At 44.3% G+C, this 576716-nt stretch overlaps 2 protein-coding genes and 1 non-coding gene across 3 annotated transcripts; 1 reads left to right on the forward strand and 2 right to left on the reverse strand.

Moving 5' to 3' along the window:
- Positions 1-134559: 134559 nt before the first annotated feature.
- Positions 134560-134749, reverse strand: LOC126205677 (small nucleolar RNA snR44). Its single transcript, XR_007540584.1, has one exon. It is a non-coding gene; the product is annotated as a small nucleolar RNA snR44 (small nucleolar RNA).
- A 156682-nt stretch (positions 134750-291431) lies between these two features.
- LOC126234052 (uncharacterized) lies at positions 291432-292847 on the forward strand (the record flags this gene model as incomplete). The annotated part of the gene is made up of 3 exons (XM_049942903.1): positions 291432-291500; positions 291702-291911; positions 292227-292847. Coding segments are annotated over 3 exons (900 nt in total), but the record flags the coding sequence as incomplete, so codon positions are not given.
- Positions 292848-395037: 102190 nt separating this feature from the next.
- On the reverse strand, positions 395038-396075 carry LOC126234068 (translation initiation factor IF-2-like). Its single transcript, XM_049942904.1, has one exon. It carries the CDS (start codon positions 396073-396075, stop codon positions 395038-395040), a length of 1038 nt encoding a protein of 345 aa, XP_049798861.1.
- Positions 396076-576716: the final 180641 nt, after the last annotated feature.

The raw sequence follows: 576716 nt of genomic DNA on the forward strand, positions 1-576716 counted from the left end.
CATGGGGTCCAGCATTTCAGGAACTATGGCGGACATTTTTATGAATGACCTTGAAGATAAAGTTCTAAATTCTGACGATAACATTACGGATAAAATTGTTTATTACAAACGTTATGTTGACGACACTCTGTTACTTGTTGATGGTTCCAGTGAGGACATTGAGGAAATAGTAAAAAAGTTCAACGACGCACATAATAAAATAAAATTTACCGTGGAGTACGAAACTGACAATTGTCTACAGTTCCTGGACCTGAATATAAAAAAGCAGGGCAACAAACATGCGTTTTCCGTTTATAGAAAACAAACTACAACTGATGCCGTGATCCCGAATGATTCATGCCATCCGCAGGCGTATAAAGAAGCTGCTTTCCGTAGTCTCGTGCATAGGGCAGTCAATATACCTATGAGTGAAAAAGATAGGGAGACTGAAATTAACACCGTTAAGAGAATAGCGAAGAATAACGGTTACAGAATAGATATAGTTAAAAAACTGTTACGAAAATGTAATAAGCGCAAAAAGAATAAACCTGATGGAGAGAAAGCGAAAATTATAACGATGCCATACTACGGAAAAGTCTCACAAAAGATAGCAAATATTTTTAAGCCATACGATGTCAAAATAGCCTTTCAGACTAATAACCTAGTGAGGTATAGCCTTAAGCACGATATTGGCGAGAAGAGAAATAAGTTTGAAAGATCGGGAGTTTATAAGATTCAGTGCAGAACGTGTGATGCAAAATATATAGGGCAGACAGGAAGATCATTCGCGATCCGGTATAAAGAACATAAAGATGCGTTCAGGTTAGGAAATTATGACAAATCAGCTGTTGCGAACCATATATATGAAACAGGCCATCCCCTTAATAGCATAGAAGACAACGTAGAAATATTGCATGTAGAAAAGAAAGGGAGGAAACTTGACTTACTAGAGGAATTCGAGATAGCTATCCATGAAAAGAAACAAAGCAATATCCTAAATATACAAGATAACTTTAAAGAAATGAGATTTTTTAGCGGGTTTTTAGAATTATTTTAGGGCAGGCATGCGACTTAAAACTCGTAGCATGTCAATGACGGAGTTGCGAGAGGCTAACGATGGCAGACCAATGCAGTAAGGAAATGAGGCGCCCAATAGCATAGCGTTACCGTCAAGCACACGGCGGTAACCACGCCACAACACCTAGGCACGTTAGTCCACAACAGCACCCGAGCCGGCGCAGTCGACAGCATATTTGGTAGCTATGGGACGGCCATCGACCTGCGTCAACAACTTTAATGTAAGACGAGGACCCACAGTCCAATATACTTTTAATTCTTTTTTACTCTATGGACCCACCAACTATTGGTGATGGTATTTTGTCTTTTTAGTACGTTTAATTTCGCGACATAGATTTTACAACCTGATGATGAGAGCATTGTCTCTCGAAACGCGTTGTTAAAATATATATAAAAATCGCGGTTGAATGCTAAATGTGATAACCAGTATAACGACAACTGCTACCTCGACTCCATAATGGATTATATCAAATGAACTGCTATATATATATTAGTACTATTGAGGTAAATACATTGTTTGTTCTCTATCAAAATCTTTCATTTGCTAACTATGCCTATCAGTAGTTAGTTCCTTCAGTAGTTTGAATCTTTTATTTAGCTGGCAGTAGTGGCGCTCGCTGTATTGCAGTAGCTTGAGTAGCGAAGATTTTTGTGAGTTAAGTGATCTGTGAAACGTATAGGTTAATGTTAGTCAGGGTCCATTCTTTTGTAGGGATTATTGAAAGTCAGATTGCGTTGCGCTAAAAAAAAAAAATACTGTGTGTCAGTTTAAGCACAGTCGTGTATAATTGTTATAAGGGGACGTTTCATATGTCGACCCTTAGCCGAGGATACCTCACTGGAATCTTCTGATTTTTTTCTTGTAGTTTGTGTAATTAGTGTAGCTATTGTTTATTGCTAGCGCGTAATTGTAGAGAGAATCTCCTTTGTAGTTGCAGTCTTCCATTGTTGTACAGTAAAACAGTTGTGGCATGCATGTAGATTTGCACCAAGTATTTCGCAGCTGCAATTAACTAGATATTATTTTCAGTGTTATGTTAATGTGTTCTCTTATTTTTGCTCTTCAAATTGTGCTTTTCTGTGTTATCGTGTGAAATATTGTGACAATAATGGCGTGTGAAAAACGTAACACTAGGCTCCAAAGTAAACTGAGAAATAATAGTGACGACGAGCGTAGCTTGCCAGCACCACTGTGTAATGAATTAACAGACGTTCAAAGTAGTAATTTGGTAACTGTGCATAGGGAAATGAAGCGGGCTGCAAACAATGGCGTGGACAGTGAAACAATTAGTGAAGAGGGAAGCATTATCGATCGATCGGTCGGCAACAGCTCGCCTCAGGAATCCGAAATGACAGGACACAATTTTGCAAATACTGTAGATTCAGGTTTTGCGTCCTCGCCGTTTTCTCAAATGAGTCAAGACACATTTTCCGCTTGTCAAAATGTGAATGTTGCCGGTGCAAATTCACTGCCGAAAAGCACTGAGGAACATGTTTCAGACACCAGTGCATTGTTATTACAATTAATGCAACAAATGGGACAAAAGCTTGAAAAGTTAGACACAATGGAACAAAACCAGAGACAAACACAGCAACAGTTAGGCACAATGGAACAAAATCAGAGACAAACACAGCAAAAGCTTCAAAAGTTAGACACAGTGGAACAAAATCTTAAAAAGTTAGACACGACGCTTGAACAAACACGTGAAGATTTAACTACTGAGTTACGTAACATCGAATCGAAATGTCAAAAAGTCTGTAATGACGTAAAAACACAAATTTGTGAGCATTTCCAACCTATTTTTTCGCGTCATGAAAATGCATTACAGAGTCACGAAGCAGCCATAAAAGAACTGCAAACTATTGTTCATGAAAATCACGACACCTTGCAAGCTAAAATTGACTCAGTTGCATCTACCGATTCGGTTACGCAACTTGCAAAAACTCAAGAAAACTTAAAGGACACAGTAGGTACGATTTCAACACAAATGGACACTCTGAAACTTGGTTCAGAAAAACACACTGAGGAAATAAGTACACTAACGGAGAAAGTAGCCGAACTTTCGGATCAGTTCACTAACTTATCTGCAAAGGTAGATGATGATCTGAATGACACAAGACCTGTAGCCATCACTGACACAGAAGAGTATGAACAAATTAAGAAATTCAAACAAAATCAGAATCAAAGTAATACGCAATACAAAAGAGAAATCCGGGAAGTACAAGATCAGTTGGCACAAGTAATACAAAAATTTCATATTTCAGAGGACACTCGCGCTCCAACACTGGAAGAGGGACTTAGAAATACGGAACATCCACAAGATAATAACGCAGGACACTTCGGAAATTATGAAAGAAATTGGCAAGGTGCACCGAATTTTGAAATGGAACCGCCGACACGACGTAACAATGACCGATATGCTACTCGCCGATACGATGATTTTGACTATAAGCTGTTCATTACTACACGTAAATTCAAAACATTTATGAATTCTGGCAACGACATTCATCCACAAGCGTGGCTTCATCAATTCTCTCATTGTTTTCCTCCCAACTGGTCATTAGATCACAGATTAGAATTTATGTGTGGCTACTTAGAGAATGAACCAGCTGTAAGAATGCGGTCGGTCATTCACGATTGCCACAGTGAAGGAGAGTTTTACCATGCCTTCCTCTCAGCATATTGGTCTCAAGCCACACAAGACCGAGTAAAACATAGCATCATAATGATGAAACACTTTGAACAATCTGAATTTTCCAGTCTTATGAAATATTTTGAAGACATGTTGCATAAGAATAAGTATCTTTCAAACCCATACAGCCCCTCAGAACTCATCCGCATTTGCTTAATCAAATTACCTGAACATTTACGGCATATTATTTTAGCAGGACGTTGCAAAGACGACATTGAAGCTTTTCAGGGACTGTTACAAGAACTGGAAATTGACACTGACAATCGCGGAAAACAGGAACACAACAATTACAGGTCACATCCGTCGCAATTCCGCGATGAAAGAAATAATAACTGGACACGACGAGGCTATTCTTACAACGCAAATGGTGACCAAAACAGACACCACCCATATGACAACCACTGGCAGAGTAATAGTTACAGAGAAAGATCGCATTTCCGAAGTAATGAATGTGACAGAAACAATCAAAGAAACAGACAATATGGGAACCAAAACAATAATTATCAAGGGAGACGCAACGGTCCAGCGCGCAGTTACGATTCAGGGAGAAATTCTCCACAACGTGACGGACAAGGAAGAAACTACGGAATCTACTGACATGACGACAGAGATAATCGTATCGACAGACCTGAATTTCATCAGAACTGGCGGGATTCAAACAGAGCAGGGCACTTTCGACAACGTGAATTTGTAGAAGCTAGGTCTCCTAATCCCAATAACGACACGCGCCAATAAAGGAACAGACAATGACTCGCACCGCAGGCAGCCGCGTTCGCCGGCTGGCTCAGAGAATAATAACACAGACGCTAACCTTGAGAAAAGATTTAGCATTCCTTACCGACGTATAAAACATGACAATTGCTTTTCAGTTGAAAGTCTGCGCACTAGGAAGAGTAAAGGTTTACACCACATTTCACATATAAAACCGCTTATTGAGAGATAATCTGCTTTTTACCTTAGTCTTTGCTATAAAATTTTTCACTTCACGTTACTAGTACACTTCGTCAGACTTAGAAACTGTTACCATGCAACAATGTTTGTAGTTAAATATCCAGTCATGAACCAAGAGAACTTATTTAAACAGAAATTACGAATGCACTGTTATTGTGAACAGACGACACAGTGTTATTGTGTGTGTACATTCTTGCTTGTTAGTTGTACGATTACGTAACGACTATAAGGATTACATATTTAGAACATATATTGACACTGCTAGTGAAATTTTAATGCAACATTTTGGTTTGCTTGAAAATACATCCTTTATTTGAAGTACTTTCTGTGGGATTAAAGATGACTTAGCATTTGGTTTCTTTGACAGCTACACAATTATATCACGACGCTACTAATGTGTGACACAATTTACATTGTTGCTTTTGTGCTGTATCTGCTTTATTTCTGCACAGTTTTTCTGAATTCTTCTGGAAAGTAAAACATGTTTTAGTAGTAACTTTTGTGGTATAGCTACAATGAGACTGCCTTTTCCGTAGCACAACAATACGTTACAGCACAGTACTTTCCTCATCACGGCAATAAGCGTAATAACTAAGATATCTATACGCAAAGCATTTCACTTTTGTGTATCATGAGGTAAGTACATTGACTTCTGCAGAACTTAGCTTTCGGAGGACGATAACTACGACACTTCCACAGAGATTATGTTGCAACAAGACGCACATTTAGCGCTACAGGACACGTATTTGAGTGATTAATTTTGTACTTAAAATATTTATTTTTAAAGATATTTGGAGTACAATGATACAAAAGTTTTCCATGATACATTTCATTCCATTGCTGTAATCTGTAACACCTGAGGGTGTAATTACATTAATCCTCAGGGGGGTACACGCCTACTTTGTGTACCATGTGTTTGGCAAGCACAACGAGCCCTAGCTAATATGGTATTTGCTTATACAACTTTACACATCGGTACCATATTTCTGTAACACACAAATTACACAGCTATCTGATTATTTAACAGAGAAATAAACATTTTTTTTACTATGTCAGTGACACATGTTTACGCAATTACACAGTCGGGTAACTTCACACTTATGAAATGGTATTTTGTCTGCACTTTGTGGACTGTTCATATTTTTTCGGACCCATTGTGATGTTATGAGAGCTTAGAATGATGTATTTGGTATGGGAGCATGATTTTAAAGTACGTTTGAGGTAGATGACACTATTGAAATGAGCAAATAATTTTTTTTAGGTTTTGAAATTAGAAAGCTACGACGATTTTGAGATTTGACTGAGGTGTTATGATGTTATTTTTACGACGACGATGTGTATTATGCTGTTGAGGTATGTTTATGATCAATAAGCTGATGCTATATAAGGAATGTGATTACATGTTTATACACTCCTGGAAATTGAAATAAGAACACCGTGAATTCATTGTCCCAGGAAGGGGAAACTTTATTGACACATTCCTGGGGTCAGATACATCACATGATCACACTGACAGAACCACAGGCACATAGACACAGGCAACAGAGCATGCACAATGTCGGCACTAGTACAGTGTATATCCACCTTTCGCAGCAATGCAGGCTGCTGTTCTCCCATGGAGACGATCGTAGAGATGCTGGATGTAGTCCTGTGGAACGGCTTGCCATGCCATTTCCACCTGGCGCCTCAGTTGGACCAGCGTTCGTGCTGGACGTGCAGACCGCGTGAGACGACGCTTCATTCAGTCCCAAACATGCTCAATGGGGGACAGATCCGGAGATCTTGCTGGCCAGGGTAGTTGACTTACACCTTCTAGAGCACGTTGGATGGCACGGGATACATGCGGACGTGCATTGTCCTGTTGGAACAGCAAGTTCCCTTGCCGGTCTAGGAATGGTAGAACGATGGGTTCGATGACGGTTTTGATGTACCGTGCACTATTCAGTGTCCCCTCGACGATCACCAGTGGTGTACGGCCAGTGTAGGAGATCGCTCCCCACACCATGCTGCCGGGTGTTGGCCCTGTGTGCCTCGGTCGTATGCAGTCCTGATTGTGGCGCTCACCTGCACGGCGCCAAACACGCATACGACCATCATTGGCACAAAGGCAGAAGCGACTCTCATTGCTGAAGACGACACGTCTCCATTCGTCCCTCCATTCACGCCTGTCGCGACATCACTGGAGGCGGGCTGCACGATGTTGGGGCGTGAGCGGAAGACGGCCTAACGGTGTGCGGGACCGTAGCCCAGCTTCATGGAGACGGTTGCGAATGGTCCTCGCCGATACCCCAGGAGCAACAGTGTCCCTAATTTGCTGGGAAGTGGCGGTGCGGTCCCCTACGGCACTGCGTAGGATCCTACGGTCTTGGCGTGCATCCGTGCGTCGCTGCGGTCCGGTCCCAGGTCGACGGGCACGTGCACCTTCCGCCGACCACTGGCGACAACATCGATGTACTGTGGAGATCTCACGCCCCACGTGTTGAGCAATTCGGCGGTACGTCCACCCGGCCTCCCACATGCCCACTATTCGCCCTCGCTCAAAGTCCGTCAACTGCACATACGGTTCACGTCCACGCTGTCGCGGCATGCTACCAGTGTTAAAGACTGCGATGGAGCTCCGTATGCCACGGCAAACTGGCTGACACTGACGGCGGCGGTGCACAAATGCTGCGCAGCTTGCGCCATTCGACGGCCAACACCGCGGTTCCTGGTGTGTCCGCTGTGCCGTGCGTGTGATCATTGCTTGTACAGCCCTCTCGCAGTGTCCGGAGCAAGTATGGTGGGTCTGACACACCGGTGTCAATGTGTTCTTTTTTCCATTTCCAGGAGTGTATGTATATGAATAATGAATAGAAGTTAGGGACTATGGTTTGTGAAAAAGGTTGTTGGAAACCAAGAATCGTACTTCAAGAGTTATGAAATGTGTGTATATGCGTGAATGTATCACAATGCTGGCGAAAATTTTTTGGACGCTGTTATATTTATAGGATTTTGTTTCTACAGATTTGTAACCCAAATTCTTGACCTGTGAAATATATTTATATGAGACTGTCACTGTAGCGGAAACTGCTGTCGTAAATATTTCCGTAAGAAAGTTAAGTGACCACGTGCACGTAATGCGTTGTGGGCACCCAGACTGGCGACAGTCGCCTGGAAAGAAGTCATTAGTGTGTGCCAGAGGCGCAGGTGGAGAAGAAAAAAAAAAGGGAGGCCATTATCCTCGCTATTGACGTTCCTTTGTAGAGAGCATCGCAAAAACGACACGGTCGAACTTGAAAACATGTGATTACACTGTGGAGCTCTTAATTTATGATGTTTGCTAAAATGCCTAATGAAACGATGAGAAACATTACACGGCTATTGTCTTTCTAATTGAGAGAAATGCCATATGGCTTGCTTTATGTATTTATTAACTCATTTTGTTTAATATCTAGTTTCTAGCTGCACTGCAGCATTGGTAAAAATAAAATTTTATGGATGTATTAATATAAATATTTTCTGTCTACAGATCGAGTAAATAATAATTTTTTTCAAAAAAAAAAAAAGTGATGGAGCGCAAAAAGAACATTTACCTTCTCAGGAACTGCATTCATAATTTTCTTTTCAAGTACTTGGTAATTTCTTTTGTAGAATAAATTGTGATGCATCACTCTAGTGTTAAGATGTGACATAGGTATTACACATGGCCATTTTTAGTGTAATATTTTTTCTGCTTGAGCTATGTCATGTTTAGATATAAGTTTTTTAATTTTTTTTTGCTGCTGCTGTTTGCCAGGCATAGTGTTACTGAATTTGACTTTGTGTTACTCTGCTAAGCCAGTTTACTACTGATTTATTTTTCTTGTTTGCTGCGCATCGCCTCATATTAGTTGTAATGTTGAATTGCTTGGTAATTTAGCTTTACTGTAGCTTGCTTTGCAAATTTCCATTTTTTTATTGCTGTTTGTGTTAATTGTTATGTGCTGCTGCATTGCCTCGTTCCTTAGTTTAGCATCTGAGCTCAGTAGATTTAAGTTAGCTTAAGAGGGGGTAGCCTATAAGAGAATGAGTTGCGATGAATTTGATGAAATGCACTGAGAGGCTATACGAGAAAAGTACAGAAAGCAGGTATAGATAGGACTTTTGGAAATAATGAAGAACGAAGGGAGATCTCCGAGAAGTAAAGAAAGTTTTGTTTGCAAAATACTGCAGTAAAATAAACCCTGTCCTTTCCTTGTGTTATCCCACTATGTGTTTGTGTTCCCTTGTGTATTTGTGTTTTTCCTGTCTCTATGTGTTTAGCTGATGTTGTTATGTTGTACAATTTTTCTAATAATATGTTATTTACCTTGTAAATATGCTTAGACATTATTTATTCTGTTTTGTTTTAATGCTCATGTGTGAAGTTGATGTTTCAAAATTTATTCTGATCTTTTATGTATCTACTTATCTCATAATTCCTGTAACATTGATGTATATGTTTATTTCTATTCTGTTGTAAAGCCTTTACTACAAATGTTATCTGTATTGTTATGTTCTTCAATGATGTATTTTGTACCTTTGTAATTGTATTCTTATGTTATAAAATTGTAATTGACACCAGTTCATCATATTATTAACTTGTAAGTTCCATTTCACTGCACACATTTCTGTTGGTCATAGTATATGGACAATATGTGAGAAGTAGGGACTGTTAGTGTTTGCACGTGTGTTAATAATTCAGCAAGGGACTGGATAACAGCATTGCTGGTTCTAAGGACAATTCCAAAAACTTTGTGAGTGCACAAGTGGTGGTTTATGGACTTGCTATATTGTCCGCAAGACTCTTCGATGGTGATTGTGCACCTGCACATTTGCAACAGATGGCTGCTGGCCATCTCTACAAGGACTACAGTGGGTCTGCGTCTTTGCTGACTCACCAGTACCATTATTTCTGCAAGGACTGCAGTGGGTCTGCACCTCTGGTGGCCCACCAATACCGTAATCTCTACCAGGACTGCAGTGGGTCTGCTCTGTGATGACCTACCAAACGATATTCTTCAAAACTTCGATTGACTCTGCTGTGGGTTTGCTCTGTTGTGGCCCATTACCTGTCAGCATGTCAAGAGTCAGCACTGTCTTTCCGTTGGAAGGACAACACTACTTCTTCAAGACTGCATGGAAATCCACTACTTCTGTGTGCAATTTCTTTTACTAATGAGACTTTGTAAAAAAAAAAAAACTGTAATTACTATTATGATGAATGATCAGGACTGTCTTTATGGACTGTGAGAAAATTTTAGCTTTTGACCAACATTGTATCAATAAGTGTGTGCATTTGATTTCTTTGTTATTGTAATTATGAAAAATATTTTCAAATCTGTATTGCCCAGTGCCCAAAACAATTTGTAAAATTTTTTGTGGGGAGCATGGGGGCTATGTAAGTAGGCTGTTTAGGTTTTTTTATTAGTAACGCCACCTCTGTATGAAAATCACTGGCTGTGCTGTGTGCAGTCTGTGGCTGCTTTGCATTGTTGTAATACTCGCCATTGTAGTGTTAGGCAGCTGGCTGTGAACAGCGCGTAGCGTTGCGCAGTTGGAGGTGGGCCGCCAGCAGTGGTGGATGTGGGGAGAGAGATGGCGGAGTTTTGTAATTTGTCATGAACTGCTATATATATATTAGTACTATTGAGGTAAATACATTGTTTGTTCTCTATCAAAATCTTTCATTTGCTAACTATGCCTATCAGTAGTTAGTTCCTTCAGTAGTTTGAATCTTTTATTTAGCTGGCAGTAGTGGCGCTCGCTGTATTGCAGTAGCTTGAGTAGCGAAGATTTTTGTGAGGTAAGTGATCTGTGAAACGTATAGGTTAATGTTAATCAGGGCCCATTCTTTTGTAGGGATTATTGAAAGTCAGATTGCGTTGCGCTAAAAAAAAAAAAATACTGTGTGTCAGTTTAAGCACAGTCGTGTATAATTGTTCTAAGGGGACGTTTCAATGGCTCTGAGCACTATGGGACTTAACATCTGAGGTCATCAGTCCGCTAGAACTCAGAACTACTTATACCTCACTAACCTAAGGACATCACACACATCCATGCCCGAGGCAGGATTCTAACGTACGACCGTAGCGGTCGCGCGGTTCCAGACTGAAGCGCTTAGAACCGCTCGGCCACACCGGCCGGCACTCCTCTCTCAAGCTCAAGGCGGTTTTCAGTTCTTGCACGGTCTGGGTAGGGGGGTTCATTGAGAAAAACGACAGCCAATAGCACCCCAGACATGATGTATAGGGATTATGTCCAGAGTGTGCTAGGTCATTCATTAAATTCAATATCTTGACTTTCGAATGTCTTTAACACCTCAACGGTCCTGTGTGGGCGGGCATTGTCGTCCATAAATGTAAAGTCGGGACCTACTGCAACCCCTAAACAGGTGGACATGGCCCAGAATAATCTGCCTACACTACTACAGTACCTCTCGCAAAGATATGTGGTATTCGGTCATTATTCATGATGCCTCTCCACGCCATAACGCCTAAGTTATACTGATGATGTTCGTGGACATTCTGTGGTGTGTAACTTGTTCTCCTACACTGAAGTGAAGCGGGGTTTATCAGTGGATATTACTCTGGACCACTGTTGCTAATCCCAAAGATCATGTTCCCTATGCCAACGAACTCTTTCTGGACCATGCATGGATGAAGTGGGGTGCATTTAACAGTGTCACATATTTAAAAATTCAATGCCTGAAAGGCAACAGAAGCCAGAAAGAATAAGTTTTCTAGAAAGTAGCCAGAGTACAAAGGGTACACCACATGAAAGACGTTGGTTTGGGCGTTGGCCGGAAATGTTATGTAGGTTCACGAAGAGCCACGAGAGTTCACGTGGTGAAGCCGCGAGGTGGTGCAGCGCACTGGCAGTGACCATATATGTCACACACGAAACCCCACAGGGTGGCGACTGGAAGCGTCAGTGTGGAGTGGGGGATGTGTGGTCTACCGCCCAGTAGTCACACTTTGGCCAGTTTCGTCCACGATCATAAGATCTCAAATGATGTCTTACACATTGCCGTACCACACAAAAGTTCGCAGTAATTGGTTGCACAACAACTTTCATCGATCACCGTCCTGCACGAACTTTCGAATGCATACATGTCGTTCGTGCGGAGCCTTCGCTGCAGTTAACACGTCCCGCCCTCTACATTTTCTCTTAGTATCATCGTTTGGGTGTTCCGTAGAACTGTCGGTTGTTCTGTAGCAATTGCCAGTTGTTCGTTAGCAAGTTTCAGTTGTACATTAGCAATTGTCAAGCAATAAATCAGTGTTTTGTTTTGGGGCTAAGTATGTGCTGGGCAAGTCCTATAGTGCTTACATTAACTGAATTTGTATGTTCAGATCAATTATTTTCTAGACCGGACTGTCTGTTACCTTCCCAGTTTCTTGTATATTGAGTAGCCAGCTTGAATGTTTTAGTGGTTTTAACTCCCTGAAAAATTTTAGTTAGTATTCGATTCTACAGGGAGAAATTTATGTATAATCTCTATGTTTTAGTGTTTAATGCTTCATTTGCGATTAAATGTGGGAACTTAGAGCTGCAGAGAAATAAAGTGTTTAAAAATGTTTTGTTTTCCCATGGGCAGATCCAGTAGTATATTCCGTTTCCTATTAACCTGTTTTCTAAAATTCGTTCCAGGTGTTTCATGTTGTTACATGGGATCCGGGACCTGAAGAGGGCATTGCTAATAGCCAACCACGACGATTCTCCGCTCATATCAAAAATAGGTTCTAGATGATTGAATAAGATTAAATAGGTTTGTACCCAAAAAATAAAAGTGCAATCACTGAGCATGTGCGCTTGGCTGAGGACAGAGCGAGGCAGCTACACCTGACAAGCAGCTGGAGCGGCGAAGGAAGTGACGACCACGACCAGAAGAACTGCGGCCGCCATCCTCGTCCTGCGATGGACTTTTCTTCTGTACATGTCTTGACCGTGAGTCAGCAGCGAATCCACCAGCTCCATGTGCTGCACGAATTCTTCCAGATACCTTCCTCCAGTGAGCATCGAACTGATCAGGGCTGTAGCCGGCTCCAGCCAGTTGAACCACGTCAGCGACACGTTTAAGTAGTAGATTGCCGGCAGCACGTCCGGGAGCACGGCCACACACGTCTGACCGTAGCTGCAGCGGAGGCCGCCTGTCACGACCACAAGGAGCCACAGTGTTGAGACAGCGAAGCTGACAATTCTGTTTGCGTGCCCTTCAATGCGACATAGATGAGGATTATTAAAATCAAAACTCACAGGAGCCAGGCCACAAATTTGGCTTGCGACATAGAAGGGCCTGATGGCATTCTTGAAACTGCTTGCACTCATTGCTCGATCAGTAACAAGCCGTCAGTGAAATTTTGTACGATGAGATGGGTAGTTTGTAATGACTTAGTAAGAAGATGATCTTTTCGCTGGGCCACTCATGTGTTCATATGTTTCAAAAAAAGTTGGTACTGATCCTTTTGAAAACTTCGCTTAAATTTTCCGTTAAATAACTTTGCAAGATCACGTCAGGCGGCCTGGCAGATTCACTTTCTGGTGACTCACGATGTAACCAGCATCAGGCGGAACCTCAACAGGTCGCTACATGTGTCCACCAGTCTGTACGCCGACGACACGGGATTTTCACACGCCTCTGCCCGCAGCAGCAGTTTCGATGATGAATGAACGACTGAGGCATGTCTAGGTCAGTCATGCGGAAGTTACAGAGTGCATATTGATCGCAGCGACTGCCGTGGCGGGCGCACTGTTATAATTGAGTGTTGTGCTCTTACCTCCCCCAGTGGCGTTCCCTTCCGTTTGAATATTTTATGTCTGTGTAACAAGTGACACACGTCCTTGGCGTAACTGTGTCAGTAGAAATGAAATTAACGCTTTTGTCTTGTTTCTGTTAAGCAGCACACGGTGCTTCGGCTAACGGAACAGTAGGACAATAAAGAAAAGGGTCCTCCCAAGAACAAACAGAAGTAACTGCAAAATCCTCAAGTTGCTGGTTTGAAATGTTATAACCCGACGTATCAATAAGGCAGTTTGTCCCTGAATAATATACCATCATCATCGTCATCATCGTCATCTCAGCCTTTTCCCACGTCATGTGGGGTCGGAGTTGCTTTGCTGGATCCTTCTCTTCCATAAATGCCTATCCAGTGCTTTTTCTCTGAGCCGTTCTTTCTCCCGTACGTCCCCTGGTACCTTGTCTTTCCACCTCAGTTTCGGTCTTCCTCTTCGCCTTGATCCTTCGATTTCTAGGTCTTCAACTCTTCTCCCCACATAGTACTCTCCTCTTCTCTGCACATGTCCATACCATCTTAGTCTACTTTCTTGGATCTTCTTCCCTATGGGACCCACTTTCACTGTTCCCCTGATGTACTCATTCCTTAGTCTATCCTTTCGTGTCACCCCACTCATCCACCTTAGCATTTTCATTTCTGCCACTTCCATCTTTTTCTCTTGGGCTTTTGTAATTGGCCAAGTTTCTGCACTATACAGCATCGCAGGTCTCACCTCACTTTCCTTTCATTCTGCAGCTAACCTTCTTATCATACAGTACTCCGCTCAGCTTCCTCCAGTTCATCCATCCACTATTTATCCTGTGCTGTATTTCGGCCTCCAGTCCTCCATCACTTTTTATGTAAGAGCCTAGGTATTTAAATTTCTTGACCAGCGTCGGTTGTTCTCCGTGCAGGTTAATATGTAGATCTTTGGCATCCTTTGTACCCATATACTGTGTTTTCACCCTGCTAATTCTCATTCCCCTTTCCTTTAGAGCTTTCCTCCACTGTTCAAGCTTGTCTTGAAGTGCCTCCTGGATGGGTTCACAGTTTACAACATCATCGGCAAACATCATGCTCCAAGGTGCCTCTTCTTTCACGCCTTTGACTAGTACATCCATGACAAGGTCATAGAGATATGGGCTGAGAGCAGATCCCTGATGTAGTCCTACTCTCACTGGGAATGCCTTTGTTGCACCTGCACTGTTCCTGTGTCATTGCACCTTCATACATGTCTTCTACCACCCTGATATATTTTTCTGGCAGGCCTCAGACATCTCCATATCTCTTGCCTCGGCACTCTGTCATATGCCTCCTCAAGATCGATAAAGGCCGTACGCAGTCCGGCTTGTACTTCTCTGAATAATATATAGTTACGAAAGAAATCATATTTTTCCTTAGTTTTTTGTCAACGGATGAACGATCATTTCCCGAGTTTTTTGGGTAATTGGCCCAATGTTGTAATTGTAAAGAATCAGTATTTATCTTATACGTTGTTTACATTTTTCAAAATGTGAGTGAATTATCAGTAGCGATAGTATTGTTATTGTCATGACGCACAGGTTTCAATCATTGGAGCCCACGAACTTGAAAAGGAATTATTTCTGTACAACGATATTTATATTTACAGAGTGAGTTGGTTTATGAATTTCTTCTTTCAGTGCTTAATTTTTGTATTTGGGAGTTCATCTCTGATCTTGCCCACTGTCTATAGGTATTTCGATGAATTAAAAAATAGAATGGCGAATCAAATATAAATCGGTCTTTTTTTATAAGCGTCAGATAAAGTCATACAGACGATCTTATTTTTCCATATAGTCTTCTGAAAGGGAAACACATTTTTTCCAGTGGATTGGCAATTTATTGATTCCGTTTCCATAAAGTGAAAGTGGTTGTGACAGCACTCTGTTGCGCACCAACACTTCGATAGCGCCATCGCCGTCAGATCTGTGTCCTCCGACTGCCTCAAAAGTTCCTATAGTGGTGCAAACAAATGGAAATCACTGTGCCTTAAGTCAAGACTGTAGGGAGGATGCTCGAGCGTGGTTCAGAACAATTCCTGAATTTTTTGTTAAGTTCGGGTCGCTGTGTAGGGTCGAGTGTTATCATCAAGCACGATCACATCCCGGATTGGAAATGCGCACCTTTTTATCTCACCACATGCACGTTCCGTTTGGTCTAAAGATTGGTAATAGTATGCAACGTTCATAGTACAACGTTCGTAGAGAAAGACTATGAGAAGACCACCTTTAAAATTAAAAAAAAAAGACTGTTACAAGAACCTTCCCTGCGTGGAGACGGTTTTTATCTTTAAAGGGTGCAGCGTCCTTCTTGCGCCATGCAATGCTGCTGTCTTTTTACTCGGGCGTGTGATAGTACAACCACGTTTCATTGTAGATCACAGTCCGATGCAAAAAATGTTGAACTTCAGTTTGGTAACGTATCAGTAGCCGTTTCCACTCCTCGAGATGATGTGGCGAGAAGTTGAGGACATTCTGAAATCCGAGGTTGTCAGCAATGATCGACTGATCAGTACAGTAGCTTAGGCCAGCCTCAGTAGGTACCTCAGCTATTGTTATTCGGCGGTCATCTTTAGTAAGCAGGCAAACAATGGGAATATTCTCATCGGTCATGTCCTCGGGCGACGTCGGTAAGCTGCATTCTCAACTGTTTTTCGCCTAGCAAAAACTGTTTGGGCCACGCATACATTTGAGCCGTTGTAGGATGTTGTACCCTAACTGTGGCGCAAGTCTTTTTCAAAATTTCGGACTGTTTTACGCCCTGTCTTGTGATAAACTTGATTATAAGGCGTTGCACGACTGACGACGGATACTCTCGCTCTGACATTGCGTTTTGACAAATAGAAACAGTACGACGAGTTTCTAGCTCCTAGTTGTCGAGAACACTCACTGGAAACGAAAGTTGCAATGGGAAAGGTTTGCGCAGCTCTCCGTTTACAAAAAGGCGTGTAAAACAAAAGATATGGTTTGTACTTGATTCACCCTCGTAAATGTAAATACAGAAAACTGCAACCAGTCGTTCTTTTGAAACAGTTTTTTCTTCCCTGAACCGGTTGTGGAACCTTTTCAGGCTCATCTTCGGATGGTGTACAGGAGGTTACATAGGTGTTTCAAAGCGTAATGCTGGATGGTGGCTATGTGACAGCGTTATGAACAATAGTCATGTCGATGCATTAAAGCATGTTCCTTCATCTTGTCACAGAGCCAGCACCCAGCGGTACGCTTTGAAATAGCTGTGTAACATCTTGTACACCATCCGAAGATGAGCCTGAAAAGATTCGAAAAGCGGTTCATGGAATAAATAACTATTCCAAAAAAGTGATTGGTGCAGTTTCCTGTATTTACATTGAAAAACCGGTAACGCGTTCCTAAACATACGTTGTGGATCAGCTTAACCTTTGTAAATGAGTTCCCTTCAAAATGAAATCAGTTTTGTGCGCCTAGCAAGAGTCATAACCACGGAAATGTACAAATGCAATCGGGTTCAGCATGGCGTCGGTATTGGAGCGTTCAAAGAGTACAAGTGAGGCCACTAACATAGAGGCGGTCTGCTGTGCATCTGCGAGCTTCACACACCTCAGGCCTTCACTCAGTATCAACTTATTGCTGCGTTTCGGCATCGGACATTATCTGATCCCATTATCACATGTTTCGATACCAGAAGAACTTATTTAAAAAAACACTGACACACCATATTCTCGCTCTTTCCTTGACAGCAAGTACAACAGTCACCAATCTCCTGAAGTCATTGTCCAGTCAGGTGCAGCAATGTTATTCCACATAACAAGGCCCTTCTCCGCACACAAATACGGCGCAAAGTCCCTGCGATGTGGGGGCAGAGGACGTTACGCAACAATGATGAAACTTGGTATTAAATAATTCTATTCGTCAGGATAAGAACCTGATCCGGCCTGATACGTGAGTAGAGGGACACAGTTCCTGCCACCCCACTCTCCATTGTTGCCAAATTTATATAAGATGGCGGCGATGACGTCATCCAAGATGTCGGCATGTAGACTTGGCACCAGCGCATGACGTCATCCAAGATGGCGGATTTTGGCGGGAGAATAGTCCAATTGTGCGACATCCACTAACCTAACCTCAAGAAAAAATGGCGGGAAAATAGTCCAATTGTGCTATGTCCACTAACCTAAGCCTCCAGAAGAAAAAAATTGCGGGAAGTTTGAATTCCAACAGGATAATGCATGCAAAATCGTACTTCTCTTTATTATTATTATTCATTATTATTGATTATCATTTATTAACATTCATTGTCATTTATTATTATTTATTATCATTTATTATTATTTATTGTTATTGACCTGCCTCCACTACAAAATTCCCTCCAAATTCAAATTCCAACATGATAATGGCTGCAAAACCTTACTTTTGGTTATTATTCATTATCATTCATTATCATTTATTAACATTCACTTTCATTCATTATCATTTATTATCATTCATTATCATTTACTATTATAGGCCTACCTCCCCTAGAAAATAGCGCCAGATTCAAATTCCAACACGACATTCTCTTGAAAACTGTATTTCTATGTATTATTATCATTTATTATTTATTCAAGATGTCCTATTTTCTCGGTGAGAAAGCTATTCTCCTTACATCCGTAACAAAAATCTATCACAAGTTCATCTCCCCAACACCATAATTGATCACATGTACGAGCTTTCTCCGTCACTTACCTTTTTTTTCACTGGTAGGCTATGATAATTGCGTCAAATAATAAACTGCACTTATAGTAACGTAATTCACGTCCTTTGATTTAGCAGGGGGGAAGGGACTGAAGACTTTATTTCAAGCAGTACGGTCATATCGCATGTTCTCCAACACAGTCAGCACACACATCTTTGATATCGCAGTGCAGTCACCATGACGTCCAGGCTCCAACTGAATTAGTTCAAATCCTCGCCACCCCCTGATCAGCTCGCAGAGACACTACCTACACCTGTCACGTGAGGCGGCCGGCCACTAGTGCGGGGGGGCGAGCCCAGCGATCGCTCCCACGTCGTAAACATGTTTTCGCTGGACACGCTGGAACTTGTTGAGTTTGATGTCACAGCGGCCCCTTGTCCTCTCACCACGTGCATTCGTCGCCTCCACACGTTTCCCGCCAAAATTGTCTCCCTCGGAGCTGTATCGCACAACGGTCGGCCGTTTCCCTGCAACACTTTCCGCACCACGTTCAAACCTGTCGCTGCCGACCTCACACAGCCGTTCGCCACATGTCCCTGTGCGAGCGAGAATGCAGTGCTACACTTTTGCCGGCAAAGTTTGCTCGACAGTGGAATCCGCCATGACTATATAACAGCACCTTTGGGCCTCACTAGAACGCCCACTAATTGACTCGCTCTCGCGCGCACGTAATAACTGTACAACCACTACGCCGCCGCCCCACTTACGTCACACACCCTCCATACACGCGACGGACATAGCCTTCTGTAAATACCTGGAAAATGACTCTTTATTTCAGACATTACGGTCATGCAGGTGTGTCCCAACTGACTTCTCCATGCTCACACAGCGAAACTCCACAGCGCAGACACGTACGCGCGGCCGGCTGAGCCCGCTCCCTGGCCCGCTGACGTGAAGCACACCCCCACAGCCAGCGCGACAGGTAGGCGGCGGCGAGCGGCGCCTGAGGGTACCGCCACAAACGGTCGGCTGCGCCCGCGAGCACTTAACACCGGACACGATGGAACCTGGCGACCACGTGCCGTACAAAGGATACGTTTGGCGCCAGAGTTTGACCGACAGTGGAATCTACCATGACCGTATAACAGCGCGTTTGCTTGTCGCGAGAACGCTCGCTAATTCACTCTCACCACCCCGCTATGTTAAATAATTTCATTTACAATTTCATATACATATTAAAACGTGTTCAACTCCCTAATTTCAACTACTTTCCAAGAACCAGACCGCCACCTCCGCCTCCTCCTAGGAACCAGTGACAAGTTTCAAATCTGCCAGTAAACAAAGCTCACTTGTGCTTCCGCCACCAACCTAAGAAAATTGTTTCAAACTAAGCCACCAGCACTCAACCTCTTCCTACACATTTCTGGTAAACGGACTCACCCTGCAGTACGTCCATGGATGGCGGAACGAATTTACTTTATTTGGGAATGGAGTATATCTATCACATCGTCATGTCCCACATCATATAGACCTGCAAAACACTCCTACATAACTCATTTATAATGTTCTACACACACGCTTGCTAATTGTAAACAGTTAAAAATAACTCATAGCACAGCCTACAGACATGCGAACCGCTCGTAAATAATGCAAAACATTTACCTCCAAATAGCCAAACAACTGCTAATTTTCGGAAATAATTTCAGTTCATAGGCTGATGGAAGGAGGAACGAGTGTACTTTATTTATTTGCAACATATCTTTTTGAAACTTTTACTTCTCATAGGTTTCGATATGTAAGGCTGGCATAAGGCAGTTTCTGAACTCCAGTAGTGCACTACACTTGGCAACACAACCACACCCATCAAGATATTCATTCCAATCCAGACCTGTAACTCCTCTACAGATAAATTTGTCCAGTTACTTGTCTGCTCACTCACATTCTGACCAGATTGCCGTTATTGCGCAAAAACAGCTCCGACTGCGCTGTGCTGCTCGGGGAAGTAAGGAAGGGCTGCACTCTATTTATTTGGAGCCCTTTTATTTAGTCGTGGAGTATATTTGTCACAAAACACCCGCACTGATCCCACTGTGGTCATCTGACACGGGCCACAAACACGTAAACAACTCCTAATTTCACCACACAATACTAAACAGCTCTTAAATAATGCAGTGCACAATATCAGCAGACGAGCTCTGTACTCTTAAACTCACCAAATAAAGCACCGCAAAGTGCACAGACATGCTCGCAAAATAGTGCAACAGACGCGCCGAAACACCACCAGCTGCCAAAACGACCAAAAGTCTCTGCTCGGCCTCCCCCAAACATGACCTCAACACAGTCGCATTCGCACCTATCACCGGAGAAATTGATTTCGCCTATGTGCCTTAGATTACGCTCCAAGGCAGGCCTCGCGCGTGTGTGGTCGGCGGGGAAGGGGATTCCAGAGTCTCCAGCCAAGTTCAGCTTACGAGCGCTCGTGACAGCCGACACGTGTGAAAGCTGCATTGTTCTTCTCATGTATACCGCCGGTGTCTCAGGTCTGGACCTGCCTTCACGTCTATTCTCAGAATAGCTTATAGCTCTTTGACACACTCGATTTACGCGGACGGGAAAACATTTACTACTCGCATGCAACCGAGATGGTGACGGAAAACCAATCACTCTGATCTGTGCTGCAGGCACGTGTAATCATTGAGAAAACTATTTATTTTTTTCGAACAACTTACTTAACCATACAGTGTATCTACACGCTATCACAAAACATCAATCCCAGATGTGCCCTGGGCCATGTTGCACAGCCCACAGACACACACCCAATCATAATTTCAGTACACACTATAGCAAACTGCTACTAAACAATACATCACACAGATGTGTAGATACGCTCAGTACTCCTAAACTATCCTAATAACGCATAGCAGAGCCTGCAGATCCGCTCGCAAAAAAACTCAGCAGACGTGCGCAGGTACCCCCACTCTGCACCCTGCCCACAGGATCATGAAGTCACCCATCCGTCTGATTTCAGACCTCGCACAGCCCCTGCTCGGCTTCCGCAAGCGTGAGTTGGCGCGGTCAACGCGCTCGTCAGCGGTCAAAGCACACACACACGTCCGTCCAGGACCGCTATCCCGAGCTGCGACCACCGAACGCGGGTGAAAGTCAACATTATATCAACGTAGCATAATTCCAACGCGCAGCCTCCATACGTTAGACACATCATAGCAGCACATATCTTTACCTCCTATGACACTGTAGCACACTGCACATTGCTCCCCACACGACATTACACGGCCCTTTAACTAAACATAACTACACATCCCTGATCTCGCCTCGTCGTGTGACCAGCCATCTAAAAACCTTCTCAATATTATTCTTACTTTACAACATTTTAAAAAAAAATAAGATCTAATTTACACCTCCCACCGCACCTAACCTCACACCCGTCCCACCATCAACATACGCAAACGTCCTCAACCCTATCTTGACACTCATATATCACCCCACAAAGCATGCCTATCAATCAATTTACCATTCTCATCCCCTCTTTTCGAATTACAAACGTAGCCTCTATCTAAACACCAATCAACTCATCTTTCTCGCACTTTCAACAGTAAAATTTATTTTACATACACCCAGAAATACCAAACGCAATTAAAGACTCAAACTTTTATACAGAGCATCAAGCACATACGACAATATTGAAAGCGTGGTCCATATTTACCACCTCCACCTTCAATTAAATATTATTACCATTGCCCCAACATTCTGCCAGCGCTTGATTTGTACCTATTTTCCCGCTCTTAACTGTTGTCACTAGCGGTCGAATACCACTATCTACAGATTGTATAAATTTCCACATTAAAAAAAAATATCGCCCCACCGTTTAGAGACTCCTATATCTGAACACATAGCATCATTCAACTATCACTTGCTCTTATCTAATAACTCATCCATCAGGTCTGGGGGCAAGGTCATCCCTTTCTTTCTTTCTTTTCTTTCTTTCAGCAGCAGACAGCTATTTTTTTTACAGTGGTAGCCAAACTGAGCCATCAACTTAACATCACCATTCGCGAAACATATCTTCAAATATGTAAACACACTTACTCAACTACACAGCGGTCCCACTGAGGACATGACCTTCAATATTACAGTTCTTAATCCAATAACCACCGAAACAAGTACTAAATGCTCAATCCCATAGCGCCTTACAAAGCGAGTGTCCGAGCGCCGCCAGCGGCATGTCAAAGTCACATAGCTGTCCATCTAAACAGCCGTCCACTCCGTATACCTGCTCTCCAGCTATTGTCTAACGCCATACAGTGGACAAATGGATTCCTGAATAGCGCAGATCTCTATCTCCCCCTTGCATCTCCGACAGGACATGTAAACAGTGTCTCCCCCAGCTAGCAAACCCGACATCATTCACCCTTCGCTCACAATTTCCATTCGCATATATAAAACCATATTCACTCCTTCCAAAACTCACTTAATAATAAAAAAGTATTCTCCCTTTCCAAGCATATATGAGTATGCATTTATCTTCACCCATCTGATCTCTGCAGTTTAAGTCAGAGAAAGGCATATCTATTTCCTTATGCAACATGTCTATAAACAGAACGATCTCAGTTACTACAACAGGACCTTGTTTTGACCATTCGCCAGAAATGCGCGCAATGTTGTACACCTCAAACTAGGTACAAGTACAACAGATCCTCAACACCCTATCATCTTTATCCTCTACCATCAAACAGCGAAAAAATGACGAAGGCACCATTGCGATCCACCTCCAGTGCAGACAAACAACATCCACAATACTCCCCCCGAATAACTCAGAGTGCAGCCATCCAAGAATTCCTAACAGCTCGCCAAATCCAACACCTCAAACTACAAATGCCTATATGAACAAGATCATATTATATATACACACACGGTGAGAGACCCCTTCAAAGTTTGATCACCCATACTCTAAGCGAATGAGAAGCTGCCTCTGGCCCTTGTTCAAACAGTGTTTTCTAACACGCTTTTGCACAGTGCCGAGCATTTCGTCTTTCTGCCGCGGCTTCGAAGTCATTGTTTGATTCTAAACATTAACACGGACTGATGCACTGTCTCTCACAGGAAAATATACCTTGCACCTTATAAATCATATTCTTACAGTCGATAGCATAACATTGAATGATTTTAAATAAAGGACACCCACAACACAAGGAAAATGGAAGATCCTGCTGGCGTTGTAGCCACTTCCCTCGAAAGTGATTGACCACCTCTACATTTAAACTAACATGTCGCAGTGACCGAATAGTTTATAAATCTGCATTCAACTTCTAGTGATTGGCCATTTTTGCACACAATTACAGGATCACCGTTTTCGGAGCTAGCAACCCTGGAAGTTGCGGTCCATCAACCAAAATTTCTCCCCCAACTCAAGCAAGCATTATCAGTCAATCATTAAGTCGTACCCAATGCACAGATGTGATGGATAAGACACCACCGATCTACTGTAATATTATCCATCACAGCCGATATCGCGAAAAATTTTACAGTAAGTCAAACACTGGCCAATCATGTGACAGCTTGTTTTCTTAATTTCAGTATCGTAGCTAAACCATACATCCTCTACTTTGCAAATATCATTGCGACCATTCATAGATGACTGCTCAGCACGTCCATTCACACTTAATTCTCGAACACATAAATACGATCAAATTATACCAGACAACGCTATACATATTTCTAAGACCTCGCGCATAGTACTCGATCAATCTCTCTGCATATGGCGGTCACAGAACTATCTAGTCCTCTTACGTTAAAAGACCGTCCTCACCTCGGCATTGACCTACCTACCCCGCAACATCGCTACCCAATTATTCCTCAACTGAGCAGACGAATACAGCTACACCCCACCTCTCTTGACTGAATAGAGCTTTCCTAGTCCTAATCCATCCAAGTGCACCACATTTCTCGAAATGTAACCAAGTCTTGGGGCTTAGCACACCATATCGATCTATAGTAACAGATCTCAAAGTGCCTTAATTTAATAGCATACAGTTAAGAAGAACAAGAACGGAGCGATATTTGTACACAACGTAGTTCGATAGATTTTTAAGCAAATCATCCAATCTATCATGTGTAAAGTATTGTTCTAGAGTCCATGATCGGTGCATCGAAGGTTCCGGTAGGAGAGAGAGAGAGAGACAGAGAGAGAGAGAGAGAGAGAGAGAGAGAACATACACACACACTCCTAAGACTAGGACGTTCAGCACTTAAAAACGGGCAATAACCTTAGATCGCTTACTTTTCCGTCCTGTGAGACATACATCCTTCTCCCCGGTCACCTTACACTGAGCTATCTCTACCCCAATCGTAAAACTTTTCCTTTCTATGATACGATCCCAATATAGCCCTGCGGACACGTCTAGTGCCCAATGATCACACCAGATCACGAGTCAGAAATAATACTATATAAAAAATGATAGTTATTAGCAGCCGGTACATCATACAAGCAAACTGATACGTATAACAGCAACGTCCAACATGTGAAAATTAAAAGTCATCCCGTCTCCGACTCTGTAAACACCCGTCTGTCGGGTAAGTGCGTACACAATGATTACAGCCCCTCACACATACCCACAGCTAACTTAGTTATGACGCTGAAGTCTCGATTTTACACCAAGCATGCGACAGGGCGGGCATCGCGTAAATCATAGTGCATTTAGAGGAATGTGTCAACCTTCATCACACATGAGATGGAAGTCCTCTGATGACCGACGGGTTCACCGTTAACGTTCGCAAGTAGACAGCGCTTTAAACCACATACCGAAAAGGTAGCCGCATACGACTAGAACGCTGGCTATATCACGTGACTAAAGCATCCAAATAGAATACTGGAAAAAAATCTACCTTCAGCAACTTGTCCTTCTCTATAATAAATGAGTCAACGTTTGAATCGTACCTAGTTGCAGCTCTGTCTCAATCGATCATCCCGTACACCCTCTGTTATGATTTAACACAAATGTGAGTAAGTTTAGACGTGAATGATCCTCTGTCCTCCTGAAAAGCATCAAATACGGTATTCAACTCGCGTGTATCACTGATACCTCAGTAGACATACACAATAATACAAGAGAAAATTGACTGCCTTCCTTATTCGGCTCGCTTCGAAGTCATCGTTTTCCTTCATTCCTCTTGTTGCCGCATATTTGACTCCATGTACAAATTCCCCCCTGCGAACCAGAAGATAAGCAAGTACGTTCTCATTTTCACCGCTTTTCGGTGTATATTAGGTTAGTTTATATCTAGGCGCTAATCAGTTTTCGCATTTCTTTCGATTTTATGTCAGCTCCATCCATGCGACCGCGACATAAGTTATCTTTCTGTGTTCTAAAAAAATGGCTCTGAGCACTATGGGACTCAACTGCTGTGGTCATAAGTCCCCTAGAACTTAGAACTACTTAAACCTAACTAACCTAAGGACATCACACACATCCATGCCCGAGGCAGGATTCGAACCTGCGACCGTAGCAGTCGCACGGTTCCGGACTGCGCGCCTAGAACCGCGAGACCACCGCGGCCGGCGTTTCTGTGTTCTAAAATTGTCTCTAAATGTAACCAAGGCGTATCCAGTCACCTCCACATTCGGAGAGCGCTTGCTCTGTTTTCTGTATCTCTTTGTACATGCACGCCTGTTGCACTATTTTGCGAGCATGTCTGTGCACTGTGCGGTGCTTTATTTGGTGAGTTTAAGAGTACAGAGCTCGTCTGCTGATATTGTGTACTGCATTATTTAAGAGCTGTTTGGTATTGTGTGGTGAAATTAGGAGTTGTTTACGTGTTTGTGGCCTGTATCAGATGACCACAGTGGGATCAGTGCGGGTGTTTTGTGACAAATATACTCCACGACTAAATAAAAGGGCTCCAAATAAATAGAGTGCAGCCCTTCCTTACTTCCCCGAGCAGCACAGCACAGTCTGAGCTGTTTTTGCGCAATAACGTGCGACCGAACCGCCGAATCTTTCCATCAGTAAATGGGGTATGTTCTCAACTGACTCGGTTGTTTTAACCCCCTCCACTGACGGAATGACCCGCTTCCTAATTCCGTATGTATAAAACCAATACGGACTTGTAGCTGTCACGCCTTTGCGCTTACTGCTACGTATTTTAACCGTAAATAGCTCAGTCCTAATGGTAAGAGGTAGTATTGAATTCACGTTGTTAATATTTGTATACAGCACAGCTGCCACAAGCTCAGCTCACTTTTACTCCACTCCTACCCTCGCCATTGCACCACATTAACTAGGCGCTACGTGGACCTTGCTAAATTCATTTGCGTATACATTTTTGACCGTTACTCGCCAGTATTTACCTAATGATTAGTACACTCCTAACCGGACTATTTCCCAAAGAGCTGTGATGATTGAACGGGTTCGATCCACGGCCTACAGTGCCCTACAGTTCACACGGTAACACTGCCTACCTGACCCACTTCACTTGGTAGTGAGCTTATGTATCCAATCACCACTGCTAGCAGCAGTGGATAATCCTATCAGCACGACGAGAGCAGCAGACTTACCGTCGAATCCTCCTGAAAATACTTATAACTACGGTCGCCAGCTCTGAAGGAGCAAAAGAATAAATCAATTTTTGGCTCATTTCAAAGTGAAACGGCTTGAGTTGAATTTAAACTTAATTCTGAATATTACTATTTCTGATCATTCTAGGTGATTCTACAAAGCAAATACTCTCTCAATTTATGTGAGTTGGCTTGGTAATTACTACCAAGAAAATTTATGCAACTTGGGTTAACAAAATTCTATCCTTCAACTTATTTAATGATTTTGGATATTACTCTTTGGACAATTGATATAGAATTAGTTAAGTGACTTTACTTGAAAAGTTACTCAGAAAAATTTAAGTAACTATAAATAGGCGACTCATTCTGGTGTGACCATTGCTCTTTTCAACATTCTTATACGCTAAAGTATTCTACAACCAAAAGAATTGTAAATGAAAGAGGCGATGGTGGCCTCAGTCTGATTTCACTATTCTATGTTTGAGGTTGCTACACTTTACAATGAACAACATGCGTCGTAATTTTACTCATTACTATATTCTGTACTCTGCACTTTCATAAAAGAAAACTGGTATTCTCCTTTTACATGTATACAAAGTTCGACTTAACAATTGCAAGCAGTCTTGCTTTGGGTAGACGTGTCGGTGCTGGTGGTGAGATGCATGTGGCTAACGCAGCTCTTCACGCCTCATGCCCTTAATGGCGGCTGGAACTACGAGCTGTAGCACTCGTATTAGCTACTGCACGTCCGCCATAAAATCTGGGCGCAGGAACTCTTACAATCAGCCCCAGTGGCATAGAGACGGCCTCCACAACCATTCGTCGCGTTCTACTCCACAAACGGCGACGATATTCGCCTCTTCGCTGTTGCACAATCACTTTTGCGTGAGCACAGTTACACACGTCCGATCACGTCAACACTCCCCAGGCCATTCCATTGTTCAGTTCCTGTGTCTCCAGCTACCCCTAGCTACGCTCGTATCACCAAGAGTGGGGGCGTTCCCCTACCACCTTTTTACTGAAACCATTTAGTATTTAAGAATATTTATATTTATTACCCTGGAGTTCATACCAGTCATAATAATTTACTACTAGCGCTTTATAACATTAAATCATACAGTGATAACTTATAATTACCAAGAAAAAGAATACATTTGACTCCGAGAGCTTAGTGCATTGTCTGACAGGTATCGCTAATTCCCAGTTTCGCCAATAGATGGCATCAGGGTGCACTCCCTGGCAGTCTCACACCAGCGCGCCCGTTTCCGACGCGCGGGCTCCAAATTACTGTCAGCCCACCATCATTTCAGTTCCGTTACAAACGGCAATCTGGTCAGAATGTGAGTGAGCAGACAAATAACTGGACAAATTTATCTGTAGAGGAGTTACAGGTCTGGATTGGAATGAATATCTTGATGGGTGTAGTTGTGTTGCCAAGTGTAGTGCACTACTGGAGTTCAGAAACTGCCTTATGCCAGCCTTACATATCGAAACCTATGAGAAGTAAAAGTTTCAAAAAGATATGTTGCAAATAAATAAAGTACACTCGTTCCTCCTTCCATCAGCCTATGAACTGAAATTATTTCCGAAAATTAGCAGTTGTTTGGCTATTTGGAGGTAAATGTTTTGCATTATTTACGAGCGGTTCGCATGTCTGTAGGCTGTGCTATGAGTTATTTTTAACTGTTTACAATTAGCAAGCGTGTGTGTAGAACATTATAAATGAGTTATGTAGGAGTGTTTTGCAGGTCTGTATGATGTGGGAAATGTCGATGTGATAGATATACTCCATTCCCAAATAAAGTAAATTCGTTCCGCCATCCATGGACGTACTGCAGGGTGAGTCCGTTTACCAGAAATGTGTAGGAAGAGGTTGAGTGCTGGTGGCTTAGTTTGAAACAATTTTCTTAGGTTGGTGGCGGAAGCACAAGTGAGCTTTGTTTACTGGCAGATTTGAAACTTGTCACTGGTTCCTAGGAGGAGGCGGAGGTGGCGGTCTGGTTCTTGGAAAGTAGTTGAAATTAGGGAGTTGAACACGTTTGAATATGTATATGAAATTGTAAATGAAATTATTTAACATAGCGGGGTGATGAGAGTGAATTAGCGAGCGTTCTCGCGACAAGCAAACGCGCTGTTATACGGTCATGGTAGATTCCACTGTCGGTCAAACTCTGGCGCCAAACGTATCCTTTGTACGGCACGTGGTCGCCAGGTTCCATCGTGTCCGGTGTTAAGTGCTCGCGGGCGCAGCCGACCGTTTGTGGCGGTACCCTCAGGCGCCGCTCGCCGCCGCCTACCTGTCGCGCTGGCTGTGGGGGTGTGCTTCACGTCAGCGGGCCAGGGAGCGGGCTCAGCCGGCCGCGCGTACGTGTCTGCGCTGTGGAGTTTCGCTGTGTGAGCATGGAGAAGTCAGTTGGGACACACCTGCATGACCGTAATGTCTGAAATAAAGAGTCATTTTCTAGGTATTTACAGAAGGCTATGTCCGTCGCGTGTATGGAGGGTGTGTGACGTAAGTGGGGCGGCAGCGTAGTGATTGTACAGTTATTACGCGCGCACGAGAGCGAGTCAATTAGCGGGCGTTCTAGTGCGGTCCAAAGGTGCTGTTGTATAGTAATGGCGGATTCCACTGTCTAGCAAACTTTGCCGGCAAAAGTGTAGCACTGCATTCTCGCTCGCACAGGGACATGTGGCGAACGGCTGTGTGACGTCGGCAGCGACAGGTTTGAACGTGGTGCCGAAAGTGTTGCAGGGAAACGGCCGACAGTTGTGCGATACAGCTCCGAGGGAGACAATTTTGGCGGGAAACGTGTGGAGGCGACGAATGCACGTGGTGAGAGGACAAGGGGCCGCTGTGACATCAAACTCAACAAGTTCCAGCGTGTCCAGCGAAAACATGTTTACGACGTGGGAGCGATCGCTGGGCTCGCCCCCCGCACTCGTGGCCGGCCGCCTCACGTGACAGGTGTAGGTAGTGTCTCTGCGAGCTGATCAGGGGGTGGCGAGTATTTGAACTAATTCAGTTGGAGCGCGGACGTCATGGTGACTGCACTGCGATATCAAAGATGTGTGTGCTGACTGTGTTGGAGAACAAGTGATGACCGTACTGCTTGAAATAAAGTCTTCAGTCCCTTCCCCCCCTGCAAAATCAAAGGACGTGAATTACGTTACTATAAGTGCAGTTTATTATTTGACGCAATTATGATAGGCTACCAGTGAAAAAAAAGATAAGTGATGGAGAAAGCTCGTACATATGATCAATTATGGTGTTGGGGATTTGAACTTGTGATAGATTTTTGTTATGGATGTAAGGAGAATGGCTTTCTCACCGAGAAAATCGGACATCTTGAATAAATAATAAATGATAAAAATACATATAAGTAGTTTTCGAGAGAATATTGTGTTGGAATTTGAATCTGGCGCTATTTTCTAGTGGAGGTAGACCTATGATAATAAATGATAATGAATGATAATAAATGATAATAAATGGCAGTGAATGATAATGAATGTTAATAAATGATAATGAATAATAATAAACAAAAGTAAGGTTTTGCAGGCATTATCGTGTAGGAATTTTAATTTGGAGGGAATTTTCTAGTGGAGGCAGGTCAATAATAATAAATAATAATAGTTGATAATGAATGATAATAAATGATAGTGAATGATAATGAATGATAATAAATGACAATGAATGATAATGAATGTAAATAAATGATAATGAATGATAATGAATAATAAACAAAAGTGAGGTTTTGAAGCCATTATCATATTGGAATTTGAATTTGGAGGGAATTTTCTAGTGGAGGCAGGTCAAAAACAATAAATAATAATAAATGATAATAAATAATAATAAATGATAATAAATAATAATAAATGATAGTGAATGTTAATAAATGATAATCAATAATAATGAATAATAATAATAAAGAGAAGTACGGTTTTGCATGCATTATCCTTTTGGAATTCAAACTTCCCGCCATTTTTTATCTTCTGATGGCTTAGGTTAGTGGACGTAGCACAATTGGACTATTTTCCCGCCAAAATTCATACTTCCCGCCATTTTTTCTTGAGGTTAGGTTAGTGGATGTAGCACAATTGGACTATTCTCCCTCAAAAATTCGCCATCTTGGATGACGGCATCGCCGTCATCTTGCATAAATTTGGCAACAATTGAGAGTGGGGCAGCACGAAACTTGTCCCTCTACTTACAGGCATGGACACGCCCATTCAACGGTCTGCAGAGCGCTTTTAAGAGATCGTTCTAGATTAACACTTCGCTGCTAGACTTGACAGTGGAGAATTATTTGGAGACATTTCGCTGCATCTTTGAGGTCTCGGGAGTCATTAAGTACTTCGTTTTCGAGTGCGTTCATCATCAGTGGCTCGTAGCCAGTAGACACGTGCTTACGCCGAGCTGTGAGCACAGCCGGGAGACATGCTGCGCAGTGCCCTTCACATCGATGCTGCCGCCCACAGGGGCTGCCGTGCGACTACTGCACGCAGTCCACCCACGCCACAGATAGACGAATCAACGACTGCTAAGGGACTCACACTACAACACCGCCTCCACAGTACATCTTTCAATGTTCCGTTTGGCGCAGAGTAACACAAAATATGCACTGGATAGTGATCCTGTCAGTATTTATTAATGTAGAGGAATTATTATTGTTTTATTATATGAATTGTAGAAGTCACAATTACAGCATGGGATCAGTTCATAAGTAATATCGAACACGTCATTCGTGGAAGAGAAAGAGTGGCCTACAAAATAAGGAAACGTTGCTTGGAAATGACAATTTTTTATGTTTACGTAATACAGTGATGTCAAATAACATAAATAAATCCTTTATTTATTTGTTAGAGTACTCATATGAACAGAATTTCCTGATCTATAAACAGATCACTGAGAGGATACAGTATTTCATGTTTACACAAACATTTAGACTTCCGATTTCTGTTAAAAATTCATTTTAGTAATTAAGTTATTACAGCTTATTATTTGAAAAGTAAATTACATATATTAAACAGAACTACATATCTTCATTATAATGTTTATCTTTATTATATTTTCGTATTATACGTATCTTTCAGTATTAGAAGAAAAAGCTTCATTACTTTTAAAATTTACTTTACGTACGCCCATCATTATAGAAACCAATGTTTTCAGTTCAAGCCACCAATTTATGCTTTTACATTGTTCCTCTTATTTTGTGTGGTAAGGTTCAAAGCAGCTGCGACAAAGTCTTACAAAATGACAGTGATCTGTCTTTGCAACCAGCAAACTAACAAAGTCTTTGGGAATTGCATGTTGCCATCATATCTCACTTCGTGGAATACTCTTTTTGGTGCTGATAAGGGACGTCCCCCTCTGCCGTTGGTAGCCATTTTCACACACTAGACAGCAAGTCTTCATCGGAACTGTAATAGGTCCAGATATCTTTCTCCATGCACCATGCGGTATATCATCCAGCTGTTCACGACAGCCACACCCATTATTCTTGTAAAGAGAGCCGAGTACCTTTTGTAGCCACGTAAGGAAGCGGTATATTTCCCAACAAGCCCGTCATGACGGTTTATTCCTCTCGCATTTGCATTGTAATTCCTTACGAGCTATGGCTGTTGAATGTTGGTATTGTGCGTAGCTGTTCTATTGCTCCTACTTGCCGAAGCGCCTAGCTCCACAGTATCAAAATTGCTGCCAATACAGATGCATTTCTTATCATTCCATCTGACAAACAGGATTTCACCACTTGTGTCAAAGGCAAAGTCATACGTGCCACGAGCAAACCTTGCAATTGCTTTGTCTCTTTAAGAGGCCACTTCTCAGATCTGTTTTCTCGCAGTGTACCTGTTGCCCTAAATCTAATGTTTCCTAGATGCAGTAAGAGAGCTCGACTAGTGAAGTAGTTGTCGAAGTAAATAGTATGACCCTGAGGATTTTCATCTACTAAAGCGTAATTAGCACTGTTCTAGATCCAACACCAAGGTCAGTATTTTTATTTGTCACTTCCTTGCCACAGTACAAATCAAAATTGAACCAGTCACCATTAGAAGCACACAAATGGAATGGGCTTGTCTCAAATGAACTGTTTTAGTGTGCGATGGCCATAATACTTTACAATTATTTCATCGACACAAATTTTCGCAAATATACAAAACTGCTGGAAGGACACGTTCATCTAGGAAATTAGTGGCCTAACCTTGAACCCTCTACCTCATATGTTTCCTTGAGCTTGATCATTATCATTGAAGTTAATTAGAGATTTTACCTTCTGATATCTATTCCGCGACATAGCTTCCTTTACGATTTCCAGTCCTAAGTCATTGTCTTCAGACCAATAATGTATTTTCGATGTAATCCGTGGTACCCTCACAAAACTACTAAGCCAAGGAATACCCTCAGTTCTCCAGCGTCAAAAGAGAAATCATATACGTTTTTAGAACAACTTGCTTACTGCACTGATTCTCTCACGATATAATCAAATGCAGTGTTGAAATTCATGACATTTTCTCCAACTTCAAATGGCGTGAGATCTTTTATTTTGTTTTTCATTTCTTCTAGAGCTGCATCAGCTAAAACGTCATTTTTAGGAGTTGCGGTATGTACTGGCTTCATTTTACTGTAAGTCGGCAGTTGGCTGTAAGGTTTCTTCTGTTTTCTTGAGTTTACCCTATACCCAGCACCCATTACTTCGTTAGCCACAGTACAAAACACGTCTTTTCAGTTGCACCATTATCGGCTTCATCTTCAGTTGTCAAAGCATCATTATCCGGAGGAACAACAACCACATTTACGTTTTTATTGTCTTCATCAATAAGTCCTCCAAAATTATCATGATTTATAACGTCTAGAACTTCGTCCACTGCAATGCCTTTACACACTACCAACTCACCAACTCCATCACTCGAACTGATTGCTATTGCTGTTTTTATTACAGCTGGGTCAGCGGAAAATACTGTTTCCTCCCAGTGATGGAAAAAGAGATCGATTGTCTTTAAGTTTACTAAACAACAATGTTGGCCAATAACGGCAAACCATTTTTTTGCGATATTATTGTTTGCACCACCAGAGCAGACCCTAAGAAGTAATAAGATAAACAAGAAATGATATAAACAGTAACGTGCTGCATTTGCGGCAGTTGTGGTCTCGTTATGAAATGTAGGAAAAATTCCATTGTTTGTACATTCACTAATACAAAATTTACAACTCCACTTTGCCGACCGTGGTGGTCGAGCGGTTCTAGGCGCTACAATCTGGAACCGAGCGACCCTACGGTCGCAGGTTCGAATCCAGCCTCGGGCATGGATGTGTGTGATGTCCTTAGGTTAGTTAGGTTTAAGTAGTTCTAAGTTCTAGGGGACTGATGACCTCAGAAGTTAAGTCCCATAGTGCTCAGAGCCATTTGAACCATTTGAACAACTCCCCTTTCTGGGGTGGCGGCAGTCAAGTTCGTTCTTCATAATTTCTGTGCTTCGGCTATTTTATCATAGACCAATCCTTCTGGAGTTCCTAGGCTTTGTTTCGGCGGTTTTGGTGATCGAATATATTCCTTCCGTCATCCCACAATCGATTCCGTGCGCCGTTGTTGGAATTGCCTTCTAAATTCCTTTCCGTTCGCTTGTTTTCTAAGCACGTCCCTTAGTGGTTGCCATCATTTCCGAGCTCTACTCACCTGGTACCGTTAATTGTTAGTAACTGGAGCTGACGATCATTCCATCCAACTGTAGTGCCTATGGTAACTTGTTCGTGAGTTACGCAGTTGATCTGCCAGTCGTTGACACTGCGAAGACGTCCCGCGGTGGATGGGTATTGGTACTTAGGTAATGGACTTATTTCGTCCAATCGACCTGTGTCGGGGTTGGTGGTAGGGGCAGTGCAAGCAGCCTAGACAGTGTTACCAGTACGGTATTGTGGTATCCTGAAGGGTTGGGGAGTATTTTTCGTCACTGTTGTGTCCAGGACATGAGATTGGTGATGTGCAGTGCGACCCCTTATACAGTCACGTCCGGTCTCTTTCCTAGGTCGAAGAGTTTGAATCCCTTGGTGTTCTTCTGCCATGAGTGCTACGCAAGGTACTTTGCATTTAGGTTGCCACTCAATAATATTTTGCTATCGCCTTGAAATATAGCTAAAAATCGTCCTTCAGCAGTTGAACTCTGGATCTGAGATAGGCAGACATAAACCTGATTTGGCCTTGAACTGTGTTCAAAGGTTACTGCCGACGTTTCAAGGCTTCTTAAGCGAGGCAGCACTTCTCCCTTGCATGGGAGAAGTCGACGAACAAAGATTATCGTTCCTCCTTCCATGCTTCTCCTGTCTGCTCGATAGCAACTCACGTTGCGGAGTTTGAAGGTGGCTTGACGCTTTGGGCGTGTTTCTGATACACTATGTGATCAAAAATATCCGGACACCCTCAAAAACGTACGTTTTTTTGTATTAGTTGCCTTGAACTGCCACCTACTGCCATGTACTCCGTATCAGCGACCTCAGTAGTCATTAGACATCGTGAGCGAGCAATATGGGGCGCTCCGCGGAACTCACGGACCTCGAACGTGGTCAGGTGATTGGGTGTCACTTGTGTCATACGTCTGTACGCGAGATTTCCACATTCCTTAACATCCATAAGTCCACTGTTTCCGATGTGATGTTGCAGTGGAAACGTGAAGGGACACGTACACCACAAAAGCGTATATGCCGACCTCGTCTGTTGACTGACAGAGACCGCCGACAGCTGGAGAGTGTCGTAGTGTGTAACAGGCAGACATCTATCCAGGAATTCCAGACTGAATCAGGATCCACTGCAAGTACTATGACTGTTAGGCGGGAGGTAAGGAAACTTAGATTTCATGGTCGAGCGGCTGCTCATAAGCCACACATCACGCCGGTAAATGTCAAACGACGCCTCGCTTGGTGTAAGGATCGTAAACATTGAACGATTGAACAATGGAAAAACGTTGTGTGGGGTGAGGAATCATGGTACACTATGTGGCGATCCGTTGGCAGGGTGTGGGTACAGCCAATGTCTGGTGAACGTCATCTGCCAGCGTGTGTAGTGCCAACAGTAAAATTCGGAGGCGGTTGTGCTATGGCCTGGTCGTGTTTTTGATGGAGGGGGCTTGCACCCCTTGTTGTATTGTGTGGAACTATCACATGACAGGCCTACACTAAAGTTTTAAGTACCTTCTTGGTTCCCACTGTGAATAGCAATTCGGGGATGGCGATTGCATCTTTCAACACGATCGAGCCTGTTCATAATGCACGGCCTGTGGCGGATTGGTTACACGACAATAACATCCCTGTAATGGACTAGCCTACACAGAGTCCTGAATCCTGAAGAACACCTTTGGGATGTTTTGGAACACCGACTTCGTCCCAGACCTCACCGACCGACATGGATACCCCTCCTCAGTGGAACACTCTGTGAAGAATGGGCTTCCGTTCTCCAAGAAATCTTCCAGCATCTGATTGATGCTTGCGAGAGTGGAAGCTGTCATCAAAGCTAAGGGTGGGCGAACACCGTATTTAATTCCATCATTACCGATGGAGGGCGCCATGAACTTGTAAGCCATTTTCAGCCAGGTGTCCGGATACTTTTGATCACATAGTGTATGAGCAAGACGTGTCTCACTGAGAATTAAAAAGATCTAATTCTTGTTTCTTGTTGGTAATTTCTTTAGCATTGCACATAACTATTCGTAGGTCCATCCTTTTATTTCCATGGTAAGCTTTTACTAGGATATAAGGGTACTGCTTTGGCCAAGGTCAGTAATCTACGAGTAGTTAACATGTAGGGCGCTTCTCGTCCTGAAACTGGCGGGGACGTCACTTTTATCTCAAATGAACGGCATCCGATTGGCTGGATTACGTCTTGATAACATCAGGGAAACTGCGCATTCTGAGGTGGTGCCCTCGACGTCCATAGATTATTTTTGCACTCTCTAGCCATTCGAAATAGGTGGTAAAGTAGGGGAAGTCTTACTCTGTGCTCTTTTATCAAGTGCATGCTTCCATTCATTGCTAAGTGCATAGCCAGTGTGTCTATTGAGGTCTTTATTGTAGTTTTCGTCACATCGTCTTTCGCTGTTTTTTTCTAATCAGAGAGTACCAATAGTTGAAAGCGTGGGCCAAAATTCTCATATATTCAAATATAACATTGTGTTTATTTAGGGGCTATGCGCAGCCAGCACTGATTTTCCAAAATTCCAGTACTTCGGTTGGCGCTGATGTTCTAGCCACTAATTGGCAAGCGCCCGTATTGGCTGCTCCATGTATCTGCTATTACAGTCACCAGGAATGTTATACACTGCGTTAACAAAAGCAATGTGATGCCCCCTAAAACTGCGTCGGTCCTCCTTTTGCCCGGCATAGTAGTCATTGGAAGCCCCTTGCAGAAATAATGAACAATGCTGCCTCTGGAGCCATCCATGATTGCGAAAGTGTTGCTGGTGCAGAATTTTGTGCACGAAGCGACCTCTCGATCATGTCCCCCAGATATTCGATGGGACTTATGCCGGGCAACCTGGCTGGTCAAATTGTCTAGAGTGTTCTTCAAACTAATCGCGAACAATTGTGGCCCAGTGACATGGCGCATTGTCACGCAAAATAATTCCATCGTTGTTTGGGAACGTGAAGTCCATGGATGGCTGCAAATGAAGTTGCCTCACGTAACCGTTTTCACTCAATGATCGGCTCATTTGGCCAGAGAACGCAGACCATTCCACGTAAACACAGCCCACATCATTATGGCGCCATCGCCAGCTTGCACAGTGCCTTGTTCACAACCTGGGTTCACGGCTTCTGCGCCACACTCGAACCCTACCATCAGCACTTACCAACTGAAATCGGGAGTCGTCTTACCAGGCCACCGTTTTCCACTCGTCTAGGGTTCAACCGATACGGTCATGAACCCTGGAGAGCGCTGCAGGTGATCTCGTGCTGTTAGCAAAGACACTGTCATCGGTCGTCTGCTGCTATAGCCCATTAACACCACCTTTCGCGTCCGCCCCCGGAAGCTGTCAGCGCGACAGAATGTCAATCCTAAGGGCAAGACCAAAACAGAGACGAGACTTCCAGACTACGACTGGCCACAGGTCTGGAAGAACGTCTCGGAACGGACACTTCCTGGAAACGCCAGGGACACCTGGTATAAAATCATCCACCAAACAGTGCCGACAAATGAAAAACTAGCACGCATAAAAATGCGGGAATCTCCAAACTGCGAACTCTGCAACCAGACCGACACCATCGAGCATCATTTTGGTTGCAGAGAGAGCGGGGAAATATGGGCGACAGAGAGAAGAATGGTCGCCCACATCAACAGAACCGACGAGAGGGCGATACACGTCACAGTTGTCACTTTCCCGGAGGCGAAGCCTTTCCCCAACGCAAAACGTCTGGCCACAATGTGGATCATCGCCATGACGGCACACACCATCGTCAGCAAACGGCAGACCGACAAGGCACAGTTCCTCACGGACCTGTGGGAGGAACACGAGAGGGACAAATAACGCTTCAAGTACCGCGAGACCTTCCAGAACTTCCTGCAGGTCCCGCTGACGCCGCCTTCCGAAACGCCTTCGACACGACGTGACCGACGTCCTCCCACAACACCCACACCTCAGTCGCTGAGGACGACGCCCACCGATCCCTCCAAAGCCCCGACGTCAAGAGTGGTGTAGTGCGGAAAGCGTTTGCGAAAATGTGTGCAAAGTGAAAGTGTGTACGTGTAGCAGTGCCAAAGTGAGTGACGTCTGCCAATTATAGCCATACAGTGTCCAGTGCCCAATAGCCAAATAAAGCAGGCAAAAAGGAAATGATCAGCCATTGATTTAGTGCAAAGGATACAAAGAAGTGTTCCAAGATAACAACGAAATGTCAACAGTGTATTTCATGTAATTAATGTGCTCTCTCACTCACATTCTCTCTCTCTCTCTCCATTCAAGGTACGTTTCTTTTTTGTTTTTTGTTTTGTTGTGTTTGTCCTATATATATATATATATATATATATATATATATATATATATATATATATATATATACTCCTGGAAATGGAAAAAAGAACACATTGACACCGGTGTGTCAGACCCACCATACTTGCTCCGGACACTGCGAGAGGGCTGTACAAGCAATGATCACACGCACGGCACAGCGGACACACCAGGAACCGCGGTGTTGGCCGTCGAATGGCGCTAGCTGCGCAGCATTTGTGCACCGCCACCGTCAGTGTCAGCCAGTTTGCCGTGGCATACGGAGCTCCATCGCAGTCTTTAACACTGGTAGCATGCCGCGACAGCGTGGACGTGAACCGTATGTGCAGTTGACGGACTTTGAGCGAGGGCGTATAGTGGGCATGCGGGAGGCCGGGTGGACGTACCGCCGAATTGCTCAACACGTGGGGCGTGAGGTCTCCACAGTACATCGATGTTGTCGCCAGTGGTCGGCGGAAGGTGCACGTGCCCGTCGACCTGGGACCGGACCGCAGCGACGCACGGATGCACGCCAAGACCGTAGGATCGTACGCAGTGCCGTAGGGGACCGCACCGCCACTTCCCAGCAAATTAGGGACACTGTTGCTCCTGGGGTATCGGCGAGGACCATTCGCAACCGTCTCCATGAAGCTGGGCTACGGTCCCGCACACCGTTAGGCCGTCTTCCGCTCACGCCCCAACATCGTGCAGCCCGCCTCCAGTGGTGTCGCGACAGGCGTGAATGGAGGGACGAATGGAGACGTGTCGTCTTCAGCGATGAGAGTCGCTTCTGCCTTGGTGCCAATGATGGTCGTATGCGTGTTTGGCGCCGTGCAGGTGAGCGCCACAATCAGGACTGCATACGACCGAGGCACACAGGGCCAACACCCGGCATCATGGTGTGGGGAGCGATCTCCTACACTGGCCGTACACCACTGGTGATCGTCGAGGGGACACTGAATAGTGCACGGTACATCCAAACCGTCATCGAACCCATCGTTCTACCATTCCTAGACCGGCAAGGGAACTTGCTGTTCCAACAGGACAATGCACGTCCGCATGTATCCCGTGCCACCCAACGTGCTCTAGAAGGTGTAAGTCAACTACCCTGGCCAGCAAGATCTCCGGATCTGTCCCCCATTGAGCATGTTTGGGACTGAATGAAGCGTCGTCTCACGCGGTCTGCACGTCCAGCACGAACGCTGGTCCAACTGAGGCGCCAGGTGGAAATGGCATGGCAAGCCGTTCCACAGGACTACATCCAGCATCTCTACGATCGTCTCCATGGGAGAATAGCAGCCTGCATTGCTGCGAAAGGTGGATATACACTGTACTAGTGCCGACATTGTGCATGCTCTGTTGCCTGTGTCTATGTGCCTGTGGTTCTGTCAGTGTGATCATGTGATGTATCTGACCCCAGGAATGTGTCAATAAAGTTTCCCCTTCCTGGGACAATGAATTCACGGTGTTCTTATTTCAATTTCCAGGAGTGTATATATATATATATATATATATATATATATATATATATATATATATATATATATTTCGGCTCATCGTGTGCCTCAACGTAGCATGCCTCTTTGTGACTTTTAATAACTTTAACATTAGACATTCTTTGCCCCAAAATTATGTGAAAACTGTTGTGTCCACCCTTACGCACTACATTAATAACCTCCTTTATTCATTAATTTATTCACATGGATGTTCTGATCTATATTCCCCTTTCGCCTTTGGCAAATATATAGCGAACATGCCAAAATAGGTGCATTTCTAATACCATACAGAATAATTTTTTTTTAATTCAAAATACAAAAAAATCGAAGTAACGCAAGTTTGTAATAAAAAAAGACATAAACAAATGACAGGAAAAATTACCTGAAGGACACTCAGAGAATAAAAGTGTTGTAACTCAACCAAAAGACTACTAAAAGAACAATCAGAACAGAAACGAGAAAATGTACATCATTTCATGTAAAATTTGTAATTGTTAAAAATTGTAAATCAAAGTTTATATACGTTACAAAAAAAGGGTTCGATTCCCGGCTGGGTCGGAGATTTTCTCCACTCAGGAACTGGGTGTTGTCTTGTCCCAATCATCATCATTTCATCGCCATCGACGCACAAGTCGCCAAAGTGGCGTCAAATCGAAAGACTTGCACCCGGCGAACAGTCTGCCCGACGGGAGGCCCTAGCCACACGACCAACTTTCGCAGCATTGTCCTAGAGGATACGCTTAGTCGTGCGTCCCACATTAATTTCTGCAGTTATTTCACGCCGTGTTGCTTGTCTGTTTGCACTGACAAGTATATGGAAACGCCTCTGCTCTCCGTCGTTAAGTGAAGGCCGTTGGCCACTGCGTTATCTGTGGTGAGTGGTGTCGTCTGAAGTTTGGTATTCTCGGCTCACTCTTGACACAGTGGATCTCGGAATATTGAATTCGCTAACGACTTCCGAAGTGGAATGTCCTATGAAGCTAGCTTCAACTACCATTCCGTGTTCAAAGCGTTAATTGCCGTGGTGCGGCCATGATCACCTTGGAGACCTTTTCATGTGAACCACCTGAGTACAAATGACAGACCTGCCAATGCGCTGTCCTTTTACAGGCTGTGCACGTGGTACTGCTGCCGTCTGTATACGTGCACATCTGTATCCCACTACTTCCGTCACCTCAGTGTTTATCCCTGGCACTCTCACTTCCAGATTATCTTCATTGGTTCGCAACATTTCCTAATCTTCCTGAGCGTGATGAAACACCGGTCCGATTCATTGCCTGTTTACGACTCTACCTATATTACTAGTTGTCGCGCCGCAGAATGGAAGCCACGCCACGTGTTAGTCCTCCTGCTTTTGCTGAACATCATCACATCTTGGTTTCCTCGACAGTGTTGGCCTAATATCAGGACTGAAGACCTCCTCCTTCTGAACAACGTCGTCAGATGATTCACTGTCTTCTTGTCCCAAATAGTCCTGGCACTGTATGTTAGGGTGTTTAGCATAGCCCTTTCCTATAATAAAACCTACGTGCGTTGAAATATAGGTCAGGATGCGTCAGTTTTAGAGACAGAGAATAACCAAGTTGTAGATATTATGTATGGACGCATACTGCAACATTCCTGAAGGAACAGGATGGACAGAGGGGGCACTTTCAGGGGCCGTTCTTAGAAACCCTCCGTTAAAAAATTAACTGTGACTGGTGGCAATGGCGAACCTGTGGCTTACCATAAGTCATTTCGTAGTAATTTCTGCCATAGAAAAGTGCAGAACCTTCTACAGGAAGCATCAGATGCGTTAAGTATGCACGGTCGCAGGTTCGAATCCTGCCTCGGGCATGGATGTGTGTGATGTCCTTAGGTTAGTTAGGTTTAAGCAGTTCTAAGTTCTAGGGGACTGATAACCACAGCAGTTGAGTCCCATAGTGCTCAGAGCCATTTGAACCATTTCGTTAAGTATGCTACTTGCCGGGTCTTAGCGGCAGCAAAGCTCTCCAAGTCCAGTATTAACAGGATGGAGAGACAGGGAGTGAAATTGATGGAGAAAGATGAAGAATTCGCAGAGGTGATAAAAGTAGTGGGATAGCGATGTGTACATACACACATAACGGTAATATCGCGTACAGAAGGTATAAAGGGCAGTGCATTGTCTGGGCTGTCATTTGTACTCAGGTGGTTTACGTCAGAAGCTGTCCGACGTGATCATGGCGGCACTACGGCAATTAACAGACATTGAACGCCTTTGGTAGCTGGAGCCAGACTCATGGGACATTGCGTTTCGGAAATCATCAGGGAATTTAGTATCCTGAGATTCACAGTATCAAGAGTGTGTCGAGAGTACTAAATTTGAGGCATTACCTCTCACGACGGATAGCGCAGAAGCCGACATTCTTTACTTAGCAGTGGAGAGCAGCGGCGTTTCTTGTAGAGGTGTCGGTGCTAATAGACAAGCAACGCCGCGTAAAATGAGCGCAGAAATCAATGTGGGACGCACGGCGAACTCATCTGTTCGGACAGTGCGGCGAAATTTGGAGAAGTGGGCCTTGCGAGTGCCTTTGTTAACAGCACGACATTCCGTGCAGCGCCTTTCCTGGGCTTGTGACCATATTGGTTGAAATCTAGAAGACTAGAAAACCGTAGCCTGACAAGATGAGTCCTCATTTCGGCTGGTAAGATTCGAGTGTGGCGCAGACTTCACGAAGCCGTGAACACAAATCGTCAACAAGGCCCTGTGCAAGCTGGTAGTGGCTCCATAATAGTGTGAGCTATATTTTCATGGAATGGATTGGATCCTCTGGTCCAGCTGAACCGAGCATTGATTGGAAATGTTACGATCGGCTACTTGGAGATCATTTGCAGCCTTTCTTGGACTCCTTGTTATGGATGACAATGCGGCATGTCACTTAGCCACATTTGTTCGCGATTGGTGTGAAGATTATTCTGGACAGTTCGAGCTAATGATTTGGCCACCCAGATGATGCGACACGAATCCGATGAAACATTTATGGGACACAACAGAGAGTTCAGCTTGTGCACAAATCCTGTACCAGAGACACTTTCGCTATTATGGACGGTTACAGAGGCAACACGACTCAGTACTTCTGCAGGGGACTTCCGTTCGCGTCGCAACGACCAGTCACGCCGGTAGTACTACGGCCACGACTGCGATCGCGCTGCTGTGCCCCGTAATAACTTTGTGTCCGATTAGGCGGGCATTCTGCTGTATTATATTCCAACTCTTGGAGAAGTGTCTTAAACGTTTCCACGTCCTCTTTGCATCGTCCCCCAAGAATGACGTGGCGCAAGTGCATCGGCAATTTGGTGATGCATATCCTAATTAGTTCCGCAGGCCGGTATGGGTCGTATAGAAATTGATTTGCCTGCAGCTTGTGGTCGAATAGGCGTGCTGGGCTGCGGAAGCCAGACTGGTTCAAATTTGGCAGCATAATTATGCCATGCTTGACCCTATCTTGTGCCGCTTCCGACCAATAGGCGGACAGAAAGGCTTGGCGAAACTCCCGAGTGGAGTTGCAGTGACGCGCTGCCGACCTCATGCGAATCGCCGGTTCGCCTTCCAAATACCCACACATATATTCTATCTTATGTGAACTTGCCCAGTCGGGGGGAAGACAGAACTCAAATTGCTCGAGCCATGCTCGTGGATGTATTCCTTTTTGCGAATTTCGAAATACACTCCTGGAAATGGAAAAAAGAACACATTGACACCGGTGTGTCAGACCCACCATACTTGCTCCGGACACTGCGAGAGGGCTGTACAAGCAATGATCACACGCACGGCACAGCGGACACACCAGGAACCGCGGTGTTGGCCGTCGAATGGCGCTAGCTGCGCAGCATTTGTGCACCGCCGCCGTCAGTGTCAGCCAGTTTGCCGTGGCATACGGAGCTCCATCGCAGTCTTTAACACTGGTAGCATGCCGCGACAGCGTGGACGTGAACCGTATGTGCAGTTGACGGACTTTGAGCGAGGGCGTATAGTGGGCATGCGGGAGGCCGGGTGGACGTACCGCCGAATTGCTCAACACGTGGGGCGTGAGGTCTCCACAGTACATCGATGTTGTCGCCAGTGGTCGGCGGAAGGTGCACGTGCCCGTCGACCTGGGACCGGACCGCAGTGACGCACGGATGCACGCCAAGACCGTAGGATCCTACGCAGTGCCGTAGGGGACCGCACCGCCACTTCCCAGCAAATTAGGGACACTGTTGCTCCTGGGGTATCGGCGAGGACCATTCGCAACCGTCTCCATGAAGCTGGGCTACGGTCCCGCACACCGTTAGGCCGTCTTCCGCTCACGCCCCAACATCGTGCAGCCCGCCTCCAGTGGTGTCGCGACAGGCGTGAATGGAGGGACGAATGGAGACGTGTCGTCTTCAGCGATGAGAGTCGCTTCTGCCTTGGTGCCAATGATGGTCGTATGCGTGTTTGGCGCCGTGCAGGTGAGCGCCACAATCAGGACTGCATACGACCGAGGCACACAGGGCCAACACCCGGCATCATGGTGTGGGGAGCGATCTCCTACACTGGCCGTACACCACTGGTGATCGTCGAGGGGACACTGAATAGTGCACGGTACATCCAAACCGTCATCGAACCCATCGTTCTACCATTCCTAGACCGGCAAGGGAACTTGCTGTTCCAACAGGACAATGCACGTCCGCATGTATCCCGTGCCACCCAACGTGCTCTAGAAGGTGTAAGTCAACTACCCTGGCCAGCAAGATCTCCGGATCTGTCCCCCATTGAGCATGTTTGGGACTGGATGAGGCGTCGTCTCACGCGGTCTGCACGTCCAGCACGAACGCTGGTCCAACTGAGGCGCCAGGTGGAAATGGCATGGAAAGCCGTTCCACAGGACTACATCCAGCATCTCTACGATCGTCTCCATGGGAGAATAGCAGCCTACATTGCTGTGAAAGATGGATATACACTGTACTAGTGCCGACATTGTGCATGCTCTGCTGCCTGTGTCTATGTGCCTGTGGTTCTGTCAGTGTGATCATGTGATGTATCTGACCCCAGGAATGTGTCAATAAAGTTTCCCCTTCCTGGGACAATGAATTCACGGTGTTCTTATTTCAATTTCCAGGAGTGTATCTCAAACTTTCTCACCGTAAGGAAATGTTTGAAATCAAATCCCCTGTCCTCCCGGTGAGGCCCTTGAATGTTTCTATTTTTCTCATGTCTGCCCCTCAAAATACTTTCTTCCCTGTCGTCAAAACCTCCCTCATGGCCGGAGTCCCTCTCTGCACTGTTCGTACGGCTATTTTTAGTGCTATTGGCGAGTTCGGAATCACACCCAGATGCGCCACGCGTTTTTGTAATTCGCCTGTTATAGCTTTGTGCCTCCTGTTCACTTCGAACTGTCCCTTCTGAAATCTAAGAAGCGAACGCACTTCTTCAGTCTCTGCGACCGCTGCCTGTGTAGTATTGTTATCGCTCTCCGTCACCTTCATCGTGCCTATGATGTCCGCTAATGCCGCAATCTTATTATGTATTTGTCTGTTGTCCTCCGCCGCAGTCTGATTCAATTGTTCTACTTGCTGTTCGAGTGCGTGAATCGCTTGACTGTTGTCCACTACTGTGTTGCTAACGGATGCGGGACAACGCGTTTCCACCTCCTGGACCCTCGAGAGTACCTGCTGGCGTTCCCTTTAGCATTCTTCTCTCAGTGCTTGGAAATTCCTAAGTAGCTGTTCTTCACTCTCTTTCGATTCCGCATCGCGACTCCCCTTGCCCTGTTCTAAGGCTTGCAGACGATCATCGATTTGTTCAAATGTACGGCCTAATTCTTTCATAATATCACTTTTTATTTCACTTGCCCAATTGTTTATTCTTTGTGAGATATCATCGCACACTCTCTCCATCGACTTGTCGACTTTATTTGTCTGCTGGATTAGTTTTTTGTCTATTTGTTCGCCCAGCTCGCGGATCGATTTTTTAGATTTCTGCATCATTTACACTCCTGGAAATTGAAATAAGAACACCGTGAATTCATTGTCCCAGGAAGGGGAAACTTTATTGACACATTCCTGGGGTCAGATACATCACATGATCACACTGACAGAACCACAGGCACATAGACACAGGCAACAGAGCATGCACAATGTCGGCACTAGTACAGTGTATATCCACCTTTCGCAGCAATGCAGGCTGCTATTCTCCCATGGAGACGATCGTAGAGATGCTGGATGTAGTCCTGTGGAACGGCTTGCCATGCCATTTCCACCTGGCGCCTCAGTTGGACCAGCGTTCGTGCTGGACGTGCAGACCGCGTGAGACGACGCTTCATCCAGTCCCAAACATGCTCAATGGGGGACAGATCCGGAGATCTTGCTGGCCAGGGTAGTTGACTTACACCTTCTAGAGCACGTTGGGTGGCACGGGATACATGCGGACGTGCATTGTCCTGTTGGAACAGCAAGTTCCCTTGCCGGTCTAGGAATGGTAGAACGATGGGTTCGATGACGGTTTGGATGTACCGTGCACTATTCAGTGCCCCTCGACGATCACCAGTGGTGTACGGCCAGTGTAGGAGATCGCTCCCCACACCATGATGCCGGGTGTTGGCCCTGTGTGCCTCGGTCGTATGCAGTCCTGATTGTGGCGCTCACCTGCACGGCGCCAAACACGCATACGACCATCATTGGCACCAAGGCAGAAGCGACTCTCATCGCTGAAGACGACACGTCTCCATTCGTCCCTCCATTCACGCCTGTCGCGACACCACTGGAGGCGGGCTGCACGATGTTGGGGCGTGAGCGGAAGACGGCCTAACGGTGTGCGGGACCGTAGCCCAGCTTCATGGAGACGGTTGCGAATGGTCCTCGCCGATACCCCAGGAGCTACAGTGTCCCTAATTTGCTGGGAAGTGGCGGTGCGGTCCCCTACGGCACTGCGTAGGATCCTACGGTCTTGGCGTGCATCCGTGCGTCACTGCGGTCCGGTCCCAGGTCGACGGGCACGTGCACCTTCCGCCGACCACTGGCGACAACATCGATGTACTGTGGAGACCTCACGCCCCACGTGTTGAGCAATTCGGCGGTACGTCCACCCGGCCTCCCGCATGCCCACTATATGCCCTCGCTCAAAGTCCGTCAACTGCACATACGGTTCACGTCGACGCTGTCGCGGCATGCTACCAGTGTTAAAGACTGCGATGGAGCTCCGTATGCCACGGCAAACTGGCTGACACTGACGGCGGCGGTGCACAAATGCTGCGCAGCTAGCGCCATTCGACGGCCAACACCGCGGTTCCTGGTGTGTCCGCTGTGCCGTGCGTGTGATCATTGCTTGTACAGCCCTCTCGCAGTGTCCGGAGCAAGTATGGTGGGTCTGACACACCGGTGTCAATGTGTTCTTTTTTCGATTTCCAGGAGTGTATTTGCCTAGCTCGCGGATCGATTTTTCAGATTTCTGCGTCATTTGTTCGCCCAGCTCGCGGATCGATTTTTCAGATTTCTGCGTCATTTGTTCGCCTAGCTCTCGGATCGATTTTTCAGATTGCTGCGTCATTTGTTCGCCTAGCTCTCGGATCGATTTTTTAGATTTCTGCGTCATTTGTTCGCCTAGCTCTCGGATCGATTTTTCAGATTTTTGCGTCATTTGATCGCCTAGCTCTCTGATCGATTTTTCAGATTTCTCTGCGTTTTCTTTATTTTGTTGCAATAAGGCTTTGATGAGTTCTGCCAAATCAATTTGGTTAGTTGGAGGCAAATTAATTTCTGGCTCTGATGTGAGCCCGTTCATCCTGTTTTGCATTTCCTCGGAAGTATTGCCCAATGCATTTTCGGAACCGTCCGACGTGTTAATATTCGAAACCAAATTATCCCCTTGGTCCATGTTGCTTAAGTTGTTGGACCGCCTACTTTTAGCTTGGATACGTGTCTGCATTAGTTCAATTTATACCCGGTACGCGACACACTAATCAAAATAAATGTATCCCCCAAAATTTACGACAGTCACACGAAAGGTACCCAACCTAGTATGCACTTTTTCACACGCAAAACAAATTTATATCTGTGATCGAAGTCAGTGCAATTTACAAGCAAGAAAAAAAAAACACATACATATAAAACACACAAACATAGAAAACAAAACAAGACAAACAACACAACGCCACTCGACAACGCCGTGAATCTTTTGAAAGTCTGCTCAGAAACAACGCAGAAGTTGTTTGAGCGCTGCAGGGGAAAAAAATTAAGATTATACAACGCTCGCAATCTAACGTTTCAGAGATTCCAGAGTCTAGCGGAATCACAGAACAGGGTCGCCATGTGTAATGTTGTTGCTTTAATTTGTTCTGATTACAGTGCTAATATTCAATAAAAGCGGGTTAAAAGCTATGAGCTGTCTGGGGAAGTTAACCTTGCATTACTGCGCAACTGTTTCACCTGTGTATCCAGTCTAGCTTACCAAATTCCCAACCAGACTAACATTAATTATAATCTTTTAATAGTCATACGACAACCAGTGATATATATATATATATATTTTCACAATCCTAAATAAGGCACCAGTTTAGTTATGAATCAAGTTTAATATATATATATATATATATATATATATATATATATATATATATATATATATATATATACTCCTGGAAATGGAAAAAAGAACACATTGACACCGGTGTGTCAGACCCACCATACTTGCTCCGGACACTGCGAGAGGGCTGTACAAGCAATGATCACACGCACGGCACAGCGGACACACCAGGAACCGCGGTGTTGGCCGTCGAATGGCGCTAGCTGCGCAGCATTTGTGCACCGCCGCCGTCAGTGTCAGCCAGTTTGCCGTGGCATACGGAGCTCCATCGCAGTCTTTAACACTGGTAGCATGCCGCGACAGCGTAGACGTGAACCGTATGTGCAGTTGACGGACTTTGAGCGAGGGCGTATAGTGGGCATGCGGGAGGCCGGGTGGACGTACCGCCGAATTGCTCAAAACTTGGGGCGTGAGGTCTCCACAGTACATCGATGTTGTCGCCAGTGGTCGGCGGAAGGTGCACGTGCCCGTCGACCTGGGACCGGACCGCAGCGACGCACGGATGCACGCCAAGACCGTAGGATCCTACGCAGTGCCGTAGGGGACCGCACCGCCACTTCCCAGCAAATTAGGGACACTGTTGCTCCTAGGGTATCGGCGAGGACCATTCGCAACCGTCTCCATGAAGCTGGGCTACGGTCCCGCACACCGTTAGGCCGTCTTCCGCTCACGCCCCAACATCGTGCAGCCCGCCTCCAGTGGTGTCGCGACAGGCGTGAATGGAGGGACGAATGGAGACGTGTCGTCTTCAGCGATGAGAGTCGCTTCTGCCTTGGTGCCAATGATGGTCGTATGCGTGTTTGGCGCCGTGCAGGTGAGCGCCACAATCAGGACTGCATACGACCGAGGCACACAGGGCCAACACTCGGCATCATGGTGTGGGGAGCGATCTCCTACACTGGCCGTACACCACTGGTGATCGTCGAGGGGACACTGAATAGTGCACGGTACATCCAAACCGTCATCGAACCCATCGTTCTACCATTCCTAGACCGGCAAGGGAACTTGCTGTTCCAACAGGACAATGCACGTCCGCATGTATCCCGTGCCACCCAACGTGCTCTAGAAGGTGTAAGTCAACTACCCTGGCCAGCAAGATCTCCGGATCTGTCCCCCATTGAGCATGTTTGGGACTGGATGAGGCGTCGTCTCACGCGGTCTGCACGTCCAGCACGAACGCTGGTCCAACTGAGGCGCCAGGTGGAAATGGCGTGGAAAGCCGTTCCACAGGACTACATCCAGCATCTCTACGATCGTCTCCATGGGAGAATAGCAGCCTGCATTGCTGCGAAAGGTGGATATACACTGTACTAGTGCCGACATTGTGCATGCGCTGTTGCCTGTGTCTATGTGCCTGTAGTTCTGTCAGTGTGATCATGTGATGTATCTGACCCCAGGAATGTGTCAATAAAGTTTCCCCTTCCTGGGACAATGAATTCACGGTGTTCTTATTTCAATTTCCAGGAGTGTATATATATAAGACAATTTAAATAAAAAGAAATAAATCAGTTTATATAGCTGAGGGCTACTTTGATGCTTTCACCACATGCTTCACGTGGTCAAACTGGTTTACACAGAGAGTGTAACTCCACAATAATTTTGATAATTAAAATAAATTACATCGAAACGCAGTTCACTAAAGAAAAACCTCGAACTGGTTACTATCGTCTTACTATTAACCTGATGGGTCAAACAGTTGTATAAGCACGTGGTACTGGTCGCACAAAGTACACCCCACGTCGGTTGAACATAAAGAAAAGTTGCTATATTGAAAAATATTGTCAAGACGAGACGTTATAATCACACGAGCATTCGCATTTAAGATTGATGATCTTAGAGTTACTGATCAACACGTGGTTCCACTTTACTCACAAAGTAGTGACAAAGCAACTACCGAAGATATTCTGAACTTCACACTCGAATTACACTGCGTTGCAATTTAAGATAACATTAGATATTTTAGAGCTAAACCTGAAATAAAGGTGATTAAATTTTCAGTTAGGCTGAACTTAAGAAATCCATTGTCCTGCGGACTTAGCAGACACGCGCTTAGCCGGAGATCTTACCACTTCAGACCTTCGCCGCGGACAGACTGACCTGGGCTCCTACCAAGGGTGCTTCCGTATACGAAACGGAAGTGACCAGAGAGGCAGCTTCCTATACCAACATTACAAGGGACGGACAGGACCATACTAAGGATAGAAACCTCTTTGCTTTTAGAAAGCGTAGCTACCTGTTTCGACGTTGGCTCTACTGTTCTCTAGCAGACAGGCTTGTCTGCTACCCTCAAGCATGCAACTAGAAATACATTTGCTCATTCATCCTCTCACACAGAAGGGAAGGGGGATGACAGTATCTTTTCATATACAGTATATAAAAGAAAGCGGATGTAGGTTCCGTATGAGACTGTGTGACATGAATTACATATAAACTGTGTTTTAAAGTGTAGTAGTGTGACAGATCGTTCTTTTTTATGTGTAAAAGTAACACGTTCCACTACTCAGTCACCTCCCAGATAGAAACACCACAGTAAATTTAGAATAGGAATTTATGCCGTAAATGACAACAGATTTAAGGAATTAACATGAAAGGAATCCAACAGAGACCTTTCAACATATTTAAATGATTAAGAGTAAAATCATAGGTTAACGTAACCGCGAGGTAAGCCATCGCAGATATGAAATACTGGCACATTAATAACCGGTTTTACCAACAGAATCTTGAATGCAAGCATGGAAACGTCCATGTATGCGTTGTACAGTTGTCGGACGTGAGTTTGTGGAATGGAGTTTTTTGTGACGGCCTTCGTAGCTACCACACTTCGCTGTAGAAACGGCCTACGAAGTCACCGCCACACTTTTAATAGCGGGCCGACCGGTCCGCTGGAACAGTGAACAGAAAGATGAAAACCCAAACACTCGGATTAAATGAAAGTCGGTACTTATCTTTATTAACAACGATACAGAACACAGTGGTGAACATGGTCTACAGAAATCTGTCTAGTTCGAGTCGGTGCGGCTAGGTCAGCGTCGGCTGACGACAAACAACAACTCCGCTGCGATGAACACACAACTCTCTAGCATGTACACAATTCGGTGGCGAGTATACAACTGAGCGGCGAATCCAGAACTGTCCTAGCGCTCGCGACTCCAGCGCTTAAGAAGCCAGAAGCCAGCGGTGGCGCGCGCAGACTTGCGGCGATTTCCTGTATCGCTAGCGCTGCTTATGCGGACGGCGTCCGGACTTTGATGCTGCCAACCTTTTGGCAGCGGGCTCGGGTGGCATTACTGGCTAGGATATAACACTCCTCCCCCCCAAATCGCCGCACCGTCGTTGAATAATGACGTGGCGAGCGTCGACGGCGGGGGAGGGGTCTGGCCGCAGGCGTAGCAGAAGAGACCGGGGCGGAGACTGTTGTCGGTGGCAGTCCCCGGTCCGCACCCCAGCATTGACTGCGCGGGGCCTCGGGAAACACCGACTGAAAACCGAGGTCAGGGTGCACGCCTGTGACCACGGGCGCAGCTTCTGGTACTGGACGCGACGGGGCGTCGGGACCCACGAAGAGAGGCAGCGTCTCCTGACGCTGCGTCGACGGCTGCTGAGTGGGCGCCGGACAAGGCGCTGCGGTGTCAGACTCCTTGGGGGTGCCCAAGGAAAGCGGCTGCAGGACAGGCTGCACAGCCACCGCTTGGGAAGGCGGCCCGGCTGAGGGGTCGACGTCCATCAGCTCCGAAGGCGGTGGCGACTGAAGAGGGACCGCAGGCGCCGGAGCGACCACCCGGGGCGCTCCCGCATGAAGCTGCGCGGGAGGCATCAACGGGACGGGCTGTCGGCGTGGTAGCGGCGACGGCTGCTGCTGCTGCCCTGGGGGCGGCAGCGAAGGCGGAAGGCGCGGCTGGAACCCGCCGCGGACCAAATCTGTGGACAAAGAACGAGCGGCAGAATCCGGGCGGCCAGCGCGGCGCAACTGGTTCTGATGCCTCCTGTGCACCCCAGTAGCACCTTGAACAGTATAAAAACCGCGACCCTGGACACTTATCACGGTACCACGTTCCCAACGACGGCGACCGTGATAAACTCTGAAAAAAACGGCGTCGTTGCGCTGAAAACGCGTGCGATGCTCAGAAACGGCGGGTCGATCCGGGGGGTGCAACAACCGTAGTAGGGTGCGATGACGACGGCCGTGGAGAAGCTCCGCAGGCGAAGGGCCATCGCGTGGCGTGGTCCAGTACGACGACAGGAACGTGATGAGGGCCTGCTGACGAGAGTGCGTAGCACGAAGGCGGTCCATATGATCCTTGAATGTGCGTACAAAACGTTCCGCTGCACCATTCGATTGAGGGTGGAACGGCGGAGTAAGAACATGGCGAATGCCATTGGCAGAACAAAAACTTTCAAATTCAGCAGAGGTAAATTGTGGACCATTGTCAGACACTAAAACTTCTGGAAGACCCTCAATACAAAAAATTGAAGTCAACGCCTATATAGTTTGTGCAGACGTTGTAGACTGCATGGGCACAACAAACGGAAAATTACTAAATGCATCTATCACGATGAGCCAACGAGAATGCCAATATGGACCAGAGAAATCAATATGTACTCGCTGCCAGGGACCGGCAGGGCGTGCCCACTCAAAATAGCGTTGAGGCGGAGGAGCTTGGTGTTCGGCACACGTCGAACAATCTGTAGACATCTGCGTAATCTGCTTATCAATGCCGATCCATGTACAATGACGGCGGGCAAGCTGCTTGGTGCGGACCACTCCCCAATGACCTTGGTGCAACAAGTCGAGGACCTTGGATTGGAGCACTTGGGGAACCACTACACGAAGCTGGTCATTCTCGGTGCGTAACAGCAAAACTCCGTGCGAAACAGACAACAGATGACGTTGCGGATAATAGCGACGAACCACAGGATCCGATATGTCCTTTGCCTTGGACGGCCAACCACGTTGAACAAAACGTAATAGTAAACTCAGATGAGGATCCGTAGCTGTCTCACGTGCCACCTGACGATAATCAATCGGAAAATCCCGGAGGGATTGATGCTCATCGGCGTCAATCTGATGGCAAGAGTCGTCAGAGGAATCGAAGACATCATCCGCAGCAATCGGCAATCTAGAAAGCGCGTCAGCGTTTGCATGCTGAGCTGTAGGGCGATACAGTATCTCATACTGGTATTGTGATAACAAAAGAGCCCAACGTTGTAGTCTCTGAGCTGTCCGCTGAGAAATTGGTTTAGACGGATGAAACAGTGACGTCAGGGGCTTGTGATCTGTTACTAAATAGAATGGTCTACCATAGAGGTAGTGGTGGAATTTTGTGACACCGAACACAATAGCCAACGCTTCCTTGTCCAATTGGCTATAATTACACTGAGCTTTGTTTAGCAATTTAGATGCGAACGCAATAGGACGTTCGGTGTTACCGACTCGGTGAGACAACACAGCACCGAGGCCGAAAGAAGAAGCATCACAAGCTAACACCAGAGGCTTGTTAGAGTCGTAATGGACCAGACAACGATCATTCAATAAAGCCTCTTTTAGCTGCTGAAAGGCTGATTGGCAATCAGCTGACCACACAAACGGAACATTCTTACGGCGGAGACGATGCAACGGTGCAGCAATCTGTGATGCATTAGGTATAAACCTAATATAATATGTCAATTTGCCAAGAACTGCTTGCAATTCATGCAGATTGCGAGGGGTGGGCAAATCTCGAATAGCTGCTAAATGTGACTGGGAGGGATGAATGCCTTGAGCATTAATAACATGTCCCAGATACTCCAACTCCGTAAGGAAAAATGAACATTTATCGATGTTGCAACGTAGGCCTGCCTGAGACAACACTGTAAACAAACACTCCAAATTACGGAAATGTTCAGCAGGCGTCCGACCGGACAATATCGTCTAAATAGTTGCAACACGATGGCACATTAGCCAGAAGTTGTGACAAAAAACGTTGAAAAACAGCTGGAGCTGACGCACAACCAAAAGGCAAACGCAGAAAACGGAACAACCCCAACGACGTGTTTATGACAAAATACTGTTGTGATTGCTCGTCGAGGGGCAATTGCAAATATGCTTCACGGAGATCAATTTTGGAAAAGAAACGAGCTTCCCCTAACTTATCCATCAGCTCGTCCGGTCTAGGTAAAGGAAAAGAATCAATGACAGTCTGAGGATTAACTGTCGACTTAAAATCAGCACACAAACGTAACTTGTCAGACGGTTTCTTTATAATAACTAAGGGAGAAGCCCACTGGCTCGCTGAAACGGGTTGAATAACACCGTTGTTTTGCCAACGACGAAGTTCATCTTCTACAGGTGCCCGGAGGGCGTGAGGCACTGGACGAGCACGAAAAAATCGAGGCTGAGCATTATATTTTAACGTAATATGAGCGGCAAAGTTCGCAGCACAACCGAGTTCGTCTTTAAATATGTCACTGTATCGGTTACACAAATTGGTTATGCTGTCTTGAGGAACAACAACAGAATTAAGTTGCAACACATTGTCTTGGATAGACAGGCCAAACAAGTCAAAACAGTCTAATCCGAAAGTGTTTACACTGTCTGTAGCGCGGAGCACTGTGAATGAAACTGTTTTTGTGTTGCCCCGGAATGTGGCTGGCACGCTACATACACCTAACACAGGAATGTGTTCGCCACTATAAGTAGCCAAAGAATGTTTTGCCGCTGAAAGTTTAGGGCGGCCGATAGCCGCATACGTAGCACTATTTATGAGAGTCACAGACGCACCAGTGTCTAATTGAAAATTGAAGGTCTTATCCTGGATGCGTAGCTTCACAAATAGTTTATTACACTGTCCCTGGATCGGTGCAGCGGAGGCGGAAGACACAAAATCAGCGCGTTTAGCGCGTGTTCGCTGCTTACAACTCGTGGGTTGGGCGGGTGGAACAACAACTCCCGCTTCACTTGCAGTCTGTACATTACTTTTTACAGCGTTTGAATTACGCTTGGGTCGCATAGCAGAGGGCTGGGTGGGTGGCTTATTGCGAACAAGTTTATTACCCACACGAACCGTGGAAGAGTCTTTAAACGCGACCTTCTGGGCGGGCTGGCTTTGAAGAACATGAATATCCATGGGCTGGGCAGCACTAGAATTGTTCTTGCGTTTACGCAAACAAACACTCTGGATGTGTCCTTTCCTTTGAAAAAAGTGACAAACCGCGTTTCTTAACGGGCAACGTTCACGAGGATGAGCAAGAACACACTTAGGGCAAGACTTAACTCTATCATTTTGCACACGCGGCTGACGAATGTGTTTAACATGACGCGGCCGGCTAGTGTTTAAGTCTGACTCTGCCGGTGGGGCCGCGGGCGTGACATAACTTGCTTAGCACAGGCAATTTGAGAAATACATGGCTGATCTAACTCACACTCAGCATAGTCAAAAGTATCTTGGGCTTCAATAATGTTCATCACAGTCTCTAATGACGGGTCAGGCAACTTTAAGATAGCAGCACGAATACGAGAATCTGCAATGTTTTGAGTAATAGCGTCTCGTAACATGACATCACTGTAGGAAGCTCCACACACACAATTAAATCGGCACTGACGGGTGAGGCCCCGTAAATCTGTTAACCACTGTTTATTAGATTGATGTGGCAGTTTCTTTAATCTGAAGAACTTGAATCTGGCTGCTGCCACATGAACTCGCGACTCGAAATACTCAGCAAGCTTGGTAACAACAACGTCATAGTCTAAAGCTTCTGGCTTGGATTCCGGGAACAACTTACAAAGTAGTCTATAGACTTCCACGCCTGCAGTGGAAATTAAATAAAGCTGCCGCTCATTACCTGTGATTTTGTAGACTGACATGTGCGCCTGCAACTGCGCGAAATATTCTTGCCATTCTTCTCGTGATGCCTCAAAAGCACGAAAAGGCGGTGCTGCCTGTGCTTGTTCCTTGTGTGGTGGTGGATTAGCCGCTTGTTTGGCGATTGCTTCCACCAGACTTTGTATTTGCTGACTCTGTAACAAGATCAACTGTTGTAATTCGGCAGACATAGTGAACACAAATTAAACCAGCCCCCAAAATTCTATCTCAAGAAACAAGTTAAACCAGCCCTGCACAGGAGTTCGGAAGTCCTCGTCGCCAGTTTTGTGACGGCCTTCGTAGCGACAACACTTCGCTGTAGAAACGGCCTACGAAGTCACCGCCACACTTTTAATAGCGGGCCGACCGGTCCGCTGGAACAGTGAACAGAAAGATGAAAACCCAAACACTCGGATTAAATGAAAGTCGGTACTTATCTTTATTAACAACGATACAGAACACAGTGGTGAACATGGTCTACAGAAATCTGTCTAGTTCGAGTCGGTGCGGCTAGGTCAGCGTCGGCTGACGACAAACAACAACTCTGCTGCGATGAACACACAACTCTCTAGCATGTACACAATTCGGTGGCGAGTATACAACTGAGCGGCGAATCCAGAACTGTCCTAGCGCTCGCGACTCCAGCGCTTAAGAAGCCAGAAGCCAGCGGTGGCGCGCGCAGACTTGCGGCGATTTCCTGTATCGCTGGCGCTGCTTATGCGGACGGCGTCCGGACTTTGATGCTGCCAACCTTTTGGCAGCGGGCTCGGGTGGCATTACTGGCTAGGATATAACAGAGTTCCATGCCTGTTGCACGCGGTCGGTCAACACAGGCTGGAATGATGCAATGACGCTGGAGCTGTAGCCCTATGGTGTCCGATATATGCTGGATTGGAGACAGGTCTGGTGATCGAGCAGGCCAGCGCAACACGTCGAGAGCCTGTACAGCATGTTGGACAACAAAAGCGGTATTTAGGCGAGCGCTATCCTGTTGGAAAACACCCCCTAGAGTGCTGTTTATGAATGGTAGCACAACAGGTCGCATCACGAGACTGACGTACAAATTCGCAGTCAGGGTTTGTGGTATAACCAAGAGAGTGCTCGTGTTGTCATGCGAATTCGCACTCCAGACCGTAACTCCAGGTGCACTTCCAGTGTGACTAGCAAGCAGACAGGTCGGTTGCGAGCTCTCCACCGGCCTCCTTCCACCCAACGCACTACAACGAGCTCCAATGCTGGCCACGAGGCTGGTACGGAGTTCTCGTGGCAGGGCGTTCCGTGCATGCGGACGTGCTAAAATATGCCTGCCCATTGCATCTCACATATGTTCGATGGTATTTATGTCGAGTGATCAGGTAGGACAGCAGTTCATTTGCAGAATATCCTCTCGTCCCAAGAACTCCTCCGCCTGCGCTGTGCGATGTGGTCGCGCATTGTCATCCCTAAAAATGAAGCCAGGGCTGAGGGCACTCCTGGAAAGATGCGCGTGGGGAAGGAATGCAACGTAGCAATAAAGCTGGCCGGCGAGTGTACCGTTTTCAAAGATATGGAGGTCAGTACGCTCGTGGAACATTACGCCTCTTTACTCCGTAACACCTGGACCACCAAAACAATATTCCAGCTCTCGTCATATGTCTCGAAAAGCTCCTCAGTATGAGCCTGTTCCCGTCCGATAGTAGCTCTCTACCCCACTCTCCGCTGGTCCGCCTGCTGTGCTCCTGGCGGTGTCGCCGATGCGCGGTCGTCACGGTACACACACGACGTCCTGGTCGCACGCGTTACCTGTGCCACTGTGGAGCGTGAGACTGTGTGCCTTGCAGGCCTGTTAAACTGCTTGCAATTGCACCAGCTGATTGACGTGGGTCCTTCATCGCCTGTTGCACAGTGCATCAGTCATCTGCTGTTGTAGGTGGCCGTGGTCGACATCGGCCTTTCCTTCGAGCAGCAGTGCCTGTGATTCGCGACACTCCCCGTGCCCCTGAAACAATGCTGTGAGCAATACCAAACCCCTGGCCTACATTCGTCACACTTCGTCCTTCTTCCAGTTTCTCGATGATTCTTCCCGGTGTGAAGTCAAACAAATGTTGTCTTCTGGCCACGATGCAATGAAGAACAGCACCAGAGAGTACCTTAATTGCTCACTGATTGACTCACACTGCCTTTTCCCGTTCCTTCGACTGTCTCGAGTTGCGGAACATCCCCATTTGGCGCTACAGTCACATTGATCTCACGCCATGCAACATCCAGCTTTCTATGTATGACTGGGAGGCCTCTGGCAAAATGCTCCAATAACCTTGATTCATTTCCATGGGTTGCTAGTAAGTTATCAAGCCTTATGTCTCTCACACTTAAATTTTGCAGAGCACTGTATGTAACACTAGAAATTTCCTCTGTACTCCGTAACATTAGGGTACCGACAGTTGGTGTGGGTCGGCGGGTAGCACGAGCCACTTGGCGTTTCTCGCGTGTGACCCAAAACAGCGGACGTATGCATTGCTTGGAACACAGCACGAACATTACTCTGGCATTTGCTAGAACTTGACTGATGTAGCTGTTAATTTTGTGTCATAAGTAGATTTTATTTCTTTTCTAGTGACAGAGCTGGCGAACTGTGTAATTTTCAGAGAAATCGGAATATTTCCGACATATTTTTCTACTTGAGATCAATACAGGGATGATAGCAGCGGAGGCAGTCAGAAACAGTTGCGCTATCTATAGGGATAACACCATTGGACAGAGCACGGCAAGGAAACGTTTTTCTCGTCTTAAGGAGGATAGTTTTGATGTTAGTGTGTCTCCAAGTTCAGGAAGACCTTCGGGGTTTGGTGAAGACCGTTTAAACGTATTAATCCACAATTATCGACGTTTGCGTACTCTAGAACTGGCAAATCTGATAAACTGTTAAATTCCACCATCGTACGAGATGTTCATGCAATGGGGATGGTTCAAAAACCGCTTGTATGGGTACCGCATGCACTAAGCCAAAAGCACTAAAGTCAGTGGCTGACCGTATGTGAAATCTCTGCTTGATCGTGATCATTCCAATCCTGTATCATCACGGGTGACGAGAAATGGTGTCTTTGTGCTAACATAAGAGAAGAAAGGAATGGCTGAACCCAAACAAAGCAGCAATTCCTCTGACAAAGAGCTGTGCGCATCAACAAAAGATAATGTTATGCATCTGGTGGAACAGCGACGATGTGATGTGCTACAAATTGCTCCCCGAAGGTGTAATCATCATTGTTAACACATATTGTCAACAACTAAGACGTCTTGTAGACGAAATCCAAGAACAAGGACTAGAAAGAGTGCCTGAAGCGATGCTGTTCCATGATAACATCCACCCACATTCTGCTAGGCTGACAAAAACACTACACAGGAGTTGAGTTGGGAAGTCATTCCGCACCCACCTTGTTCACCTATTCTTGCGTGCTCACATTTTCACCTTTTCCACTCTTTATCGAACAACATTCAAGGAGCTTCCTTTCCGGATGAAAATGCGCTCCGAACATGGTTCAACGAGTTCTCAGCTCCAAAACCATGTGATCTCTACAGTTGCGGAATCGAAAAGTTACCCAGCGTTGGCAGACAGTTGTAAATAGTGAAAGAGCCTATATTACTAATGACTTAAGTCGCTGTTATGGTTATTTGTTGTGTTTACTAAATTTATTGAAAAACGCTACTAATTTATGCACCAACTCAATGCATAGAACCTCGATAGTTTGTAGTATATCTGCTGAAGACAATAAATAACAGATGCATTTTATTTTCAGTTTCATGTTTATGGCTTCGTGAATTGTATTCCACGTCGGATTGATTATTAGCGTCTTTAATTCAATATTGTAATTTTTTTTGACAGGGTTTATGTATATACAATTTTTTTGTGATATGGTAAAGCGTGTATTGATATGTAACAGGTTGACTACATTTTTGTATCCAGGTTAAACAGTTGAGTCTGTGTACGGAAATAGTATTACGAAGTTTACATACGAATCTTAAGTTCTGGAAGAGTAGTGATGTCTCGAAAAATAGCGTGCAGGAATGAGAGAACAAAACAGGTCAAGAGCTACATCTACAAAGAAGTACGAAGGACACACGAAGGAAACAGACAGCGGTTTAGAGGAAATAAAGTGTTGGCCATACTCCATCGATAATAATTTATAACAAAGCGATGTGACTTCGAAAATAGTGGTTGTGAAGAGTAAACGTCGGATGCAAATTTTTACGAGTGAATAAAGAACATAATGTTCAATTCTTTAAAAATCCAGGGAAACTTGATTTTTTTAGGTATTTTTGAGCCACGATGAAGTAAATTGCCATTGCAAACGTGACGGTCGAGGGATCCGGGGCAGTGAGCCACTCTTGTCCTACTTGTCATGTTTTGTTGCATTGAACCGAGACGTGAGAATCCCTGTACAAGACTATGTAATTCAGACTCCTGAGATTTGCGTATACGCAGTACGATGCCATCTCCTGAAAGAAGTTAACCACCTATCGATAACTTATTGTCCAGATGAGAAGCACGCTAAATGCAAGAAAGATGACGGAGTCAAATAATTGATAGCAGCGACTATAAGCAAACAAAGCAGACAGTTTTTTGCCAAGATGATGAACTAACGAGTCATAGCGCCAACGAGGGCAGTGTTGGAGATAGGAAATACATTCTGGGCGATGGTGAAGGTGAAAGCGGTGCTGGTCACGGCTAACATAAAAATGGAATTGACGAGTTGAGTTCCACGAATCCCACCGATCAGGAAGCAGATGCTGACCTTGATTATCTAAAAGAAGAAGACGATTCCACGCCACGACATGTAGGAGCGGTAGTAACAATTCGAAATTCCGAAGGTGAAGAAGAGATCGAAAGGCCGAACACGCCAGTGAGAACAGATACTCCATTGTGTTCATGCGCATCTTCACCAGACACACGTAGTGAGATAGGAGATTATACTTTAAGCACCACAGAACTTTTGGAAAAGAAATGGAAAAAGAGCCAAGGATATGGGATAAATGGTATGGCGTTAAGGAAAATGAAGAGAGAGATGAAGGAAATTCGGAAATTGACAGGAGAAACTAAGAAAATGGCTCAGCATGCAAAGACCAAAGCTCACGAAACCAAGAAGACAGCGATGTAAGCGAAAGAAGTACGGAGGAAGACGGTAAAAATCGTGGTGAGATAAAAAGAAACTAACCTGTAGGACTGAAACCGTAGAACGTGGGCAGGAACTACTTTCCGATTTCCGAAAGGATCAATTGCAATTAAGCGAGGGCCAATAAACGACAGAGATGCGTGCTGAAATGACGGAGGACCGTGTCGGTTAATTCGAAGACTATATTAATGCAAAATTAGAAGAGGTCATAAAGCAATTAGCAATCCAGAACCGTCAACTTGTAGCACAAGAGATACAAAAGGCACTGAGTGTCCAAATAGTACATACACAGCGTCAATAACAGATCGTCATCCCGTGAACTGGATTGTACAATTCCACAACTGCTTTCCTATCAAATGGTCGGATTTCGTGATGAGTCACTTTGAGACAGAGAAGCTACATAGTCTCTTTCCTATTACTGAGAAATGTTCAGTTTTTCCGGCGTTTAGAGGGAAGTTTCTAGCGATATACTGATCATGCACGACCCAGCAGAAGGTTAGGGAAGAACTGGTAAGTCCATGGACTCTAAACGAGACATTTCTGGAAGCCAATCCAATTGTATCAAGAGTTGCAAAATAAAAACTTGTATTTAAACGAACCTCCCACTCCTACGTTCGCCTGCTTAACTCAATGGTAACGTGTTTGCCTACAATGCATTCGATTCCCGTCCGGGTTGGAGATTTTCTCTGGCCTTGGACTGCGTGTTGTGCTGTCCTCACCATCACGGGCACGCAAGTCACCCAGTGCGTCACCTGCAATAACTCGGCGGCCGAATTTCCCCGGATGGGACATCCCGGTCATCAATGCCACGAAAATCATATGATTGTGCCATGGCAAGCTGCAGACGAGATTTCGTTGGGCCTTAGTTGGTCAAAAGAAAGAGAGCGTTAGTGAATTCGAGGTATGGTTGGAGGACGTGTAGTGTGTGTAACGAGAGGGAAGAAAGAAAGAGAAGGAGATATCGTAGCTATCGGTATGGACCACGAACGTGGAAAAATAAACAGTGTATTCGTGCAAATTATGAACGGAATAAGCACTATAGTGGGGGACGTGTAGTAGAAAACGCACATAATGAGAACGAAAGAGCTCAGCTGTGGACGATAAGCATCGGTTGGATCTTATCAAAGACACAGTATTATTCAACTATTGAATGACTGCAGAGAAGGGAGAAGAACATGATTAGTTTTGTTTAGAATTAGGCACAGTACGTAAATAATTAGAATAACTGCTAATGGTTTTAGAGTTTACCTCTGATGTTACATACTTCAAGAGACAAAATTTGTGTAAATCTGAAGTATTAAATGCTAGGAGACTGAGTATTTAAAACTGCTGAGATTATTGTGTTTAGAGTTAAGTAAAATGTAAGTAGGTTAATCATACCATGATTTACTGTACATGTTTTCATTCTTCTTTTGTTCTAGGAATCTGTTCTTCTACTATCCTGTTTAATTTTAGCGTAAGATTATATAGGGAAAGAAAGTCCATAAAAGAAGACAAAAGCTGTGTTAGTTCATTTCTGGATATGGTGAAGTATTTTAGTTAATTCTGATTTGGAGATATACAGTCGCTCTTTAATGTGCATGTATTAATTATGTTTTTCTCTGATGGATAAATGAGAGATTTCAGGAACCTGTGAGTGTGAAATTGGATAAAGTGTAATCTCTGTGGTTATTGCGACATACGAGACAGGAAACTGAAATTGAATTACGTTTCTTTTGTTGTTTCATTGAGTTCAGCAGAGTTAGAGGGTGCAATATATGGTGAATTATATGAAACAGAGAAATTAAAAATGTAAACTATTGAGAACGCTGAGTTATCAAATATAATAAGGAGAAAATAATTAAAGAAGTGATTACACACATGTTGTTGTGGTCTTCAGTCCTGAGACTGGTTTGATGCAGCTCTCCATGCTACTCTATCCTGTGCAAGCTTCTTCATCTCCCAGTACCTACTGCAACCTACATCCTTCTGAATCTGCTTAGTGTATTGATCTCTTGGTCTCCCTCTACGATTTTTACCCTCCACGCTGCCCTCCAATGCTAAATTTGTGATCCCTTGATGCCTCAAAACATGTCCTACCAACCGATCCCTTCTTCTAGTCAAGTTGTGCCACAGACTTCTCTTCTCCCCAATCCTATTCAATACCTCCTCATTAGTTACGTGATCTACCCACCTTATCTTCAGCATTCTTCTGTAGCACCACATTTCGAAAGCTTCTATTCTATTCTTGTCCAAACTGGTTATCGTCCATGTTTCACTTCCATACAAATACTTTCAGAAACGACTTCCTGACACTTAAATCTATACTCGATGTTAACAAATTTCTCTTCTTGAGAAACGCTTTCCTTGCCATTGCCAGTCTACATTTTATATCCTCTCTACTTCGACCATCATCGGTTATTTTACTCCCTAAATAGCAAAACTCCTTTACTACTTTAAGTGTCTCATTTCCTAATCTAATTCCCTCAGCATCACCCGACTTAATTTGACTACATTCCATTATCCTCGTTTTGCTTTTGTTGATGTTCATCTTATATCCTCCTTTCAAGACACTGTCCATTCCGTTCAACTGCTCTTCCAAGTCCTTTGCTGTCTCTGACAGAATTACAATGTCATCGGCGAACCTCAAAGTTTTTACTTCTTCTCCATGAATTTTAATACCTACTCCAAATTTTTCTTTTGATTACACAGATATAAAGGTAAATACTTATTGCTGTATCCAGAATAACATAGGGAGCATCTCTGCTCAACTTCACCTGCGATTCTCAGACTAATTAAGGCATGACATGTAGATTGGTACTAATAACCTAACAAAGTTACTAACCCTGTAATAGTCTTAACTTGTATAGAATAAATATTCACACTGTCAATGTAGAATGATTATTGCATTGCCATAGAGGAACTTACTGCCAACTAGAATATAACTACACCATGTAAAAGTAGATATAACAATACCAGCAATAAGAAGCTAGACAAGGGACATTTCGTTTATTATAATGGTTAGGAAAATTTTTTATGTTATCGAATTACTCTATATGTAATTTGTAGTATATAATGCTATCATGGAGAAATAATGATACTTTGTGTTTAATATTGTAGGAGGATAAGTTATTGTACCGATCTGATCTCCATGACTGTGCATCCTTTGCTGTATTATTTATGTCTTTGTTCTGAAAGATAGTGTTTGATGTCTTGCACATCATGCACTGAACTGCACAGTTGCGTTGCTTTGGGAGATGCATGTGGCTGTATTACTGCGCTGTGGAGGCTTCCACTATCATACAAAAACAGCTTGAGGTCTTAATATTTGGCTCTTCACAGACATTCAGTAGCCTCACAAAAGTACCGCTCAATGTTTACCTTCATATTATAGTTGGGCTTGATTATGCTACTATGTTTAACGAATAGTGCGTGCTTCGGAGAGCACATTGGTTTGAAACTGTGATGTAATACTGCCACAGTTTTCCTTTGCATGACGAATGAGTATTGGTTATAGTTCTTTGCAATATCTGTATGTAGGAAGTTTAATTACCCAGCGTTTTCTTTTTTCCAATGGGGACTTTAAACATTGTGTTCATTTGCTGAACTGTAGATGTGTCGTTTCTTACTGCACAGGAGTGAACTGTTGAATTCCACTCTTGTGCAAGCTAACGGCTGTGTCCTAATGTCCCCAGTGTGACAACAGACCTTGGATGAGTGGCTGTGTTTAGCGCTTTACGTTCCTGGTCCCAGAAGACTTAGGGACCACTGTTAGTCGCTTATCAGTGGCTTTATGGGAGAGGTGCAAGAATCAGCAAGTTCAAATAAAGTAGAAGCCTCCACATATTTGTTTGGTTCCCAATTGTTTCCTCAGATTGTAAAGTATAGGAATACTCATGTGATCGATTTTTGTTTTTTTTTCAGCATTTGTTGCTTGGTCGTCATTTGCCATGTGTGTTAATAATATTGATCTTTGATAGGAAATCTGGCGTACTTATGAATTTGTATATAGTTTAAAGGGTTCTTTTCTCTTTGTGACAGTACACAAACTGGAGTGATAATGCTGCATCATGATATTTTGATACATTTGTCATTAGCATACCTACATGTGTTTGCAGTTCTGTTATAGAAAATGTTGCATGGGTGCAAATTTTGTGTGAAGGTAACTTTTTTTTTTGTTCGGCATGTTTTGTTGTGGTTGGTGGTGAACTACATTCTGACTAAAGCGTATATGTCCTAATTTTTTGCTGTGCATGTAGATGATGAATCACTTGTCTCATTGTATGTCATAATAAAATAATTGTCCACCACAATGGATGTAGTTCGCAGCTGTGCTGGCCACATTCTCATAAATATTAGTTGATTGAGTGTCACTGTCTACTTACAAACTGCTAACACATATTGCATGTAGAACATTTCATGTTATTGATTGTTAATAATTACTTATCACGTTGCAAAGGTTCCTATCCAGTGAGAGTTATACAAACATTTCCCTTTCTACCGTCATTTCAGCAATGAGGATCTACATGTTGCTATCACTTTTGACGTCGCACTTCATAACAACATGTGTCATGCATTTGGTAACATGCTGGAAATATGGTGTTTAGTCAATGTTGAATTCATTTAGCGCATCCAGCAGTACAAAATGAGAAGCACTTCCAACGAGTACCGATAATTTTTGTGCAGGATGTGGTTAGTTGGTTAGTGTATACATCAGAAGTGGGAGAGACTGAGATTGTCTGTGATGATGATTTGCATTGGGTGGGGGGGGGGGGGGGGGTATTGGGGCAGCTGCTATGTTTTATGTACTGGTAATTTTGGTTGAAATTTACGAAAATTAGACGTGCTGGACGCCATACCAAGAACCTTCTGACTACAAAGCTTTAGATAATTGGTTGGATGTGTAAGAGGATTTTTGCTTTGGCGTATGAAGATATTTGCATTACGAAATTTCGCTTCAGATGGTTGGAATTTAAGGAAATTTACACATGCAGGGCATTGAACCCAGGGCCTTCCGACTGCAAAGGTTTAGATAATTCTTAGAATATGCAAGAGAGGTTTTACTTAGGTGTATGTAGATATTTGCATTGTGAAGTAGGAAATTACACATGATGGGACTCGAAACCTGAGCCATATAGGTACAGGGTTGTTAGGACTAACTTGTGACCTCATGTAGCGTTGGACTGCATTAGTACATTAGACCTTGGATAGCATCTTAGATGTTTGTTTACGAGATAGGATAGCGTTCAAAGCCGGCCGGTGTGGCTGTGCGGTTCTAGGCGCTTCAGTCTGGAACCGCGTGACCGCTACGGTCGCAGGTTCGAATCCTGCTTCAGGCATGGATGTGTGTGATGTCCTTAGGTTAGTTAGGTTTAAGTAGTTCTAAGTTCTAGGGGACTTATGGCCTCAGAAGTTAAGTCCCATAGTGCTCAGAGCCATTTGAACCATTTTTTGATAGCGTTCAAAGGTGAAAGTAGTTTAGGATAATGTTACAGCAAACGGCTGGCACAGTGGCCGCTCAACATTGCTTGTTGTTCAGGGTATGATTGCCAAGTTTCTTTTGTTCCTGTTTCAGTTTCTTCGAACTCAGCTAAATAATTCCACCCATGAGGGAGTTAGGATTTGACTACTGGAAATTAAAGTTTGATGGTTAAGTCTAGTCTAGACTCCCTCTCTGTCCATCTCCTCTTCCCTTTACCTGTTTATTTCCTTATCTCTCTGCCCATCTCCTTCTCCTCTCTCTCTGACCATCTCCTCCTCATCCCTTTTGCTGTCCATTTCCTCCCTGATATCTGTGTCCATTCTCTCCTCTCCTCCCCTCCTCACCTCTTCCTTCCCCTTCTCTCTCCATGTTATCACCCCTACTACAGTAGATCTTGCTGGTCCTTATCCCCATAGTATTTCTTTTCACATAATAATATGTGTGCCATGTTTGGTAGAAATCGAGCCAATAGTTTAGAAGCAGCTTTTTTGCCATAACCTTGCCAGAGTATGCACATGTCACATGTATTTAACATATTTCTCTCATATATGTACATACATTTGACTTTTATCTGTAGAGAATTTCGTCCTGGAGCTTCGATTTCACTACGCTCAATTTCTATGACGTCACATCTCCTCAACAATGTGTCGTACAATGATATAATTTTGCTGTTACATCCAGAAGTATATTTTTATACTTCTGCTATGTTTGTTGTGAATGAAGTTCATAATAAAGACGTAGTGGATTAAAAAGTCATGCATAATGCGGCAGTTTTTCACGCATCTCAGTGTTGTCATATCGCCTGAACTATGTGTCCTACAGTGATATAATGTAGGCACATCCAGTGGCATATGTGGATACTACAAAGGTGAAGCGAAATTCGCGCACTCGGGCTTCGCAGCGCGACTTCTCACATGCCAGCGATAAAAAAAGTCTGAAACTTCTTGACAGATTAAATCTGTGTGCCGGACCGAGAGTCGAACTCGGGACCTTTGCCTTTCGCGGGCATGTGCTCTACCATCTGAGCCACCCAAGCACGACTCACGCCCCGTCCTCACAGCTTTACTTCTGCCAGTACCTCGTCTCATATCAGCGCACACTCCGCTGCAGAGCGAAAATCTCATTCAGGAAACATACCCAGGCTGTGGCTAAGCCATGTCTCCGAAATATCCTTTCTTTCAGGAGTGCTAGTTCTGCAAGGTTCGCAGGAGAGCTTCTGTAAAGTTTGGAAGGTAGGAAACGAGGTACTGGCAAAAGTAAAGCTATGAGGACGCGGCGTGAGTCGTGCTTGGGTAGCTCAGATGGTAGAGCAGTTGCCCGCGAAAGGCAAAGGTCCCGAGTTCGAGTCTCGGTCCGGCACACAGTTTTAATCTGCCAGGAAGTTTCATATCAGCGCACACACCGCTGCAGAGTGAAAATCTCATTCTGGAAAAAAAATGTCTGTCACAAAATTCTGTCCGGTGAGTACATTCGGTAGAAAAAGGACGTTAAAGAGTGGCAATCTGGCGAAACTGTAACCGTATGTATGGTAACTGCCTCCGTCAGCATGCTCAGTCGTGCTGTGGAGTTGGTGCAGTGGCTAGCGTTTTGGGTTAGCGTGCTGGAGGTCGAGGGTTCCATCCTGGGAAGAGGAGCATCTTTGTATTTGCTAATTTCACTCTGACATTTAATACTGTAATATACACCGTTTCTTAGGTCACATGTGTCCTAAATTTACAACATTCTGTAACGCTGACCATAACAAATACGTGGTTAGACAAATAAGAAACAGACAGTTGAAACAAACGATCTGTCATAGGAGAAAATAACTACAAAAACAATATCAATTTCGAGATGTTAAAGATGGTAGCACAGTACAATAACAAGATATCTACTTGTCATTTATACTAGATGTAATATGAGCGCACAGATGGCGCTCATTAGCAACCAATGACAATAATAATGTTTATATTAATGACTGCATGACCCTCACAACAGAATACGTTCGTGGTCGTGCGGTAGCGTTCTCGCTTCCCACGCCCGGGTTCCCGGGTTCGATTCCCGGCGGGGTCAGGGATTTTCTCTGCCTCGTGATGGCTGGGTGTTGTGTGATGTCCTTAGGTTAGTTAGGAAGTTCTAGGGGACTGATGACCATAGCTGTTAAGTCCCATAGTGCTCAGAGCCCTTTGAACCATTTTGAACAGAATACGTTGTCCTCAGAAAAACAGATGCTCGAAGCGACCTCCCACACGCCAAACATTGCGCAAACCGCCTGATCATACAGGTCTGTACCCTTCGCAGCGAAGCTGCACTCACAGTAACGAGAACAGCATGATCACGCGCTACCAATTCTTCCACATATGTCAGCGAAGCAAACGTGCTCCTACAGGTGTCCCCACAGGAAGAAATCCAAGGGATTTGGATCAGGTGAACGCGGTGGCCATGCAACTGGACCTCCACGTTCGAGCCATTTATCTGGAAATGTTCCAAATACTGTCGCATATTAATTCCAGAGTGTGGAGGTGCACCATCATGTTGGGATAATATCCTCTGCCGAACATGTATTGGAACATTTTCCTGTGCATCAGGCAGATAGTTCAACAGGAATGCATAATACCTTTGTGCAGTCAACCGGCCAGGCAACATGTAGGGGCCCAAACACCTGTCGCCTAATATTCCGGCCCAGACGTCGATACCAAAGCGAACTTGATATCCACGGTCGCGGGTGACGTACGGGTTAACCTCATATCAATGGTGCTCATTGTGCACATTGAAGACACCCTCACGAGCGAATGCTGCTTTCATCCGGCCATATTACGGAGTTCACGAAGTCGTCGTTGGCTTCCTGTTGTTGTTGAAACCATTCAAAGAATTGCATTCGCTGATGGCGATCTGCAGGATGCAGGTGTTGTGTGAAAGCATAATGATAGGGGTGCAGCCCGTGCTCGTGCAGCATGTTAACGACAGTGCGTTGCGAGACACGCAGCTGCCTTGTTACGCTACGTGCACTTTGCTGAGGTTCTTGGGGTATGACCTACAGAATAGCTTCCCCAGTAGCTGGAGTACGGCGAGTCCATGGACAACCTCTGTCACACAATGGTGGAAGGAGAGATCCTGACTCCCGAAGGTGCAGCTCCAGATGACGAAACACATTTTTATATGGATGGGGTCGATGAGGATATCTAGCAGGATATTGACGAGCGGCAACACCATCCCGGTTACCAGGTGCACCAAGGAGCAGAAGCATATCCACATATTCATCGTTTGTGTATGCCATACGTCTGCCACACTGGTTTAAAGGTTTACAGTGAGAAAATTCGATACGTGTATGCATGTACGTTGGAGTCTGTCGCAGGCGCGTTACTCCGCTGGCAACTAGTCGCTGTCGGGTGGACGGCGCACACAGCGTAAACAAGCCATCAGTCCTGAACGCTGTTCCACTTAAATCGCTTTACCCCTCTGACAGATATTGTTCTGCATGTTTCATCCTGGCACCGCTAATTGTGAAATGTTCGGTTTCGAATTACACTGTTTCCCTAATGATGTTTCCACAATCCCATCGATAGAATAATAATAATAATAATAATAATAATAATAATAATAATAATAATAATGCATTGAGATATGTACTGAATAGCATGCGGTTAACAGACTCAATGTTAACAGGTATAATCAGTGGGACTATGGTGATAACACATGCAAGTAGTAACTGAGTTTGGACATTATTTGCAAAACACGTTGCTAATCCTACTGGTAACGTGAGGCCCTAACGAAATGTAATGGACCTGAACGAAGCTAGAATAAATGGTTCAAATGGCTCTGATCACTATGGGACTTAACATCGATGGTCATCAGTCCCCTAGAACTTAGAACTATTTAAACCTAACTAACCTAAGGACATCACACAACACCCAGTCATCACGAGGCAGAGAAAATCCCTGATCCCGCCGGGAATCGAACCCGGGAACCCGGGCGCGAAGCTAGAATAATAGCTGGTACTAATCTATGGGACCATTGGAAGAGGGTACAAAGAAAAAAGGTTTCGCATCTAGTAGACGAATTGTTGAAAATAAATTCACGCCCACGATGTGGAAAGTGCTTCTTTCGAAGCTGACCAGTCTTCCGTTTCTGCGATTGTAGTACGTAAGTGCAACTTTCTTCTAGAGTACATGCTGCAGTCACTGTTGACGATTAAGATGCCAGATACCGTACCACCTGGACTAAATTTGCCAAATAAAAAGCGTATACCTCAACTCAGGGTCGAACCATCGGCGTCCTGCATGCTAACCCAAAACTCTATCCACTGCACCAACTGTACAGCACAACGTGTATGTGCAGACAAAGCTAGTTTCCATACATATGGTACAGTGTTGCCAGATTGCCCCTGTTTAAGGTCCTTTTTCTGCTGGATGTACTCGCCACATGAAATTTTGTGAGAGGAATTTTTTTTACCGCTGGCATGTGAGGAGTCGCGCTGCGAAGCCCGAGTGCGCGAATTTCGCTTCACCCTGTACAGACTGAGTGGCAAATAACTAATGAATTTAAACATCATGCATGATGTGGCACTTTTTCACGCGTCTCAAGTGTTTGCAGCGTCAAGTGTCCTGAACTATATGTTGTACAATGATATAATTTTGCAGGCACATTTAGAGGTGTACTTGAGTACTGTCTGCAAAACGTGTCGCGAATTCAATTAGTAGTAAACAAGTAATAAATTAAAACCTCTTGGTTGAGTGGTAATTTTACTGCATGTACAGCGAAAATGTAGAAAGCAATAAACTTTTTCGTTTCAACATTTTGTGGGGGTGTCAACGAGAAAAAGTTTCGTAAACGTTCGAAATTTTATGTAAAATTTGTTGAAGTGACCAAGCCCTTTCATTCTCAACTATTAGATGAATAAATTCTGCGAATTCGCACATTAGGAGCTACATTTCTTTTTCATCCCCACCTCCATTCCTCTGATATGTATGTGGTTCTTTCCCCCACACAAAAATTTTCTCCCAACAGTAAGTGACATGTGTACCAAGTTTGGCTGGAATTGGTCCAGTGGTTTAGGGGGAGTTGTGGAACATACACACATACGTAAGTATAATGGGAATACGTACATTCATTTTTATAATACAGTATGTGAGGATATAAATATGGTCAGTATGTGCAGCTATGTAGCCGTTTCACAATCAATAAATTTAATCATGTTATACTATTTGCTAAATAATCTACAAGTTTGGGAACAGGCGTGAGAAGATGAGCCATTGAGTGCAAGGGTGTTTGTATGGCCTTTGGTACTGAGAGCAGTAGGAGACCATTAGTTTCTTTGTACATGGCTGACTTTGTAATGTCAGGAATTTAATGAGGAGATCGGCGGGTAGCAAGCGGTCACTCTGGAGACATCTGGAAGAAAGGTTGCGAAAGCATGTGTGTATCGCTAAACGAAAGGCAACGGTTGCAGAGTGTGTTGTGAATAAATAACAAGAGGTAGCACTAACCGTGACCCCCGATGGGCGTAGAATGCTGAAAGTCTTTTGTTCCTTGGGTTGTCCATAATAAAATACATCTAATCATGATGCTGTTATTGTACTTTATTTGAGAAAATTAAATTTTGTTCCTTGGGTTATCAATAATAAAATACATCTAATCATGGCGCTGTTATTTGAGAAAATTAAATTTTGAGTGCTGGTGACGGATAGCATATTTTCTTGAGTCTCTGGGGTGTGGGAAAAAGCAGAGTAGAGTGCATTTGCGAGAGGGACTGCACAGGGAGAGGAATGCAGCTACGAAAAAGACGGTTCTTTGTGGAGAGCTCGGTCCGACCTTTGTGACGGAAGTCTGGCGTCGAAGTGGTGAGCAGCCACGAAGCGTATTCTGCTCGTTTAAAGCAAGGGAGAGGCCGAAGACCGAAGGTGTGACCTGTTCAGCGTTTAACAGCAGAGGAGAGCCGCTTTCGGCGGATTTTTGGAAGGGACTTTGAAAATAGCCACCGGCTGCTTTCTCAAAGAACGCGGTGGGCTGAAATAATGGCCCTAGCCTCGAAAATCTGTCGGTGTAAATTCGCAGCACCTCCGTAACGAAGCTATGGGAAAACACAAGATGGCCCCATTAATAGAGGAGTCAAGAATGTCAGAGTGACTGTACTGGAACTCCTGTTTTTTGGAAGTGCAGGTGGATTGGAAATGCCCATTGGATTTGTGTAGAGACACGATGTGCCGCGCGGGATTAGCCGAGCGGTCTCAGGCGCTGCAGTCATGGACTGTGCGGCTGGTCCCGGCGGAGGTTCGAGTCCTCCCTCGGGCATGGATGCGTGTGTTTGTCCCTAGGATAATTTAGGTTAAGTAGTGTGTAAGCTTAGGGACTGATGACCTTAGCAGTTAAGTTCCATAAGATTTCACACACATTTGAACATTTTTTGACACGATGTCTTGGCGTCGTCGTAGGGACAAGCTGCGTTGTGCTTATCGCAGTGTCTTAACGGAGACACTTTGTGTTTTGGAAGATCTCTTTGAGACGAGGTCCTGAGTCGGATCCTGCACAGAAGTCCTGTGTTCGAGTCGTGAAGGCGCCATTCCCTTCTGCGGCAGAGCCGGCAGCATGTACTGGCCCAGTTTCAGCCCACGGTGAGCGTAACTCGCAGCACCTGAGTTTAGGGAAACTCTCAGTCATCCACTAGGTTTTATGACATAGACGATTTTCTGTCTCAGATCCACAGTAACATTGTTGTATTCATGTGTTACATCGCTAATATGGCAGATGTTCAGTCACTGTAATTTATCGTTACATTTCGTGCAGTTGATCTAAAGGATTAGGAAAGGATGGGAAGGAAGTCAGCCGTACCCTTTCAAAGGGTTTGACATTTGCCTGAAGTGATTTGGGGAAATAACGGAAAAATTAAATCAGGATGGCCGGATGTGGGTTTGATCCATAGTCCTCCCAAATGAGAGTCCAGTGTGCTAACCAATATGCCATCTCGCTCGGTGACTGCGTTGCAAGGGCCTTTGTATTCTGGAGTGGGTAACTCTCTGAGTAAGTGAAGACACAGTCACTCTGTATTTGACATTGTTTCTTCATTATAGGTTTAATTTGTGTCTTATATGAATATCAACCTTCCATATGAATAAATTAATGTTGAATTACTCGGTGCTGATATTTGGCACTTATCACTGACATTAGAGCAGCTTTTACAACATATTGTGAGAGGTGGCATGCCTTTCTGATGCATACAGTGGCCTGCCCCCTCCCATGCTTACAGCAATCATCTACTCTTAGTAATTCGATTTGGGGAGGCATAGCCGAGAAGGGTCAGTACAATGCTAGTATTGAGAACTCAGAAGATAGGAATGTTTTCCTCTCTAATTGCAAAATGGTTCAAATGGCTTTGAGCACTATGGGACTCAACTGCTGAGGTCATTAGTCCCCTAGAACTTAGAACTAGTTAAACCTAACTAACCTAAGGACATCACAAACATCCATCCCCGAGGCAGGATTCGAACCTGCGACCGTAGCGGCGTTGCGGTTCCAGACTGCAGCGCCTTTAACCGCACGGCCACTTCGGCCGGTGTTCTCTAATTGCACACGGTGAAGATTTGCTGTTCCCTCCTACGTGACGTCTCTAGTCGCCTGGGTGGTCCGGAAGGAGGGTTCTGCTGTTCAAGAGAGGGTTACGCCGTCTGGTGTGAGGGACTGGCTGAATGGGAGGATGCTGCCCCGACGCCGACATTGCCAAAAGAGCCGGACGACACGCCCACGGTGGGTTCCGGGGGAGCGCCTGGGGTGAGATATTCCGTTTCTTAGGGGAAATTCGGTAAACACACATTCTGGCGAGCTACGAGCGAGGCGTGGGAACGACATGACTTCCCAGGCAGTTATCGTGGGCAAATTCCCGTGTTTTCTGTAAAAGATTGCCTATGATTGTCTTGCTCAGGGAGAAGCTCCGTGACGTAGCAAAATCGGCGCAGAAATCAGCGCTAAGTATCTCCATTGGTGTAGTAGAAGTGCTCCCGCAATAGAGTGGAATTTTCCACCGCTTATCAAGTTGCTGATTGGCACGTTTAATAATGGCCACTGTGGTGGGGGTGGTAATGTACTGGGCTCGGCTGGTGCGGGTGCTCTGTGATTGGAGTCTAGTCTCGCCTTTTGGTCTGAGTAGGTTACAAGCCTGTGCACTCGCTGCTCTTGACGGTCTGCTTTCCGTTGGCTGTCTAACATACTTTTGTTTAATAGTAACTGTTTGACGAAGTTGCTGAAGTTTTGTCTTCAACATAACTTTCCGAGTACAGTTGGCAATTGAGCGTTCTGCGTACAAACGGCCTATGTTGTCCGTCTTGCGCCGGTCGGAGTGGCCGAGCGGTTCTAGGCGCTTCAGTCTGGAACCGCGCGACCGCTACGGTCGCAGGTTCGAATCCTGCCTCGGGCATGGATGTGTGTGACATCCCTAGGTTAGTTAGGTTTAAGTAGTTCCAAGACTAGGGGACTGATGACTTCAGATGTTAAGTCCCGTAGTGCTCAGAGCCATTTGAACCATTTTGTCCGTCTTGAGCAGTTTTGGCTAAAGTTGACTGTATCGGAGTTACTGTGTGACTTGGCTTGTTAAGATCGATCACTGTACCGACAGTGATTGTGTGGCGAGCTCTCTTCGTCTCCCTCAGAGGCGCATTTGAACTGCTAGGAAGTCTTTAGTCTGGAACAAGCAGGCCAGGATAATTAGTATCGGGCTGTACTCGGGACATTGTCATCAGCACGACGGGACGTCGAAGCAACCAGCCATCGCCTCCGGTACGCTAGATCGTGTTCTAGCCTGGTAATGTATGTCCGCAGCACCGGCAGATTAGGGAATTCTGCTACGTGATAATCAGAGCTCAGCAGGGCCCGCCCGTTTCCGTTCTTTCTATCTTAGTTCTGTCTTGGGTTTTCATTGTTTAAGTTCTCATTACTCTTGCAGCGCAGTTAATGTTGGGTTTGCTGGGTGTTTTTTTATTTTTTTTATTTGTTTTTTTAAAGATTTGAGTTGCAAGTAATTAGGTCCACATACGACTTGGTCATAAAAACCACAAGCTAGTTTATGGACAACTTCACCTTCACAGCAATTATCTGTGTATCAAATTGACGTATTGTAAATGTTTCATGTATTTTTGATTTTGAATTTAGTCTGAATAAATCCAATTGTTATCTTGAACAGAACTTTCATTCTGTAGTTATGTAGAGCAACCCTTTCATCTGTCACGACATTAATTAAACTTTCCACTGTCAAATTAATTTTTATCAAATTAAATTATTGCAGGTACCAAACTCTTCTCTGCTCCACTTGCAGGGTCTATTACAATCAATTCGCGTTTTCTTTTTAATCCATGTGCAACAGCAAAAGTCGGAGTTAGGAAAAGGGGGGCTTAAAGCATCATTTCCATACGCAAATTCTAGCTGAATTTAGTGCTAAACACACTGCTAGCCCCGGCAACTCACAATTCCTAGTGAGAACGATAGCTTCGGAGCTTTCAGGTAACGTTACTGAGTCGCATTGCATACACTGATAACAGCTCTTTGATCGAAAGGATATGGGATCCTTTAACACAAATTTCTGTACCAGATAGTCAACCTTAAACATACACGGTATTTTGCAACTCTGATCCAATGAGTTACATTAATTCAAAAATGATTTCCATTCGAAAGAACAGTGTACAATTTTTGAAAGACGAGCGGAGAAACAAGTACGAAAATGTCTAAACGACTACGTGACAGTTTCAATCAACTCAAAAGCATTAAACGTTTAATGATAAATTTTTAATAGAGCCAGAAAAGCGTCAGTTTTTGATTGATATTGAGGTCAAGAGGAACAATTGTTTGCAGAGCACAACAAGCTCTGGCGTTCGTCAATAAACTGACGGCCGAAGGCGTCGGCTCATTTCTCCTGACCAAAGGTTTTTATGTATTCATAAGTCAACATCAATGTGACAAAACAAAAACGTTGTAGATATTGCTTGCGTTGCTGCTTCAAAACTAATATAGATCCAGTAAACAAACGAATGGTGACGTAAGGGATTGTAATTGCCTCCGGTCTGAAAACGTATTTCTAACTTGAAAAAAATAAAAAGTTTAATATATCTGCGTGCCATTGGAAAGCAATATAAAAACATTTCAGCATTCCTTAACAGCTGTTGTGCATCCACTGGGGTGACAGAAGTCATGGAGTAGCATCTAATATCGTGTCGGACTCCGTTTTCCCCGGCTTAGTGCAGCAGTTCGACGTGGCGTAGACTTAACAAGTCGAAGGCCTTTGCAGAAATATTGAGCCATGCTGGATTTATAGCCACCCATGATAGCGAAGGTGTTGCCGGTGCAGGATTTTGTGCACGAACTGACCTTTCATCATGTCCTACAAATGTTCGACGGATGGCCACATCATTCGCTCGAATTGTCCAGAATGTTATTCAAACGGCAGGCCGGAGTGGCCGTGAAGTTCTATAGGCGCTACAGTCTGGAACCGAGCGCCTCGGGCATGGATGTGTGTGATGTTCTTAGGTTAGTTAGGTTTAAGTAGTTTTAAGTTCTAGGCGACTGATTACCTCAGAAGTTAAACCGCATAGTGCTCAGAGCCTTTCTTCAAACGAATCGCGAACAACTGTGACCCAGCAACATGACACATTGCCATCCATAAGAATTCCATCGTTGTTTGTAAACATGAAGCCCACGAATGGCTGCAAATGGTCGCCAGGTAGCCGAACATAACCATTTCCTGTCAATGATCGGTTCAGTTGGACTGGAGGACCCAAATCATTCCATGTAAACACAGTCCACACCATTATGTAGCCACCGCCAGCTCGCTCAGTGTCTTGTTGATAAGTCAGATCCACGGCTTCTTGGGAGTCTGCGCTTACTCGAAACCTACCGTCAGTTCTTACCAACTGAAATTAGGACTCATCCGACCAGGCTACGGTTTTCCAGTCGTATAGGGTCCAACTGACACGGTCACGAACCCAGGAAAGGTGCTACAGTCGATGTTGTGCTTTTATCAAAGGCACTCGCATCGGTCGTCTGCTGCCATAGCCGCTTAACGCCAAATTTCGCCGCACTGTCCAGCGGATACATTCGTCGTAGGTCCCACATTTATTTGTGCGGTTATTTCAAGCAGTGTTGCTTGTCTGTTAGCACTGATAACCCTACTCAGACGCCGCTGCTCTCGGTCGTTAAGTGAAGGCCGTCTACCACTGCGTTGTTCGTGGGGAGAGCGAATACCTGAATTTTGATATTTTTGGCACGCTCTTGGCATAGTGGATCTCGGAATATTGATTCCCAAACGATTTGCGGAACAAAATGTCCCATGCGCCCATGTCCAACTAACATTCCAATATCAGAGTAATTCCTGTCGTGCGGCCTCACATTGGCAATGTTTCCACATGACTCACCTGAGTACAAATGACAGCTCCGTCAAAGCGCTGCCCTTTTATACATTTTGTACGCAATACTACCGCCATCTGTATATGTGTATATAACTATCCCATGACTTTTGTCACCCAAACGTACTTACCCTGTTACTGGCAGCAACTGTGAATCCTCTCAAATTCGCATATTAGATTAATGAAAATTCACTTGAGAACCTTCATCAGTTATATAATTCACCAAGATGATTTTATTCTTCCTAGTACAGAAACAGCGAGACAGCGGTTTTTCTAGTCGCAGCAAAAATGAGCCGTTTCCTGCTTTGGATTTTTGAGATAAGAATGTTTTATGAGCTCTGACAGAAGTCGGCTGACGGATAGAAGCAGTACAATTACCTAACCGACTGAAAGCATAAAAGGTACAAAGACATCAACTATGTGAAATTAGGCTGAATGTCTTAAGGCGCCCCACAGATGAGTCTCCGCAATGGAGGCGGAACTGTTGGGTTCAACTGTGCTGCTTGCATCCACAAACACCAAAGAAAAACATGGACCGGAAAAGGGATTTTAAACAGAGAAAACTTATCTCACACTAATTTACTGAAGGAAATACGATTTCATCGTAAGCATTGACATAATTACACACATATGACAAAGTACGAGTACTTACCTGGAGTTACTAAACATTGTTACACCAGAAGTGCAAAAAAGAGACAAAAATATAAGGCAAGCAGTATCTGCTCACAAGCACCTCACAGCGACTTCATGGTTCTTAGCAACTCGAAGACCTTATGAAGACCTTACATATTCGACATTGATATCGCCGCAGTCCCTGGGAAAAATCATTCCTGAAACACGTGCAGCCATCACAGAACTTCAAAGGATTATTATTGTGATGTCTAGAACACCTACGTATTCGGTTCACTAGACAAACATTTCAAACAAATCGTATTAATGAGTTTTATTACAAACTTTTGCAATTACACGGATGTTTCGCAAGCAAGGGGCGACATACAAAATAATTAATTTTCTTCAGTATAGGCAATTCCAAGTCTGTGCTACACAGTGTGTACAAGCGAAGTGAGTATAGTTGGCGCTCCTGTACAAGCTGCCAATCTTGAAGCTACTATTGAACTGGGCCGTCACCGTAGGACGCGGCGCTTATGCCTTCTTCACATAGGGGCCGCTGCTGTCGCATTGTCGTCCTGGAGGGAGGTCCCGTCACCGTGCTATTGGCTGACGTCTTCTCGCCGCCATCTCTTCTCTAACGTTCCCGACTGGCGTGCCGGCGCTTGACTTCACGCCGTCACAATTATAATTTAATGTCCAGAATGAAAAATTTTTATTCATTAAATTTTTATTCTTCAGAAGCAGTATTTGAAACCGAAAACATGACAGTGACTGGTCGAAGTTATAAACAAATTTTTGAATGTCTGTATTTCTTTCAATCAGTAACTCAATATTAATTTGCGGCGTTTTAGTTTTTAGTTCCGAAATGTGACTCAATTCCCTGTTTCACCGTGAAGTAGAACTGAATTTATAATTCGTTCTGCTTAAAAACATTGCATCTTGGACATAGCTCTTAGCTTTCAGTCAATGTTTCGCCCAGATACCTCGACAGATAGCCCTTCATACATTTTGTCAAGTCTTTCCGTGATCGCCTCAAGGGCTTTATCAGCTGCGGTCGCGCTCTTGTTGGACGATCTGCCAGACTCCTGACCTGGAGTTACATCAGCTACTTCTTCTGGTTCTTCATCTTCTTCAAGTTGTGAGATCTCCTGCGTAATCTTGTCTTGTGTTTCCTGAAACATGCCGTAACAGCACTCTGTATTATTTGTTGCATTTGCCATCTGCAGAGGAAGAACAGAAAGAAATTGCCAAGGAGTTCGAAAATAGATGGAATTTTCCCAACTGCCTGGGAGCAATTGATGAATAACACGCATCAAGTATGCCTCCACCTAATGCAGGATCTTATTTTTTCGATTACAAACATTTTCACAGCCATTTGCCTTTCGCCATTGCCAATGTAAAGTACGAACTCATTTACTTTCATCATGGCTCAAATCGATGTGTTTCTGATGGTGGTGCAATGGGATGTACAAATTTTCGTAGAAATCTGTCAATGTCAGTTTGCAACTAGACCCACCACCTGAGGTACTCGCTACGCTATGTATTTGTTGGATGTGAGGAATTTTTATTACATAAAAAATTTAATGAAACCATATAACAAAAATCAACTGAAGAGAAAACAGAAAGGCAAAGGCCGACTGAGGCCAAATGGATCTGACATTTTATTTCGGTGACTGCTGTATCATTTTCATGTCTGCACATATCCCAAGCAAGCTACTGCAGGTATAAAGAACACCTTCTTATCACTCTGAGCAAGTGGTTAGCTGCGCAGGTAAATACGATATATTATAGCCCATCAAAAATTATGACTTGATATAATGAAATATATTTTTCATACTTACAGTTAAACTGCATGGCTAGAATAATTGATATTTAAATATGTTAATTTGATACGTCGGCATCTGAAGCAGTGGGTGTCGGGTAAGGACGAACTTACGTGGAATGACCCTTTTTCCATAACACCAAAAAGTATTTTGGTTTCCAATTTATCTGTGTGTCCATTCATAAACACATCATTATTATATTTATTTTATTAGAAAGCCTGACATCTTAGGAGTTATTTAAGATAAAAACTACGAGGATTGGATAAATTGTAGTGGCAGCACTGCCGTAACATGGAGAATGTGCGTCAAGCGGCATACGCGGTGTCTGTAGCTGATATCAGGTCAGCTGAAGTAGTGCAGCGAGAGGCGACAGCTATATTTGAGGCAGTGGCAGTGTGTACTGCCTGAAGGAGCTGGTGGGGGGGGGGGGGGGGAAGCATTTCAAGCGCCCTAGCACTATGTAGTTTAGGGAAATACTGGAAAAACAGCAGTATTCATCCAATATGAGTCCAAGCGATGATGACCCGTTCGACAATTGAAGGAACATCGTGGCACGCGCTACAACCCAGGAGAAGACACCATGTGTGCTACGGAGCGTTTATTGAAAAATATGGATAGAGATGGACGCTCTCACGGTATAGGACACCTGTCTAAAACAGTAAACAAGTCTGTTTGAATTTATTTATTTCTTGGCTTTTTTGTATAAAAGTTGGAAGATGGTTATATAATTTTATTCCCATGCACTTGACACCATCACTGTACAGTTTTGTTGAGTGGGGAAGTATTCTTAGAGAGGTTTTTGATCTTGTGTCATAATCGTGGTAATCCATATTTTTGCTAATTTTGTTGATACTTTTTTTGGTAAAGAATAATAATTCTAGTATGTATTGGCATGGGAGGGGCAAAATATTTAGTTTCTTAAATAATGGTTTACAAGCGTCTCTTTGTTTTTTGAACATAATTGTTCTGACTGTCTTCTTTTGCAGTTTGAATATCTTAATTGATCCACAATTTTGGCCCCAGAAGATGATTCCGTAGTTAACTACAGAGTGAAAGAGTGCATGGTACATTGTGGTTAGGGTACTTTTGTTAGTGACGTTCCTTATTGATCTAATCATGAAGCATACTTTACTAAGTCTTGTGCTGGTCACGTCAATGTGCCTTTTCCATGTGAGCGTATCAGTAATACTGACCCCCAAAAATTTTATTTCATTTTCAAGTTTAACATTATTTTTTTCCAGTGATATAGTTGGTAGTAATGGATTTCTGTTTTGGGCAGTGTGGAAGGTTATTCCAATTGTCTTTTTTGCATTAAGAAGCAGCCTGTTACTTTGAAGCCATCGACTTATTTGATCTGTGGTCCTATTTATATTAGATTGGAGAATTTGTTCGGGCGCAGATATGAGTACAGAGGTGTCATCAGCAAACAAAAGGGTTTTTGTGTCTGGTAGGCTGTGAGGAAGGTCATTTATGTAAAGTAAGAAGAGCGTTGCCACTACCATGTAGATTCCCAGCAGGTTGGTGGAATGTGACACAAGTGTTTCTCATCGACCTTGTAATTTTTACAGATTTTGGAAAGTGACGTAGATTAATATTTTTTATAATTTTCTTCGTAACTTTACCGCTAGAATGATTACATTTTTGTCAACTTGAAATTTAACTCTTTTTACGGCGTTAAATCATTAGCTTTCCAAAAAGACGTTATGTCGAATCGTGCCGGGTCTCGGTAGTTGCCGGTCGAGCGAGTGCAACGCTCATTATGCATTCATTTACGCAAGTTAATCAAAATCTCCGAAGCATGGGCATCTGTATTGCAACAGAAATACTATCACAGTGAGACAACAAATTAGATATGCAAGTACCGGTAGCTATATTTATTACTTACAGGTCACCCACTTAGGATTTCTAGTAGGATAATCGGGTTTATGATTGCGAAACAAAACTTCTCTGAAGAATGTCTGTTTATTGTGAACAACGTTCTGCGTGAACCAAAGAAAATGATTACTAAGCAGTTACTATCATGTGAATAATCAGTTCTCTGAACGTTAGCGGCAAACACTGGCTCACTAGATGCTTATTTGTATCTTAATATACATTCACCTTATTGTAATAGGACATTAAACGCAACTGAAAAACTGCTTGGGAAGCGCTGCAAACTTACGTAAACTGCACAGTTCACAAATTCAAAGTAATCGAGTGCAAGACTCGTGAAATAAGACAAGTAATCAAGCAAACTAAGTTGCGCTGCAAATCCCGCAAATTGTCAACTGCTCAAGTGACGGACAGTGCCGTTTACCAAACGCGAATCTTTTTTAGAACTCAGCGAACATTTGTACCAACATTTCGATTGCAAAATGGCTCAGCCGGTGTTAGGACAGGTCTAGGCGTCCTGTCCACGGCAGATCCCCAAAACGGAATCGTCGTCTCCTTCCAGCTCGCTAACTCTCGAAAAATTCAATCTGGAGAGGGCGATATCCAGGCATTATCACAGCGACCAGAGAGAATTTCGCTTTCGTTTCTAGAATACAGGTGAATTCTGCACAAATTTCCCATTCTTGGCTCACCAAATGCATTTCAGTGTGCAGAAGGTTGTAAAAGCGGTGCTTTGCTTGTTTAAATATTTTTCTGTGCTGACTGGGGAAAGATTCCTGAATAAATAAACTTAGTGAATAGGCGACAGTTATTTAATTCAAACTCTCTGTCACCTATTCATAATAAGCCAACCAACTTTCACCACATCAAGTGGAATTTTGTTCACGACTTGCAATGAGCCATGACCTTTCCCTTATTCTGCAGGGAAGACTTCGATTTAGTTATAAGCTGTTCCACAAGTGCAATGCTCGCAACAGTCTGCGAGAATAAACTGGGCCTTACAAAGAAAAGTGCGACACCCGCACGACCTTATGGTGACTGACTAAACAAAGCCTTTACTGATTAGTTAATTTGCCGATTATTAGGGTTAATGGAGGGGTTGCAAGCTGCTCTTATGTGAGAGGGGAGTTTCATTGAATTGATGAACGCAGATTACACAGATTACAACTGCATTAGTATGACATTTTTCCTACAAAAAGCACGTAAACGAGAACTTGCATAAATTCAAAGAAAATATTGTAGTTATTTCCACTCATACAGATGCTATCGAACATAATTTTGTGGCAAGAAGGAAAGTTGGATTCAGTAGTCTGCCCTCTCCACAATTACGAAGAAAGAGGACCGGCGGAAAGAGGAATTTTTACAAGGGAGTTGAACTGCCATCATGCACTCGTCACTACCGTAGACTAAACAGAGTGAGGGATAAACACCAGAATAAGAAAGTGCCAAAGTGGCCTCCCCACCGAAAACCAGGTAACTCACGTCACCATCCCCCATAGCAACACTTGCTTAAGCGAAGAAAATAAAATCACTGCAAGGCTAAGAAGCTGCTATGGAATTAGCAGTACGCAAGGCCAACCGCTCGCCACGTGGTCTTGTATTCTAGCACAAAGGACCATGAGTCCATTTCGTGACAAACTAGAAAGAAAAAGATTAAGAAGAGATGCTGAAGGCGATACTGCAACTCTGAGGACAAGAATCTTTATCGTGATATGACCCACAGCTGACGTCGCGCTCGTAAGGGACAAAGGTCAGACGCCAAGTCCAACATTGATCACGACATACAGTTTAAGAAACAAAATTTATGAGAAACGTAAAGAAAATAGTGCTCTCTCAGTAACGAGTCCCTAGCGCTCTAAGTACATTATAACGAAATAAGCTGGCATTCAATGAATACCGCCATGCTTATCGGTATCAGCATTGCGACATCAAGTCTCCATCAGCGAGCAGGAACAGGAAGGAGCTGACCGAAGTTCTAAGTCTCCAAAGGCTAGCTGTGGGTCTCGAAAATTTGTCCGCTCCTGATCCGGTCAATCACAGGCCACGGGACTGCCGCGAAACACGATGCCGCTATGGTTAGTCCCCGCAAACCGGAAAATGGCTCGTGATTCGTCAGAAGATGGTCACAGTTTCGTCAGGGAGGCTACTTGGCAGCGTGAAAAAGATGTGAGAAGTAAAGATTCAGGTTTGGTACCACAACTTGTGAGACTACGAAGTGGGACAACTTCGGCCACAACATAGCATTCAAACTGGTCCCACATGCTCCGTACAGCAACGGTCAACGACGGAAAAGGGACGCCACCACGTCCTCTCCAGGGAGATCGCCAAACTGGCTTCACAAACAGTGAAATACATCCTGCAACAATCCTCTCTCACTGACAAGCACAATAATGCTATTGTATACTGTCCAGCCCTAAAGGCATCCCTCTGTAATTGCAAAATGAGGAAAGAATCACAAAACGAACAAAATATGAAAGGCGTGCAAAGTGAATCAGAATGAATGCACGTCTTTCAGTTCGTATTGTATTGACTCCTAGCCAGGTTCCACCTATTGGTCGAGTCGTCCACGCCAAAGCATGGCGTCGGTCAATATTCCATGATTGGATAACCAGATTATGGAGTGAAGGCAACGAGGTTTCCTATGGTAGCATATCGTTATCTTTTGTGTTGTGTGTTCTGGAAAGTGAATTCGCCAAACATGAAAATGGTCTGAGGACTAGTCGGCAACTGCTATCAAAGGAGGAAACCGCATTAGCAGCCGAAATGGATGGCCAGGACGTTATACCACAGGCGCTTCTGCGGAGACCAGCAGCCGTGAGTCCGGCCTCCTTCCACCAGGGCCTCAGTGTGAGATCTGTGCTCAGGCTGGAACCACTATGCGGCCACTCAGCCCGTTCGCTTTCCACCACTACGAGCTGAAATATCGGAATGTGACTATAATATCACAAACCGCATCGTTTCTCCCTTTGAAAAGAACAAACTCCCATGATCGCTATTCCCGAAGGTAACTGATTATTGTTACTCTAAGAAAATTATCTACCTCAACCCAGAATCGGAAATCATAGAACCGAGAGTTCTAACAGTCTTCCATCAATTTAATGAATAAATAAAGTAAAGCATTATCACCTGTTGTCAAAACGACAATAAAAAGGGGTAGCTCCGGATTAGTATATAGAACGACGCTATTCAACTTTAACCAGGAAACAAGGATCTTTGTCCGACTTGATATGAATAACGTAATTACAACGTCCGCTCATCATCGATAATGTGAAGTGAAAATGAAATGTGGACTTATAAACTATTATTCTTTCATAAAAAATGATATACTCCAGTCGTTGTCTCCCCATGGGAATAGCTTGTGGTGAAACACCTTAATAACTGTTGCAGGTATTCACAAGGACAATGGTTCATGTGTAATTAAAAAAAATTAAACAAAACTTCAGAAAATTATAATCACAAAACAACATTCTCTATGGCACAAGAACAATGGTTTCTGTTTGACATGCTCTCCTGTAATTCGGACACGAAAGTCTAAATGTCAACTACTGTACTGGCCCGAAGTTAGGCTGCATGATGGAAGCTTTAACTGCAGTGCTAATTTCTTAAGTTGAAATGCAGTGTTCTAGTGTCTGGAAATTGATTGCTGTAAATGATATAGCACTCTATAGGTCTTCGATGTAAACATTTAGTGAGTGACTGTTGTTGCACTCTCAGCTCTGATATTTTTCACTGCTGGACAGGCACAGTTTTTCGCTAACTGGAGAATGGCATTTAGTCTCCAGCAATAGGCGGTGAAAAAAGACGATCATCAACTAACTTAGAAAGTCGGCGTTGTTGTGATTTGGATTTCAGACTCGCAATTACTCGTTATGTGAAGCTTACACATTTCACAGAAGCTTTCTGAAAATATGGTGGAAGAGGCGCTTCAAGTACAACGTCACGGATGGTATCAACGACAACGTACCTTGCGAGGAGAAAATACGTACAGCCAAGAATTAATAGAGGAACTGAGCAGCTTTTTGGAATATATTGGTACATTTCACTGTCGTGCAGGAATCGATAAAGTTAAAGACCGTTAAACAGTATGCCTTAGACAGGTAAGTTACGAACAGAGTTATGACGATGGGGAAGACCTGCTGTGTTTCGACAGCCATTGAGAAAGCTGGTTCGAAATCAAAGACGGCTCTACCGCAGATTTTAACGTAGCCATATTCTCATACACAAACAGAAACTGAACAAAGCCAAAGTTAAAGCTAGGAAAGAAGCATTCAGCGAATTCGAAAGCAAAATGTATCTACTGATCTGAAAGGGAGTCGTAAGACGTTTCGGTCTTATGCTAATCAGAAAACGGACGAAACTCATCCGTCCAATCATTCTATGACTACAGTGGCGTGGAAACGGTGGGCGACACAGAGAACGCTAGAAGTCAAAGTTCCTATTTCCGAAATTGTTTCACTGAAGGAGATCATACAGCTATTCCTCCTTTAAATATTAAAATAACATGAGAAATAGGTGACCGCGGGATAGAAAAACAAACAATTACTCAACAGAAAATTGCCACTGGACATGGTGGAATACCTACACGACTCTATATAGACTACGCGAAAGAAATTGCTCCTCTTCTAACAGCAGTATACCGTAGATCGCTGGAAGGATGAAACATTCCAAGCGATTAGAAGAATTCATAGGATAGTCCCGGCCGACGAACGGACACGAACAACTACAGGACTCTAGCGTTGGCGTCAATCTGTTGTATATTTTTGGAACACGTTTAATGCTCACGTTTTATATTTCTGGAGGCCAAAAATCTCCTCTGCAGGAATCGACTTGGAGTCCACGAACATCGATCGTGTGAAACCCCCCTCGATCTGTTTGACAATGAGACCCACAAGGCTGTAAGTACCGACGTGCAGATTTATGTCGCGTACCTTTATCTTCTAGAGACGTTTGATACAATTCCACCACACTGCCGTCATTATGCTGAGAAGTAACAGTATGAGCAATACACACCGCCGGGTTGGATGGCGCCTGAAGGCGTTTCGGGCACGCGACGTCATAAGGAAAGTATATAAGTGGAGAAGAGGCGAAAGAGTAATCATGTTAGTGACAGAACTGACAGGAAATGAGGAAATCTATGACATAATCGACTTTGACCAACGGGTGATTGTTATGAAGAGGCATATGGGAACAAAGACGTCGGAATCGACGAAGCTGGTCGGCTCTGCGTTTGCGGGGCCTACGAGAAATTCGGGCCCTGCAACGAATTTCTCACGTCACACTGGTCGGCTTCCCTGTCATTCTACACGAACGCTCGGCTGCGTGCAGGGCCCACGGGAAATCAATACGTAACTGAAAAGGTACCCTGTAAAGGTTTCATCTTTGTCGTATGGTTTCGAGAGCTTGGGTACACATAAACGCGCAGTCAAGAATCATTAAACTCGTCTGAAACAGTACCACGTGCTGCGACGTGCCCGTCACGGCATGCCTTCCGTTCCGTGTGCTGCTGTCGTCATCACCTATTGGAAATGCTTGAAGTACACTAAAGCCCCAGTACAGAATATCAAATCAAACACCTTTCAGCCGTCGAAATTTACAAACTGTTATTTTATTGGCCTACCAGTTTCGGCGATATATTATGCCATCTTCAGGCCCACTGACCGACGTGTAGCAAGATTCCAACCTGGGTTCCAATCAAAATAGGGGCCAGCATTCAAAGACTGGTATCTGTACATTTTTGATATAGTGATCACACTTCATAGTCACTCGGCAGATGATGTTTGAAGTGTGGTTTCTGTATAAAAATCTACAGATACCAGTCTTTGAATGCTGGCCCCTATTTTGATTGGAACCCAAGTTAGAATCTTCCTACACGTCAGTCAGTAGGCCTGAAGATGGCGTAATATATCGCCGAAACTGGTAGCCCAATAAAATAACAGGTTGGAAATTTCGACGGCTGAAAGGTGTTTGATTTGATATTCTGTACAGAACAGCCGAGGTCCCGCAACCATCTCTGAAAAGATGGTCATACAGACACTACCAAGGATAGGCGACAAGGTGCTGGACGTCCGCGCCTCGTCTTAAAACGTGCAGGTCAGAGGCTTGCCCGATATGTAAGGCTGGATAGGCAGCGATGTGAGGCAGATCTGCCGGCAGAGGGCAGTGATGCTGCATGTAGAAGGTTTACATCCACATCTACATTTATACTCCGCAAGCCACCCAACGGTGTGTGGCGGAGAGCACTTTACGTGCCACTGTCATTACCTCCCATTCCTGTTCAAGTCGCGCATGGTTCGCGGGAAGAATGACTGCCGCAAAGCCTCCGTGCACGCTCGAATCTCTCTAATTTTACATTCGTGATCTCCTCGGGAGGTATAAGTAGGGGGAAGCAATATATTCGATATCTCATCCAGAAACGCATCCTCTCGAAACCTGGACAGCAAGCTACACCACGATGCTGAGCGTCTCTCGTGCAGAGTCTGCCACTTGAGTTTGCTAAACATCTCCGTAACGCTATCACGCTTACCAAATAACCCTGTGACGAAACGCGCCGCTCTTCTTTGGATCTTCTTTATCTCCTCTGTCAACCCGACCTGGTACGGATCCCACGCTGATGAGCAATACTCAAGTATAGGTCGAACGAGTGTTTTGTAAGCCACCTCCTTTGTTGATGGACTATATTTTCTAAGGACTCTCCCAATGAATCTCAACCTGGTACCCGCGCTACCAACAATTAATTTTATATGATCATTTCACATCAAATCGTTCCGTACGCATACTCCCAGATATTTTACAGAAGTAACTGCTATCTGTGTTTGTTCCGCTATCATATTACAGTAAAGGATCCTTCTTTCTATGTATTCGCAATACATTACATTTGTCTACGTTAAGGGTCAGTTGCCAATCCCTGCACCAAATGCCTATCCGCTCCAGATCTTCCTGCATTTCGCTACAATTTTCTAATGCTGCAACTTCTCCGTATACTACAGCATCATCCGCCAAAAACCGAATGGAACTTCCGACACTATCTACTAGGTCATTTATATATATTGTGAAAAGCAATGGTCCCATAACACTCCCCTGTGGCACGCCAGAGGTTACTTTAACGTCTGTAGACGTCTCTCCATTGAGAACAACATACTGTGTCCTGTTTGCTAAAAACTCTTCAATCCAGCCACACAGGTGGTCTGATATTCCGTAGGCTCTTACTTTGTTTATCAGGCGACAGTGCGGAGCTGTATCGAACGCCTTCCGGAAGTCAAGGAAAATGACATCTATCTGGGAGCCTGTATCTAATATTTTCTGGGTCTCGTGAACAAATAAAGCGAGTTGGGTCTCACACGATCGCTGTTATTGAAATCCGTGTTGATTTCTACAGAGTAGATTCTGGGTTTCGAGAAATGACGTTATACGCGAGCAAAAAACATGTTCTAAAATTCTACAACAGATCGACGTCAGAGATATAGGCCTATAGTTTTGCGCATCTGCTCGACGACCCTGCTTGAAAACTGGAACTACCTGTGCTCTTTTCCAATCATTTGGAACCTTCCGTTCCTCTAGAGACTTGCGGTACACGGCTGTTAGAAGGGGGCAGGTTCTTTCGCGTACTCTGTGTAGAATCGAATTGGTACCCCGTCAAGTCCAGTGGACTTTCCTCTGTTGAGTGATTTCAGTGGCTTTTCTATTCCTTGGACACTTATTTCGATGTCAGCCACTTTTTCGTTCGTGCCAGGATTTAGAGAAGGAACTGCAGTGCGGTCTTCCTCTGTGAAACAGCTTTGGAAAAAGGTGTTATTATTTCAGCTTTACGCGTGTCATCCTCTGTTTCAATGCAATTATCATCCCAGAGTGTCTGGATATGCTGTTTCGATCCACTTACTGATTTAAAGACCAGAACTTCCTAGGATTTTCTGTCAAGTCGGTACATAGAATTTTACTTTCGAATTCACTGAACGCTTCACGCATAGCCCTCCTTACGCTAATTTTGACATCGTTTAGCTTCTGTTTGTCTGAGAGGTTTTGGGTGCGTTTAAATTTGCAGTGAAGTTCTCTTTGCTTTCCCAGTAGTTTCCTAAGTTTGTTGTTGAACCACGGTGGATTTTCCCCGTCCCTCACAGTTTTACTCGGCACGTACCTGTCTAAAACGCATTTTACGATTGCCTTGAACTTTTTCCATAAACCCTCAACATTGTCAGTGTCAGAATAGAAATTTTCGTGTTGATCTGTTAGGTAGTCTGAAATATGCCTCGTATTACTCTTGCTGAACAGATAAACCTTCCTCCCTTTTTTATACTCCTATTTACTTTCATATTCATGGATGCTGCAACGGCCTTATGATCACTGTTCTGCGCTTACAAAAAGTTCGGGTCTGTTTGTTATCAGTAGGTCCAAGATGTTATCTCCACGAGTCGGTTCTCTGTTTAATTGCTCGAGGTAATTTTAGGATAGTGCACTCAGTATGATGTCACTCGATGCTGTGTCCCTACCACCCGTCCTAAACATCTGAGTGTCCCAGTCTATATCTGGTAAAGTGAAATCTCCACCTAAGACTATAACATGCTGAGGAAATTTATGTGAAATGTATTCTAGATTTTCTCTCAGTTGTTCTGCCACTAATGCTGCTGAGTCGGGAAGTCGGTAAAAGGAGCCAATTATTAACCTAGCTCGGTTGTTGAGTATAACCCCACCCATAATAATTCACAGAAACTATCCGCTTCTAATTCACACACACAGTTCACTGCACACTGTTTAGCGTGAGGATCTGCAGCACACGACCCCCACATGTCCCCATGCTGATCCGTCGACATTGTCAGTTATGACGACATTGGGGTCAGCATCATCGAGATTGGACTGCACATCAAAGGTAAATCTAGGGGTGCAGCAAGGGGCAGGGGAGGCTATGGGGCTGCAGCTCCAGCCATCCCCCTGAACTACACCTGTCCCTTCTTACTAATGAAAAAGATAAATAAATAAATCGATTTTTTGCTATACAGCTATCGAATTTCAGACTTGACAGTCGGTAAAAGCCTCTCGCTATTGTAGTTGGTGTCCGCAGCTCGCGGACTCGCGGTAGTGTTCTCGCTTCCCGAGCCCGGGCTCCCGGGTTCGATTCCCGGCGGGTTCAGGGATTTTCATACAGATATTAAAACTTGTAAAAGGCGTTATAGCAACGTTCACTGCATTGAACTGATTTTTAAAAAAGCAACAATAATTACATAACTTCAGCTAGCGAACATTAAAATTTGAGGTTGAATACACAAATAGCAAATAGGAGCTGATGCATGTCATTAGAAACAGTGGTAGTTAAAAAAAAAACCACTAGTGATAGATTAGAATTAAATAGCAATGTTCTGTAACTAATACCTAGTGATAATTACCATTGAGTAGCTTACAACGCGACAAATTAAAACTCAGACTACTTAAGAGCCTAGCTACAAATAACAACACACAGGTACAAGCCCACTATCAAACGGCTACTTCCTGGGTTCTTAACAAATATCAGTTATGAACGTGGCCTTTACCATAGATTTGTTACCGGAAGCAACCAACATAACTAAAACATAAGGGACGGGAAAGATTTGAATGCTAACAAAACACGACCAACTTGAGGTCACAGCACTTTTCAAACGTTGACATGAGAATAAACATAACTCGGCTTTCAGAAGTAAGCGTAGCGTGAGACAGTGTAAGTACTACAAAAATGTCACCGCTTTCTGGAGGACTCGGTAGAAGAAAGGCACCGACACATAGCTTAGCTCTCTAGACACCCTACAATTAAGACGGTGGTGCAGGATACCAGAGTAAGAATAACTGACAAGACTCTCACAATAGTCCGCCACAGTGCCACCGATTCCTTGCGGATTCCACATGAGTCCGCTCAACAGAATTCCAGAGTAGCGCACAATCTTCTGGTCTGCCCTTCAGGATGCTAATAAGAGATGCTTCGAGACGCTCGTGCCTCTAGCAGTGGCAAGCCGGACCACGCTGCTACACGAGACACACCGCAGCCCACTGTCCCGGCGCCAGCTGTCGTAATCCGCGTCATTCGCGGCACCTCGCAGGGGTGTACAAACTCTCCTCCCAGCCCCCATCAGCGCCGCAACCATTACAGCAGCTCAGTCCGTCGCGACGAAGGCGCAGGAGTGCACATGTACTGAAGCAGAGTGGTTGAAGCAGGCAAGCCTGGGTTTCCGCAATCCTGGCGAGCTTCACGGGGTCCGTTCAGCCTGCTGTATTTGAGAACAGGCTGCGCTGTCGATCCAGTGTGACTACAGAGCAGCCTGCTAGATGTTTACATAGGTAGTTCCACTGCAGCTCATTTATCATAACGGCCAGAGCAGCAAAATGAACAAACCACACTCAAAGGATATTGTGGAAAAATTAGGAATTGGCAAATATATGCCAGTCACGAAACAGAGTCCAAGTCCAATATGGGAAATGTTTTCGATTGTTTACGAGAAAGCTTCAAGTAAATCGGTAGATATCTCACAATGCGGATTGTGCAAAAAGTTACAAAACACCCCGTCGGGACCATGTTGCGACATGTTTGTAAATTTGACAGCAATTTCCTCACTCCATATCTTTTTCTTTTTTAACGAGTATAAAGATATAGTGGCTGACAAGTGCGTGGAAATATGTGCTAAGAATTTGAGGCCATTTAGAAGTATATTGGCTTTCTAAATTTAGGGCAAACATTGATCGAAATAGGAAAAATATAGGGCCCAATGGATATTAAAAACCAAATTCTTGTGGTATGCAACGTTGTGCGAAGGAAGCTTAGGATGAAAAAAAGCTTCTTCTTTCAGACATGTACTTTTTAGACTAATATAATACGGAAAACGAATTTCATGTTTACTAAAATGCATTTATAGAATTTAGAGTGAACTATTTTGGCCACTTATAATGAATTCAGTGAACCCGCAATACACATACTGGGAAAGTAATTAAAATTGTTATAACTAGGTTAATATTTCGTTGAAACAAACTAAGGTTACAGAAACGAGACTTCCAAAACCATACTTTACTTGGCGGGGCAGTATAATAGACATCTTCCGGTTCTTATATGCAGAAGAATCTCGACATTCAGAGATGCTTCTGCTTATAATAGAAAACATTTATTACAGGTGACCCGATGATGGTTCGAACTGAGAATAACCAGTCCTAGTGGAAAGAGTGAAATTCCAGAGAAAGTCGTTCACATCGAAGAAATAAATAAGTCCGAAATACGTTGAAAAGGAATAAGACCACAATTAAAATCAACAATTTTCCGGGCTACAATGAGTCAGAATGAATACATATAGTATATTCGACCTCGTCTTGCGATACCTCCGACCTTTACTCGTAACACTACAGTGAAAGCGCACAGAACAAAGGGCTAGGATCAGGCAAGCAGGATTCCTGTAGCCTGCTTAGGCTCGCCGTAGCTTCCCTCGGATGGGCCTAAAGCAAGCTGCCCTGGCTCAGAGTGGGATGGGTGCACCTCTGGCCACTACACAACCCACAGCGCTTCTGTGCAAGCGGAAACGACGGCAGTGGGCGTGATCCCAAACAGGCTCCCGCTCGCTGCAAAACAGAACTTCTGACGCGCCATCTCCAAGAAGTTAGAAGGCGTCACAAAACTATTTTACAAGAATTTGATGGGATAAATCAAGCCGGAAGGCTCAGTGGCGTTATTAGAGACGGAACGCAGGCTCTTGTTGGACAAAGATACAGAAAGAAACCGGCTGTACTCGGTTCAATGGAATCATCGCAGTCGAATTGTCTCGAAAAACGCGGTGTCTTCTCAGGCTCGCTAGTGAGTGTGTAGGCAGGGGTATTTCGTTCCTTGCATCTACTGGATGGTCCATTGATCGTGACCGGGCCAAATATCCCACGGAATAAGCGTCAAACGAAAAAACTACAAAGAACGAAACTTGTCTAGCTTGAAGGGGGAAACCAGATGGCGCTATGGTTGGCCCGCCAGATGGCGCTGCCATAGGTCAAACGGATATCAACTGCGTTTTTTTAAAATAGGAACCCCCATTTTTTATTACATATTCGTGTGTTACGTAAAGAAATATGAATGTTTTAGTTGGACCACTTTTTTCGCTTTGTGATAGATGGCGCTGTAATAGCCACAAACATATGGCTCACAATTTTAGACGAACATTTATTACCGGTAGGTTTTTTAAATTAAAATACAAAACGTACGTACGTTTGAACATTTTATTTCGGTTGTTCCAATGTGATACATGTACCTTTGTGAACTTATCATTTCTGAGAACGCATGCTGTTACAGCGTGATTACCTGTAATTACCACATTAATGCAATAAATGCTCAAAATGATGTCCGTCAACCTCAAATGGTTCAAATGGCTCTGAGCACTATGGGACTCAACATCTTAGGTCATAAGTCCCCTAGAACTTAGAACTACTTAAACCTAACTAACCTAAGGACATCACACACACCCATGCCCGAAGCAGGATTCGAACCTGCGACCGTAGCAGTCCCGCGGTTCCGGACTGCAGCGCCAGAACCGCACGGCCACCGCGGCCGGCCGTCAACCTCAATGCATTTGGCAATACGTGTAACGACATTCCTCTCAACAGCGAGTAGTTCGCCTTCCGTAATGTTCTCACATGCATTGACAATGCGCTGACGCATATTGTCAGGCGTTGTCAGTGAATCACGATAGCAAATATCCTTCAACTATTCCCACAGAAAGAAATCCGGGGACGTCAGATCCGGTGAACGTGCGGGCCATGGAATGGCGCTTCGACGACCGAGCCACCTGTCATGAAATATGATATTCAATACCGCTTCAATTGCACGCGAGCTATGTGCCGGACACCCTTCATGTTGAAAGTACATCGTCATTCTGTCAAGCAGTGAAACATCTTGTAGTAACATAGGTAGAACATTACGTAGGAAATTAGCATACATTGCACCATTTAGATTGTCATCGATAAAATGTGGGCCAATTATCGTTCTTCCCATAATGCTGCACCATACATTAACCCGCCAAGGTCGCTGATGTTCCACTTGTCGCAGCCATCGTGGATTTTCCGTTGCCCAATAGTGCATATTATGCCGGTTTACGTTACCGCTGCTGGTGAATGACGCTTCGTCGCTAAATGGAACGCGTGCAAAAAATCTGTCATTGTCCCGTAATTTCTCTTGTGCCCAGTGGCAGAACTGTACAAGACGTTCAAAGTCGTCGCCATGCAATTCCTGGTGCATAGAAATATGGTACGGGTGCAATCGATGTTGTAGCATTCTCAACACCGACGTTTTTGAGATTCCCGATTCTCGCGCAATTTGTCTGCTACTGATGTGCGGATTAGCCGCGACAGCAGCTAAAACACCTACTTGGGCATCATCATTTGTTGCAGGTCGTGGTTGACGTTTGACATGTGGTTGAACACTTCCTGTTTACTTAAATAACGTAACTATCTGGCGAACGGTCCGGACATTTGGATGGTGTCGTCCAGGATTCCGAGCAACATACATAGCACACGGCCGTTGTGCATTTTGATCACAGTAGTCATACATCAACACGATATAGACCTTTTCCGCAATTGGTAAACGGTCCATTTTAACACAGGTAATGTATCACGAAGCAAATACCGTCCGCACTGGCGGAATGTTACGTGATACCACGTACTATCACAAAGCGAAAAAAGTGGTCCAACCAAAACATTCTTATTTCTTTACGTACTACACGAATATGTAATAAAAATGGGGGTTCCTATTTTAAAAAACGCAGTTGATATCCGTTTGACCTATGGCATCGCCAGCTAGCGGGCCAAGCATAGCACCATCTGGTTTCCCCCTTCAAGCTAGACGAGTTCGTTCTTTGTAGTTTTTTCGTTTGATGCTTATTTCGTGAGATATTTGGCCCGGTCTCTATCAATGGACCACCCGGTATACTAATTGGAGTATGTTGAATGCTAGACGAATATGGTGTGGCCGAGCGGTTCTAGGTGCTTCAGTCTGGAATCGCCCGACCGCTACAGTTCAGGTTCGAATCCTGCCTCGGGCATGGGTGTGTGTGACGTCCTTAGGTTAGTTAGGTTTAAGTAGTTCTAAGTTGTAGGGGACTGATGACCTCAGATGTTAAGTCTCATAGCGCTCAGAGCCATTTGAACCATTTGAACGAATATGGGTTGTTCACTGTAGAGAAAATATAGTCGAGTAGACCGTTGCGAAATTCTTGAACCAAAAGTTATTTACTAAAATTTATCCTGTCGTAGTTTTGGGTATAGAAAAAATGAGCGGTTCGGCCACAAGTGATGGTGGAGGCGCTTCAGTAGATGCGCATTGCTTTACACTCTATCTTTCTTACCCGCGCGCCTGGCACATCACGCTCGGCTCGGACCCTGCACGTACGTGCGTGGTACAGCACTGTCGGATGGGTGGTACGCAAGGCATAGTCGCGCATCGGAAACCGTACAGATAGACATACTATTGAATTTTATGCTTGCTCTGATGAGATCATTTTCCATGTGAAATGAAATCAATTAAAACCTAAATCGTGGCAATATTATCATTCAGTGAATTGGGGAACCTACTGAATGCGTATATGTGGATGACCAAGCATGGATTTGAACCCCACTAAAAGTCGAAGCAAGTTTAGGATCTTAGCAACTGCACCACCTTTCTTTGTGCGGTTTGTACAGTTTCTTATTGGTAATGGTTTTCTTCCAAATGATGGGGAGGTCAGGGTCACTTAATTCATTATGTCACACTTTAAATACTGAAACAGGAGTGACTGACACCTTGTCACTTTGATAACGCAAATTACGCTATAATTCGGCCTGGCGAGCGCGCGGTTTGACCAGTGGACAGATATGATTGATGTTACCGTGTCTGAATAATTGATCTCGAGAGGTTCCTACTGTCGTCTCATTAACGATATTGTGCGCGTGTGATTGTGTTCCCGATAACTCAGAGGAAGTCGGCGCCGTAAGCTACGAAGGCAGGCCTCATCCATCAGTACATCCTAACTCAACTGTTCTGCTTCCCGTCAGTACCGCATCACTGTATGCGCCATATTACACTGCGCAATACTAATTTAAATTTTGATGTCTAACTGCGTCATAGGGCCCAAGATTTTTAAGGTTCTACACCATCACCCATCGCTTTCGGTATGGCATTTCAGAGATCAGAAAAAAGTTTTTTTCTGACCCAGCAACGTCACAGAAATTAGATGATTGCATATAGTTTAACGAAGATCTTCTTATTTTTTATTATTTTTTTTGTGGAGTTTCTGGATATACAGTGAGTGAACAATAACTCGGAAACACTCTCAGGTATGAATACATTGTGAAACAAGTCCGAAGCCATTGACAAGCATAGGTCTGCACTTCAGGTATCCAGTGTGAAATTGCCACTGAACAGAACATGCCTCACTGGAACTGCATCGTGACTTAGTACCGTTCTAACAAGGGAACCTCCCCATCGCACCCTCCTCAGATTTAGTTACAAGTTGCCACAGTGGATAGGCCTTGAAAAACTGAACACAGATCAATTGAGAAAACAGGAAGAAGTTCTGTGGAACTGTGAAAAAATAAGCAAAATATACAAACTGATTAGTCCATGGGCTACATAGGCAACATCATGGACTATATCTGCTAAGGAGTGCCGTGGTCCCGTGGTTGCGTGATCAGCTGCAGAACGAGAGGTCCTTGGTTCAAGTCTTCCCTTGACTGAAAATTTTACTTTCTTTATTTTTACATAGTTATTATCTGTCCGTTCGTTCATTGACGTGTCCGTTCACTGTAATAAGTTTAGTGTCTGTGTTTTGCGACCGCATCGCAAAACCGTGCGATTAGTAAGACGAAAGGACGTGCCTCTCCAATGGGAACCAAAAACATTTGATCGCAAGGTCATAGGTCAACCGATTCCTCCACAGGAAAACACATCTGATATATTCTACACGACACTGGTGACGGCATGTGCGTCACATGACAGGAATATTTTGTCGACCCACCTAACTTGTACACTTGGCGAGTGGGTAAAAAGATTGTTCTACCTTGCCCGATTTAGGTTTTCTTGTGGATGTGATAATCACTCCCCAAAAAAGTGATGAAAACATAAAGAGTTTGTCACATAAATTGAAAATGAAAAATTAAACTTCTCACGCGATGGAAGATTTGAACCAAGGACCTTTCGTTCCGCAGCCGCTCACGTTACCACGAGACCACAGCGCTCCTGCGGTTCAAGTGTCCTTGATGTTGCTTATCTTTCCACGAACTACTCAGTTTGTATATTTAGCTTATTTTTTCACAGTTCCACACAACTTCTTCCTGTTTTCTCAGTTGATCTGTGTTCAGTTTTTCAAGGCCTATCCACTGTGCGAACTTATAACTAAATCTGAGGGGGTTGCGATGGGGAGGTTCCCTCGTAAGAGTTACTTTAAATTGCATTATGGTCAGTCGAGTCCAACGGCAGTGCCATTTAACCAGCTGACACTGTAAGTCTGAAGGCTGTCACTGCTCTGGTGTAGCTGGTTAGACTCGGCTTCACGGTTGGCCAACCACAAGTAAATACGTACTCTGCAAATCACTGTCCAGCGATTGCCGGACGGTAGTTAGCATTGTAGCGTATATAGTTGGAGTGTAACAACGCTTGCCTATTGCAGACTTGGAATATTTTGCATTAATGTGGGCCTTGTGACTAGATTTTTGTGTGTGGGCCAAATTCTTATGTTTGTTCTGTTGCAAACACATGGATTGCACATGTCCTTTCCTACCATAAGCGTGACGCTGAGCTTGTCAGGAGTGCAGTCTTGGCATTTGTGCTGTGAATAAAACCGAGGGCAAGACTTAATTCTGTTCGCCTGTGTAGCGAACTGCTTACTCGGTGTGGAAGGTTGTTTACTCGGGGTGGCAAGCTGCTGCTACCACCGAATGGGCCAATCGCAACTAAGGGGCTCAACCTGAAAAAAACTGGCCACTCAGATTTATGAGCTGACAAGGCACCTGAATTGTACTGATCTAGTATTTACACTACCCGCTGAAACGATGGATCGGACTGTTGCAAAATCTGTTCCCTGAGTTTAATATCAGGTACATTTTACATGATCACATCACGCAACATAAAATCTGAATATAAAGCACCGCAAACACATTTGAATTTGAATTTCCTTCTTGTACCCTGCAAATCTGTTAGCCACACTCACGATAAGTTTGTTCTGACAATTTTTTGCAATTAAAGAATTGATACCTGGCTTCTACCACATTCACTTGTTGGTAATAATAGTTAGTCACCAAAGAGACAACTTCATCATATATAAGTTCACTTGGTGCGACGTTTGGGAAGAGTTTTTGAATGAGGCAGAACACTGCACTTCCTACCATGGATAATAGAGATGGAAGTTTCACAGTACCTGGCACATTGTGAACGATGACATGAGCTTCAAACTGGGACAACCATTTGAGCCATTCCTTATCTTGTTTACAAAACTGTTGGCTGGCTTTGGTTCAAAAAGCTCTGAGCACTATGGGACTTAACTTCTGGCTCGAGGCAGGATTCGAACCTGCGACCGTAGCGGTCGCGCGGCTACAGACTGAAGCGCCTAGAACCACTCGGCCACTCCGGCCGGCACAAAACTGTTGAAAAGGCAGTATAGCAGTGGGTGTTACTGTAGGTGGTGCTTGTTATGTCGGGCATGCAGCGTTGGCCAGTAGCTGCTGCATCATGTTGAGTAACGTAGAGATTTGTTGCTTCTGGAACTGAAACATCTGCATTAGCTGTGTGGCACCTAACACTTGCAAATGTAGCGCCTGAGCAGGGGGCTGGAGAGGTGGGGTGGACATGTTGGAAAACACAAATGCAACAAACAGACAAGGCAAGCAAGTAAAGAAATTTTCTGCGATGCCCATCTGAAAACACTGATTAGAAAAAAGGACAAGGAACTGTTAAAGCAAATGAGCACTACTGCAAAGTAAAGACAAGAGAAATTAAGGTGCTAGTAAAAAAAAAAAACAACAACCATGGCTGACAGGTGTGGGGTTTGGGGGATACTCGTCGCCAAAATGTGGTGTCCCACCCACTCGTCTCAAATAGGGTGCCTAAAGGATGCTGCATTCTTAGAATGCTATACAACAATTCAAGCAAATCAAATTAATAGTTTTATTTCAATAAAACAGATTTGACAATACTTAACTTTATATTTATGACGGTGTTGCAAGCAATGGCCAACATGCAAACAATCCAAGTCCTTTGCTATATACAAAGTCCATGTAAACAACTGATATGGATCACACATCACTGCTATCATAGTACTGGTGTACTACTGTTCCGGTCCGGTCTGGTACTGTGCTAATACTGTCCCTGAGGCTGGCAGGAGTGGCGCTCATATTCTCTTCAGCTAGAAGGTGCTCCTGTCACGGTGCGGTCCTTGTCAGTGGGCTATTGGCTGATGTCGTCGCACTGCCTTCTTTGCTCTTGCGATCTTCATCTTCATGTCGGTGCTTGTCGATACACTGGAACAGCTCTGGCACATTGTACTGCATCTGCTTCAGCAATTTGACAAGCAATTGGCTCTGTAGTCACACAAAAAACTGTTACAAATCAGTTCGAGAACAGCTCTGAGCCAGGAGCCCTGTAGCATGCACTCCACTGACACTATGCTGTCACCATTTGAGACTCCTGTTGTGTCAAGTGAGATCTCATTGGAGGGCAGGGTGGAGGTCTGTTGTGGTTTTTGATGACAGCTGGTTCTACCTCGGTGTGTTCGTTAGGAGGAGGCCAGTTGAGGGCCTGCAACAAAAGTGTCTGTTTGGCAGATACACTGGGCCTACACTTGGAGTTATAGTCTGGGGTTTGATTTTGTTTGACTGCAGAAGCACTCTCGTTGCTATCTCAAGCACCCTTACTGCAAATTTGTATGTCAGTCTGGTGATTCAACCTGTTGTGCTGCCATACATGAATAGTGTTCCAATGGATGTTTTCTATCAGGATAACACTATTGTAATCCAACATGCTCTAGAGAGTGTTGACATGTCACCTTGGCCAGCTCAGTCATCAGATCTGTCTCCAATTAAGCACATATAGGACATCACCAGATGACTCCAGCATCATACCCAAACAGCATTAACCGTCCCTGTATTGGCTGATCGAGGTCAACATGCCTGAAACTCCATCCCACAAACTGAAATCTGGAACCTGTACAACACAATTCATGAATGTTTGCATGCTTGCATTCAAGTTTGTGAGGGCTTGAGTCTCACTTCCATTAACTTGTGATCTTGCAAAATTAATCACATAAAAATGTTATTTAGACAAATGTATTCCCCAAGTTTCATTTCTATATTAATTGTTTTTTGGAGTTGCAGTTTTTTCCTGTCTGTGAAGTTGCCCTCCTCACTATCCTCCTCCTGTGGCTGTTGCATCAGGGATTCTTGAGATGGCCGTGGAGAGCTACCAGTTGTGCAAGCAAAATCCCTTGAATGCTACTGTCATCACAAAACTAACGGTACATGATGGAAAGCAACAAACAAATAGGACAGGAGTGGCTGTGGCATTGACCACAACTGTTCTACTCAAATTCATTTCAAACAAAGTGGAGGCAAGTGCCACAGATTTGACCTTAGGGCAGGATAATGATGATAATATTAGTAATGACAAGACCAAGTTCTCTAACGTTCCAGATTCTGATACAACAATCATGGATGAAGTTACTGAAGTAATAAATGCAGGATACCATTGCTTAAACTTTATCACAGGATCAAGAACTTAATCCTTGAAGAAGTGTGCTTTGAATATAAGGAGAATTTTGGGGCCTCCCACAACAACTTGTACTGGCAGTTATAAATTGATTTCACAAAGTTGGCTGTAAATGACTCCAAAGGACTATCTGTTGTAGAAAGATTAGCAGGAACCAGATTCCTGGTGGATACAGGATCTGATTTCAGTTTGCTACTGTATCACAGCTTCAATGCAGATGATTATGTAACATCACAACTTTTGACCCCACTTAATAACTCTCTTATTCAAACAAATGGGAAGATGCAACTGGACCCTCATAGTCATGGTCATTATCAAACCTATTAAAGTGGCATATTTCCTTCACAACTTCCTACTAGTGGAAGTTCTCCAAATTGAGGAACTGTCATTAACAACAGTACAAACCACACAGTATAATTAGAACTTTTTGTTGCACCATGGAAGAATTTCCAGAGATTAAGTTAGTAGAAAAGGAAAAGTGCATGGGCAATCACAAGACAACATATTTCATTCAGACATTGCCTGGATCACCAGTGGTGACTAAACTCTGCCACCCAGCAACTGAAAAATTTTCAGCTGCATGAGAAGACATTAACTAGCAGATCCAAGATGGTGTGATAGCACCTTCATATGTTCAGTGGGTCTTGCCAGAACATATGGTATTAAAGCGGAATAATACAGGGCATTTATGCAGTGGCCAAAACTGTGCCAGAGAGGTATCCTACTCCACAAGTAGTGGATTTCAACAATGCTATTGTGGAAGCTCGAATACTGAGCATCACTGATTGTGAAAAGGCCTATTCACAAATTACAATCAGTTGCAGATATAAAAAAGACAACCATCACTACAACATTCATCCTGTTTGAGTACTGCTTCATGCCATACAATTTGAAAAATGTGGCACAAACTTGGCAGCGCTTTACTCATCAGCTTCTCAGAGGGTCTGATTTTGTGTCTCTTTAAATGGATGATCTTTTAGGGTTTTGGAGTTGCTAGAGCAGCACAAGAATCATCTGACAGCTTTCACAATGCCTATGTCACCACAGGACTATCATCAACAAAGGAAAATCCATCTTGGGAAAAAGAAATGTGAACTTTCTTGGTTTTAATATGTTAGCAGGGGGCATAGCTCCAATGCCTGAAAGGGCATAAAACATTCACAAAGGGCTGATACCACAGACATACAAAGATCTATAGTGCTTCCTTGAGAAGAATAATTATTACAGAAGGCACCTATTGAAAAGAGCAGAACTACAGGCACCCCTCAGAGAGTTGTTGAAAGGAAAATATACAAGTGGCAGAAGTGGAGTCAAGGACAATTGGTGGAATTCAGCTCAATTAAGAAACATGCAGCTCAGCTTCTTGCACACTCACAGCATAATCCACTCATGGGATTAATGATGAATGTGAGTCCCATAGTGGTTGAAGCTGCCTTTCAGCAACTCATACATGAAGTGTGGCAGGCCCTAGTATTTTTCTTGCAACTTAGTGGAAGGCAAACACTTCACCATCTACACAGACCATGCTTCACTTAATACTATCTTTTATAAAGTCTCTGCACATGGCTCTCTGAGGCAATGTATACAAGCCAAATGCATTTCTCAGTTCACCACAGAATAAAACATATCAGCAGGTGCAGAAATGTGGTTGCTAATTTTTTCCTCACACTATTGTGCAAGTGTGAAGTCATTCTGTTGGATAGCGTTATGGACAACACAAGAATGACAGTGACCTGTTTTATGCTCAAGCAGCAGCAGCAGTACAGCCTCAACTAGTCACAGAGACATGTGTCAACACTGCAAGCTTCATTGTGGTGTCACATCACACAACCTATGTGCACTTTTATTCACACAAAATTATTTCCCCATATTTTTCAGGCCTCTACAGTTTAGCCTATCTGAGTGAGAGCTATGGTCACGTTGATTAAAAAAATGGTTTGGCCAGGCATCAAGAAATACTGCTGAAAATGGGCGCAAGCATACACCAGAAGCCAACAGCGCAGGATTGGAAGATGCATATCAGCACCCCTTGGCACCATAATCACCCCTAAGGCGCACCTGATTCACATTCACATTGCGTTGATCTGGTGTGGCCTTTGCTATGTACAGGAAAGTGTAGTTATTTATTAACGGTAGTTGACACATTTACAAGCTGGCCTGAGGCCTTTCTTATCAATGGTATGGCCACAGAAACAGTGGCCAGAACTTCTGGAAACAGCTTGATTGCAAGATTTAGGGTACTTCAGACAGTGACAGCAGACTGTAGTAAGCTCTTTCCACAAGCTCCTAGGGATATGTGACTGCTCACATATCAGAACAACCAGCTACCATACTACTAGCAACAGGATGGTAGAGAGGTTCCATAGCACCTTGACTGCAGCCATTATGTGCAGGGGAGAGTAGTGGACTATGTGTTATCCCTGATGCCTCTGGGGCTACAGACAGCAGCGCAGGAAGACCTGGGCTACATTGAAGTTCAATTGGATGCAGAGAGCACCTGAGACTTCTGACCAAAATCATCCTAGCATAGCAAGACTTTTGCCTACTGAGGAAGCCACAACAGAATTTGGACAGATTCTCCAAAAAAGCATGGCCCAAATGCAATTTTCAGTACCAAAATCTCATGATACCAAACCTATTTTGTCCACAAATACCTACAAGAAACCTCACATATTTGGTTGTGGTATGATGTCTTATGACCATTTTTAAGACCACCTTATAAAATCATCCATCATGGAGCAAATAAGTTCAAGATTGCGTGGAATGGTAGAAAAGAAATGGTCTCCATGAAATAACTGAAGCCATCACACAAGGAGAAGGGCTTGACAGATCAGAGGCCTTGAGTCACACCTGCTACTCCATCAAACTTCAGCCAGTCTTCTCCAGTGAAATGACAGGGGCATTGGAAAATGTTGTGGAAGACTCATCAGTGCACAAGTATCACCAGCTACAAACACCTTGACCTCTGTGACCAACAGTGGTAACAAAAGTGGGAAGAGCAGTAAAACACCACTTACCTGACAAACCCTGTGCTTAGGAATTCTAAAAAAAAAGGGGGGGGGGGTGCTGGTCTAGTGATCTCAGGATCAACCGATCAGCCATGAACAAACAAAAGACAATCTGTGTGTGATATTTCTCTATGTTATGCTCTTTGTGCCTTCTTGCTTATTGTAAGCTTTTGCTTGTAAGAATTTTTCATGTGGTGTAAGGTTCCACTTAACTCATGTTTAAAGCCTTTCAAATTACAAGCATAGTACTGATGTTGCCTCTAAGTTATACAGATATTTCACCATAACAAAATTATATTCACCTTCACATAGCTACCTTTTTTTACCTCCTTTTGCATGTACTCTAATTAAGAATTTTACCTAATAAACCTTGTTAACTGTAGCAGTGCATGCGCAAAAGCAAACTACAACAAAGATAGGTTTCTATCCATTGCCACACTCCATAGTACTATTCAATTACTAACGTCTATATTACTCTGTATTACTTCATTGCTCAATTACTGTTCCATTACATCTCATTTCTTCATTACTTTCTTACTTCATCTTCTCTACATCACAAAATTCTCCTGCCATGTAATCCAAAATTCCTGGAACTCATAACGCACATTGAAACTCTTGCCCGGCAGGAACTTGAGCAACATGTACAACACCACCTCAAAAAGCTCTCCATCCTGCCCACTTCCTACTCCCGCCTCAGGGTACCACTGTCCACCACTTCCACAACAACCTCCAAACCTCCCCCACACCCCCTCATAGCTGACAGACCCTGCTCGCAGACATACTACACTTACCCCACCCTACAAAGCTCCCTCCCACCACCACACAGAACCCAGAACCTAAACAGACCTGCAACACAGTTTTGAACTTTTCCTCCACAGGCCTTAGTCCTGCAGAAATATCAGTCCTCTCCAAAGGCCTCACCTTTTGCCCCACTCCCAAATTCAACCATGCAGGACTAGTTGAAGACCTTCTCTCCATCTCCCAGTTCCTACAGTGGAAACACTTTTTCGCCACCAACCCAACCAATCAGACTCAACCAAAGACCAATATTGAACCTTGCATAACTCAGTTCACTCCTCCATCCAACCATGATCCACCCGCACTGCCTCCAAACCACCCCCTGTTAACTTTCCAGAATTTCTTAACCTCAAACCTTGCTTCACCATCATTCCCCAAATCCCTCAACATGGAAACTAACCTTACATCTACAGAAAGAACTGCAGTCCACCATCTAAAACTGATCCTGACCTGCCGGCTGAAGTGGCCGAGCGGTTAAAGGCGCTACAGTCTGGAACCGCACGACCGCTACGGTCGCAAGTTCGAATCCTGCCTCGGGCATGGATGTGTGTGATGTTCTTAGGTTAGTTTAGGTTTAAGTATTTCTAAGTTCTAGGGGACTTATGACCACAGCAGTTGAGTCCCATAGTGCTCAGAGCCATTTTGATCCTGACCTTATAATGCTACCCACAGACAAAGGCTCCACCACCGTTGTTTTGAACCACAAGGATTACATAGCAGAAGGACTCTGTCAGCTGTTAGATACTCCATCTACAAACCATGCCACAGTTATCCCATTCCAGTAATCCAGCAGGATCTCCAGTCACTACTCAAATCCTTAGGCCCATCCCAGAACCTCTCCCCAGACAGACTCTCTACTTACCCCTCCCACTCTCCGCACTCCAACCTTCTATGTGCTTCCTGAAGTCCATAAACCCAACCACTCAGGACGCCCCATTGTGGCCGGTTACTGTGCCCCCACTGAGAGAATCTCTGCTCTCTTACACCAACACCTTCAACCTATTACCCGGAACCTATCCTCCTATATAAAAGATACCAACAATTTCCTCAACCGACTCTCCACAGTTCCTGTCGCTTTACCACACAGTGTGCTGCTTGTCACTATTGATGCCACCTCCCTGTAAAATAACATTCCTAATGCCCATGGGCTTACTACTATAGAACACTACCTTTCCAGATGCCATATGGATTCCAAACCAACAACCTCCTTCCTAGTCTCCATGACCAACTATATCCTCACCCACAATTACTTCTCTTTTGAAGGAATTACCTACAACAAATCTGCAGTATGGCTATGGGGACCCACATGGCGCCATCCTATGTTGAACTATTCATGGGCCATCTAGAGGAATCCTCCTTAAAAACCCAGAATCCTAAACCCCTCACTTGGTTCAGATTCATTGATGACATCTTTGCTATCTGGATTGAAGGGGAGGACACCTTATTCACATTCCTACAGAACGAAACAACTTCTTCCCTATTTGCTTCACCTGGTCCTACTCAACCCGACAAGCCACCTTCCTAGATGTTGACTTCCACCTCAGAGATCATTACATCAGTATCTCTGTTCATATCAAACCTACTAACCACCAGCAATACCTCCACTTCGACAGCTGTCACCCATTCCATACCAAGAAGTCACTTCCGTACAGCCTAGCCACCTGTGGTAATCACATCTGCAGTGACAAGCAGACCCTCTCTGAATATACTGAGGGTCTCACTGAAGCCTTCACTGACCATATTTATCCTCACATCCTTGTACAGAATCAAATCTCCAGTGCCTTATCTTTCCAGTCTCCCACCACCTCCCGAAGTCCCACTGTCCGACCAGAGAGAAGCATTCCCCTCATAACTCAGTACCATCTGGGGCTGGAGCAACTGAATTACATTCTCCGACAGGGTTTCGGTTACCTCTCGTCGTGCCCTGAAATGAGAAATGTCCTACCCACTACCCTTCCCATCCCCCACCCCCCCCATACCATGGTATTCCACCGTACACTGAACCTACACAATATACTCGTCCATCCTTACACAACCCCTGCTCCCAATCCCTTACCTCATGGCTCATACCCCTGTAATAGACCTAAGCTGCAACCACTGTGCTGAATTCTATGTAGGCATGATTATCAACAAGCTGTCTGTCTGCATGAACAACCACCAAAAAACTGTGACCAAAAAGCAAATGGACCTATTTGTTGCCGAACATGCTGCCGAACATGATATCCCTCATCTCAATTACTGCTTCACAGCCTGTGCCATATGGATCACCAACACCAGCTTTTCTGAATTCCCTGCAATACATCATACGTTCCTGTAACCCTCCTGGCCCAACCTTTATCAGTCACTGTCCTCACCCATCCAGGCCCCTTCCTGTTCCCATTCCAGCACTACACAGCTGCCATTTCACTGCCACACCCAGTCTTTTAATTTCTTCTTTTTATTTCTCTTCTTTTTATTTCTCTGCTTTCTGCTACTTACCCTCTCCCCCCTCCGTACCTTCTCTCCTACCCTCTGTCTAAACTGCAACACTTCACTGACTGCCACTCCCACCATACTATCCCTCCCCCTCCCCACCCCAGCCTCTCCTTACCCCCACCCAGTCACCACTCCCATCATGCACTGGTGCTACTGTTCACAGTGTGGTTTCAGCTCTCTGAGACTGCAGATGTGTGTGCAAGTTGCGTTTGTGTGAGTGTGTTTGTGCGTGTGTGTATGTGTGTCTACTGGTGACAAAGGCCTTAATGGCTGAAAGCTATAATTGTGTGAATCTTTTTGTTGAGCCTATTGCGACTCAGCATCTTCACTACATGGTGAGTAGCAACTTTCCCTCTGTGGTATTATTACTTCATTAAATACTTATTGATTATAATATCATTAAAAATTCATTCCCTACTTTGCTCTCTTTTACAAAACTGACTTAAATGACACTGTGCAGCAACAAACCAATTTTCATTTAACAAAACTTTAATCTAAGATAAAAGATCATTCTTTACCTTCTAGTTCACTATGTGAGGATATTACTTTATTTCAAAAATATTTATTCTGTTCTTAAGTTATCTTCTTCATGGCAAATGCTCTGTTTTCATAGTAAGTCCTGTGAAAAATATTGTTTATTTGATCCCAAACTTATGAATAATGGCACATTACGTGGACAAAATAATTTTATTTCTCCTGTGAATTGAGCAAAACAATGGTAAATGTGTCACTATTGCTGATACCTTATTGGTTGATTGCATCCTCAAATTTGTACATTAAGCTGGAAAGGAATTTTAAATTAACTACACAAATTTTTCAACAGTATTAGGCATATGCTATTATCCTCTGATATGCTAATAGCATTTGTGGACCCGCATTAAAATAATGAACTTTTATACACATGAGAATTGAATAACATAGAAAAAAATTGCATTTCCTTATAATCTTCAGGTAGGATAGTTATTGTCTCAAGTGATCTATGAAAGGAGGAATAACACTGTACAATTTATGAGAAGTCAGTTTCAGTAACTACAATGTTATCTTTATTTGATTGTATTTAGAGATTTCTGCACAATGAGCTTTCCTGTTTCAGCTTAAAATGCCATTTTCAAGTGCATCTATATGTGTTGTGAATAATGAATCTTTCTTACATATTACTTATGATCAGGTGCATCTTTTCTTTATAAATAAGATTTTTGTAGGAATTTGGATGAAGTTGATGACCATGTGGCATACAGGGGCAACTTTGAACTGTCTGTTATGAAATAATATTATTATAATCACATGGTTTTTATAATATGAACTTTTTCATGATAATCATTTGACAGCTGGTATCCTTAGATACTGTATGTTCACAGATTTTTCGTTTTTAAGAGCCTGTGATGGTGTGTGTGTTGCATAGATATCATTGGGTTAAAAATACTTGCATGGAGGTAAAAATAAGGGGAGTTGTCACAATTTCAAAATCTTGAAGCCAATCTCCACCAGATTAGTTCCCCCAAAACATTACCTTCAGGTCTTGTTGTAAAAGTTGTTTGATTAAAAATGCCTTCTTGCATTGTTTATGGATGTACCACTCATTTGCAGTGTTCAACTGAAAACCTCATGAAGGATCAATAGTCGTGAGAAGCTACAAGAGGGTTGTGCTATCAGTTTTTCCTGGGTTTCCTCCTCACTTACAAAAGGTATGTAAATTTAGAACTTTAGTTTTGAATTTGGCTGTTTTAAAATTACGATATAATAGGTTCGTGCCAAGATAACAGACATTATTTCTGTTGCTGTATTCACTAATGAAGAATTGCTGTTTGATTACATACCAGTTCTCTTTTGTAAATTGCATAAAATTGTACCATTGTCTGCTAAATGTTTTCACACTTATAAGTATTTGTGGAAGTTTATACTGGCAGGTCATGTCCTAGTAAAAAGAATGTCAACACACATAAGTGACTTTAAACTGTCACTTCCTTGGCCCTTTTCTCCACCCAGATAATTGGAGCTTCCTCCATAAGGAGTTCTCTCCCTCCTCACATGTCTTGCTGGTGTCTGACATCTTACTATGAAGAAATGTGACATTAATGCAGATAAACAAGTTCAATTAAAGATGTATAAATACCGAAAACATTTGACTTCTTGTGAAAGAATAAGAATAATTAATAGTAGGCTATAGATTTTAATGCAGCACATTTCAATTATGTTGCTTAAAGCAATGTTTTCTTTCCAGTGTCTTTAAAGGCAGAGGGCTGCAGTGAGTATTGTGGATCTACGTACTACTCGTGTAACTAATTGCGCAGTTGCTTGTCTTGCTGCTGATAGCACTTCATGGTGTTTAACTGAGAAATAAGATGAAGCATCAGCTGAAACAAGAAGCTGCAAGAGGAAAGTGGGTTTTTTGGTATTGTGGCACCGATGAGGTCGACACCAGTATCGATCTGAACTAAGCTAAACATTATCTTTGTGCAGTTCCGCCATCCAGTTCTGTGTAAGCCTTGCTTGTGTAAAGAGGTGAATAAATGAACTACTGCAAAATGGGAGTGTTGTTTGGTGTAACCGTCCTGAGTATCCTCCTCAGTATCAAAAATTCAAGATTCGAAGAAAAAATAAAAGTTGTGGATCACATAATGGGTTCTCTGCAGCCTGTTAGTTGATAAGGTTGCAATGAGGCAACACAGTGTGTTTGACAGTTCCCAATATTATGATTATGTTGATATGGGGCCCTCCATTGCCATTGCCATTGCCATTGCCATATTTTGTTGTAGTAAATCACATCTCCATACTGTCCCTGGTGTTCCATCAGAACTGTTGAAACTGACAGTCTATCAACTCATTTGACTTTAGATAATTTACTATTAGGACCACCAGTTTCATGGCATGCCCCAGTCCTGCTAATTTAGTTAAAAGTGCTTCTTGATGCATGAAACAATGAATTCTGTAGAGATTGTGTGTTGATTGTTGTTTTTTTTTTTGCACAACAATGTTTTGCCCCTCGCATTACTGGTGCTCCATTGGTGGTAACTGAGACCATCATGTTCGAATTCAGGCCAATGGCTTCAACTGTGTCTTCAGCCATTTTCAGCAAGTCAGTTCGTCTCATGGTGACTTTCATTGGCACCAAATCTAACAGTTCGTCTGTCATGTGCAAATTACTGTCACCTCCATGAACATATATCACAAGTTGTGCCATGTCTGAAATGTCGATCAATTTGTTCAAAGCAACTGAGAATGCAGTGAAGTTGCTGGTGTTGTCAGTTAACTGGCTGTAGACATCCACTGCCATGATGGCTATGTGGAAAGTCAATGTTTGTTATAACAAACTAATTTTTTAAAGATTTTGTACTTCAATGGTGTTACAAGTTCTGCTTATTCAACAATGCAGTCTCTAACAAATTTGCCATCGCAGAAAAGTTTATCACATATGGCTACTCTTTACACTATTTTGTAGCTTGCTTTCAAAATGGGCTGCTACAGCTGGTCACCAGCTGAAAATGAGAAGCAAGAGAATGGATTTTAAAATGTTGGATTTCTACAAGCATATATGTACAAATACAAACAGCACAAACACAATGATTTTCATGGGTTACTCATACTGCGATCAGCTTGCTGCACAACACTACACCTTTTTAGGTCTGCCAATTTGTTTACTCTTTCACTGCCAACTAAATCTTGAAATTTCTTGTGCATCTTAGTGTAATGACTCTCTTTAACATATCTGTAATGCCAGGTGATTATGTGACTGCATAATGGGCACTGACAATTTTCATTCTTCACTTCAAAAAAGTAATGTAATTCCCTCTCATTTTTTAATGATCATGGCACTGCAGCACTACACTGCCTATTTTAGAATGTATGCCATCCTTTATACTTGCTTTAAACCACAAACAAATAGCAAGAAATACAAGTACTGGCACTTAAAAAATACTGCACCTATGCTGGAAGAGAGAGTGCCGCATCACACTACTACACAGAATGTCATGCCATACCATGTAGTTCCAAGAAGACATTTACTTGGACTTTCTTAATTCAGTAAAAGTAGTTATTTGATTTCAGTTCTGCAGAGTAACTGATGACATTGCCTGCAGACTGAACTGCATTTCTTCTTACACAATAAACATGAAGCACAAATAATTTCAAATTGTCAAAACAAACAGGTACACCACCTTCTTCCTCCATATTTGCAATTTGGCATCAGAGTTTTATCAGTACCTCTCTATGGTGTGGTGTTTTTCTTTTTCATTTGTTATACAAGTTGGAAAATGTAATAATTTGTGCATTAGTTAAGCCTAGAAGACTGTAATAGTGCAACTGGCATTTTGCCTTAAGCGTAGTTTCAAGAGTCTGCAGTGCAGTTTTTTTGTGTTTCAGGGTGCAAAACTGCTATGGTCATGAGTGCCCATTCTGTGGCTTAGTGAAGGGTAAGGAGAGGAATTTAAATCAGCAGCAATGGGAGTGAAACTAAAGGAGAGAAATTAAAAACAGAAGGAAATCTTAGAAAAGTGCTATTGAAGTGTGGCTGTTTCCCTCAAAAAGAGCTTCAAATGACCAATGTCATCTCAGTAACACTTATAAACTCAAGGACGTGATTGGCTGAACATGCGTCATCCACTAAAAGGGAAGACATATCAGGTGACAGTTGTAAATGGGCATGTAGCAGATTAAAATAAGGGCACTGAGCTAAAAGGTGTCTCACTGTCCATGATTAAGAACAGTGGGGACAAAGCGGCGGTGGATTGTCACTTAAAAGATGTTGATGGCTAGAAAGACAGTGCCCAACCAGAGTCTCGTTAAAATTACCTCCTCCCGATGATGAGGCTGGGAGGAAGAGGTCCAAGCACAGGGCAGGCGTTTTATGTCCCATAATTTATAATCCTGAAGTGCAGACCAATGTGTGTGCCATAAAAGAGCAACACGATGACATAAAATGCTCTGCAGATTGGCTAAGGGAACCATGCAAACCGCAGGCCGAGGAAGAGAGACTGCAACCTTGCCTGCTATATCAGCTGCCTCGTTTCCATGGATACCAACATGCCCTGGTAACCAGAGGAATGCCATAGAGATACCCCCACAAGTGGAGCAAGTGGAGGCAGTCCTGAATCCAGTGGGTCAGAGGGTGGATGAGATAAAGAACTTGGAGGTTGAGGAGAGAGCTGAGCGAATCCGAGCATATAATATACTGTAGCTGCTTACGGCGACAGATATATTGGACAGCCTGGAGAACAGTGTAAAGCTCTGCAGTAAAAACCGAACACTGGTCAGGAAGACGAAATCTATTAGGGGTGTTGCCAACTATATAGGCACTCCCAACACCAAATGTGGTTTTCGAGCCATCAGTGTAAATAAATGTGGCCTCCTCCATTTGTGCGCATAGTACAGAAAATGCCCGATGATAAACTATAGGGGGGGGGGGGGGGGGGGTTACTATCCTTGGGAAGATGACAAAGGTCATGGAGAAGACAGGTCTGGGGGTGAAGCCAGGGTGGCATTGTACCCAATTTGTCAAGGAAATTGGAAGGAAAGTGAATGTATCAGTTTATGGAAGCTGACTCCTGGTGGTAACAGAGAGGAAAATCTGCCAGCATAAGATAAGTCCAAGTAGGTGTCCAAGAAAAGGGCATGGGTTGGATGAGCAGGCATGGAAGACAGATGGCTTGTGTAACAGCTCAGAAGGACAGCTCATCAGTTGGACAGCAGAGGTTCAGCAGTCTCAGCGTAAAATCTCTCCTTGGGGCTAGAGTAAAAAGCTCCAGATGCTAAACACAATCCACAGTGGTGGACAGAGTTGAGATGCTGAAGAATAGATGGCCATGCAGAGGAGAAAACTATGCTTCTATAGTCCAATTCTGAGCACAATAAGGTGCGATATAGGCAGAGTAGGACCACTCTGTCTTCTCCCCTGGAGGTACCCCTCAGAACATGGAGGGTCTTGAGGGATCACAGATAACAAACCAAAAGATATGAAACGTGGGAAGACCAGCAAAGTTTTCTGGCAAACATAAGTCCCAAGAATTTGGCGACATCAGCAAATGGAAAGTCAACAGGGCGTAGATGTAGGGAAAGGAGATTAAACTTGTATGATGCCAAAAATTTACACAGATGGTCTTGCTGGGAGAAAATCAGAAGCCAGTTTCGATGCTCCATGAGTGGAGGTGATCGAGACGTTCTTGAAGTTGAGAGCTGTAGTAGGTGGCAAAGTCACTGACAAAGAGCGAACCCAAGACATTGGGAAGGAAGCAATCCATAACTGGATTTGTGGTGATGGAAAACAGAACCCTGGGGCAGCCCATTTTGTTGGGAGAAAGTACAGGATAGAGTAGTGTTCACATGCACCTTAAATGTGCGCTCTGTCATAAATTCCTGGAGGAAAAGGGGTAGGTGACCTTGAAAACCCCAAGAGAAAAGTATGCGGAGGATGCCTATCTTCCAGCAGGTATTGTGTGCTCTCTGCAGATCAAAAATATAGCTACTGATCCATGTTTCCTGATAAAATGGTTCATGATATAAGTGGAGAGAGCAACAAGATGGTCAACTGCAGAACAATGCTTTCTGGAAACAGCATTGGGCAGTTGTTAAAAGGTTTCGGGATTCCAGTCACCAACCTAAATGGCAATTTACCATATGCTCCAAAACCTTACAAACACTACTTGTGAGAAAGATTGCACGATAGCTGGAGGGGAGATGTTTGTCCTTTCCAGGTTTGGGAACAGGAATGACAATAGCTTCTCGCCATCTTCTGGGAAAGGTACTCTCGACCCAAATTCGATTATAAACACAAAGGAGCTAACACAGACTAGGGTATGATAGATGCAGCAACATCTAGAAGTGGATACCATATGGTCCCGGAGCAGAAGAGCGAGAGGAGTAGAATGCATGGTTGAGTTCCCGCATTGAAAAAATTGCTTTATAGTTTTCACGATTTTGAGAGCAAGAAACAAGAGGTTACTCTTCTGCTACCCGTTTCTTTGCCAGAAAGGCTGGCGGGCAATTATAAGAGCTCAAAATCTCAGCAAAGTGGCGACCAGTGAGTTAGAGATTGTGACTGGGTCGATTAAGTACCCTGCATGACAGTTAGCCCAGAGGTCAGGGAAAAGCTGGACTTGCTGGATATACATTGGATTTTCCTCCCAACAACTGATGAGAGAGTGAAGATATTAAAGGAGCTGGTACATAAATACCAGCTTACCTTCTTGCTATTGCACATGATGCGATGGCATCATGCATGTAACTGCTTATAGTGGGTACATTTGGCCAATGAAGGCTGATGTCGGAAAACATGAACATGTTACTGCTCGCGTATTATGTCACAGCATGCCTCATTTCACCAAGGAACTGGGGGGCACTGGGACAAAGGGGAGGTACAAGTTATTGAACATTCTGCGGCTGTAAGAATAACTTATGTAACAAGAGTGACCTGATCATTGATGCTAGGAATTTGCCACTCATCAAATGTTGCTAGAGAGGAGAAAAGTATCCAATCAGCTTGGGAAAACTTCGAGTGTCTTGGGCACTTAGATGACAGTTGCGGCTGCAATAGAAGGACACATGGAAAATGGTCACTAGAGTGTTTATCAGCAAGAGCAAACCATTTAAAAGGCCGAGCTAGCTAAATACGACCAATCAAAAGTTCCAAATGAGAATAGGTGGACATGGAGTCAGACAAAAATGTAAATTCCCCAGTGATGAGGCAAACAAGATCCATTCGGTGGAAGAGGTCAATCAATAGAGATCCTCTCAGACAAGCACGCAGAGATCCCCAAAGCGGGTAGCAGGCGTTGAAGTCCCCAACTTGCAAATAGAGGGCCGAGAGCTGATCAAGGAGATGAAGGAGATCGGCTCTTGTCATTGGTGCGGATGATAGAATGTATATGGTACAAAGAGAGAAGGTGAATCCAGAAAGGTAAGGATGGACAGTGACAGCTTGGAAGGAATTGTGTAAATAGATTGGGTGATAATGGATAGTATAATGGAGAAGAATCGTAAGTCCTCTGTGGGCTGGAATGCCAGCAACAGAGGGGAGATCAAACTGGACTGATTAGAAATGTGGGAAGACAAAGCAATCATAGGGATGTAGCTTTGTTTCCTGAACACAGAAAATGACCAGGGAGTAGGATCATAAGAGGATCGACAGTTCATTTAGATTGGAGCAAATTCCGTGGATATTCCAATGGATAATTGACATAGGGTGGATGAAAAAAGGAAAAATCTCACCACAGTTGCCATTGGCTCAGTGACTTCTAAGAGTCAGTGACCGATGGTGTGGAATGGCATTCATCCAGAGACAGAAGTTCCTGATCCATAGGATGTTCGGGGGTAGCTCCTGCCGTCAGTGATAGGCTGGTTGATCAGCTGCCAGCAGTGCATCTCAGAAGACAGCCGGTGTGGCTGCTGCTGGGTAGTGCTGTAGAAGAGACATGCTGTGGCAGGGAAGGAGAGGAACTGTTTTTCTTATGAGCCTTCATGGAAGCAGGGTGTTGAGATGAAGAAAGAGTTGATTGTGAGGTCTGGGTATGTAAGAAATCTTCACAATTAGGCTCTTTTTTGGAAATCCGGGCTTCTGATTTTGGGGCCCATGATTTAGCAGGAGCTGGTGAAGGTTGAACCTTAGAGTGAGCAAGTGAGAATGGGTGATCTCGGGACTGGGCGATCTTGGGACTGGCTGATTTCCATGTCACTAAAGGTGAGATTGCAAGTCCACATGTCTACCTCCTTAGTAGGTTGAGGAGAGGCTATATTTACCTGCTGGGAGCACAGTGGGCTTTCTACTGGTGAATAACATATGAGCAGCAAAGGTAGACACCTTTTTCTTCACTCGGATTTCATGAATAATTCATCATCTTTAAAAATAGGGCAATCTTTAGAGGAAGCAGTGTGGTTGCCCATACAGTTAATGCAAGGGGATGGAGGTCAACAATCATGCTCATGGGCATCCCTGCCACAGATAACACACTTAGCCATATTGGAGCATGACTGGCTGGTATGATTAAACCTCCGACACTGGTAGCATCATGTAGGGTTGGGGATGTAAGGATGAACTGATATTATCTCGTATCATGCTTTAATGTTTTATGGGAATTGAACTCTGTCAAACGTCAAGAAAAGAGTGTGGGTCAGTACTAATTTATTTTCAACCCCTTTTATTACTCAATGTATGGCCATTACTCCCTGATCAGACAGGTAATTTTGAATGTCCTCATTTGATAATCTGTCGAGTGACCTTGTATAAACCACCCTGTGTGATGAGTTTAAAGTATGGCGCACTTCCACCCCATCGTGGAAGGTGTGTAGCAGTGTAGTACAAAGTAATTTTTGTGCCTATAGGGCACTGTCTGTGTGGTGTCACCGCCAGACACCACACTTGCTAGGTGGTAGCCTTTAAATCGGCCACGGTCCAGTAGTATACGTCGGACCCACGTGTCGCCGCTATCAGTGATTGCAGACCGAGCGCCGCCACACGGCAGGTCTAGAGAGACTTCCTAGCACTCGCCCCAGTTGTACAGCCGACTTTGCTAGCGATGGTTCACTGACAAATTACGCTCTCATTTGCCGAGATGATAGTTAGCACAGCCTTCAGCTACGTCATTTGCTACGACCTAGCAAGGCGCCATTATCATTTGCTGTTTATCTTGTGATGCATGTACCGTCAGATGGATGTTCACCAATTATGGATTAAAGTTAAGTATTCCAGAAGCTACATACCTTTTTTACTAGTCTCATTTCCGTGTCCTGTTCCAGACCTCATGCCAGCCTGCGTGAGCTTAAACGCTTGCCTTTCGGCTTCCTGTCATAGTGGATTGGCTGTCTTGCCAGTCCACAACAGTCTGTTCCTAACAAGGCACCATTTTGTAACTGGGAACAAGAAGTTACAGGAACTGCATGGCATCGACACCTTTCTTAATAATGAAAAGGTTTACTGTTGAGAAGTCTTGACCTTTGTCAGACTGAGAAACAACTAGGAACTTTAGCACTGATGGAAGAATTGTCCCTGGATGAGACTCATCTAGCTTTCTCTTGTGGGCAGAAGTTGTAAATGTAGAAGAAACCATTGCAAAAGTATTCCCCATGATTAACAGCATCTCCAATGGCAGGCTCCTTCCTAGTGGGGGCCCTCTCTGAGGGCACTCCCGCCTTAGGTGATTGTCCACAACTCAGGTCTCACCTCCCAAGAAATGAATGGAGGGACCAGTCGGTATGTTTGCAAGGTACCAGCTTGGGTGATAACCCTTCCCTGGGCCTGGCCTTTACCTGGGGGTAAATACTTGTCTACCCAGTGTGGGGAATTACGCGTTACACCGTCACAAGCTAAGAATGGGAATGCGTGGGTCGGCCTCCACACATGCAGAGGGAGGAAAGAAAGAAAAAGGGAACAAGAAAGAAAAGGGAAGAAGAGAAGAATTCTTAAATGCTGCAGTGGAGAACGGAAATAAAAAAGTCAAGGAAAGAGAAGGACAAAGTAAGGACAGATACTTTATGTCATAAAGATAAAAGAAGAGAAACCACTTCATTCATTTACAAGCGTCTGTCTCCTGACGTAGGTGTGAAACATACTCCCAGAGAGAGGGAGAAGGTGATTGGAAGGGGCAGGGGGGAGGGAGGGGGAGGGGAAGGGTCAGGGACAGGAAGGGATGGGGAAAGGAAAGACATGCAGCCTGGAAAGGAATGAGAGCTACATGAGCTCGGGGTCCCATACTCACCACGCACGTATCCACAAAAGAGTTGTGGATCCCCTGGGGGGGGGGAGTGCAGTATGTTGTATAGTAATGTACTATTGCTAATTTCACTGTTTGGTTGTATAGAATAACATTTTGGGAGAAACTGACTTCTTGTATAATTGAATTTTAGGGAATGACCCATATAAATAGTGTCACAGTGTCCACCAAAACATGCTTTATACATTAAATTCTAGTCTGCTAATCAGTGAATAACTGTATAGCAATTTACAATGCAGACTGTTGTAACTACAGATTAGATGATATGTACAACACAGTACATTATAATGATAACAAAATCTACAAGTTAGAAGAGTGCAAACTCAGAAACAATTAGAAATTAGGCAATGCAATATGTTATCAGCATATGTCAAGGAATTGAAAGATAAATTTAAAACACAAGAGAAAAATTACCTTTGAGAGACATTTATGTAACCTTTGAGAGACATTTAGTGTAATTAATTACCAGTTTGTCTCTTTGAGGAGATATCAACTAAACCAGCTTAATGTAGCTTGTAGATGTTGCTTTTTTATTTGGGATGTAAAATGAAATCCATATTGACTGAACAAAATCTTCATAGTTTTCAAGCCACGTCATTTCATATAAAAATCTCAAGATTTTATTCAGACATGCAGCTGTGAAACACTCTGAAATCACATGTCTTCCTTATTGTCTGCTTATAAACATTTTGCCATGTCAGCATTTGTTGACTTAACATCTGAAGGGTACATGGGAACAATGATCAAGATCCATTCTCTAAAAGTTTGTGGAAAACTGATTTTAAAGTTTAATCGTTCAGCACTCAGCTCTGAATATAATTAATAGAAATTAGCTTTGAGATATATAATGAATATTGATTTCTTATTGATTAAACAATGCTATAGGTGATGGGTCAGCACAACATGGAATTCAACCTTTTACACAATGACACAAGCTCAGCACAACAGGCTGTGGCGTGGTAGGACTGGATCAAGTGACACATCAAGCAATGACCATCGACAGCTACACTGGACATTGATTTGGCACATTTAAACAAGACAAATAACAAATAGAACCCTCAACACATTTTTAAAATTACCTTTTAGGTGAGAGCAAGTTACTTCAAAATTTAAACATTCATAAAACATCGCACTTATGGCCTATTAAACATTTAGTGAAATGAGTTAAAAAATATTTACTCAAGATCTATGATCAACCTAAAGAACAATTTACTAAAATTTAATGGGAAAATGTAGTCTTTCATTACTGCAGTGATTGGTATTACCAAAGTAATTCAGTGTACGGGCAACAACAAATCAGATACCATGGCACACAACTACATTACTTAAATGGCAGGCACCCTACAATGTAGGATATAAAATATAAAATTTCATGTGACCAAGCAACCCTGTGGGATTCAACAAACTATGCCCAGAAACAGATGCCCGCTCAGTCAGCTGTTTCCAATACAGGCTCGGCATAGACCCCCAAAACGGGAGCAGAAATGGTCACAAATAGGCACAAAAAATCCCAGAACTAGTGGGTATCTACAACAGACTGACATCTGCCTTAAGTAACTAGAAGCACAATAATTCATTACAGCATATCATCTGTAGAATTAATCAACCTATTAATGAACATCAGCTAAGTAGTACAAATCTATTATGTCATGTGCATAAGGCAAATTATACATTAAGCCACGAGCAAACTAGATACACAACTAGCTGGCATGCCTGGGCAAAGGGGGCGGAAAATACACAACAGCACAAGAAGGACACAACCCAGGACCCCACACCCGTTACCAAGACAAACAGCACAAGTCCCAATAAAACGAAATCAAAATGCAAGTATCTAGTGTGGAGCCCCTGGTTGGACCTTAAATGGACGGCATCTGTCATTGTAGTGCTGTGCTAGTTTCCAGAGTGCGAGGTCAATATTTTCCCTGGTGCGTCTCCAATTCTGCTGAATAAGCTCACTGGTCACCTCCTCAGGCAATAAACCATTGACAGACCACAAATTGGCGAGTGGGGAGTTCACAGGATAACTAAGCATCAGAGAGAGAGACACAGCCTTACTCACTTCATGGCGGATGGAATTGAAAGCTGAGTTCAACGAAGGGATCGTCTCGTCCCATCTTCACTGCAACTTCTAGTGGAAGGCTATGAGAGTGGCCTTAAGATTGCGATTCACTCTCTCCACAAATAAAGGTTGCAGGTAGTAGGGAATAGTAGTGACATGATGTATAGCACTTACAAAACAAAATCATTTAGACTGCTGCAACATGAAAGCAGGGGCGTATCACTAACAAGCAACGTTGGTGGACCAAAGATCGGAAAAATGTTAGTCAGATGGCAAATGGTTAAACCCGCTGTTATTCCACTACTTGGGATGAGCCATACAAAGCGTGTGAACACATCCATCACTACCAATATATATATCTATTCCCAATCCGTATTCTTGGTAATGGTCCGATATAATCAATAAACACCTTGTCCATTGGTACATTCTGCCTGGTAAATTGCAGTAACCCTCTCCTCACATTAGAGTTGGTCTTGAAGTCATTACAAACATGGCATTGCTCTACTAATTGAACAAATGTCCTTATACAATGTTGCCCTGGTTAGATGCTCCCGAATCTTAGCAATAGTCTTGGTGACTTCCAAGTGGACTCCTGCCACAGAATTATGGAAATAATGGAAAATCGCAGGGACTAGATCATTCAGCAGACAAATGTTAACCCTTCCATTGCTCTTAGTTTGGTAGCATACGATGTTTTTTTCTATACTATAGTTCAGCACCAGCTCCCCTTCTAGGAGCTGCTGTTTTATGGGACTCAAGGTAGGATCCATGCCCTGCTTTCCTCTCAAACTGCCAAACAACTCTGGAACTTCAGTTAGAACACCCATAACAAAACTTACATCCCCTACACCAGTAGTATACTGGTCTCCTTCCTGTCCCTCCTCAAACATCCTACGCAGCGCATCCACTATAGGATTTTCCGTTTTCCTTATATGCTTAACGCTGAATCCGATGGCTGATATGCGGAATGCCCACCAGGCAATACATCCAGTTTTCCTGGGGTGGGCCTGTACCCAGTTTAAGACCTGGTTGTCAGTCTCCAAGTCGAAATGTCTATGTTCTAGGTAGAATCGAAATCTTTCTAAAGCGAAGAGTACTGCCAATGCTCTCCATTCACACACAGAATATTTTAACTCAGTGAAAAAGAGTGTCCTGGATGTATATGCTATTGGACAACGTTCACCTCCATCCTCCTGGAGCAGCACAGCTGCCACCCCAGAATTAGACCTGTCCATCTGAACAATAAAATGCTTACCAAAATCTGATACAGCCAACAGGTGGGGATTGGCTAAGGCCTCCTTAATAGCTTCAAATGCAGATTTCTGGGATTCGCCCCACTGAAAATCCAAGTTCTTCTTCTGAAGTTGGTTTAGTGGAGCAGCTAATTGTGCAAAATGGGGTACAAATTTATGGAAGAAATTAGCCATCCCTATAAATTGGGCAACTCCCTTCTTAGTCTTAGGAGGCAGAAACTTATGTAGATCCCTTGTTCTCCCCTGGTCAATCCTCACGCCCCCTGCTGAGATCAAATGACCCAAAAACAAGTCTCCTTGCATGTCAAACTTATCTTAGACGGCTTGACCATGAGCCCAGCTTCCTGTAAGCGGAGTAAGACTTGCTCCAAATGCTGAAGGTGCTCCTCAAACTTAGGACTATATACTACCACATCAACAAGGTAATTATAAAAAAAACTTGCATTTGACATCCCCCAAGATGTTATCTAGCAGCTGAGACAGGACTGCCACACCTGTGGACAACCCAAATGGCACCCGATTAAACTCATAAAGGTTCCAGTCCGTGCTAAATGCAGTGACTGGTTTAGACTCTTCAGATAACAGATTCTGGTAGTAAGCCAGGTTGAGGTCCAGGATGGTAAAGACCTTTGTCCCCACAAACCAGGTAAAACAATGGTGCAAGTCGGGCAACAGCACCAACTCCAAAACAACCTTCTGGTTTAATTGTCTATAGTCCTCTACCGGGCTACACCCAGATTCTGCCTTAGGCACCAAAAACATCAGAGACGCATGAGGAGAGGCTGACTTCCTGATCACTTCTTCCTCCAACATCTTATCAACTAACTGGTGCAACACTTCCATCTTCGGCAGTGACAGTCTGTAATGTGGTTGTCGAACTGGCACATCATCGGTCAGGTGGATATGGTAACAAGTTTTATCCATCACACCAAGCTTATTAGGCATCACATCAAGAAAATGACTCAGAAGCACCAATAATTCCTCTGCATGACTACCTGGCAAATGACTGAGCCCAAATTCAGAATCCTAAACAGGTATATTGTCTGCCCCTGGCATGAACATAAACTAAACTTCTTCACAGGTGCAAACCATAAATGAAACATCCTACTGGCGTAATCTAACACCAAACCCATCTGCTGTATCAAATTGCAGCCCAATAACAAATTAACGGACAGATTTTCCACCACTAACAAATGAATTGGCCACAAAAACCCCTGTATCGATACACATCCCAGGCGACAGTCCGTGAGGGGCAACCTTTGCCCATTAACTGCACAACATCCCTCTGAGGCAAGGGAGATAGCATACATACTGAATGATACTTCTGATACCGTTGATGGTCAAACAAGGACACACTGCTGCCAGAATCCACTAACACACAGACTGGTTCATGGTTCAAGGTGCCGCACACAAATGGCAGCAACTGGCTACCAACTGTTCTTATGTGATTACATTGCTTCATTGTATGCTCCTTACCAAAGGTGTCCCTGTTCTTTAACCATCAGCTACTCAGGTGCGGTTTCCGTCTCTCCGGACAAGCATGCACCAAATGCTCGAAACTCCCACAGCGAAAACAGATCCTATATCCAACATCATTTATCTTTTCTTCATTATGTTCAGGTTGCACCCAGGTTGTTACAGGATCTGCCTCTCGCACCCTGGCTCTCTTACTATCAGCAAAGCAGAGCCCCTCGATCTGATAAACCAAAAGTCTTGAGTTCACTGAAGGTAGTTGGCTTAGGGGCAAACATAACCCGCAACCTGTCCTCCAGTCTGATGCCATGCAATAAACTCTGTACGTCCAGCACTGTAATGGCAACACAAATTTCATCAATATACTGTTCAAGGGTCTCAGTTTGATGCTGGACACGATAAAAATATTGGCCTGCCAAATCATGCTCAATGTGTTGAGTGAATTTATGTTCAATGATCTTCCGCCACAAATAAGAAAGGCTATTCTCAACTCTAAATACTTCACTAATAATAATTCTCAATAACCCCTTTGCCAAAGGATAAATCAGTTGGAGATGTAATACAATGAGACAATGTGTATACATTCAAAATAAGAATGATCAAAGTCCATATGAATACCAGCTTCAACAGGCTACATAATTTTCATTGTAATGCAACATCACTTTAACTCAAATAGTTAATTGTTTTATGATCACCTGATGCATATTTTCAAAATATAGTTTCAGCACTAATAATTCTTTAATAACACTTCAACTGAACACTGTTATTTACTCATTGTCACTAAATTTTTCATTTCCTTCCACTGGTAATGATGCAAAATATTAGTGGGCTGCAGGACTGAAGAACTGTTTCATAATTTGCAGCTCATTGAATTTTGCCCTGCTGATGTATAGTGGCATATTATCCCTGCTGTACTGTTTGCTTTAAGATTTCTTTTGAGTAACCTACAACAGATTAAAACAATGATGACAAATTACTGTACAAGACTCCAAAAAATTTATCAGATAAGTGAAGATATTTTACTAAATAAAGTCATAAACTCACCATGTACATTTCATAGTGTCCACTGCTTGAATACCTCAGGAACACCAGTTTAGAATTATTATGGATGCTGTATACTACAATGGACCTTGTGGAAAACAGCTTTTCTTTGCCTAATAGGTATTCAGAAATTCTCCCCAGCTATAAAATACTTCCTTCTCACAGTTAATTACAATGAATGATTTAGGTTTCTTCCTAATGGCGCCATCAAGTGCTGTCTGTGTAAGAAACATATCTCACCTTCAAGGAGGAAGAGGAGGACGGATGCCAAAAGGGTGACAAATCTCTGGCAAAAAGTCAGCAGTTAGTACCATAGAAAGGAGCATGTAACACAGACTGAAGTAGTGCATCATGTACCTATGAAAAAGCAGGAAAGTAGTTTATGGTGAAAATTCAGAACTATGTGGTATAACAGAGATGCAGGGTTACAGGCAGCTGTAGGAGTGACATATGATACAGGTGATCAGGATTTGGTTACACAAACTGGGCTTTTGCATGTAGAATGTGGAGCACACAACACGAGGAAAATACTGCACTGCTTACAAAAAAACTACACATACAGATACCAAAAACACACCAGAACAGATCAATAACCAGTTTATGAAAACATAAAGAATGTAATGCACCTTACTATGCTGGCACAAGCTGTTGATGCTTACAACAGCATTATGACATCAGGTAAGGAATATGCATCCAGAAGGGGAGTATATTACTCTTCCTGTACCTGATTTCATAGACGGACTCCATCTCAAAGCGAACAATCTGCTAATAGAAGTGGAAAAACTGGAGAAGTTATTGAAACAAGGTTCTTCTGAAAGAAATGAATCCTTATCCTTAGACACATTTTACAAGCACTTTGTGATGGTGCATTGTCATATAGCATTAGATTGCACATGAGAAGGGAAAGATTGTTGAATATATACCTGTCATCCTTAATGAAGATAAAAACAGCACAGGATAATGTAATGAGAAGTGTCAACATGTTGTACGAGGCTAGAAGAGTGGCAGCAGAGTTGCAGTTAAATGTAATGTACCTCCAAGAACCATGTGTTACACCAGAAAGTTATCCTGTATGCCAGTAATTGCCCAGATAGTAACCCAAGGGCAATATCCTATGGCAGCAATAATGATATTTAACAAGGCTGTAACAGTGACAAAGATATCACAGTATGTCTCAGAACACATAATCTGTGTGCAGTGTTAACCAGAAGGGAGCGTTGAATCCTGGTTTCCATGTACTTTCAGTTTAGTGATGAAACTGATGAGTATCAGCTAAAACTAAAGGATATTCGTCACCAAGGATGAATTAAGCCTCTTGTGTATTCCACTGATGGAAATGTGAAGCCAGTGTTGTGGCAATGCCACCTGACTGATGATGTCATCATGGAACTCAACCTATAGGTACTGAATGCACTTTGGAATCCACCAACCTACAAAGGAATGGTTGGAGCAAACTCAAATATTTATGTCACTTTAGCAAATATGGCAGCAGCATGCAGTGTGAAAGGATGGAAGGTTGAGAGTGGAATGGCACTGAGTGATCACAATATCATACATTGTCCCATCATTAGAAGGGAAAATCAAGATGCCACAGAAAACATGTGCATAAGGCCCAAATACAACATCAAGGAGGCTAACTGGGAAGAACTAGGAAGGGTGTTTCATTGTATGGGAAGTCAATTGCTGGGTGACAATATAGATGTTAAAGTATAAGAACTGACATTGATTATACATAGAGGAATTGTGGCATTCATACCTGTCAGGACCAGTTATTCCAGAGGAGTAACTTGCATATGGACTGACATGCTGCAGAAATTAAGATCTTCAAGAAGAAGAGGAAGCTATACCAGAGCAGCATGACCCAAGAAGAAAAAGTCTGAAGGTTTCATAGATATAGGCATGCCAAACAACATTTTAAGGAAGATTTATAGGTAACAAAAATGGAACAATGTAAGCAATTCATGGAGGACAACTTAGAAATTGATCCCAAGGGTATACCATACAAAACAGCTCATGAGACAATATGATCACCAATACCCTTATCTATGCTCAGAAGGTGTGAGGGGACAGTAACAGAAAGTTAGGAATTGTCAGCTGCCCTGCTAATGGATGAACAACTTCCTGATGACTGGGAAGAAGGTGAGACAGGAGGCACGTTATGAAAAATAATATGGAGGACTATACAAAGAATAAACTTATGTACCCCTTCACACAAGAAGAAATTAAGCAAATAATGGTAAGATAGTGAAAGAAAAATCTCCAGGATCAAGTGAGATCCCTGCTGAAGTAAAAGGAGCCCTATGTGACCAATTAGATAGTTATTTGCATGAACTGTGTTACAGGTGTGTCTTGCAAGGTTCCCTGCACCATGGAAGAATGCCGAGGTGGCATTAATTATACATATATACCCAAATCCTACAGATGAACTTGTCTTTTGAACATTCTGAGTAAGATATTTGAAAAACTATTATGGAAGCAGTTACAAGATCATAGACTGTTACATGGACTAAGGGACAAGCCCTCACCAGCACTGGTTTAGAAGAGGCAAGTCAACTGAAGATGCAGTTAGTATGTAAATTTGGCTAGCAACAGATACACATTCTATGTACACTCTAGTGGTGATGATTAATAATGCTGACCCTTTTGATAAATCTATGATGAATGTCTTTCTTTGGTCACCTTGGGGCATAGGTGTGTTTAGAGGTGCTGTACAATTGCCTGAGAGACTATAGCCACAGGAGACAAGCCTCTTTAATATGCTCAGTGAGGTGTCACCGCCAGACACCACACTTGCTAGGTGGTAGCCTTTATATCGGCCGCGGTCCGTTAGTATACGTCACCCACGTGTCGCCACTATCAGTGATTGCAGACCAAGCGCCGCCACATGGCAGGTCTAGTCCAGAGACTCCCTAGCACTCATCCCAGTTGGACAGCCGACTTTGCTAGCGATGGTTCACTGACTACACTGACTATATACGCTCTCATTTGCCGAGACGACAGTTTAGTATAGCCTTCAGCTAAGTCATTTGCTATGACCTAGCAAGGCGCCATATTCACTTACTAACAGATAATATTGTGAATCATGCACCGTCAAGAGCGACGTACATCATTAATGGATCAAAGTTAAGTATCAAACTACTTACATCCGCATTCTGAATTCTAATTTCTTGTCATCTTCCAGACCTCATGTCAGTATAGTTCTTCCCTTCTCACGATGCCAGGCTGCATGAGCTAAAATGCATGCATTTTGGTCTCCTCCAGTAACATGGTGTTGGCTCTTAAGCCAACAAAACACTCAGGTTCTCCACATGGATCAGTGTGTGGTCCAGTGTTTTCGGATGTAGCACTAGAGCCTATACTACAAGTTACATTACAGCAGTAACATAAGTGATCTGGCAGCTTTTTTTATAGACAAATGTAATGGAATGCTCTATGAACTTGAGGGCTGGTGTCAAAGTGTTAAATTGTCACTAGCACCTCACAAACCAACGCAATCTCCACCGAAAGGGAACCTAGCAGGAAACCTTAAGATTAAATTAAATTATGTAACTATTAGAAGAAGCACAGTGAAGAGACCTCTAGGGGTATTTATGGATTAACATCTTAACTTTACACATCACAGCAGAGGAAGCAGGCAGAAAAGGTACAAACACGCTGAATACAACTACAATCACTACAAATACAAAATTTCATCTTCTCTTGAAAACAGAGCATACCATCAATCTATGTTATCATCAGTTGTAGGATATGGTATGAGTGTTTGGGCTCATAGATCACAACTAGTCAAGCTAGCCTCATTAGTGAGAGGAGTTCAATGACAAGTGCTACTAAGATTAATGGGTGCTTTCTGTTCTAACCAAATGATACTTTTTTAGTAATTCTAGGAATATGTCCACTGGACTTGCAAATTAGGAAAAGGGGAGTCCTTTGCTGGTTAAGGAAAGGAAACCTATTGGAAGTATGAAGGATGCTTAGAATGAGGCCAATACTAAAAAGTTAATAAAAGATCACATATTACAACTGTGGCAAAATGAATGGTACACTTCAGACACAGGCAGAATTTCTCCCTAATATTAGGGAGAGACAAAAAATGTGATTTCTTAACCCATCAAATGGATTGATAGATTACCTGAATGACCACAGCCCATATGCTATGTATCTATACAAAATCAAAAAGAGATTAATGATAGCTGCATCTGCAGCAGTGTGGACACTCAAGAGTGCAGATTGTGGGACTGCACACTGTACAGAGATGTGGTGGGTAATAAGGATGTTGGATCCCAAAGTACCATTAAGGAATGAATCAACCTGGTGCACCTTGGACAATACTGCAGCCACAGTATCAAGGAAGGTCAAGAAACACTTCACAAGGCACTGAAGCACACGTCACCATGCTACTATCCTGGATAACCAATGTACTCTGCAGATCGAGAGAAGACAATTAAAGCCAGTGACCACTGAATGTAATAGTTTCTCAAGAATTTATATTGTGTTGCTGCAAGTACTCCAGGGACTGTGAACTTCAAGACATAACATGGTTGGTGGAATTGTTTGTTATGGTGGAAATTCTGCTGACATACTGTCCACTGCCCAAGGCATCCAGCAGAGAATGGCTATTGATCAGGGTGGTGAGTGGATCCAGTATTGGAAACAACCATGGACAGATTAAATGCACCAAAATGAATCGAAAAAAGAACAGATTATTTAGTGCTGAAAGTAGTGCCAGTAGTTGGGCAACTGATTAACAGTTTTATTGTAGTTTTGTAATAGCAGAAGTGGGTGTAGTATTAAAGTTAAGTATCAGAAATAAATAGTTAATATACAAATTTATTATTATCAAATAAAATGTGATTTATATGGTGTATTTTAGCTTTTCAGATAATAGGCTGCAGCTGTGAATAATAAATAAACTTCTTCCTAGCATTAGCAATCTCTTACTTCCAGTTATCTGTCAATTCACACCTTGCCTTTTGGTTTATAATGTATATATTCTTATTGCACTCAAGAAAAAATAGCCTCCTGTTGGAAATGTCACCCATAGATGATAAAATCTCTTCTCATGTGCACTAAAATACACCAAAATCAGAGCACAGTAAAGTTTTTACTCTGTCCAGAACAGGAATTGTGTAATACACAGACAGCCCACACAAAATCAGGTAAAATTTCCAAACAGAAATGTCATAACATTAAATACACTTCATTGGGTCCTTTCATAGGAAGTGTTTTTCCTTATGTACAAAATACAGATCTCCCAGGAGAAAGCAAATGCATACTGAATGAATAAAATGATAACTGATTGCAGTAATATGCTACATTGGTTGAAACATTAGGAAGTGGAAGTTGCTTCTGATAACCCATACAGATTGCTTTCTTAATAACAGATTTTATTGACTTCAAATATTTAATCCCATGAAACTTGTCTGCTCTTTTCTTCTGTAGTTTATTTTAAGTTGTTTCTGCTTATTCAAAGTTCATACCTGAGTTGTATCTTTTCGTTGTGTATTTGTAAATCAAGTTTAGAACAGACTGCTCTAAATATGTCACACTCTAAGCATGTGTCAGTTCTGGAGTACCCAAAACTTATGTTGTAGTTAGTCACAAAAATTTGTCAATGTCATTTGTGTGACATAGGGTTTGGAGACTTTTTCTCTGAATATTATAAGTGTAATTTTCAAATATTAAATTACCCTGGTAAATATAATCATTTGCTGGAATGAATACTATGATGTGATCTACATCCTCTCAGTGACAACATATGTTGATGCACTTTAGATACAGTTTCTCCTTTAAGTTTGTTTGGTTTAGTGTTAGGTTTTCCACTGGTTGCCAAATGTGATTTCCCTGTGGTAGCCAATTTCTCTCTACAAGTAATGAGACATCTGTTGGTGATGCCATGCAATGCCAAGAATCCTGGTTGATATACCCCAACAATTTGTATTTGCCCATATCTATTAATACACACCTTATAGACATAAGAAAAATCATGACAGGTAGTTTCATGTAGTCTCTTCTTTGGTCTTCTTTTAATACAAGATTTATACTGATAAATCCAGCCAGGTGAATTTTGTGTATCATAGGAAGCCATGTGATTTAATTCATTCATTGATGTATTCCTTTCAATAAATGGAGCATTCTGGAAACAGGTCAATCACAATCTCCTACAGTCATCAGCTGTAAGATGATTCATGGCCTATAATACTTCTGATTTAAACAGAAATACACCCTACCACTTTGCTTTTCCTTGTATTTGTACTCTCATTCTAGTTACTTCCAATCCTGTATATGTTATGGAATAGTTTTCTATGATAAAATTAATAGCTCTTGCAGGAGAGCTTCTGTAAAGTTTGGAAGGTAGGAGACGAGATACTGGCAGAAGTAAAGCTGTGAGTACCGGGCGTGAGTCGTGCTTCGGTAGCTCAGTTGTTAGAGCACTTGCCCGCGAAAGGCAAAGGTCCCGCGTTCGAGTCTTGGTCGGGCACACAGTTTTAATCTGCCAGGAAGGATTTACACTAGATGTTCATCTTCATTTCACACATTTCCGATGCCTTCATTTCACTTAAGAAATAACTTTATACATAACCTTGGTAACACTAACATGAGTTTAAAATTTTTTGGAACATTGTTATAGGAAAAAAGCACTCTATTAATATTACAATTTATGTAATAAACACAGCCATGACTGCATGTAACTTGTTGACTTTTATTTTTTAGATGAATAATTTTGATCTTTTAAGTGAGCATCATGACATCTACATTTCTTGATGACAACACTGGTGGGGATCAGTGTTCTCAATGTCAACATGGATGGACCTGCTCCATGCTAGCAAAATGGTTCAAATGGCTCTGAGCACTATGGGACTTAACATCTTTGGTCATCAGTCCCCTAGAACTTAGAACTACTTAAACCTAACTAACCTAAGGACATCACACACATCCATGCCCGAGGCAGGATTCGAACCTGCGACCGTAGCAGTCGCGCGGTTCCGGACTGCGCGCCTAGAACCGCTAGACCACCGCGGCCGGCTCCATGCTAGCAATTCCCAGTCATGAAGAAATGTAGATCTGATGACGATCTCTTAGAAGATCAAAACCAGTTGCCTAAAAATAAAGGTTTATAATTTTAATCCAGTCATGACTGTCTTTATTAAGTAAGTAACAAGAGCATTTCTGCTCAACTTACCAAGAGAAACTCCTTTTCCATCCTACTTTGGATGCACAATATGGTGCAATTTTATATTGGTCTTTGATACTTACTAAACTATGTAATGGTTGGAACATCATTTACAGTATGTATGTGACTGGCAATCATAATTGGAAATCCAGTAAAATGAAGCTACAGCATTATATGATGAAATATAAAATCAAGAATTTAGCATAGGTTTTCGTGTCTTTATCGTTCTTGGTAAAAAAAAAAAAAAACACCTTACCACACTGTAATACTTCTGTTCCTCTATAAGATGGTATTATGAACTAAATTTTAAATTTTGATGGACCTTAAATGCTATTCTCACATACGTTTCATATATATATAAGGGGCTTTCAAAGAGAATAGAGTCAGAGGCATAATTACAGAAACCAGTACCTTTATGTTAGTAGTATTGATCCCAGCTGTTGAGACACTTGTCCCACTGTGACACAAGGTGGTGAATGGCTGTCTCCTAGAATTCCCTGGGCTGTGATGTTAACCCGTTCCACACGCTAAGCTGGACATCATTGTCTGAGGTGAATTATTTACCCCTCAGAACCTTTTTAAGGGGACCAAAATGGTGTAATCACAGGGAGAGAGGTCCAGACTGTATGGAGGGTGGCCAAGAACCTCCCATTTGAATTTCTGCAGGAGTGATGTGACTGTGTTGTCCGCATGAGGCTTTGCATTGTTGTGGAGCAGAATGACTCCAAGGATGAGATTGCCTGGTCATTTTGATTTGATTGCTTGGCGAAGGGGAGTCAAGGTTTGAAAGTAAGACTGGGCATTCACTTTTATCCCATGCTGCAGAAAGTGAATTGGAAGAGAGTCATCTTGGTCAAAGAAGAATGACAGCATAACCTTTCCTGCTCTTGTGTGAATGGCGACATTTAGCTGTACCTGCTGAACTGGTTAACATCGCAGCCCTGGGAATTTTATGAGACAGCCATTCACCACCTTGTGTCACAGTGGGACAAATGTTTCAACAGCCAGGGTCAATACTTCCAACATACAGGTACTGGTTTCTGTAATTATGCCTCTGGCTCATTTATTTTTGAATACACCATATACTTAATATTTCTTACTATGCAAAATGAGGAATGCTCATCCCATCCCTTCTATGTCAAGTCAAGTTTCTTTCTGAGGTAGGCCAAGGAAGCAGCATGGTGATAGGCTCAGATGTGTGATAACACAGGTCACCACTGTGGCCATTTGGCCTCATTTTCTGGGTCAACAATATTCCAGACCTGGCAACAGCAATGAGGCTGAATATATGGTAACTAGCTCTATTCTAGGCCAAAGTAGAGCCTTCTGTAAAGTCAATTTGGCTTCTGTATTGCTTCTTGCATCAGAATGTGGTGAAAGCTTTTTATTTGCTTGGCCACAGGGTAGAGGTACCAAGTCAAAAGTCAGTGGTGCAACATTGATGATACAATCAAATGAGAATGAGACAGATGGAAAAAAAAGTAAGCAAACAATTCAGATAACTTGTGGGAAAGCAATTGGGTGACATTATCAACAACTGCCAATATTTTGAGAGGCGTGTACACCCTGTCATTTTCAATGGAAAAACTGCAACAAGTAAGCACTGTGCAAGGGGATTTTAAAACAATCTGTACAGCAATTTCAGAAAGATCTCTCTCTCTCTCTCTCTCTCTCTCTCTCTCTCTCTCTCTCTCTCTCTCTCTCTCTCTCTCTCACACACACACACACACACACACACACACTCTAATTGTAAATTATCAGTAGTGAAAATTAATAACCATTGGGTGAGTTGTGTTGACTCTGTCCATCCATTTTTCGACAAGGAAGAGAGCAAGATTCCATGCAGAATATAAGCAAAAACTTCCATCTCTATCTGTAAGATAACGATAATTTAATCTCAACTGTTTCCTTAGTAATGGTATCCCAACAACAGGAAGTGCATACAAGAATCTCCATGTTTTCATATTCCATAGGATGACTGGTGACAAGACAATGTTGTGCAATAGCACATTTGCTTGACTGTTGTAATTGTGTGTGATGATTATGTCAAGTACACTGATCTTCCACAATCCTGATAGTTGGAACAATATATGAAATGAAACTTCCTGGCAGATTAAAACTGTGTGCTGGACTGAGACTCGAACTTCAGAAGGCAAAGGTCCCGAGTTCGAGTCTCGGTCCAGCACACAGTTTTAATCTGCCAGGAAGTTTCATATCAGTGTGCACTGTGCTGCAGAGTGAAAATCTCATTCTGGGAATATATGACATGCTGCAAATGCAAGTAATAAAGTAGACACACACCTTATGCAAATCCAGATTGTCCTTCATGGAACCTAAAAGGACCCTAAGCTTAGTTGGTGGTCAAAAAACACATTGCACATCACATTTACACAAAATATGACCAGTCCTCTTGGAAATTCTCCCTGCATTAGGAATAAGGCCATAGACCTTGGTGACTACTCAGAATTATCATTATTCACCTGGTGCATAATTGATCATATGCAGTGCATGTCCGATCTGTCTTTCACTATAACAATTCTAATGTGTAAGTGCCCACAAGATGGGTTCACTCAGCAGACAAACTCTCATGATCCAAGATGATATGGGAACCAAGGTATGAAGCAGGCCTTTACACTGAGCTGAGTGGTGACCAGTCTGTAGATACAAGTCAGTGTGAGTAGGCTTCCTATATATGGCATGACCCATTGTACCATCAACCTTCCTCCTAACCAACACATGAAGGAGGCAGCAGCCATCCATTTCCACCTACATTGTGAAACAAAAATATCCAGGTGAATTGAATTCAGATGTTATAAAATTCATTCAGATCCTCACTGACATGAGGCCAAACAACAAAAGTATGATCTACATATCTTAAAAGACATGCTGGTTTCAAAGCCACTGACTCCAAGGAATATTCTTCAAAGTCTTCCAGAAACAAGTTAGCAATAACAGGTGACAACAGGCTTCCCATCACAACTCCATTTGCCTGCTCATAGTACCGATCATTCAAAAAAGTAAGTGGAAGTCAACACATGTTGAAAGAGATTCATTAATTCAACACCAAACCTAACTTCAATAAATGAGGAATGTGATTGAAGAGATAGACCACATCAAAATTTACCAAAATATCAGATTCATTCAAACACATTCCCTCTGATTGACATAAAAAATGTACTGAATTCTTACTGTGATGCTCACACTGACCTACTAGTGGGCTCAATTGAGTACCATGGTGTTTTGCTACACAATATGTTGGAGCACCAATATTACAATCAGCCTAAGAGAGACCCCTTTCTTGGGGATCTTCAGGAGACCTGCTCTCACCCTTGTCAAAAACAGAGGGGTAGAGTTAATGCTACCTCCCCCATCAGTTGTTAATTTTCACTATAAGTAACTTCTAACATCAGCTGTCTTTGGTTGTGTGATGGATTTTTTTACAGTGTGTAAGGGCATTACCTTTCTGGGCTTGCTCTGCAAACTAAGTCTTTAAATTTCCTTGCATAGCACTTGCTGGCGTTTTAGCCTGAAAATGGCTGGGTGTTCGTCTGTCAAAATATTTGCTTATGTTGACAACATCACAGAGCTACATTCCTGCAAGTTATTTGAACTTTGCATACACCAGGGGCAACTTAGTTCACAGTAAGTAAACCGTTTATTATATCAAAAGTAATCATAACAACTGTTAATACATTCATCCCACTGTGAGACAAGATAGTCAATGCCTTCATGGAAAAATGTTTATGGCTGCCTGTGGAACCATAACTGTACCCAGGCATGCACCTCTTTGTCCAAAGCAAATTGATGTCCAAAAACATGGAAATTTCATGGAGAGATATTGGGACTGTATGAAGAATATGTAAGGTCTTCCCAGTAAAACATCTGCAGTGTAGTCTAAACAACTTTGGAAACATGTACCATAATGGAGTCTGCATTTACAGTTGCCTGAAATTTATTTCTTCTGTCTCATTCATACCTAATTGATTGGGATGCTTTGATATTATTTGATCATACAGGTCAGATTAATCTTTTATTATTTCTCTCACATCTATTTCATTAAAGACTGTTGGATACAAAAATATATTACCAATCACTGTACACTATGTCCTGGTTTTGTTAGGAGTGTTACTGTTGTGTTGGGAGGGGGGGGGGGGGGAGATGTAAAACTGAATATGGAACACAATAGCTTTTTAGGTGCACTCATTCAGAAGCACCTGAGCTGAAATTTGTATTGAAATTTCCATATGCAGTCAGTTCCCAGTTATATCTTTTAGTGATCCCCTATCCTGCCCTCCCTTCTAATAGCTTAATTAAGTTTAAAATATTTCCTGTTTAATACCTACAGACTGTCAGAATCGCTATATTCTATGTTTCTAAAACAATAACTGAAGTCATCATCTTCATATACTTAAATCAAGGTAAGTTGGATGTTTATGAACAATTTTCCTCCATTCTGTTTTATCTTTATGTACTCAATGTCTTGATATTGTTTCCCAGTTTTCTCCTCTACTCTTCAGATCTTCCTTAACCTGATCCAACAACCTTTCTCTGGGTCATGCTATAGGATTTTCCCCTGCATATTTCTATCCAAGTATAATTTTGGCAGGTGATTATCTTTCCTCATCTTAACATGTTCAAACACTTGATCCATGCAGTAGGCAGTCTCTCAGTCACTGACAAATCCAATTGCATCTCTCCTGTGACATCTTCATTCCTAATGTTATCTCTTCTAGTCTCCTACAAGGGTGATAGCAGAAAATTCAATTTCATGCTTATAGCTTTCTGAAATCTGCCTTGTTAAACACACAACACTCCAAGCTGTATGTCATAATCAGCTGTAGATACATTTTAAACATAATCTGTTTGGCTCTCACAGGAACTCCCTTGTCCCTAACAAGGTTCTGAACTCGATGACAAAAATTAGATCCCTCTCTCACTCTGTTTTGTACTTCTAGTATGGTAGTTCTATTTCTCAATACAGTACTTCACAGGCAATTGAAAGCTTCCACACATTCAATTTGCTCTACATCTAGCATCAGGTTGCCATGGGCAGATGTCCAGCTCATAATCATTGCTACAGTTTTGCTCTTGCTTACTGTCAGCTGGTATTCTTTAAACTTGGAGTGCCATCCATCTTATCTTTCTTGCACTTCTAGTTCTGTTTCTCCCAAAATGGCTACATCATCAGTAAAGACAAAAGCACTGAGATCACAATTTCCTATCTTCTTGATTTCCTTTGTAACCACAGTCTTAAGTGTAATAAAAAGTAATGAGGAAAGTGCACCACCATGTAGCACTTTTTCCTCTGTCCTGAACCATTCTGATCTGCAGTTACCCCCAGATATAAAACTATTTAGTCCCTCATATAGCATTTGCACCTTCCTTATTAGCGAGTTAGGAACCATTAGTTTTTCCAAACACTTACAGATCTTACACCTTGGCACTCTGTCATATGTTGTTGTTGTGGTCTTCAGTCCTGAGACTGGTTTGATGCAGCTCTCCATGCTACTCTATCCTGTGCAAGCTTCTTCATCTCCCAGTACCTACTGCAACCTATGATTTTTACCCTCCACGCGCCCTCCAATACTAAACTGGTGATCCCTTGATGCCTCAGAACATGTCCTACCAACCGATCCCTTCTTCTAGTCAAGTTGTGCCACAAACTTCTCTTCTCCCCAATCCTATTCAATACTCCCTCATTAGTTATGTGATCTACCCATCTAATCTTCAGCATTCTTCTGTAGCACCACATTTCGAAAGCTTCTATTCTCTTATCATCCACATTTCACTTCCATACGTGTCTACACTCCATACAAATACTTTCAGAAACGACTTCCTGACACTTAAACCTATACTCAATGTTAACAAATTTCTCTTCTACAGAAATGCTTTCCTTGCCATTGCCAGTCTACATTTTATATCCTCTCTACTTCGACCATCATCAGTTATTTTGCTCCCCAAATAGCAAAACTCCTTTACTACTTTAAGTGTCTTATTTCCTAATCTAATTCCCTCAGCATCACCTGACTTAATTCTACTACATTCCATTATCCTTGTTTTGTTTTTGTTGATGTTCATCTTATATCCTCCTTTCAAGACACTATCCATTCCATTCAACTGCTCTTCCAAGTCCTTTGCTGTCTCTGACAGAATTACAATGTCATCGGCAAATCTCAAAGTTTTTATTTCTTCTCCATGGATTTTAATACCTACTCCAAATTTTTCTTTTGTTTCCTTTACTGCTTGCTCTATATACAGATTGAACAACATCGGGGAGAAGCTACAACCCTGTCTCACTCCCTTCCCAACCACTGCTTCCCTTTGATGTCCCTCAACTGTTATAACTGCCATCTGGTTTCTGTACAAATTGTAAATAGCTTTTTGCTCCCTGTATTTTACCCCTGCCACCTTCAGAATTTGAAAGAGAGTATTCCAGTTAACATAGTCAAAAGCTTTCTCCAAGTCTACAAATGCTAGGAATGTAGGTTTGCCTTTCCTTAATCTTTCTTCTAAGATAAGTCGTAGGGTCAGCATTGCCTCACGTGTTCCAATATTTCTACGGAATCCAAACTGATCTTCCCCGAGGTCAGCTTCTACTAGCTTTTCCATTCGTCTGTAAAGAATTCGTGTTAGTAATTTGCAACCGTGACTTATTAAACTGATAGTTCGGTAATTTTCACATCTGTCAACACCTGCTTTCTTTGGGATTGGAATTATTATATTCTTCTTGAAGTCTGGGGGTATTTCGCCTGTCTCATACATCTTGCTCACCAGATGGTAGAGTTTTGTCAGGACTGGCTCTCCCAAGGCTGTCAGTAGTTCTAATAGAATGTTGTCTACTCCCAGAGCTTTGTTGCAACTGAGGTCTTTCAGTGCTCTGTCAAACTCTTCACGCAGTGTCATATCTCCCATTTCATCTTCCCTGTCATATACTTTTTCTAAATCCAGGAACATGGATATGAGACGTTTACCATTTTCGAAATACTATCCATTAACTATCTTAGTGCAAATATGAGGCGGTTGTTCCTCTCCTGCTTCTGAAGCTATGTTGTTTCTCTTCAGAAGCCATGTTATTTCTCTTCTAACAATGATATTACTCTTTTCTCAATAATCATTTCCAATATCTTAAGACAGCATGATAATAGGGTGATTCTCTTTTATTAGAATGTGGTGACTCCTTCCCTCATCTCCATCTGTAGCAGCAGATGATGGACTGCATAGAGCAGCAACAGGGAGAACTTAGACAGGCATGCTTTCCAGACACTGGGCATGCCAAACCATTGCTAGAGCAGTCTCTTGTGCAGCTCTGTCAAGGCAACATCCCCGGCTGCATTTTTTTCACACTGCCTTCCTGAGATACATCTTTATGCGGCAATTCTACTGACTATAGGGGTACAAAGCCTGATGCCTCCCGGTATCAGCAATTGGAGATGGTGCAGTGTGCACCAGGACTACCAGGATGATTTATTACTATTCTGTCCCTGGCTGTTTGGGCACTGGTCTGCCACTAAGTGCACCATTGATGCGGCTTTACCACACCACTGGATGACATCCATGGTCTGCCCAGTCTCCTTGATTAAGAATTTAGAATGTTACTGCAGTCATTAGCTTTTGGGTTAATATGTCAGAACCAGCCCTCGTGCGTCTTCCAGCATGCCCCATCATGTCTTGCCATTTTCTTAACTAGCACACTGCTTAGGTATATGTGCCCTTAGGTGTATTGAAGAAAAATCATTCCTTCACTGGTGACCTCCTCTAAACCAAAGCACCAAACCTCAGTACTGAAATATGTTGGTTTTCCTTTTTTATTATTCCAATTATCACAACACAAATGGTCACAAAATCAGTTCCTATTAGGTTGGACACACCCCACTTGCATCCACACCCACCCCTTGCCCTCTTCACCCTTCTATACCCATCCATGCACACCACCCCTCCACATGCATCACCACCCTTGCTTGCATGCCTCCACACAAGCAATCCCTTCATGTGCACCACCATCCCTCTTCTACACCCCTCCCCATGCCCCTATGCGTGGGACATACCACCATGCGCACCGCCATGCCCCTCCTGCAGCTAAGAGACGCACACCCGTACAAGCCACTGTGTAACCATGTGGCATGTTGAACATCTCTCCCTGCAACAACATATAGCAGAGATTGTATTGTGCAGTCCATGCCATGTGTGCCCCACCTACCTTCTTCTCCTCAACATTGCCAGCCAGCACCCTCCCACATACTGTGAAATACTAACTGCATGGTTAAGTTGCTATGTCCCTACCATTACAGCAGTCAAGCCTAATGGGCTCTCTAACAAGCAGCCCCCTATTACCCCTCCTGCCCCAGCACCTATGAGCTCTTTGGCGGTGTCAGAGCTTTGTACTAATTTAGACATTCCTCTCCCATGACTACTTCAAAACAGAAAGAACTTTTTGGTCTTTTTAACACTCTGAATACTAATATCTTGAACTTCACTTTTTTTGCTATTATGAAAGTGTGTTCCTGAGCTCTTTAAGTTGTCTCCATACTTTTGTCTACAGTCTCCAGATCAGTGAAGCTGTTTATTAGATGTATTTAATTGGATAGATCCACTCCTGCATCCTTCTCATCCTGTGTGATGGGTCTCCCCTGACCCACAATTCTGGGTGACTTTCCCAATATCTACCCCTTTCCTGGACCTCTCTGGTCCTTTTCCTTCACACTTCTTCCTTCCCCTTTGGCCATTATGCCTGGGTAGGGGGCCACTGGCTCTGGGGACTTGCTGATCACAACAGTCTCTTGTTTGTGTGTTCTGCTGTCACTTGGTGAGTGGACTTTTTATCTATCCAATTAAATAATTTTATCAATAATTGATTGTTTTTGTTGTTATGTTTATTAGATCTGTAACATCTTTGAACATCTCACTTGATCTGGCAGATTTTAACACAGTGCAGTCATCTCCCCTATTCCTGACTTCTTTGCTGTCAACTGCAGCTCTCAACTGTTCTAATTCTGCCTGTGCTACTGCCAGGTCAACCGAGTTTTAATATCAGTAGCTGCTTCTCCATAATCCTACAGCTTCGTGCTCCCTTTCTTTTTATTCATTCATTATTCCCTGTTAGTATTTCTCAGTGTTGGTTTCACTCAATTGAGCAGTATTCTAATATTGGTTACTTGAGTGTTTTATAAACAATCTCCTTTGCAGACTATCTAATTTTTCCATTATCCTACTTATGAATCAAAATCTGCCACTCGATTTCCCTGTGACTGAGCCTATGTAACCATTCCATTTCATTTCCCTACAAATTGTTACATCCAAGTATTTGCATGAGTCAAGTGATTACAACTGTGACTCATTAATATTGTAGTCTTAAGATAGTGGGTTTTTATATGTTGTGAAGTTCACAATCTCTGTACCACTTTGAAATCTCATCACGAAATGACTGAAAATTTGTGCAGTATTTTGTCAGATGGTACTTCATTACAGATTATTGCATCATCTGAAGAAAGTCTGAGGTTACTGTTAATATTCTCTTCCCAGTCATTTATATGCAACATGAGCAGCACTTTCCTAAGGAAAATCTGAAATTATACCTACATCTGTCAATTACTCTCCATCCAAGATAATGTGCTGCATCCTACCTACCTACAAATCATCAATCCAGTCACAAATTTCATTTGAGAACCAATATGAATGAATTTTACTTAATAAGTGTTGGTGTGGTTTTGTGTCAAATTATTTCCAGAAGTTAATAAATACTGCACCTACCTGACTGTTTGAATCCATACCATCCAGTAAGTTGTATGAGAAAAGTGTGATTGGACAATAATTCTTTGGATCACTCTGTACTTATCTTGTAGATGGTTGTGACCTGTGATTTCTTCCAGATTTCGAACAAAGTTTTTGTTTAAGGGATATATGGTACATTGTGGTTAAGAAAGGGTATATTATTCACAGATTCAGTGTAGGGCCTTATAAGTATGAAGTCGGGTCCTGGAACCTTATTAAATTTTATAAGTTTCAGCTGTTTCTTAGCTCTGCTGGTAGTGATAATATGTCACTCATCTTTGCAGTGGGATGAAAATTAAACTAGCATTTTGAGTGTATATGTATCTACAAGTGTGTGTAACAGAGCAGATCAGTGAGTTGCCCGACAAGAGTTCCAGTGTCCCTGACAAACATCATGGAGCCTTCATTCTTTTTACAAAACACCACACTAGGTTATCTGCTAGTAGAAGAGAGGGAGTCCAAATTGGTAATAAATAGGAAGGGACTACCAGTTTGAGCAGTTGTTTTACAAGAAAGATAAACTTCCCAAACCAGAGATGTGTGTGTTACCACCTGTTTTGCCTACACAGAGCTGATGTGATCAATCCATTTCACATCTCTACAAATTTTTTCATCTGACAATGGGAAATATAGGATAGAGTAACAACAATTTACTGTAATTTTTACACCTAGGTAGTTATACTAGTTGGCTGATTACAGATATGACTCAGTGACATTGTAATCATAGAATTCTATGTTTTTGTGCAATGTGAACTGTAAACATTTAAAGCAAATTACAATCTTTGCAGTATTTTGAAATCTTATCTATATTTGACTGACAATTCATACAGCTCTTATCAGACTGTACTTCATTACAGACAACAGCATCTTCTTCAAAAGTCTGAGAACACTATTACTATTGTCTGCAAGGTCATTAAATGCAACATCAACAGTAGGGTTCCCAGCATCCTTTAAGAAAAACTTTGTTGCTTTTGGGGTTCTGTCTTAAAGAAGTCTGTTAAGATATATGCAAATAGGAGCTGTTGCTCCACTCTCAGTAAAACGTGGGACCCAGCACTCAGCCACCTGAAGTTGCACTATTAGCTGAAAGTGACTTCTGCACATGACAGGGGCAGCAAATGAACTGAGGGACCAGAGTTCATTCCCAGCATCTGACTATTGTGACCTGTATCAAGATAGAACAGTATAAACAGGTTATGAAACAGAAGATATTTATCCTGCAGGCATCACTGGAAGATGACAGCAAGGTACTCTGTTAAATGTTTTTTCATGAACTAAACCTGTCTGGCTACTTGAGAGCAATACAGTCAGTTGATTCACTCAAAAAGCTTGAGAGCAGACATAACACCATTGTGTTTTAAAAGGAAATTAAAACAATGTTGAACTCTTTAGAGCCCTGACGTGAAGACAAAGAAATATCTTTGGAAAGAACTAGACTGTTGCTAATATGCCAGGTAATTTAAGGCAAAGACTAGGCAATAACTCTTCATCGAGCCTCAGAATGAATTGTGCTTAACTCTCTCTCTAGTCATTTCTGGTGGACCCTAATGGTAAGTATCATTGCTGTTATTGGCTTCTCTAAAATCAGCATTTACTGTACGTGAAACGCCCCTTTTTTATTCATTAATGGAACTAAACCAGGGTTAACACTGCAGTCAGTATACAGTTCTAAATTGTCAGGAAGTTTCAAAATCGATGTGGCTGTCCAGTGATAGATTTACTCTAGAAAACTCCCCTAGGCTTTGGCTAAGCCATTAAACTGTGATATCCTTCCTTCCATGATAACAGTAAAGTAGGGTATGCAGAAGAGCTTCTGTTAATTTTGAAAAATAGGAGAATGGCACTGGAAGAATTGAAGCTTTGAGAACTGGTCATGAATTATGCATGTACAATTTGACTGATAAGAACACTTCCCATGAAAGGCGGAGTTCTATGTTTTAGTTCTGCTCCAGCATACAGTATTAATATTCCAGGAAGTTACAAAACTGCAAACAACTGACAGCAAAGATGACAGAGAAATATAAATGTCAGTAAATGTATCTGATGTGATACTTCCAGCAGTGATGAAATTGGGAGAATCCACTGCAATTACTGTTGGAGCACTTTAAGGTACAGTAAATCAGAGTTTCATGCAAGTATACAGTATGTATCACAACTGGTAGCAGAAACTGCCGTGGTTGAAAGTGTATGAGGGGGAATGGATGGGAGAGGGGGAGGGTGGGGGGAGCAGTAAATGACTTTTTTTAAGGAGTAAAAATCTTTGACGTCAAGATCGCAAACAAATTTTTTCGTGATTACTAGTTGTGGCAGTGGCAGTTACATTAATCAAGACTTAATTTTAAACTTCCAGACTAATAGACCTTGTTTGATGCATAAAAATTTGTCCTAATGTTTCATCTCAACTACAGGAGACCCTTCAGAGGTAAAGTGTTGAACTGCAACCAAAACTTGAGGGAGTGCCAAACATATAGGTAGTGAAGAGGGCACCACAGTCCATCACATGATGTTAGCTATGAGATTATCTCTTGCAATGCCAACATTCTTGATTGAAAGTAATTGCCTTCATTCTTACGGTGCAACATTGACATCCTAATTTTATCTAATTTAATACCTTCCAATTCCCTGTTAAAATTATTAAGCTGTTTCTATATCTCAGCAGATCCTCAAAGTTTTTGATGTGACATTCCTCTCATTGAATTTTATTTCATAATTACCCTCTTGGTAAATGTGTTCTGCTATCCATATCTCCCAGGCAGTAATTAGCAATTCCTCTTGTGTTCAACCATACATGTGTTAACACTTCTTTTTGTCCTACCAATATATGTAAACCAGCCCACAACTACAAGGAATGTTTTATACATTACAGCCAGTGTAACCAAACAATGTCATTTATCTTTTGCCAATCTTAAACATTCATTTGCCTTCCTGGTGGGTCTGAAGACAGCTTCCAAACTATATGTGCCCAAAAGTTTTGGTGCTAGCCAAATGAGCCAATTTTGCTGTGACATCTCTGAAAGTGCTCACAGAGGATATTATAGCAAATTGTGAGGCAGGGATCCATCAGCTTCCACAGCAATCCACTAATGTAATTAGGAAGGATAAAGTCAGAATTTAAATGTATGTAAGCCTCCTAACAGTAATTTATCACATGCACAAAGGAAAGTGGTGAGAGATGTCAACACTGATAAAAACATTTTTCTTACAGCAGACAAGGGTAATGCAAGAGTACTGATGATGAGTGAGGACTACCATGGAAAGATCAACAATATTTTGGATCTCACTAATTATAAAAGACTTCAAAAGGATCTGACTACAAAGGTTTTAAAAATCACCAATTGATTGGTGATAGCATCTTCATTCTCCTCTGACAATAAGAAGCTACTCTGCAAAACTGAAACATATGCACCTATACTCTACGGATTACCTCTGGTGCACCAAGCACAGGATTCTTTGAGACTTACTATGAGTGGTATAGGGTCTCCCACCCATAAGTTAGCTAGACACCTTACCTCATTCTACAACCTTATGTTGTGACTTGCAGTCATATTAAAAATTCATATTATTTCATTGACAAACTAAAAGAAATGCATGCGGGCCCAGATGATATCCTTGTTAGTTTTAATGTTCTGTCATTATTTACGATGATTCTTGTGGACAAAGCTACCTCATGGATAGCGAATGTCTTTCCAGCAGCCTCAACACAACCTATTTTCTATACAAGAATGATTTTTATGAACAGATTGATGCAGTGGCTATTTGTTTATGGAGACCTTTGAACAATAGGAAATGCAGACTGCCAGTAAAAGACTAGGCTGGTGGTGCCACTATGTCAATGATGTAGTGGTATGGACACATGATGCAGAGGAGTTGGATGCCTTCCTGATGCTTCTCAACAGTATCAGTCTGAAAGTCCAGTTTACTTTGGAGACGAAGAATAATGGTCAACTGAACTTCTTGAATGGGTCTGTTATCAAGCAAGGGGCAGGATGTTATGCCACAAGTTATATAGGAAATCCATGCCTAGGACAAAATAGTGCCCTAAACATCTGTCTGCTCCTCCGTCCTCTTTCAGAAGGCCGTTGTCAGAATGAAGGTGTGGGAAGTCTTCGGCCACCAGTGCTGATTATTAATAAAAACTAAGTGATGGCAGGTTTTGAACCCGGGACCAATGAAGCCGCTAGCGCTAGACCACGGATGCCTGTCCTTCATACTTAATCCTAGTCTTCCTCGTTAAGTCTCAATGTCAATAAGGAGGCTTCGAAATACGCAAGCCAATGTTATCGTTACTTGCGGTAGCTAAGGGATGATGCAGCCGCAACGGGAGATTCCCCCGACAGCCGATGTCGCCTAGCTCGTCCGATAGTTTCAAACGATGCTAAAAATATGGCCGCGGCTTCATTGTCGTCGACCGCGTCTAGCGCAACACAGATGTCCGGAAAAATTCAATCCATATCAACCGCATCTTCTTTGTTATAAGGAAAAGAAAAATTTGTTTGTTACTGAGAATTTTTTTAATTTACCGCCCCCCCCCCCCCCCCCCCATCGCGGCCACACTGTTTCAGAGCCACTGGTGTACACAGCGCGGGGCCCCTAAGTTGCCGCCCGGGCCTGTTTCCGGCACGTCGTCTGTGTCCCGCGGGTAGCCGGCCCCTACCCCGCAGGGGCTCCTTCTTCAAAGACTACGCGCCTCGCTAGCATACCGGATGTTTGTAGTCGCTGCTGGTTAAAAACATTCTGTTTACAGGCTTAACGCCAGCAGGCCCCCCACAATAATACGGTTGCCTTATTTTATAGAGGAAATAAGCGATCGAGAAGGACATTATTGCCTGTATTTATTTACGGACTTTGCCTGTTTTTGTAAAAATTAATTCCATTTTAAATACGTAAGAATTCTCTACAATTAAAATACACTGCTACATGCAGTTATGCTTTCATAAGCTCGGTGATAAATATGTTGCGCACCTCTGTCCATTTATAGCTCATAAGAGAAAGAGAAAAAAATCATTTCTGCCTCAACATTTGAAGTAGCTACTTTCGGCAAATCGGGAACCTGAACATTTTTCGCTGCCAACATTAACCAAACTTTTTTCATTGCCTTCCATGGATACGTCTTGCTCCAAGGTATCCTTTGTATTACAAAATTCATCGCATGAACAATCTTCAGCTACACCATCTGTATGAATTCAGTTAATGATTTCTCGAAGTTGTTTAATTTTAGCTCAGAACTTAGACTAAGTGGCATCTAAGACTCGATGGGCATTGACAGTAGATTTGAGTTTCTTGACTAAATACTTTTTAATGACACAAATTTCATAAGATCATCTTCAATAAGTTTTCTTATTCTGGAAAAGGGTTAACTCATTAAAAACTTTGTGACACTACCAAAATATCTACCTCTGATTTTTGCTCAATTTTACTAATTAGAGGCTTGCCTGCTCAAAAGTTTCCAGTACACCAACATCAAAACTTAGAAAAATCTAAAACAACTGCACGAACACTGGGAAAAAAGTTAAATCTCCGAACTTAACTCTCTTTCAGTGTCGTCAGAACAATTTAAAAATGTCTTTGTGGCTTCAGGACAAACAAACTGCACCAACATGGGGAAGAAAGATAAATAAATCTCCTAAGCTAACTCTTTTTGAGGGTCGAAAGAACCATTTAAAAATGTCTTTGGACAAACGTCTTGGGACAAACGTCACTACCTTTCACGTAACTATTAATGGGTTCCCTACATGTAAAGATTCTGTCAAGTGCTCGTGTTGAAGAAAGTCATCTAGCTGGTACGTGTAGGAGAATTTCACTCCATTCTCCGTCTACAAATTCAAAAAAGAATTTTAGAACTTCCCTTCACTTTGTAGAATTAGGGAAGTGACCATACAATTTTAGAACTTGTGGTGTGCGTACTGTAAGACCTTCGGTACACACACCATCAGATTATTTGACTTGTCGCTCTAACGAAGTACGCGAGTGTCAGCAATATGTCTCGTGATCTTATCGTGGCGTGTTTATCTTCTGCCGTTAGGTCAGACGATAGAAATGCCACTTGCACGCTTAGAGTAGCAGATTGACGGTGACCAACTTTAAACAGAGCTTTATTAATTTTCACACACATTTATTAAAATAATAAAAAGCATAGACATTACGTAACTTGATTCTGGATGCTATTTACAATTGACAATCTGAAGTTCCTTTGGTATTGGTACGTTAATCTTATTCTCACATATATCTCTGATAGTTGACAAAAGTGTCTATACATTTATCTTCAGGGCTATGTACAGGAATATGGTAATCTTATTAGGCGCAGACTGAAACTTGACTATAGACTGGTACAGACTAATGTAGACTGGTACAGACAGGTGCAGACTAATGCAGACTGACCTATTCGGAGGTCTGTACACTCGTTATAATACCTCGCGCGTTCAGGTATCACTGCGCGAGTGTGATCCGCGAGGAGAAAAGGTTCTACGTTAGCAGCAATTCATTGGCTGCGTTACATATAAATACGCGGATCTGCGGAAGCAGAATTTGGTCCGTCTCTCAGGCAACACCATTTCGTAGTGCGGAGACGGACGAGCGCTGCGCCTGCGTTGTTGTGCTTAGCGGGGAGCGCTCTAGTGGGAAAGTTGTGTACGCGCTGACTACGCGGAACTATATACACAACAGAACCAAATTTTCTAGATCAGTGTCTGGGATTGAAATCTGGTTTCGCAGGACAGAGCGGATCAGGTTGTGGAAAGGGGCCAAGATCAGTTACTGTTAGTTACACAAGAACACATAACTTTATTCCTCGAAAACCAGTGCACAGTTTTTCTTTAAAACAAGGATCAATTCACGGTTGAGGGCCCAAGTAACTTCTCAATAATAAAGTTTAAATACTGCCTTTTAAAACATGGGGATTTAGAGAAACGGCTGAAGGCCTTACTTAAGTAAAATTAAAATATTCTTAAATAATTCCTTTTAAGGCACAATAATTTAGACAAAAGCCTGAAGGCCTTACTTAAATAAAATTAAAATATCTTCTCACGTAAAGGCCCCAATAATATTTCAGATCCGCAAAGGAAACTTCGGCAAAAAGCCATATTAAGGAAAACTAAAATTAATTCCTCGGCTGAAAGCCCAATAATGTTTCAACATAATAAAAGAGAACCCTTAAAGACAAGGATTTACACAGTACAACAGAAAACCATCTTAAGAAAACCTGAAATATCTTGACGGCTGAAGGCCCAAACAGTTAAAGTAATTAAAAACAAACCTTAAGATAAGCATTTACACAGTACAGCTGAAGGCCATTTTAAGAGTTCAAGATAATTAAAGAGAAACCTTACAGACAGGAATTTACACATTGCGGGCTGAAAGCCACAGATTTTAAAACAAACGCGGCTGAAGGCCTAAATACAGAGCAAACAAAAATTTTAAATAAAACACGGCTGAAGGCCTAATCTTAAAATACTTCACATAAGTTTTGGCTGAAGGCCATATACTGAACATAGGACAGACAAAATTAATACACGGCTGAAGGCCTGGCACAGTACTTGCGAAAGAAGAAAATCACAATCACAAACAGCACAACAGTGGTGCTCTGAAGTGTTCCAAGGGTGGGCCTGGGGAGGAAACTAACAGTTCAGGTGAGACAGGCAGCCAAGAATAAGATTAAGTAATCAGATGGCAACCCGATCCAGGGACGGCTGAAGGACCGACCAACAACCTAATCAATTCCCTTCCGCCGACCAACGGCACAACGGAAAATATGAGCCGAGGACGAAGATACCAGCAGCACTACGTCTTCAAAATTGGCCGCTATATACAGCCAAGGCACAATAACCACTCAAAAATATAAACAAACACCAAAGGCTGTCGAACTACACGCCGTGCCTGACAGCATCAACAGGGCGAAGAAACACACACTCGCTGCTCTGTCCCAACCGACCGACTGCCTACTCCAGTACACAGACAGCGTTCATACCTGCACAGTCGAAATCACAGAAACTACACACAGTTCCAAGTAAACACTTGCACCAAGCACTCCGACAATCCTAAAACCAATCACTGTGGAACACAAGGAAAAAACATAAGTCGACACACACAGAGTTTCCATAAGCGGTCGGCGACCAAATAGACGTCGTCCGATGAGACGATCGACCGAACGACCAACCAAGGTCGTCCCTATTCAAGATAGGTGTGTCGGCAGCGGTCGGGGGAGTCTTGGCTGTCCGGAGGTCATTGCAGCTCCAACCCGACTCAACTCGATGTCCGTTCGGAACTCGGAGACCCGACGACCCGCGTACACTGGCTCGGACCCAACCATGCAGGGTTGCTCTTGCCCATCGGCGACGACATCTCTGCACGAAGGAGGAGCCGACCCGTGTCCGGCAGGATGACCAACTGACGCGGCCAAAAAACGGTCAAAAGAGGAAATACACGTCGCCCAATAAGACGACCAACCGAACGACCAACCAACGGTCGTCCCTGCTCAAGTCTCCTTCCGTCGGACAGTATATGTGTATCGCCAACGGTCGGAGAGTACTGGCTGTCCGCACCTCATTGGCGCTCCGTCCCCCCCTACCGAACTCCAGACACACGAAGACCCGGAAATTTTAGCGGTCGCTCCACAGATAGTACGCCAATGCATTTATCGATAAGAGCTGCTGCTGACACTCACGGGAAAGCAAACCAGCAACCTAGTGACGACAGTAAATCGAATTAAAACAAAAACGAGGTGACAGAGCCACAAAAAAAATGACGAGCAAAAAACAAGATGACGAGCAAAAAACGGCATGACCGCGAGCCGCGCACGGCTCAAGGATATCACAGACGTGTTACGTCACATTGTGCAAAATATGATTTGCGCAATTTGCATTGAAGATCTGTTTCTTATCACCATTTAATAGTTTAATTTAATGTGTTATGCTTTCCGAAAATAACGTTGGAACTATCAGCACAATAAGCACTACAATTCTTTATACAAAGTCTATGGGATTCCAAACAAGGTTTTTAAGAAATTGTGGATAGACATTGCTGTTTCACTGCTCTCTCCTATAAAATCCAGAAGTTCATTTTGAATTACGCTTTCAGGAACAAAATATATCAAAACCATCGAAAACAAGTTCCAAATTTTGTGGTTTGAGGCGTCATTTGCTAGGGAGGAGACTTTTTGGGACAGTTTAAAACTTTCATAAAATCTGAAACAGTTTTTGTAGCTAAAACTTCTTTCGCTACTGCTTCACCTTTTGTTAACCCGCATTATATATATATATATATATATATATATATATATATATATATATATATATATATATTTCTTTCGTAACACTAGATCCACTGAATACCCACTTCGCGGCTTTAACACTGTGTCGCACACAAAAGTCAATTCTGCTGCAACAACTCTACTTAATGCACTTGTGGTTGAACTGCCTCTAGCAGAGAAGAAGCTGGAAATCTTGGGAGACCTCTTTGTGCCTTTCTCGTTGTTTGTACGACTAAATCACATTAAAAATATTTATTACTAAATGTAATTCGTACTTACTTAATTTCAAATTACACTAAATAAAATAATGGTACTACAAAATTAACTTACCGATTATCTGTAGTTTTGAATGCTGAGAACAGTCAGTATTGCCACCATGTGACACGCTAAATACCCTTTTATAGATAGAACAGGAAGACTTGAAACAATTAGCAATTATGGGACACTTGTTTTTAGTTTTGTCCTTAGAGGTGAGAAGATTTTCACCGTATCTTCATTGCTACTCGTATTAAAACAAGAATCAGTCTGAATCTGACCATAACAATGCTCAAGTCCTATAGCTTAGCGTAAGGTGGTCCTTCCTCCAGTTACCGGTTCGCCGGCTGGCAGAGCAAGCTCGTAACGTAAACGCTGTTACCCGTTTACTCGTTCACCACAGGACCAGAGGGTGTAGGGAAAGGAAAGCAGTGGCGTGTCAAGGGAATTAAATTGTTTTAACTACGATTGCACATGTTAAAAGAATACGGGATAAAGTCGAAGTAATACGAGACACGGGATCTGGAAGGGGAAAAAACAAACAAAATAAGAGATTTCCCGCTAAATACAGGACAGGTGGCAACCCTGACCAGGAACCACCACGGTGGTGGAGCATAGGCAGCGGGCTCAGCAGCAACCGTGGCGCTGCTTTCGGCTGCTCAACTTGCATCCCATGCAGATGGCGTTCCTGCTGTGAGCGAAAATCCGACAAGAAACACTCAAATGAAACCAACGTCTTTTGCGACTAACCGTTTTGCGCCCGCTCGGTTAGCCGTGCGGTCTAACGCGCTGCTTTCCGGGCGGGAAGGGGTGCCGGTCCGCGGCACGAATCCGCCCGGCGGATTAGTGTCGAGGTCGGGTGTGCCGGCCAGTCTGTGGACGGTTTTTAAGGTAGTTTTCCATCTGCCTCGGCAAATGTGGGCTGGTTCCCCTTATTCCGCCTCAGATACTACGTCGGCGATTGTTGCGCAAACACTTTCTCCACGTACGCGTACACCATAATTACTCTACCACGCAAACATGGGGGTTACACTCGTGTGGGACGTTCCTGGGGAGGGGGGGAACCACTTGGTGCCGAACCGCACAATGCCCCTGGGTTCGGTGTGGGGCGGCGGTGGACTGAGTGGACTGCTGTAGCCTGTTGTAGGGTTGTGAACCACTGAGGGCTACAGAGGGGACGAAGCCTCTCCGTCGTTTCTAGGTCCCCAGTTCCATACAATACAATACAACCGTTTTGCGATTTACAATGCAAGCCAAATTCTAAATAGGTATCCCACAGTACAGACCAATGATGATATTTAATTTCAATAAAACGAAAACGAAACGAATTTTCTCGTGGCTGCAAAATCCGATTTAAAATACCCTAAGAAATTCAATTATTTTCGAATTTTCTAACGAGTCCGCAGGTCCGCAGCTGATTTTGCTTCATGACCGCTCATCTAGAATTTTTCGATGACGGAAGCGTAACAAGCGAAAACTGTGACACAGGACTTACTTTCGAACTTTCGAGTAGACCACTGGCAGTACGCAGAAGCCGGTGGGTTGCGATGTCTGACTTCTCCGTCTGAGCTATTGCGACAGTTTATTTCCAAATCTGTGGAAACTGTTTGTTTGTTTTAAGGCGATAAAAACAACTGATGTCACACGCACCCAAGTCAAAACTATAACACGCAAACACAGAGACAAGGGAAACGACTGTATGTCAGTCCAAGTGGAAAGAATAGGAGATATCTAAACAAGGGACGTGGAAAAAGGGCTAAAAAACACCATACACAAATGGAGATCCAAGACTAAAAAACTAAAGGGCCTTCACCATATTGCTTCGCCGGATAATAAGTAAAACGCAGGCGACAGCGCGTCATTTGCTAAAACAGCTGATAGATGACAAACCCAAGATGGAACGTAAATTAGTAAAAACAGGGCATTCCAACAGGAAGTGGTGGACAGTTAAAATTTGGGCGCAATGCGGACGAAGTGGTGGGGCAGCGCCATTGAGCAAGTGACGATGGCTAAAAAGGCAGTGACCAATACGCAGCCGAGTTAAAATAATCTCCGCCCGGCGGGAGGGCCGACAGGAGGTCGTCCAAGGCACCAGGAGAGGCTTAAGGAGCCGAAGCTTATTCCCGTGAAGGGAGGACCATTGGCGATGCCAAAGGGACACCACCTCCTGACAGGTGGCAATGCAGAGATCATCGGAGGGAATAGAGGTACTCACGGGCTGGGGTAAGAGGACTGCAGCCTTGGCAGCAGCGTCAGCAGCCTTGTTTCCTGGCAGACCATGTCCAGGGAGCCACAGAAACATGACGTTGGTTCCACCAAGAGTGAGCAAGTGAAATTTCTCCTGCACCCGCTGCACTAAGGGTTGAGCAGCGTACAGCGCACAGAATCTGTGGAAACTGATGAACTGCTTTACCGCAGTACGTAGAAACAAATCAGAGTTTGAACTCGAAATATCCTGGTGATCCTCAGTATCGATGCATGGATAGACATCACTTGATACGGCGCTGCTTGCGTGTTCTTTATACATAAGTGGTGGCGAAATCAGTGTTCTATTAAACTAACGGCAGTTCAAAGATCGAATGTGAGCATTGATTGTAATTGATTTACTATGTAAATTGAGTTTTATGTTCGTCAGTTCTGTTTTGCTTCAATTATTTTACGTGAAGTAATGACGATAATTATTTACCACTTTGTAGAAATTGACTGTTCACATTTGACAGCTTCATTGTAGAGAGTGGAAAACTTATGTTAACTTTGTTAGTAAGGTGTACATATGAAGACGGACGAGAAACGCAGGGATGTTATTACTCTCGGTTTAGCGCAGAACGATGTGACTCGAAACACATTGTGTTAGATTCCAAAGTAATGAAAACGTCTATCAAAAGTGTGATCGGATTTCTTAAAACGAGAGGGTGGATGGGGTTTTTCGTGACGAAGTAACATGAGAGGAGAATCCTACTGCAAGAAGTGATGCCATAAATGACTAATTTTTGACAGCTACAGATTTTTTCAGTCAGTAAATACTGTTTCAGGTTTCCCTGTGATATAACGAAAAGGAGTAATACTGTAGAATTTTGTGATTTGCTAACAAAAAAGGAATTCAGAAGGAAAACCAATGTATACGGACTATGTTATACTAACATTCAGCTTCACAGACAGATGGAAACCAGGTGGTCTGTTATTTCCTTTGGTGTTAAGTCAGAGGATTGGACTTCCATGTGGTATCTTCCGACATATTTCGTGATTTCAGTCATGGATTTTTTGGATTTTTCCCCCTTACTAATGTGGCCCTCAACTGCTGTAGCCACAGCATGTCGATACACTGACAGTATGATAAACTTACCTCACAGCAGATCTGCACAAATTACTCTACTTTCATTTTTCTAATGCTGTCGTCATTTGATTTTGAAGATGAATATTTCCTAGTCACTTCTAATTACGGGGGACGAAACTTGTTTTTCATTTTAAGTTGGACTTATTTTAAACAGTAGTGGCGCATCTGATACTCCCGATTCACTAATTTATTGAATATGTTTCATTAGGTGGTAATATTACTTAGACGGGAGACTCCCCATAGCGTCCCTCCTCCCCTCGCCTCCCCTCCCCTTAGATTTAGTGGTGAGATGCCGCAGTGGATATCCCGTCAAAAACTGAACACAGACCGAGCACGAAAACAGGAAGGTGTACTGAACAATGGAAAAAAGGAACAATATAGAAACAGTGAACAACCGAAGCGGAAGATGTGCTACATCGAGCGAAATGGAAAACCCACGGCGTCGTTGTTATGTGGACATAGTGTTGGACTACAAAGCATGAGATCTGCGTTCAAATCTCCCTCGGGCCCCATCCTTTTCTTTATTTCACAAAATTATTGACTGTCCTTTCGGTCAATGACGTGTCTACTCTTTTTCTGTAGTCTTGGCAATTGTCATACAATACGTTGATTATAGAATATGAGTTATAGACATCTCACAGAAATGAAAACAACAAATCAACGGTTGTGAACTATGCTACAACAAAGGAATTCAAGAGTCGAAACCTCCAAAATGGAACGCATGAGTCATAACGCGTGACAGATATGACATCGGATAGAAATCCGCAAGTGGTTCGGACCCCGCTGAAGGCAGCAGGTCCGATGCGAGATAACAGCGCTGTGGTATGAGGACGCTACGCCTCAACAACCAGACATCGAGACAAACACAACGACGAACGTGAGATGACTGCAGTGCACGGCGGAGAGAGGAGATTCCGGTTGCGAAGGTGCCTGGCTGGCTGTGGACTGTTTGTGCCTTTGACGTGGGCAAGTTAAATACACGGCTCATCTTCCGTGCGAGGTATGAATCCAGCAAATATAACTCGTGACTTACGCAATAAGATCCATGAACACTTTCCGAACTTTAAGGAATCTGCAAGTTCCTTGAGGGCTGGAATGATTGCGCTATATTTGTATGATTATTTCTCACATTAGTTGATAAATAGTAAGTGTGATGATGAAGATACAATGCTGATTGCTGCAAGGCACTATGTTCCACGTGATGATAATGTTGATGATATGAATGAAGAACACGAAGAAGAGATGCTGCGACGTCAATCTGACGTCGTTTCGTTGGGTTACATGAAGGAAATGAACCAATATATTGTCCAAACTTTTTTAAAAGAAGCCAACGTGGATTATGTACTGAAGTTAGAAATAAATTCGAGAAGTTGAAAAGGTCGAAGGTAAAAAGCACAGTTAAATGCTGTAAAGATGTCGTGGAACAAGGTGGAACCCAAAAACAGAAGTTCAGTGAATTAGAAAACTATACCAAAAACTTATTCAAGCGAGGAATGAATTAAGCGCGGTGTGTGATACAGATTTGAGGATGCATTATGTCAAACGAATTGGTGTGGAGATAAAAGCTTCAACTCATTGGCTGTTCCCTTTGAAAAGGAAATGAAAAATTACGAGCAGACCAGTTACCAAATATGATAGAAAAAACTGTGCCAGTAAACTGGAAGAACTTTTAGACTATTGCAAGGAGTTTGTTATAGCAGCTGACATCAAAATCCAACAGTTTGAAGATGCTTATGTCGACAACACGGATCAGTCTGGTTTCAACTATGAAATGAAATCGACCCGCACGTTATTGTTTGTCGAAGAAGGCCACACTATATGTAGTATAGACCAGCTGTATGCCACTTACCAGTTACGCCATCAAATATGTCCTCATCAAAGCAGGGTTTCTCCTGCCTACATTTTATGTCTTCAGGGAAAAAAATGGCAAGTTCAGGAATAGGTGACTAGGGTACTTGTGCAAGCCTCCAATGTCATTGTGAATTGTAACGCGTCAGACGAAAATAGGGAAAAGCCAGTGAAAGATTTTAATGAACGTGCGATTGCTCCTTAAGCGATCAAAGATTTTGATTCACTCTCTGACGGCTACACAGGTCGGAAGGATCAGGTATTGTACAATCTTGGTGTGTGAGTTGGCATGACTACCATCCTTTGAGCTTGTACACCTCTTGTGCAACCGTTAGAAGTGTTTGGCTTTAGAGAAGTGAAGTACTTTGTGAAGAGACTCTACGATTTTACAAAGCTGCACAGATACAAAGAACAGTGTTGTTTACGTGACCGTCTGTCTTTTATCAAAGTCCAAGTTATCACACATAATACCCTTTGCTCTCCGAAATTCCGGGACATGTTCAGATTCGCTTGCACATACGCAGGATTTGATGGTGTACGTGCAGAAAACTGCATAAACATTGGAGACGTATGTTTTGATAAAGCATAGGGAAAACTGTGTTATTGCGAACCTGTTGTGTTGATTTGTTGCAACTTATGTGACAAACTATTATGTTTCTTCATTTCTTTGGCAACTATAACACACTCATGAGAACACCTAGCCTCCATCGGGCAAGGAGGCGACCCTCACTCACCTGGCGTACAAGTTAGGCGCGTCGGTAAGAGATTTGTATCACGTGACACACATACTGCCACTAATGTCGCGTACGACACACCAGGCGTGTTTTGGGGTGCAGGATTCGATTGACCTGTCTTGTCATCAAACGCTTGTAGTACCCATTCCAGAGGCGCTTCCTTTAGGCAGCTAATACAGTAGTTGTGCGGAATCTGCTGACGTTGTACGTCCCTTCATTACACCTCGCTGTTGCAAACGGACGTCACACAACGGCACAGACGCAAATTTGAATACAGCGAACAGACACGACAGTGACCGGACTTACAGTTCATAATTATGCGGAAAAAAAGGAGAGCACAAGGGAGACTGGAACACTGATCTCCTATTTGCAGTTCAACACCGTGACTATATAATCACCAAGCCGTGGTTCTTTCACTTCGCACAATGTTGCACATCTTTAGCTTGATCCGTTCATTGATTCTATTTTGCTTTTTTCCCAGTTCAGTACACCTCCTTCCTGTTTTCATGCTTGATCTGTGTCGAGTTTTTGACGCGCTGTCCACAGGGCCATCTTACCACCGTGAAGAGTTACCGGCCGCTGTGGCCGAGCGGTTCGAGGCGCTTCAGTCCGGAACCGCTCTGTTGCTACAGTCGCAAGTTCGAATCGTGCCTCGGGCATGGATGTGTGTGATGCCCATAGCCTTCAACTACGTCATTTGCTACGACCTAGCAAGGCGCCATATTGTTACTATTCTGAACAGATAATATTGTGAATCATGTACTGTCAAGAGCGACGTTCATCAATAATGGATTAATGTTAAGTATGAAACTAATTACGTCCGCTTTCTGAATTCTGATTCCTTGTCGTGTTCCAGACCTCACGTCAGTTTAGTTCTTCCCTCCTCACGCCATCCTGCATGGGCTAAACCGCGTGCATTTCGGCCTCCTCTAGTAACACGGTGTTTGTTCTTACGCCAACACAACATTGGCGACAAGAGTAAAAACAGTGTTCTTATCTATACTGCCCTGATTTACTTGTGTAATGACTTCGCCACAAACTCCAGATGTACTGTCCGAATTTTATCGCTGACAGAATCAGCAGACGCAGGCATTACTGGATGCCCTTGGACAGCTCGTCCAGGGTCAACGTGCGATGCAAAACGATGCTGCAGCCGCCGCTCCACCGCTACCACATCCACAAAACGCAGTTGCTCCGACCTTCCGACCTTTCGATGCTGCACTGGAAAGCTGGACAGAGTGGTCACGCCAATTTGGATTTCATCTCGCCGCCTACAGAATTCAGTCAATGTCGTTGCGAAACGGTATACCTTCTTTCCTACAAAACGTACGGCCGGTCAGACTAATCGGGAGTTGGTTGCAACCTTGCAGGGTCTTACTAGGGATTGTGCTTTTGAGTGTCAATGTGGACTCCCATATTCAGATACTATGGGACGTGATGCAATTGCACAGAACGTCTCTGATGTTCGTATATGGGAACAGATTTTGAAACTAGTCAATCCCTCCCTTCAACAAGTGATGGACATATTGGATCGGCGGGACACACTTGACTTTGCTCAGGAAACATTTGAAACTTCGCCAGCCGTGTGTCAGGTTAACCGGCCCGCCCGGCGAGCTGCACGGAGCAGTAAACAGCCCTCGCACCCGGCCGCACTGCTGCCGCCAGGCTCTCAGCCACGTGTGGCGCGCCGGCAAGCAAATGCAGAGCTCAAATCATGCCCGCGGTGCGCTACTTGACATTCGCGTGAGAATTGCCCGTCACGCCAAGCTATTTGCTTTTTCTGTAATAAGAAAGGACATGTTCAGAGTGTTTGCCAGAAAAAGCTCGGATCAGAAACTCAAAACCATTCCAGGCTCTTTGCTTTGCGCCGGAATCGGAATCGAACCAAGGATACTCAGGCTTGTGAAACTTCACCCATGGAAATTCATGTCGTTCTTCCACTCCGCCCAGTGCCACTCTCTCTAACAGTGACTGTGTTCGTCCCACAAATAGTGGGTGTCGACATCGCCGGAAATACCGTCGAGTTGCACGTGATTTGTACCAGTGTCAGTTCATGTTGCACGAGACAGTCGCCCTTGTTGTCAGCAGGACAGTAACCTTCTTGTAGACTTGGACATTAACGGCAAAGTGATAACATTCCAGCTCGATACCGGAGCTGCAGTTTCACTGATCAATCAAGACACTTACAAACAGATGGGCACACCTCCGTTGCGTGCCGCAGATGTTAAGTTAACTAGTTATTCAGATCAAGAGATCCCTGTGTTAGGACAGTGCAGCCTTCTTGCAACATAGAAAGGATAAACAAAACTTGTGTCATTTTACGTCCTTCATTCTTCTTCTGCAGTGAACTTGTTTGGTTTCGATTTATTTCAGCTGTTAAACTTGTCTGTAGTAAATCAAGTCCTATCAGTGAACCAGACTGTGCCTTCACACAGTGTTTCTCATCTGTGTGAAGAGTTTGCAGACATTTTTGCACCGGGCCTTGGTTGCAATAAGAACTATAAAGCACATTTGGGACTGAAAGTAAACGTGCAACCGAAATTTTTCAGAGCGCGCAATGTTCCCCACACATTGGGTAATGAGGTCGCAAAAACATTACACGATTTGGAATCACAAGGTGTAATTGAACGAGTGCAGGCTTCTCTCTGGGCATCACCCTTAGTAATTTTGCCAAAACATTCCGGAAAATTGAGACTTTTTGTGGACTTCAAGGCAACAGTGAATCCACAACTAGTGATTGCAACTTTTCCTTTACCCCGCCTGGAAGATCTTTTTGACAAACTGCAAACTGCAGTTTGTGCGTCGGTCCCTACTGCAGCAAACTATCTGGACGATATTGTGATCTCCGGGAAGACGGAAGAAGAACATTTAGCCAATCTCAGAACATTATTTCAGGTCTTGTGACGAAATGGTCTTCGCTTACGGAAGGACAAATGTGTGTTTTTTGCTCGTGACTTGCCATATCTGGACATGTACTCAATGCCCAAGGTATACATCCCAGTCCCACGCACCTCTGTGCCATACAACACTTGCCTTCGCCGCAGAATTTGAAGCAACTACAGAGTGTGGTGGGAAAAATCAACTATTATCACCAATATGTGCCGCACGCCTCTTCCATTTCAGCTATGCTTCATCGCTTACGATGTAAAGGTGTTCCGTTCGTCTCGACGACGGAATGCGAACGCGCCTTTCGCTGGTTGAAATTGGCGTTGCTTTACAATACTTGCCTTACACCATTCGATCCCCGGAAGCACCTTTTGTTGATGGTGGATGCATCGGATTTCGGGATCGGTGCTGTGCTTGCGCATAAAGATGGATCGCACGAGCGCCCTATTGCCCTATTGCCCTATTGCCTTTGCGTCCAAATTGCTCTCGTCTGCGCAAAGAACTTATTCACTGATCGAGAAAGAAGCATTGACTCTCGTATTTGGTGTTATAAGGTTTCATGATTTCTTGTATGCTTGTCACTTTACCATAATCACAGACCACAAACCTTTGACATCGCTGTTTCATCCAAACAAGCCTGTACCTCCACGTACAGTGCAGAAATTCATTTGCTGGTCTATTTTCCTCTCGCAGTACCGCTACGATATCTTGTATCGGTCCACTGCTAAGCACGGAAACGTCGATGCGTTGTCCCGTTTGCCTGTTGCTGAGGATAGGGCATTCGATTCCTCCGAACTCGCTTGCATGTTCATTGGTTTGGAAACCAATGACGGGGTCGAATCGTTTCCGATTGATTTTCGTCGTGTAGCTACAGCCACAACTGCCGACCCTGTCCTTGCTGCCGTTCTGCGTTTTGTTGCTACGCAATGGCCCTTTTTTTCTCACAAGGAGAGACTTTTTGTTCGACGTGGTGTTTTGCTGTTGCGTTCTGTTAATGATCAGTCCAGGGTCGTGGTCCCACGTTGGTTACAGTCCTCTGTCTTACAGCTTCTCCACCAAGGACTTTGGGGTATAGTGAGAAAGAAACAACTTGCTCGTCAGCACTGTACTTGGTTCTGAATCGATGCCGCGATTACGCATATGTGTTCTTCTTGCATGGTGTGCGGAACAACAATCTGCACTACCGCGGAAATTCTTTGCATGGCCAAAAGCCACTTTGCCTTGGCAACGCTTACACATCGATTTTGCTGGTCGATTTTGAAATGCTCGATGGTTTGTTGTAAGCTATTCATTCAGTAACTTTTCCATAGACAATTGTTTCCGACAATGGCCCACAATTCATGTCCGCAGAATGTCAGTCATTCTGCAAGGCCAATGGTATTCAACATCTGACGTCTGAGCCGTTTTCGCCACAGTCAAACGGTGCCGCTGAACGGTTGGTCAGAACTTTCAAGTCACAGATATTGAAGTATTCTCGGGAGGACGCGTTATTGCTCTTTTTGTCCTCGTATCGCTCTCAGCCCTGAGATGGTCGTTCGCCAGCTGAGTTGCTACACGGTCGCCCTCATCGAACCTTGATGTCTTTGCTACATACGCCGCATCAGGTTCCTGTGCAGCGGCAGACACTTGCTTTTGCCCCAGGCGACGTTGTCTACTACCGCCGCTATCGAGGTTCACGGCGTTGGCTCGAAGGACGCATTCTTCGCTGCCTCGTACGCGCTATGTATCTGGTTTTTTGGTGCTTCTGGTAAGGTGCGCCGGCATCTGAAGCAGCTGCGCCTCTGTCGTTGCACGGGATCTGCCGCTCGCCGTCTGCTTTCAGCGACGGTGCCATCCGGTCAGCGCCCCGGGGACCCATCTACTGGGTCGCCTCAGCCCCAGGTGTTACCGACGCTGCCTTCCATTTTGCCCCATGACGACGAGACGCCGCCACCTGTTCTCCCACCGGCGACACCCGCAGTGGACGCGGCACTGCAGCCGTCGGGCCCCTCCCTGGGTCACGCCCCGCCGATCGCTTCCCGTGACCAGTTGTCCTCCGACATGGAACTCTCACCCACTCCGGACCATATGTCGTCTTCGTCCGTCGGATGCCCCGGCCTGATTGAGGTCTATCCTTCGGCCCCCTCCTGTCTCTCTACAGGCGCACACACCGATACACCGCATTTTGGCGTGCACCCTGGACTAGCTCCCCGCGGTCCGAATGGCAGGGTGCGGGTGGCACAGCCTCGCCTGTTGTTAGGCTCCCCACCTCGTCGCATACGTCAACATGGGGTCCTCCACACGGCGGGCGGAAGCCTTATACCACAACCGTCCGCCGATTTGCGGGGGAGGAATGTGGTGTCACCGCCAGACACCACACTTGCTAGGTGGTAGCCTTTAAATCGGCCGCGGTCCGTTAGCATACGTCGGACCCGCGTGTCGCCACTATCAGTGATTGCAGACCGAGCGCCGCCACACGGCAGGTCTAGTCTAGATAGAACCCTAGCACTCGCCCCAGTTGTACAGCCGACTTTGCTAGCGATGGTTCATTGACTACAAACGCTCTCATTTGCAGAGACGACAGATTAGTGTAGCCTTCAGCTACGTCATATGCTACGACCTGGCAAGCCGCCATATTCTGAACAGATAATATTGTGAATCTACATCTACATCTATATCTACATTTATATTACGCAAGCCACACAACGATGTGTGGCGGAGGGCACTTTACGTGCCACTGTCATTACTTCCCTTTTCTGTTCCAGTCGCGTATGGTTCGCGGGAAGAACGACTGTCTGAAAGCCTTCGTGCGCGCTCGAATCTCTCTAATTTTACATTCGTGATCTCCTCGGGAGGTATAAGTAGGGGGAAGCAATATATTCGATACCTCATCCAGAAACGCACCCTCTCGAAACCTGGACAGCAAGCTACACCGCGATGCAGAGCGCCTCTCTTGCAGAGTCTGCCACTCGAGTTTGCTAAACATCTCCGTAACGATATCACGGCTACCAAATAACCCTGTGACGAAACGTGCCGCTCTTCTTTGGATCTTCTCTATCTCCTCCGCCAACCCGATCTGGTACGGATCCCACACTGATGAGCAATACTCAAGTATAAGTCGAACGAGTGTTTTGTAAGCCACCTCCTTTGTTGATGGACTACATTTTCTAAGGACTCTTCCAATGAATCTCAACCTGGTACCCACCTTACCAACAGTTCATTTTATATGATCATTCCACATCAAATCGTTCCGCACGCATGCTCCCAGATATTTTACAGAAGTAACTGCTACCAGTGTTTGTTCCGCTATCATATAATCATACAATAAAGGATCCTTCTTTCTATGTATTCGCAATACATTACATTTGTCTATGTTAAGGGTCAGTTGCCACTCCCTGCACCAAGTGTCTATCCGCTGCAGATCTTCCTGCATTTCACTACAATTTTCTAATGCTGCAACTTCTCTGTATACTACAGCATCATCCGCGAAAAGCCGCATGGAACTTCCGACACTATCTACTAGGTCATTTATATATATTGTGAAAAGCAATGGTCCCATAACACTCCCCTGTGGCACGCCAGAGGTTACTTTAACGACTGTGGACGTCTCCCAATTGATAACAACATGCTGTGTTCTGTTTGCTAAAAACTCTTCAATCCACACAGGTGGTCTGATATTCCGTAGGTTCTTATTTTGTTTATCAGGCGACAGTGCGGAACTGTATCGAATGCCTTCCGGAAGTCAAGGCTCTGGCTCTGAGCACTATGGGACTTAACATCTATGGTCATCAGTCCCCTAGAACTTAGAACTACTTAAACCTAACTAACCTAAGGACATCACACAACACCCAGCCATCACGAGGCAGAGAAAATCCCTGACCCCGCCGGGAATCGAACCCGGGAACCCGGGCGTGGGAAGCGAGAACGCTACCGCACGACCACGAGATGCGGGCTGGAAGTCAAGGAAAATAGCATCTACCTGGGAGCCTGTATCTAATATTTTCTGGGTCTCATGGACAAATAAAGCGAGTTGGGTCTCACACGATCGCTTTTTCCGGAATCCATGTTGATTCCTACAGAGTAGATTCTGGGTTTCCAAAAACGACATGATACGCGAGCAAAAAACAAGTTCTAAAATTCTACAACAGATCGACGTCAGAGATATAGGTCTATAGTTTTGCGGATCTGCTCGACGACCCTTCTTGAAGACTGGGACTACCTGTGCTCTTTTCCAATCATTTGGAACCTTCCGTTTCTCTAGAGACTTGCGGTACACGGCTGTTAGAAGGGGGGCAAGTTCTTTCGCGTAATCTGTGTAGAATCGAATTGGTATCCCGTCAGGTCCAGTGGACTTTCCTCTGTTGAGTGATTCCAGTTGCTTTTCTATTCCTTGGACCCTTATATCGATGTCAGCCATTTATTCGTTTGTGCGAGGATTTAGAGAAGGAACTGCAGTGCGGTCTTCCTCTGTGAAACAGCTTTGGAAAAAGTTGTTTAGTATTTCAGCTTTACGTGTGTCATCCTCTGTTTCAATGCCATCATCATCCCGGAGTGTCTGGATATGCTGTTTCGAGCCACTTACTGATTTAACGTAAGACCAGAACTTCCTAGGATATTCTGTCAAGTCAGTACATAGAATTTTACTTTCGAATTGACTGAACGCTTCACGCATAGCCCTCCTTACGCTAACTTTGACATCGTTTCGCTTCTGTTTGTCTGAGTGGTTTTGGCTGCGTTTACACATGGAGTGAAACTCTCTTTGCTTTCGCAGTAGTTTGCTAACTTTGTTGTTGAACCACAGTGGGTTTTTCCCGTCCCTCACAGTTTTACTCGGCACATACCCGTCTAAAACGCATTTTACGATTGCCTTGAACTTTTTCCATAAACACTCAACATTGTCAGTGTCGGAACAGAAATTTTCGTTTTGATCTGTTAGGTAGTCTGAAATCTGCCTTCTATTACTCTTGCTAAACAGATAAACCTTCCTCCCTTTTTTTATATTGCTATTAACTTCCATATTCAGGTATGCTGCAACGGCCTTATGATAACTGATTCCCTGTTCTGCACTTACAGAGTCGAAAAGTTCGGGTCTGTTTGTTATCAGTAGGTCCAAGATGTTATCTCCACGAGTCGGTTCTCTGTTTAATTGCTCAAGGTAATTTTCGGATAGTGCACTCAGTATAATGTCACTCGATGCTCTGTCCCTACCACCCGTCCTAAACATCTGAGTGTCCCAGTCTATATCTGGTAAATTGAAATCTCCACCTAAGACTATAACATGCTGAGAAAATTTATGTGAAATGTATTCCAAATTTTCTCTCTGTTTTCCTGCCACTAATGCTGCTGATTCGGGAGGTCGGTAAAAGTAGCCAACTATTAACCTAGCTCGGTTGTTGAGTGTAACCTCCACCCATAATAATTCACAGGAACTATCCACTTCTACTTCACTACAGGATAAACTACTACTAACAGCGACAAACACGCCACCACCTATTGCATGCAATCTATCCTTTCTAAACACCGTCTGTGCCTTTGTAAAAATTTCGGCAGAATTTATCTCTGGCTTCAGCCAGGTTTCTGTACCTATAACGATTTCAGCTTCGGTGCTTTCTATCAGCGCTTGAAGTTCCGGTACTTTACCAACACAGCTTCGACAGTTTACAATTACAATACCGATTGCTGCTCGGCCCCCGCGTGTCCTGACTTTGCCCCACACCCTTTGAGGCTGCCGCCCTTTCTGTACTTGCCCTAGGCCATCTAACCTAAAAAACCGCCCAGTCCACGCCACACAACCCCTGCTACCCGTGTAGCCGCCTGCTGCGTGTAGTGGACTCCTGACCTATCCAGCGGAACCCTAAACCCCACCACCCTATGGCGCAAGTCGAGGAGTCTGCAGCTCACACGGTCGCAGAACCGTCTCAGTCTCTGATTCAGACCCTCCACTCGGCTCTGTACCAAAGGTCCGCAGTCAGTCCTGTCGACGATGCTGCAGATAGTGAGCTCTGCTTTCATCCCGCTAGCGAGACTGGCAGTCTTCACCAAATCAGATAGCCGCCGGAAGCCACAGAGGATTTCCTCCGAACCATAGCAACACACATCATTGATGCCGATATGAGCGACCACCTGCAGATGGGTGCACCCTGTACCCTTCATGGCATCCAGAAGGACCCTTTCCACATCTGGAATTTACTCCCCCCGGTATGCACACGGAGTGCACATTGGTTTTCTTCCCCTCTCTTGCTGCCATATCCCTAAGGGGCCCCATTAAGCGCCTGACATTGGAGCTCCCAACTACCAGTAAGCCCACCCTCTGCGACCGCTCGGATCTTGCAGACTGAGGGGCAACCACTGGAAGAGTACAAGCAGCCATGTCCGGCCGAAGATCAGTATCAGCCTGAGACAGAGCCTGAAACCGGTTCGTCAGAAAAACTGGAGAGGCCTTCCGTTCAGCCTTCTGGAATGTCTTTCGCCCCCTGCCACACCTCGAGACGACCTCCCATTCTACCACAGGTGGGGGATCAGCCTCAATGTGGCAGTATCCCGGGCAGCCACAGTCGTAGTCCGATCGGGGGATGCGTGGGACGAGCTGGCCGTCCCAGACAAACCCCCATCTGGACCCCACAGTGATGCCCATTGGCAACAGCCTCAAGCTGTGTGACCGAAGCCAACACTGCCTGAAGCTGGGAGCGAAGGGATGCCAACTCAGCCCGCATCCGAACACAGCAGTTGCAGTCCCTATCCATGCTAAAAACTGTTGTGCAAAGAATGTCTGAACTAATCTACAGAGGGCACAAACAATTCGACACAAAATTTAAACGGTTATTAACATACAAGATTGCCTAGTAAATGCAGTACTGCTGCTACTTGCGCACTGCTGACACACTGCTCGGCGGCGGAAGGAGACTACGCGATTTTACACTATTCAGGTACTAAAACGCGACGCTACAACTCTCAAATACTATAATACGCCCGAAATTTATGAATTAAACAATGCAAATACCAAAAACATGCAAAGAAATTAAGAATTAAACTATGTAACAAACAAGTGAGCTAAGAGTATACGACTTGCTGCTGCAGCTGCTTATCCAACGGCGACAGGGAGCACACTGTCTGTGACCAACCGACACTGGCCGTTCAAAACAAAAACAGAAGACAGACGACAACGCGATTTTACACTATTCAGGTACTAAATCGCGATGCTACAACTCTCAAATACTATAATACGCCCGAAATTTATGAATTAAACAATGCAAATACCAAAGACATGCAAAGAAATTAAGAATTAAACTATGCAACAAACTAGTGAGCTAACAGTATACGACTTGCTGCTGCAGCTGCTTATCCAACGGCGGCAGGGAGCACACTCATGTACCGTCAAGAGCGACGTTCATCAATAATGGATTAAAGTTAAGTATGAAAGTAATTCCGTCCGCTTACTGAATTCTATTTTCTTGACATGTTCCAGACCTCACGCCAGTTTAGTTCTTCTCTCCTCACGTCAGTCTGCGTGAGCTAAAACGCGTGTATTTCGGCCTCCTCTAGTAACACGGTGTTGGCTCTTCCTCCAACAAAACATTAAGTCCCATAGTGCTTAGAGCCGTTTGAACCATTTGAAGAGTTACGTTGACAGTGAAATATGAATGTGCAGTATTACGATGTTCTTCGGTGTTCTCACAACACTAGATTGTTCATTGAAAATATTGTGACTTGTTTTTCACCAATATCTAAGCCTCTACGAGATACACATTTTTCTTGAGTTTGAGATAAGTTTAAATATTCAAGTCAACAAAACAAATCTGAGATTTATCCCTCGCATTTAATTGCGTAAGACAACTACGTTACTGTAGATATCTGCACAAACATTGAAGAGCCGAAAAATTATGACTAGCTGCTAAATAGAGCGTTGGAACAAAATACACAAGCTATTCTGTCTGGCCTGGATCCGTCAAACCCTTGGTACGTTTCCGGAGCTGTATAGTGCCGGATGTCCGCGTACGGGTCATGTCATTCCCGTGTCCGCCCCCGGTAGCTGAATGGTCAGCGCGACAGAACGTCAATCCTAAGGGCCCGAGTTCGATTCTCTGCTCGATCGGAGAGTTTCTCCGCTTAGAGACTGGGTGTTGTGTTGTCCTACTCATCATCATTTCATCCCCATCGACGCGCAAGTAGCCGAAGTGGCGTCAAATCGAAAGACTTGCACCCGGCGAACGGTCTACCCGACTGGAGGCCCTAGTCACACGACATTTACATTTATGTAATTCCTGTGAGCTACGGGCCAGTGGATTGTGCACGACAGCTTTATAACTTTTATGCGAAGTATTTGTTGTCCAAGATGTAAACGTGAAAAAAAAAAACATGGTTCAAATGGCTCTGAGCACTATGGGACTTAACATCTGAGGTCATCAGTCCCCTAGAACGTACAACTACTTAAACCTAACTAACCTAAGGACATCACAAACATCCATCCCCGAGGCAGGATTCGAACTTGTGACCGTAGCGGTCGCGCGGTTCCAGGCTGAAGTGCCACACCGGCCGGCTGTCAACGTGAATTCACTATCGTGCTCCTCTAACAAATGTTGCACGATTCTCACCCTATAACGTGGGGTATTATCTTGCCGAAAAATGTCATCGCGTCGGGAACGACATCAAGCAAGAAGAAATTCAGGTGGTAAGCAGTTAAGTTCACGTAGCCCAGTAACGGCACGGTGCCTTCAGTTACCACCGTAGTTCACACTAATGCCCACGTGAATGCCCCCTTCGCCCTTAGCGTAATATTACACCTGCCGTCCCATGTCGGTCGCGCGATGAATATTTCGAACAGGCCTTCGTTTGTATGACGGCGTATCCTGACGCGACCATCGATCTGCCGTAGCAAATGAAGTTCATCAGACCAGGTGACATGTTTCCATTTATTCACGGTCTAATCATTCTTCGCCCACTGCAATTGCTATCTACTGTCGTCGGATTAACTTTCATCTATTTCAAATAATGTAATATTCAGTTGGTATTGAGTTATACTTGCAATGACACCTGAAACACACTTGGCACTAAAAGCGGCGGGCGTTTGAGTTTAATTTTTTATTGTTATGTATACATCCGCTTCGTAAAATTTTCTCTGCTGTGTCCCCATTCAGTGAGTAAGCTTTCTGCTAGTGAGATGGTGTCTGGCATAGATAGTACAGGTGAACTCGGAAGTTTTCTACGTCGATACTCTGCGTGTGATGAAGGAAACCAAAGACATAGGTGGCGAGGTTCGATCTGTCGGAGTTGGCCAGCCTGGTTCTGGCGAACCTCCCCAAACTATGCGGAAAGAGGAGGCAGTGATGGTTTGCGCCATTACGGATCGGGGACTGCTGGAGAGGAGACGCTGGTAGTAGAACGGGGCAGGCGTACAAAGCCATCCCCAACATTGTCACCATGTCAAAAATTTAGATTGGAAACTAATCAAAATGCTTTTTTTTTTGCAGACGATATTCTATGTTAACTGATAGGGGGACATTTCAGTTTGATGGGGCGTTAATTCAATAGTTATAGCTAGGCGATACTTGGGTCCTTTGCTCAGGTCTTTCCTCGGGTTTCAGGAATTAGTTTCAGGACCGCGTGTGTCATAAATAGTTAAGTGCGTATTTTATATTTAAGTTGCTATAATATAAATTCAATACATTGATCTAAGAAATTCTTTCATTTTGCGAGCGAAGCTTTGTTCAGTGGAGAGCGCGTGTTTTGGTGAGTACTATTAGCGCCTGTGTTTCCGTGGGGTTTGTACCGCATTTGCACTGATATGGCAGCAAGGAAAGTATCACGTGCTTGAGCGACATCATAAGCTGAGGAAATGCGAGTGTAAAAATTAAATTTGTACCATGACGGCACTTACCGATAGTCGCACGAACAGGCAGTGACCCACCTTCGGGCTGGGAACTCTGGTAGGTTGTCTGGAGCGCAGGCCGGCGGCGAGAGAGGCGGTCGTTGTGCGGAGTGGGGCGAGCCGCAGCTGTGGGGGCACCGCGTGGCTGGTGGGCCGAAGGAACTCGGCGGCGACGTTCGGCGCCTTTCTTAAAGAGTGTTGTTGCTTAAATATCAGCGCTTGACCGGAAAACGTGATAGCTGTATTTTGTATCAACGTAAGCACGTACAAAGCCGACGTTTGAATTAAGCTATGATTGTAGTGTGTCTCTCCTGAGTGTTTTCAGGAAAAGCCTCTTGGAACTGTTCACTACTGTTGTCACGGTCTGTCTCTTGTGAATAACGAATACTAACTATGGTTCAGAGACAAGATATTGAAGTTAATAGTGGTCAGGTGTTTTAAAACCAACACTGAAGGCACCCCTACAAGGCGCCGAACTAATAGACTGGTGTCTCTAACAGTATTGGTAGCAGTAGGACGGTACTGATCCCATTAAGCGATCTTGCGTGTTATTTGTTAAGCTGGTCAAATATTGTTGTTTCCAGTGTGTAATATATACCTGCTGTGCGTTAATGACACCACTGTCTAAGTCTTACGTGTATGAAACCACGTTCTGTGTCGATGAACTCCATGTAACGTTGCATCTGCAGAAGAAAAGCACGCCGCAAACACGTTCTGTGCTGCTGAATTACTGAACAGAATAATGTAAACATTTTTAGCGTGATCCAGCAGATGGGAAGCCTCGTTTTGATTCGGTAAAGGATGTTCGTCTACGGGGTTCTAATCTGGATCGAAAGAGCTGTCGGTTTAATGGTTACCATCCGATGAAGGGGACACATTAGGTGATTGTATTATGGTTTTATAAAAGTAATAACTTTGTATTTGTTGTTTTCAACGGTTCTTGTATTAATGTATTATGGAAGTTAAACGTTGGAATCTGTTCTGATAATATTTTGCAGAAATTTAACTTCTAGTAAGTTTATCATATAATGATTCTTACATTAACTTGCAGTCGTTACGTTGTACTAAGTATGCAGTTTGTAACTGAGGTCGCTATTGTGGAATTTGCCAAGTAAATTTGACCTTGTATAGTATACTCGATCAATCGATTCCACGAGTTGTTATTTTGGTCCTCAGATCCCTGCTTCCACAACAATTTGGAATTGGTAAATATCGGTAATCGTCTCCATGCAATTCATTGTTGGAGCTGCATCACGATAGCCGTGAAGCTTGATGTTCGTTGTAGGCAGTGCCGTGTATTGAAATTAGTTAATGAATGCCACACAATGGGACAAAATTGCATGTGCACATGTGATTGTGTGCTTAGGGTCGGTACTCGGTGAGTACATATGCCATCAATACGCTGCCCGTTGAACGAACATTTACCGAACGCAAGAATTTAATTTAAATGCTAGGGAGTGGCGTGAGCAGTTCTTTTTTAAGTAACAAAATTGTTTCACGTAGTTCTGCCATTATCATTCCCCATCTGCCCGGTAGAGGCCATTTCCACGTCAGTCGAGCAGATACTAACAGTAAGACCATAATTTTATGGTCCACAAATGTGTGTGGTTGGTGCACGAGTGTTGATGATTTTCTGTATGTAGGTTTGTCGCAAATAGATAAAATCTTATGTTGCGAAGGCACAGTCGTACCCTATCCCAGCGTCCATTGCGTTCAGAATAAAAAGGAAAAACCGTAGTTAATGTTAGGACTAAATAAAAGAATATAAGAAAGTTAGGTTCATGTCTGTGATACGTTGCGGACGCTTCACGTCGCGCGGAACCTTGCTGAATCTTATTTGAGCGCGGGTGTCTAGCGTCGCATGAAACGAAGGCGGAGGAGGAGAAGATGGAGAAAGTTTAATTATAATTCCTGCAATAAAAAATGCTAGTAGTTACATAAAAGAGTTACGAAACAAATTTTTGGATGATTTTGAAAGCGATAATTCGTCAGTATTAATAATTCAGTCGCATTCCCATTTTTCCCGTCATATTAATTCGCCATGATCAAAAGTTTAAGGTAATGGAGGAGAGATCCGCCGGTGAACACCAGAGCGGTTCAAGGAGCAGCCCCGTCTCAGGCTGCTGAGTACAAAACAATACCGCGCATCTGTTATGCGACAAACAAGAAACAAAAGCAAAACAGTTGATAGAAAATTAATTTCTGAATTGCCGCATAGCGGGATCCATATTTGGACTGGTGATAGTTTACAAATATAACGTCGCACCTGGACAAGGATGTTGCGTGAACGCGCATCTAAGAATTTAATATGATGAGGGTAGGATACATCAGTAACAAAATCCAGGTCACATATCTGAGGGATCCCCCTCAGATACGCGTGGGTGGGAGTACCGGAATGCAGCTTGAGTTCACTAATCGGACACCGTAACATAGGGTAAGGTCCACTGAACTATTTTTTTTTCAAAAATTTAAAAGGCCTCAGTTCAGCACGATAACTACTGCAGAGCGCTAGTTTTGACAACGCGCTCCGAGACACTCGCACCTGCACCAGCACGGCCCTCTGTTGCCAGATCCCCCGCAGACCGCCGCCTATCCTGCTTTACGGACAGAGTAAGCCGCCGACTTCCATGTTCGGTGGTGAGACGTGGGCGTCCCACACCTTGTCATGGAATAACGGTTACGTCGTCTTTCAACCACTCTTCCACAGACGCTAACGACAGCAACACGCAGTGGACCACCTTCACCGTTTGCGAGACACTCCCAGGCGCTGGGATGTGATAATCTATTTTTAGGTTTTCGTACCTCAGTAGGTGCAAAGGACATTGTGTCTTTCTGTCTGCCCGACAGTTAAGACCCCTTTTCCCGAGAAACGGGTAGAGATATCAAGTTCATATTTACGTCAAACGATCCCTTTGACTTGTAACTAATGTAAGGTTCTAAGAAACACATTTACGCCACAGTCCCGTGACGGATCATTTAAAGGTGCCATACTGCACCGTGTGTATTCGTTTATCTGCAGACCTCTGCAGTCGTCCATCAGATGCCGCGAGTGTGACGTGTCGAATTCGATCTTTGCCTGTCGGCGGGCGAGTAGAGGCGGTGCACTGCGTGTGTGTGTGTGTGTGTGTGTGTGTGTGTGTGTGTGTGTGTGAGGTAGCATTTTGTGAAGTCATTTGTGTGGTGAAGCATCAGATGGGTCGGCTATGGGAAACAAACCTACTAATGTAACGCAATTAGTTGAGATGAGGTTAGGACGAATTCTTCTCCGTGAAGATGGTACTGGTATAGAATCGTTCCCATAGCCTACAGGGCTATGTGGCAAAGAAAAACAGAGGGCAATACAGCTGTAAAGGTTGGTTGGTTTAAAAGAGGGGGCAAGGGACAAACTACGTGGCCATCGGACCCTTCTTCCGAAAGAAACAATGCCACATGGGTGAGAATGAGACAATGAGACTTACAACACAAAACAGAATGAAAGGATAAACCAAAACAACGACTGAAGGGCAAGAAACACTTAAATGGACAAAAGGAGACAAGAAAACCACAAAGACACAAGAAAACCACAAAGACACAAGAAAACCACAAAGACACAAGAAAACCACAAAGACACAAGAAAACCACAAATACACAAGAAAACCACAAAGACACAAGAAAACCACAAAGACACAAGAAAACCACAAAGACACAAGAAACAGGTAGAAGAGGTTAAAACAAGAAAGCAGGTTACCGTGGCTACCTGACCATGAGGATTAAAAGGAAAAGTCAGCCACTCTGCAACACATTAAAACCTCCACCCGGAAAGCACTAGGGTGGAGGACACACAGGGATGAAGGACATGTGCTAAAACTTAGATGAAATAAAACCCATCCTCACGAATAAAGCCTAAAACTAAAGCTGCTGTTGAACCATTGTCGCCCAACACCGAAGGTAGTGTGCTGGGAAAGTTAAAAGTCCACCACAGAGTGGCTAAAAGTGGGCAGTCCAGCAAGAGATGGACGACCGTCATTCGTGAGCCACAGCAACACCGAGGTGGGTCCTCACGGTGGAGGAGGTAATCATGTGTCAGCCACGTATGGCCAATGTGGAGCTGACAGAACCACAGAGTCCCTACGAGAGGCATGCACGGAGGTCTTCCACACATTCGTAGTTTCCTTAATGGCATTCAACTTTTGTGCCATTCTGTCTCCCAAATGTGCAAAACCTTGTGGCGTAATGCTGAACGCAGGTCAGTTTCAGCGAATCTGATCTCCATAAGCGGTTTCCGCATAGCCTATTTGGACAGCCTGTCAGCAAGTTCGTTGCCTGGGATTCCGATGTGACCTGGAATCCAAACAAACACCACTGAACGAGTGGACCGTTCCAGGGCATAGATGGACTCTTGGATGCCCTCTACCAAAGGATGATGAGGCTAGTACTGGTCGACAGCTGTAGGCTGCTCAAGGAGTCAGTACACTGGAGAAATGACTCGCCTGGGCAAGAGCGGATGTGCTCAAGAGTACGAGATATGGTCGCCAGCTCTGGTGAAAACACTGTAGCCATCTGGTAAGGAGTGCTGTTCTATATTTACTCCATGGAAATAGGCAAGCTAAAGTGACCATCAGCCATCGAGCTATCGGTGTAAACCACTTCATGGCCCCAGTACATGTCGAGAATCGAGAGGATGAGACAGTGGAGAGTTGCAGGGTTAACTGAGTCCTTAGGGCCACATGAAAGGTCCAGGTGTAGCTGCGGCCTAGGTGTACACCATGGAGGTGTTCATGAATGAATCTCAAGTATAGGTGGTAAAGACAAGGACTCCAGTTCGGAGAGAAGGGGTCGCACACAAACTGCAATTGTAAGCCCTGACCTGGCCCACTGATGAGGGAGATGAACCACCGTGGGCAGGAAAAGGAGATGGTAATTCGGATGCGCAGGAGAACTGTGAATGTGTGCAACATAATTGGAGAGCAACTGTCCTCCACTAATCTGCAACGGTGGGACTCCGTCCTCCACCGGGACGCTGGTCACATGACTCATCCTAAAAGCTCCTGTCGATAGGCGAACGCCACAGTGCTGTTCTGGATCGAGTAAACACAAAGCTGAGGGTGCCATAGAACCAAAAAACCACACTCCCATAGTCAAGTTGGGATTGAACAGCAACAGCGTAGAGCGATTTGCACCCCATTTGGTGTTGCTCAGGCAGCAGAGGACATTGAGGTGCTGCCAGCACTTCCACTTAAGCTGACAAAGGTGAAAAAGCCAAGTCAATCACGCATCGAAAACAACTCCTAAGAATCGATAAGTCTCCACTACAAGGAGTGGATCGTCATTAAGGTAAAATTTGGTTCCTGATGAACGGTATGACGCCGACAGAAGTGTGGAACATACGACTTAGCGGCCGTAAACTGGAAATCATGGGCTAGAGCCCATGACTGCGCCTTGTGAATGACTCCCTGTAGACGCCGCTCAGCAACACCAGTACTGGTGGAGCAGTACGAAATGCAGAAGCTGTCTGCATACAGAGAAGGTGAGACCGACCACCCTAAAGCTGCTGCTAGACCGTTAATAGCCACTAATAATAGAGATAAACTCAATATGGAGCCTTTCGGGACTGCATTCACCTGGATATGGGGGAACTATGGGAGGCACCAACTTGGACATGGAAAGTATGAAGCGACAGTAAGTTTTGGTTAAAAATCGGGAGTGGGCCTCTGAGGCCGCACTCATAATGTGGCAAGGATATGATGTCGCCAGGTCGTGTCATACGCTTTTCGTAAATGAAAAAAGGTGGCAACCAGGTGTTGGCATCTGGAAAAGGCTGTTCGGATGGCAAACTCGAGGGACACAAGATTATCAGTAGTAGAGCCACCCTGACATGGAGACAGTTGGCCACGAGACTCCAGGACCCGACCCAACCCAACTGCCAACACACCATACGTTCCAGCAGCTTACAAACAATGTTTGTGAGGCTGATGGGCCCACATCAAGTGGAGTTTTACTGGGTTTAAGCACTAGAATGATGGTGTTCTCCTGGCATTGCCATGGAAAGATGCCATCACACTAGACCTGGTTAAAGATGATGAGGAGATGTCGCTTGTAGTCAGAAGAGAGATGTTGAATCATCTGACTGCGGAAACGATCTGGCACAGGAGCTGTCCGGGGGCATGAGCAAGAGTGCTGAGGAGCTCCCACTCTGTAAATGGGGCATTATAGGGTTCACTGTGACGTATAGCGAATGAGAGGACATTCCTTTCCATCTGCAGTTTGAGGGTGCGAAAGGCTGGCAGGTAGTGCTCTGATGCAGAGGCTCAAGCACAGTGCTCAGCAATCGCGTTTATGGAGATAGATAGTAGATAACACGCCATTTATATTAATGCCAGGGACACTTGCTTGGGGTCTGGTACCCAAAAAGATATCTGATCTTCATCCAGAGTTGGAAGGGTGACCTATGGCACCCAATGGTCGAGATGTATCTCTCCCAACACTCCTGCTTTTGATAAGCTGGCGAATTCAGGCACGGACCTGCTTAGAGGCTATGAGGTGTGTGGTGTCACCGCCAGACACCACACTTGCTAGGTGGTAGCTTAAATCGGCCGCAGTCCATTAGTACATGTCGGACCCGCTTGTCGCCACTGTCAGTGATCAGATCGAGCGCCACCACACGGCAGGTCTCGAGAGACTAACTAGCACTCGCCCCAGTTGTACGACGACGTTGCTAGCGACTACACTGACGAAGCCTTTCTCTCATTTGCCGAGAGACAGAATAGCCTTCAGCTAAGTTAATGGCTACGACCTAGCAAGGCGCCATTTGTACCATTGCATGTATCTCAAGATAGTCTCACTTGTATCATCAAGAATGCGATATAAAAGTTAAGTGTTCTAGTAGCTACGTTCTTTTCTTTATCACATTCATTACGAATCCTGTTCCAGACTTCGCGCCAGTCGGCGTGTGTGTATGTGTGCCCTTTCGGCTACTCGTCACTGTGGACTGGCTGCCTTGTCAGTCCACTACGTTGGCGACGAGTCTCAAAAGGGACTTTAGCGTTCGTATTGTATTAATTTGCTTGTGTCATGGCTTCGCCACATTCTCCAGATGTACTGTCCGACTTTTATCGCTTGCAGAATCAGCAGACGCAGGCCTTATTGGATGCCCTTGGACAGCTCGTCCAGGGTCAACGTGCGCTGCAAAGCGATGCGGCCGCCGCCGCTTCATTGCTACCGCAGCCACAACATGCCGTTGCACCCTCGTTTCGTAGCTTTGATGCAGCTATTGAAACGTGGACGGAGTGGTTGCGACAATTTGGATTTCATCTCGCCGCCTACAGAATTCAAGGTAATGAGCGGCAGCCGTTTTTGCTTTCGTGTGTAGGTGTGTCCACCTACCGTGTGATAGTGAAATTGTTTCCCCGACGCGACGTAGCAACTCTGTCCTACGAAGAAATTTTGTCTGCTTTAGATGCCTATTTCAAAGAAACAGTTAATGTAGTTGCAAAACGGTATACGTTCTTCCGTACAAAACGTACGGCCGGTCAAACTAATCGGGAGTGGGTTGCAACTTTACAAGGACTTACTAGGGAGTGTGCATTTGAATGTGACTGTGGCCTCCCTTATTCAGATACTATGGTGCGTGATGCAATAGCACAGAACGTTTCTGATGTTCGTATACGGGAACAGATTTTGAAACTAGTCAATCCCTCCCTTCAACAAGTGATAGACATATTGGATAGGCAAGACACACTTGACTTTGCTCAGGAATCATTTGAAACTTCGCCAGCCGTGTGTCACATTAACCGGCCCGCCGGGCCCGCTGCACGGCACGCTAACCTGCCTTCGCGCACGTCCGCGCAGCTGCGGCCTAGCTCTCAAACACATGTGCCGCGTAAGCATGCCAATGCAGTTCTGAAATCATGCCTGCGGTCTGCAACTAGACATTCGCGTGAGAATTGCCCGTCACGCCAAGCTATTTGCTTTTTCTGTAATAAGAAAGGGCATGTTCAAAGTGTTTGCCTGAAGAAGCTCAGATCAGACAATCACAACCATTCCAGGCCCTTTGCTTCGCGCCGGAATCGAACCACGGACACTCAGGCTCGTGAACCTTCGCCCATGGACATTCATGTCGTTCATTCCACCCCGTCCAGTGCCACTATCTCCAACAGTGACTGTGTTCGTCCCACAAAAAGTGTGCATCGCCGTCGCCGGAAATCTCGTAAAGTCGCAAGAGCTTCTGTACCTGTATCAGTTCAAATTGCACGAGAAAGTCGCTCTTGTCGTCAGAAGGACAATAAACTTTTTGTAGACTTGGACTTTGAAGGCAAAGTGATCCCATTCCAGCTCGATACCGGAGCTGCAGTTTCACTACTCAATCACGACACGTACAAACAACTGGGCGAGCCTCCGTTGCGCGCTGCACGTGTTCAGTTAAATAGTTATTCCGGACAAGCTATCCCTGTGTTAGGACAGTGCACTCTTCTTGCTACATACAAGGAACAAACAAAACTTGTGTCATTTTACGTTCTTAGTTCTTCTACTGCAGTGAACTTGTTTGGTTTAGATTTATTTCAGTTGTTTAACTTGTCCATCGTAAATCAGGTCCTATCAGTGAACGAGACTGTGCCTTCAGACAGTGTTTCGCGTCTGTGTGAGGAATTTGCAGACATTTTTGCACCGGGCCTTGGTTGCGCTAAGAACTGTGAAGCACCTTTGGCACTGAATGTACACGCGCAACCGAAATTTTTCAGAGCGCGCAATGTTCCCCACGCATTGCGTGATGAGGTCGCCAACCGCTACGATATCTTGTATCGGTCCACTGCTCAGCACGGAAACGCCGATGCGTTGTCCCATTTGCCTGTTGCTGAGGATCGAGCATTCGATTCTTCCGAACTTGTTTGCATGTTCATCGATTTGGAAACCGATGACGTGGTCGAATCGTTTCCGATTGATTTTCGTCGTGTCGCTACAGCCACAGCTGCTGACCCTGTCCTTGCTACTGTTCTGCGTTTTGTTGCTACGCAATGGCCCTTGTCACACTCGCGGATCGAGGATCCGTTGGTTCGCCGATTTTTTGCTCACAAGGAGAGACTTTTTGTACGACGTGGTGTTTTGTTGTTGCGTTCTGATAATGATCAGTCCAGAGTAGTGGTCCTGCGTTCGTTACAGTCCTCTGTCTCACGGCTCCTTCACCAAGGACATTGGGGTATAGTGCGCACGAAACAACTTGCTCGTCAGCACTGTACTTGGTTCGGAATCGATGCTGCGATTACGAATATGTGCTCTTCTTGCATGGCGCGTGCCGAACAACAATCCGCGCCGCCGCGGTAATTCTTTGCATGGCCAAAAGCCACTTCCCCTTGGCAACGCTTGAACATAGATTTTGCTGGCCCATTCTGGAATGCTCGATGGTTGGTTGTGGTCGATTCCTTCAGTAATTTTCCTTTTGTTGTCCGGATGTCTTCCACGACGTCTTCTGCCACCATCCAAGCGTTATCTGCTATTTTTTGCATTGAAGGTCTTCCACAGACTATTGTTTCCGACAATGGCCCACAATTCATGTCTGCCGAATTTCAGTCATTCTGCAAGGCCAATGGTATTCAACATCTGACATCCGCGCCGTTTTCGCCACAGTCAAACGGTGCCGCTGAACGATTGGTCCGGAAAGAGTTGCATTCTCGGGTGGACGCGTTATTGCTCTTTTTGTCCTCGTATTGCTCTCAGCCCCGCGATGGTCGCTCGCCAGCTGAGTTGCTCCACGGTCGTCCTCATCGAACCTTGATGTCTTTGCTGCATCCGCCGCATCAGGTTCCTGTGCAGCGGCAGACTCCTTCTTTTGCTCCTGTCTTCTATCGCAACTATCGAGGTTCACGGCGTTGGCTCGCAGGGCGCATTCTTCGCTGCCTCGGCCGCGCGATGTATTTGGTTTTGGGGGCCTCTGGTGAGGTGCGTCGGCATCTCAATCAGCTGCGCCTCTGTCGTCGCCTGGGTTCTGCCGCTCCCCGTCTGCTTTCAGCGACGGTGCCGTCCGGTCAGCGCCCTGGGGACCCATCTACTGGCTCGCCTCAGCCCCAGGTGTTACCGACGATGCCTTCCATTTTGCCCCATGGGGACGCGCCGCCGCCGCCGCCGCCGCCGCCGCCTCCCGTTCTCCCGCCGGCGCCGCCCGCAGCGGACGCTTCGCTGCCGCCGCCCAGCGCCTCCCTGGGTCACGCGCCGCCGATCGCGCCCCGTGACCAGCTGTCCTCCGCCATGGAACTCTTGCCCGCTCCGGCCCAGATGTAGTCATCGCGCGTCGGATACCCCGACGCAATGGAGGTCGACCCTTCGGCCCCTCCTGTCTCATTACGGGCGCATACACCGCATGTTGACGTGCAGTCTGGACTAGGTTTTCCGGCGTTTCCTAGCTCCCCTCGGATCGAATGGCCGGGTGCGGGTGGCACGGCCTCGCCTGTTGTTAGGCTCCCCACCCCATTGCATACGTCACCATGGGGTCCTCCCCACGGCGGGCGGAAGCCTTATCACACGACCGTTCGCCGATTTGCGGGGGAGGAATGTAGTGTCACCGCCAGACACCACACTTGCTAGGTGGTAGCTTAAATTGGCCGCGGTCCATTAGTACATGTCGCACCCGCTTGTCGCCACTGTCAGTGATCAGATCGAGCGCCACCACACGGCAGGTCTCGAGAGACTGACTAGCACTCGCCCCAGTTGTACGACGACGTTGCTAGCGACTACACTGACGAAGCCTTTCTCTCATTTGCCGAGAGACAGTTAGAATAGCCTTCAGCTAAGTTAATGGCTATGACCTAGCAAGGCACCATTTGTACCATTGCATGTATCTCAAGATAGTCTCACTTGTATCATCAAGAATGCGATATAAAAGTTAAGTGTTCTAGTAGCTACGTTCTTTTCTTTATCACATTCATTACGAATCCTGTTCCAGACTTCGCGCCAGTCGGCGTGTGTGTACGTGTGCCCTTTCGGCTACCCGTCACTGTGGACTGGCTGCCTTGTCAGTCCACTACAAGGTGCTCCAGGGAAGGGTGCCATTTATGCCGTGTGGAGCTCGCCGATGTTCCTTAATTGCCTTAGCGATTTCCGGCGACCATCAAGGGACCGCCTTTCGCCAGGGGCACCATAAAGAGCGAGGGATCGCGCTTTCCAACGCAGTAACGATTGATGTAGTCACCTGCTCAACCATTACATCTATTACCATGTTGGGGAGAGTCAGTAGTGACCGCAGAGGCGAAAGTTTTACAGTCTGCTTTGTTTAAAGCCCATCTAGACAGGCGTCTATGGGTCTGACACTGGAGCAGTGACAGGATGATGGGGAAGTGGTCACTACAACACAGGTCGTCATGTGCTCTCCACTGGATAGGTGGGAGAAGTCATGGGCTGGAAGTTGATAAATCAATGGCCAAGTAACTACCTCAAGCCAAACTGAAATGTGTGGTGGCACCAGTATTTCACAGGCAGAGGTTGAACTGAGTAAAATTTCGACATCTCTGCCTCGGCCAGTAAGCACGGTGCCACCCCACAAGGGGTTAGAGCGTTAAAATCTCCTAAAAGTCCAAAAGGTTTAGGGAGTTTGTCAATCAGTGCAGCTAATACATTCGGGGGTACTGCACCATCTGGAGAAAGATATACATTGTAGACAGTTATTTCCTGTGTCATCCATATTCTGACAGCCACAGCTTCAAGACGGGTTTTAAGGGGTACAGTTTCACTACAGACTGAGTTTAGGACAAACTCAAACTCCACCTGACACTATTGTAGTCGCTACAGTTCCTGTAATATACCTTATAGCCGCAGAGGGCAGGGGTGCGCATGCTGGGAACCAGGTTTCCTGGAGAGCAATGCAGAAACCAGTGAAGCTTAGCAGTTGCCATGGCTTAGTCAGGCGGTGGGAAAAACCCCACACTGCCATTGGAGGATGACATCGTGAGACTGCAAAGACATGGAACACTCAATGAGGCAGTTTACACCTCAGGTTCACCTGCTGCTACCAACTTATTCCCTGAGAAGTCTGTATCCGTTGTGAGAGTGCCTGGCGACATCTAGGTCCTCAGTAGACGCCAGAATCTCCACCTTATCCCCAGATGCAGAGCTTCTAGGTAGCGGTGGTGTGGGTGCCACCACAATTTCCTTGGTCTTAGGGGTCTACTTTTTGGAATTTTCTCGCTGCTCATTGGGCTTCTCTGGCTGGGCTTCACTGATTCAATCTTCAGGACTGAAGATGAGTGTGTAGCCCTACAACCAGCTGGTTTTGGGGTCTTCAGCCACTGGTGGTCGTCATCTTTCTCACTAGCAGAAACCTGGGAAGGGAGTGACCCAAGGGACCCCTTCCTGGCGAGAGGAGCCGAAGATTACTTATGCTTCTGTGGCTGAGAGTGGGGACTGGTGTCTCTAATGGCGGGGGGGGGAGGGGGCAGTTCTCCTGAGGTAGATGGTGCAGAAGCAACGAGGGGGGGGGGAGGAAATACCACCCACCATTAAGGGGGAGATGTGGCCTTCTGAGAGCCGACTGGAATTCGTGGAACTGATGGGGCTACAACTGTTCTTGTAGCAGTGGTGTATGAGGAGATCATAGCCACAGGATGTAGGCGCTCGTATTTTCTCTTAGCCTCAGTGTACGTTAGTTGGTCCTGGGTGTTTTATTCCATGATTTTCCTCTCTTTCTGTAAAATCCTGCAGTCTGGCGAGCAAGGTGTATGATGCTCTCTGCAGTTGACACAGATGGGAGGCAGGACACATGGAATACTGGGATGTGATAGGCGTCTGCAATCTTGGCATGTGACTCTGGAAGTACAGCAGGAAGACACATGGCTGAACTTCCAGTACTTAAAGCACCACATCATGGGAGGGATATACAGCTTGACATCACAGTAGTAGACCATCACCTTGACCTTCTTGGGCACTGTGTCACCCTTAAGGGCCAAGATGAAGGCACTGGTGGCAACCTGATTATCCCTCAGACCACGTTGGATGCGCCAGACGAAATGAACACCTTGCCGCTCTAAATTGGCGCATAGCTCGTCATCAGACTTGTTACAAGCGATTAATGCCCATGACTGGACAGAGGATGCCGTTTTCATCAAGACTGACCCTGACTGCATTTTGGACAAGCCCTCCACCCCCCCCCCCAAAGGTTTCTTCTAAATGGTCTACAAGAAGCTGTGGCTTCATCGAAACAAGGGAGTCCCATCAGTTCTCATACATATGAGGTACCATTGTGAATAAGGTTCACTGCCATCCTTAGCCTGGCATTCCTCCCATGGTGTGGCCATACTTCCTTGCATTGTACTGAGAACACTTAAAAGACTGCTGGTGTTTGATCGCCAGCAAGTGATGATGTGGTATGCTTCATCATGTGTCATATGCCCTGATGCCACCCACTCCGACCAGAGGCCCTCCCCACGGGCGCCACCCAGCTGCAGCGAAGTCCACCTGACAGGATGGCCATTGCTGAGAGTCCCAACGCCCCAGGGTAACAGGCATCTACTCCTCGGCATACGTGGGGAGTTAATGGTGCAGGCATCAGCAGAGTGATCCGTGTGTTGGCAGTGGGCTACAACCAACAGGGTACATGAAGTCTGCCATGCCTGTGTGCTTGATTTCAGCGACCACAGTTTGTTTTCTGTCAACTGCAAACATTCAGCTTTCCACTGATGCAAGACGTGTCTGTCAGAAAATGATATGACGCTGTGCAACAGATGGGATATTGATGGACAACACCATCCCAACAGGCTTGCTTGGTCGCTTTGTCGCCCACCTCGTTTCCGTGTATCCTCGATGTGGCAAGGTATACAGAAAAAGATCACCTCTTTACCACGGTGCTGGAGTTGCTGTAAGGAGTCACGGATGAGCTGAATCAGTTGGTCTACTGGATACACTTGGTGAAGTGCTTCATGTGCACTAAGCGAGTCAGAACAGACAAGAAACCTTGTCTGACGATGTCCGTGAATCCTCGCCAGTGCCATTATAATTTGTAAATTGTTCTGGAGGACACGATTTTGAAAACCATGTCAGAGAAAACAGAAGAAGAATTGGGCACATTCTCTTGGTGGGATCCATCTGTATAAAAAATCATAAAACTGTGGTACATACTTAATGTAGAAGAAAACAATTGTAAAAACGTAATTTGGAGTACAATTTTTGTTTTATAATGTCAAACTTAAAATCATTTTGGGCCTCTGAAGATACCAAGGCGGCAATGCATTCCATCCCTGGCTGTGTATTCGGAGGTGTGATACATCCAGATCCTTGAGACAGTCAGTGGCATGTGTCCCCAATGGCTCGTTCGAATCGAGCAGATTTCTGAACAGTCATTCAAGCTTGGGTTTAGAGTGCTGCACTGGATGTCAATGAGGTGCCTGTCGAGCCAAATGGAAAAGTCGCCGAATCCGGAGTGGTGATTCATAAGCGTCTGCACACTTAAGTAGGCTGGTGTGGAAGGCCCCAGTCGATATCCGAAAGCCCTCATAGTAGATAACATCTAAAATCTTGAGATAGGAAATATGGGATGAACCATAGACCCCACACTGCCATAATTTAAACATGATCGAACAGATGCCATATAAAACTGCAGGAGGAGGGACTGTCAGCTCCTCATTCTTTTCCGCTAAGGCATTTCAAAATATTCTATGACGGAGTCCTTTTTTTGTAGGTCTTTCAGGGGTTGGAGCCAAATTAATTTCGAATCAAATAATAAACCGAAAAAGCGCACAGTTTCCTGAAAACGTAAAATACTGTCGCCCATTGTGAGCACTGGTTGGTTAGAACATCGACGAGCATAGTTAAATTTGATGCATGTAGTCAGTCTCCTCTGGTGAGAACCGAAAACCGTTGTCTTGGCCCGGGTTTCCAGCCTCCTGATTGTCAGCTGTTGCTGCCTCGTCGTCATTGTGAGATTGGAGGAAGAGTAGAAGATTGTGAAGTCCTCCACAATCATCAAATGGGAGTGTGGATTCTGTTCTTAGACAATCTGTCTGTTCATAGGCAGTGTAATTTATAAAATAGAAATTTTACTTAACAAGCAATTCAGTTCATAGGGCTGCATCAATTACAGATGGAGCAAACGCAGTAGAATAGATACTAGGAAACAAGGATTGGGATATGTGGGATAAAATAAACAGCGAAATTTAATTTATACTGGACTGAACGTTTATTTAATGTAACCAAATCAGAAAAGCACTATACCTTTATATAAAAACATGATGGTTACTGGTGTCTGTCTTAAATAACCAGGTGAGTGCAACAGATGAAGAGATACTTTGCCTGATGACTTTTAGATCATTACAGGAAGGAGTGGCACACAACGATTCCATTAGCTTTTACTATTCTTGCAAATCTAGATTTCGGCTATAAATAGTTATCATCAGTGCCAAAATAAAGGAAAAATTACAGAATCAAAATTAATTTACTTTACATAGAACAGTAGGTGAACACCATGTTATCCAATAGCAGCAATCCACTCTGTTGAACATACTATTTTAGTTGTATTTCAACAGATTCGTTGCGGTTCATGTAACCATATATTCTTGCAAGTGTATAGGAAAAAGGACACTGAGGCAGTTGTTTACAGCAAGTACGACAGTCTCATTTTACGTCATGAGTTAATTACCAGTTTTGTTTCAATACAGTGGCTTAGAAAGCTTTTCTTTATACAATATCTAAAATCAAAAAGCATATTTGCCTATCACTTTAAAATATTCAAGAAACGCTAAAAAATTCAAATGTGTGTGAAATCTTATGGGACTTAACTGCTAAGATCATCAGTCCTAGAGCCTACACACTAGTTAACCGAAATTATCATAAGGACAAACGCACACACACCCATGCCCGAGGGAGGACTCTAACCTCCGCCGGGACCAGCCGCACAGTCTATGACTGCAGCACCTGAGACCGTGCGGCTGAAACGGTAAATTACAAAGTACTCGTACTTTCTCATAGCATAGTGGTGAAGTAATTCATCAAAACCTATGCAAACAATCATTAATAGGATTACATAACCATCTTATACAAAATTATTATGTCACTTTAGAAATAAAAATTTATACATTGAAAAGATTTTATTCATCGTAATTAGGGGTTAATAAACTAGGAATTATTTAATGGTAAGCAATAACACATACAAACTTCAGATTCATACTAACACCCCACTGAAGACAGGAAAAACTAACAGAACTACAGTATGCACCACAAACACAGAGTCGGCAAAAGGTTTGCTCCCTGAGTTTAGCGCAAAACATAGAAAACTCAAACTGTGGAACTGAACGAGAATATTGCGATGTGACTAGCAGATCAGACACGCCTATAAAACGCAACACACGTGTGAAGGCAATGTAATCTAAGCCAGTTCTATAACTACAGAACTATAGAGCTGGAAAGCTGAAGCATCGCTTTTTCTCAAACTCGTGGTTCTAGCCACTGAAAGTCAGACCAAGAAAAATGTAAAAATTCCGAAAAATCAGTTAAACCTTGGGAGGAATTACGTACGTAAGTAAATTATCGCGGAATAATTGCAAGATGAAAGATTCCGAGAACTGAAGGTTCTTCAAAACAACCACTGGGGATTGAACAAACAAAGACACACGCACTAACGGATAAAATTATGGAATACCGACGAAACTAACGAAATAGAAGAATAAATAAAATAAGAACAATGTTGTGGATTGGCAGGAGAGCCAACTCGTATGAAGGGAGGAAGCCGAAAGGCACGCGTTTAAGCTCACGCAGGCTGGCGTGAGGTCTGGAACAGGACAAGGAAATTAGAAAAACGGACGCAGATGGTGGAATACTTAACTTTAATCCATTAATGTTGAACGTAGCTCTTGTCTGTACATTATTTACAGCAACTGATTATGGCGCCTTGCTAGGTCGTAGCAAATGACGTAGCTGAAGGCTATGCTAACTATCGTCTCGGCAAATGAGAGCGTATATAGTCAGTGAACCATCGCAAGCAAAGTCGGTTGAACGATTGGGGCGAGTGCTAGGAAGTCTCTCTAGACCTGCTGTGTGGCGGCGCTCGGTCTGCAATCTCTGATAGTGGCGACACGCGGGTCCGACGTATACTAACGGACCGCGGCCGATTTAAAGGCTACCACCTAGCAAGTGTGGTGTCTGGCGGTGACACCACATTCCTCCCCCGCAAATCGGCGTACGGTTCTGTTATAAGGCTTCCGCCCGCCGTGGGGAGGACCCCATGTTGACGTATGCGACGAGGTGGGGAGCCTAACAACAGGCGAGGCTATGCCACCCGCACCCTGCCATTCGGACCGCGGGGAGCTAGTCCAGGGTGCATGCCAACATGCGGTGTATGCGCCCGCAGTGAGACAGGAGGGGCCGAAGGGTCGACCTCCATCGGGACGGGGCACCCGACGGGCGAAGACGACAGATGGTCCGGAGCGGGCAAGAGTTCCATGGCGGAGGACAACCGGTCACGGCGGCGCGTGACCGAGGGAGGCGCTCGGCGGCTGGAGCGAAGCGTCCACTGCGGGCGTCGCCGGCGGGAGAACAGGCGGCGGCGGCGGCGCGTCGCCATGGGGCAAAATGGAATGCAGCGTCGGTAACACCTGGGGCTGAGGCGAGCCAGTAGATGGGTCCCCAGGGCGCTGACCGGACGGCACTGTCGCTGAAAGCAGACGGCGAGCGGCAGATCCCATGCGACGACAGAGGCGCAGCTGTTTGAGATGCCGGCACACCTCACCAGAGACCCCCAAAACCAGGTACATGGCGCGGCCGAGGCAGCGAAGAATGCGCCCTTCGAGCCAACGCCGTGAACCTCGGTAGTGACGATAGTAGACAACGTCGCCTGGAGCAAAAGCGGGTGTCTGCCGCTGCACAGGAACCTGATGCGGCGGATGTAGCAAAGACATCAAGGTTCGATGAGGACAACCGTGTAGCAACTCAGCTGGCGAACAACCATCTCAGGGCTGAGATCGATACGAGGACAAAAAGAGCAATAACGCGTCCTCCCGAGAATGCGACTCTTTCAACTTCAACATCTGTGACTTGAAAGTACGGACCAATCGTTCAGCGGCACCGTTTGACTGTGGCGAAAACGGCGCGGACGTCGGATGTTGAATACCATTGGCCTTGCAGAATGACTGAAATTCTGCGGACCTGAATTGTAGGTCAGCCGGCCGAAGTGGCCGTGCGGTTAAAGGCGCTGCAGTCTGGAACTGCAAGACCACTACGGTCGCAGGTTCGAATCCTGCCTCGGGCATGGATGTTTGTGATGCCCTTAGGTTAGTTAGGTTTAACTAGTTCTAAGTTCTAGGGGACTAATGACCTCAGCAGTTAAGTCCCATAGTGCTCAGAGCCATTTTGAATTGTGGGTCATTGTCGGAAACAATAGTCCGTGGAAGACCTACAATGCAAAAGATAGCGGATAACGCTTGGATGGTGGCAGATGACGTCGTGGAAGACATCCGCACAACAAAAGGAAAATTACTGAATGAATCTACCACAATCAACCATCGAGCATTCCAGAATGGACCAGCGAAATCTATGTGTAAGCGTCGCCAAGGGGAAGTGGCTTTTGGCCATGCAATGAATTTCCGTGGCGGTGCGGATTGTCGTTCGGCACACGCCATGCAAGAAGAGCACATATTGGTAATCGCAGCATCGATTCCGAACCAAGTACAGTGCTGACGAGCAAGTTGTTTCGTTCTCACTATACCCCGATTTCCTTGGTGGAGAAGCTGTAAGACAGAGGACTGTAACGAACGTGGGACCACGACCCTGGACTGATCATTAACAGAACGCAACAGCAAAACACCACGTCGAATAAAAAGTCACTCCTTGTGACCAAAAAATCGGCGAACCAACGGATCCCCGATCCGTGACTTTCACAAGGGCCATTGCGTAGCAACAAAACGCAGAACGGTAGCAAGGACAGAGTCGGCAGTTGTGGCTGTAGCTACACGACGAAAATCAATCGGAAACGATTCGACCACGTCATCGGTTTCCGCATCAATGAACATGCAAGCAAGTTCGGAGGAATCGAATGCTCTATCCTCAGCAACAGGCAAACGGGACAACGCATCGGCGTTTCCGTGCTTAGCAGTGGACCGATACAAGATATCGTAGCGGTACTGCGAGAGGAAAATAGACCATCAAATGAATTTCTGCGCTGTACCTGGAGGTACAGGCGTGTTCGGATGAAAAAGCGATGTCAAAGGTTTGTCGTCTGTGATGATGGTGAAGTGACGACCATACAAGAAATCATGAAACTGTAACACCAAATACGAGAGCCAATGCTTCTTTCTCGATCTGTGAATAATTTCTTTGCGCAGACGAGAGCAATTTGGACGCAAAGGCAATAGGGCGATAGTGCGATCCATTTGTGTGCGCAAGCACAGCACCGATCCCGAAATCCGATGCATCCAACATCAACAAAAGGGGCTTCTGGGGATCGAAAGGCGTAAGGAAAGTGATGTGTCGGCAGCTGGGCCAACACCTTGTAAATAGAGGTGGCTTAAAGGGCACGCGAGACTAACGCAGACGGGCGTGAAGTACTGGAACAGGATACGTAATTAATGCTATGAAGAAAAGAACGGAGCTTCTCATATACTTATCTTTAATTTCTTCTTGTACATCTCTATGGTGAACACAAGTGAGACTCTAATTACAATCACTGTAAGGCTAATGGCGCCTTGCTAGTTCGTAGCCATTAACTTAGCTGAAGGCTATTCTGTCTCTCGGCTAATGAGAGAGAAAGGCTTCGTACGTCTAGTCGCTAGCTCTGTCGTCCGTACAACTGGGCTGAGTTCGAGTCAGTCTCTCGAGACCTGCCTTGTGGTGGCGCTAGGTTTGCGATCACACAGTGGCGACACGCGGATCCGACATGTACTACAGGACCGCGGCCGATTTAAGCTACCACCTAGGACGTGTGGTGTCTGGCTGTGACACCACAGAAAGTATGGGAAAGCAACGCCGATTTCACCTGGCGAAAGGCGCGTTCGCATTCCGTCGTCCAGACGAACCGAAACCTTTACGTCGTAAGCGATGAAGCGGAGCTGAAATGGAAGAGGCGTGCGGCACATATTTGTTATAATAATTAATTTTTCCCGCACACTCTGTACTTGCTTCAAATTCTGCGGCGAAGGCAAGTCTTGTATGGCACGGAGGTGCGTGGGACTGGGATGTATGCCTTGGTAATTGAGTACATGTCCCACGTAGGGCAAGTCGCGAGCAAAAAACACACATTTGTCCTTCCCCAAGCGAAGATCATTTTATCGCAAGACATGATATAATGTTCTGAGATTGGCTAAATGTTCTTCTTCCGTCTTTCCAGAGATCACAATATCGTCCAGATAGTTTGCTGCAGTAGGGACCGACGCACAAACAGTTTGCAGATATTGCTGAAACAATGCAGGGGCGGATGCACACCCGAATGGCAGTCGTTTGAATCGATACAAACCAAGATGCGTGTTAACCACCAAAACGCGCTGGGATTCTTCGTCCACCGGTATTTGCATGTACGCATCTGCTAGGTCCAACTTCGAAAAATATTTACCCGGGCACAGTTTGTCAAAAAGATCTTTTGGGCAGGGTAAAGGAAAGTTGCAATCACTAGTTGTGGATTCACTGTTGCCTTGAAGTCCACACAAAGTCTCAATTTTCCGGAAGGTTTTGGCAAAATTACTAATGGTGATGCCCAGAGAGATGCCTGCACACGTTCAATTACACCTTGTGATTCCAAATCGTTTAATGTTTTTGCGACCTCATTACCCAATGCGTGGGGAACATTGCGCGCTCTGAAAAATTTCGGTTGCACGTTTACTTTCAGTTCCAAATGTGCTTTATAGTTCTTAGTGCAACCAAGGCCCGGTGCAAAAATGTCTGCAAACTCTTCACACAGATGAGAAACACTGTCTGAAGGCACAGTCTGGTTCACTGATAGGACTTGATTAATATAGACAAGTTAAACAACTGAAATAAATCGAAACCAAACAAGTTCACTGTGGAAGAAGAATGAAGGACGTACAATGACACAAGTTTTGTTTGTCCCTTGTATGTTGCAAGAAGGCTGCACTGTCCTAACACAGGGAGCACTTGTCCTGAATAACTACTTAACATTTGCGGCACGCAACGGAGGCGTGCCCAGCTGGTTGTACGTGTCGTGATTGATCAGTGAAACTGCAGCTCCGGTATCAAGCTGGAATGGTATCACTTTGCCGTTAATGTCCAAGTCTACAAAAAGTTTATTGTCCTTCTGACAACAAGAGCCACAGTCCCGTGCAACATGAACTGACACTGGTACAGAATCACTCGCGACTTGACGGGAGTTCCGGCGATGTCGACGCACACTATTTGTGGGACGAACACAGTCACTGTTAGAGAGAGTGGCATTGGGCGGAGTGGAATGAACTACATGAATTTCCATGGGAGAAGTTTCACAAGCCGGAGTATCCTTGGTTCGATTCCAATTCCGGCGCGAAGCAAAGGGCCTGGAATGGTTGTGAGTGTCCAATCTGAGCTTTATTCTGGCAAACAATCTGAACATGTCCTTTTTTATTACAGAAAAAGCAAATAGCTTGGCGTGACGGGCAATTCTCACGTGAACGTCTAGTAGCACACCGCGGGCATGATTTGAGCACTGCATTTGCTTGCCTGCGCGGCACACGTGGCTGAGAGCCTGGTGGCAGCTGCGTGGCCCGGCGCAAGGACTGTTTACTGTTCCGTGCAGCGCGCCCCGCGGGCCAGTTAATGTGACACATGGCTGTTGAAGTTTCAAATTATTCCTGAGCAAAGTCAAGTGTGTCCTGTCGATCCAATATGTCCATCACTTGTTGAAGGGAAGGATTGACTAGTTTCAAAATCTGTTCCCTTATACGAACATCAGAAACGTTCTGTGCAATTGCATCACATACCATAGTATCTGAATAAGGGAGTCCACATTGACACTCAAAAGCACAATCCCTAGTAAGGCCTTGCAAGTTTGCAACCCACTCCCTATTAGTCTGACCTGCCGTACGTTTTGTACGAAAGAAGGTATACCGTTTGGCAACTACATTTACTTATTCTTTGAAATATGCATCTAATGCAGACAAAATTTCGTCGTAGGACAGAGTTGCTATTTCGCGTCGGGGAAATAATTTCAGTATCACACGGTACGTTTGGACGCCTACGGAGGAAAGGAAAAAAGGCTGCCGCTCATTACCTTGAATTCTGTAGGCGGCGAGATGGAATCCAAATTGGCGTGACCACTCCGTCCAGCTTTCCAGTGCAGCATCAAAAGGACGAAAAGTTGGTGCAACAGCGTATTGTTGCTGCGGTAGCGGTGGAGCGGAGGCTGCCGCATCGTTTTGCATTGCACGTTGACCCTGGACGAGCTGTCCAAGGACATCCAGTAAGGCCTGCGTCTGCTGATTCTGTAAGCGATAAAATTCGGACAGTATATCTGGAGATTGTGGCGAAGCCATTACACAAGTAAATCAGGGCAATATCGATAAGAACGCGGAAAACCTCGTCGCCAAAATGTGGTGGATTGGCAGGAGAGCCAACCCGTATGAAGGGAGGAAGCCGAAAGGCACGTGTTTAAGCTCACACAGGCTGGTGTGAGGTCTGGAACAGGACAAGGAAATTAGAACTTAGAAAAACGGACGAAGATGGTGGAATACTTAACTTTAATCCATTAATGTTGAACGTAGATCTTGTCTGTACATTATTTACAATATCAATAGTAACTGGTAATGGCGCCTTGCTAGGTCGTAGCAAATGACGTAGCTGAAGGCTATGCTAACTATCGTCTCGGCAAATGAGAGCGTATTTTGTCAGTGAACCATCGCTAGCAAAGTCGGTTGTACAACTGGGGCGAGTGCTAGGAAGTCTCTCTAGACCCGCCGTGTGGCGGCGCTCGGTCTGCAATCACTGTCAGTGGCGACACGCGGGTCCGACGTATACTAACGGACCGCGGCCGATTTAAAGGCTACCACCTAGCAAGTGTGGTGTCTGGCGGTGACACCACAAACAACCCCACGCAAACACTAAGAAACAAGAGTTATAATTGGGACTTAGCAGACATCGCATACCTCGCTTCCGCATTTCTAAGTTATGGTTGAACAAAGTAAGTACCAGTAATATCGAATAATTACGAAAACTCTACCGCTTCCCATTCCAAATGAGAGATTCTGCAGGATTATAAAGGTATGAAGCTATAAAAAAGGGTTAAAACCTCATCCAGGTCGAAACTTACGTAGACTCATTTACCATTCTCATTACTGCAAACCAGCTGCCACGAGGAACCTCTCTCTTCAAATTCCCAGGACCGAGTGATCAGCACCCTTACCAAAAATGAGTCCACACACAGGTGGTGGAAGGTGTCTGAACACTCTTACCGCACTCTGCCAACTTAAGCACAATAGCGCTTCAACCAGAAGGGAAAGAAACCTCTTTGCCACGCCAAGTTCACATGAAAGTTAGCTAAACTGCCACAGCAGCAGAAAGGGAAGATATCCGCCACCATGAACAATGAAATTTGATTATATATACCCATTCACTCAATCTGTCACTCTAGGATGGTAGGAATGGGAAAGGATAGAGTTACAATATAAAGACATTGCAATGAACTGTGCAGAAGATACAGGAAGCATAGAAACATAAATCAGTATACGGCTACGAAATAGACGCAGAATAAATATTCGTTCAGCGAAATTATGTAGTTATGACTGATTGGAACACACTCAGCTGCTGATTCTTTCTCCCGGTGTCTGTACTGTACGCACCGGATGTATAATGTGCTCGAGTACGTGTGAAATTTTATTGAAACATTATGAAGGGACTAATGTGGAGACCCTTCATCAACCTTATGCTCTGGGAGAAAGACCGCACTGAGAGTATTCTTGGCATGCCGCGACATTACCGAGCAGGCTTTCTAAAGTCAAGCCACTGATGTAATGATGTCAGTGAATCTAAGCGTAAAGATATTTAAACTAAAAATACTGTAAAATAGAGTACAGCCAAGCCGCTCATGTAAAAGTGTCAACGAACTCATGCACAAGAAAATTGGAAGTAAGACTATATAAGAGAGAGCACTGGCATCCAGTACTATAAGCTAAATTCCTATTTAAGATAAACTATTTGTATTAGAAACTTGTCAATTTTTGGCACCTGTTTTAAGTAAACTAGACATTTAGGTGAACAAACTTAATTGGACTCTGTGCTGCTTATTAAAATTAATTGAAGGCCGTTATCCACATGGGGATCACCTTATAACTCTTGCAAGAATAAGCATGGACAGAACCAAAATATTTACTACATTATCAGTAGAAGCCAGGTGCCATAGCAAGAAATTTAAATAAACGATGAACTAAAGTAAAGCATTACATATCATACAAAACACCAATAAGGAAAACTAGACAGTAATGGTCCACTGAAACAACAAATGGTATGACTTACTTTCAGTTTACTTTTAAAAGGTCTTTTCTTTGGGACACTCACAGTTAAAAACTAGATTTTGAATTAAAAATAATGAAATACATCAAAATCATCAATAAGCAAATTTAAGAAATCAATATTACATCAAACACACATAGTTACGAAAACATTAGCATAAAAGGCGCAATCTAATATTACGAATAAGCAAAATGAAGACGAATGGCACGTCAAATGTGAAAACAATTAAGAACAATAATTTCAGATCTGGACTCTCGATTGTAGAAGTCTTTTCTGTCAAACACACTGGCTTTAAAGATGTGATAATTAAAGCACAACCTCTTTAGCCTGTAAGAGGAATTAACGAAGATATCAAATTAACAGATCAGAAAAAACAATATTATACCAGCTAAGTAAATAATTATTACCTTCACTCTAAACCTCGAGTAACATACACGAATGTCGTCTCTCTTAGTCACTCAAAGAGTTGAATGTCGTTGACACACTTGGGTGCAAGGAAAAAGGATATTGCACTGACTCGTGTGTCAACAGAGTTCAGTATTAACGGCAGACAAGAAAATATAAGAAACGTAATTGATAAATTCATAGTTTAGCTAGGAGAATCACTCGCACTTCAGATGTAAGTCGCACTTCACTGAACACTTGTCACTGGCACGAAGCACATTGTCGAGGCACCTCAGGGTGCTATTGTCGCAGAAAAGATAGAGGGGCTCGACGCCGCAGGTGTGAGCGGTTGTCGGCTACTTATCTGCAGAACCCATCCTTCCTGTCGCCGAAGTTCGAGGAAACTACACCGAAGCGGCTCGTGTTTGCTCTCTGCGGACCTGGACAGCCGTGCCACATTGACGTTTGCAGTAGGGCATCCGTGTGGCATTGACAGATTGACAGTGTTTCTCGCAGCGTGGCGCACTGACCACCACCAGAAAGCTCCCGTGCAAGGGAGGCGCCTCTCAGCTCTTCTGTGCGCCTACGTTGGCGACAGTGAGCCTTGCCGCACCTCCTGTCTCGTACTGGGATTGACGTGAGGTACTGCGAACCGTTTGCAAGTTCCTGCACAAGGGACACTCACGTAGACTACTTCGCACCTTCCTAAGCAAGCAGTGAACCTCGCCCGAGTCTTCGCAACGCGACGGGTCTGCTACCTGACTGCAGTTAACTGCGTAGGCGTGTTGACTCGGCCGCTGACGTCTCCTAACGGTGTCGCCTGCAGTGTACAAGACGACACCTATTCTGGGTGATGCACCGCACCGGTGCGTCCTCCTCCTTACTCTTCCTCTTCTGAAATGTCACAATACGTGGCTCCCCCTCCATTCCAGACGCGGTTAGCCGGGTCGTGCTCGAGGCCCTGCCCGCAGCGTGTGACAGCCGCAGTGCGGTGTTCTGCCGCACGTAACGTCAGCGCCACCGCCAGCGTCACGCGTGCGCGGCCGGCACCCCCGTCGCAGCATTCGTAGTTCTGCGGCCCCCGAGCGTCCAGTGCGCGGCTGCGGCCTCGCCCTCGTGGTCGCCCAGTAAGAAGGGGAGGCTGAGGCTGAGGCTGAGGCAGAGGCAGACCTACAGCCGTGCCGTCTGGACGCCAGCGGAGGAGGGCCGGACTCGCGCTCTTTGCGTCTCGGCCTCCGCTCGCTGGCGGCCGAGAGCTCCGGATGACGCGAGGCCGCAGAGGCCCCGTAGTAACCCGGCTGATGGCGGCTCTCCAGATGCAGTGTTCGCGGCGCCGACGCCCCTGCTTCTCAGTGCCAACTGGACTCTCGGGATTTCCACAATGTAATGCAACATCGCAACAAAATCGTGCAGTATATCCCATTTCTCAAGAAACTTGCAGGCTGACTTAAACACCTAGCTTTAAGCCTATTATGTAAAATGATTACAAAATTCATTTGCCAAGCAACTTTACATGGCAGGCTTAAAAAAAAAAAGAATTACTATACTTTAGTAAAAAAACTTAGTAACAACAAAATCTGAACTAGAAGTGTTCACAACAAATCCGATGTTCTATGAATTCTTATCACTAACGTGATGGTATCAACTGGACCAGAAAATGAAGCTAAATTTTGAAAACAATAAACGCTTTCTTGTGCAATATTAAATTGGTACGATGGTGTTAGTATCAATATTATTTCCCCACACAGACTAACTACATTAACTACCAGAATGTATATACGGACACACAACACTCCAAACCACTGTATCCGTACTACCACAAAATTATCTCTGAAGACCACACGGTGTCTACACAACTGGGCAGTCTAAATAAGCATAAATAAGCAACGTAGTCTTGCACATTTATCTAAGTACATTACTCCTTTGTATTTGACTCAGGTGTCCACGTTTACCACCACTATTCCCGGTGTTCGCGGTATCTCCTTGCGATTACTGACCTGTAACAAACTTAGTCTCGCCTGAACCATACACTGAACGGGAAGGCTGAATCGTAAGGAAAATATACATATAAAATCAGTACACACCTGAAATAAAGCAGAGCATTGTCGTATGAAAATATACGATTTTGCAACACAAAAAATGAAGAGAATACAAAAATACAAGGATACGAATCTTGGTATGTTAGCCATCGGTATCCAACTCACTCGATGAGAGTCTTCAAACAGAAACTTCTGATGCTGCCCAGCCTGGAACAGGTAGGGGGAAAAAAAAACAGCGAAACAGCGAATGATCCGTAAGATAATCTCATTCAGTGTCGCAAACCAGCGGAGGTTGCGTATCTCCTGCGCTCGTCCGACGTGGATCCGAACCCACTGAAATTATACACGATGAGCTCCAGTTCGTGTCGCGATCTGTTATCGAGTGTGGAAATTCAGGCAGCTCACTGCGGACCCGTCCCGCAAAACGCTCATGAAACGTTAAATTAACGGGGCCCCCATCGACTTCCAACGACACTATTCTTCCACCCAGGCCAGTTGTTCGGCATACGCAAAGTCGGTCCCCAAGAATAACTTCCAGGGTCACCAAAGTCACCATACAAAAATTAAATTCAAACTGCCTTCCCTGTCAAAGGAACAACAAGTCTACCTCGATACCCCAACACTCTGCAGGAATCGCTCCCCTCACCTCTGCCCTCGCCACAGAAGGCAGCCGTATCAGAGATAATGATCAGGAAATCTCAAGGGTCCAGAACACATGAAAGACGTACCTCCCTAGTCGAGATCTTTCCCACGGCGTTAACGACTCATCTTCCTTCACAACCAACCCCACTCACTTTCCATTGTTTTCTCCAGTACTATGCCTCCTGTATCCGATAACAATCGTTGCGATTCCCTCTCTTTAGAGGCTCTGTTCTATGCTTTGAAATTTACAATCTAGTTCATACACAATTTCCATTTTAATCTCTTCTAGTGGCGGAGTTTCTAACATGGTTTGCACATTTTCTTACAGTTCCGAATTGTCCACAGATAAATCTGTCCTGAGATTCACGTTATCCAAACACAGATCTTTAATTTGACTAAGCAAATCCGATAAGACCTGGCCCATATCCACCAGTTCCATCGCTGCTTGTGGCACTGCAAGTTGCCGATTCTGCCGCCGCTTCGTTATTACTCAGTGAATTTGCTGCATTATTTTGATTTTCCTCACTTGTTAGCGGAGCCTCCTGCACAATTCTCAATTTTAGGACTCCACTAATGAAACCTGGCTCCCTAATCTGTTAATCAGTTTCCATATTTGCGAAAGAAGCTCCTGTATCACTCCTCAATTCTCTATATGTTCGAAATCAACATTCCAGAACCTCTCGGGCAATGCTACACTCTGGATTATTACATCTGGGACTGCTCTTCGAGAGGCTGCATGTATCCGTATTTCACACAAAAAAATCTCTTACACAAAATTATTTCCTCCAAAGTACAGTTTAACACTAGACACAATTTAAAACCACAAGAGAAGTTCACAAGCAACCGAACGTATAGAGCTAGGAAAAATGCACACGCTGCCTAACATACAAGAAAAAAAAACCAGCACACTCAAATCACAAAAATAAAATCCCACAAAAGAAAACACAAATCTCGTGTATCTTCACACCCATATAAATAAAAATCGGTTACCGCATCTATGGAAGATCACCTGAGAACGGCTCGACCGACATGGCTCATGAGTTTTGTTGTGTTCGTAATTGTGGATGGTAATGGAATTTCTGCTACGAGAAAGAAAAAAAAATGCGTTTAGTTTGACGGTTGTGCTGCCACATGTTTTCATAACAAAAAGTTATTTTGACAGTTGTATTTCTTGAACTTGACAGATTTACAACAATTTTTTTACACGACACTCTAGTCAAAGTCCGCATGACCATAGGCTAATTATTTTTGTAATGCATATAATATGTAATACATAAAGGGCTAAGCGTACTTACAAGTCTCTAAAGTTCCTGATCAATTTACTTCGTATTTTTACACGATAGTCTACTGGACATCCAGACGGAAACGGACAGAGGGAGGGGGAACGAGCAGGAGATAGACGGAGAGGGAGGGAGAGAGAGAGAGAGAGAGAGAAGTGCAGGATATGCACAGAGAGGTAGGGGAAGGAGGAGATGCACGCAGAAAGAGGGAGGGGGCAAGGAATTTGGGACGTTTATGCAACTCCCATTAGCAATTGTGAAACACTGTCGGGTTCGCTAGAAACTATATGAAGACAGACAATGCAGCAGAAAACAGCGGTGCTGTCACACTGAGTAATACTCAACGGTCAACTTAGAAATTGGTTGAGTGCTGCAAAGTTTTGTTCGTTAATAAATCCTATAAAAACTGGAAGTACTGTTCAAAGGATTCCAGGAAGAGCAGAGTTAGAGGACAGGGTCATCATATGAAGGGAACGTGAGAAATTTATGAACAGTATCTGTTAAAATAAAGGCAACAATAAATGATTTTAATGTACCACACGGAGGCTCTGTTATCAACGGGCGTGGGCATTTTGCTCTCAGTCATCCGATCTGTTCACAGCCAATGTACTTTATAAAACAGAAATTTTACGTAACAAGCGATTAAATAAATAGACATGCAGGAATTGTACAAGGGACAAAGCTGTAGAATGTATCCTACGAAACAGGGACTGGGCTATGTGGAATAAAACATTAACAATGAAATTTAATTTACAACTGGATTGAAGGTTTATTTTATATGATTTAAATTAGAAAAACACAACACATTTCTGTAAAAACATTATGGCTACTCCTAGCCGCCTTAAACAGTCGCGTGAATGCACCAGCACTACAACATGAACCACAACATCGCGTAGTCGGCAAGAGGTTTGCTCCAACGGCCTAACGCAAAACACTAAAAACTCAAGCCGAGGAATTAAACGAGAATTACGAGCCTAAATGCTGATCAGATGGGAAATGCCTGTAAAACCACAGTACACACGTTAAGACAGTGTAATTTAAGCCCTACAAGTATATAACAAGAACTGAAAACCTACGAGCTGAAGGCTTTTGTTTTTCAAGCACGTCGCCCAAGCCGTACAAAGCCCGACCAAGGAAAAATATAAAAATTCCGAAAAATCAGTCAATACGTAGAAGGAATTTTCCACACAAATAAATTATCGCGGAATGATTGCAAGATGAAACAGGTTCTCGAAAAAGTCTACGAACACGTGGGATTGATCAAACAAAGGTACACGCACTAACGGCTGGAAATTACGGAACCCGGCGAAACTAACGAAGCAGAAAAATAAATAATAGAAACAAAATGGGAAACACGGAATCTAATTAAGACTAAGCAGAGTTCCCACACCACGCAACCACATTTGTAAGTTCTAGTTGAACAACGTAACTACCTGCAAAATAGAACAATAACAAGAACTCTACCATTTGCTATTCCGAATTAAACGTTCTGCACGATTGCAAAGGTCTGAATCTAGCAAAGAACGTGAAACTTACACAGACTCAGTTACCATACTCACTACTGCAAACGAGCCACCACGGGCAACCTCTGTGTGCAAAATCCCAAGACCGAGTGGCCAACACCCTGACCAAATTAGAGTCCACGCACAGGCAGCGGAAGCTGTCAGAGAACGCTTATTGGACCTTGCCCTTTTAAATAACAGAAGCGCTTCGATCAGAATGGAAGAAACCTCTTTGCCACTCTCCAAGCTTACACCAAAGTAGCAGACAAGGAATTTACCCGTCACCAGAAAGAATGAAAGTTCATTATGCATGCGTATTCACTCACTCTGTCATTCTGATCGTAGAAATGGGAAGGAAGAACACAGTTAGGATATAAATAAATTATAATTAGATGTGGGGTAAGAGATTTTTCCGGTTCTAGGCGCTACAGTTTGGAACCGCGCGACCGCTACGGTCGCAGGTTCGACTCCTGCCTTGGGCATGGATGCGTGTGATGTCCTTAGGTTAGTTAGGTTTAATTAGTTCTAAGTTCTAGGCGACTGATGACCTCAGTAGTTAAGTCCCATAGTGCTCAGAGCCATTTGAAGAGATTTTTCCCTTCATTTGGTCCTACGGAACTAGAAGTGTAAATAAAAAATAAGAAGTCTATAGGCCCATTGGGATATAAAATAGACATGAAATTAATATGAATTCAGCTAAGGTTTGTTGTTATGGCTGACTAGAACACATACCATTGCTGGTTCTTTCTCGCGACATGTGTACTGAATGCACTGAAAGTTTAATGTCCTCAAGGAAATGTGAAATGACGTTAAATTTATTGAATCATTATGTATGGGCTAACACTACTGAAAATTTTCCAACTGGTAGGTTGTTGTGATTCCACATCTACTTTTCATGATGCGTTATTTTTCATTTTTTCCATTCCGCATGTATAATCTGTGTGCTTGTAATTCAATAGAAGTCAATGACTGTAGCATTTCTTCACTTTATATCTACATGAAGTGTTAGATTAGATGTCAGAAAAATCTTCGTCAGACTATGCGAATTGGTAAGTGACCAGATCGCTAACCACAATTTCTGAATGTTAACTATTACTCAGTACACCAATTTTTAGATATAAATTAGTAATTTTGCAGTTATTAAGAAACAATTGTGTAATGTAAGGATTAATTGATTGATTTAGAGGGGTTATGGGACCAAACGGCACAAACATCAGTCCCGCAAATCCTAAATGAGTCACAGAAGAAAGAGGGTCTGCTAAAAGTGGACAGATCCAGTCACGGGAATCAAATTATAAAATAACGATCATTAAACACACACAGTGAAGGCATAAAAGGTGAGACCAAATCTGAAAACTGGAAAAAAGGGGGCGGTCATGGGGTCACAGACCGAGAAGACAAAGATGTATCAACCACAACCAACCTACACCTGCTCCAAGACTGAAGGAACCTTATATGTGAAATGAAAACCACTTTCATGGAGGAAACTGAGGGACAGCTCAATCAGCCGTGGGTTGTCTGCTAATATTAAATTTGAGGAAGCGGGAAGACTATACTTAACATGAAGGGCCGAAAGAAGAGGACATTCCATGAACATGTGAGATATTGTCAGTCTGACTCCACAACCACATTGTGGAGGTAAGTTGTTATGCAAGAGGAAACAATGGGTGAGCTGGGTATGATCAATGTGTACACGGCATAAAACAGTGAACTCCTTTCGAGATGAGTGGAAGGAAGAGAGCCAAACTGCAGTAGACTCTTTGATTGTGTGGAGTTTATTAGTATGAGCAATAGCGCTCCTAATGGCATTCCAATTTTGGAAAAGAGAGATCTGACGTAGATCCGAATATCCGAAGCTTAAATCATGAAAGGAAATGAGGGGTAAGAATCTGCTTCTCTAGCCAAACGGACAGCCAGTTCATTCCCTGGGATGCCCACATGACTAGGGACCCAGAGAAAGACGACTGAACAGGCGGCACACTCAACGGCGGAGAGAAGCTCATGGATAGCAGTGACCAAAGGGTGATGCGAGCAGTATCGGTCAATAGCCTTCAGGCTGCTCATGGAGTCGGAAAAAACTCAAACACTGTGGAGTGAGGCCCTCGGAATGGCTAGAAGGTCTGCTGTGAACACACTACATGATCCTGGCATATGTGGTTCAAAGCCAGCAGGAAACCTGAAAGCGTATGCCACCTTACTGATTGTCTTAGACCCATCAGTGTAAAAGATGGTGGCACCCTGGAACATGGCACATGCAAGACGTGACAGAGACCATAGGACCCTGGTATAGATTGGTCCTAATCCATGGTCTAGGCATCGTCCAAGGGGAGTATGGGAGGAAAGACATAGGGTGCAGTCCAGAGAGTGAAGATGGAGATCCCAACAGAGGGAAGTGAAACACATGGCAACCAGCAATCCCACCTATGGGCAGGTGTTAGGCGAAGATCACATGATGCACAGGATGGTCAGGGATTTGGTGAATTGCGATTGTGTAAGAAACAAGGATTAACAAGGAGTTGGATGTGTAGAGGGGGAATCCCCACTTCTGTGAGGAGACAATCAACAGGACTAGTACTAAAGGCACCAACAGCCAGATGCACCCCACAATGATGGACAGGGTCAAGGAGTTTTAAAGTGGAAGGAACTGCTGCGCCATAAACCTGACTACCATAATCTAGTCTGGACATGACCAGAGCACAGTAAAGATGGAGAAGAGTGGAACGATCTGCTCCCAAAGATATGTGGGCCAGGAGGTGGAGAGCATTAAGCTTCCACATACATTTAGTCTTTACGTGGCAAAGGTGGGGCAGCTACATCAGCTTGTTATCAAAAATGAGGCCCAACTAACAGAACTATGCTACTACATCAAGGAACTGATTGCCTAAATAAGGTTCTGGATCGGGGTATACTGTGGGTCAATACAAAAATGCATAACCCACCTTTTGGAGGGAGAAAACTGGTAGCCATTAGCGGTGGCCCATGCAGAGGCCCGTCGGATGGCACCTTGGAACTGGCGCTAGTAGATGCTACTGAGTGGGAGCTGCACCAGATGCAAAAATCTGTCGATATACAATGCTGGGGTAACCAGAGGCCCAACGCAGGTCACAAGCCCATTCATGGCAATGAGGAAGAATGTGACACTTAGCACAGAACTCTGTGAGATACAGTTCCCCTGAATCTAAGGGGCACTGAGTGAAGTGCCAACTCGAACCCAGTAGAGCCTGTGAGATAAAAACTCATTGATAAAGGTCGGAAAAGGACCATAGAAGCCCCAGTCATGGAGGGTAACAAATGCAATGGCACTAAGCCATGTCATATGCCATATGTAGGTGAAAGAAGACCACACCAAGGTGCCAGGTGTGAGTAAAAGCCTGTCTGAAGGCTGATTTCAATCAGAGTAAATGGTCAGTTGGAGATTGCCCTGCCTGGTAGCCACACTAATACAAGTACATGAACAAAAGGCCCTGAAATTTGAGTACGTAACATTATCTGAAGGTGACCATCCTTTCAAGCAGTTTATGAAGTACATTTGCCAGGCTAATTAGGAGGTAGCTGTGTAGAGACTTTGGGTTTTTCCTGGGCTTAAGGATGGGGATAACTGTACTGTCCTGCCATTGTGACAGAAAAGCATTCCTGACTCCGGGAAATGTACAAGTGTTGGATCATGTGGTTGTGGATTGTATCCAGGCCTGGAGCTGTGTCTCATGAAGAGCTAAGAGGCTGCACCAATTCCCATTCAGTAAAGGGTGCATTATAGAGCTCAAAATGGTGCTGGAGAAAGGTAGCAGGGTAGGGAGAGGACAATGATGCTTTCGCAAAGTGTGTCATGAGGTGTTCTGATAGGACCAATGGATCAATGCACAGAGCACATTAGAGGTTCAGACCCTGAACAGTTGACTTGCTGATGGCTCAGAAGGCTAAGGAGTTTGGCCCAAACCTGCAATGAAGAAGCATACGTCCCCAGGGAGGAAACAGCACTCATAGAATTCCTGTTTACTCCACATAATAAGTTAATGAGCCTTAGCGCAGAGACGCTTCAAAAAAGAGGAGGTTGGTCTGTGTATGGTGTCATTTAAATAGCTGCAGCGCCCGTCTGCAGTCTTGGACAGCGACTGACATCCTTGGTTCACCCCAGTACCAGTCAACAATGAGGGCAACCTGTGGACAGGAGGACAGCAGTGCCAGCAGCATGAATAATAGTGGCAGAGATGCCTTGCATGACTATATCAGTGGAATTCGAGAGGAAGATGTCAAAGTTCCCAGCAGATGTATATAAAGGCCAATTAGCCCTTTGAACATTTGAATGTGGGAGGCCTATCTGCCTGGTGGCAGCAGGGGAATGATAGAAGGTGAGACCTACAGCCTGACAGCCCGACAGCTGCTGCTAGACCGTTAATGCCCATTAAAATTAGAGATACGCTCAATACAGAGCCCTGCAGGACCTCATTCTCCTGCATATAGGGGAACTATGGGAGGCACCAACTTGGACACGGAAAGTATGGAGCGATAGGAAATTTTGGATAAAAATCTGGAGCGGGCCCTGGAGACTCAATGTGACAAGGATATGTCACCAGGTTGTGTCGTAAGCTTTTCGTAAATAAAAAAAGACGGCAACCAGGTGTTGGCGGCTGGAAAAGGCTGTTTGGAAGACAGACTCAAGGGACACAAGATTATCAATGGTAGAGCGACCCTGGTGGAAACTGACCTGGCATGGAGCCAGTAGGCCACGTAACTCCAGGACCCAACCACTGCTGACTTACCGTACATTCTAACAGCTTACAAAGAATATTGGTGAGGCTGATGGGCCGATAGCTATCCACATCAAGGGGGTTTTTACTGGGCTTGAGTACTGCAATGATGATGCTCTCCTGCCATTCTGATGGAAAGACACCATCGCACCAGGTCTGGTTGAAGATGATGAGATGTCGCTTGCAGTTGGACGAGAGATGTTTGATCATCTGAATGTGGATCCAAGCTAGCCCAGGAGCTGTGTTGATGCAATGTGCAAAGATGCTGAGGATCTCTCACTCTGTAAATGGAGGATTATAGTGTTCACTGTGACGTTCAGTGAACGAGAGGGCTTTCCTCTCCATCCGCTGTTTGAGGGTGTGAAATGCTGGGGGATAATTCTCTGACAGTAGTAACTCTTGTCGGGGTCTTGTACCAACAAACACTTCTGATCTTCGTCCAGACTTGGGAAGATGATGCTGGCACCCAATGGTCGAGATGTATGTCTCCCAACACTCCCGTTTCAATCGTTTTATAAACTGGAGAACGAGGGCATGGAGTTGCTTAAAAGCTATTAGGTGCTCTAGAGAAGGGTGCCGCCTAACGTCGCTGTAGAGTTCGCAGACGCTCTTTAATAGTCTTAGCGACTTACGGCGACCACCAAGGTACTGACTTTCGCCAGGGGCACCCTAAAGAGCGAGGAATCGCGTTTTCCACTGCAGAAACGATCGTTCTAGTGACCTGCTCAACTACGACATCGATGGTACCATGTGGGGGAGATTCAATAGTGACAGCAGAGGTGGAAGCATCCCAGTCTGCCTTGTTTAAAGCCATCATGGTAGAATGGGGGAGGGGGGGACGGAATGGCACTGGGGGAGGGATACGACGATGGGAAAGTGGTCACTACAAAGCATGTCATCGTGGGCTCTCCAGTGGACAGATAGGAAAAGTTCTGGGCTACAGAGGGTAAATCAATGGCCGAGTAAGTGTCATGATCCACACTGAAATCTGTGGGGGCCCCAGTATTTAAGAGGCAGATGTCGAGTAGAGACAGTAAAGTTTCGACATCTCTACATCGGCCAGTGAGCACAGTGCCACCCCAGTGGGTGTTAAAATCTCCCAAAAGTAGGAAAGGTTTAAAGAGTTGATGAATCAGTGTAGCCAATGTGTTCAGGGGCACTGCATCATCTGGAGGAAGATATATACGTTGCAGACAGTTATTTCGTGCATCATCCTTATCCTGACAGTCACATCTTCAAGAGGGGTTTGAAGGGGCACCGGTTCATTGCATACCGAGTTCAGGACATAGATGCAAAATCCACCAGACACTATTGTAGTCGCTACAGTTCTTGTTATATAGTCGCAAAGAGCAGGGGTCTGCATTGCTGGGAACCAGGTTTCCTGGAGGGCAATGCAGAAAGGAGGTGTAAAGCTTAACAGTTGCCATAGCTCAGCCAGGTGGTAGAAAAAATCTGCCGCAATTCCAGCGGAGGATGACGTTATCGTGAGGCTGGGAAGGCATGAAGCATGCAAGGAGGCAGGTTATGCCCCAGGGTCGCCTGCTGCCACGGATATAGTATTTGTAGCTGAGCCATGGTAAAAATTGCTGTTTTGAAGAGCGCAACGCAGCGTGTAGTATGAAGCAGTCGCCCTCCGTTTCTGGCGGTGGCGCCGCTGTGGCAATCGCAGCTTTGGTGTCTCCCTCTGGTGGGAAAAGGGAAATGTTGCCTTTTCACGTGCATTTAAGGGGCGCTATGAGCTCGCCTGTCGGTCAGTTTGGGTCAGTCTCTCGTCCCCAGCTTGCTAGTCTGTCTCTCGTCTGCATTTGTTAGGCAATTAGTGTCTGTCTGTCGTTCGGAGTGCTAGTATGTCTGTCATTCGCATCAATCTTTAAAGCCGGCAAAATGAGAGTCTTTCCATTCAGACAGTAAGAGAACTCAGCGAGTGGTCGCCCGGTCGGGGCTTAGTTCCTGCATCTGAGTCTGCTCGAGTTTGCTCAGGCAATGGTCATTGGCTGTTGGACCGATCGGTTGGTCTGTCGCGCACTGAGGTACAAGATGACTTGTCCATGTCGGCGCATGTGAGGTCGCCACGTGAGTCCAGTGGGCCGCGGCGTATAGCGAAGGGTAGTGACTTTGCGGTCGACACGAGAGCAACAGGAGTCAACCTACGACATCGGTCTAGCCAGTGCGAGCTGCGACGCCGTGAGACGGGAGATCGGCGCGCCTTCCTGCGTCCGTTGAAGCGGCTGGCAGCGGACGGTTCGGGAGAGCGATTTGGGAGTGCTGCGCCAGGTCTTCTCGAGAAATTGCAGTTTATTAGAAGTTAAGTGATTGGTGATATCTTGTTTGATTTACTCTTGTTAAATTCTACTTGTTTTCTTGGTGAGGTCACCAGCCGTTTTGCTTTGGGGTCGTCCCACCATTCTTCTCCGTTAGCCCACCCGTGGGAAGTTGGTTGTTTATAAATTGGGTGGTCCGTTTTTCCCTTGTGGAGTAGGGGTGGGTTAGAGCAACCTGAGGTTCGGGTTGTTCAGTAATCACCCTAGCAATTGATCATACGTTAGTAGCTGCCTCTGTCATGTTTGTCGGACTTGGTGTGTTAACGAATTTATTGCTTGGAGTGTAACGGCCTAATACCTGAAATATGTTTTGCTCTTTGGAAACTTTGATATTATTGCCTATGATCTTGAGAGGCGGTATCTGTGGACTGTAGAGCATCTTAACTATTGTTTGGCCAACATTGTAGAATTTCATATAAGATTGCATCTCATGGGCTTTTCTTTAAATGATCATTTAGTATATAAAGTTGCCACCTTTTTACCGTAAGACTTTTCTTAGAAGTTAAAATCAAGTTGCACCTTCGGTGGCAAGGTTAATATTTTGATTGTTAGTGTTTTGTACCATTTCCATCTCTCCTAAGGGGGGGTGCGTAGTTTGTGTGCTTGTGTAAATTGTTAAAACTCTTAGTTTAAAGTTATCTGGTGTGTTGCAGATTTGCACCAGTGTAGTCTTTCAGAGGCTGTTGTGAGCGGTTGTAACTATGGCCGTGTCAAAAGGGAGCAGTAAGGTTCTCTGCCCAAAAGCTCATACAGCCAAAACTTTTTTCTTTCTGCCTCTGAATAAATTGTAACTTTGATATTTAGAGGGTGCTCTCTGATTATAATTTTAAATCTGTTTCTTTTAAAAAAATGCTTTTAGGTACTATTAAAGTGAATGAAATTCCCATTTGTTAAAAGGAATTTGGTTATGATTTCATCAGTTACTCCCTGGCAACTACTTCCATGCTTACATGGTGTGATTAAATGTGTTAAAGTTCTTGATGAATCGCTGGTAAATAAAATAAGTTCTTAAGAATATTCTTTGAAAATAAATCACAGTTCAGTAGACATTCGTATTGTGGATGAGGCATCAGTGAGATCTAGGTCCTCAGGGGATGCTTGAGATCTCCAACTCATCTGCAGGTGCAGAATTGGTAGGGAATGGCGGTATTTTGGCCACTGGAGGGTCCTTTTCCTTAGCAGACTTCTTTGTTTGCTTGCCCTCTCGCTTCTCTCTGGGGCTTGCTGGGAGGACTTCTCAGAAGTAGCTTCAGGGACAGAGGAAGACCATCAAGCTCTTTGTCCAGAAGCTTTGGCTCCTTTCGCCACTGGCGAGTGTCTCCTGTGGCATTAGTGGAGACCGCAGTAGAGAGGGCCTGCATGAAAGGAGCCAGAGGAGGCTGTTGCTTCTCTGTATTGGGGTAGGGGATCGATGTTCCTCGTGTTTGGGTGGGGCGGTCATTGCCACCAAGTAGGTGCTTTGGGTTCAATGGAAGGTGATTTTCTCTCTACCACCGAGGGGGAAGATGTATTCTGGAGGCCCGAAGGGGCCACTGTTCGTGGCACAGAGTGTGGTATGACTGGCACTTGTGATGGCGATGATACCGTAGCTGGAGCATATGTGAACGTCAACGAAACGTGGTGTAGTTGTCAAAATTTACGTTTAGCCTCTTGGTAAGTCAACCGGTCTTGTGCTGCACGATTTTCCACTCATTTTGGCGTACTATGCAGTCTGGCGAGCAGGGGGAGTGCTGCTCTCTGCAGTTTATACAAGTGGGAGGAGGAGCACAGGGAGTATCTGGATGCAGTGGACGTCTGCAGTCTCTGCATGTGGCATTGGACGTGCAGCAGTAAGATGTTGTTGTTGTTGAGGTCTTCAGTCCTGAGACTGGTTTGATGCAGCTCTCCATGCTACTCTATCCTGTGCAAGCTTCTTCATCTCCCAGTACCTACTGCAACCTACATCCTTCTGAATCTGCTTAGTGTATTGATCTCTCGGTCTCCCTCTACGATTTTTACCCTCCACGCTGCCCTCCAATGCTAAATTTGTGATCCCTTGATGCCTCAAAACATGTCCTACCAACCGATCCCTTCTTCTAGTCAAGTTGTGCCACAAACATCTCTTCTCCCCAATCCTATTCAATACCTCCTCATTAGTTATGTGATCTACCCACCTTATCTTCAGCATTCTTCTGTAGCACCACATTTCGAAAGCTTCTATTCTCTTCTTGTCCAAACTGGTTATCGTCCATGTTTCACTTCCATACATGGCTACACTCCATACAAATACTTTCAGAAACGACTTCCTGATACTTAAATCTATACTCGATGTTAACAAATTTCTCTTCTTCAGAAACGATTTCCTTGCCAATGCCAGTCTACATTTTATATCCTCTCTACTTCGACCATCATCAGTTATTTTACTCCCCAAATAGCAAAACTCCTTTACTACTTTAAGTGTCTCATTTCCTAATCTAATCCCCTCAGCATCACCCGATTTAATTTGACTACATTCCATTATCCTCGTTTTGCTTTTGTTGATGTTCATCTTATATCCTCCTTTCAAGACACTGTCCATTCCGTTCAACTGCTCTTCCAAGTCCTTTGCTGTCTCTGACAGAATTACAATGTCATCGGGGAACCTCAAAGTTTTTACTTCTTCTCCATGAATTTTAATACTTACTCCGAATTTTTCTTTTGTTTCCTTTACTGCTTGCTCAATATACAGATTGAATAACATCGGGGAGAGGCTACAACCCTGTCTCACTCCTTTCCCAACCACTGCTTCCCTTTCATGCCCCTCGACTGTTATAACTGCCATCTGGTTTCTGTACAAATTGTAAATAGCCTTTCGCTCCCTGTATTTTACCCCTGCCACCTTCAGAATTTGAAAGAGAGTATTCCAGTTAACGTTGTCAAAAGCTTTCTCTAAGTCTACAAATGCTAGAAACGTAGGTTTGCCTTTTCTTAATCTTTCTTCTAAGATAAGTCGTAAGGTTAGTATTGCCTCACGTGTTCCAACATTTCTACGGAATCCAAACTGATCTTCCCCGAGGTCCGCTTCTACTAGTTTTTCCATTCGTCTGTAAAGAATTCGCGTTAGTATTTTGCAGCTGTGACTTATTAAACTGATAGTTGGGTAATTTTCACATCTGTCAACACCTGCTTTCTTTGGGATTGGAATTATTATATTCTTCTTGAAGTCTGTGGGTATTTCGCCTGTCTCATACATCTTGCTCACCAAATGGTAGAGTTTTGTCATGACTGGCTCTCCCAAGGCCATCAGTAGTTCTAATGGAATGTTGTCTACTCCCGGGGCCTTGTTTCGACTCAGGTCTTTCAGTGCTCTGTCAAACTCTTCACGCAGTATCGTATCTCCCATTTCATCTTCATCTACATCCTCTTCCATTTCCATAATATTGTCCTCAAGTACATCGCCCTTGTATAAACCCTCTATATACTCCTTCCACCTTTCTGCCTTCCCTTCTTTGCTTAGAACTGGGTTGCCATCTGAGCTCTTGATATTCATACAAGTCGTTCTCTTAGCTCCAAAGGTCTCTTTAATTTTCCTGTAGGCAGTATCTATCTTACCCCTACATCCTTACATTTGTCCTCTAGCCATCCCTGGTTAGCCATTTTGCACTTCCTGTCGATCTCATTTTTGAGACGTTTGTATTCCTTTTTGCCTGCTTCATTTACTGCATTTTATATTTTCTCCTTTCATCAATTAAATTCAATATTTCTTTTGTTACCCAAGAATTTCTATTAGCCCTCGTCTTTTTACCTACTTGATCCTCTGCTGCCTTCACTACTTCATCCCTCAGAGCTACCCATTCTTCTTCTACTGTATTTATTTCCCCCATTCCTGTCAATTGTTCCCTTATGCTCTCCCTGAAACTCTCTACAACCTCTGGTTCTTTCAGTTTATCCAGGTCCCATCTCCTTAAATTCCCACCTTTCTGCAGTTTCTTCAGTTTCAATCTGCAGTTCATAACCAATATATTGTGGTCAGAATCCACATGTGCCCCTGGAAATGTCTTACAATTTAAAACCTGGTCCCTAAATCTCTGTCTTACCATTATATAGTCTATCTGATACCTTTTAGTATCTCCAGGATTCTTCCAGGTATACAACCTTCTTTTATGATTCTTGAACCAAGATTAAGTTATGCTCTGTGCAAAATTCTACAAGGCGGCTTCCTCTTTCATTTCTTCCCCCCAATCCATATTCACCTACTATGTTTCCTTCTCTCCCTTTTCCTACTGACGAATTCCAGTCACCCATGACTATTAAATTTTCGTCTCCCTTCACTACCTGAATAATTTCTTTTATCTCGTCATACATTTCATCAATTTCTTCATCAACTGCAGAGCTAGTTGGCATATAAACTTGTACTACTGTAGTAGGCATGGGCTTTGTGTCTATCTTGACCACAATAATGCGTTCACTATGCTGTTTGCAGTAGCTAACCTGCACTCCTATTTTTTTATTCATTATTAAACCTACTCCTGCATTACCCCTATTTGATTTTGTATTTATAACCCTGTAATCACCTGACCAATAGTCTTGTTCCTCCTGCCACCGAACTTCACTAATTCCCACTATATCTAACTTTAACCTATCCATTTCCCTTTTTAAATTTTCTAACCTACCTGCCCGATTAAGGGATCTGACATTCCACGCTCCGATCCGTAGAACGCCAGTTTTCTTTCTCCTGATAACGACGTCCTCTTGAGTAGTCCCCGCCCGGAGATCCGAATGGGGGACTATTTTACCTCCGGAATATTTTACCCAAGAGGACGGTATCATCATTTAATCATACAGTAAAGCTGCATGTTCTCGGGAAAAATTACGGCTGTAGTTTCCCCTTGCTTTCAGCCGTTCGCAGTACCAGCACAGCAAGGCCGTTTTGGTTAATGTTACAAGGCCTGATCAGTCAATCATCCAGACTGTTGCCCCTGCAACTACTGAAAGGGCTGCTTCCCCTCTTCAGGAACCACATGTTTGTCTGGCCTCTCAACAGATACCCCTCCGTTGTGGTTGCACTGCCATCTGTATCGCTGAGGCACGCAAGCCTCCCCACCAACGGCAAGGTCCATGGTTCATGGGGGGGAGCAGTAAGATATGTGCCCTAATTTCCAGCACTTAAAGCACCTCGTAGGGGGAGGGACAGATGGTTTAATGTCACAGCATTAAACAATCACCTTGACTTTCAGGCACAGAATCACCCTCAAAGGCAAAGATGAAGTCACCAGAAGCAACCCTGATGTCTTTGGGTACCACGTAAATGTGCCAGACGAAATGAACACCCTGCCATTCTACATTGGCGCATCTTGTAGCCAGATGAGAGATGTTTAATCATCTGGCTGTGGATGCGATCAGGCCTAGGAGCTCTGTCAGGGCAATGTGCGAGAGCACTGAGGAGCTCCAACTCTGTAAATGGGGAGTTATAGGGTTCACTTTGGCATGTAGTGAACGAGAGGACTTTTCCCTTCCATCTGCCGTTTGAGAGGGCAAAACGCTGGGTGGTAATTGTCTGACATGGAGGTTTGAGCATAGTGCTCAGCAAGGTGCTCGGCAATTGCGTTTGTGTCATTAGATAACACGCCATTGATGTTAATGCCAGTGACACTTGTCAGGGTCTGGTACCCAAAAACGTGTCTGAGCTTCTTCCAGACTTGGAAAGGTGATATATGGCACCCAATGGTCGAGACCTACCTCTCCCAACAATCCTGTTTCCATCTTTTTATAAGCTGGCAAATGCGGGCATGGAGCCATTTAAAAGCTATTAGGTGCTCGAGAGAAGGGCCGGCCAAATGGCTGAGCAGTTCTAGACGCTACAGCCTGGCACCGCGCGACCACTACGGTTGCAGGTTCGAATCCTGCCTCGGGCATGGATGTGTGTGATGTCCTTAGGTTAGTTAGGTTTAAGTAGTTCTAAGTTCTAGGGGACTGATGACCTCAGATGTTAAGTCCCATAGTGCTCAGAGCCATTTGAACCATTTTTTTTTCTTGAGAGAAGGGTGCCCCTTTTTTCGCTGTAGAGCTCGCCAACGCTCCTTAATTGCCTCAGCGACTTCCGGCAACCACCAAGGGACTGCCTTACGCCATCACATCGATGTTACCATGTGGGGGCGATTCAGCGGTGACAGCAGAGGTGATATTTCCCCAGTCCGCCTTATTCAAACCCATCTGGGCAGGTGTCCATGTGCCAGACGCTAGGGTAGTGACAGAAAGATGCGGAAGTGGTCACTACCATACAGGTCGTCATGTGCTCTCTAGTGGATAGATGGGAGAAGTCCTGGGTTGCAGATTGATAAATCAACGGCCGAGTAACTACCATGAGCCACACTGAAATGTGTGGTGGCCCCACTATTTAAGAGGCAGAGGTCAAATTGGGTCAGTAAAGTTTCGTCGTTTCTGCCTCGGCCAGTAAGCATCGTAAACACCCAACAAGGGGTTATGGGCATTAAAATCTCCTTGAAGTAGGAAAGGTTTAGGAAGTTGATCTATCAGTGCAGATAACAGGGGTACTGCACCATCTGGAGGAAGATACACATTGTAGACAGTTATTTCCTGCCTCGTCCTTATTCTGACAGCCACAGCTTCAACATGGGTTTGAAGGGGCGCATGTTCACTACAGACCGAATTTAGGACATAAACGCAGACTCCACCTAACACTATTATTGTCGCTATGATTCCTGTAAAATGCCTTATAGCCGCAGAAGGCAGGGGTCCACATTGCTGGGAAACAGGTTTCCTGGAGGGCAATGCAGATAGCAGGTGTAAAGCTTAACAGTTCCCGTAGCTCAGCCAGACAGTGGAAAAAACCGCCACAATTCCACTGGAGGATCACATCGTGAGCCTGAGAACATTCAATGAGGCAGTTTACGTCTCAGAGTCACCTGCTGCCACCGATTTATTGCCTGAGCAGTATATATCTATTGTGTCTGCGGGTCTGGTGGTATCTAGGTCCTCAGCGGACGCCAAAATCTCCACCCCATCCTCAGACACAGAGATAGCAGTGGTGTGGATGCCACCGCAATTTCCTTGGTCTTAGGGGGGTTTTCTTTTTGGATTTCTCCCGCTGCTCCTTGGATTTCCCTGGCTGGGAGGACTTCACTAGCTCAGTCTTTGTTACTGAGGATGAGGATGAGCAGCCAATGGCAGGTGCCATCTTTCCCACTAGAAGAAACCTGGGAAGGGAGTGACCTAAGGGACTTCATCCTAGTGAGAGCAGCCAAAGACGCCTTACACTACTCTGGCTTAGAAGTGCGGACGGATGTCCCCAATGGTTGGGGGGGGGGGGGAGGTGTTGCTCCCGAAGTAGGTGGTGCAGGAGCAACAGGGAGGGAAATGCCCTCCAACATCAAGGGGGCAGATGTAGTCTTCCTGCTCTGAGAGGTGACCTGAGTTGGCAGAGCTGATGGTGCCTGAACTGTTGTAGCGGCTGGGTAAGACGATTTCATACACACAGGATACAGTCGTTCACATTTTCTCTTAGCCTCAGTGTAATTCAGTCTGTCCAGGGTGTTGTACTTCATGATTTTCCTCTCTTTCTGAAGAATCCTGCAGTCAGGCGAGCAAGGCGAATGGTGCTCTCCACAGTTGACACAATTGGGAGGCAGGGCACAAGGAGTATGGGGATGTGATGGACATCCGCAATCTCCGCATGGGGCACTGGAAGTACAGCGGGAAGAGACATGGCAGAACTTCCAGCACTTAAAGCACCGCATTGGGGGAGGGATATTGGGCTTTACATCACACCGGTAGACCATCACCTTAACCTTCTTGGGCAATGTATCACCCTCAAAGGCCAAGATGAAGGCACTTGTGGCAACCTGATTACCCTTCGGACCTCGGTGGACGCGTCAGGCGAAATGTACACCTCACCGCTCTAAATTGGCGCGCAGCTCATTGTCCGACTGCAAAAGATGGCCTCTGTGAATTATGATGTCCTGGACCATATTAATCTCTTGTGGGGTGTGAAGGTTACAAACCATTCCCCAGCTTGTCAGAAGCGAGTAACTCCTGTGGCTGGGCAGAGGATGCAGTTTTGATGAAGACTGACCCAGATCTCATTTTGGACAAGCCCTCCACCTCCCCAAACTTGTCCTCTAAATGCTCTACAAAAAATTGAGACTATCTTCATGAAAGATTCCCCATCAGCTCTCAAACATACACTACTGGCCATTAAAATTACTACACCATAAAGATGATGTGCTACAGACGCGAAATTTAACCGACAGGAAGAAGATGCTGTGATATGCAAATGATTATCTTTTCAGAGCATTCACACAAGGTTGGTGCCGGTGGCGACACCTACAACGTGCTGACATGAGGAGAGTTTCCATCCGATTTCTCATACACAAACAGCAGTTGACCGGTGTTGCCTGGTGAAACATTGTTGTGATGCCTCGTGTAAGGAGGAGAAATGCGAACCATCACGTTTCCGACTTTGATAAAGGTCGGATTGTATCCTATCGAGATTGCGGTTTATTGTATCGCGACATTGCTGCTCGCGTTGGTTGAGATCCAATGACTGTTAGCAGAATATGGAATCGGTGGGTTCAGGAGGGTAATACGGAATGCCGTGCTGGATTACAATGGCCTAGTATCACTAGCAGTGGAGATGACAGGCATCTTAACCACATGGCTGTAACAGATCGTGCAGTCACGTCTCGATCCCTGAGTCAACAGATGGGGACGTTTGCAAGACAACAACCATCTGCACGAACAGTTCGACGACGTTTGCAGCAGCATGAAGTATCTGCTCGGAGACCATGGCTGCGGTTACCCTTGACGCTGCATCACAGACAGGAGCGTCTGTGGTGGTGTACTCAACGACGAACCTCAGTGCACGAATGGCAAAACGTCATTTTTTCGGATGAATCCAGGTACTGTTTACAGCATAATCATGGTCGCATCCATGTTTGACAACATCGTGGTGAACGCACATTGGAAGGGTGTATTCGTCATCGCCTGGTGTGATGGTATGGGGTACCATTGATTACACGTCTCCTCTTGTTTGCATTGATGGCACGTTACATTTCAGATGTGTTACGACCCGTGGCTCTACCCTTCATTCGATCCTTGCAAAACCCTACATTTCAGCAGTATAACGCATGACTGCATGTTGCATGTCCTGTACAGGCCATTCTGGATAAAGAAAATGTTCGACTGCTGCCCTGGCCAGCACATTCTCCAGATCTCTCACCAATTGAAAACGTCTGGTCAATGGTGGCCGAGCAACTGGCTTGTCACAATACGCCAGTCACTACTCTTGATGAACTGTGGTATCGCATTGAAGCTGCATGGGCAGCTGTACCTGTACACGCCATCCAAGCTCTGTTTGACTCAATGCCCAGGCGTATCAAGGCCGTTATTACGGCCAGAGGTGGTTGTTCTGGGTACTGATTTCTCAGCACCCAAATTGCATGAAAATGTAATCACATGTCAGTTCTAGTATAATATATTTGTCCAATGTATACCCGTTTATCATCTGCATTTCTTCGTGGTGTAGTAGTTTTAATGGCCAGCAGTGTACAAGGTGCCGGGGCGAATGAGATCTGCTGCCATCCTTTGCCTGACGTTCCTCCCAAGCTGTGGCCAGGTAGGGGAACGATTTGGGGTCATACTTCTGTGCGTTGAATTGAGCTTATGATAGCTTAGAGACTGCCTGTGTTTCACCACCAGCAAGAGATGATGGACTACGCTTTATTGCGTGTCATGTGCCTTGATGCCACCCACTCCGACCAGGGGCCCTCCCCACGGGCACCACCCAGCTGCAGCGAAGGCAGGATGGCTATTGCCGTGAGTCCCGATGCCCCAGGGGGATGGCCATCTACCCCTTTTCAAATGGGGGGTTTAATGGCGTAGGCATTAGCAGAGCAATCCTAGTGTGTTCAGGGGGCTATAACCAACAGAGTAAATGGGGCCTCACCACAACGGACTGGCTACCATGCTGGATATCAGGTGGAAAGAAGTCTATGGTCACCGTCGGCGCAGAAAGTGACACTGTATAGTGCATGGTCGAAAACACACCCAGGAAGGTGTCCTCACCCGAGAGATGGAGAATGGGTGGGACTGCAATGCGCCAAGAATGCAGGCTACAGATCTCGAGGCATGATGGACACAATGCACCATGTAAGGCACCCTTCCCCAATTGGCTCGCTCTTCCGAAGAAATTTGAAGAATGGGGGTCAAACCCTACAGGGGACTGTTACATAATGGCTGAAACGTGTGGAACTCCGTTAGTCGCCTTATACGACAGGCAGGAATACCTTGGGCCTATTGTAACCCCCCCAGCTGCAGGGGGGGAATTGCAGGTGGGGATGCAAAGCCATGACAAGAGGTTCAGGAGATTGAATCTGAAGGCGCAATGGATAACTCATGCACCATGTAAAGCGTCCTTCCCCATAAGGGCCCGCACTTCTGTAGAATTTGGAAGGTGGTAGGTCAAATGATGAAATGGGACCTGAACTTACAGAGCTGAAAAGTGTGAGACTCCTTTTAGTACCCTATCACGACAGGCAAGGATACCTTGGGCCTATCCTAACCCCCAGACCCACAGACCCACAGACCCACAGGGGGATAAATGAGATGTCAGTTGCGAGAGAGGAGATGGCACCTCCAGGGGCACTAGCGGCTCCTCCTCTTGGGTTTATGTTTCTCCTTATAAGTTGGAGCAGGGCCGGGCACAGGGGGTACAGGCTTCTGCAAGATCATGAACCGAAAGAGATCAGCGACCTTGGAGTGAACAGATGGTGGGCTTTGTGGCCGACCATTGGTGAGAGTCTTCTGGCCTAAGAGCTTCTGGGAACAAGGGTGCCAGGAGGGAGCCTGATCACTGACAGACGCTGAAGAAGGGCGGCTGGGGTAAGAAGGAAGAAATAAAGTAACAGAGGCAAAAATTATAATGAAACTGATGGAGTGCCTCATACTTTTGGCGAGCCTCAGCATAAGACAGGTGATCCAGATACTTGTATACTTTAATCTTCTTTTCTCTCTTGTAAGCCGGGCAATCTGGTGACTGAGGGGTGTGGCAGTTGGCACAATTTACACACACAGGGGGCAGATCACAGGGGCCTCCCTAGCACAGCGGGTGGTCACAGTCACCACACAAAAGGTCCACTGTACTGTGGGAAGACATATGCCCAAAACACAAGCACCAAAAGCACTGCATAGGTGGAGGGACATACGGCTTCACATCACATCTGCAGCACATAACCTAGGCCTTCTTTGTGAGTGTCCCCCTCGAAATCCAGAATGAAGGTGCCAGTATCGATGTGGTTGTCTTTGTGGTCCTTCTTCACATGTTGAACAAAAGAAATGCCACGCCACTCCAGATTAGCCCAGAGTTCCTCATCAGTTTGCAGGATGAGGTCTCTATGAAAAATTACCCCCTTGACCATATTCAGAAATTGGTGAGTAGCAATAGACATCGGGACATTGCAAAGTCGATCACAGGCACGAAGAGCTGCGGATTAGGTGGCAGAAGAAGTTTTGATCAACAGGGAGCCCAGCTGCATCTCATTAAGAGACTCCACTTCACCAAACTTGTCCTCAATATTTTCCACGAAAAACAATGGATTTGTGGAAGTGAATGTCCCCACCCATCCTAGTACAGAAAAGGTAACGGGGAAAGGGTTTCATCACAAGATGGCGAGCCTGGCTCTCCTCACATGGTGTAGACAGGTAAGGGAAGGCTGCTGGGCCATACGAAGTAGTATTCAGGTAGACTTTGCGAGAGTCTTGGTCTACATTTACACTAGTTTGAGTTGCCATCCGGTTAAGTGAATACAACTCTTGGCTGCCTGTCTCATCAGTTACGAAGTTTAGCAACTTTCCCAGGCCGATGCTTGGAGCACTGTCTGAGGCCTACTTTTCTCTTGATTTGATCAGATTGTAATGATTTGTTTTAAGAAAATACATTAACTGTGAGGTATTACTATTGGGGCCCTCTTCCGACAAGTAATTTGAAATAGTCAGTAACAGCCGTGGATACAAGTTGTCTTAAGAATGTTTAATTAGATATTGTCTCTTAATAGTGAAATATAGATGATTGTGTTTTTTTTAAATATTTTAGTAGCTCTTGGAGAAGTTTAACTGTTTTTAAGAATTTGCTATATAGGCCTTCAGCCGTCAAATTTTTTTTGAGTTATTACTATTGGATCCTTCAGCCAATAAATAATTTGAATTTCTGGTCAATAAGGCCTACAGCCATGAGTGCAACTTGCTTAAGAAATTCTTAGTCTGTGTCTTAACAGTCAAATCCGATAATTGTTCCTTATTGTCAGCCTTATTGTAATTGCTTCGAAATAAAGTGTATGCGATTTTTTTTTAAAACTGAGCAACCAACGGTAACTGAGTAAGCCCCGTCCACACCAAATCCTGCCTTTCCCCAAGTCCCATGTTTCAGTGGTAGCAGAGCGAGGCTACGATTGTAATGTTGTCATTACAGTTACCGTTGGTTCGAATTTTAACTCTGTCAGTGTTACACGATATTTGTCTTTGGTATTTGGTTGTTTCAGGGGACCAATTCTAATGGCGGTCAGGCAGTGACCCGGGATTGGCCTGTTGAAGGACCAACTCATTTATGAGTGCTCGATAAGGAGCCAGCTTATTGAGGGTAGTGTTCCGGACTTAGCCGCCCGTTTGTGTGCTACCGTTCTTCAGCCGGAGGACGTCACGCCAGATGATGTGGGTGAGACAGAAGCAGCCATTGAGTTTTTGTGTAAGGCTGTTAGGGGTCTTGAGGACACGATTGGGTTTTTGGAGGGCACTCAACCTAGAGGCAGTCAGACGGGGCACAGCACAGTTAATACATTTAACAAACCGGATAGCGGATTTAAGGACATTAAAGTTAAAGGATTGTTATAAGGAGTAAACCGCTGAAATGGGGTCCTTGCTTAATGAATTGCAGTTTAAGATTACATGTTTAAAGCTTGATGGGAAGAGGGTTGGAGAGCAGGACTTGCTGTCTTCAGGGGGGCGCGCAAGCCAACCCAGGAATGATGCACTTGTGTCTTCCAAGATATTAGATGCAGCGTTTGCTAAATTGCCTAATCTTCTGGTGCATCTCTTTCGGACACAACAGAATTAGTTATAGACGGGCTCGAGCAAATTGAAAGGTTATTATCGTTGTTGGTTCGCCTTGAGCCTTTTGGGTTTCGCGTCAGGTAGTTTTGTCACTATTGTATTCTTTAGCTAGAGGCGAATTGAAGACCCTCATATCCAGAGCCATGGCAGAGGGGTTGTCCTTGCAGCGGTTGAGGGAGCTTGTAATTAATGAAAGATTGACCATGGGAGTTCGTAAACAGCTCGAGTGTCGCTCTATTAGGCAGATGCAGCAAGATAAAGAGGAGTTGCATCAATATGTGGCCTGCTTGGCCTTGTTAGTCGACTTGCCAGAATGGGAGTTAGTTTCTATTGTCCTGAGGGGAATGCGAGTTGCAGATAAGTCGCACTTTGTTTTTCGGGGTTGTCCCTCCACCTGGGAAGAATTTTGTGCTGCCATTTCAACGATATCTGCGTTACCACTCACAGACGATCCACGCCATGAAGTTAAGGTTCAGCCGATGGGCGTTATCAAGGAGAGCTCCAGATTATCTACATCGACTGAGTCTGCTAAAAGGGAACCAAGGCGTTACTTCAGGTGCGGTCGGACAGGTCATTTAGTTCGTTCTTGCGTTCAACCATGCTAACCTAGAGCCAATAAAAGGCGCCAGGCTGGGAAGCGACCTTGAGGTAAAGCCCTTAAACCTTGGTGTGCCTGTGTTGCTGCTTGATCACCACCTCACCTGGCTTGTATTTGTTCTCGAGTAGGTGGCGAACCTATTTGTGCCCTTTTGGATTCTGGTAGCTCGTTTTCGTTGTTCAGCTTGGAATGGTTTCTTGAGTTTGGTCATCTTACAAGACTCAGGTCGGTCCCTTCTTTGGTGCAGTGATGCAAGGTTACCAATGGGCAGGTGTTGCTTCTGCATGGTTGGGTCCAAGGGAGTATCTTGGTTGGGGATTTCTTCTGGTCTTGTCTTTGGCCTTGGTTAACAAGCTGCCGGTCGATTTGATTTTGGAATGTAATTTTATCAGTAAAATTGGTCTTGTCTTGGATTATTCTGGGTATTCCTCCTCCAAGTTCGCTTCCGGTCAGAAATTTATGTTCTGTCAATGTGCTAAGTGTAAGGTGGATCAAAATGCTGGCATGCTGGCTGTTGATACTAAGGTTAATGAGTTTGATCTCACCCATCTGTCTTCACAGCAGGCCTCTGAACTAGGGGATTTCTTGCAGAGGTTCCCGAGCTTCTCTGTGATAGACTGGGGATTACTAATGTTCTTGACTACCGTATTCGTCTATCTAACCACATTCCCATCAGGCAGTACCCATAACGTCAATCACTGCCTAAGATGAAGATAATAAGAGGAAAGATCTTTAAAATGCTCGAGCAAGGAGTAATTAGGCCTTCTACATCTGCTTATTCTTCCCCCATATTCCTTGTTCCTAAGGATCAGGGGCAGGATTTCCAGCCTGTTGTTGACTTCCAGGGCCTGAAGACCAAGGTTGACCTCGAATCAGTTCCTTTACCTGATCTTCAAAACTTACTTGGTTTGCCGGCGCTAATTCGTTCATTGTGCTCGATCTGAATCAAGCCTATTATCAGATTCCCTTAGCTGAAGAATGTAAACACTGATGTGTTGGCAGAAGAGCCAACACCGTGTTGCTAGAGGAGGCCGAAAGGCACGCGTTTAAATACACGCAGACTGGCGTGAGGTCTGGAACAATTAAAGGAGTTATAGTGGCCAAAAATAGTACATAGTTTCTGGAATACTTAACTTTAATCCACAATTGGAGAACATCGCTCTTGTTGATACATGAATTATAATCTCAATATAAACTGGTAATGGCGCCTTGCTAGGTCGTAGCAAATGACGTAGCTGAAGGCTATGCTAACTATCGTCTCGGCAAATGAGAGCGTATTTGTCAGTGATTCATCTCTGTAAAAGTCGGCTGTACAACTGGGGCGAGTGCTAGGAAGTCTCTCTAGACCTGCCGTGTGGCGACGCTCGGTCTGCAATCACTGACAGTGGCGACACGCGGGTCCGACGTATACTAACGGACCGCGGCCGATTTAAAGGCTACCACCTAGAAAGTGTGGTGTCTGGCGGTGACACCACAAACACGTTACAGCTTTTTTTACTGATTGGAATCTGAGTTTAACAGGGTTCCCTTTGGTTTGGCTACGGACGCAGCCGTTCTCACTCGTTTGCTGCATAATATTCTTGGAGACTTGAAATTAGTTTGTTTTTATAATTACTTGGACAATTTTGTGATTTATAGCCATTCGTTTCAGGAGAATTTGGAACACATCCAGCAAGGTTTTGCTAGGATGTAGGGGGCCAGTTTGACTGTTAAACCCCGTAAGGTGACATTAGCCAGGCAGCAGGTATTATTCTTAGACCACTTATTACCAGGCAAGAGCATTCGCATTGACCAGGATCGAACTAAGGCACTGAGAGCTTTCCCGCCACCTGCTGATAAATGCAATGTTGCCTTGTTCATAGGCATGGCGAATTATTTTAGACATTTTGTCCCTAGTTTTGCTCGGTTGGCGGTCCCTTTAAATACGTCAGAAAATGGTGCGTTTTGAATGGGGCCCTTCCCAAGAGGCCTCGTTTGAGCACATTAATGCAGATATAGCCAACCCTCCGGTTCTTGGGGTGCCTGACGTAAGTAAAAAATTTTTTGTACAAACTGACAAACTGACACATCTGATGTGAGGATTTCAGCCGTCCTTTTACAGGAGTGAGAGGGTCAAAGGCAGCCATTAGCGTGTGCCTCTCATTGGTTAACCAGTGCTGAACTTAAATATTCCCTTTACGAACGTGAGGCATTGGCCATCTTTTCGCGCTGGAGAAGTATCGCTTTCATCACGAGCATAGAGTATTTCAGCTATAAACCGACAATCAAACATTAAGCTGGGTGCTAGCCAGGCCGTGTAAAACTGGCCATATCGCCAGGTGGGCAGCATTTCAATTCGAGGTTAAACATATTGAGGGGAGTGAGAATGTGCTCGCGTACGTCCACAGCTGTATGTACACTGAACATCGATCTGGTGAGCGCGCCCAATAAACGGAGGAAGGCAATCTTAGTTGTGTTGTGTTAGGCGGTATTCCTCATTTGTTTAGTGACGTTGCCGACCATCAGGATCAAGACCACACATGTGGACCGGTTAAGGAACGGCTGTTGGTGGGGGAACCTTTGGACTGATATGTCATCAGGAAGGGCATTTTGTGTAAAAGGGTTTGACGTGCCAAGGAGTTGAATATCTGCCTACCAACCACCCTGGTACACCCTGTTTTCCATTACTTTCACAACTCGTTGATTGAGGGTATTTAGGAACCTATAAGACCTTGCAGAAAATTAAGGAACATTTGACTTGGCCACCTATGGACCGAGACGTTAGAGAGATGGTTTCTCAGTGTCAGTTGTGTCGTATGGAAATGCATAAGAACGCCCTTCAACAGGGCTTCTTGAGTTTTGAGCGCGAATCCTGCCCCATGGACAAACTCTATATCAATTATGTGTGGCCCTTACCTCGCACCGAAAGAGGCCATCAGTACGTATTGGTTATTATTGACGCGTTTTCAAGGTTTACGTGGCTTCTTCAGAGTCGAAACGTGACGACTGCTCTTGCTGCTCATTTGACTAACTTATTTAGTGTTTTTGGACAGCCTAAACAAATCGTTGGTGATAATGCGCCAGCCATTCTTTTGGCTCCCTTCAAGGGTTTTTGTTTTCAAAGCAGTTTGAAGCACGTGACTACCACTCTGTATTACCTGCAGGGCTCTTTCGTGGAGAGGGTCAATCGTAATCTCAAATCCGCACTGATTATCTTCCATTAGAAGACGAACAATAAGTGGGATACTAGTCCCCCTTGGCTTAGCTTTGCTTTCAGTGCCGCCAGCCATAAGGCTTTGAAGGCTACTCTGGTTTCCTTGATCTTTGCTTATCCTGTTAATTCCCCCCTTTCGAACTTATGGGGAACACAAGATCTAATCCCTGCAGATATTACCCCTGACATCATCGAAGAAAACTGGAATCGTGCCAGGCGCAATATTCTCAGGGCCCACAACAAACAAGCTGATTGTTACAACCCTAATCGACGAGTGTTTAGGGGAAACCAGGAGACCAGGTGTATGTCCATAATTTTCCCAGGAGGGAGGTGCGTGTTAGAAACCTTGGTAAATTCACTCCCCATTTCTTGGGTCCCTGTACTATTATGCATATTTTAGGCCCAGTTAAACTTCTGGTTAACGACAACCACACTGGTACACAATACTGGGTTCATCTAAAGCAAATTAAGTTTGGTTAGGCCACTTGTTGGGTTACCCCCAGGTTGGTGTCTGAGGGGGAGAGGTCGAGCCGTGTTGCAGCTCACGTTCGTGCCGTTAGTAATTGACATTGTATAATATGGATAGTGGCATCTCGTTTTCTTCTTGTGTTTACTGGCACCACAATGTTTGCTAGCATTGTCTGTCTGTGAGATGCAGCAGCAGCAGCAGCAGCAGCAGCAGCAGCAGCAGTGGTTATCGATATATAGTAGCACAGTACTATCTTTCGAAGGATGTCAAGTGCTTCCGGGTCAGAGCGTGTCAATGAGTTTGATTGGGATGGAGCAGCAGTGATGTCTGGCAGGTCAAAGACATGCCGGGACTGCTGGCGGCATGCAGGCACTGCCGGATCAAGGGGCTGTAGTTGCGAGGGCCACAACCCCGTTGTCCACTGGACCCAGGACGATTGAGTTGAGTGAACATTAACTCAGTAGTGAAACCTCCACTATTTTGAGATCACGCCATTTCTTCACGCGTCGCTGCTTGCAGCGTCCCTGAAACAAAGAGCAATGAGTGGAGTGTTTGGAGTTGGCAAAATTAGTTAGCTGTCCTCAGCTTCATATTATTAATCATTGAATTTTTTATGTGTATTGGTAAAGTTCAACCAGCGGTTTTTTCTGCCTAGTGGCCACTAACGCCCCAGTTACCTGTCCTGGAGGTTAACGTATTTTCGTGGCAGTGTACCTTTCCTCGGCTTGCCGCTGCTGTCCGGTAAGGCATGTAGTTAGACAGTCTCTTTGATTGTGGCCCGGATATGTTGTTTCTTTTGGACTACTACTAGATTTTGCAAGAGTGTTGGTCTGCATTTAAACTGTTACTAGCTTGAGTTGCCGTCCAGTTAAGTGAATACAACTGTTGGCTGCCTGTCTCATCAGTTACAAAGTTGAGCGACTTTCCCAGGCAGTCTCTAAGGCCCACTTCTCTCTTGGTTTGATCAGATTGTGATGATTTTTTTTAAAACAAGTCGATTTTTTGAGTTATTACTATTGGGGCCTTCAGCCAACAAATAATTTGAATTTTCTGGTCAATAAGGCCTTCAGCCATGAGTGCAACTTGCTAAAGAATTTTATTAGACATTGTGTCTTAAGGTTAGTTTAAAAGATGGGGAAGGGACCAGACTACGAGGCCATCGGTTCCTTGATCCTAATAAAACAATGCCACAAGTGTGAGAATAAAGTAGACGAGACATGTAACAAAATAGAAAGAAAGGAAGGGCCACAAGAATGAAGGAAAGGAAATGAACACAAAGGAACCAAAGAGGACAAGAGAACTACAGAGAGATGCAGGAAATAGAAGAGAGTAAAACAAGGAAGTAGATTACAGTGGCTGGCCAACCACGAAAATAAAAAGGAAAAGCCAGCTACCCTGCAACACATTAAAACCTTCACCCTAGAAGCACTAGGGTGGAGGACAGAGGGGGAAAAAGGACAGGCGCTAAAACTCAGCGAATGATAAAGCCCACCCAGATGGATGAAACATAAAACCATGTCAGCTGATGAGGCGTTGTCTTCTAAAATCAATGATAATGTGTCAGACAACCGAAGATGAAGTCGCAGGGCAGCCAAAGGGGGACACAGTAGAAGTAAATGGGCCACTGTCAACTGGGCGCCGCACCAACACAGAGGCGATTCTTGATGGCGCAGGAGGTAGCTGTGGCTCGCCCATGCATGGCCAATGTGGAACCTGCAGAGAACCACAGAGTCCCTGCGAGACGCCCTCATCAAGGACTTCCATACAGTCGTGGTCCTCTTAATGGCTCCCAGTTTGTTGTGCGTACTGAGATTTTCCCATTCCGTCTCCCAAAGCTGGAAAACCTTGGGGTGTAATAATGAATGCAGGTCAGTTGCGGGGATGCCCATCTTCAGAAGTGGTTTCCGTATAGCCTATTTGGCCAGCCTGTCAGCAGGTTCCTTTCCTGGGGTTCCAACGTGACCAGGGGTCCAGACGAACACCACTTAACGACTAGACTGTTCCAGGGCATAGATGGACTCTTGGATGAACACTACCAAAGGATGATGAGGGTAACACTGGTATATAGTTTTCAGGCTGCTCAGGGAGTCTGTAATGAAAGTAAAGACTCCCCAGGACATGAACAGAGATATTGAAGTGCACGAGAGATGGCCACCAGCTCTGCAGTGAATACACTGAGGGCCTCGGATAAGGAATGCAGTTCAGCATGGCCGCCATGCAAATAGGCAAAGCCAATGCAACAGTCAGCCATCGAGCCGTTGGTGTAAACAACTTCAGAGCCCCAGGACACGTCAAGAATCGAGAGGAAGTGACAGCAGCCGGGTTAATGGAGTCTTTAGGGCCACGTGAAAGGTCTAGACAAAGCTGTGGCTGAGGCGTACACCATGGAGGTGTACATGAACAGACCAAAAGTAGACAGTTCAGAGAGAAGGGACCGCACATTAACCGCAATCGCTAGCCCAGACCTGGACCACAGATGCAGGAGATGGACTGCCACAGGTGGGAAAAGAAGATGGTAATACAGCTGCTAAGAGGAACTATGTGTGCTGCATAACTAGCGAGTAGTTGTGCACGTCTGATCTGGAATGGAGGGACACCAGTCTTCACCAGTACACTGGTCACTGGAGTCATCCTGAAAGCTCTTGTCGCTTGTGAAGCCCCACAGTAGTGCACAGGGTCGAGTAAACGCAATGCTGAAGGCGCTGCCAAACCACAAACCACACTCCCATAGTCAATTCGGGCTTGGACAAGGTCTCTGTAGTGCTGCAGCAGCGTAAAGCAATCTGTACCCCAATTGGTGTCGCTCAGGCCACGGAGGGCATTGAGGTGCTGCCAGCACTTCTGCTTAAGCTGACCAAGATGAGGGAGCCAAGTCAATCAAGCATGTAAAACCAGTCCTAGCAATTGATGTGTCTCCACTACAGTGAGTGGATCGTCATTAATATAAAGTGTGGGTTCTGGATGAACAGTACGACGCCGACAGAAGTGCATGACACACGACTTGGCGGCTGAAAACTGGAAGCTGTGGGCTAGAGCCCATGAATGCGCCTTGTGGATGGCTTCCTGTAGGCGCCGCTCAGCAACACCAGTACTGGAGCAGCAGTTTGAAATGCAGAAGTCGTCTGCATACAGAGAAGGTGAGATGGAGAGCCCGACAGCTGCTACTAGACCATTAATGGCCACTACAAATAGAGAGACACTTAATATAGAGCCTTGCAGGACTCCATTCTTCTGGATATGGATAGAGCTATGAGAGGCACCAACTTGGACATGGAAAGTATGGAGCTATAGGAAGTTTCGGATAAAAATAAGGAGTGGGCCCTGGAGACTCCACTCATAAAATGTGGTAAGTATATGATGTCGCCATGTTGTGTCTTATGCTTTACGTAAGTCAAAACAGACGGCAACCAGGTGTTGCCATCTGGAAAATGCTGTTTGGATGGCAGACGCGATGGACACAAGATTATCAGTGGTAGAGCAACCCTGGCGGAAGTCACCCCGACATGGAGCCAGCACACCACGTGACTCCAGGACCCAACCCAACCGCTGAAATACCATACATTCCAGCAGCTTACAAACAATGTTGTGAGGCTGATGGGCCAATAGCTATCCACATCAAGCGGGGTTTTACCGGGTTTGAACACCAGAATGATGGTGCTCTTCACCCATTGCGATGGAAAGACGCCATCACACCGGATCCGTTGAAGATGATGAGGTGGTGTCGCTTGTAGTCAGATGAGAGATGTTTAATGATCTGGCTGTGATCTGATCAGGCCCAGGACCTGTGTCGGGGAATGTGCAAGGGCACTGAGGAGCTCCCAGTCTATAAATGGGGCATTATAGGATTCACTGCAGCGTGTAGTGAATGAGATGACATTCCCTTCCATCTGCCGTTTGAGTGTGCGAAAGGCTGGGGAGTAATTCTCCGACACAGAGGCTCAAGCAAAGTGCTTGGCAATTGCGTTTGTGTTGGTAGGTAACACGCCATTTATAGTAACACCGAGGACGTATGTTGGGGCCTGGTACCTGAAAAAAAATTTGATCTTTGCCGAGACTAGTGAAGGTGATATGTGGCACCAATGGTCAAGACGTATCTCTCCCAACACTCCTGCTTCCGTCGTTTGATAAGGCAGGAACACAGGCACAGAGCCGATTATCGGCTATGAGATACTCCAGAGAAGGGTGCCACTTATGCTTCTGTAGAGTTTTCCGACGCTCGTTAACTGCTTCAGCGACTTCCGGCGACCACCAAGTGACTGCCTTACATCTCGGGCACCCTGAAGAGCGAGGGATCGCGTCATCCAACGCAGAAATAATTATTGTGGTCACCTGCTCAACCATCACATCGATGTCACCATGTGAGGCAGATTCAATGGTGACAGAAAAGGTGAAAAGTTTCCCCACTCCGCCTTGCTTAAAGCCTATCTGGACAGGCGTCCATGGTCCTGACGCTGACGCAGTGACAGAATATGGGGAAGTGGTCACTACCACACGCATCGTCATGTGCTACCCAGTGGACAGATGGGAGAAGTCCTGGGCTGCAAACTGATAAATCAATGGCTGAATAACTACCATGAGCCACATTGAAATGTGTGGCAGCCCCAGTATTTAAGAGGCAGTAAAGTTCGGACATCTCTGCCTCAGCCAGAACACATGGTGCCACCCCACAAGGGGTTATGGGCATTAAAATCTCCCAAAAGTAGGAAAGGTTAAGAGAGCTGATCAATCAGTGCAGCTAATACATTTGGGGTACTGGACCACCTGGAGGTAGATATACATTGCAGACAGCTACTTCCTGCATCGTCATTCTGACAGCCACAGCTTCAAGAGGGGTTTGGAGGGACACATGTTCACTACAGACTAAGTTTAGGACATAAATTCAAACTCCACCTGACACGCGATTATGGTCACTACAGTTCCTGTAATCTCTCTTATGGCCACCGAGGGCAGGGGTCTGCATTGCCGGGAACCAGGTTTCCTGGAGGGCAATGCAGATAGCAGGTGTAAAGCTTAACAGTTACTGTAACTCAGCCAGGTGGTGGAAAAAACAGCCGCAATTCCACTGTAGGATGACATCATTTTGAGACTGGGAAGGTATGGGGCATTCAATGAGGCAGTTTACGCTTCAGGGTCATCTGCTGCCACTGACTTTTTTCCTGAGCATTCTACATCCAGTTTGTCTAGGGGTCTGGCGAGATCTAGGTCCTCAGCAGACGCCAAAATCTCCATCCCATCCTCAGACGCAGGGCTTGTAGGTAGCAGTGGTGTGGGTGCCACCGCAATTTCCTTGGTCTTAGGGGGGGTTTTCTTTTTGGATTTCTCCCACTGCTCCTTGGATTTCCCTGGCTGGGAGGACTTCACTAGCTCAGTCTTTGTTACTGAGGATGGGCATGAAGCCCTATGACTAACTGCTTTTGGGCTCTTCAGTCACTTTCAGGTGTCACTTCACTGGCTTAGAATTGGGGACAGACATCCCCGATGGTTATGGGGGTGTTGCTCCCAAAATAGGTGGTGCAGGAGCAACAAGGAGGGTAATGCCCCCTCCATCAAAGGGGCAGGTGTTATCTTACAGTTCCGAGAGGTGACTTGTGTTGGAGGAGTTGATGGAGCCAGAACTGTTGTAGCAGCTGCGTAGATGATGTCATATGCACAGGATGCAGGTGTTCAAAATTTTCTCTTAGCCTCAGTGTAGGTCAATTGGTCCAGGATCTTTATGATTTTCCTTTGTTTCTGTAGAATCCTGCAGTCTGGCAAGCAAGACGAATGATGCTCTGTGTAGTTGACACAGATGGGAGGCAGGGCACATGGATTATTTGGATGTGATGGGCATACGCAGTGCATGGACACTGGAAGTACAGGGTAAGACATATGGCCGAACTTCCAGCACTTAAAGCACTGAATCGGGATATAGGGCTTTACATCACACTGGTAGACCATCACCTTGACCTTCTCGGGCAATGTATCACCCTCAAAGGCCAAGATGAAAGCACTGGTGACAACCTGATTATCCCTTGGACCCTGGTGGACACGCTGAACGAAATGCACAACTCGCCGCTCTAAATTGGCGTGCAGCTCATCGTTGGACTGTAAAAGGAGGTCTCTGTGAAATATACCGTGGACAATATTTAATCTCTTATGGGGTGTGATGGTTACAGGAGCATCCCCCAGCTTGTCACAAGCTAATAACTCCTGTGACTGGGCAGAAGATGCTGTTTTGATCAAGACTGACCCAGATTCATATGGACAAGGCCACCACCTCCCCAAACGTTTCCTCTAAATGCTTAACAGAAAACTGAGGCTTCATCGTTATGGAAGATTCCCCATCAGCTCTCAAACATACAAGGTACTGTGGCGAATGAGATCAACTGTCATTCTTAGTCTGACATTCCTCCTATGGAGTGACCTGGGAGGGGAACGATTTGGGGTCGTACTTCCGTGTGTTGAATTGATCTAGTGATCGCTTAGAGACTGCTGGCGTTTCACCACCAGCAAGAGGTACGCTTCATCGCGTGACATCCGCCCTGATGGCACCCACTCTGACCAGAGGCCCTCCCCACGGGCTCCACACAGCCACAGCAAAGGCCACCTGGCAGGATGGCCATGGCTGAGAGTCCTGATGCCCCAGGGGGATGGGCATCTACCCCTTGGCATACGTGGGGGAGTTAAATGGCGCAGGCATCAGCAAAGCAATCCTTGTGTGGTCAGAGGGCTACAAACAACAGGTTAGATGGTGGCCCCATCACAACAGACTGGCTACTATGCTGGATTTCAGGTGCAAAGAAGTCCATGGTCATCGTCGACGCAGAAAGCGACACTGCATAGTGCATGGTGTAAAACGCACTCAGGAAGGTGTCCTTGCCCAAGAGCTGGAGAATGGGTGGAACTGCAATACAATGACTAGAAAGTGGGCTAAAGATCTCAATGCACGATGGACACAATGCACCATGTAAGGCGCCCTTCCACAGTTCGCTCGCTCTTGGGAAAATTTTGAAGAATGGAAATCAGACCCTACAGGGAACCATCACATTAAGGCCGAAACATGTGGAACATCTTTTAGTCGCCTCTTACGATGGGCAGGAATACCTCGGGCCTATTCCAACCCCCACAGGGGGGATATTGTTTCTTAACAGTCAGATCTGATAATTGTTCCTTATTGCAATTGATTCGAAATAAAGTGTACGTGATTTTTTTTTTAAATCTGAACAACCAACGGTAACTGAGTAAGGTCCCGTCCACACCGAATCCTGCCTGTCCGTAAGTCCCATGTTTCAGAGGCCAGACCACTTTAAAAGTACTCGTTTATTAAAACTGCAGTTGGAAACCAGTTTGTCTAAGCTGTCACCAGTGGTTGATTGTCTCATTTATTTATAAATAAATACTTACCCTGTATATCTCAGCAGACCTGTGCCCCGCAATCGTTTCAGATTTATTTTATCAAAAATATGGACTCTACATGATTATTAAGGCTTGTGTTTAGTGTATTAATCGAATTAAAAATAATCGATGGATCATTGATGACATTGTTAAATTGAATGTTACTAGCTCCTTCCCAGTCACTCCTTCATGGAGTAGGCTTTTAACCCGTTTCGTCTTCGCAAAATTCACCTTAATCTTCTTTGATCTTTCCTTTGGGGCTGTAGTCCATTACATGTCTTGTTTTTGCCCCATTCTTCCAATATGCCTTTCCCATTTTGTTAACCATAGTTCTTTCTTTCATGCAAAATGTATTTTTCATTTCAGATTTGTTTATTTGGTCCCTCCTCTTAACATCAGTAAAAATTTCATTTTGGGAGGGAGATTCGTTCAGTCGCCCTTAACTACTGTCTTGTGTACTGCCCTCTCGTCTAATATTGGGTGCCTAGGAAGCTGTTTTCTCGGATCACTAGATAATAATTCAAGCAAATCGTATAATGGAGTTTATTATAGTAAGTTAAACTGACAATACCTAACTTTGCGTATTCACAAAGGTGTGTTTTAAGCAAATGACGATATGCAAATAATGTCCTTCGGTATATACAATTTCGTTGCAAGCAAAACAGTACAGTTCATAACTCACTGCTGTAGCGTTTGTACGACGGCTCGTCTTCCTCTCCGCTCGCGGCCAGGCGGTGCGGCGCTTTAATTCTCTTCGTGTGGAGGTCGCTCCCGTCTTTGTGTCGTCCTAGAGAGGGGTTCGTCAGCGTACTATTGGCTGACGTCGTCCCACAGCCCTCTCTGCTCTTCCGTTCTTGATCGTCGTGCCAGGGCATTGTCCTCCTCACATCCATATGTGAACGTAGCTATCGGCACTAATTTGTTGAATATTGTCTGTTTCTCTGGTTCTGTTATGTGATGTTCTATGTATAGTATTGTGCCATTACTTTGTAGATCTGATAGAAAGTGACATTTTACTTAAATTTAGGCCAATTTGTTGATTAAATAGTATCAAAAATTGAAGATTGACATACTAATGTAGAAAATTTTAATTTTAGCAAATGTTATTTTGTGAGGAGTTTCCAGGTCTTTTGGAGACCTATCGATTATGTTCCCCTTTGAGTAGCCGGCCGGGGTGGCCAAGAGGTTCTAGGCGCTACAGTCTGGAGCCGCGAGACTGCTGCGGTCGCAGGTTCGAATTCTGCCCCTGGCATCGATGTGTGTTATGTCCTTAGGTTACTTAGGTTAGTTCTAAGTTGGGAATTTAAGGAGATGGGACCTGGATAAACTGAGTAAACCAGAGGTTGTACAGAGTTTGAGGGAGAGCATAAGGGAACAGCTGACAGGAATGGGGCAAAGAAATACAGTAGAAGAAGAATGGGTAGCTCTGAGGGATGAAGTAGTGAAGGCAGCAGAGGATCAAGTACGTACAAAGAAGAGGGCTAGTAGAAATCCTGGGTGACAGAACAAATAATGAATTTAATTGACGAAAGCAGAAAATATAAAAATGCAGTAAATGAAGCAGGCAAAAAGGAATACAAACATCTCAAAAATGATATCGACAGGAAGTGCAAAATGGCTAATCAGGCATGGCTAGAGGACAAATGTGAGGATGTAGACGCTTATCTCACTAGTGGTAAGATAGATACTGCCTACAGGTAAATTAAAGAGACCTTTGGAGAAAAGAGAACCACTTGTATGAATATCAAGAGCTCAGATGTAAACCCAGTTCTAAGCAAAGAAGGGAAGGCAGAAAGGTGGAAGGAGTATATAGAGGGTCTATACAAGGGCGATGTACTTAAGGACAATACTATGGAATTGGAAAAGGATGTAGATGAAGATGAAATGGGAGATATGATACTGCGTGAAGAATTTGACAGAGCACTGAAAGACCTGAGTCGAAACAAGGCCCCGGGAATAGACAACATTCCATTGGAACTAGTGATAGCCTTGGGAGAGCCAGCTCTGACAAAACTCTACCATCTGGTGAGCAGGATGTATGAGACAGGTGAAATACCCTAAGACTTCAAGAAGAATATAATAATTCCAATCCCAAAGAAAGCAGGGGTTGACAGATGTGAAAATTACCCAACTATTAGTTTAATAAGCCATGGCTGCAAAATACCAACACGAATTCTTTACAGACAAATGGAAAAACTGGTAGAAGCCGACCTCGGGGAAGATCAGTTTGGATTCCGTAGAAATATTGGAATGCGTGAGGCAATTCTGACCATATGACTTACCTTAGAAAATAGATTAAGGAAAGGCAAACCAACGTTTCTAGCATTTGTAGACTTAGAGAAAGCTTTTGACAATGCTGACTGAAATACTGTTTTTCAAATTCTGAAGGTGGCAGGGGTAAAATACGGGGAGCGAAAGGCTATTTACAATTTGTACAGAAAGCAGATGGCAGTTATAAGAATCGAAGGGTATGAAAGGGAAGCATTCGTTGGGAAGGGACTGAGACAGGGTTGTAGGCTACCCCTGATGTTACTCAATCTGTATATTGAGCAAGCAGTAAAGGAAAGAAAAGAAAAGTTTGGAGTAGGTATTAAAATCCATGGAGAAGAAACAAAAACTTTGAGGTTCGCCGATGACATTGTAATTCTGTCAGAGACAGCAAAGGACTTGGAAGAGCAGTTGAGGGGAATGGACAGTGTCTTGAAAGGGGGGTATAAGATGAACATCAACAAAAGCAAAATGAGGATAATGGAATGTAGTCGAATTAAGTCGGGTGATGCCGAGGGAATTAGATCGGGAAATGAGACACTTAAAGTAGTAAAGGAGTTTTGATATTTGGGGAGCAAAATAACTGATGATGGTCGAAGTAGAGAGGATATAAAATGTAGGCTGGCAATGGCAAGGAAAGCTTTTCTGAAGAAAAGAATTTTGTTAACATCGAGTATAGATTTAAGTGTCAGGAAGTCGTTTCCGAAAGTATTTGTATGGAGTGTAGCCATGTATGGAAGCGAAACATGGACGATAAATAGTTTGGACAAGAAGAGAATAGAAACTTTCGAAATGTGGTGCTACAGAAGAATGCTGAAGATTAGATGGGTAGATCACATAACTAATGAGGAGGTGTTGAATAGAATTGGGGAGAAGAGGAGTTTGTGGCACAACTTGACAAGAAGAAGGGACCGGTTGGTAGATCATGTTGTGAGGCATCAAGGAATCACAAATTTAGAGTTCGAGGGCAGCATGGTGGGTAAAAATCGTAGAGGGAGACCAAGAGATGAATACACTAAGCAGATTCAGAAGGATGTAGGTTTCAATAAGTACTGGGAGATGAAGAAGCTTGCACAGGATAGGGTAGCATGGAGAGCTGCATCAAACCAGTCCCAGGACTGAAGACCACAGCAATACCAACAAGTTGTTGGGGATTGGTGACCTTAGAAGTTAAGTCCCGTGGTGCTCAGAGCCATTTGAACCCCTTTCCCCTTTTAGTATGTCCTATTACACGTTTCACTGTGAAGTTCCAGTACTGCAGTACGTCGTTATAGAAGCCACAAAAATTGCACATTCTAACTCCACTTTAACAATGGACAGTGCTATTCTGGTTTGCCTCGCGTAGTGGTGTGTTGCGGTATTATGGTGCTGGGACTGGCATGTGTGCCACAACTGCAGACGTGTTTTTGTTAAGGTAAGAGGTATCAGTGTAGGCTACAGTGACTAGTTTTTGTGAACTGTTTTTGTTTTTTTTGTTTTTTTTGTTTTGGTTTTAGGGCGCAAAACTGCTATGGTCATTAGCGCCCGGTCCGTGACTTAGGAAACAGTAAAAACCGAAAATGGAAACCAGCAGAAATGGGAACGAAACTCAAAAAATTGGAGAAACTAAAAGCAGAAGGAAGGCTTAAAAATCCACTACAGAAAGGGGTTGGTTGTCCCCAAAAAAAAGCTTCAAATGACTGACGTCATTTCACTGGCACTAATAAACTCAAGAACGCGATCGGCCGAGCGCGTGTTATCTGCTAAAATGGACGATATATCAGGCGACAGCTGTAGACGGGCGCGTAACGGAGTAAAATAGGGGCACTCAATTAAAAGGTGTCTTACCGTCCACAGCTGAGAGCAGTGGGGACAGAGTGGGGGAGGATCGCCGCTTAAAACATGTCGATGGCTAAAAAGACAGTGCCCTATCCGAAGTCTAGTTAAAATTACCTCCTCCCGACGACGCGTTCGGGAGGAAGAGGTCCAAGCACAAGGGAGAGCTTTCACGTTCCGCAATTTATTATGGGGAAGTGTCGACCAATGTGCGTGCCATAACAGAACAACTCGACGACATAAAACGCTCCGTAGATCAGTGAAGAGAATCGATTGAATAGCTGGCCGAAGAAGAGAGACTGCAGCCTTGGCCGCTATATCGGCCGCCTCATTTCCACAGATACCAACGTGTCCCGGGAGCCAGAGGAACGCTACCGAGACGCCCCCCAGGTGGAGCAAGCGCAGACAGTCCTGAATCCGGTGGACCAGAGGGTGGACAGGGTAAAGAGCTTGGAGACTGAGGAGAGAGCTGAGAGAATCTGAGCAGATAACATACTGTATCCGCTGATGGCGGTGGATGTAGTGGACAGCCTGGAGAACAGCGTAAAGCTCTGCAGTATAAACCGAACACTGGTCGGGAAGCCGAAATTGATTTGGGGTGTCGCCAATAATATAGGCACTCCCTACACCTAACGATGTTTTCGAGCCATCAGTGTAAATAAATGTGGCTTCCTTCATTTGTGCACATAGAGCAGCAAATGCCGACGATAAACAAGTGAAGGGGTACCATCCTTGGGAAATTGACAAAAGTCACGGAGCAGGCAGATCCGGGGACGGAGCCAAGGCGGTGCTGTACCCCAAGTTGTCAAGAAGGTTTTAGGAAAGCGAAAGGAAAGAGAATGGAGCAGTTGACGGAAGCGGACTCCCGGTGGTAGTAGGGAGGAGGGGCGGCCTGCATACCCTACATCAAAGGAGGCGTCGAAAAAAATGTCATGGGCTGGATTAGCAGGCATGGAAGACAGATGGCTAGCATAACGACTCAGAAGGACTGCTCGCCGATTGGACAGCGGAGGTTCAGCAGTCTCAGCATAAAAGGTTTCCACAGGGCTGGTGTAAAAAGCTCCAGACACTAAACGTAATCCATGGTTGTGGATTGAGTCGAGTGGACGAAGAACAGACGGCCGAGCAGAGGAGTAAACTATGCTTCCATAGTCCAATTTCGAGCGCACTAAGGCGCGATAGAGGCGGAGAAGGACTACTCGGTCGGCTCCCCAGGAGGTACCATTCAGGACACAGAGGGTGTTGAGGGATCGCAGACAGCGAGCCGAAAGATAGGAAACGTGGGAGGACCAGCACAGTTTTCTGTCAAACATAAGACCCAAGAATTTAGCAACGTCCGAAAATGGAAGGTTGACTGGTCCTAGATGTAAGGAGGGTGGAAGAAACTCCTTACGTCGCCAAAAATTAACACAAACGGTCTTACTGGGAGAAAAACGGAAGCCGGTTTAGATGCTCCAAGAATAGAGGCGATCGAGACATCCTTGAAGAAGTCGTTCAAGAGGGCTGGTCCGTTGAGAGCTGTAGTAGATCGCAAAATCGTCCACAAAGAGGGAGCCCGAGACTTCAGGAAGGAGACAATCCATAATTGGATTTATGGCAATGGCAAACAGTACAACACTTAGCACTTAGCCCTGGGGTACCCCGTTTTCTTGGGAGAATGTACGAGAGAGAGTAGTGTTCACCCGCACTTTAAATGTGGGCTCTGCCATAAATTCGCGAAGAAAAAGGGGCAGCCGACCTCGAAAGCCCGAAGAGAACAGTGTGCGGAGGATGCCTGTCCTCCAACAGGTATCGTATGCTCTCTCCAGATCAAAAAATATTGCTACTGTTTGGCGTTTCCGGAGAAAATTGTTCGTGATATAAGTGGAGAGAAAAACAAGATGGTCAACTGCAGAACGATGCTTTCGGAAACCGCATTGGGCAGGTGTTAGACTGCGGGACTCCAGCCACCAAGCTAAACGGCAATTCACCATACGCTCCAAAACCTTACATACACTACTCGTGAGAGAAATGGGGCGATAGCTAGAGGGGAGTTGTTTGTCCTTTACAGGTTTCGGAACAGGACCGACGATTGCTTCCCGCCATCGTCTCGGAGAAGTACTGTCGGTCCAAATTCGATTATAAAGGCGAAGGAGGTAAAGCAGACTATGGTATGATAAATGCAGCAACATTTGGATGTGGATACCATCCGGTCCTGGGGCGGAGGAGCGAGAAGAAGAGAGTGCATGTTGGAGTTCCCGCATGGAGAAAACAGCATTGTAGCTTTCGTGATTTTGAGAGAAGAAAGCAAGAGGTTGCACTTCCGCTGCACGTTTCTTCGTGAGAAACGCTGGCGGGTAATTTGAAGAGCTCGAAACCTCAGCAAAGTGTTTACCCAAGGAGTTAGAAATTGCGACGGGGTTCACTAACGTATCACACACGACAGTGAGCCCATAGACCGGGGAGAAACTAGGCGCGCCAGATAACCGTCTAATTCGACTCCAAACTTCTGAGGAGGGAGTGAAGTTGTTAAATGAGCTAGTAAAGAATTTCCAGCTTGCCTTCTTGCTATCGCGGATGACGCGACGGCATCGCGCATGGAACTGCTTATAGCGGATACAGTTGGCCAAAGTAGGATGGTGGCGGAAAACGCCAAGAGCACGTCGCCGTTCACGTATTGCGTCACGGCATGCCTCGTTCCACCAAGAAACTGGGGGGGGGGGGGGGGGGCAATTCGGAGGTGCGTGGTATTGAACGCTCCGCAGCTGTAAGAATAACGTCGGTACGATGTGTGACCTCATCGTCGACGCTAGGAAAGTGACGGTCATCGAATGTCGCTAGAGACGGAAAAAGTGTCCAATCGGCTTGGGCAAACTTCCAGCGTTGCGGGCGCATATATGGCAGCTGAGGCTGCGGTCTAAGGACACACGGAAAGTGGTCACTCGAGTGTGTCTCATCAAGGGCGAACCATTCGGAGCGCCGAGCTAGCGGAACAGTACCTACCGAAAGGTCCAAATGAGAGAAATTTGTCGTGGAGGCAGACAAAAATGTAGGGACCCCAGTGTTGAGGCAAACTAGATCCGCTTGGTGGAAGACGTCTAGCAATAGTGAGCCACGTGGACAAGGATGTGGAGATCCCCAAAGCGGGTGGTGGGCATTGAAGTCCCCAACCAGCAAATAGGGGGGTGGAAGCTGACCAAGAAGATGAAGGAGATCACCTCGTGCCATTGGTGTGGACGATGGAATGTATACAGTCCTACAAAGAGAAATTGTATATCCAGAAAGGGAAAGACGGACAGCGACAGCTTGGAAGGAAGTGTTTAAGTGGATTGGGTGATAATGTAGAGTATCATGGAGAATAATCATGAGTCCTCCATGAGCTGGAGTGCCTTCAACAGAGGGGAGATCAAATCGGACTGATAATGGTAGAGAACAAAGCGTTCATGGGGACGCAGCTTTGTTTCCTGAAGACAGAAGATGACCGGCGAGTAGGATCGTAAGAGGATCGACAATTCATACCGATTGGCTCGAATGCCGCGGATATTCCAGTGGATAATGGACATAGGGTGAACAGAAAATGCAGGAATGTGACCAAGGTTGCCGTCAACTCAACGACTGCTCAGAGCTTGCGACCGACAGCTGGGAATGGCATTCAGCTGAGGGCAGAAGATCCTGATGCATAGGTTGTTCAGGAGCAGCTCCTGCTACCAGCGATCGGCCGGTTGATCGGCCGCCAGCAGTGCGCCTCGGCGACACAGAAGACGGCCGAGGGCGATTTCCGCCAGGTGGTGCTGTAGATGGGACACACCTTGGCGGAGAAGGAGAAGAACTGGGTTTCTTATTAGCCTTCTTGGAAATATGATGTTTAGATGAAGGAGGAACCGATGGTTGTGAAGTTGGGGTACGTAAAAAATCTTCACGAGTATGCTCTGTTTTCGAAGTCTTGGTGTCTGACTTTTGGGCTCGAGATTTAGCAGAACCCGATGAAGGGTGAGCCATAGAGTGGGCAGGCGAAAGTGGTAAGGTTGAACAGGCGATCTTTGCGCTGGCCGATCTGACGACCGTGGTACTAAAGGTGAGGTCGCAAGTCTGCGTGGCCGCCTCCTTTGTTGGCCGAGGAGAAGCAAGGACAATGCTGTATTTTCCTGTCTGGCGAATAATTTTCGAGCAGCAAAGGTCGACACCTTTTCCTGAATGAGCTTTTCGTCTTTAAAAATGGGGCAATCGCGAGAGGAAGGAGCGTGGTCACCCATACAGTTGATGCAGCGAGGGGATGGAGGTGGACAAGCACCCTCATGGGCATCCTTGCCACACGTAACACATTTGGCCGGATTGGAACAGGACTGGCTGGTGTGATTGAACCGCTGACACCAATAGCAACGCATAGGGTTTGGGATGTAAGGGCGAACGGAAATTATCTCATAGCCTGCTTTGATTTTCGATGGGAGTTGAACTCTGTCAAATGTCAAGAAGACAGTACGGATTGGAATGATGTTCGTGTCAACCCTTTTCATAGCTCTATGAACTGCCGTTACGCCCTGGTCAGACAGGTAGTGCTGAATTTCTTCGCCAGACAATCCATCGAGGGAGCGTGTATAAACGACTCCACGCGAGGAATTTAAAGTGCGGTGCGCTTCAACCCGGACAGGGAAGGTGTGGAGCAGTGAACTACGCAGCAATTTTTGTGCTTGGAGGGCACTGACTGTTTCTAACAACAAGGTGCCATTCGTAATCTGGAACAAGACTTTACAGGACCTACAATTGCGTCGACACCTTTCTGAATAATGAAAGGTGTTGACCGTGGAGAAGTCATGACCTTCGCCAGACCGAGAAACAACAAGGAACTGTGGCAACGATGGAAGAACTGTCTGTGGCTGAGACTCAGTGAACTTACGCTTGTGAGCAGACATAGTGGAAGGTGAGGAAACCATTGCGGAAGAATCCCCCTTGATTACCGGCGTCTCCGATGGCGCGCTCCTCCCTTGTGGGGGCCCTCTGAGGGCACTCCCGCCTTAGGTGATAGTTCACATCTCAGGTCACACCTCCCGACAAACAGACGGAGGGACCAATCGGCACTTTCGGAAGCTATTAGCTCGGGTAATCACCCCTCCCTGGGCCTGGCCGTTACCAGGGGGTACGTACGTGTCCTACCTGTCTCCCCGGGGCGGGGAATAACGCGTTAACCCGTCACCGGCTAAGTATGGAAGTGCGTGGGTCGGCCTTCAGACACGCACAGGGAGGAAAAAAGAGAAAGGGAAAGGAGAGAAGAGGGGTCTCAAACGCCGCAGCGGAGAAAAGGGCAAAGAGAAGAGGTAAGGAAAAGAGAAGGACAGAGGAAGGACTAAGACTTGCAAGCGGAGAAAGCAAAGAATTTGTTACAGTTTCGAGCGTCCGTCTCCGGACGTAGGCACAAACCATACTCCCAGAGGGGGAGAAAGGGAAGGAGAGAGCCCGACGTGAGGGGGGGGGGGGGGGCGAAGATGGGGGATGGGGAAGGATGCGGAAAGGGAAGGTAGGCAGCCCGGAAAGGAAGGAAGGCCACATTAGCTCGGGGTCCCGTGCTCGCTACGCACGTATCCACAAAAGTGTTGTGGACCCCCTGGGGGGTTTGTGAACTGTGAGCAGTACGTTCATTCCATCGGCAATGTATACTAGTAGGCATTTTGTGCATCACGATCACACAATCACTGCGAATAACAGAAAGCTCAGCATTGATTATATAAATCTGAAACGGTTTTTTTATTGCACATCGATTTGTCACCGAGCAATCATCTTCAGTGCAAGACTATTGAATGGAGTCATACAATCATGGCCAAAATAAACTTCCCACATAGTTGTTTATGGTGAACACGCCACCTAGGAGGCAAGATTAAAATTGAATTTCAGCTGAATTCAGGTTGACTCTTACCTGCTAGTTGGCTTGTCCTTTATTATAAAAACTTATGTTGCAGCTTATATTTTGTGCATGACTCAGTCAACTGGATTCAGTCTTTCATTGAGGGTGATGACCGTGACTCGAATTAGTAGGCAATAATAAAGGTTTCAAATTTATGTGACCAATACACAACGCATTTCGTGGACACTTCGTCATTAGGAGAGGGTAATGGTTGTGCACTTTAAGGTACAGTCACTACAGTAACATTTTACTACTAGTGGAAAGTATTTAATGCCCCCCCCCCCCCTCCATACGCACACGCGCACGCACACACGTGGCAGTGCAGCAGCAGAACGACGGCAGGGTGGCAGCTGAACCTACTGGTGGCGCCTGGCCAGCGAGTGCCGCGACCTGCCTGTGCTGCTGCACCGCTGCCTCCAGAGCGCCGCAGAATGGGAGAGCTAGGCGATGAGGGAGTGGTAGGCAGCCACCTGAGGCCCCAGTGGGTGGCCAGAGTCCTAAAAGAGCAGGTGCCAGAGGATGCGGCCCGGGTGGCGGCGCTGAGAGTTCCGCGCACACTGGGCCGACGGCAAGGAGGGCTGTGGGGAGGAGCCGCGGGGGCACCAGGCCAGCGAGTGCCGCGACCTGCCCGTGCTGCTGCATCGCCACCTCCAGGGCGGTGCAGAATGGGAGAGCTAGGCGATGAGGGTGGTAAGCAGCCATCTGAGGCCCCAGTGGGTGGCCAGAGTCCTAAAAGAGCAGGTTGTAGAGGTTGCGGCCCGGGTGGCGGCACTGAGAGTTGCGCGCACGTTGGTTTGATGGCGAGGATCCGTGGGGGCACCTGGCCAGTAAGTGCTGCGACCTGCCTGTGCTGTGCTTTGCTGCCTCCAAGGGCGCCTCGCGAATGGGCGGGCGAGGTGACGAGGGAGTGGAAGGCAGCCATTGGAGTACCCAGTGGGTTTTATAGCTACCTTTTTGAAACTTCTCATATTTTTGTTACTATAGCGTATCTCCATTCTACCTAAATCTAAACATCCTAGCTTTATCTGATCACTTTATCTTACTTCCGAACTCTTAGGACACAAAAACAGAAATTCATGAATTTCAACCGAAATACTACTATGTGAGATCCAGCATGCTGTTTCCATTAAATTACAATGAGAAAGTAATCTGAATATAAATTTTGAAGTTTCTAGCTCCTTCCTGTTGGGTCGATTTTTATGTAAAACGTCCAAATTTCGAAAACTGTTTAAGTTATTAAACTGAATCTTAATACGTTGTTACTTTAGCATCACTCCTGACATGCTATTAACTTTTCAGATTATTTACTTTACTTTAAGGTATTGCGCAACATTCGTGACATCGTAGTTAGTTACAGTGGACTAGGCTGGCACACAGCGGAAGCATATGACTTCTATATGGAGTGAGTAGGCTGCTTCCCTACAAACCCATATTTAGTAGCCCTATATGCATGATCTATATATGGTTGTTACATAAAACGGAAACGAGATAGTGATCTTAATACCTAGATGACATTTACATACAGTAACTAACAGATTATGTTTTATAGTTCTAATGAACTGCATAAAAACCTCTTTTCCATTCCTGATACTGTGAGGCATTACAAGAAAATTACCATTAGTCTATCTTTTATCAACAGTGAAGAAATATCAGCTCCATTGACTGAGGAAAGTGCAGTTATTCTGACGTTATTTGGCACTTACAAAGAAGAGAATTTCGTGGTGGTTAAGCTACATATGTTCTATGTATTGACTCTCAGATAGTGTTTGATGCAATTGTATGTACAAGTACTTGATCAGATAAATTTTGACATTTTAAAATGTTTGCATGACGTCTCTGTAATCATTTCACTTCTCAGGAGATCGTATGGTATACGCTGTCAAGAACATCTACGAAATTTTTACTTTGTCAACAGTACATTTTATTGTGGCTAGCGAAGTAATTCTAATACTGCAGTCAAATTTGTATCGATCGTATTGCATTACCTCACTATCCTCTGTCAGTACTACGATATCCGAAATTGCGTCGTGTTGATGTTCTGTCCACTGAATGCAACACCATTTGAAGGGCTTATTTCAATAGTGGTACAAGTCCATTTTTGCTGATTCTGAGATACGGAGTACTAAAATTAAATGAGTGCTGAAAAATCTGCAGTTGAGCTTCCATACATATTCAAGTATATATACTCCTCTTAACTTTAGGACTCTGTATCTCAGTATGAGCAAAAATTGACTTGTACTACTATTGAAATAAGCCCTTCATTTAACGGTTACATCATGCAAAGTTCCCTTCACGTCCTCCCTGTATCGGCCTTAATACACTCCTGTAAATTGAAATAAGAACACCGTGAATTCATTGTCCCAGGAAGGGGAAACTTTATTGACACATTCCTGGGGTCAGATACAGCACATGATCACACTGACAGAACCACAGGCACATAGACACAGGCAACAGAGCATGCACAATGTCGGCACTAGTACAGTGTACATCCACCTTTCGCAGCAATGCAGGCTGCTATTCTCCCATGGAGACGATCGTAGAGATGCTGGATGTAGTCCTGTGGAACGGCTTGCCATGCCATTTCCACCTGGCGCCTCAGTTGGACCAGCGTTCGTGCTGGACGTGCAGACCGCGTGAGACGACGCTTCATCCAGTCCCAAACATGCTCAATGGGGGACAGATCCGGAGATCTTGCTGGCCAGGGTAGTTGACTTACACCTTCTAGAGCACGTTGGGTGGCACGGGATACATGCGGACGTGCATTGTTCTGTTGGAACAGCAAGTTCCCTTGCCGGTCTAAGAATGGTAGAACGATGGGTTCGATGACGGTTTGGATGTACCGTGCACTATTCAGTGTCCCCTCGACGATCACCAGTGGTGTACGGCCAGTGTAGGAGATCGCTCCCCACACCATGATGCCGGGTGTTGGCCCTGTGTGTCTCGTTCGTATGCAGTCCTGATTGTGGCGCTCACCTGCACGGCGCCAAACACGCATACGACCATCATTGGCACCAAGGCAGAAGCGACTCTCATCGCTGAAGACGACACGTCTCCATTCGTCCCTCCATTCACGCCTGTCGCGACACCACTGGAGGCGGGCTACACGATGTTGGGGCGTGAGCGGAAGACGGCCTAACGTTGTGCGGGACCGTAGTCCAGCTTCATGGAGACGGTTGCGAATGGTCCTCGCCGATACCCCAGGAGCAACAGTGTCCCTAATTTGCTGGGAAGTGGCGGTGCGGTCCTCTACGGCACTGCGTAGGATCCTACGGTCTTGGCGTGCATCCGTGCGTCGCTGCGGTCCGGTCCCAGGTCGACGGGCACGTGCACCTTCCGCCGACCACTGGCGACAACATCGATGTACTGTGGAGACCTCACGCCCCACGTGTTGAGCAATTCGGCGGTACGTCCACCCGGCCTCCCGCATGCCCACTATACGCCCTCGCTCAAAGTCCGTCAACTGCACATACGGTTCACGTCCACGCTGTCGCGGCATGCTACCAGTGTTAAAGACTGCGATAGAGCTCCGTATGCCACGGCAAACTGGCTGACACTGACGGCGGCGGTGCACAAATGCTGCGCAGCTAGCGCCATTCGACGGCCAACACCGCGGTTCCTGGTGTGTCCGCTGTGCCGTGCGTGTGATCATTGCTTGTACAGCCCTCTCGCAGTGTCCGGAGCAAGTATGGTGGGTCTGACACACCGGTGTCAATGTGTTCTTTTTTCCATTTCCAGGAGTGTAGTTGCAGGTCTCTTGTGTGATTCTGGGAGGACACACACACACACACACACACACACACACACACACACACACACAAAAACACACACAAAAACACACACAAAACACACACACAGACACACACACAAACACACACACAGACGCACACTAACACACACACAAACACACACACAAACACACACACACAAACACACACAAAAACACACACAAAAACACACACAAAAACACACACACACTCACACACACACACACACACACACACACAGAGAGAGAGAGAGACACAAACACACACACACACACACACACACACACACACACACACACACACACACACACACACACACACACGCAGACACAGACACACACAAACACAAACAAACACAAACAAACACAAACACACACACACACAAACAAAGACAGACACACACACAAACAGACACACACAAACAAACACAGACACACAAACACAAGTACTGCATCATCTCAGTTCCAAGAGCTCTGGAACTTCTGCACAAAACTGGAACAGAGATCAACATTATCATCATTTCCGTCCTCTTTATTGCTGATGAAAACCACACATTTCATGTTGTACCACCATACAGCGAGACCTTCAAAGTTGGTGGTCTAGATTGCTGTACACACCAGTACGTCTAATACCCAGTAGCATATCCTCTTGCATTGTTGCATGCCTGTATTCATGGCATACTATCCACAAGTTCATCACGGCAATGTTGGTCCAGATTGTCCAACCCTGAATGGCGATTCGCCGTAGATCCCTCAGAGTGGTGGGTCATGTCGTGCATAAACAGTCCGTTTCAATCAATCCCAGGCGTGTTCGATAGGGTTCATGTCTGGAGAACATGCCTGGCCATTCTACTCGATTGATGTCTTTATACTGAAGAAAGTCATTCTCAAGACGTGCACGATGGGGGCACGAACTGTCGTCCATGAACACAAATGCCTCGCCAATATGCTGCTGATATTGTTGCACTATCAGTTGGAGGATGGCATTTACATATCGCACAGCCATTACAGCGCCCACATAATGCCACCCCAAAACAGTAAGCAACCTCCACCTTGCTGCACTCACTGGAAAATGTGTCTACGGCGTTCAGCCTGACTGGGTTGCCTCCAAACACGTCTCCAACGATTGTCAGGTTGAAGGCATATGCGACACCCATCGGTGAAGAGATCGTGATGCCAATCCCGAGTGGTCCATTTGGCATGTTGCCTGGCCCATCTGTACCGCGCTGCATGGTGTCGTGGTTGATGGGCCTCGCCGTGGTTGTTGGAAGTGAAGTTGTGCATCATGCAGCCTATTGTGCACAGATTGAGTCTTAACACGACGTCCTGTGGCTACACGAAAACCATTATTCAACACGGTGTCAGGGTTCCTCAGAGGCATAATCCGTAGGTAGCAGTCATCCACTGCAGTAGTAGCCCTTGGGTATGTCCTCCAAAGAACATCGCTTTGGTTTACTCTGAGACGCCTTGACACTTCCCTTTTTGAGAGCCCTTCCTGGCACAAAGTAACAATGCGGACGCGATCGAACCGCGCTATTGACCGTCTAGACACAGTTTACCTACAGACAACACTAGCCGTGTACCTCCTTCCTGGTGGAATGACGATCTGATCGGATGTCTGACCCCCTCCGTCCAACAGACGCTGCTCATGCTTGGTGGTTTACATGTTTGGGCGGGTTTAGTGACATCTCTGAACCGTCGACGGGACTGGGATGTGTGATATAATATCCACAGTGAACGACTATCTTCAGGAGTTCTGGAAACCGGGGTGACGCAAAACTTTTTTGATGTGTGTATTAAAAATTGCTAGTTTCGCTCGTGTGAGGGTGAATATTTACCCGTGAATACCAACTGCTCCTGTAAAATAGACTGCGCAGTGTCAGCGTTTTGTCATCACGTCGACTTTTATCCGTAACATTCCAAGAAGTATCCTCTAAATAATATGAACGTACGTCGCCCGCAATTACGTTCTCGTAATTCGACACAGTCATTGAATGCTAGCCAGAGGAATTCATAGTCTGCTGCACCTAGCCCGCCAAAAAAATAGCGAGATTGTACTTACGGCTTTGGTAATAAGAACAAATAACACTCGCCCGGAAGTTCCTTTACCTGTCAGTGACTGTCCCTGGGTTGCAGGACTAACGCACACTGTCTCTGTTTACGAAACCTACCTGACGTCTCGGAATGAGGTATACTCACTGCACTGCTACTGTTTTACGTTTTTATTTTCATTAATAAATTTCGAGTCATTTGCGGAGTTAGTTTAACCCCTACTATGTTGCTTTCACCTTGGATAACACGTTTCCCCACAGCTGGTCCTCAAATCAAACTGACTTCCATACTACTAATGTTAAAAGCAAGGTCATCTACCATTCCCCTGTGAGAATTACAGCGCGAAGTTTACTCAAGATCGGGCACGTCAATATGTTGAGTGCAATATCCCACAGTGATTTGTTTAATGCCTTCCGCCCCGTATCGAAGTTTTGCTTTCGACAATTTTGTATTTAGAGGAAAACTGTTTGAACTGGCGTTCTGCAGCAGTCTCTTAGATTAGCAACTTTCCGTCCACGCAGTTAAATATAACTTAACAGTAAGCACTGGTGGTTCATTAGGTTGCACGGTTCGTGGAATTCGTAAGTATTTTCCTTTGCCCGTATGAGACAGTGTGTTGCTCAGCGAGCATGAGCAAGTTTAATGAACTATAATAATAATAAACAATAACAATAACAATAATAATAATAAAGTAATCATATACCCCTTTCGACATGACAGGAGCTTGGTATTATGCCTGATGACTGAATCTCCGTGCGGCTGACGTGACTGGGAATTTCCACCTGTGATATCTGCTGAACTACACTTTTTACTATATTTATTCATGCATTTTCGATCTAAATGAAAGTATTATGCTCTAACTTTGTTTCAGTTAATTCCGTGTCTACTCTGTAACATCACGAGACGTATCTGACCTGATAACTTGCTCTATAACCTGGCTTCCGAGCAGTAGACGAGTTCATATCAAAGTTTTCTAGACTGCACATTTTATTTGTATGTAATGCAGAACAGGTTCAGAGTCTTTCTAAGCTGTATTAGTTACCTGTCAAACATGTAACAACTTTAGTAATCGTAGATAGGAATACATTATGCAATAATTAATGAAAACAGATATCAAGTTCTGTCATGAACAAATGAACCACCCGTGCTACATAATTTTGACTCAAACCTAGAAAGACAACGAACGAATGTTTCCCATAACATTGTGTATGAATACACATGTATTAATTGACCGTCTTGGACGGTATATTATCTTGCGTTGGAAGACAATCTACAGCAGGGTTCCGAGGGACACAGTCTTTTTACTGCTATTTTTCCTGCACCTTTCCAGTGCCGACTGATTATTTTCAGTTTCCAGACGACTTTCTCAGATGATATTTCTTATCAGATATAACGAAATCTGTTACACAGTAAGCTGTGTGAATTATTGGCGGTTTAATTTGTGCCGCATGCCTGCTGTTGGCTGACTTGTTTTGTTTTCCACATGCTAGGCCACACTTTCCTATTACAACTGCAGAACTACATAATTACTGCACATTTCCGACTAATTATTCTTAGCGTAATATGATGGCCAACTGTTTTACAATATTTAGTTGTTAATATGATAGAAATAACTATGTCGCTTGCAGAGACGGGATGAGCATTACTTACCGGTTCTACGGCAACCTGGTGGACGAACTCTGGTATATTGAACTTTGAAGTCACCGCATGCACGATAATATAGTAAGCGGCGAAGATCGCCAAAATGACAGCCGTTCAGTTTAAACATGTTCTTTATGGATAGGAACTAAGGAGAACAAAAACCAGAAATAAAATGAGTAAGCGTACGTGCATTGTGTGTATACCATACTAAGGAATTTCAGTAGTGGTATTCAAAAACTCTTTACGTTAGTGTGACAATGACGCGACATAAAAAATCGGAACATAACAGATAATGTAAGACGTAAAAACTACAGAGGTAATTCAGGATAATTTTTACCTTTGCTACCTATTTTGGAAGCAATTTCTTATGATATGAAAAGAAAGGTTTAGCTAGTTTCGTATATCGTGAACCTTTAAAAACATTGCCACATGATTCACTGAAGTATGTTTTACGATCGTGTCATTACACTAGACGTATTGCCACAGCACTGAAAGTGGCAGAGACAGAATGTGTTGAATTACTTACCGAATGCCTCTCATGTATAGTTATCTGCATCAGAGGTAGAGGTATAGGTATAGTCAGCAACGCAGTTCACTACATTTGCCTCGAGCTACAGCAGGCACCACCCCATGCAATGCACACCAAAAATAAAACAGCTACCATTCTTCCGTCTCCCTCCTCCCAACCCCACCTTCCCCTTCCGCTACGATCAGGTACCAACAACCACCCCTTCTCTGCCAATTGAACTAACCTCAAAATTGACATATAAGCAGACGACACATTGAAACAATACTTCAAAAATACATTCACTGCCAGAGAGACGCGCTTCACAAAATCAGATTAGTCCGACAACACACATCCCTTCAACAGATACTTTCGTAGCAGCTCAGTAAGTAATAGCCCTATTAGTATTGCTGCACGCCCCAGTTTCAAAATTTTCAATTCCATGCTATGATTATTAGCAAACTGCAAGTAATTTCATCCCTCCAACCCGTCATAAACCTCCCGGCGACGAGAATAGGCGTAAATACTTCAGTTAAATTTTGCTTTATTAACACCTAATGAGGAGAAACATCGCTTTTTAGCATTTATTTTTAATCCGAAGACTCCCTCACTCGAAAGGAAAATGGACAGAAAAACGTGGTCGTCTTGGGCCTATCGTCAGTCATACCTCGAATCTGAGTCCTGCAGGGCGGTGAGAGGAACAGGGTGTCGATGCCAGCGCCGTGGAACTGTGGTGCCGATGGTTTGGAGTTCTTCGACCGTGTCACGGAGGGCGTCCACTTTATAGTTGGCGAGCCTTACGGCGAATGGTCGTCTTAAGATAGACCGTATGTGTGTCCTCAGGCAGAGTGACAATCCTGGTGAGCGGAGGGGCGTGAAGACTCCACCTGAGAACTTTATTCTGTAGGCGCTGGAGCGTCAGCATCCGGGACTTACTAATCGTGGCCCAAGCAGAGGAACCATATATTAGTGAGGGTAGGACAATGGAGTGATGCTGCCAGAGCTTGGTACCTAAATTCAGTTCTCGGCTGGAGAAGAGCGGGTACAAGGTCTTTAAGCCTTTATGGGTGATGTATTCAGCGTGGCGGTGGAAGGAAAGTTTTGTATCTAACCGGAGCCCGAGACGCTTGGTAGCTTGGGCCCATGGGACCCAGACGCCCCCAACTGAGATGTTGTGGCGGAGTATAGGGCTCTGTTTTGTGAAATACACTGCCATAGTTTTGGTGGCATTAAAAGCCATCTCATTGGAGCGACACCAGGTGACAGTCCACGTGTCTTTGGAGGCGAGCAATGAGTTGCCCAGGATTGCGGCCGGTCGTATAAAGTTCCTTGTCATTGGCGTATTACGCCAAATGGCAGCGACAGATGACGGGAATGTCATTGACAGACATTAAAAAGAATAATGGACAGCAGAGAGCCCTGAGGGGTACCCATCAACATGTAGCGTACATTGGAGTGCCTTTTCCGCTGAGTGATGAGGAAGGTCCTCTGGTGAAGGAAATCATCCACAATCTCAATGTAGATGTCAGGGATGGGTTTTTTGTCAGCATCTTATACACCAGGTTGTCCTGCCAAATCTTATCATAAGCCTTCTGCACGTCCAAGAAGACCACTGTCATCAACATGCTGAAATTAAAACCCTTACTGATGTGCTCTGTGATTTAGAGGACTTGCAGTTCAGCAGACAGGTGTGAGATAAACCCGAACTCTTTGGGACGGATCATCCCGGCTTCTGCCAGAGGCTGGGAGATGCAGTAGAGTATGAGAGACTCCAGGACCGCCATGGTGTTCAAAAGGCTGATGGGCTGCTTGTTGGTAGGGACCCTAGGGTCTTTAGAAGGTTTTGGGATCGCAAAAAGCTTTGCCTATTTACACTGCAGAGGGAAAAGGCCACTCTGAAGACAACAGTTCAATATCCTGATGAATAGGACCAGGGGCTTACACAGTAGCCAACAGAGATGTTTGTTGATGATCACACCCAGGCGGGGGGACGAATTACCTCGTTTCCTCCAGAGGATTCAGAGCACTTCTGCTGTGGACGTAAGGCAAGGGGCCATAAGCGATGGCCTCTTTCGGAAGGCAGCCACAGCCATCAGGATACCTTGGTCATCCTGGAGTTGATCTGGCATGGGGTCCAGGATGAGCAGTTGGGTTTGGGCCTCAAATGCATCAGCCAGGGTTTCCACCACACCGAGGGTATCATATGTGAGACCAGCATCCATCTGGACGGGGTGGAGGGTCCGCAAGGTCGTACGATGCATGGCTCTGACAACAGCCAAATCCGATTTATGCTGGAGGAGAAAGGTGGACATCCTATCCTCCCACTGTTCCGATTCTCAATCTGCTAAGTGGCGACTGAACTCCCGTTGTAGATGCTTCAGGCAACGTATGTCCTGAGGGTCACAGTATTGTTTCCATTGGCAGCGGTAGCAGTTCTTCTGGATTTTCAGTTCACGCAAAAGTGGGGAGGTAAATCAAAATTGTTCAAATGGCTCTGAGCACTATGCGACTTAACTTCCGAGGTCATCAGTCGCCTAGAACCTAAAACTAATTAAACCTAACTAACCTAATGACACCACACACGTCCATGCCCGAGGCAGGATTCGAACCTGCGACCGTAGCGGTCGGCTGGCTCCAGACTGTAGCACCTAGAACTGCACAGCCACTCCGGCCAGCGGAGGTAAATCATCCAGTTGGGTTAGAGCCCTGGGAACATGGGAAGTCGAGAGTTTTACCACTTTCTGGATTTTTGCGGTGAGGTAGTCAACCGCACAAACAAGATTGGTGGGAGCTGTCAGGTCTAGGTCAGGTCGGGTGCTGTTGTTGAGGACCCATGTAAATTTGTCCCCATTGGTAACTGTGACAGTAGAACAGACATCATAGGACATTGCAACACCAGTAAAGTGTAGAATGACCAGGTCATGATCAGAAGTTAGGTCATGTACCGTTTCCAAGAAAAACGGTACAGCAACGTTTTTAAAAATGGCCACATCCAAAATGTTCGGTTGGTAGTTGGAGCAGACTGGTATGTGTGTAGCCCAAAGAGGGACAGTGCCAAGGTATCTTCTAGCTCAAGGAGGAGACCTTTGGGATTGGAGACACCATAATACCATGCTGGATGTTTGGCATTGAGATCAGCCCCAATGATAAGCTTGTCAAATGATGTGAGCGTGCGGAGGTCGGCCTAAAGGCAGGTGGAGACGGTGACAGCTATGGCCTCTATGCAGTCCAGTGGCTGATGAGCCTCTTTGTTGTGGACCAATGCTCTGCGGAGGAACACGGCTGTGCCTCCACCACAGCAATTGAGCTGGTCAGTCCAATAGCAGACCATGTTGCATAGGCGAAACTCATCTGCCGGCTAAAGATGTGTTTTAGTAACAAGGAGAATATTCAGATGGTACCCAGGGATGAAGATGTTCAGTTCAGTCTTCATCCTCTTGATACCATTGGCATTTAGAATGCACATGACTAGATCCCATCTTCCCAAATGTTGTAACATTATACTAAATGAAAGAAAAATATAAAATCGTGCTGTGAAAGTGTGTATGTTTTGTACGTTAAGTGAGTGTGACCTCAAACCCATGGCTGGGTAAGAGGAGAACGCCAATTTCGAACAGAGAAAATAATGACTAATAAATTAAATTTAAATTTTGGTGTGAACGGTTTTTTATCTACGGGTATTGCATATAGAAACAAAACTATCATTCGAGATTAAGTAAACTAAAGAAATCAGTGTTACCGGGAACGTATCTAGAACAATTAATATAAATTGCAGCAAGGGAAAAGCATTTGAATTAAAACACTGAAGTAACATTGTTCGGTATCGTTTGTTAGTTCCCTAACTTACATATCTACAGGTGTATTTCCATTGTTTACGATAATTGCACAGATTTCTTTATTTCCTAGCTGCCAGATAACAAACTATCACTAAAATTTTCACACAATATGCAACAATTTTCTGATTTAGTGCACCCTCGTTGGAAAAATACGAAACAAGATTTCGTTCGTGTGTCTTGTGTGTTCGCAGTTTTGAATTCGAGAATGTTAATGAGGCTAAAGTAATGTCACTTGGTTGCTAAACGTAGAACACAATAAGAAATCGTTTCGAGAAGACCATTTAAAACTGCGAAAGGGAGAGGTTGTAGATGGTGCGGTAGCAGTACCGATATTCGATGACATTCGGATGAATTAGGGAAAACTAAAATAAAGGCGACTGGAATAGAGTTAACAAAATCTAGAAGACATTTGAAAATATTTAAGTTTATATTTTAAAAAAATTGGAAATCTATTTTCAAATTTTAAATGAAATTTTCTACAAAGAATCTGGGTCAGTCGGTCAACTGTGCCAGTTAATGACCGTACGTTTTGTTGTCTGTGTGACGTGGAGGTACCGCCGTTCTGTCTTCCTCCACCCTTCCCTACCTGCACCAACACCTGGAAGCGGCCACCATTCCACTCGCGCCATTCTGCGTGCAGAGTCCTTTGACAATACGCAGCGAGCACACAGGCACGAGTGCTTTGGTAAGACTGCGGCGAAAAAGCATCTCGTCCTGTTATGTTTTTGTTTTTTGCGTTTTTAGTTCCTCTGGTATTATATGCTAGTGTCTTTATGCGTACTCTAACTAGTCCTTGTCAGGTTTTCTCTCGACATGAACACACGTTTTAATACTATGCTTTTAGTTTGTGCTTTGTCACCATAGTTTCGATATCGTTACTGACGACATGTGTTCGTCATTTGCAGGCTGTTCTTATTTGAAGTAGAGTGATGTTATGGTGGCTTTGCAAAGACACGTCTCTGATTCGATGGGGCTTTAACCTTCTCTGCTACCTCGTAAGAAAATTTCGGCTACGTATGTGGAGTGCCATTTTTTATTTTTGCTTGATATCTCTTTTAGTATTTGGTAGTCCATTTCGTTTCTCCGTTTCTGTACTTCCGTCACATTCCCTTCACTTCGTGTCCCCATGTTGTCCTGTGCGATTTCTTGACAATTTCTGAAATTTGCTTTATAATTGTATATGTCGTTCGCGAAGCTCTAGAGCATTTGTTGCTTCATTCATTATTCAAATACCTTTGTCTTTGGTGTGCCGTGTTAGTGCTTTCGTACACGCTGAACAACCAATGCTCATTTCATTTTCCACAGTTACGGTGGAGCTACTGTTTCCTGTACCTCTAAGAAGACTCAATATGTTAATACCTGGTAAGTATTTTTTACGAATGGGCATATCGTGAAAGTTTTCACTACCTGATCTTCAGTCCTATCCTCAACGTTTCTTTGGAACTGAATTATTTTGATTTGGTAGCGTCTTCTAATTCCACTGGCTTTTCTGTCCATACCGCATTGTTTTTTTTATATATTTGATAGTTCACGTACAGTCATGTTCACTTGCAATTTGATAGAAATCAAGGAGTATCTCATTACTCAGTTTTTTTCTACGTGAGGTGTTACGCTGCATGGATCCTGAATTTGGATTATAAATTTAATGTTATTACCTGCTTCGTGGTTTTTTGTTCTATTCATGGAGTAATCTTACAGCCTCTTTCGTCTTCATAAAATCCGCTTTTTGTTTGTCTTCCGGTATCTCTTTCCTTTAGGGATATAATCTTATGTGTGTGATTCGTTTTCTTGTCATTCTTTCAATACGATTCTTCGATTTTGTTAGGCAGTATTCTATTCTTTCATCCATGAAAAATGTGTTTGATTCTTTATTTGATCTCTTAGAGTACATTCCTTTATCTCGTTAAAAATTTCATTTCAGCCGAAATTGTCCTTTGTTCTTTATTACTGCCCAGGTCTCACTTCCGTATGTGGGCATAGTGGTGTTATTTTGTAGAGGTGTCTCTTTGTATCTGGGCTGACGTTCTGTCTATAGTGTCACGACTTGCTAATTCTGCTAGGAAGTAACATTTCTCTGAAGTGTAAGTGAATTTTTCAAATTGTATCAAAACCTGAAAATTAGCACATTAATGAAGGAAATAATTATTTTGTAGAAGGTGCAGTCTGTGACGTTTCCGGAACTTTTTTGACATCTATCGGTAAATGACGTCCTGCTTGGAGGAGAAGGTTAATGTTGAAGGTCGACAGCGAGGTCATTAGAGAGGCAGCACAAACCCCTTGTATGGAGGAGCAAGGCTACCGTGCCCTTTCGAAGGGAACCTCACGACATTTGCCTTAAGCTATTTAAGGAAATGACAGGGAACGTAACTCGGGATGGCTGGACGCGGGTTTGAACCGTCGTCCTCTCGAATGCGAGTCCAGGGTGCCGATGAGTCTGGTTGGTTGGTTGGTTTGTGGGATTAAAGGGACCAGACTGCTACGGTCATCGGTCCCTTTTTCCAAATACTAAAAACACCCACAGAGAATAAAAACGAGTAACAGAATAGATCACAGACGACACAGAACAAGAGAAACTTAGACAAAGACCAGACAAGACGAACTAAAATCACACAGAGTGTGACGGTGGTTGGCCGACCAAGGAAACAAAAAAAGGAAAAGCCAACCACCGAGAAACACATTAAAAACTCAGATTAAAATCGTAGGCCAATGGCCAGAATCAACACAAAAGAACATAACAAACACTCAGATTAAACGATAAAAACCCCCTGCTCGAATAAAACGTAAAACTAAGCCAGCCATAGCAGGGTCATCAGATAAAAGAGCAGGGAGCGTATCAGGCAGCACAAATGTCTGCCTGACCACAGCTACAAGGGGGCAGGCCAACAAAATGTGGGCCACCGTCAAAGCCGCCTCGCAGAGACATAGAGGAGGGTCATCCCGCCGCAGTAAATAACTGTGTGTCAGCCGGGAGTGGCCAATGCGGAGCCGGCAAAGGATTACTGAGTCCCTGCGAGTGGCTCACAGGGTTGACCGCCATGCAGCTGTCGTGTCCTTGACAGCACGGAGTTTATTACGCATAGTCAGTTCGTGCCATTCAACGTCCCATAGTGCAAAAACTTTGCGGCGTAAAACTGCCCTCATATCAGTCTCTGGGAGGCCAATGTCCACAGATGGTTTACTCGTGGCCACTTTCGCTAGGCGGTCAACATGTTGATTGCCCGGGATACCAACCAGACCGGGGGTCCACACAAAGACCACAGAGCGGCAGCAACGGGCAACAGTATGCAGGGACTCCTGGATACCCATCACCAGACGAGAACGAGGGGAACACTGGTCGAGAGCTCGTAAACAGCTCAGGGAATCGCTAGAGATGACGAAGGGCTCACCTGAGCAGGAGCGGATATACTCTAGGGCACGAAAGGTGGCGACCAGCTCAGCAGTGTAAACGCTGCAGCCAGCCGGCAATGAACGTTGTTCGGAATGGTCCCCTAAGCGCATAACCGACACGACCAGCAACCATCGAGCCGTCAGTGTAAACAATGCCAGAGCCCTGATACGTTGCGAGGAGGGAAAGAAAGCGGCGGCGGAAGGCCTCCGGAGGGACTGAGTCCTTCGGGCCCTGTGCCAATTCCAGCTGAAGGCGAGGGCGAGGCACACACCACGGGGGTGTACGCAGAGATGCCCTAAAAGGAGGCAGAAGAGGTAAAGCCCCAAGCCCGGAGAGAAACTCTCGGACGTGGACCGTGATCGTACATCCAGCCCTGGGCCGACGTTCTGGAAGATGGACGTGAGACTGTGGGAATAACAGCCGATAGTTAGGATGCCCAGGCAAGCTAGAAACATGGGCAGCATAAGCGGCCAGTAAATGTTGGCGCCTCAATCGCAGTGGAGGGACACCTGCCTCCACAAGAACGCTGTCCACAGGGCTGGTGCGGAAGGCACCAGTGGCAAGTCTTATCCCGCTGTGTAGTATTGGGTCCAGCACCTGCAACGCACATGGGGAAGCTGAGCCATAAGCCAGGCTCCCATAATCCAGACGGGACTGGATTAACGCTTGGTAGAGCCATAACAGGGTAGATCGGTCGGCGCCCCTGCTGGTGTGGCTCAAGCATCTCAGAGCATTTAGATGCCGCCAACACGTCTGTTTAAACTGCCGAATATGAGGCAGCCAAGTCAACCGGGCATCAAAAACTACAACCAAAAACCTGTGTGACTCCACCACAGCAAGAAGTTCGCCGTCAAGATAAATCCGCGGCTCCGAGTGAACAGTGCGTCGCCGGCAGAAATGCATAACGCAGGTCTTGGCTGCCGAAAACTGAAAACCCATGGGCTACAGCCCAAGAGTGCGCCTTACGGATAGCGCCCTGTAGCTGACGTTCAGCAGCTGCAATGCCATAGAGCTGTAGCAAAGGCAGAAGTCATCAGCATACAGGGATGTGGAGACAGAATTTCCCACCCCTGCAGCGAGTCCTTTTATTGCAATTAAAAACAGGCAGACACTGAGGGCAAATCCCTGTCGTACCCCGTTCTCCTGGACTCGCGAGGAACTATGGGAGGCCGCGACTTGCACGCGGAAGGTATGATACGACAGAAAATTGCGGATAAAGATCGGCAGAGGGCCCCGAAGACCCCATCCATGAAGCGTAGAAAGGATGTGATGACGCCATGTCGTATCGAACGCCTTCCGCATATCGAAAAAGACAGCGACCAGGTGCTGACGACGGGCAAAGGCAGTACGGATGGCGGACTCCAGGTTCACCAGATTGTCGGCGGCGGAGCGGCCTCTACGGAACCCACCCTGAGACGGAGCCAGAAGGCCCCGTGACTCCAGTACCCAGTTCAACCGCCGGCTCACCATCTGTTCAAGCAACTTGCAAAGAACGTTGGTGAGGCTAATGGGACGGTAGCTGTACACCTCCAAAGGGTTCTTCCCAGGTTTCAGAATGGGGATAACAATACTTTCCCGCCATTGCGACGGAAACTCACCCTCGACCTAAATGCGGTTGTAAAGGTCGAGGAGCCGTCGCTGGCAGTCCACTGAAAGGTGTTTCAGCATCTGACAGTGGACGCTATCAGGCCCAGAAGCGGTATCAGGACAAGCAGCGTGGGCACTGTGAAATTCCCACTCACTGAATGGAACATTGTAAGGTTCAGGATGGTGGGTGCGAAAAGAAAGGCTCCGACATTCCATCCGCTCTTTAATGGAGCGGAAGGCCAGAGGGTAATTGGAAGAAGCGGAACTCAGAGCAAAATGCCCTGCCAAGCTGTTGGCAATTTCGTCAGACTCTGTACAAACTGCTCCATTCAGTGAGAGCGCAGGGACACTGACAGGGGTCCGATAGCCATAGAGGTGTCGGATCTTGGCCCAGACCTGCGATGGAGAGACATGGAGGCCAATGGTGAACACATACCGCTCCCAGCACTCCTGCTTGCTTTGGCGGATAAGGCGGCGGGCCCGCGCATGCATCCGTTTGAAGGTGATGAGGTTCTTCAATGCAGGGATGTCGCTTGTGACGCTGTAGCGCCCGCCGGCGATCTTTAATCGCCTCAGCGATCTAAGGCGACCACCAGGGCACAGTCCTCCTCCAAGGGGACCCAGAAGAACGGGGAATGGAAGATTCTGCGGCAGTAACGATGACGGTGGTGACGGAGGGAACCACCGCATCAATGCCGGCATTAGAGAGAGGCTCAATAGCGGCAGTGGAGGAAAACAAGTCCCAGTCAGCCTTATTCATAGCCCATCTGCTGGGGCACCCAGAAGAGTGACGCAATGGCAGTGACAGAAAGATCTGAAAGTGGTCACTACCACACAGGTCGTCATGCACACTCCATTGGACAGACGGTAAGAGGCCAGGGCTACAGATCAAAAGGTCAATGGCGGAGTATGTGCCATGCGCCACACTGAAGTGTGTGAAGGCACCATCATTTAAAATCGAGAGATCGAGCTGTGACAATAAATGCTCAATGGTGGCGCCTCGACCTGTTGCCACTGACCCACCCCACAGAGGGTTACGGGCGTTGAAGTCGCCCAGTAACAAGAAAGGTGGCGGCAATTGGGCTATCAGCGCAGCCAGGACATGCTGCGTGACATCACCATCCGGTGGTAGGTAAAGGCTGCAGACGGTAACAGCCTGTGGCGTCCACACCCGAACAGCGACAGCCTCTAAAGCTGTTTGTAGAGGGACAGACTCGCTGTGAAGAGAGTTAAGGACATAGATGCAGACGCCACCAGACCCCCTTTCATAAGCTGCCAGGTTCTTATAATAACCCTGATAGCCACGGAGGGCGGGGGTTCGCATTGCTGGAAACCAAGTTTCCTGAAGAGCAATGCAGAAGAAAGGGTGAAGGCTGATAAGTTGGCGGAGCTCAGCTAGATGGTGGAAGAAACCGCTGCAGTTCCACTGGAGGATGGTATTGTCCATGTCTGAGAAAGGCGTGACGGGACTGGGAAGGCAGATTACGTCGCTGGGTCACCTACTGCCTCTGACTGAGCACCTTTGCTAGTGCTATCCATGGTGTCTGAGGGACCGGCGAGATCGAGGTCCTCAGCAGACGCCAGAATCTCCACCTCATGCTCAGACGCAGAGCTTGTAGGAAGCGGACAGGTGCCACCGAAATGTCGTAATTCTTGGGGACTTTCTTCTTCTTCTTATTCTGCTTCTCGCACTGTGCCTTCGATTGTTGCGACTTGGAGGGCTTCACTGGATCAGTCTCAGGGACGGACGACGACCATGAGGCCCTACGACCAGGGACCGCTGATTGTTTCAGCCACTTGCAGGTGTCCGCTTTTCCGCTGGTCGGAACTTGCGAAGGAAGGTCCCCAAGGGACCCCTTCCTGGCGAGAGTAGCCGAAGAAGTTTTACTCTTCTCCGGCTGGGAAGGGGGAACTGATGTTCCTGATGGTTGGGGGGGTTGTTGCTCCTGAAGGAGATGGAGCAGGAGCAACAGAGAGTGAAGTGCCCCCCCACAACCAAGGCGGCCAGTGAAGTCTGACATAGCTGAGAGGCAACTGTACGTGACGACACGGAAGTGGATCGTACCGGTGTTGCAGCAGCGGCATAACTTGTTGGCATTGGCACAGGATGTAGCCGCTCATATTTCCGCCTAGCCTCAGGGTAGGTCAGGCTGTCCATATTCCATTATCTTCCTTTCTTTCTGGAATATCCTACAGTCCGGCGAGCAGGGGGAATGGTGTTCTCCGCAGTTAACACAGCTAGGAGGCGGGGCACATGGAGTATTGGGATGCGAAGGACGTCCACAATCTCTACACGTGATGCCGGAAGTACATCAGGATGATGTGTCTGAACTTCCAGCATTTAAAACACCGCATCGGAGGAGGGATATATGGTTTCACATCACAGCAGTAAACCATCACCTTGACCTTTTCGGGTAAGACAGCATCCTCGAAGGCCAAGATGAAGACACCGGTGGCCACCTGATTATCCCTCGGACCCCGATGGATGCGCCGGACGAAGTAAACACCTCGTCGTTCTAGGTTGGCGCGTAGTTCATCGTCGGACTGTAGAAGAAGATCCCTGTGGAATATAATACCCTGCACCATGTTTAAACTTTTGTGGGGAGTGATGGTGATGGAAACATCCCCCAACTTGTCACAAGTGAGCAACCTCCGTGACTGGGCAGAGGATGCTGTTTTGATGAGAACTGACCCAGAGCGCATTTTGGACAAGCCCTCCACTTGTCCTCTAAATGTTCCACAAAAAAGTGAGGCTTGGTTGGCATAAAAGATTCACCATCAACCCACGTACAGACAAGGTACTGAGGTGAATAATCTCCACTGCTGTCTTTAGCCAAGCATTCCTCCCATCGAGTGGCCAGGGAGGGAAATGATCTCGGATCGTATTTCTTCCCATTGAGGTTAGACCTCGATCACTTAGAGACTGCTGGTGGAGGCCCACCAGCGAGAGATGATGTACCACGCTTCATTGCGGGTCATCCGCCCTGATGCCACCGACCAGGGGCTGTCCCCATGGGCGCCACCCAGCCGCAGCAAAGACCACCTGGCAGGATGGCCTTTGCCGGGAGTCCCGATGCCCCAGAGGGATAGGCATCTACTCCTCGGCATATGTGGGTAGGTAGCAGCTCAGGCATCAGCAGTGCAATCCCTATGTAGTCAGGGGGCTACCATCAAGAGGGTAGATGACAACCGCATCACAACGGACTGGCTACCATGCTGGATGTCGGGTGTCGAAATATGCATGTACATCACGAGGGCAAAGATGGACGTGCACTATGGAGGGAATGTACGCTACCCGGAACACACTGCAGAGGATGTGGCCGGAAGCTCGATGTACATAAGTCCAACTCCGTGACAATACCGGGTGTGCCAGATCTTAGGGCAAGATGGATATATAATACACCACGTAAGGCATCCCAAATGGTACACACTAACAGAAAATTTTGAAAGGTTTTGGTCAAACACCTTAGGGGACCATCACATTAAGGCCGAAACGTTTGAGACTCCCTTTAGTCGCCTCTTACGACAGGCAGGAATACCGCAGGCCTTTTCTTACCCCCGAACCCGCAGGGGGTCCGATGTCTGGTACCCGCTCCGGGTCCTGCTTCGTGTATGCCCTCTTACAAGTTGGACTGTACAGTCAAAATACCGCGCCGTCGGAGGAGCGAAAAGAGTGTCACTGTCGGTCTCCACTTTGACAGTGGACTTGACTGTTCTGCTTCGGCTTCTGTAAAGGCGTGCTGCGGTGCTCTGGCGCCGGGATTCCCGTGTGTGGCACAACTGCAGGCGTGTGCCTGCAGACGGGAACTTAGTTACTTTATTTTTTTTTTTTTTTTGTAAGCTAAAGTGTATCAGTGTTAATTCGTGGCGACAATTTCGTTTGAACTTTGGGCAATACGTGGATGTCGTGTTCAGTTGTGAAGCATCTGAGTTCATACGGTGGGAGTAAGACACGGCACCTACTGTGCACTGATAGTACACGTTTCACTGTAGAGTTAGACACATTTTAGAGTCGCCGTTGGGTTTACTTGATGCCTTACAGTTATATGCATATGCGTGCGTCAGAGAGCGTGCGCGAGCTGCTGTTTTTTATTTTTGTTTAATATTGAACTAACGAGCTGAAAAGACTGCCATCCGCAACAGCCTGGCGAGGTAAGTGGTGGCGCAGTCAGGAGTCGCCAGGGTGCGAGGAGTAGGAAGAGGCGGTGCTGGTCTTGCAGGACCACGGGGCGGGGTGTGACCCACCTCCAAGGAGGACGTGCAGGAGTGCCTGGGGACGCGCCCGCGGGTCGGCGGCGGGTGTACTGCGCCGCCGCAGGGCACCGTCAGCCGACGAGCCCTGGGGACACCTGGCCAGCGAGTGCCAGCCCTTTGTAGAGGTGTGGCTGCCCAGCGACGGCGAGGCCGACTACGAGAACGAACCCGTCGGGTCGCTGGTCAGCAGCAGGTGGCTCAAGTGGGGCCACGTTGCGAGTGAGTGCCCGGGCAGAGGCAGAGGCAGGGTCAGAGGCTGCGGCTGCGGCTGCGGCTGCGTCCCCGCCGTGCTGCCAGACCAGGAAGCAGCCGGCGAGTCGGCTGCCGGCTCCTTCCAGAGGGAGGGCGCCGGCCGCCGAGTCCGGACACGACTGCGGCTGTAGCGACGCACCAGGTGAGGCCCTCACTGCATTTCACTCTACTGCTAACATAGCACGACGTCCATTGCGACACGTACTATCCTCTTCCAGCGGGTGTACAACAATTATCTTCCGTATGCCGTAGAAAGTTATTTGACAAACTTCATTTCTTATTCTCTTTCTCGTGCCTTTGAACTTCATTAACGCAGGATCGAAATAATTATTAACAGATCTGTAATGGTTAATTTTAAGAGGCGGCCAGATGACCTTCCTCTCGCCACTTTAACCTATCCGTTTTCATTGATCACACAGGAAATGTTTATGTCATTCAAGTGATAATCCATTATTTTAGATGAGGTTTCTTTTGCGAGTTATACCTCAATCACCTGATTGATATAAATTAGTGTAACAGATCGCAAAGTGCCGTTGTGAGCTCTATTAATCTAAATCTAACTGTGTACAGTAAAGCTGTTTATCAAACTCAGTTCGCGCATAATGCTAGCTAATATCTAATATGTTAGCTGTTGGTATGCAGTGACCGTTCTTTGTATCAGACCTGTTTCTGATATTCCGACGATGGGGCATCTGCAAAACGTGTCAGTCGAGTTCCTGTGACAGGTCGAATCTCGGTAGTTAGCGCTCTGAGGCATTGTTGGGGACGGCTCCGTCGAATATCTGTCGGTCCACATCTAACGAAACGGAAAATAGAAACATTCCAAATATGCCTATCAGATGGCGAAGGCCGTCCACGAAACGGTACGCCAAAGTTAAAGTTTCTCACAAAGTTCTGACAGATCTCCTTACGGATGTTGTTCCCCAATAGACACAAGATATACGAAACCCAAGAAGGTTTTAGGTGCTACGTTACTCGCAGGAAGGCGCAGCCTACGCTGCGGGTTGTCATAACTTACTGAAACAATTTTCTTGACATTAAACGAAGTTGAAAGATCTCTATGTCTAGACCGCAATTGCATAATTCAGATGACTAGCTAGTTTCGGCTTTAAGTAACATCCTTATTCAGATCTTGCACATACCCAGTCCGCGTTGAACATCGTATACCAGTAGTAATCGTCATGCTGTTGCCTGCGTTTATGTAAAAAGCAACATGAATAAGGAAAATTATGAAACTAACAGAAACGTCAAGACTGGGTCAGGCTGTACTCGTGCTCTTACGAGAAGCGTCTTGAACAAACGGCCTGTATGAGTAGAAATTACATCTGTCGTCAGTGTAATTACCTTTTGATTTCAAATGCGGTTTAGTGAAGTCAGTCGGCCAGGATATATTAGGATTTTATTTGATCACTGAAGCGTTACGTGATGTAGGAATGGTCTTTTCATATTTTATGATTGCTACTACTTTATCAACCAGTGTTGAAACTTTCTCAGTTTTTCGCCGTTAAAATGGAAGCTTTTTCGCTGAATTTGCCTCTCATATCTGCAGGTTAATTATTGCTATCTCTTTTAGTAATACAGTCGGTTTGTTCAAACAGTGTGTCTGTAGTTGGATATAGAACTTTGCTCAGTCTTTTGTTGCTGTTAGCTTCCTAATTTTTCTTTTTCACGGTGCTTTCTACATGAATGCACGTGACACCATAATGACTACTACTGGTGTTCCTAGCTCGTATTTAACCAGCATCCAGTACGTCAGTGATCTGAATATGGTTGTTACAACCGAAACAACTTAGTTATGTAAATGCGTTCTAGCCATTGAAAGATTTATAGACTTTTACAGTTTTAATAAATACACAAATGCCGCTTCGTCCACCCCTGATAAAGTCAGGCATTAAAAGAAATAATTTTCGTTAAATGATCTATTCTCAACAGTGTAAAACTGAGCTCCACTGAAGGAGAAAGATGAAATTGTTCCTCGCGTTATTTGGCACGTATTGAGAAAATAATTCCACACAGTTAAACTAAGTATCTGCCTATTATCTTGTAAACATTGTTTGACCTACAGCATTTGTACGTACGTATTATCCCTATAAAATAAACGTCGATATTTTGAAGTGTTTGCACGATGTTTATGTGCTTTGTTCACTTCTCAGCAGTTCGTATGATAGACTTTGTCAACAACACAATTTAAGAATATTTTACTTTGTCACTAGTAAACTTTGTCACTAGTAAACTTTGTCACTAGTAAACTTTGTCACTAGTAAACTTTGTCACTAGTAAACTTTGTCACTAGTAAACTTTGTCACTAGTAAACTTTGTCACTAGTAAAATTTGTCACTAGTAAACTTTGTCGTGGCGTAATCCCCTAACTTTTTTGCACCATGAGTGGCACTGCATTACCTCACTGTCACCGTTCAGACCTGCGATATGCGGAGTGGCGTCGTCTTGCCTTTCCATCCCCTGTGAACGCACAACTATTTGACGGTTACATCGTGTTGTGTGGCGTTCCGTTCCGTTGACGTCCACCGTGAATCGGCCTTGATAGTCATAGTGTCTATCGATCTTGGGTTGCGTGGTCGACTATTTTCCCTACGTCACCAGCCGTAAGCTCACGTGGGTATTCGACTGAATATTAATTGAAAATTACTTCTTTCACACGTATCAGGACTAATACCTACCTGCGAACATGAATTGTTTTTGTAAAGCTGACTGCTCGTTACCACTATCACTCAAATTTTTAACCTTGCCACCAAAGGTGCAACTTGATTTAACTTATAAGAGAAGTCTTACGATGAAAGGGTGGCAACTTTATGTACTAAAATGATCATTTAAATAAAAGCCCATGAAATGCAATCTTATATAAAATTCTACGAGGCTGGCCAAACAATAGTTAAGATGTTCTGCAGTACACAGATACCGCACTAATATCAAAGTATCCAAAGATCAAAACATATTTCAGGTATTGGGCCGTTACACTCCAGGCAATAAATTCGTTAACACACCAGATCCGAGAAACATGACAGAGGCAGCTACTAAAGTACGGTAGATTGATAGATTACCGAACAACCCGAACCGCAAGTTGCTCTCACCCGCCCCTGCTCCGCAAGGGAAAAACGGACCACCCAATTTATAAACAACCACCTTCCCATGGGTGGGCAAGCGGAGAAGAATGGTGGGACGACCCCAAAGCAAAACAGCTGGTGACCTCACCAAGAAAACAAGTAGAATTTAACAAGAGTAAATCAAACATCACCAATCACTTAACTTCTAATAAACTGCGATTTCTCGAGAAGACCTGGCGCAGCACCCCCAAATCGCTCTGCCGAACCGTCCGCTGCCAGCCGCTTAAACGGACGCAGGAAGGTGCGCCGATCTCCCCCAGACTTATGTCATGGGTTGACTCCTGTTGCTCTCGTGTTCACCGCGAAGTCACTGCCCCTCGCTATACGCCGCGGTCCACTGGACTCACGTGGCGACCTCACATGCGCCGACGCTCCAGACGGACAAGTCACCTCGTGTCTCAGTGCACGACCGACCAACCGATCGATCCAACCGCCAATGACCATTCCTGAGCAAACTCGAGCACACTGGCGGCCTAATGCGCAGACTCAGATGCAGGAACTAAGCCCCGACCGGGCGACCACTCGCTGAGTTCTCTTACTGGCAGAGTGGAAAGAAAGACTCATTTTGCCGGCTTCAAAGGTTGATCCGAACGACAGACATACTAGCACTCCGAACGACAGACAGACACTAACTGCCTAACAAATGCGGACACACCACCAGAGGGAGACACCAAAGCTGCGATTGCCACACCGGCGCCACCGCCACAAATGGAGGGCTACTGCTTCACACTACGCACTGCGGCGCGCTCTTCAAAACAGCAATTTTTACCACGGCTCAGTATAGACTGCATATTTTATTTGTGTGAAACGCAGAACAGTCCCAACATCTATGTTCTCATAAGCTGTATTAGTCACCTGTGAGACAAATATATGACAATAAGTTTATTACTGGTAGTTAGGAATATATTATGTGCAAATTAATGAATAGAAAAGTTGACAAATTCAGCCACGAAAAAAAATTTTCAGCCGTGCTGTATATCATGAGTTTGTCTGGAAAGAAAAATGAATAGTGCATCCTATAGTGTTGAGTATAAAAATACATTTAGCGATTGCCTTGTGAACATTGAGAGCCTCGGATTTTATCTTATCCCCACGTAAGTCCCACTGTTAGTCAACAGAAGGATTCCCAAACCCACGTAGACAATCTTGTTGTGAGTACCATTTGTTGTGTACCATTCCAAAGTCTACAGATTCCTGCCACTTGCCGAAAGGCTTGGCCATAAGTCATTTTTGTGTAAGATACAGGGGATCTGTCACGCATTAAACGCAGTAAGCGATGGAACTAATTGTTGAAAGATTAACAATTTGTGCCGCCTTTCTGCTATTGACTGGAATCCTTTGTTTTTCACCTACGAGGCTACAATTTCCTGCTACACCTGTAGGACAACGCAATTACCACACATTTATGGCAAATTATTTTCAGCACAGTGTGATGCACAACTGAATTACAGTGCTAAAGAAAATACTCGAAAAAGTAACCCTGTGAGACACAGAAACAAAAACGGTAAGAGGCGAAGGCCACCAAAATGAAAGTCTTTCACCTAAAATCTCCAGGGTTGTAATTAACAGTGGTCATTTAAGCATACATCTTTTAGTAAGGAGAATAAACAGAATAAGACAGGAAATAAGTATACTTTCACTGTGAGTATACACCGCCTTGAAGAAATTTCGCTAGTAGGATTACAGGGGTGCATTACACAAATGTGACGATGACGCTAAATAAAAATGAGAACAGCGTAACAGATCATTTCATGCGTAGAAATTACGAATTTACTGAGTTAATTTCACATCGATGTTAATTTTGAAAGAAAATTTTTAAGCTATGATAAGAGATCTTTAGCTCTTCTATGTCATGAGTTTTCCAAAATATCACATAAGTCACGGATACATGTTCTACGGTGTTTTAATTTCACTTAATGTATTGCCGCACTGTGTAAGGCAAAAGCGGGACAGACGACACGGGACAGGCGCCGCACTTCCAAGAAGTTCGTCAGCAGACGTTGTGCGCGCGACGCTCGTTGTTGTAACCGTTGGTGAGATCCGTTTACTCCCAAGTTTTTGTACTTTAGGAGCGGAAAATGGAGGAGAAATTTAAGAAAATAGCATTTCGAGACCAAGGTAAGTCAAGGAAATTTTTCACTATTCCTTTTTCATAGTATGTACTAGTAGATACACGCCTAATAGCTTATAACTTTTATTTAGATTGTGTAGTAGAAACATTGTAGCTTACGTCGAGTAATGGCTTCTTCCGATAACATCTTTGGTGAAAATGGAGGTGCGGCATCCGTCACTACGAAAACACACAGATGACGCATCTTTACTGTGGGACAGATGCTACAATGCTTGCAATGCTAACAGGAGTCCATACGTTTTTGTTTTACACAAAAAATGCCGAGAAAACTCATTAGGACAACAGACAGGGCAAAATGGACTGCAGAAGATCTATTAGAGGCAGTGAAACTAGTTTAAGAGGAAGGTTATGCTATAAGGAAAGCAACTCGAATGAAAATACACCAGAACGAACATTAAGGAGAAGACTTGCTACGCACAATTTCAAGAAAGCAGGTTATGGACCATCATTATACTAGGGTGAAGATGCAGAAAGGAAATTAGTTGCGCATATAAAGAAATTGCGACCATGTGGCTTTACTCCCAAACCGTCAGACGTCAGGCAAATAGCTTCCAATTTAGCTGATCAGATGGGACTGAAAAACCAGTTCAACAAGGAAAAGAAACTTGCAAGGAAAGATTAGTTTCTCTTATTTTTAGAACGCAATGAGGGGTCCAGCATCAGAAAAGCTCAAGGGCTTTCTGTAGCCAGAGCGATTGGAGTGAATAGACGTAGTCAATTCTTATTTTGATCTGTTAACACGAACGTTGACTGAAAATGGGCTTTTGGACAAACCAGGTAGTATCTACAACGTAGACGAAACTGGTCTACAGTTGAGCAATGGAAGGTAGTTGCGGCAAAAGGAAGCAAAGATGTGCATGTCATTACTTCTGCTGAAAGAGGAGAGACAATAACAGTTATTGCATGCTGTAATGGCGAGGGAAATTTCTTAGCACCTTACTGCATTTACAAAGAAGTTAATAAAAAATAAGACGCTGAAGACATGCCTCCAGGATCAGTTATGAGTAGAGAATCCGCCTATGTCAGTGAGCCGGCCGAAGTGGCCGTGCGGTTAAAGGCGCTGCAGCCTGGAACCGCAAGACCGCTACGGTCGCAGGTTCGAATCCTGCCTCGGGCATGGATGTTTGTGATGTCCTTAGGTTAGTTAGGTTTAACTAGTTCTAAGTTCTAGGGGACTAATGACCTCAGCAGTTGAGTCCCATAGTGCTCAGAGCCATTTGAACCATTTTATGTCAGTGATATTTTCATGGTTTGGTTCAAAAACCATTTCCTTCCTAAAAAGGCGCCTTGCCCTGCTCTGCTTCTGTTAGACGGTCATGCCTCTCATATGACTTGTGTCACCCTTTTGCATATAGCTGTTAAAAATGAAGTGTTAACTTGTTTGCCTAGCCACACGACACACTTTTCCAGCCACTAGACCGATCATTTATCAAGACGCTGAAATCCTACTTTAAAGAGGCTTGTCATTCATCGATTGTAGGTAATGCAAGCAAAGACAGAAGAATTACAAGGCAGCTATTTGGAGAGTTGCTCTTCTAAGCATGGAATCGTTTTGCCACTGTCCAGATTGGTGTATCCGGATTTAGAGCTACCGGAATTATCCCGCTTGACAGAGCAGTAATTCAAAACCACGCCTTTGTTTCAGACATTAACAATACCGAACTCCCAACTACTGCAGATGTCTGTAATGAGCTGACTCCAGATGAGCCATCAACGTCAAGGTCTGAAACAAATGTGTTGAGAGAACACCCTCCTACCTGCAAACCTTGCTCAGATTTGGCTACTCATCGAGCAACTGATCAAGGCAGCTGCTGTGTCAATGACAACTCAGTGACACCTCATGGAGGGACTCCATCAAAATTGCTGGAAAAGATTTCACCAGCTCCTATACTGCCTCAGAAAAATCAATCCAAAAGAAAGCAATCAGCAACAAATACAACGTCCGACGATTTTATAGCAACGAAAAGAAATAAAATCGCCGAAAGAAACAAAGGAAAAGGTCTTGCCCACAAAAATGCAGCCGCTAAAAGAAATCATATCCCCAAAATATAGAGGGAAAACCGCCAAAGAGACGTCTGAAGACTCAGAAGAAGGTGATATCTCCCCCACACGGTAGTTCCTCCGATGAATTAAATTTCGAAGAAAACGAATGTGTAGAGTGCCTTGACCTTTATCAAGAGACAACGTCTACCTCTATCTGGATTCATTGTGTAGGATGTTCTAGGTGGCTTTATGAATCATGCACACTATGAGAAGATGTGTCGTTTGTGTGGACGAATTAAAAATAAACTTGAAAAAATGAAAGTGAATGTCATTTTCAATGTATTTTGCCATTGTCCCTCCCTTCTGCGGCATCTTGCCCGCCACTTGCTAATTGAAATTCAGAAGCCTTTGTACATTATGATAATATTTCTTTGTTATAAAGTTTTTTGTAATGCGATGGTATCTATAATAAAATTAGATGTTCAAACCATCAATCTTGCCTTATTTTATTTCGATTCAAGTGTTTATATACTGATAAAAATTAATTTGAAAAAATTTGCGGCGTCTGTCCCGCCTTTACCTTACTGTAAGTTGAAACAGTGGTTGACTTACTAGTACTATAATATGGATAACACAGACACCTTAAGAAGTACGTAATTGTTTAGTATTTTACAGATGGCAACGACAGTCATACTTTCGAAATGAGGTGTTTAACACAAGCTTACATCACACTACGATAACAGCAAATTTCTGTAGGACGCCTTTGGCTTTTAAAAGTATGATAGGCCATATTTTCGTTTTTAAAGTCGTATTATTACTTCAACAGCCAAAAAAATCGTTAAAAAGAACTATCTGCTGGTGATACAACGTCTTCCGTGACCGATCCCTGTGAATTTTGCGGGTGTAGCGGAATGTGGGTATTTTGTGTTCGTTTTTTTTTTGTCGCTTTGTGTGGTTTGGGATCGCAGTGTGGGTTTTTATATGTTTATATTTAGTTTGTCCCCACCCTAAAACTCTCAATTTTCCGCACTTGTCCCGTTAGTTGATTATATTTTTGGAGGGAGATGTTGCTGTCGTATTTATACGTATTTTCGTATTTGTTGTGTTTATGTAGAGACGTCAGAGGAGCTTTATTGGAGACGCAGAGAATGGTCATTTCCGCGACATTGATGACGTTATGGGTAGAAGCAGACAGGTGGAATCTGACGCTTCTGTACTCCCTACAAACGTAATCCATATCTGATAAATGGAAATCTTTTGCAGTATGAATGAGGCAGGATTTCACGATTTATCTCATTTTGTATTTCTCATGGAAGTTTCACTCTAGTTACGCATTTTTATTCAAATACGTAACGGATAAGATCGGAATCTGATAACCTAATTCTGATGTCATTAGAAGACCGCCATAAACTGTCACGATTTTACAGTTTTATCCTTTTTGTTGATAATATTGTAAGTTGCCTGGAAATAATTTGTGAGTATTAAGGAGTATTACGCACTCAGCTACACCTCTCGACTCATGTTCGTGCGGTACCCCTGCCAGAACACACTTAGACAGGCCGAGAGCCCTGTGCTGCTGCCTGCTGCTGAAGTGTGTGCGAACCCTGGACCCTGCCTGCACATAGTACAATACTGCACAACGTGTTTGGCTCCCAGCTTCAAGACTAGGAACCGCACCTTGAATACTGACTGACAGACGTACGTCAGATTATCACCACACTGAAGTAACCACCGACTTAGTTACGAGACATGAATAAATACATATAAATACTGACATTTTCGCAAAATCACCGTTTTTCTGCTGAATTTGTAAGACAATTATAAACCCTCCAGAAGTATGTCAACGTCTACCACTAAGAAAAGGGAATTATTAATGCGACAGACATAAGAACTGATTGTGTGTCTCTTACACTTTTCTCAGTTCTTCCAAATGACTGGATATATTACAATGATGTGTGGATTAATGGAAGGAGAGTGCCTCAATGCTGTCTTTTACCTACCTAAGCATTTGCGTTACTGATGCTATTTAAGTCATAACCTGCACCTGATATCTTTCTGCACTCTTGTCACCAACCAATCTAGGTCAGTATAAGAATAACATTTTTAAATTACACAGAACTTACTATAAACTGACATTTAAGAAACTTAAACTTACAACAATATTAACGTTTTTGGCAACTGGCGTTACGTTTTCCACTGACGTCTTCAAAATGGTGAATATAAGCAACTAATTTTAATGCAACATGGTTGAAACTTAACACAGAGGCCCGTAGTACACAGATGACAAATGTGCAGCTTCTTAACAAAAACTTTATACAAAATAATTAAAAACAGAATCTAATTAAGTGATAATAGGGAGTGATTAGTGGTTTTCAGTGAGGAAACAGTAAAATCCATCAGCCAAGGATGATGAAGAAATGAATCAAAGGCTCATATACGAGATCTGGAAACCACAATCTGAAACTGGTATTATGTTAAATGGGAACTCACGATTCTACGAAAGGCCAAACCCCTCCTCCTCCAACTCTTAAATGGATTGTTATCCCCCCTTATAGTATTTAGATCCAGAAACTACGCAATGTAAGCTACCTTGCCTTAGTACGGAGAGGGTTCAGCAAGTAATGCAACACCTTGTCTAAAAGCAAGTCTGTTTTATCCAGGATTCCACTACAGCATATTATTTCTCTGTATTTTAACTACAATACCATATTTATCGACGTAATCTCCGTTCAACACGACGGCCTTACGCCACCTTACCGGGAGATCCTGTATACCCGCATGGTACCACTTTACTGGTCGAAGCAGGAGCCAACGTCTTACTTCATTCACGTGTAGCCTCCCACCACAGTACCCTTCGTTGGGCCAAAGAGATGGAGATCGGGGAGATCCAGGTTGTAGGGTAGATGAGGAAGAACAGTCCAATGAAGCTTTGTGAGCTGCTCTCGGATGTAGATAGCGTGAAGCCTCGAGTTGGGTTGGGTTGTTGTTGGGGAGGAGACCAGACAGCGAGGTCATTGGTCTCATCTGATTAGGGAAGGACGGGGAAGGAAGTCGGTCGGTCGTGCCCTTTCAAAGGAACCGTCCCGGCATTTGTCTGGAGCGATTTAGGGAAATCACAGAAAACCTAAATGAGGATGGCCGGACGCGGGAGTGAACCGTCGTCCTCCCGAATGCGAGTCCAGTGTGATAACCACTGCGCCATCTCGCTCTGAGTGAGGCCTTGAGTTGTGATGGAGAAGAAGCTTGTTTGCATTTTTGTGGCGACGAACAAGCTGAAGTCTTAAATTTTCTGAGGGTAGCACAGTACAGTTCAGAGTTCATAGTTGCGTCATGAGGGAGGACATCAAAGAGAACAGCCCCTTCAGGGTCCTAGGAGACCGTCGCCATCACTTTAACGGCTGGGAATGCGGCACTGAAATTTTTCTTCCCTGAGGTGATGGTGTGGCTCCTCTCCGTGGATTGCCGTTTTGTTTCCGGTTCGAAGTGACGAACCCATGTTTCATCGCCTGTGACCGTTTAAAAAAAAAAAAAATTGTCACGATCAGCCTCGTAACAGACAAGAAATTCCGCACGGACGGTCATATTTGCTCTTTATGGTCTTGCCTTAGCCGGCGAGGAAACCAGTGGGCACACCCCTTTGAGCACCAAACTGCTGGACGAGTATGTCAGCTCTACCAATAGAGACGTCCAGTTGAGCGACGCCATTCTGTGATCCACCGATTACCTCGAATGAGAGCGTCGCCACGTCGCAACACTGCAGCTGCGTGCGGCCGGCCGGACAGGTTTGCGTGACCTCGTAGCCACGACAGACGCCTCGCCCGACAACTAACCGTACTGACACGCCTCCGTGGACACTCTGCAAGAGCCTGTATACACCTGGAACGGCCTGGATTTCCTCCAGAAGAAACTCGGTGGCAGCTCGTCGTCTTGGACGCACCCCCGTTATAGACGGCATTTTGAAGGCTGCGTATTGTGCCGCCACCTGTCCCAACTTCTTAAAACTACCGGGGCTAAGCGGGAATATTTCACCAAGTCTCAACAAATTCCGAATTTTTTTTCCGAACGGAACTGGCAGAGAAAAAATGTCGCATTACTTGCTGATGGCCTCATATACAGGATGAGTCACCTAACGTTACCGCTGGATATATTTCGTAAACCACATCAAATACTGACGAATCGATTCCACAGACAGAACGTGAGGAGAGGGGCTAGTGTAATTGGTTATTACAAACCATAAAAAAATGCACGGAAGTATGTTTTTTAACACAAACCTACGTTTTTTTAAATGGAACCCCGTTAGTTTTGTTAGCACATCTGAACATATAAACAAATACGTAATCAGTGCCGTTTGTTGCATTGTAAAATGTTAATTACAGCCGGAGATATTGTAACCTAAAGTTGACGCTTGAGTACCACTCCTCCGCTGTTCGATCGTGTGTATCGGAGAGCACCGAATTATGTAGGGATCCAAAGGGAACGGTGATGGACCTTAGGTACAGAAGAGACTGGAACAGCACATTACGTCCACATGCTAACACCTTTTTATTGGTCTTTTTCAATGACGCACATGTACATTACCATGAGGGGTGAGGTACACGTACACACGTGGTTTCCGTTTTCAATTACGGAGTGGAATGGAGTGTGTCCCGACATGTCAGGCCAATAGATGTTCAATGTGGTGGCCATCATTTGCTGCACACAATTGCAATCTCTGGCGTAATGAATGTCGTACACGCCGCAGTACATCTGGTGTAATGTCGCCGCAGGCTACCACAATACGTTGTTTTATATACTCTGGGGCTGTAGGCACATCATGGTACACATTCTCCTTTAACGTACCCCACAGAAAGAAGTCCAGAGGTGTAAGATCAGGAGAACGGGCTGGCTAATTTATGCGTCCTCCACGTCCTATGAAACGCCCGTCGAACATCCTGTCAAGGGTCAGCCTAGTGTTGATTGCGGAATGTGCAGGTGCACCATCATGCTGATACCACATACGTCGACGCGTTTCCAGTGGGACATTTTCGAGCAACGTTGGCAGATCATTCTGTAGAAACGCTATGTATGTTGCAGTGCTCTCCGATACAAACTATCGAACAGCGGAGGAGTGGTACTCAAGCGTCAACTTTAGGTTACAATATCTCCGGATGTAATTAACATTTTACAATGCAACAAACGGCACTGATTACGTATTTGTTTATATGTTCAGATGTGCTAACAAAACTAACGGGGTTCCATTTAAAAAAACGTAGGTTTGTGTTAAAAAACATACTTCCGTGCATTTTTTTATGGTTTGTATTAACCAATTACACTAGCCCCTCTCCTCACGTTCGGTCTGTGGAATCGGTTCGTCAGTATTTGATGTGGTTTACGAAATATATGCAGCGGTAACGTTAGGTGACTCACCCTGTATATAGCCATCTCCATCAGAGGTGTATGTATAGTTAGCAGTGGAGTTCACTGCATTTGCCTCTATTTACACTAGACCCCAAGCAGTGCAATGCCTCCCCCCTAAAGAAAACAGCTACCATTCTTCCGTCTACCTCCTCCCAACCCCACCTTCCTCTTGTCACAATCGGGCACCAAAAACCACCGCTTCTCTACCAATCAGAGTAACACAAGAAATGAAAATGATTACAGCTCTTTCCAAGGCATATATGCAGACGGAACATTTAAAAATATTTCAAAGATACATTATCAGAATAATTCGGCAACACACATCCCTTCCAACAGACCCCTTTGTAGCATCTCAATCAATAGCCCTTTTAGTATTGCTGCACTCTCCAGGTTCAGAATTTTTAATTCCATGCGATGACTGTTAGCAGAATGCAAGTAATTTGATCCCTTCAACACCTCAAACCTCCCAGCGTCGAGAGTACATATAAATACTACACCACTCCCAATTTTCTTTATTAACATATAATAAAGGGAAGGTATCCCTTTTCCCATTAGCTTTCCATCTCAAGTCTCCCTCATCCTCAGCCGCAAAAAGAGCACGAAAAAGGACGAGACTGATCATTTAACGCTACCGAAACATATTTCATCTACTTCCACTGTAACTCCTTCCCTACTTCAATTTATATAAATAATAATCACAAACTTCCTGCTCGTACCAACTCAATGGCATGCAAGCCATACCATTTGTCTGTGAAAAATTTAGAATTTTATCGAAACTAAATTTCGACCTGTCACATACATTTCCTAATTGACAACCACTCTAAATCGCCGAAAACACTACATACACCATCCCTAGTGACAATAATGGGCCCAATTGACGTACTTTACGTTACCACGTGCTTTACTCTAAGAGTCCACTGAAAATTCATTAATTCTGTTGTCGATGCTCGGATTCAACAATCAAACAGTGTTTGCTACCTATGAGTCTGTTGCAGATGGAGTCTAACTGGGACGCCCAACTCTGCTGGTACTAGGAACAGGCTCCGTAACGGCAGCCACTCAAATCATTTTACAATCTGTTACACGATAAAGCAATACATGTGACAAGTCAGACACGAAGCAGCCACAAAAACAAAAGCCCTCCTTGCAACACAGAGACTAGTAATTCGCATGTTAAAGTAAAAAAACCAGCAACGGCTTCTACACATGAAAAAAATATTGGTGACTGGCTACGGGAGTTACGACATCGAACTCGAAAAAAAAATGGCTTACTGATGTATCGCGTCGTTGATACACAGATTGAACCGACTTACAACATAGATGCTGTACTACATTAATTAAATTTAACCAACGATATGTCTCAGAGCTAATACTGTGGAAATGGAAGTGTGCGTAAATGAACCTACCAACATCAGGAACGCATGCAGTGACAAGAATAGCAGTATGTGACATTCGTAGTGTCACAGTAGTTACAGTACCTCATAATTCTCATGGAATATGAGTGTGTGACATGGGAAGCTCCAGATTACTTTGCCCTGCACGATGCTGATATGGAGCCACAATTTGTATCAGTAATTCTATAACCGAATGGGACGATAGGGAGTCTGACAGTACAGAACGTAGTGTATGTAACAGGGAAGACCGTGGTGCTGGGAAGCAGTGAAAGTGAGGAACTGGCAGAGTAGTCTGCTCTGCGTACCACTAGTGATTTGTACGCTTAGCGCAGTGCTGCCTTTGCTTTGTATCGTGTCAGGCAGAGCCTTCGATAGTACGATCATGTCGAGTAACTGCAGCAAGTGGAAGTAATATTAACGAAGTAAGCAGTGTAAATATGACAGATCCCTAAACACGTTAACACAATGATCAGGAACCTACGAATGCATCCTCACTTTTCATTCATGTCCAGAATTCAGCAACAAACAAATTAAAGACAGGTGACTGACTACAACGGTTTCCAATAAAGTTTCACATTATATAATGCGCAAAACATGAAGTAAATTCTGCAGGTCGGAAAATAAGGCACTACAGTGCTACGACAGGAACAGCAGCAGAAACAAACTTATGTCTACAAGTGTAAACACGAAAGCAACGCTGCCAGCAGCAGATAAGCTAAACACACTTCGGCACCCTGCAAGGAAAAACTACGCACGCGCCGTGTCTGGTGAGGCAGCTGGGAGCTGAACGTCACCACCGAGACTGCCCGTGGCACCACACTGTGGAAGAGGAAGTGGCTGACGCCGTCTACTGGCTCTGAGCACTATGGGACTTAACATCTATGGTCATCAGTCCCCTAGAACTTATAACTACTTAAACCTAACTAACCTAAGGACATCACACAACACCCAGCCATCACGAGGCAGAGAAAATTTCTGACCCCGCCGGGAATCGAACCCGGGAACCCGGGCGTGGGAAGTGAGAACGCTACCGCACGACCACGAGATGCGGGCTGACGCCGTCTACTGTTCGAGTTGATATACACCGGCGCACGAAAATTTAATTACGTTTGGATTCTGGCTCCAATCTGCCGAAAATTTCCAGAGTAACATTCCAAGTGACATGAATGCACTATTGAAAGTAAGCCTTTCAGCTACAAAATTATTTTGTGGTATATACTGGGGAACGGCGTTTCCTTGTTCCCTACCGCCTGAGACACGATCCATACTTAGTCAGGTGAGCCATAAAAGTTTGAACAAAAATTATTAAGCACGTACTGAAACAGGACAGTTTTATTTGTGCAAGGGGGTACATAATTTGGTGAGGCACTTTTCCGCTCAAATTATCTCAAGAGCAAACAAGCCGCTTGATATATCAGTTGTGGGGCATCGTTTATTTCTAACTGGCGGGACGAGAGTTACAAGAGTTCCAGGCATATTTTTGCATCAGTCGATACACCCTTAAGTGTATGTTGCAGTGGGGAAACACTACTTGAGTACACGGGGGACAGCCGAATTCGCTTACCCCATTTGTGGTTCACTAGGTACACATCACATTGTCTCCCGCAGTAGTCGCAGGATCCGCCATCTGCGAGGACCTGCCGGTAGCATCCCATCTGGTGCTCACACGACCACGTACAATGTGGCTGACTGCCAGGGCGGTCGTCTAAACACTACACTCTCCATCCTTCCCATTGCGCCCAAGCGTGGCACAACATAGCCGCTACGTAACAGCCAGGCAGCGCTGTATATTGGAGGATGCCCGAGAGCCACAAGGACTGTGGGACTCTTTCCTAACAGTAAAACAAGCAGGCGCCCTGCTCAATCTCACCAGGGAACTGAAACGAAAAATTATGGACAAGACTACACTCGCGAGGAAACTCGTTGCCGGCCGCACAACAGCAACAGACGCAACGTGGGAGCAACTGACGAATTCCGTCGGTGACAGACAGCAGTAAAACAGCGCTCCTTGTACACGGCAGGTGATTCGCTGCAACCCACCAATCGACGATACCGCAGGATATCCAGAAAGACCTATACGCACGCACCAATCAACCGACCGATCGACCAATTTGACGCGCAGCCTTCACACCTCCCGACCGACGTCACTCAGCGATAACAGCGCCGCCCTGCTTCTGTCGCAGATTGGGAAATGTTTATCTTACGTTCACTGAGATTATGTTCGACGATATTCCGCTTGGTATTACGATGGGCTTAGTCTTGGCTGTTTAAAGCTAACAACGCCAAAAAGCTGAGAGAGCATTGGGATTTGTCTTGATTGTTTAAAAGCTAACGAAGGCAAAAAATCTGAGAAGAAGCTGTTTTCAAAGAAATGAATAATGCAAAGGAAGAAATTCCCCCACGCTCTGTCACTTACGGAGCTGTGAGCCGACGATTTTCGGGATTATTGAAAATGGATGACACATGGTTTTCGGAACTACTGAACGACATTAAACTATATTTGACGAAAAGGAATAGTCACGAGAGAAACTGTAATCTGCGAGGAGAGACTTTTAGCTACATTACGGTCTCTAGCCACTGACAGAATTTACAATGACCTACAATTCAACATTAGTGCATCCTCGCAGTTAATATCAAAAATAATTCCTGAAACCTGCAACGTCACTTTTGTTTGAGTGACGAAATGTATCATCGTAAAGTAAAATAAAGAAATCACATTATGTCATGGCCCCTACGAATTTAAGGAACTCATTTCACATTAGAAGAAGAAAGAATACAAGTGGCGGTGACGCGTAGCGTCTAATGAACACAACAACAGGTACCTAAGATATGAAGCGTGTATGAGCTGTTAGAAGTGTAAAAGAAATCTATATTTTCTCTAGAATGAGGTTCTCACTCTGCAGCAAAGTGTGATCTGATATCAGACTTCCCGGAAGATTAAAACTGTGTACGGAGCGAGACTCGAAATCCGGACCTTTGCCTTTCGCGGGCAAGTGCTCTACCAACTGAGCTACCCAAGCACGACTCACGCCCACTCCTCACCGCTTTACTTCCGCCAGTACCCCGTCTCCTACTTTCCCAATGGTTCAAATGGCTCTGAGCACTATGGGACTTAACATCTGTGGTCATCAGTCCCCTAGAACTTAGAACTACTTAAACCTAACCAACCTAAGGACATCACACACATCCATGCCCGAGGCAGGATTCGAACCTGCGACCGTAGTGGTCACGCGGTTCCGGACTGAAGCGCCTAGAACCGCACGGCCACAACGGCCGGCTCCTACTTTCCAAAAACAGTTTTAATCGGCCAGGAAGTTTTATATTTTCTTTCTTCATAGCACAAGCCGTGGCCGTAGGCTGGCTTTTTAAACGCACCTAACACTGAAGCGAGTATGTTTTGTGAATAGATGTCCATCAACTGTCTATATATCCGTTTTTAGATTTCATTTCCGATATGTAGATTTATTGGAAATGAAATCTAAAATCTAATTTGTCTGTTTTTTGGTTTTTAGAGTTAATTTCAGTCTCAAACTTACAATCAAATCTTACTCTATTCCGCTATCAGTTTTCCGATAAATATCGAAAGTAAAACCTGAAAGCCGAAAAACTAACAGTCAATGGAGTTTTGTTTGAAAATATAATCTCATATTATCTCTATGTGTTACATTAATGAGTTCTGGATTCGTTAAAAATGAAACAGTGGTTCATTTCTTGCGTTCTATCGCTATACTCCTCGCACGAGGTGTCCCACAAACGCCTGCAGCCTTTAAATTTGTCCAGAAAGTCTGTCATCAAAATTTCCTCCCCTTCGCACTCTGCCACGTTTGCCAGTTTGGACAGTGTTTAATCCTGCGCACAGTCACAGAATACGAACTTCAGTCGGGCGGTTGGCACGCCAGCGCTGGCACAGTTTGTCGCGTGAAGAGGTGGTGTGGGGGTGTGGAAGGGGGAGAGGGGTGGGGTAGACTGTCAGGTAGTCATATCCAACCGTTCTTGCTTGACAAAACGCCTATACGCGTCCAGTTTGTCGGTCGGACGATTGATGCGTGTGTAGAGCCCTTAAGGCCCGTATCATATTACATCTTTGCCAAATATCCTTTACAAAAGGCGTTCTATAAAACTTTTGGCGGTTTAATGGTGTTTTTTATCTCCTATAAAACAGCGCTCTCCTACCCTATATATATATATATATATATATATATATATATATATATATATATATATATATATATAAGGTATGACAAAACTCTCTGCCAATGTAACAGCGGCCTAAGGGGAATAGGGGATGGGCATGTCATCGACAACTGTCAAATGATATGAGGCTCAAGCTGGAATTGGAGAAAGGTGTGACGGTTAATCTTATAGGCTTACGTAGGTACGATAACCTCTCCCATCGAATGCAAAAAAAATGGTTCAAATGGCTCTGAGTACTATGGGACTCAACATCTTAGGTCATAAGTCCCCTAGAACTTAAAACTACTTAAACCTAACTAACCTAAGGACATCACACACACCCATGCCCGAGGCAGGATTCGAACCTGCGACCGTAGCAGTCCCGCGGATCCGGACTGCAGCGCCAGAACCGCTAGACCACCGCGGCCGGCCCATCGAATGCACGCCCAGCTCTGATACGACAGCACAGCAACAGGTAACTGCTGCGCCTACATAAAATGTATTAAGGCTGTGTTCCTCGTGTTATGTTTGTTACACTGCTCTGAGGACATAGTTCTGGTATTATAAATGACGCCTCTTGTACCCTAATAGAAATGCTTTCATTTATCTACCTGCCAAAGATGTTCAACGATTGAGTCACAATAGCTACATAGTTCCTTCACAAGAGAAAATGTCAGATGGAATCAACAAGGACACGCTTCAACCAGGAAAAGCTAATTCTGTTGACGCGAAACTAAACATCAAATTGAATACTCACGTTAGCAAACACGTTAGAGGTTGGGCTGTTTTGAGGATCGAGACTAGACAGCGAGGTCATCGGTCTCATAGGATTAGGGAAGGGCGGGGAAGGAAGTCGGCCGTGTCCTTTCAAAGGAACCATCCCGGCATTTGCCTGGAGCAATTTAGGGAAATCGCGGGAAACCTAAATCACGATGGCCGGACGCGGAACTGAACCGTCGTCCTGCCGAATGCGAGTCCAGTGTGCTAACCACTGTGCCACCTAGCTCGGTATACTCGTTAGAGGCCCTGGGACTGAATAGGAAGCGTCATTATTTAATTCTCCGCCAGTTAAACGAAAGAAACTTTAAAAAGATCTTGCACATCATGTTACATTGATGCATTTTCCATGCACCATTTCGAATCGTGCGTTTGCGCTGTCACTGGTATAGATCATAATATATTTATTTATAAACATTGCCGGCAGTTCTCTAAACGAAATCGTTTTTATCATTTACGGTTTCAAAAAAGTAAGAACGCTTTAAAAAACCGCAAAGTATTTTCTATTGGTTGGATGCGATTAGAAAATGGAGAATGATTAAAACCGATTGTGCTAACGCAGAGAACTATTCTTTTCTGGGTCTATTTTTCTCGATCCTTTTCAACCCCATCAGAAGCTCTGTGACATGACTAGCTGTATTTGCTCCGGCCAATTTGCAAAGTAACACGGGATTCCGCCATTGACAGGTAAATTTTTAATCTTTTGGGACAAGTTGCGTTAATCGCTCTACTTTTCCGCTACCAGTTTCGACATTTACAAGACGGATTACCCAGCTCGGTATGAAGAAACTGACGCCGTGGGACAGAGACCCGAAAACTGTCAGTTAAGACATTCCCAACAGATGGTCGCCATATGTTGTCACGGAGTCGATCTGGACCAGTCTGCTTCAGAAACGTGTTCCAGCATGACCCGTACTGCGAACATCAGATACCTCTGTTGTCAAGATGACCAATAACCACGGTATAATCTTGTCACACGAACCCACTCCTAAAAGCTCGACAACTATCCCCATCCCCCCTAAAGACAACGTCCACTGTTCTATGTGCCGTCAATGTGAACGTGTAACCATTGGCACCCCATACAATCACGCTTGGTGATACGCCAGTATGGCGATGAAGAATACACGCTTCCAATGTGCGTTCACCGCGATGTCGCCAAACACGGATGTGACCATCATGATGCTGTAAACGGAACCTGGATTCATCCGAAAGAATGACGTTTTGCCATTCGTTCAGCCAGGTGTCCTCGAGTACACCATCGCAGGCGCTCCTGTCTGTGATGCAGCGTCAAGAGTAACCGCATCCATGGTCTCCGAGATGATAGTCCATGCTGCTGCAAACGTCGTCGAACTGTTCGTGCAGATGGTTGTTGTCTTGCAAACGTCCCCATCTGTTGACTCAGGGATCGAGACGTGACTGCACGATCCGTTACAGCCATGCGGATAAGATGCCTGTCATCTCCACTGCTAGTGATACTAGGCCATTGTAATCCAGCACGGCATTCCGTATTACCCTCCTGAACCCACCGATTCCATATTCTGCTAACAGTCATTGGATCTCAACCAACGCGAGCAGCAATGACGCGATACAATAAACCGCAATCTCGATAGGATACAATCCGACCTTTATCAAAGTCGGAAACGTGATGGTTCGCATTTCTCCTCCTTACACGAGGCATCACAACAATGTTTCACCAGGCAACACCGGTCAACTGCTGTTTGTGTATGAGAAATCGGATGGAAACTTTCCTCATGTCAGCACGTTGTAGGTGTCGCCACCGGCGCCAACCTTGTGTGAATGCTCTGAAAAGATAATCATTTGCATATCACAGCATCTTCTTCCTGTCGGTTAAATTTCGCGTCTGTAGCACATCATCTTTATGGTGTAGTAATTTTAATGGCCAGTAGTGTATGTTTGAGAGCTGATGGGGAATCTTTCATGAAGATAGTCTCAATTTTTTGTAGAGCATTTAGAGGACAAGTTTGGGGAGGTGGAGGGCTTGTCCAAAATGAGATCTGGGTCAGTCTTCATCAAAACTGCATCCTCTGCCCAGCCACAGGAGTTACTCGCTTATGACAAGCAGGGAATGGTTCTGTAACCATCACACCCCACAAGAGATTAATATGGTCCAGGACATCATAATTCACAGAGGCCGTCTTTTGCAGTCGGACAATGAGCTGCGCGCCAATTTAGAGCGGTGAGGTGTACATTTCGCCTGACGCGTCCACCGAGGTCCGAAGGGTAATCAGGTTGCCACAAGTGCCTTCATCTTGGCCTTTGAGGGTGATACATTGCCCAAGAAGGTCAAGGTGATGGTCTACCGGTGTGATGTAAAGCCCAATATACCTCCCCCAATGCGGTGCTTTAAGTGCTGGAAGTTTTGCCATGTCTCTTCCCGCTGTACTTCCAGTGCCCCATGCGGAGATTGCGGATGCCCATCACATCTCCATACTCCTTGTGCCCTGCCTCCCAATTGTGTCAACTGTGGAGAGCGCCATTCGCCTTGCTCGCCTGACTGCAGGATTCTTCAGAAAGAGAGGAAAATCATGAAGTACAACACCCTGGACAGACTGAATTACACTGAGGCTAAGAGAAAATGTGAACGACTGTATCCCGTGTGTATGAAATCATCTTACCCAGCCGCTACAACAGTTCAGGCACCATTAGCTCTGTCAGGTCCCCAGAGGATTTAATTAACCAAATGACATAGCTATTCATAATGTAAAGGTTCAGCCAGTATTTCTTACGCGGACGCCGCGCAGTACCGCGGGCACGGAAGGGAAAGTGTCACACAGTACAAATAGCCTGAGCTAGTAAACACGTCGAGGGTACGAACAGCGCGTCTCCCGGACCTTGGAGGGTGAGAAGGAACTTTCCGTCAGGGACTCGGCTCGACATATCGAAACCAATGTAGGTCCACAGCGACGAAATGTCCGGGAAGACCGAAAAATAAGTTAGAGAAAGTGGATGCGAGGGCTGCGTCCGAGCAGGGCAGACCTTCACAATGGGTATTTAAGGGCATCCACGAGCAGCAAGAAGCAGAGTCGTCGCAGAAGTCGAAGAGGGCACAAGCAGCGCCCAAGGCCCGGTAGCATCGAGAAGGTAGCATCCGCTACTGATGAGTTTATAGTAACTGCAACTACGAGAAGACGGTGATGCTCTGGTGGAATCAACTACAACTGTCAGTTAAGTAGAAGTTGTTACCGTGGAATAGTTTTGAACAGGGACAGTTTGTCTCTGTCTCAAGTAGCCTCTACAGCTAGTTTCAGCAATAATAGGAACAAGACACTGGTTGGTGCTTGTCTCCTGTGGATAGTATAAAGGTCCTTTATTTAAACGAAGAGTAAAGTGGAGATTCTGGCTGAATCTATAGAAGTAGACTAAGTAAGGGGAAGGGTCTGACACCTCACATGTTCTTTGTGATATTAATTTAATAAATTACGTTAAAGGAGAAATCTCACCTTACTGTGTTTTCAGTGCTGACAATTCCCCTTTGTACCCGCTACCTATTGGAAGTATTGTATAAGGTATCTACACCTCCTACACGCCCTTAGACAGTCCAGGAGATTCTACTCCCTCTCACCTCCGTAATAAAGACTAGTTAAAGGGAACCACAAACCCATAATTGTCGTCAACGTCCTGATTGCGCCACGCAGGCTCGACCAACTCTATATTGGTATCCGGGACCTGTGCCGGGACGCGACATAAAATTTTTGGTGTCAGATGTGGGGTGTGTGTGTGGTGCCGTGTATGTGTAGATCCATAAGACCAAGGTGGGGGAAAGATAAGTAGCAGCAGACAGTTGTACCACCGAGTATCACCGCAAGAAGAAGAGGCCAGTACGAGTAGTCGTGCCCAAGACTGGACAGACCAGAGGAGCCCAGCAGCCCAACGAGAGATCGAGCAGCAGAGCCCGCAGTAGGAAGGCCCAGCAGAGCCCAGCGGACGGGACGAGCAGCGCAACAGTAGACAGCGACCAGAGGAGTCCAGCAGCCCAGCGAGTAGATCAAGCAGCAGACACAGGCAAGACAGCACGTCGAAGTAGTAATAAGGTCCTTTGTAATTGTAAACAATGACGTCCTCCAGTACTGATAAGAGTGGCATAAGCGCGAAAGATGCGTTAGTTTTAGTTCCTAAGGTTTTCGAGGGTAACCGAAGGGAATTACAAGAGTTCATTGAGAATGTGAATGCTGCATTCGAGGTTGTTAAAAGTGAGGACGAAAAGTTATTGTTCCAATATGTAAAGTCCAAAATAACAGGGGAGGCCAGGGCGAAGCTATTAGTACGGGATCGAACAAATGATTGGCCGGAGGTTCGAAGCGTACTGGAAGAGAATTATTCGGATAAGAGAACCATAGATTTCTACGCATGTCGCATGTTCCAAGCAAGGCAATATCTGGGAGAATCTGTAGCATCTTGGGGTAATAGGATAGACGAGCTATCCAAATCGTTCAGAGTTGCCGTAACACGAGTAACAGAGAAGGCGCAGCTGAAAGGCGCATTAGAATTGGTTTACGCACTAGGTCGTGCATGCTTTATTCAGGGGCTAGTAAATGATAGAATACAGACGATTGTGCGCAGCAGAGGGGAAGAAATAAGTCTTGGGGATGCAGTAGAAATAGCACAGCAGGAGGAAAGTGCACTGCTATCGATGAAAGAAAAGGGACAGTTTCATAAAGGGGCTCGTAGAGAGACGGAAATTAGAAATAACTGGGGAGAAAAATGCTATAATTGTGGGAAAAAGGGCCACATTGCTAGAGAATGTAGGAAACCAAAGATGATTAGTAAAGTACGATGGGTAAAGACACCCACTAGGGCAGAGGAAGCTAGGAGGTTCCAGAATTTTTGTTATAATTGTGATGAATCAGGGCATACGGATGCTATGTGTAGTAAAATTATAATTTGTGAGAAATGTCAGAGACGTGGGCATAAGGCGACGGAATGCCGAACCCCTAAGTGTTTTATATGTAATAAATACGGGCATACTGGATACCAATGTATGGAAAAAGTAAAAGTAACCTCAGGAAAGAAGAAAGTGGTTTCGGGAAACTAAGGAGGTGGGATACGGAGCAGTCTCGTGTTACCACCATCAAATGGCCCAAGGTTAGGGTGATAGACTGCAAGGCAGAAAATGATGTTATGACGACTCATTGCCAAGAAATCGGTAGAGGATTGAAGTTTTTAATAGATACAGGAGCACATATTAGTCTAATTAAGGAAGAAGATATGATCCCAGGGTTACCAGTTAACAGAGCACAAGTGCGGAGGTTAAAAGGGGTAACAAATGGTACAGTAAGTACGCTGGGTACTGTGATATTAACTTTGAGAATAGGCAAAACTGTGTTGGGGAAACACACATTTCACGTGTTAAGCAAGGGAACAGATGTCCCGTATAATGGCTTGGTAGGCAGAGATTTTCTACAAAAGCAAAGAGCAGTCATTGATTACCGAAATAGAAAGTTAGAAATAAATGGATGGACAACGCCATTATTAGCAGTGCCCGAAGAGGAAGCAACAAGGGAAACAAGCGAGGTACAAAGCATGACAGAGATAAATGCGAATCAGAAGGGTAAGGACCCGACAAATGGGAAATGTAGGAAGAAACGATGTTATAGGCCGCGCCACGAAAATTTAAAGGACCAGAGTGTCGTCGGTGAAAGTAACGGACCGAGACAGCCATCAGGTGGGATGATTCACAGCCAGGAACGCGAAAGTAGCGACAGAAGTGGAACAATCGGACCAAGGGAGGAGAAAGTTATGAGAATTTGCGTCAAGGGAGACGAAGCTATTTCAGAGGGCGAAGAGATTATTGTACCAAAACAAGAGATAACACAGGGTATTTATGTTCCAGAAGCGATAGTACGAAATGTAAAAGGGAAGTGTATCATTAGTGTACTGAATACAAGAGAGGAAGAATGTGATTTAACTTCCATACAATTAGTGGCAGAAAAGATATGCAGTGAAGCCACAATACGAAGAGTGCAAGATGCGCCGGAACAGGCAAAAAGTTATAGGGATCGCAGTTTACAGGTCCGAGAAGCTTTACGAACGGAGCATTTAAATGACGAAGAAAAGCATGAGTTGCAGAAATTGTGTAGTGCATATTGCGATGTGTTTTATTTAAAGGGGGACAGGTTATCCTTTACAGAAACAGTAAAGCATACCCTTCCGATACTGCCTGAGCATAAAGGCAAGGTTATCAATGTTCGACCATATCGGATTCCAGAAGCACAAAAACAGATATTGAGGGAACATATAGAGAAAATGCTGGCTGATGATATTATTGTGGAAAGTCAGAGTCCCTGGAACGCACCCGTTTTGTTAGTTCCAAAGAAGATTGATGCTAGTGGGCAAATGAAGTACAGGTTGGTGACGGATTACAGAAAGTTGAATGAGATTTCAGTAGGGGAAGCGTTCCCAATACCGAACATATCGGAAATACTGGACCAGTTAGGAAAGGCTAAGTATTTTTCCACGTTAGATTTAGCAAGTGGCTACCATCAGATATTAATGGACCCCCAGGACAGAGAGAAAACAGCCTTCAGTGCCAATTATCAGCACTATGAGTACAAGAGAATGCCAATGGGATTAAAAGGAGCACCCAGTACATTCCAGAGATTAATGAATGTGGCACTAACGGGGTTACAAGGAACCAAGTGCTTGGTGTATTTAGACGATATAATTTGTTATGGAAGCTCATTGGTGGAACACAATGAAAAATTGAGGGAAATTTTCGATCGACTAAGGGAACACAGCTTAAAGTTGCAGCCAGATAAGTGTGAATTTCTGCGTAAAGAAGTAGTATTTCTTGGACATAAAATCACAGACAGAGGGGTACAGCCGGACGAGAGGAATGTAGAAAAGGTGAAGAAGTTCCCAGTACCGAAAACCAAAAAAGAGTTAAAAGGGTTCCTAGGATTAATCGGCTACTATAGAAAATTCCTGAAGGACTACAGTAAGATTGCATCACCCTTGCACAAATTGCTGAAGGGAAATGAAAATTATGAATGGGGAGGACAGCAGCAAGATGCATTTGAACAGTTAAAAGAGAAGTTAATCAATCCCCCCATATTACAGTATCCCGACTTTGAGAAACCGTTCGTTATTACCACAGATGCTAGTGGGGAAGCGATTGGAGCAGTTTTATCTCAGGGGAAGATTGGAAGCGATTTGCCAATAGCATATGCTTCAAGATCATTAAACAAAGCAGAGAGGAATTACTCAGCAACTGAGCTAGAGTGTTTAGCGTTAGTATGGGCAACAAAACAATTCAGACCATATGTATATGGGAGGAAATTTACAATTGTCACAGACCATAAGCCACTAACTTGGATTTTCAGTGTAAAAGACCCATCATCGCGTTTATTAAAATGGAGGCTAAAACTAGAAGAATATTCATACGAAGTTATATATAAACCAGGGCGACTGAACGCCAATGCAGATGCATTAAGCCGAATGAGACAATGTGACGAAGAGGCACAGGCGAAGGAAAGCCAAGAGCCAATACGAATGATAACCGAGACTAATGAGTTAGAGGAAGAGGAGGCAGAGCTAAGTGAGGAACAGAAAGCCGAAATTTTGAAGGAGGTACATGATAATCCTCTAGGAGGACACCAAGGTATTCACCGAACTCTAGAACGTTTAAAGAGATACGGTTCATGGAAAGGAATGAAAGGTGACGTCGAGCAATACATTAGAACATGTGATAAATGTCAGCGAAATAAGTTTACACAGAGTAAGATAAAGATGCCATTAGTTGTTACAGACACGGCAGAAACTGTGTTTGAGAAGTGTTACATGGACATAGTTGGTCCTTTAGACGTAACAACAGGAGGTAACAGATATATCTTAACATTTCAGGATGATTTGAGTAAGTTCACGGTAGCTATTCCAGTGGAGAGGCAAGACGCAGATACAATAGCCGAGACATTCGTCGAAGAAATTATATTACGATATGGAATTCCATCAGTATTGTTAACAGACCAAGGATCAAACTTTCTGAGTCAAGTGTTTAAGAGATTATGTAAAATGTTGAGAATCAAAAAGATCCAGACCACTGCTTTTCACCCCCAGACGAATGGAGCGTTAGAAAGGACGCATCGAACGCTAGTGGAATATTTAAGGCATTTTATAAACGAGGACCACAGCAATTGGGATAAGTGGGTTCCTTACAGTACGTTTGTTTTTAATACTACCCCTCACAGCAGCACCGGGTATACCCCATTCGAGTTACTGTTTGGGAGAATTGTGAATGTACCAGGAATCTTACAGAAAGAGACAGCCACAATAGGGTACAATTATGACGGTTATGTAGACCAGTTGAAAACAAGAATGCAGGAAGCACATAGGGTAGCACGAAAGAAAATAAAAGAGGCAAAATTAACCAACAAGGCTTACTATGACAAGACAGAGAACTCCCGAAACTTTGAGATTGGTGACAGAGTGCTGGTACATGACGAGACCGTGAGACGCGGGAGATCGAAGAAACTAGATTCCCAATTTAGAGGTCCCTACGAAGTAGTGGAAGTAGATTTGCCTAATGTAGTATTGAAAACGCATAGGAAGCAACAATTAAAGGTACATGCTAACAGGCTGAAGCCATACTATTAGGCTATGAAATTTCGCTTACAGGCCCAGCATGGTGCCCAGACGCGCGACGTTTTGGATTTTGATTGTCATCTGCGTGGGGTGGTCAGACTGTTTTCAAGCACCTGGTGAAGCGGACAATGTCGTGGAAATTCACCCGATAAAGGCGTCTCCAGGTCTGTACTACCACCATGAAGGAGAAGTAGAAATTACTAGTACAACGTGGAAACTGGTAACATATGTTAACCTTAAAACATTAGATGAGAAATTTTATGCTGCTGCAAGGATGGGAACAATGGCGGTGCAACAATGTAGGGAAAAATTAGCGCGTTTAAACATTAGTAGAACGGAGTGTAACGTATTAAGTAAGGGAGTCGAACAGAGTGTAGAAAGGTTACAAGAAACAAAATCACTTATACATCAATTAACTAGGCCCGGAAGACGTCAGAAAAGAGGTATTTTTAACTTTGTAGGAGAACTCAGTAAAATATTGTTCGGCACTTTGGACGAGGCGGTTGCTGCATATTATAAGACGCATATCGATCGGATGGAAGCAAGATCCGAGCAGTTATTGAAGTTATCAAAAGAGCAAGTGGCTGTAGTCAGAGCCACGCTGACTGGTCTAAACAGAACGGTAGAATCAATCAGTTCGAATGAGCTATTGATCAAAAACGGAATGGCCAAGCTAGAACAGTTTATCACGTATTCGTTGAAAACAACCGATCACGGTTTGAAACGGATGGCAGCATTCATGACGATCAACGAGCAGCTTCTACAGTTACAAGGATTGTTTAATGAGATAGGCACGCAATATGAACAATTAGTAAGTGCCATAGTTCATGCACAGAAGGGTATCCTTGCGCCTCATTTTGTGAATCCAGTACAGATTGTTCAGAATTTAAGATTAATTCAAAACGACTTAAGAGATGTAAGATTTCCCATCCCTCTAGTAGAAGAATATGGGTATATACTTTTAAAAGTTATGGATCTTGATGTATTTGTAACAAAGGAAGTATTAGGTTATGTTATTAATATACCCCTAATTGAAAATAATGAATTTAATCTATACAAGATGTTACCACTACCAGTGGAAGTAACGGCTGGCACAGGACAGTTTACTTACATACAGCCGGAAAAGGAATATTTACTGTTAGATCGCTCTAAAAAGTTATATGCTAAGGTATCTTATGAGCATTTAGAATGTAAAGAAATAGATAAGAATAGAAAAATATGTAAACAGACGTTTGGCCTAATATCAATGTATGACCAAGAGGACTGTGAAGTGAAGTTACTACAAGAGTCACAGATCCCAACTAATTGTGTTAAGAAAATGATTTCCTTGGAACGCAGTTTATGGACTCGTTTGAGTACCAATGAATGGTTATATATAGTACCTAAAGAGGAGGGCATGACGATTTTATGCAGTTCACATCCGTCACAGGACGTAAAACTTCTTGGGAGAGGAATAATAAAATTCAAAAAGAATTGTAAAGGATATGGGACACACATATATATTCAATCAGATAAAGTGATTCAAAGCAACTATACTAGGAAAGATATTATACCTGACGTAGATATTAATTTAGATTGTTGTGAGGAAGTGAGAACGAAAATTAATGAGTCGGAAATAAGATTTGATTTACCTTTGAAGCACGTCACTTCCAATCTAGATGATTTAAGAGTAGCAGGTAAAAGACTGGACGAAATTAGTAAATTCATAGACAAGGAACAAATTGAATTAGAGAGAGAGAAGAAAGTCCAAACATATTCAATTACTACGTATATCAGTATAAGTTTAATTGTCATAGTCATTGTATTTCTGTGTTGTGCGAAGTGTAATTGTTGTAAGTACTTATACAAGAAGTTGTTTGACGAGATGGGAGGAGGGAGCTGTTGTCGCTCGATTTGTGTAAGAACAACGGTAGTTAACGCAACTGAAACATCCAGACTACCTGTAAGACCAGGAGACAGAGACGAAGAAGTAGTAATTTATGAAAGGCATCCACGAGATGCGGACGACAGAGTATTCATAAAGAATAGACGATAGAACATAGCAAGTAGTCATTTTCTTTCAGGGTAATATAAGGAACATTTTTGTGATATTGCGATGTAAAGTTGTTTCTCTTTCAGGAAAAACAAAGAATTGTAATAATTTGATGTATTAACGGCACTTTGAATAGTGCGCATTAATGTACTTTTGGGGGGAGGTGTCAGGTCCCCAGAGGATTTAATTAACCAAATGACATAGCTATTCATAATGTAAAGGTTCAGCCAGTATTTCTTACGCGGACGCCGCGCAGTACCGCGGGCACGGAAGGGAAAGTGTCACACAGTACAAATAGCCTGAGCTAGTAAACACGTCGAGGGTACGAACAGCGCGTCTCCCGGACCTTGGAGGGTGAGAAGGAACTTTCCGTCAGGGACTCGGCTCGACATATCGAAACCAATGTAGGTCCACAGCGACGAAATGTCCGGGAAGACCGAAAAATAAGTTAGAGAAAGTGGATGCGAGGGCTGCGTCCGAGCAGGGCAGACCTTCACAATGGGTATTTAAGGGCATCCACGAGCAGCAAGAAGCAGAGTCGTCGCAGAAGTCGAAGAGGGCACAAGCAGCGCCCAAGGCCCGGTAGCATCGAGAAGGTAGCATCCGCTACTGATGAGTTTATAGTAACTGCAACTACGAGAAGACGGTGATGCTCTGGTGGAATCAACTACAACTGTCAGTTAAGTAGAAGTTGTTACCGTGGAATAGTTTTGAACAGGGACAGTTTGTCTCTGTCTCAAGTAGCCTCTACAGCTAGTTTCAGCAATAATAGGAACAAGACACTGGTTGGTGCTTGTCTCCTGTGGATAGTATAAAGGTCCTTTATTTAAACGAAGAGTAAAGTGGAGATTCTGGCTGAATCTATAGAAGTAGACTAAGTAAGGGGAAGGGTCTGACACCTCACATGTTCTTTGTGATATTAATTTAATAAATTACGTTAAAGGAGAAATCTCACCTTACTGTGTTTTCAGTGCTGACAATTCCCCTTTGTACCCGCTACCTATTGGAAGTATTGTATAAGGTATCTACACCTCCTACACGCCCTTAGACAGTCCAGGAGATTCTACTCCCTCTCACCTCCGTAATAAAGACTAGTTAAAGGGAACCACAAACCCATAATTGTCGTCAACGTCCTGATTGCGCCACGCAGGCTCGACCAACTCTATATTGGTATCCGGGACCTGTGCCGGGACGCGACAGCTCTGCCAACTCAGGTCACTTCTCAGAGCAGGAAGACTACATCTGCCCCATCGATTCCATATTCAGGTAACAGTCATTGGATCTCGGCCAACGCGAGCAACAATGTCGCGATACGATAAACCGCAATCGCGATAGGCTACAATCCGACCTTTATCAAAGTCGGAAACGTGATGGTACGCACTTCTCCTCCTTACACGAGGCATCACAGCGTTTCACCAGGCAACGCCGGTCAACTGCTGTTTGTGTATGAGAAATCGGTTTGGAAACTTTCCTCATGTCAGCACGTTGTAGGTGTCGCCACTGGCGCCAACCCTGTGTGAATGCTCCGAAAAGCTAATCATTTGCATATCAAAGCATCTTCTTCCTGTCGGTAACATTTCGCGTCTGTAGCACGTCATCTTCGTGGTGTAGCGATTTTAATGGTCTTGTCGATGTGTGTTCGACTCTGTCCTGACAACAGTTCCTCGCGGCAGTTCCTCTCATGTAAGTTAGTCGTGTTAGTAGTGCTTGCTGGAACATGACACTGCCCATACGGCTCTCTTTTAACGACACTGACAGTTCTCGTTACATAGCAATGCACATTGCTTAGCAAGTCATCGTTTGATTGTATATTCTGTTAACAATAAATTACTTCTCCTGTACACAGATGTCATCACGTTGGCGAATATAGTTCATGCTTTTATTAGGAGATACGCTCACATTCAGTAAAATGACTACTCGCAACGGCTTAAAAGCGTCGCTGTTCAAACTGAGCGATACCTCAGCGACTCTAACGGTTCTCTGAGTCTGGCCTGTAGAGTTTCCATTGCAGCCGTAATCTCTCTCTCTGCCATACTGATCTAAACATGGTTAGCTACCAGGAAAAACCACCCCAGTACAACTCCCTAACGTTTTTCTCTGCTCTCTATCACATGAGTTTCTGCGATATATATTTGTCTTTCCTAGTCAAGAAGCAAATCACAAATTCTCCGTAACTGTACACCCAGTTAACATTTAACTGTAACTGTACAGCTTGACTGCCGACATCTTTTTTCCTTGATACACTGCGCCACACCGAAGAAAAAGTGAGTCACCAGCTTCAGGTGGAATCCCAGTTCCGTGTTACAGAGAGTGCTCTTCGGTCTCGGCCCTCTACTCAGCTTGCATTTATCGCCTATCTCTCACCCAGCGGGAAGTCACAAGCCACTGGGAAAAAAAAACACAGGTGATCCCCGTGCATAAGAAGAGAAAATGATCGGGTACGCAAAATTACAGATCAATGTCGTAAATATCGGTTTACTGCAGTGTTCTTGAGCATGTTCTGAGTTCGTTAGACAGAAGTTTCCTTGAGAGAGAAAAGCTTCCCTCTTCAAATGAACACTGATTTACGAACCTCAGCTCGCCCTTCTCTCGTACGATATTCAGTTAACTACGGATGATAACAAAACTGGTATATAGCATATTCCAAGATTTCCGGGAAGCGTTTGGCACAATGCTACGCTCCAAATTATTACCAAAGATCCAAGCACACGGATTAAGACATATAACTCGGAGACTTCTCAGGTAACAGATCCCGGTGCATTGTCCTGGATTCGAATGTTCATCGAAGATGAAGGCATCATCAGGAACGCCCTGGAAATCGCCACAGGACCTCTCTTGTTCTCTGTAACAGAAACCACGTGACGGATATGTTGAGCAGCAGTTTGCTAGTGTTGCCCATGGCGCTGCAGCCGGCCGGAGTGGCCGAGCGATTCTAGGCGCTACAGTCCGGAAAGTGCCGTCAATGCGAACAAGAGGTGACCGAGACGATGACGAATACACGCTTCCAATGTGCGTCCACCGCGATGTTGCCAAAAGTCGGATATGACCATCATGATGCTGTAAACGGAACCTGGATTCATCCGAATAAATGACGTTTTGCCATTCATGCACCCAGGTTCATCGTCGAGTACACCATCGCAGGCGCTCCTGTTTGTGACGCAGCGTCAAGGGTAACCGCAGCCATGGTCTCCGATCTGATAGTCCATGCTGCTGCAAACGTCGTCGAACTGTTCGTGCAGATGGTTGTTGTCTTGCAAACGTCCCCATCTGTTCACTCAGGGATCGAGACGTGGCTGCACGGTCCGTTACAGCCATGCGGATAAGATACCTGTCATCTCGACTGCTAGTGATACGAGGCCGTTGGGATCCAGCACGGCGTTCCGTATTACCCCTATGAACCCACCGATTCCATATTCTGCTAACAGTCATCGGATCTCGACCAACGCGAGCAGCAATCGTGAGAGGCTACAATCCGACCTTTATAAAAGTCGGAAACGTGATGGTATGCATTTCTCCTCCTTACACGAGGCCTCACAACAACGTTTCACCAGGCAACGCCGGTCAACTGCTGTTTGTGTATGAGAAATCGGTTGGAAACTTTCCTCATGTCAGCGCGATGTAGATGTCGCCACCGGCGCCAACCTTTTGTGACTGCTCTGAAAAGCTAATCATTTGCATATCAAAGCATCTTCTTCCTGTCGGTTAAATTCTGCGTCTGTAGCACGTCATCTTCATGGTGTAGCAATTTTAATCGTCAGTAGTGTAGAAAAGCGTGGTTCACTTATAAAGAGAGACTGCATGAGAAGCACTTGTGCGTTCCAGCCTTGGGTGTTTGGGATTCCCACCAGGTCGGATTATAGGAAGCATCGAGGCAGTTCAGAGGCGTGCTACTAAGTTTGTTAGCGGTAGGTCCGATCATGACGCGAGTGTTACAGAAATGCTACGTCAAATCAAATGGGAAACCCTAGAGAGAAGGTGTTCTTTTCGCCAAACACAAATGAAAAAGTTTATAGAAGAGCATTTGCGACAGATTGTAGAACACTCGCACCGCCACGAATATACAACATCTCGCGTAAGGCCCACGAAGACAACATAAGGGAAATCAGGGCTCGTGCCGGAACTTAGACAAGTGTTTTTCCCTCACCCCATTTGCGAGTGGAACGGGACAGGGAATGTACAAGGTACCCTCCATCACGGCAGGTATGGTGCCTTACATAGTATGTACATGGGCCGGACAAAAATACTCAAACTGTTTGAAAAATGCATGTTTGAACATAAAAGCAGATGCTAGACGGGGGTGTCGTTGGATTCCGTAGAGTGCATATGCAGAACCTTGTGTCTGTTAGGGCACTGTCTTCCCACAAGCAGTAAATTGCGTTAAATACCAGACCTCTGGAGCTGTCGTCAGTGGAGCTCGCAGCAGTTACTTTCCTTGCGGGAGAGAGTAGCGGCTGGCCTTCCGTCACTTCTGCCGTCTTAGGTATTCCTCCGAAAGCTCTCCACTCGCGGCTTTGGGCTGCCCCTCTTGCAGTTTCACGTCGAATGTTCTTCCACTGCGCAGGCAAAACATCTTATCTTACATTGATAACAATTCTAGTTTGTATCCTGTTCCCATGATTGCTTGTTCCCGAGTAGCCTTCCAACAAGTCGTGGTCGGATTTACGCCTAATCGAGGTCTCTGTATCTGTTCTGCGAATCTGTTTGCCTTTTTGTTTCATTTCTTAGGTACATCGCAATGTGCGAGTCCACCTGCACGGCCGATGTCACCGAGTAGCCCGTTCAAAAATGTATCTAATGCCCTTTATACGGCTTCAGACAATTTTGCTTTATTGTATCAACTGTGTTCCCAACTCGGTCTGCAAAATGTGCAGTGGATTATCTGTTCAAAATATACAATCTTTAGAATTCCATCCTGTGAAACCTCGCTGTGTTTTTCCTTTTGTATCGTCGCAAATTTGTCTGTTTGAATTCTTCGCATGTCCTGAAGTTTAATTCAGTGGCACCTAAGAGTGGAAACGCCGCTGGCGGCAAAACTGTCTACCAGAATGCCTAAAAGTGCCGTGCATACAGGAGAAACTCCTTAAATTTCACCAGCGTCGGGCTATTTTAACTATCCTAAATGGCATTCGAATGACCATGGAAAACATTCTCCACAAGCGGAGGAAATGTTTATCACCATCTTGTGACTGTAGAGCTGAACGACAGAGTTGCTCTCCTTGTCTCAACATACTTTACATGTGCGTCCACGCTGGTCTTCGAAGATATCCTGACAGTGACGAGTGGAGTGATTAATTACATAAAAGACATTGATATTCTCCCATAACTATGGACATTTGTAATATATCATAGTGGAGAGCGGTGTTGAAGCGTTGTGGTCGTAGTTTAGCAATGTTATATATAGACAGTGAGGTGACAAAAAACATGGGATACCCCCTAATATCGTGTCGGATCTCCTTTTTCTTAGCGTAGTGCAGCGACTTGATATGGCGTGTAGTCAGCAAGACGTTAGAAGTCCCCTGGAGACGTACTGAGCCATGCTGTTCTGTAGCCAAAGTTGCGAGGTGCCGTGTATTTAACACTAAATTCTTCTAGAATCTTCATATGGAAATGATGCTCTAAGCCCCCTCCCCCTTTTCTAACTCCGACTTTTGCTGTTGCACTTGGGTTAAGAAGAAACGCGAACTGACTGTAATCGACCCTGCAAGTGGAGCAGAAAAGAGTTTGGCACCTGCAATAATTTAATTTGATAGAAATTAATTAGATAAAGGAAAGTTTCATTAACGTAGTGAGAAATGAAAGGGTTGCTCTACCGATTAACAGAATGAAAGTTCTGTCCAAAATAACAATTTTAATTATTATGACTTAACTCAAAATATCAAATAAAACACATGAAACATTTACAATACATCAAATTGGATACTCACACAAATGCTGTGAAGGTGAAGTTGTCCATAAAATAGATTGTGACATTTATGACCAAGTGGTATGTGGAGCCAATTCCTTGCAACTCAAATCTTAAGAGAATCATCCAGCCGACCAAACATTAATTGCAGCTACAGTAGTGAGAACTCAGACAATTAACACCCAAGACAGAACCACGTTAGAAAAGACGAACAGGCGCGCTCTGCTGAGCCCTGATTATCAACTAGCAAAATTCCCTAATCTGCCGGTGCTGCGGACATACATTACCAAGCTGTCTTCTTAACTGCAAGGACTCGATCTGGCGTACCGGAGGTGATGGCTGGTTGCTTCGACGTCCCGTCGTGGTGATGATAATGTCGCGAGTATAGCCCGAAACAAATTATCCTGGTCTGGTTGTTCCAAACTAAAGACTTCCTAGCAACACAAATGCGCCTCTGAGGGAGACGCAGAAGGCCCGCCACACAATCACTGACGGTACAGTGATTGATTTTAACAAGCGAAGTCACACAGTAACTCCGATACAGTCAACTTTAGCCAAAACTGCTCAAGATGGACAACATAGGCCGCTTGTATGCAGAACGCTCAATTGCCAACTGTACTCGGAAAGTTACGTTGAAGTCGAAACTTGAGCAACTTCGTCAAACAGTTACAATTAAACGAAAGTATATTAGACAGTCAACGGAAGGCAGGCTGTCCAGAGCAGCGAGAGCTCAGTCTTGTAACCTACTCCGACCGAAAGGCGAGAGCCGACTCTCAAGAGCACCCGTACAAGTCGAACACAGAACATTCCCGCCCCCACGACAGTGGCCGTGGTTAAAGGTTCCAATCAGCAACTCGAGAACCGCCGGAAAATTCCGCTCTATTGCCAAAGCACTACTATTCCACCAATGGAGATACTTGGCGACAATTACTGCGCCGATTTTGCTACGTCACGGAGCTATCCCCTGAGCAAGCCAATCACAGTTATGATTCTGCAGAAAACGCGGGAATTTGCCCGCCAAGACTGCCTGGGAACACAAGTCATTCCCACGCCTCGCTGGTAGCCCGTCAGAAAGTGTTTTCACTAAGTTTCTGCGAAGTAACGGAATCTCTAGCCCCAGCCGCTCCTTCAGGCCACTGTGGGTGTGTTGCTCCCGCTCTTATGACAATGTCGGTGTCTGGACAGCATCCACTCGACTCCCTCATACCCATGGGCATAACTCTTTCAAGATCAGCTGAGCCCGCCTGTCACCGAACCACCCGGGTGACGAGAGACGCTGCGTGGGAAGCGCGTGTGAAGGAATAGCAACATTTCACCGCATGAAATTAGAGAGGAAAATATATCTTCTGAGTTCTCAATACTAGACTTGTAATGACCATACTCGGCTATACTTCCCCAAATCGAATTACTCAGAGTAAGATAGAAATATGAGAGGGTGCTCATGCCACCTCTGAAAGTGTTGCTGATGCTAGAGTTTGTGCACGATCTGACCTCTGTGTCACGAATGTTCCACGGGATTCACATCGGGCAGTCTGGGTGTCTAGCATGTTCTTCAAACCAATCCGAACAATTGTGACCAAGTGATATGACTTCGTTGTTTGGGTACATCAAGTCCATGAATGTCTGTAAATGATGTTGAAATAGCCGAACATAACTGTTTACAGTCAATGATCGGTTCATTAGGGCCAGAGGAGACATTCCATTCGACGCAAACACAGCCTGCACCACTATAGAGCCATCTCCAGCTTCCACAGTGCCTTGTTGGCAACATGAGTGCATGGGTTCGTGGGATCTGCGCCACACTCGAATCGCACCACCGGCTGTTACCACGTGAAATCGTGATTCATCTGACCATGCCACGATTTTCCAGTTGTCTGCAGAGGCACACTCGCATCGGTCGTCTGCTGCCATAGCCCATTAATGCCATATTGCGCCACACTTACCTGACGGATACGTTCGTCGTACGTCCCACAGTGATGTATGCGCTTATTCCAGGCAGTGTTACTTGTCTATTAGCACTGACATCTCTACTCGAGCACCGCTGTTCTCGGTTAAGTTAACGCCTTCGCCTACTGCGTTGTCCATGGTGAGAGGAAATTGCTGATAGTTGGTATCCACGGCACGCCCATGACATCTACATCTAAGTGCTTTGCAGAGGGTTCATCGAACCACAATCATACTATCTCTCTACCATTCCACTCCCGAACAGCGCGCGGGCAAAACGAATACCTAAACCTTTCTGTTCGAGCTCTGATTTCTCTTATTTTATTTTGATGATCATTCCTACCTATGTAGGTTGGGCTCAACAAAATATTTTCGCATTCGGAAGAGAAAGTTGGTGACTGAAATTTCGTAAATAGATCTCGCCGCGACGAAAAACGTCTTCGCTTTAATGACTTCCATACCAACTCGCGTATCATATCTGCCACACTCTCTCCCCTATTACGTGATAATACAAAACGAGCTGCCCTTTTTTGCACCCTTTCGATGTCCTCTGTCAATCCCACCTGATAACACCGCGCAGCAATATTCTAACAGAGGACGAACGAGTGTAGTGTAAGCTGTCTCTTTAGTGGACTTGTTGCATCTTCTAAGTGTCCTGCCAATGAAACGCAACCTTTGGCTCGCCTTCCCTACAATATTATCTATGTGTTCTTTCCCACTGAAGTTGTTCGTAATTTTACACCCAGGTACTTAGTTGAATTGACAGCCTTGAGAATTGTACTATTTATCGAGTAATCGAATTCCAACGGATTTCTTTTGGAACTCATGTGGATCACCTCACACTTTTCGTTATTTAGCGTCAACTGCCACCTGCCATACCATATAGCAATCTTTTCTAAATCGCTTTGCAACTGATACTGGTCTTCGGATGACCTTACTAGACGGTAAATTACTGCATCATCTGCGAACAACCTAAGAGAATTGCTCAGATTGTCACCCAGGTCATTTATATAGATCAGGAACAGCAGAGGTCCCAGGACGCTTTCCTAGGGAACACCTGATATCACTTCAGTTTTACTCGATCATTTGCCGTCCATTACTACGAACGACCTTCCTGACAGTCGCACAACTGAGACGATACCCTATAGGCCAGCAGCTTGATTAGAAGTCGCTTGTGAGGAACGGTATCAAAAGCTTTCCGGAAATCTAGAAATACGGAATCAACGAGATCCCCTGTCGATAGCGGCCATTACTTCGTGCGAATAAAGAGCTAGCTGCGTTGCACAAGAACGATGTTTTCTGAAACCATGCTGATTACGTATCAATAGATCGTTCCCTTCGTGGTGATTCATAATGTCTGAATACAGTATATGCTCTAAAACCCTACTGCAAACCGACGTCAATGATATAGGTCTATAGTTAGATGGATTACTCCTACTACCCTTCTTAAACACTGGTGCGACCTGCGCAATTTTCCAGTCTGTAGGTACAGATCTATCGGTGAGCGAGCGGTTGTATATGAGTGCTAAGTAGGGAGCTATTGTATCAGCGTAATCTGAAAAGAACCTAATCGGTATACAATCTGGACCTGAAGACTTGCCCGTATCAAGCGATTTGAGTTGCTTCGCAACCCCTAAGGTATCTACTTCTAAGAAACTCATGCTAGCAGCTGTTCGTGTTTCAAATTCTGGAGTATTCCATTCGTCTTTCCTGGTGAAGGAATTTCGGAAAACTGCTTTCAATAACTCCGCTTTAGCGGCACAGTCGTCGGTAACAGTACCATCGGCACTGCGCAGCGAAGGTATTGACTGCGTCTTGCCCCCTGTGTACTTTACATACGACCAGAATTTCTTCGGATTTTCTACCTAATTTCGAGACAATGTTTCGTTGTGGAGCCTATTAAAGGGATCTCGCATTGGCACTGTAGATCTCGGAATATTCAATTCCCTAACGATTTCCGAAACGGAATGTCCCATGCATGTAGCTTCAACTACCATTCAACTCTTCAGAACGTGTTAACTCCCGTCACGCGGCCACTACCACGTCGAAAACCTTTCCCCGTGAACCACCTGAGTACAAATGACACCTTGTGTACGTAACACTAGTTCCATCTGTACATCCCATGACTTTTGTCATCCCCGTGTGCAGCTGACGCTGTGGAAGAAAGTGAGTTTATATGCGTGTAATGCTTGTGTTTATGTGCGCACATGGTCGCACAGCGTTAACTACGTACATCGAGAACGCGGTGAAGGTAGTATATAAGCGGAGCACAGACATTATAGCGAAAACTCACCTAAAAAGGTCAGATTTTGTGACTCGACGCCTCGGAAATATATCGGAAACGTGAAACTGGCCTACCATCTAGAAGGTCTAATTTCGCAGCATGAGTGCAAAGTGACTGAAAGAGGGTGGGACCACGAGCAGGCGGTGATTCATTGCTCGTCCGCGCCTCGCCTCGCCTCGTCACAGCACGGGGGCGCCGGAGGCTCTCCCAGGATGGGCGGCGGAACGATATGTGGCGGATCCGACGACAGTCTGCAATGTTTGGGCACGCACAATGTACCCGAGCACGCCGCACACCACGCGACACCTATAAGTTCCCATTTTAACGTAACGACATCGTCAGATACAGTTGCAGTGAGCACGAGATCTAGGGGATTTGTGCGTGGATGAGAGGAAACGTGTCAGTATTCAAGCGAACGGCTGCTCGAAACGTGCACAACGCCGCTGATACGGCCGCTACGGGCAGTGGGGAATGTTACTCTGTGGGCGGCGGTCACCTGGGCTCGTCTGGGACCTGCAGCAGCAGCCGAAGGCACAAGTATTGCAAACTGCTTGCATCGCTTCACGCCTTATATATTCCCCTACGGCAATGGCATCTTTTAGCACGGTAACTGTGCAGGGAACATTGACAGAATACTGATACAGTGGTCTGAAGAGCACTATAGTAAACTCACGTCATCGACACCAAATTCGCCTGATCTGAACCCTATGGATAACATCTGCGAGTCTATCAGGTGCAAGCTCTGCGTTCACTAACCACCGGTCTGCTGTTTACGGGAATTGCGTCATCTGTGAGTTGGCACCTAGTGCCACACGGCATTGGAAACCAATGAAGTACTTTTTGAATTGATTGCACTGTGAGGCATCACATAATAACTGGATGTGTGAGGACATGTCCGCAGTACATGTTTTCGATGTCTCAGAGCAATAGGTGCTCGGTGTCTGTTCCGAAATCACCAGTGTTGAGAAAACGTGTAATCTCGAGGACGCTGGGAGCCACAAAGGTTAACTTACAAGCAGGGTGCGGACTAACTGAGTTGCAGAGGGCGGTGAACTTGAAGGACAATGCGTGCAGTGGCGAGACTGGCCTACCTGGTTAAGGAGACGGCAGCCCCGATGTCGAGAGTGTTAGGCGGTCGGCGGCACGTGCGGAAACACAGCAGAGAAACCAAAGTCAGGCACCGCGACGGCGGCGGGAACGAGTTGCCTTACCTCGGTATACGGATGCTGCTCCTTACGATCGATGCAGCATCCGCAGATCTGCAAAGAAACTGAAGTAAGAGGCAGCGTCCTGCAGTCGTCGTGAGAGTCTAGAATTTGACAGCTGTAGGCCACTCTGAACCCGAGCTATAGCTGTGAGGGAAAAACACACACAGTTGCCACTTACAAGCTGAAGGACTGTCAGAGGAAGAGGGAGCACTTCAGCAGGCAGTGGCGGAAGACCGACACATTGTATACAGTGCGGATCTTCAAATGGTTCAAATGGCTCTGAGCACTATGGGACTTAACATCTGTGGTCATCAGTCCCCTAGAACTTAGAACTACTTAAACCTAACTAACCTAAGGACATCACACGCATCCATGCCCGAGGTAGGATTCGAACCTGCGACCGTAGCAGTCGCGCCGTTCCGGACTGAGCGGCTAGAACCGCGAGACCACCGCTGCCGGCAGTACGGATCTTCCAGACTGCTCACACGCGCTGCCCTAAACGGAACCGCCTGCCTGTGAAACGTGCTGCCGACGCTGTAATTCGAGCCGACAGTTGACCTTCACCGACGGCAGTGGAGCGCGTCGTACGCAATTCACCACACGAGCAATGAAGTTAACTCAGGCGACAGTCCTCGTTATCTCACGCGCGAAACACTTGCGATGAGTGCTAGAAGATTAGTTTCGTAGACCTGTGCGGGTGGTCGAGGCATATGGAAGTTGAAGAGTAATGATGTTGGCCTTGTGGACTGAAAGGAACAATGACCTCTTAATGAAGGAGAGAAGACACAAATAGACTGGAAGTCATTCGTTACGCTGAACTATGTAAATATATCTCATTTTATGCCTACTTGAGAGCGATGTTTATATATTGTTGCGGGGTGGTGGGGATGGTCGAACCCGGGACTCCAGATGGCCGAGCTGAAGCCGGGACCCACCGCCGCCTTTCGTCAGGAGGCCGAGCAAGTTGGAGAGCGTCAAGGGGCAGTGCAGAGTGATACAGCGGTATTTGGCGACACTACTTTATTCTCATAATTTACAGTGCTTCGGAGAGTGCAGCGGGGAGCCGGTGTGCCGCTCGCGCGGTGTCCCGCGAGACCAGCTGGCTCAGCAGCTCCTGGTATGCCGACGCCGCTGCTGGTGTAAAGAAGGCCGCTCGCCGCTGTAAGTCGGCCGCCGCTCTCCCGGTCGCCCCCTGCCGAGGCGTGGCGGCTGTCGCCGCGCCGCGCCGCGCCGCGCCGCGGCCCACTGTTTCGGAGACTGCCAGAGTCCCCGTTCTTGCAGCCCTCCGCCCCGTTTGGCCTGCTCTGTCCGGCCATGGGACGAAGGTGGATGTATAGTCACCCGTGGCCCCCGGCCACTGCTGCTCACAGGACAGGACTGGACTCGAACCCGCGCCCTCCTGGTTGCTTATTTATTTATTTTATCTATTGATTTATTTATTGTTCCGTGGGACCAAATTAAGGAGAAGTCTCCATGGTCATGGAAAGAGTCAATTCATGAAATTATAACACGATAGTAGAAACAAATTTAAATATAAAAAAAAAACATATTCAGGCGACAAGTTGTAAGTTTAAACAAAGAAAATCAACAATGTAAGACAGGAATTTGCTTAATTTTTTAGCTCTTCCTGGAGCTCCTCGACAGAATAGAAGGAGTGGGCCATGAGGAATCTCTTCAAATGGCTCTGAGCACTATGGGGCTCAACTGCTGTGGTTATCAGTCCCCTAGAACTTAGAACTACTTAAACCTAACTAACCTAAGGACATCACACACATCCATGCCCGAGGCAGGATTCGAACCTGCGACCGTAGCAGTCGCACGGTTCCGGACTGCGCGCCTAGAACCGCGAGACCACCGCGGCCGGCGAATCTCTTCAGTTTAGACTTAAAAGAGTTTGGGCTACTGCTAAGATTTTTGAGTTCTTGTGATAGCTTATTGAAAATGGATGCAGCAGAATACTGCACTACTTTCTGCACAAGAGTTAAGGTTGTGCATTCCACATGCAGATCGGATTTCTGCCTAGTATTAACTGAGTGAAAGCTGCTAACTCTTGGGAATAGGCTAATATTGCTAACACCAAGCGACATTAACGAAAATACACTCCTGGAAATTGAAATAAGAACACCGTGAATTCATTGTCCCAGGAAGGGGAAACTTTATTGACACATTCCTGGGGTCAGATACATCACATGATCACACTGACAGAACCACAGGCACATAGACACAGGCAACAGAGCATGTACAATGTCGGCACTAGTACAGTGTATATCCACCTTTCGCAGCAATGCAGGCTGCTATTCTCCCATGGAGACGATCGTAGAGATGCTGGATGTAGTCCTGTGGAACGGCTTGCCATGCCATTTCCACCTGGCGCCTCAGTTGGACCAGCGTTCGTGCTGGACGTGCAGACCGCGTGAGACGACGCTTCATCTAGTCCCAAACATGCTCAATGGGGGACAGATCCGGAGATCTTGCTGGCCAGGGTAGTTGACGTACACCTTCTAGAGCACGTTGGGTGGCACGGGATACATGCGGACGTGCATTGTCCTGTTGGAACAGCAAGTTCCCTTGCCGGTCTAGGAATGGTAGAACGATGGGTTCGATGACGGTTTGGATGTACCGTGCACTATTCAGTGTCCCCTCGACGATCACCAGTGGTGTACGGCCAGTGTAGGAGATCGCTCCCCACACAATGATGCCGGGTGTTGGCCCTGTGTGCCTCGGTCGTATGCAGTCCTGATTGTGGCGCTCACCTGCACGGCGCCAAACACGCATATGACCATCATTGGCACCAAGGCAGAAGCGACTCTCATCACTGAAGACGACACGTCTCCATTCGTCCCTCCATTCACGCCTGTCGCGACACCACTGGAGGCGGGCTGCACGATGTTGGGGCGTGAGCGGAAGACGGCCTAACGGTGTGCGGGACCGTAGCCCAGCTTCATGGAGACGGTTGCGAATGGTCCTCGCCGATACCCCAGGAGCAACAGTGTCCCTAATTTGCTGGGAAGTGGCGGTGCGGTCCCCTACGGCACTGCGTAGGATCCTACGGTCTTGGTGTGCATCCGTGCGTCGCTGCGGTCCGGTCCCAGGTCGACGGGCACGTGCACCTTCCGCCGACCACTGGCGACAACATCGATGTACTGTGGAGACCTCACGCCCCACGTGTTGAGCAATTCGGCGGTACGTCCACCCGGCCTCCCGCATGCCCACTATACGCCCTCGCTCAAAGTCCGTCAACTGTACATACGGTTCACGTCCACGCTGTCGCGGCATGCTACCAGTGTTAAAGACTGCGATGGAGCTCCGTATGCCACGGCAAACTGGCTGACACTGACGGCGGCGGTGCACAAATGCTGCGCAGCTAGCGCCATTCGACGGCCAACACCGCGGTTCCTGGTGTGTCCGCTGTGCCGTGCGTGTGATCATTGCTTGTACAGCCCTCTCGCAGTGTCCGGAGCAAGTATGGTGGGTCTGACACACCGGTGTCAATGTGTTCTTTTTTCCATTTCCAGGAGTGTATATACTGTGAGGGCAATGTCAGAATTCCCAGACTATTGAATAGGGGTCGACAAGAGGTTCTCGAACTTACACCACATATAGCTCGAACAGCCCGTTTTTGAGCCAAAAATACCCTTTTTGAATCAGAAGAATTACCCCAAAAAATAATAAATAATGGTTCAAATGGCTCTGAGCACTATGGGACTCAACTGCTGTGGTCACAAGTCCCCTAGAACGTAGAACTACTTAAACCTAACTAACCTAAGGACATCACACACATCCATGCCCGAGGCAGGATTCGAACCTGCGACCGTAGCGGTCGTGCGGTTCCAGACTGTAGCGCCTTTAACCGCTCGGCCACCAAAAAATAATACCAAACGACATAAGCGTATGAAAATATGCGAAGTAGACTACTTTTCATGTTGAAGTGTCACTTATTTCGATACTGTTCTAATGGTAAATAAAGCAGCACTTAGTTTCTGAACAAGATCCTGGACATGGGCTTTCCACAACAGCTTACTATCTACCCGAACCCCTAGGAACTAGAACTGTTCTGTCTCGCTTATAATATGCCCATTCTGTCTGATCAAAATATCGGTTTTTGTTGAATTGTGAGTTAGTCTTCACTTAGGCGCTACAGCTACAGAAGGCGGGTGAGCTTGAACGAGCTTCGCCTGGCTGCCGCCAGGGCTGGAGGATCGCGCTCTAGTTCTAACAGAGCGCGATCCGCTGCTAAAAAGGCAGGAAGTGGCCGCCATTGGTCTTATCAGTGCGCGTACTTCCTGTCACGCCCTGTAGTTACGTCATTTCTCATGAGGCAGCTGCACGCTCAGTCGGCTCGAGGCAGCCGCACAGTACAGACAGCCATGCCATCCCGAAGGAGAAGATATACAAGAAGAACGAGACTACCTGTGTACAAGAATGTAGATACCTTTGATCTTAAACCAAAGCAGACAGCACAACAGCAACTGCTTGGAGGACCAATAACTTTTGTTGGGTGTAAGATTAATTTTTCATGCACTACAACAGAGGTTGTCAGTGGTAAATCGTGGTTTACTATTGCTATTCTACGAGGAGGAGCCACGAACTTATTTCATGAACTACATTATTTGATACTGTTTCAAAATTACACACAAGATCCTTCACTACCAAGCTGGTGTCATCAGCAAACAGAAATATTTTTGAATCACCTGTAATACTAGAAGGCATATCATTTATATAAATGCTGTGCTGCAACTTGCCGCTATTGGTGCTTGCCCGTCGGCAGCACCCTCCGCCGTCTCCGGTGCTGCCCCAGCGCTGCTGCGCCTCCTGCAGCGTACGCCTCGCTCGGACCCCGGTACGCCAGGTGGGAAGCGAACGTGGCCCGTCCTGGACCCGCTGCAGGCCGCTGTCGCTGCCCTCTTTCAGGCAGACGGTGCAATCTCCAAGTATCCGGCTGCCGTTCCGTCCCGCCCAGGTGTTGCGTCCCCGGAGGCGGAATACATCCCGAACAAGTACATTGAAATAAAATTCAGATTGACGTAGAACATTTACAACATCATTGCCAAACTGGCTCCTATAAGCGTACACCAGCACAGGTCCGTCCCGATGGTCGACGACCTGGCACACTCTCTTCCAAGGTAAAAGTACCTCACTATCTAAACTGCCTTTCCCCTCGCTTTTGACGTAGTGTCAGAGAGAGACAGAAACTATGGCAAGGATAAATTCCCAAACACCAGCCATCTACAACTCTTCACTTGGCTCTGGCCTAGTTCCTCACCTCATATAGCAGTTGTGGTGTCACCGCCAGACACCACACTTGCTAGGTGGTAGCCTTTAAATCGGCCGCGGTCTGTTAGTATACGTCGGACCCGCGTGTCGCCACTGTCAGTGATAGCAGACCGAGCGCCACCACACGGCAGGTCTAGAGAGACGTCCTGGCACTCGCCCCAGTTGTACAGCAGACTTTGCTAGCGAAGCCACACTGACAAATACGCTCTCATTTGCCGAGACGATAGTTAGCTTAGCCTTCAGCAAAGTCATTGGCTACGACCTAGCAAGGCGCCATAGCTTTGATAATTAATATTTTGAAGCATGTATCATCAAGAGCGATGTTCTACAAATGTGCAATAAAGTTAAGTATTACAGCAACTGCGTCCATTTTCTAAGTTCTCATTTCATTTTAACTGTTCCAGACCTCACGCCAATCTGCGTGAGCTTAACGCGTGCCTTTCGGCTTCCTATCGTTGTGACTTGGCTGTCTTGCTAAGTCACAACATATTTGGCGACGAGTCTCCAAAGAGGATTTAGCATTCGTATTGCCTTAATTTACTTGTGTCATGGCTTCGCCACAATCTCCAGATCTCCTGTCCGAATTTTATCGCTTGCAGAATCAGCAGACGCAGGCCTTATTGGATGCCCTTGGACAGCTCGTCCAGGGTCAACGCGCAACGCAAAACGATGCGGCGGCCGCCGCTCCACCGCTACCGCAGCCACAACATGCAGTTGCACCACCACTTTTTCGTCATTTTGATGCGGCACTGGAAAGCTGGACGGAGTGGTCACGCCGATTTGGATTCCATCTCGCCGCCTACAGAATTCAAGGTAATGAGTGGCAGCCTCACTTATTATCGTGTGTCGGCGTCAAGACGTACCGTGTGATAGTGAAATTGTTTCCCCGACGCGACGTAGCAACTCTGTCCTACGAAGAAATTTTGTCTGCATTAGATGCCTATCTCAAAGAATCAGTCAATGTAGTTGCAAAAAGGTATGCCTTCTTTCGTACAAAACGTATGGCCGGTCAAACTAATCGGGAGTGGGTTGCTACTTTGCAAGGCCTTACTAGGGATTGTGCTTTTGAGTGTGAATGTGGACTCCATTATTCAGATACTATGGTGCGTGATGCTATTGCACAGAACGTTTCTGATGTTCGTATCAGGGAACAGATTTTGAAACTAGTCAATCCTTCCGTTCAACAAGTGATGGACATATTGGATCGACAGGACACACTTGACTTTGCTCAGGAATCATTTGAAACTTCGCCAGCTGTGTGTCACATTAACCAGCCCGCCGGGCGAGCTGCACAGAACAGTAAACAGCCCTCGCGCTCGTCCGCGCAGCTGCCGCCAAGCTCTCCGCTACGTTTGCCGCGCCAGTGAGCAAATGCAGTGCTAACGTCATGCCCGCGGTGTGCTACTAGACATTCGCGTGAGAATTGCCCGTCACGCCAAGCTATTTGCTTTTTCTGTAATAAAAAAGGACATGTTCAGAGTGTTTGCCAGCAAAAGCTCAGATCGGACACTAACAATCATTCCAGGCCCTTTGCTTCGCGCCGGAATCGAACCAAGAATACACGGGCTCGTAAACCTTCGCCCATGGAAATTCATGCAGTTCATTCCACTCCGCCCAGTGCCGCTCTCTCTAACAGTGACTGTGTTCGTCCCACAAATAGTGTGCGTCGACATCGCCGGAACTCCCGTCAAGTCGCGAGTGATTCTGTACCAGTGTCAGTTCATGTTGCACGGGACTGTGGCTCTTGTTGTCAGAAGGACAATAAACTTTTTGTAGACTTGGACTTTCATGGCAAGGTCATATCGTTCCAGCTCGATACCGGAGCTGCGGTTTCACTAATCAATCACGACACGTACAAACAGCTGGGCAAACCTCCGATGCGTGCCGCAAATGTTAAGCTAACTACATATTCAGGACAAGCTATCCCTGTGTTAGGACAGTGCAGCCTTCTTGCAACATACAAGGGACAAACAAAACTTGTGTCATTTTACGTACTTCGTTCTTCTTCTGCAGTGAACTTGTTTGGTTTAGATTTATTTCAGTTGTTTAACTTGTCTATAGTCAATCAGGTCCTATCAGTGAACCAGACTGTGCCTTCAGCCAGTGTTTCTCATCTATGTGAAGACTTTGCAGACATTTTTGCACCGGGCCTTGGTTGCGCTAAGAACTATGAAGCACATTTGGAGCTGAAAGTAAACGCGCAACCGAAATTTTTCCGAGCGCGCAGTGTTCCCCACGCATTGCGTGATGAGGTCGCCAGAACATTAAACGATTTGGAATAACAGGGTGTGATTGAACGTGTGCAGGCTTCTCTCTGGGCATCACCCTTAGTAATTTTGCCAAAACCTTCCGGAAAATTGAGACTTTGTGTGGACTTCAAGGCAACGGTGAATCCACAACTAGTGATTGCAACTTATCCCTTACCCCGCCCGGAAGATCTTTTTGACAAACTGTGCCCGGGTAAATATTTTTCGAAGTTGGACCTAGCAGATGCGTACTTGCAACTACCAGTGGACGACGAACCCCAGCGAGTCTTGGTGGTTAACACGCATCTTGGTTTGTATCGATTCAAAAGACTGCCATTCGGGTGTGTCTCCGCCCCTGCATTGTTTCAGCAATATCTGCAAACAGTTTGTGCGTCGGTCCCTACTGCAGCAAACTATCTGGACGATATTGTGATCTCCGGAAAGACGGAAGAAGAACATTTAGCCAATCTCAGATCATTATTTCAGGTCTTGCGACAAAATGGTCTTCGCTTGCGGAAGGACAAATGTGTTTTTTGCTCGTGACTTACCCTATCTGGAACGTGTAATCAATGCCCACGGCATACATCCCAGTCCAGAGCACCTCCGTGCCATAGAAGACTTGCCTTCGCCGCAGAATTTGAAGCAGCTACAGAGTGTGCTGGGAAAAATGAATTACTATACGAAATATGTGCGCAACGCCTCTTCCATTTCAGCTCCGCTTCATCGCTTACGCCGTAAAGGCGTTCCGTTCGTCTGGACGACGGAATGCGAACGCGCCTTTCGCCAGTTGAAATCGGCGTTGCTTTCAAATACTTGCCTTACGCCATTCGATCCCCAGAAACCCCTTTTGTTGATGGTCGATGCATCTGATTTCGGGATCGGTGCTGTGCTTGTGCACAAAGATGGATCGCATGATCGCCCTATGGCCTTTGCGTCCAAATTGCTCTCGTCTGCGCAAAGAAATTATTCACAGATTGAGAAAGAAGCTTTGGCTCTCGTATTTGGTGTTACTAAGTTTCATGATTTCTTGTATGGTCGTCACTTTACCATAATCACAGACCACCAACCTTTGACATCGCTTTTCCATCCAAACAAGCCTGTACCTCCACGTACAGCGCAGAAATTCATTCGCTGGTCTATTTTCCTCTCGCAGTACCGCTACGATATCTTATATCGGTCCACTCCTAAGCACGGAATCGCCGATGCGTTGTCCCGTTTGCCTGTTGCTGAGGATAGAGCATTCGATTCTTCCGAACTTGCTTGCATGTTCATTGATGCGGAAACCGATGACGTGGTCGAATCGTTTCCGATTGATTTTCGTCGTGTAGCTACAGCCACAGCTGCTGACCCTTCCTTGCTACCGTTTTGCGTTTTGTTGCTACGCAATGGCCCTTGTCAAAGTCACGGATCGAGGATCCGTTGGTTCGCCGATTTTTTGCTCACAAGGAGAGACTTTTTGTTCGACGTGGTGTTTTGCTGTTGCGTTCTGATAATGATCAGTCCAGGGTCGTGGTTCCACGTTCGTTACAGTCCTCTGTATTACGGCTTCTCCACCAAGGACATTGGGGTATAGTGCGCACGAAACAACTTGCTCGTCAGCACTGTACTTGGTTCGGAATCGATGCTGCGATTACGGATATGTGCTCTTCTTGCATGGCGTGTGCCGAACAACAATCCGCACCACCGCGGAAATTCTTTGCATGGCCGAAAGCCACTTCCCCTTGGCAACGCTTACACATCGATTTTGCTGGTCCATTCTGGAATGCTCGATGGTTGGTTGTAGTCGATTCCTTCAGTAATTTTCCTTTTGTTGTCCGGATGTCTTCCACGACGTCATCTGCCACCATCCAAGCGTTATCCGCTATCTTTTGCATTGAAGGTCTTCCGCAGACTATTGTTTCCGACAATGGCCCACAATTCATGTCCGCAGAACTTCAGTCATTCTGCAAGGCCAACGGTATTTAACATCTGACATCCGCGCCGTTTTCGCCTCAGTCAAACGGTGCCGCTGAACGATTGGTCCGGACTTTCAAGTCACAGATGTTGAAGTTGAAGGTGTCGCATTCTCGGGAGGACGCGTTAATGCTCTTCTTGTCCTCGTATCGCTCTCAGCCCCGAGATGGTCACTCGCCGGCTGAGTTGCTCCACGGTCGTCCTCATCAAACCTTGATGTCTTTGTTACATCCGCCGCATCAGGTTCCTGTGCAGCGGCAGCCACCTGCTTTTGCTCCAGGCGACGTTGTATACTATCGCAACTATCGAGGTTCACGGCGTTGGCTCGCAGGGCGCATTCTTCGCTGCCTCGGCCGCGCTATGTATCTGGTTTTGGCGGCCTCTGGTGAGGTGCGTCGGCATCTCAATCAGCTGCGCCTCTGTCGTCGCACGGGTTCTGCCGCTCCCCGTCTGCTTTCAGCGACGGTGCCGTCCGGTCAGCGCCCTGGGGACCCATCTCCTGGCTCTCCTCATCCCCAGGTGTTATCGACGATGCCTTCCATTTTGCCCCATGGCGACGCGCCGCCGCCGCCGCCGCCGCCGCCGGTCCTCCCGCCGGCGCCGCCTGCAGTGGACGCTTCGCTGCTGCCGCCGGGCGCCTTCCTGGGTCACGTGCCGCCGATCGCTTCCCGTGACCAGCTGTCCTCCGACATGGAACTCTTGCCCGCTCCGGACCACATGGCGTCTTCGACCGTCGGGTACCCCGACGCGATGGAGGTCGACTCTTCAGCCCCTCCTGTCTCTTTATGGGCGCATACACAGCATGTTGGCATGCACCCTGGACTAGGTTTTCAGGCGTTTCCTAGCTCCCCTCAGACCGAATGGCAGGGTGCGGGTGGCACAGCCTCGCCTGTTGTTAGGCTCCCCACCCCGTCGCATACGTCAACATGGGGTCCTCCCCACGGCGGGCGGAAGCCTTATCACACAACCGTTCGCCGATTTGCGGGGGAGGAATTTGGTGTCACCGCCAGACGCCACACTTGCTAGGTGGTAGCCTTTAAATCGGCCGCGGTCTGTTAGTATACGTCGGACCCGCGTGTCGCCACTGTCAGTGATAGCAGACCGAGCGCCACCACACGGCAGGTCTAGAGAGACGTCCTGGCACTCGCCCCAGTTGTACAGCAGACTTTGCTAGCGAAGCCACACTGACAAATACGCTCTCATTTGCCGAGACGATAGTTAGCATAACCTTCAGCTAAGTCATTGGCTACGACCTAGCAAGGCGCCATAGCTTTGATAATTAATATTTTGAAGCATGTATCATCAAGAGCGATGTTCTACAAATGTGGATTAAAGTTAAGTATTACAGCAACTGCGTCCATATTCTAAGTTCTCATTTCCTTTTAACTGTTCCAGACCTCACGCCAATCTGCGTGAGCTTAACGCGTGCCTTTCGGCTTCCTATCGTTGTGACTTGGCTGTCTTGCTAAGTCACAACAGCAGTAACTTCAAGCAACGCTGCAGTTTGCTGCCTCGTTGTTGCTTCACACAAGGCAATTCGTGATCGCAACAGCGCCGCCGCAGCACCGCGCTCGCAAGTGCCGTGTTTTCATTTCCTGGCCTACTAACTGTCGCCTGTTTCAGCACTCTGCCAGCGGCCCCAGATTGCATCGTCCAACCACGCGTTCATTGACTGTTGATAAAGTTTCCTCTTTCCTACGACTAAGACTAATACTAGCGCAGCAATAAGTATATCATGTCACGAATTTTATAACTTCTAATTAGATGAGGAATTAGTAGCAAATTGCGTTTTCTAGATAAAATGTAACGAACTATGTGATGTACTCACAAAAACATCTCCAAGATCGCTCTCTGCTTTCGTTCCTATAGCGTAGGCTACCTGACACGAGTGAAATATCTTTATTCGTCCTCTGCTTGCGTAAACTGATGTTTAAAGCTAGTTTCCTTTCGACAATTTCTTGTGTATTATGATTGTGAAGACATGATTTATTAATTCTTGTGTTGTATGACAGTGTTTTTCGAGTGTAAGATACCACTGTGAAACATCTGTCGTATACACAGTAATTGCTGTTTGTTGTAAAGGGCGATTCACGGTATTAGACTATATGAAACATTGATCTGTAGTTATTTTAATAACAAGCGACACATCATTAAGGACTCTTCGATCTTTAGCTTGATGAGGAAGAAAAGGGTAAGTTACCTCCGCAAAACTTTATTGATATTGATTCACAGTGATATTTACTCACAGATATTTATATCACAGTGATTGTTACAATATGTTGCACCATCTAGATAGAAGCAGGTGAATCTGAAGTATTATCCACGTTTTGTGACACGTGTGTAGATGTAATTATGCTAGAGAATGTATTAAGAGTTCATGCCTTTTGAAGTCCTTCATGCAAGTCAAAAGACATAAAAATGGGAAGGAAAATAAATTTTTTAAGGCAGACGTCAGAGAAGGGAGTAGGTCTACACCAATGTCATGTACCGCACAGATCAGACGGAAATTCAGTAGAATTATTAAGTAGAATAAACGAATAATGATGAAAATAAATAAAAGAGAACAGGAAAGGATTAATTCTTAAATATTACATCCTACACAAGAGGGCTTCACTGCAGCATAGGACCTAGGGTTGGGAGAATACTTACCACCATCCTAGCGCGGCAATTTTTAGGGCCAGCAATGTCTTAAATTTTATTATGGTTCCAAACGGACGAATTAAACAAAGCAAAGAAAGTTTCATATTGTTGCAGAAGAAGATAACCGAGTATTAGTGTGATGCAGTGCATGTGGTATTGGACTCCTACCCAAACAGTCATGTGTTAGAGACTCATTATACTGTGTAATCTTCCAGCCAGAGGCAGTTCGCTCCGCGCTCTTGTGTACGTGTGTGACTTCAGTTCTCAATACATCTTCGTTGAGTATTTGTCACTCAACGAGCTACGTCTAAGGACACCCGATTCTCGCAGTCTGCGTGACATTATACCGGTGGAGGCACTGAGTATCTGAACTTGTGATCGCGTGCATCGTTGTCGACTCCGTGACTCCCGTTAGGTCACGGCAGAGCCGTCGTTTGCGTGGCGAGAAGACCGAGCCCGAGCCATACTCTACTGAGCGGAAGATCTCGGTAACAGAAGTCTAGGTAACCGAAATGGCGCCAGCAGTTTGCCAACATATAAGACATACAGCGGCCTTCTCTGGACATGACGACCAAGATCCAAACAAATGATTAAAGGGATACGAACGTATCGCCAACTTCAACAAGTGGGACAAAACAGTATGCTTCTCTAATGCAGTTTTCTACTGGGAGGGGACAGCCGAGGAGTGGTATTAGAATAATGAGGATAAGTTGTCAAGTTGGGAAGTATTCTAGACGCAATTACATATTTCGGAGACACCCAGCGACAGAAGCGCCACGCAGAAGACAAATTAAAATGCAGAGCACAGTGTTAGGAGAAACTATACAGTCGTACAGTCAAGACCTCTTGGAGCTGTGCAAAACTGTCAACCCTCAGATGAAGGAGGAAGAAAAACTTGCGCACCTTATGATAGGGGTTGATGAGGACGTGTGCCAGGCCCTTCTACTGAAGGAAGTGTCCACAGCATATGATTTCATAAAATGGTCAGTACATTGAGACGATGCATCAAAAACGAATTGGCTGCAAGAGGCTTGAACGACTTCCGAACGTTGTATCGATGGCTGTGATGGAGAGGGGAACAGATTTGTCAATAGTAAGAAAGGAAGTTTAAAAGATATTGGGAGTACCCATCGAAACAAAAACGGAGACACTGCAATGGATCACAAGAGAGGAATAGCAACAGAAGATAGCTGCAATCTCTCATCGTTCAACTCCATTGAAAACAAAGAGTCGAGGTCAGGACGAATGTATGTTCCTACAATGCTTTGTGAGGATTCTGTTTATGGTTCAAGGAAGACTGGCCTCTCGAGAAACCGGCAAATGCGCCCACTGCGGGCGACCAGGACACGTGTGCACTACTGCCGAGAAAGATGGCAGGTAGGACTAAACCAACGCCAGCCCCAGGACGACGAAAAAGGACAAGACGGTATGTTTACAAGAGGGAATAGATCACCATCGGCGCAAGCTAGCCGCTGGAGAGGACGCTCTCCTTGACACCAGTCAGGGTATCTCTCTGTTTAGAAGCGCCAGCCAATCACCTAGGCACCGTAGCCTGGAAAATTAAACGGTGCGACCTTCCTTCGGGGTGAGGCCACTAAAGAGAATTATCTTCTGCCATCGATCATTACAAAAATTACGGGAACCTACGTTGATATCCTTATCGATGGCTGACCAGGCCGAGCTCTTGTGGACTCTGGAGCATCGTATACAATTTCAGAGAAGTATCGCCACCAGTTTCAGAAAACTATACTCATTGACAGCAAAAAGTCTCCACTGAAGGTGGCTACTGCGAATTATGTACAACCTACAGGAAGACGCATTATTTATGTCGGAATAAATGGCCATACACAGCCCATTGACGAATAGCAAATGCCTCCCCATTAATTGAAGAGCAGCCGAGCGTCATAGAAACCTCCTACGATGAGTCTGCAGACGAGACTCGCACTACCACTACGAGAAAAGTTCGCCTAGATAGCTGCACTTTCAAGAAATGTTTGTTTTCGCAAAGGCTTCCAGTAATGTATAAGATTATCTTTAGGCCTATGTCACTATAATAAGCAGTTTCGTAATGTTGTTGTAAGTATTTCTGAATAAAGAAAAAAAAGTGGTCAGCATGGGAGAATGCTATGCAAAGGGGCCGGATTCGATTTCTGGCTGGGTCGGAAATTTTCTCCACTCAGGGTGTTGTATTGTCTTCATCATCATTTCATCCTCATCGACACGCAAGTCACCGTAGTGGCGTCAACTAAAAAGACTTGCACCAGGCGATCGCTCTAACCGACGGGAGGCCCTAGCCATACGACGTTTTACTTCACTGCGAGAAAAGATCTTCATGCTTAGCTATCACCAGATCTAACAAAGGAACAACAAGAGAAGCTACTTGTTATCCTTCAAAAGTTCTCTGTATGTTTCTATCCACAGGTGAAAAGCAAGTCAAATAATTCTATGGTGAGGCACCGATTTTACACTGGATATCACCAGCCAAACAGCCAGAGAGCATAGCTGAAAAGGATGTTTACCCTCTTCCGTGAACTGGTGATACAGTGGACTGTCTGAAGGGAGCTACGTTTCTCTCAACCATAGACCTGTAATTAGGGTACTGGCAAATCGAAGTAGACAAGGCTGATCGTGAGAAAACTGCATCTATTATGCCTGAGGGCCTATATGAGTTTCAAGTAATGCCATTCGGTTTGTGTAATACACCAACGACTTTCGAACGGGTTAGGGACAATCTTTTACATCACCTCAAGGGGACACTGTATCTTTGCTTCTTAGATGACAGTATAGTATTCTCTGAAACAGTTGATTAACACATAAAAAGACTGAAATAGTTTCTTAAGTGCCTCACACAGGGTGACCTAAAACTTAATTCAGGAAAGTGTCTCTTCGTACCAATAGAAATCAACATCTTTTGTCAAACAAAGGTGTGTGGCCACACCAGAGAATGTGAGATTTAAAATGGAATTTCCTATTCCTAAAAATAATAGTGATGCGAGAAGCTTCCTTGGACTGTGTTATTATTACGAGTGATTTAATAAAGACTAGATGATAGTGACCAAAATCGCCCGAGCAGAATCACCACAAATCACTGCCTGTTTCAAAACATTTTCTGACAGGAAACACGCACCTGTCTTTGGGTGGGACTGTAAGGCAATTAGAGGATCCTTTCTGCAAAAGCCAATCACCCCACTAAGAGCGCTGCTCGCTCAAAAATTTGCAGACAGACGATATAGCGTAGAGTAGTGGTCTACTCAATCCTGTTCAAGTCATGCCTTTCTCAATAACTACCGTACTGTAACCTCCACTCTTTTCCACCTGCTTCCTACGGTCAAGATTTGACCTCCCTCATCGATTTTTAAATTCATTTCGTCAAGCTATGCGTTTTTAGCTATTGACATTTAATAGCTCGTTAGATTAATCGGAATGGAATCTCTGTATTATAAAAACACGCTTGACAACAGAGCTTGTAGCAGTGTCTGGCGCCATTGGAGTGGAACATTCCTACACAGGCTGTGCGCTCTCTGGCTGTTGGGCAGGCCTTGAGAGGGTGGGAGAGCGACGCCTGCTGCCATTGGACAGCTTCCCGGCCAATGGCGGGGCCCTTCGTCTGACGTCACAGCCAGCCACGCGGCGTCCTGGCGCTGCACAGGTCGCTGGGCGCTGCCCGGACGCAGAATCATCGATAGGTCTTTCGTAGATGAGTGGCTCCAGTTTCCAATCATACGGAGCAACTCGCCATATCGACAACACTGCAAGGACGAATCTCTCGGCGAGTACTTGGCTGCTTGGGGGGAGAAATATGGAATGAGAATCACGCTTAGTGGTCGTTAGAGATAGAGCTGGAGAGTAATAGAGACAGAAATGGTCTGCGGTGTAAGAAACCACCTCAACACCTCGTAAAAGTGATGTAAGGATGCCAAGAAAAAAGAAAAAGTCCGGATGCGTGGGCAGTGATTTGAACTGCACTAATACCAGATACGAGCCGAGTATTTCAATCTGTACACAGACCCTCTGCTAATGGCAGCGCATGCACATGTGCACTGCGGCTAAGCAAACATTTAGAAAGCGATGTCTTCATATACATAATACGCAGTAGTAGAAGTTGTTCAGTAGTTCATCAGAATGAAACTGTTTGTGCTTGATAGTGAATTATTATTATTCGTGAAAAGCTTTCAATAAAGGAAATTGCTAAACAAAACGAAAACATTAAATAAGAGTGAAAATCTCATTCTGGAAACATCACCCAGGCTGTGACGAAGCCATGTCTCCGCAATAGCCTTTCTTTCAGGAGTGCTAGATCTGCAAGGTTCGCAGGAGAACTTCTGTGAAGTTCGGAAGGTAGGAGACGAGGTACTGGCAAAAGTAAAGCTGTGAGGACGGCGCGTGAGTAGTGCTTGGGTATAGCTCAGTTGGTAGAGCACTTGCCCGCGAAAAGCAAAGGTCCCGAGTTTCGGTCCGGCACACAGTTTTAATCTGCCAGGAAGTTTCATATCAGCGCACACTCCGCTGCAGGGTGAAAATCTCATTCTGGATTCAGTAAAACGTCAAACTGTAAACATTTTGTACCAATAAGCCCAAGGGGTACTTAACATTTCGGTATAACACAAACGCATTTAAAATTTTTACGGTTTTGCGTGTGCGTTTCTTGCAATTGGCATGGTTTTGAAGCAGAAACTGTTCAGAAATGTCCTCTGTATTCGAGTAGCACTGAAAAATGAGCATTTAATATGTATTCAACAATTAGATATAGTGTCGTCACAATTACGTATATAGACAAGGTGTTGGGTGTCAATAAATAAAAAAAACACTATAATGTAATTATAAAACTCGAAACACTCTTTGCAAGCATTTGTGTTTTGGAGCTTGAATTAACGTAAAAACTAAGTAAAAGCAGAGCAGCTTCGTACGAAAAATTCTCAGGCCGAAAGGATGGAAATGCAGGTAAGAAGCTATTATTGGCGTTGGCCAGGTTAGAAATTATTTAAGCCTAATTTTTTTTTGACTTAAAAGTTCTCAGAGAATATATTTTCAAGATTCGTTCATATAAAGCGTGCCATAAATGTTGCAATATGTTAAAACCGTGATTTACTGCGTGGAGGTCTGGCGCATACGAGGGCTCGAATGCCACCTATGTAGGCTAATACTATAATAATTACCGAAGTACTAAGGGTCCTCTTAGTTTCGGATCGCACGACAGAGGGCATTAATATCAACTAAAACACTATTCCCAACAACATTTCTCTTCATAACATGATCCGTTTGTGGTAAAGAGTCTGACATCAAGTACTTGAATTGCGTCTGCTTAACTTATCTTTCCGCTTGTTTTGTATACGAAGTAAACCGTGTCGTTGAAAGCGACAAAGGTGTCTGTACGGATACAAAAGTTTTGAAACGTAATCCCAATCTTGCGAAAAACACTTCGGCTGCTACGCGGAAGCCAGTTAATCGATATAATTTCGTCAAAATGAGTGTGTTTGACATTGGCGAAAGAAAGGCCAACTGTATCAAACGGTATTTCTCTCAATGTCCATCGTTAGGGACAACTGCCGCTGCCAGAATTCATCTTCGGCATTTCTCCCGGACTCTCGAGCCACTGATATCAAGGGATGTTAGCTTCTGCAGCAGCATAGGGTGCTCATTATATTATCAAAAAAAGAAAAAAGGGACTTTTTGAATGTTTACTGCCCGCCCCGATAGCTGAATGGTCAGCGTGACCGACTGCCATCCTAAGGCGCCCGGGTTCGATTCCCCGCTGGGTCGGGGATTTTTCTCCGCTCACGGACTGAGTGTTGTGTTGTCTTCATCATCATTTCATCCCCGTCCGGCGAGCAGGTCGCACCAAGGTGGCCGGACCTGCATCGTAAGGGGCCTCCCGGCCAATCACGTCAAACCTCCATTTCTATTCCCATGAGTTAGACCTACTAATTTTGGGTCGAGAGAAAGAAACATGACAAAAATTTTCCTTAGCTATAGTTTCTGTGATAGACACTAGGTGGAAAATTCATAGTAAAATTCAGAGAAAAAGATACAATTTAATTACATATGCTAACAACATTGAAAGCGTATTTGGATTTTTTAAATGGTAGTTACAGTTTAAAGGTTCTAAATTGCTGGAAGAATACCTCGCAGGTGACAGGGTCTGATGAAAATCATGTAGTGGCTGCGCGAGATTGTCGTCTTTTAGCTTGCCCCTCGTAACGGAGTTCCAGAGCATCTCTACACAAAGACCAACAGTAATTCGCAAGTACTGCTCCATTCCAATTTCACAAAAGAAATGTCCTGAGGGAATCTTTCTCCACGTTCATCAGTGACAGCTCACAACAAGGAGGGAAAAAGTCTAGGCGAGAGAGGAGAAAATGGATTTTATGGACAAGTTGCACCCAGGATTATAGTACTATAGCAGAACAACTGCCACCAGCTGAGTATAGTTATCATCTCTTTTGCTGGGGTGTAAAAGTAGACTGCCTCCGAGTGGTACAACCCGGGCAATGCCGAAAGGTAGCTAAAAGTCTACTACTGTCGTGGCGCTGCGCTATGAGCGTGAACTCATCTCGCGGCTTAAAATTGCAAATGGGAGCAAACAATAAAATGAATGGGTCTTCTCAAAACCCAATGACAAGAGACCTCGGCCCATCAGTCCGAGTACTGCAAATTAACATAGCAGGTATAAGTAACACTAAATGTGATACCCTCTCAAGACTAGCACGGAACAACAATATACATGTCATACTGGTCCAAGAAACACATGTAAACCACGAGGCAGATCTCATGGAAAGAGGTCTCATAAGTGGATACACCGTTACTGGAGCTATTCACCATGAAAACTATGGATCTGCTACATACGTGCGTAGTGACATTGATAACTGGGCTCCAATAAAAATAAGTTCTTCGGATAACATATTTTTAATAGAAACACTAGTAAGTAACCTCACAATAGTCAATTTATATATGCCTCCTAACATCCAATGGCCAAAAGAAGCACTCCCTGAAACAAAATACCCTATCCTCTTAATGGGCGATTTCAATAGCCACCACAGTATATGGGACTATAGTGAAAACGATGATAATGGTCAAGCCCTACTTGAGTGGGCAGATATTGAAGACCTGCAACTAGTATATGATGCTAAAGAGAGACACACCTTCTGGTCAGCTAGATGGCAACGCGGTTTCAACCCAGATCTGTGCTTTGTTAGTAGAGACCGCAAGGGTAAAGGTTACCCATCAAGCAGGAAAGTATTGACTAACTTCCCACACAGCCAGCATAGACCTGTCATTGTCCACATTGGAATAAAAGTCCCTCTTATAAAATCAGCTCCAAAACCAAGATGGAATTTTGAAAAGGCTGCTTGGGAGTCATACGCAAAACGTGCCGATGCCACTGTACGGTGGATAAAGCCAAAGAGGGTAGGGTATTTTGTTTCAGGGAGTGCTTCTTTTGGCCATTGGATGTTAGGAGGCTTATATACATTGACTATTGTGTGGTTACTTACTAGTGTTTCTATTACAAATATGTTATCCGAAGAACTTATTTTTATTGGAGCCCAGTTAACAACTATGAACGATTTAGTAAAGCTCTTATTGCATCATCTAAGAAAACTATACCACGCGGTTTCAGGAAAGAATATACACCTGCCTGGAATGAAACAACTGAACGCCTCTATAACGAGTTCAAAGAATCGGGAGACAGGGAAGTGGCAGAGGAACTTATCGAGTCACTTGACAGCGCCCGAAGAGAAAAGTGGAAAAATACCGTGGAAGGTATAGACTTTAGAAAGTCCAGTCGAAAAGCGTGGGCCCTACTCAGGAAACTAGGATCTGGTGCATACAATCCCTGTGAAAGAGCAAAAACCACTCCGAATGCAATTGCAGGCCGTATAGCCAATATGTCCACGGCACCTCTTGACAAAGAAACCGCCAGAAACATTAAGAAACTAATTAAAACACGGTGGAGACAAGCTACTAAAAGATCACATCCTGAAGCACCTTTCACATTGGAAGAACTGAAGACGGCTATCTCGAACATCAAAACTAGGAAGGCAGCTGGGCCAGATGAGTTGTACCCAGAATTTATTAAGTATAGTGGGATAAATGTTATCAACTGGCTCGTGAACTTCTATAATAACATCCTTGAAGAAGGCCGAGTGCCTAATATATTCAAAAAATCTGAAGTATTGCCAATATTAAAACCTGGGAAAACACCAGACAAGCCTGAACATTTTAGACCAATCTCTCTCCCGAGCACCTGCTTCAAACTCTTGGAGAGACTCTTGTATAATCGTATTGGGACGACTTTGAACGAAAGAATCCCCATCGAGCAGGCTGGTTTTCGATCACAACGTAACTGTTGCGACCAAGTACTGGCTTTAACAACACATATCGAGAACGGTTATGAACGGAAACTTAAAACAGCTGTTGCATTTGTAGATTTAACCGCTGCATACGATACTGTGTGCAGGCATGGTCTTCTTAGCAAGAAACTTGAGATTATCCCTTGCCAGACCTTGTACAAATTACTAAGTGATATGCTCAGGATTGAACCCTTGAAGTTCATCTAGAAGGAAAGAAGAGTCCAACTATTGTTTCAAACAACGGCTTACCACAAGGTTCTGTACTGGCACCATTACTTTTCAATGTGTACATAAGCGACATACCAACAACAAATGCGCGGAGGTTCTGTTACGCAGATGACATGGCCCTGGCTGTGCAACATGAAAGTTTTGAACAGTGTGAAAACTCCCTTAACCAAGACCTCGGAGTAATGGGTAAATATTTCAGATCTTGGAGATTAATTCCTAACCCAATAAAGTCAGAAGTTACAGTGTTTCATTTAAACAACCAACAGGCAACCCGATCCCTTGACGTTACCTTTGCTGGTAGAAAGTTAAAGCATAACCCAAACCCAAAATATCTTGGTATTAAATTGGATAGATCGCTTACATTCAAACCACACCTAATAGGTACTGCTGCTAAGATACATACAAGAAATAATATTATTCAAAAGCTCGCCAATACTATCTGGGGAGCTTATGTACATACTCTGTTCTTCTGTAGCGCTGGTATACTCTGTTGCGGAATATTGCAGCCCTGTTTGGCTTAACAGCAGCCACACGTCTAAAGTGGATACTCAACTAAACAATACCATGAGAACCATAACTGGGACCATTCAATCCACCCCACTACCTTGTCTTCCTGTTCTCTGCAGTATAGCTCCACCACATCTTAGGCGGCAAACCGCCTTAGTTAATGAATGGCGTAAAAATCCTCCAATACCAATCTTCCAATCCATCAGGAAATTGCCCCAAATCTTTCCCGACTAAGATCTGGAAGACCACCATGGAGGACAGCTCAAAACCTTATGGCTACGTCTTACGATGCTATGGATTCATGGAAAAATGGTCTCAGACTGGGCTATCCAAGAACTGCAATGAAATATCACTTGGTGGAAACCTACCTGGTACAGACCTGCAAAGAAGAACTTGGGTTACACTCAATAGACTCAGAACTGGTCATGGCAGAAGTGGCGAGATGCTCTGTAGATGGGGCACACGAGATTCACCACAGTGCGATTGTGGACATCCAGAGCAAACGATGCAACACATCATTCAGGAATGCCCTAAACGTGCGTTTAAAGGATCCATTCGAGAACTTCATGCAGTCTCCCCTGCAGCCGTCGAGTGGATGGAAAACCTAGATATAGAACTTTAAAGAGACTCTATAGATTCCATATATGTGATTGCTGAATGACCTTATAGCAACAATTTCTATATGATAATTTTATCTCATCTATGACAAGATACCTTATGCCTACTTGTGTATGCCTACTTTATCCTTAATTGAATGTCCATTGGACGAGACATTATTTATGTATTATAATGTATGTTGATTTTATCTTTATCTGTCCGTATGTATTTAAACATGAAACCATTTGTACTTGAAAACCACATACACTAAATAAAAAAATAATCTCTTTTGCTTTCTAAAAATCAACTAACAACTGCCGTGAAGGCTTCCCAAGATTTCTTTCCTTTCCCGTCCACAATTTGGTCAAATGAAAATCCTTTACAAGTTCTCGAATTTGTGGCCCATAAAAATACCTTCCTTAGCTTTTGCATCACTTAATTTCTGAAATTTCTCTTTCGTGTACTTAAAGGTCCGTCCTTCTTGGTTCATACCTTTGACAAAATTTTTCATCAAACCCAGCTTGATTTGCACAGGGGTGGAAGAAGAACGTCTTTTAGGTCCATGAGAGGCTCGGCAACGACATTTTTCTCGCTAGGGTTGATTTCTTGCAGACCGATTTGCTTTAATACAATGCGATTTCCTATCCCTACTGCCCCACATACGTAAGAATCAGCAGTGTTTTGTGTACCCCAGTTGCATTCCTAAGAGTATGGCAATGACTTCTGGATCACCACATATTTTCCGTTTGTTTTCATGATATTCGATTGAGTCCAAGAGGGTTGACATATTTTCATATGTCTCCGCCATGTGAACTGCATGACCAACAGGAATAGAAGGAAGATGGCTGCCGTTGTGGAGTAACACAGCTTTCAAACTAAACTTGGAGGAGTGTGTGAATAACCTCCATCCAGTAGGATCGTGGTTCAAATTCAAAGATTTCATCAAGTCGTTACTGTCGCAGCAGATAACAAGATTGTTTTTCTTCTCCTAAAAGAGAAGCAGTTCCATGTGACGTTTTCTGTACTGAGAGACTGCGACATCACTTTTGAGAAGATTCCATTTATGTACTCGAGACCCAAGAATTTCTGCCTTCTCCTTTGACAGGTCAAGGTCTCACTTAATTCCGCTTGACTCTGTCTGTGCGGTTTATCATATTTTCCCTCAAAATCAGTCATGGGATGTAGAAGGCTTTTTTGGTTCTTCTACTGGTTCTTGTTCCACACTGTCTTCATTTTCTGCTTCAAATACACAATTTTCGAGTTGAGCCTATCTGAATGAGGAATGGGTCGATTAGGAGGTCGAATATTTGGGTAGTGTACTGTTTTTTCATTTTCTTTCTTTTTTTCTTCATAGACAATCCTGCCTTTGTAGATGGAGTCAAGCTGTCATCTGTATGGTTTGTCGGCTCCCGCCAAACCACAGGTACCTACAGCAAAAGCCATAGATCGTTTCTTATTTTCTAGCCATTCTCTCAGTGTAACTGAACATGTGTTGCGACATATATGCTCCGCTACTTCCATGCCGAAATAATGCTGATAGGCAGTCTTCACAAGAGGCGTCAGCTCGCGTTTCTGCGAGGAAAACGTTATTTCACCACAAATGTAACGAAAATTATTCGCCATATTTACACATTTTCGTGGCATTTTTACGAATTTACACTACAAAAGCACTCTCAAACCAGAATTACAGCAGAAACTATATGAAACTCGCAGTCACAACAACAGTATCTCTGTTTATGACTTTCAAACAGCTTAAGATCACTTGTATTTTGTTATTGATCAGGTGTGCCAACTCCGAAAACAAAATTTTCCCCAAACTATAAATGTTTTGTTATTGATCAGATGTGCCAACTCGGAAAACAAAATTTTCCCCAAACTGAAAATGTTTACTATAAAAATGAAACGTCACTTTATAGTCAAAACAAAAGCTAATCTGTCATTTTTGTGGTGATTTTTAATTCAGCAGATGGAAATACAGAAACACTTTCATTGTTGGCCAGTGTTATTAGAGACGTTATTCTCTGTACGACGTTCCGGCCTTTTTGGACCAAGCTCTAAGTGCTATCTTTTTGAATCTTGACTCGGACAGCCGTCATCCTCGGATTCAGGCTTATCAACCACGAACTCAGCATCTAGCCAGTGATCATTGAGAACTGGGCGTCCAGCAAGTACTCACTTTCGACTTGGCTCCTCGCAGTGTCGTTTTTTCGCGGTGATCTTTCCCTCCGACCAGTGCCATCGGCTCTAAGCGCCAATGTGGCCTTACTGTGATCCATAGTTATTTTGTACCTGCTGCGTGACGCTTGTTATTGTACTCTTGCCTTTTGCTTTCCTACCGCCGAAATAGACATTCTTTTTGTTTGTTTATCTAAATCAGAGATTTTTTGGTCGTGAAATGTGACACACTTCAGGTAGTAAAACACCATATTGAGGAGCCCGAACGTCAGATTAGTATAAAACGCTGAAATTTGATGATGCAGCTGAACATCAGGAGTACTGCGGTGGATGCACAAATTTATGCAATGTGCTAGCGTAGGAATTACTGTTTATAGATGGACAGTCCGAGGAGCGGGTGAGGTTTCCTTTCAGTATAGATGACGATTATAGGCTTCCAGCTTCGTGTCTTCCCGCCACGAACGAAAGTACGCACCCAACCATGGTGCACGAGGAAAACAAACAACGACCAAGAAGCCACCTCTGTTGCAGGACAATAAAATTCTGATAAACATTCCCCCTCTTTTTCTCTGCATATTACTCCACTAATCCAAGGACGGTGGCTCCTCAATTGTAGGTGGAAAAATTTCACCCAGAAACCCCACGTCTTAAGAACAAGAGCGAGCAAACTCATTTTAATAAGTGAACGCCACCCTGGTCCTCGACATTGTTCAAATAACGGGGGACACCGAAAGATTCTGAAGAAGGTGCCATCAGAGGTGTCGAAATGTCAGTCGTTTTGAAGAAGCTGAAGAGGAACATGATGCGGCCTAACAGACTAGAATATTCTGCGTTGCCTGGCAACAGCCACGAAACCCTGCTCACTTACATAAAAAGTAATAGTTACGTGACTATTTTTTCAAGGTGATAATTGAAACTTTAGGCTCCCCGTAGATAATGATAAGTAGAGAAGCTTTGCTGTTCAATCTCAGGAGTCTTCTGTGACCCTCGTGAATATACGAAACACAAGATCTTCTGGAAAGTCATTAGAGCTGCTTATTTGTGTTGGATTTTTAATATTAACTGCATCTCAGAAGTTCTTCTACTACATTGTGGTTAATTATTTTAGATTTTTACTATCAACTATCTGCCCAACAGTTCTTTAGCAGACAGCTCACAAAGACGCATAGCATTAGGTGTGACTGTATTTCTTAGATGAGAAAGATTAGAACACACCATGATACGCGTTATGTGAGCAATGCCGCAAGATATCCAGCTTCACTTATTCGAAGTTGAACGGTGACCTGGGAGTCTGCAGTGGCGTTTGCACAACGTCTCCAGTCCGCAGTCTATTGTTTCTTCCAGGACCAGTAGGACCCAGATTAGCAGCAATATGAACCTTTAACTGAGCGACCTGGTCTGTAAATGAGTGCAAGAGGCGCTCGTGAATGTGGGGGACAGAGACAGGGAGGGAGAGGGGGAGAGGGAGAGGGGGAGAGAGGGAGAGTCTGATATGAACGAGTGGTGTCGACGTCCATTCCGGAATATAAGTGCCCCAAATATTATCGAAAAGACTGTGGAGGGTACTCTGCCCGCAGCAGCAAGTGCGATAACGTGGGGGTGGTGTACGTTGCCTGGGTACGGGGCCTAGCTTTTACGCAGTTGCAGCGATCGCTTCAGTTCTGGGACAGTGAAGTCCTGCCTTGGGATGTGACCACGAGCCTCGCCTGCCCCACTTGTGCGCAGATCGGCAGAGTCCAGAGCTGTTCGCCTCGGCAGGCAGCGCGGGCAGGCAGCGGGGGCAGGCAGCCGCCGCCGCCACACGCCTGGCGCAGACGTCTCACGTGGCGCCTCGTGGTCCACCAGCGGGTATCCCGACCTGAAGAAACTGATCCAGCCGTGCCACCAACTTGCCCTTCTTTTATCTGCTTGCTACGTCGTTTCGCACCGCCGGCTGAACTGCAGTTTTCGGCTTTTAACCCTCGCATTACCAAGCGGGGTATTTTGACTACCCCAGGTTGATTTTTTCCTTATAGTAACATTATCTGAAGGGCCACATGCCTGTGGTTTCATGGCTTTGTACTAAAATGATTGACGTTGAATTCACATTCACGACTGTCTAATTTTTTTGGCTTTCTCATTGTTATTCAAGTCATTTATTGGTGGGATTCTGAGACTACCCCGCTAGGTATGAAACGTCTTATTTTTTTATTTGAAGAAAAAGAAGATTTTAGGAAATATACCTATCTTCTTTGTTGAGTTTTGCTATATATCCAATGTTTGTTATTGTTGCTGGTTACTATTATTGAGTTGAATTTGACGTTCACTGTTGAGCTGACATTACACGAGTCAGTATTTCATCTGCAAGTAAGGAAGTCCGAAGGACTTTCTAGCGAAGAGATCATGGAAACTCTATACAATTCTGATGTCAATGACGATGAAAATGAATGGGACATTGATAAGGAACTGAATGAATATATGGAACCTCTTGACAAAGACCATATCATAACATCAGATGAAGCTGATGATGAAATATCAGAAGACACTACACATTCACGTGAACAACTAGAAGAAGAAGAAGAAGAAGAAGAAGATGATGATGAAGAAGAAGAAGGCGAAGACACTGGAGATTTGATTGTTTCTAGAAAGTGAACCACCAAAAGGTGGGCGGCGTCGACGTCACAACATTTTGAACATAGCACCTGGCCCACTGAATGATGGAAAAACTGTGGTGTCACCGCCAGACATCACACTTGCTAGGTGGTAGCTTTTAAATCGGCCGCGGTCCGGTAGTATACGTCGGACCCGCGTGTCGCCACTGTCAGTGATAGCAGACCGAGCGCCACCACACGGCAGGTCTAGAGAGACGTTCTGCCACTCGCCCCAGTTGTACAGCCGACGTTCATAGCAATGGTTCACTGACAAATACGCTCTCATTTGCCGAGACGATAGTTAGCATAGCCTTCAGCTACATTTGCTACGACCTAGCAAGGCGCCGTATTCAATTGATATTGAGATGCTATTAATGTATCATCAAGAGCGAAGTTCTACAAATGTGGATTAAAGTTAAGTATTTCAGAAGCTACGTACTTTTCTTTATAGCATTCATTACGTATCCTGTTTCAGACCTCACGCCAGCCTGCGTGAGTTTAAGCGCGTGCCTTTCGGCTTCCTCTCATTGTGTCTAGGCGCAACAAAAACAATCAAAACAATAACAGAGTCAGTTTTATTATTTATCTCACCGGAAGTCGTGAGCATCATTGTAGAAGAAACGAACAGGGAAGCCAAATGAGTAATTTCTTTGTGGAATGCAGCTCATTCTTCGAACAAAACGACATGGAGAAATATAAATGCAACTGAAGTGTACGCTGTATTAGCAATTCTACTAGGAGCTGGTTGAACTCATGGACATCGCACAAGTGCTTCCGATCTCTGCGGAAGTAATGTTGCCTTTCGGCAACCATTCTTTTCTGCTGCCATGTCAAGAAACCGATTTTTGTCTATACTGAAATTCTCGTGATTTGACAACAGAGCCACAAGAGCACAGAGAATTAAAGAAACCAAGGACAAGCTACAAGCCATCAGGGTAGTGTTCGACAAATTTCAATAAACCTTGTGCAAGAACTTCTATCCTTATGAATATGCGACTATTGATGTTTGTAATATACACAGAGAACAAACTGTTACTGTGAAGTGCATGGAGTGCAAAAATGTACTTGACTGAAAAGTCCAAAAATGTCTTGTGTTATTTTACTGCAGTGGCTGTTGGGGTACATAGATTATTAATTTTCTGTTCGTTCAGTACTGAATTTAGTGAAAGATATAAAAAAAAAATTTTGTACTTAGTATCTGTGATCTGATGAAATACTTCTAATAACCCGAAAAGCTGTTTTTCAATAATAAATAAACCCATTCAATGGAAATAACGAAATCTGAGAACAAATATTACAAAAATACACAAAACTATTTTGGGATAGTCCAAATACCCCGACTGGTAAAATAGAGGCGTGAAAAAGCTTGGTAACGGGAGGTTTAATGGCCTGATTTTCGAAACTGGCGTCATCACAGCTTCTTCAACACGGCTGACAAAGTGTGCGTACGCTCTCTGACGATCAGTTCTGATTGCAGATGCAAAGTTCTTTATGTTTGCCCCAATCTGCTATTCTGATGATACATGTGTCAGTACCGTGGACGACATGATGAGGATTCTGTTAATGGGAATTGGGATGATGGCGATACGGATGTTGGTGACTGTGGCTATGACGATGATTTCTCCGTAGCTGTTATTTTTGTCAGGACGAGTTATGTTCTAACCTGGGATTACAAAGCACTCAGTTGTATTCATCCACTTCCCCAATATAACAACTCTGGTTGCCCGCTACCTGTTTCGATATGTAGGATGAAGCGAGAGAGATAGCGCATACGAAGACGTTGTGTAAGTCCTGTAAAAGCATAACTCCTTGCACAAATGTTTGACACACATTTATCTTCTTTAACAGAAAAGATCGCTCATTTAAATACATGAGTGGAATTAAATTGTGAAGACAAGCCTAGCCTATCAGTTTACGACTGGCTTAAGAAGCTTCTGTTACAATTTTAAGCCAATTGAGAAAATGAAGGAGTCACATTAACACTTAACTGTCATAAACGCGTGTGGTATCCTATACAAACGTATAAACTGAGCTAAATTGTTCATAGCTGGTATACAAACAAACAAATTACAAAATAGGAATGTGTTGCCGACGCACCTTATTTGGAGCCTTTATAAGTGTGAAACGTCCCCATTGAAAAATTTATACAATGACTGTGCTTAAACTGACACACAATATTTATAGCGCAACGCAATCTGACTTTCAAAATTCCCTACAAAAGAATGGCCCTGACTAACATTAAACTATACCTTTCACAAATCACTTACCTCACAAAAATCTTCGCTGCTCAAGCTACTGCAATACAGCGAGCGCCACTACTGCCAGCTAAATAAAAGATTCAATCTATGGAAGGCACTAACTACTGATAGGGATAGTTAGCAAATGAAAGATATTAATAGAGAACAAAGAACGTATTTACCTTGATATCATCATATATATAGCAGTTCATGACAAATTACAAAACTCCGCCATCTCTCTCCCCACATCCACCACTGCTGGCGGCTCACCTCCAACTGCCCAACGCTACGCGCTGTTCACAGCCAGCTGCCTAACACTACAATGGCGAGTATTACAACAATGCAAAGCAGCCACAGGCTGCACACAGCACAGCCAGTGATTTTCATACAGAGGTCGCGTTACCAATAAAAAAACCTAAACAGCCTACTTACATAGCCCCCATGCTCCCCACAAAAATTTTTACAAATTGGTTTGGGCAGTGCCCAATACAAATTTGAAAAAAAAATTTCATAATTACAATAACAAAGAAATCAAATGCACACACTTATTGATACAATGTTGGTCAAAAGCTAAAATTTTCTCACAGTCCATAAAGACAGTCCTGATCATTCATCACATTGCAGTGTTTTTCTCAAAGTCTGAGCAGTAAAAGAAAATGCACACGGAAGTAGTGGATTTCCATGCAGTCTTGAAGAAGTATCGTTGTCCTTCCAACGGAAAGACAGTGCTGACTCTTGACATGCAGACAGGTCATGGGCCACAACAGAGCAAACCCACAGCGGAGTCAGTCGAAGTTTTGAAGAGTATTGGTGGGTAGATCATCACAGAGCAGACCCACTGTAGTCCTGGTAGAGATTACGGTATTGGTGGGCCACCAGAGGCGCAGACCCACTGCAGTCCTTGTGTAAATAATGGTATTTATGGATCATCAAAGATGCAGACCCACTGTAGTCCTTGTAGAGATGGCCAGCAGCCATCTGTTGTGACTGTGCAGGTGCACAATCACCATTGAAGAGTCTTGCGGATAATATAGCAAGTCCATAACCACCACTTGTGCACTCACAAAGTTTTTGGAATTGTCCTTAGAACCAGCAATGCTGTTATCCAGTCCCTTGCTGAATTATTAACACAAATACAAACACTAACAGTCCCTACTTCTCACATATTGTCCATATACTATGACCAACAGAAACGTGTGCAGTGAAATGTAACTTACAAGTTAATAATATGATGAACTGGTGTCTATACAATTATAAATTTACAACATAAGAATACAATTACAAAGGTACAAAATACATTATTAAAGAACATAACAATACAGATAACATTTGTAGTACAGGCTTTACAAAAGAATCAAAATAACATATACAACAGTGTTACAGGAATTATGACATAAGTAGATACATAAAAGATCAGAATAAATTTTGAAACATCCACTTCACACATGAGCATTAAAACAAAATAGAATAAATAAAGTCTAAGCATATTTACAAGTTAAATAACATATTATTAATGCCAATTATATTTGAGGATAACAGTATTCCTCATCATAGTGAATGTAGCTTAGTATTAGAAGAAGAAAAATTCTATGAAACTACACAGAGACAGGAAGAAAACAAATACACAAGGGTACACAAACACATAGTGGGATAACACAAAAGGAAAGGACAGGGTTTGTTTTCAGTGTATCATTTGGTACTGCAGTCCAACGCAAAACTTCATTCTGTAGACCTTTCGTCTTATTTCAACCTTTGCTTCCACCAAAAAATCCTATTCAAGCATGCTTTCTGTATATATATGTTCACATATTTCTTACCTCATTATTTATTTTCCATTATCTTACTTCATCATTTATTTCCAAGAAAATCCTACCTAAACCTGTTGTCCCTAAAACCTACTTTTTTGTTCATATCCTCTTTCAAAATACTGTTTTGGCCAAACCATTTTCTTATAGATTTTCAATGTATTTCTTCCAATTCATCACAACTTGTTCTGTTATATAGTCTACCCCCTCTTAAGCTAACTTAAATCTACTGAGCTCAGATATATATACCAAGGGACGAGGCAATGCAGCATCACATAAAACAATTAATATAAACAGCAATGAAAAAAAACGCAGATTTGCGAAGCAAGCAGCATTAAGAAATTAGCAAAGCAATTGTAATATTACAACTAATCTAAGGCAATGTGCAGCAAACAATAAAAATAAATCATTAGTAAAACTGGCTTAACAGAATAATACAAAGTCAAATTCAATAACACTATGCCTGGCAAACAGCAGCAACTTATACCTAAACATGACATAGCTCAAGCAGAAAAAATATTACAGTAAAAATGGCCATGTTTAAAACTTACGTCACATCTTAACACTAGAGTGATGCATCACAAAAACTTACTCTACGAAAAAAATTACCAAGTAGTTGAAAAGAAAATTATGTATGCAGTTCCTGTTATTAGTCCCTTCTTATTGTTCTTTCCATTCCAAGAGCTCCTTTTTCGAAGAATGTGGGTCATAAAATAATTATTTAATAGATCTGTTGACAGAAAGTGTTCACATTAGCAAATGAATTTTTTTTTTATAAAACCCATGCTTCAACACAGCTGGAAACTAGATATTAAACAAAATGAGTAAATAAATACATAAAGCAAGCCATATGGCATTTCTCTCAATTCTCGTAGATAGACACTTGTCCTAATCAGGTGTGCAGATGTAAGAATGTTTCCAAGTTATTATTAGCGTGTCGTATTTACGATGCTTTCTACAAACGAATGTCAATAGCGAGGATAATGGCCTCCCCTTTTTTTTTCTACCACCTAATGGCTTTTTCTCAAGGCGGCTGGCACACCTGGCCGCTCACAACGAATTACGTCTCGGTCACTTACCTTTCATACCGAAATATTTGCGACAGCAGTTTTCGCTACAGTGACAGTCTCATATAAAAAAAATTCACAGGTTGAGAATTTGGTTACAGATGTGAAGAAACAAAATCCTATTGATATAACTGTCCAAAAATTTTCGTCGGCATTGTGATACATTCACGCAGTTACAAACATTTCATAACTCTCAAAGTACGATTCTTGGTTTCCAACATCCTTTTCCACAAATCAGAGTGCCCTAATTACTATTCATTACTCCTTACCTTATTACACATATACAAATTCGTCGACGCTTCTTCAATATTTCCTGATAATAAATACGTAGCATAATCAAATACCTCATATAGCATCAGCTTATTTATCATAAACATACCGCAACAGCGTAATACATATCGTCATCATAACATCATAAAACCTCAGCCAAATCTCAAAATCGTCGTAGCTTTCTGCAATAATGCCAAAACCTAAAAAAATTCTCTGCTCATTTCAAAAGTGTCATCTGCCTCAAATGTACTTTAAAAATCGTGATCCCATACCCAATACATCATTCAAAGCTCACGTAGTATCACAATGGTTCTGAAAAAATATGAACAGTTTACAAAGTACAGACAAAATACAGTTTCATAAGTGTGAAGTTATCCAACTGTGTAATTGCGTAAACATCTGTCACTAACGTAGTAAAAAGAATGTTTGTTTCTCTGTCAAATAATCAGATAGCTGTGTAATTCTGTGTTAGAGAAATATGGTACCGATGTGTAAAGTTGTATAAGCAAATACCATATTAGCTAGGGTTCCTTGTGGTTGCCACACACATGGTACACAAAGTAAGCGTGTACCCCCCTGAGGATTAATGTAATTATACCCTCAGGTGTTACTGATTACAGCAATGGAATGAAATATTTCACGGAAAACACTTGTATCATTGTACTTCAAATATCTTAAAAAAAAAATAAATGTTTTAAGTGCGAAATTAATCACTCAAATACGTGTACTGTAGCGCTAAACTGTGCGTCATGTTGTAAGATAACCTTTGTGGAAGTCTCGTAGTTATCGTCCTCCGAAAGCTAAGTTCTGCAGAAGTCAATGTACTTACCTCATGATAAACAAAAGTGAAATGCTTTGTGTATAGATATCGTAGTTATTACGCTTATTGTTGTGATGAAGAAAGTACTGTACTGTAACATATTGTCGTGCCACGAAAAAGGCTGTCTCATTGTTGCTATACCACAAAAGTTAAATACTAAAACATGTTTCACTTTCCAGAAGAATTCAGAAAAATTGTGCAGATGTAAAACAGATACACTGCAAAAGCAACATTGTAAATTGTCACTCATTAGTAGCGTCGCGATAAAATCGTGTAGCTGTCACATAAACTAACCTCTGTGTCATCTGGTATCTCTCAGAAAGCACTTTAAATTCAGAATGTATTTTCAAATAAACCAAAATGTTGCATTAAAATCTCATTAGCAGTACTGGTAAATGTTCTAAGTATGTGAGCCTTATAGTCGTTACGTAATCGTGCAACAAACAAGCAAGAATGCACACACACAATAACACTGTGTCGTCTGTTCACAATAACAATGCATTCGTAATTTCTGTTTAAATAAGTTCTCTTGGTTCTTGATTGGATATTTAACTTCAAACATTGTTGCATGTTAACAGTTTCTTAAGTCTTACAAAGCATACTAGTAATGTAAAGTGAAAAGTTATATGGCAAAGACAAAGTTAAAAAGCAGATTATTTCTCAATAAGCGGTTTTATATGTGAAATGTGGTGCAGAATGCGGTGTAAGTCGGTAAAGAATACTGGAATTTTTATCAAGGTTAGCGTCTATGTTATTTTTCTCCCAGCCAGCCGGCGCACGCGGCTGCCTGCTGTGCGAGTCATTGTCTGTCTCTTTGTTGGCGCACGTCGTTATTGGGATTAGGAGACCTAACTTCTACAAATTCACGTTGCCCAGAGGGCCCAGCCCTGTTTAAATCCCGCCAGTTATGAAGAAATTCAGGTCTGTCGGTATGTCGGTAGATTTCATAATTTCTTCCTTGTCCGTCACGTGGTGGAGAATTTCTCCCTGAATCGCCACTGTGCGCCGAACTGTTGCGTCTGAAGTTATTCTGCCTCCCTTTTTTTTTTTTTTTTCTTTTTAACAGCTTATAGTAAAAATCATTGTGTCGGCGAGTAGCATATCGGTCATTGTTAGGTCGTGTCGGCGGTTCCATCTCAAAATTCGGTGCACATTGCCAATTTCTTTCATAACTTCCGAAATGCCCTGTGTTATTATGTTGCGGCTTTTCCGTATTTCTATGTCCCTCTTCCCGTATTGGGGCGCGAGTGTCCTCTGAAATACGTAATTCTTGTATTACCTGTGTCAGCTGATCTTGTACTTCGTGGATTTCTCTTTTGTACTGTGTATTGAATTGATTTTGATTTTGTTTGAATTTTCTAATTTGTTCATACTCTTCAGTGTCAGTGAAGGCTACAGGTGTTGTGTCATTCAGATCATCATCTACCTTTGTAGATAAGTTAGTGACCTGATCCGAAAGTTCGGCTACTTTCTCCGATAGTGAGCACATTTCCTCAGTGTGTTTTTCTGAACCAAGTTTCAGAGTGTCCATTTGTGTTGAAATCGAATCTACTGTGTCCTTCAAGTCTTCCTGAGTTTTTGCAAGTTGCGTAACTGAATCGGTAGATGCAACTGAGTCAATTTTAGCCCACAAGGTCTCATGATTTTCATGAACAATGGTTTGCAGTTCTTTTATGGCTGCTTCGTGATTCTGTAATGCATTTTCATGACGCGAAAAAATAGGTTGAAAATGCTCACAAATTTGAGTTTTTACGTCATTACAGACTTTTTGACATTTCGATTCAATGTTATGTAACTCAGTAGTTAAATCTTCACGTGTTTGTTCAAGTGTGGTGTCTAACTTTTTAAGATTTTGTTCCACTGTGTCTAACTTTTGAAGATTTTGTTCCATTGTGTCTAACTGTTGCTGTGTTTGTCTCTGGTATTGTTCCATTGTGTCTAATTTTTCAAGCTTTTGCTGTATTTGTCTCTGGTATTGTTCCATTGTGTCTAACTTTTGAAGCTTTTGTTGTGTTTGTCCCATTTGTTGTATTAATTGTAATAACAATGCACTGGTGTCTGGAACATGTTCCTCAGTGCTTTTCGGCAGTGAATTTGCACCGGAAACATTCACATTTTGACAAGCAGAAAATGTGTCTTGACTTATTTGAGAAAACGGTGAGGATCCAAAACCTGAATCTACAGTATTTGCGAGATCGTGTCGTGTCATTTCGGATTCCTGAGCCGAGCTATTGCCGACCGATCGATCGATAATGCTTCCCTGCTCACTAATTGTTTCACTGCCTACGCCATTGTTTGCAGCCCGCTCCATTTCCCTATGCACAGTTACCAAATTACTACTTTGAACGTCTGTTAATTCATTACACAGTGGTGCTGGCAAGCTACGCTCGTCGTCACTATTATTTCTCAGTTTGCTTTGGAGCCTAGTGTTACGTTTTTCACACGCCATTATTGTCACAATATTTCACACGATAACACAGAAAAGCACAATTTGAAGAGCAAAAATAAGAGAACACATTAACATAACACTGAAAATAATATCTAGTTAATTGCAGCTGCGAAATACTTGGTGCAAATCTACATGCATGCCACAACTGTTTTACTGTACAACAATGAAAGACTGCAACTACAAAGGAGATTCTCTCTACAATTACGCGCTAGCAATAAACAAAATCTACACTAATTACACAAACTACAAGAAAAACTCAGAAGATTCCAGTGAGGTATCCTAGGCTAAGGGTCGACATATGAAACGTCCCCTTAGAAAAATTTATACAATGACTGTGCTTAACCTGACACACAATATTTTTAGCGCAACGCAATCTGACTTTCAAAATTCCCTACAAAAGAATGGCCCTGACTAACATTAAACTATACCTTTCACAAATCACTTACCTCACAAAAATCTTCGCTGCTCAAGCTACTGCAATACAGCGAGCGCCACTACTGCCAGCTAAATAAAAGATTCAAACTATGGAAGGCACTAACTACTGATAGGGATAGTTAGCAAATGAAAGATATTAATTGAGAACAAAGAATGTATTTACCTTGATATCATCATATATATAGCAGTTCATGACAAATTACAAAACTCCGCCATCTCTCTCCCCACATCCACCACTGCTGACGGCTCACCTCCAACTGCCCAACGCTACGCGCTGTTCACAGCCAGCTGCCTAACACTACAATGGCGAGTATTACAACAATGCAAAGCAGCCACAGGCTGCACACAGCACAGCCAGTGATTTTCATACAGAGGTGGCGTTACCAATAAAAAAACCTAAACAGCCTACTTACAAGTGAATGGGATATGCCTCCTTGGCCTTGTTCATATGAACAAATTACAAGAAAGGACCGAGTTTGATAGTGAACTTTCAGACTTTCTACACAGTCACGTTCATTTAACTACTCTGACTCGTGATGACGGTGAAGAACTATCTCATGACGGTTTTCACCATCTAATGATCACTCTAAAAGCAATTTTCTCTGTGTCTTCTTGGAAACTCCTCCACATTTCTTTGACAACCTACATTCATTTCTCCATGTTTCATGAGAGAATTTTTCAGCAGTCCTCTTATTATTTGGTTTTTACTTGTTTAGGTCATTGATTTTCTCTTTGGAAATGAGAGCTAGATCCGTTATGTTAATAGCACTTTGTTTCTTTTTGAACCAGGTGTTTTTTAAGCCTGAGGGAATACGTTAGGTATTCCTAAGAGCCATGGATAGTGTTACCTGCACATTATGGTTTGTATTAGATAAATTTACTGAAGACTTATTAGCAGAAGTCGATGTGCTTGCTCTTCTTGAGGAGAAACGGGATCAGGAATATAAAACTAGGAAGTCACGTTAGGAGAAGCTATTGAAGTACTGTATCTGGTTGACGAGAAGTGGAAACAGAAAAATGAGATCGCCAGCGTGTGCTTGGAAGAGAATGAACAGAATGGTTTTGGTAGCATGATAAAAGAGAAGCGTAATCTGGAATAACGTCGACATTAATTGGAAAGATACCTGTAGCTTTAACTGCAGAAATGCCATTCTCAACATTAGCAAATCGAATCCATGCTGAATTTAATAAATCCCCACAATTAGATCTGGAAATATTCTTGATGCCGTTTTTCACCTTTATGAACTTCTGGAAAGCATCTGTCCAATATGTCTTTAGTGGTTCGAAAGCAATACGGTCCAGCGGCTGAAGATAATGTTTTGTATGACTCGGTAGGCAAATTATGTTAATGTCATTATCTCTCGCTACATGTAACAAATTGGCACTGTTCTTATGTAAAGCATGGCCATCCAAATCAAGATTTTCTCCTGAAGGCTTTATGGGAATGCAGTGGTTTAGTAACCAATCGACGAAGAAGTGTGCAACAATGTAGCCTAACTCGTGTCTCATTTAGATAGGTGTCCCTGAACGTGGCCCCATTTGAAATTTTGGTTTTCCGTACACCCATTATGCAGTAAGGGGGTAAAAAGTAGCCTCCTGCATTGGAGCAACCCAAAGCAGTAACTGTGTCACCTTTCTCCTTTCTCTGAGGAAGTTAAAACTTAAACGTCTTTGCACGCTTACGAGCAACCACTCGTCCAGCAACATCGTTCATCGGGAATCTACTTTCATCGGCATTCCATATCAAGATTTTCCATTTTGGTCAGAAGTTCTAAATACTCAGATATTTCTTTTCTGTTCACGCATTTTGTTCTTCGTCGAGAACAATGTTCACTTTTCCTTATACAGAGCACAGGATTTCCTCTTAAAAAAAGCTCTCAGGCATGCGTTTTGCGCCACTTTCTCACACTTATTAATTGTGGTTTTCAAACGGAACATGTCTGCTATACTGTAGGCTACCTCCGTAGCTTTTCTTTTTTTAATGGATCAAATGCAGCAGTCTGAAGGTGAAGACTATGTGTTACCATTTTCTTCCGAGACTTTCTTTGGAGAAATTATTATTTTTCGTTGTAGTCCTTGGAGTTTTCTTACAGAGTTGGCCGTATTTCTCACATCATCTCCACTCAAACAAACTCCATTCGTTATCTGATTGTAGCTGTTCGGCATGATGCATTTATTCAGCAAGCATGAGACAGGTGCTTTACACAAACAATTCTGCACTGTAAGCGCGAAATTGCAGCACAAAAAATTAGTATCCGTTTTAATTTCCCGTCTTTTCTCCTACTGCTTTCGTGCGCCAACTGTCCAAATGCGGTAGTGATGAAGACCTACATTGCCTTTCCGGTGTAAAAATGTCTGACTAGCATTAAACACTCCACGTGGCATTGCTGCGTCCGGCCGACCTCTGGCGAGGGCTGACGTAGCCCTCTGAACACAGCTGAGTGTGTGCGCACTCGAGACATCACGTCTCGGCGTTTCCGTCACCCACTTTCGAGGCGCTGCTGTGCTACAAGTGGTGGTGATTATTACTTTATTCGAATTTTCATTCTTCTCAGACGTGGTAAGCGGCCACTGCGGTTGTAAGTGACCGGCTGCTGTCCTGTCCTGCAACGCTGGTAACAGCCACTCTTCCCACATCTCAAAGGGAAATCCTCGACAGTAAGTCGACAGAGTTCTGAAAACGATTAAGTTCGTAGAAGTACAATTCCACTGTGTGACAGTGAAAATGCAAATCGTATGAAAATAGCCAGTCCCCATCAGTTCTAATGTGCTGATCGCGAATATCACAAGGACAATTCAAAATTACCTCTATTTTTCATTTTACACTGTTTTATTACGGTTAGATAATTATATAAGGATTTTTATGTTAAGTTTAAAATCAAATATAATGGTTTCTCAAAGTCATAATAAATAGTAACAATGGTTTATATCATTGTCCCTGGTCTTACTTGTGTGCAATATCTTGGATATAACGTTTTGATACCAAATTTAGCGCCCTTTCCCTCCTCTTCAACTTCAGTGACTTTATTAATGCATGTAATAATTTTTGCACATTTGTTTCCAGATTAACTACCAGTTGTTCTGGTTGACTTCTATTGAAATGAACAAAAATGCCACGAGTTTGTGTTAACAGTGCTGACACATTTTGCTGTGTGTGTCGAGAAGTGATATTTGCTTCACAAAAACAGCAAATAACTCCATTAATTAAAACAGCTTACCGTTGTTATTCTGTGTGCAAAATAGGTGATCAGGATAAACCTTGGGCTCCACATGTGATTTGCAACACTTCTGCCAGCAACATCAGGAATTGTATGCATGGGAAAGTACGTTCAGTGCCTTTTGCAGTGCCCACTATCTGCCGTGAGCCAAATAACCAAGTCAGTCACTGCTACATTTGTGTGGTTCCTCCTATCAGGAAGGGAATATCTAAGAAGAACAAGAAGAAGCGGACAGAGTTCCGTCCTAACATTCCACCTGCCATACGTCCAGCTCTACATTACGAAGGATAGCCAATACCTGAACCACCGACAGAGCACCAGATTACTTCTGATGGGCATTCTGAATGTCGTGAAACATGAACATCACAAGATCCAGAGTTTCTTCCAAATATACACCACTGGCCATTAAAATTGCTACACCACGAAAATGACGTGCTACAAACGCGAAATTTAACCGACAGGAAGAAGATGCTGTGATATGCAAATGATTAGCTTTTCAGAGCATTCACACAAGGTTGGCGCCGGTGGTGACACCTACAACGTGCTGACATGAGGAAAGTTTCCAACCGATTTCTCATACACAAACAGTAGCTGACCGGCGTTGCCTGATGAAACGTTGTTGTGATGCCTCGTGTAAGTAGGAGAAATGTGTACCATCACGTTTCCGACTTTGATAAACGTCGGATTGTAGCCTATCACGATTGCGGTTTATCATTTCGCGACATTGCTGCTCGCGTTGGTCGAGATCCAATGACTGTTAGCAGAATATGGAATCGGTGGGTTCAGGAGGGTAATACGGAACGCCGTGCTGTATCCCAACGGCCTCGTATCACTAGCAGTCGAGATGACAGGTATCTTCTCCGCATGGCTGTAACGGATCGTGCAGCCACGTCTCGATCCCTGAGTCAACAGATGGGGACCTTTGCAAGACAACAACCATCTGCACGAACAGTTCGACGACGTTTGCAGCAGCATGGACTATCAGCTCGGAGACCACGGTTGCGGTTACCCTTGACGCTGCATCACAGACAGGAGCGCCTGCAATGGTGTACTCAATGACGAACCTGGGTGCATGAATGGCGAAACGTCATTTTTTCAGATTAATCCAGGTTCTGTTTACAGCATCATGATGGTCGCATCCGTGTTTGGCGACATCGCGGTGAACGCACACTGGAAGCGTGTATTCGTCAGCGTCATACTGGCGTATCACCCGGCGTGATGGTATGGGGAGCCATTGGTTACACGTCTCGGTCACCTCTTGTTCGCATTGACGGCACTTTGAACAGTGGACGTTACATTTCAGATGTGTTACGACCCGTTGCTCTACCCTTCACTTGATCCCTGCGGAACCCTACATTTCAGCAGGATAATGTACGATCGCATGTTGCAGGTCCTGTATGGATCTTTCTGGATACAGAAAATGTTCGACCGCCGCCCTGGCCAACACATTCTCCAGATCCCTCACCAATTGAAAACGTCTGGTCAATGGTGGCCGAGCAACTGGCTCGTCACAATACGCCAGTCACTACTCTTGAACTGTGGTATCGTGTTGAAGCTGCATGGGCAGATGTGCCCGTACACGCCATCCAAGATCTGTTTGACTCAATGCCCAGGCATATCAAGGCCGTTATTACGGCCGGCTGTAGTTGTTCTGGGAACTGATTTCTCAGGATCTATGCATCCAAATTGCGTGAAACTGTAATCACATGTCAGTTCTAGTATAATATATTTGTCCAACGAATACCTGTTCTATCATCTGCATTTCTTCTTGGTGTAGCAATTTTAATGGCCAGTAGTATATCATTAACTGATGATTCACAAAAATTGTCTCAAAATGAGTTAAGTGATCTCATTAGAGATTTGGAGCTCTCTAAAGCTAAGGCTGAGATTTTAGCATGAAGATTGCAGCAGCGCAATTCTCTGGATAACAATGTAATATGGCATTCTACCGCAGAAGAGAGCAACAATTGACCCCTTTTTTTTAACATGCAAGGTAGTCTTGTTGCATGTGTGGACATAAATGGTCTAATGAAGGCTCTCAGAATTAATTACAACCCTAATGAGTGGAGATTATTTATTGGTTTGTCAAAGTTGAGCTTAAAAGCAGTGCTTTTACATAATGGTAATAAGCTTCCTTCTATTCCAGTTGGGCATAGAGTGCATATGAAAGAGTCATACCAAACGATGAAAATTTTACTATAAGCCATCAAGTATAATGGCTCTCAACGGCAGATTAGTGGTAACTTGAAAGTGGTAGCAGAGCTATTAGGTATGCAGTTAGGGTATACTAAATATTGCTGCTTTCTCTGTGAATGGGATAGCCGAGCTCGTGCATCTCATTACAGTAAACATGAATAGCCCACCAGAAAATCTCTTCAACTAGGTATAAAGGACACTAAGAGTGAACCTCTAGTGGTCCCTAAAAAGATTCTGCTCCTGCCCTTGCAGATCAAGTTGGGTCTCTCGAAAACTTTGTTGAGGGAGTGAACAAAAATGGTGACGTGTTTAAGTACTTAAGGCAAAAATTCTCTTACTTAAGTGATGCCAAAATAAGGGTGGGCATCTTTGAGGGCCTATAGATTCGAGAGCTTTTTGAAGAGTATACTTTTGATGGAATCATACAAGGTGGTGAGAAGCAGGCATGGAAATGTTTTAAGACAGTCTGCTTACAGTTCTTAGAGAACAAACGAGCAATAAATTACAAGGAGATTGTAGATAACATGTTGCCATCTTATGAAAAGCTTGGTTACAACATGTTATTTAAAATGCGTTTCTTACGTAGTCATCTTGGCTTCTTCCCCAAAGATTGTGGTGCAGTAAGTGACGAACATGGGGAGCGATTTCATTAAGATATTGCCACATTTGAGAAGAGGTATGGTGGAAAGTGGAGCCCAACTATTTTAGCAGATTACTGCTGGACTGTCATAAGGGATGTTCCCGAGTATGTGTATAAATGTCAAGCTAGGTGAAAATGGTCATCTTCTGAATTTATCTCTGAACAAAATATGTAATTGTATATACCGTACATATGGACATTTAACATTTGTAATCCTTTCTATAGATTTGTGACTAGTTAATTTATATATTTTCTTTTGTGCTTTACAGAGTTCTGGTACAAAGTAGACTTACAAAGTATTTTCATTAATGTAATATTACCTACATTTTTTCTTAATATTTTACTTTTTTACTTCCAGAATGACACTGAAATTTATCAATGAATAACACGTAATTCAAGTAATTATTCACTTAAAATTCTTATGCTGAAACTAGGAACATGAATGTACTAGTTATTTATACAAAAATGTAGATAACTTTTTTAAAAAACTAGAGCTAAATATTTGTGAAGACAATGATTTTGTATCATTTTATACTGAAATAAACATAAATAACTCAAAATCATGCAATTTACACACTTTCACTTCAAATTTGTTGTTCAGTGTTATCAAGCAGACATCAGTTTAGCATTTCCCTTTCCACAAGTAGTCTTATATAGTTTTGCCACCGCAAATCACGCCTAATGGATACCCATTTATATTAAATGGTTCTAGGTGATACCAGTGACTGGCGATTAGTGATTGGCGATGATGAAATTACATCAAATGTTAAACAATTTTACAGCATGACCAGACAGAATATTTATTAAAAATCAGGTTTAATTTACTACTTTGTGTTTACGTGAAATATACAAGCACACAGAATATCGAAAAAAATCTGTATCCCGGGTTGTGCTTTCTAGTAACAAACAACATGGACGGACGAACAGACAGAAATAAAGGCAAAATATCGTCATATATAGGTTGGCCCGTGAACTTACAATTGGTTCTTACTTAGGCCAAAAAACAAGCAGAATCCAATAACCATTAGCACACCGATCATTATGAGATAAATGATTTCGGCAGAGAATTAGTGTTCAGGTGCCGGCCGCGGTGGTCTAGCGGTTCTAGGCGCTCAGTCCGGAACCGCGCGACTGCTACGGTCGCAGGTTCGAATCCTGCCTCGGGCATGGATGTGTGTGATGTCTTTAGGTTAGTTAGGTTTAAGTAGTTCTAAGTTCTAGGGGACTGATGACCACAGATGTTAAGTCCCATAGTGCTCAGAGCCATTTGAACCATTTGCGTTCAGGTATGTGATACCAAATGCAACGTGCTGGACATAAGGAATATCCTATCTGTCCCTCACAACAGTTCGTATATCCGTAATAAGGTAATTTTACTAGAAAAATTCGAAACTGGTTGTGAATGAAATTTAATGTGATTTCGTATTAATTATCATCAGTCTTCCCGATTTGACAATAAAAGTGAATGTCAACAAAGAACAACAAAATAAAACCTGTGATAATAATATGATATTCAGGGTTTTCTTGAAAATAAAGTAACATCTGAGTGGGCAATATGAATAAAAAAAGACAAAAGGGCGAAAGAACACGTGATTTAATGTACTGGTTGTTAGAATTCAAATGTAGCTAGGTGATCGAATTCGTTTACAATACTGCGGATTGGACAGTGAAAGGATACCCAAATGAAACAATAAAGAAAAATCGGCCAGATGACGCCACAACCAGCATATCTAACACACAAAGCTAGTCCATGTGAACATGACGTACTCCACTTAGCAAGTCAGTGTTTCGTGCGTTCTCCGAGAAATCTCTATCGCTGTTTATAATACTTTCAGGGATCATTCATTTTATGGCCAACTCTTAAAAATTTCCACTCTCTCGGCATAACAGCTGAAAAGGGCACAAGAGAAGGAACGTGGTACATTCCTCCACTTTCATTGCATGTGAGACTCGGGTTCGATTCCCGGCGGGGTCAGGGATTTTCATCTGCCTCGAGATGACTGGGTGTCTGTGTTGTCCTCATCACGTTCAGGTGGTGAGACTCGACTGAGCAAAGGTTGCAAATTTGTACGGGCGCTGATAGCCGCGCATTTGAGCGCCCCACAAACCAAACATCATCATCAGCCATGTCAGACACAATGTGGCGTAGCATAATTGCAATCAAGTGAATTATTTTTACCATTCAATGACAAGCAAGTTTCCCTGTATTTGTTTCTGTAGAAAAAGTGACTTGAGCACGACAGGAAAGCGTTGGGAAATTTTCCTTTAGAAACAAAAAGCAACAACTACTCGAAATTTTTTGTTTTGTTTTGATCACCGGATAGAACTTAAAAAATAGCGGTACTCACTAAAACTACTCGAAACGGCGAACAATACCAGTATTGTACAGTTGTGGAACATAGACTGAATGCTTACTCAAAGAGTGCTGTGACACCATGTTGAACAAAAAATGTTCAAATGTGTGTGAATTCCTACGGGACCAAACTGCTGAGGTCATCGGTCCCTAGACTTACACACTACTGAAACTGACTTAAACTAACTTATGCTAAGAACAGCACACACACCCATGCCCGAGGCAGGACTCGACCCTCCCGCGGGAGGGGCCGCGCAGTCCGTGACATGGAGTCTTAAACCAAACGGCCACTCCGCGCGACCCTGTTGAACAGAATTCAGCGGTACACGTAGTGTTGTGTCACCTTTATCAGCTACGGCTCTGGTGAATACAAGAATTTCCAGGAACAGCGCTCTGTAACACGGTGTGAGACGAAAGACAAATGTCCCCATTAGCGGCGGTGTCAGCCCGTTATCTCTTGAATCTGTGAGGTGCACCACGCAGTCTGCATCGCAGGTAAGCGGCTGGTCTGCTCCTGCTATCTGATCCCGCCATGTGATAAGGGAGACGTGCCCGCTAGGGCTGAGAGCGAGCACAGCGGCCAGAGTAATGAGGGGCTGGCGACCTGCTCTTGCGGAAATAACAAAGCTGTAAACAAGCGACACATACTGTGTGGCAGCTGGCGTCATGTTCGATTCACGGGGAGTAATGATAACCACTGCTGACATAAGGCAAAGAGAAAACCAACTGAATGTTTACGTAGAAAGTAGGGAGCAGTTTTCTTGTTATTTCTTGCAAATTAACTGCATATGTCTGTAGGACGCTGGTGTCTTGTGATGCGCTACCCACGTTATAGTTCGCCGCTGTTATTTTAAAGAATGTGACAGACACTTCAGCCAACAAAAACTTCTACAAAGTTCAGATGAGACAAACCGCCAAACGTAATTCATCTTTAGGTCAGTAGTTGGCAGGCCAGGTCGAATTTGCGGAAACCTCTCCTGAATCCGCACCGTCGATTATTTTTTTCTGCCGAACTCACTAAGACTTAAAGGATAGTATAATTCAAATTCACGATGTTAATATAACGGCGCAGGGCAGTTAAACCGTTCTGAAGACACTAGAGGAGATTATAGAGTGTCAGATTCAACGGGGGTCTGACGCGAACGTAAAAGGAAATTTTTATACAAAAAAATCAGCACAGGCGAGACGATGCCCCGGACCCCGTCGATTAGGATCTTTATGCGACCACTGTCCTTCCGCTGATACGCCGTGCCTTTCATCTCGTGGCACACGTGCACAAATAAAACGTACACCCAGGCAGTAGATTATTTAATTCATGACAAAAACAAACTTTTTGTAGTGGCGATCATCAGTCGTCGGTGCAACACATGACCTCATCAAACTCATATATTAGAGTTGATTCGGCGACAAATGTGACAACTTCAAGCCTGGTTTTCATAAGAGCAGGAACTTTGCGCCGTGACAACAGGACAGGGCGTTTTGAGTCACCGGGGATGCAAAACTCAAATGTGATGCGCAATCGTTTGCCCAAGATTTCGTGGTAAACGGGACAGGATTGGTGAGGTCATCGGTCCCTAGGTTTTCACACTACTTAATCTAACTTAAACTAACTTACGCTAAGGGCAACTCACACATGCATGCCCGAGTGAGGACTCGAACCGCCGATGGGGCAATCCGCGCGAACGGGGACAAGGGGCCCAGACCGCGCGGCTACCCCGCGCGGATTTGCCCAGGAAATGAAACCGCAAGCGCAACAATAACTGTCGAGTCCACACGAGCTGTCTGGGAAGAGTGTTGATAATTTAACTGAAGTGCTAGTATGATGTAGGGTATTGATGGACGGTGCTGACGGAAAAGAAAGAAAACTCCTTGGTTTGCTGACTGCTTCACACATAAGGGACGATGAAGAACAGTGTTACTTGTCTAGACTTATGCGAAGACCGGGAAAACAGTTAGCAATACATTTATACATTTTTAACTCTGCTTCGATTAACCGTTTACGTTCCTCGACGCTGCACCGCACTCGTAGCTTTTTAGCGCACTTTGTAGTTATTTTGCGCACGAGCTTTACTTGACTTGCAGCAACCCACAAGCATTAGACTCGTACGGAGACAGTTGGCCTGTCATGCCTGACTTAAAACGCCGACACTCCACGCATTGCGCTCCGTCTGAAGACACCTTCACTGTTTTTTTGCTGCCTAGGCGACGACACACTACGCCGGGCGCATCACGTACCACGTGGTGCAAAACTCCCGTTCCTCGGGAAACCAGGCCTTATTCAGGGCATGCTCACCGGCACGTCTACAGCCGGCAGCTGCTGTCTGCCATCGCTTCACGTCTCCTCGAGGAGCCTTCTTACAGCGCCGCCTCCAGACACCGACTCAGGTGTACCGTGGATGGTCACACCAGTGCCTGGAACCACATCTACTCAGTCTACACGGTAAGAGCGTCATGTGAACCTATCCCAATCTGCACGGTAACAGGACGAAACCCCGAACACCACATAAAATATCTCACTCAGCTTTCATCAAATATACTGTCTCGATCTTAAATCATTTTCCGTCCATAGCGGTACATATGTTGTTTAAAGTTGCAACTATGTAAAAATGGAAAAATAGTCACAGACCGGAAAACAAAATTAATATTTCCATCCTGGAATCTGCAAACGATGCAACTGATGTGTCCTCATGCAGACCTGCAGCTTCACCTTCTCGTGTTGGGGATACTATAGAGGAGACGATCTAGTGACGGTCGTGATGGATACAAACAGGTTCATCCCAAAGAACACAATTTAATTTCACAGAGGGACAAGTGCTCCACAGAGTTAACGCTATAACCACCGAGATTTAGAAAGGGAACGAAGTGACTGAATTATTCTTGGATAACACTGTGACGCTCATCATCAACAGATTTTACTATTAAGACAAGTACTCAGGTCTTCTACCATCAAGGGACCTTCATCCGTGTATGTGCTCCTGCAGCATAAACTACGAAATATCTTTTCTAATGTAAGAATTGCCAATCGTAAAAGAGAATTTTGAGCATAGGACTTAGCAAAATACCATACTAATTTCTTTACTATATATCGTTTACTAAGATACTTAGAAATGTTAGTATATCTACTGTCGTATATTCTCCAGTAGGGCGTTGATATCTGTATTGATGGTACAGAATGAACAGCATTAGAGATTGAAGAGTATCTGACTTTGGCTAGGGCCAGTCTTAAGGGACTTTCTTTTGAAATTGTTCTGGATGTATTGACTAGGACATCTGCAACATTTCCGTACGAAAAATCTTGTGTTTTTCATCGTAGGACGATAAAAAACGATAAATTGTGTAAGAAATCTCATTCTTGCTTTTCATGTATGATTCATAATTCATTTTTGAGATGGATTCCACAAAATTTCTACTCAATAGGTAACTTTAATATGTTCGTCATTAGACAGGGTTCGGTGACGCGATTTTGGTGGTGTTTACATGCCTAAATTGTTTTGGCTAAGTACACTTAAGATCCAGAAAAAAATTGGTATGCTCCCTATCTGACAATGCAAACTAAGATTGGGTACATCACATTTCGCTTGTACTCATACTTGTTGAGAGTTATGAGACATACGCTAGCAAATGGTCTGGCGTGGAAGGCAAGAGAAGTGACGCTCAAAGCAAATGGATGTCTAGTGCAGCGCGTTTCCCACCAGGCCAGATTAATTACTCACGATTACACTGAACGCAGCGTTGCCGTACCGACGCGCTCGCTGTAAACTGTCTGGACATCCCCATCTCTGTGTGAAAGGGGTCCAGACAAAGTCGTTTGGCATGTAAAGGGCACGGTACCGTAGTACTTGCTCTGTCCACAGCTCACTACAGACAGAAGTATGTCTAACCGAAGGATGTCTTCTTTTCTGTGTTAACCTTTTGCTGAGACAGTTTGTTGCTTAGGAGAAAAATCATGGTGTACATTCAAGCAAATAGTTCTCACCTTCAGAAGTACTAAGACATAACACTATACGTGTTGCAGTGAACCATACCCTGTACCAACAAAACGGATGGCTCGATAGCACGATGTAGCCGTTAGGTTAGCGTCCATGACTGTGTGACTCACTATGCAAGTATGACCTCTGGTCCGCGCCTGAAAAATACTGGAAATTACGGCCCACTGAACAGGCGAGCAAGTTATTGTTCTAGGAACCAGTGACCATTCGATGATAAGAGAACTCAGAAGAAAATGTCAATTTTATGCTATTCTTTCATCTAAAACCGCATTTCTCTCTTCGCCGGTGTAAACTGAGCGGCAACATTCATGAGATAGGAATTTTGCGTACCTTTTTTTTTTTGAAAATTCAGTAAATATCGAGTCAAGCTTGGCTCACAGAAATGCAATTGTGACCACAAACTGCGGAAAATGCCTCAAACAGTGACAATTCGACAGCTGCGGCAGTGCTGGTGAAACTGAGAAGGGGAGAGGGAGAGGGACTTCACTCCAGTTGTGTCACCCACGTTAGATTTCTGTAACGGCAATGGCTACTAGCGGAGGGATCAAAATGAGAGATATTTTGTGCATCTGTCAGTTTTACGATATACCCCTGAGAAAACGAAAATGCTCCAACCTTGATGGGTGCGGGGAGTCGAGATGTTATCGCAACTATGCGTGGAGATCCGTCCGGACATACCCCGCCTCAGGCTGTTCAACGAAACCACGGGAGACCTGGAACAGGACATAGTGGGCAGGCGTTTCAAGTTCACATGTGAGGATAGCGGGTCCAGGGTCCCGTCACATCTCGCTCAGGAATTTGCTTGAGGCACACAGGAACAGCAATTTAGAGACAAATGTGCAGCAGCTTGTAGTAGTTGATGAGCGGAGCGGATAGAGACAAGTTCGCAGATGTATTTCAGTGCCTCCGTATTTCTTCACAAGAGATGAAGGAAGAAGGAAACACGAATGGAAGAGAGAAAAAGTCTGTCAACTATAGTAGATTCTTACGAGAAGGTTTTTGGTGTATATTGCTTTATGAGATCTGTAGCGTTGCAGACATTGGCACTCAGCTTGACGCCGAGTTCTTTGACTTCAGGAAGGCATTTGGCACCGTCTCGCACTGCCGTTTAGTAAAAAATAAAATAAAATAAAAAATTAAAAATTCGAATTTACCGAGTATCGGACGAAATTTGCAACTGTAGTCAAGACTTCCTTGCACATAGAACTCAACACGTCGCTCTCAAAGGAACAAAATCGACAGATGTAAAAGTAATTTTCGGAGTACTCCAATGAACTGTGACAGGACCTTTGCTATTTATAAAGTACATAAAAGATCTAAGTAGAAAGCGTCGGCGACCCGCAAGACTGTTCATGGATAAAGCAGTTGTCTATAAGAATGTAGCAACGCCGGAAGACAGTATCGATTTGCACAACGACCTGCAGACGATTGATGAATGGTGCAGGGTCTACCAGTTGGCCCTGAACGAAAATAAATGTGGCATGTTGCCCATACACAGGAAAAGAAATACACTACTGTAAAACTATGCTATTGAAATATACCTAGAGGTAACTGTCCACAATGACCTTAAGTAGAAAGACCATGCAAAGCAAGTAGTAGAAGAAGCAGATACGAGACAGATCTATAGGAGGAAATGTAACTCATCCATGAAGGAAGTGCATACAAAAAGCTGGTTCGACCGATTCTTAAGTATTGTTCATCAACCTGGGACCCCTAGCAGGTAGGACTGAGAGAAGAGACAGAGAAAGTGAAACGAAGAGCGACGCGTTTCGTCACAGGATCGTTTAGTAGGCGCGAGAACATTACAGACGTGTTCAACAAATTCCAGTGACAGACGTTACAAGAGAGGTTTGTGTATCACAGAGAGGTTTACCTCTGAAATTTTGAGAAAGGACTTACCGGAAAGAGTCGGTCAACATTTTACTTCTTCCCACATACTTATGGCGAAATGATCACGACCGGAAAATTTGAGAAATTAGAGCTAACGCAGAGCCTTGCCGACAATCACTCTTCCCATGCACCATTCGCGAGAAGTACAGGGAAGGAAGGATCAGTTGGCAGTACTAGACGTTCCCTCCGCAACACACCGTTATGTGAAAGTTCCTGGCAGATTAAAACTGTGAGGAGGGGGTGTGAGTCGTGCTTGGGTAGCTCAGTTGGTAGAGCACTTTCCCGCGAAAGGCAAAGGTCCCGAGTTAGAGTCTCGGTGAGGCACACACTTTTAATCTGCCAGGAAGTTTCATATCAGCGCACACTCCGCTGCAGAGTGAAAATCTCATTCTGTCATGACCCTTCCTTGCAGTTGCATACGTTGTTTCAACCATGCATGTTTCGCAGAAATTTCGCCTTCAGTATATGTTCTATAGGGTTTACAGCATAGTATAAGTGAGCAAGCGCCATATGTATAAGGAGTGTCCACACACGCTGCTGTGTAGTACGAACTTTTATTTGTTTGCGAAACTGTCAAATTACTGTCATAATAAATTAATTACTACCTTAATGCAACAAATATACAACGACAGTCAAAATACATTTACCAACGATGATAACTAAACAATATATACGTCACTCGATAATGACAATTTAACCGAAACAGATCTGCAGTAAAAGGAAAAAGACATAAAACAGATGATTTTTGCAGATGATATGGTAATATGGGCTGATAAAGAGGTAGATGTACAGTCACAACTTGATGCGTGGAAGGAAATAATGAAAAGGTTGTTGTTATTGTGGTCTTCAGTCCAGAGACTGGTTTGATGCAGCTCTCCATGCTACTCTATCCTGGGCAAGCTTCTTCATCTCCCAGTACCTACTGCAACCTACGTCCTTCTGAATCTGCTTAGTGTATTCATCTCTTGGTCTCCCTCTACGATTTTTACCCTCCACGCTGCCCTCCAGTACTAAATTGGTGATCCCTTGATGCCTCAGAACATGTCCTACCAACCGATCTCTTCTTCTAGTCAAGTTGTGCCACAAACTTCTCCCCAATCCTATTCAATACCTCCTCATTAGTTATGTGATCTACCCATCTAATCTTCAGGATTCTTCTGTAGCACCACATTTCGAAAGCTTCTATTCTCTTCTTGTCCAAACTATTTATCGTCCATGTTTCACTTCCATATATGGCTACACTCAATACAAATACTTGCACAAACGACTTCCTGACCCTTAAATCTATACTCGATGTTAACAAATTTCTCTTCTTCAGAAACGCTTTCCTTGCCATTGTCAGTCTACATTTTATATTCTCTCTACTTCGACCATCATGAGTTATTATGCTCCCCAAATAGCAAAACTCCTTTACTGCTTTAAGTGTCTCATTTCCTGATATAATTCCCTCAGCATCACCCGACTTAATTCGACTACATTCCATTATCCTCGTTTTGCTTTTGTGAATGTTCAACTTATATCCTTCTTTCAAGACACTATCCATTCCGTTCAACTGCTCTTCCAAGTCCTTTGCTGTCTCTGACAGAATTACAATGTCATCGGCGAACCTCAAAGTTTTTATTTCTTCTCCATGGATTTTAATACCTACTCCGAATTTTTCCTTTATTTCCTTCACTGCTTGCTCAATATACAGATTGAATAACATCGGGGAGAGGCTACAACTCCGTCTCACTCCCTTCCCAACCACTGCTTCCCTTTCGTGTCCCTCGACTCTTATAACTGACATCTGGTTTCTGTACAAATTGTAAATAGCCTTTCGCTCCCTGTATTTTACCCCTGCCACCTTTAGAATTTGAAAGAGAGTATTCCAGTCAACATTGTCAAAAGCTTTCTCTAAGTCCACAAATGCTAGAAATGTAGGTTTGTCTTTCCTTAATCTATTTTGTGAGATAAGTCGTAGGGTCAGTATTGCCTCACGTGTTCCAACATTTGCGGAATCCAAACTGATCTTCGCCGAAGTCGGCTTCTACGAGATTTTCCATTCGTCTGTAAAGAATTCACATTAGTATTTTGCTGCCGTGACTTATTAAATTGACAGTTCGTTAATTTTCGCACCTGTCAACACATGCTTTCTTTAGGATTGGAATTATTATATTCTTCTTGAAGTCTGAGGGTATTTCACCTGTCTCATACATCTTGCTCACCAGATGGCAGAGTTTTGTCAGGGCTGGCTCTCCCAAAGCTGTCAGTAGTTCTAATGGAATGTTGTCTACTCCCGGGGCCTTGTTTCGACTCAGGTTTTGCAGTGCTCTGTCAAACTCTTCACGCAGTATCATATCTACCATTTCATCTTCATCTACATCCTCTTCCATTTCCATAATATTGTCCTCAAGAACATCGCACCTGTATACCCCCTCTATATACTCCTTCCACCTTTCTGCTTTCCCTTCTTTGCTTAGAACTGGGTTTCCATCTGAGCTCTTGATATTCATGTAAGTGGTTCTCTTTTCTCCAAAGGTCTCTTTAATTTTCCTGTAGGCAGTATCTATCTTACCCCTAGTGAGATAAGCCTCTACACCCTTACAATTGTCCTCTAGCCATGCCTACTTAGTCATTTTGCACTTCCTGTCGATCTCATTTTTGTGACGTTTGTATTCCTTTTTGCCTGCTTCATTTACTGCATTTTTATATTTTCTCTTTTCATCAATTAAATTCAATATTTCTTCTGTTACCCAAGGATTTCTAGTAGCCCTCGTCTTTTTACCTACTTGATCCTCTGCTGCCTTCACTACTTCATCCCTCAGAGCTACCCATTCTTCTTCTACTGTATTTCTTTCCCCCGTTCCTGTCAATTGTTCCTTTATACTCTCCCTGAAACTCTCTACAACCTCTGGTTCTTTCAGTTTATCCAGGTCCCATCTCCTTAAATTCCCACCTTTTTGCAGTTTCTTCAGTTTCAATCTGCAGTTCATAACCAATAGATTGTGGTCAGAATCCACATCTGCCCCTGGAAATGTCTTACAATTTAAAACCTGGTTCCTAAATCTCTGTCTTACCATTATATAATCTATCTGATACCTTTTAGTATTTCCAGGATTCTTCCAGGTATACAACCTTCTTTTATGATTCTTGAACCAACTGTTAGCTATGATTAAGTTGTGTTCTGTGCAAAATTCTACCAGGCGGCTTCTTCTTTCATTCTCTCTCCCCAATCCATATTCACCTACTACGTTTCCTTCTCTCCCTTTTCCTACTACCGAATTCCAGTCACCCATGACTGTTAAATTTTCGTCTCCCTTCGCTATCTGAATAATTTCTTTGATTCCATCATACATTTGTTCAATTTCTTCGTCATCTGCAGAGCTAGTTGGCATATAAACTTGTACTACTGTAGTAAGTGTGGGCTTCATGTCTATCTTGGACACAATAATGCGTTCACTATGCTGTTTGTAGTAGCTTACCCGCACTCTTTTTTTTATTCATTATTAAACCTACTCCTGCATTACCCCTATTCGATTTTGTATTTATAGCCCTGTATTCGCTTGACCAAAAGTCCTGTTCCTCCTGCTACCGAACTTCGCTAATTCCAACTATATCTAACTTTAACCTCTCCATTTCCCTTTTTAAATTTTCTAACCTACCTGCCCGATCAGATCCCTTAATCTCCGCTCCGATCCGTGGAACGCCAGTTTTCTTTATCCTGATAACGACGTCCTCTTAAGTAGTCCCCGCCCGGAGATCCGAATGGGGGACTATTTTACCTCCCGAATATTTTACCCAAGTGGACGTCATCATCATTTAACCATACAGTAAAGCTGCATACCCTCGGGATAAATTACGGCTGTAGTTTCCCCTTGCTTTCAGCCGTTCGCAGTACCAGCACAGCAAGGCCGTTTTGGTTAGTGTTACAAGGCCAGATCAGTCAATCAGCCAGACTGTTGCCCCTGCAACTACTGAAAAGGCTGCTGCCCCTCTTCAGGAACCACACGTTAGTCTGGCCTCTCAACAGATACCCCTCCGTTGTGGTTGCACCTACGGAACGGCTATCTGTATCGCTGAGGCACGCAAACCTCCCCACCAATGGATAGGGGGTGGGGGGGAGTCGGGGTATGGGTCGGGAGGGGGGGTAGGGGGGGGGGTAGGGGGGGGGAATGGAAAGGTATGGATTCAAAAAATGGCTCTGAGCACTATGGGACTTAACATCTTAGGTCATGAGTCCCCTAGAACTTAGAACTACTTAAACCTAATTAACCTAAGGACATCACACACATCCATGCCCGAGGCAGGATTCGAACCTGCGACCGTAGCAATCGCGCGGTTCCGGACTGTGCGCCTAGAACCGCGAGACCACCGCGGCCGGCGAAAGGTCTGGATTAAAAATAAATAAAGATAAGAGTGAAGTAATGGTATCTGGAAGAGAGAAAGTGATCAATGGAAATATTACATTGAATGGAGAACCCCCCCCCCCCCCCAAAGTGGTAGAACGTGCAGTTATTTAGGGAGTGAAATATCTAGGGATGGAAGAATAACTAACGAAATTAATAGGAGGTTACCTAAGGGAGGCAATTTCTGCCAAACAATAGAACACCTGATTTGGAATAAGGAAGTTTCAGAAAAAGCAAAACTCCTTATGTATAAGAATAATTACTTCCCTATTGTCACCTATGGTGGAGAAACATGGACAATGACAGAAAGGGACTGTAGCAGACTGCAAGCAGCGGAAATGAAATTTCTCAGAGCAGTAAAGGGAAGAACAAGAATGGACAGAGTAAGGAGTGTAGAAATTAGAAAGGACCTTAAACAAGAACGTGTGAGAGAAGGAATTTGAAAAAAAGAGATTAAGATGGTATGAGCATGTTAAGAGGATGCATGGGCAGAGACTCCCCAAAATTATGGAAAAACTAAAAAAAAATGGTTCAAATGGCTCTGAGCACTATGGGACTCAACATCTGTGGTCATCAGTCGCCTAGAACTTAGAATTACTTAAACCTAACTAACCTAAGGACATCACACACATCCATGCGCGAGGCAGGAAGAACTAAAGATGGATGGAAAAAGACCTAGAGGGCGCCCAAGAACACGGTGGGAAATGGGAGTGAGAATATCCGTGGAAAGGAGAGGTGTGACCTGGGAGCAAGTAGAGGAAGAATGGAGAGGACTCGTCAGCACCCAGACCCGGCAGTAGCTGGAGCGGGATCCGGTTGAAGATAGATAGGTCTGTAGTGAAAGTGAAAGAAAAGAGAGTTAATATCGGACAGCAGCGAGCCTAAACACTCTTTCTAAATATTTCTCCTCCAATTTTCGTGGGATGTTGTAAAAGCCCAATTCACACTAGGGTCGGTTTCTAGTGCGGTAGTCCTTAATTCTGCCTTTCCCTGTCCACTCCATTCGTTTTCATATCTCATGAGTGATTGCATGACGAGTTCGCTAACGCCGTCATCTGATCCTTGACGCTGTACTGCTAGTAGTGAACAAAAACGGAGAGGCCATAATGCTTAGGAAAAAAATTACAGAAAAGTAAATAATCAGGCTCGCTCTTCAACACATGCGAGCAGATACGCATACTGTCACATTTTCTTCCCTCTTTGATATATGACGTTTGGGCTTTAGATTTATTAGTCTGCATAATGTTTCGTCTTCCGCTGTTTATGGAGACGGTAGTGTTCCGTCGCCAAGGACGTAAAATTCGACGTTAACAGTCTGTACGCTATATCCAGCTTCTCATTCCTTCTCATTATCCAAGTCGCCACACGTCTACAGTTCTCGTAAATGAATTATACGACCGTCAGGAGTTCTGAAGAATAGAGAATGACGTTCGGAAGTCTGCTGTTACCAGCCTAATGTAAACTGGATGACTATGTTTGCAAGCATCAGAATACCGCGATGCCTCACGGTACATTCGACGGGACGAGGAGGCACCGTGGTGAGGCGGTGGACTCGTATTCGCGAGGACGGCCGCTGAAACCCCTATACGACTATCCAAGTACAGGCTTCCGGTGCTTTTTCTAAATCGCTCAAGAGACAGGTAGGGATGGTCTCTCTGAAAGGTCACAACTGGTGTGCTTCCCTCCTACTCCTTGATTGTGTTCCCTCTCTAGTGATCTTGCCGTCGACAGAACTCTATTGTTGCGCCCTTCTTCAAAGTTTCCTCAATAACCACAAGAAAACTGACGTTGGTCACACAACTTACGAGAAATATGTAACGTGGATGTTTACATGAGCAGTCTGAACTGCGCAGAACTCGAACGGCAATGAAATGAGTACCGTTATTGTATGGGAGATAAAAACTCAGGTATGTGGAGGTGCAGTGGGGGGAGTGTGGGGGCGGGTGGCGTCGCGAGCACACGCAGCCGCCGGCCTCAGGCTGCTACAGGACCCTTCGGGACCACCACCGCCACCACCACCACCACCACTGCTGCTGGTGCTGGTGCTGACAGCGGATCGGAGCAACATGAATTTTATGAAATGTATTCGCAACTGCGAGTACGAACAACCATCAGTTGCCTGAAGGAATGACGACAGTGAAACTTTGTACTAGGATGTAACTAGAAGCCAGATGTAATTCCTGTACAGGGGAGCATATTTTAATCGAAATTTGTAGCCTGGTCTCGGCGGATAAATACCTGATGATACTGCCGCGCCTGTGTAATTAAGATGAACGGTGGAGTGTTCCTTCGGATATCGCATCGTTCTCCTGCAGTGTCACAACAAACGAAGTCACACACAAAGGTATGTCTGGCTGGCGTGCCTGCTCCTCTGTCGATGTTTCGTTGCCAACACGAAACATTGAACTGGACTGTGGAGCTCCCTTGATCCTCTCCAACTGAGTGTGCGAAATTAATACTTAAAAAGCTCGACCGCTGACAAAACAAAACGTATTTTTGCCTCACTTTTGTTACTCGAAAATATGGCACACACCTTTCTGATTTCTATTTTGCTACTTTCGGTCTAAAGCCCTATCTACAACTGTTTTTGCTGTGATATTTCCTTTAAGTCTTGGATTTGACGGTGTGGTGTACTGTTAAGCACGCTGTTTTCTGTAAGATAGCCAGGAATAATTGTTAATTTTTCCTCTGAAAAATACTAGTGCAGGGAATTTCCCAACAGTAGTGCAAGTGTCGAACTTTTTTATTTATTTATTTATTTATTTATTTGTAATATATTACAGTGCCTTGATGTGATGTGAATGATGTGTTTCTGAACACTGTTATCATTAATTGTCTAACTACTTCACTATTAATGTGTAATGATGAAATAAAAGTTACAGTGAATTGGTTAACGGTGCAGGGAACAGCCTGTTTAAAATGAGACACAAGACTTCAAGCAAGCAGAATACGACGAAAGAGGAAGAAAATAATTTTTGAATAACGCAAGCTGTCATAAATACTTTCAAACTGCCTCGTTTTAGTGCCACTTCCAGTTTCGGGCTAGCATACCCTCCTTCAGATGGCTAATTATTCCAGTAAGAATAATGTACATGGTAGGCTGTAACGGCGTTGAAATGAAGCATTTCAGAGTATCTGTGGCTGGCTGCATTAGTCAGCAACTGGCATTAACGGCCACGTAGTTCACAATATACACCGTGGATAAAATAACATTTATCATACTTGCCATCATAAGTGATACTCGCTGATTTACAGTTTAAAAACTGTCACTGTGGAGGACTGACCACGCATCATCGGAATGGAGATATGCTTTCCGTATAGCATGTGACTGAACCGGTAGTCAACACAAAGAATGCAAACAGTTGTTACAACTTAATATGGAACTGTGCCTCCCCCTCCCCTCCCACCCCACGTCACACAGTAGTTGCACCGTTCACTGCAGTGACAACCAACGAAAACTACCCTTTTCGGAGTCAATGTAGTGCATTCATTGAGAGTAACAACGCAGTCTATTTCCAGACAAGCTTTTGTGTCTTCTTGAAACGTCTACGACGCAAACAGGATCATTTTTACCTACACATTCAGATAATAATTCATGCTTCGGGTGTTCTCATAGTAATCCGGGAAAACGTCATGTTTCATTTTATTTGCTTCAGTTCCGTCCCGGACATTGGCTGTAATTTTCCGCAGCCTCGGTTTGTGTTGCCGAACGTACAGCGACGAGGGACATGAAATAAGACAGATTGGGAGTATTGCTTCCTGTAGGGTAAATCAGGGTGATATGGTGAACAAAAAATTTGGGCCTCGTAGAAGACAAGAAATTGTTTATTTAAACAAAATAGAAACCTTCTCCTTTCACAAAATACATAAGTAACACATTAACAGTACCACATCCTCTTTAAGGCACTACAAAAGTTAAAAAAAATACTTATTTTTATCAATTTCACCATTTCACCCATGTATGTGGGTGACATGGTGAATGCACCGCACCCTACACCACTCTTCATCATCCGTGTCGTCATCATCGTCTTTCAATTGGATATCCAGCGACGAGTCAGATTCGGTGTCAGTGGTAGACGCTTTTCGTTCCTTTGGCTGCTTCTTTTTGATAATTCCTTTGGGAGTCTCTTTTTGGTTACGGGTTTCCCTTTGGTTACGGTTTTTCCTTTGGTTACGGTTTCTCCTTTGGTCCTCATTTTAGCATATGCTCTACTCTTCACTGACTCATTTTGTCCTTTTCTGTTTAGCAGGTTGTCGATGTTTTCTGGAGGAGTCAAAACCTCACCTAAAGCTCTGGAATTCTTCCTTGCAGATGCAACTTTATCTAGGATAGGTATCGGCGAAATATGGTCCAAGAGTTTGTCAGGGATTATTTGAGATTCTTCTGTTGCCACTGTCGAGGTCATATCTGTTGCTTCTGATGAAGACTGCATGTTTTCCTAGGGATTTTCCGCCCGTTGCGAACAGCCCAGCTGTGGTGAAGCTTGTACGTGTTCAAGTCCCTGATCGTCATCGACGTCTGCATCTGCTTCCTCTGAGGGATCAGGTATCTCCTGCCAGTGCGAACAACGTGGTCGAGGTGAAGTAGGTCGGTTTTCATGTCGTTCGTTGTTTTCCTGATGTTGATCTGAAGATGATGTTAAAAAACGCATATTCGGAGATATCAGAATTAAACGGGATGATTCCTGTGCTTCTGAAACCCGATATTGCATTCTATGTCGTAGCTGCTTGTACCCATGGCTTTGTAAGCAGTGCTCCGACCACTAGTCTGTAAATTTTTCTATTTGGATTCATTTTAAAGTTTGAATTGCAAGCATTGTAATAACTGGGTTTCAGAGCTTTAAAAAATGCTTTGTCTTGCGGCTGCAGATAGTGTGTGGTGTGGCTGGGTAGACAGAGCAAAATTATGTTTTTTCCTTCTGCAAACTCTAATCTATCCACGCTGTTGCAATGAGAGCTATGTCCATCCAAAACAAGCACGACTGTTCCCTCAGGCTTCCTCGGTGCAAAATGGTTCCTTAGCCACAGAAGAAAAATATCAATTGTTACTTATGTCGACTTTTGTGATATGAAAATCGTGGAACCCGGCGGCATACAGTCCTTGTACCCGGCCTTTTCATTTTTTCCCTGCAAAACAGAAGCTGGGGGGAGGGGGGGGGGGACATGCAGCAAGCGATTACAGATATGGTTTCACCTTTTCACCGGATGTTATCACTGGAACGCTCTTAGACCCCTTTGCTGCCAACACGTAACCTGGTCTATTATTCAGCTGAAATCCGGACTCATCTACGTTGAACATATTTCCCGGCTTATCAAGGAGTTTATGCTCTACCAAGATGTTCTGTAGCAATGAAAAATAGTCTGAAACGTTTTTCGTACTTAAACCCCTCGACCGTGCTTGTCAAACTCCTTCCGATTTGCGGATTGAGAGTTCCGGATTTCGTTTTAAGAATAAATGTAGCCAGTCCATTCCAGCAATTTCCTTTTTTCGGTTAAAATTGTGATGTTGGTTATATTTCTCAGCTAGTTTATATTCCATGGTACGTACTTCTGTTCTTGTCGGTGCAAATACGAAGTTTTGTAATTTTGTGATATGTTTTACCAACTTTTTCTCAAATTCTTGTGTTAGTACAGGCGGCCCACCCAAAGGATTTTTCGTAAAGCACCAATTTGCTAATCTTCTCTTCAGCGTTGACCATGGAACTTAAAATTCCTTCGAGGCTTTATTCGGGCTCATTCCATTTTGTACCGCTTTTACGGCGATACTCCTCTGTCCAATCAGCATGGCTGGATCCTTTTTGTCATTTGCAAAATGTAGGTATCTTTGCCTGAAACAATGGCGGTAGTTAGAACATTCACTTTTTTAATCACTGACAAACCAAACTGTACTCGCAAAAAAAAAAAAAAAATATAAAAACTAATTTTTAAATTAACGATTGTATTGAGACGTCGGATAAAACAGAATATAACTCTCGCATGGGATAGGAAACGCTAACATTTCATGACTTGTCAAAAATCCTGCTTGGGATGTACCTGAATAAAGGCTTTACGCTTTACACATAAGAAAAGAGCTTCATCGTATCATCCCTGCCCAAGTTCACCATTTCTCCCATTTGCTATGGGTGAAACGGTGAATAGCACGGCAAGAAGTTCAAAACACTAGACGCAACGATTTCTAGGTTATGTACTACATAAGCAGTATAAGAAGGCAGAATATATAAAAAAATACCCCGCGGACTACGCTATCTGAAGTAACATCTACAAATGCATGCAGCATATAAAAATTATTTTGGATCGAAAACAGTTTTGTACAAAGTACTGTAATATTTCTACAATAATTTGCTATGCGGAGATCGGGTGCTAATAGTAGAATGAAACCGGGTTACAAGCCGTGAGCTGTCTGGGGAGGTTAACCGTGCGTTTACTGGGCAACTGTTTCAGCAGGTAACTGGGTATCTAGTCTAGGTTTACCACATTACCAATCAGACTAACATTGATTACAATCTTTTACAGTCATACAACAACCGGTAATATATATATATATAAAAGGAGAATTTAAATAAAACGAAAGAAATCAGTTTATATTTGGAAATTTATTTTTAAGATTGATCATCGAAATTTCAGCATATTATACGTGAGTTATAACTGAGCTGGTGCCTTATTTACGATTGTGAAAATGTGAGATTGGAATCTTACGGAACACATAAAATATGGAGCCAAGATTGGGAGACTGGATACAACACTGCATTCATAAAACAACACACAAAGAACATTGAAACACATGCAATAGAATGTTAACCACAACCAACAGATTCAAATTTTCAGTCAAAGAAATCACGTTCGTAGCACAATCCTGTCCGTCATGTAATTACCACACACTGGTATACTAAATTCATATTAACTCTTTGTGAAATCTTCCCAAGAAGAATAGCTGAGGGCTACTTTGATGATTACACCACATGCTTCACGTGGTCAAATTGGTTTACAGAAAGCGTATAACTCCACAGTAATTCTGATAATTAAAATAAATTAGATCGAAAAGCAAATTACAAAAGAAAAACCTTGAACTGGTTACTAACGTCTTACTATTAACCTGATGGGTCAAACAGTTATATAAGCACGTGGTACTGGTCTCACAAAGTACACACCACGTGGGTTGAACATAAAGAAAAGTTGCTATATTGAAAATATTGTTAAGACGAGACGTTATAATCACACAAGCATTCGCATTTAAGATTGATCTTAGTTAGAGTTACTGACCAACACGTGGTTCCACTTTACTCATAAAGTAGTAACAAAGCAACTACCGGAAAATAATATGAAATTCACACGAGAATTACACTCCACTGCAATTTAAGATAGCATTAGATATTTTAGAGCTAAACCTGAAATCACGGTGATTAAATTTTCAGTTAGGCTGAACTTAACAAATCCATTGTCCTACGGACTTAGCAGACACGCGCTTAGCCGGAGATCTTACCATTTCAGACGCTCGCTACCGCCAGACTGCCACTGCCTACTACCAGACTGCAACTGCCTACTACCCAGCGTGCTTCCCGAGAGTGGCTCACAAAGACAAAACGGAAGGGGCCAGAGGGGCAGCTTCCTATACCAACATGACAAGGGACGGACCGGACCATACTAAGAATAGAAACCTCTTTGCTTTTAGGAACCGTAGCTACCTGTTCCAACGTTGGTCCTACTGTTCTCTAGCAGACAGCCTTGTCTGCTACCCTCAAGCATGCAACTACAAACACATTTGATCATTCATCCTCTCACACAGAAGGGAAGGGGGATGACAGTATCTTATCATATACAGTATATAACAGAAAGCGGATGTAGGTTCCGTATGAGACTGTGTGACATGAATTACATATTAGAATTACATATAAACTGTGCTTTAAAGTGTAGTAGTGTGACAGATCGTTCTTGTTTACGTGTAAAAGTAACACGTTCCACTACTCAGTCGCCTCCCAGATAGTCAGAAACGCCATAGTAAATTTAGAAGAGGAATTTATTCCATAAAAGACAACAAATTTGAGAAATTAAACATGAAAGGAATCCAACAGAGACCTTTCATAACCCCAACGCTCTGGGAAAAGACGGTGCAGGGAATTTTCTGGCCATGCTAGGACATTCCCAAGCAGGCTTCTCACACCCTACTTAAACCAAAAGTGTAAAGAAAAGGCAAAAGGTCACCAGCTACTTGCTAAAACACAATAATTTCAAACATCTTTACAATCTACCAATTTCAAAAAGAGAAAAATAAAACACACAATCTGTGACACCTATTTAAAAGATCGTGTAGACCTAAATCGGTCAGCAAGTAAAAACAATGGTTCCTGTGTCATTAATATGAAAACAATTTCTGGTTGTTACCCTTATGGAGTTCACCAGTATTTGCTCATTGCAAGAGCCAACTGATCACAGGCAAATTTATGACTGTTTATTAACAAGCAAAATTTATGAAAATAGCAAAGGTGCCACAGCAATTAAAAAAAGAACATGAAATAACATCAGTATTATAAAGCAGAACATTACAATGCACAATTCGCAAAAGCAAAAAAATTGATAAGAGAAAAAAACATGTTTTACAAAGTGGTTATCGCAAAAAAATTCTATATCTTATAAAACTAATAATTTGTAGAATTAAAATAACTATGTGGCACTAATTTAATCACTCTACTATATTTCAATTAGTTAGCAAACAGTGATCACTGTGTCGTTATGCTGAGACGACAATTAATTATGTGACTGTTACCCTTATGGGGTTCCTCACTATAAATATGCCCCATGCAAAGGCTAATCGATCACAGTCCAATGAGAATGAAAAGCTATCTGACTGATAAAGGAAGCAGTGCCACAGCAATGAATTTACGAAACAAAATATCACAAATCTAATACATAACACAAGAACAAACGTTGATCAATAAAACAGTACAATAGTCAACATCTAAAACAAAACACCAATAAATAAAACACCTGCAAAATACAAGAGTCAAAGTTTAAAAAAAATATAGAACACCTGCAAAATACAAGAGTCAGAGTTTAATAAACACCAATAAATCGAGTCCCTGCAAAACACACAAGTCAAAGTTTCTGTGACAGAAACACACGTATATGCATTGAACTAAGAACCGTATAATCACTGTTCACTGATACACTCACTAGTTCCACTGTTCTGAGGCACAATATACGGGGAGGGGGAGGGGGTTCGTCGCCGCAGCTGTCAGTAGGGATTTTTGTCCATCTGTTGCGTGCAATCCCGCTGTCTCTGCCCTCTCATGAAGTTTCTCTTGGTGGTCTGTGTCACGTACATCTCGATTTGGTTCCATGTTTGTGTTGTCAAATTCGTGCGGTATCCTCGATTGACACGCCAGGTTGATATTCCTGGGCAAGGATGACACTTAATGGCTCTTCTTTGTGTCACCCTTAGCGACCAGAGAACATCGAACCATGATTTACTGTCGCTTGACAGTAGGCATCCTTCAGGAAATGTCGATAGGCGTCGTTGAAGTCTGCCAGTTTCTCTGGACAGTATGTGTCAAAAGGCTCCACGCCCTTTGTGTTGTTACATTCTTGAGTTATCCTCAATTGGCTCGCCGGTTTGATATTCCTGGGCAAGGATGGCACTTAGTGGCTCTTCTTTTGCGCCACCCTTAGCGACCAGAGAACATCGAACCATGATTTACTGTCACTTGACAGTAGGCATCCGTCAGGAAATGTCGATAGGCGTCGTTGACATCTGCAACTTTCTTTGGACAGTACCTGTCAAAAGGCTCCTCGCCCTTTGTGTTGTTACACCGCGGCCATCTCGTCACGGTCGCGTGCGTGAGGTGCGTTGCCAGGAGATGGATTTCCGCGCGGTGGACTGCTCGCCCATCTCAGGTCATCGCCTCGAGGAAAGGGTTGCCCGGGGCGGCCGCCCATTAGCTCCAGGTATAAGGGAAAGTGTTTGCGGCGTCTCTTCTTTTGTTGCCGGCCGCGCTCCCGAAGTGGCCTGGCTGACAGCGTGTCCCGCTGGGAAACCCGCCAGTTTACAACCAGTCCGGCTGCTCCCGCTGTCTCTTAAGAGTTTTGCCGGTTCGCTTTCACGTTCTCAACTGCATTCACAGAAATTTTTCATCATTCTTATGTGATTACACAATGTCATACATAATACCACTTAGTATTGTCTTTCACAATTTTTAAGAACAAAGTGAGACTTAATTAATTTTTTTTATAATAAAATAATTAGATGAATCGACAATATAAAATAAAATTTAAATGACTTGACAATGTAAAATAAAATAAAAGTGAAATGACTTGACAATGTAAAAAAAATAAAAATTAAATGAACTGACAATACAATATTTAAATCCACATCACTAATGTGGTTCACTTGCGTTTTAATAAATCAAGTGCTACTTATTAATTCACTAAAATGAATAAGATTATGCCTTGTGCAAGTATAGGTCAGGACAGCATAGGGTTCACATGTTATTTACACACACATACATGCACACCTGTTGTCTATTCTACAAACTAACTACCCATAAACATGCATTACTCAATATTCTACTTCTATCCACTCCTAGTTAAGCCCACAAGCTACTCCAATGCTATTTCAACACCGTGTATATACCACTACAGCAATGTTCTAATTCGCCCTCTTCTTGACGCTCGCCGCATATGTCTTGTCATATAATGAATATGGAGACTTTCCTTAAATATACACATTAAAAAGAACAATGGTTATTTACACGCAAAAACATTTATACCAGTTCACACACCTGAAAAGAGACTCGCAATTATACATTTATCATACTCATATATTCACACATAACACAGTAAGAAAATTTCATCTAAAATTACTTTATCACAAGAATTAATCACACAGATGGCTCTGAGAAGGTTAAATTATTTGCATTATACAGGTTATATTACATTTTCTTACCCATTTTGCTTCGATTTCGTTCCTTCTTTACGTTACCTTTCGCTTTCAAATCAGTTATTTCGCCTGTGGTGGTTATTCTGGATTCATTTCTCATGAATGGCAAAATTGTGGTCACCTCTATTCTGTAAAACAGTATCATCTTAACATATTGAACTTACAACAGACACAAAAGATCCGAATCCTCCTGTAGTTTAAATGACAAATGTTTTGCTTCATCCTTATTACCTTAAACCAAGCTTTCCATCGTTCCCATAATCAAAATTATTTAATCCTCCTCTACCTTCAAGAGGGAAACTTCCACAGTACAAATCATATAGGCTGCAGTGCATCCCGCACCAACGAAAACAGTAGGCTGTAATGCTCACAGCATCAGCAAAACACATAAACGTCGCTTTTCTAGGACAAGTATTAACGCAGAATAATTTTTCAGGCTTTGGCTCAACATCAATCAAGACTACAAAAAGGATCCATATTTCCGTTCCATTCTCCATTTGCTGAAAAACTGCTCGTATTTGACTACCACAATAATATTTCAGGGCCACGTAAATTACACAAACCACAATTCTTCTTTCACATTGAAGGGAATCAATCTACTTACGCCATCCACAGACAGCACTTTACGTACTCAGCTATAAAGAACAAAAAAAAGACATATATCATCAATATTAACAAATCATCGCATATTGGGAAGCCAATGGTTAAACAATCGTATTATCGCATCCTGTTTTCAAGATTCCAAACTTACTCATTCCTTTCTCAGAGTTCTCCTATCTTAAAATATTCATACAGCACGCATACTATAGTAAGAGATCCTCATTTATACTGACAGATATAGAATAGTAATAGATAGATAGTAGCACTGAAAGCAGAAAATCGGAAACAAGGCTACTAACAGCTGGGGACCTGGGTTTGCCAGACCCATAATACCCACAGATCGGATATTCCCCTGAGTTTTTGCACTAATTCATCAACGATCTTGCTTCTCTCAGGAGCGACTCCATTCAATTTACACAAAAAAAAAACAAACAGCATTTCACTCGTTCACAAGGAAACCTTTTATGTTCACATTAGAACCAACCTAAATCCTAATTGCACAAGGAAAGAAAAAAATTAAAACATCACATAGAAACATCTTTATCATTATTTTTACCAACATATTATTCAAAATGCATACGTCACAAATTTAAACTATTCAATTCATTCTCCTCTCTATAAATCCCATGTACTCATTTGCCATATCGCTCATTTGTTCCGATTTGGCGCCTTCTGGGCTGATCATTTTCTGGGCTGATCATTTGTCATTGCCGGTTTCGTTCATTTCCATTTACTGGATTATGTCTAGGGTTGGCCGGCCGAATTTCCACATCATGTGGTGCTCCACCTACAATCCTATTTCCACCGTGTTCATCGTAGTAACGATTCTGGTTGCCGTACCTGTAGCGTTCACGATCTTGTCTACGTCCTCTATCATTTCTGTTGTTCCACCTGTGTTCGCGACTGTCACCCCAGTTTCTATACGGCCTGTCCCGATTATTGTTCCGTTCGCGTCGCGACGACCAGTCACGCCGTTGATTAGTACGACGGCCACGACTGCGATCGCGCTGCTGCGCCCCGTAATAACTTTGTGCCTGATTAGGCGGGCATTCTGCTGTATTATATTCCAACTCTTGGAGAAGTGTTTTAAACGTTTCCACGTCCTCTTTGCATCGTCCCGCAAGAATGACGTGCCGCAAGTGCATCGGCAATTTGGTGATGCATATCCTAATTAGTTCCGCAGGCCCGTATGGGTCGTATAAAAATTGATTTGCCTGCAGCATGTGGTCGAATAGGCGTGCAGGGCTGCCGAAACCAGACTGGTTCAAATTTGGCCGCATAATTATGCCATGTTTGACCCTATCTTGTGCCGCTTCCGACCAATAGGCGGACAGAAAGACTTGTCGAAACTCCCGAGTGGAGTTGCAGTGACGCGCTGCCGACCTCATGCGACTCGCCGGTTCGCCTTCCAAATAGCCACACATATATTCTATCTTATGTGAACTTGCCCAGTCGGGAGGAAGACAGAACTCAAATTGCTCGAGCCATGCTCGTGGATGTATGCCTTTTTGAGAATTTCGGAATATCTCAAACTTTCTTACCGTAAGGAAATGTTTGAAATCAAATCCCCGCATTTCCTCCTGGCGAGGCCCTTGTATGTTTCTATTTGTCTCATGTCTGCCCCTCAAATTACATTCTTCCCTGTCGTCAAAATCTCCCTCGTGGCCGGAGTCCCTCTCTGCACTGTTCGTACGGCTATTTTTAGTGCTATTGGCGAGTTCGGAATCACACGCCATGCGGTTTTCCAGATGCGCCACGCGTTCTTGTAATTCGCCTGTTACAGCTCTGTGTTGCCTGTTCACTCCGAATTGTCCCTTCTGAAATTTAAGAAGCGAACGCACTTCTTCGGTCTCTGCGGCCGCTACCGGTGTAGTATTGTTCTCGCTTTCCGTCAGCTTCATCGTGCCTACAATGTCCGCTAATGCCGCAATCTTATCATCTATTTGTCTCTTGTCCTCCGCCCCAGTCTGCTTCAATTGTTCAACCTGCTGTTCCAACGCGTGGATCGCTAAACTGTTGTCTGCTATTGTGTTGCTAACAGACGTGGGACAATGCGTTGCCGCCTCTTGGACCCTCGAGAGTACCTGCTGGTGTTCTCTTTGGCATTCATCCCTCAGCTCTTGGAAATTCCTAAGTAGCCGTTCTTCGCTTTCTTTAGATTCGGCCTCGCCACTCCGCTTACTCTGTTCTAAGGCTTGCAGACGGTCATCGATTTCTTCAAATGTACGGCCTAATTCTTTCATAATATCACTTTTTATTTCACTTGCCAGATTGTTTATTCTTTGTGAGATATCATCGGACACTCTCTGCATCGACTTGTCGACTTTATTTGTCTGCTGGATTAGTTTTTCGTCTATTTGTTCGCCTAGCTCTCGGATCGATTTCTCAGATTTTTGCGTCATTTGTTCGCCTAGCTCGCGGATCGATTTTTCGGATGATTCTTTTTGTTCTCGGAACGATTTCTTTGATTTCTGCGTCATTTGTTCGCCTAGCTCGCGGATCGATATTTCGGATAATTCTTTTTGTTCTCGGAACGATTTTTCTGATTTCTGCGTCATTTGTTCGCCTAGCTCGCGGATCGATTTTTCGGATGATTCTTTTTGTTCTCGGAACGATTTTTCTAATTTCTCCGTCATTTGTTCATTTTGTTGCAGTAAGGCTTTCATGAGTTCTGCCAAATCAATTTGGTTAGTTGGAGGCAAATTAATTTCTGGCTCTGATGTGAGCACGTTCGTGCTGTTTTGCATTTCGTCTGAAGTATTCTCCATTGCATTTTCGGAACCGCCCGACGCGTTAATATTGGAAATCAAATTATCCCCTTGGTCCATGTTGCTTAAGTTGTCGGACCGCTTACTTTTAGCTTGGTTACGTGTCAGCATTAGTGCAATTTACACCCAGTACGCAACACACTAATCACAATAAATGTGTCCCCCAAAAATTACGACAGTCACAAGAAAGATACCCAACCTAGTACGCACTTTTTCACACGCAAAACAAATTTTTATGTTTGATCGAAACAGTGGAATTTACAAGCGAGAGAAAAAAAAAACACACATATAAAACACACAAGTATAGAAAACAAAACAACAAGACAAACAACACAACGCCGCTCAACAACACAGTGAATCTTTAGAAAGTCTCCTCAGAAACAACGCAGAAGTTGTTTGAGTGCTGTAGGGAAAAAAAATTAAGATTATAACACGCTCGCAATCTAACGTATCAGAGATTCCAGAGTCTAGCGGAATCACAGAACAGGGTCGCCATGTGTAATATTGCTACAATAATTTGCTATGCGGAGATCGGGTGCTAATAGTAGAATGAAACCGGGTTACAAGCCGTGAGCTGTCTGGGGAGGTTAACCGTGCGTTTACTGGGCAACTGTTTCAGCAGGTTACTGGGTATCTAGTCTAGGTTTACCACATTACCAATCAGACTAACATTGATTATAATCTTTTACAGTCATACAACAACCGGTAATATATATATATATAAAAGGAGAATTTAAATAAAACGAAAGAAATCAGTTTATATTTGGAAATTTATTTTTAAGATTGATCATCGAAATTTCAGCATATTATACGTGAGTTATAACTGAGCTGGTGCCTTATTTACGATTGTGAAAATGTGAGATTGGAATCTTACGGAACACATAAAATATGGAGCCAAGATTGGGAGACTGGATACAACACTGCATTCATAAAACAACACACAAAGAACATTGAAACACATGTAATAGAAAGTTAACCACAACCAACAGATTCAAATTTTCAGTCAAAGAAATCGCGTTCGTAGCACAATCCTGTCCGTCATGTAATTACCACACACTGGTATACTAAATTCATATTAACTCTTTGTGAAATCTTCCCAAGAAGAATAGCTGAGGGCTACTTTGATGATTACACCACATGCTTCACGTGGTCAAATTGGTTTACAGAAAGCGTATAACTCCACAGTAATTCTGATAATTAAAATAAATTAGATCGAAAAGCAAATTACAAATGAAAAACCTTGAACTGGTTACTAACGTCTTACTATTAACCTGATGGTTCAAACAGTTATATAAGCACGTGGTACTGGTCTCACAAAGTACACACCACGTGGGTTGAACATAAAGAAAAGTTGCTATATTGAAAATATTGTTAAGACGAGACGTTATAATCACACAAGCATTCGCATTTAAGATTGATCTTAGTTAGAGTTACTGACCAACACGTGGTTCCACTTTACTCATAAAGTAGTAACAAAGCAACTACCGGAAAATAATATGAAATTCACACGAGAATTACACTCCACTGCAATTTAAGATAGCATTAGATATTTTAGAGCTAAACCTGAAATCACGGTGATTAAATTTTCAGTTAGGCTGAACTTAACAAATCCATTGTCCTACGGACTTAGCAGACACGCGCTTAGCCGGAGATCTTACCATTTCAGACGCTCGCTACCGCCAGACTGCCACTGCCTACTACCAGACTGCAACTGCCTACTACCCAGCGTGCTTCCCGAGAGTGGCTCACAAAGACAAAACGGAAGGGGCCAGAGGGGCAGCTTCCTATACCAACATGACAAGGGACGGACCGGACCATACTAAGAATAGAAACCTCTTTGCTTTTAGGAACCGTAGCTACCTGTTCCAACGTTGGTCCTACTGTTCTCTAGCAGACAGCCTTGTCTGCTACCCTCAAGCATGCAACTACAAACACATTTGATCATTCATCCTCTCACACAGAAGGGAAGGGGGATGACAGTATCTTATCATATACAGTATATAACAGAAAGCGGATGTAGGTTCCGTATGAGACTGTGTGACATGAATTACATATTAGAATTACATATAAACTGTGCTTTAAAGTGTAGTAGTGTGACAGATCGTTCTTGTTTACGTGTAAAAGTAACACGCTGAAACAGCGGGAATCCCTACCACGTTTAATCCTACATGGGACAAATGTCAGCTTCTCTCCTCAGCAAGAAGTCTTGGAGTACCAACAGATGAATATCTAAATTGGACTGAGTACGTAACTCCAGTGTGCAAGAGTGCACAAACAACTCTCTCTAACATTACTGGTGTTTTTAAAAAAATATGGTTGGTTGGTTTTTGGGGGTTGAAGGGACCAGACTACAAAGGCCCACGGTCCCAAAATTATGTAATATTATATTTATCACTTTTGGTATTGGAAACCTTCCAAAATGATATAATGGTGAAAAAAATTTTTACTTGCTGATGATGAAATTATATATTCCGCCAACCAGCATCAGGTTCCCATCAGACCGATGAGAACGTTGACCGACGCCATTGTTTAGAGGCCAGTAACCAATCTAAAAATTACGCAGGTTGCGTAATTGCATTGCCAGGATACTGATAGAAAAGACCTGTAAAAGAGATCTCAGGGACGCTGAAAAAGAAGTTTTCTAAAGTAATGGCCGATTGAACACCAGTAGCGTTCGGCTGTGGGCACCAAACAGTTCGTCGGCAACTCTTCTTCGCTGTAGCCTGAAAAAGTTCTAAAATAAAACATAATAATTTTATATGTGGAATTAATGAAAAAGGAAGTACAGTCTAATTAAAACACGGCTTTCGAAATTAAGTTAAGGTAATTATCTGCCAGACGGTGCAGAGCGACACTTACATTTGTGAAACAGTTATCGAAAACAAACGAGAGAGATAGAGAGCTCACAGCTGTTGCTTTTATATAATCCAAAAACAAATTACGGCGACAGCCCTCAATTTGCTTTATAGTCTCAAAATGGTTCAAATGGCTCTGAGCACTATGGGACTCAACTGCTGTGGTCATCAGGCCCCTAGAACTTAGAACTACTTAAACCTAATTAACCTAAGGACATCACACACAGCCATGCCCGAGGCAGGATTCGAACCTGCGACCGTAGCAGTCGCACGGTTCCGGACTGCGCGCCTAGAACCGCGAGACTTTATAGTCTCGATTTATAAACATTTCTCTCGATCTGTCTATACTGGAACAGAAAAAATACATTCCTTACATTAAATCGTGACATTTCCTCCTTACTTTGCAGATTTATTTACAGAGAGAAAATTTATTATTAATGTATTTTAGGCTTAATTAAAAGATTGGGGCATATTCTATTAATTACTCCAAAAGTAACATTTCATCTCCATGCCTTACAAAAATATAAAATGCTCTTCCCTCTTGACCTTGAAAAGAAACTTGTACAAACACCTATAGTTCCAGTTACTGATTCTACTGGTGTTACCATGCAAGGTCTTTCTCAGGAAAGCTAAGAGTGGAACTGGTTATGAATGCCTGTGTTCGTTATGTCTCTGATTTTCGACTCTTTTAACATATTGCACCACTATATGCACGGCTGCACTGGTTGCATGCAGACAACTACAGAGATTTCCATACTCTCTGTCTTCTCTAATGTTTTAATAACATACTCTGTCACTCATATCTCTCTCTTCTGCCCAACCTCTCACATTATATTCTAGAACTGAATAACATTACCAGCTTGAGAAGACAGTTAATAACATATCTTCTAAAGCAACAATCATGACTACCATCGTCCCTGTATGTATTTTCTATCCCTGAACATCCTTCTTTCCAACCAGATCTCCCTCATTTCCCACTATTCTTCACTTGCGCAGTCTCCTAACATTTCCTTTTCCCAGAAATCACTACGTCACGAAAGATCTATTTTGTACACCTATAAATTCTGTTTATATCTGTCACTGTCGTCGTCGTCATCATCGCCATCAGTGAATTCTCCCAATAAATGGAAGACGTTAAGCAAATCATTTTACCAACTTTTCTTTATGTTCTTCTTTGGGTCCCGTAGGCTTTCATTCTTTACGATAAGACTTGTTTACATTCGTCTGACCACTCTGGAATTTACTGTTTTTGTTATGGTTGCTCTGATGTAACTTCCCATCCGTCTATTTAATGTCGGAAAGTGTCTGTCTGAAATATCAGTTGGTCTTATGTTTGCGTTTTTCAAGTCTTTTCGAATTGCATTCAACCAAGGTGTTGAGATCTCAAATAATGTTACGTAGCCCATTATTCGTTTCGCCAGTCACTTGTCTGGTGGTCTTTTGAGATGGCCAGAGAATTTGATTCGACATTTCTAAATGTCATTATTATTGTTACTATTATTATTATTATTATCATAAGTGGCAGCTGCAGTGGCAGAAGTACTGGCATTATTAATTTCAGCAGTTCGTAGTATTATATACTTGCCTTGTCTTCCTAGAACCTCAAATCGTTTTAATAGTGTTTTCACCTTAAATTGTCATTTTGTAGATAGCTACGATGTAGAAAAATGTACTGTAAGTGTGAGACCCGGTATGATGGAAAAGATGGGCCTCATGGCCCTTATCATATACGGTTAAAAAAACAACAAATAAATAAAATATATCACTTCCTCAAAAATTTTGGAAAGTGATGTCAGTAGTGAAAATGACCAGTACTTACTGACATCTTTCCTTCCACCTTCCTTAAAGAGGGTTTTAACAATGACATTTCAAAATACACTGAAAAACGCCTTAAATTAATTATGCATTACATATTGCTGTTAATACAAGGTTTATTTTATGGGAACAAATTTTTAGCTCTCTATGAGAAAAACAACCAAATCCAGATGAGCTTTTATTTGAGAGAATGTATGGTTGTATTAATTTCGAAAGGAAAAGCTGAAGAAACATTCACACATTTGAATTTTTTGACAGTTGCCTTTTCATGATGCTGCTCCGATTTTGCTCTTGAACTGTTTGTCTCTATATTTTCTACTACATTTAGCAAATTATTATTAAACATATCTGCAACATACCGCTGATCATTTATAGCCCATCCATTTAATTCAATTGTGATGTTATCCTGTCCTCTGTTCTCTGGCTGGTTGTCCGGTCTCTACTTCTGACTACATTCCATATATTCTGTTATCAGAATTATTGATTTCTGACATAATGTACATGTTCCTTAATTTTTTAAATAGTTTTGAGTTGTTTCTAAATGTGCACCCACCGCAGGACATTTGCTTGCTCTTGCCAGATGATATATTTTCTTTTTCCATTCACACGATTCATGAATCTCTCTAGTAGTCAATGGTTTCTGATCAGTTTATTTGAAAAAGACGTTTTAAAACAATGATATAAATTTAACATGGAATGAATTAAATTTTGTATCACCATTTGGTTCATTATAAATTTCATCCCTTTTGTCCCTTAGTACATGTGGTGATGTATCACTGAATAGAATGTTACTGTCATCAGCAAACTGTACTGTTTCATCATGTGTGACACTCTAGGGAAAATCGTTGATACATGTAAAAAACATTATTGGGCCCAGCAGTCTTCCTTGAAGGATCCCAATGTTAATGTATTCTGTGTTTGTTGTGGGGTGACTCGATTTTGTGTGAGAGATCTCCATCCACTGCACTCCACTGTTGTGGCATGGATGAACCCACTTATTTGCTACTACCCCCTTCCACAATTCCTAACATATCCCGTTTATTTAGCAGTATTGGTGATTTTCTACGTAAATAGCTTTGGTAAAGTCTAGGAAGACGTCTGTTACAAGAATTACTTTATCTAGTGCTTCTAGAACAACGCTTATAAATCGAGCTATAGCTAATCCTGTGCTTTTACCGGACCTAAAACCAAAATGTTCTTTACACAGAGGATTGCTCTTTGTTAAGTATCCCATGAGCTTGCTATTCATTATGGTTTCTATTATATTTAATACGATGAGAATACTGTAAAGTGCCTTTAGCTCTGCGTAATTTCTAGCTCACTTTGATATGTACAGGCGTTGTTTTGGCATGCTTTAGTGCTTCTGAGAGAGAACCTGTAGTGAAAGTGTCGTCTATGATGTGCACATAAGGGTCTCTGATTCTTTGATACAGTCTACACAGTCCTTCAGCAAGCACATCCACACTTCATCTATATGGTATCTGCTGACATTTTATTTCCTAAGCTGTGAATAACATTGCTTCATTATTTTGCGGTGGTGGGATGTAGGTATCATTGTGTTTGGTACCTAGCTCACTGTATGTTCAGGTTGTAATCTGTCAAATTTCTATTGCCATTTCTATAAATTTACCATCCTGGGACGTGATTCCTGCTAGTAACACTTCTGCTACATTATTCTGTATGTTGGAAGTAGTTTAGATACATCGGATCTTTCTGGTTGATTTTTATGCTGATGAGGTGTATGAGTGTTACAGAGAATTCCCGTATTCCATTGGTCACCCAATTTTATTGTCTAGCGTTGTAATAATTCTTAGTAATTTAGGAAAAAGTTTTACAAATCTGATTTCAAATACTGAGAAGAACTTTGATAACTTCCTATTCATGCTAGATCCTGTGTATATAGATAAGAATTTTAAAAACTTCTAAGCAGACTTCTACTAAAATGTAGACTTTCACTGCCGGAAATATCATGTCCATTATAATTATGCGGGCTGTTATGCCGTGGTCTGTTGATGAATTCAGTGTCAATTCCCAACGTTTCGTCTCCGACTGCGGGAGACATCTTCAAGGGGGTCTGTAGCTTGATGGAAGGACCAACACACCCACTGGCTCGCTACTGACTGCCGCTAAATTCCGTGTTCGCGCGCTCCCGCGCCGCGGCGTGACGTCACGTGTTTTGAAAACGTCAGTGCAATTGGCCGCTGTCCGTCGCCGTTGATCGCCGTTGCCATCACCCAGTAGTGGACGGGTAGTACACATCTTCTTTATCACCGGCATCCATATACCGTTTAATTATTAGGGTGTTTAGCGATTTCGATTGCCTCCCTGTAGAGCCTTTCGTAATATCCGCTTATGGCCGCTGATACTTGCGTCTCCTCGAAACGAATATTGTGGTTCCCTGGCTGGAAAGCATGCTCCGCAACAGCTGATCGTTCCGTTTCTCCTCTTCTACAATTGCTCTTGTGCTCTTCCAAACTTTTAGAAACAGTTCTTTTAGTGGTACCCACATAAACATCTCCACAGCTGCATGGGATCCTATACACTCCAGCTTTTTCCAATGGTTTGCGAACGTCCTTGGCAGGCTTAAGGTATTCCTGTATCTTCCTGGTGGGCTTGTAAATTACAGTAATATTCCGCTTCGTCAAGATCCTCCCTATTCTTTCCGTTACATTTTTAACAAACGGCAGGAAAACCTTAGATTTTGCAGTAGCCTGTACGTCACTATGATTTCTTCGTGGCTGCCTCAACGCACGTTTTATTTCGGCGGACGAATATCCGTTCTTCATTAGTGCGTTGTGGAGATGTTCCATCTCAGCGTCGAGCAACTCAGGTTCACAAATATTTCTAGCTCTGTCCGCTAACGTCTTGATAACACCCCGCTTCTGTTGTGGGTGGTGGTTCGAATGCCGGTGCAAATAACGGTCCGTGTGCGTGGGTTTGCGGTATACTGAGTGGCCCAAACTACCATTTTCGTTTCTAAAAACGAGCACATCGAGAAAATGTAATTTGCCGTCTACCTCCTCCTCCATTGTAAACTGAATTCTCGAGTTTATACAATTCAGATGTTCGTGGAACCGGCTTAGTTCCTCCCTGCCATGTCTCCACAGCACAAACGTGTCATCCACGTATCGGATGGTGTGGCTATGGGAAGCCCCCTAAGTCCCGTAATTGCAAACTTCTTTATGGAGAAATTCTAAGAACAGGCCTTAGGTACTGCCAGCAAAAAACCAAATGTATGGTTCCGATGTTGCGATGGGGGGGGGGGGCTTCAACTTTCAAGGTATATGCTGGGAATGTTATGCCATCAAAACTGGTGCCACAGATAGCGCATCGTGTGGCATTGTTCTAGATGTCTTGTCAGAAAATTACCTTGAGCAGTTGGTCCTCTAATTAACTCGTGACTGTCTGACAACAAACAGACCTGAACTTATCGAATCAGTTAGCTTAGATGAAGGTATCAGTAATCGTAAGGCTGTGACAGCATCTATGACGATGGGTCCTATAACGAATGTTAAGAAAGTTAGGAAGGGTGACAGGATAAAAATTTCAGAGTATCTCAGCAGTCAGCATCAAATACACTGTTATGAGGACGAATATGTGGAGAACAAACAGAAAAAATTCAAAGGCATCTTTTAATATGCCCCAGACAAATATGTTCCGACAAATGTTTTAAGGGATGGGAAAGATCCACCATGGTTTAAGAGGAGCTGGAACGCCCTATTCCGACAACGTTAAATTTAGTAACCACTGTAGCCGTTGACATGAAACTTTTATAGGACATTAAACTGTACGTTCTGAGTCTATAGAATTACAATAATTGCATTTTAGCCACTGCTTTCGGAAATACAATTTTTTAATTACATGGTTAAAATTTTGTGTAATTTTTTGCATGTTGTCCTAATTAATTTTAATTGCGCATAAAATTATGTTCTTTTAGTTCAATATACTCCCTGAAAATCTGAAAACTCTACGCGAGGTGGCTTCTGAGATTTAGGGAAAAATGCAACAGAAAATGTAAATTTTCAGGAATGGCTTCTAAAGTTCCAAAAGACTGTAACTCACTTAATATGCGCTTATTTTTTTATTTTTAGTCACTCAGAAGCACCCTGCACCATACTGTATATCATCCTCTTGATCTTTCTCCAAGTTTTTTCTTCTTTTCTTCTGTCTGGACTCCTTAGTGGTCAACTGGGCTGCATACTCTGCCTTATCAATGCGAAACTTGTCCATCCGTTCAAGTTCTCTGATGCAGTTTGCACCAGGATTAATTTCCATGGTTCCCCCCGTCGTAGGTTCGAGTCCTCCATTGGGCATGTGTGTGTGTGTGTGTGTGTGTGTGTGTGTGTGTGTGTGTGTGTGTGTATGTGTGTGTGTGTGTGTGTGTGTGTGTTGTCCTTACTGTAAGGATTAAGGGGCTCCGGAACGCCCTATACTTGCAATGTTAAAATAACGCTTATAAATTACATCTTTCCTCACAAAGTATTTGAGGTAGGAAGTTGAACTTTTTACAGATTATTTATTGGAATATGGGCTACAACTTAACACAGGGATTTTACAAAATTTTAGTTCAGTTATTGAAGATGATTTTTTTTTCAATTGTAATGAAAATTCGCAACGTTTTTTTGCAATTTTTTATTTATATATTCAAAAATATACAGTTTTTTGGAAAAAGGCTGTGTTAAATTATGCAGAAGGTACTGTGTAACATTTACTGAAAGTTTGAAACAAATATGTTTGGAAGATCCTTAGAAAACATGTAATTAGTATGAGAAAATAAAAGTTTTGGGAATCGAGCGACAAAGATTGGATTAACCTTTTAGTGCATTCCAGGTCCATAGGATGGATTATCTTCATCCTCTGCAAACTCCTCCTCCAGCTTCCTCTTGTTCCTCCTCCTGTTTACTCTTGCTTGTATTTCTAGACTCTTTACAGCCCTGTCTGCAGCCCGAAGGCATTCCTTGTCTAAAGCAAGCATCGCTCGTACCATGTTAGAACCTATCTTCATTCCCATATTTCTAAATACCTTGCACCTTACAATGTTGCCATCATTGAAAGTCGCAACAGCATCATACACACCAAAGTGAAGTGTTTCTATTCCAACAAATACAGTGGGGATTCTCGACCATATAACACTATTTACACTTTCATTGGGGTTTTGAGTTTTTCCGTGAATACACTTTTTCAACAGTTCAGGTGCTGCTAAGTCTCTGAAAATAGGGTTTATCACGTCCATTATTGCATGAGGCAGACTATGCTTATGAGTGTACACTTCACCAGTTAGCAATCCTTTGTTATATTTACACCAACTATCTTCTTCTTTGGGACACAAGCTATGTGGGGGATTTTCATCGTCTTTATTGTTTACAGTAATAACACATACCTTTGGCTTTCCAACATTTCTCCTTTTCTTAAAAGCCTTCAGAGGATTTCTAATAACTTTACTTTTACTCATTATTATACTTCAACAAAACAGAGACTCAAGAAACAGAATTAATTACGAATATTTTCGAGATAACGACAGAGTAAATAAACATGAAACAATCGACAATCACACCAGCGATATATATTGAACCATCACAGGTTAGCCACAACACATACTTTATCTCACATCACTAAAATGTACCTGATGAACACGGACGTTAATAATAACACCATTTGACAGCAGTTTAACAGCGCCACAGTGGGTCACGCCCATGTAGAACATATTTCAAAAAAAAAATTTAAAAATAGTTGTAGTCTTCGGAATTGAATAAATTATATATCTATTATAAGGTAATAGTCTGCAGATTCAGAAAATGCAAAAAAATAAAAATTGAACTTTTCATGATTTTTGAGCCTTTCCGGAGCCCCTTAAGTAATTTGTAAGCCTAGGGACCGATGACTCAGCAGTTTGGTCCCTTACCACAAATTTCCGGTTTAATTTCCATATGCTGAGGCACTTTCACCCTACTAATGTTGCCATCACTAAAAGGAATAATAGCATCACTGGCCCCCACTTTAGTGTCATCATTCCAACAAAAATATTTTTTGGTAAGCGAGTCCATATATGATTATTGAAGGACTCACTGAGATTTTGAGTCTAACCATACAGACACTTCTTCAGTAATTCAAGATTTGCCAGGTCTCTGTAAATAGGTTTTATGATATCCATGAATGCTGCTGGGATGGAGTGTTTATGACTGTATGCACTGTTTAAGTACTGGGCATTGCGGTAATTGCACCATGAATCAGGTCGAGGAGTGCAAAGATGGTATACTGGTTTTTCATCAGTAGACATCCTGTGGAAGAAGGCAGCCCATACTGACCGCTTCATTTTCATCAAATCGTCAGCATTAATTCTAATGGACATCCCATAATACTGCTGTAGTTCATCAACCATTTTTGTCTGTCAGTCTACCTCTTATGGTTTTACCACCAGAAAGTTCTTGTCTCTCAAACTTTGTTTCAACGTCATCAACCTGGTGGCCGTCCTCTTCTGGACATCACACACCAATCCACAGCATTCTGTATAAAAAATTACCGATTTTGTTGGATCTTGAAGTAATGCACGTAAAAATTTTAACATTTTCAACCGGTGTAGATTATATTTAAAAAATAAAATAAAATAGTTCCCATGTTAATTCATAAGTGATATATATAGGACAAACTCGGCAAATTTCGCAGTACGGCTTATATTGCAGTACCATACATAGCATTTCATTGCAAAATTGTACGAGCTGGTTTTAAGTACGAACATTGTACCACAGATGGCGACACCTATCAGCAATGTACGGCAGAGAGAACAACTACCGGAGCGCATTCTTGTGGCTGTAGTAGAACTTTTTCTAGTGTAGTGGAGAATATTGTCAGTATAGCAGGAGTTCGGTGACAGCTTTCCGGTTTTTTGTCGATAATGCCGATGTAATCTGAAGTGTAAGACTTTTATTGATGGATTGTTCACAGTTCTCTGTTTAATTTAAGGTCTTGTTCACCATTTTGACACTAATAGTTCGCTCGTAATTCACTTTTGCCGGTACTGAATTTCTTAATGATTTGGTGCCGCTGGCGGGCGCGTAAAGAAGTACGAGAAGCTCGCGAATCAAATAAAACAACGTATTTTACGTGTTGTTATGCCGAGTTAAAGTGCCTTCATGATTTGAATGCAATACTGACATTCGTAAACGAAGGCTTAAGGTATTTATTGATTTAATTTGTTACAGATGTCTAAGCCTATAGCCAAATATTTAGAACAGTACAGCAGAAAGGATTTGGAAGAAGCTCTACGAAGGGTGTTGATGGATGGCTGGTCAGTTTATAGATCCAGTAAAGATGTTGGCATACCTTACAGTACGCTAAAGTTTGCGCCGAACATGCGGACTGTGCTCTCCTGGAAAAGGGGCGCCCCTTCTTTTTAACTAAGGAAGAGGAAGCTAAATTGGTGAAGTATGCAACGGAAATGCAAGAACTGAGTTTCGGATTGTCGGCGAATGATATGCATCATTACGCTCACAAATTAGCATCAAAGAGACCTCAAGGCAACCCATTTGGGGAAGAAAGAGACAAGGCAGGATGGGACTGGTGGAGTTCATTTGAGAAACGACATGGCTTAAGTTAGCGTCAGCCAGGAAATCTATCATATCACAAGGCCGCAGCTTCGAATCGTTCTAATTTGAACGATTTTTATGACGATCTAGATGAAACGGGATTTTCAATGGTGAATAAGCCGAGCAAAATTGTTTCACCGAAAGGAGCGAGGCGTGTCCACCAGCAGACAACTGCTGAAAAGGGGGACACCACAGCAGCTGTGACTCCTGCCAGTGCCGAGGGATAAACAGCGCCTCCTGTGTGTATTTTCAGGGGGATTCGTGTCACCCATTGCTTGAAGGAAAATGCTCCTGCACTGAGCCAGGTAGCAGTGTCAAAAAATGGCTGCGGAAATTTTCTTGGAGTTCTTGAAGCACCTAATTCACCACATTCCTCCCGCTCGTCGTGTTCTGCTATTGATGCACTCACATTCTAGCCATGTCCCTCCAGAAGCTGTAAGATTCAGACAAGAAAATGGCATTATTTTTGTTACCTTTCCAGCACACACCACTCAGATCTTACAGCCGTATGATATGTCCATGGTTGGTCCTCTAAAATGGCTTGGAAAAGGAATGTGAGAGAGTTTATGAAAACTTGTGATTACAAGCCAACAAGGACGGATTTTTACCATCTGTTAAAGAAGTCCACGGACGAAACTATAACTCCAGCCACCATCAAGATTGGGTTTTTGTAAAACTGGAATTTTTCCCTTGAATAGGGATGCCATTCCGGGTGTCGCTTTGAAGGTTTCCCAAGTTCATGAGACCTTTAATGCTGGGCAAGTAGAGTTACCCGAAAGAACAGTAGATGGATGCGTATCAGCAGAGCAAAAAGAAGCTGCCGATAATGTGCCATCTGAGACAGAAGCGTCAGCAGATCAAACTGAAAATATCTAGGAGGAAATTAACATGCCTTTTCCAGAATCCATAAAATCATGGAGGAAAAGAAAACATGCAGCTACTTCAACCAGAGACTTATTAATACGGTAAATTAGCCCTATTTTTAAGAAAGCTTTTTTTGTATCTGAAATTTAACTTTCAATATTTACCATTTATACCATCGAATTATACCACTTTTACTTATCATTTGACACAAAAATTCCGGATGTCGCTTTGAAGGTTTCCCAAGTTCATGAGACCTTTAATGCTCGGCAAGTAGAATTACCTGAAAGAACAGTAGATGGATGCGTATCAGCAGAGCAAAAAGAAGCTGTCGATAATGTGCCATCTGAGACAGAAGAAGAAGAGTATATTTCCTTTAAATACTAGAGGCATGAAACCCTTATTACTGCGAAATTAGCAGAGTTTATATATCACTTTATTCGGAAAATGGCAAATTTTATAACTAGATAAAAATCCGAAAATGTGAAAAAAAGCTTTTTCCCTTCAAACTCCCCTTAATAGGCGCGTTAGAAAAGCGCACTTCATCTCAGATTTAAGAGAAGTAAGAACCTAGCTGGCAAACAAAAGCTGAAAGAAGCTAAAATGAGCATAAGGAGAGCAATGAGAGAATCGTTCAATGATTTTGAAAGTAAGACGTTGTCAACCGACCTGAGTAAAAACCCTAAGAGATTTTGGTTGTATGTAAAATCGGTAAGTGGGTCAAAATCATCTATACATTCTATCAGCGACCACACCGGCACTGAAACGGAAGATAACAGAGAGAAGGCCGAAATACTGAATTCGGTCTCCCGAAGTTGTTTCACAGCAGAAAATCGTAACACTGTCCTTACTTTCAATCGTCGTACGAACATAGAAATGACAGATATTGAGATAACTGATCGCGGAATTCAAAAGCAGCTACAATCGCTTAGTAGCGGAAAGGCCTCAGGACCAGATGACTACCTACAAGATTCTATAAAGATTATGCGAAAGAACTTTCTTTCCTTCTAGCAGTAATGTACCGTAGATCGCTTGAGCAAGAAAGGTCGCTAACGACTGGAAAAAAGTGCAGATCATTCCCGTTTTTAAGAAAGTCCGTAAGACAGATACACATAATTATAGACCTATATCGTTGACGTCAGTCTGTGGTAGAATTATGGAACATGTTTTATGCTAAAGAATTATGACGTTTTTGTAAAATAAACACATCACCTATAAAAATCAACATGGATTCCGCAAACAGAGAACCTGAGAAACTCAGCTCGCTCTGTTTCTCCATGAGATCCAGAGCGCAGTGGACATCGGCACTCTGGTTGATGCCTTGTTCCTCGATTTCAGTAAGGCATTTGACACAGTCACGCACTGCCGTTTAATAATAATAAAAAAAAAAAATACGAGCTTACGGAGTATCGGAGCACACCTGCGATTGGATTCAAGATCCTCTTGCAGATAGAACTCAACACGACCCTCTTAACGGAACTAAATCGACAAATGTAAAGGTAAATAAATACACTCCTGGAAATGGAAAAAAGAACACATTGACACCGGTGTGTCAGACCCACCATACTTGCTCCGGACACTGCGAGAGGGCTGTACAAGCAATGATCACACGCACGGCACAGCGAACACACCAGGAACCGCGCTGTTGGCCGTCGAATGGCGCTAGCTGCGCAGCATTTGTGCACCGCCGCCGTCAGTGTCAGCCAGTTTGCCGTGGCATACGGAGCTCCATCGCAGTCTTTAACACTGGTAGCATGCCGCGACAGCGTGGACGTGAACCGTATGTGCAGTTGACGGACTTTGAGCGAGGGCGTATAGTGGGCATGCGGGAGGCCGGGTGGACGTACCGCCGAATTGCTCAACACGTGGGGCGTGAGGTCTCCACAGTACATCGATGTTGTCGCCAGTGGTCGGCGGAAGGTGCACGTGCCCGTCGACCTGGGACGGGACCCCAGCGACGCACGGATGCACGCCAAGACCGTAGGATCCTACGCAGTGCCGTAGGGGACCGCACCGCCACTTCCCAGCAAATTAGGGACACTGTTGCTCCTGGGGTATCGGCGAGGACCATTCGCAACCGTCTCCATGAAGCTGGGCTACGGTCCCGCACACCGTTAGGCCGTCTTCCGCTCACGCCCCAACATCGTGCAGCCCGCCTCCAGTGGTGTCGCGACAGGCGTGAATGGAGGGACGAATGGAGACGTGTCGTCTTCAGCGATGAGAGTCGCTTCTGTCTTGGTGCCAATGATGGTCGTATGCGTGTTTGGCGCCGTGCAGGTGAGCGCCACAATCAGGACTGCATACGACCGAGGCACACAGGGCCAACACCCGGCATCATAGTGTGGGGAGCGATCTCCTACACTGGCCGTACACCACTGGTGATCGTCGAGGGGACACTGAATAGTGCACGGTACATCCAAACCGTCATCGAACCCATCGTTCTACCATTCCTAGACCGGCAAGGGAACTTGCTGTTCCAACAGGACAATGCACGTCCGCATGTATCCCGTGCCACCCAACGTGCTCTAGAAGGTGTAAGTCAACTACCCTGGCCAGCAAGATCTCCGGATCTGTCCCCCATTGAGCATGTTTGGGACTGGATGAAGTGTCGTCTCACGCGGTCTGCACGTCCAGCACGAACGCTGGTCCAACTGAGGCGCCAGGTGGAAATGGCATGGCAAGCCGTTCCACAGGACTACATCCAGCATCTCTACAATCGTCTCCATGGGAGAATAGCAGCCTGCATTGCTGCGAAAGGTGGATATACACTGTACTAGTGCCGACATTGTGCATGCTCTGTTGCCTGTGTCTATGTGCCTGTGGTTCTGTCAGTGTGATCATGTGATGTATCTGACCCCAGGAATGTGTCAATAAAGTTTCCCCTTCCTGGGACAATGAATTCACGGTGTTCTTATTTCAATTTCCAGGAGTGTAAATGGCGTGTGACTAGGGCCTCCCGTCGGGTAGACCGTTCGCAGGGTGCAAGTCTTTCGATTTGACGCCACTTCGGCGACTTGCGCGTCGAGGGGGATGAAATGATGATAATTAGGACAACACAACACCCAGTCCCTGGGCGGAGAAAATCTTCGACCCAGTCGGAAATCGAACCCGGGCCCATAGGATTGACATTTTGTCGCGCTGACCACTCAGCTACCGGGGGCGGACAATGTAAAGGTAATATCCGGAGTACCACAGGGAAGTGTGATAGAACCGTTTCTGTTTACAATATATATAAATGATCTGGTAGAGAGCATCGGATGCCCTTTAAGCCTATTCGCAGATGATGCAGTTGTCTATACCAAAGTAGCAACGCTGGAAGATAATAACAATTTGCAGAATGACCTGTAGAGAATTGATGAATGGTGCAGGCCCTGGCAGTTGACCCTGAATTTAAATAAATGTAACATATTGAGCATACATAGGAAAAGAAATCCGCTACTGTACAGCTACATGATTGATGACAAAAAGCTGGAGACAGCGTCTGCCGTTAAGTATCCACGGGTAACTATCCAGAGCGACATTAAGTGGAATGGCCGTATAAAACAGATAGTGGGAATACCAGACACCAGACTCAGATCCATCGGAAGAATCGTAAGAAAATTAACTCATCTGTGAAAGAAATGGCTTATAAGGAGCTTATTCGCCCGATTCTTGAGTATTATTCATCTGTCTGGGATCCCTATCAGGTAGAACTGATAGAGATAGAGAAGATCCAATGAAGAGCGGCGCTTTTCGGCGGTTAGCTGGCGAGAGAGCCTTGCAGAGATGCTGAACTCCACTAGCAGACGTTACAAGAGAGGCGTCGTGCAACACGGAGAGATTTACCGTTGAAATTTCGGACAGCACTTTTCAGGAGGAGTCGGACAACATACTTCTTCACCCCATATACAGCTCGCGTATTGCGCACGAGGAGAAAATTCGCTCGAGAAATTAGAGCCGACACAGAGGCTTACCGACAATCATTGTTCCCACGCACTATTCGCGAATGGAACAGGGTTGGAGGGATCAGATAGTGGTACCGGAAGTACCCTCCGCCACACACCATTAGGTGTCTTGCGGAGTCTGGTGTAGACGTAGATGTAGGTCTGTATGGAAAACTCAATTCTTTGGTTTAGAGAAACTTGCTCTTCATTTGAGGGTTCTAGTTTAATTTTCTGTAGATATGATCTGAAAACGCAATGTTATCTACAGAACTTATTTTGTATGTCAATTCACATACGATCTATATTTGTCACTTGGTTATCCCTGTGGCAGTGTTAATCAGCTGTGGTTATACATTATAGCTGTACATAATGGTGAGGAATGTATTGCAGAACTTATCCGAGTTCACTGTGTTGAAGTTAAATCTCCTCAAATGAGAATTTTGCCCTCGAGATTAGGAACTGTCTGGATTAGTTGGATTAATTTTGCAATGAACATATGAGTGTCACCACTGGGAGAATACATAATATAGTTAATCTCTGGACCATATCTTGTTTTCATGTGTCTATAGCTGATGTCTCTGCCCTAATGTTTTCCCTCACTTGAATGAAATAATGTTCTCTCTAACGTTATGCATAATCTCTTCTTTCCAGAAAGTTGTACACCTGACTGTCCACCTCTCATAGTCATTCTAGTGTAATGGCATGGTAGATCATAGGAATTTAGAACTACTGTATACATGTTATTTCAGGTTCTCTACACCAATGTTCTGTGCCGTAATGTAGATAAGTGAGGTACGGTACGTATAGTCTGCAGTTCCACTGCTAGCTGATACACTATATGTCTTATGGATTTGTGTTTTTGTGGACACCTCAGCAACAATGAGCTTTGCTTACCTTGAAGACTTCACGTCTCCCTAGCCTTAGGCTAAAAATTCTTTAGGATAGTGAGAATGTATAGTTTTCTAACCGTTCACTTTGCTGTCCACTGCTGCTTCTGCTGACTCCTCACCTTTTGTGCAGTTTCCGCTGCTGCTGCACTTTTTGTTGGAGCTGACGCTGGTGTTACTGCGTCTGCCTCTTACCAGTGCTGTTGTTCCTGTAGGAGCTAATGAATTTGCTACTGTTTTTTTGTTTTAATATGTTGGTGTTTTCTTTACTACCAGTACCATGATTGTCAAGTTCACTAGGTATTCTTTCCCAAGCCGTTTTGATGTAGTCCATGTTATATGTGGAGTCTACGTCCTGTGTTAGTCTTCTTACATCGATGTGTTTCACATTTCATAAACGTCTACAGACTTTGGCAAACTGATTGTTGGTAAATTGTGCTTCTGCGTTAACACATGACTGTCTCACAAGTTGGTGGCGATGTGGGATATTCACTGTTACCGGCTACGAGCATTGTTTGGTTCAAATGGCTCTGAGCACTATGGGACTTAACATCTATGGTCATCAGTCCCCTAGAACTTAGAACTACTTAAACCTAACTAACCTAAGGACATCACACACATCCATGCCCGAGGCAGGATTCGAACCTGCGACCGTTGGAGCATTGTTTGATGTCGCGCGAATCTCTAGCTGTTTCATTTTTGTAGACGTCGTTTGTGCTTCAAAGAAGCATGGCCAAGTCTTTGTCCTGTATTTTCCTAACTTCTGCAGACAACAAGTGAGACCCAAGTTTCACTATAAAAAACGAATTCACATTAGTCTTAACTTTTAGTTTATTTGCAAGTCGTTGACCATGCCTGTTTGCAAGTACTTGCAGTTTGCTATTATGAGATATCTCACCTTCATTATCTTCAGTTTGGATCTCCTGTTTCAAGTAATTGACACGGGTGTTTTCATGCTGTTTGCGGGTCGATTTAAGCCTGGCATCAATGATTTAGATTTTTTGGCTTTCGTTTTGTCCACAGTTATTGGATTGTTATTGATACACTATCTTTGCCAAGTAAGTTACGGTATCGGTACCGTACTTTATATGTGTTTCTAACCCCGTTTCTATACTGCAGGTACTTAAGGCATTGTACAATAAGATAGCATTGGTGTTTGTGCACCGCGTTGCAGTGACTATTTGGTAGTTGGTATCAGAACAGTTTCTTTCTCTTTTAACACTGTAGTTTTACTGTACCTACTTATTCTATTCTCTTTTCCCTGGGAGGCATTTGGATGATTGGCAGTTAAAGGTGTATGAAATTGCTGACACCATAGGCGTATCGGAAGAGGGAGTGCTGAACATTTGTGGAACATTTTGTGCTGAAGGTTTGTGGAATATGGGAATCACATTTGTTGACTACCGACCGAAAGCAAAAGCGAAAATAAATTTGCGAGAAAGTTTAAAAAGTGTCCATGATTTTCTGTGGCAAATTGTTCCCATGGGGTGACATATAGGTTCCCCAATTCATGTCAGAAACAAAGTTGGAAACTATTGTCTGTTCAGAATTACTTTTAGATTTACATTTTGGCGGGAGCATGTGGAGGCGTGAATTCATGTTACCACATTCCATATGGAATACACATGTAATCAATATTACATTTCATTCAACTTACTCAAACTCACGTACTGTTCAACGTACAAATATGGGACTGGCATCTGTCTACTCTGAAAGAGATGCACTAAGTTTTCATTTGTTTTATTTACGGCAACAAATTATTAAGACTATATTCAGACTGGTTACAGAGACGTATTTCCTGAAACCTGGATTTTGGCATGTGGGAAATTTTATTGTTACTGGAATAGGGCGAACACATTATGGTAATGAAATTTTAAGAATACATGACGTTACCATCTACTACATACAGGAACGCCGTCGCGATGAAAGGTCAGCTTAATGTGACGCACAAAGGTCTGCTAGACAGTAGGGCAGTCTACGAAACGGTCGTCCGTGTGATTTGTTAGTACTCTTGGTAACTAAATGTTTAATCTTGGTTCATATCAACTCTGATAGGTGGAAATGGCTGTGGGGTAGTGGTAGGCATGTGATTTTATTCGAGTCGTAATTTTACAAAGTTAATCACGCAAATTACGAAGTGGTCATTCCACATACAACTGGACACCTGAAATACAAACAGACAGACAAAGCTAGTGCACTGAAAAGTTTAATCGCGCTTTCGTATTGTGACATTCAAACAGAAATTAGAGGTGAAAGACAATATTTCTTTCGTTTCTTAGTTTGTTCGAAATAACATCGCGCGTAAATGTTGCTGAGTAATTAATTAAGCCAAGTTGAATATACTGATGTAAAACAAAATATTTTTCTGTGGACAGATCTGGCAATTAAGGAAACAAGTAACCAATACATGGCTGTAAAGACTACTCTCTAACATCCATAATGTGTGTGTGTGTGTGTGTTCCAGATTTCCCCCTACACCACTGGAGCGATTTTAACCAAACTTGGTTCACACATCGTTTACTGTCAGGCTGCTGTGGGAGTAAGCGCCTCTACTTAGCATAGTTGAGAGGATATGACGTCATAAACAATGAGATACATGAGAAACTGTCGCATCCTGCCTTATGGTACAGACGGAGATTTATGTAAGTGTTAGGTTCTTGTATTCAGTGATGAGAACGTAGGGAGGATGAAAGCGTTAGAGATAATTGGTTGTAAGTTTAGAAATGTCACTCGAGACATTTTGAGAAAAAGATTTACGGCGCGTCTTTGCAACGGAAAAGTCGGTTGAACGCTTGGTAAAGGAAAGGAACCTGAAGAAAAGTCTTGAAGGCAAAGAGGACCCACAGTACAAATCTAGGGCCTTCTGAAGAGGTCACACAGAAATATATAGTTTATGTATCTTATTACCACAGTCTATGAAGTCTAGAATTATGCAATTTTGTACCCTTATTTCTATAAACCCAATAAATGTTGTATAGAGAGCAAATTTTGAAATTCTGGGTGTAAGTTGAGATATGGGCCAAAGTGCTGGGAATTTTGCACGAATTTTGTATTGTACTTGCAGAATAATGTTTAAAATATTACAGTTCTTCTGTTCGATATATTCCAGAAAACCAATGTGAGAAGGTTATAATATGCAAAGAAATTAAAGAGAGATAATTTTGTAGAAATATCTTGAATAATATCTGAGGAAAGATATATACACTTTTTTTGAAAATAGAATTTTTAAATTCCATTAAAGAAAATTAGCTCCTATTATGTAAAGCACAGTACAAAATTTCATTGCCGTATCTCCAGAAGTATGAATTTGGTGCATTTTTTTAATAGTGTGTGTTTTTCGTGAAAGTGACCTGTTAATAAATGAACACTGGACTCTGGAAGGAACATGCCAGATTAAGAAAGCGAGGAGATGTCCACAGATTCCTTCTGAATTGTAGACTGGCATTTCAAAGTTTACTTTCCCCCCCCCCCCCCCCCTCCCCACAAGGGACGCACTTGCAACAGTGGCCGAAATGTTGCTGCATCATATTTCATCGTGGTGCAGTAAAACGCAGAAGAATTCTATGGAAGTTGACTCGTGGCAGGAGCTTGCAATGAAAACAGAATTTGTTAAAACGGTGTGCACTTTATTTTCTGCATTTGTCTTCAGTGCGAAACAAAACAATAATGATACACTCAAGTAAGCAGCACACTGTGGCTCAGAGGCCGCTATCGGCCACCCGTTCCCGCCGCCGTTCACGTTCTGTTGGCGGTCGTCGCTTTCAGCTGTACGCGCACCACTGCCTCGCTGGACGTCCCACGGACGTTTGGGGCGCCCTCCCTCCGTCAGGTCTGGCGCGGGGGCGAGCCGGGGCTGTCCTGGGGCGCGAGGTTCCGCATGAAGAAGCCCTCGAAGTCTTCGTACTCCTCGAGCCAGCCGAGAATCAGCTGCTCGCAGTTTTGGGCGCCCTGTAAGGTGGCGTCGATCCAGCGCTCCCAGCAGCGGGTGACGACCTCCCTGTGCAGGCGCTGCCGCTCCGCCTGCAAGGCCGCGCTGCGCGCCGCGGGGCTGCGGGGGCGGAACCGCCGCGGCGCCCCCTCCGCCCCCGGCCTCTGCTCCCTCTCTGCCCCCCGCCTCTGCACCCCCTCCGCCCCCGGCCTCTGCCGCGGCGCCCTCTCCGCCCCCCGCCTCTGCGCCCTCTCTGCCTCCGGCCTCTGCGCCGTCTCCGCCTCCGGCCTCTGCTGCGCCGTCTCCGCCCCCGGCCTCTGCTCCCTCTCTGCCCCCCGCCTCTGCGCCCCCGGCCTCTGCCGCGGCGCCCTCTCCGCCCTCGGCCTCTGCGCCCTCTCCGCCCCCGGCCTCTGCTGCGCCGTCTCCGCCCCCGGCCTCTGCTGCGCCGTCTCCGCCCCCGGCCTCTGCTGCGCCGTCTCCGCCCCCGGCCTCTGCTGCGCCGTCTCCGCCCCCGGCCTCTGCTGCGCCGTCTCCGCCCCCGGCCTCTGCTGCGCCGTCTCCGCCCCCGGCCTCTGCGGCGCCGTCTCCTCCCCCGGCCTCTGCTGCGCCGTCTCCGCCCCCGGCCTCTGCTGCGCCGTCTCCGCCCCCGGCCTCTGCTGCGCCGTCTCCGCCCCCGGCCTCTGCGGCGCCGTCTCCTCCCCCGGCCTCTGCTGCGCCGTCTCCGCCCCCGGCCTCTGCTGCGCCGTCTCCGCCCCCAGCCTCTGCTGCGCCGCCTCCGGCCTCTGCGCCCTCTCCGCCTCCGGCCTCTGCGCCGTCTCCGCCTCCGGCCTCTGCGCTCTCTCCGCCTCCGGACTCTGCTGCGCCGTCTCCGCCCCCGGCCTCTGCGCCGCCTCAGCTGGTCGCCTCTGCGTCGCCTCGACCGCTCGCACCGGCATCACCGCGGCCGCTGCAGGCACACAGCACACACGCGGAGAGGTTAGTCTTACAACAGTCGTGACATTCGGAGAAAACAGATGGTGGAGCTTCCAGATCGCTGCACCAGCACGACCAAAAGAACGTTACAGCCGACGTCCGCATGTCGCCTATTTTGCGCTCGAAAGTAAATGCGGGCACAGCCACTCGTGTGAAACACAACTTGACCTGTAGAGGGTGATTCTTACTAACGTTAAAAAAAAAAATCGCAAAGCGACGTATGTGACATCAGACCAAGTCATACAACGTGAGACAAAGGGGGCCACAAATGTTGAGAAGTAGCCGGAAAGTGGATGACAAATGTTGAACGTGTGACGTCACCAAATGACGTACCTCGTGGAAGAGACAAGTGCTACATATCTCTTCGCTAGACAAATTTTTTTCCAATCACCTTCTGCAAATCTAACTTGTTGTAAACATAGAAGTTCCAGAATTATTGTCCACGCTGTAACCGAGCAAAAGCTGTTCTTTCTTCCCTTTTCTCCCATTTTCTTTTGTTTACAGACATCATCTACTAAAGTAAAAGTGGGTCATTTATTTGTACCGACGCCACTCACAAGCTTTTATTGATTTCCTTGTGACGCTGTACGCTAGTTTTTGTTGTGCTGTACTGTGCAATGAACTTGTGGGCTCCGCGAGACCGGCAAATGAAATAGTAAGTGTTTAAGCCAATCAAAGAAAATACTTCCTGCACCGTGCAAGATTCGTACCATGAGCTGCAAGCGCTACAGTCGTGCACGTACGCCCTGAGCCACATTGACGTCAATAGTTGACTAGGTTTGGGATGACCGGGAGGGAGAGATCAGTTAGTTCAACCGCTGCACGTATGGCGAGGTGTCATGTTGTGACGTCACATGTTCAAAATCTCTCATCCTCTTTTCAGCTGTTTCGAAACATTTGTGGTCCTATGTGCTTGATATTAAATTACTTGTCTCAGCGTCATATACATCAGTAAGACTCATCCTGTATTTTCCTGGCGTGGTCAGTAGGGGTAATCTGCGATGCATGGTAACTGAAGAAAACTTCGCAAGCCAAGATCGCTAGAAAAACATTCGGTTTCATCGGACCTTATGGTCTGTAACGTTCGCAGCACATTGTCCTTCAGTGTCACAAGTCACTTCACATTGCATATGCACTTCCCACTACCATGAACAACACTGCATATCGGCTTGTCCAGCGTAAACGTGTTATGTGCAAACACAAACGTAACTATGTTGCACGGAACTGCAGCTGGCAGCTGATAGTTAACATGGACACTTGCAATCGGCGCAATATAGCTACGTTTATATTGGTACATAATACTTTTACATCTGACATACCAATGTTTAGTGACCTTCATGGTAGTAGGAGGGACATATGCAACGTGGAGGGACTTAACACTGACCGACTATATGTTGTAAACATTTCAAAGCGTAAGATTCGATTACGGCAGCATAGGCCTGTCGAAATTGCTCATCGAGAAAAAATGTTTACTTAGCAGTCTTCGCTTGCGAAGTTTTCTTCAGTTAGGACAACTTGCTACACTCACAGTCGGTGTCTGACAAATAGTAGATTCAACTGAACACGTAAATTCTCTCTTCATATAATTCATATAATTCATTGTCTCACTAGGGGTAAGATAGATACTGCCTACAGGAAAATTAAAGAGACCCTTGGAGAGAAGAGAACCACTTGTATGAATATCAAGAGCTCAGATGGCAGCCCAGTTCTAAGCAAAGAAGGGAAGGCAGAAAGGTGGAAGGAGTATATAGAGGATTTATACAAGGGCGATGTACTTGAGGACAATATTATGGAAATGGAAGAGGATGTAGATGAAGATGAAATGGGAGATAAGATACTGCGTGAAGAGTTTGACAGAGCACTGAAAGACCTGAGTCGAAACAAGGCCCCGGGAGTAGACAACATTCCATTAGAACTACTGATGGCCTTGGGAGAGCCAGTCATGACAAAACTCTACCATCTGGTGAGCAAGATGTATGAGACAGGCGAAATACCCACAGACTTCAAGAAGAATATAATAATTCCAATACCAAAGAAAGAAGGTGTTGACAGATGTGCAAATTACCGAACTATCAGTTTAATAAGTCACAGCTGCAAAATACTAACGCGAATTCTCTACAGACGAATGGAAAAACTGGTAGAAGCGGACCTCGGGGAAGATCAGTTTGGATTCCATAGAAATGTTGGAACACGTGAGGCAATACTAACCTTACGACTTATCTTAGAAGAAAGATTAAGAAAAGGCAAACCTACGTTTCTAGCATTTGTAGACTTAGAGAAAGCTTTTGACAACGTTAACTGGAATACTCTCTTTCAAATTCTGAAGGTGGCAGGGGTAAAATACAGGGAATGAAAGGCTATTTACAATTTGTACAGAAACCAGATGGCAGTTATAAGAGTCGAGGGGCATGAGAGGGAAGCAGTGGTTGGGAAAGGAGTGAGACAGGGTTGTAGCCTCTCCCCGATGTTATTCAATATGTATATTGAGCAAGCACTAAAGGAAACAAAAGAAAAATTCGGAGTAGGTATTAAAATTCATGGAGAAGAAGTAAAAACTTTGAGGTTCGCCGATGACATTGTAATTCTGTCAGAGACAGCAAAGGACTTGGAAGAGCAGTTGAACGGAATGGACAGTGTCTTGAAAGGAGGATATAAGATGAACATCAACAAAAGCAAAACGAGGATAATGGAATGTAGTCAAATTAAATCGGGTGATGCTGAGGGGATTAGATTAGGAAATGAGACACTTAAAGTAGAAAAGGAGTTTTGCTATTTGGGGAGTAAAATAACTGATGATGGTCGAAGTAGAGAGGATATAAAATGTAGACTGGCAATGGCAAGGAAATCGTTTCAGAAGAAGAGAAATTTGTTAACGTCGAGTATAGATTTAAGTATCAGGAAGTCGTTTCTGAAAGTATTTGTATGGAGTGTAGCCATGTATGGAAGTGAAACATGGACGATAACCAGTTTGGACAAGAAGAGAATAGAAGCTTTCGAAATGTGGTGCTACAGAAGAATGCTGAAGATAAGGTGGGTAGATCACATAACTAATGAGGAGGTATTGAATAGGATTGGGGAGAAGAGAAGTTTGTGGCACAACTTGACTAGAAGAAGGGATCGGTTGGTAGACATGTTTTGAGGCATCAAGGGATCACAAATTTAGCATTGGAGGGCAGCGTGGAGGGTAAAAATCGTAGAGGGAGACCAAGAGATCAATACACTAAGCAGATTGAGAAGGATGTAGGTTGCAGTAGGTACTGGGAGATGAAGAAGCTTGCACAGTATAGAGTAGCATGGAGAGCTGCATCAAACCAGTCTCAGGACTGAAGACCACAACAACAACAACATATAATTCAGGGAAAAGTACGACATTGTATCACTTTGTTCAGTAATACCTAAGAATATACAGACTACCGTCAGAGATATGTGAATGGCTCTATGAATTTTTAATTAGTACCTTACACACGACAACGAGTGCTCGAAATGAAACTTCAACGAAGCTTCCTAGCTTCGGTCTCGTCATTCATAAACTATATAGAAGATACGATCAGCAACGGCAGGAAGTTGTGTACTGGCTATGCTGACATTTATAAAGAAAAATAAGGTCGTTGTACCATCATAAAGAAATGCAGGAACAGTTGGGCAAAAATTCAATTTGATCGAATGAATGGTAACTCCCAGTAAATGTGGAAAACACTGGGATAATCCGTATAAGAAAGAGAAAGAACCCGATAGCGAGCTGTCACAAGACTAGAGATGAACATGTGGATGACGTCACACCGTTAAGCTATTTATGTGCAATGCTAAAAAGTTGTATGAAATAGGACGACGTAGCCGAATGGGAGACCTACAGTCGATTTGTTGCTGAGCCCTGGGAAAGTTCAGAGTATCTCTCAAGGGAATCTAATAAGAGGTGAGAGGGCTACCACTTCTACACTGTGATCCAGAATCTCATGTCCTTATCAAGGAAGTGCTTTAGTAAACACCGTACAAATTCAGAGATGCATTGCAGGATACTAATAGACTGGTATATTGCATGTGAAAGTCTTCAAAATACGCGGAACCTCAACTGGACTAACTGCAAGAAAGACGTCGTCGTCCTCAATGACCCTGCTGAGTATGACTATGGACCGACACAAAAGGTGACAGGCAATACGTCAACAAGTGGCCACGAAAGCCTTTATAATTCCGTTGATTATGTTTAAATATTCGGTAAGCATGGTACGCTGTGCGACTATTTTGCTTTCACCACGGCATATCTCTCTTACGAATAACGAGATTAAGGCAGGGGAGATTATAGAGTGTTGAGAAGAATACAGATAGTAACTTTTCCGTAGATTTATTCGGGAATGGAGTGGGGCGTAAAATTGATGCTCTTGGTGGACAGTACCCTCTGCCACGCACTGTACCCCAAGTCGCGGAGAATACTTGCGGGCTCGGGTACGATACGAGACTGGCAGAGCTGATGCAGGTGACGACTCCCCCAGGAAGGTGAGAGTGGAGCGACACGCGGAGAGGGCGGCTGCTCGCAGCAGCTCGCTGACCTCCGCAGTGAGAGCTTCCTGCACACGGGTCGGGCCGAAACATGGGTACAGCGAGCCAAATGCGCGTCAGAGCATACGTACAGAGGCCGGGCCGGCCTATCCCACAGGCTGTGCTGCTGCGTCGGGCCAACAACTGCGCCTGTGCGGTTGTTTTTTTTTGTGGTTTTTAGGGGGCACAACTACAGTGGTCATTAGCACCCAGACTAAATTATGAATGCACTGCGAGGCACAATGTTAAAACAGCAACTAAAACGGGCAACACTATAAAAGGCACATTAACAGGCAAAGGATTAAAAGAAAACAGCATAATCAAATGTCCTTAGACAGGTTTGTCAAGTGGACAAAACGAAGAACGCGAGCAGCTGCTCCTGGGTCATCCGCTAAAATTTCATCCAGAGTACATGGCAGGCCAAGATCAATGCGTTCTGTATTAAAATTCGGACAGGGCGTTAAAATGTGGCGTACCGTCAGCAGTTGCCTACATGGGCAGAACGGCGCCGGCGCAGCCGTCAGCAGATGGTGGTGGCTGAACCGGCAGTCTCCAAACCGTAACCGGGCCAAAACGACCTCCTCCCGCCGAGAAGGGCGTGAAGAGGTCGTCCAAGCCGTGAGGAGAGGTTTCAAGGCCCGAAGCTTGTTTTCTGTAAGTGTAGCCCAATCGGCATGCCACAGCGATAAAATGCGCTGACAAATGACCCTGCTAAAATCGGATGGAGGCACACAACGAGAAGATGTCCGAGGCTGCAGGACCGCAGCCTTGGCCAGGAACCCACATAAAGGTAACCGGAGAACCGTCGTCCGCCAGCTGCCGAAGAGAGCGTTGGATCCGGTGCACGAAAGGGTGAACCGGATACGGATCACTGAGGCTCTGGATGGCGCTCAGGGAATCAGAGCAGATGACGTAAGCACAATGTCGGTGGTGGCGGATGCAAAGAACAGCCTGATAAGAGGGCAAATAGCTCAGCTGTGAAGACCGAGCAATGGCCATGGAGCCGCTATTTCAAACTGTGTGCCCCGACAATAAAAGAACAGTAGACACCGTCATTGGTCTTAGGGCCATCTGTATAAATGAAGATCGTATTAATGAACTTCGAACGAGGTTCGACAAAGCGCCAGCGGTATACCGAAGCTGGGGTAGCCTCCTTTGGGAGCGAGCTGAGGTCAAGGTGAACGCGAACCTGAGCCTGGAGCCAAGGTGGCATTTGGCTCTCGCCCACTCTAAAGATTGCAGGGAGTGGAAAATCAAGTTGCTGAAGGAGGCGACGAAAGCAAACTCCAGGGGGTAGCAGGGCAGATACATACAACCCGTATTGATGGTCGAGAGAGTCGTCAAAAAAGGAACGATAAGACGGGTGGTCGGTCATTGATAATAGCCGACAGGCATACCGACAAAGCGGTATATTCTCGTCGGTAGGTTAGTGGCAATTCACCGGCTTCAGCATGAAGACTCTCGACGGGACTAGTATAGAACGCTCCGATCGCAAGACGTAACCCCCGATATTGTATAGAGTTGAGGCGGCGTAAGATGGACGGCAGTGCAGAGGAGTATACAAAGCTCCCATAATGCAGCTTTGAGCGGACGATCAGTGTCCTCCATACGTGGTAAGTGTCGGTCGCGGTCAAAACAGTCTTCCGTACAGTAGTCAGTGCACTGTAACTGAATTCGAACGTGAGGAAATTGTTGGTGCTTCCCGTACAAAGATGGCCGAAGTGTTTGGTGATTCAAAAGGTACTGTATCGAACATTTACACCGCATACAGGCAAAGCGGATAAACACAATCTGCTAAGCACAACGTGGGCGTAAGTGTGTGTTGACTGATAATAGCGGAAGGCTACTGAAGAGGACTGTGACGAAAAATAAGAGGACCACAGCTGCAAAACTCACTGCAGAACTGAATGTCGCACTCGCGAATCCTGTCGGCACCAAAAGAATGGAAAAAAACAGGAAGACAGCTCCATATATTAAGCAGAGAATTATAGGGCGAGCTGGAATTCAAAAACAACACATTAGTGGCGCAAATGCCCGTACCAGGAAAACGTGGTGCCGGAGACGTAAAACCTCGACTGTGGAGCACGAGATGAAAGTAATTGGGTCGGATGAGTCTCGTTTCACACTGTTTGCAGCTTCTGGCCGAGTTCACGTTGCGAGACTGGAACGTTCGTTTCGGTTATGATCTGGGTAAGCATACCGTGGCAGTGCATGGGTGCCATGGCAATTCTCCATCGTCGTATTACTGCCAAGTATCATGTGACCATTTTGGCTAATTATGCCCATCCCGCGTTTGTTCCTCATTGGTGATGCTGTGTTCTAAGACGAGAGATCTCTGTTCACACATAGCTCAGGACTGCTGTTTTTAAATATAGGAATGAAATGTCGGATCGCATTTTACCACAAGAGTCAAGACCTCAATATTGTTGACCGTTTGTCGTCTACTTTGGAGACAAGGGTATGTGATCGCTTCCACCCGTACCATTGTTACCTGAACTTGAAACTGATGTGCAGAAAGAATGGCGTAAGGTACCTTAAAAAACCATACAGGACCCGTATTTACCCATTCCGAGACGACAGGAAGCTTTTTTGAATGCCAGGCTGTTTCCTCTACCACAATAAGCACGGTAACGTATTTTTGGTGTTTCCTTGTTTTTCTCCACTCCCAGTAGATACGCAGTGCTGTCAGCAGCTAGCGGCTAGCGTTCAGTTATCTCCGAGCTGTAGCGCCTAGCCGTCCAAGTGCGCACCGGCGTGAAAGTCGACACGCGTTTCTTAAACATCAGGAGCAGGTGTCTTCTGCGATGGTTCGCGGGAATCTTTGGCTAACGGACTGCGAGGCCGCTGACACGAGAGGGTGCGCGCATGTGTCAGTGTCTAACGGATATACTTGGAGTGGAGCACACCGTGACAGAATCCAAGCCTCGCTTGCTAGCCGACAAACAGTAGAGTAGCATGTCGGGATCGATCAAAGCATCACGGAAAATGGACACGGTGAAGTTAAAGTACTGGAAGAAATATTGACAGGGAAGAAGGCAAGAGGCTGTCACTGCAACGTGGGAACTAAAGTAGCACGCTGTTCGTCCAGCTGCCAGAGGCAACGAATTGGTATACATGAAACATACACGCTTTCGTCGATTATCCTAAGAACCTGGCTTATTTTACCAGCATGACAATGTACAGAATAATACGAAAACAAAACAGATGGAAAAAGTAAGTAAACTGTTCATTATTACATAATCACCGCAGCTGTTAATACGTTTATCCCACTGTGAGAGAAGACGGCCAGTACCTTCGTGGAAAAAATATTTACGGTTGCTAAGGAACTACGGTTGTACCTAAGCGTGCACATCTCCAAAGCAATTCGACGGCTACGAATCGCCCTCTTCAGGGCTCCAAAAATATATAAATCGCCTGGGGAGAGAACGGGACTGTGTCAAGGATATGTAAGGGCTTCGCAGCGATACTTCTGCAGCGTAGGCAAAACGGGCTCATGGTATTGCAAGGCAATGCCCGCCTCCATGATGCCAAGATTGTTTTGAACTACGTTGTAGAAGCTTTGCTGGGAAGGCTTTGCATATCCTCCATGCAGTCCCGACCTCTCCCCGTGTGATTTCCATATTTTTGGAGCCTTGAAGACAGGCATTTGTGGCCGTCGATTTGCTTCGTACGAAGAGGTGGACGCCTGTGAACAATCACAATTCCGTAGGCAACCTGAACCACTTTTCCACGAAGGCTCTGACCGACTGTTCTCACAGTGGAATAAATGTGTTAACAGTTAGAGCAATTACTTTTGAAATAATACACAGTTCACTTATTTTTTCCATCCGTCCCGTTTTCATTTCACTGGCTCTTGTATATCACATCCACTTGCTCGTGCGTGCAGATAGATCACATCCTCATTTCACATTCAGATGGTCTTCTGTGCCTTCAGTTAACGTTCGTTCGAAGCAATGGAGAGACTAAAATTCAGCTGGAACTAATTAGCTAGTGATATGGTTTTCCGAGACAGCAAATTGGTAATAGTAATTATTAAATGTAGGGTGCTATCCAAGCACATGTAAAATTATCAGATTTTTCAAGTCAATACTTTCTTTACTATTTGGTGTGCAGATTGGTGTATCAAGGAATAAAAATGGCGGCCCTTTTTCATATGAAAACAAGCATTTGATAAAAAGGTCTCCAGAAATAAGTGAAGCGTACTCCCATCTCCATAGAAACAGTTCCTACACTAACAGGTTCTTCCGGCTTCCATCTACTGCTGCAAGCGAAAGACCGCAAACTGGCTGAAGAAAACAACAGATCTGAATTTCGGTGATAAACAAAAAACTGCACGATTACCCCGCACTTCACACTTAAGTGCATGGCAGAGTGTTCATCGTACCACGTTCAGCCTATTTCTGTAACGTCCCATTCTCGAAGAGCGCTTGGGAAAAATGAACGCTTAAATCTCTGGTTTCTCTCATTTTATTATGATGATTCTTTCTTCCTACATCCGCCCCGATAGCTGAATGGTCAGCGTGGCGGACTGCCCTCCTAAGGGGCCTGGGTCCGATTCCCGTCTGGGGTGAGGATTTTCTCCGCTCAGGGACTGGGTGTTGTGTTGCCTGCATCCTCATCCGGCGCGCAGGTCGCCCAATGTGGCGTCGAATGTAATTAGACCTGCATCGAGGGGGCCGGATCTGCCCCGTAAGGGGCCTCCCGGCCAATGACGCGAAACGCTCATTTCTACACTCCTGGAAATGGAAAAAAGAACACATTGACACCGGTGTGTCAGACCCACCATACTTGCTCCGGACACTGCGAGAGGGCTGTACGAGCAATGATCATACGCACGGCACAGCGGACACACCAGGAACCGCGGTGTTGGCCGTCGAATGGCGCTAGCTGCGCAGCATTTGTGCACCGCCGCCGTCAGTGTCAGCCAGTTTGCCGTGGCATACGGAGCTCCATCGCAGTCTTTAACACTGGTAGCATGCCGCGACAGCGTGGACGTGAACCGTATGTGCAGTTGACGGACTTTGAACGAGGGCGTATAGTGGGCATGCGGGAGGCCGGGTGGACGTACCGCCGAATTGCTCAACACGTGGGGCGTGAGGTCTCCACAGTACATCGATGTTGTCGCCAGTGGTCGGCGGAAGGTGCACGTGCCCGTCGACCTGGGACCGGACCGCAGCGACGCACGGATGCACGCCAAGACCGTAGGATCCTACGCAGTGCCGTAGGGGACCGCACCGCCACTTCCCAGCAAATTAGGGACACTGTTGCTCCTGGGGTATCGGCGAGGACCATTCGCAACCGTCTCCATGAAGCTGGGCTACGGTCCCGCACACCGTTAGGCCGTCTTCCGCTCACGCCCCAACATCGTGCAGCCCGCCTCCAGTGGTGTCGCGACAGGCGTGAATGGAGGGACGAATGGAGACGTGTCGTCTTCAGCGATGAGAGTCGCTTCTGCCTTGGTGCCAATGATGGTCGTATGCGTGTTTGGCGCCGTGCAGGTGAGCGCCACAATCAGGACTGCATACGACCGAGGCACATAGGGCCAACACCCGGCATCATGGTGTGGGGAGCGATCTCCTACACTGGCCGTACACCACTGGTGATCGTCGAGGGGACACTGAATAGTGCACGGTACATCCAAACCGTCATCGAACCCACCGTTCTACCATTCCTAGACCGGCAAGGGAACTTGCTGTTCCAACAGGACAATGCACGTCCGCATGTATCCCGTGCCACCCAACGTGCTCTAGAAGGTGTACGTCAACTACCCTGGCCAGCAAGATCTCCGGATCTGTCCCCCATTGAGCATGTTTGGGACTAGATGAAGCGTCGTCTCACGCGGTCTACACGTCCAGCACGAACGCTGGTCCAACTGAGGTGCCAGGTGGAAATGGCATGGCAAGCCGTTCCACAGGACTACATCCAGCATCTCTACGATCGTCTCCATGGGAGAATAGCAGCCTGCATTGCTGCGAAAGGTGGATATACACTGTACTAGTGCCGACATTGTGCATGCTCTGTTGCCTGTGTCTATGTGCCTGTGGTTCTGTCAGTGTGATCATGTGATGTATCTGACCCCAGGAATGTGTCAATAAAGTTTCCCCTTCCTGGGACAATGAATTCACGGTGTTCTTATTTCAATTTCCAGGAGTGTATTTTCTTTCTTCCTACGTTGTTTGGCGTCAATAAAATATTATCTCATTGAGAGCACAAATTTGGTAATTGAAATTTCGTGAGAAGATCTCGCCGCAACGAAAAATGCATTTTTTGTGTATATCAATGACATGAAATATTTTAATGATTGCCACCCCAATTCGCTTTCACGTATCCGTGACACTCTCTCCCCTGTTTCGTGATAATAAAAACGAGCTTCCCTCCTTTCAGCTTTTTCGACGGCTTCCGTCAATCCTATGTAGTAAGGATCCCATACCGCACAGCAATTCCCCAGCACTGGACGGTCAAGCGTAGTGTAGGCAGTTTCTTTGGTAGACCTGTAGCCTCTTTTAAACGTTCTGCCAGTAAAACAGCCTTTTGTTTGCTTCCCCCACAACTATCTATGTGATAGCAATTGTTCGTAATTGCAATCTGTATGTATGTAGATGATGTGACAACGCTTACGTGTGGATGACCTCAAAGTTTTCTTAATTTAAAATCAGTTGCCGCGAACTGGAACAAAGGCTCTGGAAGATAACTGAGGTGTGAGAAAACCGATCGCGTACGCAGCCTCCGTCACGACAGGGCGCCGCCCACACGGAGTTGTCTAGAGGAACATGCGTACCAGCCATGGCCCGTGCACTGCGTTCACATATTTGGCATCGGCACACTTACTCCTCTTCAAACACGGCACTGTACTCAGTTTTCTTTCTTCTACAGAGAGCGGTTGAGAAGCGTTAAGAGCGTATGAGGCAACTTCGCGTTGTGACAAACAGTACAATTCAGGAAACCTTTCAAAGACCTAATAGAGTTGTATTTGCCTCAAAGAAACTGTTTTCAACGGGACGACTGAGCAGAATGCATTTCGAAGAGAAATTTTAAAACTGTGAGCGGGACAGAGCTATGGAAATAGAGTTTTCGAAATATAACAGGACCTATTGTCCTACTGAGTAAGATTAATAGTGAAACACTTAGAGCCCACCTTTTTCAACGCATTAGGCCAGTCGAACCATGTTCAAATCGGCTCCATATTTAGGCCTCCATATGGATTACAAGAATTAGAAATCCCATGAAGGTGGCACTGAAAAGATATCGGCGATGTTCTTTAACGAGGTGTAGCAATGAAGTATGTCGTGCGTTTTAACGTTATCCTTACTTTCAAACGTTTGCCTCAAACGGACGCAAATCTGTTGAGGTGATCTAGGTTGAAATGATGTCTCTCTTGAACTACCCCATAACGCACGAGAGTCGCAGAGAAGGCTTCAGTCTCTGTACTTCTGACTTATGTGGGGCGATCAGAAAGTTTCCGTTCGAAGGCCGTTCAGTGCAGAATCGTTATGTGAATCAGGCAAAATCGCTGTGAGCAATGACGCGACCATTGCACCGGCACACCGTGTTGGCGATAACCGTTTTGTACAGCACCGTGTCCTGCTGTGTGAGGAAGTGCTCAACTGCCTCCTGCAGGAATCGACGTCCCTTCAGGGTCCTTTCTAACATAGCGAAGGCGCGATAATGGCACGCGTGAGAGACGAGGACTACGAGTGCCTCTCATTTGTAACTTGTGCGTCACGACATTTGTGATATGGGGACTTGCGTTATCGTGAAGCAGTACCATCCGTTGTCGCACCATTTCACAGCTGTGGTTTTCGATGACATGCTCCCCCATACGCATTCTTCATTCTCCGATTGGTGTCTACCGATGTTTGTCGTTCGGCAGCCAAGAAACGAATTACAGCCCGCCCCTCCTGTTTGCACGCATTTCCTGATAACGTCAGCACGGTTCACGTTCCCGCATTTACCGAAAGCACGTCGGACAGACACGAACGCCACACTAATCACTTGTCTACACGTCGGTGCTTGTAGACCCTCGTTGGATTCGCGCTACGTTGCATATAAGCTGCAGCAACGCCCTCATGCGGTATCTTTTTGATCGTCGCCGGGCAGAGTGGCCGTGCGGTTCTAGGCGCTACAGTCTGGAGCCGCGAGACCGCTACGGTCGCAGGTTCGAATACTGCCTCGGGCATGGATGTGTGTGAGGTTAGTTAGGTTTAAGTAGTTCTAAGTTCTAGGGGACTGATGACCTCAGAAGTTGAGTCCCATAGAGCTCAGAGCCATTCCAACCATTTTTGCTCGTCTATTGTTTTTATCAGACTCCCAACGAAAACTGATATATATCCTTGCTGGAATTAAACCATGACAAAATATGACGATGAATTTTGAGCGTAAATTTTAAAATTAGCAGAATGTGTTTAACAGTACCCAAACAAATATCGTGTATAAAAAATTTAATTGATGTGGAAATCGCAACAGAAATAAAGTTTTTAAGGACATATATATATGTGCAGCATGATGTGTTTTTTGTAAGCAAAACTGCACTATGATACCATGTTAAAAAAAACATTTGTAATATGTTTCAACGACTGAGACATACTCACTGCGAATATATCCGATATCGTGCTTCATGTATCGTAATTTACGTGAAAGTTCGCATCCACATACTGTCAGACAAACAACGAGGCAGCTTACAAGAGGATATTCCTGGGGCTTTGGTGTGAAGGAAAGCCTGAATAAACTTAATGTATCACAAGAAATACACATTATCTCATCTATATTTAACGCGGACCTGATCAACAGACCTACCAGCATAAAAGGAGGCGCAAAATATTGTGTTGCAGTTATGCTTACGAAGAAAATAACTTCCCCGAATAGAAAAATCTCTGTTGCAGGCAGAATGCTGTAATGGAGTGGTTCGGAAATCTACTTGAGCTTACAGCACGACAGGGGCCTGATATTCGCAAAGCAGATGAATAGGATAAGAACCCGTGGTTGCGCTGCTTTCTACCAAGTCTGTCCGCTCCTGAAAGACGGGGAGTTTTGCCTTACCGTGTCATTCATCAGTTAGGTACACACTACCCTGACGCTTCATATAAAAGACCAATTTCCACACTCATCATTCAGATGCACCGCCATTTTCATTGAATCACTAAATACACGCTGCAAGTGAGACAGCCCTAGACCTGTGATGCTTCCAAGAGGGAAAATCCAGGCACCGTGACGTGTTGTCAGGAGAGAAGCGGAAACAGCAGAGTGGGTCGGTCAGGGGAGTTCAGTGACGTCGAACGTAGACAAGTCATGGGATGTCTTCTGAGTGAAAGAGCAGTGAGGGATTTTTCAACCATTTTAAAGCTCCACAACACGACTGTTGATGACGTGACTGTGAAGTGGAAACGCGAAGGAACAGCTACAGCAGCGAGGGTTGTTACAAAGCATCGCACGAAATCAACGGAAGGAACCACTCGTGAGTGCCACAGTGCCACCAGCGGTCCAGGTGGCACAATGACTGTGCGCAGGGAATTAAAAGTAACGGCGTACAGTGACCGAGCAGCTCCTCATAGACCGCAGATATCTGTATTCAGTGCCGAGTGATATTCGAGACAGTATAAAGAGCCACGTCACAGGACAGTGATGCATGGAGACGAGTGACGAATCACACTACGCACAGTGCAAGTCCGACACATGGGTTTGCGTTTGGCTAATGCCTGGACAACGTTACCTGCCATCATATGTAATGCCACTATGGAGGAGACGATATTAGGGTATTAGCACCGTTTCCCGTGATCAGGCTGTGGTCACTTTATTGCAGATAAGAAAAATCTAAAAGCTGAAGGATACGAAACGTTTTACAGTCGTAATTACTGCGTACAGTAGAGGAACAGTTCGAAGACGCAAATTGTACCAGTAGGATAATGCGACCTATCATAAAGCAGCTCCTATGAGACAAATGATTTGTGGACAATAACATTCCTTAAATGGATTGGCCTGCCCTGGACCTGGACCGAATGGAACTCCTTTGGCCTGGGTTAGGACGTCAACTTCGCGTCATACGCAAACGTGCAACATACTACCTTCCTTGGTTTCGGCCCTTTCCGAAGAACAGGCAGCCATTTCTCTACATACACTCAGAAAGTATCGCTAACAGAATTCAAGCCGTTTTAAAGGCAAAGGGAGGATGAACCTCATATTAATGTCCAATAATAGGTGTCTGGACATTGGACATCTGGACAATAGACTTCGATAATTTACAAACGAGCTATTTCCATACTTCTCAGTCGTTCACAATTTCTAAGTTTCTGTTCGCCACCCCATTCTACTCAATACGTATAAGCTTCGCAATAGCGCTACGTCAAATACCTCACTTGCACTGACTTTCCCGATAGCTCATGGAGCGTATCAGACGTGTTCGTTTCCTAAATCATACTCATTGTTTACTGGAAAGAAAGAAAGAAAACTTGTGGTTTAAAGTTCCGTCAATAACGACGTCATTGGAGCATAAAGTATGGTTGCGGATGGATAGAGAAGAGAGTGGCCCCCACCCTTTCAGATGAACCATCCCGGCATTTGCCTTAAACGGTTCAGAGAAATCACGGAAAAGCTAAATGTGTGTGGGCGGAGCAGGTTTCGAGCTGCCGCTCTCCGTAACAACACTGTGGCACCTCACTTATTCATTGTTCCCTAGACGATGATGATGTTTGGTTTGTGGGGCGCTCAACTGCGCGGTTATCAGCGCCCGTACAAATTCCCAACCTGAGCTCAGTCCAATGTTACCACTTTCATGAATGATGATAAAATGATGAGGACAATACAAACACCTTGTCATCTCGAGGCAGGGAATCGAACCCGGGTCCCGTGCTCGAGAAGCGTGAACGCGACAATACGAGCTGCGGACTTGTTTCCTAGAGATCCATAACTCAGACACTGGGTATGCCCCCACAACAAGTAGCGCAGTGGTCTGACCTCCTGTGAGTGAAGTTGCACTACCAAAGGCGCACTGTCATCTGCCGACAGGTTATGGTGACAACCACCAAGTGCTGTCATACCTGTGCTTCATCACACACACACACACACACACACACACACACACACACACACACACACACATATACTAGTCTGATTTTATTCTTGACATCTGCGCAGTAAGTACTGAGACTGCCTGGACTAAAAACTGTAAACAAAGGATATCAACTTGATTAAGCATATGTAAGCAAGCATTATTAAGAAGTGGACGTCGGGATGCATTGCCTCAATGTTGTTGTATCATTAATCGCGACAGAACAACGTACTGAACATCTCTAAAACAGGTGTTCGTTTTGTAAAGAGATAAGTGTGTGTAGAGGCTATCCCGAAAATCTTGACCCCCGAACAAATACAACTACGCGTGGACGCCTGCGGTGACTTGACTAAAATGAAAAACGCGGACAATTCTTTTCTGCCCCCCATGAACCATGGACCTTGACGTTGGTGAGGAGGCTTGCGTGCCTCAACGATACAGATAGCCGTACCGTAGGTGCAACCACAACGGAGGGGTACCTGTTGAGAGGCCAGACAAACGTGTGGTTCCTGAAGAGGGGCAGCAGCCTTTTCAGTAGTTACAGGGGCAACAGTCTGGATGATTGACTGAACTGGCCTTGTAACACTAACCAAAACGGCCTTGCTGTGCTGGTACTGCGAACGGCTGAAAGCAAGGGGAAACTACAGCCGTAATTTTTCCCGAGGGCATGTAGCTTTACTGTATGATTAAATGATGATGGCTCTTGGGTAAAATATTCCGGAGGTAAAATAGTCCCCCATTAGGATCTACGGGTGGGGAGTACTCGAGAGGACGTCGTTATCAGGAGAACGAAAACTGTCGTTCTACGGATCGGAGCGTGGAATGTCAGGTCCCTTAATCGGACAGGTAGGTTAGAAAATTTAAAAAGGGAAATGGATACGTTAAAGTTAGATATAGTGGGAATTAGTGAAGTTCGGTGGCAGGAGGAACAAGACTTTTGGTCAGGTGAATACGGGGTTATAAATGCAAAATCAAATAGGGGTAATGCAGGAGTAGCGGTAATAATGAATAGGAAAATAGGAGTGCGGGTAAGCTACTACGAACAGCATAGTGAACGCATTATTGTGCCCAAGATAGACACGAAGCCCACGCCTACTACAGTAGTACAAGTTTATATGCCAACTAGAGCTGCAGATGATGAAGAAATTGATGAAATGTATAATGAGATAAAAGAAATTATTCCGATAGTGAATGGAGACGAAAATTTAATAGTCATGGGAGACTGGAAAGGAAGAGAAGGAAACGTAGTAGGTGAATATGGATTGAGGCCAAGAAATGAAAGAGGAAGCCGTCTGGTAGAATTTTGCACAGAGCATAACTTAATCATAACTAACACTTGGTTCAAGAATCATGAAAGAAGATTGTAAACATGGAAGAACCCTGGAGATACTAGAAGTTTTCAGATACATTATATAATGGTAAGACAGAGATTTAGGAACCAGGTTTTAAACTGTAAGGCATTTCCAGGGGCAGAGGTGGACTCTGACCACAATCTATTGGTTATGAACTATAGATTAAAACTGAAGAAACTACGAAAAGGTGGGAATTTAAGGAGATGGGACCTGGATAAAGTGAAATAACCAGCGGTTGTACAGAGTTTCAGGGAGAGCATAAGCGAACATTCGACAGTAGAAGAAGAATGGGTAGCTTTGAGGGATGAAATATTGAAGGCAGCAGAGGATCAAGTGGGTAAAAAGACGAGGGTTAGTAGAAATCCATGGGTAACAAAAGAGATACTGAATTTAATTGATGAAAGGAAAAAATACAAAAATGCAGTAAGTGAAGCAGGCAAAAAGGAATACAAACGTCTCAAAAATGAGATCGACAGGAAGTGCATAATGGCTAAGCAGGCATGGCTAGAGGACAAATGTAAGGATGTAGAGGCTTATCTCACGAGGGGTAAGATAGATACTGCCTACAGGAAAATTAAAGAGACCTTTGGAGAAAAGAGAACCACTTTCATGAATATCAAGAGCTCAGATGGAAACTCAGTTCTAAACAAAGAATGGAAAGCAGAGAGGTGGAAGGAGTATATAGAGAGTCTATACAAGGGCGATGTACTTCAGGACAACATTATGGAAACGGAAGAGGATGTAGATGAAGATGAAATGGGAGATATGATACTGCGTGAAGAGTTCGACAGAGCACTGAAAGACCTGAGTCGAAACAAAGCTCCGCGAGTAGACAACATTCCATTAGAACTACTGGCAGCCTTGGGAGAGCCAGTCCTGACAAAACTCTACCATCTGGTGAGAAAGATGTATGAGACAGGCAAAATACCCTCAGACTTCAAGAAGAATATAATAATTCCAATTCTAAAGAAAGCAGGTGTTGACACATGTGAAAATTAGCGAACTGTTAGTTTAATAAGTCACAGCTGCAAAATACTAACGCGAATTCCTTACAGACGAATGGAAAAACTGGTAGAAGCCGACCTCGGGGAAGATCGTTTGGATTCCGTAGAAATGTTGGAAGACGTGAGGCAATACTGACCTTACGACTTATCTTAGAAGAGAGGTTAAGAAAGGCAAACCTTCGTTTCTTGCATTTGTAGACTTAGAGAAAGCTTTTGACAATGTCGACTGGAATACTCTCTTTCAAATTCTAAAGATGGCAGGGGTAAAATACAGGGAGCGAAAGGCTATTTACAATTTGTACAGAAACCAGATGGCAGTTATAAGAGTCGAGGGGCATGAAAGGGAAGCAGTGGTTGGGAAGGGAGTGAGACAGGGTAGTGGCCTATCCCCGATGTTATTCAATCTGTATATTGAGCAAGCAGTAAAGGAAACAATAGAAAAATTCTTAGTAGGAATTAAAATCCATGGAGAAGAAATAAAATCTTTGAAGTTCGCCGATGACATTGTAATTCTGTCAGAGACAGCGAAGGACCTGGAAGTGCCTTTAAATGGAATTGACAGTGTCTTCAAAGGAGGCTAAAACATGAGCAGCACCAAAAGCAAAACGAGGATAATGCAATGTAGTCGAATTAAGTCAGGTGATGCTGAGGGAATCAGATTAGGAAAGCAGTAAAGGAATTTTGCTATTTGGGGAGCAAAATAACTGATGATGGTCGAAGTAGAGAGGATATAAAATGTAGAGTGGCAATGGAAAGGAAAGCGTTTCTGAAGAAGAGAAATTAGTTAACATCGTGTATAGATTTAAGTGTCAGGAAGTCGTTTCTGAAAGTATCTGCATGGAGTGTAGCCATGTATTGAAGTGAAACATGGAGGATAAATAGTTTAGACAAGAAGAGAATAGAAACTTTCGAAATGTGGTGCTACAGAAGAATGCTGAAGATTAGATGGGTAGATAACATAACTAACGAGGAGGTATTGAATAGAATTGGGGAGAAGAGGAGTTTGTGGCACAACTTGACTAGAAGAAGGGATCGGTTGGTAGGACATGTTCTGAGGCATCAAGGGTTCACCAATTTAGTACTGGAGGGCAGGGTGGAGGGTAAAAATCGTAGAGGGAGACCAAGAGATGAATACACTAAGCAAATTCACGAGGATGTAGGCTGCAGTAGGTACTGGGAGATGAAGAAGCTTGCACAGGGTAGAATAGCATGGAGAGCTGCATCCAATCAGTCTCAGGGCTGAAGACCACCACAACAACATTCTTTTCTGGCAAAAATCATCACGGCTGACGAGACCTGGTTTTATCAACGTGAACCTACCACAAAACGACAACGTGCAGAATCACTCTCCGATCGTTCACCAAGACCAAGAAGGAGCGAATGTGACGTGTGGACTGAAAAACATCACAAACAAGGACATTTCTGACAGTTTCACATGACTGTACGAACTTCCTGTCCGTTGTAACTAATTAGAGAGTGGAGGGAGTGAGCATATGTACAAAGCCTGAAGCATTAAAACCGTCGTCTTAACTTTTCCGTATTTCTTATTAGTCCGGTCTCGAAATGTTTTGGGCTGATACAAGCCGTAAATAGTCGACGTAACAGACTAGTAAACAATACACGGAGGATTACTATATTTATAAAATTGGGAATTATGATTCTTCTCTTAAATGAAAAATTATTTTGTGAGAAGCTTGTCGCTTGTAAACAAGTGGTAAGAAACTGAACGCCGTTACATACTTTTCTTGCTGTCATTAACATTCCAGAGGCACTTGTCAGCCACTTGAAGAGAGAGTGAAGTACACCTGTCCCACATATTAAGCAATGGTTCGTGCCTTGAATTCGATTACAAATTTGTAATCGCTGAGTTGAAGCCAGTAGAGAGAAGTGATGAAGAAGTTATAATTTACTTTTGTTTACAGACGTCGCGCACTGACGGAAATTGACAACCAGTTTACATCAAACAACACAAATATTAGCTTCGGCAAAAATATTACCTAATGCGAGCTGCTGCTGCCATTTCGAGTATCATTCGCAGTGTACATTCAATATGTTCTCAAAACCGTCACCTCGCAAGCAGTAATTTCAGTTTTTAGTCGGCCATCACTTTCTTATCGTGTATCAAATCTCTCACACTATCTGTCGTTGCTTTAACTTTTTAGGCTCTTTACTGGCTACTTTCCATTCATGTGCGCCACGTATAGAAGTAAAGCTACTCACAACCCGTACACTGCTTTGAACACCAGAGTGCCAAAACTAGGCACGGTCCTACAGAGGGGGCGCTATGTCCTCTCCTTGGACAGACCATCAAACTGACTTAACTCGTCCAGCCACAGGGGGCGTGTTCTCTGACGCTGGCTGCTAACCACGGTGCAACCCAGCAATTTCTGCATTTTTCTGATAGGGGCGAAAGAAACTACAGCGACATAAAAGAATTCTAGAAGTCAGTCTCAATCGAACTCTATATCTTCGAACATAAATTCTAGCCCTAATCTCCTGGAGTACAGCTGTTTTGCGTGAACTGTTAACAGGTGTTGCGATAGAAACAATGAAATAATTCCATATCTGACTTAGATATACAAATGAAACTGATGGAATAAATTCTGTTAATACATGACATATGGCAACTTGTATCGCAACTTTCAAACATCACAAAATATAGTTTTAAGTACTGATATCACTTTTTTATAATATAGTTCTAGGATCCGACTGAATTGCCAAAATCGTATTAATCGATATAGAAAAAGCAGCAAATTTAGGGAAAGGTAAAGTATATTTTGGACCTGTTTAGCTGTTGCACAATAGACAATTACATTAGCGGGGTAAGACAATGCATGGCTCTGCACAGCGTTCTGAGAGCCACAACTGGACGCTGTATCACCCAAATAACAAACAATAGCTGTAGTTACAGTCTGATTAGAAGTATTAAGCATCTTTTCTGTATACAACCACGAGGGTATATTTAATATGGTATCACGTAATAGCAATCATTGTTGTTCGAAATGTTTTAGTTGCAAGAGACGTAGTTGCAAACTGTTAGGAATAAGAAATAACTAAAGCTAACTGTAGGCTATGACTGGCTTCAAAGGGTTTGATTTTTACGCAGCAAGAAAGACAAATCACGGTACAGAAAAAAAAGAAAGAAACAAACAAACAAAGAAAAACAGATGGCTGAAGTACAGAACAAAGAGCAATGTTAACACTAATGGCTGCAGAAACTGTTACATAATAACAAGAGGCAGAAAAAGGTAGCAAATTTGAAGGGAATAAGGTATGTACAGCAATAAATTGTAATGATCCACGTTACCTGCCACTCATTTGAAAATTTCTTTGGTTAATGACCATCCAAAACTGTGTAAACAGGAAGCCACCAATCATTTTTCAAATATAACGGAATTCAAAAGTGTGAGGTCTTTCGTGACTCTTACATAACAGAAACGAACGAAATCTCTTTCTATTGGTTACCGGGGGTGAATAACAACCAAAAATTGTTGTGATCCGTGCGTTCTTTCAAACAATAGGTTTCACTACTCAGCATCTACATATTGTAGTTGCTAGTGCATGCCGTTCTAACCGAAGCAAATAAAATTACTTTGTAGTAGTGCAAGAAACATCACCATTAAGCGATTATAATCTGTAGATATCACATCATAAACGTCTCTTTCGCTACAAAAATTCTGATACTAAAATTTTAACTAATGCAACGTCTGAGAAGATCATAAGACGGAAAAGATGAGATTTCAATTCAGTAACGGTAGCTTAGACTCATAAGCTAAGGCACATTACTTCTACGCTACTAGATAAACTGTGGAAACATTGACAAAGAAACCTGATACTCCGGAAATAAAAGAAAAAAAAAGAAGGAAAGAGAGACATGAATCGTACTAGCAGCGAGTTAAGTACATAACAGCAAAGAGTAGTAGCGCGTTGTAAAAGATTAAGCAATACCATTATTGCGATGAAGCTGAACCTTTCTGTATATAAATGAAACAAAAACTTTGAGACAGTGCACATACAAATCAGATTTTGCGTATGTGTAGGACCTAGGACACTGAAGAAATAGAACAAAGTAAACCGGGACCTAAATTAACGACTGGAAAATGGTTTCAGATAGCTTCACCCTCTATGAAACACAAAATACTTTCTTTCCTTCTTTTGCTACCCAGATATTTTTCTAGTCCTATGCTCCATAATCTGTAAGTATATCTTTATTTCTACAAAACTATCTTACTGCTACGTCTGCCTCTCAATCGTATTATTGCAAGCCTAGATAAGTACTGTATATGTTAGTTTTTGTAGCGATATCCTACGTCAAAGTCCGTCTTGGAATTAACAGAGCGACATACTTTCATACATACTATTGCTAGATTATGCCATCTGCTAAGTAACTGTAAGTAAAAACCGACTATTAGCCTAAACATTTCATATAACATCAGCATACTGGCTTTACTTAGCTTTTCTTTCCTTGTTAAGGCGCTGCATATGGCATAGTTTTGAACACGTCTTTGTTCTATACACCTTTAACTTTTTCAGTGCACCCTTGTTCTGTCAGTATATGGTAGCTGTCAAATAGTTAAGCATTTAATGAAAAGAGTATTCAAAATTTAATCATAAACAACACATCAAGGAAGCAAGATATGGTGAAAGAAACATAAATTTTGGAAATCCATCACTCCACTCTCGGGAAATTGTATGCAAAAACAGTTTCTAAAGGAAAGAAAATTATTAGTCCTCGCTATTTTACAGGCCAAGTTGTGAACGAGAGCACAGCGCATAGCATATAAATGACGCATTAGAACAAAAATGGACGCACGTATAATTTTCAACCTAAAATAACGACATTAAAATCACTAAAACGTGTATATCGTATTAATTGTGTTATATCGGGAGTTATATCGAATTGTTGATTCAGTTTTTACACTCGCTCAATATTTCGACGACCGATTGCATCGTCTTCTTCACGTGCTGCGACCTGAGCTGGTATGGTATTCCCTGTCTGGACTCCGGACAGCGAGAGTCCACGAGAAAACAGCTCACAGCACCTGAAGAAGATGGTGGAGTTGTGGGTCGAAATATTGAGCATAAAAATGGAACCAACGTCCAGACTGCACTCCGCTAGTCGAGCACGCTTAGAAAACCTTTAGCTTATATATGAATGGCAGAAACGTAATATTTTGGTTCTTGCATACGGCAGAGTTTTAAAAACATTATTAATTTCACAAACACAGAAACGACATTATGAGCTTCGCAATTCAGGACTGGCGAATGGACAACGAAACAGACGGTAAGACGTCCACAAAGGCGCTCAGCTCAGAGCACATGGCGGCAGCAGCAGAATGGCAGAACGTCCCACACCTGTTTGCTTCCCTGGTGATCTGTTCATCGTGATATCCCGTCAGCAGTAACAACGGCGGTGGTGGTGGTCCTGATCGTGGTGATGGTCGTGGTGGTGGTGGTCGCGCAACGTCCTGGAGCAGCAGCGGCGGCTGTGGTGGCAGTGATGACTCTCGCGCGAGGTCCAGCAGCAGACTGCAGGCCGCAGCTCCACGTGGTCACTCCGCCGGCTCACCCCCTACCCCTTCCCCCACTCTACCCATCCATACCTGGGCTCTTATCTCCTGTACCCCGGTGTTAATAGCTTCCCCGAGATTTCTATCTCTGCCCTCCTCAGGCAATTCTTGCAAACACTTTGTAGTCCTTACTACTCCACTGTGTGGCACGACGGGCGACAATACCATTTGTGTTCTGGTTATCGATGAAACTTTTCGGAACGAATTTGCAGTAAAGTATCACGGCATTCTGATACCTGAAACATTGCTATCCCCGCTGATTATATTAGAAACAGTCCTTAAGTATCGATGTCAGGCACTGTGTCATGACCTCTGCTCTCTGTGGGAGGCTGTCATCTAACTCATCTGTCATCCAACTCACTCACTCTCATCTAACTCAGTTAAAGTTAATAATTGGATAGAAATTGAACCTGAGTATAAAATACAAATTTTTCGCAGCCTAAATTTCCTTCCTTATGATGATGTGTGTTTCCGAGTTTTAGACAGAGTCTTCGCCTCACTTTGTACACATCGCTTCATACATGTATACCTAACGTCTCCTTCCAAAGGCAGAACAGTATGCCCAAAACACAAACACAATACGTCGCCAACGAGGAAAAATCGGTATCCTTTAGAAATATGTTCCAGGCTAAACGGTACTATTCTCCACAATCACGCCTCCCTACGTATTCTGCGCGATTTGATTCAGTATTAGCAAGTGGGTTTAAAAACACAAAGACGACGTCAGCTAACTAGTCCTGCAGCTATGCGACCGGTTTGGTTCAAATGGCTCTGAGCACTATGCGACTTAACTTCTGAGGTAATTAGTCGCCTAGAACTAATTAAACCTAATTAACCTAAGGACATCACACACATCCGTGCCCAAGGCAGGATTCGAACCTGCGACTGTAGCGGTCGCTCGGCTCCAGACTGTAGCGCTAGAACCACACGGCCACTCCGGCCGGAGCGACCGGTTTCTACTACACGTGTTCAGAAAAAGAGAGACGGGCGACCGATAAATACGAATCGCATCCAAAAACGATCTTAACTGCGTCGACAAAATGTACCACAAAAATTAGACAAATGATTAGTTTAAAAGATAATTTCCAAAATAATTTGGACGGTTTCTACCATCGCTGAAAATTTTTGACTGCCGAGGAAAGGTGTGCCTTTTCTTCTTATTGTCTGGACAGGAGCGCCTTATAACGTTTCACTGAGATACATCTGCAGGCACTCCTTCCGTGATAGAGCAGCTTTTGGCTCAGACGTTCCGATCGAACGCGAGTAATAAGTTACGCATTACAAGGAAGAGGCTATGTCATCTTTGTAGTCACTTTATTTTGATGCATTCCCACGTGGTGAGTCCTGTAGCTGTTTAATCATGTTCGAAGGGGAAGAAGATCCGCCGAGAAACTACAATTTTTCTCTTTTGAAGGGGAAGAAGATGTATCGAAAAACTACAATTTTTCTTCTACTACAAAACAGAAGACACAGCTACAGAAGCAATACAAACATCTTTCACACGGAAACGCGTCAAGAAACATTTACCCTAAAAGCGTTGATAACGGAAATATACATTTTCGAAACCGATCAAAAAGTAAAGTTTGATGAAGAACTGTAGTTGTGCGTTGGATCTCCTTCCCCTACAAAGTGAATGAAACAAACATGTTGCAACATGCTGTGGAGCACAACAATTCAGAACAAAATGGGTTGAAATATGATTCTGGAATCCTTTAGAATATTTCTGTTCTTTCTCAGGCAATATGAATGAATTCAATTAAGGTATCTAGATTGGCAACAAGTTACAACGATTGAGACTGTGGAAACTTGTGATCGGTTTAGAACTCATTTTTGCAAGAGTCAATGGAGTACCAACAGCAAAACTGTGCTACTATATGTATGCTAAAATAAGGGGTAGTAACAGTTTTAAGAAGAGAAAAATTTTGAAGTACAATGAGAAATACTTTGATTTTTTAGTTGATCGTTTTCCATGTTTTGCATTCGAATTACTAATAGAACCGGTATATACAAAATATCTCAAATACTTGGTAACCTCTGTAAAAAGCGGCTGATCGGACGAAGCGTAAGAATTTCTTCGGTGTCATTGGTTTTAGGTGCTTTGGGTCTAGGACTGTGATCTAGTGCCCATTAAACTACTGTTACTACGAATACAAGTAACAGCAGTGGAAGCCAATATTTTATGATTAAAGTTTAGACTAAGGAATGTATTGCTGTTTTCCATTAAAGAAGGGAATACGTTAACGATTCCTGTTGTTCGTGAGCAAGCACAGATAGTACTTTTCTCTGCTTCCATGTGGGAATAAATTACAAAGATTGTGACAGTGGGCACTGGTGGACGCTTCTGCTTATAATTATGCAGCAGAGAATGTATTAACCAGCACAGTTTGTTTTATCCTTCGTACGTTAGACTAAGGCGTTAAGTTGATAGTAAAGTAAGAAATAATTTTAAATGAAACGAAAAATCATTAATTTCTTCATCGTTTTCATCTGTCTAAATTGTCTCATTCTCCTATTAACTATAAGTAAAGTAAAGCGATCAATATTTTAGTTACATAAGTTGTTTTCAAATAAAGGCAGGAATGCGCACTGGAGTGCAAACTTTGAGGACGAAAGTAAGTTCCTCACGATGTGTCCCTACAAGTGAATATAGCTAACTTCGACCATACATAGAACGAACTGGTACGGTATAGTGCAGAAGGTAACTGAAATAACTGAAAAAAATACGCATGCGATAAACAGGAATGAGCGAAAAATTAAACAGAAGCAACCGCGCTTTATGACGTTCCCGTAGTCGTTTCAAAGGGGTAGGCGGGGTGAGGTGTCACGGTTCTAAATAAAGTGACACCACGGACAGCCGTGTAAGCTCTGTAACGTGGGCCCGTGATCGCCACACGGTTGGTGAGGCGTCCTCGAGGTAGGGCGTTCCGCCATGTGGGTGCCACGCTGACTGCCTATGTCTTCCAGTAACTGTGTCAGCAGTAAATGTTAGGAGCTCTGGATACTTGAGTGAATTTAGATTCCCATCAATAAAACACGGGCCAATAATGCGGGTCTTGAAAAACGCGTACCAGACGTCAGCAGGCCAAGAGGGTTGTTTTTATCCATTCTCTGAGTCAGCGTGGGTTTTCTTCTTTTTGATTCTCGGTTCTAGAACTTTTCTATAAGTTTTGAAAAAACAGGTGGTCAGTGCTTGGCACGATCTGGATAAACTCCAGCCTACAACCGCACCGCTACTCTAATATTTTGACGGCATCTTCAAGAAGGATATTCGTTTTTTCGACTATCCTGAGAATGTCTGAATAGCTTTATAAGCAAAAGCAAAACACAGAATGATGGGCTTCAAGCGAACAGGTAAACACAGGAGCCATACCCGAGTTACACGTTCGCTTACACTTAGTATAACTGCGCAAACGTTTGTCCCGACATGGGGACAGTGGTTTGCGCCGTTGTTAGCTTTGATCAAGTCCTATACATGTTAGGTCATTGAATTTCTTGTAGAAGCTCCTTTCAAATGCCACAGGAAAAATGTTTACAGTTCCATTAGAAAAGACACAGTCAGTGTCGTAATTCGGCGACTGTAAACATTAATTCAAAATGGTTCAAATCGCTCTGAGCACTATGGGACTTAACATCTGAGGTCATCAGTCCCCTAGAACTTAGAACTACTGAAACCTAACTAACCTAAGGGCATCACACACATCCATGCCCGAGGCAGGATTCGAACCTGCGACCGTAGCAGCCGCGGAGTTCCGGACTGAGCACCTAGAACCGCTCGGCCACCGCTGCCGGCTAAACATTAATTCAAAAGGATGTAAGTTTCCGTAATTATTCGAAAATGATAACGCTTGCACAGGATAGAGTTGGATGGAGAGTTGCATCAAACCAGTATTCAGACTGAACAAAACAACAACATATTTAGGATGGCCTACCTTATTCTGTATACCTATTTGGCTGGTGCCAAATATCGGCAGTCTTTGCGGCACCTTACAAAATTCGCTGAAGCCCGCAACATGGGCTTGTTAAAACCAAAAACTAGCAAACGTACCACTGGGTTCAGAATTTTCTTTTTCACCAGTTGCTGGTACAATGCGTCTGACAATATCCGCTGTCCACTTCATTATCGCATCACCACCCTCAGATACAAGTCAGTATTTAAGGCAAAGAAAAGGAAAGCGAACGGAGATTATAAGTTAACGTTCCGTCAACATCCAAATCATTACAGACGCAGCAGACGCGCTAAACGGCCAATGATAGGTTATCAACTTGCCAGTGTCCGTTTCAAAGGCACCGTACTTGAAACCGCCATAAATGATTCAGGAAAGCAGAACTGTGGATGGTCGGATGGAAGTTTGAACGCCACACCTCTCGAATATGAGTAATGGATAAACAACTTATCTCCTCCTTGACGTCTCCTATATTTCGACCCGCATAGATTTGAGGTGGACTCTGAGCCAGCAAAAGCAGTTTCTCCTGCATTCGACACGGATGCGACATGTTCTGAGATGAGTACTCCTCATTCTCTGCTCAGTAAACAACGTGCTACTCTGCACGGAGTTGATGCCACTGAAGAAGTCATGGGAATTGAAACATATGTCACATAACGAGACTGAACGTGTCTGGGAGGCAAGAGATCTTAAAAACAATAATTATGTTTACAGAGTTCTATTGTGTGCGTAATGTTTGAATTTCCAGCTGGTAAGTTGCTTTTATTCATAAACAACATGCTTCACTCATGTGGATTGGTTTATTACCATCAAACATCTGATTTGGATAGAAATATTTCGCTTACTTCCGATATGGTATTTTTCGTTGAACATTGCTAAAATGGCGAAACTGTGAAGTTAGGAAGGACGAGAAAGAAATAAGTGGTAAGTTGGGGGTTGCTGTCGTTCATTTGGAAGACAACTGCTCGTGAAAGGTTGCAGACTTGTATGCGCCCCGGTCCTTCACACTGCTTCAACTTGTCTCAGGTGCTGTGTCAGCTGTTAACCCATAACTAATTTAGCATGATGTAGAACACACTTAAAAGCAGGTCAGTTGATCAATTATAACAGTAAAGTCAAAGCATTTTCGTTCTGTCAAGAACACAACGTAAAACAGACCGCTATCTAGAATGTGTCTCGTCTTTATTATTCTGTAATATCCCTCAGCATTGGAGAAACCTAACGTGGATGACTCGGCGATGAATCATGCCGCCATCTTCCTTTTACCGGCACCGTTATGTACCCTGCCTGCAGACTGGTTGTTGCCTGCTGCTACTGTAGTCACATCCCACCCAGCAGCCGCTATTTTGTTTCCAGTAGGTAAGCTTTGACTCAAAAGGTTTACTGGTGCTCGCAAAGAAGAGCAGACAATTCCCGACGCAAAAGTACTGTCGCTCCTTTCTCATTACCAGTACTAGTAATGTAATGACAGGAATAAACTCTTCATTAATTGCACAGTAGCTAAGTAATATTGAATACGCAACTGATAAACCATTTAATTAGATGAACAGCGCAACTAAAGGCCGTAAAATGATCCAAGTTATTTGTTTATTTGCCCAGTGACCATGCATGCACCGCAACCTGAGATCGCAGAGACAAGGGCGAAATACTGAATTCGATTTTGCGAAACTGTGTCCCTGCAAAAGTTCTTAAAACAACGTCGCTTTTCAATCGCTGAATAAACGCCGGAGTGTCACATATTTACGTAAGTCAGCTAGGAATAGAAAATGAACTGAACTCACTCAGCAACTGAGAATAATCTGGACCCTGTAGGACACCTTTAAGATTCTAACAGAGGTGCGAAACAGCTTGCTCCTTTCACAGTGAATAAAGTGTTCCCGGCTATTATGCTGTCATCGAATGGATTTCACCTTAAAACCCGTAGCAAAGCAGTCCAGAATTCCAATAGGAAGGAGGACGGAGTGAAACTGAATGACATTAGGATTCCAGTGCTGAAGGAGACGTTTACCAGTTTTTCGCTGGGGTGATATCAACAGCGGACGACGGCAGTCGACAACGGCCAACTGTGCTGCCGTGTTCAAAATATGTGACGTCATGCCACTGCGCGGAAGCGGAGCTTTGCTAGTCAGTAGCGAGCCAGTGCGTCAATCTGAACTCAGCAAAGCTACGATCCCCCTTGAAAATTGTCCTCCGTAGATGGGGACGAAACGTCGGGCTTTCTGGATTCGAGCCTGCGACCGTAGCGGTGCGCGGTTCCAGACTGAAGCGCTTACAAGGGAACCTCCCCATCGCACCCCCCTCAGATTTAGTTATAAATTGACACAGTGGATAGGCCTTGAAAAACTGAACACAGATCAATCGAGAAAACAGGAAGAAGTTGTGTGGAACTATGAAAAAATAAGCAAAATATACAAACTGAGTAGTCCAAGTGTAAGATATGCAATACAAGGAGTATGTAAGCTGAAGAGCGCCGTGGTCCCGTGGCTAGAGTGAGTAACTGCGGAACGAGAGGTCCTTGGTTCGAGTCCTCCTTCGATTACAAATTTTACTTACTTTATTTTCGCAAAGTTACGATCTGACCGTTCATTCATTGACGTCTCTGTTCACTGTAATAAGTTTAGTGACTGTGTTTTGCGACCGCACCGCAAAACCGTGCGATTAGTAGACGAAAGGACGTGCCTCTCCAAAAGGAACCGAAAACATTTGATCGCAAATTCATAGGTCAACCGATTCCTCCACAGGAAAACACGTCTGAAATATTCTATACGACACTGGTGACGGCATGTGCTTCACATTACAGGAATATGTTGTCGACCCACCTAACTTGCACACTTGGCGAATGGGTAAAAAGTTTCTTCTACTTTGCCCAATTTAGGTTTTCTTGTGGATGTGATAATCACTCCCAAAAAAGTGATGAAAACATAAGAGTTTGTCACATAAACGGCAACAAATGAATGCAAGTTTCACAGTCGCACAGTTTTCCCTGTGCTCTGTCAAAACATACGTTTTTAACGTTTTCAAATTTTTCCGTGTGTAGACCGTCAAATCCTGCATGTGTCCAAGCAAATCTGAACATGTCCTGGAATTTTGGAGAGCGAAGTTGATCATGTCTGAGTGCATGAACTTTGATAATTGTCTGATAATAAAAAATTAAAATTTTTCACTCGAGGAAGGATTGAACCAGGGACCTTCCGTTCCGTAGCTGCTCGCGGTAACCACGGGACCACGGTGCTCCTCAGTGTACACGTACCTTGATGTGGCTTATGTTAGACACGGACTACTCAATTTGTATATTTTGCTTATTTTTTTCATAGTTCCATACAACTTCTTTCTGTTTTCTCGATTGATCTGTGTTCAGTTTTTCATGGGTTATCCCTGTGCCAACTTATAACTAAATCTGAGGGGGGGTGCGATGGGGAGGTTCCCTTGTTAGAACCGCTCGGTCACAGCGGCCGGCTAATATGATCTCCATACGGGAGTCAGTGTGATGGTCATCCGACGGTATGTTTTTACCATACTACTGCGTGAATGATTTCTTAAACTCGAAAATTAAAACTTCAGCTTTCCTTTTGCTGTCTTACACTACAACACTAGACTGGTGGACGAGTCTTCGTAGCCAGCTGCCACTTGCATTTCCTTATCAGTTCGCGCCATCAGTTGTTTACACAAGACAGACAATGCGCCGACCAGCAGCATACCTGGCGCGCACACTGCGTGCTGCAGGACGCTTACAAAGGGATGACGAGGCGAGTTTATCGCCGCCACTAATGGGGGTGACTCATCTTTCTCCCCGCGTTACTTACTGGAAACTATTCCTGTCCAAGAATGGTGTAACTGTAAGTAAATGTGTGTGTTTCGTCAAGTTACACTTTGCACGTTCAGTATGGTGTCCTTCCACTCCTTATGGAAGCCCGCATTGTATACTACTAAACTGTATACTTGCTGAAACATATTGGCTGCGTTTCCAGTTGTCCCACTATACGCGTGCGTGTTTCCTGTACATTTGATTATCTTGGTAGAAGAATTATAAATTTTTTATACTGTTATCAATTTTTCTCTCTAAAATAAAATTTCTGGTTACATTCCTGTTGTGCTGGACTAGCTGTCGTACATCAACCAAGAGAAGAAAATATTTCTCTGTACGGTAAAAGCAATTCATTTACATGTTGCCCATTGATTGGAATTGTGCCATGGCGTGGTAGAAGAACAGTACGTGTAAAGAAGTGCACTTTACACTCTCATGTTATTTTCAGCTTTTTTGCTGAGAGAACGAGAAATTTTCAGAGTTTGTGATAACTGTGAGTGGATGAAGGTAGGTTGCTTATTAAACAGCATCATACCTGTCCCAATTAAGTTATGAGACACTGAAGTGCAAATTTAAACTGACTTTTAAATATACAAGCGGAATATGTCATTGATGCACGAACTGGCCACGTGTGTCGGGTGTCCTTGCGATACACAAAGAGAACAAATTTCTTTGTCATTTCATTAGAGTGTACGTACAGTATATTTTCTTAGTGATAAATCCATTAGTATCAGCGCTAAATTACACATCTAAGATATGATTAAATTCTAGTAAACAGTACGTAGGCATTCTTTACAAATGTTACGAAGTTTCTATTTTTCGTTTAATACGTCTTGTCCAGTCAGATCTACACGTTTTCCAGAAACCAGTAACATTGTATTATTTTGATCGATAATTTCTTGGTTTGCATTCACTTTTAGTGAAATACTACTGAGAGTGACAAGTATTAATAACAAATCACATTTCAGTTTAATTCAAATAGGCATATGGGTGAAGAGTTAGAGAAATACAAGCTTAAAAATCTATCTCACCAGGGGATCAGATGGAAGGGCACAGGATTTATCGAGACAAGCGATGGGAATATCTTTTACGGAGACTGTGGGGAGCGCCAAGAATTAGGTACTTTCGTTTGTGACATGACTCAGCAGTAAAATCGGTGGAATAGTTTCAATCCATTAACAACGAAAGCTCTTATCTTAAAATGGCTTTCCAGGAAAGTGGTGGCGTATCCTTGTTTAATTCAAACGCAACTTGTGAAAAAAAAAGAAGAAATAGGCAAAGGAGGAATTTTAGGCTGAACTGGACTGTGAGCACAGCTCTTTGTCAAACCGTAACGTTAAAATAGTACTGGATGATTTTAACCCAAAACTGGGTCAAGAAGACACCTATAAACCGGCGATCGGCAATACGAGACTTCATAAAGAGAGCAGAGAAAACTGCAACCATTTGAGCAATTTCGCACTCGCCAATGAATATCTGCATCATGGTTACAGTGCTTCAACAAAAAAAAAGTATAAAGGGAGATGTAAGGCACGTCAAACACGCGATCTATGTAGCCCGAAGTGATATTTAAACATCACCACTGATACCTGAAACTGCAGAGCAGCAGATCATGACGCTGATCACTTCCTGGTGATGAATATGATGAACATTAAATTTAAGGTGCATGGAATAGCCAAGTAGACTTCATAGTATGATATAAACGGATTAAAAGAGGTAGAGATTAAAAGAAAATACTGGACACCAGTAGCAGCAAACCTAAGTAACTGAGAGGAAAAGGTCAAGAGACTATGCTATCAACTGCGACTGGTTTCAGATTAAAGAAACAGTAAATTGTAGGCAAACGAAGACGGTCACACGACGAGGTGTGGCTCATTCAAGTCCGGCAGAAAAACACTGAAGAGGGAAGGTTCGCAAGGAAGAGATGGTTAGAAAATATGAAGGGGCAGAACTTAAAACACAGATATATCACAATAAGAAAGGAAACAGAAACTATACTAAGGCAGGAGCAACGGCAGTATTACAAGGAAGTAGTAGAAGAAGCCGAAGACGACTGTATCCATCACAGACAAGACAAACGTACCAATAAGTAAAGAAAGTAACGCGAAAATATCAGAAAGAAGAAACATTTGTTAAAGACACATAGAGGAAGATCCTCACGAATGACACTGAAATAGAATATCGATGGGTAGAACACTTTCCAGTATTGAAACTTCCTGGTGGATTAAAACTGTGTGTCGGGCCGAGACTCGAACTCGGGACCTTTGCCTTTCGCGTGAAAGTACTCTACCAACTGAGCTACCCAAGCACGACGCACGCCCCGTCCTCCCAGCTGTACTGTGCAGTATTGCTTAACTGTAATGATCACATGACAGTGAATCAGAGACCCTCAACCAAGAAGATATACGACAGATAAAAAAAAAAGACCAAAGAGCAATAAGGCTCTCGGTAAAGATGAAATTGCAGGAGAGCTAATAAATGATGGGGAACTGTACTGACAGTTTGGTAACTGCGAGAAAATGTTTGGGAATATGGGGACTTGTCTGACGAGTCTAAACTGACCATAATCTGCCATTTACTAAAAACGAACGACTCCTGGTATGCTATAATTATTGAGGGACTGCACTCCTTAATGTAAGCTACAAAATTCTATCTCAGTATCTACTGAACACAATCAAGCCAATTGCAAAAGAAATTATGCGGTAGTACCAGCGTGGTTTCAGAAGGAACAGATCAATTATAGACCAGATTTTTGCGTTCAGGCAGGTAACCGAGAAAGACTGGGAACATTGATATTCACATGGTTTTTGTGACATGATACGTAGAAGCACAATAACCTCTGTCTTGAAAGATTTTCAGCTTCCACTAATGTTGATACAGGGTGTTTCAAAAATGACCGGTATATTTGAAACGGCAATAAAAACTAAACGAGCAACGATAGAAATACACCGTTTGTTGCAATATGCTTGGGACAACAGTACATTTTCAGGCGGACAAACTTTCGAAATTACAGTAGTTACAATTTTCAACAACAGATGGCGCTGCAAGTGATGTGAAAGATATAGAAGACAACGCAGTCTGTGGGTGCGCCATTCTGTACGTCGTCTTTCTGCTGTAAGCGTGTGCTGTTCACAACGTGCAAGTGTGCTGTAGACAACATGGTTTATTCCTTAGAACAGAGGATTTTTCTGGTGTTGGAATTCCACCGCCTAGAACACAGTGTTGTTGCAACAAGACGAAGTTTTCAACGGAGGTTTAATGTAACCAAAGGACCGAAAAGCGATACAATAAAGGATCTGTTTGAAAAATTTCAACGGACTGGGAACGTGACGGATGAACGTGCTGGAAAGGTAGGGCGACCGCGTACGGCAACCACAGAGGGCAACGCGCAGCTAGTGCAGCAGGTGATCCAACAGCGGCCTCGGGTTTCCGTTCGCCGTGTTGCAGCTGCGATCCAAATGACGCCAACGTCCACGTATCGTCTCATGCGCCAGAGTTTACAAACCTCTATCCATACAAAATTCAAACGCGGCAACCCCTCAGCGCCGCTACCATTGCTGCACGAGAGACATTCGCTAACGATATAGTGCACAGGATTGATGACGGCGATATGCATGTGGGCAGCATTTGGTTTACTGACGAAGCTTATTTTTACCTGGACGGCTTCGTCAATAAACAGAACTGGCGCATATGGGGAACCGAAAAGCCCCATGTTGCAGTCCCATCGTCCCTGCATCCTCAAAAAGTACTGGTCTGGGCCGCCATTTCTTCCAAAGGAATCATTGGCCCATTTTTCAGATCCGAAACGATTACTGCATCACGCTATCTGGACACTGGACATTCTTCGTGAATTTGTGGCGGTACAAACTGCCTTAGACGACACTGCGAACACCTCGTGGTTTATGCAAGATGGTGCCCGGCGACATCGCACGGCCGACGTCTTTAATTTCCTGAATGAATATTTCGATGATCGTGTGATTGCTTTGGGCTATCCGAAACATACAGGAGGCGGCGTGGATTGGCCTCCCTATTCGCCAGACATGAACCCCTGTGACTTCTTTCTGTGGGGACGCTTGAAAGACCAGGTGTACCGCCAGAATCCAGAAACAATTGAACAGCTGAAGCAGTACATCTCATCTGCATGTGAAGCCATTCCGCCAGACACGTTGTCAAAGGTTTCGGGTAATTTCATTCAGAGACTACGCCATATTATTGCTACGCATGGTGGATATGTGGAAGATATCGTACTATAGAGTTTCCCAGACCGCAGCGCCATCTGTTGTTGAAAATTGTAACTACTGTAATTTCGAAAGTTTGTCTGCCTGAAAATGTACTGTTGTCCCAAGCATATTGCAACAAACGGTATATTTCTATCGCTGCTCGTTTAGTTTTTATTGCCCTTTCAAATATACCGGTCATTTTTGAAACACCCTGTATGTGTAGTACACATGTTTAGCGGAAACCTTTTGCAGAGTAAAGATCGCTACGGGAATGTCAGACCATGTTGAAGTCAGAACTGGTTTTGGACTAGGAGACGCTTTACCTCCAGTACTTTTTAATTTAACTTTAGGCAAGGTTCACAGAGAACAAACATTAAACCAAGCTGGAATAAAACTGGGTAATAACACAATATATCGATTTGCACATGTGGGCGATGTTGTTCTAATAAGTAGTAGCAAAAAAGACTTGCCATTACTGACAACTTCTTACAAAAATGTTGCAAGTAAATCAGGGCTACAAATTAATGAGGACAAATCTGAGTACATGGTCGTGTGCAAGGCAGCCAATGGTGGTGCTCTATTGCCAGTTGACGAAATTACTTTTGAAAGAGTAGACATATTTAAACATTTGCGAAGCATTTATAGCGTGCAGAACAAAACGGAAACTAAGATTAAGGCAAGGATCGCGGCGACAAACAGGGCATATTTTGGCTTAAGGGAAAAGTTTCGAAAATCCGACTGTACCAGAGAGTAATCCTCCCTGTAGCTCTATATGGATACGGAACATTTAGCCTACGTTAAGGAAAACAGGTGAACAAGAAGTGCTAGTCTTCTAAAGAAAAGTATTAAGAAACATATTTGGCCCCAAAAGGGACACTCGGTCACAGGAACGGACGGTATTGAAAAACCAGGAACTGGTACACCTATGCTCAAAAGCTGACTTTCGCAGGGTGAAGAAAAGAGGACTGATGTGGAATGGACGTCTATCTAGGATGGAGTAGGAAAGACTCGTGCGGATATCATTTTCAGGATCCGTAGAAATAGCCGAGATAGGTCGCGGAAAAGATGGAAGAATGATATCAAAAGTGTTACGAAGGCGATGGGTCTGAGAAACGCCCAGGCCTTTATGTATGGTATCCTGTGTGTGTGTCGATACAGGTAATTTATTGAAATAACTGAAATTCATCCGTACGTTCTTTAAAACAATTTGAATTTCGTTTCGTGTTTGTCCTGTGTAAGAGACAGACGGATGTTCACAGGGCAACTTAGGACACACTGTGTTTTTGTCCGCAAGCGTTCAGGTGATGCAGTCGTTGGTTTGTAGAAAATGCAGTACGTTCGGTAGTTCCCTAGATTAACAGGCTGGGTTTGGAGAAATTCAATCAAGGCACGGAGGACTGACATGTTTAATGGGTGTTTCATTTGTTTGTGCGCAGCGCGTGATTACAAAATACCAACGAAAATTCAACTTTTATTTAGATTTGTACATTAATCAAGCGTCAGGATTCTTTTGTAGCCGACAGGCGTGGATTTAATAATCGCCAACCAATCAGTAGAATTAGTTACAATCATATATTTTGTAGCTGTGGAATTGGAGATCCCAAACTGGGGTCAACTTTGCAATACTTCTTCCCCAAAAGAGGACGCTAACAAAACTCCGTCGAGCTGCTATCGACAATTGCACGTCAAGACGTCGAGAAAGTGGTTGTTATTGATATTGCTTGACAACAGGGCGGAAGTGGGTTACCAACTGTATTAGTCACGCTGTCGGTACCATCTTTAATAAAGTACGCAACACTTCGAAAAAGTCAACTGAGCGACTGACATCGTGCGACGAGACGGAAAATCGAATGAATTAGTAATCACCACTGTCTCTAACACGGGTGTGTCTTATGGTGACACTACACCACAGAAAAGCCAAGACGCCGAATCTGAGTTCCAAGAATGGGTCACAAGAGGAGGAACACATATGACCCGCCAAATCGGTGATCATACACAGTATTCTGCATAAACTTCAGTATTAGTCCAAACTGAAGAAAATTGGAAACGATAAACAAGGCCTGTTATAGTACCCCTCGCGGAGAATATGTAAATTAGATGGAATTCGTTGGGGGATTATTTCGTCAAAAATGCAATAACCGCGACTTCAATTAGACGTTACTAACTTGTAAGTAGTGTATGGCATATTGTTTATTTTTTAGGAGTGTGTAGTGATTACCGACGTTGCGTGAAACGAGCAGAAATTGTGTTTGTAATCATGACTGTCACGTGATGGTTCTTTTAAAATACGATTCGATATTCGATATGGTATTGTTGGGACGTAATAGCACAAGAAAAATTTGACTACTAATTCCACTCTGTATCATGCCCGACAGAATTATATTTCATTATGCTACCGCGTTCATATTGCCTATCTAAAGATAACGTTTGTCGACCGCCATTCTCTGACTTGATTCGCCATCTCATGTTATCCTTCAGCGTCACAAGTTGCCAACTGCTATCCCGTAATTCGGCATATTTTTCCTAAAACATTTTTAGGGTATGGATGTTGCAAGTTCTGCTATTTCAAGTAACAGGCATACTTCTGTTCCTCAGTTCCGTGCCACATTAGCCTATGTATGTATTTAATATACGAGGGTTGCCCAGAAACTAATGCACCGCATCTCTTTTTATCAGCCGAAAATAATGCTACGAACGCGAAACGTTACGTATGTATTATTTGAAGTCTTCTGAGTGAACGCCGACATATAGCGTTGGTACAGAGCAGTTTCAAAATGGCGTCTGTAAGTTATGTACGTTACAAGCAACGTGCCGTCATTGAATTTCCCACTGCAGAGAAAGAAACTGTGGGGAAGATTCACAAACGCTTGTGCAAAGGATATGGAGCATCTGATGTCGACAGAAGTGCAGTTAGCCACTGGGCTCGGAGAGGGAGGTGACGAGAGGGCGGGTCGGGGGGACCATCCTCTGGTGTCACACCTGACTGAGCCCCATCGGACTTCCACCTGTTCGGGCGAATAAATGTTGCCATTCGTGGGAGACATTTTTAGGACGATGAGGAGGAGGTCGGTCACGCAGTGAAGCACTGACTGCGCCACCAGGACAGGCATTGGTACCGACAGGAAGGCCGTAGAACGGGATGGAGATTACGTGGATAGGTAGTGTGCAGATGAAACACCATTCTCTCGTGTGTGTAGCTCTCATTATGTTCAATAAAGAATTGTCGAAGAAAAAATAAAACGGTGTAACGTTCTGGGCAACCCTCGTATGTCCATTCGCTTTCGGATTTCGCACGAATTTTTGTCTAGAATTTCCAGTGACAGCACAGGAAGAGCGTGCAGATAGACCGTGTCCTGTTCGACATGAGGAGGTAAAAAGCAGATGTGGCGGTTTGTATTAACATGGCCACAAAACGCTTACTTCATTCAGATTGTCAGCCACATCACGTAGCCTGGTCGAAATTCCGTCATAACTGAACTGGAAACGATACACGTTGTTAATATTAGCCCCGTGCTCGTCAAACGTTTTTGTTCGGGAGCCAATACTGACACTGCGGGGCGGACACTCACGCCACGAATGTATCTGATCTTATTTTTAAATGGTAATCAACATAAATTAGTACGTTATGAGCCCCAATAGACTAACTACAGAAAGGGCCCAACAAGTTGGCTGCCACCTCCCTAGTACTGATCGCTAAAAGTTGGCACCATTCAGAACGCTCTGTGCCACCTGTTCTCTGTTGCAGACACACCGAGCGCGATAGGGCAGTGGTTGCCACACTGGACTCGCATTCGGGAGGACGGCGGTTCAAACCCACCTCCAGCCATCGTGATTTAAGTTTAGCGTGATTTCTGTAAATCTCTGAAGGCAAATGCCGGGATGGATCCTACAGTAGGGTATTCTCGCTTTCCTTCTTCATCCTTTCCTAATCCGAGCTTGTACTCAGTCTCGAATGACCTCGTTGTCGACGCGACGTTAAACACTGACCTCCTTCCCCTCCCCTCCCTCCTGCTCCTCCTCCTCCTCCTCCTCCGACTGGTACCTCCTTCAGTGATCCGAGTTTTTGTGCAGTAGTTGCCTGACGATATGTAGTTGTCTCTTTGAGCGGATCGATTAATTAAACAGTAGTTGCGCTTATATTTAAATGCATTATGCAATATGTGGCGCGATCAGAAATGTTTTATAAGAATTTTGCAGGGAATTTTTCTTCTACTCATTGTGTTGTATTACATCAACCGTAATTTAATTTCATATATCTTGGTACAAATATGCACCACATTTGAAGATGGCCGTCTCTGTAATGCACATTCACGAGTCCATGCTACTCACATTAGGAACTTGTTCCGTAACAGCTGACCGGTACGAGTAGCGCATGCCGGTGAGGCGCAGACCAACGTCACTTAGCTCACGGCCAAATTCACCAATGACAAAATTATGCACCACTTTAAATATTACTGTTTCTGTAAGTATTTTTCTTTGTTAGCGAGCATAAAAACTACACTATTAAGAAGCTCGTCACGCTAATTGGCGTTTATGGATTCAGCTGTCAGTTGCTAGATGCACATTATAAAATTATTAATTATTACAATTATTATCGATGTATTATAAAATACGGCAGAAGAGCGCGGTCCACACGAATACCTCAATTCTGGCCACGTGCGTCCCGTGGGCCACTGTTTGACGACCACTGTCCTGGCCAGACACTGTGGCGTCAGCGGCACCCGTGATCTTAATACGGCGATTCTGAGCCGGCAGATGGCATCCCGCTGGGAGGACGTCATCACACTAAATGACGAGAGAGAGCCTGAAGAGAAACAATTATAAACTAAGAAACTGATTAACTTGCAGAAAGGAAATCAAAGAAAAATACATATCCATATAATAAAAGAAAATTCAGATTTACATTGATACAAAAAACTGCGCTCAAGTTTCTGTGCCGTGAGAGTGCTCTGGCAGTTTAGTGCCCATCAAACCTCTCTCTGTCTTCACTGCAGTATGCATTTAATAATTAACGTTCCAGACTGACGCTCTGCATTCTTTTTTATGTGTAGCTGATTTCTATATTTAGCCTTCACAGCAGCAGCGCAGAAAACCCTGTTTCCCAAGGTAGGATATTCACAATCGTTATACTACACGAAAATCTGTTGGTTTTAGTGTGAAAAGCTCATCATACAATCCTGGGCAAAATGCGAAGAGCGATTTTTCACTTTATCACCTTCCGTGAATATGAAGATTTCTTCTTCGGCAGTTGAGAGGCTTTCGGGACCCGAAGCATTTCATCAACTTTCCGTGCTGTTTTGCAACAGAGAGCAGCAGATGGCCGTCGGTTCAGTTTCTTTTCTTCTTTTCCTTCAGCGCAGCAATCGGTGTTGCGAAATAGCTATAAATTTTCTTATTCTTGTTGGTTTGTTAAGTTTGTAACTTTGTAGCTCTAGCGTCAAGATACGTTATTATATATCTAGCGTTACTGTACGAGCAAGTACGAAGAGTGGGGGCGATGAAAATTATGTCGCCAATACCGAAAAGTCGAGAAATCTGCCTTGATGCCTTCTGAGAACGGTGATGTAGTGACTGATATTGCATTCGCATTGGGAAGAACTGGGCTAAAATGTGTGTAGGGTGATAGTGTCCTGGCAGTTAAGCGCTCACCAGATCTCTGTGCGGTACATCCAGTTCTCTGAGGCTATAGATACTGCGCTGACAAATAGCTCAGCAGTTAAGTTGAAGAGGAATGAGTGTAAAAAGGGCGGTCGCAGATATTGGAAATAGAAACATAAGTACTAGCAAGATAACTGCGAAGAAAGCACGGAAAACAGGACAAATGCATCAGTTGATCGAAGGAAAAAGGAGGCACAAAACTGTTCAGGGACATTTATAAATAAGGAATATAACTCAGTTATGAATGAAATCAACAGGAATTGTAAGGAAGTCAAGGTAAAATGCGGCATGTAAAACGTAAAGCAATCGAGAAACAAATGATTATCGGAAGGACTGACTGAGCATACGGAGAATTCAAAACAACCTTCGGTGAAACGAAAAGCAACAGTCGTAACATTAAGAGTATAAAAGGAATTCCACTGTTAAACGCAAAGGAGAGGGGGGGGGGGTAGGGTTAAATAGTACACTGAAGTGTTCTATGAGGGGCAGGACTTGTCTGATGCTGTGTTGGAAGAGCAACCAGGAGTTGACGAGGACGAGATTGGAATCTAGTACGACGATCAAGTTTTGAAGGACTTTAAATCAAATAATGCAGGAGGGGTAGGAATATCTGATGTCATGGGAGGAAGTGATCGAGCGGGGCAGCGCAGTGGTTAGCACGCTGGACTCGCATGCCGGAGGATGACGGTTCAAACCCGCATCCAGCCATCCTGATTTAGGTTTTCCGTGATTTCCCTAAATCAATTAAGGTGAATCCCGAGATGGTTCCTTCGAGAGGGCACGGCCGCTTTCCTTCCCAATTCTTCCCTAATCCGACCTCGTAGTCGACGGGACGTTGAACACTAATCTCATACGGGAAGTGGCAACAAAACGACTATTCACGATGTCGTGTCGGGCGGTAGGGTGTTTAACACTGGCGACATACCATCAGAGATTTGGAAAAATCATTCGCCCAATTCCGAGGATTAAACGGGGCGATAAGGTCGAGAATTATAGCACAATCAGTTTAACAGATCATACATACAAGTCGCTGAGAAGAATAATATACAGAAGAATGGAAAATTGAGGTTATATGAGGATCAGTTTGTGTTTAGGAAAGGTATGGACACCAGTGAGGTAGTTATAACATTGTGGTTGACAAAGGAAGCAAGGCTGAAGAAAAATCAAGGAATGTTCACAGTATTTGTTGACCTGGAAAAAGGGATCGACAATTTAAAATGGCACAAGATGCTCGAAATCAGGGGGAAAATAAGAGTACGCTATAGTAAAAGACGCGTGATATACAGTATGTTAAGAAGCAAGAGGGAACAATAGGAGTGGAAGACCAAGATCAAAGTGCTCAGATTAAAAAGAGTGTAAGACAGGAAGCAGCCTTTCGCCCCTACTGTTCAAGCAATACTTGGAAGATGCTATGATGAAAATAAAAGAAGGAAAGACAATTATAAGATTTCCTGATTAGATTGCTATCCTCCGTGAAAGTGGATGGTGGTGGTGGTGGTTACTATTTAACGTCCCGTCGACAACGAGGTCATTAGAGACGGAGCTCATGCTCGGGTTAGGGAAGGATTGGGGAGGAAATCGGCCGTGCCCTTTCAAAGGAACCATCCCGGCATTTGCCTGAAGCGATTTAGGGAAATCACGGAAAACCTAAATCAGGATGGCTGGAGACGGGATTGAACCGTCGTCCTCCCGAATGCGAGTCCAGTGTGCTAACCACTGCGCCACCTCGCTCGGTGTGAAAGTGGAGTTACAGGATCTGTTGAGTGGAATGAACAATCTAATGAGCACAGAATAAGGATTGAGAAAAAACGAAGATAGATGAAAGTAACAAGATGTAGCAGAAATGGCAACAGCGGGAACTTATCAACATTGGTGACCACGAAATAGTCGAAGTTAAGAAATTTTGCTACAAAAGCAGCCAAATAACCCATGACGGACGTAGCAAGGAGGATATAAAAAGCTGACTGGAACAGGTAAAAAACGCTTGCTGGACTAGAGAAGTCTATTAGTATCAACCATAGACCTTAATATGAGGAAGACGTTTTTCAGAATGTGCGTTTAGAGTACAGCATTGTATGATGCCGGCCGGGGTGGCCGAGAGGTTCTAGGCGCTACAGTCTGGAACCGCGCGATTGCTACGGTAGCAGGTTCGAATCCTGCCTCGGGCATGGATGTCCTTAGGTTAGCTAGGTTTAGGTAGTACTAAGTTCTAGGGGACTGATGACCTCAGAAGTTAAGTCCCATAGTACTGAGAGTCATTTGAGCCAATTTGAACCATTGTATGGTAGTGAAACATGGACGATGGGGAAACCAGAAAAGAAAAGAATCGAAGCGTTTGAAATGTGCTGTTACAGAAGAATGTTGAAAATTAGATGGACTGTTAAGGTAAGTTGGAAAATATCCAACAAATAATTGGGGACGTATATGCCTGCTGTAACTGCCACGCTGAGATGAAAAGGTTGGCACAGGTGAGGAATTCTTGGCAGGCCGCGTCAAACCAATGAGGAAACTGAGATCTCAACAATGAAAAAGGTACTTCGCAAGGTCAGAATCTGTGTCCGTCACAAATCGGTGGTGCGCTGTTGTTGTCTTTGTCCAACAGTGCTGCGTTGTGGTCCAGTCGTTTACTCAGACTTGGCGTCAGGCCTGACGTTGGACTGACGGAGAGCCGCAGGGGCGAATCTATAAAGGCCGCCCAGTGTACGGATAGCAGGAAGTGGGTGGCGTCACGTGGCTTCGTGGGCGCGAAATAGTGCCAGCAGTGTTCGGTGATCGCGACACACTATTTACTGCAGCGGACGGCGCGCCGAAGACGAGTAGCTTCGGCTGCAGCCGCCTAGCTGGACGGCAATCCTCAGGGCAGTGTTGTGTGATTGATGTTCCGGAACTTGAAGCACCAGCCTAACAGGCATTTCTCTTCCCTTAGGAGAGAGATGGCGAAGCCATCTCGGTGGCCGTAGCAAAGGCGACAGCCGAGACACTGCCGCTGTACTAGTAGCTGAAGCCTTTAGAAGTCCTTCATAAAAGTCAAAAGACATAAAAAAGGAAAGGAAAACAAATTTTTAAGGCAAGACAGCAGAGGATGTAACGGCAGTACAGATCAGAAGGAGGTATGGTAAAGCTATTAACTACAATGAAAGAACAAGCATGAAAATAACTAAAAGTGAAGAGAAAGAAGTGAACTCATACTGTAAAAGAGGCCTTCATGGAAAAATACCTCGTGATACGTGATCAAAATGACACGAGTTATGCAAATTAGAAAGGAGTAGAAGCAATTTCTCGCAAGTATTCTGATCACGTTGATAGGATGATTTCCAAATGGGTAGTGGCAGAATGAGGCCGCCCACTTGAAAATCCTTTTGGATGGGGGAAAGGGTCGGGTATGCCATAATAAATGAGGTGGCATATTTGCAGTGCCGAACATTACGTGTTGTGAAGGCGCACCTGAGTCAGTGACCTCTGCTGTGGAAGCGACGGCGGTCCACTCCAGGGTGAGGTGCGAGGGTGGCGGCCGCTGCCGTGCGTCCAACAGGGGGCGTCGCGGCGTGGGAGGGCTGGAGGCCAGCCGGGGCGTAGCACGGCAGCAGCCGACGGCCTCTGCTGCCGGTCTCTGGGTACGAGGCTACAAGCAGAAAAGTAAATTAATCATCAGTAGACAGAAACGACGATGGAGGAAGGATGAAGGGTGAGTTCCGCATGATGAACTCTGAAGTCATCGCAAACACCTTAGTTTGATAGTAAAAGCAGTATTCATTAACGAGGAAATAGTTCACAGAGAGCCTGGAGGAGACAAGGGCAAGAGACTCCTCCGGATTATGCATTTTATCCACCTCTGTTGGGTGACGGACCGTTTACAACTGCTGTATCGGTTTCTTGGCTTGTTGATCTCGATAGAGAAGGTCGACTTTCAAAGTTCGCACAGTCGACAAGGAGTAAACTATAAACTCTGACTTTTCCATTCTGACAGTCAAACTGGACTGCTTGTTGAGCTATTTCCCCACAGCAACCTACCTTTCAGGACATCCGAATGGACGATCATAGAGCTGGTACTCCGTTCACAAAGAATTTAGACAGTAATAAATTGTGTGTGTGTGACTAGCGAGTTGGGTTGTCCAAGCTGCCTGCCACACCCGCAAACTAAACACACAAACGACCGAAAGAGCGATTATGAGCTCAGACAGAAACCAATACAATCGTACTGCAGTTAAATGCTAAGTGCCATTGTGGGTGATGATTCATTATCCACAACGCAACGCTTAATTTAATTCATGTAATCAAAAAGGACACAGCTAATGTTCCAGATTAAAAGAAAGGAATATGGTTCTCATAATTCCGTCATTCGTGACTGTTGCTAGATTAGACTGCAATTCACTGAGGTAGAATCCTCTGACGATATTTATTTTTAGTGGAAAGGGTCGCCTCGCCAGAACTTTGTGCGAGGAAATGCTGAAATGAGAAAAAGTTATCTTAGAAATACTAATGTATTCGCTATCAGCCAAGTTGAAGTTTGACCAATTTACAATTATTTTCATCAAAAAATGAAAAAAGCAAAATAGGTTCAATGAAAATCTCCCTCTCTCAGGAGAAGCTTCCAGTATATTTTTCTCCTTCACTTTTCGTGTCTCTGACAACAAACTAGAAGTTGGAAGCGTACCTGACACGTTATTAGACAGACGGCTGTAACGATTTCGTTCGTCAGTGGAGGCCTGTGTAACCGTATACTGCACAGTGTACATGTGACGTACTGCGACTTTTGAAGGTTTCAGCTACATACTTAGCGCTACAGCACGATCATAGTGTCACATACGTCTTTTCTCCAAAATGACTGTATGATCTTATTATGTGACTTACTACGTGCACATAATGACCAAACGTTTGAAAGCAGTTAGCCTACATGAAGTACGATCTTTGACACGATTTTTGCCGTAAAATTACACGTAAAAATATATTCATCAGAAATGCGGAGCAAAAGAGAATGACTTTAGATGCATGAATCGATATTTTTGCTTCAGATTGTCGTCAGAAACGCATTTCCATATGACGGTCGAAACACTTGATCTTGATACGGCCTACAACTTACATTGATAGCAAACGTTGAAAACTTAGTTGAAAATAATATGAGCCTATCTATTCGGAAAGCTACTTACAAATGCTATTATGCTGCAAAACTACAGTTTGTGTAGCGAAACTGGAATGACTGTATGGCCTTATAGGTCGAGAAACCCAATCTGATGTTGTTCGCTAGCCAGATTAGAGATTTTTTCTATTTGACGCCACAGCGGCGACTTGCGCACCGATGACGATAAAGGGATGATGAGGACACCACAGAGACTCAGTCCTCGACCGGACAGAACCTCCTGCTCGGCCGGGGATCAAATCCTGATCCCCCTGATCTAGAAACTCTAAACCAAGGGCTGCGTACAGTTAATCTACTAAAAATTATCGTAATGTGTATGTGCCTATTCATGGATATAGCTGCGTTGTAACCTACTGCAATAGTCTAATTATTGTTTACTTCAGTGGCATTAAATTTTTTTCCTTACAGACGTCTACTGTCTGTAGCAGGTACAAAGAAAAACGTATTAAGATAAAATGAAACTGGATACTGTTCCATTGGACTGTCGTTCTCCGTGTTTTGCTTGCGCCTTTCGACCACATTTCTGCAGGGTGGATATGGTTATAAAGGGATGTGGCACGGTTAGTTTAAATGGTGGCCGGATGGTAATCATGAGGCCAACCTGTCAGCCAGCCTCTCCCCCCCCCCAGGCTAACCACTACGACGTGGTACGTATACCCCAACTGTCTGTGTGTGAAGTTATTCACGTGAAAGTGAGCGGAAGATTCCGAGAAGTTTGCGAATCCTGTAACTGAGCGAGAAGTTGCGTCCAGCCCGGTATTCACGTAGTGGGTTGCGGGAAACCGGCTAAAAACCACAGCTACGACTATATGGTATAGATGAGAAGTGATATGAAATCGCCGGCCGCGGTGGCTGAGCGGTTTTAGGCGCTCAGTCCGGAACGGCGCGACTGCTACGGTAGCAGGTTCGAATCCTGCCTCGGGCATGGATGTGTGTGATGTCCTTAGGTTAGTTAGGTTTAAGTAGTTCTAAGTTCTAGGGGACTGACGACCACAGATGTTAAGTCCCATAGTGCTCAGAGCCATTTGACCCATTTGATATGAAATCAGTGCTGTGATGTTTATTTCGTCTTCAGTTCATCGCACATGTTGAAAGTTATTCGCTAAAACAAGGAGCGTCATCATTCATGCCAAGTAGACCAGGAAATGTTGACAGGTAGTTGATGTTTCGCAATCGCTGAAGTTGTTCCGAGTTTTCAACATTTATTTTGAAGTTTATTGCAATGAAAAGTGATACTGATCATAATCTCTGTTTGAGCGTACGAGTACTGACATGACGATGTAACAGCTGACTGAGCGGTCCACTTAGCACTCGGCGAATACCTACAAATACGAGGAGCAGAAAATATATCTTTGGAGAGGAGGGCTTCACGGAATACGGTCAGAATTTTCATGCATTTCTGAAACTGATGAGATAGTTTGATAAAAGGCGCAGAACCTCTGTGTCCCGAGTGTTGAGCTTAACTTCTCACCGGTTTCCTAGAATGTGCTAGAGGTGCAGTAGAAGAGTACACATACATTTCGTTGTATCGCGTCGTCATTTCGAGAAAGTTTTCCCCTCTTACCGCTTATCACTTCAAAACCTCCAAAAATGTTGTATCGTCACGTGTTAACAGCAAGAAATCCGTTTAGATAAGTTTGAATGTGCTGTGTTGGCAGAAGAGCCAACACCGTGTTGCTAGAGGAGGCCGAAATGCACGCGTTTAATTACACGCAGACTGGCGTGAGGTCTGGAACAGGTCAGAGAAATAAGACTAGCAAAACAGGAGGTAACTCGTAGAATACTTAACTTTAATGCACAATTGGAGAACATCGCTCTTTGGTATACATCATTTCCATCTCAATATAAACTGGTAATGGCGCCTTGCTAGGTCGTAGCAAATGACGTAGCTGAAGGCTATGCTAACTATCGTCTCGGTAAATGAGAGCGTATTTTGTCAGTGTAGCATCGCTAGCAAAGTCTGCTGTACAACTGGGGCGAGTGCTAGAACGTCTCTCTAGACCTGCCGTATGGTGGCGCTCGGTCTGCAATCACTGACAGTGGCGACACGCGGGTCCGACGTATACTAACGGACCGCGGCCGATTTAAAGGCTACCACCTAGCAAGTGTGGTGTCTGGCGGTGACACCACAGAATGTTTACAAGCTGTTAAAGTACGTCAGGATATAGAATTTAGTTCAGATGTCATGAGCAATTTGTAATGAAACAAAAGGAACAACTTGTAATTAAGAAGAGGAGAGGGGAGGGCAGGGGCCACCTGCATTGTCATTTGTCAGCCAAACGCTTCTGTTCCGACTGCTATTCCATATTTCAAGCATATTTCGATTCGACGCTGCAGTGTTGCATAGCCTCGTCACCTCTACGTTACTGTTGTATTACTAGCTACACTACTTTCTACCTGTTCACTACAGCCAAGCCTTGGTCTCTCTGCCATTGCTCAACCCCGTACTTGCCTCCATTACTAAATAAACTATTCCTCGATGTGTCAGTATGAGTCTTATTAACCTATCTCTTTCTTTAGAGTGTGCGATTTTACTTATTCCCACTTTAGAGCTCGTTAGATTTACCGGAATGGCAGCTGTATATGGGAAAAGAACGTTTCAGAGCAGAGGTTGTAGAGGTGGATGGCGTAATTGCGTTATAAAATTCCAACACAGGCCGTCCGTTCCCTGCCGTCTATGCCGTGGGCAGCTGGGAGACCACCGCCTGCTGCCATTGGTCAGCCTCGTGGCCAATGGTAGGGCCCTCCGTCTGACGTCACAGCCAGCCACGCGGCGTTCTGTCGCTCTGGAGCTTGCCTTGTGGCTGATTGAACGCAGACACCGTTTAGAAATCACCGACAACCGCTCTACGACGCGACGCGGCATATTGACAGCAGAGCAAGGACGAATCTCTGGCCATGTACCTGCCGATTTGTTGGGAAAAACATGAAATGAGAATTACGTTTAACGTCACTTAGAAGGCATTAGAGATTGAGAACAAATTCGACCTGGAAAAAAGTAAAGGCAGAAATGGTCTGAGATTTAAGAAGTCATCTCAGCATCACTACAGAATGATGTAAGATGTAACGTACTTGTTTAATTATACAGTTAGGTTGGCTGACGGAAAATTATTCTCCTGAAGATGGCGAACACATGGATCGCCGAAATATTGAACTGAGTTGATTTTAGTATCCGGCAGCAAACCCGAAGAGACTTTCAAGACTTATTACGCCGGGAAAGGGTACGAGGTCATGGAAAATTTTTCTGTTTTTTTTTTTTTAATTAGTGTTTGTTACGAGATATTTCTGGTCGCCACGTGAATTGACCTGACAGTTACCTTTTATATTGGCTTGGAAAGAAAAAGTAATTAATGAACAGGCCTCAATTCAGGGAAAATTAATGAAATTTTGATTACTTTGATAATTCTTGCCGGCCGCGGTGGTCTAGCGGTTCTGGCGCTGCAGTCCGGAACCGCGGGACTGCTACGGTCGCAGGTTCGAATCCTGCCTCGGGCATGGGTGTGTGTGATGTCCTTAGGTTAGTTAGGTTTAAGTAGTTCTAAGTTCTAGGGGACTTATGACCTAAGATGTTGAGTCCCATAGTGCTCAGAGCCATTTGAACCATTTTTTGATAATTCTTCATTAATTCTGTAAGAGAATCAGCTTGCAGGATTCTCTTAAGTATATTAAAAAGTCATACAAACGTGAGATAAGCTGGCCTGGAAGAGCCTTGATAGGGACTTGGGTAAATAGCGGGAGAATTAATGAACATCAGGAATAGCTTATGCTATACATATATTTCATGATTAAATCTTTAATAGGGAATCACACGATCAGACGTATATTTAACAGGAAAAATGGCAACCTACCATGGAGTGTTGGTATTGAACATTGTTGGTAAAACGGTCCGAAACGCATACATGGATAACACGATCGTTTAAAATCGGGAGTCCAGTCAGGAAGACGGATCTCTTTCTCTCTCTCTCTCTCTCTCTCTCTCTCTCTCTCTCTCTCTCCCCCCCCCCCCCCCCCCCCCCCCCACTCTGCCGCCAAAGCAGTCGCCGCGTGAGGCTCGCTCCGGCCAAACGCCGGCTACCTCGCTTGTTCTGTAGCTCAAAACAGCTCCTTCCTGTGTCCGTCCAAACCACCTTCCCACTGTTAATATGCACAATTCCAAAATCTTACGTACCAGTACGAACCTTGGTATGTTGATATTAGTAGTGATCTGTCTAACGGCTATACCTGTCCGCGTGGTATTTGCCATTTATTATTTTTTGAATAAATCTCATGTGAGGTGCTAAACTCTGCCATCTTACAGAATATTTTAACAGAAAATTATTGCCAAATTTATAAAAAAATTACACGAAACAGCATTTGAGAACAATGAATAGGAACTATGTCCTGTGAACAGTTCTTGCAAAAGGTAGGACACATCGAAAATCACTAGTAACCACGTGACTAACCGCTACAAAGAGAAATCGATAAAATATTTAAAAAAGTCACGACGAGGAAGATCATGAATTTCAATCATAAAGCATGAGAATTTATTTAAGCGAAGATATTGGTTCATTTGTCGGTATACGACACTGAAGCACAATCGAATAAACACTTGGTAACGACTATCAACAATGCACAAACAAAAACTCGCTCAAATATGTACAAAACACAGTGACTTCTTTTTGTTTCAAATATGACTACCTAATGTTAAAATCATACGCACTGCTCATAATCAGTTACAAGATTTAGTCAGGAATCTAGTCACACACACAGATCCACGTGGCTTTATGCCCCGCAATCACAAAGTTACAGAGCGCAAGGGAAACACCGGTAAAAATTCCAAAAATCGAGAAATTATTCTGAATACCTGCCCACGCGAGGTATCCCGAGTTATTCTATAATAGCTGAAACCTACTAAGAGATGAATTAAGGATTTAGTTAAGCTGAAACTTGCTCATTCACGAAATTGCAGCACTAAGGGCTAAAACTAGATATTACCTCTTCAACGATCCCAGCACAGTGAGGCTGTTGGCTACTCACCCACAGTCCCTACCCCGGACCGGAACCCGGCGCACGCACAAAATGCGGGTTCTGTCCGAGCCAAGTTAACAAAAGCGACGGACCATCGCTAGCCGGTGTCTGTCTGACCCACAAGAGTTTCCCACTGCTACACTCAAAAATTGGCTAAGCTGTCCCTACATTCAGAGAAACTTAACCCAAGTCCAAGGACATCCAGCAGACGACAAACACGCTTCCAGGCAGACAGCCAGAAGGATGGGAAAAAAACCAGGACGATAAAGCTGATTTCATTTTCTATATGAAACGAAACTTTTAATATGTATCTAGCTGATGTGGAAGATGATTCAGATATGAAAAACAATTCGGATATTGTAAGTTAGTAGTGAAATATCACTATGGCTGCCAAATGTCTCACCAAGCGGATCATTATTCTCTCAGTTTGAATTTATAGGAGCACCGACACGTAAGCGATCCTATTCAGAAATGTAAAGGTGAGTGTCAAATCGCGAAAGTCAATGAAGCGAGTTATACGGAGACGCTTCAAAGGAAGCCAAGGAAAGATCCGGATGGTTGGACAGTGATTTGGACCGTAATCCTTCCAGATGAGAGGCGAGTATTTTAACCTACACACAGATTATCTTACAATGGTACACAACCACGTGGATCTAGTGCCTTAGCAAATCAGTTAGAATGCGATACCTCTAGAATACGCGTCGAAAAGATCGTCAAGAGAGGTACTTTTCTTTATATGCGTTTCATGCAGTGGAAGTCCTTCACTAGTTCATCACAACGAAATTAATTGTGCTTGAAGCTACCTATTCCCACTTTTTATTCCTAGTGAAACGAAAACATCAAATAAAACACCATATTGCAAACGTTTTGATGTAGTACGGAGAAAGGGCACTTAACATTTCCATACGGGCCTAATGCAAACGTATTAAGTGCCTTTTACTTTTATGTTGCAAGCGAAAAGTTTTGTAGCAGAAAGTGAAAGGTGCCAAGTCCTTGTTGGCTTGTGCTGTTCCATTTTTTCTTCCATTTTTATCACTCACACTCGCTCTAAATGTGATGGCTGAGACAGGGCCGATGAAGAGCAAGGAATACCGTGTGAACGCATACTGTCAGCTCTAACTTCATTTGTTCCGTTTAAATTGCGGGTTGGCTCCGGTCTCGTTTCTACATTTTTCTACGGAATCTGTGAGTGTGGCCGCTTGCGAGGAGGCATTCGCTTGACAGAATTGTCTCTGATCGGGCCATGGAATTCCCAGAAGGCGGACGGACGCTGACAATAGGCGGCTGCCGACAGAGGCGACACCTGGGGTCGGCGGTACACCTTTGTATCAGCCGGGACGTAGAGGCCAGTTGCCCAGCAAAAGTTCGGAGCCTGGCTGGAGCCTTGCAAAATAGTTTTATTGCTGAGTAGGGCCTGCTCGTCGCCGTCTCGGCGACAGGCATGTGTGCTGCGTGGATGGCATTCTCAAAATATGTCAGGCACCACACGTAGACGCTCCTTTACAGTGCTCGGGTGCAGTTTCTGACGCCTCTGTGCTCCCGCGCGAGGTGACTGGAGATGGTTCGTGTTGTCTTCATCGAGCACCGTTCAAATTTGACGGCGAGTCTGTCCTTTGGAACTGGATTTTGGGTGGCGCTTTTAGAGGGGCTATGCGCGGCGCACGGTACGGAAATTGCTGTGTCATCGTAAGACAGCACTCGTGCGCCGGCCCTCATAGGCCCGGAATCCTGCGGGGTGGCGCCAGCGTGGCAGGAACTGCACCTGCCCCCTACACCACACCAGCGCCCTCACCGGCGTTGGCGTAGAGGACGCCGAACGACAGCGTTCGGGGGACAGTTCGTCAGCGCGGACCGTCTCCTCAGTTCGACAGCTCAGCTCCACGCGACAGCGGCCGCCGACGTCACAGTTAGTTACGTCTTCGAGAACTAGCGCAGTTAGAAAGATACTTTACTACTGAGTTGACAGAAGATTTTATTCAGAGACCGGAAATCCTTTCTATACTCTACATTACTGCTTCTCAGAAAATAAGTATGTGTGTGATTATTCGATTACAGCACTGTCTATTGATATTCTGTAGTGTTCCCAGCTACCCTGATATGTCTCCTGCCTCCTAGCCTACGAATTACGTTAGTGACTTTCCGTGATACATCAGAAATGATCCCGTGCACAGGCACGATTGAAATAACTTTTGAAGCGTGAAGATGCCGAGGCGCACTACTTATCGAGAGTTTGTGCAGTGAGAAGAGTTTTTCAGGAGTGTCTCACCTGGACCGCCAGGAAGAGAGATCGTGGGGTCTCTTCTGGATCGTCAGAGACAGAGTGTTTCATCGGAAAGTAAGGCCTCGACAGAGATTCGCAGATCCCTTTTGTAGTCGTCGTCGGAGTAAGTTATCTTTCGAATCCGTGACTTGTCGGGAAACTATCCGAGTTTGCTACATGTAACGGTGGTCGGCAGTCCTATTTGCAGAGCACCCAGTGCTGATAGCTGTCTGTCCGTGACCCGACTTGACAGTTTGGTGAACTATTGGCAGCAAAGTAGGAACTTACTGTATTTATTCAAGGTGATGCTCTCACCACATAGAGCCACATCGGGGATTTTTGCATGTGTGGAAGTATAAATCAGTAATCTTACTCGATCACTGTTCCACAGCGTAGTCGTGTTTTTGATCGACTTGAAATTTCTTCTTTCTCACAATAGAACGCAGGGAAACGTAGTTACATAGTAGGTCAGTAGGTACCCCTTTACTTTTCCAACAGCTAAATCTCAGATACCTAAAATCATTATGTTGTATATCGAACTATCTCTATGTCCGAAGATAATAAATCTCATAGTAATACCCATTTCAGTAGCTAAGGTACGACGTTTATCCTATCCCTGAGCCATACATTTTTATGGAATATAAATTAATCTGATTATCATCAACATAAATTATGATTCAGCTCTCGATCAGCCCATTCCGGGTCCCAAATAATTTATTGTCCAATGCGTCATACAAAAAGCTCAGCTCATGGGGGTCTGGGGTAGAGTGTACTTGCCTTTCAGATGCAGGTTTACATGAAATCAGTCGAACATCTCACTTCTCCACCCCAGTACCTCGCCAAACTGTTGAGGAATGTCATCAGTGTTGGAATGTCGCTCGAATGAGTGAACTTCAGATAAGCCTTAAAAACGTAGAAAATCGAAAAAAATAATTGCACTATAATGTAACTACAGAACTGTAGGTACTCTTTAAAGGGACATCTGATTAGGTGTGGAACTATCCTAAATAGGAGGAATGAAAAACAGAGAGAAAATTTCTGAGACCGAAAGGATGGAAACTAAGAAGGCCGTGTATAAGGTGTAGGTCTCTGTGTAAAACTTCAGATATCAGATATGAAAAATAAACTTGCAAAATTAATACATGCAGTCAGGGCACACGGTAGCACGCCGCTAAATGAACCTGAGGCCCTCCGGTGATGAAATGTGACATCGTGCGATAATTCATTTCCGATACTGCCGAGAATGAGCTATTGTCTCAGTGGGCTAGTGCTACGGTGTTTTATTTTGGGTCTCGTAACGGCGTGCCAGGATTCCGTGGTGCGGGGATCTCAGTGCGTAGTCCGAGTGCACGCACCTGTTAGCAAACAAAAGACTGAACAACACAATAAAACTTTTTTTCAGGCGCACCTCATCATTTTCTCTCTGAAGCGACGTGTGGCTCTGACGAAGACTACATAGGCGAAATAAAGGTCAGTAAAGCGTCAAGCACCAACGGCTGACTCGTTTAAAACAATGTGTGAAATGTGCTGCAACGGATCATTAGGAGAACTACGGTTAAGATACAGATTAGAACAACGCAGAAGACGTGTGCTAGGCAAGGAATTTTACATTTATAGAAGGAGAGTCCGAGGAGCGGTTGAGATTTCTAAGAAAAAGGTTTCTTTCAGTAGAGATGATGGCTGTAGGGTTCCAGCTTCGTGGCTTCCCGCATCAAGGAGCGAGGCAAGAGTGAAATTCCAGCAACGTTTCTCTGTTTGGCTGCCTGTCCAGACAGCTGGGAAAATTTCACCTTATAACCCCACTACTTCAGAACAAACGCCGGAAAGCTGTCTTTTATAAGTGAACGTGTCACTGGCCTTTGTTCAAATACGAAGAGACAGCGGAAGATCCTGAAGAAGGTCCCAATAGAGCGGTCGAAACGTACTCTGTGTAAGAAGAAACTGAAGAGGAATGTGACCCTGCCTAACAGCCTAAAAGATTTTACCTTCAATGGCAACGGCCACGAAAGCCTACAGACTTGCTGAAAACAAAATAATCGTTAGTTACGTGACATTATTTTCTTCGAGGATATAATTAAAACTTCATGTCTGCCTCACGTACGTAGATGGAGGAGGAGGAGGCTCTCCTCGTGTCCATGAGGAGTCCTGTAAGTCCAACTGCGAATATGCGATCTACAAGCGGGAACTACACTGCGTTTTGTGGAAGCTCTTCTCCCTTGGCCCTGTGCGTGATCATTTATGTTAGATTTTTCATATCAACGGCCTCTCAAGTGCGCTTCTGGCACACTTGTAAGGTTGTTGCTTTAATTTGTGGTGTAAGCGGTGCTGATATTCAATAAAAGCTGGTTAAAAGCTGTGAGTTGTCTGGGGAAGTTAACCTTGCATTACTGAGCAACTGTTTCATCAGGTATCCAGTCTAGCTTACCAAATTCCCAACCAGACTAACATTAATTATAATCTTTTAATAGCCATACGACAACCGGTGATATATATATATATATATATATATATATATATATATATATATATATATATATAAGAGAATTTAAATAAAAAGAAATAAATCAGTTTATATTTGGAAATTTATTTTATCATTGATCATTGAAATTTCAGCATATTAAACTTGAGTCATAACTAAGCTGGTGCCTTATTTACGACTGTGAAAATGTGAGTTTGTAATCTTACGGAACACATCAAATATGGAGCCAAGATTGGGAGACTGCATACAACACTGCATTCATAAAATAACACACGAAGAACGTTGAAACATATGCAAGAGGAAATTAACCACAACCAACCGATTCAATTTTCACCCAAAGAAGTTACGTTCGTAGCGCAATCCTGTCCGTCATGTAATTACCACACACTGGTATATTAAATTCATACTAAATCTCTGTGAAATCTTCCCGAAAAGAATAGCTAAGGGCTGCTTTTATGATTACACCACATGCTTCACGTGTTCAACTTGGTTTACACAAAGAGTGTAACTCCACAATAATTTTGATAATTAAAATAAATTAGATCGAAAAGCAATTTACAAACGAAAAACCTCGAGCTGGTTACTATCGTCTTACTATTAACCTGATGGGTCAAACAATTGTATAAGCACGTGGTACTGGTCTCACAAAGTACAGCCCACGTGGGTTGAACATAAAGAAAAGTTGCTATATTGAAAAATATTGTCAAGACGAGACGTTATAATCTCACGCACATTCACATTTAAGATTAATGATCTTAGTTAGAGTTACTGATCAACACGTTGTTCCACTTTACTCACAAAGTAGTGACTAAGCAACTACTGGAAGATATTCTGAACTTCACACTCGAAATACACTGCGTTGCAATCTAAGATAACATTAGATGTTTTAGAGCTAAACCTGAAATAAAGGTGATTAAATTTTCAGTTACGCTGAACTTAAGAAATCCATTGTCCTACGGACTTAGCAGACACGCGCTTAGCCGGAGATCTTACCACTTTAGACGCTCGCTGCGGACGGACTGCCGTGGTCCCTTCCTAAGGGTGGCTCACAAATACAAACGGAAGTGGCCAGAGAGGCAGCTTCCTATACCAACATGACAAGGGACGGACAGGACCATACTAAGGATAGAAACCTCTCTGCTTTTAGAAAGCGTAGCTACCTGTTCCGACGTTGGTCCTACTGTTCTCTAGCAGACAGGCTTGTCTGCTACCCTCAAGCATGCAACTACAAGTACATTTGCTCATTCATCCTCTCACACAAAAGGGAAGGGGGATGACAGTATCTTATCATATACAGTATATAAAAGAAAGCGGATATAGGTTCCGTATGAGACTGTATGACATGAATTACATATATGAATTACATATAAACTGTGTTTTAAAGTGTAGTAGTGTAACAGATCGTTCTTGTTTATGTGTAAAAGTAACACGTTTCACTGCTCAGTCTCCTCCCAGATAGTCAGAAACGCCACAGTAAATTTAGACGGGGAATTTATGTCGTAAATGACAACAGATTTAAGAAATTAACATGAAAGGAATGCAACAGAGACCTTTCACACTGGTTAGTTATTTTGGAGTTTTACTCTCAACGATCACTCGAACAGGTCTTTAGCAGACTGACCATCAAAAAGTCGGTTGGCGTTTGGTTTGTCAGCAGTTTCTTGTGTAAGAGCATGGTACTCATTATGCGAGCACCGCCACAAGATATCCGGGTGCACTTAGGACTACTTGAAGCTGAAAGTAGACCTGGGAGTCTGCCTTCTTGCCCACATAACTTCAGAAATCTGAGACTTTTCACTTTTCATCCGGGAACTGTAGGTCGCAGATTAGCAACGATACTACATTGGAACCGAGGAAACTGTCTGGAAGTTTTCTTTGTATGAGTGTAAGGAACGCTCGCGAGGGTGACAGAGTTTATATGAACATCTCCTGTCGGCATCCAATCCGAAATATCAGTTCTAGAGTTTCATATTTATCGAAAGGACTGCAGATGGGTTTCTGTCCCCACAGCAGAACAGCTTGAGTCCAGCCATTCCCTCAACATCACCGGTCTGTTACATCGTTTCGGAGCGCCGGCTGAGGTCCAGCTTTCGGTTGAAATTGTTTGGTTTCGAAACAGAAGCAGCCGCAGCTTGTTCAATATAGTCATTGAAATGCGTATACGTTGTCTGTTGATCGTCGTTTTTCTTTAGTCCTTGTAGTTTCTGAGTTATGTTTTTTTGCAGTTTGTCACAGACTGCTACTCGGATGGCCACTGTGTCAATGCGGTGGACTACCAAAGTGTTAGCTACAAACATGGTACTGAAACGACACAGTCAAAATGTTTCCTGAGTGACGCGATAACTACTGAAAGTGGGGGGATAATCATTTCTTGAATCGTTTTTGGAAGTCTGTCTTATGTGGAGCTTACGAGCCGCCACGTAGCTGTACCCCCTCTTCCACCTCCCCCCTCCCAGTTCATTGACGCTGGGTGTATGAGCGAGGTCTACATCACGTGCTTGCTGCTTCTGTGGCATAAAGGGATTTCATTAAAACTTCTTTTCGTTTCTGACTCACGTAATTACTTATTTTATGCCAAGTCAAGATAAATCAGAATATTTCAAGTTTGCATTTATTATTATTAGTTCAGGAACGTTAGTAGGCAAATATTATGAAGCAGTTGTAGTATTTTGTTCTTGAAGAATATGTGCAATGCGTTTTTTCGATGACAGGACTTTTATTTTAGGCCTACTGAGAGATGTGAGTGACAGTGTGCTGATAATTTTGCATCAATCACACTGCAGTGATGCTTCCATTTTGTTATTTAATGTTTGATACATGAAATGGGGAAGGATTTTTATTGCCTGGTTGTGGTGAGTACTGCTTAGAGTTGTTTCAGACCGGGAGCGGCGGAGCTTTACTGTCGTTGGAAGCTGGACAGTAATCGCAGTCACCTGGTGTATTTCAGAGCCCTGTAGGAGTTTATGTACTGAATCAGTTACAATAATAGCAGATATTTATGTTAAGAATCTGTTACGATCGACTGCCGCAGTAGACCTAGCAGGAATGACAATGTTGTGCAAGTTGAGCGCTCGGGAACTCCTGGTCCGAATTACCACAGTTAAACCCAAGCATTCAGAATAAATACTAGATCAGCGGCAGAAGTAATCTGATCCGATTTCTTCCGTTCTTGCTGTTCAAGTAAACTTTAATACTACGAAAACAGACGCAACACTGACTTTCTACAACTAGTTCGTTAGTTAGGCGCAGCCATCACGTGACATCCCACTGAGCAAATCCTGTATGTCTTACACTGTTGTTTCGGTTAAACGTTAACCTATTCAGTCTTGTTCAGTCTCCGTATCCAATGCTCAGTGGCGATCATTAAAACCACTGAACTCTGTTTTAGGATCTCTCAAAGGTCGCTCTCGGCTGACCTTCCGTTACAAACTGCGTCTGGAGTCTGTACACGGCGAGTATACTGGCAGGACCGCTTGTCGCTTAACATGTCGCCTCTCTGTCAGCAAGGGGCCAGCAGATGAAAAATTTAGCACACTGCATTCAGGCGAATGTGTGTTAGAGACACCAAGCAAGGGTTTTTTGCTGGATTCCAAGAGAGTAGAAAAGACAAAAACGATCTAACGCATAGATGACGTTATGAAACAAGCAAGACCAACTAGTCGTGTGTAGTTGGGTATTTTAACACACAGAAAACTCAAGAAGAGGTCTTCATGTAGCAGTGAATACCAAATTGCTCATGGGTGTCAATCTCAATACCGGTGATGATGATGATGATGATGATTGTGATGAAAGGGTGTTCACTGTGGTAAGAGACGTCTCTCCTATGACACTGTGTGTGACGTGCCTAAACCGCGAACCCTAGAGTGGCGACAGGCAGCGGCGTAACGCCTGGGACATTACTGGGCCAGCAGACTACTGCGGGCGTGTGACGGGTGACGTACTGTCGGTGATGAACACGACGAACTGGGCCGGGTCTGCCGCAGTGGAGCGCTGGCAGGAAACTGCTGGTACTGCAAACTCGTAGCGTTGACACTGAACTGTTGATGAGGCCGGACGGAACTGTTTGCGGGTTGAAGCGTAGTGCATATTTCACTTGGCACTGTCCGGCGGTGGCTTAAACGGTCGGGAGCGTATGGATATCTGTGAGGCGCTGCGGCGGCACGTGACTTGGCGTAGCAAAGTAGTGCCCTGCCGTCAGCACTCTCTGATGCGACAGCCACGCTGCCCATCGGCAAGGCTGGCGCTCCCAGACGTTGTGGAGATGACGTGTAACCCCGTGATAAACAGCCCAAGCCGCATAAACAAAATACCTCTGTATTGATGAGAACCGTTCACGCGGCTGCCAGCACGGTCTGCCTGGTGTGCGGAGGAAACTACTACCAGGCGGATACGGCAGCAAACTACTCATTTCTGCTCATTCATTTCCTACAGTACGTAACAATTCTGACTGTCTGCTGTCAGTTGTGGTAAGTGCGGGACAGTTCCTACCGCATTTAAGGGAGAGAGAACTGCCGTTCTGGAAATTAAAGTATTCTAAAGATTATGGGGAGTGATAATAAAACGTGGCGTGTTCCTGCTCTGATCACCTTTGCCAGTTGAGCAGCATGTTGCCCACTGCGCTCGTGACCACTGACAGCGCTTCATTCCGAGGGCCTTCGAAACAGCGTGAGCGCCATGAAATTCTGATGCTTCGAGTCGGTCCGCCTCTTACGCTGTGTGTGACGCTCTCGAACCTGTAACTCCGAGTCGTACTGAGGCTCCACAGTATACTGTGCCATCTGCCTACAACTCTTACGACATCGACGTCAATAAATGAGACCTGAGTCAAAGCCGTATAGCGGCTCGGTAGTATAGCGTGCTGTTTGCCCAGCGCTCTGGCAACATTAACATCGAATAGTACTACATATAAGCGAATGCAGTGCTCGTCACACAATAATTAACAATTCATTTACAATCTTTAAAGGGTGGGTGGCAGTTCTGCAATGGAAACTTCGTCACAGACTACAATATAAATCTGAATTGACTATATTTATCGCTTAAGAGCCGCCTAGTGCGAAACTTTTGTTGTTGTTGTTGTTGTTGTGGTCTTCAGTCCTGATACTGGTTTCATGCAGCTCTCCATGTCATACGGTAAAGCTGCATGCCCCCGGGAAAAATTACGGCTGTAGTTTCCCCTTGCTTTCAGCCGTTCGGAGTACCAGCACAGCAAGACCGTTTTGGTTAGTGTTACAATGCCAGATCAGTCAATCATCCAGACTGTTGCTCCTGCAACTACTGAAAAGGCTGCTGCCCCTCTTCAGGAACCACACGTTTGTCTGGCCTCTCAACAGATACTCCTACGTTGTGGTTGCACCTACGGTACGGCTATCTGTATCGCTGAGGCACGCAAGCCTCCCCACCAACGGCAACAAGGTGCATGGTTCACGGGAGGGGGGGTGGGGGATGGGGGGTCGTGGGCGGGAACTTTTTAGGACTAAGAAATTTAAAAAGCTGCAGAATAAATATCTATTTTAGTAACAGCAGTTTTATTCCATCAATACTCTACTCCTATTCATCAGAAGAAAAGATGAATGTTATTCAGATATAACCATACGAATACAGTTTCACTATAGAAATTTACTCGTATCTGACGGTACTATCCACCTTTCGTCGATTATTCTGATCTGGCTGGAAGACTGTTTAGGATACACGATAAACTTCCTGTTACCTGCGCCTCACAATCAGGCTAGATGAAACAGATACTAGACCCTCCAACTATAACCCGATTCACTAACAAGGGGAGGCCGCCAATTGTGAAATTCAGATTCGATTGATACTGCGCATAATAAAAGCTCATGGCCAGAGGTGTAACGTGGCAAAGCACCAAGATGCACTTCTCAGCCGTTGTCGAGAAAATGGACAGTTAAAAGAAACCGTTGCGGTGAAATACTCTCTACGATTACCAAATTTTCTACAGCGTCGTGGCGCAGCGGTAAGCGCTCCGGTTCGCAATCCGAAGATCGCCGGATCGAATCTCGCGCCAAACTTTACAGAAGCTCTTCTGGCTAAGCCATGTCTCCGCAGTATCCTTTCTTTCAGGAGTGCTAGTTCTGCAAGGTTCGTGTAGTGTCGGCAGACTTGCCAACACTACGTACGCTAATTGAAAGAGGCGGCCAAGATGCACGCGCTAACTCACGAAGGATGGAGTGAGCTCTGAAACAGGATACGTAATGAATGCTATAAAGAAAAGTACCGAGCTTCTGGACTACTTAACTTTAATCCATCCTTTGTATACATCGTTCTTGATGAGACATCTGGAGATTGTGGCGATACAAGTGAGACTCTTTAGATACAAGCTATCTAACGCTAATGGCACCTTGCTAGGTCGTAGACATTAACTTAGCTGAAGGCTATTCTAACTGTCTCTCGGCAAATGAGAGGAAGGCTTCGTCAGTGTAGTCGCTAGCAACGTCGTAGTACAACTGGGGCGAGTGCTCGTACGTCTCTCGAGACCTGCCGTGTGGTGGCGCTCGGTCTGCGATCACTGCCAGTGGCGGCACGCGGGTCCGACATGTACTAATGGACCGCGGCCGATTTAAGCCACCACCTAGCAAGTGTGGTTGAGAAGTGGCATGAGCCCCCTCTCATATTTCTATCTTACGATTCTCCTCTCTAGTTGCATGCGGTGGAGGGTTGCTTTTCCTTAACACGCGTACTTCCCACGCAGCGTCTCTCGTCACCCGGGTGGGCCGGTGACAGGCGGGCCCTGTGGAACTGGAGAGAGTTAAGCCGACGTGTGTGAGGCAGTCGAGTGAATGCTTTTCAGACGCCGACATTGTCAAGAGACACGCCCGCTGGGGTGTGAAGTAGCGGCTGGGCTAGAGGTTCCGTTACTTCAGAGAAACTTTGCGAAAACACTTTCTGGCGGGCTACCAGCGAGGCGTGGGAATGACTTGTGTACCCACGCAGTTGTGGCGGGAAAATTCTCGCACTTTCTGCAAAATCAGCACAGAAATTGGCGCCAAGAATCTCCATTGGTGGAATGGTAGTGCTCCGGCAATGGAGTGGAATTTCCGCCGGTTTTCGAGTTGCTGATTGGAACGTAACCACGGCCACTGTCGTGGGGGCGGGAATGTTCGGTGTTCGGCCTGTACGGGTGCTCTGGGTAGTCGGCAGTCGCCTTTCGGTCGAGGACGTCGGAGCAACCAGCCCTCGCCTGCGGTACGCCAGATCGTGTTCTGGGAGATAAGAAGACTGTTGGTAATGTACGTCCGCAGCACCGGCAGATAGGGATTTTCCTAGGTGATAATCAGAGCTCAGCAGAGCGCGCCTGTTCATCCTTTTCTAACTTTGTTCAGTTTCGAGTAGCAGCAATTACTATTGGGTTAGCTGTGTGTCTCTCTTGAGATTTGAGTGGAAAGGAATTGGCTCCACATACCACTTCGTCTTAAACCTCACAATCTAAGTTAGGGACAACTTCACCTTTACTGTGTTTGTATGAATCTCCAATTTTAGCCAATTTGATGTTTTATATTTCCTGTGTCTCTTTTACTATTCTGCGTTTAATCTTAATAAATCATATTGTTATTTTGGACAGAACTTTCTTTCTGTTAATCAATAGAGCAACCCTATCATTCCTCACTATGCTAATGAAACCTTTGTTTATTTAACTTATTTATCAAATTAAATTATTGCAGGTGCCAAACTCTCTTCTACTCCACTAGCAGGGTTGATTAGAGTCAGTTCGCGTATTTGTTTTATCCTTGTGCAACAGCAAAAGTCGGAGTTAGAATAGGGGGGGCTTAGAGCATGATTTACACATGTGGATTCTAGTAGAATTTAGTGATAAATACACTACTAGCCCCGGCACCTCGCATAAAATGGCGACCCTTAGCCTCGGATCTTTCCTGCGAATCTTCTGATAAGCAAGCAGAAATATTAGTAGGGACACTCAGAATTTTTTTGCTTAATTAATACGCAAGTTTTTTTTCTGGTAGTTCCGCGTTTAGTTTTTAAGTAGCGGCGCATGTTTACTGTTTTTGTTTTCAGCGTATATATTTGTTTGTTTGTTCATTGTTTTATATGTTTCTTTGATGTGGTGTCCGTACCACTTCACACTTTGTCGAATTTGTGTGCGGTTTCTGTACCACAACAAATCGTGCGTATAATTACAGCGTTGGAGCGGCGTTGTTGAAATTTTATGTTTATGTGTAAAAATATATGGAGTAGATTAATTTTATTGTGCATTTTAGATAAATTTGTTTTTCATGAATGATAACGAGAAGTAAGGCACGACTATTATCGAGCGCAGCTAAAACAAAAGAGGATAGCATAATGGATAAGGGGCAGCTTACTGACGGGAATAGGTTCGGAGATGACATGGGCACATTTTTAGCAGGGCAGGACGCCAGGGTCATTGATGAGGAAGGTGATTTGGACGCGATCTCAGAGCAGCGTTGCGGCCGTGATTATGATAGTGAAGTAGAGGATGAAACAGAGACAGGCACACAGGTCGAGACGGTAGCAGAAATTTATAATCAAACGAACGAGAGCAGACAGGGGCTAGCTCGGCCACGTCAGAGCTCTAGCGCCCAGGTGTCCAGAGTTACATCTCCCACGTTTGAAGAGGATCAAAAAGATGACGTAAACCCAATACTGAGCTTCCTACGATCCATGAAAGAAGAAGATGAGAAACAGCGTAAGAAGGACACTCAGACTATAATTTCGCATATAGGGGAAATTCGTGGGGAATTACTAACAATAAAGAAAGAATGTGGAGAAGCAAAACAAATGTCAATAGCTGCACAAAAAGTAGCAGGCCTAGCCAAAACGGCAGCAATAGGGGCAATGAAAGTCGCGGAAGCAACTTCTAAACTCGCAGGGCGCTTGCGACGTACAACACAATCCCACTCAAAATCCCTAGCATTCTTAAAAACTCAAGGTAATATCGCGGTTGCAAACACCACGAAACGAATGGAAGAAGTAGAGAGTCGGATAGCAAAACTAGAGCAAAACGGGCACACGAGCACTGTGCGTTCGGATACCAATGATGGAATACACAGAATTGTGTCTCCGAGGAAAAGCCCGCCGTGCTCTAGCCCAGTGACAGAGTGCGGAACTAACAATGCACACGCAGAAACAGCGAGTAATAGCTCCAATAATTATAGCCCACCTAGGAGAGTGAATTCTGAGAGCCACTTCCACTGTGATACAGAGGTAGCACATCACAGTTATCAGCAAGATAGAACAGGACACTCAGCAGACGTGCAAGTATCGGAAACGAGTGACAACACCAGTGCGAGGATCAGACAGGATTTTGATCACAATCACTTCCTGTCGATACTGAAATTCCAGAAGTTCAAAGAAAATGGAGGGTCGATGCATCCGAAGAGCTGGGTGATGCAGTTTACAAATTCATTACCGGCATCATGGCCAACCCAGGCAAAATTAGAATTCATGTGTGGACACATCGAAGGCCAAGCCGCGGAAAAGATGCGGGGTGTGGCAGTGACGTGTTGGACTTATCAGGAATTTGTTGGTGCATTCCTGCGGACCTACTGGTCAAAGGAAACGCAAGATAGGATTAAAGAGGAAATAATATTTTGTCCTGAACTGGAAGTGTCCGGGCATAGGAGCGCAACAAAATTTCTTGATGATTTACTCAAGAAGAATCAATTTTTAGATAGTCCATATAGCAACGGAGAAATCATTAAATTTTGCTTTTCCAAATTGCCAGTTAGGTACCAACAGACACTTGTCGGCAAGTGTGGATCTGACATAGAAGCATTCAAGAGTCTATTGCGCGAACTCGAAGTAGTCTTTGATAAACAAGACGCAAAGGACAGGAAGAAGGGGCAAAGTAACAAATACCACCGGCCAGGAACAGAAGACGACAGCAGATTGCATAATCGCACTGGTCAGTTAGGAAACCAGGGTTACGGAAGTCAAGGTTACGCTATTCAAGGTTATGGAAACCAAAGACACGGAAACCAGAACGTCAGGGAGCAGGGTCAATCTAGACAAGGAATCTGGGATAGAAGGAATAACGAACGGCAAAGCGACCGTAATTGGAGAGAGCGAAACCAAGGACAACGGTGGAACCAGGAGATTGAAACCAGACCCGCAAATCCTAATGCACGTCAGAGGAGGGGGAGCCTAACTAGGGATTGACGCCAGACTAGTGCGAACACAGGCCGCCGGAATTTCGCACGTAATCTCGGACCTGGCCAACTACGGATGATACATTACGAAGATTTATCAGAAATCCTGCTCGAGGAACATAAAGCAACTCCTCGACATGATCGGCAGCCTCTTATCACAGTAGCAATAGCTGAAAAGAGTCTGAATGCGATAATAGATAGTGGAAGCTACATAACAGCAATATCTGAGGCAGCATACAAGAGGTGCTCTCAAGAGATGGACTGGCCTGTCCTATCGGTTAAGAAAACCAAAATAAAAGGGGCATTAGCGGGTAAATGTACGGAGGTCACCCAACAAACAAGATTGGAATTCTCCTGCCAAGGACACAAAATAGAGTCTAACTTCTGGATCGTGCCAAATCTGGCGATCGACATGATAATAGGAACGGACTTCCTAAATGAACATGAAGCGATAGTTGATCTAGGACGAGGTGAAGTGGTTTTGAGGAAAGGGAATCCCGTCCACATTAAGTTCGACGATCAGCTGATCCCAGCTCAACTACCGTCTAACTGTGTTCGGATAAACTATGCGTGTCTGAAAGACAGAAAGGAAGAACAGGACGACGTTGTGGATAGGGGAGAGGACACGGATGAGAATGAAGTCGGAATAATGGGAGAAATAAAGGAGAAAATAGGAGAAAAAGTGGAAGCAATAAAGAATATAAGGGGCGAACACCGCAAAGAACTTCATAAATTACTAGTAGAACATGCGGAGGTCTTTCTTCCCAAGACAGGATCAATAAAGAACTTCCAATATGAATTTCGTGTACGTCCGCACAACCAGTTTCGTGTGCCACCCTATCCAATCCCCTTGGCATATCGACAGAAAGTAGCAGCTGAAATTACGCGAATGCTGAGTGAAGGAATAATAGAACCTACGGCTTCAGCCTATAATAACCCGTTAAGAGTAGTCGAGAAGGCAGATGGTAGTATTCGTTTAGTCTTGGACTCGCGACAAATTAATACCATAATAGAACCCGAAACAGACAGACCGGAACGATTAGAGGAACTCTTACAAAACTTCCATGGAATATCAATCTTCTCATCAGTTGATCTAAAATCGAGTTTCTGGCAGATCGAGCTCCATCCAAATTGCAGACAGTACACAGCCTTTTTAGCATTTGGAAGATGTTACCGGTTTCGTCGACTACCATTTGGTTTGAACGTTTCATCTGCCGCATTCATTCGGGGGCTGGACGGCATACTAAGCGATAATTTGAAACGTCATGTCACCAGCTATGTGGACGATTTGCTGATCGCGGAGAAATCTTGGGGAGAGCACAATGCGGTCCTCGGTGAACTCCTTGCGACATTCAAGGATTACGGAGTGACTATCAATATTGAAAAATCGAATTTTGGGACGTCCTCTGTCAAATTTCTGGGACATATCATCACGGGTGAGGGCATTGCGCCAAATCCCGAAAAGATCGAAGCGATTGAAAAGTTTCCCATTCCTACGACAAAGAAGCAGTTAAGGGGGTTCTTGGGGATCATAAATTTTTACAACCGCTTTATACATGTCAAAACTCAGAGCAGTCCTAGGTTGCATCAACTTACAGGAAAGAAGATTCCTTGGGAATGGGATGAGGCAGCCGAATCCGAATGGAAAGCATTAAAATTCGCATTATTACAAGCACCCATCCTATCACACCCTAATTTAGCAGAAGAGCTTTGCATAGTAACGGACAGTTCATACTCCGGTCTGGGTGTCATGGTGTTCCAAGACTATGTACATGACGGAAACAGGGTGTGGAAGACAATTGCGTTTGCTAGCAGAGTACTAGCCAAGAGTGAGAGGAATTACTCAGTAACCGAGTTAGAGGCGCTGGCTATTGTATGGGCGTTTGAAAAATTCAGATACCTTCTGTTTGGTCGCAAGAAGAGGGTCTACACAGACCACAAGGCACTCGAGTTCTTGATGACTGCAAAGCTTAATCACAGGCGGCTCATTAGGTGGGCATCATATCTGCAGCAGTACAACTTTTCGATAGAATATATCCCCGGCAGTCAGAACATTATTGCAGACGCCTTATCACGGTCACCGATCGGATTTGAGCACAACATGGAAGAAGATCTGGAGGAAAATCACTACTGCCTTTTCTATATGCAGAAAGTAGCCTTTGAAAATTTTATTACCTGTAGTATGCAGGACATCAAGAAGGAGCAAGACAAGGACCCTGCCCTAGTGTTATTGAAACAGAAATGGATAGACAGAAGACACGCCAACATCAGGCAGTTCTATCTCTTGCGGAAAGGCATAATTTTCCACCGAAATTATGCCAATGACACTGAATGGGGGGTATGCATCCCTGAACACCTAATAAACAAGGTTATATGGCATACTCACCTCAGCTATGGACACTTCGGACCACGCAAGTGCAATCTCAAGGACCATGTGTTACTTTCGAAACATGGAGCGTCGAATTCGGAGGGTACTGTCGGTGTGTAAAGACTGCCAAAAGGCTAAGCACACCACTGTGAGCATGCAGGCACCATTATACCCAATCGTACCGACCAAATTAAGACAATTAGCAGCAACAGATTTGATGGGACCTTTGCCAAGAACAAGAAGAGGATATACTTACGTATTAGTGTTTGTTGAGCTAACGTCCAAATACGTTACCTTTACGCCACTGAAGAGGGCAACAGGACGAACTGTATCACGAGCCCTAATCCGGGATTTCCTACCACAGGTTGGTCATGTGAGTAGAATCATTTCTGATAACGGGCCACAGTTTAAGTCAAAAACATGGAAGGAGATGTTGCGTCGATGTAAAATTGATCCCATTTTTATATCTTCACACCATCCGAGCTCGAATGCTGCAGAACGGGTTATCAAAGAACTCGGAAACTTGTGCCGGTTATACTGTAACAAACAGCACACGACATGGGACGTTTTCCTTAAAGACTTCCAGGAGGTAATCAATGAGGCACCCCATGGGATAACAAAATTGGCACCCATTACAGTACTGAAAAACCGGATTCCTAAGGACTTGATAACCAAGGTCGTAAACTTCCCACCAAGGGCGCGAACGCAGCACCAAGCCATAGTGGATTTGGCTCTCAAGAGGATACGGGCTGCAGCAGAGGTCAGGAAGAGACGTGCCGACAGGGGAGCTCGTCTACGACACTTCCAAATTGGACAAAAGGTGCTCGTTAAGTCTTTCCGACTTTCGAACAAACAAAAAATGAAATGCCAAAAATTCTATTCTGTTTACAACGGCCCGTACCGTATAAGGAGAGCAGCTCACCACAATGCTTATGAATTGGAGACGCTGAAAGGAAAGAAGTCCATAGGACTCCACCACATATCTCACATAAAGGAGTTCGTAGAATAGTAGTAGTGTAAGAAATGTACATAGTAGAATAGGCAAATATATGAACCTTTGTTCGGGGAACAATAATCGTTACATTAATAGATTAAGATTGCTAAAGTATTAACACGCTGCGTTGTCTTGCATAAGAATTTACTGCTGCTATCCTCTTTTTGTTTATGTTTGCGATCTCCAATGTCGATGGAGTAGGAGACACTACCTTTTCATGAGCAATGTTTTTGTCCTTTCCTATCTGGTGTCCATGTTAAGGGATAAGGATGAGTGACGAGACGTCGCACAAACGGGCGCATACAAGAACGTGCTCTTAGAAGCGTTCTGAGAGGTCGTGATACGCTCCATAGCGGCCACAACCAGTTCGTGAGACGTTCATACCAATGCTTGCAGGCACGCGTCAGTGCACTGCACGATTGTGGTATATTGCGCGATTTCGAGGGTGAATATGGGCAGTATAGTTTTTGCAGAGCTGCGCCGGTATCGTTGTCTTGCAAGTCGGGGTGAACCTGTGAGCATTTGACTCTAATGGTGCCCTAGACGAGAGAAATGAGGGCATAAAAGCCTACCATGCTAATGTGCTGGTTGGGGATTTAGCGTGCTGCTCGTTTTTGTCACAGATGAATCACCAAGGAATTGTACTTGGATATTCGTGACATACTGTGTAGCTGGCGTGTGTTGGGTGTCTGAATCCTCAACAGGAACCAGTCCTGGCTTGGTCATATTACATTGCTTCTGGAAAGGTGTACTTCGATCGCGAAAACCGCTTCACATAGAGAAGGAAGTTGCAACTATAAATTTATTGTCGTGTATAGCCATGGCTAACCCAGTCTCTGGAGTTTCAGTGAGGCGTAATGAAAACTCGGAGGTCATGTCGTACGGCGCGCACATCACTGTCGTCAATAGCGGCGAGCAGCAAGACATCTCAGCGTAACAGGAACTATGTAAGGGTATTGTATAAGGTAAATAAAATAAATAAATAAATAAATAAATAAATAAATAAATAAAATAAATAAATAAATAAAAGGGAAAGTACGATACTAGGATAAGTTAAACTGTAGGATTTAACAATAACTAGATTAATATTGTGGGGGTTTTCTACCACAAGTGTGGCGCGCGCCTGTTGAGTTGCTATTTTTCAGGTCACCAAACCACAGACCCGAGATGGAGGGACGACGGGCGAGCGAAAGTAGCGTAGTTGCATGTTCTTTATAGCACAGTAAAACTTAGACCTGCATAACAACATAATTTAATTAAAAGACGTAGAATGTAGATCGTTGGGATATGGTAGTTAATTCTTGAAGCATGTCTACTGTCGATCTATATAATTAATAGTAATATTAGTGCGGGCCCGCACATTTAGTTGTTCATCCATTACAAAGCATCAGTTATCACACACCATGTACTTACTGAGATCGGTCTCTACACGTATATCAAAATAAATTATTTCCATGTCTAGATTAGATGTTATAATGATTGCCATAGATTAATAACTATAAAAGTAAAATAAGAGTGTCTGAAATGACAGACCATCAATGTTTCATTAGGTAAATTTATTATAACATAGAAGGTCATGGGAAAAAGTTAGGCATAAGACTTTTGTAAGAATTGTACAGATGACGAGGAACGTGGCAATGCAGAGGCCAGCCAGCGCAAAAACAAGAGGTCTTCGGCTACCTGCTAGAGGGCGAGCGTCCCGTCCTACACGCTGACAGTCACCCGGCTGCCTACCTGAGGGATTACACGGGACCCTTGCCCCGCCACAAGCGAAAGTGGGGCTGGCCGTTGACCCTGACACGCGACAGCCTGCTAGCTCTCCGGACGCGGCAGCCGCTTGGAGGGATTCCCTGCGGCAGACCACGTTGTCGTGAGTACACGAAGAAGATCACATATCGTGTCAGAACCTGCGCCTCATGTGCCTCAGGACAGAAAGGGACGCTCTATACTCACCTGTTTGGGTTTTTACAACTCACTAGCATTGGCCGATCTGCATACACAAAGCAGTATCGTGCCACACTAACAAATGTATGGTCTCATGTCTTACTTCTCCTCTCTATTAGAGAGCAGTTTTTAACAATAGTCGCTCCTAGTTCGATCCTGTATGGATGACCTCACACACTTGTGGAGTCACTCCACGTGCCATCATCCCTCGTCGAACTGCAATATTGGGAAACATAAAGTTCTGTCCAGCGAGAGAAGAGACCTAGACTAGTGATGTATCCCAACGAGTAGACCTCAGAGACAATTAATCGACGTGAGGAGAGCCTATCACTGTGTCTTCCTACCATACGGCCGTGATCATATGCGTGGGTCTGACTACAATCTCAACAGCGTACTGCAGACACTCCAGAACTCCCTATTGCTGTTGCCACAACGTAGCAACTACAACCGACGTTTAGCCTTATGTGATGTCAGTACAGTGGAATCAGTGAAGTGCCACGGATATTTCTAACAATGTGATTTAGTGCCTCATTCTCAGCACAGTCGTGAACTTTGTGCAATGTGCACGCACAATTTGATGCCCCATGAACCTTGTTTTTTTTGTTTTTCTTAAATTTCTTTCTCTTATGTTGTTTCTGTAATGTATGTTATACCTTGTATGCGTTTGTGTTTTACACTGTAATTCTTATTACAGATTACTGTATTGTTCTCCACATCATGTTTTTTTTGTATTTTGTGTTTATTGTTGTGTGTATGCTAACAGTGTGCCTGAAGTCCCCATAAACTGAAGCAGATACCACCACTGTCATTGTGAATGGACCATCAGTTCAGGGAACATTTTGTAAAGGTTATTCTTGCTGCAGGGAGACAGAATGAATCGGAGGTTGTAACTAGATCCTGAAAACTCACAAAGAGATTGTTAACTTAAATATTATCATGTGTGAGTGAGGTCAGGTTAGTTTAATGATTAAAATTGTTGTAACATCTTGGGCATTTAATTGCGGAGCACTCCAACTCTGATTGTAAAGAATAAACTGCTCCATATTTGGCTCAGATGCCCGGGCCATGTTTAGAGCGTGAATGTCTGCGTGAATCGGTGTTTGGAAGGGGCTCCCTGGGTATGGATGTGTGATGTGAGTGTTAGTGTTCCATATTAAGAAGGTGAAGTTGGCTACATCATAAATAATCCTCCCTCTATAAGTTGCATTTTTCAGTTGCAATGATCTTTTTTATAGAGTGCGGTATGTGGAGTCACTTTGTAAGATTGTTCTTGGGCGATTGACTCACTACCTTGCTCCTAAGTGAGCCAACCGCTCACCAATTACAATCTAAAATGGCGTAGGGGCAATGAGAGGTGGCATGAGCCCCCTCTCATATTTCTATCTTACGATTCTCCTCTCTAGTTGCATGCGGTGGAGGGTTGCTTTTCCTTAACACGCGTACTTCCCACGCAGCGTCTCTCGTCACCCGGGTGGGCCGGTGACAGGCGGGCCCTGTGGAACTGGAGAGAGTTAAGCCGACGTGTGTGAGGCAGTCGAGTGAATGCTTTTCAGACGCCGACATTGTCAAGAGACACGCCCGCTGGGGTGTGAAGTAGCGGCTGGGCTAGAGGTTCCGTTACTTCAGAGAAACTTTGCGAAAACACTTTCTGGCGGGCTACCAGCGAGGCGTGGGAATGACTTGTGTACCCACGCAGTTGTGGCGGGAAAATTCCCGCACTTTCTGCAAAATCAGCACAGAAATTGGCGCCAAGAATCTCCATTGGTGGAATGGTAGTGCTCCGGCAATGGAGTGGAATTTCCGCCGGTTTTCGAGTTGCTGATTGGAACGTAACCACGGCCACTGTCGTGGGGGCGGGAATGTTCGGTGTTCGGCCTGTACGGGTGCTCTGGGTAGTCGGCAGTCGCCTTTCGGTCGAGGACGTCGGAGCAACCAGCCCTCGCCTGCGGTACGCCAGATCGTGTTCTGGGAGATAAGAAGACTGTTGGTAATGTACGTCCGCAGCACCGGCAGATAGGGATTTTCCTAGGTGATAATCAGAGCTCAGCAGAGCGCGCCTGTTCATCCTTTTCTAACTTTGTTCAGTTTCGAGTAGCAGCAATTACTATTGGGTTAGCTGTGTGTCTCTCTTGAGATTTGAGTGGAAAGGAATTGGCTCCACATACCACTTCGTCTTAAACCTCACGATCTAAGTTAGGGACAACTTCACCTTTACTGTGTTTGTATGAATCTCCAATTTTAGCCAATTTGATGTTTTATATTTCCTGTGTCTCTTTTACTATTCTGCGTTTAATCTTAATAAATCATATTGTTATTTTGGACAGAACTTTCTTTCTGTTAATCAATAGAGCAACCCTATCATTCCTCACTATGCTAATGAAACCTTTGTTTATTTAACTTATTTATCAAATTAAATTATTGCAGGTGCCAAACTCTCTTCTACTCCACTAGCAGGGTTGATTAGAGTCAGTTCGCGTATTTGTTTTATCCTTGTGCAACAGCAAAAGTCGGAGTTAGAATAGGGGGGGCTTAGAGCATGATTTACACATGTGGATTCTAGTAGAATTTAGTGATAAATACACTACTAGCCCCGGCACCTCGCATGGTGTCTGGCGGTGACACCACAGTTCACAGAAGAGCTTCTGTAAAGTTTGGAAGGTAGGAGACGAGATACTGGCAGAAGTAAAGCTGTGAGTACCGGGCGTGAGTCGTGCTTCGGTAGCTCAGATGGTAGAGCACTTGCCCGCGAAAGGCAAAGGTCCCGAGTTCGAGTCTCGGTCGGGCACACAGTTTTACTCTGCCAGGAAGTTTCATTCACAAATGTTATTAATTGTCTTCATAATGTTAACCACGTATAGTTAACGGAAGACGTAGAAACCGTATTCCGAAACGAATACGTATAGCGTAAGTCAAACGTTTGAATTAGAATAGAGGCCCCACGAATACAAATTTGCTGCGGCAGATATGAAATATAAACTCCGTTACTCGCTCGTTACACTTGAAGGACAGATGTTGAATGGGCCGAAACGAGCCGCCGCATAACAGCGTAGTTGCCTGCTAACTTCGAAAGAAGGTAGATGCGGTCCCTAGCGCAACTTATAACATCGTCGAAAATCAATGCGGACAGGAGAGCTTTGGTACACCCTGTTAAACAAACGGAAAAATGGAGGCGGTACAATTGGAGCGCGATCCGCCTTCGCCAACATGCAAAAGCAATTCATTAATAGTTTATATATATATATATATATATATATATATATATATATATATATATATATATATATATTTGAATTACAAAAAAATAATAATAAAAAAAAATTGCATGGCGCGAGATTCGATCCGGCGACCTTCTGATTACGAACCCGAGCGCTTACCGCTGCGCCACGACGCTGTAGAGAACTGTTAATCGTAGAGAGTATTTCACCGCAACGGTTTCTTTTAACTGTCGATTTTCTCGACAACGGCTGAGAAGTGCATCTTGGTGCTTTGCCACATTACACCTCTGGCCATGAGGTTTTATTATGCGCAGCATGAATCGAATCTGAATTTCACAATTGGCGGCCTCCCCTTGTAAGACAACACCAGTTGCTCACAGATATGGAAAGATGAAACGGATAGTAGACGCTTCAAAATATGATCTGGTGTTCGACAGCAAACAAGGCGTGTAATTTTTCACACAAATTGCGTGCTTTATAGAGATTGGGTAGTGCAAGATGCAACGTGCGACGTGCGACACTTACTCTAAAACTACGCAGCAAAACACGCCGGGGCAAAGACGCGGCAGGCGCCGCCGTCTCTCCGTGGCAGGGCAGCGCAGCGCCATCACCGACTCCTCAGTCCCGTCTCTCCTCTTACATCTCCACACCGTTCCCCCCTCCCACAAGTCTACTTGCAGGGGAACATTCTCAACTTTTGCCACAGAGACAATCGAGAATTTCGTAAGGGTCCCCAAAGTACAGGGAAAAACCTTTCATCTTTTTATTTATTTATCTCTTTTTTTGAGTCCTCAGTCTTCTGATTGGTTTGACAACGGACCGCCACGAATTCCTCTCCTGTGTCAACCTCTTCATCTAAGAATAGCACCTGCAATCCACGTCGTCAATTATTTGCTGAATATATTCCAATCTGTTTTCGTCTACACTTTTTGCTCTCTACAGCAGCCTTTAGTACCATGGATGTTATTCCGTGATGTATTAACAGATGTCGTATCACCTTGTCCCTTCTTCTTGTCATTGTTCTCCACCTATTCCTTTCTTCTCCGATTCTGCGTAGAACCTTCTCATTCCTTACCTTATCAGGCCACCTAATTTTCAACATTCGTTTGTTGCACATCACCTCAAATGCTTCGTTTCTCTTCTGTTCCGGTTTTCCCACAGTCCATGTTTCGCTGCCATACAGTACTGTGCTCCAAACGTTCATCCTCGGAAATGTCTTCCTCAAATTAAGGCTTATCTTTGATACTGATAGACTTTGCGCTGTTCCCGCCCCACCGATGAGTTTTATTATTTGCGTAGTTCGGCTCTGTCTTAATGTTGACTAAATTCGTCGAGTGAAGGAGGGGACGGCGCTGCTGATGAAGAAAATGTCGCCTATGTCGATCATTCACCAGTAACTGGCGCTGTCTGACTGCTTCTCGTAATAACTCCTATTCAGAGCTCCTTTTTTGCAATAGTTACAGCGATTTATTTCTGATACCTATGTACAGTCGGCTCTTGAGGTACCGCCTACTGCATTACCGGCCGTTAAATTGCTTCTTCCTATTTTCGCTGTTATACACAAAGCTCCTCATTATACATTCTTCGTTTTTTTCTCTCCGAAGTCCAACAACCGCCTCGCAGTATCCCGCCGCCGCGACTCTGGACCTCCATGGAGCGACGTCATCAGCCCCACTGTGTTTGCTCCATGGCGGCCCGCTACTTGCCGCGTCAACGAAAGTCCGCGCCGGTTGCTGGCTCGGTGTTTGAATTATCTGCACATATAAAAACCAAATACTTCCGCAGTATTTATGCACCTAACTAACAAATCCTAACCCGAGACTCAATTTTATCATTTAATTAGAATTTGTGCTAGGCCAGGGGCGACAGATGGCGCATGCACCAGACCACTTGTCGTCTGTTACACCACAACTTCTCTTGGCCAGGAACGTCCTTTTTGCCAGTGATAGTCTGCTTTTGATGTTCTCCTTGCACCGTCCGCCAATGGCTATTTTGCTGCGTAGGTTGCAGAAGTCCTGAACTTCGCCTAATTCGTTCCCGTCAATCCTGATTTGAAGTTTCTCGCTGTTCACATTTCTGCTACTTCTCATCACTTTCGTCTAACCTCGATTTACTCTCAGTCCATATTCTGTACTCATTAGTCTGTTCATTCCATTGTGCAGATAAGGTAATTCTTCTTCACTTTCACTGAGCACAGCAATCAGCTAGTTGTATCACTGACATCCTTTCACCTTCAATTTCAGTTCCACTCCTGAACCTTAGTTTTATTTCCGTAACTGCTTCTTTGATGTTTAAATTGGACAAAAGTGGCGAAAGACTGCATCCCTGTCTTATACCCTTTTTAATCCGAGCACTTCGTTCTCGGTCTTCCACTCTTTATAATTCTCTCTTGACGCACGTAAACGTTTTGTATTACCGTGTCTACCTATAGTTTACCCCTAATTTCCTCAGAATTTCGTACATTTTGCACCATCTTACATTGCCGAACGCTTCTCACAGGTCGGCAAATCCTATGGTCCGGATTTTTCTTTAATCTTGCTTCTTTTATCAACCACAACGTCAGAATTGCGCCTCTCGTGCCTTTACCTGTTCTAAAGCCAAACTGACCGGTTCGCCCTAACACGTCCTCAGTTTTCTTTTCCATTCTTCTGTAAATTATTATTGTCAGCATCTTGGATGCCTCAGCTGTTGAGCTGATTGTACGATAATTCTCGCACCTGTCAGTTTCAGTAGTCTTCGTAATTCTGTGGATGATATTTTTTCCGAAAGTCAGATGGTATACCACCAGACTCATAGATTCTAAACACCAACGTGAATAGTCGCTTTTTGCCACTTCCCCTAATGACTCTTGAAATTCTATTGGAATGCTATCATTCTGCCTTACTTGATCTTAAGTCTTCCAAAGATCTTTTAAATTCTGATTCTAATGCTGGATTCCCTATGCCTCCTAATCGACTCTCTTCTTCTATCACATCAGACGAATCTTCCATCTCATAGACGATTTCAATGTACTCTTTCCACGTATCCGCTCTGTCCTCTGCATTCAACTATGCAATTCCCGCTGCATTCTTAACGTTACCGCCACTGATTTTAATTTAACCGAAGATTGTTTTGACTTCATTGTATGCTGAGTCATTCCCGACAGTCCTTTCTTTTTCGATTGCTTCATATTTTTCATTGAACCATTTCGTCTTAGCTTTCCTGCACTTCCTATTTATTTCATTCCTCAGCGTTTTGTATTTCTGCATTCCTGATTTTTCCCAAAGATTTTTGTTCTTCCTTCTTTCATCAACCATCTGAATTATTTCTTCTGTTACCCATCGTTTCTTCGTAGTTATCTTCTTGTACCTGTGTTTTCCTTTCCAACTTCTATGATTGTCCGTTTCAGAAATGTCCATTCCTCTTCAGGTGTACTGCTTGCTGAGCCATTCCTTATCGCAGTATCTATAGCCTTAGAAATCTTCAAGCGTATTTCATCATTCGTTAGTACTTTTGTACTTTTACCGAGCGGTCTAGGGAACTGCAGTCATGGACTGTGCGGCTGGTCCCGGCGGAGGTTCGATTCCTCCTTCGGGCATGGGTGTGTGTGTTTGTCCTTAGGATAATTTAGGTTAAGTAGTGGGTAAGCTTAGGGACTGATGACCTTGACAGGTAAGTCACATAAGATTTCCCACACATTTGAACATTTTTGTATCACACTTCTTTCCGTACTGATTCTTCATTACTAACCTCTTCAACTTCAGTCTACTCTTCATCACTACTACGTTGTAATCTGTGTCTATATCTGCTCTCGGTACGCCTTACAATCCAGTATCTGAAATCTTCCACTGTCTTCAGACGTTTTCCAGGTGTACCGCCTCCACTTGTGATTTTTGAGCATTCGCTATTACAGTAGAACTCCTCTAATCCGTCACCTTCGGGATCGGGACCACGGTCGGAACGAAAAAAAGATCGGATTATCCGAAAAATATAATATTTATTGCAAAAAATATAAAAAGACATCTAGTACAAAAAATTAAACGATTTAAGAACTAAAAGACGTCTACAGTAATATAAAAAGATGTTTTTCACACAGTGTTAAACAATATATTAACTAAAAAACGTCTACACACACTACAATATGTATTGGTATTAAAAGGAAAAACGACAAACAAATTACAGTACTGTACTATACTTAATAACGTATAAACTATATATACTGTAAACTAAAAAATGTTTATAGCACTGTATATAAAATAGAAACTTTGTACAAAGAAATAAACTACTGTGTGTATAAACTAAGAACTGATTATACTGTAGGCATTGTTTTTACAGTAAAAACGAAAACAAATTACTTGGAAAAAAAGTCAGTGATACATTTTTGTTCAGCAGATGTTGTTCTAAATTTAGCTGCAGTGTCCTTCCATTTTTTAATCCACAAAACGTCCATTGGTGTTGAAGTTGGATTCTGCTCGATGTATTGAAGGGCGATGTCAAAAGCGTTTTTTGCATCGTTGTGTGAAATCCGGGTGGGGGGTTCGTCTTCGCCGTCCGAGTCCTCATTCAAGTTTCCTGGCTAGCAGCGGCAACAATCTGGTTGTCATTCAGCTTTTCAAATGTGTCACAGTCTTTGTCACATTCGTTGGTCTACTCTTCAACTTCATTGGCAGGGACGTTTCACTCCAGAGTTTGTAGATCTTTAACGATTTCCAGTGCGTCGTTGTTTTGCTCATCTTCGGTATGCTCATTTTTAGTCATAACTTGTGGTCAAAGCTTACGCCACGTATTCCGCAGTGTGTCAGGTTTCAGTTCATCCCATGCTGAAGCGATTGTGTCGATAGCATCTTTGATGTTTATGGATTTCATTGCCTCAAGTAAGTTATGACCTCCTTCAGATTTTTCCAAGATTGAACTCATATACTTTCTGCGATATCGCCTTTTTAACTATTCGATAACGCCCTGATCCACTGGTTGGATGAGTGAGGTCACATTAGGAGGCAGAAAGAGAGCTTTTATGTCCTCTTTCACCAAATCTTCCTCAGATTATCCAACAGCAGTAGAGCACGAACAGGCAGATTTTTTTGCTTCAAGTCTTTTTCGACCGATGGCACAAACTCGTCGAAAAACCAGAATTTAAAAAGGTTGCAGTCCATCCAAGCAGTTTTTTGATTGCGGTAATAAACTGGCAAGAAAGATAAGTTTACATGCCCTTGGCTTCTTAGATTTGCCAGTGACGAACAAGGGGAGCTTGTGGATACTATCTGCGTTGTTACAAGGAATTACTGTTAATCTATCTTTTATAAGTTTCGTTCCTACGACGGATTCATTTGAAGCTGCGAGCGTTTTTCTTGGCAACATTTTAAAGTTTAGCTGTGTCTCGTCCTTGTTATTACACTTGGCAGGGTAACAGTTCATTTTCTTCTACAATTTCTTGAAACTTAACAGAAAACTGCTTAGCAGCTGCGGCATCGGCAGATAGTTTTTCACCAGAAATTGAAACAAATCGGACACCATGACGGGTTTTCCAACAATCAGTCCAGCCTTCACTGACAGCAAATTTACTTTCGGCTTCCAGTTTTTTGTGCAAAACTATCGCTTTTTCTTTGAGAATTGTCCTGGATACTGGAGTTCCTTTCCTTCTTTCTTGACAAAACGGCATCCACAATGCGTTATCAAGCAGTTCAAGTTTAGGCTTTTTTAATGTTTTGCGATTCTTCAGAATGTTTTCACCATTTATCATAACTGTATAGGATTCAATGTCTTTCCGATTCTTCCTCCAATCCTTAATTGTCGTAACACCTACATTCAGTTCCTTTTTCAATTTCTTGGAGAGATTCTCCTTCGTCCAGTCTTTGTAGCACTGCTAATTTTTCATTTAGTGAAAGAGTTACATTTTACGTTTGAATCCAGACATACTGAAAAACAGACTACTGTACACACAATGAACCTACAGTATCAAGTGATGGAGAGCACGAAATAAAGCAAACAACGACGTTTTTTAATCCCAACAAGGGATGAAACTGCACAATAACGTACAGTATAACAATATGCACAGCGATAAACACCGCAACAATGGCCCGACAGGCGTGCAGTTAGTGACAAGTCGGTACAGGCTTTCGAGCCTGAGCATGGTCGGACTAACCGGAGTGACGGACCATCCAAGGTCGGATTAGAGGGGTTATACTGTAGTAGCTAAAATTTTTTAGAAAACTCAGTCTTTCTCCTCTCTCATTCCAACTGCCAAGCCAATATTCTGCCGTATCCCTTTCTTCTACTCCTTTCGCTACAAGTGCATTCACGTTCTCATGACTGTTAGATTTTCATCTCGCTTTACGTACTGCATTACCCGTTCGATATCATCGTATACTCTCTCTGCCTCTTCATTTTCAGCTTGCAACGTAGCCATGTATGTGGCTCTAAGCACTATGGGACTTAACATCTGGGGTCATCATTCCCCTAGACTTGGAACTACTTAAACCTAACTAACCTAAGGACATCACACACATCCATGCCCAAGGCAGGATACGAACCTGCAACCGCAGCAGCAGCGCGGTTCCGGACTTGGTTCAAATGGTTCAAATGGCTCTGAGCACTATGGGACTTAACATCTGAGGTCATCAGACCCCTAGAACCTAGAACTCCTTAAACCTACCTAACCTAAGGACATCACATACATCAATGCCCGAGGCAGGGTTCGGACCTGCGACCGTAGCGGTCGCGCGGTTCCAGATTGAAGCGCCTAGAACCGCTCTGCCACAGCTTCCGGCTAGACATGTTGTTGTTGTTGTTGTTGTGGTCTTCAGTCCTGAGACTGGTTTGATGCAGCTCTCCATGCTACTCTATCCTGTGTAAGCTTCTTCATCTCCCAGTACCTACTGCAACCTACATCCTTCTGAATCTGCTTAGTGTATTGATCTCTTGGTCTCCCTCTACGATTTTTACCCTCCACGCTGCCCTCCAATGCTAAATTTGTGATCCCTTGATGCCTCAAAACATCTCCTACCAACCGATCCCTTCTTCTAGTCAAGTTGTGCCACAAACTTCTCTTCTCCCCAATCCTATTCAATACCTCCTCATTAGTTACGTGATCTACTCACCTTATGTTCAGCATTCTTCTGTAGCACCACATTTCGAAAGCTTCTATTCTCTTCTTGTCCAAACTGGTTATCGTCCATGTTTCACTTCCATACATGGCTACACTCCATACAAATACTTTCAGAAACGGCTTCCTGACACCTAAATCTATACTCGATGTTAACAAATTTCTCTTCTTGAGAAACGCTTTCCTTGCCATTGCCAGTCTACATTTTATATCCTCTCTACTTCGACCATCATCGGTTATTTTACTCCCTAAATAGCAAAACTCCTTTACTACTTTAAGTGTCTCATTTCCTAATCTAATTCCCTCAGCATCACCCGACTTAATTTGACTACATTCCATTATCCTCGTTTTGCTTTTGTTGATGTTCATCTTATATCCTCCTTTCAAGACACTGTACATTCCGTTCAACTGCTCTTCCAAGTCCTTTGCTGTCTCTGACAGAATTACAATGTCATCGGCGAACCTCAAAGATTTTACTTCTTCTCCATGAATTTTAATACCTACTCCGAATTTTTCTTTTGTTTCCTTTAGTGCTTGCTCAATATACAGATTGAATAACATCGGGGAGAGGCTACAACCCTGTCTCACTCCTTTCCCAACCACTGCTTCCCTTTCATGCCCCTCGACTCTTATAACTGCCATCTGGTTTCTGTACAAATTGTAAATAGCCTTCCGCTCCCTGTATTTTACCCCTGCCACCTTCAGAATTTGAAAGAGAGTATTCCAGTCAACATTGTCAAAAGCTTTCTCTAAGTCTACAAATGCTAGAAACGTAGGTTTGCCTTTTCTTAATCTTTCTTCCAAGATAAGTCGTAAGGTCAGTATTGCCTCACGTGTTCCAACATTTCTACGGAATCCAAACTGATCATCCCCGAGGTCGGCTTCTACCAGTTTTTCCATTCGTCTGTAAAGAATTCGCGTTAGTATTTTGCAGCTGTGACTTATTAAACTGATAGTTCGGTAATTTTCACATCTGTCAACACCTGCTTTCTTTGGGATTGGAATTATTATATTCTTCTTGAAGTCTGAGGGTATTTCGCCTGTCTCATACATCGTGCTCACCAGATGGTAGAGTTTTGTCATGACTGGCTCTCCCGAGGCCATCAGTAGTTCTAGTGGAATGTTGTCTACTCCCGGGGCCTTGTTTCGACTCAGGTCTTTCAGTGCTCTGTCAAACTCTTCACGCAGTATCTTATCTCCCATTTCGTCGTCATCTACATCCTCTTCCATTTCCATAATATTGTCCTCAAGTACATCTCCCTTGTATAAACCCTCTATATACTCCTTCCACCTTTCTGCCTTCCCTTCTTTGCTTAGAACTGGGTTTCCATCTGAGCTCTTGATATTCATACATGTGGTTCTCTTCTCTCCAAAGGTCTCTTTAATTTTCCTGTAGGCAGTATCTATCTTACCCCTAGTGAGATAAGCCTCTACATCCTTACATTTGTCCTCTAGCCATCCCTGCTTAGCCATTTTGCACTTCCTGTCGATTTCATTTTGAGACGTTTGTATTCCTTTTTGCCTGCTTCATTTACTGCATTTTTATATTTTCTCCTTTCATCAATTAAATTCAATATTTCTTCTGTTACCCAAGGATTTCTATTAGCCCTGGTCTTTTTACCTACTTGATCGTCTGCTGCCTTCACCACTTCATCCCTCAGAGCTACCCATTCTTCTTCTACTGTATTTCTTTCCCCCATTCCTGTCAATTGTTCCCTTATGCTCTCCCTGAAACTCTCTACAACCTCTGGTTCTTTCAGTTTATCCAGGTCCCATCGCCTTAAATTCCCACCTTTTTGCAGTTTCTTCAGTTTCAATCTGCAGTTCATAACCAATAGATTGTGGTCAGCTAGACATGTATACATGAACTATTGTCGTCGGTGCTGGTTTGCTGTCTGATGAGAGCAACCCTATCACTGAACTGTTCACATTAACACATTCTCTGCCGTACCTTCCTATTCATAACGAATCCTACTCCCGTTTATCATTTTCTGCTGCTGTTGGTATTACCTAACAGTTATCTCCCCCTTGGCAGTCACCTCCTGGTGATCCAAAGACAAGAATGGAGATTGTGTTTAATCTCCCGTCGACATCGAGGTCATTAGAGACGGAGCACAATCGCGGATTGTAACCGGAAAGGGGAAGGAAATCGGCCTTGCTCTTTGAAAGGAACCATCTCGGCATTTGTTCGGAGCGACTTTGGGAAATCACGGGAAACCTAAATCTGGATGGCTGGACGCTGGTTTTGGCCCGTCGTCCTCCCTAATGCGAATCCATTGTCCTAACCACTGCGCCACCTCGCTCGGTTGGAGATTCGAGTAGGGGACTATTCCGGAATATTTAGCCATTGGAGAGATAATCACGACACTTTTCTAATTACACGCCACCTGTCATGTGGATACACTTTGTATGTCGTTAAGGCATTGGTTTTTATTGAATTCTGCATCCTCATGTCGCTGATCACTGCCGATGCTTCCGCCCGTGGGGGCACTTTCCCACCCGAGGGAAAGGGAAAACCCAGAACCCTTGACCGCTCCTCCACCCTCTTTGACAGGACCGTTGGCAAAATGAGGGTGATTTCTTATACCGGAAGTCTTTGGTTGCCTTTGCTGATTGTTATTCAAAATTTAAGCCGTTGACAGGTTTTGAACCCAGGGATAATGACGTTTCGATTTCAGATCAGAAACGCAACCCCTTTTTTTATTTTTTATTTATTTTATTTTATTTATTTATTTTTTTATTTATTTATTTTTTTTTTGAGATGGATCAGGTAGTGGGCTGGCGGAGGCAAGGTGGGCAGGGGTCGCAACCCGAGGCCTGGCCACGATGTCTCCTCCCTCCCATCCTGGGGATGTGATGTGGTACAAAGGATGCAGATGGTGTATTATTGTGATTTTTTATCTTATTTATTCATTTATGTATTTTTAATTTTTTTTTAACAGTATGGAACTGAAAACTAGTAATTGCACTCGTTGCGTCGAGTTGGGGACGCACATAACTAAAAAATCCGACCCCGATGTTCATCGCCACCGATTTTGCGACGTTGATACGACTACCAGTGGCCATGCCATATTTCGCTATCCAATTCAGTGCGCTAGCGGTGTCGTCACCGTCGCGGATGACAATCACCAGGTCGTCAGCGTACGCTTTACGTCGGAAAGTGTGGCCTCGTAACGTCATACCCGTTAGTCGTTGGCGCAGGCCGCAGAGGAGAGGTTCCATGGCCACAGCGTAAAGTGGACAGAGGGCAACCTTGGCGTATCGATCGAGAAATGGTGAGGGGCTGCGAAGGTCGGTCGTTGACGATCACCTTGGACGTCGCGCCACGGAGTAGTCGCATGACGACAGTGACGAATGGCTGTGGGTACCGCATATGTTGGAGGACCGCTTCCAAATAGTTGTGGTCCACTCGGTCGAAAGCTTGACTAAAATCGATTGCCGCCAGTGCACCCTTTAGACGACATGCCCTCGCCAGTGAGATCAAGTCACGATATTCACTGAGTGCTGTTTGAATATTATTGTCGCCTCCTAATGACGTTTGATCGGGTGAGATAACATTTAGTAGGGTCTGGCGTATCCGCGCCGCCAACAGTCGAGAAAAGATCTTAAAGTCGCAGTTCAATAGCGTCAACGGGCGGTAGTCCTGCAGTCGTGAGCCACCGGACGGTTTGTGAATAGGAATAATCATACCTTCCACAAGGGCCGCAGGGAGCGGCACGTCCAGGGATAGTAGTTCGCGACAGATGTCCGTCCATCGGGAGGCTAATAAATATTGAAAAGTCCGGTAAAATTCCAAGGGGATGCCATCACGACCCGGAGACTTGTTGACAGCTCCTTTTCTAATGGCGTCGATCACTTCTTCTTCTGTAATTTCTTCCATCAAGGCCGCTTCCATTGCCGGGGTGACGGTGCCGTAAATCGTGTGAGAGACGTCCTCCAGTGCTGTCGGATCAGGGGTCTGAGCGGAGTAGAGTTGGGAATAATGATTGTAGAACGCTGTGTTTATGTCTTGTTGCGTGGTGAGGCGATGACCGTCCTCCGTGTCGATGAAGCGTATCAGCGCTTATTGGCGTCGTTTACGTTCACGAAGGACGTGGAACATTGACGGGCGTTCGCTAGGTATCCGATCCTGCGTCCTCGAGCGGATGACTACCCCCTCTAGGTGGCGTCGCATATGAGCGAGGATCTGAGCCTTAGCACGGTGGACCGCCGTTTGTCGTTCCGGAGACGGCGCCATAGCATCGCAGCCGCGCAGGACCCGGAAGTAAAAGTCGAATGTATGTCTTCGCCGAGTAGCGTGGTCGTGACCGTAGGTTATCAACGTTCGCCTCAGTGCCGGTTTGGCACAGTCCAACCACCAGCGGATCGTTGTGGGATATGCACGGAGGCGATTTTCACACGAATGCCACGTACCCTCAACGGCTTGGCGGCAATCCGGGTACGACAGGTGAGCGATGTTTAATTTCCACGGGCTGCGGCTTCTACACACTTGTTGCCGCCGCAGGGTGACGCCACAAATGTAAGCTGAGTGGTCCGAGAATGCTGCAGGCCACAGTTCCGCATCCTGTGTTCCAGCGGCGAGAGTGCGTGAGACATAAATCCGATCGATACGACTGGAAAAGTGACTCGTGAAGTGCGTGAATCCCGGTCGGTGGCCGTGAAGATGTTCCCAAGTGTCCACCATCTGCAGGTCTCGAATTAGCGTCTCGAGTTCCGGGCACGGATTATGTCGTGGGAGTTGGTCTCTGGGCGCCAGTACGCAATTGTAGTCACCTCCAAACACCAGACGGTCGTGGCGGCCTTGGAAGAGCGGGGCGACGTCTTCCGCAAAGAATCGTGAACGTTCGCCACGTTTGTCCGTCCCGGAAGGTGCGTAGATATTGATAAGGCGGACACCCAGTACTGTGAGTGCCATTCCTCTTGCCCCAGGCAGAAACAGGATATCGTCCGCCACTATCCCTTCCCGAAGAAGTACAGCGACACCGCTACCTGTTGGGGAAGCTGGAGAGACGCAAGCATCGTAACCGTACATGCCTGGGAAGTCGTCGACGTGCACGTCCTGGAGAAGGGCTATGTCGATGGAAGCAGAGTTCAACATATCCTGAAGCAAGAATAACTTAGCGCGCGTCCGTATAGTGTTGATGTTTATAGTTGCAACGCGATAAGTTTTTGGTCTATCCACAGCATCCGTGTTGGCTATCCATACCCTTGTAATGCTGTCTCGTCACTGTAACTGATGGCGGGAAAGGATCAACACTGGTGGGGTAAATTTCCCCCCGTGTCGTCCTACACGATGGGCAAGGAGTGTTCCTCACAGTCGTCCGCCCAGTCGCCATGAAATACCATCGGCTGTTGGTGGCTGTTAGTGGCTGCTGCGGCACTCGGCGCTGACTCCATCGGCTCTGCTGGCTGGGAATCGGCAGCGGCTGTCTGCTTGTGATCCTGCTGTTCTGTGGGATCGGAGGGGCTGAAGCCGTCACCACGGCGATCTGTTGAGTTTGAAGTTACAGCGGCCTCTGTTCCGCCGGTACCGTCGTCGGAGTTTCCACAGTCCATGTCAGACGATCGCTGCAAGCACTCGTCCGATGGAGCACGCCGCCGTCTCTTGTGTTTTCGCGGGGAACGCTGTTTACGGACGTGTGTTTCAGTATCTGTATGTGGGTGGATTTCTTCAGCTGCTCCGGTGTCTGGAAGAAAAGCCGCTGTCGGCACAACCCGTGGATCAATGTCCATCCTGGCATCCACGCCTTCTTGCAAGGTCGGTCGGTGATTATCTTCAGGTGGGGGCGCCGTTGTAGAGGCCGGATCCTGTACTGCAGAAGCCATTATGGTCTCGCCATCGGGGGCGGCTATCGGACTAATGTCGTCAGTATCGGAAAAGGTTGCTGCCCGTGTAACTTCGGCGTAATTGAGAGGAAGGGTCGTCACCGTAGAAGGAGTCATAAATTCACCTGTCGGGATTTGAGTAAGCCGTCGTCGGAGACATTCCGACCGGACGTGCCCTACTTGGCCACAACCAGAGCAAGTGCGTGGCTGACCGTCATACATAATGATCGCCCTACATCCGCCGATGACAAGATATGACGGAACATGTTTGGTCAGTTCAATTTTAATCTGTCGTACCCCGTTAAGAACTGGGTACGTTGTAAAGGTGGTCAATTTTTCGGCCATATGGCTGATCACTCTGCCGTAGGACTGGAAAGCCGCGGTGACTACGTCCGGTGGTACTTCGAAAGGGAGTTCGAAGACGCGTATCGTACGGAGGCCAAGCCCCGCGTGATCGATAGAGACCGCCCCAGTATGGCCATCAGAATGTTTGAATTTAAGATCGTTCGCATGTGCGCTCACGATTCTGTTGCACACCTCGTCACTTACTAGCTTGACGTAGACAACACTGCTCGTGATAGAGAGATGGATACCAATTATGTCTCGCGGGTCAATTTTAACGTCGTCACGTAGAAAACGTTCCACTTCAAAAGCTCGCGGTCGTGCATGATCGGGTTGAAAACTAATCTTGATGGTGGTTTGTCTGTATGAATGTGCCATGTTGCGTCGGTAGTGATGGACTCTAAACTAGCGACAACGCAGTAGTAAACAACTACGGGCACTCGCGACCGCGCGGACGGGACGTAAACAAGACGTCCTCGCCGCAGCGCTGCGGAAAGCAGACTGTTTCCTTAGACCACGGGGGTACATCGCCAGCTGACAATCGTATTTCTCCATGTAGATGTCGACGTGGACCTAAAGGCAGATCCCACTCACCGAGCGAGGTGGCGCAGTGGTTAGCACACTGGACTCGCATTCGGGAGGACGACGGTTCAATCCCGTCTCCGGCCATCCTGATTTAGGTTTTCCGTGATTTCCCTAAATCGTTTCAGGCGAATGCCGAGATGGTTCCTTTGAAAGGGCACGGCCGATTTCCTTCCCAATCCTTCCCTAACCCGAGCTTGCGCTCCGTCTCTAATTACCTCGTTGTCGACGGGACGTTAAACACTAACCACCACCACCGCAGATCCCACTCAACTGTGAGGGTCTTCGTGCCAGAGCGCAAATGAGAACCAAGCAATTGGATTGGATGCTCACTCCAGAATTACAAAAGTATTTCATTTTCCCCACTGTAAAGTGTAAAAATTGCAAGCCTGATATCCGTATCTGCCGAAACAGGATGAACGATTCTTTACGCTTCACAACACTCTACTGCGGTTGGTGGACAGACTGTAAAGGCCTGCGGTATCGTATCGCCAGAATCAGATGCGAACACCAGCCTGTTAGATTCTGCGTATCTGTACTTTCTCTGTTGGAGTCCTGGTGGAGGACCATATAAACTTTCTCGTGCAGCTCCGGTCAGTGTCTCCGTCGAGGCAAAATGAGGCTTTTACTGCTGAGATCTTGCAGCCACGTACTTATCCTTATTAATATTGAAGAAATATGGAAATAAAACTGCCGGCCGCGGTGGTCTAGCGGTTCTAGGCGCTCAGTCCGGAACCGCGCGACTGCTACGGTCGCAGGTTCGAATCCAGCCTCGGGCATGGATGTGTGTGATGTCCTTAGGTTAGTTAGGTTTAAGTAGTTCTAAGTTCTAGGGGACTGATGACCACAGATGTTTAGTCCCATAGTGCTCAGAGCCATTTGAACCATTTTTTAAAAAATAAAACTATTAATCGCAACATACCGCCGTGTGACAGAAACATCACATAACCCTCTCATCCCTCTTTATTGAAAAAGAATAAAGTCTCCCTGAAGTCTCTGAATATTGGCGCCCTAAGAAAGCAAACTGTCACGAATAAGCTCGAAAGCCGAATATCCCAAAATTCTTGCATTAAACTATTATAAAAATAGCATGACATCACAGTATATATGAATATCGTGGCATTACAATGTAAAGACAAAAAATGGCTCTGAGCACTATGGGACTTAACTTCTGAGGTCAACAGTCCCCTAGAACTTAGAACTACTTAAACCAAACTAACCTAAGGCTATCATACACATCCATGCCCGAGGCAGGATTCGAACCTGCGACCGTAACGGTCGCGCGGTTCCAGACTGTAGCGCCTGGAACCGCTCTGCCACCTCGGCCGGCAATGGAAAGAGTACGGTGCCTTCTAGCACTCTGGGATATCTCATGTGTACTGACTTGTTATTTTCTAGCCTGGGGCACATGACAGGTTGGCTTCTTATGAACACTTTCTTGGTTACAGTCTACAGAAAAAGATTCTAAATTTGTTTTTATATTCATACGATTCCTCATTGAGATGTTACAATATTCCAAGTTTTCATAAGGACAAGGGAATGTGTATTGACGTTACACTAAAAACATAAAGAAATACTAAAAATGACACCAGGATGTGGTAATCTGCTCACAGTAGCAGCAAAATTATAGAAAAAAAGGAAATAAATTACAAGTAAAAATGATTTTGGAGAGGCGACTGTCTCATTTGCCTTGACACGTATGCAAAACAAATGAATATCTTAATCATTAAATTTGAATTAGGAGCACTACTTGGCTCTGTATGAAAATGATGGCATTTGGCTTAATTACATCTATTCCAGTGTCCCAGTATGATGCTGTGTACTGTAAGTAAAATGGATATCAAGAAGAGTACGTAAATATCGTGCGTGTGCCTGTGTGTGTGTGTTCGTGCGTGCGCGCATGCGTGAGCATGTGTGTGTGCTTGCGTGTGTGCGTGCGTGTGTGCGTGCGTGTATGCGTGTGTGAGTGCGTCCGTGTGTGCGTGCATCCGTGTGCGTGCGTGCGTGCGTGCGTGCCTGCGTGTGCGCGTGCATGTGCTTATGTGTGTGCGTGCGTTTGTGCGTGTGTGAGTGCGTGGGTGTGAGCGTGCGTGCGTGTGCGCGTGCGTGCGTGTGCGTGTGTGCGTGCGTGTGTGTGCGTGTACATGAGTGCGGGTGTGCGTGTGCGGGCGTGTGCACGAGTGTGTACTTGTGTGAGTGTGTGCGTGTGCTTGTGTGTCTGCGTGCGTGTGTGCGTGTGCGCGTGCGTGCATGTGCGTGTGTGTGTGCGTGCGTGTGCCGGACGATGTGGCCGTGCGGTTAAAGGCGCTGCAGCCTGGAACCGCAAGACCGCTACGGTCGCAGGTTCGAATCCTGCCTTGGGCATGGATGTTTGAGATGCCCTTAGGTTAGTTAGGTTTAAGTAGTTCTAAGTTCTAGGGGACTTATGACCACAGCAGTTGAGTCCCATAGTGCTCAGAGCCATTTTGTGCGTGCGTGTGCTTGTGTATGTGCATGCATGTGCTTGTGTGTGTGCATGCGTGTGCGGATTCTTGTGCTTGTGTGTGTGTGTGCGTGTGGCGTGTGTGTGGGTGTGTGTGTGTGTGTGTCCGCGGTAGCGCGTGCGTGCGTGCGTGCGTGTGCGTGCGTGTGCGCGTGCGTGTGCGCGTGTGTGTGGGTGCGTGTGTGTGTGCGTGCGTGTGAGTGGATGTGTGTGTGTGTGTGTGTGTGTGTGTGTGTGGGTGCGTGTGTGCTTGTGTGTGTGCGTTCGTGTGTGCGTGCGTGTGCTTGCGTGTGCTTGTGTGCGCGTGCGTGTGCTTGTGTGTGTGCGTGCGTGTGCGCGTGTGTGAGTGCGTTCGTTTGCGCGTGCATGGGTGTGCGTGTGTGTGTGCGCGCGTGTGTGTGTACGTGCGTGCGTGTGCATGCGTGTGCGCGTGCGTGTGCTTGTGTGTGTGTGTGTGTGTGTGTGTGTGTGTGTGTGTGTGTGTGTGTGTGTGCGTGTGTGTGTGTGTGCATAGTTGCGTGCGTGTGTGCGTGCGTGTGCGTCCGTGTGCTCGTGTGCGCGTGTGTGTGCGCGTGTGTGTGCGTGCCTGTGCGCGTGAGTGAGTTTGTGTGTGTTCGTGCGTGTGTGTGTGTGTGCGTGCGTGTGCGCGTGCTTGTGTGTGTGCGTGCGTGTGTGCATGCGTGTGCGCGTACGTGAGCTTGTGTGTGTGCGTGCGTGTGTGAGTGCGTGTGCGTGCGTGTGCGCGTGCGTGTGCGTGTGTGTGTGCATACGTGCGTGTGTGTGTGCGTGCGTGTGCTTGTGTGTGTGCCTGCGTGTGCGCGTGCGTGTGCTTGTGTGTGTGCGTACGTGCGTGTGGGCGTGCGTGTGCGCGCGTGAGTGCGTGCATGTGCTCTTGCGTGCGTGTACGTGTGTGGTTCAAATGGGTCTGAGCACTATGGGACTTAACATCTATGGTCATCAGCCCCCTAGAACTTAGAACTACTGAAACCTAACTAACCTAAGGACTGCACACAACACCCAGTCATCACGAGGCAGAGAAAATCCCTGACCCCGCCGGGAATCGAACCCGGGCGTGGGAAGCGAGAACGCTACCGCACGACCACGAGCTGCGGACCGTGTACGTATGTGTGTGCGTGCGTTTGCTCTTGCGTGCGTGTGCGTGTGCGTGTGTGTGTGCGTACGTGCGTGCGTGTGCGCGTGCGTGTGCGTGCGTGTGCGCGTGCGTGTGCTTGTGTGTGTGCGTGCGTGTGGTTTAGTATAAACGGGGCACTATGACGCAGTCCAGTCACGCCGACCCGTTGCCTGACATCGTCGTTTAGGGCAGACAAAGATGCCGCGGCCTGTGGCCAGTTGCCGCTGGCCGTGTTCTGCAGAGCCCGTACAGCTGTCCCCAGTCCTCTGCCTGACACGTGGCACGCGCAGACCCTTTCGGTGTGAAGGCAGGCAGTGTCACCCAGCTCGGCTGCCGCCCGCTCGCTGAAGGTCAAAACACCCTGGCCCGCGACCGTTACCCACCCTTCGCCTGTGCGGTATTCGCCGCTGTATCTGAAACATGCGTAAGCTTAATGGAACATTACTCTGTTCATCAAAGTCCCATACGTAGATGCTAACACACTGTTTTACTTACTGTTTTCTACTGAAAGTGGAACCATTGAACAATTTATGGAATTAACCAAAACAAATACGGTTTCCATCGCAAAGGGCAAGCGCAAAAGACTTTAATGTTTCTAGTTCACAAGAGAAGAAAAAGTAACAAGAATAAATAAGTGTCCACTCCCCAAAATTTTTATCCCTACGAATATTTGTGATACGCTCTATCCGACATCAGTTATCGTGATTTGGAGCTTCTAATTGGTTAGAGCATCACGGGTGACAATTTATTTCCTGTATTACCGAACTAATTTATTTGACTTATAGTATGGGTTGCTATAATCACGAATCGCAAAATCAGTGAATGTACAAAGTTATTTCCTTCCAATCTCTGTCAACCAGTGCTTCAGATCGACAGTCTTCAACGACTAGAGTAGTTCCTAAAACTCGTAACAGTGATCACAGTATTTAACAGAGGGAACCGACAACTGGAGAACGAAGAAAGGCACCACATTAGGTACAATTAAAAATGCAACTAGTCACAACCGTAAATGACAATTTTGTTACCTTGCTCCTTCCTTTCATCTCTGCCGTTGGTTGTGGTATCTCGCCGAACCGCCCCTTTATAACAGTCGAAAAACACGTATTCGCTTTCTGATAGTGAACGAATCTCCATGAAAACGGGTGCAAAAGTAAAATGAACAGACGCGCTTATACTCGGGCACGCGCACAAATTCTCCCAAAACATCTGCGAAGCGCATAAACCATTACCAAAAATAAGCACAACTCTATGCATGATTTAACCTAACACAGCAAAAAACATTACATACTGGAAACCAAATAAAAGGAAAAATATGTACAGAGAAAACAAAACAGAACTTTTAGCTAATGATAAGCGGAACTTACAGATAAGGAGCCTTAGAAAATCCGCTCACCTGTACTTACGCCTATGACTGAACACACCGGTTCATCGGCGAGCTCCGTCTCAACCAGCAAGTCATCTCATACATTTTCATAGAGCAGCATGTTTACAATGTAAACACGGTCCTAATTTACATTCCTTACGTGCTTCCTTTCGTGTGAGGACTGTCGGCTGCGGACTGGAGCGCACTTCCGGTGTTTGATCGCCTCAATAGACCTGTTTTCCTGCTACGTTGTCGGCGCCGACATCTCGTTATTTAGAGATTTGGGGGCATCTCTTCCTCAAATTGCCGTGGCTTTTGGCTACGCTAATTCGACTTGGAATCGTGGCTTCTATTGTCATTCTCCTCTGCATGTGTGCTTCTTTGGTCGCTGCTCCAGCCATTCCCGTATTGAGATCTACCGTTGGAGTCTATGGCACATTCGTCTTCACGCTCAGTCTCCTCTAGTTCAGACCAAGATAATGTGGATGCCTCCACATCGGTTGTTCCCTTCAAATCTCCAATGTGTGCTGTTTTTTGCTCCGATGTCATCGAATTAACGCATATATGGACCAACTCAGCACCGTCATATGGTTGATCCAGATGTTGATTTCGTTTGATAAATTCATCAAAATAATGGGCGTACGATTGGAAACGCTTTGCAGCAAGTGGCGGAGCTCTAATAAAGCTACCTTCCCTTGCCGTGGACTCCGAATATGTACTCATTTACCTGATACAGATTCATTCTGTATCGCATCGTGTCGCTCCATTTGACTGAGAATTTGCACAGGATGGGCTCTTTTTCCTTCCGTGTTCTTCTCTCTGATAGGGCCCAAAGCGGCTCCATCGCTTGTGGACGCTCAGCTCCTCGTTTTAAATTCCGTATGTCCCATTATATCGTAGCGAAATCCTCTGTTTCGACGAATGATGCCTGCTGAGTCGCCTTGGAAACAGACCGTTCCCCTAGATTTTGAACTCTTTGTGCCATTTCTTTATTCACGCTATCGACTGTTTTTACCTATCTCGAAGGCGTGTTACTACCTTTCTTCCAATTCTAGTTGCCGGCCGCGGTGGTCTCGCGGTTCTAGGCGCGCAGTCCGGAACCGTGCGACTGCTACGGTCGCAGGTTCGAATCCTGCCTCGGGCATGGATGTGTGTGATGTCCTTAGGTTAGTTAGGTTTAAGTAGTTCTAAGTTCTAGGGGACTGATGACCACAGCAGTTGAGTCCCATAGCGCTCAGAGCCATTTTGAACCATTCTAGTTTCGGCCTGCTATACCGTTATCTACTGTTTTCGAGACAACCTCGAATTTCCCATTAATAGCCTGTAGCCTAGCATCGAATTTTCTATCCACCTCAACAATCTCCCAAAATTTCTTTCTTTCCCACTCCGCCTCTTCCTATGCGCTTCTGTTTTCGCTTCTCTTTCCTTTACTTTAGCTCTGTCCGCCTCTGACTTCTTGTCGCTTTACTCAGCGCCTGTAATGCCTGCATAATCCATTGTGGCACGTCCCCTGTGGTTGGAAAAATCGTATTGCGAGGCGGAACGTTTATCCCTCCTTTGCCAGCCTGGTATTTCCACTCTGCTCGACACTCTGTTCTGTACCCCGAGTGTCAGACATGGTAACTGCTGGTACTGCCGATCCTCGATAAATTCAGCACTAATTCCTTGAATATTTACCAGACTTTCGACACGCGTAATTTTTCTAGGTTTCCCAATCTGGCACAATGTGCCCTACTCATACTCGATAAAAAAGAAACGTAAACCTATCCTATCATTCGGCGAACAAACGCTAGCAAGAAAATAAATCAACAAACAAAATACGCTAAACGGGTGAAATGCCTTGACACGCATTTGCAATATCTGAAAAAGCACATGTAACAATAACCAGGAATATTTCCCCGAAAATAGGAACTAAACACGAATAAATATATCTAGCAAAGGTGCAGCTGCTGAAAAGAAATACAAGTAATCGAAACAGTAACAGCCAAATGGCCACTATAACAAATTCGACACAGTAAATTGCGTCACAACCAGACTCATTTCCGATGCTAGTGTGTCTGAGTTATCTCATGTTGGTGAAATGTGTTTTATACTTGGAATTCAACGATTTTTATAATAGCTTCAGGACGCGAATTTTCGGATAGTGTATTGTAATAATGTCGATCTCTCGCCTGTAGTCTACTTATGTGCTGGTCACTGGAGCTCCAGTTCTTTCCCTTTGGGCACTAATGGTCTGCGATATGTTGGTCGCTTGCGTGCCGCAATGTATGATGGTCATCCGGTGCCCTTTTAGTGCTCTGATTTCGGCGGCGGGCGGATAGAAGCGGGGGGAGGGGGGAGGGAGACGCGATGCCGCTGCATCTCTCCTACCCCTCCCGTCGACTGACGTCACGCCTCAAACTGTCAAACTGTGGGGCGGCTGGGTGACTGTACTACGTCGTTAGAACACGGTCTCCTATTAACAGTAGATTATGTGACGTTTAAATGTGGTGTTGGTTCTTGGTCTGCTTTCTGGAGGGCACATTCTAGACGTTTTCGTCCTCGGACATCGGGTACTCTTAGCAACGCAGGAAATATGACTTCAGTGTTTGTCTCTGTCACTGTCGTCATACACGTCACCATCGTGACAGGCACTGGAGGCCTTGCCGCTGTCCAGGACATTAGTAGCCTTTGCTATAGTCAATTCAGTTGTGGCCGTAGCGCGACCAGCTGATGTGTTGTGTCCCTAAATTTTGCTAAGTTCGGGACAGTGAACTAAGCGCCTGCAGCGCGGGGTAGCCGCGCGGTCAAAAAACAGCCCTGCCACGGTTCGCGCGGCTCCCACGTCGGAGGTTCGAGTCCTCCCTTGGGCACGGGTGTGTGTGTGTTGTGCTTAGCGTAAGTTAGATTAAGTAGTGTGTAAGCCTAGGGACCGGTACCCCCCCCCCCCCCCCAAAAAAAAAAAAAAAACTAAGTGCGATGTGGCCATAGGTTTGTGTATCTCTATTCTTTGACCCTTACTCTCTACAGTGAGGATGCAAAGGCGTTAAGTCGTACTGGCTGCTTTCCGCTTTACCTGCTGACGTGAAGTGGCGGTGGGTTAGCGGCTTTTATCTCTTCTGTTGTCGCTGAGGGATGTCATGGGTGTTTATTGATGGTGGGCGTCCAGTTGTTGCTATCAAAATGGTCCCCACACTACTTGTACGAGCGAGTCTACGACCACAGCGTACCGAGATCGGTCGATGTGGTCCCCGCTAACCGCTTTCTGTCGTGTTGCGGAATAACGTGTGTAACAGCCACACTCTGTCTCTGAGACCAATTCTTGATAACAGGCCGCTAGAATTTTGTAATGGACCACGTTCGTGGAAAAACGATTGTTCAAACAGTCTCCCTTCCCAAAGTTATGATTTTGTGGTTTTCCTATAGCAAATCGCACCTTTTGGATAGCCATACATATGAAATAGCTGTAGCTGATCGCAAAGATTGACTGTCGATGGCCAAATCAAATTACACGAAATACCAAGCAAGTGTTGAGAAACACCAATATATCACCGAGCGAGATGGGGCAGTTGTCAGCACACTGGACTCGCATTCGGGAAGACGACGGTTCAAACCCGCGTCCGGCCATCGTGATTTAGGTTTCCTGTGATTTCTCTAAATCGCTTCAGGTAAATGCCGGGATGCGTCCTTTGACAGGGTACGGTCGCCTTCCTTTCGCGTCCTTCCGTAATCCCATGGAACCCATGACCTTGCTGTTTGGTCCCGTCCGCCGAATCAACCAACCAACCAACATAAGATTTTAACTAAAAATCGAATTTAATTGAGTACTTTATCATTACACGAAGTAAAAGCAAATATGTCTTCTGTATTCCGCATCTCGTCTGAATAACGCGAAAAGCGGCCAACATATGCCAAGAGACAGAAACACAAAAAGAACTTTCAACTAAGAAACAACTTAAATAGATAACCACACAGACGGTCACATCTTAGTTGCCCTCTGAACATATAACTATCTCCTACCCACATTGCCCGCATCTCGTGGTCGTGCGGTAGCGTTCTCGCTTCCCACGCCCGGGTTCCCGGGTTCGATTCCCGGCGGGGTCAGGGATTTTCTCTGCCTCGTGATGGCTGGGTGTTGTGTGATGTCCTTAGGTTAGTTAGGTTTAAGTAGTTCTAAGTTCTAGGGGACTGATGACCATAGCTGTTAAGTCCCATAGTGCTCAGAGCCATTTGAACCATTTTGAACCTACCCACATAGGTCAAACAGCGAGCTCTATTCAGTAACGTTTCAGACAACACACCAGTGCTTTTATCGTGAATGATTTCAATACAGAGTTTTAGTTCATACACATTTCATATCATGTACAAAAGTGCTCCACATGGAGGAGATTCTTTCACATTATACTTACAGGTACAAAGCTAGTCTTACAAGAAGAATTCGGAATTGGTTGGAAACAAAATTTAATGTCAATTCTTATTATTTTTCGTTAGTTTTCCTAATATTGGACTAAAATGCAAATGTCAACTAAAAATTGAGAGGCACCCACATGCCTCGCTCATACTGTGGCATCAAGCAGTCAGGCCTGCAAGATGAGTGGTCTACTAAGCGAGTGGATTCATTCTTATTTATCGAGTAACATGAACTCTCTTACTCACAATTAAATTACAAATTATCCTGTATGAATAATACGCAACGGAAACGCATATCTGACTATCAGTAATTTACAGAACTCTGACTGTTCACTACGCACTGGCAATACCACATTTTCTTTTTGTCTTTTATTTAACGGCTTTTATCAACACGTGGCCACCGCACTGAATATGAATGGCGCACACATTATAAATTCGGGACATCATGACAACATACAATTCGAAGGAAAAGTCCACCAATCTTTTTCTTTTCACTAACTGATTTATTCCGATAAATTCTATAACCTAAACACACAAATTCTATAACCTACAACAATAACACATGAGAAATTCCGCCCAGTGGGCACGGCTTAACATTGGTGACTCTCCACATTATGGTCTCGTAATTATTTAACGCTACAGTGCACTTTCTGGATAGGATGGTGGATCTTTTATTATATCTCACACTTCGACTCTCACAATCATCATCACGAAACTTTCCTCCAGACCGAGCAGTACAAAAGGAACACGCATAACCCACTACCTATTCAACTACCTAGCTACTCTCCCATGCAAACCACACATACCCAAATTACATGACATACACCACACTACAACAAGGAATACAACACAATAAATAGTCACAACACTTTCACTTTCAGCTTTCCCACTTCAATTAGTATTTATCCCAGTTTCACACGACACTGCCCCACTTCGTAATTCTTCTTTCCTACTATGAACTCTAGAGATATATGCACGTCTTCCCGTGCAATGCAAGCCAAGTGGCGTTGCTGGATAGACGGCTGACTCACCTTGCTTCTCTCTCAAAGCATTATAGTTTGAATCAAGCGTCACACGGAAACATAACATGCAAAGTAATATTAAGAGCATATTCATCACACACGCGAGTCCTCAGCTGATACCATGGACGAGTACTTCTCTTTATCCTTTGTCTCATACACAGATTGAGATTCACACAGTACTCACCACGTGGAAGTACTCGCCTCTAATTTCAAATTCTGCACACGCTATTTCTTAAATATTTCAACTTATAGTACACACGCTAGTAATTCAGCTTAACTTAAGCACACGGAAGTATTTCAACTTATTGCTACATGTGGCTTCATTGTGACCGTTGGTCACTTCCGAAGATTACTACGATCCCATTAATATTACCTGCCTGACATTTAATTCTCCCCACAAAAGTTCCTGAAATAGAGAAATTATTATTTCAAACTACTCTTAAATATTCCACATGCATACCATGTCTCCACTCTTTTGTCTTTACGGAGCACAACTAAGACAGGTCTTAACAGCACAAGATCCAGCGGCAGAGTGCTGAAACATGGCCGTTCTTCAGGTCCTCTCGCACCTCTGCTGAAGTGGGGGCGCACCTTGCTACCATCTTGGTCAGCCACACTTCAGGCGCTCAAAACTCAGGTAAATTTCATCTCTTTGGTCCCACCAAAGGTGGCCAAAGGATCGTCTCAAAGATGATCATATATTCACATTCACTATCTGCGGTTAGCAGACGACCATACATTCATTCATTTCACAGATCTCACCAAACTGGATGCAGGGATTTATTTATTTTATTTATTTATTTATGCATTTATTTTACCTGGCAAGATTAGGGCCTTCAGGCCCTTTCTTACACCTAACCAGGCATACTCAGATTCAACAAATTTCAGTTTCTACAGAACATTAAGGACATATAACATGTTATACAGTATTAATGTTAAAGAAAAAAAATAGAGATTATAAAAGTAGTTCAATGATAATTATAACAATCAAAAAATAATTATAACAATCAAGAATAATAATAATAATAATAATAATAATAATAATGACTATGTATATGAAAGTAAACATATTTTTCTTTTATGAATGTCAGTCCTATTGCTAGTTGGGAATTTTCTCGTTATATTCTTGCAGCTTGTGAGTTATTCTCATCAAACAGAGACATAAGACGATGGAATGGGGTGAAAGAGATATAGAAGAGGTAGATAGGTTAGGGGAAGAGAAATAGAATGGTAAAATTCGAAGCTATGATGGAGAGGAGAAGGATAAAGATGAGAGGGGCACAACAATGGTGGCTATACCGTCCCTAATATGTAAGTCTTGAGTTCCCTCTTGAATGTTGAGTGGTTTTGGACAAGACGCAGATCACAGGGGAGCGCGTTCCATAGTCGTATGGCTGAGATGGAGAATGACACAGAGAAAGATTTTGTGTTATGTAAAGGTACAGCCAAGATGCTAGACGTATCCGATCTGGTATTGCGGTTGTAGAATGATGATAGGTGTTTAATGTGAGAAGATAAGTATTGGGGGCACCAATGGCTAAGAAATCGATGAAGTAAGCACATCGTGTGGAGATCGCGTGCCTTAAGTGGGCGTATCCAACCTAGCTGGGAGTATGAAGGACTGATATGATCATACAACCGTATATTGCATGCGTATCTAACGCAAGCATTCATCACTAGCTCGAGGCATCTCGAATTTTCACTATTTGTGCCGTGTTGAACTACATCACAGTAGTAAAGATTAGGCAAGACTAGTGTTTGGACTAATTTTTGTTTAACATGGGTTGGAAATATTTTTCTAAATTTTTGAATTGCGATTTCCGGCAAGCTGTGACTGTTTGTTCTTCCCAGTTTAGGTGTTCATCCAAGATTATTCCAAGGTCTTTTACTGTTTTTTGGTATGGTAGTTGGGTACCATTGAGGAGTATTTGAGGGACTGTTTCGCGAAAGTACCGACTGATTAACTTTGGATGAGATATAAGTATGACTTGGGATTTCTTGGGGTTTAGTTTCAGACCTAGGTTCTGTGCCCATCCAGAAACAGAGCAAAGATCTGCATTCATACTCGCTACTGCGTCAGCAATGTTCTTGGGGCTTGCACTTATGTACAGTTGGATGTCGTCGGCATATAGATGGTAGTTGCAGGAGTGAATCACTGAAGAAATATCATTAATGTACAGTGAGAAGAGTAATGGACCAAGGACGGAGCCTTGGGGAACTCCAGAGCGCACGTTTTTCCATGATGACTTTTCCGACCCACAAATGACTTGTTGACTTCTGTTTTTGAGGTAGCTGTCGAACCAGTGTATTGCGCTGTTTGAGAAATTCAGCTGCTTCATTTTAATTAGTAATATATCAAAGTCAACTGTATCAAAAGCCTTGCTAAAGTCAAGCAGTGTTAGGATGGTAGCTTCACCTCTGTCCATAGCATGTTTAATGTCATCAGTTACTTTGATTAATGCAGTTGCTGTACTATGGTGCTTTCGAAAGCCTGACTGATATTTGTCGTGGATGTTATGAGTTTTGAGGCAATCCGTCAGCTGTTCATGGACGATGTATTCTAGGGCTTTAGATATTGCAGGTAGTATGCTGATCGGCCTGTAGTCACCTGGCGACTTAGGGTTGTCAGTCTTGGGTATAGGTTGAATTAAACTTTGCTTCCACTCAGTAGGATATGTACTACTGACAAGAGACAGGTTGAAGATGTCTGTGATAACTGGAGTAATAGTGTTTACGACGTTCTTAATCATGCCAATGCTCACTCCATCATTTCTTACTGCCTCGGAAGAGATTCTCATAATTGCCTTGTGTACTGTGCCGGTAGTGACATGTTTTAGGAAAAACTTGTCTCTCGAGAGATTGATATCTTGGGGCTGGTAATTTGTCGCTGCGTGGCAGTTTACAGCTGTTGAGAAGAAATCGTTTAATTCTTCTGCAGACGCTTGATAAACAGCGTCAGATCTTCGCTTCCCTATACCGAAACTGCGCAGCTTTTTCCACAGTGCAGCAGGTTTTGATATGCCGCATACGACAGAGCGGGCATGTCTGATTTTGGCATTCCTCACGCTTTGCTTGGTTCTATTTCGGAGTTTCCTATAAGCTTCGTACGCCTCGGGAGTTGGGTTACGCTTGAAGGCCCTATGTGCAGCATCACGTTCATTCATTAACTGGCGTAATGCAGTGGTGAGCCACGGAGCGGGAGCTCTCTTTACCTTGACAGTACGTTGAAGAGCATGTTTATCATACAGTGCAATAATTTTGCGACATAATTCCCGAATTTTTCCGTCTAAAGTCGGTTCATTGCTTATATCATGCCAAGGGATGTCTGAGCAATCCTTTTGTAGAGCGTCATGGTTAACATTTTTTAGGTTTCTGTAGGTTACCAGGTGAGATTTTTCTTTGGTAGTATGTACTGAGTAATTTAAGAATATCACGTCATGAGCAGAGAGTCCTGGAGCGGATGTCTGATTGGCGCGAATTATTTTATCTGGTCGCTTTGTTGCTATTATATCTATGAGTGAATGGCTGTGTGGCGTGTGATGAGTTGGGTCCAGCGCTGTTAAACTCATATCATTGGAGTGGAACAGTCTCCTTAGTTTTTCTGCAGAGGGAGATTTTAACTGTAAGTCGATGTTTGTGTCGCCCATAATGATTATGTGTTCATACAGTGTCACGAGCGAGGACAGGGCAGACTGAAAGGAGGACATAGCACCGACGTTTGGAGGTTTATAGATTACTCCAATTAGCAGTTTCTGATTTGATGTATTTATTTCGAAAAACAAGAACTCTGCTTCTCCTTCGCCCTTTGCATCCGATGTGCATAGTATAGTAGGTCTCAGATCAGAGCGAACATAGGCACCCACACCACCCCCGCGTCGTGTTTCACGATCTGCCCTTAGCAGAGAGTAACCAGTGATTCGGATAGCGTCGGAAGAAATGTTTGGTTTCAACCAAGTTTCAGAGACGAGGATAATATGGAACAGCGATTGGCAGAACAGGTCACAGAACTCGTCGAAGTGAGCCGTTAGCGACTGAGCGTTCGCGTGGGCCACAAAGAGCCCGCCGCCGGAACCGGTCCGTCCCATTGTGGCCGCCTGTAGGACCGAGCGCGCTCCGTCTACCTGCTGGCCGAAAGAGGGACAAAAGCTGGATTTCGCGGGGGAAGACATATTTACAGGTGTGTCCAAGGTCGTGACTGATTCAAGCGTCTGTGGGCTGAAGGTGAAAGACAAGCTGGAGGTATCGGAGAAGGGAGCGAAAAGAAAGATGGAAAGTGGCAGTAGTGGTTACGAAAAGATAGTAGTAGTAGTAGTGGTAGTGACGAGGATGAAAATAACAGATATAGAAGGAGATTCCTGTTAATGGAGAATGTTAATTCCCGTTTGACTGACAATATGAATATACATGAGCACTTATGATAGACAAATAAAGAAGCAATATTTATGTGAAACAATTGACTGATTTTAAATAGAGTACTTATGGTACATATAGAAATAACGAAGCAATATTTACGTAAAAAAATGAAAAGAAAGAATAAAAATTAACTTATATTAGACAGAGTACAATATGAGACTTTGTGTCTCGCGAGATTTCGCTCAGTCTTTCAGTTCGGACATGTTCGTCACCGTTTTCCTCCCTCCTTCCGTCTTGACTACGATCCTGCCATCCTGGGTCCATACATTTTGAAGGCCGAACTGTGTGATCGCAGTGTTCAAAACTTTTAGTCTTTCGCGCGTCAGATCTTCCCTCAGGATAACCCCACTCTTGGCGAGTTTTCTTTTCTGAGCAAACACTTCAGCTCTTTTCCGGTATGACACAAATTTAATTATTATGGGCCTGGGTTTCATCGCACCTGGTATCCTGCGCCCAACACGGTGGCTTCTGTCAATATCGGCCACGTCGATCTGCACGCCAAGTTTCTCGCGCACGAGGCTAATGGCCAGGTCGTCGGTGTTTCCACGATCGTTTTCAGCTACCCCGAACAAGCGCAAGCTGTTCCTTCGCTGATACTGCTCAATTTCATCGGTGGCCGCAGACAGTTTAGCTTCTAGGTCGGCGGCTTTTTTCTCTTGTGCGGCCAGGGACTTTTTAAGAGACTGGATTTCGGTGTTGTTGCGCCCGACAGACTCTTGCAGTTTGTCCATGACCGCGGCCGTCACAGAGTCCGTGATGGATTGCACGATTATGTCTAGCGTGTCTTTGCTGTGCAGCGCCGCACTCACCTGGGACCGGACGAGCTCCCCGATGTCGGGAAGCGAGGCCCCACCTGCCGCCGGAGACCGGGCGCCCGCGCCGCCTGCGCCCCTGTAGCCTCGCCTGCTGCCGCTTACTCGTGCTCTTCCCATTTTTCACTCACTTATTACTTGTCGTAATCAACGGAGAACAACACACCACGGCAAGTAACACTTGTTTAGTCGGATGCACACGTTGTGGACCGCCGCACTTCTCTGTAACACCTTCAATGAGCGGAAAAACTCGCGAGCCAAAGAAACGCGCGTCACTCAGTGGCCGCCATCTTACTTTGTGGGAGTGCACATGTGATCAATTAAATAAATAAATTGTCATTCTCTCCCACACTGGTATCCGGCTTCGCTGTATTAATTGAAATTGAGTTATTTTACAAAAAAAATGTGTTGTTCTGACAAAAATAATGAAGTATGTTGTACCTATTTTCAATGTCGGGCGGTACTGTACCCTTTCAAAATAACTAAATTAAGCCTTACACAATAGTATAATATTATGGATTTCTAGAAGATAAAATAGATTTGAGTGCATGAAATGAATACAAAGAAGGGATGATTTAACGTATTGGTTATTAGGATTTAAATGTAGAATTCATCTGTAATACTGTTAAATGTATACAGCACCATAATGAAGTAATAAAGAATTTACCCCCTACGTGTGCCAGAAGAATTCCTATCACATTTAGCCAATCCCCGTGTAGGCCTACATGACCTATTCTGCTAGCATATTTAAAGGTCAATTTCAATTGGGAAATCAGTGTTTCACAGCTTCTCCGAGAAATACAGACAACCAGCATACCTTCAGGATTATTCTTTTTATCGTGACTTCTTGAAAATTCCGATTCTCTAAACATAACAGCTAAAAAGGCCACAAGAGAAGTAATGCGGTACATTTCTCCTGTTCATTCCAAGTCAGACATAATGTGGCCCAGCATAGTTCCAGTCAAAGGGTGATATTTTACGATTCATCTATCGTGAAAGGGAATTATTGTAATGAGTTAATTTCCATGTGTTTGTTGTTTAAAAGCAAGTTAAGCACGACAGGAAAGTAATGAATACATTTTCTTTAGAAACAAATAGCAACAGCTATCCAACGAACACCAATACTTTTTTTTCCAAGGATACAACATGAGACACTACTCGATGCGGTGAGCAACACCAATATCGTACCTTTGATGAATATAATCTGAAGACTTCCGTTGCCAGCGGTATGGCACCATGTTGAACAGAACTCAACTGTACATGTAATGTGTATCGCACTTATTAGTTATTTTTAGACTTAGAGAAAGCTTTTGGCAATGTTGACTGCAATACTCTCTTTCAAATTCTAAAGGTGGCAGGGGTAAAAAACAGGGAGCGAGAGGCTATTTACAATTTGTACAGAAACCAGATGGCAATTATAAGAGTCGAGGGACATGAAAGGGAAGCAGCAGTTGGGAAGGGAGTGAGACAGGGTTGTAGCCTGTCCCAGATGTTATTCAATCTGTATATTGAGCAAGCAGTAAAGGAAACATAAGAAAAATTCGGAGTAGGTATTAAAGTCCATGGAGAACAAATAAAATCTTTGAGGTTCGCCGATGACATTGTAATTCTGTCAGAGACAGCAAAGGACTTGGAAGGGCAGTTGAACGGAATGGACAGTGTCTTGAAAGGAGGATATAAGATGAACATCAACAAAAGCAAAACGAGGATAATGAAATGTAGTCGAATTAAGTCGGGTGATGCTGAGGGAATTAGATTAGGAAATGAGACACTTAAAGTGGTAAAGGAGTTTTGCTATTTGGGGAGTAAAATAACTGATGATGGTCGAAGTAGAGAGGATATAAAATGTAGACTGGCAATGGCAAGGAAAGAAGAGAAATTTGTTAACATCGAGTATAGATTTAAGTGTCAGGAAGTCGTTTCTGAAAGTATTTGTATGGAGTGTAGCCATGTATGGAAGTGAAAGATGGACGATAAATAGTTTAGACAAGAAGAGAATAGAAGCTTTCGAAATGTGGTGCTACAGAAGAATGCCGAAGATTAGATGGGTAGATGGCATAACTAATGACAAAGTATTGAATAGAATTGGGGAGAAGAGAAATTTGTGGCACAACTTGACAAGAAGAAGGGACCGGTTGGTAGGACATGTTCTGAGGCATCAAGGGATCACAAATTTAGCACTGGAGGGCAGCGTGGAGGGTAAAAATCGGAGAGGGAGACCAAGAGATGAATAAATTAAGCAGATTCAGAAGGATGTAGTTTGCAGTAAGTACTGGGAGATGAAGAAGCTTGCACAGGATAGAGTAGCATGGAGAGCTGCATCAAACTAGTCTCAGGACTGAAGACAACAACAACAACAGTTATTGCTCTGCTCACAAGACTTTCCAGGAACAGCGCTCTGTAATACCGTGTGTGACGAGGGATGTATGTCGCCATTAGCTCCGGAGACGGCGTCAGCCCGTTGTCTCTCAAACCTCTGACGCGAACCTCGCAGTCGGCAGCGCAGGTAAACGGCTGGTCGGTGCATCCTCTGTGATTCCGCCAGACGATAGAGGAAGATATGACCGCCAGGAACGAGGACGAGCGCAACACCCAAAATAATGAGAGTGTGCGACCCGGCTCTTGTGGTAAATAAAAAAGCTGCCTTGAGGTCGAGTATTGTCTGGCAGGTAACAGAGAGTAATTATACCCGGTGATAACATGAAGCAAAAGGAAAACAAACTGAATGTTTACGTTGAAAACCGTGGCTATGTATGCATGGAATCTGTTTTCCTATTATTTCTCACACATTAACTTTACCTGTTTATAGGAGTTTGATCTCTTGTGAAGGACTAACCACGCGATAGTACACTGTTGGTATTCTGAAGAATTTGGCAGACACGTCTCTCAAGAAGAGATACTGTAGAATTAAAAGTGTTCAGATGAGACAAAAGGCCAAGGTAGCTAAGCACCTGAAAATTAGTAGTTGGCCAGTGACTCTGAACTTCGAAAATTGTATTGCTATCACATCATCGATTATTTTTCTGCCGAAACCATTAAAATTTGAAGGGAAGGGCAATTCAAGACAATTAAGCTGGTGTCACATTCGACAGCCGTGTAAGAAATGAAATAAAACAATTTAAATGTAATTGGAGACGAAACAGTTGCTGGAATGGGCTAAAATAGTAGAGACGTGTTATGTCTGTGGAAAACAACTTTTCCTTTCCTTCTAGGTTACATTCACAGATTTCCCTTCAAAGTTTTCCTCCATCCACTAGATATCTGACTGAAGACGTTTCTGTGGACAACTTTTAACGCTCTTACCCTTTACGCCACTTGCCAAATGTTACTGTTTTTATTTAGGGAGCTACAGTAAGTAATCCACAACATCTTCCCCGTGTTTCTTCAGGTATTTTGGTGGTTCTACAGGTTGGTCTTTTTTGGCACAAAGGAATTACAGACATTGACAGAAGGCGGGCACTGATGAAATCAGTGGAGAAGTTGAAAATTTGTGACGGACAGGGATTCGAACCCGGGTCTGCTGTTTACTTGGCAGACGCTCTGACCACTGGGCCCCCCGGACACCACGGTCGCAGCAACTGCACACGTTTCCCCAGCACGCCTCCCGTCAGACGCAGATTCTCAACTTACCCACTCACTGCGAATGTGGTGCTCCTTGTCCATTACCCTCACCACTCGCGGCATTTCGCCGCTCCCCGTCCATTGCCTTGCATAGTGCTGTCGTTGCTCCATTAAACACGCTGGTGTTCCCTAAGTGTTGGTTTCCTTTATTGCGGATTTTGCAATTAGCTTTCAGACTCAATTGAAGAAAATCATTATTTGTTACGTTTCGTTTGTCAGCGATAAGGTTCCTTGTGAAGTCTTTGTGTAAATAACCAAACATCACATCACTTTCCGTCTTGTTTCTGTTAAAGGCTGGTATTTCTAATTAAACTGCAAAGGATAATATCAACACCTGGAAGCAGTTCTGCAGCACTTCAAAGCGGCAGACAAGAACGTAACAGCGACATATCCCCATTTGCACAAGAACAGGACAAAGCCCAGAAACGTACGAAATTGTTCACTGAGGTTTTAATGAAATCGGCTATCTCAATGTTAAAAAATTTACCCTCTTCAACATTAGATAAAGTGCTTGAAGATTTTAACTAACTGTAAAAACAAGAGATTTATTTATTTATTTAGCGTATGGCGTTTAGACACAGTTGTTATTACAATCAATATGCAAAATTGTAATAATTTGGCATTAGATATTCTTACAGTTATTACAATAGTTATACAGAATTATACAAAATTATACAAAATTACACATAATACACATGTTACAGTAGTTATACAAAGTTATAGTAGTTTGGAAGTAATTACAAACAAACATCTAATGAGTTAATATATGCAATTGATTCTGGAGTCGCCATCAGGAAATCTTCTGGAGTCCCATCATAGGCTGTCCTGGGGCAGTCTTCTATTATGTGCTGGATAGTTTGATTTTCTCCACATTGACATAGCGGCGATTCTGTCATGCCCCACTGGTAGAGGGAATAGGCGCATCTGCCATGTTTAGTTCTAATTCTGTTTAAAGTTGCCCAGGTTTTGCGTGATAAGTCAAAACCTGGAGGCTTCTGGGAGATACATGGAAGTTTGCTGATGTTCTTTAAGGACCATTCTTGGTGCCAGGCGCTGGTTATGTTGAATTCTTCCTCTGTTGCAGATGTGGCTATTGCGGTTCTGATGGGTGACCTTCTGGAGCGGAGGCGGCTTTGGGTGGCATCTTCAAAATTCTCATGGATGGGTAGATTCCGATTGCTCATTATCTTTTTGTACTCTCTTATAAGAGCGTTTGTGCGGCGTAGGTTAGGGGGTGGTATGTGGCTTAGTACTGGGAGCCATTCCACGGGTGTAGTCTTTATTACACCAGCGATCATTCTCATTGTGTTATTGAGCTGTGCATCGATTCTATGGGTGTGGGGGCTGTTTAGCCATACCGGCGCACAATATTCGGCAGCTGAGAAGACGAGACTTAAGGCTGATGTCCGTAACGTAGTAGCTGCCGCTCCCCATGTCGTTCCACAGAGCTTCTGTATAATGTTATTCCTTGTTTTTAGTTTCTCTGCTGTTTTCATTAGGTGACCTTCGAAAGAGAGTGTTCTATCGAGGGTCACACCTAGGTACTTTGGGGTTTTATTGTGGGTAAGCCATGTGGTCTCGAATTTTATTCTGAGCTCCCTCTTAGCCGCTTTATTGTTTAGGTGAAAACATGATACTTCTGTTTTGTTGGCGTTAGGTTGCAGGTGCCATTTTCGGAAATATTCTCCCATCTTCTCCAAATCGGCTGTTAGGGTCTCCTCTGCCCCTTCAAATGACTGACTTCTCGTTGCAAGGACCCAGTCATCGGCGTAGCCAAACTTCTTTGATCTTGTTTCCGGTATGTCTGCAATGTAGAGATTGAAGAGGAGTGGTGCAAGCACCGATCCTTGAGGTAGGCCATTTTTTAATTTCCTCGGTGATCTAGTATCTGAACCCATGGTGACTTGGATCGTTCTGTCATTCAGCATGTTGTTTAGTAGGCGAGCTGTTAGTTTACATGGGATTATGCGGAGGAACTTATAGATCATGCCTTCTCTCCAGACTGTGTCGTAGGCAGCTGACAGGTCTATGAATGCTGCAGAGGTTTTAAGCTTTCTTTGGAACCCAGCTTCAATGTACGTCGTGAGTGAGAGAACTTGATCGACACAGCTGCGGTTTGGTCTGAAACCTGCTTGTTCGATTGGTATAGCATTGAGTATTTTCTGGCAGATTCTATTGTAGATGAGCCTTTCTAACAATTTATATATTACTGACAGTAGTGCTATGGGCCTGTAGCTCTTCGGTGAGTTTGTTGGTTTCCCTGGTTTTAAGATGGCTATTATTTTCGATCTTTTGAGGTCACTAGGCACATTACCGGTTTGGATGATGTCGGTGAAGAATCTCGCCAGCCAGAGTTTTGTGTATTTACCGCAGTGTATCAGGAGTTCTGGGTTAATGCTGTCGAGTCCTGGTGCTTTCCCTGGCTTGACCTCTTTGAGTGCTGTTTCTATTTCTGTGTAAAGCTAGCTCGCCTCCACGTGGTGCACCCCGGGTAACGCTAAATGAGCTAGCACATAATGGCAGTCAGACAAACCGTGAAAGGTTCTCCTGACTATGCAAGTAGACACAAAAACAAGAGAAATAACCTAAGACTGGAAAAAAAGTGTTTCCAACCTTGAACTGTAGAACGTACCCGAGTAGTGCCTCCTCGTATAGACCTGTAGCTTTATCTTCTGTTGTTAACAGTAGTAGGCTAAAGGGAAAATTGTCTAACAGCAATTGGAATAACAAAGAGTTTTTAAAAACTCAATTTGGGTTTCACAGAGGTGTACGTGCTCTGAAGAGTATAACGTTACCATCTGAACTTACAGCCGCCGAACTGGAAAAAGGAACTGAAGGCGCTGTATTATTGTACGTGGCTTGCGATCATGTACAGCTTCCAATATTACTACAAACGTCGTTACATCTTCGGAGGCCTTCATTCGTGGGATAAGCTCGTAAAACCGCGACACATTTTTACATGCCAGAATTAACAGTAATAAGTGATTATCTTGTCTATGGAACTGCTGTAAGATGACACTCCATTATCAAACACCATTCACGTAAGCGACTTACGAATGTTAGTATCCCCCATCATAAACACTCCAGTGTGAGACCGACGTCTCTTTTCACGATGCGAGACGAATAGCTTTAGTAACGAAGAACGACTGACCTGAGCTTTGGTCGATGTTAGATGTCTCTCTTTTGAAATTGCTCTGCGTGTACTCACAACCAAATAAATCTACAACAGTTATATATGGCAAATTCAAGCAAGCATTTATGTCGCACCGCCACAGATGCTATAAAGTACGGATGTCTAAATTTCTACAAGAGAGAGTTCCCGACAGACAGAGGGACTCGTCTGGAAAGTAATGGGCGCAGTAACTTAGTAATCGTTGTCTCTATAGCTCGATATCAATGGAAGGACGTGCTACTTATGAATGTTTGGTTTTCTATATAGCCTACGCTAGTTTACCACACACAGCTTCATGTTTAGAAGAAAAAATTATCATGGTATAGGTGTATTCAAGCAAATTCTTCTCACCTCGAAGATACACCACTAAAACGTATAGCGCTGGATTCTGTGCGTTCTCCAGCAAAATTGGTGGTTCGACCCCTTGGATTCGTCCGATGCGGTACGTTACTGTAGGTCAGTACGTAACTCACAATACAAGTCAAATAAGAGAAATCAGAGGTCGTACAGAAAGATTTATGAGTTACTTTTTCCCTTGCGATTTTAGGGAATCGGACGGTAGAGAAAATCTGAATGTGGTTCGACGAACCGTCTGGAAGGCACTTATGTCAAAATAATGGAATAGTGATGCACATGTGGATGGAGATAAGCAGATGCACAGATAAGCTCTTTTCCGCCTTCGTGACGTACGGTGTTTGAGGTTTGAGATTTTTTTGTGCTTAACTTTCCGTCTTCTGTCATTTAGGGCGAAGTTATTATTATTATGAAGAAGAATTATTTCTCTGGCAGTAGGAGACGAATGATTGGACATTACTCTGCTTCCAAGGTCCGAAAATATCATGTCATTTGAAAGGGTACAGTACTGTTCGACACTGAAAATAGGTACAACATTCTTCGTTATTCTTGTCAGAACAACATATTTTTTGTAATAATAACTAAATTTCACACCGAAGCCGGATACCAGTGTAGGAAAGAATGACAATTTATTTATTTAATTGATCGCATGTGCACTCCCACTAAATAAATCCCTACACCCAATTTGGTGAGATTGTGAAATGAATGAATGTATGGTCGTCTGCTAACCGCAGATAGTGAAGGTGCAATATATGATCATCTTTGAGACGGTCCCTTGGTCACCTTTGGTGGAACCAAAGAGATGAAATTTACCTGAGCTTTGAGCTCCTGAAATGTGGCTGAGCAATATGGTAGCAAGGTGCGCCCCCACCTCGACGGAGGTGCGAGCTGACCTGAAGAACGGCCATGTTTCAGCATTCTGTCGCTGGACCTTGTGCTGGTAAGACCTGTCTTAGGTGTGCTCCGTAAAGACAAAAGAGCGGAGAGAATGGTATGCATGTGGAATACTTAAGAGTAATTTGGAATAATAATTTCTCTATTTCAGGAACTTTTGGGCGGAGAATTAAATGTCAGGCAGGTAATATTAAGGGGATTGTAGTAATCTTCGGAAGTGACCAATGGTCACAATGAAACCACGTGCAGCAATAAGTTGAAATACTTCCGAGTGCTAAAGTTAAGCTTAATTACTGGCGTGTGTACTTACTATAAGTTGGAAATATTTAAGAAATGGCGTGTGCAGGACTTGAAATTAGAGACGAGTACTTCCACGTGGTGAGTACTGTGTGAGTCTCAATCTGTGTATGAGACAAAGGATAAGGAGAAGTACTCGTCTATGGTATCTGTTGAGGACTCGCGTGTGTGACGAATATGTTCTTAATATTACTTTGCGTGTTATGTTTCCGTGTGACGCTTGATTCAAACTATAATACTCTGGGAATGAAGCAAGGTCAGTCAGCCGTCTATCCAGCAACGCCGCTTGGCTTGCATTGCACAGGAAGACGTGCATATATCCTCCAGAGTTCATAGTAGGAAAGAAAGGTTACGAAGTGGGGCAGTGTCGTGTGAAAGTGGGATGAATAGTAATTGAAGTGGGAAAGCTGAAAGTGATGTGATTATAACGTTGTGACTATTCCTTGTGTTGTATTCCATGTTGCCAGTGTGGTGTATTTCATGTAATTTAAGTATGTGTGGTTTGCATGGGAGAGTAGCAAGATAGGTTCGGAGGCAGTGGGTTATGCATGTTCCTTTTGTACCGCTCCGTTTGGAGGAAATTTTCGTGGTGATGGGTGTGAGAGTCGAAGTGTGAGATATAGCAAAAGATCCACCATCCCATCCAGAAAGTGCACTGTAGAGTTAGATAATTACGAGACCATAAGATAGAGAACCACCGATGTAAAGCCATGCCCACTGGGCGGAGTTTCTCACGTGTTTATCGGAATAAAAAAGATAGTGAAAAGAAAAAGATTGGTGGCCTTTCCCTTCGAATAGTATGTTGTCATGATATCATGAATTTATAACGTGTGCGCCATTCATATTCAGTGCGATGGCCACGTGTTGATCATAGCCGTTGGGTAAGAAAGAAAATGTGGTATTGCCAGTGCGTAGTGAACAGTCAGAGTTGTGTAAATTACTAATAGTCAGATGTGCGTTATCCATTTCCGTTGCGTGATATTCAAACAGGAGAATAATTTGTAACTTAATTGGCTCAAAAATGCTTCAAATGGTTCTGAGCACTATGGGACTTAACATCTGAGGTCATCAGTCCCCTAGAACTTAGAACTACTTAAACCTAACTAACCTAAGGACATCACACACATCCATGCCCGAGGCAGGATTCGAACCAGCGACCGTAGCGGTTTCGCGGTTCCAGACTGAAGCGCCTAGAACCGCTCGGCCATCACTGTAACTTAATTGTGAGTACTAGATCTCATGTTACTCGATAAATAAGAATGAGTCCACTCGCTTGGCAGACCACTCATCTTGCAGGCCTGCCTGCTTGATGTCACAGTATGAGCAAGGCATGTGGGTGCGTCTCACATTGTCAAGGACGTAACTATCGAACTTAAAAGTGTGTATTTCATATGAAGCTTTAAATTATTTCTCGTTATCCTTGTCGCTCCTTGTCTAAAGCCCTTGCAAATATGAGATCTGAGTTTCTCCTGGCGTATACAACTTTCAAATAACTTCCGGGAATTCAGCCAGGTAACACTTCCAGCGACCGCCGATATTTCCGCGGGAGAACACCCCGCCATTTTCAAGGCAAACTGCAACGGACAGGCGACGTACATGCAAATTTAATACCTCGGTTCTCGGACTGAAGCAGGAAAGATAACACACACACTGAACACTAGCGCCACCAAAGATGACCAAAGTCAGAGCTATCGATAGTGAGACTAAGAATTCGCAGGTGAGGTAGCATTGACTCTGTCCCTCTGTTTTTTGACAAGGGAGAGAGCTGGATTCCAAACAGAGTTTAAACAGAAACCTCCATCCCTGTTAACGAGGTTGCTCGCTAATTTAATCTCAACTGCCTCCCTAATAACACTGTCCCAATAGCTGGACGTACATTCCAATATCTCGGTGTTATTATAAACATGGGGTGACCAGTATCCAAGCAATGTTCGGCAATAGCAGATCTACTTGGCTGCTGTAATCGCGTGTGCCGTTTATGCTCAGTACATCGGTCTTCCACGGTCCTGATAGTCTGACCAATGTATGCCATGCCGCAGCTACAAGGAATACGATATACACCCGCCTTACGCAGTCCAAGATCATCCTTAACGGAACTCAAAAGTGCTCTAATTTTAGATGATACCAGTCGTTGCGAAACAGTTGACGCAACCGGTCCAAAATTAAAGGAGAAAGTATCTTTCATAGTTGCTTTATTTTCCATTCATAGTAACTGTAGTCTCTGTATCAATCAATGTTGAGCTACCACGTAAATAGAAGCACAGACTAAGTGACAATTGTGTGGCAGGTAAACACTGTATACGAAATAATAATTTCGTTATTTGTAAAAACATCGCGTCGCGACATCAGTTTTGTACAAAACTTCATAGTCTTCAACTAGCTATCAAAAATCAGTGATGTTATTTACTTTGTAACATTCTGAGAGATATGTTTAAAATATAATGTCTTTCTGATCGTTTCTAGCTCTTCATACTTCGTAGTCTCGTGTGCCGTAGCACTTACTGCTGGGCGGCTGTATAGGCCTAGAGACCAAATCGTTATAGTTTTCGTTCGTTACTGTAACCTGTTTTAAATCTGTCTTACCTCCGTTGTATAGAAACACCAAATACCTGTCTTACCCTACGTGCAGGCGTCATGACACGCTGGCATCAGTCACACGGATAAACTACTTAACTCCTCCAATTTATAGCAACCTTATCTGAGCGGAGAAAAAACCTCTTTGGATTTAAGAACGTTGACACCAGTGTTCTGTAATTGTGTAAGTTTTGTGTGATACAGTGTGTCATTGTTTTTCATGGTAAATTAATTACAGAAAGTGACGTTCAGAAGGCTTCTAGGAACTAAGTTGTTGGCAAAATTGTTCCGACATCGTTTCTTAACAACATTCAGCACTATTCTTCCAGATCGTTACCAACAGAATTCTTGTAATGATTAATAAGAGAACAATTTTAAGGGTATATCGTGTCTTTGCATAAAGCATTGACGCATGAATTAATTGATTTAATTCGTTGTTGCTACGTGATCATTTTCAACGGTTAAAATTATCTGTACTGATCGAACATTGAGCTAACAGGTTGTAATGGTCGCCTAGTCGTAGAAATTGCTAATTGCTATAATCGCACTATTTCACTCCAATTTACGGAGCTTGTTAGCACTTGATGTTAGGTTGGCGCCATTAAAATGCATTGTAGTAATCGCTGCTGCTTGCTGGATCGCTGCTGTGTCTCGATGCTGATCCTGGCTCTAAATCTGGTTGTCTAGGGTAAAAACATGAGGTCCCGTGTTTTTTATGTGCTGTTGATGATAAAGAACGAGCGAAACCAACAAATATGTAAACATCAAATATTTATTACTCTAGTGGCCATCTTAATTCCACTGTCCACCAAAGACCATGACACAACAGAAAGTAGTACTTCCTTTACATGTTCTTTGCATTGCTTATCCACCTCAAACAATAACACACAAACACACTTTACCAAAGTGACGTTCCGACTGCCTCCCCAACCCTTCTTGCTGCTTGTATTTATAACCTTGTCAAAGAACTACTAAAAGGAGATATAGTTTATAAGTCACATGTACATCTGTTATCATAATTTGTGCAGAAAAGTTATTAATTTGCATTGATTGACATAATTTAACATGTTATTAAAATGACAGACAGATTTGTTGACTTGACAGAATAATTCTTTGTTACAAAAAGGCCGTTTTTTAGAAGTTTGTCAATTGACTTCTCTAATTTGCATAAATAAGTAAGTAACATGAATTATTAAGAATTACATTGGTTTTCGTCTAAAATAAGATTGATTACGTGAATACTGAGTGAAAACGCTCCTAGTGAACAAATAGGTTTCACTGGGTGATTTTTATTTAAGGAGATCCAAAATACCTAAGTTGGCCACTATTTTTCGTACTTCATATTAATTAATTAAAATGAACTTAGTGTTTTTACATGATGACATTTGCTGTATCAGTGATCAAGTGATATTAACTTTTGTGTGGGTCAGTTATTCAGTATAATTTAATGGGTTGACTGTTTATGGAGACATGTTGTGCAATCATTGTTAACATACACAATAACTTTTCTATAATCATAAATACTCGTTAATCTGGTTGAATTTGGAGGGTATCGCATACTTCGGTAAAGTAAAGCCTTTAATATGTTCCGTTACAAGGTAAAGCAGAGAAGTTTGTAATGTTACCTGCGTTGTTACACACTGTAATTGTATAATACTTCAGTTTCTACAGTCCATCGAAGTATTGGCCCTGTCCTGATTTAGTAAGCTAGTCTGCAGTTTAGATATATAAATTCAGTAATACTTCCGCTGCACAATACTACGTTTCCGCTTTATGCAAACAACGACATTCTTTGCTGAAGGATTTTAAAATTTGTCGTTTTTAGTTAATATAATATCAGTGTAGGGAAAGTCAAAAGTTTCATATTTTACACTGCGGTGTATGGTAATTTATTACAGATATAGAAATGATGTTGCCTGTAAATATGCCTGTGTATTTCTGTAATATTTCAGATTAATAAGCGTAAGTTAATAGTCAGAGCAATATGACATTTGACTTGGTTCTAAATTTCCAATTTAACATATTAATAGAGTCAGAACGTAACCGATGATTACAAGAATAAGATTTATATTGGTGTCATAGGAAGCTTTCGGCTATGAACAAGGCATTTCCTGCCCTTACTAAAAAATATGAGATGGAGTTTTCATCACCCTGTACCACAGTTTCAAACAATAGATGGATATCCAGTAGTCTATTCGTAATTAGTGTTTCGCTGGAATGGCTTGCGGAATTACGGAACTTTCTGTGTTTCCCTGAAAAGAAGGGAACTTGACAACACTCAGAAAATTGGTCGGCTCCGGAAGCAAGAGGGCCCGTAGTAACCAGTCGTTACATGCTTAGCTTTTACATACAATAAACCCCCCTCACGGTTTGACTGACTGAGCAGACGAGAGGTTCCGTCAGGTTAAGCCTGGAGCTGCTTGAGGACAAGCCACCTGGACGAATTCTTCACGAGACCGGCCTACAACAGCAGCTCATCCTCTCCGTACGGTTATACTGTGCTCTCAAGCAACGATGAAGGTTTTGAATTGAGGAACGCTTCCATTGCAGTTCACATTTTGCCAAATTAACTCGCCTTGTAGACTTCACAGTGGACTAATGTTTGAGGCGCTTGCTGACTCTGTACACTCGCCCATTTGCATGTCACGTTCTTCGCAGATTACTTAGCGCGGCGGGCAGAGGCGTCGCTGCGCGCTTTCCTAAACAATCTGTTTCTCTTTGATTCTCCCAGCCGTACGTCCTCTGCGTTCTTACCCTGCGTCTCTTGGATTTATATTGTTTACGTGGGATATCCTCTTTGCCTTTAGTTGGGGGTCCTTTTCTGAAAGTTTCAAATTACCCAATCTATTGAAGATTCAAGCGTCATAAATATCACCGTTTTACCGGGTGAGATTGTTTTGAAACTTATTCTGTATTATCCTGAAAACAAGCTCTGGTGATTTAGTGGTATTTTGAAACTCGTGTTCTATTGATATGCTGTCTTTATCCTATATGTTCATTTTTCATTCTGCTGCTAAGAAACTGTCACACATTAAAATTAAAAACATCACTTGTGAGTTGCCGGTATACAGTCTTAATTTTCGATTTTACCTTCCGTATAGGAGCTCTAATTCCGATATCGGATAGTGAAGTATTGACTGCATTTGCATATTTCTTCTTATTTCTTGTCATAATTGTGCTGCCTTGTTTGATGCGGCCCGTACGATTTCCTTTTCATCTCACAGCAGCACTTGCATTCTATGTCCTCAGTTATTTGTTGGATGTATTCCACCCTTTGTCTTCTCCTACAGTTTTAACCCTATAGAGCTCACTCTAGGGTCGTGGAAGCTAATCTCGGACGCGCTAACACATGTTGTATCATCGTGTCCCTTCTTTTTGTCAATATTTTTCATGTTTTCGTTGCCTCGCCGATTCTGTGGAGAACCTCTTCATTCCCCACTTTATCAGCCTAAACGAATGTACGGCATCCTTCCGTATCAGCACATCTATAAAGCTTCCATTCTCTTCATTTGCAGTTTTCCCACAGTCAATAATTCACTAACATACACCGTTGTGCTCCAAATGTGCATTCTCAAAAATTTCTTCTTCGAATTAAAGCCAAGTTTTAAATCAGTCTATCTCTTATGGTCAGGAATGTCCTCGTTGCCTATACTAGCCTGCTTTTTCCGCCGTTGCGTCATACATCCTGTTTCTTTTCTTCCGAGGTAGCATGTTTCCTTCACTTCCTGATCTTTGTTGGTCCCCAGTTTGGATGTTATGTTTATTAGAATTTTTTTATAGTTACTCCTCCCAAGTCACAACTTTCCCCTGCTTTCTGTTTACTCTCAATCCAAAATGTTTTATGGTTACTGTGTTCATTCACTTTAACACGTCACACAGCTACACTGTTTACAGAAGCTCATTCTCTTACCTAGGCTATTTTCTTATCCACAATGAAACAAATTCCACTTATATCTATAGGCCTATTAGTCTGACCCAAAATCCTTATCTTCCCTCTGTTTCACTTCCTTCATCCCAAACTAGATCTAGAACAACCTTTACACATTCTGTTGCTTCCCTACAACATTCAGACTTCTAATTTTCCTCGCAATATTCCGTTGAATGCTGCTTTTTTGGTTTTCAGTTTCCCGTTTTTCTTAGAACTTCCTGTGGTACATCTTATCGGACTTCTTGAAATTAATCTACCACTTATAATTTGAGATTCCTAAAACAAGTAAAAACTAAATAACAAGGGATGGATATTGTACCAGTATGTGTTTTATATTTTAACTTTTGGAAGAGTGTGTCTTGCCTACTCATACTCTCCTGGGTTTAGTTTTGAGAATTTCTCTGTTAAACATTTGGAGACCATTATAAAGTTTCTGTACAAATCTTTGCAAATAATCTTTTCTTTCAGATGTCGGTATGTAGTGATTCAAATGTAATTTTTCTGTTATCTGTTAATAGCTCCATGTAAATAAGGAATAATATCTTATATAATATTATATACAATGTTGTTCAAATTTTTGTTAGGTATGTGTGTGCGACAGTGTTTTGAACGTTGTCAGTTTGATATAACGTTTTATTATGAATTACTAAGGAATTATAAGTTTCTAATATTACACGTTACATGTACTGCAGCACGATCAGAAGCTTTTGAAGATCAATTAATCAGTTTAGTTAATTTATATTTGTATTTATTGTTTCAGTGGAGCTGTGGTAACTATAATTGAATGACTGTTTTGAAAACTGCAACTACCCCTGCAGTTTCCTGCCACTTTACAAATCACAGCTCCCTTGCTGTTTTCAGATGAAGAGGCCCAGTGCAGTGCTGACCCCGGAGCAGCTCCGCCAGCGCAGTGCAGAGATGCAGGAGAGGCGGCAGGGGCTGCCGAGGAGAGCCACCACCAACAGCCACCGGCTCTGGCTGCAGAAGGTGGCGGACCTACCAGAGGTGGACCAGCTATTCGAGGACTGGGCTAAGGAACTGGAGGGATTCGAGGACTTCGTCCAGTGACATATCGCCGAGGACTCCGACTCCGATCCTGATGACTTCCTGGATGAAGTGCCTCCAGCTGTGGGAGAACAACAGCACAGTGACCATCAGGAGGTTCCTGCCAGAGGGGGACGGGGGGCAGGGGGGCGGCAGTCTCCCCCCAGGCGACAAACTATCAGGAAGAGGCTGGGCAAGCGGTGTCATCGACTGGGGGCTCTGCTGAGGAGGACATTGGCAGCATTCACACAGAATATATGCTAGTAGTGGTTTCTGGAAGAGCTCTACAGAATGTAAATAATGACATGTGCACTATGTGTACTACTATCTGTGAAAGTTCCGAATGTAAATAACGACATGTGTGCATTATGCGTACTATTATTATCTTACTGTTGTGTGTTTAGTAAAGTGGCTATCGTACCCTTTCCTGTTTGTATTTCTCTTAGAAAATAAATGATTTTCTTTGTAAAAATACTGATATATTTTCGTTATTTTCTTCACACAACACTTCCCTTTCCTAATGCCGAGAACTTAGTAACCTATTGTTTTATGTTTGAAATCAAAGTATTATAATATCAGCTAGTAGTACCATAATTATTGTCACTGTCAAATTCTTTGCCTCTCATGACTTGAAATTCCAACTGTCTTACACACTATTTAATTTCTGCTTGATGTGCTAACAGTGATTTAATTCACTGGCTATGAATAAAATGCAAATTATTATTACTTGAGTGGTTATAGGATGAACTCTGCTGGATGAATAAATCGACACTTTTTCCGTTCTCTCATATCAGGGTGATGTGAATGTGTGAACCCTGGGTAACAGTGATGGAACTGTATCTCCTGAAATCTTGGTAACAAATGGTAATGTACTTCCTTGAATGTCTCTGCTGCCAGACGAAGTTTTTGAGAGTTTATTTCTATGACTTACTTTTCTGCATTTACAATGTTGCTGTCTGCAACTGATACCTCTGAACAATCAAACATTTCTTTGGGTCTTGGAGCACTGTGATTGAAACACTAAGGTAACAGAAGTATGCTAAACATATTTTAAAAGTATTTTGACACCAAGGTCATGTTTTTAATAATTACCAGTAGTGAGCAGATGAAACCAAAACGTAGCAGGACAAAGATTACAATAGGCAAAACAGAATGTTTATGTCATATCTAGAAAGAAATTGATATGAAAATGCAGCTAGCAAGTGATAAAAAGCTTACACACACACACGCACACACACACATACAACAGCGCGCGTACGCACGCACAAATTCCTACAAATGGTAGTGTTAACAATACAATCTACATAATAATTTTGTGATGATCCCTGTGTATATTTCCTGATGTTACGGGACTCCGCCCCATTTTCGATTACCTGTCCAATCTGGTTTGTTCACTCTTATGTTCTGCTTATCTTCTCTGATGGGACGGGCTACACCAGAAATGTAAAGCAAACTACTCCAGGGTTACCAATGTTGTATGTTGCAAGAAAGACAAGGCAAATTCTTGGTCCCCTGCTGGCTGTAAGTGACTCACAGTCACTGAAAGCTGAGAGTGGGCAAGTACCATTGCTGGGTGGTGAGTGCTACTGCCGTTCTGGCATGTTCTCAGGCTTACTGTCACGTCTGTTCAAGAGAGACCACACTGCAAGTATGTAGGTTTCAAAAAATAACAGCGACTCATTCCACTCAAATGTCAATCACAAAATATTTTAATTACTCTGTAATTCTATAGCCTCGGACAACAGTGTTCCAGCAGAATCACATTGGGGGCAATGCTGAAATGGGATTGTTTGGTGATGGAGAAGCAATGGATGCTGGGGTTGCTACAAAAATGTTTCAAGCATAACAAATTTCATGTGGCAGCAGACAGCAATTTGGTTATGGGGCTAGAGGCATTTAAATAACAATAGTAGTAATTTGCTGCCCAAGTACAGACTGATGTAAGGTGATGTATAATTGCGTGTTATGTGACATAGTTCTGTCAAATGAGATGCGACAAAGTACTATCTCAAATACACTGTTCTCTGACTGTACCAACACCATTTTGGGCATCAAACTTCTTATTGATCATTAGCATGCAACACACTGCGACAATTTGTCCAGAATGTTGAGGATAAGGTTTGACTCTTTGTATGCCCATATATTCTCCACAGGAAGTTGAAAGTCACTTATCAGACTTTACAACAGCTAACAACACTGATGCCAAACTAACAACATCAGAAAATAGGTCATGAATTAAAAATGCACACTAAGGACTGAAACTGTTGAACTTCTCTGATCAACTGGAAATGACTTTGAATATGTCAAAGTTTTTCTATTTGCAAGATATTCATTGGCCTAGTGAGTAACATAACATCTGAACTACTTGAGCTGAGAGGAACTGCCTTACCGATAATTAAAAAAAAAATTCTTGTTAAACTGAATGTTTAAATAGTGAGATTAAAGAAGGAAATGTTATAATTCTATTTAAAATGTTAAACATGTATAAGTAATTTAAAACTACCAGCAAATTGGTTTAACAATTTGTGTGACATAATCAATGCAGAAGCAACTGGGATGGACTCTCTTCATAATTGTGATCAAGCTCTTTTGAGTAGTAAAAACTCTTTACTTCTTGAAACTGATTCACCCTGAATGCAGTACTGAAAGGAAATAACTACAGAATTGTTATTTTCTTACCTCTTTCACAAAAGACGATGTAATCAAAGAAGTAGCAAATGATGGTGAGTACAGTCTTGTACCAAGTTCTAATATGTGTAGTGTAGTCTATAGTTGATAGTGTTACCAATATTCAGTCTCAGGAACTGAGAATCATCTACTCTTTATATGTCTTTATCTTCACATTTTATGCCCTCATAATCTTGTATCTTTCTTTTGTTTTGCGTGAAATTGAATCATTTTGACACAGAGAGATAGACCAACTGATACAAACTAGTACACAACCTCTCCAAAATGAGTGATAAAAGTGCTGTTTAATTTAACTTCTTCAGATCCACGCTGGAGCTCATTTCACTGAGACTGAAAATGCTTTATAAATATTTCAACATCAGACATATAATTTAGTAACAAATTGCTAACTGCCCTGGAGTATGAAGTTGGAGGTGTTGGGAGACATCTTCAAATGGGTTGCTATACTTACAGTGCATTTCCACTCGTATTATGACTGTTTGCACAACATACATGCATGTCTATACTATTAGATGAGAAAAAATTAAATCTTATTCACACCAATTTGTAACATATGTACTACAGAACTGTTGCATCACTGGTTCCCATATATATATGATGTTGTGATTTCACTATTACACCTCCTGATTAAACCTCTCAATACCAAGATGGGGGGGGGGCGGTGGGAGGGGGGGAAATTCGTTATAGCCACTTCTTGAAATTATTGTGATCTGGACAGTTATGTTATATTTTAAAATTCTGAGAAAATATTAATTGTTTTAATGGTTTTCTGTAAAAATTCCGTATATGTTTTAAATTCTTCAGTTAAACTTAATCTAAAAATTCAAGTCTCGATAATAGATCTCACTTTACCCACAGAATGTCATGTTCAATATTTCCAGGTTCAAGCCCTTATGTTGAGAGTAAAAGTCAATCACAATGAATCACATCTGCATTTTCTAAATTTTTTGTGGTGTTTCATAGTCAGTAGTACATGCTACTGAACATGTGTTGATATAGCTGAGAGTGAGGTAAAATGTATTTTCAGGTTCTGGGCCCTACTCACACATCAGTAACTCTTTTAATAATTATCTTGTTAATACAATTCAACAACAATTAACGAACTTTTTTTAAAAAAAATTCAGGTGTGCATAAACTACTCCCCCCCCCCCCATTGATAATGCTAGTTGAAAATGCCTCAGTATTGTTAGGATTAAAGTAATGAGCTGGAGTGGGACATAAACCTACCACCTTGCTATACACAAGCATTGCTGTTTCCAGCTGAGCTATCAAGATATGACCTATGCATTTCACTCACAGCTTCAATTTGATAAATACATTCTCCAGTTTTCTAAGCTGGAAGTAGTGATGGGATATCTCAGCTGATAACAGCATTGTCCACATGAAGTAGGGTTTTGGTTTCAAATACCAGCCTGCCACACTATTTTCATTTGTCAGGAAGTCTCAGACTAATGCACACTGTGCTACAGAGTGAAAGACATATTATGGTTTGCAGCTACAGTCTGTAACAGAAGTAATGTAGGTTGCAGAAGATCTCATCTCTTCTGCTGCAGATTCCTACTTCAGAACCAACCCTGCAGATTAAAGATTTGTAGTTTCGACTCATTTCATGTGCTTTTGATTTATTACTTGACTAGGTACAACCAGTATAATTAAATTTAACTCCATTTTCAGCTTTTTAAAATATTCACCAAGGGCAGTTTCCACCAGTAAAACTGAGATCTTTGCAAAATAGACAAACTTCCTGCCCTGTCACAGAGTCAATTGCATCATTTTAAATAAGCCTATTATATGGAAAGGATACAGATATATTTGTTGTGGAACCTTAAAACTATTACACAATTCACCAGTATTATCCTTTCAACTATGACTACCACATGGTTCTGGGTTATAAAAGGTTACAGCAGTGTTGTACCTTCAGTTCTGTATATTTCGTCTGTTCTAGTAAGTGTTGAAATAAACAAAGAATGTGAACTAAGAAAACCTTTGTATGTATCCAAATGCCTGAAAGTGAATTAATATTTATGAACTTCATATAAACTGCACACTTTCAGGTAAGAACACTAGTGATAGTACATAACTGTTATGAAGTGGTAATTGTACTATGTTGTGTCGTTTTTCAGTAGCTTGGAATTAAGTTTGACAGAAACTGACCTCATTTCCTCCACCCATCATCTTTCCATAAACAGTAATGTGAGCTCTCCATGATCCCATCTGCTGCCCTCTCCTTGTCATGTCTTAGACCTTGGGTACACTATTGACACACACTGCAATACAGTGTGCAGCAGTTCTCATCCAGTGTGGTGGTATTGATACTATGAGAGGGAGAAAGTGAGGCTGAACAACTTTTACCTAACAATGATAAAAATAATAAAACAGTAGCAGCTTTAAACATTAATTACACACCACTCACTCTGGCAGAAACGGCAAGAACAATATAATTGACTTAGAGATAGTATTTTAGCTTAAAGAAGAACTTATCAAGAAATGTATGAATGATAAAGTCATGTTAATACTGACTTGCATGTAGGTTTCCAACATCTATTTAATGCTCAGAAACATGATTTTCCAAAGCAATACAAGATCAGGTCATTTCAGAAAGAAACTATCACACTTGTATTCTCAAAAACTGAGGGATAAGTGATAGCTGCAGGAAGTATGTGGATCAAAAGGAAGCCACACTATACTTTACACCTGTATGTAAGACCCCTAGAACCCATGGCACATTTGACAAAAAATGAAGATATCAATAAAATCATTCATCAGAAGTTACGACAGCAGTATTAGTAACGAAAGATCTCCCTTTATACTACAGATATGATTCTCTCATTGTCACATAGAATGAAAAATTCGACATTTATTGGAATTGTGCTATAATAACCAACAAAGAATCTGTTTAATTCAATCTGATATAACAGAGATCAATACACCTAAGTTCCTTTCCTCATAGATGACACTTGAGTCAGCTCCCAAAACCTGCAAACCAATATGAAGACAGTTAAATACAAGGATTTGGTAGCTGAGGAAACACGTTGTGTGTATGTGTCAGTGCTGAACACTGGTGTTATCATAGAGGGGACTGTAAGAGCCTACAGGACCTTAAGCCGCATCCTTCAATCTGTTTGGAGCTATGGAAGAATGCTGTACTGAATGCCTTAGTTAGCTCAACAATAACATGTCGCCAAGTTAAGTATTTCATTGGTTAGCAGACTGGCCTTGTATTCTATAGGTTGGTGGTCAAATTCCCATCCATGAATCCAGTTTCGGTTTTCTGTGAGTTCCCTAAATTGCTCCACATTAATGCTGCAATTTTTTTCTGTAATTGGCATAACCAATTTCCTTCACAATCCAATCCTGTCTCGAGCTTCAAGCCACATCTTTAAACGACCTGCAGTTGGCTTTAAAGATAATCTTCCCTGACTCCCTTAGCAGTCTACTCCAACTGATAACTGCAATGACTGCAACTGTCAACATTACTATAGTCAATTATTTTGGTCATTATTTTAGTCAAATATCTTTCAGAAAATGAATCCGATAATTTTCGTAGGCTACAGCATAATCACAGCAGACACTGAGGTCTGCTCTGTGTGCAACTGCCCTTTGTTAAGCCCACTACCCTCACCTCCTTGGAGATAAGAGACGGACGAGTGACTGCAGGACCGAGCAGCTAATGTTGAGTGAGAGTAAGGGACAGCTGAATGTAAATCCTTCAGATGAACAATAGGTAAGTAAACTGTTTATTATTCCCCATAACAGTTAATATGATTATCCCACTGCGAGACAACATGTTTAACGCTTTCATGTAAAAATTATTGCAGTTGCCTAAGGAACCACTATCATATCGAAGCATGTAGCTTTTCGTCTGAACCAAATGGACCACCACTAATGTCTTTCACCAAGGCTCCAGCAAGATGGGAATCACATGGCGAGATACTGGGAATATATAGAGAACGTGTAAGAGATTCCCAGGGAAACATCTGCAGTGTAGTCAAAAGAGCCTTATCTTCATGTGGGTGGGCATTACCCTGAAACAGAATGATCCCTTGCATCAACATTCTTTGGCGTTTGGACTTGATAGCACACTTTGATTTTTGCAAACTGCCCACGTAGCGCTGTGCATTAGTTGTGATGTCTGTTCCAGCAGCAGAAGACCACAATATATCTGAGAGAATTTTGTTTTGTTTTGCTTTAGGGGGCAAAAAACAGCTGGGGTCATATGCACCCAAATCAATACTAGAGAACCCGAACACAGTGGAGTTAAACGACAGCTAAAAATAGGCACATGGAAAAAGGGCTATAAAAACACCTTACATTAATTGACATCCAAAACTAAAAATCAAATGGCCTTTGCCATATTGCTGCAACAGATAAAATGTAAAACGTGGTCGACAGCCTGAGTGTCATTCAGTAAAATGACTGATAAATCATGTGGAAAACCCAAGCTGGAATGTAAATGGTTAAAAAAGTGGCATTCCAGCGGGAAGTGGCAGACAGTTAAAATTTGTGCACAATGTGGACAAAGTGGTCGGGTAGCACCACTGAGCAAATGACGATGGCTAAAACGGCAGTGTCCAATACGCAGCCAAGTTAAAATAATCTCCCCCCCCCCCAGCAGGAGGGCCAAGTGGAAGTTGTCCAAGGCGCTGGGAGAGGCTTAATAAGGCAAAGCTTATTCCTGCAAAGGGAGGACCATTGGCGATGCCAAAGGGACACCACCTCCTGACCGACAGCAACACAGAGATCACCGGAGAGAATATAGTGACTTGTGGGCTGAGGGATGAGGACTATAGCCTCACCAGCAGAATCAGCAGTCTCGTTTCCTGGCAAACCGACATGACCAGGGAAGTCTTGAGGCAACGCCGACATGAGCACAGTCTGCATTGTTGCCAGATCTATCCAAGATGGCGGAGATGACGTCATCCAAAATGGCGTCATGTAGACTTTGCAACAGCGCATGCCATCATCCAAGATGGCGGCGATGACGATATTCAAGATGGCGGATATTGGCAGCAAGTTAGAATTTTGGTGGTAAGAAGGCTACCTCCACTAACCTAAGTCACCCGACTGCCACTTCGTCCTATGAACTGGCCCCAAGTTTGAATTTTGGCAGTAAAGAAAGGTCACTTGGGGTTTCGCTACCAACCTAAGAAAATTGATGGAAAGAAAGGACACTTGGACTAACCTCAGTTACTCGACCACCACCTCCCACAGAAAAATGGCGGGTAGTTCAAATTCCAACAGTAAAATGTATCACACCACAGTTGTCTCTACTAAGCTAAGAAAATGACGCGAAAGATAGGACATGTGTACTAACCTCAGTCACCTGACGACCACCTCCTACTAAGGATTTGTGGGGAAGGGACTTGGACATTAGTCTTGGGTGTAAAATTGAGACTTCACCGTCATAACTAAGTTAGTGGTAGGAGCTTCTGAGGTTCTGCAACTCCTGTGTGCACAATTGCCCGACAGATGTGCTGTTCACAGAGTTAGCGACGGAATCACTTGTAATTTTCACATGTCGGACGCTGCTGCTATGTGTTTCTGTGTTTTCTTGTAGGATGTATCCCCCACTACTAACGATCATTTTATATAGGCCTGATGCAGGCATCGTATAATTTCAGAACCGTGATCGGATGTGAATGGTGGACACTATACGTCTCAGGGTAGCTATACTGTGCTCTTATCACGGAGAGTAAGTGTTTTATAGAAGTAGTTTGCTTTTCGTGTCACAGTTCGATAACATAGTTTATCGTAGAGAAACTGGAAAGAAGGATGTATGTCATGCGCTTGAAATATGTTTCTAGCATTGGAATATTAACAGCGCTACATTCCATTCAACTGATAGGTTGGAAACACAGGCGATCTAACATTATAGCCCGTTTTAAGTGCAGAACGTTGTAACCTTAGGAGTGCGTGTGTTCATGTTCTCTCTCTTACGAATACCTTCCAGGTGCGGATCCTAGACTCTAGAACAATACTTCAGAGTCGATAGCTTGGTTGATTTACGTAAATATGCGTCGAAATCCATCCCTCTGGGGCTCCATCGCGCACAAAAATGAATCTTTTCTGATTCTTCTTAACTGTCTGCTATTACATAACGGCACTTTGATATATATTACTATACATCAGTAAGGAGTGCTAAGCTCCTCGAGAGGGTCGTATCTCGAGAAATCTAGTACACTTGGACGGGTTAGGACTCGGAAAGCTCCATTCATTCACAAGACGTGGAGTGTAGCGGTCTTCTTCTGGTCGGTTGCACATTAATTTGCTAACGGTGGAGCAGGTCTGGTTGGTCAATGACAGGGTAAAATTAGAGCCCGCATCTCGTGGTCGTGCGGTAGCGTTCTCGCTTCCCACGCCCGGGTTCCCGGGTTCGATTCCCGGCGGAGTCAGGGATTTTCTCTGCCTCGTGATGGCTAGGTATTGTGTGCTGTCCTTAGGTTAGTTAGGTTTAAGTAGTTCTAAGTTCTAGGGGATTGATGACCATAGATGTTTAGTCCCATAGTGCTCAGAGCCATTTGAACCATTTTTTTTTATTTGGTAAAATTAGAGAGTGAAAGACCAGCCTCACACTAAGACAGGGAGAATGCTATGTGACTCCCATACGCAGAGAGATAGATCGTAAATTAAACACTATGCTCGATGTGATAGACATATGTGGAGTGCTGTCTGGTACACTTTGATTTATGTGTTCGAGAATTAACACCGAATGGGTGTACTGCAGAGTCATTTATCCATGTTAACAATGATACTCGCTAAGTGGAGAGGGGATGGTTTAGCTATGATACTGAAATTGGGTAAACATGCTGCCACATAATTGGCTGATGATGAACGTACTGTAAAATTCGTCGTGCTGTCAACTGTGATTGTTATTATTAGAGTACTCGATGGTGTCTTTTCCATCCCAACCGTGCATTGGTTACCACATAATGATTGACTGATATCGCTTGTTTGAGTTGGGGAAAAAGTTTTGGTGGATGGACAGGGACTTCTGGGGGTTGGTAGCAGCGAAACAGTGATCGTGTACATGAGTGCAGTATGAGGAATCAGTCGAAAGTGACGCAGAGTTGTCAGCTATTCCTTCAGTGTGAGAGACGAGTCTAAATGCAGAACTCGTGAATCACCTTTGGACTGTATTTTTGAGACCTACGCCAACGCCGTAGAAGTTTTCCAGTTTGCTTATGTTTTAAGTGTCTTTTATTTAAAATGGTACTGTGTTATGCTATCCGCCATAAGAATATGATTTACATAGTGGAACGTCCAGTTTCCTGTGAAAGGGCATCAGTTTAGAACCGGGCACAGGCCTCGAAGTTGTGGCAGAAAAAAGAAAAGAAAAAAACCGACATGTTTGGCATTGTACAAAAGTGTGTTAGAAAACAGTGTTCGAAACAACTAAACAGGACCAGAGGGATTTAGTATAGTCTGCGGGATACAATCATTCGCATAGAGCATAGCTGGTGAAACTTTAAAGTGGCCTCTGCAGTACCTGTATATTTAATAGGCGGCAGTAGCAGTAGCAGTTTGAGGTGTGAATTCGGTGAGGCGCTTTGTAAACATTTAGGAATGCTTGGATGGCTTCATGCTGCGGTATTCTGGGAAGTGTTGTGAAATCTCTGTCTCCGTGCTGGACCGTACTGCAGCTATGCGTCACTGCGCCCGCATCGGTGCCTTCGTGACTTCTAAGTAGGATGACAGAGGGGTGAAGGTCAGACACTCTGAGGTCGGACAGAAAGTCCTATTGAAATCGCACCGACTGTCATGTAAGCAGTTTATGATGGACCATTCAGAGTAAGAAGGGCGGCCCACCCGAACTCATACGAGGACTCGCATTCGGAAGGACGACGGTTCAATCCCGTCTCCGGCCATCCTGATTTAGGTTTTCCGTGATTTCCCTAAATCGCTTCAGGCAAATGCCGGGATGGTTCCTTTGAAAGGGCACGGCGGATTTCCTTCCCCATCCTTCTCTCACCCGAGCTTGCGCTCCGTCTCTAATGAGCTCGTTGTCGACGGGACGTTAAACACTAATATCCTCCTCCTCCTACTCCCAACTCATACGAGTTAGAGTACATTAAGAGTAAACTATAATTAGGGTTACATCATATAACGCATACGAAACCTTTTATTGGTTAGAAATGGTAATTTGTTTGCCTTTGTATTTCTTGTGTTGCGTTAGTAATAAGTTCTGAAATGACTAGGATTTAGAGTCTATCAGGTATATCATGTTTTGTGTAGTGTGTTATTTTCGTGTCTTGTCTTCGATACAAGAGATTAGAAGATTGTTCAATGATAAATTTGTAACAGGGCATGTTACGGAAAAGATTGTTCCGCAACGGAAAAGCACGTTCCGCAAAGAGAACGGAGGAGCAATGATACGGAAGATACTTGAGCGCCTAAGCGTGCGCAGAGTCAGCTTATGGGATGCTGAGTGGTTGAAAGCGACCTACTGAGCCAAGTAAAGGATGATGCGTTCGCGAAATGAAATATCGGAATTTTTTTTGCCAGTCAGGAAGACGTAGAGCCTTGTTTTAGTGGCGTTGAGGGGGCGCATTTTTGAGTATGAAGCGGGAACGTGTTGTATCTCCGCTTAAAGTCGCTCATGTGCAGTGAACCGGCATTTATCGCCGCGCCCACGCACTGTGCTCATGGAAGAGGCTTTGTGGCAATAAACGACTAAAGCGGTTTCTGGACAGGACACATTTATTTTTCCTACCGTTACAATAAATGACAAATAACATACTTCGCCAATGTCCGTCTATACAGGCGCGTTGTACTGGCGGTCACCGATCCCGGAGGGTGTACACTCCAGTGACGAGCCGTGGCGCGACCGCGTGGACCGAGCGAGGCAAAAGGCCGCGTCACTGAACGTTCTGCTCTTGGCGCGACCAGAGGCGCCGTAACGTCCGCGAAGAAGCGAAAGACAATTTAACGGCGACTGCGTTTACGACCGAGCGTACGCATTTACGGCGGAGTCACGTTGACTCGACGCACGTGGTCCGCGGCGGAAGAACTGGGGAGACGTGTGTCGCGTCGCGTCGACTAGCTCGCACTGGCCGCCTGCTTTGTTCCCGTGGGGTCCGGTGTGCGACGCACCGTTGCCGAAATTCTGCGTAACGGTACAGCTGCCCCTACTTGTGTCGGCAGTGCCGTAGTTCAGCCCTTCGTGCGTTGGAAGGTGCTGCCGCCACACAGATCCCCCCTTGGAGAGCGGAGCTCCGTAGCTGCGAAAACGCGGCGATCGTTCGGTGGCGCGCGTGTGTTTAAAGCTCGCGCGCTGCGTGATGGCAGTGCGGCAGCTTTGGTGGGGGTCGGTCGGCTTCGGAAGGGCGGCGGCCCGTGACGTCAGCGCGCCGGACCGGCGAGCGTGCGGTGGGCGTGTCCTCGCGCTGGCGGCTAGTGACAGCGGCAGCAGGCACTGGCTGCGACTGTCCGGAGCTCGACGGAGAAGTGAATGCGGTAAGCTGGCGCGGATGCCGATCCGGCCTCAACGCCCGACGCGGCGGAGGCAAACGACGCGAACGCGCACGGGAAAGCGGTCTGCGTGGCGCCACCTGGGGAAGGTGTGTTGCCTTCCGAAACTGGGTTAAAACCGCCAGGAGACCCTCTGATTCCCGGAAATCTTCAGACTATTTGAAGTGCTCTGTGGCTCAGAGGAACCTGAGTGGGGCGGGGACCGTAATGTCCTATCCCGTGGCCTTGACGTGGCCCCGGCGCTCAGTAACCCCCTCAGATGGGGTGAAGCTAACACGGGAAGGGCCGTCCATGCATGACGTTAAACGGATAGCCCTTAACTGGGTGCAATCCTCACTGAACCGCACTGGCCCACCGTGAATTATCAAAAGCGGTGGGTGAGACATGGTCGGCCATGATCCCCCAGTACGTGTGGAGGCCCTCCGGGGGACGTAACTTGGGTTTGAGTGCCGCACCGTCTCGATGATGTCAAACTCCACAAGACCCGGGCCATACCATCATTATCTATCACATCATCATTCTCATAACACCTCCGGGCTGTGGAACGGTGAGGGTTGTCGTTGTGTCAAGGAAGGACGTTAAACTCCCGTCACGGTAGGACGTTAAACGCCCCCAACCCAAGGCGAAAGCGAAGGGTGCGTGGCACAGGGGGAGCTGTGTCTGAGGGACTAACCATCTGTCCCTCCCTCAGTTCGCAGAGCACAAGACCAGCTGGTGCCCTGCATGCCGGCGACTTCGTTTGTCGGCGTGGGACCTCGACGCGAGTCGGCAAGTGCTCTTCGCCGCGCCCGTGGGTAACCGGGGCGTGTTCTGCCAAACCCAGGGGGTGGTGACATCGCCTGGGCCAGGTTCGCTGGGTCCAGACCGTCGAACGACTGGGTGACCGGCCCGCCACCTGAGTAGGAGCGGGTCCTTAGCCTGCAGGTGGGAGCTCGGGCTAGTAGGCAGCGAAGGACGAGAAGTGCATCCGCTTCTCCGGAGTGCGGGGTACTCTTGCCGATGAACACTGGGAGAAATCGTCGGTGACGAGGCCACTGAAGGAGACCAGGACACTGGCAACGGTGTGCTGAACTCGGCGGCTCAGGGATGCCCTTGACCTAGGGGCGAGGTTGGTGGGCGAGCTGCATCTTAGTCCCCCCCCCCCCCCCCATGCCAGAGGAGCCGGTCCGGGGTAAGAGACGGGCTCCCAACCCTTTTTTCGCTTGTCTAACAATGATGGCTACTGAAGAGACAAGCGATCTAAGTGCGCCCATAAGGGCTTCGATGCAATCTGATCCCTCGCCACAGGACGGCCTGGGTCAGACGATGGAAGAGAGCAACTTAGAGAGACATATGCGGATAACCCAGTTTTTAGATCAAAACGTTAAAAACGTGAAAATTAGTCAGGCCGCAGTGCAGGCAATAAAAAATGAATTAGCGGCATGGGCGATAGCCAATGCAAAGCTTGAAGGGAGAATTGAGGAGCTCGAGAGGGAGAATGAACAGCTTAGAAAACAACCAGGCAAGACATGGGCCGGCGTCGCGGCACAGGCCGCACCAAAGGCCCAAACGACCAAGGAGACTATTGCAAAGGTCTCTAAACGACCAGACACTGCAGTCTTTTTAAGACCACTACCCAGCCAGGACATAAAAAAGGTGCAGGAAGTTTTTGCCACCACTGTAAATCCCGTCAGGGAAAAGATTAGGAGTAACAAGGTTAAAGTGACAAAAAATGTAGTTATTGTAGACGAAACCTCAGAGGATGACAAGAACAAGCTGCTAGGAAACCAAAAGCTATGTAAGTCAGTTAAATGTGAACCCCCCCGAAAGCGCAATCCACTTGTTATCTTATATGACGTCCCCAAATCAATGACAGATGAGGATCTATGTGAGACCCTATATCGGCAAAACCTTGAGGACTCTGACTTAAGTATGGAAAATCTTCTAAAAGACTTCAGACTCAGATTTAGGACGGGAGCTAGGGACAGAGACGTTGTTCACCATGTTGCAGAAGTCACAGGAGATTTATGGAGAAAATTAACAGCTATGGGCAGGGTATACATAGGTTTTCACGCCATAAACGTGAAAGACTACTTAATCGTACCCCGTTGCCACAATTGTGGGGACATTGATCACGTACATAAATATTGTAGTAGGTGTGGAGAGGAAAACCATGTAAGAAAGGAATGCAGAAAATCCGCTGTATGCATACCATGCACACGAAGGGGCAAAAAGACCTGCGGTACAACCGGGAGGAACTGCCCTACATATAAGTTGCTTGAACAACGCCTAATATCTAGAACAGATTATGGCTAATGGCAACAACCAAACTAGATCAACCAAAAGAAAGTCTCCGAGTAAGAAGAAAAGGGATGCGGAAAGAGCAGAGAAATTCAAAAAATGGTTGATTCAAGTATCCAAACAGACCCAGAAATAAAGACTGAAGAAGTAGTAGAAGTGGCTGATTCAGACAACTTGACAGAGCCCAAGACTCTGGTCCATCCGAGTGTCAATTCAACACTCAACCCAGAAGCAGCAAGCTTCGTTACCAATCAAGAACAAATATCCCCACAACAAACAGTTATGGTTGACCTGTGCATACAGACGGAGCCAGAAGAAGAAACAGAAGATTGTTTAGAACCGGCAGAGAGCAATAGCATTGTTCCAGTTCAAAAAGGATCTCTCCAAAGTGTTCTCCAAGACAATACAATCACAAGTACGAAACAGTTGGAAGTAGTTCTGAGAGCCCCAGATCCGGATCCTAGAAGGATCTACCCGAACTTGGAGCTTGCCATGCAGCTTTCACGCTTGGAGCAGCCGGCTGTCCTCACCACGGCGCTCAGGCACGTCGTACGTATAGGTCACAAATATGGCAGAAGGGTCACCTTCTCGAAAATGGAGGCTGTGGATAGGATTCAGTTAAAGTCAATGAATCTTCCCACGGATTTCGGAGCTCTGCGTGACCTTCTTAGAAGGGTATTTGAGAGAAGAGGAGAAGACAATATGCAAGAGATCTACGTGCAATCTGTCCTTGCAAATGGCCGAATTGCTTCAGATTATAACAAACCATGGCCTGACTGCAATTTTCACACTTACTTTCCATAACATCCGAAATTGTAATAGGAGAGATAAACACCCATAATAGTCGGCTGGTCATGCAGGAGCTTCGAAAGGTAGTGGAGGAGAGGAGACTGGATGTAGACTGTCTGCAGGAGCCATACTCCCGAGCGGGACAGATCTCCTTCATGTCTACCACCTGGCAGGTAATCTCCACCGGAGAAGAGCCAAAGGCAGTCACAATAGTTACAAATAAGGCCCTAAGAGCCACAAGACTGACGCAGTTATCAAACAGCCACTGCAATGTGATTGAACTAGAAACCCCAGTTGGATTAATACACCTCGTTAACATGTATTTCCAATACGGAGGGAATTTCGAAGATTTCTCGGACCACCTTGCGAGAACAATCGCGGCGCTGCGCGGGCGCAGGGTCATTGTCACGGCTGACATCAATGCCAAGTCCCCTATGTGGTACAGCGGCACAAGGGATACCAATGGCGAGAAGGCTGAGGAACTAATTATGGCTTCCCAACTTGTAGTGGCAAACAAATCTGGTAATCCCCCCACCTATAGAGGAGGCGGAGGGCAGGGGACAAATATTGATGTCACCCTGGCAACTGCCAATGCCATCAGTATCATCGAGGATTGGAAAGTTATCGAATATGCCACTACAAGCGATCATAACCTAATTACCTTCTGCCTCAGAGACTGCCTGGCTCGGGAGTGTGGCATTCCGCCGTTGCCGGAAGGTGACCTGGACGTAGATAGGTATGCCGAAGAGCTGGTAGGGTCGATAGCGCGGTCAAGGCCGCTGTGCCAACTAGGAGGAGAGCCGTGGCGGCTTCCCCATCGCCATGATCTGCCGATCTTGAGCGAATGCGTCAGTCTGTGAGACGGGCGAGAAGGTACTACCAGCGAAGTGCCGTCTGGCAGGAAAAACAGTTCTGGCTGCAGCAGTGTAGGGAGGAAAAAGGAAAATTCCAAAAAGAATTAAAGGAGGTAAGGATAAAAAGTTGGGAAAGGTATGTTTTGAGCCAGCTAGCCACTGACCCTTGGGGAATACCATACAAATTGGTCAGAGAAAAAATCAGGTCCCCTGCGGTCCTCTCGACGATCAGAGACGGAGGCAGAATGACAGAGTCGTGGCAGGAAACTGCTGAAGTTCTCCTGCGCACTCTGCTGCCGGATGACGAAGAAAATGAGGAGGATGAACTCCAACAACAAATTCGCAGAGAGGATCTAAATGAATACACAAACAACACCATGGTGTACTCCTTCTCAGAGGAAGAAGTGGCTGCACAAATCAAATCACTGAAAAAGGGCAAAGCACCAGGGCCAGACGGCATAGTCGCGGAGGTGGTGCAGTTTCTCGCCCCTCAGCTAGTGACACCCCTCACAGGACTGTTCAATGAATGAGAACTGGGAGATTCCCAAAAATTTGGAAAAGGGCTAATGTAATAATCATTCAAAAAAGGAAGGATAAGGACCCTACAGAACCCAAATCCTATAGACCAATCTGCCTCTTAGATAACCTAGGAAAACTATTGGAGAAGTTACTAGCTGACAGACTGACAGCGCACAGGATACTGTGCGGGATGAGCGACAGGCAGTTCGGCTTCAGGCCAGGGCGGTCGGCGTCTGACGCAATTGCCCTGGCAGCTGAAGTCTGTGGCTCAACCCCGCACAAGTATGTGGTAGGCATCATGGTGGACATCAGTGGCGCCTTCGACAACCTGTGGTGGCCCTCGCTCTTCTCCCGCTTGCGTGAGAAGGAATGCCCAGGGCCCCTCTATGGCTGTCTGAGGAGCTATTGCATGGACAGGGAGGTATGGCTATCATCGCCTAGCGGAAGAACGAGTAAAACCATTACGAAAGGGTGTCCCCAGGGATCAGTTCTGGGGCCACTCTTTTGGGATATAAACATAGAACCCCTCCTAGAGAAACTACAACTAAGTGAGGACGTGCTAGACGTGATAGCTTACGCTGACGACCTCCTCCTGCTGGTAGGCGGCCGTAGCCGAGAGGAACGTGAGCCTAAGGTAGAACAAACAATGATAGTACTTCAGAGATGGTGCCAAGAAGCAAAAATGAAAGTTGCACCGCATAAATCAACATATTTATTAATGAAAGGTAGTCTCGTCAGGAATCCAACTGTCAGAATTGAGGGAACACCATTTCTTCGGCGTCGAGAGGCCAGATACCTGGGAGTAATAATAGATAAAAAATGGAGTTACAATACCCATATAGAAAACATAACACAACGTGCATTAGAAGTCCTAAATAATCTCATAAGTATAGGCCACAGAAGATTCCACCTACCTCCCAACTTAATCAAACTATATCATAACAGCATCTTAACGTCCCTAGTAGGATATGCGAGTGGGGTTTGGGCACACAGGCTCACGAGGGTGGTGCCCGCAGTGACCGTGAGAAGGGTGCAGCGAAACATGCTGTTGCGCTCTGTTGGGGCATATCGAACAACACCTGGGGGGGGGCTTTGCTAATTATAATAGGATTATGTCCTTTAGACATAAAAATCAGAGAGCGGGGAGCGTGGTACTGGGTCTCCAAAGGAAAAATAGATAAAACCAGGGAAATCATGGGGGTACAAGTGGGGGATAAGTATGCAATAAAGAGAAGGGGCGAAGAGTTATGGCAACAGCAATGGGAAACTGAGGAAACGGGAAGGAGGGTTTTCCAGCTACTACCAAATGTCAAAGAAAGGCTACAAATGAGCTACTTTGAGCCGAGTAGAGGTCTGCTGCACTTTCTAACGGGTCACGGGCCATATCCGACATATTTATGTCGATTTGGAAAGCGGGCAACACCAGCGTGCGACTGTGGTGCTCCGGATGGAACACCCGAACACGTCGTCTATGACTGTACGTTGTATGACGATGTGGCGCTTGAACTTAGAAGTCAATTACCAAACAGAGATACACACACATTACTGCGACGTGCTGAGACCTTCAATGTCCTCAACAATTTGGCCGCTGGGCCATGGGGTGGGAGGTGCAATATAATTATAATAAAGCAAATTGGGAACTTTTAGCGAGGGAGTGCGACATCCCTGCATTACCAGAAGGTGACATACACGAAGACCTAGACATAGACAAAAGAGCTGAGGAACTGGTGGGCGCAGTACATAGAGCAGTGAGGGCCGCCGTACCAACCAGGAGGAAGGCCGTGGCGGCCTCGCCATCACCATGGTCGCCTGAATTAGAGGAGTTACGTCAGTCTGTTAGAAGGCTAAGGAGAAACTACCAGCGCAGTGTCGTCTGGCTGGAAAGACAAAGATGGCAGTTGCGATACAGGGAGGCAAAGCAAAGTTTTCAAAAGGAATTACGCGAAGTGAGACTGCATAGCTGGGAAAGCTATGTGCTGAACCAGTTGGCCTTAGATCCGTGGGGTCTCCCTTATAAATTGGTATGGGAAAAAATCCGCTCTCCCCTGGAGTTATCCACTGTCAGGCGAGGGGATGGGATGACGGAGTCTTGGCAGGAAACTGCCGAGGTCCTTCTCCAGTCCCTGCTGCCTGACGACAATGCGGATGGGGAAACTGAAAACCAGAAGCAACTGCGGGATGCGTATCTTATGGATTACAACAACAACACAGCAGTCTACCCATTCTCGGAAGAGGAGGTAGCTGTACAAATAAAATCCCTAAAGAGAGGGAAAGCTCCAGGACCAGACGGCATTGTGGCTGAGGTGGTGCAATTTCTGGCACCCCAGTTAGTCGCGCCGTTAACTCACCTATACAACGAATGCCTCCGACAAAGAAGTTTTCCCAAGAAGTGGAAAACCGCGAATGTAATAATAATTAAAAAAGGACCGGAGATGGATCCAACTGAAGTAAAATCTTACAGGCCAATCTGTCTATTAGACCTGTTTGGGAAGCTCTTGGAAAAATTGCTAGCTGACAGATTGACGGCTCACCGGATACTGCGTGGGATGAGCAGCAGGCAGTTCGGCTTCAGGCCGGGGCGGTCGGCATCTGATGCCATCGCTCTGGCGGCTGAGGTCTGCGGCTTGACCCCACATAAGTATGTCGTCGGCATCATGGTGGATATCAGTGGCGCCTTCGACAACCTGTGGTGGCCTTCGCTCTTCTCCTGCTTACGGGAGAAAGAGTGCCCAGGGCCGCTATATGGGTGTCTGAGGAGCTATTGTAAGGATAGGGAGGTCTGGCTATCATCCCCTAGCGGGAGAATTGGAAAAGTAATCACTAAGGGGTGTCCCCAAGGCTCCGTTTTGGGGCCCCTGTTTTGGGACATGCACATGGAACCATTATTAGATGAATTGCAACAAAGTGAAGACGTGCTAGAGGTGATAGCCTACGCAGATGACCTCCTTCTGCTGGTCGGCGGTCGTAGCCGAGAGGACATAGAGCCAAAAATCGAAAGGGCCATTGAAAGACTGCACCAATGGTGCCTTAAAACGAAAATGAAAGTATCCCCTAATAAATCTACTTATTTACTACTAAAAGGTCAGCTCATTAGAAATCCCACTGTGAGAATCGATGGCTCACCAGTTCTTCGGCGACGTGAAGCGCGATATCTGGGAGTCATAATTGACGAGAGATGGAACTTCGGAAGGCACATAGAAACCGTAACACAGAAAGCATTGCAGTTACTAAATAATCTCATTTCCATCGGACATAAACGATTTCATCTCCCCCTCATCTCATCAAACTCTATCACAATAGCATCCTGACATCAGTAGTGGGTTACGGCTCGGGAGTCTGGGCGCACAGGCTCACGCGGGTCGTGCCCGCCATGATAGTGAGAAGAGTCCAGAGAAATATGATACTAAGATCAGTAGGGGCCTACAGGACATCACCAGGGGGAGCTCTGTTAGTCATAATGGGGCTCTGCCCGCTAGATATTAAAATAAGAGAACAAGCGGCATGGTATTGGGCGAAAAGAGGGGACGGGGAAAAAATAACAGATATCATGGGTGTGAGAGTAGAGGATAAGAGGGAGATAAGAAACAGAGGGGAGGAACTGTGGCAGAGGAATTGGGAGGAAGATGAAACGGGGAGAAGAACATTCCAGTTCTTACCTAATGTTAAAGAACGTGGGACCATGAAATATTTCGAACCCACACGAGGACTCATCCACTTTCTCACTGGTGATGGACCCTATCCGACATACTTATGTCGGTTTGGGAAAAGGGCAACCCCCGAGGGCGACTGTGGCGCGGCGGAAGGAACTCCCGAACATGTGGTTTTCGAGTGCCCTCTCTTCAACGACGTGGCGACAACATATAGAGACAGACTTCCACACAACGAGACATACGACCTTCTAAGACAAGAAGACACTTTCCATACCTTGAATGCTCTGGCAGAAGAGGTATCGCGAAAAGTTTTAATAGAGTACTTAAGAGATCAAGAATAAATACCAATTTCTTAACCAACCACCCGATTAAGACCTGATCCCAATCCCATACCGCCTGTGCGTGGAATGGCCGACCTCCATCAGTTGGAAACCGCCGCGTATGGGAGCAGGGGGATGGGATCATTCACACCGATTATGACAAGCACCAATTATGACGTAGGTTAAGTTAGTAGAGTAGGACTTAGATTAGAATACTAATATAGGGAACTGCAGCGATTACTAACCTTGGCCGGCCCAGTGCCAGGGGCACGCTCCTCGGGATTAGCTCGAGGAGCCTGGCCACTCCAAGTAGGTTTGTACTTACTGGCACACCTGTGACGCTGCAGTTAGTAGTTATTTCTAGGTTAGACGTAGGTAACATTAAACTGCCCATTGCACCGTAGGAAATTAACACCATCTTAGGAACTTAAAAAGTAGTAGTTCACTAATATAAATTGTAGGTAAATAAAAGTGTCCATTGTACTGTAGGAATTCAACACCAGCTTAAAAACTTAAAAGTAGCTCACTAACACAAATTGTAATATTAGCTGCAAATTTTAGACTTATGTAACAATTATGGCCCACTAATCATGTTAGGAGGTGGGCTAAATATGTATAATTAATATTGTTGTTAATAAAGAATTTAAAAAAAAATGAAATCTCAAAAAGATCCTGAGGGACTTCATTAGAAACCAATACGACTAAAAAACACAACCCGATAAAGACTTAGGTGCACCTGCAATTGCCGCCGGGCGCGGTACTGGCCGGTTGTCATACAATTGGAATCCGCCGCGTTATCGGATCAGGGAAGCAGGAGCACCATTCCCGGACTTGACTTACACACTAGATTTTATAGGAAGTAGTTACACTAGAATAACGTAGAATTAGAACACCAAAACAATTAACATAGGTAGGGACTGCAGCGAAATCAAAATATTGGCCAGCCTAGTGCCAGGGGCACGCTCACTGGGATTAGCTCAGTGAGCAGGCCTTACAGTAGGTTTATATATATCATCTGGCACACTTGTAACGCTGCAGAGTAGCTAGTCGTAGAATAACCAGAGTAGTCACGTAGTTAGATTAACCCTGTCCGTAGCTAGTGCCATCTATCAATAACAGTAATAAATAAGCTGCATGTTTCAATAAATATAATAATTGGACCCACTAATTATATAAGGTGGTGGGTTAGTATGTATCACACAATGTTTTCGTTTATGAGTCATTTGTATCAAAATACTCGTTTCAATTGAGTTATAATGTTGTTGTTGTTGTTGTATCAATAAAGAGTTTTGTTTTTTTTTTTTAAAAAAAAAAAACGACGCGAACGCGGGTCGAGGAGCTGTGACGAACGCAGGAGACGGTGTCCGGGGCTCGACTGGAGTTACCGGCCGAAGGCACTTGCAGCTGGAGGTCGGGTCTCTACAGCGGACGGTGGCTCGTGGGCGCCGGATTCTGACGGCGTTCGGTGGCTCGGGCGCGTGATTGCCGGTTTGGGTGTCGTGGCGCGCTGGCGACGCAGCACGGCCGTTTGAATCGGACGCGGCGGCCGGCGCGCGTGACGTAATCCGCTGGCGGCTGTGGTGGGGGCGACCGGTGCGCCTGTGGTGGGCGCGGTCCGGGCGGCCGTGCCAGCTGCCTGGGCGTGGTGGTGGGAGGCGCACGTGGCGGCGCGATGACAGCAGGCTGCAGCTGTGCGTCACCGGCGGCTCCGGGTGCGGGTTCCGTCTGACCGCTGGCAGAGGGAGTGTCGTCCGTGATCAGATCTTCTGCCGGGTCGAAGAAATGCGTGGCTGATGGAGCGGGCAAGACGTAGGCTGGTTTGACGCGGTCGACTGACACTGTCGACGGCTTTCCGTTGCACTCGAGGACCAGCGTTTTGTCTCCTCGGGCGATCACGCGGTGCGGTCCACTGTAGGGCGGTCGGAGAGGTGGCCGTACTGCGTCGGTACGCAACATGACGTGCGTGCAGCGCTGCAGGTCGGCGTGGACGAATATCTTCCCGGTGCCGTGCCGCGTCGGTGCGTGCGCTCGGAGGCCGGCCATGTGACTGCGCAGACGTTCCGCCAGAGTGGGTGCCACGGCGTCGCGTGGGAGTCTTACATATTCGACAAAATCGCCCGGGATTGTCAGAGATTGCCCGTAAACGAGGTCGGCAGGTGACGCGCCGATCTCCTCCTTCGGCGTGACTCGCAGGCCGAGCAGCACCAGTGGAAGCGCCTCTGGCCATGAGGTGTCGTGGCAGGTTAGAGCGGCTTTGAGTGTCCTGTGGAACCGTTCGACCGTGCCATTCGACGCTGGATGGTAGCTGGTTGTCCTGTGTAACCGGGTGCCACACAGTCTGGCGACGTGCGTGAACAACGCGCAGTCAAACTGGCGGCCGCGATCAGTTGTCACGTGACTGGGACATCCGAAGCGTGCCACCCAGGTGTCGACGAATGCGGTGGCGACGGTCTCGGCTGTGACGTCCGCGACGGGCGTTGCTTCCGGCCAGCGTGTGAAGCGGTCCACCATAGTTAGGAGGTACCGCTTGCCTTGTGAGAGAGGAAGCGGGCCGACGAGGTCCACATGAACGTGCGCAAATCGGCGTGTCGCGTCCGGGAAGGTGCCCACGGGTGCGTGGGTGCGCCTCCCGACTTTGGCGCGCTGACATGCGGTGCAAGTGCGCGCCCATTCGCGACAGTCCTTCCGAAGCCCGGGCCAGACGAAACGCGCAGCCACGAGCGTCGCAGTGGTGTTGGTGCCGGGGTGTGACAGTCCGTGGACACGGTCGAAGGCACTGCGCCGGAATTTCTCCGGGAGGAACGGTCGGTGCGTGCCGGTTGAGGTGTCACACCAAATCTTCCGTGCGGAGTCGGGGACAGGCACCAGCTCCAGTTGCAGGCCGCTGGAAGTGTCGTGACGGAAGCGGTGTAGTTCTTCGTCACTCTCCTGTACTTGGGCCACGTCCTCAAAGTTCACAGGGGGTGAAATAACGGCACACGCTCGGGACAAACAATCTGCGACGATATTGTCTATCCCCGAAATGTGTCGAATGTCAGTCGTGAATTGCGACACGTACTCTAACTGCTGGAGTTGGCGCGGTGAACACTTAGTGTGGTTGTTCTCGAACGCGTGGGTAATGGGTTTGTGATCGGTGAAAATGATGAACTGTCGGGCTTCTATGGACGGTCGGAAGTATTTCACCGCCGTGTACACCGCAAGCAACTCTCGGTCATAAGCGCTCCAAGCACGTTGCGAATCGGAAAGCTTTTTAGAGAAAAAACCGAGAGGCTGCCAACTCCCGCCGACGCGCTGTTGTAACGCCGCGCCGATGGCGGCCTGGCTGGCGTCCACGACTACAGCTAAGTCCGCGTCATGTACCGGGTGCGCGAGCAGCGTCGCTTCCACGAGATTCCTTTTTGAGTCCGTGAAGCTCTGCTCCAGTGCGTCTGTCCAATTCACGAGGGTCTTTCCTTTTGAGGTAGGACCTTGTAACGCCTTAGTCAGCGGCTCTTGTACGGCTGCGGCGTTGGGCAGGTGTCGACGATAAAAGTTCAACATGCCGAGGTAACGTCGTAATTCTTTGTGCGTCTGCGGACGCGGCATGTTCAGTATTGCCTTCACTTTCTCCGGTAGCGGTGTCGATCCGGTGGGCGTAATTAAATGGCCGAGGAACTCAATTTCCGTCACACCGAACTCGCATTTAGCGGGGTTAATAACGATGTCGGCTTCACTCAGGCGCTGAAACATGGTCGTTAAGTGGCGGCGGTGGAGTTCGGGCGACTTGGAATACACCAAGATGTCGTCGAGGTACGCGAAGCAAAATGGCAAGCCTCGCAAGACGCCGTCCAGGAACCGCTGCCAAGTCTGGGCAGCATTCCGAAGACCGAAAGTCATAAACAGGCTTTCGAAAAGCCCAAAGGGCGTTACAATGGCTGTTTTTTCGATGTCTTCGGGCGCCACCGGAATTTGGGTGTACGCCTTTGCGCAGTCAATCTTGCTGAACACCGCGCAGCCCGCCAAGGCGTAGCTGAAGTCTTGAAGGTGTGGGACTGGGTATCGGTCCGGCACCGTTCGCGAATTAAAGGCGCGATAGTCCCCACACGGGCGCCACGAATTGTCTTTCTTGGGCACTAAATGCAACGCCGATGACCATGGGCTGCTCGATGGTCGCACAATGCCTTGCCGCAGCATGGCCTCGAACTCTGCCTTTGCTGCTGCGAGTCTGTCCGGCGCGAGTCGACGTGGGCGACACGATGTGGGGGGTCCGGGTGTGGTTATTATGTGGTGCACCGTCGAATGTTTGATGTCTCTCGGTGCACCGGCTGGGCGGGTGAGGTCGGGGAATTGTTCCAGAATGTCAGCGTACGGTCCGGGGCACTTCACGGGTTTAACGCTGTAGTATGCAGCCTGCCGGCGCTGTCCCGCTATCTTTACATTCGTTGTGGCGTCGATGAGCTGGCCGTTTGCGATGTCGGCTAGCAGCCCGTAGTGGCCGAGAAAGTCTGCGCCCAGGATCGGCTCATTGACGTCGGCCACGGTAAAAGTCCACGAGAACGTGCGCCGTAGGCCTAGATCTATATTGCGGCTGTGTGTGCCGTAAGTTTTAATAGCGGAACTGTTCGCCGCTGTAAGGCAGAGTGCCTCGGCCCGCCTTCGGTCTCGTAACATAGAACGGGGGAATATCGAGAGGTCCGAACCCGTGTCGACGAGGTACCTCACGCCTGCCCCCCGTTCCGCAACAAACAGACGCTTCGATATCACACTGCAGCCGGGTGCGCCTAGGTCCGGTCGCAGCTGGCGTTTGGGTGCGAGCAAGGAGCGCGGCACCTGGTTGCTTCGTTGCCGAAGCGGGCGTGGTACCAGCAGTAGCCGCTTTGTGCGTTCTGTGACGTCGGCGGGGTACCGTTGGAGCGGCTGTTGCTGCGTTGCCGGCTGCGCGAGCCGCGCCGTCTGTCGCCCGGTCTGCTGCCGCTGCGGCGCGTGCTGCCCTCTTGCTGCGAGCGCGCCAACCGGTCGACTTGCGTCGAGAGAGCTGCCACCTGTGCGGTCAAGTGTTGCACTAGCTGGTGCAGGTCGGCATCCGAAGCGGGTGCCGGAGGCGCTTGCCGCCACGGAGGTGGGGGGACGGAGTCGTAAGCTGCCGCAGCCGCGGTGCTAGGCGCCGTTGTCAGCGCGTCGTGCACCCTGTCGGCCAAGTTAGCGACGGCGTCCAGCTGCATCTCCGTCTGTGCGGCTATCACTGCCTGCACCTGAGCTGGGAGGCTGCGCACCCAGATAGTGCGTAACAGCGAATCTGGCACCATATCGGACTGCGCGAGGCTCCGCAAGTGGCGCAGGAACTGCGAGGGCCTCCGATCGCCGCATTCCTCTTGCCGCAGCAGTTCGTGCACTCACTGTTCCTCTGACGACGAAATCCGCCGGATCAGCTCTTCCTTGAGCCGTTTGTAGCTCGACTGCGTCGGCGGGGCGGTGATTATATCCCGCACTTCGGCCGCATAGTTCTGGTCCAGCTGGCTCACGACGTGCCCAAATTTCGCGAGGTCGCAGGTCACGTGGTTGCTCATAAATACCGCCTCAACCTGGCTGAACCACATTACAGGGTCGCGCGGCCAAAAGGGAGGCAGCCTGATCAATGCCCGTCCAGCGCTTGTCGGCGTTCCGGCGGTCGTAGGAGGCGTCGGTGTGGCGGGTATTTACGCGCTAACATTGTCCTGAGCTGTCTGTGGCTGCGCGGCGTCCGCGCGTGTAGTCCGTGCCTGTAGCTCACTCTTTAGCCTCGTGTTGCGTGCGAGCAGTTCTTCGACGGTCTTTTGCAACTCCTCTAGTGTCGCCATCTTAGTACGGGAGAAAAGTACACAGCGAGAATAACACGACAAGGGAAACACACGAAAGAAAAAAAAAAATAACACTAAGCAGTCCGCGATCAAAACATACGCACACAAAAACAATACAAAAAAAAGTTAGTTAAAAAAATTTTTACTACAGAGCACTGTTCGGCGCGGGCGTATACGCGCAGGCCTACTCGCGGTTCCACGTCTCTCGTACCGACGAACGTTCGTCACCAGGTGTTTTTTTTTTTAGCCTCAGATCACGTCGGGGTCACCAGTGAAGCGGGAGCGTTTTGTATCTCCGCTTACAGTCGCTCATGTGCAGTGAACCGGCATTTATCGCCGCGCCCACGCACTATGCTCATGGGAGAGGCTTTGTGGCAATAAACGACTAAAGCGGTTTCTGGACAGGACACATTTATTTTTCCTACCGTTACAATAAATGACAAATAATATACTTCGCCAATGTCCGTCTATACAGGCGCGTTGCACTGGCGGCACGGCTCGGTCACCGATCCCAGAGGGTGTACACTCCAGTGACGGGCCGTGGCGCGACCGCGTGGACCGAGCGAGGCAAAAGGCCGCGTCACAGAATGTTCTGCTCTTGGCGCGACCGGAGGCGCCGTAACGTCCGCGAAGAAGCGAAAGACAATTTAACGGCGACTGCGTTTACGACCGAGCGTACGCATTTACGGCGGAGTCACGTTGACTCGACGCACGTGGTCCGCGGCGGAAGAACTGGGGAGACGTGTGTCGCGTCGCGTCGACTAGCTCGCACTGTAGAGGTGGCAAAAAATAACGTAACTGATAGAAATAACCGGTTACTGAGAAGTAACGGTTACTGCGATAACCGTTCCTCTGATTCTGGCGGTTATTTCAATAACTGTTTAGTGTCAACAGTGCCTCGCGCCATCTGTTGACCGAAGATCGTACTGCGCATTTGGAAGGCGTTCTATAGACCATGGGAATAACTGTGAGACTGCGCGCCATCTGTTGATAAGAACTGTGTACTATTTCGTGGGCCTTCGTTACTTTTAGCATAAACAATTAAATAAAGTTAATGTCCGAGCCGTGGCTGATAGGAGATGCAGTACAGGCATTAACAAGTACGGTCGTTCCCTTAAGCCACCGCCTTACGTGTTAATTTAGCTTGGACGGGTAGTACAAGGAAAGTTACTAAGGAATTCGAGCGACTATGGAAATAACTGTCAGAGACCGGTATTCTCCTCTGGCAGTTATCGTTATTGGCTCGTAGTTCTATAATTTAGTTCTCTGGTAGTTATCGGGCTACCACCACAGATAACTTGGAAGCTGGTAACGGAATAACTGTGTGTCTAGACGTTCCTGACTCGGTGACTCCAGTTAAAGGTCGTAGTTCCAGGTGATATTTCCAGAGAGGATAGTAACTGGAACGAACAAATATTTTCGTACTGCTACGGAAATAGCCGCTGGCCATCGCGAATGACAAATAACATGTCAGAAAGTATAACATAATACAGTGGAATATAATAATTATTATCCTCATCATTTGTCAGGAGATTGTCAAAATATGTGAATATATCACAGTAACTGCTAATATTTACAGAATTGGTACACTGACAGAATAAAACACAGTTACGTACTTTTAATAAATTTATCTTACACAGAATACCCGCTCTTGACTGTTGCAACCAAGTGCTGTCAAAACTGAAATATAGCAGAATTTTTACCTAAGCTGGTCTATCAGTCTCTGTTACGATATTCATCTACAGAGTAGAAGGAGGGGTCAATGGAAGCGTCTGATTCCACCCATCTGCTTCGACGTAAAGGTGTTGCGGTGTGTGAATGTCATTACGGCACGGTGTTTATGAGTTGGTTTTTGTGTGTGTGTGTGTGTGGGGGGGGGGGGGGCTGTCGATCTAGGTTGCAGTGCCGGAATTTGCTGGTGGTAATTAATTTTTTTTTTTCTAGCTGTGATGTTTTGTGTATTTATGAAGTATTGAATGTGATTTAATTTATGTAGGGATGATTGATTTGTGGACTTTTGGGATTGTGGTTTTATTTTTCGCAGTTGTAGGTGTTGGTTTTTTGGCATCAGTAGCTGTGGTGGACCTACATAGGTCACCGGAAATGACCGATTCCCATTTTCATAGTTGTGTGTGTTGATGTTTTAGTATTGTCATCTGAGGTTGAATTATGTAGGTCAAGGGAAATGTCTGATTCCAATTTTCGTACTTTTAGTTGTGGGTATTGGTGTTTTGGTATGGTCACCTATAGTTGACCTATATTGTTCAAGGGAAGTGTCCGATTCCTGCAGATTTTTGTTCGTGTAGCAGAATGCTGTATTTCCTTCTTTTTGTTCTTCATTTTGTGTTTTGGGATCATGGAGTGTTTGTTTTACTAGCTTGTCCTCACCCTAAAACCCCCCAACTTCCCGCAGTTGTCCCATTGGTTTGATTGTATTTTTGGTGGGAAATGTTATTGTATTATTTATATGTATCTTCGTGTTTGTTGCCATGTGTATGTAGTGACGTCATAGACACACTTAAAATAGCCATTTCCGGCATATTGATGACGGGTGGAATCAGACACTTCTGTATCAAATAGTCTTTCAAACACACTGTAAACCGTGCCTTATCTGAAACCGTTTTTAATGGTTGCTGACTTGCTGGCAGTTTATTGAAAATGCATGTTCCTGAATATTGGACCCCTTTTGGACCAAGGTAAGTAATTTTAGGTCTTTATGTAGATTACTGTTCCCATTTCTAGTACTGATATTATGTATTAAGCTATTGATTGGAAATACTTGTAACAAATTTCATTAAGGAATAAATATACTAGGAAGCAGTGGTTAGAATACAAAGTTCCTTGAACAGGTTCCTACATGATGTTCTTGAATTGATACCAGAAACGATTTTTATTACACGCTTTTACATGCGAAAAACTTTTGCTACGTTTGATAAGTTACCACAGAATATGCTCCCTTATGAAATAATAGAATGAAAAAATGTGGTATGCCCTTCCCAACTGAATTTATTATCGAGTTGTAGTCCCAGAAATGTAACACTGTCAACCTTTTCGATCTGCATGTCTTCATATGTTATAAACATGCTGTCGCTGGAGAAATCGAGCAGTTTGCAAATCTGACATAAAACTTGGATTAGCGTACTCACACTTTCCCCAATAGGACTAGCTTTTACAGCACAGGAGTAAACGAATCTGTCACATTACGTATATTTTTTGTTGTATTACAAGGCTGTACACTTTATTCTATTATGTGAGCAGCACAAGAAATTAAGCTTCGAATTTAACCTACAGTACTCAGTTTACACATTACTTCATACTTAAAAACGCACGTTGTTAACATTTTACTTAAACAGTGCTTTGGCGAAGTTCCGCGTACTGTCGCAGCTGCGAAGATAATATTTCTAATAGCGACCGATGACCTACAAACATATAATATGAAACACTAATAATCGTTCTAACATCAACTAAAATGTACCCGGAGTTAATAAGCTAAGGTTATGACACGATTCATACGACATTCCTGCTATTTCACACTACTCGCAGTTATACTGATAACTAAACTGATGGATTCCAACTATGTCGTTATTTAACTGTCGGAGTATTCGGTATTCGCTAGCGAAAAATAACTTGGCAGTTATTAATAACGGTTAACGATAACGGTTATCAAAGAATAACTGGAACTGTGATAACGGTTACTCCAGAATAACCGTTTGGCCCACCTCTATCGCACTGGCCGCCTGCTTTGTTCCCGGACGAAGTTTTGTGAGTTTCTTCTGTCGCCGACAGAGCGACGTATGTGTGAGATTTTTGGTCAGGGCTCTGTGACGTTCGCCAAGGGCGAGTTTTGAGGCGCGAAAGCTAGATTTCAGGAGCACGTAATGTGTGGGGAGCAATGGATTGTAGGGCAAACCTTGAACGTGGCGAACAAATAATTCTAGGAAATGTAACAACATCCGAGTTACGCGACGGAAAATCAAACAATGCTAGGTTAAAGTAGCTAGCTTTAATAATTAAATATTGTTTTTTATGTCTACAATAGGGAACGGAAGAAGGAAAATTGAACGGCAAAGAAGATCGAAAGAAGACATAATCGACCCAAAAGATACGCAAAGAAGGATTGATAAAAAAGCCTAAATCCAGAGAAAAGGGTAACGTAAACTGCAGAGCGTGAACACAAGGATGTAAGTAAAAAGTACGCATAGAGGCACTACCCACTGAATGTACTCTAATGTTACAGACGGGAGACGAAGAAGAAGACCACGTAGCAGACTCGCACGAGTACTGCAGCCAATTGTTGTAACTGTCTTTTAATAACTGTTCCAGATCGCAGTGAGAATCGGAGAGTCGAAAATTTCGTACCAGTATGCAGTTGAGTGGAAACGACATCTAACCTACATGTATTTCCACCAATTTACAGGGAAGGACACAGAAGAAAAGGAATAAGGTCAGCGGAACTACCAAGTTTACGTAGACAGTAGTAAGTAGAAGGTGGATGCAGGGGAAAAGGAAAATGTAGTTAGCGCTAGATGAAAGAATGCCATGGCATGCAATTAGAATACTAACAAATGGCCATCCTTCATTCCTCAGCACACCCACTTCTCCCAAACATAAAAGTAAGATAGAAAATAGCCTAAAACGAGATTACAGCTGGAATATTATTGTTAAAAACTACACTACTGGCCATTAAAATTGCTACACCACGAAGATGACGTGCTACAGACGCGAAATTTAACCGACAGGAAGAAGATGCTGTGATATGCAAATGATTAGCTGGTTAGCTTTTCAGAGCATTCATACAAGGTTGGCGCCGGTGGCGACACCTACAACATCCTGGCATGAGGAAAGTTTCCAACCGATTTCTGATACACAAAACAGCAGTTGACCAGCGTTTCCTGGCGAAACGTTGTTGTGATGCCTCGTGTAAGGAGGAGAAATGCGTACCATCACGTTTCCGACTTTGATAAAGATCGGTTTGTAGCCTATCGCGATTGCGGTTTATCGTATCGCGACATTGCTGCTCGCGTTGGTCGAGATCCAATGACTGTTAGCAGAATATGTAATCGGTGGGTTCAGGAGGGTAATACGGAACACCGTGCTGGATCCCAACGGCGTCGTATCACTAGCAGTCGAGATGACAGGCATCTTATCCGCATGGATGTAACGGATCGTGCAGCCACATCTCGATCCCTGAGTCAACAGATGGGGACGTTTCAAAGACAACGACCATCTGCTCGAACAGTTCGACGACGTTTGCAGCAGCATGGACTATCAGCTCAGAGACCATGGCTGCGGTTACCCTTGACGCTGCATGACAGACAGGAGCGCCTGCGATGGTGTACTCAACGACGAACCTGGGTGCACGAATGGCAAAACGTCATTTTTTCGGATGAATCCAGGTTCCGTTTACAGCATCATGACGGCCGCATCCGTGTTTGGCGACATCGCGGTGAACGCAAATTGGAAGCGTGTATTCGTCATCGCCATACTGGCGTATCACCCGGCGTGATGGTATGGGGTGCCATTGGTTACACGTCTCGGTCACCTCTTGTTCGCATTGACGGCACTTTGAGCAGTGGACGTTACATTTCAGATGTGCTACAACCCGTGGCTCTACCCTTCATTCGATCCCTGCGAAAATGTTCGACTGCTGCCTTGGCCAGCACATTCTCGAGATCTCTCACCAACTGAAAACGTCTGGTCAATGGTGGCCGAGCAACTGGCTCGTCTCAATACGCCAGTTACTACTCTTGATGAACTGTGGTATCGTGTTGAAGCTGCATTGGAAGCTGTACCTGTACACGCCTTCCAATCTCTGTTTGACTCTGATGTGTCGGCAACTGGGCCAACACCTTGTAGATAGAGGTGGCTTAAAAGGCACGCTAGACTAACGCAGACGGGCGTGAAGTATTGGAACAGGATATGTAATTAATGCTATGAAGAAAAGTACGTAGCTGGTATAATACTTATCTTTAATCAATCATTGTGGTACATCTCACAAAGGAGACTTTAATTACAATTACTGTAAGGCTAATGGCGCCTGGCTAGTTCGTAGCCATTAACTTAGCTGAAGGCTATTCTGTCTCTCGGCTAATGAGAGAGAAAGGCTTCGTACGTCTAGTCGCTAGCTCTGTCGTCCGTACAACTGGGCTGAGTTCGAGTCAGTCTCTCGAGACCTGCGTTGTGGTGGCGCTAGGTTTGCGATCACACAGTGGCGACACGCGGGTCCGACATGTACTACAGGACCGCGGCCTATTTAAGCTACCACCTAGCACGTGTGGTGTCTGGCTGTGACACCACATTCCTCCCCCGCAAATCGGCGAACGGTCGTGAGATAAGGCTTCCGCCTGCCGTGGGGAGGACCCCATGTTGACGTATGCGATGAGGTGGGGAGCCTAACAACAGGCGAGGGTGTGCCACCCGCACCCGGCCATTCGGTCCGAGGGGAGCTAGGAAACGCCTGAAAACCTAGTCCAGGGTGCACATCAACATGCGGTGTATGCGCCCGTAAAGAGACAGGAGGGGCCGAAGGGTCGACCTCCATGTGGTCGGAGAATCCGACGCGCGATGACGACATCTGGTCCGGAGCGGGCAAGAGTTACATGGCGGAGGACAGCTGGTCACGGGAAGCGATCGGCGGCGCGTGACCCAGGGAGGCGCGTGGCGGCTGCAGAGAAGCGTCCACTGCGGGCGGCGCCGGCGGCGGCGCGACGCCATGAGGCAAAACGGAAGGCAGCGTCGGTAACACCTGGGGATGAGGCGAGCCAGTAGATGGGTCCCCAGGGTGCTGACCTGACGGCTCCGTCGCTGAAAGCAGACGGGGAGCGGCAGAACCCGGGCGACGACAGAGGCGCAGCTGATTGAGATGCCGACGCACCTCACCAGAGGCCCCCAAAACCAAATACATCGCGCGGCCGAGGCAGCGAAGAACGCGCCCTGCGAGCCAACGCCGTGAACCGCAATAGGTGCGATAGAAGACTACGTCGCCAGGAGCAAAAGCAGGAGTCTGCCGCTGCACAGGAACCTGATGCGGCGGATGCAGCAAAGACATCAAGGTTCGATGAGGACGACCATGGAGCAACTCAGCCGGCGAGCGTCCATCGCGGGGCTGAGAGCGATACGAGGACAAAAAGAGCAATAATGCATCCTCCCGAGAATGCGACTCTTTCAATTTCAACATCTGTGACTTGAAAGTCCGGACCAATCGTTCTGCGGCACCGTTTGACTGAGACGAAAACGGCGCGGACGTCAGATGTTGAATACCATTGGCCTTGCAGAAGGACTGAAATTCTGCGGACATGAATTGTGGGCCATTGTCGGAAACAATAGTCTGCGGAAGACCTTCAATGCAAAAGATAGCAGACAAGGCTTGGATTGTGGCAGAAGACGTCGTGGAAGACATCCGGACAACAAAAGGAAAATTACTGAAAGCATCGACCACAACCAACCAACGAGCATTCCAGAATGGACCAGCAAAATCGATGTGCAAGCGTTGCCAAGGGGAAGTGGCTTTCGGCCATGCAAAGAATTTCCGCGGCGGTGCGGATTGTTGTTCGGCACACGCCACGCAAGAGGAGCACATATTCGTAATCGCAGCATCGATTCCGAACCAAGTACAGTGCTGACGAGCAAGTTGTTTCGTACGCACTATAATCCAATGTGCTTTGCACGCGTGGGTTCGAATCCCATCCTCGTCGCCATGTGATGTGTCGGCAACTGGGCCAAAACCTTGTAGATAGAGGTGGCTTAAAAGGCACGCTAGACTAACGCAGACGGGCGTGAAGTATTGGAACAGGATACGTAATTAATGCTATGAAGAAAAGTACGTAGCTGGTATAATACTTATCTTTAATCAATCATTGTGGTACATTGCACAAAGGAGACTTTAATTACAATCACTGTAAGGCTAATGGCGCCTGGCTAGTTCGTAGCCATCAACTTAGCTGAAGGCTATTCTGTCTCTCGGCTAATGAGAGAGAAAGGCTTCGTACGTCTAGTCGCTAGCTCTGTCGTCCGTACAACTGGGCTGAGTTCGAGTCAGTCTCTCGAGACCTGCGTTGTGGTGGCGCTAGGTTTGCGATCACACAGTGGCGACACGCGTGTCCGACATGTACTACAGGACTGCGGCCGATTTAAGCTACCACCTAGCACGTGTGGTGTCTGGCTGTGACACCACAGACTCAATGTCCAGGCGTATCAAGGCCGTTATTACGGCCAGAGGTGGTTGTTCAGGGTACTGATTTCTCAGGATCTATGCACCCAAATTGCGTGAAAATGTAGTCACATGTCAGTTCTAGTATAATATATTTGTGCAATGAATAGCCGTTTATCATCTGCATTTCTTCTTGGTGTAGCAATTTTAATGGCCAGTATGTATTAGTAAACAGATAGAAAGTATAGTATAAATTTATGTTTTCATAGAGAGATATTTTGTTTCGTAATGAAAAGGCATAGATTATTAGGTTGGGATAGGTTATACGTTTTCCTGTTGTTTTTTTCTCTTCTTCATGTCTTATATTGTTTTGTTTATTGTTGTAATAACAGTGGATGTAACTTTTATAACTGAACTGAGTAAAGTAACTCTGTCCTTTTAAATGAGAATAATGATGGAACAATTGACTAGTTCTGCAGAAAATTGTAATGTATGGAAGGGTCACGGGAGGTGACCAGCAACAAGAACGTAACTGTAATAACATGTAAATGAATGTAAGTAGTGGACATTTGTATTTGTTTCTAAAATGTGCTTTAAAGTTCTGTACGTAGAAACGACAAGGAACTTTGGGAGGCTGAACACAACATAGAGAGAGAAAGGGGAGCTTACCAGTCACAAAGGACCACACGAGGAGGGCTTCGCAGCGCCTGGGCAGAAGGGTCGAGCGGCTGGAAGGAAACACCTTGTAATCTGGTTACCGCCGAGAAGCGACAGCGTAGCACAATGGGCGACTATGAAGGCGACAATGCCGAGCCACGCGCAGCCAGTTCAACGCTCCAGATAGATAAACACAGCGGACGCACGTCACTGTCCAAGGAATCCTTGGCGAAGGCACAGAACAACATCAGAGGAGAATTGGAAGGCGGAAACCTCACTTAATATTCCGTCTGTCGATCTGTATTCCTATCTACCATCGGAAATCTTGAACCATCCGGTAAATCCCATGTACCTTTCCGGCGCCATACCGAGCAAGCGGGAACAAACGGTGCCTACCAAATTTTCCTCTCACACATCAAGAAAACGCCCAATTCACGCCATAGTATTGGCGTCAACAAGGAGAAAAGAGGAGCGTGGAATACACGCATGATGGTGACACTCAGATGTCGTACAGCACAGGCTGGTATGCTTACCACCTGGGCAAGTCACCATGACTTGGCTTGTCTATCAAGAGGTCAATCGTAGCAGCACAACGTCACCAAGTTTTTAGCTTGTCTATCTAGAGGCCAGGCAAAGTAATTCAACGTTCAACGAGGCACAGGAGAGTTGAGTGGCGTACCACTGATGGAGAAAACGAACTGTAACCTTACCCAGCAGTCTGCAGTTGCTTCACGGCCCTCTCACTATAAACAGTGATCCGTGATTAGTGCAACAGCAGCACCAGGTGACCCTTAAAAGTAAAACAAATATGAGAACACATTTTTTTTTCATATGTGCACTACAGTTACACACACAGAAATCAAACAACCTAAAGATCCACACTTCAGGCAACATATACGACTGCCAACATGAAGTTTTGCATTAGTTTGTTTGTGTGTTTTCTTTCTATGTGTTCATGTGTTAGTTAAGATGTTCCTTTTATGACGATTAGTGTTTAGATGTAATTGATGCCTACTATGTATTTATATGTTTTATGTGTTTAGTTAAGAGTTTTCTTTCATAACTATGATGTTATATGTTCTAGTGTTAGTTGTAAGTGAGGTACAGAGTTTTTTTTGTTTTGATTTAGTATATGTATATGTATATGTGATATGTCTATACTGAAAAAAAAATACTTAAATGAATGAATGACTGCAAACAGAATGCAGAGTTGGTATGGATGCTGTAAACGAACGAAATAAAACAAGTGTTGCTCATGTGAGCGTATGTAAATACTAATAAAGATGTTCGTAATCTGTTAAATATAATATTAGGCACTCCGCCGAAAGAAGTAGGACATTTTTAACATGTTTGCTTCAGTCTGAATTTTGTTTTGTTAACTCTGAAGAGCGCAATTTGAATTTTAATGTTTTTGCAAAAGATAAAGTTTTCTTGTCAGTCAATAATAAACATGCTTTTCATATTTTTCCCTTTAGGCATTGGCCAAGAAACTCAGCTTTTAATACTAACGTACATATGGATAGAAGTTTCTTATGTCTTAGTGACGATAGGATGTAAGATTTGTATACTCACATTCTTGAAGGCATTTCTGCCATTTTTCGGGAAATTTCATACGTTTTTCTGTTAGACATTCAATAGTGGCTCTTAGCCACGTAATAAGATTTTGATAGGATGTCATTGTAAAGGTATGAATGCTGTGTTTGAGTGGGAAACTAATAATGTATTTATTTATGATGGTGTTGGTCAGGTGTAAATCCTTGCCAAATCCGAAAAAACAGCTGTTTAATGATAGAAATTTGTCTTACACACCCAGAGATAGAAGGTTTTAAAATTATTTGTACGTATGACTTACTACGCATGCTTTTAAAATCAGTCATTAGTTTATTGCAATATATTAAGTGTGATGGAGGTGAATTGTTGTGTCATTAAGCGTCGGTAAAGGGCTATGATTCATCTCTTTGCAAACTTGGTACACTTTGTGCATGAAAGGAATTCTTCCGATGCGTTCCTAGCTGGGAAGCCCGGCGGCCAGGTGGACACAGGTAGTGCGCCCACGGGCGAGCGGCGGTCGCGCGCCTATGTCGGCACGCTTCACAGAGGGCAGGCCCCCAGAGGATTAGCGACAGTCGAAGACGCTGCATACATCAACACGCTGTCGAGGGAAGCCGTGGACATTCGCACGTGTGCTCGACGCAGCGGAAACTTAAAACTTAGAGCGAAAAACAGTTTTGTCACGATTCTAGGTAACGCGGACAGAGCGGCGAGTTGAATAGCAACAGCACAAATTGGATGTCCAAGAATCCCAAGTGGCACGGGGAATTTTGGCCGTTTCCAGCGAGCAGAACACCTAGGAACGTAGCGGCAATACTCAAAGGGAGAATTTTCGGTTTATGTGTATATTCTGTCTCACACAGAGTATGGCTCTCTTTTCCTCGCGGAATGCGACGGCAAGGAGGGAGGAAATTTTGAAACGGACCTCTTCATTGGCAAGAATCTAACGTTGGCTTTGAAAAATAGTACGAGCTACGTAATTTGCGGAAGGGCGGAGACAAGACGCTGGAGGGGAGCGGCTCTCTCTCTCTCCAGGTGTGGGGAGCGCACTAGTATTGGGGATTCCAAATTTTGCTTCTGAGGAGGCAGGAGTTCACTCTTGACTGCTTCCGATAAGTCGCAACGATTCTCTTATCGCTTGTCATGAGACAATGCACTTTGCATTCGTCGCAAATAGCGTAGAGAGCAAAGTTTGTTAGATCCAAGTAGGTGAGCTTCACTCACTGTGCGCAATATCAAGAGCTTAACTCAGGATCATTTTGATTTACTGCATGTCCGATGACGGTAGTACTGTCAGAACAGTTTTGGGCTTTATTTAATGCAGTTTCAGGTAGGTTTGCACTTGGCAGATGGATGCATACCGTCGTCCAGTAATGATAACTTCCGCTAGCAGGTTGCGGTCACTATTTGCAGCGTAGGGCATGTTAGACGCTATCAACTACGTCGCCGGCAGAGTCTCGATACAGCCGCACGCAATCAGGTGACTCCACCGCCACGCCGACCACGCTATGATCATGGGAATACAGAAAGCGCCCGCTTTCCTAGCTGCGCATTCTTCTTTCGCTTTCTTCAATTTCCTTGCAATGTGTTAGATGCTCATAAAGTCGCAAGGCACAGTATTCACCGTTTGCCCACTAAGAGAGTCATATGTTCAGCTGTTTTTTTTTATTCCTTCCTCATTTATTACACCAGGTCAACCCGTCTCGTGTAATTTATATGTTAAATTAGAATGAAGTCATACAATGCTCATGTTAAAAGGCAAATACCAGGGCAGGCACCTTATATAATTCAGTTGTTGTGAGCTCTTGGTGTCAATTCATTTTTATTTGTCGTTTTTTTAATACTTTCTACAATATTTGGCGACCCAAATTTTTTTTATTTTTGTTTATCATTATTTGAATAATTTGTGAGTGGATGTTTAATAAATTTGATAAAACTTCAATAATTATTGCATATACAGTTTAATGCAGTTTCACTGAATAAACCACTTATATGTTGAACAACACACCTTGCATTTCATTTACAGAATCTAATTAACATTCACATCTCTTTCTCCCTCCCACACGAGGTATCTTGCATCATTAAAAGAAAGGTATCTTTCACTGTGCCAGCACCTTCTCACGACATTTCAATAACCAACTTTCTCCTGTTCTCTGTCACGTAAATTATATTAAGAAATTCGATTCATTTTATGTGCATGGTGTAAGAAAACGTTACATTTTAAGCCTTTATTCACAAAATATCATTATTGTAATGATTTGTATCATAATAATGAATTCCTTAATATTTTCAATTAACAAAATACACATACATAAACCAGCAAATTAAGAAACAAAGGAAAGAATGTAAAATAATACTTGAACCAAATACAATTAAAATAAATAAAAACATTAATAGAGAATGTTTCGCTAATTTAATGAGGGACATTGAAATTACTCTGTCAGCACAATGTGTATAGGTTATTTTGCACAAATGGTATGTCGTATCCTAGCTTTATTATAGAGATGTGGCTTGAAAACTTCTTTAATTTAATCCTCTAACAAAAGTTTTCATTTCTCAAAATACATTATTGGTGTTGGTATATTTTGCAAAATTTACAGTTATTACAAAAATCAGTTTCATAAACATTAATTACATATGAACTTTTATATGAGAAATATTTCTATATAAACATTCCACACCACTTTTCGGGATGTATTTTAGCGCTTGAAAGCGACGCTACTCAGAAACAAAAGCAATACATACTGCATTATTTTGCCCCGTCTACACGCACTAAGTTTCGTTGCGCTCGGTTATTGATACTTTAGAATGTCCCCTTGTCGCTGATATGCAAAAGTCACATTATATATATTTTTTCCATACGCATTCCGCCTTTATTATTTGCAAGGCATCTTCAGTGGCCTGGAATGTATATGCATTTACGTTTAAACTGTTTTGATTTACATTCTGGACATCGTCCATTGAGGTTATAGACAGTTACAGTACTTTCTTCTTATCTATGATATAGTGAAGTATAAATTTCTGGTTACAAATTCCGTAGATGCTACTCAACATTCATTCTTTTTCGTGTTTTACAGCTGTTCTTCTGCTTTCTGCCACTCGATATTTCGTTTTCGCAAGCTAGGAAACGATCATCTGTTTACTTGGTGTTATGTTTCTAATGCTGTTTCCTCCTGTTGAATGTTATTACGAACTGTTGAATACCTCTTTGTGTTATCAGTGATCCATCCCTGTGTCGCAATGTATGCGTGCTTTAACGTGGTAGTATGCACTGTTTTGACATGGCCGTATACATTTTGGTTTGGTTGGTTGGTTAGGGGGGAGGGGGCCAAACAGCGAAGTGATAGGTCCCATTGGATGAAGGAAGGATGGGGAAGGAAGTCGGCCGTGCCCTTTCAGAGGAACCATCCCGGGATTTGCCTGAAGTGATTTAGAGAAATCACGGAAAACCTAACCACTGCGCCGCCTCGGTCGGTACCATTTTAGGATTTTTATGTTGACTATTTCATTTCTTTTATTTAGTTTAGTAGGCGGTTTGTGTCGATGTGTGTCTAGTCCTTTAAATGTGTTTCTTCTCTCCTAAGGCTGTCTAAATATTATGCTGTTCTTGTGTTTGTTGTGGTCGCTTTTTATACTTATATTCATATCGCGTTCTAAGTTGGTTGGATAATGGGTATGGTGTTTTAAGTGTTCCTCAAATGGAATATTTAGTTTAATTTTTCCACCACATGATGCAGTCTTGGTACTGTGTTTTAAAATTCCTGCATTGTCTTGTTTCTGAAGTGCAGAAGCACAGATTGGTTCAAAATGGTTCAAATGGCTCTGAGCACTATGGGACTCAACATCTGAGGTCATCAGTCCCCTAGTACTTAGAACTACTTAAACCTAACTAACCCAAGGACATCACACACATCCATGCCCGAGGCAGGATTCGAGCCTGCGACCGTAGCGGTCTCGCGGTTCCAGATTGTAGCGCCTAGAACCGCACGGCCACTCTGTGAAATTTATTTTTGTTTACTATTTAGAGGACTGTGGACTCTAACAAGACAAATGTCCATCAAATTATTGTAGCCCTAGGCGTTTCGCGAAACAGAAACTGGTTACTTGAGTTAACGTCCAATAGAAGATAGCCTGGTGGAAAAGTACCTGCACGTAGCTACGTCAGATGTTTTGTGCAGCGTTCTTTCATTGCTCCGGTGGACCGGTGTCCCAGTGGCCACTTCCGTAGATCCGTTGAAGAATCCATCTCCACTGGCAAACTTCAGCCTCAGTCTGACAACAGCCTTCTACAGCCTCTCTTCCGCCACCCTGCTATCAGCAATAGACCTTCTGATTTTTGTTACTGGTAACCTAGCAGCAGTTTCATTTTGCCTCCTATGTTTTGGAGTGATATTTATTTATTTTACTTTTTTTATTTTTATTTTCTATTTATTCATTTGTTTAGCTTGATCTGATGACGACTGTCAAGCCCTCTGTTATATTTCGAGTGATATTTATTTATTTATTTTACTTTTATTTTCCATTTATTAATTTTTTAGGTTGATCTGATAACGACCGTCAAGCCCTCTGTTACACCAGACCAGGGTTTCACACACGCAGTGCCTCCTCTACATCACAGTCACCTAGTAAATAACAGTTTTAATAAGACAAATAATATTAAGATGATATGAATGTCTGTTGTGGCATTGTGACGAAATAGTACTGATAATTAACTAATAAAGTTAATACTGGCAGAACTTGTACTACTGCTGCTGCTGCTACTAATATCCATAGTAATAATAAAGAATAGCCCTCCGGTATGTTCTTCCAGTCGTAAAAGGCGAGGAAAAGAACAAACCACTAATAGGGCTAACCCCCCTTTTAGTGTGATTAGTTGGTTGAGGACAGAACTAATGAAGCCTCGGACAAGCGCTGTCATGGTCGTGGACGACGCTAGAACCCTATGACCGTCCACAATGGTAACGACACTGCTAGCCACACGGAAAATGATTTAAATCAAAATAGAGGTGTTTTGCAGGATATGCTTCCTGCAACCACTCTAGAAGGAAAACAAAGACAGAGGATGAGATGGTCAGATGGAGTTAGCCGACACCTCATGTTCTGTTATTACCAAGCAACAAACTTAGGAACCAACACAACTGGATACAGATCAAAAGTATACACAACATTTATTACCAGATACCCAGAGTTAAAATTTTTAACAGAACAACGACTAGCTGATCAGATCCGTGTAATAATAAAAAATAACGGGATACCCTAGTCAGAATTAGAAAACATCAAACAACAAGTACAACAAATACTGGAACAAAATAATGTGCAATCAGAAGAAGAAGAAAATACAGTAATGGACTCAAACATCCCAGAGTAGACAAACAACGAACAACACGCATCAATTAAACAATCAGAGGAAAATGAAATCTTAAGACAGCCACCAGAAGAAGCACAAATAGAACACGAAGTGACACACATGTTACATACAGAAGGATAATTTCAGCTGACATATATAGAATACAAAGACACAAATACAGACATTAGACCATTCTTGCATAGACCACCAAACAACCCACAAGTGGAAACAACAATAACAACTATCAATACAATCATACACAACAAAATAAATGAAAATACAACTATGGAAGAGTTACAACTACTGCTTTATATAGGAGCACTCACTGCACTAAATATACACACTAGGCAGAGATCAGAACCAACCAACACACAGAAGGAACCCACAAAACCAGCATGGCAACACAGGCTACAAATCAGAATAGAAAAACTGAGAAAAGACATCGGACAGCTAACACAATTTATAAGAAATGAAATATCAGACAAAAAACGAAGAATGTTAGGTAAAATCTCTCAACAAGAAGCGATAGAGTAATTGGATGAAAAGAAGCAGAAATTACAAGCATTGGCCAAACAACTTAGAAGATACAAAAAAAGTGAAAATAAAAGGAAACAAAACCAAACATTCAACACAAACCAAAAGAAATTTTACCAGATATCAGATAACACACACATTAAAATAGACAATCCACCAAACATAACAGACATGGAACACTTCTGGAGCAACATATGGTCAATCCCGGTACAACATAACAGGCATGCACGGTGGATACAAGCAGAAACAGACACATACAAGATGATACCACAAATGCCTGAAGTGATAATTTTGCAACATGAAGTCACCCAAGCAATTAATTCTACTCACAATTGGAAAGCCCCTGGAAAATATAAAATAGCAAATTTCTGGCTAAAGAAGTTCACCTCAACATATTCACATCTAACTAAATTATTTAACAGTTACAGTGCAGACCCATACACATTCCCTGATACACTTACAGATGGAATAACTTATCTGAAACCTAAAGATCAAGCAGACACCGCAAATCCAGCCAAATACCGCCCCATAACATGCCTACCAACAATATACAAAATATTAACTTCAGTCATTACACATAAATTAATGACACATACAACACAGAACAAAATTATATATGAAAAACAAAACGGCTGTTGCGAAGGAGCATAAGGATGTAAAGAGCAACTGATAATAGATGCACAGGTGACATATCAAACTAAAACTAAACAAAAGTCGCTACACTACGCATACATTGATTACCAAAAAGCTTTAGATGGGTTACCCCACTCATTGTTTCTAGAAATATTGGAAATATACAAAGTAGATCCTAAATTGAAAAAATGTTCCTAAATATAGTAACGAAAAATTGGAAAATCACACTTAATATCCAAAAAAATTCAAATAATATCACATCACAGCCAATACAGATTAAGCGTGGAATATACCAAGGAGACTCATTAAGTCCTTTCTGGTTCTGCCTTGCTCTGAACCCACTATCCAACACGCTAAATAATACAAACTATGGATACAATATTACTGGAACATACCAACACAAAATCACACATTTGCTATACATGGATGATCTAAAACTACTGGAAGCAACATATCAACAACTCAACCAATTACTAAGGATAACAGAAATAATCAGCAATGATATAAATATGGCTTTTGGAACAGACAAATGTAAGAAAAATAGCATAGTCAGGGGAATACACAGTAAACACGAAGGTTACATATTGGATAACCACGGCGACTGCATAGAAGCGATGGAAAAAACAGATGTCTATAAATATCTAGGATACAGACAAAAAATAGGAATAGATAATACAAATATTAAAGAAGAACTAAAAGAAAAATATAGACAAAGACTAACATAAATACTGAAAACAGAATTGACAGCAAGAAACAAGACAAAAGCTATAAATATTTATGCTATACCAATATTGACCTATTCGTTTGGAGTAGTGAAATGGAGTGACACAGACCTAGAAGCACTCAATACACTTACACGATCACAATGCCACAAATATAGAATACATCCCATACATTCAGCAACAGAAAGATTCAAATTAAGCAGAAAGGAAGGAGGAAGGAGATTTATCGACATAAAAAGCCTACATTATGGACAGGTAGACAATTTAAGAAAATTCTTTATAGAACGAGCAGAAACTAGCAAAATACACAAAGCAATCACTCATATAAATACATTGGAAACACCACTGCAATTTCATAACCACTTCTACAACCCTTTAGATCACATAACATCAACAAATACAAAGAAAGTGAATTGGAAAAAGAAATCACTACATGGCAAACACCCATATCATCTAACACAGCCACACATCGATCAAGACACATCCAACACATGGCTAAGAAAAGGCAATATATACAGTGAGATGGAAGGATTCATGATTGCAATACAGGATCAAACAATAAACACCAGATTTTACAGCAAGCATACTATTAAAGATCCCGGGAGTACTAACGAGGAGTGGAAACAAATCAAAGAAGGCATACATAAAGCAGCAGAAGAATTTATTGGGAAAGCCAAACCTGTAAACAGGAAAGAGTGGATAACACCTGAAATAATTTGTCTAATGGAAGAAAGAAGACTATACAAAAATGCCTCTGACGAGCAAAGCGAAAACAAATATAGAAAGCTTAGAAACCAAATAAACAGAGAATCTAGGAAAGCAAAAGAAAATTACCTCAACAGCATTTGTAAAGAGGTGGAGGAAAACATGGTTAAAGGAAAAACTGACTTGGCCTACAGAACAATAAAACAAAACTTTGCTAAACGGAAAGTAAAATCTTCAGGAACTATAAAGAACAAAGAGGGCAAGGTACTATTTGGATATGACACGCTGAAGAGATGGCAAGAATACATTGAAGAGCTATATCAAGGAGACCCTCTAACAGATAATATGATAGAATTAAGCGAAGAAGTAGAGAAAGAAGAACTAGGGGACACAATTCTGAAAGATGAATTTGAAAAAGCACTAAAAGAACTACCAGATAAGAAAGCGGCAGGTGTTGATGATATACCTTCTGAACTAATTAAGAAATCAGGAGACAAAATGAAAGCTACATTACTGCAACTCATACAGAAAATATACAAAACAGGAGAAGTTCCTGAAGACTATCAGAAATGCATCATATTCCCCATACCTAAGAAAGCATCTACTATGGACTGTGAAAACCATCGAACACTCAGTCTTCTTTCACACGCATCAAAAATTCTAATAAGAATAATTTTGAAAAGAGTTGAAAACCAATTGAATAGCACTCTAAGTGAAGACCAATTCGGTTTTAGAAGCGGTGTAGGGACGAGGGAAGCAATCTTATCTTTAAGACTAATAATTGAAAAACAAATTTCCAAAAACAAACAAGTATTTATAGCCTTCGTAGACCTCGAAAAGGCATTTGACAATGTTGTATGGCCAGAAATGTTTAGAATTCTGAAGAAGGCTGGTCTGAAATATAATGACAGAAGGATAATCTTTAAAATATACCAAAATGAAACAGCCTTAGTTAAGAAGGAAAACAAAGAAGAAACAGCAAGAATAAGGAAAGGAGTGAGACAGGGATGCCCACTATCTCCAGTAATTTTCAACGCATATATCCAAGAAGCAATAGATAAAATAAGAGAGAATATTGAAGTAGGAATAAAACTTAACGGAATGAAAATAGATATGTTGCGATATGCAGATGATATCGCCATAATTACAGAAAGGAAAGAAGATTTAGAAGCCGCACTCAATGAAATGGAAAACACCTTAAAAGAACAGTATGGAATGAAAATAAATAAGAAAAAGACTAAAGTGATGGTGAGTGGCGCCCTGAACTGCAATGAACCCATACGAATAACAATAAAGGGAGAGAAACTAGGGCAGGTTACAGAATTTAACTACTTAGGTAGCAAAATAACAGCAGATGGAAGGAGCAAAAGTGACATTAAAAACAGAATACAACTTGCCAAAATAGCATTCAATGGAAAAAGAAACTTACTGACGAGTAGAAATGTTAGTTTAGACGTAAGAAAGAGAGTCATGAAAACCTATGTGTGGAGTACAGCCCTTTACGGATGTGAAACTTGGACTAGTGGAAAAGAAGAAAAGAGAAGATTAGAGGCATTCGAAATGTGGTGCTACCGGAGAATGGAAAAAATCAGCTGGCGAGACAAGGCTACAAACGAAGATGTCCTCAGAAGAGTGAAAGAAAACAGATCTCTTTGGCGAAATATACAGAAAAGAAGAATAACCTTCATAGGTCACATTTTACGGCATAACAATTTCATTAAGAGAATATTAGAAGGAATCATTGAAGGAAGAACTCGCCGAGGACGACCTAGATTAAGCTACATTCAACAAGTAATAAATGACATCGGGTGCCAGACCTATGCAGATATGAAGAAGAAAGTTGACAAAAGAACGGAATGGCGTGCTGCTGCCAACCAACCTGTGGGTTGATAACCGAAGAAGAAGATAGCACAACAGATAAATGCAGACTTTGCAAACAACAAATGGAAACAGTAGATCACATCACAAGCGGATGTACAATACTAGCAAATACAGAATACCCCAGAAGACATGACAATGTTGCAAAAATAATACATCAACAACTTGCCATACAACATAAACTAATAAAACAACAGGTTCCCACATACATGTATGCACCACAAAATGTACTGGAGAATGATGAATACAAATTATGCTGGAACAAAACCATTATAACAGATAAAACAACACCACATAACAAACCTGACATCATACTCACCAATAAAAAGAAGAAATTAACACAACTAATCGAAATATCCATACCAAATACAACAAATATACAGAAGAAAACAGGAGAAAAAATTGAAAAATACATCCAACTGGCTGAGGAAGTCAAGGACATGTGGCATCAGGATAAAGTTGACATTGTACCAATTATACTATCAACTACTGGAGTCATACCACACAATATCCACCAGTACATCAACGCAATGCAGCTACATCCAAACGTATATATACAATTACAGTAATCTGTAATTATTGGTACATGTTCAATTACCTGAAAGTTCCTAAATGCAGTGTAACATATACCTCACAGTTAAAAGGAAGTCACGCTTGATCAAGGTCCGCGTCACTTGCCATTTTAAACCAGACATAACGTCTGAGAAAGGAATATAATAATAATAATAGTAATAATAACCATGATGATGATGGTCAAGTAGAACTATATGACTCCAGAGACCTTCCCAAGTCTCAGGCATCTATGATGTAGTCATGCAGACTAAAGCGACAAACGAAAACTCCAGCCCAAGCCTCCTGCTCGCCAGGCAGACGCGCCAACCACTGCGCCACCCTGGCACAGTGGCTTCGCACATCTGCGCGGGCTACCCTGGCGCACTTCCCTCCTCTGTCCAAACTCCAGCCAATCCACCCTCAGTCCTCACGGTATTGTCCCTAGACACTAACAGCATTGCAGAGGCTGTCCGACTGTACTGGAATATCACCTCAGCATCGAACGAAACCAAGGTATAGGTTCTTTAATCAAATGAAAGTATATGGTTCCAGAGACCATTTCAAGTCTCAAACATCTACGGCGTATATATGTAGACTGAATCTGAAGTGGGCTGAGGCCTGAATGGAATTTTGGAGGCCTGCTCGGATAGTCCATGCAGTCGTGCAATGCCAGTCTTCTAGGGTGGCGTGGCAGTTAGCGAATCTGCCTAGTGAGTAAGAGGTCTCTGTACGAATCCTGGCCTTAGTACGAATTTTCACTCGTCGCTTCAGTCTGCACGTATAACGTCACAATAATAACACTGGAAGATATTTAACAAATTATAGGTGTGCAAAATATACGTGCTCTGAGATAGCGATTTCTTAGGAAAGGAAATTTAAGGAGACTGGACCATCGAAGAATACTTGGAAATGAGAGAGATCTGTTTTGAATGAAGGATGTGCAGGGGTAACGTCTGTGTACAGGGACAATAGTAATAAACAGGATTGCTTTTAGATATGTCATTAACTGTCTTCTTAAACTGGAGATATTCAGTTCTCCAATATGACGTGACATGTTATTCCACAGTTGCGTCACTGCTACTAAGAATGGCACAAGAAAATGGTCGAACGGTGGAATGAGATCAAAAGGATTTTGCTCTGATGGTAACGCCTGTTACTGTTACTTTTTCAAAAAAAGAGTGTTAAAGCTTAGGAGACTTGTGAGGCACAGTGTTCGTTCATATAACAGCACAGAAAACAAATAGTATGGAAATCTCTGCGCTTGTGTGCATCCAGCTGTGTACTTACAGATACGATGGTGAACACATCACACATATAGCGAACAGAGGCATTCATAACCACTTCCAGGTGCATAAGATTTCCTGAGAAATGCCTTGCCGTATAATACCAGTGTAATCAGTAAATGGAAGTATTTGTGCAGGGCACATGGAAGTTACGGGCTGAGTCAACTTTAAATGTTCATCTATTACTATCAGACTCTTTGCCGAAGGAGAGAAGCTGATACGTTCCCATACAGGGTTAAAGATGGCAGCGATTACCGATATGAGCCTAGAATGACCTACCAGTACGGTTTGTATTTTGTTTGGGTTGAGTTTAATCCAAAATCCTGCGACAATTTTGATAGTGCGCAGAGATGGATATAGAGATTCCCGATAGCTGTTTTTCAGGTCTATTCAATTTCCACTTGGATGCAGCTGGGGGAGGGGGGGGGGGTCATCAGCGTACACATGGTATTTGCAGCAAGACAAAATCAATGACACATCACAGTAAAAAGAGTATACTACCTAATACCGAACTCTGGGGCACACGTGATACAACCTGCCTCCATTGTGACTGTATGGTGTCAGATATGACGCATTGCTGTCGAGATGTCAGGTGTGAGGGAAACCGTTGCACTGTGCTTGGCGAGAAATTTAGGATGCTAAGTTTGTCAAATAAAACGTCAAAGTTGACAGTGTCAAAGGTTTGCTGAACTATAAGAACATAAGAATAGCACTGTTAGTTGCTTAACTAGTCCTTGTTTCGAGGCATCTGGGAGAACACTTGTTGCTGAGGAGTGGCTGAAGACATGTGTTGTAAGTTATTAGCTTCATCATTTGTGCCGTGATGCCATTGTGTCCACTAGGTGCTGATCTCATCTGGGAGAACACTTGTTCTTGAGGAGTGGTTTGTGTTTGTGTTGTTGCAGTTGGAAATAGCAAACACAGATCTGGTCTTTAAGATTTAATTAACGAATTTATTGGTAAAAAGAAATGTATCAGAGTGTGTAGGTTTTATTGTGGCATTTGCAAAACAGAACAAATATAAACAAAACGTAGATCATTGATTTACAAGTCGTTTAATGAGCCGCCTTTTCTCTCATTCCTCGGGATGCTCCTTCCAATTGGTATCGCACATTATATTTTGCTGTGCCCTTCTCTATTTTATGTGAATAATCTCTACTAGAACAAAAATCATATTTGCTTGTTTACCTTCATTGACCTTGAATAACGTATCATTTTATGCGTGTAATTTGTAGTATTTTTAAATGTGAACTCAAATATTAGGGTTCCAATTTAAAGAAAATTACTTTAACTTCCAAGTTACCTTGAAAATCACGTTATACGTCAGGGCCATTGGTAGCACTGCGTGACCGTCTTTACTATTTACAACTTACATCTAAAACAATTTGCAGTATCTCATCTCTCTCATTATTCTCATTTATAGATTAAAATGGTCCACCCCGCATGACTTTTAATCTCGTTTCTGGTTAAAAATGGCAACGTCTTCCTAAGAGTTGGCTGCTTTCACTCAGTTAATACCAGGCAGAAAGCCAATCTGCATTTGGATTGTACCGCCTTCACTCTTCTACGGAACAGGGTGCATTATTGTGCAGCATCCATTTTCAATAAGCTGCCACAAAAATCCAAAATTCTTAGAAGTAATCCACGCGTTTTCAAATCCAAGCTGAAGATTTTCCTCATGCGTCACTCCTTTTATTCAGCAGAGAAGTTCCTTGCAAAATTAAACTAATTCCTGCGTTACATTATTGATTACGTTTATATAAACTCATAGTCTGTCGTATTTTTGGGATTCATAAACATTTTATTGGTCTAATACTCATTTTCTGTTGTAATTTCATGAACTGAGGTATTCCATGACCACAGAGATCTGTTCTTCAAATTTGTCCAACGGAGCTAGACGCGTAACTTAAATAAATTAAATAGTGTCCTACACTTCAAGTACAGGTTAATATAACATATGATATATTCTATAAAACCGTAGTCATAGCATCACTGTTTTAGGGTTCGCTGGAGAACTCCCAACTGTAAGCAATACTGCTCTTATTAATTCTTAGAACTAGTGATTCTTCAGAATACTGCCCAGAAAGTCGACAGTATGACAATACAGGTTGTGATGAAGGACAAGGACGTCACCAACCTCCGCAGATCCAACGGAGTGACGCCGTACAGCTGATGAGCGGGACTCTGGCTGCGTGCCAGGCGCCAGAAGCGACGCAGCTCCACCGCTTCTGTGCTGCTGAGATTCGATCTCAGCAGTAGCCGGCACAGTACAGGAGCTGTCTGCGCCGCCTCCCTGGACAGCGCGTGCGAGGCCGACGTTACCATTAACACCTGTGACGACTGCCACGAGAGAACCAAAATATATATCACGTGTGGCCATCTATCCCGCTCTAATAAAATTATTGCAACAACGTTCCAGGAAATGCTGCACAGTGCTGTCACCAACAAAGAAACTAAGAATGGCTCGTGCGCCGACAGAACCTCCTGCGACGTGTGGCACAGTGCCGAGTAGACTCTCCTCAGTTTCCGGTAGCGATCTGCAAGTGGTCGGCGCTGGCTGATCATTTGCTCCGAAGTTCCCAGGCACTGGTTGAGTTGTCGTATGTCACCCCTCACCAGAAGAACAAGTGCCACGTACTTGGAAACAGCAGTTGGTACAATACTATTTGTGAAGAGTATGGGGATAAGTTCCCAGCTCATGCCGTTCCTCGAACAATCCAATGTAAAAAGAGCAACAATCAGAGCTAGAGACATGGCGTAAGCTGCCACATAGGAGGTCTTTACTGCCCCATTGGAGAAACGATGAGAATCCAAGACGCCGCCGTCCCGATATGACAACAGTGTGAAGATCTTCTGGTACCTGCGCGTGTTTCGAAACAGGTCTGTAGCGACCGCCGTAATCATGGTGACGTAGAGCGCCGCAATACAGGCAACCAGCCACACAAAGTTTAAGGAATCCTTTCTTCTGACGTGAAAAGTTTGCACCCAATACCACACAAGTGTTGATGATACCGGGATCATGATGAGAACAACCGCTGGGTACAGTGTACCAAGACGTGTCCTCCGTAGCTCACACCTCTCAGTGTCCACTGTGAATGGCGTCAGCCCGAAAACCTTGCAGATGGCGTGGTATGGTGCCACAGACCTTAAGAGGTCTCTCCTACTCTCCATTTCAGGATCGGCTAGCACTGCAGGAATCTCCAGTACCTGTGATGGAAGAAAACAGATCTTCAATTATTGAATACTCGATATATAACTGATTAACAGTGTTAACACAGCCATGAGGTAGCACTTACTTGACGCATGTGTTTTTCTTAGCACATGTTGCTACAAACCACTATGAGAATAATGGATCATGATTAATAACGCAGCTGTAATCATAACTATAGAACAACGAACGCCGGTATGAAAATATGACCATTTAAATCAAATCATAAACTCGACTATCCGTATATGCCGCTGAATCTCTTCACAACGCAAATGAAGAAAACTGAGGTAAGTCAAATGAGACAAAAATTATTGCGTATGAGAGTATGTAATCTTGAGTGTAAGTAGCTATACTCATTCCACGCAATTAATAGCACTGACGTTACCGTTATACAGTGATCAACTGTGAGAACTATTATTATTCTTTCGTAAAAGTCATCGACTTAGCACTTCCCAACGTTCAGTACAATGAGTATCACAGTGGAAGCCTTGATAGATGAGAGAGAGAGCCTGAGAGCTCTAAACATTATGAGTAGAGTAAATAAAGGTAAGGAACATAGCAAATAAGAGACATGAGAAGTCATACACACTCACGGTCGGGAGCAACACAGACGGCGCGCTAATCTCTTGGAGAACGAAATGGCGGTTGCCTGTTGCAGGAGTAATTTCGACAGTCATCTAGATAAAGTAAACAAACCTAAATCATCGGGAGAAACGGAAATTCTTGCCCCGTTTCTCCTACACACGTGTTCAGAGACTAAAATACTCCATCTCGCAATTTACTATCAAGTTTGTCGCTTTTCTATTACAATTACACTGTATTTTCTAGTGAGTGCTTGCTTGAAATTACGGACGTGGTTTACCTAAATTGAAACGACGTATTACATCGATATTAAACCAGTGAAAACGCTCATTTACAGAATTTGGGTAGGTTTGAGAATCATTATCTCTCCACGTAACTCTGTCGTCATGAACGTCATAGAATTTTCAGTTGAACTACGCACCTGATTCAGTTATTTGTATTAAACCCTTTCCATCACTTTATTTTCACAGACGTTTCTACAAATTCCAGCACAGTTGGTCTGTGTTCATAAAAAGTAATAGCATTAACAATACAGCTTATATAGTTAAACTAAAATTAATAACGACACTGCAAACATGATGAAGGAGGGGGGGGGGGGACGGAGATGGATAGATGAGAGAGAGAGAGGCAATCTTTGGTCACTGTCGTAGGTGTTCTTATGTAGAATCTAGAACACTCTGTATTCTCGTTTGCGTATATGAACGAAGCACCCAAATCAGGATAAATGTAATTATCTTTTGTTCAGTTATTAAGTGGCCTAATACCCTTTCATGATATCATACGTCTCACTTACTATTCTATCGATCTGTATTTTGCGTGACAACTGATACGCTGTATTGCAATACTGCTGAGCTGCGTGCCGATAAATTTGATGAATTTCGCACGATAACACGCGTTGCTTTATAGTTAGATGAGAACATCAGAAAAGTAATACAAAAACACCTATGGGCCTCTCACAAAGTCTAACAATGTGGTGGCTAACTCGTCATGCACATTACAGCCGCAGGTTTATCTTCACATTGAGTGGTTTTCGTTGTCATAGCACCAATATAAATTTTTATTGTTTTTAATTATTATTTATTCATTTAAATATTATAGCTCTGTTTTGATATATTATGTTACGCTGTAAAGTAAAAATATTACTGATGATCACACTTTCATTCCTCAATAAAAGAGAAGAAGAAAGCAAGGAATTTTCCTCTCTCTATTCCAAAACACCACATTGTTTCTTGTAGATGGAGTGCTCTGCCGATTGCAACAGCTGCACTACAAATGATAAAGCACCGTCCAGAGCACATTAACGTCTAGTGTATAGTGTTCCATAATGTTTAATTTGACTGCCATTTCTGCATGTAATTAATTTCGACTTATATATGTACTGCTTTCTTAGCCGCAGACATATGTTATCTTGCTGTATGCCAGTGGTAATCAACTATAGGTTTGCGTACAGTGCAGTTGTCAGTGACGATCTGCCGTATATCTAACGATAAGAATTGAATTGTTCGTGACAGAACTTATGTAACTTCATTCCTAAATTGTATTATCTGTGTTAATGGAATTTCTAAACACAAGGTATTTACATACACATTCAACATTTAGAACAACCCTAATGAAATTTTCGATAAATTTCTCTACGTTTTAGGTCGGTGTTTTCGTTCTAAATGATGTCAGGATGATTCCTCATATATGTGAAACTCTCTATTTCTTCTAAAATATTTAGCAGACTACCTTTTCGACGATTGTGGGGACCGACGGGCATCATATTCTGACATCGGCTGAGGTTTAGGTGTGAGCAAAATCAAGACAGTTTGATGTCTGTGTGATTCAGATCTTCTGTGAATACTGCTTCGAAATTTCTTCCTCTCTGTCCGGTGTATATTTTCTCTAGGCTACCCCATTTTAACTTAGAAACAATGGAATGGGTAAATTTGTGCGATTGTTCTAGTTTGTGAGAAATAAGTGGTAGCATTCTGTTTATGATTTGACACTTGTTGGCAAGTTGATTGTATGAAGTGCATTTATTATTTTATCTAAAAATTTTCCCAAATATTTTGTGACATTTACAGAACTGGTTCGTTTCCACGTGTTTTTCTTAGCGTAATGCTGTCTTTTTATTTTAATTCGTGTACAGCTATTTAATACAAAGTTGGGTGACTACAGTGGATTTTTGCCATTGTATCTATCGTCTTTTTTCTATTGTTTTGTTTGGACTGAGGAGGTTTATTTTATTATGTTAATCATGCTTAATCATAGATGTAAGTGTAAGTTATTCCATTATCATTTGAATATATATATATATATATATATATATATATATATATATATATATATATATATATCTGTGTGTGTTAGAATACATACACAAATCAAAAAACAGATATGGAAAACGGAAAAGATACCGAAAGCATGGCGCTAAGCCCTGATACACCCTCTGCACAAGAAAGGGGATAGGTCGGACCCAAACAACTATAGGGGCATCTCACTGTTACCTGTTACATATGAGATACTTTCGAAAGCACTGCCAAATAGATTAGAGAAGCAAACAGACCACCTGATTGGCGAATTCCAGGCTGGGTTTCGTAAACACATGTCGTGCGCTGAACAGATATGGAACCTTGACATGATACTGCAACACAAACAGAACATAACCATCACCTCCGTCGACTTCAAGAAGGCGTACTACTCAATAGACAGAGAAACCCTCTTTAAAATACTAAAGAATACAGAGTAGATAAGAAGACACTAACCACAATTCAGCAAACACTAACAAACGCGACATCTAAAGTGAAGTTCTGTTGAGAGCTCTCTGAAGAATTCGAAATCAGGAAAGTAGTCAGGTCTCTCGCCATTGCTGTTCAGCATAGTACTGGAAGAAATAAGGTATCTAATGAAGAGAGAAGAGCGAAACTAGAGAAGGCCTACAAACTGACTTGGAATCACTACAATAAGGAGGCTATCTCACGAAAGGCCAAGCTACGACACTGCGAGAAGGTGGTGCTACCAGAAGCACTAAACGCAGCCGAGACCACAGTTGTACAAGGACAGACACGAATCAAACAGGGAGACAAGACGGAACGAAAAATACCCAGGAAAATACTCGGGGAGACGCAAAAAGATGGGCTACGGATAAAGAGGCCAACTGAAGAACTATACGAACACACAGTGAAAATAACAGACCAAATGAGGAAACAAAGACTATAGTTTTACGCTCACCTCAACAGAATGGCACCACATAGGATAACGAGACGGATCTTTGACTGGATGCTCACAAGGAAAAACAACAAATGGACGAATGCAGTAGGAAATGGCATGGAGCAACTCAACATCAGACAGGAAACAATACAAAACAAAACACTACTTAGGAAAGTGATCAGAAGAAACAAACTACAAGAGACACCATACAACCAACGAACACAATGGACTGAACAGAGACGACAAGAACACAGCCAGGGGATGAAGGAACACTGGGCGAACAGGAGAAAAGAGGAGCCGAAGAGAACACAAGACCTAAACTGGCCCGAGTAAAATTAGTATGTCATCCACATATCCGTGAAATAACGAATTTCACTAACCCATTCGTAACGGTTATAAAAAAAAATAGTTCTGAGCATTGTGTAGTAAAATATTAGCAAGTGTACGAGCAAGGTAATATCCCTTTCTTATAGATACTGAAGTCAACCCCGGGAGGAATGTGGTGGCTTCAGTGCGAGAAGGTGTGTGGTGCAGGGTTGTGGCGAAGTTGCAGGTGGGTTGCAACTCATAATAAACGGAAATGAGAGTTTGGCGTCATTGGCCAGGAGGCCCCTGACGGGGCAGGTCCGGCCGCCTTGGTGCAGGTCTTGTTACATTCGACGCCACATTGGGCGACCTACCGACTGGATAGGGCTGAGATGATGATGGAGGCAGCACAACACCCAGTCCCTGTGTGGAGAAAATCCCCGCCCCAGCCGGGAATCGAACAGCAAACACAGCTATGAAAAAATAAACGATTTATTTCACTCAGAACCTGGTGGGCGTTGCGTGGCCGGCGTGGAGACAGCGGGCTGGCTGTGAGACGTGTACCCAGGATTGATGATGCCTGTGCCTACTACACCGTTATGTGAGTTATGACGCAGTCACACTGCATCCGCTGAGCTCCCTGGCATACTTGCAGCGATAGCCATTTCCTCAGCAGACGGCTATTTCCTGGATGATGGTGGGCACCGCGGCCACTCCCCTTAAGACAGTGCCGAAAGCGGCTGCCATTGTTGAGCCCTGGGCGGGCACCAATCCCAAAGACGGAATGAGCCTGGGATGGCCCTATCCCGCCATGGCAGCGAGGTATAGTGACAGAGGCCCCAACTTGTGACTGCTGCTGACGGCTCCTTCTCGTCCCCTCACCGGGTGAAGCCTGCATGTTCTACTGGTACTGCTGGCTTCAAAACGACAGCTAGTGCTACAGGCCAGAAGTGCGCCTGTCATGCCAATACACCGCCTTTATTCACTTTCTGGACGACGCCACTGAAGCCTGTCAGTGGAGGAAATTTCTTGCCAATATGCAGGAACCTTATGTTATAGTTGTGCTGGCAGATTTTTCAACGCCAAGCCTGGTCTGCCTCAAGTTGGATAAACATGTAAACAGCCCTGTCACTGTAAATGAAACGCCGAAACCACGCACATGCCACTAGCCACCATCTGCAGCAAAGCTTTGCGACCACACTCCCACGGATTTGCCCACAAAATAGTGACACTACACTTCCCACTCCAATGGTCAGACATAACTTCTGGGCCTGCATTTAGAAGAGATCTACATTTAAGATTACGACATCGAGTGAATACCATACCACATTTTACAGAAAAAAATTCCATCACAAGAGTGTCTGGTGGCTTATACGATACGGTTGAGAGACTGCATTTAACATGGTATGGTAACTCATCATATTTCTTCTTAGACAATTTATTTACTTCTTGACTTAACAGGCCATTAGATCTCTTGGAACGCGTATCACATTCTACCTTTATTATCCTGCTTTTCTTGTGCCCTTGGCAATTCTCTCACCTTACCACAAAGCATGCTCTGAGCCTTCTATCCTTCTAAACTGAAGGGAATACATTTCTCACAACAATATTTCTCATGCACTCAGCCTTGAGACCGCCGCCGTTGTATAAGCAGCAGCGCAGCAAGTCGTATACTCTTAGCTCACTTATTTGTTACATAGTTTAATTCTTAAATTCTTTGCGTGTTTTTGGGTACTTGCATTGTTTAATTCATAAATTTCGGGCGTATTATAGTATTTGAGAGTTGCAGCGTCGCGTTTTAGTACCTGAATAGTGTAAAATCGCGTAGTCTCCTTCCGCCGCCGAGCAGTGTGTCAGCAGTGCGCAAGTAGCAGCATGACTGCATTTACTAGACAATCTTGCATTTTAATAACCGTTTAAATTTTGTGTCGAATTGTTTGTGCTCTCTGTAGATTAGTTCAGACATTCGTTGCACAACAGTTTTTAGCATGGATAGGGACTGCAACTGCTGTGTTCGGATGCGGGCTGAGTTGGCAACCCTTCGCTACCAGTTTCAGGCAGTGTCGGCTTCGGTCACACAGCTTGAGGCTGTTGCCAATGGACACCATTGTGGGGGTCAGGATGGGGGTTTGTCTGGGACGGCCAGCTCGTCCCACACATCCCCCGATAGGACTACGGCTGTGGCTGCCCAGGATACTGCCCACATTGAGGCTGACCCCTCACCCGTGGTAGAGTGGGAGGTCGTCTCAAGGTGTGGTAGGGGGCGAAAGACATTCCGGAGGGCTGAACGGAAGGCCTCTCCAGTTTGTCTGACAAACCGGTTTCAGGCTCTGTCTCCGGCTGATACTGATCTTCGGCCGGACATGGGTGCTTGTCCTGTTCCAGAGGTTGCCCCACTGTCTGCAAGATCCGGGCGGTCGCAGAGGGTGGGATTACTGGTAGTTGGGAGCTCCAACGTCAGGCGCGTAATGGGGCCCCTTAGGGATATGGCAGCAAGAGAGGGGAAGAAAACCAATGTGCACTCCGTGTGCATACCGGGGGGAACCATTCTAGATGTGGAAAGGGTCCTTCCGGATGCCATGAAGGGTACAGGGTGCACCCATCTGCAAGTGGTCGCTCATGTCGGCACCAATGATGTGTGTCGCTATGGATTGGAGGAAATCCTCTCTGGCTTCCGGCGGCTTTCTGATTTGGTGAAGACTGCCAGCGCTCACCATCTGCAGCATCGTCGACAGGACTGACTGCGGACCTTTGGTACAGAGCCGAGTGGAAGGTCTGAATCAGAGGCTGAGACGGTTGTGCGACCGTGTGGGCTGCAGATTCCTCGACTTGCACCATAGGGTGGTGGGGTTTCGGGTTCCGCTTGATAATTCAGGAGTCCACTACACCCAGCAGGCGGCTACACGGGTAGCAGGGGTTGTGTGGCGTGGACTGGGCGGTTTTTTTTTTTAGATTAGATGGCCTCGGGCAAGTACAGAAAGGACAACATCCTCAAAGGGCGTGGGGCAAAGTGAGGACACGCGGGAACGAAGCAGCAATCGGTATTGTAATTGTAAACTATCGAATCTGCATTGGTAAAGTATCGGAACTTCAAGCGCTGATAGAAAGCACCGAAGCTGAAATCGTTATAGGTACGGAAAGCTGCCTGAAGCCAGAGATAAATTCTGCCGAAATTTTTACAAAGGCGCAGGCGGTGTTTATAAAGGATAGATTGCATGCAACCAGTGGTGGAGTGTTTGTCGCTGTTAGTAGTAGTTTGTCCTGTAGTGAAGTAGAAGTGGATAGTTACTGTGAATTATTATGGGTGGAGGTTACACTCAACAACCGAGCTAGGTTAATAATTGGTTCCTTTTACCGACCTCCCGAATCAGCAGCATTAGTTGCAGAACAACTGAGAGAAAATCTGGAATACATTTCACATAAATTTTCTCAGCATGTTATAGTCTTAGGTGGAGATTTCAATTTACCAGATATGGACTGGGACACTCAGATGTTTAGGACAGGTGGTAGGGACAGAGCATCGAGTGACATTATACTGAGTGCACTATCCGAAACTTACCTCGAGCAATTAAACAGAGAACCGACTCGTGGAGATAACATCTTGGACCCACTGATAACAAACAGACCCGAACTTTTCGACTCTGTAAGCGCACAACAAGGAATCAGTGATCATAAGGCCGTTGCAGCATGCCTTAATATGGAAGTAATAGGAATATAAAAAAAGAGACGAAGTTTTATCTGTTTAGCAAGAGTAATAGAAGGCAGATTTCAGACTACCTAACAGGTCAAAACGAAAATTTCTGTTCCGACACTGACAATGTTGAGTGTTTATGGAAAAAGTTCAAGGCAATCGTAAAATGCGTTTTAGGCAGGTACGTGCCGAGTAAAACTATGAGGGACGGGAGAAACCCAGCGTGGTTCAACAACAAAGTTAGGAAACTACTGCGAAAGCAAAGAGAGCTTCACTGCAAGTTTAAACGCAGCCAAAACCTCGCAGACAAACAGAAGCTAAACGATGTCAAAGTTAGCGTAAGGAGGGCTATGCGTGAAGGTTCAGTGAACTCGAAAGTAAAATTCTATGTACCGACTTGATAGAAAATCCTAGGAAGTTCTGGTCTTACGTTAAAACAGTAAGTGGCTCGAAACAGCATATCAAGACTCTCCGGGATGATGATGGCATTGAAACAGAGGATGACACGCGTAAACCTGAAATACTAGACACCTTTTTCCAAAGCTGTTTCACAGAGGAAGACCGCACGGCAGTTCCTTCTCTAAATCCTCGCACAAACGAAAAAATGGCTGACATCGTAATAAGCGTCCAAGGAATAGAAAAGCAACTGAAATCACTCAACAGAGGAAAGTCCACTGGACCTGATGGGATACCAATTCGATTCTACACAGAGTACGCGAAAGAACTTGCTCCCCTTCTAACAGCCGTGTACCGCAAGTCTCTAGAGGAACGGCAGGTTACAAATGATTGGAAAAGAGCACAGGTAGTCCCAGTCTTCAAGAAGGGTCGTCGAGCAGATGCGCAAAACTATAGACCTATATCTCTGACGTCCATCTGTTGTAGAATTTTAGAACATGTTTTTTGCTCGCGTATCATGTCGTTTCTGGAAACCCAGAATCTACTCTGCAGGAATCAACATGGATTCCGGAAACAGCGATCGTGTGAGACCGAACTCGCTTTATTTGTTCATGAGACCCAGAAAATAATAGATACAGGCTCCCAGGTAGATGCTATTTTTCTTGACTTCCGGAAGGCGTTCGATACAGTTGCGCACTGTCGCCTGATAAATAAAGTAAGAGCCTACGGAATATCAGACCAGCTGTGTGGCTGGATTGAAGAGTTTTTAGCAAACAGAACGCAGCATGTTGTTTTCAGTGGAGAGACGTCTACAGACGTTAAAGTAACCTCTGGCG

This window comes from Schistocerca nitens, chromosome 1 (genome assembly GCF_023898315.1).
Source record: "Schistocerca nitens isolate TAMUIC-IGC-003100 chromosome 1, iqSchNite1.1, whole genome shotgun sequence".
In the NCBI taxonomy this organism is placed as follows: Eukaryota; Metazoa; Arthropoda; class Insecta; order Orthoptera; family Acrididae; genus Schistocerca; species Schistocerca nitens.

Coding starts and splice junctions, on each gene's coding strand:
- LOC126234068 (XM_049942904.1), bottom strand. CDS start 396,075: ATGCCGGTGCGAGCGGTCGAGGCGACGCAGAGGCGACCAGCTGAGGCG.